Source organism: Centruroides vittatus, unplaced genomic scaffold, assembly GCF_030686945.1.
Source record: "Centruroides vittatus isolate TY-2023 unplaced genomic scaffold, ASM3068694v2 contig_329, whole genome shotgun sequence".
In the NCBI taxonomy this organism is placed as follows: domain Eukaryota; kingdom Metazoa; phylum Arthropoda; class Arachnida; order Scorpiones; family Buthidae; genus Centruroides; species Centruroides vittatus.
Window position 1 is genome coordinate 11,617 of NW_027122113.1, and position 576,716 is coordinate 588,332.

Here is a 576,716-nt window from a genome sequence, read left to right on the forward strand (position 1 = left end):
TCTTACTGCGATCGTGTCTCTTCGCGTATTAGGTTTTCCCCGTTTTTTTTCCGAAACGCCAAATCGACCGTTACTTCCGGCTACTTTCCCTTTTCGCACTAACGCTGGGAAACGAGTTGACCGTTTCCTTGGTTCCGTAGACCGTCCCGCGCCGGATTCACTCCCGTGACGTTCGAGGGGAGCGCCCGCCGGCGTGAAAAGCGATTAGCCGCTGACCCCAAATTTGGGCGGTCACGTGTTTCTTGCCCGCAATCGTTAACTTCTCTCGTTACGCTCAAGACTTAATAGCTGCCTCCTTTATCGGGCAATTAGTCGTCCCTCGTGGTGCAATCCTTTCTGTCCGTCCGACTGAAACACGATCCAGCCACTTTGGCACGCGCCACATCGGGGGAGACAAAACTCTAAAACGTTTTCCGAGAACAGCGACTCTCCGACAGTCACACTTCGGGCACCAAACCGACCGTCGTCTCGTCCCACGTTAAACAAAGAAAAACTCAAATCTCATAAAGAAATAATATATATATTTATTGAAACTCACAGAAAACAAAAAAAAATAATTTTTTTTTCTTTCGGGGGGGGTTTACCCAGGGTAAAATTGGCATCCTGGCTCGGCGGAGCGGCCGCTGCGAGAGGCTATCTCCTCGCGGATAGCCCCCAAACGGCTTCTTCCCGGGGCCTGTTCCGGTCCGGGTTCTGCGCCGGCACCCGTAGTCCCGATCCTGACCCGGCGGCGACGCTCCTCAAACTTGTTGATCTCTCTCGGCAGGGGTTCGCCCACCGGGAGGAGAACTACGGTCTCCTGGCCGCCTGCTCGCCAGGCTTCGGCCCTCCGGATCGCCTTCTTCAGTTGGACCTCGGGGACCGAGGTACCGCCCCCGGGAGTCGACCCAGGTCCCGACTCCACTTCCCAAGGGTCTCCTTCTCCATCTTCCCCTCTATGCGGGGGAGTCACCTCGGACCTGTCCGTCGAGGCCACCACGTCCCGGAGAAAGGGAGGGGGCATCACCTCCTCCGGTTTCCTCTCGCCCACGGAGCGAATGGCCACCGTCACCTCGACGGCTCCGTCTCCGGACAGGCCCTCGACGAAAGCGATGGGCAAAGCCAGGCAGTCCCCGTGCTTGAAAGTACTGAGCACACTGCCTGCTACCCATCGGGGCTCGTCCTCATAGGTCACCCGCTGGGCCCACTCTCCCAAGTGGATGTAGTAGCGAAAACGCCGAGTGTCTTCGCGGGTGCCTAAAGACCGGAGGAGAAAGAAAACCATAGGGAAGTAGGCCTGGTCCTCCCTTTTTTCCTCCTTTACGACCTGGGCCAAGAATTTGCTGTGGCCCCAGGCGATGCCGGCCACCCACGAACATCGCCGAGCCAGGTGCCATCCCATGCAGATCATTCGTAAAGAGGAAGATTCCTCTTCCACTACCGCGGGATGGGCCCCCGCGAGGTGTCGAGATATGGCTTCCCGAGGGCCCTCCCAACGGCACCCCGGGGCGAGGGCCAGACAGCGGCACGTCCGAAACGGACAGTATCTTTCATGTGCCTCTCGATCCCTCTCCCCTAAGAATTTCCTACACCCCTCCCGTCGATACCAGCAGGGGTGCGCAAGGGCGTTGACTAATTGGTCTAAAATGAAGCATTTTCCTTCACTTAAGAGCCCCCGACATACCGGGCAGCGTTCTACGCGTCCCCGGCATCGGGGACACACAATGTGACCATTCTCGCATAAAGTGACGGGAGGGGCCGCCCTCTCCCAACACACCGGGCAGTCCACCAACCCGGCAAGTGTGAGGACCATCTCTGTGAGGTCCACGGTGCGCCCAGCGGTCTCCTGGTCTTCTCTGTCTCCTCGTCCGTTGGTCGCCATATTATTTTTTTTTTCTCTATTTTCCTTTCCTAAAAACAAATAAACGAGACGTTGAAATCAGTCGACCTCTCTTATCCTATTCTCGCGTTCGCGTTTTCACCAAACCTTGTACTTCCGTCGAGGCGGTCCGCCCGATTTGCACGTTCTTCCTTTCCCTTCCGTTCAGCTAGCTTCACGACCATTGTTTAGCGACTTCATATTCGTTTGTATGCGACGCTCAATCTTTACAAATCATTACGTCTCCATACGACTCGAACCCCTTTCTGTGACCTTTTCGTTCGGTTCACAGGGTGATTACATTAGGGGCGTCAACGCGACAATTCCCTGAGTTTCTTGCACGCGAAATAGACATGTATAAAGAAAATTATAAAAGTTATATATATATATACACTAAAAAAACAAATATATATATATATATATATATATTTTTTTTTTAGTATATATATAAAAAAATATATATATATATATATATATATATATATATATAGATATTTTTCTTTTTTTTTTGTTTACAAAAATACTTTACGGTCTCTTTGATGATGACCTCTCCTTACGGGAAGAGACCATCATTCACATCGAGTGAACAGACCATGAGGAACTAAAGGCAATTGGGGATACGTTTGACCCTGATCTGCCATTCCCGAACCGTCAGTCTCCCCTTCCGCACTTGAATCGATACCCGTATTGATCACAGCTTCTCCGCCACCTGAAGCGTTACCCCGTCTAGTCCGACTAGTGGTTGGCAAGACCCAGGGCTGTTCGGGCACTGGGCCTTGACTTTTCAACGCATAACCATGTGACACACGTGCGCTAACCGCCTGAGGGTCAGACTCTTTGGGAGTTGTTTCCCCCATTTGGTCCTGGGTGATTGAGGTTAAGATAACCTTGTCCCACGGATCCACGGGCTCCGCTAAATGCGGTCTACAGATACAGATACAGATACAGATATATTTTATTAAACAAATACCAATGGGTACATTCCCGGTGCCGTTAAAACATAACCGGGTGAAACAAAGTAGTACATGGAATAGTTACGTACAATATACAAGCAATAAAGACAATGTAAGGTATACAAAAGGATAAACAATAATACACTAAACATGGATACAGAAAGTAGAACAATAAACACAATATACAGGGTTACAAATAATTAAACAAAATACAGTGTACAAAATACAGACAAATATACAATAAACACAATATGATACAAGATACAAACACAATACAAGTAGTAAACACAATGCACAGAAATGCTAATGAATAAACGAAAACAAAAGTAAAAAAAAAACTACAAATAATAAGTTGTAAAACTATGTACATAATGCAAAAGATTAAATAGTAAACAAAATAGTAATGAATACAATTAGTAAGACATAATCACCATATACAGGAATACAAAACGTTGAACAATAATCCCAATGTACGGGAACAACTAAATGCGGTCTGTTAACCGTCGGCACATCGCTTTGGTCATTGGCGCGGGAGTCCGGGTCTCTCGGTGCCGTTGCAGAGGTCTCCGAATGCACAACCGCCGGTTTTAAACGGTTCGCATGCACATGCAATTTCTTTCCGGTATGTACGTGCTGGACATTGAAATTGACCGGACTGGTTTCGGCAATGATTCTAAAAGGACCGGACCAGCGCGGAGCTAATTTGCGCTTCAATCCAGGGGCAACTGCTGCCTCTTTTACAAATACTCTATCCCCCACTGCAAACTGATACGGTTTATTTTTCCGCTGATGATACCGTTGTCTATCACCCGCGGCTTTCTCGCATGCTCTTGAGCTAAACGATACGCGGTGGCCAGCCGTAATCTTAACTCGCTTGCGTAATTCTCATCGCTATCATACAGGGGTCTATTTGGCGCGGTTACAACATCAAAGGGGTAGACTGGATCTCTTTGATACAACAGGAAAAAGGGAACGTCATCGGTACTGGCGTGTACCGTTGTGTTGTAAGCGAAAAGCGCGTACGGGATCATTTCGTCCCAGTTCCGCTTGATCTCGATCGACGTAATGAGTTAATATGTCAACGAGCGTTTTATTTAGACGTTCTACTCATACCGTTACATTCCGGATGATACGCGGTAGTAAGGAGGCGATTTATGCGCAATAATTTGCACACTTCCTGCATAAGCTTTGACGTAAAATTGGTTCCGCGATCAGTGAGTAATTTCTTGGGTACCGAGTGACGTAAAACAATCTGGGTCACGAAAGCCTTAGCGACCGTCTCCGCCGTAGTGTTTGGGATAGGGACCGCCTCCGCCCACCGGGAAAAGTGGTCTATAAACACTAGCAAGTATTTATTGCCTTTATGTGTCGTTGGAAACGGGCCCTGTATATCCATTGCGGTCATCTCGAAAGGTCTCGTAATCCGAGGGAAAGACTGCAAAGGTGCCTGACGTCCCGGAACTTGACGACGACGCAGGGCATATTCCTCGCAGTTCTGGCAATAACGGGTTATATCCCCAGCCATTTCGGGCCAGAAGAATTGCGTCCGGATCTTTCGTCTCATTTTTTTCACGCCCAAATGTCCCGCCGTGGGGATATCGTGAAACAACTTTAGCACATGATCTACCAGGGTCTTCGGCACGACGATCTGTTCCCAAACCTCGTTCCGTTCGGGGATTAATTTTTTATGATATAGGACTTGGTCGGCGTCTAAGTAATAAGAGGTTAAATCGACATTAAGATCGCCCTGCTGCGAGGGAGTGTCTCCCAGCAAGCGCTGTCTGACGCGGTTACAAAATTCATCACCCTGCTGCTTTTCCTTAATCTGAGCCTTACTAATGATCGGGGTTACCTCCTCTACTTGCGCAATCGGCAAATGGCTCAAACCATCCACATTTGAATGAGCCTTACCCGGTTTATGAACGATCTCGAATTGATATTCTTGCAGGGCGAGATTCCACCGACTCAGGCGCGAGCTCTCGTCCCTCACGTTAATGAGCCATTTGAGCGGACGGTGATCGGTGACAACCTTGAATTGTCTGCCGTAAAGGTACGGGCGAAACTGTTTGATCGCCCAAATCACTGCCAAACACTCTTTCTTCGTAGTGCTATTCCCCTCGATGTGGGTTCCTGTCCGTGGTGAGGGGACCTCCCAGAGATGGTTTGGTATTTCTTCTTTACCATCCCTGGGATCTGAACGCCCACCCACGTGTTTGCCGTGCGTGGTGGCCCGTATGCCGGAAAGGGGGATCCTGGTAGTTGAGGGGCAACATACCGTCCCCAACACACTGCTTTGGCCCCTGCTTCGGATAAACGGGAGGCTCAAATCAGGCTCCGTTTGAGTCAATCGGCTGGTCGGTGAGTCATTCTTGACCTCGGCTTGGAGTCAACCGATCGATGCAGACCGGGCGGACACGTCAGGCAAGATGTGCTCTTCTTGACTGCATTGTGAGGGTATAGCTCCTGGGAAACCCTGGTGTGACGGTCTATGGGAGTCTCCCATGTGACGGCATCCCCTTGTTGGACCCCATGGTGGGTGGGGTCACTAGGAGCTGAATAGTTATTTTTAAACATGGATTCAACAAATTCAAAAACCACAAGCACCATTGCATCACAACCAAAGGAGGTCAGTTCCTCCAACCAACCAATTTATCTCATAGTACATAGTACTACTGAAAAACCGATGTCTAAGTGTTCCCCTTTCCTAATTCAAAAGTTGTTTGAATCAACTATTGGACATTTAAAGAAAATACAAAAATTGAGGTCAGGGGACCTACTGATAGAAGCAGCCTCCTCTCAACAGTCAGCAAAGCTTTTGAAAATGACATCTCTAGGAGACATAACAGTCACCATCACACCACACGCAAGTTTGAACTCATCACGTGGTGTGATATCTGAGGTCGATCTGATGTCTGAAGATGAATCAGATATCCAGATCGGTCTTTCAGATCAAGGTGTCACTGCTGTCCGACGCATCTCCATTCGTCGTGATGGCAAGTTGATACCAACTAAACATCTCATTCTCACTTTTGGAAAGCCAACATTACCATCATTTGTTACTGCAGGATATCTGCGCTGTCCAGTTCGACCATATGTTCCAAACCCACTGCGCTGCTTCAAATGCCAGCGGTTTGGACATTCTCAAACATCCTGCAGAGGAAAGAGCGTATGTGCACAGTGTGGAAGTGAAGGTCACCAGAGTGCTGAGTGTACCAATACTCCATGCTGTGTGAATTGCAAAGACGCCCATCCTGCCTACTCCCGGAAATGCCCTGCATGGCAGAGAGAGAAAGAAATCCAACGAGTGAAAACAGTTAGCAACATACCTTACCTAGAGGCTCGGCGCATGGTCACTTCAAGTGCACCATTGAAACAGAAGACATTTGCAGCTGTTTTGAAATCCACAAAGACATGTGCAGTTCAAACGAATATTTCAGTTTCTCCGAAAGAATCTCTCACTTGCCATGCGAAATGTCTACTGATCCCATCAAAAGAAACACCAGAAAAAGAGAATCTAAAAGCAAAAGCACCCCTACCTAAAACAGGGGTCACAACAAGAAACCTGGGTTCTAAGAAGGCAAGTAAGAACCCACTAAACAAACAGAGAGTGAAAGCAGCTCTCTCTAAATCTAAAAAATCAGAGGCTCAATCTATGAGTGAGTTCTCTGATATCTCTGATGAAGAGAATAATATGGAGGTGCCACAACCAATTTCACCTCCAAAAGGAAAATCCTCTGTGAAATTGAAGAGGGACACTTTTGCGAAGAATGCTACCTCAAACACATAATGGATAACAAAATAATCCAATGGAACTGTCGTGGTTTCCGCAACAACTTTTCTGACATTAAACACTTGACATTATCTACCTCATCTCTCTGTGTGGCACTCCAGGAAACCCATCTGAAACCTGGAGAAAATATTTCTTTAAAAGGATTCAATCTTTATCGTAAGGATGACGATAGCCACAACCGTGCCAGCGGAGGTGTGGCTATACTGGTTTCAAACCGCATCCCGTCCTTACCGGTACAAATAACAACAGAGCTGCAAGCTGTGGCAGTCAGAATTTCAATTGGCGTTACTGTCACAGTTTGTTCCATATACTTGCCACCAGATGTCAGAATTGATGAAGATGAATTGGATGCCTTGGTTGAACAACTGCCGACTCCATTCCTTTTACTCGGTGATTTCAATGGCCACAACCCAATGTGGGGCAGTCCCGACATAAACCGTCGAGGCAGGGCCATTGAGAGATTTATAGGCAATCACCAACTCTATTTATTTAATACTGGAGAAGTGACATACTTCCACGCCCCAACAAGAACATTTACTGCCATTGATTTGACATTAGCTAGTCCAAATCTGTTTTCAGCGTTTACATGGAAGGTTGGATGTAATCCACTTTCCAGCGACCACTTCCCAATATTTTTAGAATATCGAGGCAGAGAAAGCTGTGAAACAGCCCGTCCACCACGCTGGAAATTTGAAACGGCAGATTGGCCTACATTTTCCTCTTTGGCTAACATCACTGAGGAAATGGTCAATACTGCCGATATCAATGATGCAGTAGAAGTTGTCACATCGAGTATTATTCAGGCAGCCGAAAAAACAATGGGGAAAACGTCAACCAGATATCCAAAACATCCGAAACCATGGTGGGATCAGAATTGTGAGGTAGCATTTAAAAAACAAAAGAAAGCATGGGGGATCTTCAGAAGATACCCCACTGCTGAGAATTTGATAGCTTTTAAAAAAGCAAAGGCAAATGCCAGAAAAATAAGGAGGCAAAGCCAAAGGGATTCTTGGAGGAAGTATGTATCTAGCATAACATCTTCCACCAGCTCAAAAGCGGTCTGGGATAAAATCCATAAAATTAACGGGAAATATGCTTCTCACTCTCTGTCCATGCTGGAAAATAATGGCACAATAATCAGTGACATAAAAGGTATTGCTGATTGTTTGGGTGAAACATTTTCGTCCTCATCCAGCAATATTATGTATACAAAGGATTTTCAGGCTTACAAAGTGCGATCTGAAAAACAATATCTAAACTTCCACTCCCCATCTAATGAGGAATATAATGTGCCATTCAGCAGAATAGAACTATGTACAGCAATCTCTCGCTCGGGGAATACTGCTGTAGGCCCGGATAAAATCCACTACAGCATGATTAAAAATCTATCAGACAATTCCCTCAGTAATCTTCTGAATCTGTTTAACAGAATATGGACAGAACATACTTTTCCAGACTCTTGGAGGCTATCTATCATCATTCCCATACCCAAGCCAGGTAAAGACCACAAAAATCCCTCTAATTATAGACCAATTTCTCTGACTAGTTGTCTCTGCAAACTTTTCGAGAGAATGGTAAACAGACGCCTGATGTTCCTCTTAGAGGAAAAGAACTACTTTTCACCACATCAGAGTGGATTTCGTAGGAACAGAAGTACCACAGACAATTTAGTAATTCTTGAAACATCTATACGCGAAGCGTTTGTTAGACGGCAGCACTTAGTGTCTGTGTTTTTTGATATAGAGAAGGCCTACGATCGCTGCTGGCGATACGGTATACTCCGTGATCTGCACAAATTCGGATTGCGGGGTAATTTGCCAATTTTTATAAAAAACTTCCTGCAGAATCGTAGATTCCAAGTCAGGATGGGCAACACTTTTTCTAGGCCTTTCACACAAGAAGAAGGTGTTCCTCAAGGTTGTATTTTGAGTGTGACTCTGTTCCTAGTAAAAATTAACAGCATAGCTAAGTGTCTTCCTCCCAGTGTGAAACACACTCTGTATGTGGATGACTTTCAGATCTCCTGCCAGTCTAGTAACATGGGTTTCATCGAGAGACAGCTGCAAACCTCGCTAAACCGCATAGACAATTGGTCCAAGATCAATGGTTTTACTTTTAATGCAGAGAAGACCTCCTGTATCCACTTTTGCCGAAGGCGTGGTTTGCACCTGGACCCGGAAATTCACCTAAATGGGGTTAAAATCCCAATAGTCAATGAGGCAAAGTTTTTGGGTGTTGTGTTTGACCAAAAACTGACGTTCTTATCACACTTGCGCAATTTGAAGAGTAGATGTTTAAAATCTCTGAACCTTTTAAAGGTACTGTGCTGCTCATCCTGGGGAGCAGACAAATGTTTGATGCTTAGGATATATAGAGCCCTCGTTCGCTCTAAGCTGGACTATGGAAGCGTTGTCTATGGCTCTACGCGAGAATCTACTCTTCGGATGCTGGATCCAATCCACCATCAAGCATTGCGTTTGTGCACTGGTGCATTTCGAACTTCTCCTGTCCAAAGTTTGTACGTGGATGCTTATGAGCCTCCACTATCTCTCAGGAGAGAGCAGTTGTCTCTGTTCTATTATATTAAGCAGAAATCTCAGATTAAATCTTCAGTTGATTGTATAGTATCAGATACTCAGCTGATAAGATTATTTGCAGCCCGCCCAAGTAGTGTCCCTACATTCAGCATAAGAATGGAGAATGTCAGCAGCACGATCGACCTGGATATGGGTAACATTTCACAGCCTGAGCTTTATAGTATATCACCTTGGTCAACTCCTGTGATAAATGTCGATCTTAGCTTAAAGCAATTTCCTAAGGAATCCACCCCAGATTACATGTATAGACAGTACTTTGCTGAAATTCGACATCGTGACAGGAATTTAATTCCTATATACACTGATGGGTCTAAATCGGATGATTACGTTGGGTCAGCCTTTGTCTGTCAGAATGAAATTGTGGCAGAACAAATCGCACCAAATTCCTCCATTTTTACTGCGGAGTTGCAGGCTATTTATTTAGCCTTAAAGTATATAAATAGGAAAGGTCATCGTTGCTGCATGATTTACACTGACTCAGTTAGTGCACTTCAGGCTTTGATCTCGTATGAACCTAGTTCTCACTCCATAGTGATTAAAATTCGTAAGCTGATTTGCCATCTTTTTGCGAGGAATTTCTCTATAAAATTTTGTTGGGTCCCAGGCCATGTAGGTATAAGAGGAAATGAAGAAGCTGACGCAGCTGCAAAGTCAGCAAGACCTTCTCAGCATACAATGTTTATTGAAGGAGGTGACTTGAAGCTAGTTGTTAAAAAACGACTAGAGGAGAGATGGCAAAATGTGTGGAACGTACAAGTCCACAATAAACTACACGAGATCAAACCTGTGATAGAAAATTGGACACAGAAGAAACCCTATGACAGAAGATCTGAGGTCATTCTTACTCGTTTGAGAATTGGACATACTCGACTGACTCATCAATACCTTTTGAAGGGTGATGACCAGCCTGTATGTCAGTATTGCAACTGTAATGTAAGTGTTAAGCACATACTGAGCAATTGCATCGCCTCTGAACGGATTCGTAGGCAGCATTTTGGAAATGCAAGTTTTAAAGAGATTTTGGGCCAGAGGCCAAATGTTGATAAATTATTGAACTTTTTAAAAGTTACAAATATTTATAAAGAAATTTAATTAATTATTTATTTATTTATATCTATATACATCTTGTTGTTACAAAACCCATGCAGTTTAATTGTTGTATATTTTTGTTATTGGTTCTTTGTTTTTTGTTTTGTTGATTTTTATTGTTTATTGTTATTTATGTACATATATATACCATAAGTTGTGGCGCAGCTTGGCCTATGTGGCCTTTGTGCCAATAAACTTTAACCAACCAACCGTAGTGCTATAATTTCTTTCCGCCTTTTTGAGGAGTCGACTGGCGTAGGCCACCGGAAGCTCGCCCCGTTCGTCCTCCTGCGACAACACCGCGCCGATTGCGGCATTCGATGCATCTGTCGCTAAAATAAAAGGAGTTTCAAAGTCGGGCGATCGCAAGAGAGGGGCAGAGATAAGCATCTCCTTGAGCCTCTCGAACGCCGCTTCCCGTTCCTCATTCCATTGGAATTCGACATCCTTTTTCAGTAAATCGGAAAGGGGTCTCGAAATTCTCGCGTATTGGGAAATGTGCCGTCGATAATACCCGGTTAATCCCAAAAACGCTCTGATATCCCGTTCATTTCGCGGTCGAGGAAAATTCCTAACGCTCTCAATTTTTGCCGGGTCGGGACGGATTCCTTCCCCCGACACTTCATGACCTAAGAATTTAATTTGGCGCTGTAAAAAGTGACACTTTTTCGGTTTTAGCTTTAAACCTGACTCGGATAATCGTTGGAGTACCAATTCTAAACGCTCGAGGTGCGATTTGAAGGTGGAACTAAACACGAGTATGTCGTCCATGTAAACAAGACAAATCTTATTTTTAAGCCCGCTCAAAATCAAATCAGCTCCCCTTTGCCAGGTGCTAGGGCTATTGACGAGGCCCATCGGCATGCGATTAAATTGATAATGTCTTGAGGGTGTACTAAAATCGCTCTTCTCCTTAGATTTTAACCCTATCTGCCAAAATCCACTCAAGGTGTCCATCGACGAAAAGTAGGTCGCCTTCCCCAACAGGCTCAGTGACTCCTGTATTATGGGCAAAGGGTAAGGGTCTATCTTAGTGACCTTATTTAATTGGTGGAAGTCTATCACGAGACGCTGCGAACCGTCAGATTTCTTTACTAATAATGCCGGGGAAGACCACGGAGATTGAGTGTGTTCCACGATTCCAATCTCGATTAGGTCGTTGACTAACTTGTCCATGTGTTCTCGTTGCGCATAGGGGATCCGATACGGGGGACGATAAATCGGGGGGCTATTTCCCGTATCTATATCGTGCTGAACTAAGCTACAGAAGCCAAGATCAAAGTCGTTTTTGGCGAACACGTGTTTATACTTATACAGGAGATCGAGTAAGGGGGCTACTTTACCCTTCCCTACTTCGCTCAAATTAAATAGGTTAGCAAATTGGGCCCGCGTTAGCTCACTTTCAGGCAGCTTTTCGGGAGCGGCCTGATCCCTAGATTCATTTTCCGCCTTGAAAAACGCGCCTATCTTTAATCCCTTCTTAACTTTCATTGGGTGTACATCCGTATTCATGAGGCGTACGGGAATTTCGCCGCGTTTGCGCGTCTGCACTAAAACACCGGCGATAAACAAATGTTGCTCGGGTGAAAACGGCTCTAACACGCCTACTTGGTTGACCTCCTTCGAGGTCACTCTCCCCTTTACAATCACTTCGGATCTTGGAGGAATGACGTAATCGTCTGTTAAGACCACTTCGTTAGGGGAGTCACTCCCGGGACGGGAACTCTCCCCTTTCTCGACGGGGTTTCCGTTTCCCCTACGGCGGATACGCCTTTTTCTACGCGCCGACCTTTCTTTTAAGTCTTGAAAACTAACCAACTTATCATACTTTATTTTCCCGCTACTTACGCCATTTATACACCCGTTACCAATTGTTGACTCTTTACAATTATTACCGTTACCGCTACCTTCATTATACAGATTACTATTCTGACCACTATTCCTGCTACTTCTCCCGGACTTTAAAAGTTTCCCCGCGCCCATTGGATCACCTCGCGCTGACTTTCCGGGCTTATCCCTTAAGAAATCGTCACCTACGGGCTCCAATTCGCCCTGGAACGACACCTTTTCTCCTGACGGGAGAATTATCTCCGCGTTTTTCATGGAGATCGTCAGATCATTTTGCGCGATTGCATCTCGACCGAGAAGACCATCATTTGATCCGGTAATGTCTGGGTTGACCAGATAGCATTCGTGAACAAACGTCAGATTCCCGATTTTGAAAACTAGCTTGACCTTCCCATAATTTTTGATTGTATGTCCCGAAGCGCTGTATAGCTCTACTGATTTGGGCTCTAATCGAGGTAGTGCGCTCCAATCCGGGAGAAAGGTCTTTGATATCAACGTAACCGCCGCACCTGTGTCGACCAACACTAGGGCTCGATTTTTATTAATCTCGCAGACCAAAGTGCCTACAGGCACTGTTTCTCGCCCGTTTCTTGCTACACCCGTTATCCGAGTAGTCTCTTTCGCCTCATTTCCCGAACACACGAAGGAACAAGCCGGTACTCTAAAGTTCACCGATTCGAGCTGTTTTCCGCTCGACTTCGATTTCCGATCCTGATTAGCATTTTTCCTCTGTCCCCGCGAGTCATTTTCTGTCCCGTCGGACGAGTTTTCTGGCGCGGGTAATGCGGGATACTCAGTCACCGTTACCGTAGGTGATGAGCGCTCGCTACTGAACCTTTCCCCTGGCCATCCCTGACCATAACGCGCCGCATAAAATGGTGCCGCGTCCGCCCACGAATACCGTGATGCGAAGGATGGGGAGAATGTGGGTCCCTGCCATTCGGGCATCCTTGCCTGCGCATAATAGGTAGGTGCGAACCAACTTGGGAAAAATGGCGGACTCTGCATGGGTGTTTTCCAGTTTCCCGAATCATAAGGGAAAGAATTCGGCCTGCTGGGTCGACCATAACTCGCTTGTTTGGATTGCCTCCTCGAAGGCTGGCTGATTATTATTAAAGACGGGGTCGCGGGTACTGGATAACGCGGACTAAAAAAATAATTTTGAGGGGGTGCGGATGTCTCGTTTGCCTTATTTCTAAATGGCGGCATCGGTCTACTTTGCGCATTTCTCTCTCTCGGGGGCGGCGAGTCTTTCGGTCCCGGTCCCGGAGCTGTCCGAAGCTCGATTTTTTTTTTTCTATATTAGCTAATTGCCCTGTTATTTTTAATCTGACTTATTATTAATCTGACTTATTTTTGCCTCTAGCTCGGACTCGGGCTGTCCTGTCTCCCCTTCCGAACCTGCCGAAACCGCGTCGGTTGCCGTATCTACACTCGCCACCCAAGTTTGCGTTTTTCCCACTAATTGTTCAATTGTTTCTTCTCGTTTCGCGATTGTCAATGCATCCGAAAATGTCCGAGGGTCGTGGGTCAAGACGTTTCGTTTTAGACGGTCGTTGAGACCATGCAAAAACTGAATCCGAAGTTTTTCGTCTAGCTCTTTTTGCTGGCACCGTTTGATAATCTCGGTTTCCCGCTCGTTTTCTCCAGCCTGCGTAATCACTGTGTCGCTGGCCAGAGTTTGTAACCGAACTGCAAACTCCTGGACCTTCTCGTCCCGTTTCTGCATGCACGCGTGGAATTTCTGGACACGGATCGAATAAGGCTGTTCATCGAATCGTTCAACCATTAATCGCTTAAAACTATCGTAATCGCTTACTTCCTTCGTTTTAACGTCGCGTCGCGCGAAATCCCGTGCAACTCCTGTGAGTTTGCATTTGGCAATGCTCAGGCACTGCCGGGAAGTCCATCCAGCCAGACTAGCTATTTCGTCTAACGTCTCGAAAAAGTTTGTTACGCGCCCGTCTTCTTTGGAATATGCCGGCAACATTCCCACAAAAGCCGAAGCTGATCCCCCGAAACCGCTCGTTCCTCTTGAGTGTGACTGTGCGTCCGCCTCTGCGTCCATTTGTCTAGCCCCACTTTTCATTTTCAACCAATTTTAACGGATTCCTCACTAACTTTTGGAATAAAAATTATATATATATTTTTTTTTTGATAACAATTTTTCTCTTGGGACTTCGAATCCCACTTAACTGACACCACTGTGAGGATTTGCGCCTCTTAGTGAAAGGGGCGAAGTTGACCCGACTCGCTTTAGGTCAGGATGTCGCGAAACCGGCCTTTACCGTATGGGGGTTAGTGGTCTGGACGCAAAGGGACTCACACAGAGACCGTATTTATAAATTTTTCCACGTTTATTCAGAGACAATCATGCTTACAGACAAAGCCGAATAGATGTGTCGCAGCCGTACTGTCTCTTCTGTCGATCCTGGGTGTTCTCCGCCGAATCGGGTATAGGAGGTCCGAGGTGAAGAAAGTCGTCGGGAAGTTGAGTCCTTATAGTCCCTGCGCCCGGAGTCTCTCGAATCTCGAATCTCCTTTTCTGTCTTCCGTCGGTATCCTTAAGGTTTCTTCTCTCGCTCGAGTATCTGCAGTCCGTACACAAGGGTTGACGCTCTCGATTCACCACACACACCCCTGTCCCGGGAATTTCGGGCTTTTATAACTTTTCTTTCCCCGAAATCCCGAGCTTTTTGGTTGGTCCGAACGAGGGTCTTCTTTTTCTCTATTGGTCCCTGGTCTGTTGCCAGGGACGCGATTCGGGCCGCGGGGTCGCCGAAGATCCCCGAACTCCCCCTCCCGGGCCGCTCCCCGTCCGAGTCGGGTCAAGCCCTTCCCCGGACGACGGTCCCGTAAATTACATCTAAATGTGTTTTCTGACTTGGAGAAGGCGCAGCCGGGACCACTCGGCTCCGAATACCGCCTCCCTCGATGGAAAGCCGGACAGATTCCGCTTTGAACTCGGTGCAACCCGATGACCCAAACTTACCCCGGTCGGTCGATCCCTCAGTTGCTCCCACGATCTACGATCGGGGATCTGTCAATTAGGTCGGGAATGTGACAATTAAATCGTCTCGCGCACCCATTTCTTTACCATCTCGATCTTGTTTACCGGATAAATCACGGGTTTAACGACTTTAACTCGACAACCACTTTGCCAACAGGGGGGGCGAACTTCCAACAGATGTCCGTTTAAGTTAGTTGTCCTGTTAAATTATTTACAAAACACACAAAAAAACGGATTCTAGAAACTAAAATTAGACTTCGAATAGGAAGAAAACAGTAATTTTTATTATTATTATTTATATTCTCAACTCCCGGCCCCACACAGGTCTTTATGGAGTAGGTTTTTAATTGTAGACAGACTGAGTTTACTGTAAATGGGTTGGAGTGAGTTGTCATTTGCAGCCTGCTTAGCAAGCTGGTCAGCTCGCTCGTTGCCGATGGTACCCTGATGTCCTTGGGTCCAGCTGATGTAGTATCGGTTACTAGAGTGGAGGACGGCTTTTTTGATGGCAATGGTTATGGGATGAGGTTTGTCGCTGTTGATGAGAGAGATAGCTGACTGGCAGTCAGTGTAGATGGTAATCTTCAGGTTGTTGCAATACTCTTCAATCCAGATTATAGCTAAGTGGATTGCTTTCAGCTCGGCCTGAAAGACCAAGCAAAGACTGTCAAGCTTAAACCCCTGATGAAAGATTTCGGAATTGTTACCATAAACAACAAAGGCACATCCAGTATTGCTGTTGATTCCAGAGCCATCGGTGTAGATGTTTAGGTCAGAGTCAATGGAAGGGTCAGTGATAATATAGTCAAACAAACTTCACTCGTGACTACCGGTACATATAAAGTCTAATCCAGCAACTTCAACCTTTAAATTTCTGGTACAAGCGACGAAAATTAACAGAAAAAACTAACGTTTTCGAATCTCCATCAAGATCTTCTTCAGGTTCGTTAATGGAATGTCATGAGAATAGAACTGTTTTGAAGTTCAAAAATCGAACATCTCCAGCGTGCGATGACGATGCAAAACATAAGATTGATATAATAGACCTGAGTCTACTAACGTAACGTCGCAAAATATCAATGCAGGAAATAAAACCATGTCTACCATCGTGGATTGACCTCCGAGATGTATCGCCACGCGTACGATAAAACGTTGCTGTCTTTGTAATTAATGCATTTCCCCGATTTGGTAGCTCTGTAAATCTCCAGGGTCTCCAATGCCCTAATGTGGTCCGTTTTGAATGACTTCTTCATGAGGGTGGCGTTATCGAAGTCTGCTTTTACATCGGGGTCCGTGGCATACGTCGACAGGGCGGTGGTGTGCCTTTTTTTGGCAACGTCATTCTTATGTTCAGAAACCCTTTTTTGGAGGGATCTCTTGGTAGAACCAATATATACTAGGTCCCTTTGGAATCTGTGGTCTCTTAACAGGATACTATAAACGCCCGGTGCCCTTAAAATGCTCGGTTTGTCCTTGGCGTTTCTGAGAAGCGAATAGATAGATGGTGTTCTCGTGTGCGCTAACTTGGTGCCCTTTCTTAGCGCTATTTCCCTGTACAAGGAATGGAGGTCTTTGTTGTATAGTACAACCATGTGCTGGTCGGGGCTCGAGTTAGGATCACTTCGCCCTGCGGAGGTGTGATGCGCTGTGTTTATATTACAACACTTACGAGCTAAATTGCGGATAAGGCTACTTTTGTATCCATGGCTAGTGGCAATGTCTTCAATGTGTTTTAGCTCTGCGATCGTGTCTTCCCTTTTAGTATTATGGGTGAATGCCCTATTTACTAACGCCCTGAACGCCGCAATTTTATAAGGGTATGGATCCTCCGACCTAGCGGGTATGTACATAGGTAGGTAGCCGGGTTTGTAGTACACCCGCGTTTCAATATTGTTTATATCGAGCTGAATGGAGACGTCTAAAAAATGCACTCTGGTGTCCGATATTTGATCAAGCTTGAGCGTTAGACCAAACGGGTTGTTATTTACGATGTGCAAAAAATCATCGACCTTCGGCTCGCCCTTCCATATGATAATCACGTCATCCACGTACCTACGGTACAAAATAATGTCAGGTGTAAACATGGGAACGACATCCCTCTCTAATTGCCGTATAACCAACTCACATAGGTCGCCCGAAATTGGGCTCCCCATGGGTACCCCCCTTTTTTGTAGATATGTGGTATTGCCGAACCTAAACAGCGAATTGTAGCACATTAGGTGTATGAGTTCCAGTACATGCTTGCGGTGTGCCGAAAGACTATATTTGGCCAGCAAGACGTCCCTGAGGGCGCTTTTGCAAGCCCTCAGGACGGTGTTGACGGTGGTTCGCGTCACCGATATGCCCAGGCTCTTTGCTTTTGCGAAAACGCACAAGCCTACGCCGGCCCTCAGACCAATACTGGATAAAGCTAGAGCCCCCACTAGAATTCTAGAGAACAAATTACACCGCATATTGGCTGGACATCTAGAACAGTATGCTTTAACGGTGAAGAACTCCAGAGAGCTGGTCGACGCGTTGAAACATACACAGCTAACAGAGAGCGCTCACCTCACGGTGCTTGATTTTCAGGCTCTGTATCCATCCGTCAAACTCCAGCCTTGCTTTTGCGCACTCAGGGACGTCTTGCTGGCCAAATATAGTCTTCCGGCACACCGCAAGCATGTACTGGAACTCACACACCTAATGTGCTACAATTCGCTGTTTAGGTTCGGCAATACCACATATCTACAAAAAAGGGGGGTACCCATGGGGAGCCCAATTTCGGGCGACCTATGTGAGTTGGTTATACGGCAATTAGAGAGGGATGTCGTTCCCATGTTTACACCTGACATTATTTTGTACCGTAGGTACGTGGATGACGTGATTATCATATGGAAGGGCGAGCCGAAGGTCGATGATTTTTTGCACATCGTAAATAACAACCCGTTTGGTCTAACGCTCAAGCTTGATCAAATATCGGACACCAGAGTGCATTTTTTAGACGTCTCCATTCAGCTCGATATAAACAATATTGAAACGCGGGTGTACTACAAACCCGGCTACCTACCTATGTACATACCCGCTAGGTCGGAGGATCCGTACCCTTATAAAATTGCGGCGTTCAGGGCGTTAGTAAATAGGGCATTCACCCATAATACTAAAAGGGAAGACACGATCGCAGAGCTAAAACACATTGAAGACATTGCCACTAGCCATGGATACAAAAGTAGCCTTATCCGCAATTTAGCTCGTAAGTGTTGTAATATAAACACAGCGCATCACACCTCCGCAGGGCGAAGTGATCCTAACTCGAGCCCCGACCAGCACATGGTTGTACTATACAACAAAGACCTCCATTCCTTGTACAGGGAAATAGCGCTAAAAAAGGGCACCAAGTTAGCGCACACGAGAACACCATCTATCTATTCGCTTCTCAGAAACGCCAAGGACAAACCGAGCATTTTAAGGGCACCGGGCGTTTATAGTATCCTGTTAAGAGACCACAGATTCCAAAGGGACCTAGTATATATTGGTTCTACCAAGAGATCCCTCCAAAAAAGGGTTTCTGAACATAAGAATGACGTTGCCAAAAAAAGGCACACCACCGCCCTGTCGACGTATGCCACGGACCCCGATGTAAAAGCAGACTTCGATAACGCCACCCTCATGAAGAAGTCATTCAAAACGGACCACATTAGGGCATTGGAGACCCTGGAGATTTACAGAGCTACCAAATCGGGGAAATGCATTAATTACAAAGACAGCAACGTTTTATCGTACGCGTGGCGATACATCTCGGAGGTCAATCCACGATGGTAGACATGGTTTTATTTCCTGCATTGATATTTTGCGACGTTACGTTAGTAGACTCAGGTCTATTATATCAATCTTATGTTTTGCATCGTTATCGCACGCTGGAGATGTTCGATTTTTGAACTTCAAAAGAGTTCTATTCTCATGACATTCCATTAACGAACCTGAAGAAGATCTCGATGGAGATTCGAAAACGTTAGTTTTTTCTGTTAATTTTCGTCGTTTGTATCTGAAATTTAAAGGTTGAAGTTGCTGGATTAGATAATATAGTCGTTGATGTAAGGAGCAGGGAGATCAGCAGTAGTGCACATGCCCTCATACCTGGCTGCAGGGATAGTGAGGCTGGTGGTGTGTATGTCTTGCCCTATCCGGAGGCTTCAAAGCTGGTACCTATTGTTGATGATATCAGTGATGGGTGGTTTCTTGGTAATCACCTGAAGACTAGTATTGAGAGTAGTTCTGTAGGCTTTTGAAATGATGATGAGGCCTTTGCGCTGCGAGGAGATCAATTTCCTGTGAGGATGGATTTTCTTGGCAGCCCATCCCCAGCTGCCGCAGGCCTAAGTAATGATGGGCATATAGATGTAATTGTAGATGACGCCCATAGCTTTGGAGTTTAGACCCCACTTCCTGTGGGCAATCTGAGAGAAGGCCTGAAAGATTAGGTTGGTCCTGTTTGTGATATATTTAATGTGATCGTCCCAACCAAGGCGATGATCCATCCAGACTCCAAGGTACTTAATAGATTTTTTGACTTTGATGGAGTGGCAATTCATACGAATGGTAGGTGTACGAAGGTACAAGTTCGGGTGGCCGGGCTTGTTGAAAACAACACACTTTGTTTTATTTGGATTGAAATCAATTTTATGTTGTATTCCCCATTCATGAATTTTTGTAAGGATCTCATTGCCTTTAGTTTCTAGGGCAGCACGAGAGTTGCCACCTACGATGACCAGAACATCATCCACATATGCGATAGTGCAATCCTGGGTAAAGTTCTTCTGTAGAAAAGTGTCAAAAAGGAGGTTCCACAACAATGGCCAGCAAATGGAACTCTGGGGGCAGCTGCGGACAATGTTTTTTTCAGTGTGTTGAGTCCCCTGCTGAAGCACAGCCTTCCGCTCGTTAAGATAGTCTTTAAGTAGATAGTAGAGATTTGCTGGGCCTTGCCCCACTGGCTTCGGTATGCAGACCGTGGTCCCCAGATCAGCGCCCTGGGTGTGTGCTGCACCGGGGCCTTCTCCCTGGGAAGCTGATTCTTCTTTTACCGGACAGATGGGATTTACGTGGTTTGTGTTACCACGGGCGAGACGTTATTGACTGCATTCGACCGCCTCTATTACGACACTGGCTTGCACCACTGGGTTCGATGCGGAAGTTCGCTTCGTGTGTCTCAGATTCCGGATTGTCTCCAGTTTTTCCTCGCCGACGTGGGAATTGAATCCAGAAGCCCGGCGACCTCTGTGGCTAGTCAGAGGCCATCTCGTTGGATAGAAATGACGATCATCTCGCTACAAGCAGACGAATTTACCGTCGCAAGTAAGGGGACTCGGGGCCGTTCCACCAAGGTGGAGGGTCCCTACCACATTACAGTAGCGCCCCTATCGAGTGATGCCGACCGACGAGTGCCGAAACTTCCATCGGCAGGACTACCAACTTTCGTCAGACAAGTCCAAATGACTACACTCCACATATCTCGCCTGAAGACAAGTCCTCCATGGGAATCCTGATAATAGCGGCTACAGCGTTTATCCCCCAGCTCTGGACTTACTGAGGGCTCATTTTGGCCCTCTTATTGCCAATACTATTAGGAATAAACTCGTGCCTAGACCGCACCAGTCTTCCTTCTGTCTCGATGTGAGTCTTTTGTGTTATGAGCCAATTCACAGCTTTATTTGCCATCCTCCCAATGGAGATAGGTTCCAGATAGGGAGACAGTATGAAAACTCCACGGGAGGTTGCGGGCAAGCCCACTGCACTCAGATGACTGGCTGCCGTGAGGCACACACGCAGACCCAAAGCCTCTGATACTCTGACACCTCTGAAACCTTCGGCCTGAGTTTTGCAACTCCATTGGCGTTCGAGACCAAGACGAGTCTTTCGGGATCCCTTACCCTGTCGTCTCTCGCCGCTAGGCACCCCTGCTGCTGCAAGACCGGCTTCCCACTCGGGGGGGGGGGCTCAGACCAAGGTGTCACTTCTGTCACACTTGCAAAAAGAGGCCCTCTTAGTGCCCACAGGGCGGAAAGAGTTAATAAAAAAAAAAGTAAAATATATGATAATAAATGTTTAAGTATACTATAATCTAATTTTTATTTTGTCCATTGTAATAAATACTGTTTATTAATTATTCTAAACTTTTTTTCCAAAATATAATTAACTAGCATCCTCCGTCGCGGCCTCGCCTGCTCTTATATACATATAGTACTTCAAAAATTTGAAGTAATTGTTCATTAATTATTTTTGGGTGATCAATGTGTAGTATTGCAATAGAGTATTGCAAAATATAAAATCATAATACTTCTGAATAAGTTATATTTCGAGTTTTGTCACTTGTTGGTATCAAAATTATTTGATTATGATTTCCAGTTCTGGAAAGCCTTACATACAATTAGCCATGGGAGAAACTCTCCATATGAAGACCCACTCCAACGTGTTGGAATGTTTGGCCTTGCGATTTGTTAATTATAATTATAATAGCAAAAGAAACTGTAATTGGAAATTGTAAACGCTTAAATTGAAATGGTAGATCGGTAGGAATCATTGGGATTCTAGGAAAAAATGCAATTTCCCCAGTCGCTGGTCCACTGAGAATTATAGCTTCAATATTGTCACACATAGCTGTAATATGTAACCTGGTACCATTACAGAGATTGGGAAGTTGAACATTACTTGGAGTACCAATATACTTGGAGTATCAATTTTTAATTTTAATTTGTGGTAGAAATCCAGATCGATCATATTATTTTTTGGCAAAACAATGATCACATATTTTTGATCATTTTACCTAGTCGAACTTCTTTCATATCCAAATAGTCATTTTCAGGATGATAATCAAAAGCTGATTTAAAACCTAAAAACTTCCTTGCAATACGCATTTGATTTTGAGCTGAACGAATTCGTTGCTCTTCCAATCTTTGAGACTGCTTTGCTATAGATTCATGTTGTCTACAATTATGATCAAAAATATTCACTTGAGATAAATCCAATAACTATTTCGAATATTTTGTACAATTACCTGCAGAAATTAATGCGTAATGATTCGAAAACCCGCCTTAAGTACACATACTGCCATCTAGCATGATGACGTCACTTTTTTAATTCATCGAAGATTTTGCTAATTAACTAATTATAATTTAATGTCAGTTCTTCAAATATAAAAGTAAACTTCAATATAATGGACTTTTCTTATAGACAGAAAGTACTAATTCGTGTGTCGCCATCCAGTGAAGAGAGAGACAAACAGACAGACAAAAATCCGTTGCAGTTTTATTTAATTAATAATAAATCTGAAAGTTTGATTAGTGGTGAACATTCCGGGGATCATAAAGATGCTACAGTTAAAATTTGGTAACTATTGGCTCAGTAGTTTTCACGGTTAGTGGTCACAAACAAAAAATACATTGTCTTTATATAGTAGTATAAATTAATTATACATTTATATATTTTAGGTTTCAAAAATATCTAACCCTTGGATATTTTTCAAATTAAAGAATGATTGATTTAATAACAATTAGTTGATAGATACATCAATGTTTAAAAAATGTTTAAAAAATATACCTTTTCTGGACAATAAACAAACAGTACGTTTCTATATTCAACGGTTGACTCAACGGCGAGAAAACGACGTTTCTAAATAGACCGTTGAGTTGTCCGTTGAGATTAGTGACGTCAGCGCTGTTTCATCGTTGAGCTCAATGGACTCAACGGCCTTAAACGCTGTTGAGTAGTTCAACGAACTAACATGGCGGCTTCCATGAAACAAATAAACTTTTTGTATAGAAATTATCGATTCACTCTTGCTTTGGACGATGTAATAGCGGACAGATTATTGAAAGGTATATATATGATAAAACGTGATTGTACGATTATATTGGATAATTTGGTCAGTATTGAAAGACTAAGCTTTTTTTTTTTTTTTCCAGAGGCCAATTATCTCAATGAATTCTTTAAAAATTTGATCAGAACACATATTTGGCCGTCTTTAGGTTTGCCTAATGACTTAAATATAGAAGAAATCAAACTTATTGAAGATACATCTAATATAGAAAATGATACAGGTAAAATTTTTTTTTCGAATAATACTTACATGTATGGGGTATTTGTCGCGGATGAAGGAAATCCAGTCGGGATATCAATATCCTTTCCTTTATTTATATTTTATACAATGACGTATAATACAATATGACTACAATTGGCGTCGGCCGAGGTTGGAGTTGTTCGTGTTTTAAGATGTCCGCTCTCCGTAGTCGCTGGTCAGGAAGTGCGTGACCAGTTCGAAGTTCACCGTTTTCTCTTTTTTCTGCGCCCTCTGTCGGTTCGAATCGGCCCTTGCCGACGGGCGCCACAGTGCTCCCCCCCAGTGACAACGATATGGTGATCAGAGGTACCGGGGGTTGAAGCGGACGTGACGTCCTGACCGGGTCGTGGTGATTGGTGGTTGCGTCGGTGTGACAGGATGGCTTGTTTTGTTGACCGGTGGATTGGATGTATCGTTTGTGGTTGTATCGATGAATGCTGGTTTGAGCCGATCCACGCTGATGACGGCATCTCTGCCTTTTATTAGTATGGTGAAATGTTTATTGGATCGTGCTATAACTTGGTAAGGGCCATCATAGGGAGCTTGTAGGGGTTTTTTGACGGAATCATTTCTAACAAATACGTGGGAACATTCCATTATTGAGGGATGTAGAAAGGTGATAATTTTATCATGTGCAGATGTTCGAACTGGCGAAAAATTGTTCATAATATTGCGGAGGCGCTGCAGGAAGATAGGTGGCTCAAGAGAGTTGTTATTTGTAGGCTGTATGAAGTCGGCTGGTAGACGTAGAGTCGTTCCGTATACCATTTCTGAGCAAGTGCCCCCGACGTCCGGTTTAAACGTGGAGCGGAGCCCAAGTAGGACTGTAGGGAGGCTTTCTGTCCAACGGTTGTGATTACTGCATCGTAGGGCTTGCTTAAGTGTACGATGAAATCGCTCTACTAGCCCGTTTGATGATGGGTGATAGGGGGTAGTGCGGATTCGTTTAATTCCAAGGAGGGCAGTGAGTGACATGAAGAGCTGGGACTGAAACTGTCGCCCCTGGTCGGTTGTTATGATGGAAGGGACTCCAAAACGAGCTACCCATGTTGATATGAACGCCTTTGCCACAGTTTCTGCTGTTATGTCCGGGATTGGTGTGGCCTCCGGCCAACGTGTGAATCGGTCGACACATGTAAGGAGGTATACGAATCCGTCTGATGGGGGAGTGGTCCCACGATGTCCATGTGTACATGGTCGAATCGTTGTTTGGGTAGGTCGAACTGTTGTAATGGGCTTCGAATGTGGCGGTTAATTTTATTCCGCTGACAAGTTATACATGTTCTGCACCACTGATTGGTATCCTTGAGCATGGCTGGCCATACAAAGCGTTCCTGAATTAGTTTCCGGGTTGCACGAGTGCCTGGGTGAGAGAGATTGTGGACGGAGTCGAAGACTTCACGGCGAAAGTTAATCGGGATGTATGGCCGTATTCTATTATTTGACGTGTCACACATGATTTGTAGTTCGGAATTCAGAGTGAGAGGTTGTAGCTGTAAGGAAGATTGTTGGGTAGATAGTAGTTTTTTAAGTTCTTCGTCGTTGTTTTGTTCCTGTGCTATTGCGGTGAAGTCTAAGGAGGAAGGTAACTGAATGTTGTTGATTCGAGAGAGAGTGTCAGCTACAGTGTTGTGAGCTCCATGGATATGTCTGATGTCGGTGCTGAATTGAGCGATGAAGTCAAGTTGTCGGAGTTGTCGAGGGGAACAGGATGTAGATTTCTTATTGAGGGCAAAGGTCAGTGGTCGATGGTCAGTCAGAATAGTGAATTGTCTTCCTTCGAGGTGATGCCGAAAGTGTTTGATGGATGAATATATGCTAAGGAGCTCTCTGTCATAAGTGCTGTATTTTCGTTCTGTGTCGGATAGCTTGCGAGAGAAGAAGGCAAGCGGTCGTGGGCCTTGGTCGGTATGGCATTGCAGGACGGATCCAATGGCAAGGTCCGATGCGTCGACCATTAAGGAAAGTTTGCTGTCACTCGGTTGGAATGCAAGCGTGGCCGCTTTTTCCAAGTCGGATTTGCACTTGTTGAATGCGGTTGTCATCCCTTCGGTCCACTGGATAGTGCGTTTGTCATTTTTTCTGCCGCTCTTCAAAACATCGTATAGGGGTGCTTGGATAGCTGCAGCATTTGGAAGAAAGCGACGGTAAAAATTTAACATTGCCACGAAACGTTGTAGTTCAGCAATTGTTCGTGGTCGTGGGAAATTTTTAATGGTCTGGACTTTCTCAGGTGAAGGTTGTATGCCAGCAGGGGTGATTAGGCATCCGAGAAAAGATACAGAAGTTTGGCCGAAGGTACATTTTGATGGGTTCAGGGTAAGCCCGTGTTCTTGCAGTCGTGTGAAAACTTGACGGAGATGTTGCAGATGTTCGTCCTTGTCTACAGATGCAACTAGGACGTCGTCAAAATATGGGACACAGAAGTTAAGTCCGCGTAGCACCTGGTGGATAAATCGTTGAAAGGTCTGTCCCGCGTTTCGCAGTCCAAACGGCATGAATAGGTACTCGTATAATCCGAACGGCGTAGTTATGGCCGTCTTAGGTACGTCCGTTGGATTGACTGGTATCTGGTGGTATGCTCTTGCCAGATCCAGGGTGGAAAATATCTTCTTACCATGCAATAATTGCATACAGTCTTGTATGTGTGGCACGGGTATCTATCAGGGTGTGTAACTGCGTTGAGGCGGCGATAGTCCCCGCATGGCCGCCAGTCTCCATTTGGTTTTCTTACCATATGTAAGGGACTGGCCCATGCACTCTTTGATGGTTGGATGATCCCCTGTGCCATCATAAATTCGAACTCTTTGCGAGCAGCGAGGAGAGTGTCTGGAGATAGACGACGTGGTTTGCTAAACACAGGTGGGCCCTGTGTTTCTATGTGATGGTAAACTTGAGCTCTTTGTTTTGGTTTGTCCAAACGTGACAGGTTGGTGATATGAGGGAACTGGGCCAATAGTTTGTGATACGGTGAGTCGCCGGACACAACTGTGATGTTGGTGAAGGTTGGTAGTTTTTTTGTTGCCATCCCTTTTGATGTAAGTTTGGTTGTGGCATCGATCAAACAATTATGTTTTACATCGACGAGGAGGTTATAGTGTTTCAAGAAATCGACGCCCAAGATGGGTTGCGCAACGTCAGCAATGATGAAGGGCCAGCAAAAGGCTCGGCGAAGGTTTAAGTTTATCGTGAGTAACTTGGTTCCGTAAGTTGCAATTTGGGTGCCGTTTGCTGCGTAGAGGGTGAGTTTTCCTGGTTGTACAGAATGGTTTGTGAATTTTTTTGGTATGACTGATACGTCCGCTCCTGTGTCGATCAGAAAGCGAAGTTGAGACAAAGGATCGGCCATAAAGATTCTATCAACCTGGCATTTGCTCTCTGTGGCCGCAGGGAGCTGCCCGTCTAGTTTCCCGATCCCTGGAATGAACAAGGTGGGGTGCATTTTTTTGCATTTGCTCCAAAGTTGGTGTGATAGAAGCATAAGCCACCTTCTGGTTCCCTGTAACGGCGTCGCTCACGAGATGGGCTTCGTCTGTGTGAGCCTTGGGGGTTTCGGGAATTGTACCGCGGTTGATGTTGGTAGCGTGGTGCTCGCACCAAGGCAAAGAGTTCATTCACTTGCGATGCCAAGTCTTGTAGCTGTTTCTCGATCGGGTTGTCGATACAGAATTGCTCCCCTCGACTGATTGGTGTGTGTCTGATGGTGTTAACTTCCTGTATTTTGTCAGCCATTGTGGCGAGTTGTGGTAGATTTTCAGTCGAGGCCGCCAGAATAGCCTGGATATTCTCCGGAAGTCTTCGGAGCCACAGCGATTTAAGTATATCTTCACTGAAGTGTCCGCTTGCAAGGTCACGCATCTTAGTTAGTAAGTGCGACGGGCGCTGGTCGCCCAATTCAAGTCCTTGTAATAGTGTTTGTAGTTTAGATGTTTGACTCTCTGCATATATGTTGATCAGTCTATTTTTTATGGTGTCGTACTTGTTACTTTCGGGAGGTTTGGTTACCAGGTCGTGCACCGATTCTAAAATATCCAACTCTAGTGTTGAGATTACGTAATAGTATTTGGTTGTATCGGCGGATATGTTAGCGATGGCGAACTGAGCTTCAAGTTGAGCGAACCAGAGAGAGGGTTTGTTCTTCCAAAATGGAGGTGGTTTGACTGCCACTCGAGAAATTTGCGGAACGCCGGCTGACTCCATTATATCGGTTAACGAAATTTTCCGAAAATAAAGGTATAGAATTGTCACTGACCTTATTGAATTACAAAAAATAGTTAAGTTTCGTTCTTCTACTCTTGTGGTTGTACAATGGAGATGGATTATCCTTGTGAGGCACGTGTCTTCTTTGTTCGGGTCACCAGTTATGGGGTATTTGTCGCCGATAAAATTCGTCCGATGCGGATGAAGGAAATCCAGTCGGGATATCAATATCCTTTCCTTTATTTATATTTTATACAATGACGTATAATACAATATGACTACAATTGGCGTCGGCCGAGGTTGGAGTTGTTCGTGTTTTAAGATGTCCGCTCTCCGTAGTCACTGGTCAGGAAGTGCGTGACCAGTTCGAAGTTTACCGTTTTCTCTTTTTTCTGCGCCCTCTGTCGGTTCGAATCGGCTCTTGCCGACGGGCGCCACACATGAATTACTTTATTTATTACTTTTTGTATTACATTAACAGGAAAGGATCAAAATTATTCAACGAAGAAAAGAGGTAAGCATATGATTTAGCATCTGTCTTCCAGCAAATGAGCATGTCATAAAATCAGAAATAATTTTAGTGTAACTAATCTTGACATTTTTTTATTTCCAATTTTACAGATATATGGACAGATGCCATGATCAGATTACTAATTTCAGAAAGACTGGCAATTGAGGAGCAGTTTGGAAAGCCAGGAAATAAAAAAAAATTATGGATAAAAATAAAGGGCATAATGGAGTCACAAGGATACACTTTAACTGCAGAAGATTGTGACATGAAATGGAGAAATTTGTTGGCAACGTACAGAAAAAATAAAGACAGGGCCAGAAAGAGTGGTGAAGGTTGCATCACCTGGCCATATTTTCAACTTTTTGATGAAAAATATGGTTATAAAACAAATATATCTCCGCCAGCAGAGACACTGTAGTCTTCTCTTCCCAGCCCTATCTACTCCCAACAACCTTCACCTTCAACAAACACATTGAATTCTTCTGAAAACTCTACTTCTTGTCACAATTCTCCCTCATCCTCTAATGACCAAAATGATATTCCAAAACCAAAAAAACCAAAACTCTCAAAAGAAGAACCTCCAGCATGGTTTAAGAAATATGTTGAAGATAAGAAAAAAGAAGATAAAGAAAAAGAAGAAAGAGAAGAGAGACATTGGAGGGAGTTCCAAAAGATGGAAGAAGAAAAACTTAAAGTTATGAAGGAATTATTACAAATATTGAAAAAATAACTGCTTTTATGTACATATTTTTATACAAAATAAATATATATATTGTTTATAACTATAATTTTGATTTATTCTTTAATTTGTGGATTATCTAGAAATAAACTTTAGATGGAAGTTTTAGGGAGGTTTCAGCATATTCAATTTCTTAGTTATTATTACTGGTTCTTGGTATTATACGTATATTTTTAAGTTTGTGCATTAAATATAAGATGATATGTGTTTTACCAACATTGCAAAGGCTCATGGATAGTATCTTTTAATAAAACACTTTTTTCTGTAGATTCAATAGATTTCAGCCAGTATAGAGATAAACATAGTTGATATAGAATAAATATTTAATATAATCTAAAAGATTTATATTGTAATGTTTGTAAATCACATAATTCATAAGAAGTTACCGATTATGTATACTAGTAAACACTACATTAATAAAATATTTATCTGTTTGACAAACTTAGGGCAAGTAGACAAAGATTACAATTTCATTTCTTTTACTCTCATTATACCAATATAAGAGTAAGTTTTATTATATTACAGAAACCTACATGTTAATTATATACAACAATTCTAATACATAATGTAATTTAGCAAACAAATTTCTCTTAACAATTTGCCAGTAAAAATAATCTATTAGCAATTTGTTCTCTTTTTTTTTACTGCATCATCTCTATTCACTTCTGGTCTTTGGGTAACATTTCCGGGGACAGTTGTATTCCAAGATGATGCAGAAACATTATCAAACATGTCTAAAAATTCATCATTTTCTAATATACATAAATTATGTAGAATACACGCTGTTACAATAACTTGGGGGATTCGATCAACTCGAAACATAAACAAGTGGTTTAGTCTTCTAAATCGCCCAAATAATTGTCCAAACGCTTGTTCAATGACGACCCTGCTCGAACTTAAAATTTGATTAAAAAGTTTCTCTTTCCTTGTCAAATGACCATTGTCTTTATATGGTATCATCATATTTAAAGAAAGTGGATAAGCTCCATCTCCAAGGAGATGGGCCCCTTCTGGAATCATATGATGATTTTTTTCCAGGGCTTCAGCAAGTGGTGAGTTGCTCCAAACTCTGCAATCATGAGAAGATCCTGGCCACCCTGCAAACACATCTGTAAACAATAATTTAGAGTCACATACTGCTTGGAGAATTACAGATGTATATTGCTTTCTATTAAAATATGCATTTTTTGATGCTTTTGGGGCTGATATTGATATATGGGCTCCATCTATGCATCCAATTACATCTGGAAAGCTTATATCTCGTAAGGTCTTAAAGCTCCTTATGGTGCTTTTAGCTTTTTCGCCGTTAGGCCAAACAATAATTTTAGACCTTAACGAGGAGACAGTTTTAATAAAATACACAAATTCTCTATAGGCATGTCCTCTGCTTATTCCAAATCTGTCTGCAACACCACGAAACGACTCCTGATTGCCTAATAACCATAGTGACATCAAAACAACTGTTTGTAGTGATGTTTCTCTTAGTCCAGCTCGACCAGGGCCAGTCCTTTCTTCAGGAAACTGTTCCATTAACCTCTAAAATAAAATATTATATTGTAGTATAACACAATTAAATATTAATAAAAAGCTCAAAATGCCGAATAAAGCAATTTTTCTGTAGATAGTTACTACAGCTAACAATTAGCATAGACTTACTTGGACAGTGCTTCTAGAAAGACGAAAATGAGACTTCGCTCATTGACGAAAATGAGAAGTCCATATCGCTGTATCTAGGAACGATATTTTCGACATAGCCTTCTATTTTGGCTTTCTTCGATTTTTCAACTGCAGCATACAGAAATGGAATATCTTTGTTATCTTTTTTTTAATTTAAAAAACATCTCATAACCCCCTCTACTTTCAGAAATATTATTTAACAAAGCAGTCACAATCGCCACCTTCTCGTTACTTAAGTCAGCCATCTTGAAAAGCGACCTCTCAACACTACTCTCAATGAAAGCGTTTCTTTTTTCTGCAAAACGTGACGTCAGATCGTTCAACGGAGGGACTCAACGGAAAATTTACTGTTGAGTCAACCGTTGAATATAGAAACGTACGGAAAGTGACAAACTCAGTTTTAATGTAATTTTGTAATTCTTCTCTTCGAACCTTTTCTTAATTTCGAATTCTTTTCCCAGAATTCTAGATTTAGAACAATTTTTAAAATTGCCTAATCTCTGACCCAGTAATTTTGGGCACTATGAAATTTGTGTTTTAAATATAATTATCAGCTTTTAATATCAATAAAAAATTAGAAAAAAAAGATAAAATTCTTAACATTTCAAAATGGTAAATAAAAATAAAATAGCTTGTTCTAGAATGGAAATAACAATAATAAAATTATTTAAAGATTTCAAAGGATGCCATTTTTTGCTAATAATCATTAATTATAATTATTAATTCGATAAAATAGTTTAATATTTCAAAAATTCAATATTAATTCTATTTGATAATTTTCTATATATATATACAGTATATATATATATATATATATATATATATATATATATATTTTCTTTTACTCTTTCTGCCCTTAGGAACTCTCCAAGGCCTTATTTCCATACAGTTTTGCTAAACCTTTCCAGAAGAAAAAAAGAATTGATATATATCAAATTTATTCTGATTATTTTCTTTAGTAATGACTTAAGTTTGCGATTTACCCATGGTTTTTTTTTTTCTTATGTGCGGCCCGTTTCACTTCAAAAGTTTCAAATATGGCCCTTAGAAAAAGGTAGCCCATCCCTGGTATAATACAATGCGTTTAGAATGTTTTTTTCTCCTGTAAATCTGGACTGTTGTGTTTGCCCCTAGTTTTGAGATTTAGGCAATTAGTTAAGTGATATAAATCTACATTATTTCATCTTGAATTTCTCTCTTTTCTATTTTTTTCTTTTAATTATTATAAAGTCAGATCAGAGTTTAAGCTTTTATGTGTAATACTTAAGAAGGTAAAAAAGGGGGGATAATAATAATTATTATTATTGTTGTTGTTGTTGCTACTACTATTATTATCATTATTACTGTTGTAATCTAAGTAATTTTAATGTTTTTTTTATGAACAGATTTATACAAAACGAACGTTCGTTTTGTTTAAATCTGTTCATACTGGGATATTAAAAAAAGTTTTTTTGTGTGTACAACTTATATATTTTAAAACTTTATTAAATAAAATGTTTTAATGCGCACAAGTTTAAAGACAAGATAATGTCAACACACCTTAATGCTGAGAAAGCTTATTTATTCTGCTAAACAAACATTTTCAACCCATTCCATGGGCCATCATCAAGTTAAATACGTTTGAATCAATGGCTTTTCGAATAATACGTTTAAATTTAGATTATATTGGAATGTATGATGATATATTGAAATCAAATTAAGTAAACAAGTATAACGAAATTAATACAATAAGTAAAAATAAATAAAATCTTTTTAAGAATTCTAATTTGGAATCCATCTTTGTAATTTTTACTGTTGGTTTTCTATAGCTCTTATATAAACAGGCCGGTGATGCCATTATTACTCTCCTATTCACACTCAGATTCTTTAACTTTATAAAGTCAACACACCTTAACGCTGAGAAAGCTTATCTATTCTGCTAAACAAACGTTTAGCAGAATAATTAATTATTCTAAACTTTATTTCCCAAAATATACCGGTAATTAATTATACATTTATATATTTTAGGTTTCAAAAAAAAGGTTTCAACTCTTGGATATTTTTCAAAATAAAGAATGATTGATTTAATAACAATTAGTTTATAGATACATCTAATAATGTTTAAAAAATATACCTTTTCTGGGCAATAAAGATGAAGTTTCAGTTTTAACTTTGTTCAGTTGTAATTTTTCTCCAACTGTTCTTTTCGAATTTTTTCCCAGAATTTCAGATTTAGAACAATTTTTAAAATTGCTTAATCTCTGACCCAGTAACTTTGGGCACTATGAAATTTGTGTTTTAAATATAATTATCGCCTTTTAATATCAATAAAAAATTAGAAAAAAGATAAAATTCTTAACATTTCAAAATGGTAAATAAAAATAAAATAGCTCGTTCTAGAATGGAAATAACAATAATAAAATTATTTAAAGATTTCAAAAGATGCCATTTTTTGCTAATAATCATTAATTATAATCTCCTTGATGTGGGTTCCTGTTTGTGGTGAGGGGACCTCCCAGAGATGGTTTAGTAACTCTTCTTTACCATCCCTGGGATCTGAACGCCCACCCACGTGTTTGCCGTGCGTGATGACCCGTATGCCGGAAAGGGGGATCCTGGTAGTTGAGGGGCAACATAACGTCCCCAACACACTGCTTTGGCCCCTGCTTCGGGTAAACGAGAGGCTGAAATCAGGCTCCATTTGAGTCAATTGGCTGGTCGTTGAGTCATTCTCGACCTCGGCTTGGAGTCAACCGATCGATGCAGACCGGGTGGACACGTCAGACAAGATGTGCTCTTCTCGACTGTATTGTGAGGGTATAGCTCCTGGGAAACCCTGGTGTGACGGTCTATGGGAATCTCCCATGTGACGACATCCCCCTATTGGGCCCTGTGGTGGGTGGGGTCACTAGGAGCTGAATGGTTATTCCTTAATAATGGATTCTCAAAAAACAAAAAATCCAGATAAGCCAACAATTAAAACAAATGAAAAGACCTCCAGTCAACCAGCGTACTTAGTAGTCCATGCAACTGGAGAAAAGCCTCTATCTATGCCTTTCTTGATCCAAAAATCAATCAATCAATCAATCAATACTTTATTAATATACACGTATATACATCATATAGTTTAACTATTTGTAAACATCAATTATGTTTACAAATGTAGTGAGTCATCTGCTTTCCCACGACAGCAGATAATTGCACAAACATTAATTTTGATTTGACAAATAGTATCCTTCTGAAACTTTTACAAAATAATTGTAAATTTTATATAAATCCATTTTATTAAGATTTTTCAGATTTGATTTAAATTCCAGTTCTGAATTAGTTTGACGTATTTGGTTTATATTATAGTAATTGCGTAGTTTTAGAAGATCTTTACAGCTTTGAATTAAGTGGAGTAGTGAAAATTCTTTAGATTTGCATAAAGGACAATAGTTTCTCGTTAGGTCAATATATTTATTATTAATAAACACAGAATATTTAAGCGGAGTTGAATTATTAGACGCTTCACATTAAGATTTATTGGTAGAAACATATAAAGTTGTAAGGATGGAATTTGCAATAATTTAATATACCATGAATGATAACTGCTTTGATATAATGAATCTTGATCTCTTTTTATTGCTTGTGAAATTGCAGAATCTATCAGAAGGGAGTAACCAATTTTCCAATCATTGATATTATCATTGAACAATAGTATTGATGTACCAAAACTATTTAAAATATGATTTAATTTGTATTGCCATAGTTGTTTGAATTTTTGATCTTTACTATGAATAATATTTTGATGGTGAAGATATGTTATTGTACTATCGTTTTTAAATTTAATTCTATAGTAAAATTTAATAATACGTTTTAAAACAAAGGGAAAAAACCAAATTCTATTTACTTCATGTCTCACAGCATAACCTGGAGTTGTTCTCTCCAATTGAAATAGTTTGCGTAAATAATAAACATGAAGAATTTATAATTTATAAATATAATCTAAACACCATATTGGGCTTGCATAATATATTATTGGAACAATTGTTGAGTTAAATAGTTTAATGTGAATTTTCAAGTTTGTAGTTTTTAACCTAGAGCATAGAAATAACAAATTATCAATAGCTTGTTTTGCTTTTATTTTTATTTTATTAAAATGTGCCCTAAAGGATAAGTTCCACTCAAACCTGACTCCCAAATAATCTATTTCATTTACCGTTTGTAGAAGGATATTTTCATGGTATATTTTAGTATTATTTTCAGATATCTTACAGTTGTTATGAAATATAATTATTTTCGTTTTGGAAGGATTTATTGTTAAATATAATGATTGTAGAAATTTATTAAGTTGATTTATTTTCCTTTGTAGTGAAATTTTTGTTGGAACCAGGAGCACGAGGTCGTCTGCAAAAAGAATATAATGATAAGTTCTATTTCCTATTGTAATTCCATCGGTTAGTTCAGTGAATAGACGATCGATACCAATAAGATAGAAATTAAATAAATATGGAGATAAGGGATCACCTTGGAGGACTCCACGAAGTAAATGTAAATTTTGAAAAATATTGTTGTCTTGTTTTATCTTAATAATATAATTTAGATATAATTTTGAAATTACTGAAGTAAATTGAGTACTTGCACCACTGGATTTGAGATTGTGTATCAATAAAGGCACATATATTGAATCAAATGCTTTTTGGATGTCGATAAAGGCAGCATATATTTTCCTATGTTTTTTTAAAAGATAGAGTTGAATTATCATTAATAAAGTAAAAATTGCAAGTTCGGTTCCTTTATTAGTAGTAAATGCATATTGAAATTCAGCTTCCAGTCCCATTGTTCTAGTCCATAACTTAAATTTATTTGCAAGAAGTGAAGTAAAACATTTTCTTATTACTGGTAGTAATGCTATTGGTCTATAGTTGCTGGGAGAGAACGGATTACCCTTTTTATATATCATTGTTATAATGGCTGAATTCCAGGATTCAGGAAAATACGCAGATTTGTACATACTATTACACAAATGTAGTATTATTATTCTAGAACTAGTTGATAATATTTTTAAGAAATCAATAGGAATATTATCACATCCTGGTGTTGTCTTGCTTTTTGATTTTCTAATAACATCCTCCAACTCAGTTATTGTAAATTCAGAATCCAGGATATCATCATAAACTTTTATGCTTGTGTTTAACGGTATTTCCATATTAATTTGTGGAAATCTATTATAAAATTGTTTCCAGGAATTAAAGTCTATTGTAGCAGTATTCCCATTTAGGTATGATTTGGGCCAAAATCTTCGTATTGTATTCAAGAATATGCTGCCATTATTGTTATTTTTAATTAAATTTTGTTCTATTTTCCGAAAATAATTTAATTTTTTAGTTTTAAGAAGATTATTTTATTATACATTCGTTTAGTTTTTTTATAACTGTTGAGGTTAAATACTGTTGAATTTTTCCTGAATTTTTTCAATGTTGCTTGTTTTGTTAATTTCATTTTATAGCAATCTGAATCAAACCATCCTTGCTTAGGTCTAGTATTTTTATTTATACATTTGTATTCGTTTAATATAGTTATTATTAAATTATATATTTTTTCACTATTAGTACTTGTAATTTCTGGAATTGCTTTAAGTCGATTGTCAATCTCTCTCCGATATTTTGAGAATTTATATTTTATTTTTGAAGTATTTATATTTTGCTTATTAGTTCCTTTTGTTGAGGATATTCGAAATTTGGTTATTGTGGGAAAATGATCTGATGCATCCATTAATGTTGTCGTAAATTCCGTACAATAATCCAGAAGTAGTTCAGAACATATTGCCCCTCGATGTGGGTTCCTGTCCGTGGTGAGGGGACCTCCCAGAGATGGTTTAGTAACCCTTCTTTACCATCCCTGGGATCTGAACGCCCACCCACGTGTTTGCCGTGCGTGGTGTCCCGTATGCCGGAAAGGGAGATCCTGTTAGTTGAGGGGCAACGTAACGTCCCCAACACACTGCTTTGGCCCCTGCTTCGGATAAACGGGAGGCTGAAATCAGGCTCTGTTTGAGTCAATCGGCTGGTCGTTGAGTCATTCTTGACCTCAGCCTGGAGTCAACCGATCGATGCAGACTGGGCAGACACGTCAGACAAGATGTGCTCTTCTCGACTGTATTGTGAGGGTATAGCTCCTGGGAAACCCTGGTGTGACGGTCTATGGGAATCTCCCATGTGACGACATTCCTCTGTTGGGCCCTGTGGTGGGTGGGGTCACTAGGAGCTGAATATATATTCTTAAATATGGATCATAAAACCACAAAACAAGTGACCAAAGACCAGACCTCCAGCCACCCTGCTTACTTAATAGTGCATGCGACTGGAGAAAAACCTCTATCTAAAGCATCTCCATTCTTGATTCAAAAATTGTTTGAATCAACTATTGGACAATTGAAAAAAATACAAAAATTAAGATCGGGAGATTTACTGGTGGAAACAGCTTCCCCACAACAATCGGCAAAACTTCTGCAAACAAAGACTCTGGGAGAAATGGAAGTCACTGTCACACCACACGGAAGTCTAAACTCATCACGTGGTGTGATATCTGAAATTGATCTGATGTCTGAAGATGAATCAGACATTCAGATCGGTCTTTCAGATCAAGGTGTCGTTGCTGTCCGGCGCATTTCCATTCGTCGAGATGGCAAGTTGATACCAACCAAACACCTGATACTTACTTTCAACAAGCCAACATTGCCATCCTTCATTACAGCAGGATACCTACGTTGCTCAGTTTGTCCATATATCCCAAACCCGCTGCGTTGTTTCAAATGTCAGCGGTTTGGACACTCACAAACATCCTGTCACGGGAAAAGCATATGTGCACAGTGTGGGACTGAAGGTCACGAGAGTACCGAATGTAAAAGTACCCCATGCTGTGTGAACTGCAAAGATGCCCATCCTGCATACTCCCGGAAATGCCCTTCATGGCAGAGAGAAAAAGAAATACAGCGTGTAAAAACAGTAAACAACTTACCCTACCCAGAGGCACGTCGCATGGTCACTTCAAGTGCACCACTGAGACAAAAAACATTTGCTGCTGCTCTGAAATCCACAAAGACATGTGAAGTTCAGACAGACATTTCTGTTTCCCCAAAGGAATCTCTCACTCGCCATGCAAAATGTTTACTGATCCCATCAAAAGAAACACCAGAAAAAGACAATACAAAACAAAAAACACCCCTACCTAAAACAGGGGTGATAACGAGAAACCTAGGTTCTAAAAAGGCTAGTAAGAACCCATTAAACAAACAGAGAGTGAAAGCAGCTCTCTCTAAATCTAAAAAATCAGAGACTCAGTCTGTGAGCGAGTTCTCTGATATCTCTGATGAAGAGAATAATGTGGAGGTTACAAAACCAATGTCACCTCCAAAAGAGAGACCCCCTGTTAAATTAAAGAGGGATACACTCGCAAAGAATGCTGTTTCAAACACATAATGGATTATAAAATAATCCAATGGAACTGTCGTGGTTTCCGCAACAACTTTCTGACATTAAACATTTAACATCATCTACCACATCTCTCTGCGTGGCACTCCAGGAAACACATCTAAAACCTGGAGAAAAAATTTCTTTAAAAGGATTCGATCTCTACCGTAAGGATGGTGATAGCCACACTCGCGCCAGTGGAGGTGTGGCTATACTGGTTTCAAACCACATCCCTTCCTTACCGGTACAAATAACAACAGAGCTGTAAGCTGTGGCAGTCAGAATTTCAATTGGCGTTACTGTCACAGTTTGTTCCATATACTTGCCACCAGATGTCAGAGTCAACGAGGACGAATTGGATGACTTGGTTGAACAACTGCCGACTCCGTTCCTTCTACTCGGTGATTTCAATGGCCACAATCCAATGTGGGGCAGTCCCGACATCAATCGTCGTGGCAGGGCCATTGAGAGATTTATAGGAAATCACCAATTGTATATATTTAATACTGGAGAAGTGACATACTTCCATGCTCCAACAAGAACATTCACTGCCATTGATTTATCATTAGCTAGTCCAAATCTGTTTTCAGCATTTACATGGGAGGTTGGATCTAATCCACTTTCACAGCTTTCTCTGCCTCTATATTTTAAAAATATTGGGAAGTGGTCACTGGAAACAGCCCGTCCATCCCGCTGGAAATTTGAAACGGCAGATTGGCCTGCATTTTCCTCTTTGGCTAACATCACTGAGGAAATGGTCAATACTGCTGATATCAATGATGCAGTCGAAGTTGTCACTTCCAGTATTATTCAGGCAGCCGAAAAAACAATGGGGAAAACGTCAACCAGATATCCAAAACATCCGAAACCATGGTGGGATCAGAATTGCGAGGCAGCATTTAAAAATCAAAAGAAAGCATGGGGGATTTTCAGAAGATACCCCACTGCTGAGAATTTGATTGCTTTTAAAAAAGCAAAGGCAAATGCCAGAAAAATAAGAAGGCAAAGCCAAAGGGATTCCTGGAGGAAGTATGTTTCTAGCATAACATCTTCCACCAGCTCAAAAGCAGTCTGGGATAAAATCCATAAAATTAATGGGAAATATGCTTCTCACTCTCTGTCCATGCTGGAAAATAATGGCACAATAATCAGTGACATAAAAGGTATTGCTGATTTGTTGGGTGAAACATTTTCGTCTTCATCCAGCAATATTATGTATACAACAAATTTCCAGGCTTATAAAGTCCAAACTGAAAAACAATATCAAAACTTCCACTCTCCATCTAATGAGGAATATAATGTGCCATTCAGCAGAATAGAACTATGTACAGCAATCTCTCGTTCGGGAAATACTGCTGTAGGGCCGGATAAAATCCATTACAGCATGATTAAAAATCTGTCAGACAATTCCCTTAGTAACCTTCTGAATCTGTTCAACAGAATATGGACAGAACATACTTTTCCTGACTCTTGGAGGCTATCTATCATAATTCCCATTCCCAAGCCAGGTAAAGACTGCAAGAATCCCTCTAATTATAGACCAATTTCTCTGACTAGTTGTCTCTGCAAACTTTTCGAGAGAATGGTAAACAGACGCCTGATGTTCCTCCTAGAGGAAAAGAACTACTTTTCACCACATCAGAGTGGATTTCGTAGGAACAGAAGTACCACAGACAATCTAGTAAACCTTGAAACATCTATACGCGAAGCGTTTGTTAGACGACAGCACTTAGTGTCTGTGTTTTTCGATATAGAGAAGGCCTATGATCGCTGCTGGCGATATGGAATACTCCGTGATCTGCATGAATTTGGACTGCTGGGTAATCTGCCAATTTTTATAAAAAACTTCTTGCAGAATCGAAGATTCCAAGTCAGGATGGGCAACACTTTGTCTAGGCCTTTCACACAAGAAGAGGGTGTTCCTCAAGGTTCTATTCTGAGTGTGACTCTGTTCCTAATCAAAATTAATAGCATAGCTAAGTGTCTTCCTCCTAGTGTGAAACACTCCTTGTATGTGGATGACTTTCAGATCTCCTGTCAGTCTACTAACATGAGTTTTATTGAAAGACAACTGCAAACCTCCCTAAATCGCATAGACAATTGGTCCAAGACCAATGGTTTCAGTTTTAACGTAGAGAAGACCTCGTGCATTCACTTTTGCCGAAGGCGTGGTTTGCACCTGGACCCTGAAATTCACCTAAATGGGGTTAAAATCCCAATGGTCAATGAAGCAAAATTTTTGGGTGTCGTGTTTGACCATAAATTGACGTTCTTACCACACTTGCGCAATTTGAAGAGTAGATGTTTAAAATCTCTGAACTTTTTAAAGGTATTATGCTGCTCATCCTGGGGAGCAGACAAATGTTCGATGCTTAGGATATATAGAGCCCTCGTTCGCTCTAAGCTGGATTATGGATGTGTTGTTTATGGCTCTGCGCGAGAATCTACTCTTCGGATGCTGGATCCAATCCACCATCAAGAATTGCGTTTGTGCACTGGTGCATTTCGAACTTCTCCTGTTCAAAGTCTGTACGTGGATGCTCATGAGCCTTCACTATCTCTTAGAACAAAGACAACTGCTCTCTCCTATTACATTAAACAGAAATCTCTGGCTAAACCTTCAGTTTATTGTAGAGTATCAGATACTCAGCTGAAAAGATTATTTTCAGCTCGCCCAAGTTGTGTCCCTACATTTGACATTAGAATGGAGAATGTAAGCAGCACGATTGACCTGGACACAAGCAACATTTCACAGGCCGAGGTTGATAATATATCACCTTGGTCAACTCCTGTGATAACTGTTGACATTAGCTTAAAGCAGTTTCCTAAGGAATCCACCCCGGACTACATCTATAGGCATCACTTTGCAGAAATTCAACACTACGACAGGAATTTAATTCCTATTTATACTGATGGATCAAAATCGGTTGATTACGTTGGCTCAGCTTTTGTCTGCCAGGATGAGATCGTGGCAGAACAAATTGCATCGAATTCTTTTATCTTTACTGCAGAGTTGCAGGCTATTTACCTAGCCTTAAAATATATAATCAGGAAAGGTCATCGTTGCTGTGTTATTTACACTGACTCAGTTAGTGCACTTCAGGCTTTGATCTCACATGAACCTAGTTCTCACTCTATAGTGATTAAAATTCGCAAACTGTTTTGCCATCTTATTGCGAGTAATATTTTTGTAAAATTTTGTTGGGTTCCAGGCCATGTAGGTATAAGAGGAAATGAAGAAGCTGATGCAGCTGCAAAGTCAGCAAGCCCTTCTCAGCATACAATGTTTATTGAAGGAGGTGACTTGAAGCTAGTTGTTAAAAAACGACTTGAGGAGAGATGGCAAAATGTGTGGAATGCACAAGTCCACAATAAACTATACGAGATCAAACCTATGATAGAAAATTGGACACAGAAGAAACCCTATGACAGGAGATCTGAGGTCATTCTTACTCGTTTGAGAATTGGACATACTCGACTGACTCATCAATATCTTTTGAAGGATGATGACCAGCCTGTATGTCAGTATTGCAATTGTACTGTAAGTGTTAAGGACATACTGAGCAATTGCACTACCTCTGAGAGGATTCGTAGGCAGCATTTTGGAAATGCAAGTTTTAAAGAGATTTTGGGCCAGAGGCCAAACCTTCATAAATTATTGAACTTTCTAAAAGTCACAAATATTTATAAAGAAATTTAATTGTTTATTTATTTATTTATTTTCATTTACACCTGGTTATTATACACATTTTAGCTGTTATATATTTTCGTTATCGGTTCTTTGTTTTTTTGTTCCTTTCATGTTTTTTATTTTATTCTATTTATTATTGTTATTTATTTATGTATTTATTTATACCATATGTTGTGGCGCAGCTTGGCCTGTGTGGCCCTTGTGCCAAAAAACCTTTACCAACCAACCAACCTTTTATGGGAAACTGGTGTCAATTTAGGTGTTACTAATGTGAAAAAACTCCACATGGCCACTCCACTGGTGAGGCGCGAACCCGCGACCAATGTTCAATGGTTTTATCCACTCGACCACTGGTAGACCCCGACGTACCCAGGACAGATCGTCCGTGATAAATTTCTGAGTTTGTTCAGATTAGATCCTGAAAGTGACAGGCTAGAGACTGTCATTGCGAAAAGTCAGTCACACCGATTTCATTGTCAGCGTACAACGGAAACGGCCTCCTAAATACAAAATGCATAGTTTATTATTATCTGCAATAGAGGCCAAATCTTTCTCTTTCTGGGCAAGCTGCGGTTAGAGTTAAAAAACTGCCTTTGTTTTAATTTCTATAACACTATATTACTGGAAAATGTTTAGGAAAACTCAAGTATACCATTTTCACATTAATCGGGCTGCAATTTGAAAAAAAAATTGTTGACTTATACATTCTCACTGTCGTCTGTCTGTCTTTCCTTAATTAACCTCGAGAACGGAGTTACATAGATGAAAGACGAGATCAGATATGGAAACGTTAGAGGCAGGAGACCCGATTAAGTATATAAGAACGTCCAATGCAAACCGGAAGTCACGTTATTTCAATTCAAAACTGGAAGAAGTTAATAGATGATCGGCATGACTCTAATGCTAACGGAAAAGTATAATGTACAGGGGCAAGACACTACAGTACTAATTTCAGATGGAGAGCATATATTTTAAATGAAATAAATTAAAAATATGATTAAAAATTACATGCCTGCATTGTGATGATGTCACAATAAATAATTTTGATAAAAATTAAGTTTTAAAATATATTTAACATTATACAGTACATAAAAATAATGAGCTATTATTTATTGTGACATCGTCACAATGTTCTCAATTTTAGTAGCCTTGCCCCTGTACATCATATTTTCCTGTTAACAATAGAGTTATGCCGTTTATCCAACTCCGTTCACAAGAAAAATTTTTGAATTGAAATAACGTAACTACCGGTTCAAACAGGAAGTTCATATACACAGTTAATCAGCGCCCTCTGCTGCTAAGCATTTCATATCCGGTTTTGACTTTTATCTGTCTCATTTTGTTCTCAAGATTAAGAAAGAAGAGGCGAAAAAATGGATGCAAATGGAAATTTATAGGTCTACAATTTTTGAAAATTGAGCTCGACGGTCCGACCGAGTGGCTCGGGCGAAAGCTCACTGCTCTTTGAGACTCGAGATCGAAAAATCTCAGGAATATTTCCGGAGTAGATCTTCTGGATAAGTCGGGCCCATCTCTCACAAACCATTGTGGACCCACCAAAATACGTAATAGACTTATTAAAAGAAAAGACCCTCTTATTACCACAGGGCGAAAAAAGATTAAATAACTATAAAAATAATATTAGAAATACAATTTTATAAACTGAAATCAGTAACATAAACTTATTTGCATACATCGATAATACCTATACGTAATGTTTGATGAAAATGGGGTGCAGAAAATCCTTGACAGAGCAGGAGAAATGACAAATAACGGAGCATCGAGATTGTGACATTCAGATCGCGTAATCGTTGGGCTAATTGGAAAAGCTAAAGGTTGTTGTGCAAAAGTACCTACAAGATCCGGTTACTTATGATTAAAATGAACGATGTGGAATACAGAAGACGCTGTCGGAAAGAGATGAGAAAGCTATTTTAGTGGTAAATTGAAGCCATTTCATGAAAAATTACAAGTGTAATCAGGCTTCCTGTTGTGTTCCGTTCCACTAAAATTGTTTTACATAGATCGAAGAATCACAAGTATGTAGAAATGATGTCCAAGCCCAACAGGGAAGGAGATAACAAACATTCATCATTTATCATGCAATACGTCGGACACTAACTTGTGGACTACACGAAGCTTTAACGAAAAAAAAATTAATTTTAATAGGTCGGCATTCAACGTTATGATTTACGACAAAAAGCTTACTTTTGAGAGTAAAGATGTATTTTATAAAAAAATTAATAAAATAAAAATAAATAAATACATTAGCATTTATAATTTTTCGAGTAAAATCAAATCATAACTTCGATTCCACTCGTGATATGACACGACCCCTTCTATCTCCCCAACCCTTGGACTTTTAAACACCAAAATTTAATAGCATCAGTGCCGTTATTATTGCCTGTTGCATGATTGTCGGTTGCTCCGCATATATATTACTCTGTGAAAACTCCTTGTCCAGCGGTTCAAAAAACTTTTATCAATTAGGTAGGAAATTCCGATAAGAAATCAATGCTCAAAGGAAGGAAATAATAATGATTTCCTTTCTGAAATAAAAATGTCTAAATTATTTAAGTAATTAGGATCAGAATTAAATGTAATAGAAAAAAATGGATATTTTTAATCGAAATTTTTCATTAGTTTCAACATGTAGGGTAAGTACAGTACATTTTCAAATAGAAGAGAAGTGAGAATGTTGAAGTATACTTTTTTTCTCGTTAATGTTGCTAAACAATTTTTAATGCTTATTAGAAACAATTTTCAATTCATTTTAATCATAAGTAAAAAAAAAATGCTGACATTTCTATAGCATGCTCCTCATTTGTGCTACATAACAAGGTTTTTTATACTGTATGGCTATTTAGAAAACTCCAGTAGAATTAGCTCAATGGCAGATCCAAGGGGGTTTGCAGGAGTTTACGCTTTCACCATTGATATACACCCCCCAAAAAATTAAAATTTATTTGTTCGAACTTCAAAACGCTGTTTTTAAAAACATTAATGATGGCAAAGATGGTTTATCGCATCTTCCATACAATCATCGTGCACGTGGTAATAAAAGATAATTATTATTCAACTATTTAAGTAATTAATATTCAATTACTGTTCAGATATATTTATTTTTTGAGTTAACCTTTCCCTTTAGGTACTTCACTTCCGAGTCCGCTACTGAGCTAGTTTATCGAAAATTTAAATATTCCCTTTATTCGTTCATTATTATTTTTATAAATCATAATTTAACATATAATAATTAATTAAAAATAAATTTATTAAACTAAATTTAAGGCTACAATTAATACAAGAATTCTCGTGAATAGACAACAAAATGGACAGACAGCAAAGCGAATATAAAAACTATTTCATAAAGGATAAATCTTAAACAAGTGAAAATTATTATTTCTTAATTATGTTTTCGTGTTTAACTTATTATTTTCGAGATAAAAACAAGTAAATTACTTCAAAAATAAATTATAATATTAACCAATATCCTAATACAGAGCTGTCCAACTGGCGGCCCGCGGGCCGTATACGGCCCGCCAAATTATTTTTACGGCCCTCGAGTACATTTTACTATGAATAAATTAATGTTACCAAATTATTGTTATTAATATTAAAATTAAAATTATTTTACTATATGAAAATTACAACCACAATGTTCTCATTAATATATTACGAATATTTTAAAGTTTTCTTTTAGTATAAATAAAATATTTTTTTAATTAACATAAACTGACTTTTCATTTATCAACCTTCTTGGCCCCCGAAATGTTTGATGAAGAAAATATGGCCCACGGGCTATGATAAGTTGGGCAGCGCTGACCTAATATAGTAAGTAAGAACCCCATCTTTTAATTAATATCGTAAGACGTTGTCGGTGGGGCTTTTAAATTAGAAGGAAAGGTTATCCATACGGTACGATTTAATAGCAATACCGATCGGTACTTTTAAAAATTATCAAACATATAAGTCACGTGATTTTTCCATCAAAAATGATTAACTTGAAGGAGAAAATAGCAAAGGAAATAGATTAGTTACAGCATTTGTAACGTAAATAACTCAAAATGAAATTGTTGCTGCTGTTATGTATATTCGCTTCGATCCACATCTCTACGCAGATTCCAATGGTCGAGAAGATCTGCAGTGAGTATAAATATTCACATTTATTTATATTAAGCAATTTTAGTAAATCCAAAATAAATAAAAAAAATACTTCTGCTTGCAGTTCAACCTTCGAAACTTTTATCGTTCTGGAATTGCTTGTTAAACAATTTACCTCGATATTACAAAAACGTGAGTAATTAAACAGATTTAATCGATTTTTGGGGTGTTTTTTAGTAACTTTTTGAATTTTTAGCATTATCTACGCATTGCAAACTGCATCAAACTGGTGAAGGAGATAACGAATATATACGACGCTCTGGCCTATTTTACGTGTTCAGAAGAAATAGATCTTGAAGATGTAAGATTAAAATTATTTTTAAGTTTATAAAATATTCAATTATTTATTTAATTTTTAATTTAAACTTACCCGAAACATGAACATTCGTATTGCAACACGATAACATTAATTTTATTTCACATCTAGATGAAAGAATGTCTGAATAATTATCCATCTGTAAGTAAAAATATAGATCTTTTTTTAATTTAATTTTTTAAATATATATTTATATAATTTATTTTTAATATAAATTTTAGAGTAACGTCGGAACTCCGAGCAGAAATGACGAAAGAGAAACAGATTACGTTTTCGGTGCGTGTTTTAAACAGTCCTACGAATAATGAAATTTGATAAAAATTTCTGAAACAGACATTAAAAAAATTTATAAAATGTACTAATTTGTTTATTAAATAAATAAATTCAAATTTGATGTGTTGAAGCCTATTTTTAATGATATTTACAAATGTTAGTAACTGATAACAAAGTAAATAAAAAATAACAGCATCAAGTTTTTTAAAAATCACAACTATAAACAGAAATAATAGTCAGTTAATATACTGTAAACGGAGATTATAATAAAGTAACAAGCATACGTGGGGAGACCCAAAAAAACCAGATTTTTTTAATAAAAACTTTATTAACTTTTTTAATATACTGTAAACGGAGATTATAATAAAGTAACAAGCATACGTGGGGAGACCCAAAAAAACCAGATTTTTTTAATAAAAACTTTATTAACTTTTTTAATATACTGTAAACGGAGATTATAATAAAGTAACAAGCATACGTGGGGAGACCCAAAAAAAACAGATTTTTTTAATAAAAACTTTATTAACTTTTTTAATATACTGTAAACGGAGATGATAATAAAGTAACAAGCATACGTGGGGAGACCCAAAAAAACCAGATTTTTTTAATAAAAACTTTATTAACTTTTTTAATATACTGTAAACGGAGATGATAATAAAGTAACAAGCATACGTGGGGAGACCCAAAAAAACCAGATTTTTTTAATAAAAACTTTATTAACTTTTTTAATATACTGTAAACGGAGATTATAATAAAGTAACAAGCATACGTGGGGAGACCCAAAAAAACCAGATTTTTTTAATAAAAACTTTATTAACTTTTTTAATATACTGTAAACGGAGATTATAATAAAGTAACAAGCATACGTGGGGAGACCCAAAAAAACCAGATTTTTTTAATAAAAACTTTATTAACTTTTTTAATATACTGTAAACGGAGATTATAATAAAGTAACAAGCATACGTGGGGAGACCCAAAAAAACCAGATTTTTTTAATAAAAACTTTATTAACTTTTTTAATATACTGTAAACGGAGATTATAATAAAGTAACAAGCATACGTGGGGAGACCCAAAAAAACCAGATTTTTTTAATAAAAACTTTATTAACTTTTTTAATATACTGTAAACGGAGATTATAATAAAGTAACAAGCATACGTGGGGAGACCCAAAAAAAACAGATTTTTTTAATAAAAACTTTATTAACTTTTTTAATATACTGTAAACAGAGATTATAATAAAGTAACAAGCATACGTGGGGAGACCCAAAAAAACTAGATTTTTTTAATAAAAACTTTATTAACTTTTTTAATATACTGTAAACAGAGATTATAATAAAGTAACAAGCATACGTGGGGAGACCCAAAAAAACTAGATTTTTTTAATAAAAACTTTATTAACTTTTTTAATATACTGTAAACAGAGATTATAATAAAGTAACAAGCATACGTGGGGAGACCCAAAAAAACCAGATTTTTTTAATAAAAACTTTATTAACTTTTTTAATATACTGTAAACGGAGATTATAATAAAGTAACAAGCATACGTGGGGAGACCCAAAAAAACCAGATTTTTTTAATAAAAACTTTATTAACTTTTTTAATATACTGTAAACAGAGATTATAATAAAGTAACAAGCATACGTGGGGAGACCCAAAAAAACTAGATTTTTTTAATAAAAACTTTATTAACTTTTTTAATATACTGTAAACAGAGATTATAATAAAGTAACAAGCATACGTGGGGAGACCCAAAAAAACCAGATTTTTTTAATAAAAACTTTATTAACTTTTTTAATATACTGTAAACGGAGATTATAATAAAGTAACAAGCATACGTGGGGAGACCCAAAAAAACCAGATTTTTTTAATAAAAACTTTATTAACTTTTTTAATATACTGTAAACAGAGATTATAATAAAGTAACAAGCATACGTGGGGAGACCCAAAAAAACTAGATTTTTTTAATAAAAACTTTATTAACTTTTTTAATATACTGTAAACAGAGATTATAATAAAGTAACAAGCATACGTGGGGAGACCCAAAAAAACCAGATTTTTTTAATAAAAACTTTATTAACTTTTTTAATATACTGTAAACGGAGATTATAATAAAGTAACAAGCATACGTGGGGAGACCCAAAAAAAACAGATTTTTTTAATAAAAACTTTATTAACTTTTTTAATATACTGTAAACAGAGATTATAATAAAGTAACAAGCATACGTGGGGAGACCCAAAAAAACCAGATTTTTTTAATAAAAACTTTATTAACTTTTTTAATATACTGTAAACGGAGATTATAATAAAGTAACAAGCATACGTGGGGAGACCCAAAAAAAACAGATTTTTTTAATAAAAACTTTATTAACTTTTTTAATATACTGTAAACAGAGATTATAATAAAGTAACAAGCATACGTGGGGAGACCCAAAAAAACTAGATTTTTTTAATAAAAACTTTATTAACTTTTTTAATATACTGTAAACAGAGATTATAATAAAGTAACAAGCATACGTGGGGAGACCCAAAAAAACCAGATTTTTTTAATAAAAACTTTATTAACTTTTTTAATATACTGTAAACGGAGATTATAATAAAGTAACAAGCATACGTGGGGAGACCCAAAAAAACTAGATTTTTTTAATAAAAACTTTATTAACTTTTTTAATATACTGTAAACAGAGATTATAATAAAGTAACAAGCATACGTGGGGAGACCCAAAAAAACTAGATTTTTTTAATAAAAACTTTATTAACTTTTTTAATATACTGTAAACGGAGATTATAATAAAGTAACAAGCATACGTGGGGAGACCCAAAAAAACCAGATTTTTTTAATAAAAACTTTATTAACTTTTTTAATATACTGTAAACGGAGATTATAATAAAGTAACAAGCATACGTGGGGAGACCCAAAAAAACCAGATTTTTTTAATAAAAACTTTATTAACTTTTTTAATATACTGTAAACAGAGATTATAATAAAGTAACAAGCATACGTGGGGAGACCCAAAAAAACCAGATTTTTTTAATAAAAACTTTATTAACTTTTTTAATATACTGTAAACGGAGATTATAATAAAGTAACAAGCATACGTGGGGAGACCCAAAAAAACCAGATTTTTTTAATAAAAACTTTATTAACTTTTTTAATATACTGTAAACAGAGATTATAATAAAGTAACAAGCATACGTGGGGAGACCCAAAAAAACCAGATTTTTTTAATAAAAACTTTATTAACTTTTTTAATATACTGTAAACAGAGATTATAATAAAGTAACAAGCATACGTGGGGAGACCCAAAAAAACCAGATTTTTTTAATAAAAACTTTATTAACTTTTTTAATATACTGTAAACGGAGATTATAATAAAGTAACAAGCATACGTGGGGAGACCCAAAAAAACCAGATTTTTTTAATAAAAACTTTATTAACTTTTTTAATATACTGTAAATGGAGATTATAATAAAGTAACAAGCATACGTGGGGAGACCCAAAAAAACCAGATTTTTTTAATAAAAACTTTATTAACTTTTTTAATATACTGTAAATGGAGATTATAATAAAGTAACAAGCATACGTGGGGAGACCCAAAAAAACCAGATTTTTTTAATAAAAACTTTATTAACTTTTTTAATATACTGTAAATGGAGATTATAATAAAGTAACAAGCATACGTGGGGAAACCCGAAAAAAACCAGATTTTTTTAATAAAAACTTTATTAACTTTTTTACACAATTCCTTCAGTCACCTTCAGAGTACTCTCCATTAAATGCGATGCACTTGTCAAGTCTTTTTCCCAATGAAGCATCTCTGAAACTCTTCAATCTTGATATCGTCCAGTGCCCCTAGCGAAGCTGTTTTTACCGCCTCCACATCATCAAAACGCTTCCCTTTTAGATTTTTCTTCATTCTCGGAAACAGATAAAGTCGCACGGGGCTAGGTCTGGTGAATACGGAGGGTGGGGAACGACAGGCCATCCCCGAGAGGCCAAATTTGGATCACTCGTAAGGCCACGTGTGCGGGGGCGTTGTCATGATGAAGGAAAATCCGCAGGTACGAGCCTGCGGATTTTCCTTCATTCATGTCTGTCTCTTCTGAAATTTGGTCGATCGTGAAACGACGATCTTCGTTGATTTTTTCGCGGATTTTTTCAACGTTTTCATCGTTTCGAGATGTTGAAGGACGCCCAGAACGAGCATGGCCTTCAACACTCATCTCACCACGTTTAAAGCGTTCAAACCACTTGTAAACTTGTGTACGGTTCATAGCATCCCCTTTAAAAGCCTGTTGCAACATTTGGTAAGCCTTCCGTTGCCGATTTTTCAAGCAGGAAACAAAATTTCAAACACACTCTTTGTTCTTTTAATTTTCCATAACGACTTCACAGGCGGAACAACATAACAGTAAGAGAAACACAACACTACGCTCAAACGTAAACCTACAAACTGACGCCGTCTGCACAGCTGTTTCTTGAAGGTCTCTACTAACCCCATCTAACAGGACAACTCTCTACTTTGTCTACAAATGGCAGCGCGCTCACAGTCCGGTTTCTTTTGGGTCCCCCCTTCCGTACTTAATATTTATTTTCGAATATATCTTTATCATATTGACCTACTTGCGCTGATCTTTATTTGCATATCTAACAGACTATCATCATCATTTCTGTCCCTTTTACTCGAACCCAACTACAGAAGGAAAATGGGAGTAAAACTAACACGACGATATACTAGCAAATGTATATTCAAATGAGATCTTCACAGCATTCTATTATCCCCCCCTTATCCTCTATTTGTAGGAAGAATGAAATTCGAAATTGAATTATTAAAATTCATGTTTGAATTATTACTTAATTTCTGAATATGTTATTTAATAAACTTGAAAATGGATGCGAAACTTTTTTCTGTAGAAATAAGTCATTTTAGTACCGAAATTTTTATTGTTAGAAAAATTAGGCTAATTTGAAGATTCCTTATAACAAATGTTAAAAATTTCTTTTATTCCTACATCCAAGTTCTATGCCTCTTGATAAATGTATATACATATAACATTTTGTATTTGATGGTATTTAATCAATACAGTGTTTATTAACTAACCATAAAAATAAAATACAATAATTCGTTTTTCTTCCTTATCTTATTAGGCTACAATTTGAAAAAAAATTGTAGGCCTGTAAATTCTCACTGTCGTCCGTCCGTCTTTCCTTAATTAATCTCGAGAACGTAGTTAGATAGATGAAAGACGAGATCAGATATGGAAGCCTTAGACAGAAGGCCAGATTAATTATATATGAACTTTCGATACAAATCGGAAGTCAAGTTATTTCCATTCAAAAATTTTTTCTTGAAAGGTGTTAGTTCAGTGGTCCCCAACCCTATGCCCGCGGGCACCATGGCGCCCGCCAATCGTTTTACGTGTGCCCGCCACTGTGCGACCACGATAAAAATAAAAATATTTCGGTTTTCAATAAAATGCTATGTAAAAGTTTTTTTTACTTTGAATGATTAACCATTCAAAAGTAGAAATGGCGTCCAACACGGATGAAAGCACAAAGCGAAATGCGACCGATTTCTTTTTCTCCTCCGCCAAATGTGCACTAATTCAATTTCCCATACCTGAAATGAAGTAAAACGATCCGTTCTGAATACCGTAAAATCACGTGTACGGCCCGTAACTTGGAGTGATCTAGAAATTTCAGCAGTCGTTAGCTAAAAAATAAATAAAAAAAAAAAGGTCAACAGCCATCCGTGTGTCAGAAGTAATCACCGCCACGATATCTCTCGCACCGTCTAGAAATATTCCTGGGTGACACCGCGATATCCGCACCGGGTGTCACCCATGCTAATGTCACATTATATAAGATTTGTTTAGAAGCAACTTATTTAAATGGGGCCCCAATTTAAATTTTGTCTAGGGCCCGCTAGAGGCTTAATCCGGCGCTGTTAACTATGTCCAAATATGAATTCACCTTAAAAAAATAAATGGTGCCCGTCGTCCAGCCGGTATTCTGGAATGTGCTCTTAGGTACAAAAAGGTTGGGGACCCCTGTGTTAGTTAGATGAACGGCACGACTCTATTGTTAAAGGAAAAGTATGATGTACAGGGGCAAGTCACTACTAATCAGGTGGAGAGCATATACAGTGGGTGATCGGTTAACGAACAAATCGGATAACGAACACTTTCGCAAAAGATTTTTATGTTCGGACAACGAACACCTCACAAGAAGCGACGTAAAATAATGAATACCGATTGGTCTTCCGTTGTCTTCAGGAAACAATTAGAAACTTTTCGGAGAGCGGAAGACGTCGACTCGACGCTCAACCCGGTATGTACTGATCGAATAATATTCCTCCGAACTTTAAAACTCTCCAGCCTTTTATTTTTCTGACAGAAACAATTCTTTTATAGTATTCACGAGACTGTCGGGCGGGCACGCGTTAAATTTTGCGTCAATTTTTGGTTTTTTTTTTTTTTTTTTAATTTTCGAAAGTTGAGAGTATGATAACAAAGGTAGAGAGTGGGAAGAAGATGTCTGATGTTGCTAAGCAGGTGGCTCGAACAGGTCTACGGTAGGCCGCAGTTCAATCATATCTAAGAAAGGTACAGTATAATCAAGAAGACTCAAGCGGCTAAAGGAATAATAAAAATCACATCTGAGAAATAAAGAACATTGAAAAGCTCATAATGGAACCTGAAAAGTGATCTGACGACAGAAGAACACCAAGAAACTCGGCGAGATATGTTTTCTTCTGAAAAAATGATTAATACGATATCTGCAATTAAAGTTCTTTTGAAGAAGTGGAAGAACAACGGTCTTAGAATGGCATCCAAACCAGGTTGATGTTAATAGGCTTAGGGATCTCTACAATTACAATGCTATTAATTACTTCCGAAAAATCCTGAAGAAGAGAGAAAAGCAATCAGCATTGGACAGATTCTTTAACCTCACAAATGGAAAAAACATGACTAATAAAAATGCAAGACTGTGTATATATGTATTTTTATTATAACATATAAATAAACGTAGTAAGAAAGTATATATTTTTTTATTTGGGGGGTCTCCAGAACGAATTAATCAAATTCCTATAAAAACCTATGGTAAATCGATAATCGGTTAACGAACAAAGTCTTGGAACGGATTATGTTCGTTAACCGATCACCCACTGTACAGTACTTTAAGTTAAATAAAGTAAAAATATGATTAAAAATTGCAACCCTTTAATAATGAAAACCGAGGAATTATTATTTTTTAAGCCAATTAAAATGCCAGAATGGAAGTTTGGATATGTTTGAAATTAAAATCAAATCTGTTTATAACAGCTTTCACTTCGTCAGTAGTGAAATGATGCCATATAGGCCTATATAGTATACTTCAAATATAGAAAAAACGTGAAAGCGAGAAGGGGTCAGAAAAACCTCCCATCAAATATCTATAGCAATTCCACATTCTGGTGTGCTGTATGTAGTCTGGCATTATCGTAGAAGAGAAGAATGTCCAGGATATTTTCTCGATAGCTTCTTTCAAGCATATTAGTGTCTCAATACAAAAAAAAAAAAAAAAACATCAAAAGTCTTAAACGATGATAGCCATAATCTTTCAGCAGATATTGTAACCATAACCTTAGATATTTTTGGTAAAAGAGATTGAAATACCTAAAACGCCGCCTCTGTGGAATGGAAACAACAAGGGTGACCTTTTGGGTAGGCTGAGCATACGTACTGAAGGCATGAGCATGCAATATAGTCCGCAAAATACCGCGTAAAAGTATTTTTATTGAGTTTTCATAGCAGAAATGAGAATTTTCCTTAACTTTTGCACTAATATAAACGTATTTTGTACTCCGCGCCTGGTGTGAGGCCAAACATTTTTGATTTTCATGGCTCCTGCAAACGAGGATAGGATTAGGCTACGCCTCCGTGTACCGTAAAGTTCATACACACATCCCATTAAATTCTATATTATCCATCGGGGAAATAGAGAGGTAAGCAGAGCTAATTCCTGTCTTAGCCGGTAAGTGAAGGAAGCATATATAGACAACGTTGCCGCAGGTAAGTTTGTGAACTAAAAGTGAAAAACATACTGAAGAACGGGTAATTAAAAAAACATAACTTGATATATCTCTAGCACTGTTTAAAACATAAAAAGTGATATAAATACATAAAATTATTTATTGCGACGTCACAATGCCGGGTCACATTGTACTTAAGTTTAGTAATGTCTTGCTCCTGTACATCATACTTTTCCTGTTAACAATGAAATCTGTCGGTTTTGTATCTACAGCGCGTGGTGAGTGGAGTCTGAATGTTTTCATTTGATTTTGGTGGCGGTCGTTTTCTCGTGGGGTTGACTTCGAATAAAATGTCCGGCGATACAAATTAGTGAATTTGAGGCTTTATGTATAAGTATTGATATTGTGCAAAAAAATAAAAAATAAAAAAAAAATATTAAAAAAATTGTGCACATGCTACCATCTCATTATTTTTTTTTCTGTTAGTTATTATCAAAATAAACCAAAAATTCTGTATGCCTACTCCCCAATCTCATCGCACGCCATGAATACGTACAGTTTTGAATGGGATATAATAAAATAATCTTTTCTGTCCCGACCGTTCCGTAATTTTAGTAAAATTTTCACTTTTGTCTCGTGTTTTGAAAATTTGAAAATTAACTCTTTAGTTTGTATATTAGGCTAAACGCATTCGTATATTGTATTCCAAATTCATGATTTGTTAGAAAACATTTATTCTGCATCGATATCATCATAAATTTGAATGGATACTAGTGAGGAAGTAATGGCATGAAATATAGCTTACGGAATAGTTTCAACGAATGTAAAGTGGATGAAATTCGACAGTTCAATGGGTGCTAACAAAGACAACAATATCCAAACACTTGAAGAATTTGAATGAAGAAAAATTCAATGTACCCGAGATGAGTCAAAATATTTAATGAAATGCACGAAAATGATCGTGAATTCCAAGAGTTTAATAATTAAAAATTAGTCGTTTGTTTTTCAGCAACTACAGCTTCTGTAAAAACAATATTTTCACTCCTGAATTCACTATCATCTAAAGAAAATATTGAAACTATGAAAGAAGTGATAATTATAAAGCGAAACTGCGAATTATAATACGATACGTTTTACGATAAAATTGCGAGTGACTAGAAATTGAACTTATGTGAAAAATATGCTTGGTTTTACCCTGGGAAACATTCTACATCAACCTAACTATCAAATTTGGTATCATATGGTAATAAAAATATCCCGTTTTATTATTTTTGAAAATAAAACTTGCAGAGAAATTTACGTATTGTTTTTACACCACCAAATCAATATTCATAATAAGTACTAACAAATTGTTAATAATGCCTATCTATATTTCTTGATGAAGTTTTATTAAGAAAGGTCCTGTATTTATCATCTGGGGCGCCTCGTCCCGTTTTTATATCAAGAAAATTATGGACAGCCTACTATTGAATAGATACAAAATGGTAAACCCACATCTCGTCACCTGTAACGATTTACTGGAGAAAGTTGTGCTCTTTCTTCTAACGTTCCAAGAAATTGAGACATGTCATCTTTCAATGGGTTTTCTTGTCAGACGTTAATGAATCTGGAAACATCTTGCACAGACATTATTGTATAATAAGTCATGAACAATGTACTGTATAGTGCAATATGACAGGCTAAACTGAAAAATAACATACTCAAGATGGTATACCTGTTGTTCTGGATCACTTCTTGCAGCATTGACTTCTGTTGTCAAACAGTTTGAATACCCACTGTGACTTCCCATTCGACGAGTTTTTTCATTCACCACTCATTTTCTTTTTCCCTTGCAAACCTCTGACAGAATTCTGTAACTTCTTGATGGGACACAACATTGTTCCCCATCTCAATGAGCTGATGATGAATTTCAGCAGGAGAAATCTTTTTGGCCATAATAAAATCAAACAACTGATTGGTGCTCTTTGTAAGATCATTTTTCTAACGTTGTGATATAGAATTTTCAAACAATGACACCTATCCTGCACTGGTGTCATTTTAACCATTTAATGTTACTAATTTGGACCATCACTACCTACTTAATGCTTTGGTTTTTAAACTGTAGACCTCAAAGTTACTTTTAGATCACCCCATATATTTTATAAATTACGTAAAACGTGTTTTCATTAGAAATTTGTGTACTTTAGAATATTTCTATTTATGGATGTTTTGACAAAAAATGTAAAAATGCAATAGAGTTTAAAATAAAATGCAACAACTTGGTAAAATGTCACAACAATTTTATTATCAACCATTAGCATCAGAATACAGCAATATTTGCACATTCTTAAAAACATGCTTAGTACTGTTTACTTTAAACATCTACAAGTAGATTGTACATTAGTTAAGTGTATAATGACTTATTGCATTTAGTGCTTTGTGATTGTAAAAATGGCCAATAATAAGGATAAATGACAATTTTAAAAAATGTTCTTAACACAAAATTACCGATAAAGGAATATTTAGAGATATAACTATTGCTAAAGATTTGAGAATGCTATGAAAATTGGAACCATTTTACATAAAATTATGAAAAAATTCACACTGGCATGCACACTCGAAATTATTAGTCTCTTAAAAACATTAATTTAAGAATTTCAATTTGCGAGTAAGTCTATCGGTTGTTGACTAGTGTGCAAAATATCGAGATATATTAAAAAGGCAGAGAAACTTGGCACTCGGTAACTGCATCATATAATTTGACTTCACAAATGAGCTGCAAAGTGGCAATATATATAAAATGCACAGTAAACATGATATGTGATAAACTGAAAGAATATGATATGCTAAGTGCAAATGTTTCTACTTTTTAAATTACTTTAAAATTCTAGTAATGTGCACAATTGATTGTTCAAATATCTCGCATTTGAGCATTGCCCAAGACCCGATATACAATGGGAATAAAACCATTGCCTTGTTTTATACATCCAAGAATAAGCTCGTGGATCAAAAAATCTAACAACTGTTGATTGTTCTTATCACAGTCCCACAAATGCTGTGGGCAGTGAACACACAGCATATACATCACAAACATTCATACCCAGCTCTATTTCTCAATATCCAATGTATTGTCTGGTCAAAATTATTATGAAGAAATTTTCTTATAGACATCAAAGCAATAAACAAGATTTTATAAAAATGTGGAAGAATCAAAATATTCTAAAATATATTTTATATATCATTTTGTGATTAAAAGTAAGAGTATAAAGTTTTTTTTTTTTCTTTTTTTAACACATCTCCATCTGTGAGCAGTAGTTGATGGCATAGGCCTATATGAATATATTTTTTTTTTGAGATCGTCACTCTCAAACGTTTTTCCCTTAACTAACAAACAACATAAAAAAGACAATTTAGAATTTTTCCGACCGAATTAGAAATGGTAGTATAACATTCACCATCGTTTCCGTTTGAAGACTGTTTTTTTTTTTTTTCGTAATAAAGTATAACAAGATAATCATCATAAATACATTACTAGTCTTCAATTTTGAGTTATATAAATATTAACATTTGAATTTTTGACAATGGGAGATGGAAGCCATATGACGTACTGTATATACTCGACAATAATACATACTATATTTTCTATCAAGACAGAAGCATAGATACAATGGTTGGTCCTTAAAAAAATCTATATCTTTTGGACAACTCCAAATATTTGCATATTAATTATCATATACTTTATAGTAATCTACCATAAATTGACATTGGCAAATTTGATATGTGGATTGCTTACAATTTGTAATTGGTCACACGAAGATAAAACTGTTTTATCATTGTCACCGTTAGTAAGTTAAAACAAAAGGTTGAGTCAATAAACAACCCTAATACACTGGGTATTGCTTGGCATAGCTTCAAACTTGGTGATAAGAACCACATCAAATAATGGATGAGCTTATAAAGGTAATAAGGTTAACTATATGAGAAACACACGATACAACATCACATGCATTTTCTAATAAGTATACAATGAAATATGGGTGAAAAATCAAACACAATACTTATACATTTATAATTTTTTATATATGTGTATATATAATATATATATATATCACAATTATATCTATGAAAACAAATGAAGAATTGACAGTGGAAGAAATTGATATTGCCACTGCATTATTTGAAGAATTTAAGAGAGTGATAAATATATATATATATATGGGAATATTAACTGCTAATAAGATGACATTACAATCTTCCCAAATTTATGCCTGCAGTTTCTATAATCAAAAGTACTGCGTAAAAGCACTTAGGGAAATTGTGACATAGATTGTCAATTACTATTTTTTCTTTTTTTTTTTTTAACTATGTATGAGCAAAGAAGTGTTTTTTTGTTTTTTTTTTACTTCTTGTTTAAAGATTAAGCATTGGGAATTTTAAGATATGGAAAGAAAACCATCTGAATTACATTTGTAATGCCATTCAATGACAAACCATTTCTACATCCCAAACACCTCTGGAAGACTTCAGTCTTGGTTCTTAAAAGTTTAGAAACCATTCAATTTGCTTATCATCATTCGATTCAACATTAATGCATACTTTCTTTAATTTGTTTATCTGACAAGAAAAAAATATTTCAAACATTATAGAATAATTTACCATAAAGACTAAATGTTGCAAAAAAAATGTGAGCAAATTTTTTTTGTGATTAATGATATATCATATTTACAAGAAACGAAAAATATTAAATATTCACTATTGTTATTTGCAAAACTAAACTAATGGCAACTTTCAATTCTGTATACTGACAGTGGATGGATTATTAACACAAACTGTCATTAACAGATTGTAGTGTAGAGAACATAACAACATATACAATAAGCAGGATTAAGTTTTTGAAACTTCCCTGAATTATTTTCTGAAACCTAATTAAATTCAATTAAAATAACAAATTGTTTACATAATTGTTGAAGCAACAACAACAATAACATGATAACATTATTTAATCTTAACTTTACAAAATATTTAACATGGCATCAAGTATGCACAGTTAATGAGAATGAGAATAATTCTTTTGTTTTGATATGACTTTGTTAGATTTGTGCACTATATTTTATCTTGGGTTTCACCTGCATATAGTTATTGCTTTCTAAAACCTTTTTGTAAAGTTAGATTGAATTTCCAATATTATTTTTTTTCAAGTTACGGTTTGGTTATCTTTATGTTTTGAGTAACAAAATATTTATCTCAAAGCTATGTAACTTAAATATCGTGAATTGTACTATATCACAAAATGTGAATGATAAAATATGATTTCTGTGAAAATGGATGTACAATACATCACATGATAAATATGTTTAAGAGATCATTGAATATATATATTTTTTTTGTCCATACTTTCAAATTGTTATTTTTTTTTTTTTTTCAAACTATGAATATACATACATATATATATATATATAATACATAAACCTTCATGAAATTTTGTTAATGATATCTATGCTTACAACTTAATTGAAATTTAAATAGATATGTTTAGATTATTATAAAATACATTAGTACTTTCTTCATTTCAAATAAAGTATGGAAAGCATAGATATCATAAACATTATTACAATCAAATGCTATAATATCACCAAAGATTTTTATGTATTGTATATGCTATATATATATAACTGCAATTCTTTCTGATTCATTTAAGGAAATAAAATTCTAAGAAACTTACAAACATTTCTAAAGTATTAAATTATTGAGTTATTCAAAGATATATATATATATATTTGTGTATATATATATATTTTATATATATATATTTGAGAATTAAGAAAACATTTTATAACAATAGACATCTCAGATGCCTTCTTTCTGATATGTACTTTTTATAAATTGTTTTATATAGAGTAGGATTTAACTTTCTTAGGAAGAATTCAGTAAAATGATTACACTCTGAGATGAAGGAAAGATTAAAGTGTCGTATCAGAAATACAACATATTGGAAAATGTAGAGGTTAGTATAATTGATCCGCACATTTGGAAGAGTTGGGTAATGCCAAGTTGAGGTCTTCTAACAGGTGTTGTGATGTCTCATCTACCAGGGAAGAAAACTGAAATATAAATTTATAAATTATTTTATAACATGTTTTATATAAACTTTTGTAAATATAATATGTATATCTATAGAGAAATAAAAAGTACACATGCATTTATATATTTGTATATTCATCCCTTCTTTTACACAATAAATAGGTTCATTAAAATCACTGAATGAAAAATCAAAACAATCAATGTGAAACAGATCCCTAAAAACCACTATTATTTTTTTAATGTACCATTTATTGTTTTATTTGCAAATATCTATTTATCATAAAATTCTGTTTAAATATAAAACTACTGTAATTATGTAATTTAAAAAAATTTTATTATTTGATTTATTTTGTTTTTTTATTTTAATAACTTTAATTATATTGTATACTAGCAGATAAGTCCTGTGTTTCCTGGGCAAAAAATAACAACAACAAACATTAAACAAAAATCATATAAAGAATCTGTGATTGTCATGTTTAGCACAATACTTGAATGGTATGAAATTGTGAGGTTGACAAGTTGTGCTAAAAGTCAGAATGGAAAAGAAGTACCAATTCATATGTGGGTATGATAGACACCAAGTCAGACTCAACAGCTACAAAAATATCATACAGATTTATTTAAACATAAAAATGTGGCTTAGAACAATACTATTAGAGTTGAATTCCTATGAATCCTTCATTCCTCTTGTTGAAGTTGAGAAATGCGGTAGAGATAATTCTGTGTTAAATACCCCAGGGTAATGCTTTCAGCAGTCCTCAGAAAAGTGAAATCCTTCGTTTAGTGAATTGCAGATTAAATAAAGAAAGTCATCAACCAAAGTGCAGTATCAGTGAATTTGAAGGATGATGTTCAGAGAAGCCTGGGGAGGCTTAGAGAAACATAGAGAAAACTTGGAAAGATGTGGAGACATCTGGAATGACAGGGAGAGAGACTTCTTTGCCCTTGAATTCTGAGTTTTTGATAAATTTTGACCCTTGATCAACCATCCTGATTGGTCATCTCTCCTCATTTCACTTTCTAAATGGTTGTCACTCATTAGGAAGTGTAATGAGATCTTGTTCTTAGTAAATAGAATAGTTGTTCTTAAGACTTACATTATCTATTTTACTTTTGTCTGTTTTCTAAGAAGTATCTTTCTTTTTTTTACATTTATCATTAATATTCCCTTTTATGGCATAAAACATATCATTTACATTATTAATAAATTTTAATTCCTTGGAATCACACAATTCATTAATTTCAAGAGACATTTCCAGAGCTTCACAAAATAACAAAATTTCATTGATCAAGTAGACAGGAATTAAAAATATGATATCTTAAATTTTTTTAAATACCATATTTTCAATTCTGCTGAAAGATGCCTCCTGAGAGAATGTTTATGGGAAACTGGCCTTATTTAGGTGTCACTAACAAAAAAAAACCTAAAAAACTCTACATGGTGATGCTCAAACTCATGAACAGCTGCCAGTGTTAGGTAATTCTATCCACTTGGCCACTAGTGCACACTTATTAGAATTAAGAAAGTACCTTTCAGAAATAAAAAATCCAGAATTGTTAGATGTAGAAAATTAAGTACTTATGTAATTTTTACAGTGTAACACTTTCAACTGAATGCACATGAGTGCTCTGAGTAACCTGTGGCAGTATCTACTGCATCTACTTCCCATTACAGTAATTAAATGTCTAATTTTTTTAATTATATCCTTTCTTGCATGAATTATATTTAGTTTATCATCATCCTTTCCTGCTGATAACCAGAGGGTGTACAGGTCAACATGGTGAAAACTTTTTTACTACCACCATCCACTACTTTTCTCCAAACTCTCCTATCAAAAGTTAAGTTATTAGCCTAGAGTAAAGTTAAATTTGATTATTCCAAATTTTTAAATAAAGGTCAAATGTTCTATAATTTAATATTAAAAAACTCCTGATAATGGTTTATAAAAAAGGCTTAAAGTGTTAATTCGAAATTATATTACTGATGGTTTATACTTTGATTAATAAATTTCTAAATGTCTGTTTTACTGAAATTTAAAAGAAAGCACTCACATTAATCTTTTTGACTCTATCTGGTTCATTTCAGAAACTATTTTTATTAAATGTATTTTAACTTTTATGAGCAAACATTATTTATTTATTTCAATGATGAAAACTTTTCATGAATGCATTGCTCTCTAATATTCTTGAAGATTTAAAGAAAATAATTTTTACATTACAAGCAAGGCCAGATTTGCACATAACTTAAACAAGCTGCAGCTTCATATTATGAGTCTACATAACTTAGGGCTTTACATTTTTATATATATAACTACAGTATTTGGTGGAGGTGAGGGGCCTTTTATATGTTATAGCTTAGGACTACAAAAATTACAAGTTAATTCCTGATTACAGGAATCAATATTTTGTAATCAGGGGTGAACTCAATAACAAATTAGTAGAAATAAAAAATTGAATATTTAAGTTTTCATTTATCTATATCCATAAATGAGAATGTTTGTTTGTTTGCTATACACTCCTAGGCTGTTTGACCAATTGCTACAAAACTCTGCAGTTAAATTTACATGCTCCTAACTTAGAAAATGTCATACATCCCACCCCAAATATTGATTGGATTTCTATATATCAATTAATTTTTGTCCACATCTATTTGCTGGATTTACATGTAGTGTTATCTATTGGTAAAAACGTCATAACTAGATACTGTATATAAACATCAAAGAATAATGCATCAAAATATCTGGAAATATAATAACACCAATACAGAATTTGTACAAAAAAGGTTTTAGATTTTTAACTATTGCATATTTCCTGCCATGGTTAGACATTCCACATCTTTATCTCTTTAGCATTAAGGCATTCTCCATAAATGTTTTGTTAATACATCTGGATTTGTTTGGTCATGGTTGCACGGAAAGGGAATGAACATTTTTCAACATCCTTATATTAGCAAAACTTGCTAACACTGTATTTTCCTATTTTTATTGATATTGTATTTGTGTTCTTTAATTCACTGTGCAAAATTTCTAATTGTGTATATGATGTTTACTCTCTTCCACCCATTACTATCCATTTGTGTTGGAATTATGTAAATCCTTGTTTTGCTGTCCTCTGATAAGATATCAGAGGACAGCATCTTGTTCTTATCATTTCTTAAGTACTGATAGAAAGTGGAATTACATTTGTATATGATCCTAATATTGAATAATTCTGATAATTATTTAAGTATCAAGTTCAATCAGGCAGATAATATAAACATTGAGTATGGTGTTATGTTTGTAACCTAATGATATTACTATCTCCTTTATCCTAAATTCTTGCACAATGGCAGTGGCTTGTTATAGTTTCATGGGAGCCCAGGCAAATTTAAATTAGGGGGTTCCATGTACAGTGTTAATTTCAAACATTTTCTTTGTAGAAATTTTTGGGGAATCCCTGGTATCCTCATTTGTTTTTAATGCAACCCTCTTGCAAGCTAAGTTATATGCTACATCAGTGCAACCTAAACCACACCAGCAATCTTGGGTTCCCAGAAATGGTCCGAATTTAAATTCTGATATTCTTACTATGGTAATGAGGTTATAAAAGATTTGTTTAGGGCCTCCTAGGCAATTGCCCTTTATTCCCATAGGATAATGTGCCACAGCACAATGAGTATATGCTCTCCTGATTAATATCCTACATGCTGCTAGTTTGTATCAAAGAGAGTCATACAAACAAGCTACTGTAATATGTGCAATGGATAGGAAGACAGTATAATATGTATCTCGGTATAGATTTGCCCAAGTTTGAGTTTGAGATTATATCACTGTTTAAGATGGTGGTTTATTCTTTGAAACTAAATTACAGTATAGATAGCATAAAATTTATTAATGTTAAATCACTAAAAATAATATTTTCTCTTTAAAATAAAAATTATTACATTAGAATTGAATTTTAGATTAAGATTTCATTAAACAACTGATCTCTAGTACTTCACTTTGATCTTAGCAAAAAAATCAAAATGAATTATTATTTTATTAAATTATTATTTTTGAACTGACATAATACATCTAAAAATGGCAGATAAATTAGATAGTAATTTGAAATGTAGATGATAAATATGTATGATTTGAATGTAAAATAAATTCGAAGTCATCTAAATTGTAAAGTATGGTATTGTGTAAATCAAGGGATAGAGATAAATATATAAAACTAATTTTTAAATTCAAAAATATAAATGTTCATTTCAACGTTGAAATAAATTTTTTAACTTTTAAATTATATTTAATTTTTTTACTTAGAATTTAATTAAAAATTATGTTAAAATTAAAGCATTCACACCTCATTAAAAATGAATTAAAAACACTATAAACAAATGACCCTGTGTAAATAAAACATTATTAAAATACAAAAAATAATAGATATAAATGCAAGCAATTAAAAGATTTTTATAACATTTTTGTTTTTCTCATTAAAAATTATAAATTTTTCTCGTAATATAAATTTATGATTTTACTTAATAAAAGCAAGATCAATTTGTGATTACAAATACTTTTTAAAGGAAGATTATAATAATGAATTTTATTAACATTATTTTGTGAATCTAAATAAGGAAATCTCGTATAAAATCTATTAAAAAAACTATTAAACAAAATAAATTAGTGAATTTTATTCTCTTTTATCTATCATGAATTTTACAGAATACATAATTTTCAATTTTCTCAAAAAAAACTGTGATTGTGCTGTTATGTTGTAGTGATAATGATACATTAAGCAAAACAACTTTATCAAATTAATTTTATAACTGTTGGAGTTTTTAAAATAATTTTTCACAATTTGTATTATTGTATGCACTGGAATAATAAAATATCTTTTAAAGTTTGCAGAGTATTTCTAAGAAGATATTAAAATGGAATAATAATTCTGTTTTTAAAAAAAAAGTGAATTCACAATAAATGTTCTAAAACATTACAATAAATTACCAGTATAGTAATTACTAAATTCTTTAAATACTCTTTTAACTTTCTCTGAGAAAAACTGTATCTCCAAATTATATTAAAGCTTGTCACTAACTGATATTCCACCCAGGCTTCTAAAAAAACAAAAACAGGACAGGAGGTCTTACCAAAGACTGAAGCCAAAGACAGGGCCAACAGAGAGCAAGGAAGCCATATACACTCACTTCAGTGGTACCACAGGGATGTTCTTCCAAAGCAAAGGTATCTGTGCTGTCTGGATGCTGCAAATAAAATACTTCAATTAATTAAATTTTATTTATAAATTTACAACTGTTCCAAAACTTATTATTCAAATTGATGAGGAATATGATAAATTTACATTTAAAAATGTTTAAATATATAAATTTTAAATAACAATTATCTAAAGATACTCTACATTTACACAAGTCTAATTTAAAACCATAATTGCAATTCCTAAGTAAGACTCAAATCTCATATTGGAATTTTAAAGAGTATCAAACTGGAGAGATACTTATAATAAAAATTAAACTTGTTTCTCTTTCCTTTTGAATATTGCTGTTCATCTTTAACAAAAAATTTTTACACTATAAATATTTTGCCACAAAAGAAAAACATAAATATAAAGAAAACTGTAGAATTTCTTTGCATGTATTTATATTTGAATTTTGATGAAGATTTTTTAAAAAGCAAAAATTTCCCCTAAAAGTCAGCTATGGTGCTCAAAAGCATTTGGGAATTTAATTTATTTTACATTTTTTAAGTTATATTATTACACATTTCTGTGTAATAATATAACTAAAAAAATATAAAATAAAAGATACAATCTCATAGTATTTATTTTGTCTTATTGATACACTGAAATATAAATGGTTATTTCATGTATTACCAACTCAAAAAACAATTTTAAATATAATTAAAAAATGCAGTTAATTTTTCAAATTTTAAGATCTTAGAAATATTAACAGTTAAATAAAAAATAATAGTAATTATATCAACATCCCAATAACCCAATATATTAATTAATAATCTGGTAGAAATTATCCTACAAATACAAAAATTTGTAGGATAATTTCTACCCGATTATTTTGGCTGTTGGTTGGTTAATTATTAAACAATAGTAATTATTGATTTCAGGAACTAGTTAACATATTTATTTAAATTTTAGGAGTTATTTTTTGATGCATTAAAATAAAGGATGTTTTTATATGCCATTTGGCTTATTGGACTGCAATTTAAAAAAATTGTAGACCTATAAATTTCCATAGAATAGATGAATGACTAGATCAGATATGAAAACCTTAGGGGTAGGAGGCCTTGATTAACTATATAAGAACTTCCGATGCAAACTGGAAGTAATGTTATTTCAATTGAAAAGTTTTCCCCCGAAAGGTATTAGATAGATGACTGGCATGACTCTATTGTTAAAGGAAAAGTATGATGTACAGGGGCAAGTCACTACTAATTTGAGAGGGAGAGTATGTTTTAAAATTAAATTTAAAATATGATTAAAATTTGCAATGCAGCATTGTGACAATGTCACAATAAATAATTGCTTGTTTTTTTTTATATTTTTATTTACTGTGTTATAATTTTATAAAAAAATTTCAAAGAAAATGCTGCTTAAAAATAGAATGTCTTTTAAGAAAATAAACACTGTAATAAATAACAGTAAATCTGTTTTCATTAAAAATTTAATTTATTAAAATAAGATATTTTTGAGACTTAATATAAATTTTTAAATTCATAAATAATAATAGAATCCATTCATTTGAATAAAATATCAATCATTCATAATTTGACACTAATGAAAAGTTTAGAAAAGTTCTATAAAGTAATAAGTGCTTTTAATTGGTGTACTTAGGATCCCTTAATCGTACATAGTAAAAAAAATATATTTGGATTATTTGAAACATTATATGACACATTTGTTGTAATTTCCTGCAGATAATCTGTGGGTTATCTGTGTTTAAAGTCAATTTGAAAGTAGGTGCAAGCTGTCATACTCAGGAAATTATGGTGTATTCAAAATGTCTGTTCTAAGAAAATATTTAAAATTTGTATTTCCATAATTTCTAAAATTTTTGCAATAATATTCCCTTGCTTTTGCCATAAAACAATCTAAATTAATATTTGCTTTAAAAAATGCTTCATTCAAATTTTATTCAATTAGATTTAAAAATTTTATTATAATTTTTGTAGCATACATACAAATGAATATAAAAATAATAAAACTGTTAATTTGACAGACAAATTGTTTCTCAGCATAAAGTTGTCAAAAACATAGTGTCATCAATGACACTGCCAGTCACAGTTCTAAACAATGCGAAAAATACACTGAGTTCAGCGTTATATACACATTTGCTTGTCGCAAGTACTTTCGACGAACCTTATTGCTGTCGTCATCAGGCGAGTACATAAATTTGCCAAAAAAACTTTAAATAGAACTAATTTGATATTGAATAGAACGCATAAAGTTTTGCTAAAGCCGTTAAGAACACAAAACAAAAGTTCAGAAACGTTCGAAAACTGATCGAGCATCCGGCTCCGTGGCCAGCGAAGTTGCGCATGCGTGGACTCAAGCTCACGCTGCATGTGTATTAGGCAATGCTAAAATGTGCTTTATACAGTATTTGGTGTGAAAATTATCATAGTGACAGTCACAGTTCTTTCCAACTATTAGTTGAGGTCAGTGTTTGTAACAGCTAAATCCAATTTACACAAAATATTGAAATTGACATCTTTTATGATATCATTGTCAATATCACTTTTGTTTAAAATGACAAAAGCCCATATGTATTCATACAAAACCTCATTCGACAAAACATGTTTTTTTTTATTATTAATATTAAAATGATTGTTTTATAAACTTTGCAACCAATTACTATTTACTTAAAAAATGAAAACTTAAATTTTCCAAAATAAGATGTACACATACCTGTAAAATTTGTCAAAATAAGATGTCTTATTTTTTTTTATAGGTATACAGATTATGGAAAAAGTTCAACTTCAATATATATGAAACTATAAAATTAATATAAATTTTTCAATTATAGATGTAATTGCTTATTGCATAAATTTGTGAATTGGGAGCCCTTAGTAATATTTACTAGTATATCTTTAATTTAATAAATTGTAATAAATACTATACCCAGAGTGGCAAACATGTCATGCAAGAGAATTTCATTTAAATGTAAATGATTTTTAAATAGAAATAATGTTTGTTTAAAATTTACAAAATAAGTAAAATTGGCTACAGAATTCTCATTAATTATTATTGTTTGTTGGTTTCTTTTTCATTTTCTTTTATTGATTTTTATGTAAATCTTTTTCAAAGTAATATTAATACAGGTTTTTATTATATACTTTGTATTAGTTGATAGTTAAATATAAATTGTATTAAATTGATGTGAATTCCCAGGATAGGATACTATGTTTAAATTTATACCTCATACTTTAATATTTTATGAAATTTAATCTTTATCCTATTTTTAAATTTATTCGTACACACAAAAACAAAATGACCATTTTATTATTTTATGCAAGCCTATTTGGGCTTGCCATCCTAAACTAAATACATTATATCTAATATTATTATTTACTAAAATTCAAGGTAGTGTCAGTGCCAAATTTGAAACATCTCTGGAGATATTTTTACTCAATTCCACAACCCTGCAATGTTAGCCAGTACTGGAAAAACCCAACAAAGAGAGAGAAGGAAAGAACCATCATCATTCTGTTCTATCCACACATCATTACAACCTACTTTATACAAACTCTATACACTATGCATACTTAAAGTTTAATTTGTTTTAAAATAAGTAATAATTGATTTCTTTATAACATAACATATTTTTTTGTAAGTGTTATAATAATAATGAAACGTGTTACTTTGTCCAATAAAGTTTTGTATAAACATGCTTTCATCATATTTACCAACCTTTAAAATGGAAACATTGGTAGAAAAATGCTGATTTTTGCATAAAAATGCTAGCAAAAGGGAAAAGCAGTCTGTCCAATGACAGAGCATACAAAATGCTGATGGTTGGCAACTATGTTTCATACACATAGATGTCTTCATGAGCTTTGTATAGTGTGGTTTTGTCTTTGGGTTTTTGCCATTGCTCTGGCCAAACTAAAAAAATAATGAAAATTTTGCTAATTCAAAAGACTCATGAAGTTTTCAAAAGAATCCATTAATTTTATCATTGTCTTTCACTCTGTTTCAGTCTTGTGCCATTTACTTTGGGAAACCCAAAATATTCCATTAAATTGTTGTTGCGTAGAATGAATATTAATAGGTTGATTCATTCACTTGAAATATATATTTTTGGTAATAATGTAAGATTAACTTAATCCCCTAATGTTTATTGAAAAATTATTTTTATATTAAATGCTTTTTGCAAAAATTAGCCAACTATTTAAATGAAATTATAAGGATTGAAACTTTAATAGTGAACATGGACTTACTGGATAAAAGACAGTATTTTGATGTTTCTGAAGAGAAATAGCAAGATTACACAGCACACTGAGTGTACTCTGACTTACCTGTAAGAGGAACTGTTTTGCCCTGCCTAGTATAAACTTGCACCGTAGAAATGCAGTGAGCAGACAATGTTAGAAAGCAGTCAATTCAAATCATGTACAAATCATGTGGTTTGAAGTTGCAGCAATGATTCATCCAAAACTATTTTCCAGAGTTAGAGGATGGTTGCAGGAAATAGATACATTGGTATTTTCTGATATATTCTTGAGGAATGATTAACAGATGTATGATTTATTTATTTATTTTGAAGCCAAATGATTGCTGAGTTATATCAGGCTATACCTCATATTACGAATTAAATGCTAAGTAATTTGGTACTAAAGGAAGGCATTATGCACCATCTCTTGCCGAATTTAATAATTATAATTAATTTTAATAATTAATTTAGAAGGTTCTGGAAGAAAAGAATCAGCCTGAAGTGGGACTTGAACCCCAACTCTTGCTTACTGTGCAGCTGCATTGCACTGGACCTTTGTCCAATTCTTGCTTCCAAGCACCTATTAATTTAGATATAACCATACTTCATTACTTACAGTATCAGCTGGAAATAAATCAGTGCCTGTGGCCTATAACTCTTACTACGGCACTCAACTTCTAGTGCCAAATTAGTTAGCTTTTAATTAATAATAATGGTAGTAATATAGCTCGATATAATTCAGCAATCATTTGGCTTTAATATATAACTATTGGGTTTAGATATTTATATTTTTTTTAATTCTTGATGTCTCTAAAAATGGATTGTAGGAATCTGAAAGCGTTAGGAGAATGAAGATGTTAACTCTGGAAAAGCAGTTATGGTAAATAATTTTATGTGGAAGTTATATGTTTATTTTGGGAAAGAAAATAATTATGAAGACAATGAGACGGTTTGTTGGTTATTTGGTTACAAAATTTATGTAGTATCATTGTAGTCTTTGGTACCACAATTTGAGGCTGTTATGATAGTGAATGCCATGCTTATTAGGAAAGGTCTTTTGGTGCCTCAAGTACTAGATTTATGTGAGGCACTGCTATTCATTACTGATAATAATTACTTTCATTTTGATGGCAATATTTACAACAAAAAGCATGACATATCAATGGGCTCACCTTCTGCTGCACTAACCAAAATTATTATGAGGAACATTGAAGCAAAAATCGTCAACTCGCCACTTGCAATACCCTCTCCTTTACCTATGATATGTAGACATCTTAATCACTTGGGATGGCTCTGAAGATAAACTATTAACACTTATAGAAATGCTGTCCTTGTTCTACTCTTCCACTTCATTCACCACGGAACATGAGATCAATGCTAAAATTTCATTCTTGGATCTGCTTATATACAGATCTCCAGATGGAATTACATTCTGTGTTCCATAAATTTAATGCCTTGCCTCTTATAATTTCATCAACAGCCTTCCAACCACCAGTATGTAAATTCTGCCATAACAGCTCTCATATGCAGGACATTTCTCTTCCCCTCTAGTCAGCAGTTGACAATGACTTGAACAGTGGTTAATATCAATTGCAGTAGGTAAGACAGGTTATACACCTGCAAAATTCAAATACCTGGTTAACCATGTAAAAAGAATACTCTTTCCCTCATCCACTCTGAACACAAAAAAGAACCCTACTTACATACAACTTACAATACCATAAGGTCACTGTCATTAGTATCACATGCGCATTCAGAAAGTTCAGGTTTATTGTCCCACTAACTCTCGACCTACCTTACATAGGCTTTTATGCAATGACAAAGTTGACTTGTCATTGCATAAAAGCCTAGGCATATGCATATATCCCTGATTTTTCTAAATCAGGGATATATGCCATACCTTTACAACACAGTCTCTTTGGGGGTAACAATTAATTATATTGGCGCTACTACCAGAATTTTCAGAACACTTGTCTAAGAACATCAGGAAGACATACAAAATTAGGAATACTACAGAACTGGCCAAAAGAATCTTATACCATGATTATGAACCCCTCTGGTTCCATGTCTTAATTTTAAACAATGCCAGGATAGAAGAACATTATTCCTATAGAAGGCATTTTATAACTCCCCTCTCCTACTGTAACAGTGCTATCCTTGACATTCCCAAACTATAGATCATGTTATATAATCGACTAAAATCATAGAACTACAGATTGATATTAAAAAGTGTTTTAATTAAGGAATATCTGCATAAAATTGTTTTATTTTTATTTTTATGTTTATTATTAACATAATATTTATTAACTTTTATTTCTAATAATTTATAATCTTTATTATCAAACTTTTAAATTTTATACATTTCATGGGCACGTAGTTGGAGCATTTTTTAAAAATGTTGCTTGCTATGTTCCAATTTTAAATATGAAAAATCTTGTTTGATTTGAGTCTAATCAAATCAGTTTGAAGAAGATAGTTGTAAACTATCAAAAGTACATGCATCTTTGTATAACACATTGGTTTTAACTCTGCAAGATGGAGTATGTTATGTTATAACATTACACTAGATTCTTAAATTATTGTCCATACAAAAATTTCTTAACAATACAAGGGGTGCAGATGGAGTTCATAACACAATTATAGTTGTATTGTTTTAAAATAAATGGCAATGCCTGCCACAATAAGAAAATCCAAAGACTTGCTCACACTTGATGGAGCTATTGTTGAAGTTATGGCAGGTATAAGAGTGGCATCATCATCTTGGACAGGTTTTGTTACATACTTCAGTCCTTTAGATATTACATGGTGGACTTGTGATGTAATTTAAATATAAAACTTCTTGGATGAGACATTATCTTCTGTGATGAAGCTTGTTTGATAGTGAAACAAATTTCTTTATTAACTGACATGCTCTAAGCATTTTCCCAGCTTCCATAACATTGATTTTGGCTAGCAGTACACACAGAGTATGATGTAGACAGAGAGATAGTATAAATAATTTTTTAGTTCTAAAATTCAGTTTCCAATGATGATATTTTGGAAAATGTCAGAAATGTTTGAAGTATTTTTATTAAATGTGATTATTGTAAATTTATCATCATTGAACTATCCTGTTGTCTTTATAATTACCTTCACATTGGCATAAGCTATCATTATTTTATAAATTGAGAAAGAATGTTTAATTTTCTAAATTTCAAATTTGTGCAGTACACACTACTCAATAGTATCTTTTAAATTATTTTGATGACTTAAGATAAAGTTTGCTATACATTAAAAATTGTTGGGCTGCAATTTTCAGATTGCAGACCTATACATTCCCATCCATCCATCCATCCTTCATTAATCTTGAAAACAGAGAGATAGATGAAAATTGAGACAAAATATGAAAATCTTAGGGCTTGAGGCCCCAATTAACTGTATTTGAACTTCCATTCTTCACTGGAAGTCATGTGATTTTTAAATTAAAAGACGACTAAAAATTTCAGCCTGGCATTGTGATTAAGTAACAAAAATTTTAAAATAAACCTACACATTCTTAAAAATACTGATTTAATGAATTTTGTAAATAAAAATGAGTAAAGAAAATTTTCACCCAATCATGAAATATGAATTTGACAATATACTACTGAAAATATGATCTTTCAAATTCATTATGTTTTAAAAGAGATAGTGGAAAAGAAATTTATGCAAATATATAAACAAATACATATAATTTTAAAACAGTCACAACAAGAAATGGCTTTTAAATCTACATACTATTTTTTTTTAATAATGTATAAAGAAAGGAAGTTAATGAAAATTTTTTCATCATAATAAAATCTCAGCATTTATATGTTATCACGAAATATGTGATGTATCAGTATAAGTACTAGTAATTGCATTTTACTGTAATTGGACAACTCACAACACTGGATAATTGCTATAATAATATAATTAACATACAACTTAATACCTACTAGTAGACTCAATGCAAGTGAAGCACATGAATTCACACAGACACCAACCTTTCTTCTGCATCTTTTTCTTATTGGTGTCTTTGTTGTTTTTTGTTTACATTTGCATTGAACAACTTTTAAATAAACATTTTCAAATTACTAGTTTATTTAAAACAACTGTCAACTGCCCGATTAACCAAAAATGATGATTTGAAATTTGAATTTTTGTCAATCTGTGTCCATTGGAGAATGAGTGAGTGCTAGTAGTGTTAGTGAAAAATTTTTTAATGTTGAAAATGTGCAATATTAACATCATATTACTTGTTCTTGAATTTTTCAAAAACTTTAAATTTTGAAAAGAAATTATTTTATTCCTTTAAACTAGCTACTATACTAAAACTAAAAAAAAAAAAATATATAAACAAAACTATCATAACTAATTAATTTTTTCTGTGATTTATGAAGCATTTACTGTATTTTGTTTCATCCATATTAATACATTTTTCTTGAATTTCAAGAATAAATTTTAATAAAATTATAGGATGTTTAAAAATTATTTTTTTTATATGAATAAAGATTGATTCTTTACAGACAAAACTTTTGATTTGTCTGTAAAGAATCAGAAATTGATTATAAAATGTAAAATTGTTCTGGAATACTACTTGTTAAATAGCAAAATTTAATATTTCACCATATGTTCCATTATTAAAGATATAACACCTAAAATCTATTTTCAATGAATTAAAATATTGTAATGTGAATTTTATTACAAAAATGATAATTAAAATTTATTGATGTATTATTATTGATATAGTTATTATTCAATTCAGAGTTCTCCTCTAATAATAATTTAATAGGCTTGTCTAAAAATATTACATTTTATACGCAAAAAATGTCTTCGGATATCTGTTTTTAAGTGAAAATACAAAATGCGATGCCAAAATAGAATTTTTAATATTTTATACATAATTAATGATGTAATTATTACTTATTTGCAGTACAAATCTTTTGATAACTTGATGGATAATACCTTTGGAGTTTTTAATATATTTTAATATTTGACCATTGATATTTTCAGAACCAAAAGTACTGTGTCCCTAAATGATCCCATAATAGTTTTAGCCAGATTTGCTTAAAAAAGGATGGGATGTCATATGTATTGTCTCTATAATACTTTAAAATTTACATACTAATATATCAGTTTAATAATAATAATAATTTCATTATCAATTGATATGAAATGTTCATGTTATCATTTCATAGTCTGAAATATCCATTCAAAACAGTTGATATTAAATGATATCAGTGACAATATTTCAAATTATGATTCCACCTGTGCTATTTCAAATGATATCAATTGATATTTTTATTAGAGGAATTATAAATATAAAAGTTTCAAATGCTTATGGACCTGTAGATCAATTTTCAGAATAATGCAATTGTTTGTATAATTTTGGTGTAAAAAACAATGACTTGGATTTATAAAATTTTTGAAAATAAACAAATCTTTTCAAAAATGTAAAACTTAATTACTTTTTTAAGAAATATCATCTATAAGTTTAACTGGCTTTACAATATGCTAGTGACACAAAGATTAAATGAAAACTCTTCAATTTTAAAATAGAATTTCCATTTCTGATTGCAACCTGAGAATACCATTACCATTTTTAATTATTGTACGATATATTTATATATACAGTCAAATCTAACAATTCAAACATTTTTGTGTTATATAAAAATTATATAATATATTACTGAATAAATAATACAATATAATATTTTTTTCCCTATACAGTGGAACCTTGCACAGCAAGTATTCACATAACAAGCAAAACAAATTGTGAAAGTTTGCCTCGCTTAACGAGCGATGTTTCGCATAATGAGTGATGAGGAGAGAAGAAGTCCCGAATTGTGCGCATGCAGCATGCTCCGTCAGTCTGTGTTTAGCACTCGTTCTGCTAGCATCTTACTGTCACTTGTAATCACATATTTTTCCAAACTTGTGTTCACACATATTACTTATAAACATCAACAACCAAAGCCCGTTATATAATAAACACGCCAAATGATATGCCAAATTCTTGGGTCATTAAATTTTAGAAATGTCTGAATTAAAAATTAACTATTTATAATTAATGAATTTAATACGAGATGGAAACATAACTGCCTACCTCTAGTCAAATTAATTAATTTCTAATATTTAATTATAGCCTTTACATAACCCAAGAATTTGATAAACACTCCAAACGATATCCCAAACATATTAGAACTCATCGTAGACTGCATAACTTATCAATACAACACCTTTTAAAAACGTTCCAAATGCTTGTTCGTTACTGCAAATGTTTTAAGTGTTTGATTTTTTGCTGTTTTTTCCTGAAGAAGGTCGTTAAATACGACCGAAAACGTTAGTTAGTATCTAATAAACATGGCTGCAAATTTAAAAGGTGTTCTGAGTATGTTGTATCAAACATATTAGCTATGATTTTTTTCTTTTGTTTCTGCAAATCGAATTCTCATTCCAGGATGGTTCATTCCACGCTAGAGGAAAAGATGATGACGATTCACACTCCTTAACAGTTTATATTGTACAATATTTTTTGAATAAATGTTATACATAAAACATTTGAGCATTTTTTCAGCATGGAACACATTATCATATTTTACATTAATTTCTATGGGAAAAATTATTTTGCTTAACAAGTGTTTTGCATTATGAGTGAAACTCTGGAATGAATTATGCTTGTTACGTGAGGTTTCACTGTATTTTTTATACAAATTTGAGGATAAAATGTTATATATACTGTATATTTACATATATAACAATATACATATAATACAAAAAAATGTATCCTCCGTAGCCAATATCCTGCGTGAAAATTTAAAAACATAGATTGGCAAATGCTTTCGATGCCCCTCCTGGACTCTTCTTCAGGCCAAATTTGCTGAAACTGGATTCTTACAATCGAATGTTTTTCAAATCAGAACGTGCTTTATTTCTAGAGGTTCAAATATGGAAGGCAATCTCGTGCCGTTTCAAAAATATATAATTTTTTACAAGTGGAGATACGACATGCGCATGATATAATAATCGCATGTATCATAAAATAAATTACGATTTGTCATTCAATAAATATTGCCAAGCTGTTGAGAGATTCATTTCTTCTTTAAAATTGATGCAGGTTAATTTGTGATCTGCTTTGAATATTTCCATTGCTTCTAAAGTTCTTAGGTGTTCCTGGTGACGGGTGGTGCGGATAATTTGTACCGCGTTAAAAATCGGGGTTATGTCCGGGTTTGTCGCATATGTAGATAATGCCGTTGTACATTTGTTATGGGTGATATCCGATTTATGTTCTTTTAGCCTAGTGGCTAATGGACGTTTGGTGGATCCTATGTACATTAATCGCCTCTGCCATCTATTAACAGAATTGTATATATTCCCGGGAGCCTGTTTGAGTTATGGGCATCTTTTCTGTTTCTCAATAAATTGTATATAGAAGCCCATAACCCAAATGTACATAGGATCCACCAAATGTCCATTAGCCACTAGGCTAAAAGAACATAAATCGGATATCACCCACAACAAATGTACAACGGCATTACTACGTATGCGACAAACCCGAACATAACCCGATTTTTAATGCGGTACAAATTATCCGCACCACCCGTCACCAGGAACACCTAAGAACTTTAGAAGCAATGGAAATATTCAAAGCAGATCGCAAATTAACCTGCATCAATTTTAAAGAAGAAATGAATCTCTCAACAGCTTGGCAATATTTATTGAATGACAAATCGTAATTTATTTTATGATACATGCGATTATTATATCATGTGCATGTCGTATCTCCACTTGTAAAAAAATTATATATTTTTGAAACGGCACGAGATTGCCTTCCATATTTGAACATCTAGAAGTAAAGCACGTTCTGATTTGAAAAACATTCGATTGTAAGAATCCAGTTACAGCAAATTTGGCCTGAAGAAGAGCCCAGGAGGGGCATCGAAAGCATTTGCCAACCTATGTTTTTGAATTTTCACGCCGGATATTGGTTACGGAGGGTACATTTTTTGTCTTCTATGACCCGGTGAGGGAGAAACATGTTTTTATTATACATATAATATTTTATCCTCAAATTTGACTTTTCCTTAGCTAAAATTTCTTAATTTCATTTCAAAATGAATGTGTATATATAAACACTTCTTTCATTGTTTAAAAGATTCCTCCTTTCATTAAACTCTATTATTTAGTTCTATTCCAACTAACAATTATTCTCAGTTTCTCTTCTGCTAGTTTTTGTGACAACTTGCTATTTCTGATATATTAAACTTCTTAATACACCAGTCGAAATATAAATCTTCTTACTGGAAACCAATTAACCGGAGCAAAATTTCTAAAGTGCAAACATTTTTGACACCCCTCCTGGGTTCTTCTTCAGGCATTCACTCAAAACTGTTGCAAGCTAGTTCTTAAACTTTTGAAGTTCTTCAAGACAGGTTCCTTTTGCAATGAGAACAAAGTAGAACAAGAGTTGAATCAACTTCATCATTTAGGAGTTATAGAATCAGTTAGAACTTCAAGTGGGACACTCCTGTGGTACCCATTACAAAACCAGATGGAAGTGTATGTTTATGTGGAGATTACCACTGCACTGTAAACAGAGAGGCAATAAAAGATGTATACCCATTGCCAGCCATTAACAATATACTTGCTTCATTATCTGGTGGAAAGGTACTTGCCAAGCTTGATTTCAAGGATGCTTGTTTCCAATTTCCAGTGGACCAGGAGTTGTCTGAGATTCTGACTATCAACACATACAAGGATTTATATAAAATGAAAAGATTACCATTTGGAGTGAGTAGTTGTTCACTAGTAGTTGTTCAGTGAGGATTTGCCAGAGAGAGATGGAAAAGATTGTAGGAGGTATTCCAGGGGCAATTGTAATGATAGATGATATACTTGTTATGGGACTCAATGAAGAAGCCCTACATCATAAGTTGAGGAAAATTCTTAACCGGATTTCAGAAGCTGGACTAAAACTGAACAAAAGCAAATGCCTATTCAAAATAAATCAACTTACATTTTTAGGATATTTGATAGATGCTCAGGGCATTCAACCCACACCGGATAAAATTGCAGCGATCCAACAGGTTCAGGACCCAAAAAACAAACAAGATTTACAGGCATTTTTGGGATTTGTAAACTTCTATATAGATTTATGAAAGATAAAGCAACAGAAGCTGAATCATTATATAGACTCCTAGACAAGAACAAACCATGGAAAAAAGAACACAGCAAAGCATTCATGAAAATAAAAAGGATGCTAACACCAGAAACATTATTAATCCATTATAATTTAAATAAACCAGTATTGTTGTCATGTGATGCTTCACCATATGGAGTTGGAACAGTACTTTCACACACATTACCAGAAGGATCAGAAGCTCCTATATACTTTACATTGAGGACACTCCATCTAGCAGAAAGAAATTATTCACAATTTGAGAGAGAAGTATTAGCTATAATCTTTGGCATCACAAAATTTCATAATTACCTAGCTGCCCAAAATTTTACTATATATATATGAATTGTAAACCAGTTGTGGGCCTTCCAAACTCTGCTAAACCAATTCCTGATTTAATCTCACCTAGAATGATTCATTGGTGTTTGAGATTAGCAGCATACTCATATAGGATTGAACATTGTCGGTCAGCAGAGGTGACTAATGTTGATGCATTATCTTGTATACCAACTACTGTGGAAGACAAGACTATCCCTGAATCAGGAGAGATATTCCTTATATTTGAATAGCCAGAATTGCCCATCACATCTCAGAAAGTAAGCAGAGAGACAAACACAGACTTAGTGTTAAAAAGAGTTGAACATGCAATCTTACACGGATGGCCACTTACGCCTTTCGCTAGGTGAAAGCTAGAACTTTCAATTCACCATGGTTGCATTTTATGGGGACAAAGAGTAGTTATCCCTAGAATCTTGCAACCACAGCTATTACACCTGTTATAATCCATACGAGGGCATGTCTAGAATGAAAAGAACAGCCAGGAGCTATTTTTGGTGTCCTGAAATGGACTCCCAAATTGAAGAGACAGTATCCATGTGTAGAAAATGCCAAGAACAGAGGTCAAACTTAACCGCAGTTAAAGACACTCATTGGCCATCACCCTCAGGACTCTGGGACTGAATACACACTGATCATGCAAGACCACAATATGGACGTACATATTTTATTCTGGTGGATGCTTATTCGAAATGGGTGGAGGTAGAAGAAGTACAAATGCAGTCAACCCAGGAAACAGTGAAATTATTCAGAAGAATATTTAGTACACATGGACTACCAAATACAATTATATCAGACAATCATCAAAGGTTTAAATCCCAAGAAATGGAAGAATTTATAAGAAAAATATACAGCACATATTTACCCCTCCATATCATCCCTCTTCCAATGGACAAGTGCAAACTATAAAGAGGAAAATCAAAAAATTACATCACAGCTAAGAAAAAAGTGTTGCTCCCCAGACTTTTGTTTAGCTTATGCACAACACCTAGTAGCATTAGAGGAAAAATGGCAGCAGAACTGTTGATGGGAAGAAGACTACACAGCATCTATGATCAACTAAATCCATGCCTATATTTCACAGTTAACTACTGGAATTTATAACTAGCTCTTTCAAAACCTTTTTAATTCCAGTAAAATATAATAATATTTACTTGCACGAACAAACGTTTTTGTATCTCTATCGAGATCTGCTTCAGGTTTGATAATATTCTACCAATGGAATGCCCAGAATTCAAAAATTAACTGCCAATTAATTCAAGCATTTGAATTATTTGATGCAAATTTAATTTGGCTATTTATGTTCTACTCCATTATATACATTCACTGTCTGCATACTAATATTTTATCCCAAAATTCTATGAATAAGATGTCAATTTTGTTGTGGATCTTTCTGATATGTATATTGCATATAATATGTATGATATAGTATTGTCATCTTTATAATTTATACAGTTCCCTGCTCTGCTGGCTTTGTATATTTCCAAGTTTTCCAATTCTCTTATATGGTCCGTTTGGAATGATTTCTTTATAAGGGTAGCATTCTCTAGGTCAGCATGTATATCCGGGTCCGATGCATATGTTGCCGGTGCTGTATATCCAATACAATAAAAACCTTCATCATATTTATAAAGAAATAGCAGAAGAGAAGGGAATCAAATTAACATAAACAAGGACCCAGACAATATATGAACTACTTAGAAATGATAAAGACAAGCTGAGTAACATGAGAGTGCCAGGGGTATACAAAATACTGATCAAAGATAATAGGTTTGATAAAAACATGGTGTACATAGAATCAACAAAAAGGTTGCTGATTAAAAGAACATAAATATGATATAGACAAAAGTAAGAATACCACAGCATTGGCAACATATGCATCAGACCAAGATATACATGCTGACCTAGAGAATGCTACCCTTGTAAAGAAATCATTCCAAACGGACCATATAAGAGAATTGGAAAACTTGGAAATATACAAAGCCAGCAGAGCAGGGAACTGTATAAATTATAAAGATGACAATACTATATCATACATATTATATGCAATATACATATCAGAAAGATCCACAACAAAATTGACATCTTATTCATAGAATTTTGGGATAAAATATTAGTATGCAGATAGTGAATGTATATAATGGAGTAGAACATAAATAGCCAAATTAATTTGCATCAAATAATTCAAACGCTTGAATTAATTGGCAGTTAATTTTTGAATTCTGGGCATTCCATTGGTAGAATATTATCAAACCTGAAGCAGATCTCTATAGAGATACAAAAATGTTTGTTCGTGCAAGTAAATATTATTATATTTTACTGGAATTAAAAAGGTTTTGAAAGGGCCACACCTATATAAGGATAGAAAAGAGGAAACAAGAATATGAGAATTCCAGATAGGAGACAACATCAATTACAGGTGCTATAAAGACGCAAAGAAGTGAAAACCAGGGAAGACTGGACCATATACATACACGGTAGCCTCACCAGAAGGAACTGTAGAAAGTATATCGATCAACTGATAGCTCAAAGAGAACAACCACTCCAGAACAGGTAACATCCAGTTTTTCAGAACAACCAACATCCAGCTCCCCAGAATAATCAACATCTGGACAAAGGACTACCAGTTAGAAAGAGCTCTAGAACACAACCTGGACATCTCTGAGATTTTGTTTTAGACGGGATGATCTGCTGTATCTGATCTGTTGTAACTTGATCTGGACATCAAGTCAAAGGTGGAAATTCCAACATACTTTTTGTTTGTTGGAGAAAGTCCTTGTGTAGTCGTCGCCCCAGTCAGTTGTATCCGAGAGTGAATAAAGTTAATTGTTAATTAACTACGTGTATTTATGTGAAATAGTGTCAAAAACAAAATCAATATAAAATGCTTCAAATTTAATGGAGTAAATTTTATAAGTTTATCAAATTAAGCACAGATATTTTCACAAATATAAGAATCCAATACTGAGATATAAATAATTTCAAATTGTCTTCAAAATTGATGGTTTAAATATACTCATAAAAATATCATTATATTAACTTAAAAATCTTGACTGTTTATCTGATAATATGTAACTAACAAAAAATTAAATGATTTTTGTTTAATGAAGAATTATTTTTATTGTTTATATAAATGTTCTAATATAATTAAATGAATTTAATAATTATTATATTTATATTTAATAATTAAGATTTATTGTTAAATATTAAAAAAAAATGTTTGAGACACTTAAAACAGCTAATAAAATGGATATTGATAAGTGAAGTTGAAAATAATAATTGATTTTAACAATGTTGAAAGAAAACATAGATTTCGAAAATACGTTTGAAAGAAAAATATATTTTACCTAAATAATATCAGTCCTAAGGTAAGAAAAAATTGCACAGATTATAACATTGGCAATTTAACTGAACTGAAATTCTGTCTTTAAACATCCTAAAATAATAGTTTATTGTCATTTTGTCAACTTTTATAATCTGAGCACTTTTTCTGAGTGATGTGTTAATAAAAGCAGATAAAAAGATTTTGATCTTTATTAAAATAAAACAATAAATTAAGTAAAAACACTTAACATTTTTAGAAGTCAAATTATAACTTATTCTGAATAAATACTCTCAGAATACTAAACTGAATTTCAATCCAAACATATTTAAACTAAGTTTTATATTTATTTTATATTTTTAACCTTTCTATACTTGAAATTTTAGAAATTCAAAAGAATTCCAACAAGCAATATGCAATATCTACTTTACATATATCACTTGTTCTGTTTTGTTGGTTTGAATAAATTTAGATCTGAAGCTGGAATTTAGTATTCTGTAAATGTTTATCCAGAATAAATTACAAGCTGGTTTCTAAAAATGTTAAGTATTTTTGTCTAATTTATTATATTGAAAGATGGAGCTAATAAAATCAATAATTAAAAAATAATAATTATAAACATATATTGTAACAATAATAATAGTGCTATTTGTAAATGTTAATTTTTATGTATTCAGATCAATTTGATATTCACTATATATATATATAATTAAAGATCACTTTCATTAACACATATCTTAATAGAAATATAGTATAAAGTTTATATGTTAAACATTAGGTTGTAATTATAAAAATAAAAACTATTACTAAGATGACAATGTGTTTAAAATAATGCTGGCTGAAACTTTGATAACTATTTTATGATCTTTGCTTATCATATCTACCATTTATGCTTTAATAATATTTCTTACATTTACAAAATAATTTTAAGTTAATAGTAGTTATTAAACTCGAGAAATCAATATGTTTTTCAAAGTGTATTGACTTTTTTTAGGTTAAGGTTGTTCAAAGTTAAGTTAAGTTTTGTGCTTCATTTTAAAACAGGAACCATCTGGATTTTATATTAAGTAGATAACATACAAGTCACAACAACTTTTTATTTAGAATAGAAATAATTTAAATATCTCACTCTATTCTCAGCTACATTAAACAAATCTTTCATTACATTAAAACATTAGAACTGTTTCAAACTCAAAATCCAAATTCAATTATAAAATAATGATAAACTGAACGCAATATTCTAAAATGTATATAATAAATTGAAAACATAATTTAAATGTAAAGATTCAAAACAATTTCTATTCTTAGTAAAAAGTTATTCAAATTTCTGTATGATTAAATCTGTGAAGTACAGTAATGCAAATGAAGTTATTTCTTAGTAGTTGTTTAATTTTTCAAATTAAAATAAAGAAATATATTTAAAATATATTTTGTATCATTAAATTTTTGAATGTTTTACATTAGTTTAAACTGACTGATGTTACAAAATTCATTAATTTATATACTGATAATTTTATACACACAAATATATATTATTCAATATACTTTATTCATATTATTCTTTAAAAAGATACAATTTTCACTAAAATAATTTCTCTTTTATTTTCATATAATTCTGTCAAGGAAAGACTCATATTTGAAAGAAAGAAATAACTTTATTGGACCACTTGTTTTAAAGATTACAAAATAAATATGAAGGTAATTGAAATTTTAAACATGTGCAAATAACACTAATAATGTGCATAATTTTATATACTATAAAATCTCATAAAATTAAATGTTTTAATTACAATTTCAACTGATAAATTTATTATAATAGACATGTAGATAAATAATAAATTAATTTGGATTTCTATTTATTATATATAACATTACAATATATATATATTTTTTTCTTTCTCACAAAACGAGTTAAACATTATATCTAAGATTCAAATTTTAAAATTTACATAAAATGTTTTTAATGCAGTTTGCCTAAAAGAGCAAAATTGCAACAGAATTGATAGAAAACAGTATAATGAAGTATTTATCACCAAATTTTCAGCCTACAGTAAATAATCACATTTTTTGATCATAAAGTGTGTTGAGCACAATAATATCAATAATATTATTTGTTGATAATTTAATACTACAAGAATCTATTAATTTCCCAATTAATATTCCCGAAAATATGAAGATAATATTTTAATGTGGTAACTTAATATAAGCAATAAATATCTGAATTTTCAAATTAAGGTAAATTTCGAAAGCAGATTAAATATCTTTTAAATTTAATAATTTTAAAGAAGAAAAACTGCTATTCATAGTACTTTGTAAAATAAAATTACATACATGAAGAAGTATAATATATTAATTTGAATAAGTAATATCTATTAAAAAATTATTATATTTTAAATACAATACTCATTTACATCTTCAATAATTTTTTAATTTTGTATATTTTCTTTTGAAAATACTTCTGACATTTGTGAAGATTCCAATTCTGAATTAGAATTTTTGTTGTTCTAATGCAACTTTTTAGAGTTCTGCATCAGAATCTAATAATTGAGATGGAATTTTTCATATTAGTGCTTTGAATGAAATTTTTTTTGACAAAAATATCAATGTTTTAATATTATTATGATTGATATATTATATTATATTTATATATATATATTTACTTATTTATATATATATATAAAATTTTTAATAAAAAATTATAAAATATTTGGAAAATAACAAGTAGATTAAATAAACTTGCAAGACTTTATTTTAATTATATTTTTTTATTATTGAAATTTATAAATTTGACTGCCCTAATAAATAAGTAGCAGCTTTTTATTGCACAAATCTCAAAATACAATTTTCTTTACGAAATTGAATATAAACAAATGCAGAAAAGATTTGCTTTATACAAAATTTGTAAAATTCAAATATTTTATTGCAATTATTTTTTCTGGTAACCTATTTATTTCAGATATGTATGATTTTTTAAATGTTTACATTATTTTTTACAAAAAAATCTAAAATAATAAATTAAATAAATGATTAAAATCAAACTCTGTCATGATTCTATGTATGTTTATCATAACTCATAACATTAAACAAACAATATTTTTTCAGTAAATGTTATACAGTATATGTATCTACATATATATAAAATATATATGTATGCATATGAATCAATAGTCAGTTTTTTGTTTTTTCTTTTTTATATATATATGTATATATATATAAAGAAAAGACAACAAATCATTTCAGATAGACATACACTTTAAACTAATGAGAAGGTAATGGTTATTTTTACATTTATGATATATGAAATTGGTGATATGTTTGTAAGAGGTATTGTTTTAAGTGGTAAGTAAAGTCAAATACAATTCCCTATTATATACACTACCGTTAAATTTGAAATTTGAAATAGAATAATTTTAATCTTTAATTAGAAAATTTTTTTAAAATTTAGCAATTAAATAAATGATCCTATTAGGATTTTTCAAAACTAACACTTTGCACAAATATAAATTAAACTGCAAAACCATTCTTAAATTACTTTCATTAAGAAATATTTATCTATAAGGTACATTTACAATATAAAGATGGAAAAATATTTCTACTAGAATTTAAATTACAGACATTCTGATATGATGTACTTCATTAAAGACACATTATTAGATTGTTATTAATACAGTAGTTATTGACACAATAGTTTTTTCTTTTATTTAATAGTTCTAAAAATAAAAATATTTTAAGAAGTTAATTTTTTCTAATATCTTTTAAAATTTATTGAAAATCTAAAACATAGTAAGCAAATTATTTATTAATAAACAAAATATTTTGTTTATGATTGTGATTAACATTTGTTCAAAATTTAAGTAGCTGTAATATATCTATTACAATAATGTATTCTGATACAGAATACATGTAAGTACCTGATGAATACTGTATTATCACAATAGACAATCTGATTATTTTAAATCAGAAACAATACATGCAATTACTATTTTTTCCTGAAATAAATACAATATTAATTCCTTTCAATAAATCATTTCTACATATATATTTATACATTTAAATAAATTTATAGTATATTATTAAAACAAATTGGATAACAACACAACATAATACAAATTTGAAATAATTCAAATACATTAACCAGATATTCATCGATATTAATAGTAATATTAATGAACAATAATGTATATTCCAGGATGAGCAGTATCTCTTCTTGGATTATGATGTGATCAGATACGAAAAGTCTGTACCATTCACATCTCCAACTATATCACAAACATTTTTCTTTACATTCCAAATGAATCACTTTCAAACAAGGCAATTGAACGTTGGTGACACTATTTTAATACGGCGAAAACTTGTTTCTCTCTGACTTCTTGCTGCCGTTATGAGAGGTGGTGGCACGGATTTTTGTGGTCAGATTTTTACGTGATTGGCTGGCGATGTTGTTGAGATCAGCAGCAAATAGGGCAGAGGTAGCAGGGGCTGCAGTCAAACCAAGAGCCAAAGGTGTTGGCTTTACCAGCTGGCTGAGGGGAATGGCCAAGGGACTTGGGGTAGTCAGGGTCGATGTCATGGTGGCAGAGGTCGAGGCAGGGGTCGAGGTCGGGTCTAGGGTCATGTTCTTATGCAGTTCCATGCTGCAGAAATGGTAAACAGGAAAGAAAAAACAGAAAACAATACAGATTAGAATGAACAGACGGGTATGATATGGTAAGCAGCACAAACACTGACTAAAAGAAATAGATTTAAAAAATAAATAAACAATATTTTAAAAGCCAACAGGAATTAAATAAACAAAAGGTTTTCTTTTACACAAATGGGATAACAACAATAGGAAATAGTACATCTATATTGATACTAGCTTAGTGACAAATTTCATGCATTTAATTTTATTGAGCTAAAAAAAATTACTTAAAACTAATTTATATTTTGATAATCTAAACAAATATTTATTAAAGCATTAGCATAACCTATGCAAAAATTACTATTTATAAATTAAAACATTTTTTAAGATAAATAAATTTGACAATACTAAGATTATAAAATTATAGCATTAAAAAATTCACAACACAAACTTCACATATTGAACTGGTTTGTCATGCAATGTCCAGAGTTAGTTTAAAGTTATTCTACTTCTATAATTACAAAAAATACTCCTATGTAAGATATTGCTCCTATGTAATATATAGCTTGCCATCATCAATTTTTAAATAATATTTGTAATTGTACATACTTTTTGAACTGTACATTAATTTAAACTATAATGTAATTTTTCATTATTAAATTGAAAATTAATTAATTTTATTATTATTCATTAAAATATGCCAAAAATTCAGTTTTTAATAGACCAAGATTTCAGAAAGATATTTAATATCTTTTGATTAAAATAAGTTTTGTGAATGATTATAAAGTACTCTCTACATTATTATTATTATTATTTTATATTAAAAAAAACTCTGAAATTACAGGTGAATTTAATACTAAAAAGAGTATATATATTATCTAAAGGTTTTGTTAGTGATAATAAATTATATGTCAATGAATATAATTATTGTAAATTTCAATTTTTTATATTACATTTGTCAGTACTAATATTTAGTTAATTTCCAAGGAGAATTTTCAATAATAAAGTTTGGAAAATTGGACAAATATAGTATTTATGTTTGAATGTGATCATGGCATAAATGCACTCCTTGCATATTATAGTGTGTTTGCTAAGATGTATTCTTAATAGATTAACTTGTTAATTCACATAAGAGAAGATAAGAATTAATTTAAAAAAAATGATCATAATATATTGAAATTTAATAACTTTTCTATACTAAAATAGTTAATCCCACACAGAAAAAAAAATCGATTACATGATACAACAGGAAAAAAACAAATACATAAAATAAAATTCAAAATAATTCACATGGCTTGTTTTGTTACTTTTGTAATTAAATTTCTGTTCTAATCTTGAATGAAAAATCATAATTCTTATAGTTTTACATGTAAATTTTCAATAACTTTTAATGATTATAAAACTAGGTTTGATACCAAGATTTTTAAAAATTTAGATTATTACTCTATTTATTGTAAATTTTATTTATTTATTTTTTTTGAGAGCTTTACAAATATACAGGCTAGAATTATTATTGTATTTTATATATTAGATATATGACACGCAAGAACATTTCTACTCTAGTTTTAATGTTGATATATAAAATCTTAAATGATAATCTTGGATAGAAGATATCTAAAATTAATTTAGTTATTTTCTGGAAATAATTTGATCTATATCGAATTTTGATTCCTCATTTTCTTAATACATCTCCTGATATAAAATTGATACTGTAACTAACAATTATAAAAACACTGCTTTGCAACATTTATTAAATATATTCCATTAAAGGTATGTTGCTTAAAATTTATATATCAGAATCAGATTCATTTATCAAATATAAAAATTGATTGTTATTCTCTCTTTGACAAGATCAGTTACATGTATATTGAATTGTAAAAATTGAAAAATTTCCATTTTTTATGTTGCAGAAAGATAATTTCCCAACTCAAAAATTTTTCTAAGGAAGAAAAGTTATTTAAAAACATTTTTATCTAATAACATATTAATTCCTTAAATGGTATATTTCAAGAAAACTTTGAAAGTATTTGCAAAAAAAATTTTTATAAGGAAAAACTTCTGAATAATCTTTTCAATTAAAATAACAAACAGATAAAATTTAACTTAAATATTTAAATTTCGTCATTATTTATTCTGATAATAATACCATCAATTGCAGAAATTTATTAGAATAATAATTGTGGTTTAAAAATTCTTAATTTACAAATTTACATATTCTTTTAGTTATTATAATCAAAATTTTTATTGCCAGAAATGCTATATATTTTAAAAATTGTTTATCTATCCTACATATGTAAAAAGTAATATATAAATATATATTAAATTTTTAACATGATAATTTATTATTTTTCTTGTCAGAACTGTAAAGTTTATTTCCACTTTTTACATATGTATCTTAAGGTTTTGTGATCAGCTATTATTATTCTAAAATTAATTTTAGCAGATAATAACCATTAAATTAGAATTTTTAAAAAAATATCTCAGACCAAATATTCAATTAAAAATTTATTTAGTCTTAAAAAAACGTAAGAATTCTTTTACTTGTTTATGTCAAAGTTTGGGTCTGTAAATATCACACATTATTACATGAATAATGATAAAATCTCTCATAAAATAATTGTAAACAATATAATATAAATAAATAAACAGCAAAATTGTTCTCGAAATTTTGAATTAATAAAAATTACCATTACATAAGGAATTAATAGAGTATTAAAAATTTTTTCCTCTTTCTGCATACTTTTAAATTCATAATGTTGCTACAATTTCTATCTAATTGCAAATCATTCAAACAAATTTACATTTCAAATTACAGGAAATGTGCAACTCTAGTTAATTAGAATATCTGATGATGGTTTCATCAGCTTGTAATCTAAATATAAATGTAAATTTATTCTTTAAAAAAAATTAAACTTTCATTCAAATATAATTCAGCTAATTATGTAATTAATATGATCACATTAAGCAGTATTTAAATGTAAAATAAAATTTTTTAAAATCATCTTTTCCATATATATATATAATAAATTGAACAATGGCAAGCAAAATCTTATTTAAAACAATTTCTAAACTAAATTATGTACTTATAATCAATAATGAGATTCATTGAAGATATAATTTGAACTAAACTCTGTACAAAAAAAATTTTTAATTAATTAGCATATCAATAAAATAAATATTAATTTAGTTTTCAAATACTCATGCAATAAGAAAAACTACACAATATTACATTTATGGGAGCTATAGATTTATGGAATAAACAGCACCAACAAGAAATACAATCACAAAGAGGGTTAGTAAAGAAATCAAGAAAGGGAATGGATATAGGTAATTCTAGTGGATTTAGGGATAATGTAAATATTTTTCATCACTGCTAAAATATTAATAATAAATCAACAAATTTTGTATTTATTTCAATAAATTTGCTTGTGATAATTCTACCTATTTAATAAAAATGATCTGCACTATAACCATTCCAGTGACAGAAAATGAGAATAGCATGCTGTCATATACATGGAAATTGTATACATTTAATATACATACATTCATACAAACATGATTTTTGTGATTAAATATCAAATTAAAATTAGAATGATATACAATAAAACTTCAAAGATAAAAATAATAATTACTATATACACTATAATTTAGGATAGAAAAACTGAAAAATATTTAATCTTTGTTTTTGAAAATTCCTAATAAGATCATTTATTTAATATAATTTTTATGACAATGAATATTGAGGTTACATTACATTTAAAAATTTTTAAACTTATTCCTGATTATATATAAATCACATATTAATTTGGCAGCAAGATTAATGATTGGCTAAATAATTATAGTTTCTCACTTCTTAATTTAAACAATAGAATTATAATTCGAAGATATATAAGTTCCTTAAGGAATATATTCATAAAAAATATATCTCTGTCAATAAAATGATATATATAAACATATATTAAGTTTGAATTCAAATTATTATTTACAGTTTATTCTTGCATAAATATATTTTATAAAAACAAACGTAACATTTGAAATATATTAAATATTTCACATAATTGAAGAATTATTCCTATTTAAAAAATTATTAGTTTACTTATAAATTTTTTAAAATTTTTCTAACAATTTTTCAAAAATAATATATAGATTCTAGGATCAACTTTATATAATTGTTAAAAATTAATATTTAAAAATAATAATTTATTTATATAACAACATAAAAACAACCAAATAAACTGGTTATTGTTGAGGTGAAGTCCACTTGAAGAGATAAAATAATTCAAATAAATGATTAAACATAGTTTTCATTATAGCTTTCTTTCTAACAATTACTATAATTTAAACTTTAAAATTTGACATCTGCACACAATATTTCTAATGTGTAAAGTATATAATACATCATTTAATTTTTACAACTACTTTATAGTATGCCATTTAAATTTTTAGGATTACAGATATTCATTTGTTGATCATAAGTAGTAATTTTTTCCTAAATAATGTCCACCAAATATCAGATTTTAAAAAATTATGGAATTATTAACACACAATTTTTGCTATAGTTTTATATTTTAAACATAATTTCTTAAGATAAGTTTATTATTATGGATAATATTAAAAAATTATTTAAAAAATTTAAGAAAATAAACAGCATATTAGATCTTGTAATTTATGGAAATATGAAAACAAACCATGTATATATTTTTTCCTTAGTGATTAATGATATCTATTTAATAACCTACATAATGTTCAAAAATTAAAGTTAATAAAATAAAAAAATTATATTTCATTTTTCATATAATTATATTAAAAATTTCATAAATTTAATATATCAAAATTATTAAATATAATATAACATATATTCCTAGAAAATGTTTATCAGATCAAAAATATATATATACATATATTAATAATATCAAGTTAATTTTATTTTCTTTTTAAATATTAAACATCAAAAAGTAAATCAAAATAAATATTTTAAAATTAAAAAAGAATTTTTATGTCACGAATATATGAAAAATTTATAAATTTTGTGATAAATAATAGCTTTGATTATTCCTTAAAAACACCGTCAAATATATTTTTAAAGTGTGATCTTAAAATCTTTTTGTTGTTTTTTTTTAATTAACTGATACAAGTTTCAATTAATTATATTTTATGACAGCAATTTATAATTGTATTAAGTATTTACTTTGTTAAAGCACTTGGTAAAGTCAACAAATTGGATTTTTATATAGAAGATCAATAATTTTGGAATAAGAAGCAATAATAAAGTAACTTTTAACATGTATTATCTTGGAAAAAGAAAGTTAAAGTAAATATTGACCTTTGGAAGCATTTACTACAGTTTGAAACTTTTTTTATGAAAGAACACAAGAAAGACTGCTTTTTCCAAAATGAAACCAGAGCAAAGTTATGGCATGCAGTCTATTCTCCATGTATACAGAGAAATTTATAAGCTTTAGGAAATTCAAATTAAGAGTGAATATGTGATTGTCTGATATAATTTTGGTATTCTGTTTTATGTTGAATAAATAATGTGCAGGGAATTGAATATTTGTAAGCAGTAGTTACAATTTATATTAATAAATTCATATATAAATATGTTTTTATTGTAATGAATGATGCACATTCATTTTGAGATATTTTGGAAGACATTACAGCAGAACACTATTTATCTGGCTCTAACGGGATCAAGTCCGATTCGGATGACTGAAAATCTGGATAATCCAGAAAATTCATTAACATGAATAACACAATTTATAGACTTTTTATTTTATATTTCTACAGTCTTCTCCAACATAATAATCAATTTCTTTCCTTTAGATATAATTTTCAGTGTTTTCTTTATTTCACAAATGTTTGACGAAGAGTGAAACTCAGCAAAACAATAGATGCTTTAGCGTTTTGAGTAAATAATAACTTTCAAGGTTACAAACAATAAATTTATTAACATGTTGACTATCATGAGAAGCACAGAATTTTTATTCAGTAGGAAAATAGGAATTTTTAAAAATTGAAAATCTTAAAAGATTAGAAAAGGTTCAGGAAGATATTAAATAAATTCAAAGAACATTCCCTCGAATGTATAACAATGATCATCATATGCTCATTCATAGGAAACAAGTCTATTTTTGTTATCCTCAGACAAGAATGTAATTAGGAGTCCTTTGACTTTTTTGCATTGATAGGTTTTCTATATGTCTATCTTTCTGAGACAGGAATTTTGTGTTTTATAATCCGGATAAATCAGAAATTTGAATTAATGGGATCCGGATAAATGGGGTTCCACTGTAATTCATTTCATGCAATCCTGAGAAGGGTAATATTCATTACTGCCCATCTTTCTTACTTGTTCCTGTATTATTTCCTGATCTTGATGAGTTAAAGACAATTTTATTTTTCTTATATATGACTGTTATTTTTAATTTTAACAATAATAAAGAATTGACATAGTCAATAAAATCAAGTTAATTTCTATATCAATTCACAATCGTCATTTAAAGTGAATTTTCATATTAAATCCAAATTACATTACACTATTAGCAATATTTAATAATTATAATTTTTTTTTTTTTTTTTTTGTATAATTTTAACAGTTTCATGTTAAAAAATAAATGAAATAAGAATTTTTCTTCTCATTTCTTTACTTTAAAATTTATTTAATTTAAGCTGTTTAAACAAATTAATAAGAAAGTTTTAAACAAATTTCAAATATGTATCTAATCAAGATGTTTTAATTCAGTTTGAAAATTATTGAGACTTCCTAACATACAATACATAGGCTAGTTTGAACAACAAATGAATATCTGCATGAAATAATTAAATAAACCTCTAAAATGTATAAAAATTTTAAATAAGTAATTCAAACTTATAATCTGAATTCAAACTGTAAGAAATTTTATCAGAGTTTTGTTAAATTAAAAATATAAAATAGATACATTTCAAAAAATCATTTATTTAAATATACATATATATATTAATGAGCAAACTGACAATTGATATTTATTATTTACATTGAAGAAATTCAATAAATAAAATTTTTTAATAATCTCTCTTCTTAAATAATAAAGTATTTTTATTGATAATGTTTGCTATTATAATATAATATGTAACTTATTGACAAACTAATGTATTTATTAAAAAAAAAAACTAAAATGTTTAATCCAATTATGGTATTTCAATGATTCAAACATTTAATAAAACTATATATTTGTGAAAAAAATTTATTATTAAAAGTTATGTAATATGGAAAACATTATCATTTGTAATATTCTATAGCAAAACTACTGATTTTTAATTTAAAATAAATTACTAATAAATAAGCAAAACACATTTAATGATGTATTTTACTTAATTTATTTAAAGCTGTACTTTCTAACAGCTAGAATCCACTTATCTGAAAGCTTAAAAATACGAATTATTCTTTGGGGTTATAGATCATCAAAACTATAAATGGTTTGTGACATTGCTTCTAACTATATAATCTATTTAATAATCAAATGATAGAGCTATATTAACTATTGAGCTAAAACTTGGCAAATTGATTACAAAGATATTACAATTTATTTCAATCCAATAGTTAATGTGGCTCTATCATTTGATTATTAATATAATTTGGACTTTGTTTACTACATATATATTTATAATCTATTTAAATTCAGTAATTATAATAAGTTAAATAGTCTTAAAAAATGAATTAGCCAAATAAAAAAATTACAGCAATTATATTATTTATGTATCATAACTGTTTTTTAATACAAAGTTTATAAAATTCTTTATTATACACTTAATAAATTTTTAAAATCCTTCATAACAGGTAAAACAGATAAAATAAAAGAACTTCTATTTGATACAGAGCTTTTGCATTTGCAGAGCATTTGCTTTTGTAGATAGTATGTTATAAGCAATACTGAAATCCAGATGTTTTACAAATAATTAAAAATGATCTAATTTTAGGCAATATATAAAAGTTTGGTTTAGTTTCATTAAATACCTAGCCTATGCTTTTTATAAAATGCCTAACACTTTCAGGAAATGTCCTATAATAATATGATTCAGCATTGAGATTTAGAGAGATGTTTTTGCTGAGTTTCTTATAAGAATTAATTAGTCCAAAAGAACATTTGCTTTGTAAAACAACTTTATTTCATAAATTGCCATTCAATAGCCATAGACTGCATCTCAGGTTAAAAAAATGTAAAAAAATATACATCATTGAAGAGCTATACAAAAAGAAAAATTTTTCTCAGTTTTCTTAAATATCCTTTCACAATCACTGGAACATAATCAACATTGGTGGAATTGATCTTGGTAGTATATCTACTCTTCATATTTTGCATATTATAATGAATGGCAATTTATGAAATATATTTTTAAAGGTAGGAACTGTTTTAGACTAATTAGTTTGTATAGGAAACTCTGGGGCCAAACTGGCCATCTGGAAATTTTGACAAATGCCAGAAAAGCTAGTGCCGTCTAGAGAGGCCAACACGGCACTGGAATTATATAAGATGTGCATATTTTAAAAACCCATTAGAAATGTCTTTTATATAAAAATTTTATGCATAATATTAACAGAAGACATTAGTAATAATATTATAATCAAATTAACCTATGTACTTAGAATTATTTTCCTTCTAATCGAACAAGGTATTTTTTTTTTCAAAAGATCAGTTTTTAATACAATGACAGTGCCAAATTTTGTTTTCACTCCAGCCCTAACAAACTTTGTGAATTAAGTATCATAACAATTCCAGAATTGACAATTTTAAAAATATTTTGTATATGAATTTTTATTATTCAACAAAATGTTTATTATTTTTCTTCTCAGTCACTAATTTGTAAATAACTAATAATTCAAAACTACGTAATGTCAAAATAAATAATTTTTTCAAATTTCTGTATTACAAATTTATATTGCAGTAAAGATAATATTTATTGATCATAAAAATTAATTATGACTTAGAAAAAATAGAAAATAATCAGGTTCTGATAACAAAATAAGAGAATATTTTGGATTCCTTAAAATTCCAAATTTTAATAGTTTGTACTTAAGCAATATTAAGTTACTTAGTTAAGAAAATATATATATACATACACATGCACACACACACACACACATATATATATATATATATATATATAATAAAATTAAAAGAATATTAACTCATTCATTAAGGAAAATACTGTATTTACTTGCATATAAGACGTCCTTGCACATAGGACAAGGTGTGACTTTAAAGATCAAAATAAGGAAAATTAGATTTATTAATACAATTCTAATTTTATTTCATTTAATCACAAGTAAAATATCAAATGAACATAAATGCACACATTGGCCCACAAAAATTACTGGCATTTTAAACTTTAAGGAAAAATCATGTAAAATCAACAACATAATTTGTTCACATAAAGCTGAACAATTGAGAATCTTTTTTGCCAATTCTTAACAGTTGAATCCACTCTCCGTCAATTACACCTATTAGTTTCTCTGAATTCTGATTTCCAAATAATCATCTGTTTTCACATGGGAATAGATTAAAACAGGAGCCCACACATTAAAACTATAAGTTTTAATGTGTGGGCTCTAGTGTAATTTTGAAATTTCAAATTGGAATTCAATTCAAAAGCTTTGCTTTTCCTATTGCTATTCATCTTTACTCCCAACAATACACAAGAATGATTGAAACAACCCAGATAAAATACTTTTATTTTTATACACCAGAGGGTGAGCATCCGGTAAAAAATGCAAACACATGGTTCACAAAAATTATTGCAAAAATGCAAAGAATCCTTCACTCATCCATATAGGACAATCTAGGTTTTTAAAGCAATGAAAAATGAATAAAAACCTCGTCTTATATGCGAGTAAATACAGTATATCACACAAATTATTAAATGGAACAGATACAGAATTTGCAGTCAATTGCATTTAAAAAATATTTTTTTAAATTTTGCATATTATATTATTTTTTCTAATTTTTTATTTTTATCAGTTTTTTTATATCTGTTAATAGTTTTCAATTAATAGTTTTTAATTAAAGAATATAAGATTCTTCAATTGCTGAAATGTTTTTTTTTTCAAAGTTTGATGTTTGATCATAATGTAACAACAAATATTTTAAAATTGGGTTAATGTTTATGTCAAACTGTCAGATTAGTTGGCTAATTTTAATAAATAATAACTTTGCAGTTTGATATGATAATAAAAATGTTAACTTCAATAAAAAAAAAATTCTTTTCAAATATCAAGTAAGGTAATTACTAAAGTGGCTATATCTTTTATTGCATATATCTGAATATATTAAACAATCTTCTTACCAAATTGTGTTACTGGACTTAGAAGGTTCTTGACTGTATCTGAATATAGTCAGCATAATTGTTAAAACATATAATGTTTATCAGTTATCTTATTTGATGTTTATAAATTATAATTTATATAATAATGATTTTTAAGATTCTAAATATCATCTATGTAATTTCTTTTTTTTTCATCAAAAAATAGCCAGAAATTGATGCAAAGTTCAGATACTGAATTAATAATTTTTAAATAGATAACAGTAGATGAATCTGATAATTTTGACAAAACAACAGAGGTGCATACATTATTGACTTTAGAATATGTGATTTTAAACATCTCATATATGAATGAAATTTGATCAAATACATTTCAACATTTTAGATTGAAAGTAAAATATTCAGAATAAAACTTTGTATAATTCCTATGGATTTTATAAAATATCTGGATTTTACATATTGCCTATAACATTAGTCTAAAGTTGTAAATGTAAACACATGGACTAAAAGATTTTGTGATTAAAAATCATAAAACATTTAGATTAATTTAAATGTAAAATTATATTATAAACCTCTTAGAATGAAGAAAATATTAAATCATATATTTCACTTCTTTCAACACTAAAATTTATTTTAAAATTATATTTTTATTTTATAAAATATATAAATAAATAATCAAGGCTTCTCACCATACCAAGTTGTATAAAACAAAACACACACACTATAACCAATAACCTCTCCTGGGCTCTCTGACAGCCCAGGAGGGGCATCAAAAATGTTTGCCAGTTTTGGATATTTCATGCCAGTTATTGGTTGTAAATAAATAATCTATTACAAATATACCCATGTGTATTGGATAAAAATTAAATACATATGAGATATATTTACAGTACTAGTTGAACTAGATCATTCCAATCTATTACATGATCTGTGAATATTAACAACTTCTAGATATGGACATGCAGATCACAACATATTAGATTAATCCAAAAACGATGTATGATTAGCAAATACTTTGAAAATTAAAATTTTCAGATAGATTCAATATTGAATTCACAAAAATTCAATATTGAGTTGGATCAGAATTACAGCAAGAAATCCAGAAAGTTTCATAACAAGTTCATAATAGAAAGTAAGATAATTTGACTACTTGTAGAAATGTTTTTTAAATTCAAACTGGTTTCATACTCATTTATTGAAAGAAAAGAAAAGAAAAAGTTTAAAAGAATGTTTTCAGGATAAGGAAAGTAAATGATATTCTTTTGGAGATGACGATAGTAACAATTAAGAAAATGGAAAATAAGACATAGAAATCAAAACCTCAGTAAAAAGATTTTAAAAGATAGTAGTTTAAAAATATTATGTTAAAAATATATAATATATTCATTGACAAAAAAGTTATGCATGTTATACACCAAGAAGGTGATGTTGAAATTGACTGAAACTTTATTACTAATTGTCATTACACTTGCACTAATAAGTAAATACAATATCATAGCAAAGAGGCAATTTCATGTGGAACAACAATACAATTTAAGGATTTTAGAACCTTTAGTCTCTGCTTTTGCCTGGATGCAGTCAGGCATAAAGGCACTGTATGAAATTCCAAAGGTTGGTCCACATTTTGTGACTGTTGCTTTAGATTGCTTACACTCCTAGGTGACCAAAACTGTCATCCCATCTGGTCCTACAAATGCCTAATGGATGACAAATTTGGAAAGACTAACAAAAGTGTGGCAACATGATAGCTATGGTTTCTCAGGAATGTCTATGTGCAGTCCTACCATGAAAAGCAACACAAGATAATAGTACATGATTTCCTGAATGTAACACTGTTTGTCAATGTCTTTTGCACTAACACTAAGCATAACTTACTGTAATATGAAATAGCTCCCAAGATCAGCACATTAGAAGTGGGAACAGTGTACCACTCAATAGTAAAGGCAAGATTCAAACACTCATCCACCAAACAAACATAGTGGCTATCCATTCCCACTTAGAACTGGGATTTGTTTATTAAAGATAATATATTGCTAGTCAGTAGCAGTCCATGCTTTTCTATCACAGCACCACTGCAAATGAAACTGACAATGGGATGCTGATGGCAGGGTGCATAGTGGTTGATAGACATGCAATTTGTTTCTTCATCTGCCAATAATATAAGAAACAGGATTCTATAGCAAGGCCTGCTCTAAATGATAAACAAAGATGCCGTTGCAGCTATTCTCGTTGTGACATGATTAGATGATCATTTCTCCTGGTGATCTGTCCAAGGCATCCAGAGCCTGCACACCATGTACACTATATGTGGCTTAACATATCCACTGTCTGCAACAATTCTTTACAGTCAGCCAAAATGGCCAAGAGAGCAATTCAGCAAAATGATCCTCCTGCTTCTCTCAAGCCCAATGATATATCTTTCTCAAACTCTAACAATTCTGTGTAATGTCTATGACGAGATGAAATGGGCGTGCTTGGCATTAAAAGACCCCTTCAAACAATAGATGCATGGAAAATTCTAAATACAGTAAATATCTGCAAGCCTTTTTATAAGATGTGGGGTGACATCCTAAGGCATTTTATTGACATTACTTAGTGTGCAATCAGACCACAACTGTAATTATTTAATACCTTATTGAGACATAGCTGTATGTCAAGTTTGTAGTAATCAGACAGTTTAACTAGAGACACAACCCTTTTGTCAATGAGTGTATTTATCTAAAGTTAAAATTATTTTATTTCTAATATTAAATCAGTTTTTTATATTAATAAAATTCATTTTCACATGAAATAATATTTACAATTTTTATTTCTTTCAAAAGAACTGAAAAACTTCAATGTTTAAATTAACATAAAAGATTGTACAAACTTCATAGCCAATCTTTTTATGTCTTTTTTTTTGCATGACCTTTTGAAATATTTATAAGAAAATATTTAATTTTATTTCAAAATTACTGTGATTTTGTTGTTATACAATTTTATTTTATACTTAAATCAACTATTTAACAAAATATAAAATGTGTATTTCACATGAATTACAGTCAACTCCGCATAAGTCGACACCCCAAGGGGAAGTGGAAATGTGTCGAGTTATCCGATGTGATGACTTAAGCGAAGTTGGAAAAAAAAACCACAAAACTTCAATTAATAAAATGCAGTAGTGCATTATACAGTAGTATAGGCTTACAATACATTGTGTCCTCCATTTACAATTATTCTGTAGATGAAAAACTGAAAAATTCATTTAGTGTTGTTTGTTTTGAGCACTTAACTGTCTCGACTTTCTTTTTCAACGATCATGAACGCCTTGAAAACATCATCTTCGCAATTGTCAATTGTTGGCAAGTAATGTCTAAAGATTCTTAATGCCTCTAGCGTGAGAAAATGCAAAATTGGATTCTGGTGTGACGATGATGTAGATTGCATATTTTCTTTTTGTTTATCTGTTATTATTTTATACATAAAAATACATAAAATGTTAAGGCATTCTTATTAATATGTATATATATTAATAATATTAATGTATTATTATATTATTAAATATATTAATTATATATTAATAAATAAATCGACTCCCCCTCCAGAAAAAAACGAGTTTGCACCACATGTGCAGAGTGAATTCATTTTTTCAAGAGGGGGTGACGACTTTTCGGAGTGTGGGACAGCAAAAGTATGTTGACTTATCCAGTGGTGACGAGTTAAACAGTGTCGAGTAAACCGGAGTTTTTTAACATTAATGCCTATGTAAGTCGGCCGGGACCACAGAAAACTGACTACTTAACCGAGGGTGTCGACTTATCGCGATTCGACTGTATATAAATTTCTATTCCTGTTTTCCTACACATAGTTTGAAAAAATATAGTTTTTTTTCTATTTTTAATTATCTCAGTAAGAAAAATTTGCCATTAAAAATAGAAGATTATAAATTCTAGATTAAAAAATTAACAAAAATAATTTCTAGTTAGTTAATTTTATATCAATCATTATATGAACAGATTCTTTTTATCAAAGTAATTAATAAAGCAATAGTAAAATTGAAATAATCACAATCATCAAAAGAAGAAATTAGACATGAGTTTCTCTTAGAAAACTCACTAATAAATAATAACAATCTTGCTAAGCATTATTGAAAATATAAATAATTTTAATGCATTTTGTAATTTAATTAATAAAAATTTAAAATATGGAATAAATATATCTATGATGTACTGTAATAACAATAGAAAATATTTCATAATTATACAATAATAATAATAATTATTAAAACAAAATTAAAAGTATGAGTTAATATTTTTTTAATATTAAATTTTGATTCTATATGAAATCAATGACTTAAGAAATCACTTTTTGCAATTATCTTTACATGTAGTTTATTAACTATAAAATATTGAAAAATGAAATCACCAAAGAAATATTGTATGGTAGATAAATTATAATCTAAACTTAGTAATTACAAAATACTGCAGCATTTACAAAATTTGAATACCTATATGTAATATATAATCTTCATACATAATTAAAATGAATTTCATGCAAAGTAACTTTTTATGTGTAATTTAACGTATTTGTTATACTTATTAACAATGATTTTTTTTTAATTTTAAAATCATAGCTCACTCATAGTATTCAAAAGATTTAATAATTAGAAAAATTTAATATATATGTAATGTATAAATCTATGGTTATCTAAATAGTATAATCTTTGGAAGCTGCAAAAATTTTTGCACTGCATATTATTTTGAAATGCTGGTTTAAATATTGACAACATGGATATCATATGAACATGTTAAGTTCTAAAATGAAAAACAAAATTCTCATGTTCTCATGAAACCTACAGCAAGCTGTTACTTGTACTTATAAAAATTTTATGCATATTTTGAAAATAAATATCTAACTTGTTTATACAGATCTTTGTTTTCTATTTTATATTTGTATTATAAAACACTTTTGTGAAATACAATAAACTGATATTTCTATGACTTGAATCTAACATCAAACATTTTGAAAAACAATCTATTCATCCTAAGGAATTCACTGTACAATTTAAAATTTATTTCAAAAATATTTTTAAATATTTAAATAAAAACAATAATTTTATTTCTTTTTTATAATTTAAATTTTCATATAGTACTTCTATTTTAAAGTTTGTTTTGTTGAAAATTATTGTAAATTCTGCTTAATGTGATCAATTCTATTAAAAATTTTGAAATCAGAAATGCTGTCAATTTACATATTTATTAAATAAAATTACATTCCATTCAATTTTAGTATAATTTACTCAATTCTGTTACAAAAAGAAAGTCCCTGAATATTGAAAAATTTAAATAAATACACTTGTTTTGTTAGTCTAACAAGACAATAAGTAAGTAAATAAGTGATTTTTAACATTTTTGATTTTGAAACACATTTAAGAATTTAAGAATATGAAATTTTTGCATACTTATTAAATGTGTATAAGTTTATAGCTCTATTTAGAAAAATATCAAATTTCAATTATACAAGGAAAACAAAAGTTTTTCTGTCAAAACATACATAATAAAACTGTTCCAACTCACTAATTTTTAAACAGCTTTAAAATTTAAATATAATCTAGTAAACTTTTATTATATTTCTTTAGAAAAATATTTTAGGAATATTTTTGCCTTTCCACTTTACTCTGATTCAAGAAAGCTATGAAATTTAATATTAAATTGAAATACTTTTTGTTTTGTAAATCATTCAAATATACTTTATTTAAAGACAACAAATCCATTTTTCAAAAAATATTTTAAATTTAAAAATATTAATTATCTGTTAATTATGCTTATATTTAATTTTAAACATCAAAACTGTTCTCTGAACAAATGATAAACTGAGAAATCTGAAATGTTTCTGTATTAAAGTTTTGATTTTTATATAAATTACCATCATTCAAATTTGAACAATGATACATTCAATTTTCCCTATGTCTATTGAAACAATGTTATTAAAATAATTTAATAACAAGTACTGTACAGTACATTATTTCTTATAAAGGAAAAAATTATTTCCCAATCCAATAAATGTATTAATGATATTTGGAAAACATAGATACTACAATCATTCATGCCACTTCAAACTTAAATTGCAACAATTAATTGCAATCTAAGTGGTACAGCTTGAACTGTTGCATTATTTGAATCTATTTCAATCTACATTGAAATTTATATATTTAAAACAACAAAAAATAAAACATAATCTAAAGAAAAATCTATTGTTTCCAATGGTGTTTATCATTTAAATTTTATAATATAGTAATCTAGACTCCAACCAAATGCCAAATTCTATCAGGCTAGATATGGCTAAATACTAAATAAATCGTGCAACCAATTTGGCACTAGAGGGAAGCGTTAGGCACCATCTCTTATTAAATTTAATAACCAAATTGGTTGCATGATTTATTAAGTATTTAGCTATATCTAGTCTGATAGAATTCGGCATTTGGTTGGAGTCTAGCTTATAGTATATCGGGTCTAGCGAGGTTATTTATATAATATAATAATCATTTTTATATAAAATATGCATTTCACAATTTAAAAAAAAAACACCAAGGAAAAACAAAATTATTGAAAAGATTGATGCGATTAATCTATCACTTTATGTCAGTCAATTAATTTCGATTATTTAAATCTAAAATGATTGGATATTAAAAATATGACTTAATCCTCATTTGATACATTTTTAAAGGATTATATTTGTGGTTGGTTAATTAGAGTTGGGGATTTTAATGTAAGGGCTTTGGTAAGTCAAAGTACCAAAATAGATTAATTACACAGTAATAAATTATGCTAATATATGATTGGATAGTTGAGGAATTCATTTTTCCAAATAATATACTATGACATGGAACATAAACTAATACTGCGATGAAAAGATTTGGCTGCTATTCTCAAATAGTATTTTCAAGGATTTCTGTTGTCTGGAATTTTTACTTATTTCTTTTATTATTGTGAAATGAGAAATTTAACAATAAAACAAATAAAATATAAAACTAATATTTATTAGCTCATCAAATTCTATGTCTTGAATGAACTAAAACTAGATAATTATAAATGTACACCATTTAAGAATCTATGTTACTAGAATTAAACAATGTTTGCCATTAAAAAAATATTATATCAATGTACTTCATTTTTTCTAAGCAAACTTAATCTAAAAATAAAAAGTATAGTCTCTGAAAAAATAATTTATATTATAATGAATAAGAAAATATCTAAATTGTAAAATCTGAAAGTGATAAACAGTGTTTTTCAACAGCTGACCATAATTGATTCTCTGTAATACTTCTCACATGCATTGTGATCTTTCAAGGCTGTCAAGTTTCAACAAGACATTCATAAACCACATTTTAAGTGCTTCCACAACCAAAATTCACACAGATTAAGATCTGGAGTTCAACTGACTATGCAACAGGAAATGTACCACTAATCACTGTCATTAGTAAAATATTGCTGCAAAATCTGCTACACAAAGCATCTGATAAGCTAAATTTAAGTTCTTGTGTATTATCTAACATGCAGCAAATGATATCAATTTGACATCATTTGCTGTAGGCTAGACATGTTAGACAAGAACTTAGATCCAACTAATTGTGGAGATTCTCCATCATGCATGGATGTGGTTGACTCAGAGTATTGTTACTATTTCAGTTAAAGTACGACAAAAGTGTCCAGTATCACTTAGTATCTCTCATTCATCATAGAGCATGTTGTAGGCCTGTGAAATTAGCTTCTTTGAAGAAGAAAATTCAAGGATAAATGTGGCTATAAATCCACACCAAACTGTAACTTTAAGCAAGTGCAATGGAATCTGTTCGAAAAAATGAGACCCAAATGCAACATTTATGGGTGTTCACTATTCCACTGAGTTGAAAATGTACAGGTACCTTGTTGCTTCACAGGGTCTTCCATACCCATGACCATGAACCCAAGACATGTCAACTTCCACTCTACTCTGATAAGGATAAAGGAAGGTCAAATGTAAGTTGGGTTTTCCTGTTGGCAATAAGCAATTACTGGTTGTGGTTGATCTTACATGGATAAAAATGCACCAACTTTCTCAGTATCTTCCACAATGTGCCATAGAATACACCCTACTGCTTGACACTGCAAATGCACTATTGTAGTCTGCAACAGTATTCATTAACTGTTCAACAACAGCTATATCATCTTCAATGATTTGTGAAGTTATAGGTTTTCACCTTCAATCTGGTTGAACTCCCAGGCATCCAGTTTCCTCAAATCAAGTGATTATTCTCCTGAGATCCCCTGAAACAGTCCTTGACATAAATTCTTAAAACAATAAAATTCCTGAAATGTATCTACAATATTGCCATTGTTTTCATAAAACAGTTTAAAGAAATGTGCATTCCAGCAGGCCATTGTAGTGATAAGAATGGCATTCAACAGTTGTGATCACTTTTATATCCAGAACTTGGCTGCAACATGTATGCTTATGCAAAGGAAACTGCTTTTTTATTGCTTGCAGTGCCAAAAGTACTATGGTGAGTTTTGGTACTGATTTTATTTTTTATGAATATGTCTTCTATAGAGCCTGAAATGTACCAGACCAAATTAGGTTGCATTTGTATTGCTAAATATTTCTCTAAGCAGCATTGAACAGAGGTACTATACTTAATTACAATCATCCAACATATTAATGAAGAAAAATTGTTGCATATAATATTTTTTTAAAAAACATTAAAAATAAATAAAGTTCTGTATAAAATACTTTTGGAACTGCTCGAAGACAATAGCAGTTTACTAATTACAGAATATAAGTAATTCTATTTATATTACAGTAATGGGTTAAATATCTGGCTTCCAGAAGACTGGAATGACTAGAAAACTAGCTATTTTTGAAACTGGCTAGTTTTGATTTTGACAAGCTGTGGTACAGCTATAGTTCACTAAATGACTGCTTTGTTTTGTTTATGACATACACATTGCATGACACCAGTTCCAGTGTGACTTTTGGCATACTGTGTTAAAAATTGTTTTGTCCTTTACTTTCCATTGTTTATTTTATATTTTATATATATATATATAGTCTTTGTTCAGAAAATTGGAAAATCCAGAAATTCAGACCTCTTCCACTCCAAAGCTTGCTGGAGTGGAAGAGGTCTTAAATTTTTCAATTTCAAAGTGAACAACACACAAGGGAGAAAAAAGTGCCTTAGTGTACTGAAAAGTGTAAGTGTGAAATCATATAAATGAAAAATACATAATTGAAGAGTTTTATAATGGAAAAAGTACTGTGCAGAAAATATTTAATGTATATCACAAAAAACATACAACTAAGAAATGTATAAGTGTGGTTCAACTGTATTTAAAATAAATTATTTAGAAAAGTTATGAAGAAGAATAAGTATTTCATAAATTCTTTATATATGAATTAGTACATAGTATAGTTTTGATCCAACTAAAATTTTTCACCAAAACGGAAACAAACTAAATTTTTTAAAAATATCTTAAAAAGATATTGTGCTAAGGTCCTAAAATATAGAAATCAGAAGTAAATATTAAATTTAATATAAAAATATATCAATCATTTGCTACTCTTTTTTATTTTCACCATTATTGAAATACTTTAAAAATAAAAATGCAACATTTTTATACATGTATAATTTTAAGTAAATTAGTAATTCATATGACTTTTTCTTTGATTAATGAACTGTCCAAACTGATTAATCTAGTTTTTGTTTCAAGAAAACCAAAATGAACTGAATTTAATTTGGAAAGCTTCTTTAAAAGAAATATAGTGATGACAGATAATGAAACAATAGTTGAATTTTTTCTTTCTATCAAAGTATGTATTGATTCTGTTACTGGAATAGTTTTCCTGATTTTTTTACCTGTAACAATATGTCTTCATTATGGTTATTTTTAATAACTTAATACTTAATAATCATGAAATAAAAAGTGATATAAAAAATTTCAATGGAATATATTTTCAAAAATTTTCATTTTAAAATTATTATTATCTTTATATTAATTAATAACCAGTGTAAAGATGATTGAAATAGTATAATAAAAATATTTTAATCACAATGTTTTTTTTAATATAATATGTTTACAATTTATTAGAGAAATCAAAATCTACAATACTAATTGTGACATTTTAGCAAATTTTTATAAAACATATTATACACATTATTACTAAATAGATATACCATACCAGAGTGACTATATTACACATTGACTCATTTGTTAAAAAAAAGCTTTTCTTCAATCTATTCTAAATTATTGAAACGAAACCTTTAAAGCCATCTTGAATTCTTTCAATAGATAAAAATTAATATTGCAAAAGAATTAAGTTTATAGCAAAAACTGCTAGTATTTTTAAAGTTTATATACTGTAAGGTAAATAATATTTGATATTTAATTTCTAATAATCCCTGAGTTTATTATTATCTGACATTTATTTACTACTAATTTATATTTTAAAAAAAATCAAAATTAAGCTAACATACTACATAGCAATAGACAGACAAATTATTTTATCTAATATGTTTTGAGACAAGGCAACTTTTTCCTATCATTAATTAAAAAATTAGAACAATATACAAAATATGTATTCCATTACAATTAAATTTTTTGAATTTTATGTTAAAAATACAGATAAAATAACTGCTATGCCAAACAAAAATATATATACATATAGTAGGTGCTTACATCTTACTGTAATCACTTTGGATGGGATTAGCCTATTCTGATAACAATAACCGAGTGATAACATTATGCAGTGAAAGTAATTAGAAAATAATTAATGGAAAATTTATTTTATTGAATCAGATAATTTAAAAACATGTTTAAAAAATTTAAAAAGTTTAAAAATAAACTTAATAATTAACTTAAAAGCTTATTAATTATAATAATAATTATTTGAATAGTTTATCCAGCATAAACTACAGTACTATCTGTATTCCATATTGAGTGCAAGATTAAACAAACATTTTCTGTATTAAGAATAATCATCATATATGATAGAATCAATTTAAATTAAATCACTCAAACTGTTTTTCTGGCATTTTTATAGGGACAACATGGTTTAAAAATGTAGTTATTGGTTTTGTCTGTTGGCTGTCATTAACCATCTAAGTAAATTCAAACTTATCATTATGTTAATAAATTTCTGATTGTAATAAGCAAAACTTTTGTATTATTATTTAATTTATATGTTTTGAAATGTGTTAATTCCGATAACTATATCTGTGATTACAATAAGCAGCACCTACCTTCACGATGGCTGAAGTTGATAATTGCAAATGAAATAATTATCAGATTCATCTAACATATCACTAATATAATTCAGTATGTTTGCAATAAAATTAAGTAAAAATATTTTTGTTCTTTGTAAAGGAAAGTAGAATCCAAACTCAAATTATTCAGCAAAACAATATAAAAAAAAAACAGTAATATCTCGACTTACACTACCCCGACTTACGCGAACCCGGAGTTACACAATTTTCAAACCTCGTTGATTCGTCTTTTGTTTGAGTGCCACATAACTATTGATTACTCACTCCCCCCACACTATTGTTCAGCTGACACATGTTCGGAATGTTCGGACATGTTGTGCGGAATTGACACATAGCTACAATTTATTCTGTGTTATTTATTTCTGTGTTTGTTATATCTATAAAGACTTGAGAGACTACTATGTCATCCAAACGAAGTAGAACTGATTCTTCTGCATCAAACAAAAAAAGAAAAACTTTATCTTTGGAATGTAAAGTTAACATTATTAAAGACTTCGATACAAAAATGAAAATTTGTGATTGGCAAAGAAGTTTCATCTACAAGAATCGAGGGTCAGAACAATTATAAAAGGTGAAGAAAAATTCTCGAAGCTGCGAAAACTTGACAGAAGGCCTCAGTTCAATTGAAAAGGGGTTACAAATTTAAAAAAATATAGATTCCAACAAAGAGCGCATTTCTTCTACAAAACGAGAAATAAAAAAAATTATTAGCATGCTACGAGGAAATTTTGCGGAAAAAAAACTATTTGAGCCGTCAGACGAATTTGTTAGATTTTATGAAGCCTTCTACATCAAAATAACTTCGGTTTACAATTTTAATAATATAATTTCTTATACATATGTATTATCTAAGATTTTATTAAACATTTTTTTCTAAATTATTGTTTTCTTTAGTCTCTGGCCCCAATTAAAAATAATTTGTATGTATTTATATGCGAAATTATACCCAAACTTACGCGAATTCAACTTATGCAGTTAACGCTCGGTCCCACCTATCGTGTAAGTTCGGGATATTACTGTATGTAAAAAATATTTTATAAATGCATATAATTTATATCAATTTAAAATATTTGTTAAGTTTCTAAAATAAATGCTAAATACTCTTGATTAATAAATTTATTTTTATTTGTAAAATTCAAAATTCTATCAATTAGTTTACATTAATGTTTGATATTACTGACAAAATACTATTGAATTAGAGAGTAATAAGAGAAAATTTTAAAGCTTAAGAAATTCTAAACAATTATTGCTTTAGAATTTTAAAAACTTTTATTTTAAAATTTATTTAAATAGAGTCAATTGTAATTATTATAATCATTTGAAATTTCAGTAACTATAAAATTTTAAGATGATTTCATAGCTAAATAAAATATCAATTCTTTTTTGAAGACAGTATTTCTTTAGCTTGTTTTAACTGATAAACAATTTAGAAAACAACATTAAAATAATAAAGTAAATTTTACTAATTTTAATAGAAAAAATATACTAAATGTCTATTTATAATCTCCTTTCCAGAGAGATATATAATAAATTAGTAAAATACATATTACAAAACATACAAAGTAAAAATTATGTCAACAAAAAATATCATTATTATTCATTAAACTAATTAGTATTTAAAATTTTTATTTGATCATAATTTTTCCATATATAGTCAAATTTATTTTTTAAATTAAACCTTACTTTATTTCATAAAATAACATTTAATGAAATTATAAGAACTAAAAAATTATTATATATATTATATAATATAATATATTATAATATATATTTTTTTAAATAAAAAATTAATCTTTTCAAAAATATTTATTACTTTAACTAGCCCCTGCATAAGATTTTAAATGGATGGAAATTTTTAAAAAATTTTGTAATATACTTTGTTAATTTTTACAACATAGGAATAGAGAGTAACACAATACAGTACTTTAAGGAGGAACTGAATGGGTATAAGTAAGTTATGTATACATTATACAATTTAATTTTAATTTTATTATATTTTAATTCTTCCCAAACGGAAGGGTTTAACCCCCCGGTGCATGGCCTTTACCTACATTCAAAAATGATTCAATAACCTTATAAAATTTATTTATTTAAAACTTAAAAGAAAGTAATTTTTTAAAAAGGGAGAGAATCAAATCTTTATTATAAATTTTAATTATCAATAAAACAAAATATAAAAACTACATATTAAAAAATATTTTATTCTATTTTTTATAGAAAGAGAAAACTAATAACTCATATAACCTGTTCATATCAAATAGATATAATTTAATTTGTTAAAAATATGAAAATGTATCTTATACATGAAATGTTGCTTCATATAGTAAATATTAAAAATTTACAAAACAAAAAAAAAAAAAACTATATACATCTAATAACAACCATCACTTGAATTTATTGATTTAACAATATATTCATTCAATCATAAGTATGACATTAAATTCAGATTTGTAATAATTTCAATGTAACATGCAAGAATTTTGTAGGGAACATTGTATGTTGCTCATAAACCTAAATTCTATGTTAACACATTCCCAATTTGTGAATGCACTTGAAATTAATATTTAATTAGTGTTCTACTTATATACTTATATTTATTACTTTTTAAAATATAATTCTTTCAATATAGTAAAAATAAACAGAAGGAAAATGCTAAATGTTAATGGAAGTGGTTAATGTAATAAACTTTACTTTTATATAACTCTTATTGAAAAAAGAAAAATTTAAATAATCTAAGGATTATATAATGATTAAAAAGAACTTTTAAAATTTAAGTTCTTTTCCTACCTTGTATTGATGAGGTATTGGGCAAGATTGATGGCTTCTGGGGTCCCAGAGATTGTTACTGTTCTTTCTTTAGATCCCTCTTCAGAATTGGATATTTTAATAGTGGCACCAGATAGTTGCCTATGAAGTAATTTTAATAGCACTTTAGTAAGAAGGTGATTTAAAAATTTATTAATTTGTTTATTCAACTCTTAGCTTTTAAATTACACACACACACTTCACTTTAAGATACTTTGCTTCAGTGACCTTCACTAATATGGTATTTTCCAATTACATACATAATTTATTCATGTTCATTAAGAGCAACATAAGGACTTTCAGCACTTACTTTGCTCTTAGAGGAGTCTTTGGAGGTTATTTTATTTATTCTTGTTATTTTTGCATCTTTTTTAGACCTAGTATTATTGCATACTTAATAAATAATAGTGGAAATATATTCTTAGACTTTTATATGCATTGACAAGAAAAAAAGGCTGTAATTCACTTTAAAGTAATATTTGTTTTACTGCAGTAGTATAGCTCCTAACCCACCACATTAGTAAGGTATGCCTACTTATAATATTTAAAATTTATTTTTATAAAATAATAAACCAGATACATTTATAGACATTTAAAACTTTTACAAAAACAAAATTAAATATGTATTTTGATATCATATAACAATCAAAACATAATTACAATTTCTATTATAATTAGATTTCCAGAAATCAAATTACGTAAAATTATTTTTAATATTTGATAATCATTTTATAATTACTTAACCCTCAATACTGGATGCATAAAACAAAAAGACTACTCACACAGACAACCAGAATCCAGCAAATAAACAGATACATGAATGTTTTCATCTACCTTCCAGTAGACATTGTATTACGATTCTACAAGAAAATTTCTCATTCAGAATCACACGTATCACATGGTAGATATCGCACTTGGCCATTGATGGATATATATGACGTTATAGAATTTGAGTCAGATGAAACGTCATCAGCTAGACATTGATGAACGTAAAACTTCCAAGCTATAGGAATGACTCTGCGTTCTTGTGGTTGATGGTGCATGTCCTTACAGCGGCCTTGTAGATCTCATATTTCTCAATGTGCCATAAAAGCATTTTATCATTTGTAGAGTGGAGGATCCTAGATAAATTAAAGAAGATCTCCACTCCTAAGTCCGAAGCATAAGATGCAAGGACAGTCGAATAATGGCCTTTCTTGATGTCTTCAGTGTTCCAATGTATAACAATGCCTTGGCCCCCATGTACCAAGTCTTCTAGCTTTTGTTTGACATTTAAGTGGTGCACTACCATCTTTTCTCTCCTTTGCAATGCCTAGACCCCAAAAACTGGCACTACCTCCCAAGAGTGTACTTTGTTCCACTACACAATCATAGATGTGCTACCTCCTCGCATATATTGGGGCTACGTGCAGGCACATACAAACATGCCTCAAGGAACACCACGAGGACATCAAGAATGACTGTTACTCGACTGCCCTTGCATCTTATGCTTCGGACTCAGGAGTGGAGGTCTTCTTTAATTTATCAAGGATCCTCCACTCTACATATGATAAAATGCTTTTATGACACATGGAGAAGTATGAGATCTACAAGGCCGCTGTAAGGACATGCACCATCAACCACAAGAACGCAGAGTCATTCCTATAGCTTGGAAGTTTTACGTTCATCAATGTCTAGCTGACGACGTTTCATTCGACTCAAATTCTGCAACATCATATATATCCATCAATGGCCAAGTGTGACATCTACTACACGGCACGATGCAATTCTAAATGAGAAATTTTCTCGTAAAATCGTAATACAATGTCTACTGGAAGGTAGATCAGTGATTCCCAAAGTGTGCGCCGCGGCTCCCCGGGGCGCCGAGATGCCGTCATAAGGGCGCCGCGAAATATTCAATTAAACAATTCGGCAATTTTCTTGGAATTTCCAATTCTCGAAATTTTGCGCCAACAATCGTGTATGCTGACAAAATTCCAAGAATTTAGCAACTTTCGAGTCTTTCATTGTTTTCTTTCTCCACCCATGCTTTAGTGGTTTAGTCACTAAAGCTTGGGTGTGGAGCTAGACGCTAAGCGTGGGTAACGCAGTACCAAGTTGGATTTCTGTTCATTCGTTGTCACCATCTTAGTGTTTGCATTAGTTTTTGTTTGTTGGACTAACGACTAACTTAACAGTATGGTGGTTAAGTTAATTTTCAAAAGTTATTTTTCTGATCACCCTAAAAATGGACAAATTCTTATTAAACTCGAATAATAAAGATAGTGCTGAATCTAGAGAGGATGTTCCAGAAACAAGTGGCAAGGGTTTCGAGAGGCGAAAACGTCGTGACAGTTATTTGGATTTTGGCTTTACATCAATAAACGAAAATGATAAGGAGAGACCACAGTGTGTGTTGTGTATGAAAGTTTTGGCACCAGAATGTATGCTTCCAAGTAAGTTAAAACGACATTTAGAAACCAACCATTCTAACTTTGTTGGTAGACCTCGCGACTTTTTTACCAAAAAGTTAATTGAATTAAAACAACAAAAAAGCAGCATTTTTAAACATATGTCAATACCAAATAATGCTTTGCTAGCATCATACAAAGTTGCATATAGAGTTGCTAAGTGTAAAAAGTCCCATACCATCGCAGAGCAACTCATTCTACCGGCTGCTGTAGATTTAGTAAACATTATGATTGGCGAGACGGCGGGAAAACTGCTTTCAAAAGTCCCTTTGTCTAACAATACCATTAGTCGCAGAATTCAGCACATGGGGAGGATCTTAATATACAATTAATTGAAAAATTAAAAAAAAGTGAATTTGGATTACAACTCGATGAGGCCACAGATAATAATAAGGACGCACACTTGATTTGTTACGTACGGTTCTTAGATGGTAATTCAATCGTTGAGGACCTTCTCTTTTGTAAAAGTATTACTGGAAGTATACAAAGGCTTACGATTTGTTCGAGATCCTGAATATATTTATGGTTGAAAATAATTTAGAATGGACAAAGTGCGTTGGTGTTTGTACTGACGGTGGTCGTTCAATGTCCGGCTCTTATGGAGGATTGCAGGCGCTTATTCGAAACAAAGCTCCAGATTCAGTTTGGACCCATTGCATCATTCACAGAGAAGCACTGGCATCAAAGTATATGAGTCCTCCACTAAATATAGTTTTAGAACGTGTAGTAAATATAGTAAACTATATAAAAATTCGGCCACTGAAAGCAAGATTTTTTAAAAAAATGTGTGAAGATATGGGAGCCGAATACACATCTTTGTTGTACTACTGCCACTCACGATGGCTCTCTCGCGGAGGTGTATTGTCTCGTACGTTCCAATTACGGCAAGAAATATACGCTTTCCTTGAAGAAGAAAAACATGAGTATGCCAAACACTTTGTGGAAACAGACTTTTTGATTAAACTCGCATATCTATGTGATATTTTTGAAAAGTTAAATTCGTTGAATATCTCCTTACAAGGACGCAATATGCACATTTTAAAGCAAACAGAAAAGATTTCAGCTTTCAGAAAAAAATTACAGCTATGGAAAATAAAAATTAATAAAGAGTGTATCAGTGATTGTTTTCCCTTGTTGCACCAGTTTGTAACCTCCAATGAAATTAATTTGTCTTGCAATATAAAATCCATTTTTGTTGATCTTATAAATCAGAAAGCTTATCAAAGTTGATCAGAGCTTATAAAAAAGTTCGAAAAATACTTTGAAGCAGATATTGATAAATTTACATGGATTCAAAACCCATTTAGAGCCAAGACTCCATCTGAATTTACTTCTTTAGAAGAAGAATCTTTTATTGACTTGTCTTGCGATAATACTTTAAAGTTAAAATTTGGTAGCATGGAACTTTCTGATTTTTGGATATCAGTAAAAGAGGAATATCCACTGCTTAGTGGTAAAGCTCTACGAATATTAATTCCGTTTGCAACATCCTATTTGTGCGAAGCTGGGTTTTCGGCAGTCGCAGTAATAAAAAGTAAATATCGCTCGAAAATTAACGTTGAACAAGAAATGAGGGTCGCCATATCCAATTTTATTCCGAGATTTGAGAAGTTGTGTAGTGAACATCGAGCCCATCCATCCCATTAATAATTTTAATAATGTTAATCAACAATAAACGTTCAATAAATTGTTTGTGAATTCAAAATTCGTGTTTAATTTATTTTTCAACTAACCTAACCACATGGTGGTTGTCCAGTCTCAATATAGATATTACCGAAACAGTTGAAATTAGATATTTTATATTATCCCAAGGAAAATAGTAAGTATCTGTTTTTAATTTTTCGCTGTTAATTGGATAATCGCTTTTGAAAAGGAAAGTTTTCCAATTTTTCAAGTAAGTCAAAAATTTAGGGCGTATAGATGAAGAAAGTCTGCAACATCATATATATCCATCAATGGCCAAGTGTGACATCTACTACACGGCACATGCAATTCTAAATGAGAAATTTTCTCGTAAAATCGTAATACAATGTCTACTGGAAGGTAGATGAAAACATTTGTGTATCTGTTTCTTTGCAGGATTCTGGTTGTCTGTGTGAGTAGTCTTTTTGTTTAAAATATAAATAAATGAATATATAGTTCCTGTTGTGTAAAACAATATTACAAATCTTACCAGTGAAAATAAATATATGTATATAATAAAATTACAGTATATATTTCATATTTTACCTTATATAAACATTTATGCTTATATATTATATATATGTTAATATATAATAGTAAGTCACAAAAGTGCACAAAAATAGCATCCATTTATGCTCACAAATATTTGGTTTAAAATATTTCAGTGAAATTTCTATATTCTATTTCATCTAAGAGCAAATAAGATGTAAACAAAAAATTTCAAGATTAGAAAGATAATTAACATTCATAAATGAGAATCATGCACTTCAAATGCTAAATGAATAGAAACAATGCATATATTTTTGTCATAAATTATTTTTAATTTTATTCAAAAGTCACTTTTATTAAAATAATTTTCATGATCACCCTCTTAATACCCAAAGGGCAGAAAGAATTTTAAAAAATTCATAATCTGGTTCTAATCCAGAATTTCTGATAAACCTGTAACAGGTTTTATGTTGCAATTGATGATGTAATTTTCTACTTAGAGTACTTTTAGAAGAAAATAAATTTAGTGATAATACAATATAAGCAACAATTAAGACAAATGGTGATAAACATTTGTTCAGCAAGTTTGTTGCAATTTACATTATATATATATATATATATATATATGTTGTTATAATTTTTTAGATAATGATTCACTTTTGAGTCATGTGCATACATGATAACTTAATGATGTTAGGAGCTGTTCATGCACATGCACATGCACATAATATCTTAACAAAAATATAACATAGTTATTTATATAATCAGCTAAAATATTATAATATAAAATTAATATTAAAAGAATATTTGCATTTATTTTGTATCACTTATAGTATAATTTAAATTATAAATCCAAACAATATCCAAATGATAAAACTGAATCTTCAAACAGAAATAAAATAATCATCAAAATAATGAAGAAGCATATTGAAATCTTCATTTATAAACTTTTGACAATATGTTAATTAATAAATTTTTTCACATTTAATACAATGAAGATCTTATTGATGTCATCCACTGTGTAAATTTATATATAAAAATGTGAAAGCAAACTAAACAGAAAATAATATAAATTATTCAGTACCAAAAATTTATAGTTGACATTTACAAACACTAACAGTTAACAGAGCATCTGAATTCAACACTGCAATAAACTCACTTGCACATCTGCTGCATTATTCTAACAGCATGTTGAATGTACTAAGCAAATCTATTACAACAAACATATTACAGAAATTTAAGATTAATATTAATATTCTGAATGAAACAAAATATGGAAAAGATACAAATGACAATAAAGAGAAGAAAATGGTAAAACTAAAAGTTTATTTTATATTTTTATCATTGGGTTATTGTTGTGTTGTCAGGATGACAAATTATTATTAATTCAGTGAACATTTCACTTTTGTAATAAAATTTATTCCTCCTGGAATAGGTAATGGTTTCAATAGATATCCATAAAATTTTGGCATCAATTACAGTCATGTAAGAGAAAATATAGTTGAAACTGGTTTTACAATTAGCCATTTAAGTGATCACCTCTACATAATGGCAGTTTTTGAAATTATAAATTTTTTGACCATTGACTTCAGTGGCAAGTGATCAATTTGCTGCACATTTTTTAAGTTATATAATAATTTAATAGTCAGTTAATATAAGGAAAGAAATTTTAAAACATTTAAAGATTGAATAATTCAGCATACATCATGGAAACAAACATGATTACAACTGGAAATACATTCATAAAAATAAAAATATAATTAAGTAATAAATACAATTTATTTTAAAAATATCTATGTGAATAAAATCTGTTTTCAATCATTGATGAATATCCCTCCCATATGCTACTTGTAGAAATTTATTCCTGTGTCATTTATGAATTTGAAAAATAAAAAACTACATTAAAATTAATTAAATTTATTAGGGTGTTAAAATGAAGAAATATTGCATTGTAGCAATTCTTATAATTCATGATTAAAATAGACTGAAATAGTTGGTACAAATTATTATAATTTTCACACATGATAATAGAGACTGTTTAAATTTGTTTTAGTTTGGTTTTACATGAAAACTAAATTTTTTGCAGAGAAAATTAAGATTAGAAAGAAAAACTTTAAAGGAGTAATAAAGAAGTCACAATTACTGTAAGTAATTGTGACTTCTTTATTACTCCTTCCACAATTACAGTAATTGTGACTTCTGCCTTTCAGGCAAAATCAAAAAGTGCTTAATCTATTACTGTAAGTAGTTTCCTTCAATCGTTTTGAGTTTTTCTAATGTGTATACATGAGTTGTTTGTTTCTGTGCCATGCAGAGATTTAAAATTAAGTTTAGTACAGAAACACTGTTTAAGTTATGAAACAGAAGTCCCTAAATTTAGAAAATAAAAGTTATTCTAATCCAGCAACTTCAACCTTTAAATTTCCGGTACAAACGACGAAAATTAACAGAAAAAACTAACGTTTTCGAATCTCCATCGAGATCTTCTTCAGGTTCATTCCATTAACGAACCTGAAGAAGATCTCGATGGAGATTCGAAAACGTTAGTTTTTTCTGTTAATTTTCGTCGTTTGTACCGGAAATTTAAAGGTTGAAGTTGCTGGATTAGACTTTATATGTACCGGTAGTCACGAGTGAAGTTTGTTTTAAAAGTTATTGATTTGATTTCAGAAGGCAGATCTTTCTTTGCATTAATAAGGAAATCTAGAATTTTTATATATTTTTATAAAAAAAATAACAAATCAAAAGTATATTTATCACAAATTTATATACAGTCTTGAGAACTTTTGTTAGCTTATAATAAAAAATTAATGAAATCTCATTTATTCTTAATCACCAATTCTCCCAGTTAAAAGGGAAACTAAAGTTAAAAACTTCAACTTTACAGTAGATTAATAATTCAAAATTATCAGCAAGAGTTAGTTCCAATTTTTCATTTTTTTTTAAATATTTTTGTAAACATGTAATAATACAAAGTTGATTGCAGAATGATGTAATAGACCTTATTTATCAAAGTGCAGAGATACAAATGCTTGACTATCACTATTTAGTAGCCTCAACAAAATGAAAATGTGGAGTCTCATTTTGTTGTGTTACATCCTTTTGTAACAATAAAACATGAATTTAAATATGAATTAATCTTTCTCATTTTGTACAAGGCAGAGATCAGCAACTAAATTCTTAGCATTGAAAGATTGCTTGAAGAAAAGAAAAAAAAATCAATTTAGTGAAGGGTCATGAAACCTTATGAGCACTTAAAAAAAGAGGTATTTGCAGAGTAAGGCCAGAAAATACTGCCTTTTTCTTCTGCCACTTCTGCCATAATGCAAGACTGTACTGAAATAAGGAAACATCTTAAAATCTAAAGTTACAGTTTATCAAGTATTTTGTAACATAATCACAGTTAAGACCATAGCTAGCACAGTGTTTCTTCTGGGTCCATGATTGTTTAACAATGTTTATAATTTTTACACAATGTACTATTCAGATCATGAAAGTATTCAATATAATGGTAAATTGTTGTGTCTTCTAAAGTTATTGTTTCATATACAGTAATTGTGATATTTTCTACTGTTTGTAAAGAACTTTTAGAATCCTGCCTTTGTTTCCAGTAGAGAATTATTATATTTACAAAGTTTCCTTGCTTTACAAGGATTAATAACAGTAATAAAAATAGTAAATAATATTATTACTACTACTATTATTATTAGGCTCAATTACAGAATCCTACTGGGCAGAATCTTACCTTCCTAATTTTCTACATAAGGAAAATATACACAGTGTGTTCTCTTTAACATTTATCCAGACATAAAAGATCTTTCCAGTATTGCACAAGTATACATGCATAGACTATGGTGCATTAGTTTCACCATGGAGTTTACAATAAGATAAATTAGTCTGTTCAAAAATGAACATGTTCTGTGGCAATACATAAAATTTTCCCATTTCTCATGTTTTTGGGATTATAAGGCATTGCCAAAGCACTCTACCAGTTAAGAAACTGCATAATGTTGGCTCATTTATAAGCATTGTGTGTTATACAGTGAAATCAATGTTATGTGGTCACAAGATTTATGAAGATCAAATTTTTAATTTGCAGTTTGTTCTTAAGTTTAAAAAATTTACATATTGTTAGAGAACTACCACATAATTTGCATGTGTTTTTTTTCAAATGAATTAGTTTATTTTAATATAAACATTGCAGAGAAATAAGACATCATAAACTATGAATATACTCATGCAATGCTGGAAAAATCTCTTCTGCATATGGAGAAATGTTAGAGTGAATACCCTGTATATTTTTCCTTTGGTAGGAACTTAGAATCCCATCTTGGTAGGATTCTGTCAGGATAGAAATTTATTTGGTAGGATTCTGTCCAGTAGGATTTTGTAATAACTCCTGATTAATACTAGTATTATTTACTACTGTTATTATTTATTATGTTTGCTTATGGTTAATAAAGTGTCTACTTGTTGATTCAAAACATTTTATGTATGTACAGTAGATGATTTCAACATTACTATCTGATATATTGCAGTAATCAAAACTATAAATATAATGTCATTATTATTTTGCTTTAGTTTTTAAATTCTATAATGTACAAATCCATTTTATATTGATTACATGGAATTTTTATTTAAAATTTTAATTGTTTAATAATCTTCGGGTTAAAAGACAGCAGTAAAATAAATTTAAGAGATGACTATAATTAAAAGTTTATGTAATAATTATTAAATTTAATTCAAAAATTATTGTAATAATTATTATTATTCAAGATAATATATGTCTACTTTATAACAAAGTATTTTATATTAATTGTTAATAGCTAAAATATAGCCAGAATAATCCAGCATTTAATGATTTAATTATTACAGAACATTCAAGCTTGATTGTTTATATTTAGCTACAAGAATTTCTAATAAACTGCAGATTTGAAACAGAAAAGGCTACATCTTAATGTTTGAGATAGCCACTCTGGAGGCAGAGGATATATAATTATGTAGATAATTTGAAGGTTTTATTTTCATTCTAAGAATTTTCTATGATGTATACACTAGTGTGAATTATATGTGCTTTATTGCTGTATTTAATCCTAGTAAAATAAATTCATTATTCTTATAAATTCTTATAAATTCATTATATTAATGCAATCATTCATTTCCCATTAAAAACTGCAGCTCAATTAAAAAGATGATTAATAATTTGTGCAATACAAACAAACATTGCAGAACTGTACTGTACATTTTCACCGCCATTGTCTGCCCATTCTTCATTAGTCTCAAGAATGGAGTAAGATGGATGAAAATCAAGACCGATGTGGAAAAGGGCTAGCTTAGGGCCAGAAGCCTCAATTAACTATATACAAACTTCTGTTCTAAACCAGAAGTCATGTGATCTCAATTCAAAATTTTTTCAGGTAAGGAGTTAGTTGACAAGTGTGACTTGTTTTGTTATCAGGAGAAGTATGATGTACAGGGACAAAACACCACTAAAATATAGGCCAGATTTGGAAAGCTTAGGGACTGAAGATCCCAATTAACTATATATGAACTTCCAGTCAGGACTGAAAGTCACATGACTTTTTTTAAATTAAATGATGATTAAAAATTGCAGCCAGCATTGTGACATCACAATAAATGACTGCTTGTTATAATTTTGAAAATTTTTCTTTGCCCAAAGTATCAATGACACATATTAGCATTATTGACTTTTCAAATACCTTTTGTAAAAAAAAAATAAAATTTATTATTTTTATTTATTATAATAAACAAAAAAGGTATTTAATTTATTGTTTAAAACAATATCTAAAATAATCAACTCATTCTTACAAGGATAACTTAATTGAATGTGTTAAAAACATATTATTTAACTTATTGTAACATGGTAATTTTGCTTATATCTAATATATAACTTATTTTTATGCAAAAAAAAACTTATAATTAAATAAAATTTGGAAGTGTAGTTATTTAGATAAAATTAATTAGATTTATGGTTATTTCTATGCTGTAATTTGCTGTAAGTTTAAAATACATATTGTACAGTACATGAATAACAAATTTCATATTTTAAAAGAAATTTAAGAATGATTTCCTTTTGAAATAAAATAAATTTGAATTTGATAATGTTTTTAAATACATTAAAAATACTTGTTTTGAATTATATTTCTAATTTGTATATATTAACCTAACTATTGTATAAAAATTATTCATTTGATAGATTAAACATTGAGTAACTTCTACTTCTGTAAATTCAAAAACTTTGATAAAATAATTTACAATTTTCAGTTTTACAGAGAAGAGATTCCTTTATTATACTTTTGTTACCTGATATGCCTTTCAAATATATCTAAGTATATACCTCTTCAATATATAAAAATATATGAAATGTTTATTATTTACATTGTGATCTTTTCATCAAACTAAAATACTTTAGTATGTTAAGATCTTTAGGTTCTTTAAAACACTTTCCAAATAAAACATTTTTCATATGAAACAAATATAACATACTGTACATTTTAATGATGGTTTTAAAAACATATTTTATATTTGTTTTGTATTAAGGATTTTTTAAGAGAAGAATATAGACATCCAGTGAAACCTGAATTTAGAAGAAGACTCTACTTAGTGGATAAAATGTCCTGTTCTGACAAAGAAGTAGAACTGGTAATATATTTTTTTATCTTTATTAAGATGACGCTGCCTTCTACAGACAATGAACAAAAATTTCCTACTCTTGTTATTCTCCAAAACTTCTGTTAAGTGAAGATAAAATGAATTACATGCTTCCAATAAATATTAGTTTAAATATATACTTATCTTTGATATCATTATTTCACAGAATTTCTTTGTCTTTAAACTTGTCAAATTTTTTAGTTATTTATTTTATTTTAATTACAATTGGAAAAGTCTGAGTAAGACAAAAGGTTTCCATCCCCTGCATAACAATAAAATCAATATCAATAAAATAAGTTAAAAAAAAAAAGAGCTAAAAGTTTCATTTTTAGATAGCAGTCTGACACTCTTTGCATCAGGCTTTAGTAGATTGACACCAGTATTTCCCTCTTGCATAATAAAATGAAAATATTAAGTAACTCAAGAGATTTTTTGCAAAAGCAAGAACAACAGAAGCAGAATGAGTCAACGAATCATGTGTTAGTAAGATTGAAAAACATTCTGCTTGAGAAGCTTAAATAGTATGATCAGTAATGTCACTTGCCTAGAATGCAGAATTTGCAGTTTTGAGTACCACTCCATTCCAAATCTTTTCTTCTACATTTCTCTAAATTAATCAACCATTAATTTCTACATATTAAATTTAGTACAGAATGGCACTTAACACTTTTAGTGTCAAATTATGTTAATTAATTATTGCAAAAACCAGCCTTGTACTTTTGATAATTCTTTGACTCTTATTACATATTATTTACAAAACAAAATCATATATTGTTTATTAAAAACACTAGGTATTGTAAAATGTAGAGAAAGTTTTTAATGAATACTTAAGTTAAGTAGACAAAGTTTTTTGTCTCAAGAGTATTAGTTGAACCCAGGTTTTACTATACTTGAAAAGTATATATTTCGCACATATAAAATAATAATAAAGAAACTTTCTGTGGAAAACTGAAAACTGTTTTATATAAGTTTTTGAATTTAACTATTATGTCTTGAAAAGTGGAATGCATTTCATATTTGTACAATTATATAAATAAAGAACACAACAGCATGATATATACTTGAAGATCTCATTCCTAAAATAAGTTCAGTTTATTTTGCAAAGTTTCCAAGAGAGCAAAAACTAACAAGAAGCATACTTGTGTTCTGTATTGTGATTTGTAGGTTGTTTTGTAGATCTCTATTAACTGTAAATACAAAATATAGAATCTGCAGGGAGTATATTATTAAGATAGAAAACTTGTTCTGATTAAAATTGAAACTTAAGTTTATGGACTGAACTTATTTTCATGCAAATTATCTGCTTTATTTGGTTTAATTATTACATTGTTTCATTTCCATGAAACCTATTTAGGATGTGAACTTATTTTATTGCTCATTTTTAATGTTTCTTTATATTTTAAACCAAATTTGATAAAATTTAAAAGGTAAATAAATGAATTTTTAATAAAAATTTATTTCTTTTGTTAAAAATTTGTATACTTTTTGATTTATTGGAATATTCATATATTTTCCTAATCTATACTAATATTATAAAGAAGAAATGTTTGTAAGTTTGGATGTAACAGGTAATCTCCGAAACTATTCATCCGATTTCAAAAATTCTTTCACCAATATTTAGAATGGACCTTCAGGGTGGACATAGGCTGTATATTATTCCATTAAACATTCATATAAATTAAAAGATATCATCTAGGATTAAGGCTTTTATGTCCAACAGATGGCGCTAACTCCGACAACCTAAGTTTGCTTTTCTGTGAGGCATTATGCTTTTCTGTGAGGATGAACTAAAGCAGATCATCTATCTGTCTATATAAATAAAAAATGTAATGTTCATTTGTTCCTACTGATTCCTTTGAAATTTTGACACAACGTTGCATTTGAATACGCATGTGTTTTTATATAATATACATGTCGAAATTCCCCCCCACTAGGGGAGATGGACAAGATTAAGGCTTACCTGAAGAACTCAGCTTCTATTTATACTATCTTAGATGCGGTTTTTTTGCGTTTTTGATTGCGTTTCAATACGGTACGTCACGAAATATACACTAAAAACGGATTTTTCGATATTCCCCCCGTGGAGGAGAGGGACAGGATTAAAACTTACCATTAGTGTTGCCACCTTTACAAAATCGCTGACCCAGACTGCAGATGAGGTTTGTTCGAACAGAAGTTCCTGACACATGCGCAATGTTATTTTACAATGCAAAGAATAATGTGCATAAGAATAAAACACCTTAATTTGTTGCTGAGAAAAATATATAATTGAAAAACAAACGTTTTCAGCCTGATTAACAGGCCATCATCATGCTGGTTCTAAATCAGTTACAGTTAGGGACTAGGGACTTGCATAGGAGCATAACAAGGAGACTAACATACAAGCAAAAAGAAAAAAAAAAGGTCGACAGGCAGGTCACGCGTCACACGTCAGCATAAACAGAGTAACATGGTGGAATGGCGGATGAGTTTCAGTGAGTGTGATGTCTTTCATTGTTCAAATGGTGTAAATTTATAATAATATTTGCAAGAACTTTGTTTCATCGTAATTTCACAATTTCTACGAAATTCCCGAACAAAATTAATAGTTCACCCAAACAGTGAGTCACTTCTCGGACTGTCTGGGTGAAAACCGGACGGGTGGTAACACTACTTACCATGAAAAACTCCGCTTCTTTTATACTATTTTAGATGAGATTTTTTGTGTTTTTGATTGTGTTTTAATAGGGTATGTCAACAGAATGTATACTAAGAAGGAATTTTTTTAAATTCCCCCACGGGGAAGTGTTATACATTTATAATAGATACATTTTGAGCCACAACGTGTGGCCAGGTCTGCTAGTTTGTGTATATTTCATACATATCCATTGTTTCCTAATTTAATAAATCCCATTAATTATTAATGAAAATTATAAAGACTAAATTTTTTTCACAAAGATCAGGGATAATGTGATATCTTTCTCTCCACCACACTGAACTCTTTTTGAAATGTTTCTATGCCTGTTTCTCCCATTTGACTGCTTAGTCTAGAAGCAAAGCATCTGTGGATGAAATTCATTATCAACACTTTTGGACTGAACTTGTTTTGGAAATGAGCTCTTCATACATATATACATATTTCATGCTTTTGTTTATAGCTCCTGTAATTTTATTGTAATGGTATATATGTGATAAAACTAAAGCCCAAATTATACCAAGTAAACCAAATTCAGCTGTTTTGTTTTGGACTATTAATATGCTAAATTTCTAATTAAATTATAATTATAATTTGATATAAAGATAAATAGTGCTGCCACCATCTTATTAACATTTATATAATTAAAAATTAATTTTAAATTGTTCAATTAACATGTTAACATTATTAAATTGTTCAAATATGCAAAGATATGAATAAAAAGATAATTTATAATATGCTTTTTTTTTCTTTTTAAATTACAATTTATATAGCTTTAAATAATCTGACTGAATCTAATTGCTTTTTGGAGCTGAAATGTATTTATAAAACTGTATTACATATATATTAGATAGCCTAATAGGATTTAACAATTTGGAGGGCTTATCACAACAAGGCCAACAGAAAACAAAGACCAGATCTTTTACAAAAAAATTAGTCTTTAATAATCACTTTCAAATTTAGGTAAGAATGCATTTTAGGTACAAGAATCCCTCATCAGCTAACTATATATATAGTTAAAGTTTTACAATTATATATTAATAATAACATTAATATGCATTACTTAGTTTAAATAATCTTGATATTGTTCCAGTTTGTAAAAAATTAGCAAACATGCATTATATTAGAACATTTGATTTATTTCCCAAAAAAATATTTGATTTGACTTGCAACAAATTATTTGAAATTGCTCAATGACACACCAATGTTACTGATATGAATTTACATTGTTATTAATAAAATTTTAAATCTCTGAAATAATGGCAAATATAAAGACAATTATTTTGAATGATTATATATGTATCAAAATTCTCATCACTAGATATAAATAACCTAAAATTACACTAGAGTATTTAGTACTTTTTTGTTTTAATTTGATTGTTTTAATATTTCAGTTATTTCTCAGAGTTTCCTATCTTCTTATTCCTTTGACGTTAATATTTCCTTATGATTTAAATATAATTCCAAATCATCTAGTTCTTGATCTTAAAGTACAACACTAATTAAAGATACTATTTGTTTGCCTCATACAACTATAGACAGAGTCATGAAACAACAATGAAAAAAATCTTTTGTTAGTTATTATTGTGTGACATAGCCAAATATTGTATAACCTAATCAAAGTACACCTATCCCTCGATTTACACGGAAGATAGGTTCCTGAGAAAAACGTGTAAATCAAATTTGTATCTTTTTGAATGTAAAACTGTGTAAATCGAAAAGTATGCAAAAAACGCATAATTTTGTTGTTTATTAATTATGAACTTTTTCAATTTTTTAAAGGTACTGTACATAAATCAAACAAAAATATTGAAAGGCAAAAAAAAAAAATATTCTTTTATTAATTAAATACAAAGTACAAAGGAACAAAAAATAAAATCTGAAAGATTCATAAAAATGTAATGTAATTGTGTAATGTAATAGAATGTAATGTAAAAAATGTAATTAAAAATAATGTAATCGTTTGTTACTTATGAATATGAAAAATTTAAATTTTCTGGTTTAAAACTATGTGCAATGAATGCAACTTCATACATATGGGGAGTACCCTATATCGGTTTATCGGTTACTATTTGACGGATTCAAATAAAACTGTCACCTAGTATCCTAAATGTCAACTATAACATATAATTAAGGTGGATTGGAATATAGATGTAGATTAGAGTTAAAAATTGTTCCTTTTGATCATAGCCAGTTTATTTTCTACATTTATTTTTTAAACCGTGTAAAAGCAAAAACGTGTAAAAGAAGTACCGTGTAAAACGAGGGATAGGTGTACATTGTCATATTTTATTAAGATGCTTCTGTAAACTTAATATATAATGACAAGATTCTAATTCTAATATATTATATGAAACAAAATAAATGACAAAATGAGTGAATTTTTAATGATATGAACTAGAAATATTATACCACATATCAAAAATGATTTAGAAAAATTTTATTAGCATGTAACTTTTTTCAATTAATTTAAAAAAACAAATTATAAATACAATTAACTAATTTTGCATTTTACTTTAAAAACATAAATTAAAAATTTTAATTAAATAAATAAAATATTAATAATGAATTTAATAATATAAGCCATTGATCATGTGTTAGTTTATCTATAATGGTATGCCTAGAACGGTCACTAGGGGCACCCCTAGCTATTATTTAAATTAACAATAAATTTGGTTTTTTGTATAACAATATTAAAATAACAATAAATGCAGTTTTTTGCATTTTTGACTGCATTTTAGTAGGATATACCATGAGAATGCACATTAAGAAAGAATTTTTTAAAATTCCCTCCATGGGGAAGAGGGTTAAGGATTACCCTGAAAAGAACTCAGCTTCTACTGTACTATTTTAGATGTTTTTTGCATTTTTGACCGCGTTTTAGTAGGATACGCCATGAGAAATTCAGTATATTATTATTTTTATTTGTAATAGGAATTTATTATTTATACCACAGAATGACACTGCTGCTGCTAGAACACCCACTAGGGGGCGTCCAGGGCTACTAGTTTATAAATACAGTAGAGCATCGATTATCCGACCCCCGATCAACTATCACATTGGTTAACTAACTGCGTTCTAGTCGGCAAATTCAAATATCCGCTAGTGATATGGCACTACAATATTTGGCTATGTGTTGGCTACTTTAATATTATTTTTTGTTAAATTTTTGCGTGTTTTAGCTCGAAACACTGGCTCAACCATGAAAGGGAGGCCAGTATTTAAACCAGGCTTAATTTTCTATTTTCTCTTTACTTCTGTATTTATTTTGTGCAAAATAAAGAAATAATTTAACAATGATTATTATTTTTAAAAAAAATTGTTAGGCTTAACATCGATGAAAATTCAACACGAAGTAGGTTAATAGCGATATACTAATATGCTTATTACATGGGATATACTAATATACTAATACACTATATTAATAATGTATTTTTTCATACTTTTCAGTTATCCGTTTTTTCAGTTATCTGACCAACCTCAGTCCCAAATTGAGTCGGATAATCAATGCTCTACTGTAAGTCAAATATTTGTAATTTATGGAATCAAATACAAATTATTTTTCTTGACTCAATATTTTTGGACAACTTTTTAATTTAGTTTATTTTTCTTCTTTAATTATATTTGTAATAATATGAAAAAGTTATCTGCAGATAATAAGATGTCAATTTGATTTCATTTTATGGAAAACTTCTCTTAACCTTAAAAATTTTTTAACTAAGACTGCAGTTTATGATGATGTGATGATAAACTAAACATAATTAAGAAAAGGAAAGTAGATAGTATAAAAATAACATTAACAACAAACATGTATCAATATAAAAATATACTGTTAAAGCAGGCAGGTTTTAATAGGATGAAAATATCAAAGGAATATTTGGTTACTTAATTTACATACCAGTAATTATTTAAATTATGAAATTCCAAAGTCAGCATAATATTAATTGAAAGATTAAAATTTTTCATATACTGATTATTAAATTAATATATATCTGAATTATACATAAAAATTAACATCAAAGAAGATAAAGTCTTCTGAAAACAGATCACTAAGATAACTGCTTAAATAAATGAATGAAAAAGTTTCCATTATAATTACATGTAAAAGTTCATTATCAAAAGTGCATATATTGTATAATATTAGTGTATATGATTTCAAAAGATATTAATCTGAATAAATAGAAAAATGTTTTCATAAGATTCAGATATTCAAGCAACAACTTCATTAAATTATTTAAAGAAAAAATTCAATATGAGAACTTACTGTAATTAATTATTATTGAATTAATACTTCAAATTTAAATAATTTAGGTATTAATAGCCAAATACAATTATACCTAATCTTCAATTTACACAGTAATTAGTTTCATGTAACATCAAATAGTGTAAAAATCAAAACTAATATTTATATGAGAAATGGAGGGATAGGTTTCATATTTTTTATTAACAATATAGAAAGAATAAAAATGAAATTTCATTGTGTGTCTTTTTCACTTTTTGATAAAGAAACAATTTTCCTCTTCCGTTTTAATTAAAAATTTTATGTCCATTTTATTACTAACTTCTTCAATACCAGTTTATTTTCTAATTAATTAGTGAAGATGTTAAAGGATTTTTTGAGATCATCATCTAGGTTTGTTTTTTATTTCTATTTAATATTCTATAAATTCGGTGATAGCAAGTTGAGTTTAATGCCTGTGGTGCAAAGTTGTGACAAAGTACAAAAAAAAAATACAGTTTCTCTGAATGTATATTTTGGAAGTATTGGCAATGCTATTGCATCATCATAATAAATATTCACGACCTTAACATTAATCTTATCAATGAAAATACTTAATTTTAAAATTTAAAATATTGAAAAATATTTTAAATACCATGTTAAACTGAAATCTATTATATAAAATAAAATTTTAACACAATTTTTTGACTGTATTAAACTGAAATCATGTAATTCAAGTACTATGTAAATTGAAACTTAAGTGTATTATCATTTCTATATAATTTATTCTTCGGTAACAATTTTGTTACCATACAATATTAATTAATGAAATAACATTCAAAAGTATCCAGAGAATAACAAACTTTCACTTATGCATTTTCCAATTAAATTAAAACAAATCTAAGGACCAGTGGCAAAAGTTTTAATCTCAAGGTTAAATGCACTTCACAAGTGTAAACTGTTGAGATAAACTCTGGCTACATTAATCAACCAATTTAGGAATGCTAAAATTTATTCTGTAGATTAGCTAAGAAACAATATGGTTTCATCACCTCTGATTCCAATGTGGATAACAACATTTACTTATTTAAATACTGTATATTTCCACAGATAAGACGATAGTTGAATCATAAAAAAAGGCTCCCAAAATCCGGACTCGTCTTATAGGACAGATACAAAAAGTTAGATTGAAATTTATATAAATTAAAACCATTATAAAAATACGGACAAACTGTAATTATTTACTAGTAGAGAGTAGGGCATGTCCACAAAATAGAATAACCCATACAACGTTTTTGTGAATAGTCAAGGTCATTACCCGAATGCCTGAATCAGTGCAAATGTTTGCAACAATAGCAAGGCAGAAAATAAAATTTGTTCATTTGAAAAATTACAAATAGGACATAATTCCGTATACGCTATACAGTATTATTATCCAGATAATGATCGCTGATCTAAACTAAATTCATAGGCCATTGATAGTTTGGGGGTCATCTTATAGGACAGATATATGCTAAAACTATAAAACTTTGCCGAAAATTTATACCTCGTCTTATCTGAAGGTCATCTTATCCACAGAAATATATGGTATGTTAATCCTAATCACAAAAAAATATTTTTTAAAATATAAGGACAGATCCTGTAATATTGTAAATAAACACTGCATATATAACCAATATCCAGCAATAAAAAAGTATATATATTTTATATATAGTGTTTTTTTATGTATACTCAGTTTGAGTAGTTTAACCTGTGATATTGTATAACAATTATAAATTTAAAGGCCAATTTGATTTAAAAATAAGCAACTGCTTATGTTTACTGTGGCCATATTTTATATTTCATAGTAGTATAACATTTCTCGTCATAAAGTAGATAGGATATATTCAAATATTTCAACCGTATATGCTAAATCAGTGTTTTCCTAGACACTCCAATCATCACACTTTTGCTTTCTCAGTTTTTGTTCCTCCATCTTGTTTACAGGGTTCTTGGTAATGTAAGCCGTACAGTAAGAATTTTTCAACTAATTGATCAATAGCTATCTGCCAATTCAAATAGTCCATGCAACAAGCATAATTTATTGTTTAGATTAATGACAAGGTTTAATATATTCTACATATAGTTTTTCTGTAGTTTAAATGGTAACTTGTGCAAACTGCCCCTAAGTTACTAAACTAGTTAGTAAACTAATACAATTTATAGAATAGAAATTTATAAATAGTTTTAATTTTTGTTATCAGTCAAATTTGTGAGAATCTGGGCTATGCAAGTTATTTGATTAAAATTCATCTGATTTAATTTTTTTTGAATTTATGAATTTTATTTCACTAAAACTACAACAGAAAAGATTCCATGTCATAGATACCATCCAAAAACTTCAGAACTTTTCCTATGGATTGTAACGTCCTCCATGAGTAACACAGCTTCCGAATAACTATTCATCAGAGAAATAGAGACAAAATCACAGATTGGAGCAACAGGCAACTTCACCAAAAATGGACATTGGAATACCAGGAAGAGGATCCCAAATAAAAGGGTAAAGGATAGATGACTACACACAGAGTTCACTGATAAACCTTCTTTCATGTGAGTGTATTCTAGTCATGATCCACACTGATCCCTTCAACCTCTAGCCGTTCACCAGACCTTAGTAGGACCTCACAGCAAACATTTGATTGCAGACTGTACCATCAAGGAGTCCAGACCTACCCAAACCAGCACTCCTTTGTCAAGACGATTCACTTCGGCCAAGCAGATTCCACTGATCCAGGTATTGACCAACATGCATCCAAATTTGTAAACTCTCTCTCTACCCTATGCAATTATAACTATACTCTTCTATTTAAGTTTCACTCTTGTAAAGTTGTTTTGTTAAATAAATTGTTGTTAATTATTGTTAAATGCATAGTGGAGTGCGTTATTTCCAGATACTCCCTGTATCTCTAACTTTCCCTCCTCCATCTGACCACATTCGTCCCCATATGTAGCCACTTGCACACGTTCCACAAACACACAGAAAAGTAAAATCAAGATTACTGTGTTTGCCAGAAAACACAGTAGTGTTAGAAGTACAATAGAGGGCACTTCACAGATTTCACAAATTAGTAATAATATTTGAAAGAAATATTGTTGATGATAACTATAATAAAGAATTTTATAGGAGATAATTTAACACTACATCTAAAAATTAATCAATTATGATTTTTCACAGTTTTGTGTCTTCTCAATGGAATGACTATAACCAGTTGTGAACAATCTGAATTTTTAGACAGTTATTTTCTAACTTATAAAATATTCACAATTAAATTAACACCAATATTACCAAGAACTTATTAAATTATCATAAAATTTAAAATTATTAATGTAATAAACACACCTAATTTCATTTATTTTAGCACCACCTTTTCCAATAACACAGCCAATCAGATCATTAGGTATCGTCATTTCTGTTGTTGTTGTTGTTGCACTTGCTAAAGCAGCAGCTGCTGCAGTGCCGGGACGCAGACTACTGGTAGCTGCCAATGTGGCCAAGGCTAAGAAAAAAGAAATTATTATTAATATTACTTATTACATTTTTCTTAATTTAATTTTTCATTAATAGTAAAAAGTTAATTCTTTTAAAACTTTAAGTCTTTAGCATTACTCTGAACATTATTAGAATTTATTTTTAATTTTATTAAAATTGAAAAATTTATTAATTTACTTTTATATTAAACTTTAAAATTTTATTTATGTATTAAACTTTACAATTTAAAATTTAATCTAATTTTAAATTTATAAAATCATAAAACCCTTCCCAATACATAAACAAGAAGCATTATTTAAAATATATCATTTATCTAGCAACATTACAAACTGACAAAATTATTAGACAGTAAGTAAACAGGTGAAGGATAAGCTATTAAAATTTAGCAAAGGAATAAAAATATTCTATATATAAAAAAGCTTACAATAAAGCAGCATACATACTTCTACTACACATTTACTTTACATTTAGCAAATTAAAAATAACACATTCACATAAGCTAAATTTTAATGGTGCTAAAATACACAAATGGGAAAAATATAAAAAGCTGGACATAAAGGATTAGCAAACAAATAGCATTACAATGGATACTGTTTAAATGGACTAAAAAATAATAATTAAGTTAAAACATAATCTAAATGTATAAAAGTTATTTTATAAAAATATTAAAATATTTTTAAACTTTAATGGGCATGTATTTTAAAACATTTGAAATTTATTTTTAAAATAATTTATTTAATTTAACATATATGCATTTACTATTGCTTTATACAAAACATTAAATTTTATTTCTTATTTATATATACAGTACATACATATGTGCATCTTGACATAATATTTACAAAAAAAAATTCTGTATTAACAAATTTTAAAATTATTGTGTTTCTTTAATTTTTTATTTGTCTGCATATAATAATTTTGAAAATAATTTAAACAGAACATTCAAGAAAGAGTAAATTTAAATAAAATATCCAAAAAGTAAACTGGGATAAATTTAAAAAGCATCCATTGCAATACCCACATACACTGTATACATACAATTAACATACTACAATCCCTAGATATACACATTAATGTGTAAATCACTACCATCAACCACTGGTCCACAAACTAAGCCATAAGAGATGCACCTCTGTTCTTCCCGTCCCACTCCCACCCCGCATGCAACACAGGCAGCAAGGCTAGCAGCGGGGGTGCTGTAGTGCCATCCCGAGCAGGGGTAGGTGGTGGGGTACCTTGTGGGTTAAGGGTCCCGACGCTGTGCCCAGGCAGGAGGGGGGCATGCTGAAGGGCCAGCTGGTGCAGCTTGGTCAGCTGCAGGGACAGGAACAGAGAGAGAGAGAAAGAGGAGAAGGGTATGGTTGTTGTTCTGACATATTTTACAACTTAAAACTAAACATTATATTAATTTAAAATTATAAAAGAGGCTCATTATAATTTAAATTTTAAACATTAATCATTACATATTAAAAATTTATAAAATTTTACATTTAAACAAATTATATAATTTAAAAATTGAGCCTCAAAGAAAAATATTTTAAATAATAAATTTTACATATTATTGATTTTAAAAAAATTTAATATATATATATAAATTGAAATTTATATTAAACATTAAAAAATTTTGTAAATATTAATAATTTATAATTGTATTAAATAATTTCTCAAACAAAAATAATAATATATTTAGAACCATGAAGTTAATTTTTTAACATAAATAGATTGCAGCATTTTATTTTCAATATTTAAACTAAAATTGTTTTTAGATTTAATATAATTCAAGTACAATAAAATATATAAAAAATTTAGTAATAAAAATTTTATTTAATTATATTTATATTTGTGCATAGCTATATATTAACTTCAGGGTGCTAATTACATATAAAAAAAATTTTCAAAACAAAATTTATAAAAAAAATTAAGTATATGGGTTTATTCTATTGCCATAAAGAATTTTTTCTTTAGTTTTAAAAACAGATTGCAAATTTTAACAATAATAAAACTTTCATGTTTAATGTAATTTGATATATACTTGATTTATCATGCTATGCTTTCTATGGCATGACAGAACTAGTAACTGAATTAATCTGATTAATCTAGTAAATTTAATTTCTAATATTCACATGTTCATTTAGCAATTTATTATAAAATAAAAAATGAAACATTTCTTAAAGATAGATATATCAAAAATAAAAAATTCTAGACTAAAATAGTTATATTACATATTAATGCAATCATAAGAAAATCATGATAATATAAATTAATATTTAGATAGCAAATAATAAGAATTGCTATTAATATATTCTTGCTAAATAAAACAATCTCAATAATATTTTGCAAGCATAAATCTGTATTACATTTAATATTATCTATCAATCATTTCTTTTGGAATCAATTCAAAAAAAATTATACATTTTTTTTGTTAACCATCAAAATATTTTAAGTCACAAACTGAATTCAAATTTATGTATAAATGATATAAAATTCTGAGACAATATTAAAATTGAACCATGCATTTTTAAAATTTAATCTTGGAAGTATATATATTAAAACATGCAAAAACAGTATAAAACTTAATTTTAAAATAACTTAAAAGCCATTATTAATATTCTAAGAAGCCTTAACATTTCATGCAAATCATTATTATTTCAACTCGTTTGTCTTTCTTATTACTTATTTCAGCACAATCTTTAATTAAAACTTTATTATAAGAAAAATAAAAAACAGATATTATCTGTATATTTTCAAATAGCAAAAATTAAAAGCATTTCTATTTTGATAGATAAATTAGCAGATTTGCATATACAAATCTATTAGTAATTGGATACATCTATCAATAAAATATAATCTTTGATCAAATTTTTGAGCAAAAGACAACTAAAATATAAAGTTACATTCTGTATAATTTATTATTTAATAAAGTATAAAAATTAAATTACTAAATTATTAGTAAGTGCTCTTAAAAAACTAAAAAAATTTATTAAAATATAAATAATGTTGGAAAAATTATATTAATAATAAGTATGAATGAAAATAATAATTATCAAGAAATAAGAGATTTAAACTGTTTTTTAAATTTATTTTTAAATATTTATCTATTATATTAATCATGTATTGAAAATATGTTTATGAAAATAAGAAACAAAATATAATTCTGATAATCTAGGATTAGATTAAAAATCATTTTATTAACACAGAATTTATATTTAATCTGAAAAACAAATGCTAATCACAGTTTCTTAATGATTATGAACGTCATGTATTTTGTTATGACCAGAGCTCCTTACAAAATCGTTCTCGACATTTTTGAGTCTCATGAGCATTCTTCAGGAGAAAATATTTGCAACTCAATGATTCTTTTTATAAATGATTAAGTTATAAAATTTTATTTCAGAGAAAAGAGTGTGACTGAAAATTTCCATAAAAGAAACATGAATTTAAATTTTACATTTTAAATTGCTATTTATGATTGAACATTATTGTTATCAAGTATATATTAAAAATGTATATACTCCTGTAGCATCTATAGCTACTGCATCTATAACATATTCTATAATAGAAAAATCAAGATATTCCCATATTTGTAAAACCAAAAAAACATTAGCTTTTTATATTTTTCAAAGCAAATAAATTTTTTTATAATGTATTTCCTGAGAATATAAATAAGATTAATGTACTCAAAAAATTTTTTTTTACTTTAAATCAACTTTTAAAATTAAATAAATTTATTTCTGAAATTATTTTTGTGACAACTGAATGTTATTAGTTTGAAGTGGACTGTTCTATTAGTAAAAGTAGACATCTGTTTTTCTAACTTTTGATTTTTGAAAATGGATTACTGAGTTATAAAAATACTTGAGGCAATTGCATAATTAAGAAGCTTCAATTAAGTATTTATAATAAGTTATGCAAACTTCAATAAAGTTTAGGGAACTTTTCTCAACAACAATTAATAATTTAAAATAATTTAACCACCATTTTGATGAAATTCCCTTTTTATTAAATTTTTGTACAGTTTATATAAACATGATATTTTATAAAAATGATGTTATAATTATGAGAATTAGATTAATGCATTTATATTGTATACCATAAAACACACACTATAAGAAAAAATTAATAAATCCATAATTGTGCTTATTACAGGCATGAATTAAGTAACTTAAATATAATTTTGAATGGAATTAGTTTCTCAATCAAATTACAATAATACCTTCAATAACAGAATATTAAATTTTAAAACTAAAATAAAACAAATTCTCTACTTTTTTTGATATTTTATTATCTATAACAAAAAGACCAAATTCAAAACTGAATTTAAACAACATATAAAATAAAAAATTTATCATTTAAATTATATAAAATGTAGTTTCTTTTCTATAAGAACTTTTTAGTTTATCTAGATTATTTTTCTACTACTATACAACTTCATTACAAAACAAATAATCAACAAAATGCTAAAATTTTTAGTCTTTTGTTAATTTTGTTGTTGAAACTATACTAATGATGAGTCCGAAGATGCAATAAAATATCTCAAAAAGGTTAAATAATGAATAGATTTAATTATCTAGATTTTTATCAACAAGTTGTATAATTATTTGGTTACTAATTCATTCTCTTATGTCTCTATGCAAATTCATTTATAAAATTTTTCTTATTGTGTGTGTATATATATAAAGAAAATGTTATGTATGTATTTATATACCTGTTTACAAGATAGCACTAAATTTCAATAGAAATTGCAAATATAATACAAAATAAAAACATTTGCATCTTAACATAAATATGCTGTTCAGATTTGTTCATATTATTATAAATTTAAGATTGAAAAACTATTAACTATTTATTAATATTATAATTAACATCAATGATTCTACATTCAAATGGTCTAAAATTTCCAATATTTAGAAATTGTCCAATCTTTCCAATATAATATCAATGATAAACTTGAAAATATAACAGAAATTCTTCAGTTTAATATACATATGTTTTATTACAACATTAATATTTTTGGAGCATTATGCATCATCATCAGATGATTCAAATCAAAAACAATGAATAATTTTAATCATTTAATTTTTAACTTGAAATGCCTAACAATAAAGCAGTGCATTTCAAAAACATTAATGTTTTAAAAATAAGCATGTTCACTCCTAAATTGCCAAAATCATATTTATCCTGACCCAAAAGAAAATTCACAAAAAGGCGTTAAAAAAGTAAAATTGTTGGCGTGACATCCAACCTTTATTCAAGTTACATATTTATCCTAAAAAAGCAGTGAAAACATGATTAATATTTAACTTCAAGAAGTTATGTATTGTGACAATTTATGACACCTGATAGAAGATTAAAGATAAATTTTTATAACTGTATATTAAGGCTGATTGTAACCTCTTGTTATGCACATGATCTCCAGTAGACAGTGTTAAAAATTTAATGTGTTTTCTATGGGAAAATCTATTTCTGAAAATTCTTTGAAACCAAAGTAGATAGAACCAAACAGCTTTGTGTATTAGAATAATACTTTAATACTTTTATTAATATACAGTTCAAGATTTTAAAAATCTAATTTTTTAATTTTCTATGAATTTTTAGTCATAGAAAATTTGTTACCAAGTGATCAGTCAGTCAGTCTTAATATCAAGTTCATTAAATTTTTTAAAATTTGAAACATTAATAATAAACTGTCTAAACATATATAGTTTTAGTTAATTTTATTTATTATTTAATATCTTATTGGGCTGCAATTTAAAAAAATTGTAGACCTATAAATTTCCACTGCCATCTGTTGCCCTTCCTTAATCTCAAGAACAGTGTCAGACAGATGAAAGCCCAGACCAGATAGAGAAAGCTTAGGGGCAGGAGGTCCTGATTAACTACAACCAATTCAAAAATTTTCCCCTGAATGGAGTCACATAAATGACCAGCATGACTCTGCTGGTAGCAGGAAAAGTATGATGTACAGGGGAAAGACACTACAAATGAGATGGAGAACATACATTTTAAATTGAATAAATTAAGAATATGATTAAAAATTGCAGCCAGGCATTGTGATGAAGTCAAAATAAATAATTGCTTGTTTATAATAAAAATGGAAACAAAATTTTGTTTGTTACCAGCAATCAATTGTCATTTTAGTTATCATCAGAGACAGGAAAAGATTAAAATAAATAGGAATTTACTTTTTGTAATTAAAATGTCTTCTCTAACACAAATCATCACTGCCCTATTACAATGATTACAACAAGATAAAACAAAACAAAAAAGATTCTAATCATTTTGTATTTTTCAAATTTAAAATGATACTCATTTCCCAATGTATTCCAAATAAGAAGTATCAATAAACAAATATACAAAATTTGCAAATAAGAAATACAGATAACCTTCCAAAATGATAATATTTTTATGTATTTTTACTATAAACCAAATTATATTTGTTAACAGCAGAAAACATTTTAACAATTTTTTTTTTAATTCATAAAAGTATTACTTTTAATACAGTGAAAAATAATTCCTAAAATTTGATAATTATAAAAATATCTGAAAGAAATACTATAAATATAAAATAACTATGAAATATTGCAGTTTTTATAAAAATTTTTAATGCTATATTAAGTTTAATCTCCATCAGGAGACATAAACATAATTATTTATTTTCTTTAAATTATTATCTTTGCTTTAATGGAAATATTATTTTTTTTATTTATAATTTTTTAATTTATCTATAATTTTCATTATTGTATATCAAAATTATTTTTTTTTGTTTTAAGTTTTGTGGATTCTTATAAAATTATATGTAGACAAAATTGTTTATCATATAAACAATATACTGTAAAGATTAATAATGAATAGCTCTTATGTAAATGCTTATGCAATTATCACAAATATTTATGATTATACACTTGTAATCTTTGTAAATTTATGATTATTTCTAAAGTTATTAGCATCTTAAGAGTGTGTTACTTTTATTACTATTATTGCATGATAGTGTGTATTGCTAATATTTTATATGCAATTATTTTTAGAATTTATGCATGAATAGATAAATACTCATGCAAATCTTGCATTTTTGATAAGATTAGCAGTATTCTGTAAAATTCAAACTACTTTATCAACATATAAATTGTTATAAATGAATTATTTCAAATAGCTGCCTTTTATATAATGCTGCAATAATAATATGATTATGTAGTTCCAATTGATATAGCAATATTTGCAACTACATAATCTGCTTTTAAATTCATAAATTTTATTTCTTGATATTATAAAACTTAATTATTCAAATTACATTTAGGAAAATTTCTTCTTTAATTTAATAAACTGTCAGAATTATCGTATTCATTGACGTATGGCTGTATGCATGTGTATGAATATTTTTCTGGAATTAATATTAAATTTGGAAGCTTTTTGAAATAAATATATTACTATTTATTTAGAAGATTTTAGGAATAAGAAAATTACTGACAAAAATAGAGTTTAGAAATTTTATTTTTTTAGTATAATAATGATTATAAAAAAAATACATACTGCTGATATAAGTAGTTAAGCATATATATATATGCTTAGCATATTTTATGATGTTATATATATATAACATAAAATATGCTAAGTTATATCTGTTTTCCATAATAGTATTATTTATTTTTACAGAAATATATATCCTCCCAGACCATAAAAAAATTTCATTTACAAAAAATATGTTCAAAATAATTTAAAAAATAAAAGTAAAAAAGAAGAAATCAACATTTATCATTTTATGTTTAAGACATGCCTTAAACATAAAAATAACAATTGCCACATAAATAAGATATTTAACTATTTCAAAATGAAAATTGTTTATACTTTCTTTAAAAATAAATTTTTTAAATTACTTTCCATAAATAAATTATTTTAGTATAAAAATAACAATAGGTAGTTTTCAAATACTTTTTTGATAGCTAAAATAAAAAATTTAGTATAGAAAATATTTTTCATGGTAATAAAAATGTTCATAAATTTTTCCAGAATATTAGTTCGTTTATTTAATCTATTTAACTAAAATAAAGTCTATTAAGTTTTATTATGCCTTTAGTATATTTCATTATATTAGGAGTTATATTTAAATTTATTATAAAATAATAAATTTACTATTAAAAAAAATTATTTTTGAAGTTATTTTATAAATACAATTTATTTTAATATAATAAATTTACTTACTTTTTTACATAATGAATTTGATACAATGAACAATAATAGTTAGAAAAATGAACACTTACGAATTAGAAATGCATTTATTTCAAAAGTTCGTGAGTATTCGTTTTCTAATATTATAATCAGAAGGGAAGATGAAGAATTTTGTCAGTAGTAACTGAATACCAAAATTCCATTATAATTTTTCAAAAATACCAGAATTAATCTCAATATATAAAGAAGAATCTTAAAACTAGGAAATTGAATTTTAGTAATTAATATTAACAAAATATTCAAACTATAAAAAATTAATGAATTAATATTATTGAATTAAAGTTAATTTGTTATTAATTTGTATATTTACTGAAAAAAAATTAATGTTATTGATGGATTTTACTTTTGAAAAATAGTTCAGGTCAAATCTAATATTTATTAATGTTCAAAGTTAAATGAATTGTGGTCTAAATGTTAGTCATTGTTTGTAATAAAAAAATTAATTTTTAATTTCAAAGTATATAATCTAGAAATAATTTTAAAAATTCAAACAGTGCTGGATTGGATTAAGAGGTATTAGATTTGGATTTTAATACTGCAAACCACATTTGAACTGTAAACAAAAAACAGAATATTAATTATGTAATTCCTTCTAAATTGCTGAATTACCTGGATTTTTAGAACATGACTAAGTATTTCAAATATCTTTTGAAGCTTACTTTGTTTATTCATTGTATATTAATCTCAATTAATTAGATTAAATAAATTTATCATCATCAGTTATAAATCCAGACTTCACTTGTAATGAAGAACAAGTTTTCACACCTGACGAGAGCTCATAAATAAGGCAAAAAACATTTTGTGATGATTATAAATAAATAAAATTTCCAACATAAAGGTAAAAGTTTAGATTCTACAAGTTTTCAATCAAAAAAGTCACATAAACTTCTTTAATTGTAAAGACAGTGCAAAGATTTTATCGGTTGTAAAATTACTGTTTGGTTTGAATTTTGATATAAAATTGTTACGTAATATTCATATGTATATTGATATATATTGTATAGGTCATTATTTTGACTTAATGTAATGTAATGTAAATTATCATTATCTAGAATTTTTGATGACTATTTAAAAAATAGACTAAATAAACTGGTTGATGTAATTTTAATAATATATATACTAAACTTTATGTCCATTTATTTTAAAAATATGAATAATTTGAACAAGTATTTAACATTAAATATTTTAAAAAAATTACCTTTATCTGTATATAAATCATATTGACTAAAGTCTGTATGGATCTAAACAAACAAAGCAACAAAAAATGATTTGTTGCAGATCATAATTTGGTAATAAATTAATATTCATATACATTTTTAAATATGCTAAATCTCTAAAAATTTAGCATATTTGATTACTTCAGAGAATAATAATTTATTTAATCTAATTCTTGATTTTAATTTCCATTTTACTTTATAAAAATACATTTTTAGAATCCTTAAAAACAACTTTCTAGATTATATATACAATTTAAACATAATTATTACAATTAGGATTACATTTGAAGTTCTGAAAAAACTTGAATTTTTTTTTATTCTCTTAATTTTCTATATTTTATTTATTGTTTAAACTTTTTGAGAATTTTTTATTGTTATAAGCATGGATAATAATTGAAAATATAATAAACCCATATACTTCAGACAATAAATTAAAAAATCCAAATTTATTAAATTTTATAAGCATAAATATAATTTAAAATTTCATGTTAAAATCAGCAAATTTAAATTTGAAATAAATATGTTAATTTGATTTGCTGGGCAATAATTAATGTAATATTGCAATATTGATATAAATAAATGTTTTAAAAAAGTACATTAACATTTTAAATTATTTAAATTTCAAAAGATTTTCACATTCAATTAAATAAAAAAACAAAATTTTAAAATATTTAATCTATTACATTATGAACAATGTTATAATTCAGGAAAACAACATTTATTAAAAAGTATTTAATCAGTTCATCAAAAAATTTATGAAGTAAAAAACAAATATTTTAAATTAAAAAGATTATAAAAAAACAAATTTTTAAATAATTTCATATCAATATTTTTAAATTAGTAATAAGATTTTATGTTATAAATTACCAAATTAATCCTTTTTTCATTTTTTCTTAATATTCATTTAATAATTTAAACAAACCATTAAATTTAAATAATCTAAAATTTAATATTTGTGAAATATTCATTACATTAGTATATAGTTTAATATCATATTAAATTCAATATTTTAATATGCACCTAACCATTAGAAATATATTCAAACTGTATGAAATTATTCTTTTCTCTAAATTTATAATTAAAACATTAAAAAACTTTATTATTGCCCAACAATATAAAAATATATAATTTGAAATATAATTTTTTGTTTTAGTAAAATAAAATTGTACAAATGAATAAATTACAATAATTGATGTTAAATAATTTTCATATTTAATGTTTAAAACATATATTAATAAGAAGCAAAAAATTTTGAGGTTATTATTATGCATTGAAAATCAGAATGCAAAAATAAAAAAAATGTAGCATTACAAAAGAACAAAATTAAATCTTATTAATTAATATATTTTGCTTTATTATGATATCCTACCTGCTGTAAGAAAGGAGAAAACTTCTGTCTAGCAACCATCAATCATCAGCAACTTGCACAGGCAAGGAGGAATGTATAAGTGATCAAAACAGTAATAATGATAATGGGTGATAGTCATAGCAAAACTCGCATTTAATTTTTAAATTCAACTAATTAAAATTTAAAATTAAATGAAGCAAATTACAAAAATAAAAGCATGATAAATATATTTCTATAATGTGCAGCAATACAAAATTGTAGTAAGAAGCACAAGTGAAATAAACAGAAAATAATTTTTTCTTTACAGATTTTAATTAAAATATTATATAGGTATACTTACGTCTGGATGTGGAATCGCATATTGTCCTTGCACAGTATATGCCTGCCCACCTGCAAATATAACTGGAGGCATTGCAGGCTTTGGACGGTATGGTATGGTTGCTCCTTTTGGAGGAGACTAAAATAGAGCATTTATTAAGTATTTTTCAATACTAAATATTATGTATTACAATATCTATGTCTATATAATGTCTATGTAATATAATATCTATATTGTAATATCATTATTATAATAATAAATTAAATGCTAATCACTAATAATCAAATCAACTAGAATATTTATAATAATTCTAGTTGTTCTAGTTACTGAGAGGTGATAAAATTGTGTAAAAAAAGTTTAAAGAAACTATGAAAGGTATGATAATGATAACTGGTTGTACATTATTATGACATCATCACAATGTCAAGGATGAAATTTTTAATCATATTTTAATTTTTAAAAATCATGTGACTTCCAGTTCCAATTTAAAGTTCCTAAGTAGTTAATTGGACCCTCTAGCTCTAAGATTTTCATATCTGGTCACAATTTTCATTTATCTAACTTTGTTCTTGAGATTAAGGAGATTAAAAACAGATGGATGATATTGAGAATCTACAGGTCTACAATTTGAAAACTACAGCCCAATTAAAAAGGGATAATATAAAACACACTAAGTTAATGAAATGATATTCTATGATAACAAAACTGAGGAATATATGAAATAAAGCAGTGTTTCTCAAACTTTTTGGACCGCGACCCCCCTTCTGCATTCAAAAATTTCAAAGGACCCCCGAAGAATAAGTATGTGTCAAAAAACATCCCGGAGGGAGGAGGTTAGGCACGTATTTAAATATTTATATTATTTTTATTATTTATATGTGCAATTTATTTAAGTAAAAATTATTTTATATATTTTTTATTTCTATTATTTCTAAACATGAATCTATAGTAAATTTATAAAATATTTGAAAAAATTGATCTGGCATCAATTTTTCAGCGACCCCCAAATATTTTTCACGACCTCCTTGGGGGTCGCGACCCCCACTTTGAGAATCACTGAAATAAAGAATTTATCAGAAAATTAGTTTCATTTGAAATGCCAAATATTTTTCAAATAGAAATATCAGATAACTTGAAATCCACATAAAAAGTATATAAGGTATATGTTATAAGTAGTACAGTATTAGGTCTTGATACAAAAATAATAATACTCTGTTCATAATAAGATAATGGAAAATAAATATACCATTATTCAAAATTATGATGATGATTATTTTTTTAAACTTCAAACATCTACCATTTTTTGTTAGTGAATATCTGAAATTCAGATCTTTACAGATTACCATAATTAGTTTCAGTTGCCCAACACCATAGGATTAATCCCAGTTGAAATTCATATTAATATCAAAGTGTAAACTGCCAGATTAACAACACACTATATTTACTCAAATGTAAGATGCACTTTTTTTCAGGTTTTAGTATCTCTGAAAATAGGGTGTATCTTAGATTCAATGTAATATGTCATAATTAGTGACTTCATGTGTCCTATTTATCTGTCACTAATTCTATACAACATTTTAATGATTTTATTAGACCAATATTCATAATGGAAAATATTTAGTTTACTAAAACTAAACCAAAACTATATATATTAGTGTTAGTTTTATTCATATATATATATATACATGAATAAAACTAACACTAATACTCAGGAACATGACTGAAACAATGTTATTGTTAATTCAGACAAGCCTAATGTGGCAAGTGAAGAGGTTTCTGCTTTTGATAACAATATGGTAGAAAACGATATATAACTTAGTTTACTTTCAATAAATATTGAACATTTCTGTTGACATAAATTTGTCTCTAGTTGTCTATTTTTAAAAAATCATGGGTGAGCATGTAGAAATTAAAGTGCAATGTAGATTTCAGTGAATGTGGTAATAGAAAATATATTCATTCTTATAATTTTCAATAACTTGTAAACAAAGACTATGTTTTATATAACATAATATAAATGAATACTATAATTTCAAAATTCATTAAATCCATTTTTCTGCACTTTTCAGTTAGTTTCTTTATTATTCAATGAATATTTAATCATCTTAAATATTTCATTGTAAACTATAATAGTTTGTAATCTATTTATATTATAATCAAAATTTTAGATATTATTCTTGGGAATAAATTGTTTCAAGAATTGTTTATATTTCTGGTATTTTAGATTTTGGAGTTAAAATACAACAAATACAAATTATCCACTATTCTACCATTGATATCTTAATAGTCTAACTATCTAGGATCTTTTAATGATTTAGTCTTTGAATATTTATTATTTTGAACAAAATCATGACTACTAAGATTTGTTGAAAGTATTTTCAAAATATCCCATCTTTATTAATAGCAAAAAGAAAGATATGTGTGCCCAAATACAATTAATATTTATTATATTGTATTTGTTAAATTATTATATTAATAATAATTAATATAATAAATATTCCCAAAAGAAGGAGTGACTAAAAATCTGAACCTAAATTTTGCTCCAATTAAATCTTTTGGGATACTTTGAATCATTGAATATACAGTATAAGAGAGATGATCTGTGGCCACCAGCCATATTGTTTTCTTGTTTTTTTTTTTTTTTTGTTACTTCATAAGTTGTAAATACATATATATATATATTCTATCTTCCTTCATTTCTGTTCTCTTATTTCCGTTCCTTTCTCCTTTGTCTCAACAATCTAACCGTTATCACTGGAGGGCAGGATTACCCCTCCTAAGTGAGAACAAAAGAAGGCGAAGAAGCCCTGAAGGCTAAGTGGTGGAACAAGGGACACTTTTCTACTGGACCTTGAGAAGGACGGAAGTGTAAGCCAGCGATCGACCAGAAACGGGAAAAATTGAAAGGAGGCTGCAGGACCGTCGAGACCAAAGGAATATAGACACAAAACCAAGGGAGCACTGACAGAATCGAAAAACGTCGAGGGCAGACAGCCAGACAAGGAAAAAGAGAGAAAAACAGCTGCTATTGTGGAAATACACTCCAGCAAAAATACTGATCAACGTAGACCCAGGTACTTTCCATCTGTTTCTATATACTTTCTGTCTTTCCTAAATCTATCTGTTTCCCCTTTTCTTTTTAGTTTTTAAGGTAGATATAACTTTAGTTTTAAGTCGGGTGTAAAAAGCTTGTGTTACGAGCGCGGGTGTAATTCTTTGTATGTGGCGACCCCCCTTCCTCAGTGAAGTTATTCCAGTTGGGATCATTTGTAATTAGAAAAGGAAAGAACCGTGTTCCAGAGAAGAAATAAAAAAACTTTTAATTGTGTATCAGTTTCTGTGTTCATACTTGTAACGTGCATTCACAGGTTTATAAGCCTCTCTCCAGGAACAACCACAGATCATTCAAAAAGATAAACTTTAACTAATCAGTGCTTTAAAGCAGTGGTTCTCAACAATTCTTGTGTAATGGACACTTAAAACTTCCAAACATGATTGACTACAGACCCCTAGGGATCTGTGGACCATTGATTGAGAAATACAGTGGGTGATCAGTAAACAAACGTAATCCGTTCCAAGACTTTGTTTACTATCCGAACTGTTCGTTAACCAATTATCAATTTACCATAGGTTTTTATGGGAATTTGATTAATTCATTCTGGAGACTCCAAAAAAATAAAAATATATACTTTCTTACTATGTTCATTCATATGTAATAATAAAAATACATATATACACAGTCTTGCATTTTTATTAGTCATGTTTTTTCCATTTGTGGGGGTTAAAGAATCTGTCCAATGTTGATTGCTTTTCTCTCTTCTTCAGGATTTTTCGGAAGCAATTAATAGCATTGTAATTGTAGAGATCTCTAAGCCTATTAACCTCATTCTGGCTTGGATGTCATTTGGATGACCATTGTTCTGACATCCTCCCACTTCTTCAAAAGATCTTTAATTGCTTGAGACTTCTTGATATCTTTCATAGCTAAGATTGTGCCTACTGTAGACCTGTTCAAGCAATACTGTCTAGCAACATCAGACATCTTCTGCCCACTCTCTACCTTGGCTATTATCTCTTGCTTGGTTTCTATGGTGAGCATGGTCCTTGACACTTCACCATTTTTAGGCTCCATAATATTATCAGTTTCTTTTTTAAATAAAAAGTTCAGAAAAGCACTTACAGAAATTCAGAGAACAGATTTCAACTAGCACACAAAAAATTATTTAAATGCAAGGGATAAAATTTGAAATTTGGTATTAAAATGTTAACAAATATCCGATGGGACAGTTAAACTCTCATTTTTCATAAATAAAACCAACACAAAACTTAACGAGTACCTGCCTGATAATCTCGCAACGACTATAAAAAAATTATTTGTCAGAAAGATAAACAAAAAGCTGGAATTACAGGGAGAATTTCAAAATTTGAAGGAATACTATCTGATCAGTATCAGGTTGAGCATCGATGCTGACATCTTCAGAAATCCAAAAAGTTTTGAATTGTCACCTGGAGACAAGGGAAGACCAATCGGTAATCACTATTTTATGTCGCTTCTTTTTCTGTTTGTTCTGTGAAGTATTTGTTGTCCAAACATAAAAGTCTTTTATGAAAGTGTTCATTATCCGATTTGTTCGCATTCTGAACTGATCATTAACTGATCACCCACTGTACAGCTTTAAAGAACAATGGCAAAATATTTCATAGTAGAATAGGCCTACAGAAAAATAAACTAAATGCATTAATACAGATTAAAACTTTTAATACTCTAATAGTTTTTAAATAAATAGATAATCAGTAACAGATAATCATTAGATATTCAGCTAGTAATAGGTAGTATAAATTCAAATAAATCCATTTATTATATTTTGCCAGATTTTGTTCTGTGTGATGATTTCCACAATGGAAGATTTATATAGGATATCATCCAAATATACAACCTAAATGATTTAATCAGTGACATTATGTACACCATCATTTATATCATCATATATTATAATCTGTCTGGCTAATTTAGTGAGGTAGATTAATGTTGAGTGATATTAATACATTACAAATGAGATATATCTTTATCATCTGCATCACTATGAACATATAAGGCTATTGCTACTAATATCATTTATGTTTTTGAATTTATTATCATTACTTCAAAAGCTTCACTTTTTCAGAAAAGTGAAAATAATTAAAATAAGAAAGTGAATCACTAACAAAAAAAATTTTCTGTAAGCATTTGCTTTGTATAGCAGATCTATTAAATGATAAAAATGATACAAATTGTTATCAAATGATCTTACATATTTAGAATTTAAAAAAAAAAATTGAAAATATTTAATGTCAACTGACATTAAGTGATAAGTTTATTTTATTTCATATCATTTGGCTATTTGAAATCATTTTATTTTGGGAGCTTTTGAAATGCAAAAATTACTTCAGAAATGTTATCAATTGATATATCATCATTTTCAATGAAATGATATCAAAAACATGATTTCATTGAAAAATAAAGTGAAATTTTCTAGGAATATATATGTTTAATAATACATATATATACATAAAAAACAAAATATAAAAGGAAATTGGAACCAAAGATTAACATTAGAAAGAAAACATTAATACTTTAATCATAAAACTGTATTTCAGACATATTTGCACAATATTTCCAATATTGCTAATAAATATTGCTAGTAATGAACAATTTCACCACAAAAAACCAGTTATCCTGTAGGTATAGATATTGTTAATTATCTGATATTTTTTGGAAAGAATAGACTTCAACAATGTCTGCACTCACGAGTTAGGCAGAAGCTCATGTTCGAAAAATATGTCACAATCTCCCTTGGCCACCATTGGTGAAAGCAGTACTGGTCCAAGTATGGCTACTGCAATTCCCACACCAGTTTTGGGAAACCAGCGTAATTTTGATGTTTCTGAGGCATCCAGCCACAGACCACCAAGACACGTAAATCATGCCAACAGATGAAATGGACATCAGAAATGAATGAGTTTAATCATCCATACTTACTTCACCATCAAAAAACTTGAAACACACATGATAGCATATAGGCAACAGTTACATTTTGTTTTCATAATATTATCCTCATCTCACTGTCACTGTACAAAGGGTTGTTGATCAAAAAAGAACAATTATACATAAAAACCTTATACCACAAACAACAAATTGCTGAACAATTATACCAAAAAACAAATACTCCCAACATTAACAACAATTGCATTATCCATCAGGATCATCAAGATATGTGCATTAACAATATTGTTCCTACCACCACTATTTTCACTGATGCTGACAATATCAACACTTTTCACTGCCTGAAATAAATTCAAATTTAATTCATTCTCTCTCTCTCTCTCTCCCTTTCCAGGAATCACTAACTAACTAAATTTACAGGCACTGACCCTGCATTCCCAAAATCAACTCTTCTAAACTAATAAGGAAAACTCTACATTATGTGAACACTTACATATTATCAGATTGCACTCATTCTATTTCTACACTCTCAAATATCCACATACTAGTCTATACAGGTGCAGTCACAGTAGTGACCTACCATGGACTAAAACCACATCCACAGACAGAAGCACACAAGTCAAAAACCCTTCAAAAGCCTGCCTGGCAAAGAAGAATAGAAACAAATAAACAATATTAGACAGCAGCTAAGCAGGCTGACACAATATTCTAATAACAAAACAACACCTAAATTAATGAAACAACTAAAAAAAATTTTCAAGAAAATTAAAACACACACCAAGCATGAACAACACAACATCAAAATTGCATTATACATTGACATACTGAAACAAAAACTTGTAGCCAAAGCACAGCAACTTAAATGATACAAAATTTGTTCTGTATGGAAACAACAAAATAAATTATTAACAAATGAGCAATTATTTATTATGACATCATCATAATGCCAAGCTGCAATTTTTAATCATATCTTTAATTTATTTAACTTAAAATATATGCTCTCCACCTCAAATTAGTAGCAGCTTGCCCCTGTACCTCATACTTTTCATTTAACAATACAGTCGTGCCAGTCATCTATCTAATGTCTTTCAGGGAAACATTTATGAATTGAATAACATGACTTCCAGTTTGCATCAGAAGTTTGTATATAGTTAATTGGTGCCTTTTACCCCTAAGCTTTCCATATCTTGTCTTGTCTTTCATCTATCTAACTCCATTCTCAAGATTAAGGAAAGACAAATGAACAGACAGATGGATGACAGTGGGAATTTAAAGGTCTATAATTTTTCAAATTACAGCCCAACAATGGGAAACTCTTCTACAGGCAAATCAATACCAAATCCACCACTGATTCCCAACACAATGGCAAGCCAACTGAAGAACTCACAAATTATTGTCTTCTTTTAGGTCTAATACTGTCGTGAACAATGCTGAAGCAAACTGGATCAGACAGGCGAGAAAAGACATGCAGAACACACCTAGTAGGCATTGTGTTGAAATAATTACAAAAGACATCCATTGCACAATGAGAAAGCACACAACTGGACAGTCAGTACCTGGTGTAGATAACATTCACAATTTCTATACAAAAAAATTTACTTTGCTGCACTAGGAGCTAGCTTAACATTTAACTCTCATCATTGACAATCCATTAGACATGCCAAATTTTCTCACACAGGGTATCACCTATATGAAACCAAAAAACAATAACACCAAAGACCCTCCACAGTACAGATCAATTTCATGTCTTCCAACACTACAAGATTCTTACAATCATCTTGATGAACACAACATTCTTACAGAACAACAAAAAGACTGCCATAGAAATCACAAAGGTTGCAAAGAACTACTCATTGACTCATCCTACGGCAAGTTCATAAGTAACACAGAAACACACATGTGGCATATATTGATTACAGAAAAGCATTTGACAGTGTCCCACACACTTGGCTGTTGCACACACTTTGCACCTACAAAATTCATCACCAGCGCATTAGTTTCGTTGATTTTACTATGATTCACTGGAGAACAACATTACATCTTAACTTCCATAACACTCACATAAAAACAAATCAAATATAGATCAAGCAAAGAATTTTTCAAGGAGATTCCTTAAGTCTTTTGGTTCTGCCTTGCACAACCCTTTTCGAACACATTGAACAAAACACAATATGATTACAATATCAGACACAACAAAACAAAACTGTGCACATTATAACACCTCATGTACATGGACAATATCGAATTTTATGCAGTCACACAGAATCAGCTCCATCAACTCTTACAAATGACATGCACACACAAACTCAAATGATATACAAATGGAGTTTGGTCTAGACAAATGCAAAACAATCCACATTGAAAAAGGAGTTCTGAAGAAAGGAGACTTTGTACTCAGAAGTGGAAAGATTAGCGAGGTTGAGGAGGAAGTACAAACGTTAAATTTGTATGGCAAGCAGAAGTACACGTTTGACATTTTAAGTCCAAGTAAAAGACCTTGCAGCGCTCATTCACAATGTCACATGACTCAGTAAATGTCACGCATTGACTCACGGGAAATTTGTTGAAAAAATGGCAGATACATTTAACATCAAGGATTACCAGCAAAGGTAAATAAACAAATTAAACTGTTCAAAAGTATTTATAGGATGTTTAATAACACTGAATAATTCTTTTTAATTAGCGTTGTGTCTCCTACTGTACAATCGGACGATAGGACTACTTCATACTTTTGTCAAGGGAAGTAGTGGCTTATGTAATTCGAAAGCAGCTCAGAAAATTAATTTTTAGAAAATTTACAAATGTATTACGCTGTTGATGGTAGAAGATACCATGGAAGAACCAACCTACCTTAAGATAAGTTATTATGAAGACAAATATATGTAAATTCTATAAGCACTTCACGTCACTTGCTAAAAAATTGAATAATTAAATAATTTCTGGATTAAAATAGTCTGTTTCTTTACATTATTATTCATAAATGCTTAAATAAATCATTATTTTAATAAAATACGTCATAATTTTAACCACAAACACAAAAAAATGAAGAAATTTAAGCTGATCGTCTCCTCGCCATTCTAGATTTAGCAAACGCCATTATTAACTATATAGAATTGTCAGATGGTGGCACTCGTCCGTCTGCCATTCACGTTTTGGGCTGAATACATGTACCTCAACCTCTCTATTATCAAATTCATGGGAGGGCGAGTTTTACAAATATTTAGGATTCCAACAGGCCAAACTTACAGAAAATGCACAGATAAAACAACAATTAACATCCAAATACCAGAAAAGTTTATATGTGATACTAATGCAAAACCTAAATGCAAAACATACTATTAAAGGTATTAATATATATGTTGTCCCTGTACTCACTTATTCTTTTGGAGTTATATACTGGACATGCACACATCTTGAGCAACTCCAAAGAAAACAAGAACAGTACTTACTAAGCAAACAATATCACCCAAAATTATCCATAGGAAGACTAACTCTTCTTCATAAAGGTGGCCATGGCCTGACTAATATAGTTAACCTGCACTACAAACAAATTCTGACACTGCGAGAGTTTTTCCATTATATAAAAAACAAAAACATCAAGATTACATAAAAGTATAACTCTGGCACCTATAACTATAACAGTAACCCCCACACTTCTAAATTTACACTTTGAGCACCTGAACATACTTCAACACACATACAACATAGACACCACTAAGCAGCCATGGGCCTAAAAGGCACCTCATGGCAGACATGCCTACAACTTAGCTCAGGACTATGTTGACAAAACTGCAAACTATTGGCTAACTAGAGGCTGTCTGTTTGGAGCGACTGAGGGATTTATGGTTGTCATTCAAGATCAGGCCATAAACACTAAAAACTACAGAAAACACATTCTGAAGAATAATACATCACTCACAAATGCCATATTCTGACAGAACCAATACAGCATATAACTTCTGGTCCCAAGCTATTAGCACAAACTGTCTATTTACACAGGCATAATCAAATAGCAAATATAATACACCAAGAGCTTGCACACAAATAGAGATTATTAAATACCCAGGTACCATACTATAAACATACTCCACAAGCAGTATTAAAAAATGACATACAAAATATACTATGACATAATCACATAAAACAATTCATCACAATAGACCTGACATTATTCTCATTGACAAATGCAGTAAGATCGCTTATATAATAGACATCTCCATTCCAAACATCCATAACATAAAACTGCACACACTAAAAAATCAACAAGTATACTCCACTTGCTCAAGAAATAAGACAGCTTGGAGGATGGATAAGGTATTTATTGTACTGTACCTGTTATCCTCTCTTCTACTGATGTTATACCATATACACTACACAATAGTCTAGAAACATTAAACCATAATAAAAGCATATACATGGCACTACAGAAAGTTGCAATATTGAATACATGTCACATTTTTAGAAAGTTTCTAGATATTGACACATATACCACTAATACAGCTTAATGTTACACTTGTTTGGGTAGCTATGCTTTGACTTTAGTCCAGCATAGCACTTGGCACCAGTATCAGCTGAGCATGACATTTGCAATATAATAATAATAATAATAATAATGATAATTGGAAATAAATTATTAAAATTTTTATTTATTATTAAATTTACTAGGTCATGAATATACTTTATTGCATAAAATACATTCTAACAATCAAGATATTCAAAACTAAAGTTAAAATAAATTAATTTTACTAATAAATTTATATTAAGAAACTTAATAATTTAAGAAATTAAAATAATATATTTTGTAATATCAAATTATCTCTATAAATTAGCCAGATTTTTTCTTATTTTAATACCATCATGTCAATATTATTTCTGAACTTTAGTTCAATATTGCTTTTACTAATGTTTTTCTTTTTATAACCACCTTCTTTGATATTTCTTTCTTACAATACATATATATTATTTGAAGGATTTATAAATATTAATTTATAACAAAAGATATACATTTTTCATAAAATATTAATTAAAATATCATTTTAATAATAATTAAAATTGTATTAAGAAAAATGCTAATTAAGATGTAATCAATATCCTTATTAATTTAATCTTATTTATTTATTTTAAAATAAAAAAATAAACAATAAATTGTTTTACTGCAACAATACTATATCTTGTATTTATTGCATTTTCTACAATATTTTTTTTTACAAATGAGCTACAGCATAAAATTAAAAACATTAATTATTTCCTTCTCTGTTATCTTAACACTATTTTTCTTATGAATGTAAATGTAAAATTGAATAATATAATTATTTATCTTAAATTTATATCAATTTGTTTCTTTACTAAAAATTTTGATTGTAAAGTTTTAAGATAAAATAATATCCATAAATTTACTGTATATTATTATTTTTCTTATTTCTTCTATTAATTAATAATTGTATAATTGATCTATTCAATTATAATATATTATAATAAAAACTGTTTTATCCATTTTTTATTTTATAAATATTTTTATAAACATTATTTAATGAAAATAATTTTTAAAAAATAAATAAATATTAAATAACCAGAATTATTGTTTTGTACAGTTATAAGAGACAGGAAAATATTTTATTTTGGATTGTTGTTTACAGAACCTTCAATTCCATCCAGGTCATACCAAACTGTTTTGGCACATGGAGCAAACTTCATACCTTTTTGTACACATTTGTTTTTGATTAAAGTATCTTTTTATATTTGAATTTTTCTAACTTATTTCATATTGTATATAGTCAATCATAGAATAATAAATAGAATTTTTTTCCTTTTTATGTATAATAAAGTAATTATTTCAGGCTTTTCATACATTAACAGATTCGTTTGTAATTTTTTTTGCCCATCTGAAAGTCCAGGTCTGGCATCAACTGACTCTTATTTTTGGTTTATGTAACAGGCATTACATAATTTCTGGGTTTTTGAAAAGTAAGATGTTACAATATTTATTTGATTTTCTAGAATATAATAGATCTGAAGATGAAATTAAAGATTCTGAAAATTCAAACTAAAGCTTTTTCTGACTCCTATAAATGTATAAAGTGACAGTTTTAATTAATTGTAAACCATAGTCATTCAAATCAGTTAAAATAAATATAAAATTATAATAAACTTGAAAATTTAATTAAAAAATGCTCCTATAACATTGCTTTTCTTACAATTTCCATTTAAATATATGTAATTTTATTATAAAATTTTAAGAAATAATAAAATTAACCAAATATCAATTATGGTAGCTGTTTTTTACGTCTGTAAATATATGTCTCTTTAATCCAAATTAAAAATTAATTTCAGCAGACTATCACAACAGCTTTCAGGTTAGGTACTTTTATTGTTTTTTCATATGCATTTCGGGCTTATTTAACTACTAAGCCCCACCTCAGTGCAATACAACATCAGTGCAGTAACACCTTTTTTATATTGCACTGAGGAGAGGCTTAGTAGTTAAATAAGCTCGAAATGCATATGAAAAAACAATAAAAGTACCTAACTTGAAAGCTGTTGTGATAGTCTACCAAAATTAATTTTTAATTCAGATTAAAGAGATATATATTTACAGCAATAAAATTAACTTGTTGATTATTTAACATATTTTAAAATCATATTCAATTATTTTACAAAAATAAGCTATAAAATATTTAATAAAAATGAACTAAATATACAATTAGAAGAAAACTATTGAACTCACCTCCATCATAACACAACATATCTGATAAATACATTTAGTAATTGCATCTGCAGTGCCTGATACAGTCACTGCTCTTTCAGTAGAATTGGGTAACATTTCACTAGCAACTTGAATGGATGCTCCAGTAACCTGTATTATCAAATATAAATAAGATTAATTTTACATACAGATTGTGTAGCTAATTTAACATTTAAAAATCAACATTTTATGTAATTATATAAATTTCATGTAATTAATGAAATTACATAACTACATTTCAATGAATATTAATCATACCTAAGTTAATAATAATCATTTTTCTCTTAAATATTATTACATAAGTGTATTGCAGAGAAAAAAATAGTATAAGACTGAACCAATCAACTCTGTCAAAAACAACAAAAATCAATAAGATTCAATTTGAAACTACGTCGTTGGTTTTTACAGGAAAGATAAATCCAATTGAAATCTATAACTGTTTTTATTAGCTTTCAGTATATAAAAGCCAATAGAAATCAATACACAGATTGAGAAACAAAAGATTTTTTTTTAACTTTGGTTTAAAGTTGCTAAACTTTATTAAAACAAGAAAAGTTGCCTTTATGATTATATTAGATCAACTGATATATACATTGAAACTTATTAATCTGGCACCTATGGTACCAAAATGGTACAAAATTATCAAAATGCTGAATATTTTTATACTTTTTCAAAATTTGATAAATTATATTCAATCTGAATGTTGCCGACTTTGCTGTTTATTTTGTCCAGCACAAACTGCTGTATGTTTTTGATTTATTTGCACTTGCTCTTTAATTAGTATTAAGAGAATATAGTGCATTATTATACAGTATTAAGACCACTTGAAAAATCAGAAAAAATATTAACGAACACAATTTATTGCACAAATCAACATTCACAATAATTTGTGTGTATGTAATATTTATTTTCTAGAATGTATTGTAAGTGTATAATTCAAAAAAGCTACACATTCTTTCAATATGACAAACTTGACTTATGGCAATGTGTATAGTGCATCACCTCCACTTCACCTTGATTTCCACCTGATATCTTTAATGCACATTGTGTCTAAACAAATTCTGATTCTCACAATACTAACATGCTGGACTATCACCTACTTTTCAGAAAGTGCTAGATTACCAAACATTCTGGATTATCAGGTTCCAGATTATTTGTTGACTTCTAAAGTTTGATTTATTGAAAAATGGTTTTTATATAAATTAGATTCAATAATCCATTACAACCATTATAATTGTAATTGATCTAGTAGATCAATTACAGAATTATTTAATCTAAATTTTACTAAGACATAACAAAACAACTTTAATGTACTTGAAATTATCAAAGCAATTTTAATCATTAAAAATTAAATTCACATATATTATAAAATGAAGCATGCAATCTCTTTTAAATATGGAACTTAATAGTGATGATAAACTTTAAAAATAATGATAAAAGAAAAATAATTGTTTAGGATATTAAATATCCACTGTATAATATATGAGCAAAGATAACATAACAACAAATGATGGCTTTAACATAAGAAATAGTCTATTGTTGACAAATATAATATTCTAAATATAAAGCTAAGCCATTTTAAACTATTTTTATACCTGAAGATTCTTCAAGTATCTGCAGCAAAATCTGTAAAATAACTAAAGGGCATACAGAAAGTAAAACAAAGAGCAAGGGAAAAATTTAAAAGATAAATATCATGAAAGTCAAAGATTTTTTTATAAAGCATTACCAAATTAAAGAGGAAGGAAAAATTACTAGAGAAATTTTTTAAAAAATCTAAGAAATAAATAATAAAGAAACAAAAAATGAAAAAAAACTGATAACATTTGACAAATCTGATAAATTAAAAATGATCTATTAAATAGTATCCAAAGTTTATTCATATATGATAAATTGAAAGTAACATATATTTCTAGTGTAAAGGTTCAGACAATGGCAAAAATCAAGTAAAGAAAATTTTTGGTTGATAAAATTTATCCGGAAATGATAAAATAACGAACCATTTTAAAATAAACTGAAATTATCTTTCAAAATAGTAATGAAGATTATTATGCTTAAAATTAAAATGAAAAATATAAATCAATACAAAACGAAAATTTACTTGTTTTCTGAAAAATACAAAACTAAAATTAGATAGTTTATATATTCAGATACTATCTTTAGCAGAATGATCCATTCCATTTTAAAGTATCAGTATTCAAAGCCTTGATAAGATGTGCATTTATCCATTGTTCAAGCCTTATGAATACTAAAAAGGAATTTCACTATGTTAGAGATATGGTCTATTGTCATGGTTACAGCAGAAGAATGGGTGAGCAGCTAATAAGAAATTTTGAGAAAGATTTAGGTTGGAATAACAAAGAAAAAAATCAAACAGAAAGGCCAGTAAAAGTAGCTAGATATAACAGGAAACAGAAAGATACATCATAGATAGTAGTAATAACAAGAAGCAGTATATGTTACAGAAGAGCCCCAACAATTTTCTAGGTATGATAAGGACCATGTAGGGTCTACTGGCAAACCAGAAGTTTGTGTGTACTGAGAGAGGATGAGATGTGAGGTTGAAAGGGCATACATTCAGAACTTTAAAAAGAGTTAAAGAACATGAATTCAGAGAAAAAAGGTTTATATACAACAGCATTGATGGCCTTTGCTATGACGCCAGAGTTAAAGTACAATGAAAAGAAGCAAATCCTTATGTAGGTCATACAATCTTTTATACAATCTATATGGGAGATTGTGGATTTTCAAATGTTAGAAAAACTTGAAACTTAATCTTCAAAAATATGATAGTGTATCAACTAGAGGGTTGCTGAAGATCTTTCAAATGCCTGAAGAATGTATCACAAAATATGATAGGTGCACTGAAAGAAATTTTGTGAAAATATTAAGGGCTGAAAGGATATGAAAAATTTGTAGTTTAGAATTTAAGAAACATGTTATGCTTTATATTCTATGTAGCTTAGTGTTCAAATTTTGTAGTGTTCTTTTTGGAATGCAAGATTCCTAGATTAGTACACAAATTTCAGTTATGTTATTCATAATTTGGAATTTAAATTGTAAAGACCTGAAGAAATGCATTGAACATGTCCAAAAATATTAGTCTATACAGTTCATAAATTTGCTGGAGTTTAAGGTATGTAATTATTGTATCTTTAACAGAAATCAAAATTTTATTTTTTAATTCTTTAAATGGGAATAAAATAAATAATATAATTAAGAAGTTAGAAGTAACAAAATATGTAGTGTTTTCAATTTTTAGAACAAATAAGTCATACAAGGCTTTCAAAAAAAATTTTTTAATTTAATACATTATAGTTAAAACTGTTTGAGTAAAAAATCACAAAACATAAAAAAGTGTGAATGATAGGAATTAAAGTTCTAAAATGAATAAATAGGAAAAAATTGAAAACAGAAAAAAGAATATCAATATCTTTTAAGGTATACTGTAAATGGAATTAATGAGAATACTGACAAAGCAAATTTAAGACTTGATCAATCATTTGTAAAATGTAATGATTGGAAAACAAATTTTGAATAAATTTACAGAGAAAAGATAATGATAATAACTAAAATAAAGATTGATGGGTAACATTAGAAGATATTTTGGATTATAAAAGGAATGGATATGAAAACAGCTGTAGATATATTTGAAAGTTAATAAATTTACTAATTTCATAACATTTGACTTTGGCTGAGATATAGCTTCAAGCACTATTATTTGTGTATTCTATACATATACTACTGTACACAAGTTTGATGATAATTTTTACAAGGTTTGTTTATTCAGTTTGAAATAACAGAGAATTTTTAAGTAATACTCAATGAGAAAATAATTTATCATTCTATAAATTCAATATAGTTAAATTTAATTTTCTTAATATTATTTTAAACTTTTTACACATGTAATTTCTTTAAATAATTTTAAAAATAAAAAATTAAACATTTAAATCAATACAATAGTGATATAAACCTATCTTAAATATTAATTCATAATATTGTTAATTTTTGAAGTAAACTATCATAGAAAAGTCATAAATTAAAAAAAATGTATATATACTTCTCTAATTTCTTTAATTTTGGAGCCTCCTTTTCCAATCAAAGAACCACACTGACTAGCAGGTACAATAAGCCTTAAAGTGACAGGGGGTTTGGGAACATTGGTTCCTGCAATACTATTTTGTAGGTCCTAGAATCCAACATAATAAAATTACTAATTTTTAATTTCCTAAAGGATTAGTAAAAATATTTTACATGTAGTACTTAATGAAATTTCACCAATTTTCAAAAAATTACAATAAAATAAAATAAGTTAAAAACTGAAATGACCTCTTCAAACTTCCTGGCGATAAGAGAAAATGCTTTAAGAATAGCTTCTGTAGATCCAGTGATAGTAACAATACGTTCTGGGCAGGAACCATCTGAAATATTGATTCTTGCACCACTCTACAGAGAAAATAGTTTATTAGAATAACACTTATGAACTTAAATGATTTTTAAAGTTATTTTAACTATGGCAACATAAAAATCTAAAAAAAGTAAAATCAAAACAATATAAAAGACTTCTCTTTACACAAAAAATATATTAAAATTAAATTAAATAAAATTGCAATGTTTCATTATATTCAATTATATATTTGTATACTTTTTAATATTTTAATACTGCAAGATCTATTACACTACATATATTTTCTAAAGCTTTGTTAATTTATTCTTTATACAAGGTACTGTATATTTACTAAGTTTGGGAACTGAATTTATTTTAAAAAAGTTTTTGTAAAAATGATTCAATTTGATATCAGTCTTCAAAATACACTTCTCTGAAATCACTACAAATTTTGGCATACTTTAGTAATTTATGTATGTTTTAATAAAAGGCATTTGGTATGCCATTATAGTTTTATCATTATAGACTCTTGGATTTCCAAACTTGATTGAAATTGTCTTTTTTTCAAAGCAATTTTAATTTGAGGAACAGGGAGTAGTTAGCTGGAACCAGTAAGCTATTATGAAAAACTTTCTATCCAATTTTTCATGATCCTGGTATTCATTGAACTAGAAATATAAAACGAGAAATAAATTGACATTGACAGAAATGTTTTGTGACAGATTTATTTTAGGAACTTTTTTGAGTCTATTGAAAATGATCAAAGATTTCAGAAGTCTTCCAGAGAGGAAAATCCAACAATAGTAATGAAATGTTTTCCTGTGTTCAGTGTCACAGTTATTGACAATTTTTTTCCTATGGAAATGAATAGTCCTATATTAAGCCAATCAAAATAGTGGGAAATTTCATCCATGCTGAATATCTTGTTCTCATCATAATTAATAAGCATTGTATGAAGACAATTAAAATAATCTACCACTTTCTTCTCTAACAATTCTTGTCTTCTTGGCCAATGTGTGTAATTTGTCTACTGGTTCATTTGTGATACTTAGAGACTAGTCATACCACTATTCTCTCTAAGTATCACATTACATTTCAGCCCTTTCCTTCTCCTTTGTGTAAATTGATTTACTTTTTGCAACTTTCCTCTCACTTAAACAGTATATGAAATTAATGGACAGCCTCTTTTATGGCACAGATATTACTCTTGATCCAAAAGAAAAATAATCAGTCATAATTACTCACTCAAAGACAATAATAATATCTTTCCCAATGCACCTTTATGCTCAAAATTTATTTATTTTGGAGGCTAATAAGTAACATTATTTCATACTTTGTGTCTGATTTTGGATGATAATAATAGACACAAGTCTCATCTCCATTACCATCCTAATGAAAAGAAAGATTTCACTGCAATCAATAGATGATTCAACCAGTGGAGTGACAGAAAACTGTTTATAGACACGTTCAAAATAAGGAAAAAAATTCTGATTCTGAATCAGCTGTATTATAGATAAAAACAGAATGACCAAAAATTAATTCTGAATATTCACCAAAAAATATTTACATTGCAGACAAAATAGTACTTTATTTTTGTTCAAGGCCTTATACTTATTTATTTAAATATGAAAATGTTAAAAGATTTTAATCATGAAGAAATGTATTACAGCTCTTTGTTGTGTTAATATGCAAGATTAGAAATAAAGACCTCTAGTGATTGGAAAAAAGTAAAAAATCCTAGATGTTTTAAGGGTGTAAAACATTTACTGGTGAATTATTGTTCAAATGCAAATGCTTGATGACAACAGGTTAGTTAAATGAAATATAAACTTGAAACAAAAGATTGTTTTGTCAGTAGAAATTTGTACAGCACATTCATGTGTTAACAATGTTTCATTAAAAATTGTTGAAATAATATTCCTTCCTGTGAATACATTATTGATTCTGCCATGCAACCAACAAATATCATCTGACTTAAAGACATACAGAAGTGAAATTTATGCAAAAATTTTAGAACTAACTGACAGTCAAAGACAAACTGAATGACTTATACCGTTAAAAGAATTTCCCTACTTGATATACTATACATTTTGGCAATGTCATGAGATCAAAGTGTCTAAGAAGACAATTGAATATTGTTCTTTAAAAGAGTAGTTTTTTAAAAAGTGCACACAGAAACATCTGAAAATAAAGTTGTGTCTGTTGAAAAGATCATAATACTCCAGAAGATATGTCAAAAAGAAAGTTTAAAAACTGGTTAACAATTGACAAAAAAAATTTCAGTGTCTACTATGATAGCATCAAAAATATGCCAAACTGTTAATGAAGAAGGCTCTGGAGAACTGACTTTTCTTCAATTTCATCAGATAAATAAAGGTAGCATATAGCATATATCTTTCAACAAATGCTCATAAGCAAGAACCTATGCAAATACTTCATTGTCATATATAGTTCAAATGTGTTGAGTTTCAAAAACATTACAAGTATAAGCCTTTTATTAATGAAATATTGCCAAAAAAAGTTAGAAAATAACATTAAATTTGTACAGCACATTCATGTGTTAACTATTCTGATAATTATTATATTATATATAATTAATAAACTTTTAAGTTACTTATTAAATTTATTTTTAGACATTTTTAAATATTTTGACATGTTTTTAAATTATCCATGTTTAAATTATGTTTTTAAATTCAATAAACTAGAATTTCCATTAATTATGGTCTAATTACTTTCACTGCATGTTATCACTTGTTTTCAGTACATGCTAGTCCCAAAGTTATTTTAATAAGCAGCACCTGTTGTAGTTACAAGCCAACTAACCTGCCTAATAGGAGACAGGGTAGTTGACTTTAAAATGTCAATGGTCTTAGGTTTAGTTTGTTTGATTATGTGAGTGAACAACTTCAAATAATTTTGTAGAGAAGTTCTGTTGTAATTTTTTTTCTCTGATGATGATGATCATTGCCTGAAAGTGGTAAAGAAATAGTAGTTATTTTTTAAAATGTGTACTCCAATAAAGCAAAATTTTGGATTCTAATAATTATTCTTCCAATCAGTTTCTTCAAATTTCAAAATTACAGAATAAATTCAGTTATATTCAACTTATAAAATTTAAAAATCTAAGACAGTACGAATGATAACACAATTTATATAAAACTCTTGCTGTTCTGTATGTCAGTCAATTAGCCATTATTTTAAATCATATTATTCACTTAAAACTGAAAAAGTTACATCTAATGAATCTATCAATATTAAAGAATATTGGCAGATTTTTAAAGTTAGATACATCAGAATGTGTTAGAATGTATAAATTAAGAAAATAAACTTATAAAAGCCAGTTAAAACTTAATTTTTGAATATTTTCAATATATACATTATATCTTTGTCAGAAAAATTTATAAATAATATTAGAGTACATTTTAGGTTTAAATTACATTATTATTTTAAATAAAGTTTTTTAAACATTCTTAAATACAAAAAATTTATTAATGTATAATAAAATATACAGATGAAAAAACTAGGCATAGATATTATTAAATCTGCTATAAACATAGTGTGAAAGGTTTTTGTCTTACTTATTTTATATTATTATTAACATCATTAAAAAAACAATAATCTACAGAAAAAACTTATGAGGTGCCATCTACATCAGCTTTTACTACAGGGTGAGACATAAGTATCACTTATTCTGGATATATAGTATATCTGATGTTAATTGAATTTTTTTTTGTTTCAGGGTTATAAGCAGTGAAAAAAACATAACTCCTTCTCATGACTTGTTTTTTTCACTCTTTATAGCCCTGAAACAAAAAAAAAACAAAACTAAAAACAATTAATATCAGATTAATATACATCTAGAAAAAGTGTATTATTAATGCCTCACGCTGTATATAAGCTGTTAGTTTAGCCCAATAGTCCAGCAGTGTTAAAGAAAGAGTTTATTGGTTTCATTTTAAGATTAATATAATAGATCAGAATTGTTGTGTCCGTAAAATAAATGATTACTTGTTAACATATATAATTAACTTTATTATAATACAACATAACTTGTGATAATACAAATGTAACGTGCTCCAGGTCTTTGTATCATCACAGTTAACGCATAACTGACCAAAGACAAAGGACATGACAAAGGTCATAGGTGTTAGGTCGCCTAACTAGATCAAGAGGCAATTCAGTGTGGGTTATCTCCTGGAGGTTTACATACATAACAATTCTCCCACGCTTAATAAAATGTTGTTTAAAATTTGTTTGTTTAAAGATATAGGTGTTTATATTCGCATTTATTGTCGAGGCTCCAATTCATTTGTCATCGTTTGGCTAGATTCTCCCTCCTCCTTCTCTGGAGCTGTTCGAAAGCTGTTTTTGTCATTGTCTCCTTTTTGTTGGGTAAAGTCATTACAGTTCCTTCGTCGTAGCTAATTGTGCTTGGGTATGGAATAGCGATAGCTGGGGATGAGTCTCTATTGTTTACTATGTCGTTGCACCTGTCAATTTTCTTTTTGTTGAAGTCAAATCTTATCTGAATAAAATTTGTCCATTTGCAAATTTCACACAGGCATAGCTGATTGTAATGCCTTTTTATTACGTATCCATCATCGAGTTCAATTAAGTAATGTACATGATCTAGCCGTTCAGCAACAATACCATATTTCCAAGGACTGGACATTGTGTAATTTTGGGATTGTACATGATCTCCCACATGCTAAAATTTGTAGAATTTCGGTTGTTCGGTTATGTACAGTACCTTTGGGAAGCTTGTGCCTGGGGTTTGAGCAGATCTAATTTTGTTCTTATTGTATGCCCTAATAAGTTTCCTGCTGGACTTTTTCCCTTAGATAAGGGAGTCACTCTATATCAGAATAGTAATTCATGGAGCTTCTGATGTAGAGTACCATTTTCATGCCTCATACATTTGAGGTGTGTTTTTAAGGTGTTACAGTATCTTTCAGCCTGGCCACTTGTGGCTGGGTATCTCAGTGCTATTAAGCTTTGATGGATCCCATTTCTCAAACAAAACTCTTGAATTCTTGTGACTTAAAAATACTTGCATTATCTCTTACTAAAATCTCAGGTAGACCAAATTGACCAAAGACTTCACATAGAAAATGAATTGTGATGGATGTATCTGGTGCTTTCTTTGTATAGAATATTTCTGGCCACCTTGATTTGGCATCAACAACAATAAAGAAATAATGATTCATAAATGGTCCTGCATAATCGATGTGTACACATTGCCAGTATTTTGTAGTCATTTCCCATTTGTGTATTGGGCCTTTGTATAAGATCCATTATGTAATTTATTAAGATTATCTTCAATGCGTGGAATTGGGTGGCATGAGTCGTGCAACTGCATGTTGGCTGTGACCTTATCAATTGATGATTCTCTTCGAATTTCCTCGTTGGTGATAGTTCCAGTTGAGATATGTTTAACAACAGTGTCATGATAAGTATCCTTGTGGTGTAATTCTTCCACACATTTCTCGGGCGAGATGCATCCTGGATGGCTTTTATTTTGTCTGGAGAATTTTGGAGTCCTTCTGTTGACGAAATGTTGTTGGCCTTAGTTGTATGGCTGAGTTCATTGATGTCAATCTTTAAACTTCGAATCCAATCTCTTCCTACTATTGCATTTATTTGGAAGGGAATAACATACAAGTCCTCTATACTGTAGTTACCACCATATTTAGTTTTCACTTTTACTACTCCTAGAGGTTAAGGTTTGAAAATGTCTCCTGTGTAACTCCGAAAGGTCACTTCTATTTTTGCTATGGGTGCGTTCAATTGTAAGCGATTGAATTCATCGATACTGATGATAGTGACGCGACTGCCAGTGTCACATTCAAAACAGACTCTTGTACCATTAATGTAAATTTCTATGAGGAGTCTGTCATCAGTTCCTGTTATATTAAAATATACAGCTAGAATGCTGTTTATATCAAAGTCAATTACATGTTCGTGATTAATATTGTGGATGTTATAATTCCTGTTAATTGCTGACCTTTGTTTCCTTAAGGAAGATATTTTACCTGTGTGGCCTTTTTTATGACATCATTCACATTTCAGCCAGTCTTTGACTCTACAGTTTACTGATTTATGGTTGTTTTTCCTGCAATGTAAGCATAGTCCTTCTAAATGAAGTTCTTTAAGGTTAGATGGATTTCCACTGTGACCTTCTATTCTGCTTCGGTTCCGATTTGATGGTTGTGTTTGAGGATGTGAGCATAGTTTAATTTGAGTATTTTTGGTAATTTTCTGAACAAGCTGGTTACTTTTATATACTTCATCATTTACAATTTTGGAAGCTTCTATGGCTAATGCAATTTCTAGCATCTGTTCAAAAGATAGGTCAGTTTGTTGTAGAATTTTCTCACGAATGTTGGAATCTCATAAACCACACATGAATTGTACTCTTAACATTAGATCTATGACAGATTTTATACAATCCGCATTGTTACAACTAGACTTGAAATCTGCACTTTTCGAGAGTTGTTTTAACGAAGTTACATAATTTGAAATGGACTCACCATTATGTTGTCCTATGGACAAAAATTTATGCTGTTCTGTTAGGATATTTCGTTTTGGTGTTAGGTGATTTTGTAGCAACTTCATTAGTTCAGCAAAGGTTTGCCTAGAGGATATTTCCAGTGCCATTAGGTTGGTCAATAGTTGATAATGCTTCAGTCCAAGACAATTAATTAATATCATTACTTTAGCTTCTTCAGTAATGGCGTCTGTTCCGGTTAGTCCTTTGATTTTAAAAAAGTTATCCAGTCATTGGGAATAGTTTTCATAGGTCTCAGAAGTTTCATCGTAAGTTTCGAAGGTTAGGGTTTGCGTTTGGAAAACTTGTTGAACTGATAGCTCTGGTTTTGTCTCCACCGATTGACTCTGTAGTTTCTTGATAAACACACTTAGAGTTGAAATTAATTCCATAAGTTCACTCATTTTTATATCCTTTTTATCCTCATTGCCAATTGTTGTGTCCATAAAATAAACTCTTATTAACGTATATAATTAACTTTATTATAAAACAAATGTAACTTTGTGATAATACAAACATAACATGTTCCTCCAGGTCTAAGTGTCATCACAGCTAACACATGATTTACCGAAGACAAAGGAACATGACAAAGGTCAGAGGTGTGGGGTCGCCTAACTAGGTCAAGGGGCAATTTGATGTGGGTTATCTCCTGGAGGTTTACATACATAACAAGAATCTCATTATAATTTAAGTGTTCTTCAAATTTTCCTAAAAAAGATATTTTGTATATACAGTAAAGCTCAATATAATGAACCATCACAGGATGAAAGAGATTGGTTCATTATAATGAAAGTCTGTTTTATCATGATTGTTCATTATTACGAACTCATCCATTATATCGAAAAGTTCATTACTATACAATAGAATCATGTTAGAACAGATCTCAATAATGGACCTGGAGTAAATATCTGCAGTTTGTGGATGTTTTCTCCCATTTCAGATGCCAAATCAATGTATTTTTATTTTGTTTCAGTGGATCTGTTACTGCAAAGTATATAAGGGGATTGTATATTGTATATAGCAGGTGTATCAAACTCATTTAAATAATGGGCCATTAATGCAACTGGTAATATTTACATGGGCCACATCACATTTACAAATTTTCTTAAAATTATAATTTGAAGTGAGAATGCAGGAATATAGATAGGGCAATAAAACACATTATGTAGTTCAGTGAATTCAACTCAACAATATATATAATTGCTATAGTATTGCTTTTATTTAAACATTTATTTTATTTAATGTACATATTTATAAAACTAAAATTAACAGTTTTCACCTTGCCAGTGCTATCTACCTCCTCCTAGTTTTCCAATATCTGGATTCAAAGACTGAGAACAATCTTCATTATGGCAAAAAAGACGTTTATCAGTTAATTTCAATCGTTAATTCATCAGTTAATTCATCAGTTAATTTCTGTAAGCCATTTTATTTCATTTCAGAGCATCGTGGCCATGGGCCACAAAAAATCAATCACGTGTGGCCCACAGACCTCCAGTTTGACACCTCTAGTATATAGTAATATTGACTTGACCATTATTGTATATCAATATAGTGGACAAAATTTCAGTTGTAAAGTACATATGCCAGATTTTTATCAAACTTGTAAAAATAATATATCTACCTATCAGTAAATCCAAAATATAAATCTAAAACTTTTCATTTTCTTTTATGATCCATAGCTTTACTTTACACAAAAAAATCCAAGACTTGTTGCTCAGAGAAAACGAAACCAAAACTGAACAAAACTAATCAATCAGAAAATACAACAAAAACTAGAGTAATGTAAAAATCTACATTGAAAAAATGATTAAAAAATTAATTTTATATTATTTTTGTATTTATTTTTTGCAAATAAAGTAAATAAAATGATGACTATGAAAAAATAAATAAAACAATGATTGCAACAAAATGAAATGGCAACTAAAAAGTCTCTAATAACAAAATAATAGTGGTCTGTGGGACCCAAAAATTAATCTGTAGTAGCAGGAGTTCATTATAAAGCAACAAAAAGTTTTCTTATAATTTTCCTGTATTTTTGGCTGGACTGACATCAGCTGTCTGTAATAACCTGATATCTGTTACATCGGAGTCTGTAATATTGAGCTTTCCCTGTATTAAAAACAAATTCCTACTTGTCATAACTTTTTTGGAAATAACAAATTTATGACTGTTTTGAATTAAAACTCACATAGTCCTTATTCTAATAAATTTATAAGTATAACTTCTAATAATGCAACACAGACAATTTCAGTCAGTACAATGCAGTAATGATTTATATAGTTATATTTTAGGTAATTTTAAAATAATGCAATCTCTCTCACTCTCACTCTCTCTCTCATAATATAAATTATAAATAAATCTTATTATACAGTATATGTAAAAATTAGTGCACTTTATATTCATTCAAAGTAAAAAAATGCTCACAAATTTGAATGCTATTTTTTTTATCACTACATTATGCAGATAATCTCACGCTTAAATTTTTATTGAATCTAACCCAGACTGCCATAATTTTCATAGAAGTATAGTTGAAATGTTCCCATCCCTTATCGATATTAGCCAAGCATATCGCAGTCCATTCTGCCATTTTTTCAAATAGCTTAAACATGCTGGTGCCTTATGTTAAATTAAATCATTAATCAATCAATATCTTTTATGGACTGATTGAACTTAATTTGTATGAATCTTCATTTATATTCAAAAAATAAACACCACATAAATCATAACAGCAGAGTATATTCAAATAATAGACAAACATTTTATAAAATCCAATTATCATCATCATTTTTACTTTTATACTTATGTTTCAGTTTATTTTTTAATAAATACATTAAGAAAACTGAATTTCAAATTAATTTACTGATTTTTGAGCTATAATTGCTTATGATAATTTAATACAATAAAACTTTGCTAATTCAGACTTCACTAGTTCAAAATAGTAGTCTGAATTCTTGATAATTCACACTACTATTTTGCATTGTATGTTTTTTAAAATAAATTTGTTGATTCTAATATAGGCTTATTGTATTTACTTTACTCTTAGACAAATGAGTCAAGATATGATCAAGGAATAGTTAGAAAAAAAGCTTCTTTTTTTAAGCTCAAATTAGTAAATGTTAGCAATGACAAAATAGTATTACTACTACTTTTGCATTATAAAAGTTTAAATAAACAAATACAGTGATTTGATAAAGTACAGAATAAAATATGACTTAATTTAAATAAAGCGTACTTTTCAGACCATACAATATGCATTTGAGTAAAATCTTCACTAATTTAATCTAGGCTTTCTTCAAGAAGTCTAAATTATTGAGGTTCTACTGTATTTTCAAAAGCTGTTTATGAAGTCATTTATAAAACATCAGATTGAAATTTAAAAAAGATTCTTTGGAATGTCTTCCATTATTCAATTTAATCAAATTTAATTTTCTAAAAATCAAATATGAATTTTCTAAAACTGAATTCTGAGTTGTAATGAAAAAATAATAGTAATAGTCAAAAAACCTTTAAATCCTTAAATAAATTATTAGGTCTAATTTTTTTAGTTGTATTACAACTCAGTGTATTAATTTTTAATTTTTATTTTAAATGAAAGAGAAAACACTCATAATATATAAGTATAAAAATATATTAAACATGTTAAATTAATATGATGTTAACACACACACACACACACACACACACACAACTAAAATTATAAATTTCAAAATCTTTAAATTTTTTATTATTGCTTATTTATAGACATACCTCTTCTCTAAACTTCTTGATATTATCTCCTTTCTAGAAAAAAAATTAAATCAATAATCTTCATTATAAACATTTAATTAATATTATAAAAATTAATATAATTTCTTATTTAAATATTTTGTAATTATGAAGCAAACTACATACATATCTTATAAAATATTAAAAGGTAACTAACCTTTCCAATAATGCTTCCTACTTCCTATAAATAAATAAAATTCTAATTATTAAAAAGTTTAAAATCTTAAAGTTTATATAATAAAAATTTTATAGTAAAATTTATTTTAAAATTTATATTAAAGTTTTCAATAACAATTTAATTAAATAAATTGAGAATGAGAATAAATAAATTAATAATGATAAAGAAAATTTAGCAAATATTTAATTAAAAATGAAAAAAATGCATACTTGTTTTTAAAATAATAATTTTGATAAAATTAAATTTTTAATGCATTTATAAGAAAATAGTTTTACCGACTGATAAAATTATTTATATTTAATATAACAAGAGATTAAACAAAGAATGACTAGGGAAAACAAACTTTTTAACACATTTGTTCATTTCTACATAACAAAACAAAATTATTACATTACTTAATAGCTTATGATTTGTTTCTGCTGTTGCAAGATTTTTGAATTACTTAACTATTTATATAAATAAGTAGCAGATAAACAAAACAGAATCCACAAATAATAAATAATAATATTTGCCTTTGTATATAGTATTAATGCATTTTATTCTAAATTAATTGTCAAGTCTAATATCTGAAATGCACTAATTTAGTTTCATAATTGAATTTTAAGTTATAATATAAAAGAAAACATATTTTCATTTGAATATATTTTATACTGAATGCATTAATTGAATTTAATAATAAGTTATATATAAATTAAATGAAACACGACATTATATACTTTGCAATTCAAAATTTAAATTGTATTTAAATATGTTGTATTCTCACATATAAATTAAATCAATCTGGAATTTTGTAATCAAATAACAATAATCACTAGCTTTTTCTCAATTATTTTAGTAATGTTTAGTTTTGCTATATTTTGTCATTGTTAAATTGAAATTAATTAATTAATTTAGTTAACTATTTCAATTTAAATATATATCAATACTTTTTAATTTATTTTTTGTATTATTTTTTTAAATAAACATGCTGTTATAAACTTTGATGATTTAGCAATATTCTATTTTTTAATTTTCTGAATTCATCTTTTTGCCCTAGGAGTAAATTGTTCAAAAAACTTTTGTATATAGCAATAATATATACTAACATTAATACAATTATGATGTGCTGATATTAATATATAATTAGATTTTATTACAACAGGAACAAAGGTTGTTTTTTTCTATGTGTATAGCCCCTTGTACTGTTCTCTCGTGTTGTTTGTCTGTACATTTACTTTAAACTATCTGGTTTTCTGTATCTCTACAATTAATGTTTTCTGTGATTCCCATACATTTTCTGTTGACAATTGTCGCATTTTGTGTCCCTGATTGTATTTACGCTCCTATGTACTTTCCTGTTATACCCTTCTGTATAGTAGGCTCCTGTTGTGTCTTAACCCAGCACCGCACTGGTGGTTTTCTACCACCTGTAAAGCACCCACTTGTAAAGCACATACTTGTACCTGCTGCTCGGCCTTTTTACTGTTTTACCCATTTACTGTTGGTTACTTATATGTTTTACTATCCTCGCGTATTGCCAACTGATCCCAATTGTTGTGTCACCTCTTTGTATATAGCTTGTTTCTGTTTTTTGTATACCTTGTATTTGCTCTGTTCTTATGTATATATTTTTGTAGTTTGCTTTATTTCTAACAAATGCATTGCAGGTGCCTGAGTTCTCATCTTTATCCTGCCCCTCTTCATCCCTTATTCTTCATACTCTCCATTCTTCCTTCCAAACTTTCAGTCTTCTGGTTATACCTTCGAGTGACACCAGAAGGTCCCCCCTCTTTCAAACGTTAATATGTTAATATGTTGTTATTCAGTGCTCTTTGCCTATGAATACAACAATGTGCTTGACAACCATAATGATGTCATTTGTTACATCTTAAAAACACACTCATGTAAGTAATGCAGAGTTTTTTAATTTTTTTGATTCTTTCTATCAGTAGAGAATTTCTCTGGACTTATGTAACTGTATAAACCTTTTATTAATACCATTGATTACCAAAGAGTTTAAGAAACTTTAAAATGGCATACTAGGACAAGAAGGGGATATGTTAAGTGAATAAAACAGTTAATTCATCATGTCTCCATTAAGTACCTCATCTTAATGAAAGAAAAGAACTTAAGAGAATATGAACTTAGAGAACATGGCAAAAACAAGAAAGATTAACTTTCAAAAGAGCAAAATACAAAGAAGAAAAGCAGGAATGCATCAGTTAAAGCAGCGATAAGCAAGCTTTTTCCAGATAAGGATCACAATTGAACTTGTAGACTTCCAGCAGACTGCATGCATTTTTTCCTACAGTAACTCAGCAACTTTTAAGACTGTTGAGTACCAACATATTTGACAAACTCCAATACACTAGCTACAAAAATAATATATGCTAATTAATAATATATATTTTATTCTCATCTTTTCACTAGCCAAATTTAGTTTGAATGTTCATCATCACAAATATCAGCTTAACTAGGGTTGCCTAATGGCACAAGGCAGAAAACAGGAAAATAGAATTATGTTATCAAAGTCCTGGGGGCTGTAAATTAGGACCTCAAGGGCTACTCATGACTGAGTTAAAGAATCTGAAGAGAGCTCTTCAAACAATGAAAACATTGAATGCCTTTACTGTGGATACTTGCATTGTGATTCAACAGAAGGTTGGATTTGCAGTACTAGGTATAATGTCATGGATGGGTATCATTTTCAGCCTCAGCTGGTGAAGATGATGAGAATGATAAGGTTCATCTTATTTCTTCAAGAAAAATAGATTGCTGTACTATAAAAAATCCTAAATATTGTTTCATTGCTAGTTTGATGTTTAATTGTTTAATCTTAATAATTATGAAAAATAAATTTAATTTTAACCACTCCATATAGCCTCAAAACATACATCATTTACCCCACCAATAGAGGAAGATAGGGTATATTTGACATGATTTCAAAAATATCGCTTTTACAATGTTTACGAAATCATGTCAAACATGAAGAAAAAGTTCATAGTTTGGGTTTTTTGTTGACTGTAGTTGAAATACACATCCTTAATCATTCAATGATAGACAAAGTTTTTCCCAGGTTTAGAGAGTTACATTATAATATAAAAAAATAAAAGTTCCTTAACTATCCTGTCTTGTCCCATCTTTCCCTAATACTATAGAACTACTCTGTAAATTTTGTAAATATATTGAATCTATTTATTACTTTACAATGTTTTTTCTTCTATAAAACACAGTGTGAAACTCTGAATGTACCAGTTATATTATTCATGTTTATGTATTAAATCAGGACCTACTTTCATCCAACATCATCTTACTTTCTTTCAAAAGAAAATAAGTTGAATTATTACCAAATATTAATCTTTATTTATCAGTTTATAAAAATTAATTAATTTATATTGCACGTTTAATTATAAAAATTTTTAAATTAGTTTGAAGACCATACTTTCAAATATAAAGAGAAACTAAAAATTTCCTATAAAGAATAGAGTTAGTGAAGCAAAATCTGTTAAAGAAAGAAAGTTTATGAAAATTCTAGAAAAAGCTAATTAGTATATGAAATTAATATTACAACATTTCTGAAATAACTGAACAACTTTAATGAAATCCATACTGACATATACAAATTATTCGGAGTAATTTGAAAAAACAAAAATATACTTTCAGCATTTAAATTAAGGCACTGAATCTGTATAAATTTTGGAAAAATAAACTAATTATGATGTAGCTACATGTATTTTATTAATAATTCATTTCATATCTAATGAAAAATAAAGATATTAGAAATACCTATCTTTGTTTAATTTTTCAATGTTTGCATACTTACAAATAATAATATAACTTAAAAAGATGGATTCAAAGATGAAAAAATCATTTATATTTATATACAAGTTTTAATAAATTGTGCATTTTTCTTATACAAGAGAGAGAATTTTACACAAATATTTTATCATGTTTATCAAAATGTAATGAATAAACAAATTTTAAAATTTCAATTTATGTTTAAAAAGCTATGCTTAAAACTGTTTAATAATAGCTTTCACTAGAAAATTTAAGATTTACATTAAAAATTAAGATAAACTTTTTGGAAAAGTAATCAAATAATTGAAGACTACATTAAACAATTTTCATGCTTATCAACTCAATGCATGCCTGAAGACAAAAAAAATTTATTATTAATTCTTTTATTTGATCAAACCAACTAAGATTAGAATAAGTAATAATGATTAAAACAAATACTAATAAAAATTATTCCACCATAGTTCTCTTCTAAGATATTTATTTAATGTGATTTTTTTAAACTTTTAAAATTTTAATTATAAATAAATATATACATATATACATACCCGAAAATATTAATGCAAGAAATTATTAACTTTATTTATTTAAATATTTTTAATATAATTTTATAAACTAATAAATTGCATATTAGAAGATTAAAACAAAAACACTATCAACAGTAATTTTTATCAAAGAACTATGATTATTTGAATTTTTATGTAAACCTTTTTATGTAACCCACTCTGTGCCCTCCTCAATATAATCAAATTCTAAATCAAAATTTTTAAAGATTTTAGAAATTAAAGAAATCAAAAAATTTAAACATTTGATTTAAAGGAAATAATTTATTTTGTTTAAATCTGAATTAAAAGATAAACAGAAAAGAAAAATCATATTTATAATATTGCATATATTTTCAATAAAAAAAATTATTTCTATGCCAAAATCTTTAGATATTGTCAATATTTTTCACATCAAATATTTTAAGTTATACTTTATTCCATTTTAAATTATATTCATGCTGGCTTTTACAGACTGTTATTTTATACAATAATCTTAGGTAATGATAGTTCTGAGGGGACCGTTATGGGTACCTCTCTATAGTCGAAGTTGGCCAGATCGGTCAATCTGATCGCATCCACGAACAGGGTCGTCGTGACGTTGAGCGGTGTATTCTCGGATTGAAGAAAGAGGCTAAATGCCGTTATTACGTGTTTATTTACAACTAAATATAACTATATATACAGAAAGTATAACAACGTCGGTCGTGGAGACACAGGTCGGAGCACACGAGGTGGACGTCCGAACCGAAGCACGTCGAGCCCAAAAAGTGGTTAGCCTCGACTCTGACGTCACGTTGGTCGGGGACGGTGGTCAGTCGCAGTGTTGCCGACCGCCGCAGTACCCCCTTCCTAGTGTAACGATCGTGTGGCTAACGAAAACGTGCCGGAAATCGGACGCGTCTTCCGGAGCGCGTCGTAGTTTTGGTTTCGGCTTCTTGCTTCGAATGTGTGGTGCTCGATGATTTAGGGTCTTGTACTTCTGTTGAACTGGGAACTTGTTCTGTGTCGGTCTCTTGCTTGTCGTCTGTTGGTGGTCTCTCGCTTGGTGAAAGATGTTCTGCCAGACAGTAAGCTGGCTTAAGTCTGTCTATAGAGATAACTGTCTCTTTTTGCCGTACGCGGACTTTGAAGAATTTGTCTGCACGCTGCAGTACGGGAAATGGTCCGTCGTACGGCGGCTGCAGAGGTGGCCGTACGGCGTCGTGCCGCACGAAAACGTGTGTGCAGCGCTGTAGGTCCTGAGGGACGAATATCTTCTTGGCTCCGTGACATCTCGTTGGGGTTGGTGTCAGTTGGTGCATTTGCTCCTTGAGCTGTTGAACGAAAACTGCTGCATTTGAGTCTGATGGTGTAGGGGCGAGAAACTCGCCGGGTAGTCGTAAGGTCGTCCCGTAGACGAGTTCGGCGGTTGTTGCCTTGATGTCTTCTTTAAAGGCGGCTCGCATCCCTAGCAGCACTGACGGTAAGACCTCTGTCCAGCGGTCGGTCAAGCAAGCCTTGAGAGCCGATTTAAGTCTGCGGTGGCTGTTCTCCACCAGGCCGTTTGCCATTGGGTGAAAGGCAGTCGTGTGTATATGGCTGCTACCCAATAATTTAGTCAGAGCTCGGAACAAGTGCGATTCGAATTGCCTACCCTGGTCGGTAGTGACCGTCTTCGGTACACCGTAACGCGCGACCCACTGACCGTAGAAAAACTTTGCCACTGTCTCTGCCGTACAATCGGCGATCGGGAAAGCCTCCACCCAACGGGTGAACCTGTCGATGAGCGTGAGACAATATATGTTACCTTGCGACGGCGGAAGGGGACCTACAATATCCATATGCACATGTTCGAAACGTGCGTTAGGGACCTGAAGATTTTGGACAGGGCTCCACGTGTGCCTATGAATTTTCGCTCGTTGACATGGAATACAGGTTTTGGCCCACATACGTGAGTCCTTTCTAATGGAAGGCCAAACAAAACGACTAGTTATTAATTTGGCGGTAGCTCTTATTCCGGGATGAGCCAGATTGTGTACGGCGTCGAAGACTTGCCTGCGGAAATTAACCGGGATATATGGGCGAATTTTGTTCGTAGATATATCACAGAATAATTCGGGACCTGCATTCGTGAAGGGCATTTTCTTCAGCTGCAAGGCTGTACTCGAAGACAGTAACTGTTGTAATTCGGGGTCGCTGATCTGGGCTTGCGCGATGTTCGCGTAGTCTATTGCGTTTGGCACTTCGATAGTTTCGATCCGCGACAATACGTCCGCTGGTGTGTTGTCGCTGCCTTTAATGTAGCGGATGTCCGTGCTGAATTGACCTATAAGGTCAAGATGCCTTAATTGCCTAGGGGTGCATTTCTCTGGCTTCTGACTAAAAGCGTACGTCAGTGGGCGATGGTCTGTGAAAACCGTAAACTCCCTGCCTTCGAGCATGTGCTTGAAGTGCCTTATTGATGCGTATATGGCATAAAGCTCTCTATCGAAAACCGACCATTTTCGTTGTGACTCTGTTAATTTGGCAGAGAAGAAAGCTAGTGGCTGCATCTTCGGTGTGCCGTTGGAGGAGTCAACTTGATTTAGTGAGCCGCCGATAGCTATGTCGCTTGCGTCGGTAAAAAGTGCCAGTTGCGCGTTTGGGTTCGGATGGGTCAAGAGCGTCGCGTTGGCTAATTCCTCCTTGCAGTGGTGGAAGGCTTTGGTTGTTTTCTCGGTCCACTGAATTTTGCTGTTGGACTTAAGGTTTGGTCCTTTTAGTAACTCGTTTAGTGGGGCTTGTGCATGGGCTGCGTTTGGGACATTCCTACGATAGTAGTTGAGTAGCCCCAGAAAACGCCTGAGCTCGCGAACCGTTGTTGGAATTTTATATTCCAGTATGGGGTTTACGCGTTCGGGTAGAGGTTTAATGCCCTCCTTGTTGACTAAGTACCCCAAAAACGGTAGTTCTGGTGCACCCAATATACATTTGCTCAGATTTACCTTGACGCCGTACTCTGAGAGGCGATGGAAAACCGCCTCTAGGTGAATCTCATGCTGCTCCCTCGATTCGCTAGCGATTAGAATGTCGTCGAGGTATGCGAAGGTAAAGTCGAGCCCTTGGAGTACCTCATTTATGAACCGTTGGAAGGTCTGCCCGGCATTGGACAACCCGAAAGGCATGAACATGAATTCGAATAGGCCAAAAGGGGTTGTGATTGCCGTCTTTGGAATGTCGTCCTGATGAACAGGAACCTGATTGTACGCGCGGACTAAATCGACCTTGGAGAATATAATTTTACCGAATAGGGAAGAGGAGAAATCTTGCAGATGTGGTAACGGGTAGCGGTCGGGAATCGTAAGTCGATTCAACGCTCGATAATCGCCCGTTGGTCTGAAGTCGCCGTTTGACTTGGGCACCATGTGCAAGGGGCTGGCCCAGTTGGAGGTGCTGGGTCTGCAAATTCCTTGCTCCATCATATGTTGGAACTCTTTCCGAGCTGCCGCGAGTTTGGCTGGGTGCAGTCGGCGGGGTTTTGCGAATACCGGCTGTCCCTTTGTTATAATGCGATGCACGGTGTGGTGTTTGGGTGCCCTGGCCGTCCCTGCGGGATAAGGATGGAAAATGTCGGGATACTTCTCCAGGATACTGCGGTATGTCGACGAGCTGGCTATCAGCGTTACTTGAGTAATCTCTGTTTCGATTTTTTTACCCGTGGTGGCTAGGTTAGTAATTGAGTCCCGGAGACGAGCGCCCTTTAGGTCGATTAACAATCCGTATTGCCGCAGAAAGTCGGCGCCTATGATTGGCTTACTGACGTCGGCTAGTACAAAAGGCCACTGAAAACGGCGGCGGAGGTTCAGCCCGAGCGTAACTAGCTTGGTGCCGTACGTTCGTATCGGTGTACCATTTGCCGCGTACAGCTTTACAGCATGGGGGTCGTCCCGCGAGCCATTTCCTGAGAAGGGTAAAACGCACACGTCGCTTCCGCTATCCACCAGGTACTCGCGGTTAGAAATGGGGTCGAAAATAAATAAACGGCTCTTGTTATTGGGGCTGAAATCGCAGCGGGCCGTTTCGTGCGATTTCCTTAAGGGTTTCCCGACTGGCGGAAAGAGCACGGGGAGCGGCAGCGTTTTGCCTCGCTCCCGTATTTCTGGTGATACCAGCAAGGGTGGCTAGCATCCCCCTTGGGCGTCTTTGAACGCCGCCGCCAATGTGATCTTCCTTGCCTAGACCTGTCTCGGGGTCGAGCTAATCGTTCGATTCTCTGACTCAGGGATTCTATTTGCATCTGAAGCTCGCTTAGCTGAATTTGAGTGTTATCGGGGACTTTTTGGACTTCGTTTACGTTCGCGTGCGTTACTTCGCCTATTTTGTCGGCCATGGTGGCCAAGTTTTCTAATCCGTCGTCGGAGGCTGCCAGGATCGCCTGGGTCTGTTGCGGCAGTCGTTGTAGCCATAAGGTTTTAAGAAAATCTTCCCCTAATTTATTGTTGGCTAACTGCCTCATTTTTCTTAGTAAATGTGAAGGTTTTTCATCTCCCAACGCGATATCGGAGAGTAGCGCTTTGATTCGCCTTTGTTCCGAGTCTGAAAAATCGGCGAGCAGTCTGGACTTAAGAGTATTATAACGGTTTTCGGCCGGTGGGTTGAGGACGATGTCGCTTACGTAGTTCAAAATGTCGGAGTTGAGAGCCGAAACGACAGAGTAGTACTTGGTACTGTCTTTGGTAATGCCCGAAATGGCGAACTGGGCCTCTATATTGGCGAACCACAACTCTGGGGTCTTGTCCCAAAATGGAGGTAGTTTGAGAGCCACTCTGTTCACTTCTGCGGTGGGTTCGGGCTCCGTCATCTTTGTTCGGCTGCTTGACCGGCGTGGAAGGGAAAAAGAGGCCTACCTGAATTTCCGTAAATGTCGTCTGGGCTTCGGGCTTCGGGCTTCGGGCTTGGGAAAGTTCGGTGTTGCTCCCACGTTGTCGATCACGTTCGGGTCACCAGTGAGGGGACCGTTATGGGTACCTCTCTATAGTCGAAGTTGGCCAGATCGGTCAATCTGATCGCATCCACGAACAGGGTCGTCGTGACGTTGAGCGGTGTATTCTCGGATTGAAGAAAGAGGCTAAATGCCGTTATTACGTGTTTATTTACAACTAAATATAACTATATATACAGAAAGTATAACAACGTCGGTCGTGGAGACACAGGTCGGAGCACACGAGGTGGACGTCCGAACCGAAGCACGTCGAGCCCAAAAAGTGGTTAGCCTCGACTCTGACGTCACGTTGGTCGGGGACGGTGGTCAGTCGCAGTGTTGCCGACCGCCGCAGTTCTATATTATGGTATAATTATGTGAATTTTTAACATATAATAATAGAAAAATGTATTTGTTTTAAAATTATTTAAAACATATATATTATTAGTGTCTAGTTTAAAATTATTCATGTTTCTTGATATATCATTTATAAAACTTTCATAGTTTAATTTAAATTTAGAAGACTAATATTTTTCATCAAATTTTTTTGAATTTCAATAATACAAATCAAATACAGAGTCACCACCAATCTTCTGGAAACTCTTAATGTACACAAAATTGTGAGAACTTAAAACTCCCACAACTAACCCTACAAAAATCCTACAGACTTATTTATAGACTTGCAAACTCCTAAAAAGAATTAATTCAAAGTGTTTTCCATTCTAGGATAAAAAATTTCAGAAGATGAATTTGAACTTTCAGAAACATCAAAACTGCATTGTCTGTTCTTTAGTTCTTTTGTACTATATAACCCATATGTTTTGTTGAGTAAAAACAGGTCAGAATGGGACTCAATTTGGGAATCAGAAAATTCAAAATTTTTGATAAATTTTGGAAGTTTCCTAGTAAATCCAGTAGAGCCAACTCTACTGTTTAATGAATGGTCATAGATAGCACTGTGCATAATGTGCATCACCTGGATCATCTATATTTCAGTTGTTGGTGACCACTCTACATAATTTTTAGCAAATTTTACTTACATTTAAATCCAGCTATGGAATCTAAAAATGTTTCATATGTTAATGGTATCAAATGTAAACATCAATCCATACTTAACACAAGCTTAAGTTTCTAGTGATAACCATTGAACTTTAGAGAATGGGAACGCATGACTGACTACCAGTGTTTGGTGGTTTTATCCACTCAGCTACTGGAGGGGCACTTATCAGAATTAAGAAAGTACCATTCAAAAATGAAGTTCTTAGATGTGGAAAATTAATTACTTATAGACTTTTCACAGGGTAACACTTTTGATTCCATGCAGGCAAGTTCTATGTGCTACCTGTCATAATAATGATACAGTGCATCTATTTTGTGCTATATGTAATTAAGTGAATATAATATATATTTTTTAAAATTATATCCATTTCAAGAATTATATTTAGTTTATTTTTTCTTAAATTTTTTTTCCAATAGATGGTACAATTTGTAAAACAAGCAAATGGAATGTACACAGAAATTGATATATAGAAATCCAATCAATGTTTTGGGGTGAAATGTACGACATTATCTGTCAGAAGCGTGTGTTAACATAACTGCTGAGTTTCATTGCAACTAGTTGAATGGCCTAGGTATGCATAGCAAACAAACAAACATCGTCCTAATTTATTTAAATATATATTTATATATATTAAGAAATTTAGTTTATAAAACAAATATGACTTTATTTTTTCAAATTTAATCAGTCAGTATTATTCTACTATTTGTATTTATGAATATTTTGTTAGTAGATTTCATGTTGTCAACTTTTTTTTTGCTATTATCAAAATTGTATCCAGCTAATTGATAAGGTTAAAAAAATTTTTATATCATATCTTAAAGTGTTGAAATGAATAAAAGAGTCAATGCCTAAGAAATGCATAAAAGAGCCTCATATGTTTAAGAATTAATTGGTCCCAAGTTACAAACAAAATTTTTACAATTATTATTTATTTCAAATAAACAGTATAAAAATTAATTATAGCAAAAAAGCTTTTTAAAATACATAAAATTATAAGCTTTTGAGAAAGTATCTTAAATGTTATAAAAAATGTTCCAAATCCATTCCATTCCAATGGTTTCTCTGCTCTGACACGTGGTTCCATTTATCACTTCATTAACATCTTTTGAAAAATTCTAACAATGTTTTGTATTGAATCAAAAGCATCTATCCTTTTCAAGAGCCTAATTATTGATTACATGCCAATAAACTAAATCCTTCATATGATCCTAAATATGTGCATTTTTTTTAAATTTAACTTTTAAAACTTCACATTATGTAATGTTAGAAAATGCATGTGTAGCAGAGGCTTTTCTGTCATGATTCTAAAACAGTACAGATTTTTCTTAATCTTTTTGAAATATGATGGGACAGATATTTAAAACTAATTATATATCTTCATCAAAATTCTATAAACTAATAAAAAAAATGGTTTTAAATACAAATACTAATAATATTAAATCTGAAAAAACTAATATTTATATATAATTTCAAAAATATCACTTTATTTGTCATTTTTAAACATGTAAAATTTTGTTTAATAATTTGTTTTTGTAATAAATATTTTTGTGAAATATTAGCACTTTTTTATGATGCGTGAATTATACAGCATAAAAAAAGTTAATAAAACATAGTGAATTTAGAATACTTTAAATTATTTGATGAGAATTTAGTAGCTTATTTATTACCAACTAAATCATCAAACTTTATTGGAAAAGTATAAATGATTGTTGTTTATGTGTATTTACAGATACACGTAAACAACAATAGTGAAATCCCTTATTAAGAAGAAAATAAAAAAATATATTTTGTTTCATCATCATCTCTTTCTTTTACAAAAAATCATGAAATCTATAACAAATATAATTTATCTTTCTTCTGTTTTTAGTTTAAATAAGTAATTTAATATCAAAATTTTAATATTAATATAGGCTTACTTAAATAGTAGTAAAATATTTGTTTCATTTGTATGAATTTATTATTAATAAAATATTTTAAAATTATTTAAAGTTATTATGTATATTTAATATTTATAACAGTTATTTTCAAATTTATATTAATTTAATCTTTTCTAATAATAATTTTTTTATTTAAGTAATAGTCAAATCCACTTAAGAGATCACCCTTGGGAATGCTGCATTATGCTCCCTTATCCAGAGTAACAAGATCTCCCAGGCAATTATTAATGTGTTCAATTCTTTTCACTTTTTCATGTCTTAGGAGTCTATGTAACTTACAACACATTTGGAAATGTTAAAATTCATTATCACATAATTTTTATTGTGCTTACATATTGTTTTCCATTCTTACATCATCAATTTTATTGTTCTATCACATAACAGTATATTTACCAGTTACATTACTTTCACTTCTTCCTAGAAATACAGGAGGAAGCCTAGATGAAAAGATAGATGTAAGATACCTTTGCTCCAAAATTTCTGAATGCTCTCTAATGAGACTAAATTTGCCAACTCCCAAAGAGCTGATTCTGGTAGTTTTCCATTCTGATAATAAAAAATTCTGGTAGATTTGACACTTTTTACTCTTAAGAATATCAAAATTTTGCCATCTATTCTTTGTTTTAATATCATTGTTGATAGTTTTGTCAAGTAAATACAGGAACATTAGGCCTACAATAGGCCTCAATTTGGAAGTGAGAGCATTTTAAAATTTTTGCCAAATTCTGAGTCAGCAGGAGAGTTGGCAACCCTAAATCAGACATACAATTTAAAACAAATAATTACAGTAAAATCAAGCCAGTAAGGTCATGTAACTTCAGAAATCTGGTTTATAATTGCTTCTTACCTAGTCCGCTTGAGATGAGGACATACATGTGATCTGTGCTGTTTGTTCATATGTGATACTTTGATACCTTTTTAATACGTAATTACTTCTCATGTGTGTCCAATAAAACTTGTTTATTATGATTCTGTAAATAATCTTTTGACTCTCCACATATTACAAAGCTGACCAATAGAAGGTTTCACTAAATCTCCACCTAACATATACCATAGTGTAGAGAGTCTTGTTGCTATGTCCCCTGGGTGGGTAAGATTAATAAAAAAGATTCTCCTTGTAAATTTTCCTTAGAATAGTGCTCTCTTATGCAGACTGCTGATCTAAAAATGCCACTGACACAGTGCATGTTTAAATGAACTGTTCTGTTAACATGCAATATAAAACATACAAGAAAATCAAGAATATGGGAGAGTGCTATCTTAAGCAAACTACTCTCCTATCCAATACTCTGTTAAGTGGACTTGACTGTAACTGCCCGTTATTCGCGTTTTTCATGAACTATAGAGGGCGCTGCATTTTCCACAAAATGGCTACTTCATCTGGGTCGCTTGTAACTAGTATTGTAAAATTAATCATATATTATTGTCCGATATAATGATATGCTGCTTGTAGCTGTTTATCGAGAAATTTTATAGTAGAACAATTATTGCTAGCGGGACACGTCTTTATGTGGTATCGAAACAAGTGAGAGATCGTTCTATACATATTTGTGCCCTTTGTGTTAAGAGCATCAGCTTCGACATTGTCCTATCAGGACTGGATTTACAAGTAAAAAGCTATTTAAATTGTTGCTTAGGGCTTCGACTTTCAAGGGGCCTCAAACATTTGTAAAAAAAAAAAAAATTAAAGTCGAATTTTGTAATAAACATTTTTTTACGAACCAACAGTATATGCTTTACTTTTTATTTTGTGTAGTATTTCATTAATTTTTTTCTAAGAATTAACATAAGGTCTTTTTTTAAAAAAAAATTGATAAAACTAATTTTAAAAAATATTTTTAATGGAAAGAGTATAAAAATTTAATTAAATTCAGTTATAAAACAAGACTAGTGAAACCTCATCTTTTTCTTCCAATATCCGTATAAATCGGAGACATAATCTGATTTAATTCTTTTCTTTTTATGATTGACTTGTAAAATTGTGAAGGGTTGGTAAGGGACTTAAGCATTTCGAAGCCCTAAGCTGAACTCTAAATCCGATCCTTTGTCCCACACAAAATTACTGGCATTTTAACTTTAAGAAAATATCTTTTAAAATTGACAGCATAACTTGTTCGTGTAAAATTGGACAATCGGGAAACCGCCAATTCTTAACAGTAATACTCTCTTTCAGAATTCGGAGAAGCTCATAAATATAACCGACCGATTTCCGAATAATCATCTGTTTTTTGTGTGGGAATAGACGAAAACTTATATTAGGCTCCCGTAAGTCTTTGAAATTGTAATTTGGAACGCAACAGAAAGCTTTGCTTTTTCTATTCATCTTTACTGCTGATAATACACAAGAATTAAGCAAACGACCCAGATAGAATAGTTTTGTATTTAAACACCAGAGGGCGAGCATCCGGTGAAAAATGCGAATTCTCTAAATAAACTACATTGATAAGATCATGATTTAATACTAATTCAGACAGATGATCGAATTTCAAATTCAAGAGTAATAATTAATAGTTTCATTAATTAAAAACCGTCTCTAAAGTCATCGTGAATAAATGTTCATTCAGTTTGAAATAAAAAACAGACTGATATTGTTTAATCACTGGTTTAAATCCTTGACTAAACGATGCTTTTAGTCCTTTAAAATTCTTTAATATATAATTCCTTATCTTATCTAATATATTTCCTTAATATACATAATCCTACACCCCTTTAAAATTCCTTAATATTATTACATGTAAATACGGATTTAAAATTTTGTAGCCTAACATTTTCGTTTCAATCATACATGCATATAATTTTATATATATACATACATACATATACAGTCCATTTTAATCAATCCACTGGAATAACTCAAAAAATACGCATTCTATAAAAAGGAATCATTGAACTAAAACTGTTACACTTCAAGGAGGCCACAAGACAGGCAATCGGTTTCATCGTAAATAGCGCTACAATCGGTGAAAACGAGATCAACTTCATTATCTTAAATGGAAACCTCATTTTTTTTATTGCATATTATGATTCTGCAACAAAAACTAACAAACTTTTATCTAAAACATTTTGTCAAAAGATGTACTTACCAAAAATTATGAGCGTTTAAACTTTTACGTCTGTGGATATCTGAAGTTTAGGGGCTGCCCATAAATGACATCCACACTGGGAGGGAGGCAAGGGGTTATGACAAGTCGGACAAAGGGGAGAGGTGGAGTTAAACTTCAATGGATGTCCATTTTATTTCATTAAATTTATATAGTTTATGCATTTTATTATTCATAAACTGATAAAAGGTTGAGGGGATTGAGTTTTGTTCCAATCTTTGAGCTGTCCAATTCGAAGAGGAGAGTGGTTACGGAAACTTGAACAAACTGGGACAATGGGGAAGGGGGAGTAAAAATTTCAAGAAAAATGGGAAAGAAATTTATGGACAGCCCTTATCGAAGAAAGGAAGAAAAATGGTTTAAAAAATCATTACCAAACTATTACAGAATTATTTTGTGGAACTTTTTTTTTCTTCAAATAATGAACCGACACAGAAACTCGTGCCACAGCTTAAATTTACTCAATACATTTTTATTTTATCAATAATTAAACGTTTAGTGGACTACATCATTAACATAAGTGCCTGTCTCAATTAATACAACGTGTCGTAGTATGTTTGCACAAACTGTTGGAATTCTCTCGATTATATCTTCTCTAGTTTTGATTCCTGATCAAAGACATTCTTTAAATATTCGCACAAATAAGTCATGCAAAGTTAAGTTCGGCGATCGTGCAAGCCATTGTACCAGTCCTCGCTGTCCAATCCACCTTCCCGTAAAGTACTGTACAGTACATGTTTAAATAATTTAGGCCTATTTCAATTCGTGCATAGTGGGTCCCACTCCATCTAACTGGATCCACATTATTTGCCTTGTATGAAGATCAATATCTTCAAGCAAAACTGGTAGTTCATCTCTTACAAACGCCAGAAAGTTTTCCCAGTTCACATTTCCATGGAAAAAATGTAGACCTATTACATAACCGTTGGTAATGTTTTGCATTAATTTTTGTATCAATTCGTTATTTGACCAAAAAAAGAATGATTCCACCAAATAATAAAAGTTTCCTAATGATTTTTAGCATGCTTCTTCTTTTATTTTTAATGAATTTTACACATATCCACAGACGCACACACTCATCCCATAGACCAGGGGTGGCCAACTTTTGTGTACGTAAGATCTACTTTTTATCTTAAAAATGTGTCGCGATCGACTTGTCATAGGCATACTCTAAGTGGGAAGGGGGAGGTGTGAAATACATACTATGTTTATACACTGTGTTTCAGTACGAGGTGCACTGCTTATGAGTCGAGTCATAACTGCATGCACACTGTTGCGTTCGGTTAAAAAATATAATACATTAAGTCACGACATCGCGAGCGATCGACCAAAATTGGCTTGGCGATCGACCGGTCGATCGCGATCGACTTGTTGGCCACCCCTGCCATATCCCATATAAAAGTGCAAACGCTCATAATTTCTGATAAGTGTACCTTTCGGGAAAAAAGTATTTCAACTAAAATTTTGTTAATTTTTGATGTAGAATCATAATATTAAATACAAAAATAAGGGTTCCTATTTTTAAAAATAAACTTGATCCCGTTTTCACCAATTGTAGCACCAACATAGAACGCTATATAGCGCTACAATCGATGAAAACGGGAGAACCTCTTCTTATGACCTTCCTGAAGTGAAACTTTTTGCTTCAATGATTTTTTATAGGATGCGTATTTTTCGAGTTTTCCAAATGCTATCAGAGAATAAGGGTTTGTTGTTATAAAAATAAACAAGTTTTGGCAAATTAACTATTGACGTCAGAGTAACAAATTCTCGAACTGCTAATAAACGAGGTAACAAATTCTGATACGAATATGATGTCAATTTAACAACATGCATATTCTTCGAACACACGTAATGCTTATTATAAACATATTTAAATATACTTCAGATACTAAAATATTAGTCTTTAGTCATATTCACGTTAAAATGCCATCAAGTTGTTATATATTACAATTTTGTTATAAATTTTGTGAGAATGAAATATGACTAGTGGTCTCAGAAAAATATTATAAATAATTATAACTCTATTAAAAATATGTATCAAGTTTACTTGTAAATACTCTTTCTCTGCGTCAAACATTCCGAACTTTTCATTTGGCTGCGTCCAATGAAACAAAACAAAACAAAAAAAAAAAGTGCAGATTCCTCAGCCCTGGTTCGAATCGTTCCTTTCCTTATCTATTATCCAAGTTAGTGGATTCATTTCCTGCCACAGGCAGTGGCGTAGCTAGCATGGGTGACACCCGGTGCGGATATCGTGGTGTCATTCTTTTTAACTCTTATAAAACACTGTTGAATTGCAATATCTCGCGCTCGAGCAACTTGCACGATATAATGAATATGCGATGTCGTAACGTATGAGTTTAGATTTATAGAATAAATCATAGTAAGATTTTCAGCTGGTGCGAGCTCTCGTGGCGTCTCCTCATAGCGAAGAAACTGTCATGTGAGGCGAGCCATTGGCCTTTTTTTTTTTTTTTTTTTATATACAGGCCTACCGGGTGACACCCGGGCGGGCCGCCCCCACCGCCCCCTAGTTACGCCTCTGGCCACAGGCCTAAATTATTGTAAACAATAAACCTGAAACCATTTATAGTTTAGTGTTGAAACTTGAATTAACAGATTCAATTTAGGTACTGCACAGTACGTATATTATTACAACCATATATAAAAAAAAAGAACTCTGTTACTTGACCGGTTTCAGAATAGTCACACAACTGTTTTCGAAACATTCATAAACCCAATAACAAATTAACATGAGTGAAAGCACAGAGCTTTAACCAGAACGACCGTTTCAAATTACTTTCGATATGATCGTTTCATTGTCCTTCAAATTTTTCCTTTTAGCATCTTTCCAACAAACAGAAATAAAAGTGAGAAAGAATAATGATACCCCACGTTTGCACAGTCGACAAAAAAATGATCTCTTGAAACCAACTTATGAATTCAACAATCAAGCGACAAACTTCACTACGTATTCTTCTAAGTGGCAGGCAGCTAAATAAGCAAACCAATATCATTAATTAAGAATAATTTCTTGAAACATAGAAACGCTACGTTTGAAGAAATAATTTATCGCCGTGCCGAAACAACAATTTAAAAAAATTTTAATACCTTGATTTGCATTACATTTATTGAAAAGTGTATTTTTAAATACAAATTTACATCACATTTCAAGTTCTTTACAAGGATTAAGTAACAAAATTCGATGTCATCGATAATAAATATCAGTGTTCTTGAATTTTTTAAAATAGGAAATGTTAAGATAATTGAACATTTTAAATATTGTTAAACTACAATATTAATCACCACCACAGTGTTTTTTACCTTCAAATTCACAAACAATAAAAATAACAACAAACAAAAAACAAAATGAATAGAATGCTCATAATTTTTTGCTGATGTTCTAATGTTTCATAGCGACTGTATTTTAAAAAGATACGGATTATGTTGTTGAAAATAATATTGAAATGTATAAAGATGCTACAAACAATTTTATATGTTCATATACAACAGTTTATGATGTGATTATGATGATTAGCTCTATCTTTACAATAATATAGATCAACTTTCACCAGGTTGAGAATAGTCTAGATATATAAATTACGATTTTATAGGCTAAGAAAACTTATAAACCAGCAACCAAACTCAGCAATGACAAATTTATTGATACAAACGTGCCACATTGTTGTTAGATATGATGTAGCCAGATACAAAAACAAAAAAAAGGGAGTATTTGATGCACATAATTTAACTTTAACAGTCAATATCCACAATTTGTATCAATCTAAAAAAGTCTAGATCGATGTAGCTAGAAGCATATCATGCTTTCGCCCAGAGTTGGGGATCCGTTATCTCAATTACTCGTTTCTGCCGAAAGGCTTCTTCGGTGTGAAAAAGGTTTAATTAAATTATATTATACGGGAAAATTGTTTTGTTATTTCTCTCCAATTTTTATCATAATCCATTATATTTTTGGAATGTTAAATTTCGGAATTTCGATCGATCAATTGGAGATTACCAATAGGAAAAATAAACATCTCGTTTGTAGTAAATTGCGGACTGGTGAAATTTAATAAGAATTTATTCGTTTTATTAGATTTGTATCTAGTATACTGACCAACGACAAATCAGATGACCTCACTTATATAGGCAGTACTATAACTAAGCAGGAGCAGAAAGTGCTCAGGTACAGGGCGCGGGACGAAAGGGATCTAGAAATGGAACCGACAAAAATCTTGCCAAATATACTGTAATAATATTTTAATTTATAAATACATGTGAATGATTTTGTATGTTTCTTATGTACGCAAAAACTGTTAATAAACTTTATGCCAAAACACAACAGACTCATCTAGTTGCTATGAAGCAGATAGCAATTTACAAAACATTTTGCTGACTCAGAGTCTAACTACTTTGAACGATATCCAAATTAATCTATTAAGCTAAATCACATTTATTAGAAGAATGAAATATCCTGTTTTGTTAGAAAAATGAAATAAATTACTATAACCCAACGTACAAAACAGTTGAAATGTCTAAATTAGGTAAGTTAATGAAATTATACCTTTACGTTTTCATTAAATATTAATTTTTTCAATTCAGTAAAAATTTAATTATCAAAAATATCGAATTCATATTATTAGATTTAATTTGCATAAATTCAGATATTAAAAACCGAGTTGCAAATTCCAAATATTCGGTTTATCCGACTATCCGTGGCATTATAAATTATCAAAATAAAGATTTAGGCCCTAATCTCTATGAAATTTAAGATGTCATAAACTTTCAAACAAAATTGCTTAAAAAGCAATAAATAAAATAACATTTACAGCTCCGTTATCATATTCAAATAATTTCGCGCAATATACGCGAAATAGTTGCGATGTTATCTTCAAAATGATTATTTCTTAAAATAATAAGTTCCATTTTTATAATCAAATTATATTAATATTAAAAGATACATAAGAATAGATCATCGTTAAGAACTGAATCAGCTAAATTAAAATTAATGAGTAGCATTAGTCAATTTCGAGAGTTAAAAGAAAACCATTGCCTAGCCTCAATGATGCAAGAGATAATTGTTCAGCAGTCATCCTTTATTTAAGGCTGCTATCAAAAATAGCCTTAAGTATTTCGGATAACAATGAATCTTTATCTGACACTAAATGTTTATTCCCGTTTCACGACATGCCGAGACCCTTTGCAAGTTTAGAAATAGTTTGTTTACCGAAAACTCAGCAATGTCATCGTAGTAATTTGTTATATTTGAATTGCTATTGAAACTTGCAATATAAGGACAAATGAAACGTTAAACAAAGTAAATAGAATTTACAGGAAGAATTATTAAGAAATTATTATTTATACGACGTATATCAAAAAGGTATATACGTATATAATATGAAAATGCGAATTTACGACAAAATGGAGTAAGCAAAAAACAAAACATTTTGTTTAGCTTCGAAAGAAAGAAATAATAATAAGACTTACATCGATATATTCTATGTAAAAAAAAAAAAATGCAACCTTCTTTTTATAGCCACTTAAATTATTTTTATTTTACTTGCCAAACATCAAAAATTACAAAGTAACATTTTTGTTTAATATATTGTTATTCGAAATTTAAATTTATATATTTAGGACATATTTTTATATGTGAGCGGCAGGTAGTTATTTAATTTGATAATAAATCTGGTTTTGTATATTCTCTTGAAGTCCTTTTTAATTTATTTGACTACGTTTGTCTACAACGAATTTTATAGCAATACATAAAGAAACAAAAATCTATTTGAATGAATAAAATCTATACTTCACGGAATAATCTTTCAACTTATTTCGTGAAACTACACATACTTATGAAAGAATGGAACTTGAATAATCCAGAAGGAACCTGAAAAACAAGAAAAAGATTGCTTACAATAAACTTGTTGCTAATCTGTTTCTTCTCAATGTCCATGATCAGTTGTCAGAATGACTTTCGTCAGATATTTGTGTCACGTCAGCAGATAAGACGCTTTTCCATCCTTTCAAAAAAAAAAAAAAAACAGAAAAGAAATCGATTGTTCAAAAATGATACACCCAAGCTTTGAAAAGTTTGACGTCAGTTTATCATCGTCATCGTTTTTTGAAGATAACAATACAAATTGAAATATTCAAATTATGTTTATTAAATTAGTTAAATCAATAGTGAATAACGTTATAACGACGATTATAAAAATTACATTTCATAATTTTGTTTTTGACTATTTATAAAGAAACTCACTAAAACAATGAACGACGGTGGACGCATTTATAAATACTAAAAAACAAAGTAAACACAAAACTTGAAAAGTGTTTACACAATTTAATTATCAATATCTTAATAATTTTAGAATTATTCAAATACCCATTTTTAGGTGTAAAGATATGCATCTAAAAACAGGTGTGAATTTTGTAATGATATGCGAATAATCATCGCTGATTACTGATAATTTATTAAAGATTATTATATTACAATTCTAAATTTAATTAATCAAAACTTCATATTTGAATATTTAGAATCAAATAATAGTTTAACGACATTCATCACTATTAGATTTATCAAATTACTAAACGTTTACATTTAAGTTTCGTTTTCAACAATTGAGGAAAAACGATATATCGAAGCAGTCTAAAATTATATTTTACTCGCAAACAAAAGACCTTAAAATTTTTAACTACCAAATATAAATAAAGCTTAATAGAGTAAATTAAAGCCGGAGTAAATATTTTGCAAATGCGGTGAAAATTAAGAAATATCATTTTAAAGTTAATGGATAATGCCAAGGCTATTAAATTCAGAATAAATTCATTAAAAATGTCATTAAAAGTTGAAAAGTAAATTCTTTCATCGTAAATATATTCTTTCCAGTAAACTATCAGAAAATCACATTTTTGAAGACGAATTACTTAAAACCCTATTCTCTTAATAATCGTAAAGTAAAAATAAAGACTGTAAACATATAAAATAAAACTTGCAATTACGAAATTGTAAAATTTCTAATCCTGCGTGTTAATTTTTCGAAAGTCGAGTTTGTTCATAAGATTGAAATTTCGCGAGAGGACCATAGAAATAATTCACTTTTACTAGTGAAATAACAAACTACATTAATGCTAATTAAACTTCTACGCAATTACTTCTAAATGTATAACATAGTATGCGTTACACTATTGGAGGGGGAAAAATGATTTGAACTGGCCAAGCGAACGAATTTGATCATAAAAAGAATAAATACGCAAACTAAATATGACGATAAATTAAAATACTGAATATACATTAAATCGTAAGACAGATCATTAATAAAATATCTCATTAAAATTTTTGTAATTTAGTGACGTTTGATATATGAATTTAGAAAATTTTAAGATCTTTGCAAGAGTTACTAAGATGCAGTTAGCTTTACATTTTAAAAAGTGTTTTGTTGGCAGGTTTAATTTTTGATTAGACTTTTCTATTAAAAACAACTTTTACCAGTCGATATTTTATTATCCAGATGTTCCTACGCAATTTAAACACAATGTTGAAACTCTTAAATAAGTAAATAAAAATTGTTTGATTTATTTAAAAAATGAGATGATAATTACACATCCATGTCATATTTTATGGAAAAAATAGTAACTGTTTTCATTTTTTTTTTAATGAAAATATAATCTTTTGAAGAGTTAATTAAATTAACTCTTCAAAACCGAAACATAACAGAAAATTACAAGCACTTCCTGTTTATTATTCGTTAGTATAATTAGAAAATAATTTTAAGCAAACAAAATCAATCCTACTTTCAAAATTGTGCTTTATTTATTGTATGATAAATGCGTAGTGAAGAAAAAAACATGTAATCCAAACTTACTAAAATTATTTTTTCCCACAGTTAAGCAAAGAAAAATGACGAATTTTGAAGCGAGCTGAGAAATTAGATATCTTTTTTTTTTGCAAACATCTGTTTATCGGTTATTAAGAGTGCTTTCTTGAATAAAAACCTCCACGGCGTAGAAATTTCTTAACGATAAAATGTAGTGAAAGAATACGGCTTTTTTTTTAAATCAAAAATCACAGAATATGGTAAAATTTATATCTTCCGATACACTTTAAAACACGTTCCCTTTATTTAAAAAATATAAACAACTAATTTATATTATCATTTAAACTTAAATATTTATCCAAAATGTCTCGATAATATTAATATCAATCAAATTTGATAGTAGAAAATATTAATATATTAATATTAGTACATTTTTAATTAAAAATAAACATTGATTTTGAAATAACTTTTCAAATTTATGCTAAAAGAAAAATGAATAAATGTAAAATTACTAAAATTCATTTATAACGTCGATTACATTTGCATCGATTAGTTTATCTTATTAACTTGAATCGTTTAAATGTAAATGTACTGTATGTACAGTACAATATATATAGCTGCTGTATGTATTGAACAGAAATGCGCTATAGTTTATTTAAACGAGCAAATTTCACTGTTATTTTCTTTGATCTTTCTTCGTGGAGGAAAAAATCATATCAAATGAACGTTTAACTTAATTTTTTTCTAATAAAAGCAATAATTTTTTAATATATTTTTCAGTAGACGTGCAATAATAATATAATATTAAAATAATATTTATATGATATTTTTAACGGAAGAGAATTTTTAGATTTTATTAGATAAAACAACTGGAAATAAAAATTTTAATTTACGAAACAAAAAGTTTTAGTATTTACATCAACATAACACTATACAAAATGTTAATTAAGAATAATGTACATAATATTAATATCTTAGAAAACAAAAATAATTATTCGGATATCGTGCAGAGCTCTATACCGACACAAAACCCTTTCGAAACGTTTTTAATAAGAAAACCCAGTTAAGAAATACTTTTTTTATCTCCGGTTTTTAAATGAAATCAATTAGGTATTATATTCAAATTGTATTGTGTTGTATTGTATTCAAATTTAATTAATGTTGTATTGTTCTGATATTATATCTAAAATTATTCTATTGTTAGAGTGCATACCCTACATTATTGAGTAAATACCTACATTTCAATCTAATGACCAACCGAACAGAATTTAGAATCTTGATGAGGATGCATAATCTAAAAGCAAACTCAAGAAACGATACTGTATTAATTTGCACATTTGGAAAGAACGGAAGAATTTAAATTGATACCAAAATAATTTTAGAAAATTTATTTAATTTTTTTTATTTGGAATTTGATTATTAAACGAAAATGTTTTTATAGCACTATTATTAATTGGAAAAACAAACTCGTTAGCACTGAATATTCAAATACACTTAAAGTATTGCTATATTCCAGTATAATTAATATGAACTAAAAGAATACATTATATACTAAGTTATTATTATTAGATAATAAAACAATTTATGTACTGATTGTGTTATTTTCAAACAGCAACTTTCACATTTAACAATTTCATTTAATGTACTGTTGTTTCCGACAGAATAGCAAAACATGACTTTTGTTTGATAGACATTGTTCATACAGTTTCGTGTTTTAAGCACGACAGCCTTCACGATTTATGATTTTACATTGCGTTGGCGTCAAGGCCTTGAAACCGTTATATAAATTTTAGTAATGAATAAAATTTAAATTTCGAAACATTTTAAAAATAGCATTCATAACTTTAGCATTAAAGTGTAAAATGTACAGATATGTTATATAACCACATATGTTTATTTCTTAGTAAACTAGCCTATAAACAATAATGAATCTTTTTTCGTTGGACGTTTGTTTATTAAATTAAAAGACAAATAATTTATATTGCCATTATAATTATCATCGACTATAACAACTATGAAAAGTTTACCAATAATCCTATAATGAAAAAAAAAATTAGTAGCCTACTTGACGATTTTATAATGGATATATATTTTTACTGGAAAAACAAAAATGAAGATATTTTTGGAAAGCAAAGAGCAGTTAATGCTTGTGTTATACATTAAACAATTTCTGAAACAATTTTAATTTTCTTTAAAATTAGTTCCATTACATTCTTAAAATATGTTTCATGATATAATAGCTTCATAACTACTAATTACAGAACAGAATTTCTACAATAAACTTTATTTTATATCATTATCATGCTAATTATGAACTTTCAGGTATTAGGAAAATAATTGGAATATAAAATCGGATCCGCTTAAGAACTCTTTCTAATGAAATTATGGCTTTTATTATAACCTATATTTTAGAAAATAAACGGTTGAAAAATCATAGTATAAATAACGAACTATAAGCATTCTTCGAATGTTTATTCTTTAAAGAACGAATTTCTTAAACATCAAACGCGTAATACTGTATATAGTAAATCTATTATCTTTACTTAAAGTCTCATGATTTGCAGATTAAATCATGAAAACTATTTATAACTAATTTATAACTCATTAACAATAAAAAGAAGAGACTGAATTACTGTTATGTTACTGTTGTATGTTGTATTTTTGTATGTTACTGTTATTATTATTGATGTACTGTACTGTATATTAAAGTGTATTATTGATAAAATGTGTTCTTGACAAGCACAATTTAACTAATTAATTTATTTGAATCAAATTTCGTTAAAATTTATAATAAAAATATTAAATTTATGATTTTGTAACAAAAATTTTGATTCTTTAAAATAATATTAAAATAAATTACATATCAGAAAACGTAATAATCTGTAAAAATAAACAGAACATCAAATTTTTATTGAAAATTTTGAATTTAGGTTTTAAATTTTTAACGCTCTTTTTAATATAAAAACTAGATAAATCTCGATTGGAATTATAAAAATTGGCATTTAAAAAAAAGCTAAAAGTTTAAGATTGAAAATGAAAGCCTTGATTATCGAAGAGCATTGATTAATCATTTCTTACTTTCACAATACAATTTAAACTCTATTAATTTGTTTTCTGGAATCTTGTCAAAACAAAAGCAATAAGAATAACTCTTTAAACGAATTTTACTTTAATTCATCCACCATAACAAAAAATAACGATCAATAATATGATTTGAAAACAACTGCTTCTTTAAATTTAGAAGGCAATTAGTTGACAAAAAGTAATTTTTTCAATTTTTTAAAAAATAAATTATAAATGAATAAATGGTATTTAAGTTATAGATTGCAAATGATTTTTAACGATGCTTTATTATCCTGCAAGTTATTTTTTTCTTTCAGTAAATTAAAACTTAAGTACATTATGCGTAGGTTGCTTCTATCCAAGACATATCGACGAAAACCATTAGAGTAAATTAATTGTAAAAGATCAGATTAAAAATTAAAGCTAAACGACAGACTCAGAATTAGGTTACGTGCCACTTATTATTTTAGTGACCATCCATTTACATTTGTCGACCATCGTTTAAGCTATTTTCAACTAGGAAAAATGGCTTTCGCAATGAACGCTAACGAGAAACGTCCATCTTCTCCATTTGTCTAATGAAAACCGAAAGAATTTAAATGTGAAAAATAAAAGCAGAATTTTTATTCAATTTTCTTTCTAGAATTGGGAAAATAAATGAGAAATTACGAAATGCATTTACTCCTTAAAGTTTGAAATTTATAACGACAAAAGAAAGTTTAATTATCGCCTACAATTATTTTTTACTGTTTGTAATAATAAGCAAATGTCGATTTTCACTTATATCGTGAAATCGCTATAATTAGCTAAATTCGTAACGTTATATCATGTAACTTGCGCTCACTAATACCTAATATTTACTCGAATTGCATTTACACATAATCTAAAATTTAATAAACAGCACCTAAGCGAGTTTGTATGAATTTTAAAATAAAATAATTCATGTTTATACAATTAACTTGCGATAAAAACTTTTAAAATGTCCTTAAAGTAAAGGGGGAAAAATCCCTCTCCGCACGTTCTTATAAAATCTGTTTAAGCGGAATCGTGTCGTTTCCCCAAAATTGACTTGTATTCGTGTGTAGTCATTCAAGACAAGGAATTTCTTGCTTGAGCGAACCCTGATACGATTGACAGCATGCATCCACCAAATACAAAAAAAGGCAAAAAAAAAAATTAAAAATTTTCACGATCACTTATTTTTTAATCTAAACTTTCGATAGATGAAATTTTGAAATGCAAGCATTTATATCATTTAAAATTTCCTATGCAAATTTTTAACGTTTATTTAGTTTGAAGAGATTTATCTAAAAAGAAATGACTAGAAATTGATACTATGGAAATAAGCCTTTTTTACTTTTTTCCCCATTTTTGCCTCTCCACCCTGTGGGCAATAAGAAGGCATTTTTAATCATATCCATCGCAGGTTCAGCCAGGCCCACAATGGTCCGATATATCCAGAACAGACAGAGTATGAAAAATTCCTGGGGTGTTGCTCACCCAGATTCGGCTTCAGATCCTTCAGAACGGTGGGAAAATGCCTTAACTGCTTCTGCCATCAATTAGAAATGTCTATGGAATGTTAGTTTCTGTGATTTCATCATATTACTTGGTAATAGAAGGAACAATAAATTCTACAGAAAAACTGCTTAACAAGAATTTTTCTCTCGTCAAATTTCTAGGAAAACAAAGAGAGAAAAATAAGTTGGCTTTGAAAATATATCTAACTTCAAACTGAAAATCTTTAAAATGTGTACAAATTCCAATGAACAACTTTATCACGTTTGGAGTTTATACTGTATGTTCAAAATCTCTAACGATTCTTGAAGTGCATTAATTTTTCAATTATTCGAAACATTGTCTCGGTTTGCAAGCCCTAATTCGTGTACTTCGAAATCAAATGATATCAATTTGTTTTAATGAGTTATCGTAATGACTTACTCGCTTCAAACGATGATATATTTAGTAAGGTAAGTGGTAGAGAGTAATCGCTCTATAAAACTAATGAATATTGATTGACAGAAGCGATATGCAGATAACTAAAAATTACTAATTTATTATACAACTGAATAGTTTTGAAATGTGTTTCTTTTTTTTTTATTTTAATTCCTTCATATTCATCTCTGTTTTTAAAAGTTCTAATTGGTAAAGCGATGAAGTTAGAGACCAGTTTATCTAGAACTGATATGAACGGAGTAAGATATATATATTTAATTTCCGACTTAATTTTTATTGTTGAAATTAATGTCGTTACAGATGTTTATAAAAAAAACACTATTAGATTGATTTCGACAACGTTTGTGAAGTAAACTAGACAGAGACACTAAAAGGAAAACTATGTTCGGCATTTCTATCCCGTTGGCAGAAGAACAAAAACAAAAAAATAAAATAAAATAAAAAATAAAGAAAATATTCCCTTGTGCAATCAAAGATAAAAACAATCACTGTCTTATATCAGAATTAAAAGTAAAAAGAACTTAACGATTTTGCCAAGTCATTTACAAAAGTTGATTTCCTATTGAGAAAAAATCGAGAGAGAGAAAGCGTGTTCTAGAATTTATCCACATATGTTATTGTTTAAGTGTGCTCATTAAGGTGTAGCTAAATCTATTGTTTCTTTGTTTACGTGCCAAAATAGTCACGTACCATTTCAATACGTTTTCTATAAAGATCTTTAGTCCAAATTTCAATTTTAGAACATTATATCTAACTAACGCGATCTTATCTTAAAACAATTAACCTTCTTGATAGAGTTGAGTACAATACACTATAATTAGGTTTAATCCAGCATCTCTTAATAATGCGGTTATGTATAAAACATCATCTATCGTATATTTATACATTACTTTCATTTATAGCAAAATTATAGAAATTTATTGCTAAACAAAATATTATAGCAAAAAAAGAGTAACAACAAGATCATTTCAGATGAAGTTTCAGAATAAAGATTAAAATAATAACGACGTTTGATTCATACTTGATTGATTAAGAATGCATTCTTAACAAATTTAAAGATATTAGTCTGTTAAAGAAAGTAAACTCTGTGAAATTAATTTAACGCTCGTTACTAACGTAACGTTCATAAAAAAATGACATGTATCTTAAATGTATATTGCTATCTGTATATCGTTCAAAATCAAATGTGTTACAATGTAGAATAAACTTAATATAAATTTACAATGTGCAATAAAAATTACTATTTTATAAATAAATAAAAAAAATTGCAAACAATTTATGTAAGTTTCACGTATAAGCCTGAATTAAATGAATATCTAAGTAATACAAAAGCTTACAATTTTAAATTTATTTCAGAACGATTTTCAAAGCTAACAAAAAACGAAATATAATAAATTTTTCACAAACCAGTTTATATAATTTTAAAATACTTTTGAACAATTTAAAATAATAAAAATTAGACTGTAATTTTTACGTAGAATTTTCAACGTAATATTTAGAAATTATATCTGAATGCTGAAGATGAAAATCTTGAAAAGAAATAATTTCCTTTTTACAATTTCCACGAAAATTAGTTAACATTTCGGGGAAAGCGTGAATATGAAGCGTAGCTCATAAAATCCGAGCCTAAAGTTTATTCCTTCAAAACTGTTTTCCTATTGAAGCTTTCGGAAAACATGAAACGAATGCATTTTTAATGATCTCAAATTCTCCTATTTAATCGAACAATAACTTTAGCTAAATAAGAATCAATTATGAATTCGCACAATATACACAATTTTCAAATTTCTACAAGCGGTTTTTCAATGATTGACAACAATTTATTAAAATAATCTTTAATCACATACCTTTCCTTGCATAATAAGTCGAATGGTAAGGGTAACGGAAGGTCCGTCGCTAGGAAGGTTATCTAGAGAAGCCATGCTGGTCTTGTGAGGAAGGGCACCACGTCAGAGGGAAGCAGTTCCGTGTCAGATTGGATCTACAGGAAGAAACAAGTGCACGTTAACGAATCTAGAGCGTAAGAATAATATCGCTATAGAGTTTTATAGTCTTTTCGCTATTGTGGTCGAGAAGGAAATAAGGCACTCTTCCAAATATAATTCTTCTTTACATGTGCGACAGTGAAAGAATGAACTCCTCCTTGTTGGTTTCTAGCCAAACGAATTACAGAGTTTGGCAACAGCGGTGACAAAACGTAACAAACCTCTCTACAAAGTATTAAAATCCCTCGGAGGCTCAACGATCGCATCGGTAATGACACGAGTCGTAAACTCTGAACTTATTAAAATTTAACATCTTATGAATAACAAAATTAGTTCCGTGTTGATTAGTTACTACTGCGTTTATAAAATTATAAAACTGTTTTTAAGAAAACCATTTTAACTTTCCTTGCGAGTAGTAAAAACCAAAATGGTTGGTCTTGGGAGAAATAAAAATTTATTTTAAGATAAATTAGATTAAAGAAAACTTTTTAAATTTAAAATTAATAAACAGATCGATAGAAACTAATAGATATCAAATAAAAATATCAATAATTATTTAGTTTTGAAATTGTATATTTTAATCTAATTTATCCAATTTCGATTACGAAAACCTTTATTACAGAATTTTATTTAAAGAAATTTACACTAAAATTTAATATTCTTATTTTTTCCCAATTCTGCATGAATTACTGAACAAAATTTAATTGAATTTAAACAGCTTCAAACTAATATTTGTTAAAAAAAAAAAAAAATGATAAAAATTATTTGATATTAGTACATTACAAAGCATGTAAAATTATTTACATGAATATATATTAACAGCGACAAATTTCGCGAAGTTTTCTATAGCTTAAGAATAATTTAAAATTGAACAATACTTATTGGTTCAAAGGATATGAGAGAAAGATGGACGAAGAGATAAAACGCCGCGTCGCTATCTAACTGATTTTCTGTAAATCCAACACGAGTTTAGCTAGAAAATCCAATTAGGAGTTCGTCCATGTCAGCAACTTCTTAAAGGAAGAGATGTTCTTTTAGATAAATCTGCTATTGAACTGAAGAGTAACTTTTATCTTATTATCGATAGAAAGCCATAAAAATTATTAGGAACAAATTCGTAATGTTACAACGAAATTCGCTATTCGGCAAATTTTAATACTAAACTTATGCTAAGTAGAATCCGTGTCTAATTAGTCTAAAATTAGATTAAAAATAGATTATTTTAAGCCAACATCCCGGAATTGGATCTAACATCATTATAAATAAATTCCCATAGCTCATAGCTCTAGTAAGAGCAATGAAAGGAATTTGAGTTAATTTAGTGGAATCCAAGCTGTATCCTTACGATTTTTCTTAGATGATTCAGCAAACAACATTGATTCCTATCCTTCGTCAACGTTCTTTATAAATTTTACTTGGAATTGGCGAAAACGAAACTAGAAAGATAATCCACAACGAAAACCTCGCAATAACAGTTTTATCTTCATATGAAGTTTGTCTTAAAAGCAGTGATCGATACAATCATTTTGAAAAATTTGCTAAATTAATGGATATAAATAATAATAATAATAATAATAATAATAAATACGAGACAAATAAATATCTCAATAGATTAACCCAAAATTAGACAATCTTATTTATAACTACCAAAAAACTTCCATTTCCTGGATAATTTATTAAAAATATACTCTATATTTAGAATTTAATGCCGCATTACTCACTATACAAAATAATCGATACAGCACGCATAAACGAGTGAATTGCACGAACCTAACTAAGTAAAAATAATTGAGAAAGCAAGACACGTTCGGGTTATAACGATGCTTGTCTATATAGATACTCTGGTTAATTGAGATTGGTTCATCTTAGCATAAATTACACGTCAATTCTATACAGAAAATTCAGCATTTGTCATGGAGACAAAAATTATTATTATGAATATTAAAAGTTTACAATTATTTGAACTGAAATAAAATATCAAAAAGGGTAAAAGTAATTCTGAGATAAAATATAGATTTATTATTGTTTTTTAAAAAATGCAATTTATACGAAAAGATTTTATTCTTCTTGATTATGTGCAAGTAATATGATTACAAGCGTAATTATCTCTGTTATTTAAATTAAAATGCATTAAAACTTATCTCGTACAAAAATTTGTTAAGAATTTTAATCTCATTATATTTAATATTTGAAAGGCACGGAAAGAAATGTTATTCGGATGGCAATAATTTTAAAATATTTTAACTTTCCAGATACTAATATTTGTTTTATGGTAACTGAATCAAGAAAGATAACACCTGTAACTAAATTTTACATTCATTTTTACTCATATAATTAAATTTTCGGATAACGACGACCGAACAAAAATAAAAAGTATTTCATAAAATTCAATCCAATTTTAATATATATATATATGTATACACAAATTTACTTTTTACTTATGTAGTAACATTGCACAGTTAGAAATTAATTATCGAGTATAGTTTGCGTGTTGTAACAAATTGCTCCCGAAGGAAAACGGCTTTGTCGCAATTACCGAACTGTTTATCAAACGAACGATTAAAACTGCCAAATAGGGCAAAATTGGAATTTATGCGAATATTTTTTAAGAAAGGAAATGACTCGCGGTTCACTGGAAACTTTAAAAGAAGAAGAAGAGAATAATACCGCATTGCTTTCTAAAAGTTGCAGTTGGATTGATAATTTCTTGAAACGAACTGGATAAAGAATTCTTTTAGATCCAGATTGAAACAAGAATGTGTGGGACTAAAAAAGAATCGGATGAACTACACTGTTCAATTCCTTCTGCATAGCTTAAATTTTTTTTTCGACAAATAGAAACGCTGTTTGTAACAATGTTCAAACAGATGCTTTTATCCTCTACCCGGTAGGGTCAACAATAGGAACAAACAATGATTGATAACCGCTCGGAATTTATCCTTTCTTCTGTCACAACAGTTTTTATATATCACGAGAAAATGTAAATAGCAACTGCTAAAAATCAAACTGGCCGGATTTCCTTAATGAACGTCAGTTACTATAATTGAGAATAGCAAACAAGAGACTGCAACTTAAAAAAAAAAAAAATGAAAATTTTAAGAAATAAGTACGTTTTATATGCTGATATAATCCTGGGAATCTAATAAATTCTAGTTAATCAAATACAGTTGGTTAATTCGTTATACGAGTTTCAAGTGCAATTATACAAAAATTTTTCATTTTTTAACAGCTGTATTTTCAACAATTTTTGTATAAAGAAAAAGTAAAAATACTTAATGCTAATAAAAAAAATAAAGCATACAATATTAAAAGTAAGGCATGGTGACTTAGACGACACCGTAGAAACATTATTATTCCTTGATAAATTTTTAAAAAAGATCGTTACGTGTAACACATGGAGTCGGATTAATGTATATGGCAAATTTCTTGTAAAAATGAGACGAGAGAACGTTCCAAATTCATTATTTTCATCAAAATCAATCAAAATTTTAATATACGAATTCATTTTATACATAGATAATAGAATAAAAATTGCTGTGCTAGAGCGTTGTTTCGCACAAAAATAATAATTCTGATAATAATAATAATAATAATAATAATCATTATTGTATGTAATTTATAGGGAGGAACTCTCACGAGACAATTACATCATAATCCGGGCCTCTGCAGATAGACTCGAAAGGAAACAATAGTATGAATGTCAAATATTGATAAATATCCGAAAGTATTTGTTACAAAAAAAGACGATTAACAAGAAATTCGAAAATAAAAAAATAAACGACCGGCCGCGTTAGATTAAAAATCATATGATAATTAATATAAATTTTAATTATAATAATGATAGACCGAAATCATTTTAAAATTCCGATTAAATTTCACTTTATTTTCCAAGCATTTCGAGTCAACAGACTTCAGCGCTCGATGTAGAAACACATTTATTTATCGATGAGAACTTCGTCAAATTGTTTTAGACATCTTCCTACGATAATCGGATTATTAGAATCTACCTAAGAAAATTGTTTGTTCGTTTCGATAACAAGTATTTGCGGTTGACCCGCATCTTTTCCGCTCTGTCACTCGAAATCAACCAGCGCGATTAGAGAACTCGATAGAAATCTCGTTTTACATCTATGTGTATTCGATTGGAAAAACAGTCAGATTATCACGATATTAAATAATTCTGTTATTACTTACTGAAATCTGATTTGGTTTCTGCTTTTGTCGGGACAATGAATGGCTCTCGGTTGTTTCTAGTAAATCGGAAATTGTTATTTACAAGGCGACGAATGCGAGTTCTCCGTTTTTCTTCCCGAATATCGTTTTGAATTTCATCGAGACCTGTTGATAACACGAATATTCTCTATAGACTTGTGCTGTGATAACGTTAAGTTTCGAACAATTCGGTATATTTTCTTAGCTAAAAAATATGGCACGTTACTTTTTCGACATATCCCCATAACATTATTATTTCGAACATTTTTTTTTCTGTTTAATTGAATAAATAGCAATTTTTTTCCTTTCTCTTTCTTCAAAACTATACATCCTAAATGTTATATTTTGAAATATTTTGCAGTTTTTAACTAGTAATATATACGAGTATATAACCACAAATATGATATAATAATGGATTTCTAATTTTTTTAAACAAATTTAAGTGAATTTTCTCTTTCCAGAATATGATACTTGAAGTATTGCCTCAACATTAAATACTTTTATGCTTGTTAAATTTCCAAACCTTTCTGAATATTCCTATAAAAATTAAGTTTATTAGTTTAAAAAAAACTTAGCGGTCTAAAAAAAGTGAACGCTAATTAATACGTGTTTTCAGAGTTTTGCTGAAAATTAAATCAATGAAACAAATTGTAATGTTTTGAACGATCTAATGTAAAGTGAGAATTGATTAAAAGGATGAAGAGTAAAGACTGAAAAGGAAAAAAAAAAATTATTATAATTTAGGAAAGATTGAGATGAATAATTCCGAATGGGTTAAAAACAGAATACGATTATTTTTAAAAACTGGCAAAAGTTTAATTAAATTTGACATCATTTCAACCGTTTCCTCGAATGATTAATGGTGAAATGAGAAAGTGAAGGCTGCGGATCCGAATCAAAATATTTAACGTCAAACATCAAACGAATATTCAAGATTTTCAAACTTTTTAAGATAACTTTTTTAAAAATACTCATGACTTATATGTATATGTGATGATATTATATATTGTTATTACAGATTATATAATCTGTAACAACAATATATAATATCGTATACAGCTAAATTAATCTAATAAGGTATCGGAAACCGAATTAATTTTGTTTAATTTTGTTTTATTATATAACATGAAATACAGCTATTTTCACAAGAACACAGAACATTAATCATAAAGTTCTGTGTTCTATAATGAAATATATTATATTTTATTTATATATATCTTTATAAATTAATAAATGTTCAGAGACGGAGGTTAATGCAGCGTGTATATTCCATTGCAAAATAATCATATTCAATCTGTACAGAACGTTGTCTAGAAAACTGTAAAGATAATTTTTACATAATAATACTCGAATCAAATACAGTTAAATGAGTTATTTATCATAAAAACTCTTATTCAGGTTTAGATTTACTTAATTTTATATATTTGTGACTATCACATTTCAAACTTCATTCTTCCTTCTATACATATCTTCCAAAAATTTGTACTTTTAACTACGTAGTAATAAAAAAAAATAAATGTAAACAAAGATTTTTATTAATATTTTTCTTATAAGGAACCGAGAGTCTAGATGTTTTAGTTTTCAGTACTTTCTCTTGTTTGGAGTGTAATGTCAAATCTTAAACATTTCACAGTAAAAAATAAAATTCTATTGCGAACATTTGTTCCATCTCTTACTGTTTTTCCGCAAGGGAATTATAAGATGTTCTTACGTGTTCATTACTCGAATAACGCTGTTGTATTCTGTAAACTAAAGAGGATAGGATATTATTAAACTGATTTTTATAAAACTTAACTAAAGAACAAAAATTATTTTCAAAGAAAAAAAATCATTTCATCAAATTAAAAATTATAAAAAATCGAGTTTTACACCTCTCTTTCTTAAAACCTCACAGAAAACAATAAATAGTAATTGTGATTATTATCCGATGATATTTTATTGTGGTATTTCGTAATGAGAATTTCATTACATTTCGTATATATCTAACTCAAAGAATGTTTGATATATCGTTTTATTATATCGTATTTATTTTTCATAATAGCAATCATATCAAGTCGTCGTGTGTTTCCTAATATTGACAAATCATTTTTGTATTTCATGTTCTCATAAAAGACTTTTATGAGAACATGAAGTATAAAAACTGCGATACCATTTGTGAAAATTTATAAAATTCATTGTTTATTTTATGTTTGATAACTTCTCAAAACGAAATTTAATCTAAGATTTAAATGTGAATAAAATCTAGTGACTAGTAAATGTAAATTGCCTTGCTTGGATATATATAGTCTATATATAAAATAAAGCTTCTCTATCTTTAACTGCTAAATTAGTTAGTTAATTTAATATATATATAATATATATATTAAATTAACTAACTAATTTAGCAGTTAAAGATAGAGATGCTTTATTTTAGCGTTATAAAAATAGACATTTTAAGTAAACTAAAAGCAATAACTTAATATATTCCAATAAATTTCCAATATTTTCGATTCATTCTATAATTGCAGGTTAAATTTTAAGACATTTTAAATAGTGATATACAAAACAAAGAGGTGTCTTACAGAAATTAATACATTCGTCATATTTGTTTCTAGAAATATGAACGATTTTAAGGTTTCATATTACTATTTATAAAAAATTTATTTCTATTTTTAATGTAAACAATTTACAATTCACTAAAATAATGAATAGAAATTAATATCGCGAAGAGAATTACTAAAAAAACCGAAAAAATAAGTTCTAACAGAATATAATTATATTATTATTTTAAACAAATTGTGAAATTTAAAATTACAATCTTATATATTTCACAATTTCATCGTTTATATTCATTAAATAGTACAATTATCGATTCATTCATTTTATTTATTAGCGATGTCATATTATTCATAAAGTATGAGTAATATAACAAACTCATTAATAAATTAAGCAAATATGCGATTGTTACATTTAATAGCAAATTAATATAATAATTAAATATTTAACCTAAGCGGATAAGTCAACAGCATTACTTTAAAACTTTAATTTGTTTCTACATTATATATAAGTATATTTTATATTTCTGTTGTACTGATAATTGGCTATTAATAGGAAAACTTTTTAGTTAAAATTAACTGCTATCAATTAAAGTTACCACGTAATTCTTCGATTACGTCAAACTTCTGCATTGATATTTGTTTCGAATGAAGATTAAGTTTCCGCACTTGTAAGAATAAACAAACTAGAAGGGAATGCATATGTTAATCAGATAAAACAGGACTGTTAATTCTTTCGGCCGACCTCGTTAAACGCGGTTTATAGACGTATTACGTAGAAATTAAACAATCAATTATTACAGTAAACTATACTACGTGTAGATGTAATGTTACCTCGATATTTTCATCATGGAGCTATCATATAAGCCAATTAATCTTATCCCAAACCAAACGTTTCTTTATTATATTAAAACTATGTCAGTTCGTAAATTTCAATTCAGTTATAAAATACTCATCTTTCATTTTACTTTAAAAATTTTCAGACGTAAACTAATTAAAAAAAACTTTTCGATTTATTTATTTTTTTATTAGATATAAATGAGAATAAATAAATAAATCAAGCCTTACATTTTTATTATGTTTAATAGAGAAATGGCGATTTAAAGTAAGCATTACCAATTATTAAACGATACAGGACATGTTTAATCTGCCTTACATAAGTTTTTTAAAACAAAATTAGAATTTTCAACTTTCTATAACGAATAAAAGTGATAAGATAATAATCGATTTAGTTGTTTAAAACTCGAATTTGGTATTCACTACTCACGGGTATTATATTGTTCGACAGTGAACACAAAACGAAAATAGTTTCGAATTTGGTGTCTCCACTGAATACGAAATTACTTCATTCCAGTACATGTTCGGTAAATGACGTAACTCCGTGACATTTCTTATATATGAAAATTAGAATCGATTTATGCGTTATGTCTCAGTTAAAAAAGAAGAAAACGAAACCGGGAGACAAAATCAAACGAGAGAAAACGGAAGAAATAAATAACATTTATTAATTTCAAAATATTTCAGATCCATTTAAATTTAAATATAGGCCTGTATATATATATACATACAAAGATTTAATGCATCCAACCAACACCTTCATAAAAATACTAATAATGTGTATATACAGTATAATTATAGAGATGTTAGTATAGTTAGTTTAGTGTAGTTTATTCTAAACGCCATATATACCTGTACTTAATGCTTTGCCGGACCAGGGTCAAGGCACAACTACATAAAGCTATTATGTTTACGTGCTGCTCGTGTGTATATCAGTATTTAAGGATTTCCCGACAATGTAACGTATGTTCAGTATGGCAGCTTTCTGTAGTGTGATATATGTACTATTGTGAAGCCCTAATGTTTAACAATAATAATAATAATTATTATTATTAAAACAAATGTATTAATTTCTAAACATTTGCGAGCTTCCAAATCTTATGTAATTTTAAAATAAATTAATATCTATAAAATTTATAGCTGTCGTCAGGGGCGGATCTAGGGCCTAGGGCTTATGGAGTCCAATAATCCCCATTTTTTGTTAGATTAAGAATAAAACAAATAATACTATAAATTATCATTATTACTATATTATTAATATTAACTATTTTTTACTATACGATAAGTGCTCATTGTTAGTGAAAAAATATTAAAACTTTATGATAATTCAATTTTTGTGGGCCCTTGACATTTGGGGGCCCAGGACTTAACCCTTATTAGTTCCTATGTAGATCCGCCCCTGGCAGTCGTTAACATACTTATCTGAAATATTAATATGTTATTTACAATTATACTGAAGAGATTTATGATTTAAAGTCGTAAATTAATTTTATCTTAAAAAACCAGTGGAAAAAATTAAATTGTAACGTATAAAACGTATTAACTTACATATTTATTTATTTGTTTTTTCTTTTTAGAAAATACAGCTTATAGAAAAACAACATAGTCTATCCGAACGAGTTTGAATTCGGGAACATAGGAAAGGCTCAGAACGAGATAAGAAAGAAAAAAACCAATTTATCTCAAAGTTATTGTTATCCCTCCTTACATGGTGCATTATTGGAAATTGTGCTCGAAACCGAAATTTGGCCGGATGTACAGTACAAGCTGGAATTTTTCGAGCGAAAACCGGAAGAAAATAAAATTTATGGGTGTAGATTAGTCTTACTTTCCAAATAATTTATGCGATTCAAAACTATATATTCTATGCAAGCCTATGCATAATATGAAAGGAAAAATAAAAAATCAGAGATAATGTAACATACATATATATATTTAATTATTGATCTATCTTTTTAGAAAGGTAATTGAATATTGGATAGCCTCCAAATATGCAGAAAGATGCTTCGATAGTTAAAATTCTAGAAAAATAATGATTATGGAAATGAATAGAATAAATATCGATAATCAAGATATATAAACCTGTTCATTGCTTTCTTCGATATTTATTTTATTTGCATTTTATTTAAACCGAAATAATCTAAAAAATAATGGCATCGATAAATCTGAGTTGAAATGCTGGAACATTAATTTGGGACCAAATTAATCTAAGAAAAGTAACTTGCATTCAATTGAAATATAGCAAAAATAAATGATTTTATTATATAACATTACTTATAGTTTTTATAATTAAAAATGGAGAACAGAAATAATATGTACTATATAGCTAAGTTTTTAAAATCATGTGTCTGAGTTTTTCCTACAGGTTCATACAAAATCGACTTCTTCAATAATTTAAATGAAAGAGTTATTTCTTGAATATTACAGGTTCCCGATTTATTAGTATTGATTTAAACAGAACTTTAACAAAGTAATACTCCTCACGCAAAGTATGACAGATAATGTTTCTTGAATACGTATATATAAATAAAGTATTTTCTGGAACTGACAGAAAAGTGGATAATAACAGCTTGCTTTTCACAACTGTATAAAACACGCACTAGAGAAACGCCTGAAACGAATGTTTAATAATAATATAAAAAAAAACTTTAATGTATAATTATTAAAAAAAAGAAAGATCGTATGCAAAGTTTTATTCAAAAATATATTCGACCATATATTTATATTTGGAGTCATTTGCTAAGAAGCCGGGACAGAGAGGAGCCTAAAGGAGAAAATACAGCTTGGATATCTGTTTCGAGAGAACAAAAGATGATATCGACCAATGGGCTACAACTAAATAAACTGGAATGTAGGCTTCGACAAGAATAGCCTGCAGCACATATGACGTCATAGAGATGGAAGACAAATCAAACAGTGATTCAGCCATGTCTGCGCTTCCCCAGAGATTCCAGTAATCTCTATCTTCAAATAGATGTTGCTTTGTAATCATAAGTTATCTTAGACAAACAAGTCATTTCAACCATTCGATAAGAATTTGCACTTTAACGCATTTCTTACTATCAAAAAACGTTATCCCGGTGAATATTTTGGTCACAAACAGTCTTCCTCCTGTTTTTTCTGACAAAATGGTATCTCAGAAAAAACTAGTCCTTGAAACTATGTTTCTTTTCGAAAAAGCAAAGAGCTAACGCAAAGGAAAAATTTACATAACTATTTTTTTATACATATCTTTTTTTCTGTCATTTGCTAATTTTATCTGTTCCTAAAGTATATCCTAAACCCTTAAAATATAAGAGCATACATACTTGATCGACACTAATTATATAAAATAGAATTTTTATCTATATAGGTTAAATGCTCATTGTTTCGAAATCATTACGCAAGTCGTTATTTTTGTAAAGCCGTAAATCGAAGAATACCCCGAGAAAAAAAAAAATTAGATACAAGTGATCTAAGCCAGAGGAAGAATTCATTTCGACCAACTGCCGTGGATACTCTCTTCAGCCTCCCTTTTCCCGCAAGCGGAGGTTGCAAATTGGTTACCATGACAACGTACAGAATCGATCTCACTTTTTAGGAGGAAGAAAAATTATCCCCTCCGAAATGTCTAGTCGCGTGAGTAGGGGGATGCCAAAAAACTCCTCCGTTACAAGGAATTTTTTTTCGGATTTTACTCGTTAGATCTAGTGAGTGAATGTTTATCTGATGCATAATTCATGTATTAAATGAATCTCCGAGACATCTGCGACGAAGGGGCGAAGTAGTTTATCGAAAGTGAAGTAGCAAAATTTCGCTTGATACCCGTTTAACAAAGCTCCCTAAAGGCATAACAGCTTAAGCGCGTTCTCTCTCTCTCTCTCTCTCTCTCTCTATTTAGTTCGATAATAAGCATTAACAATATCCAGTTATTCCTCTGTGTACGTACGGATTAAATTTCTCCCCTATCATAATACGGATCGACAGTTGTATAAAATTAGCTGTCATTTTATAATATACGCGATTCGAAACGTGCGATTCTAATTATGCGTCTTAGAAATTATCACGATAAATTGGGTGCAAACCTGCACTTTTTCATCTTTCGGCTCGTCATCTTCGATACCGGATATCAACGGGGAGTGGAAAAATCACAAAATCAATGCCCGGAGCAAAGAATTCTGCCGTATTTAGCAGGATAAATATTGTATGAAATAAATCGATCAAAACGATAATTTATCTAGGAATAATCTTTTAAAATGTCCATCGAAGAATGGCCACTTCATTAATCAATCTTTCGACCTTTCCTATAATAAATAACAGATATTAGAATTATGAAATAACCTTCTTAACAATGACGAGAATGTAACAAATGAATATTTTCGAATTAAATTTGCACTTTTTATGTATAAAACTATCGATCGCTACTATTTCTGCATTTCAATCAATAAATAGCAGATTTAAAACGATTGCCATTAAATATTTAAGAACTTTCACAAAAAATATAGAAATTTCTATATTTTTAGCAAGTTACTACTTAAATAATACGGCTGCATGATTAATTTTTGACTATTTAAGAAAACGCTTTCTGGAGAGATAATGTATTTGCTTTTACAGAAACCGAACGTTAACCAAATAAGAGATCGAAATTATTTAAAGAAAACGAAAAAAAAAACTTAAAAACTTCAACAAATTTCCAAATCTATCATTAGCCATACAACTCGGAAACAGAATAATAAATGAAATCCGGTCGAAACTTTTCGACGAAACGCACTTTAATTAGATTTCAACCATCGCTACAATTCAATCTAAAGAGAATAGAAGAGAATGCCAATTTCTTTTATAGATAAATTTACTCTGTATGGCCTGCGCAACTTACTCTCAGAGAAAAAGAGGAGCGGAAGCTGAGAAAGAGATGATTAAACTTTAATTCACAGTAGAAATTAATACGTAGGAATACTGGAGATTCGGTTTATGTCAGCAAAGAGTAAAGGGGCAACGAACCGAAGCATCTTATCGTCTCGTCCTGTCACAAAAGCACAAGACATCAACGGAAGTTTCCTACCACCATCTGTCGGTGAAGATGGCAAACCGAAGCCATCTGTCATCGTCCATCAAATCGTAACACGAAGTGACGTCATCTATCTACGGAGATGGAAGTCATCTTTATGGAATAATTATCTACTACACATCTTCGATTAGTCATATTTACGGCGAAACATCGTACTATTTTAGGCTGGAGGCATCGAAATAACTCGATACCAGAAATGCAGAATAAACAATTCGCGGCACGAATTATGCCTACGACGGAAAAACGTGGCGCGATGTTAAACAGAACTTGCCAATTCAGTTTGTTGGAGGAGAAAGAAGATGCAAGAGACGGGTACAAGAAAGAGCTGACATCTGTTGGCAACAGACAATACTTTCTTTTTGTCGAGATGACAAACCGAGTAAAAATGTGCTGCCTTCGTTTCTCTTATGCAATACAGAGTCGATTCCACGTTGACGTCAAATGACGACAGAAATTCCGTTCCTGTCTTTTAATAAAGGAGACAAGCATCAAAACAATTGAAAAATGTATTCGAATTGCCAGTTTTTAAAATCTCCAAATGCCAAAATGACGTCAAACAAAAGCTTTAAGGCATTAATTTACGTACGTTTTAACTGTTGTGAAACGTAGGCCTAAACATAGTAAACACATCCCATAGCGTATATCATATTTTTACTAAACTAAAAACATCATATACATTACAAAAACTCGATAAAGAAATCATCTTTCATATCGTTACCCTTCAACACATCGCACAAAAGAACGTTTCTTTCTAAGAAGAAAAAGACGAAAAAAAAAGCACTAAAGTAAAATAAAACTATGGTCGTCGTACGTACATTTTTAAATTATGAAACGATTCTCTCTTTATCATCGTAATTTATGACTTCAATAATTCTGAAAACGGTTAGTGAAAGATAAAAGCTAAATAAATAGCATGCAAATGGAGTAGAGAAGAGAATCTCTTGTTATTTTTACCGAGCCGTTCAAAGTAGAGAAAAATAGTCTTTTAAATATTTTTCATTATTGTGATAAATAACTTTAATGCCGTATTCCGTCTCGCGAAATTATACACTTATTGAAATGCCAGCTAGAGCAGTTCTAACAAAAAGTTACGAGCTTCGAAAACGATTTGCACATTATTATTGAATAAGAATATTTACAAGATAAAATGAAATGATAAAAATATCTTTTAGAAACGATAATTTTATATTGTAAAAACATAAAATTTAATAAACAGAAAACGGCACGTCGCGTACTTGTTTTGAAGTTTTCCTATTAAAACGAAACACACAAATTATATAAAATTCATTATTTTTCTTGAAGGAAAAGGTTTTATATATAGAATTTTATCTTTTACTTTACCTCATTTTTATAACTAGGAATTTTCGATAAATATTCGTAAAAATCTACTACGAATGTTTATCGAAAAATATTAAAAACTAATTAGCCGAGCGAGTTTAATAGCCACAATTTGTCCAAATGAAAATAACTTCGAAAGCAAATCGTTTAACTATTAACGACTTAAATACGTAGAGATAATATAAATATTTACTCCGAGAAGTAATCCGAAACGAAAAGAAAAATGTTAGGTTTTACTTTCTAAAACAAATTGAACGATAAGATTTTCAAAACCGATCGAAACAAAAACTTAAGGGGAAAAAAAAACAGCAGAAATCCGCAATCTCTTTCGAATGACAGTGAAAATCCACAAAGGGCAAAAAAAAACTGAAGAAAAAAATAAAAATAAAAATAGCACTGACTGTATCCCATCTGCATCCTGTTGTTTGATTCCGAGGATACCCCGCGGTGATTAAACGAGTAGGAAAAACTTTCGGACGATAAAAAAAATTTGGTTATGAAAATATGCAGATTGATTACGCTAATTAAAACTGCGCTAATTATTCGCGCAAAGCGGCATAATAATTTTAAAATATTCATTAAATTCCGAATGTTTATTTCTAACCGGTTTAATTTTTTTTCCTCTCCTTCTTCCTCCTCCTCCTCCTCATATCTTAAGAGAAAGCCAGACCCGGATTGCAAATGAAATGATAAATATTATAAGTTATTCCTTCTCGGGATGCACGCCAGCAAATCGATTTTCCATCGCAAGACTATATTCGCCGACATTACCTTCTACCCGGAGTAAAGTACACTTCTCAATTTTCTTATTTTTAAACAAATGACGTAAATATTTCATTTCTAGAATTGCATTCTTTATCTTTTTTTTACTACGCTTTACTAAGTAAATATTCGTTTTCGTCCCGAGAGTATTCATAATTTCTGATAAAAACCGAAACCGTCTCACTCTTTTCCTTTATCGTGATTCTTTTTGATAGAAAAACGATTATAAAAAGAGAGTTATAAAGTTCCGGCTAACCCAACAAAACGCAGATTAAATTATTTCCACTAGAGAAATAAATTAAACGGGCCGTCTGTTTCGAAAATCCTGCGACCTCCTCGGAGCGAGTGAGCGAGCGTATGTCTGTGTGTTTATCCACACGCCACTAGACTATTGTTTTAAACGTTACGCCAAGCGTGAAGGACGATTTTATGCCGATCTTAGGAATTTTATTTTGTACGCTTGTGTACGACTTATTTATTTATTTTACAACTCGGGACGTAATTTCGCAATCTCACGTTCGCTCCGTGTTAATGTCCCGTTCGAGTATTTCCGACGCTATTTCGAATCTATCGATGATCCTCGGGTATTTTTCGTCATCCGAATTCGCCTTCAAACGGAGTAAAAACAAAAGTGTTTTCCAATCGCGTAACGTATACTATTTAATGGGCACAATCGGTCGACGGACGTAATTTGTCACTTTAGGAAATCGAAATGTTACGTCACTGGAAACACTAAGTGTGGCACGGATTAACATGTCCCAGTGACAATCCGGCAACCGAGATAATAATTGTTGCCATAGTATATTTCCCAATACCCGCTAGCGATTAGTTCTAATTCCGTCTCGGATGTCGATCCGGTCGACCGTTCCTTCGCTAAAGAATTATTTCGGGGTCGAAACAAAAACAAGAGGACGTTCTTTCTACCGTTTCTATGACGACCGTGAACGTGACAAATTCCGTTCCCGGATTTAAAATTAATTTTTTTCTTCTTTTTGTGCAAAACACGAACGGCGGAGAGAATGAAGCGTGCTGGTGACGTCCTTCTACTAATTACGTCGAACGGATAACTAACTTCGATAGTTTATTCCTAAGCGAGTTTTACTCTCTTGTAGCGAGAAATTTTTTCGTACGTTAATAATTCTAACATGCTCGACACGGTTCAAATTACAGCGGTAGAGAAGCGTGTATAAGTCGGAAAGGGGGCACGCTGCCAAATAGGCGGGCGGTAAAAATTGTTATAATGAACCAAACCCGAAACCGGTTTCACAGATGGTTAATCGAGGCTGAAAAAAGATTTATGTAATCCCCGTTCGCAGTTTTAAAATAATAAATTTCATGGGGACAAACGTTCCCTTTGCTCTAAATTCAAAACTATCGAAAATCCTCGGATGGCTTTTCGTCATTCGAACGATTTTAAAAGCAAAAGAAAAAAACAGCGATGGAGAATGCACAGTTGAGGAAAACAAAAATAGATTTCAAAAATATTAGACGTTATTCGCTTGACTTGTTTCTAACAAAGAAGAGATGCTCTGATGTATGCTATAAAAATCCGATATTAGGCACATAAATTTATACATTTTAAAGAAAAAAATGTTTCAAAATAAAGATTGTACCACGATATTTAATGTAGAAGTCCGAGTCCTTTTAAACTTCTTACGTTATACCGTATAATTACTTTCGATTAAAAAACTAGAAAATTTTGAAACCGAAAAGAAAAAAATTGATATCCGATAGTTTTTCTGCATTTACTGTATATAATTTATTGATTTGTTAGACGACTGAAATGGCGCGAAGTAATAATGAAGACTTTTTACCAAGCGATATGTGTTACACCAGAAAGAGAAAGAGGAAAGACCACATTTAAATATCGAAAGATACGCGGTGCGATAAGAATGGAATAAATTGTAGAAAAGTAAACAAACTCTTTGCATTAACGTCCGGCCTATCTCGTAGCATTGTGTCAATAATGTTCCGAATGATGGAGAATGTTCAAATAGTTGCATAAAACTTTATAAATCAACAGAAAATCTTTCATTATTGACAGTCTCTCTATTTATTTTAGAAACGAATATTTTCCAATTTGTTCACTTAAGCAAACAATCGAGTTTAATTTTTTTTTCTCTCCTCCTTCCTGTGCTAATTCTCGCAAGATATGGCTTATTCTCCTTTTACTCAGAAATTTAAATATGTCTTCCGACAACATCTTTACAGACGCGCTTTTCTTATTTTTGAACTCTTCTATTCTTATCTAACTTTATAAAGCTAGGTCGTTTCGTTACTATTCTCTTCTAGGGGAGGAGAGAGAAGGAGAGAGACGTCTGTAGAGAAAAAAAAATCTACCAAAAATTATCGAGGCCACGGGTGAGAACATCGTCGATATTTTAGATGATGATCAATGATCAACTTCCGACAAACAAATGATATAATCGATATACGATCATTTTATGTAATTATTCGACTGTTTAACGGTTTCTGAATAGAAAGGTTTATTTTGGAACGTCGCCCATGACGTCGATGTCGCGCAACGAAACTATTAGAAGAGGTTAAACATCTGATTCTTTACATGTACCGCTCTTATACAATGCCAGGCCTTACCTTTACAAAGCTTTGCATCCGTCATACAGCTAGATCTAAGTAACCGGATTTCCAACCTTCTCTCCGCTCGGTAACTCTCTTCTAACATGACAGTAACCGGCAGACAGGCTTTAAAGCATTTCCGTTTCTCTCCCTCCGCCTAGTAGTGGGCAGCTTCCAAACGATCATGTAGTTGTATCGTCTGCACCAATCAAACGCCAGAACTTTAGAGTCCATTCAAGAAGCGTCATTTCCGGAGAAAAGACTTCGATTGGGGAGGGTAGAGTGAATAGATACACTCGCTTTAGATTTTAACTCCTGGCTTGACTAACGGATAACTTCACAGTTCGATTAATTAACCCTACGGTATGTTTGTCGGTAACGCATTAGAAAAGTTATTTGCCAGAAACTATCACTCTTGCATCAATTATTAATATATAATTCAGGAAACTTTGTAACGAATAATCTCGTAACGCTACCTTTGGAGTACGTAATGAAGGAACGACTGGCCACAATCGAATCAAAATATAAATTATTATCAGGTCTTGTGATGAGGAAATCGAACAAAATTAAAGCCGATATTACATCTCGAAAGGATATCTGGAATAGTTTAAAATGCCAAAATTTCTCGTCACATCTCAAATTAAGTAAAATTTTGGCATTTATCCAGTTAATGATTGAAAAGTGAGATAAAATTGTCTGGATTTCACACCCAATTTCTTTTCGCAAAAAAGTTCGAAGGCAAAGAGAGTCATATTCGTTAAATTCATAAAAATTCCTATGAAGGAATGCTAATGATTTTCTATGTCACCTACATTCGACCCACCACTATACCTGAAATAAAAAGTAATAATTATAGAAGAGAAAAAGATGAGATTATATATTTCAGTAGGCAATATTCTACCTAATATTCCTATTCAAATTTCTTACCTTGAAAATCGAATAATGTAAAAACTACTCTTTATCAGTTTCTAAATATGAAAATGTTCACAGTTATACGATAATTTATTGTCCCGAATTTCTAAACACATTTGATTAGAACAATTATTCACTTAATACAAACTATTATGCAAAAGTTATGGAAAACAAATGGAGTGATTTCAAACAACATATTTTACTGTTATAAGTTAATCTAAAATCCAATAAAATCGATGGCACTGATATCTTCGAGAACGAATTCGTGCTCCGACAAGTTCTTCGATAAAGTACTGAATCGATCTCTAAAAGATTTAAATTGGAAATTTTTTAAGGCTACCGAATTTATTGATCCACATAATTTACCTAAAAAAAATGATTTCTGTAAAATGTAAAGCCATTTAAACGCGATTCAACTTGTTTATTTATTTTAGCGCTTAAGAAATTTACACATTGTTGAAATAATTGATATTATTCTATAGTAAAGATGCAGTCTGAATAATGAAAACCTTCCGGAAATTAATCCGTTTACGTAATATGAAACTCAAAACAAGCGATAAACTCAGTTATTAAGCATTTAAACTCGGTGAGATACGTATCGGTTTGTTAGAAAATTCTCAAATTTGCTGTTTATGTAATATTTTTTTCGGCCTGCGATAAGATAACCGCAAGTTTCAAACTTTGCTAACTTAATTAAAGAAGTCTTACGTGTGTAAGGTAGTTAAAAATGAACTATAGACATCTAAATATTAGGAAAAAAAATCTCGATATTTTTCCCAGAGTTTAGATGTATTGTATATTATGTAAGGTATTTAAAATGTGACTTTCGACATTCAACCCACAAAAAAAACCTATATTTATGTAAAACGACTACTATCAGAGACGAAGTCTTGGCAAATAGTAATTTCAAAACTATCTATTGTTATTTCAAACTATCGCGGGATCAGAATTTTAAACAGAATCGTGTTTGGACAACCAACCGATGTGTTTGGAAAAAAACACTTTTTGGCGTTTTTTAGCTGGAGGGAAAGATCATCCGGAGAATTCAACCTTTTTATGTTTCTGACTGATCATGGCAGGGCAGGAGAGAGAAGGGAAGAGGAAAGATAAAATCAAGAGGACCCTTCTAAAATTATACGACGGGGAAAGATTGAAAGACGACTGCTGGAACTAAGTGAAATTCAATAAACCTTAACTTAGCCATTCCGTTGTTTTAACCTGAATCAACCTCACTCTTTAAGTAGAGATAGTTACGGTTTATTTGAGATGCTTCATCTCTTCTCGAATGGTTTACGACCGTTAATTATTTGTCCAGTCTCGAGTATCACAATTCGATCGAATTTGCATATTAAAACATTAGTAATCGAGAATTCGTAAACATTTCTGAATTTGATCGTCTATAAAGCGCATCTCGAAGCATTCAGACTTTCAATAGCAAGAATTATATAAGGGAAATGAAAACGGTTAGAATTCGTCCTTCCATTTGTAGGAACGAAACAGTGTTTTAGAATCATTTTTATAATTCGAATGATTTATAAAATTACTTCTACGTCGTATACGAAGGGTAAATAGTAGCTTATCTAGTAGTATTAATCAAAGGTGTAATTATGCCACCATGATCGATATTCGCTGGAGTTTAAGATGGCAACCAGTGCCATTCGCCAGATGTGGCTTGTACCTTTAACAATCTCGAAATTGCCGTTAAGAACGTCGTTATAAATATAACTAAACATTAAGAACGAAACGTCTACGGTGCAATTATTCACTCGAGACGATAGCAAAAATATTTTTCCTTACATATTCGCTTTATCACACTCGTAAATCCTCCAATTTTAAAAGTCGAGATGTTTACGTTTATCGTATAAATTTTAAGTAACTACCTTTTTTGTGCTATTTTTAGAAGAATTAAAAAGAAGTGGTTCAGTCTGGAAATTCAATTTTCTTCCGAATTTGTTTAAAATTAGAAAATGTTTTTAATTTTATATATATATACAAAAAAGAGCGAGTCTCGCCGATGTTTTTACAGAGTCGCGTTTTACAGAGTCGTGTGCAGTAAGAATGCGAATGGACACATTTGGGAAGATATTCCCTGCAGAGCGCGGTAATCTGGATGGAAAGCTTGCTTATCGGGAGCTTTTCAGACTTAAGCAATGTAAGTGCAGAAGAATCACTCGAGAGAATAGAGCAGAACCAGGAAAAAAATACGTCATACGCTAATTGGCTTTGTCGTGTCATTTTTTATTCGATAATCACATTAAGCAGAGTCGTTAGTTCAGATTGCAGATTATATATGTATTTTGTCTTTCGTAACTTATCGCACACTTTTCTTGTCGGTAATTCTGTAAATCTTTTGTATCGTAAAATCTACAAAGCTTTCAGTTCTTCTCAATCGATGAATCGGGAATGGAATTCGATGCGTCAGCCACGCAGTTGATGACATTTGTAGAATATTGCTTTAGAAATATTTTCTGCGGAGTTAACCTATAAAACTTCTGAACGAGAAAAGTATCGACTTTTTTTTTAATATTCAATAATTTGATCGAAAATAAAAATAAAAAAAGCCAAGCTTATCCCGGATTTCCATCTAAGTTGTTATTACATTTTACTATGCGAATAACCATTTATGAATAATAGCAGAGTAAAATTTCAAACATTCTTAAAGGATCTTCTCTTTCCTTACAGCTTGATGCAAAGAAAATCTCTTCATTCCTTACAAAGTAAGACATCGCTCTTTGGTCCAATCTTGATGTACATTAGACTTAACAAGAGAGCAAGAATCGATTGGACCAGGACGTCCTTTCAGAAAATAATGATCCGAGCGAATGGCCAAGAAACAAAGTGATCTGGGCAGAAAATACTAGAAACGGTAAATAAAGATACTTATAAAAGTGTAATTTTCTTTTAGTGACCGAGTTACAAAATAAATACGATATTTTAAAATTTTACACTTTCTTTTTTATCTATCAATTTAACAAGTGTGTTGTTTTCGTCGTATTTTAAAAAATGATCGATATCGGAAATGGCCATCTCACTATTTTCTGTACAAATTAATTGGTTTCTTTAGCGAACGAGACGTATCGACGTTGCTTCTAAATCTAATAAGCAGTTTAGAGGTACCCTCAGGTAGACATATTGATTTGTGTAGCAGGATGGTGGACGATGCCTGTTGTAAACTGGAAGCGTGTATCGAGTTAGTTCGCATCACAAATATACCAACAATTGCCTTTGAAAAACTATTGATGAAAAGATCCGACTGCTTCGGGCACCGAACGATAATATAAACAGCGCATCTGACGACATTGTTTCCACCATTTTGTTGCTGAAGCAGTTAAATTTTTATTTGTTTTCGATGTGTCCTAACATATTGAATTTTATTTTCTCTGAAGTTTCGAATTTATTTAGTTACATATAATATCATTATATTCGTAAAATGCAAAAAAAAAGAAAAAAGTAAAAATTAAACTTATCCAAATAACAGAAGCGTCTTACCTTTTTTTCTTTAAAACACGCAAACGAGGGATTCCCTTAAGTTTCACCAAGTCGGGGTAAGAAGCTGCAAAAGAGAAAGAAAAGTCAAACAAATCCGAAGGTGAGAAAGTTTATTCTATTGTCCCATTATCTAGATCTAGTTTTCGGTTCGTGTTATCTGGATCTAGTTTTAGATTCCATTCTGGCCACGGTCAACAGTCAGAGTGTCTGCCCTTATTGATCGAATTACGAAAGAACGCATCATTAGTTACATGTCTAATCGATAACCTGAAATTGGAAATCCTGCTGTAAAGTTTATCTGACAAATTGAGTGGGCTTTCCCAACTATCTTTCACTTTTAAACCGTCTGTTGGGGTTAATCCTCGGCAGAAAGGCTTTCAGAACACTAAATCTTGAATATAGTAGTAAAAAATATAATTTACTCAGCGGCCTATTTAAACTAGATAATACGGAAATATTTATTATACATATCGATTTTCATTTTAATTATTCTAAGCTATCTTAAATTTGATTTTTCTACTCATATATATAATATATATTCTCATATTTTCTACTTTAAATATGCCGCTGAGTAAATCATTTTTCTATTTTTTTACTATTATATTCGAGATCTCGAGATCTAGTGTTCGGAAAGCCATATACAGTGTGTGTGTGTGTGTGTGTGTGTGTGTGTGTGTGTGTTTATATATATATATTTAATTTAGCAAATTAATTCGGATACCTGAACACATTTATAAAGTTCCTCTTTTCAAAAATTAATTTCCTACATAGAACTGTTCTCTGTTCTTAAGCGTGGAATTAAATTAGTGAGAACTATTCAAACCAAGATTTTCAAAGAAAGTTTTAAAGCTGATAAACATTGCACAAGCCCGATAATGAAACAAACGAAGAAAAATAGTCTTTGATCAGATAGGCCTCAATTTTCTAAGATGAAAGAGCTAAATGACAAAAGTGGAAGTTGAAAGGGGTTAATGACAAAATTTATTGTAGAGATTAAGCTGTTAGGTCATCAAACTAGTTCGAGAGCCGCCTGTTTGACAATGAAGTCGACTCCATTTAAACATTTCTTTCACTAATAAGGCGAAACAATACCCCAATATTATAACACTGCTTAATTTCTGACCAATTTAATCAAGTAAATTTTAATCGTATTAATAAAATGTAGTAAAGTTCAAATTTTGTAAGGGAAAAAATTTATGTTCGATAATTAAGTTTGGTTTCTGTCGGCGTCAATTTTTAAATAAAATGAAAAAGATTCATCTTAGTATTATCATAGAAAATCTTTGATGAGTTTTCTCAGGAAGAGGAATCAATTACCAGCCTCGTTTCCGTTTCAATTTCCTTTTCATGTACGCAATGGGAAAGAATGCGGAAAAACTCAGCTAATGACGAAAGCTAAACAATGCCAGACAATCGACCAAGAAACTTGTCCCACTAGATTTTTCCAATATAAAAATCATTTAATGACATTTATTTCCAGTATTTTAATGATCTTTCCTTAATTAAAACAGTCAATTCCGTTCAAATGACCACTTATAAACAGAAGCATACCATTTGTTGTTTTTGTTTCATAACGGAAATATTTCAAATTTTTTGACAGAATGGCAAAGAAGAAAAGAAAATTTTGGAATTCAATAATTCACATAATTCAAACCTTCCGAATTCTTATTAAAGATTTATATGAAACTTTAAAATTTAACAAATTAAGTTTTATTTAATTAAGATTCTAAAATGATTAGAGAAAACAACAGATTTTTATTTAGCAGCATTTCCGAATTTTTTCGTATAGAAATCTGTGAATCGGAATTTGTTACAGAATCTATCAATTTTTCATAAACTCTACATTTTTATGCAGTTACACTGTTAATATACGTACAAAATTAGCCATATTATTATGCTATATAAAAATTACATTAAAAAAGGCATGAGATATCTACCGTTAGAAATTAAAATTACAAAATAATTATTTCGAATTTATTTCTATATCAGCGACTAAAATTAGAAAATAATGTATTTTACACACTTAAAATTAGTCCGTAAAGTTTAGTGATTATTTCAAAATGAAACGACATCCTAATGCGATTATATATTCCTCGGTTTAAGAAAATCCAGATAAAAATGATAAATTAAATATAAAACGTAGTTTATTTAAAATAAATTAATCAAACTGGGTTGTTTGAAGATAATTATCTTTAACGCCAGTTCTTATGTTACGGGTGTTAATTCCATACGAATTCATTCGAAATGCATTCATATAATACCAGTAACCTAAGAAATATGTTAAATTAACGAGTTATGACGTAATAAAATGCAAACCGAATTTAATGAGTTAAAATCCTCCAATATTTTCTCCGCATTTCACATACGTTATTAAAATTGTAAACACTTTTCTAACAGAAATATACATTAGAATTAAATTTCTTGATAAATTAATAATCGAATGAGAATTGTAGAATTTTAACAAATAGGAAAATTAGAAAGAGAACGAAATAATCTAAAATAATAATTAACTGGATGGCTCTGGAGAGATAAAGGAGGATAAACTAAGATTTTGGCATCCAAAACACTTTCTTCCAATTTGACTCAGGCAAAATTAATTAGTTGCTAAGAAGCTTTTAACGATTTTCTGATCAACATTAATGCACAATAACAGATCTACTTATTTCCACTTATTCCTAAATAGCTTGTATTTATATTAGGTTATAAATTTTATTAAATTTTTTTACGGCCCGCATTTTATTACAAAAATTTTATATTATTATAGACATCACTCTACCACAATAAAAATAACTAAAACTATAAAAAAATGATTCGATAAACTTTTATACTCAAATCTTTTCAATATAAATTCTTTTATGCCAGTTTTATAATGATGATAAGACTTAGTTACGTAGTAGCAATTACACTCAAGTAATTAACAATAGTTTAATGTTAGTCAAATTATCATATATAAATGATACTGATAATTGAATTTCAGATATGAGAAAGTTAAATTATTATTAAGTCAATACCAATTCTTTGGGAATAACTCATAACAATGAAAAATTAATATAATTTCAATATTTACTCGAGTAATATTGACATTAAATAAATAATTTGCATTGCCAATCGAACAAAACATAAGAATAAAATTTCAATAATTAAGATTATTTAAGATAATTACCTATTAATTTATTTAAATAGAATTGAAGTTTAAACAATAGTATTTATTTACTTCACTAGATTCGATTTAATTGATGATGCTAATGAAAACACGGATAAAAATTTTAATTTTTATCTGGTAGTAAGTAAGTGTTTTACAAAGTAAATATTTAAAAACAAGATAACGTATTTTAAGAAACTAAATACAGGTAGTATTATTATAAGATTATGTAATCTGTACACATTTTACAGACTGAAGTCCAAAGAATGTTTGTAAATGTATTTGTCAATGAAAACTGATATATACATTGTTACAGAAAGTTCCAAATAAAACATTGTTTACAAAACAGTATTAAGTGTACTGTATTAAGTGTGATGCTTATAACAACAATTAATCCGACACCACTTCCTTATCTTTTTTTACAAATACTTTTAATGATACACAATTGTTTCCTTATAGTATACATTAAAATTTATTTAAAAAAAATAAACTTTGGATTATATTATTTGGAAGCGTGGTAAATTCTTTAGCATCAAAAATGCGAGATATTTCTTTAGAAACTGATAAGAAACAGAATTTAAAATTTATTTTAAAAAACTATAATATTGTCGATTTATTGGTAACAAAGTTGAATTTTTCTCTCTCTCGGGAAGAGTCTATCACAAAGGAATAACATGGGAAATAGAAGTGGAAAAGTCTAAAATAGAGAAAAAACAAACTGAAGATTAATAATTGATTGTAGAGACGCATGCGTACCGACATTATTAAGTCAACAGCTGCAACAAACGAGTTGATTGAAAAGTAACGTATATTGGGTAATGCTATATCGTTTGAGCAATTGGCGACGGTGGTTGCCCTATTATGACATCAACAGTCCGTGTCCATCAGTCATATATTGGTTGCTGTAACAGAAAAACAAATTCACGGTTTACTAACTTATGGAAAAAGAATTCATATTTATACTTCACAATTCCTTTAATAAATAAAGCTTATGAGAGTGAAACAAATAGTGAAATTACTGTCAGAATAAACAATGCAAAAATACATTCTGCAGACCAAAAAGCAATAATTAATTGGTTAATTCTTCTAAAATAAAAATATTAAAACTTTCGATTGTCACGAATATGTATAAGATTATATTTAGAGTACGCAAAATTATTTCGAAGAAACTAGATTTTACTTTTAATTTATTTTGACAAAATATATATTAAACATGATAATGAAAGAAGGAAAAATAAATGCAGCAAATTCTAATTGAGAAAATAATAATGACAAACAGACGTCGGACGGTTCATTAAATAATGGATATTCACGATGAATTAAACAGAATGCAAATAGAAATCCTGTTTATGTGGAGAATCCAAGATAAGCTAGCGGAGTAATCCTATGAATCATGTATGTACCGAATATCGAAGGAAAGATTTCAAGATAAATAACTGAAAATGATTGGATTTCTTGGCAATTTCCATTGTTCAATTCGAGAAAATGAACTAGAATTATATAAATTAATGTTTTTAAAAAGAAGTCGAAACATAAAAATTTTTGTTTAATTTTGAACATATTTATTTAATTAACAATTTCATTTCATTTTCATGAAAATACAAACAAATAGAAACTAAATTATCTTTAAAAAGTTCCTTAACATTTCTTTAAATACTTAAAAAACTCACTGATTACAATTAATTATTTTAATTAAAATATTTAAAACAGTCGTTTCTGTAATTAGTCAGAATAATTTTCTTTTATAAAAGTATCTCTAGACATTTATATCAATTTATCTGCAAGTTTTGACAGATTTCAATCTAGTACACAAATATATATTTACCGTGTGCATAACAAGCTTTATATATATATCAACAAAAGTTTTATTACAAACATTGATATTTTCTCCTAAACAATTTTCTTCCTGATTAATCCACACGTTCTGTATTCCATTTGCACGAGTGAAATCATTTCAAAACTTTCCAAACTTCTGGATGAATAATCACGTACTTCGAACTACATTGTAGTTCAAAATTAAGCTTTTTTAAGAGTGAAATCATTTCCACATCCACATTCGTACTAATATTTATGGAACAGGAGCTCTAGATTTTCGTTCGATAATTATTATAGTCATAAAAAAGCAAATATAACACAAGCTTTGGATAATATTTAAAAAAATTAATTAAAAATGGAAAGTAATATCCCAGAAGCGGTATTTAATTCAAACAAGCTTCTCGAATGAAACACTTGTCTGATTTAATGTTTATCTACTATAATTTTGTGATATCGAATTAAAAATGGTATTAATCAATTATCCAATAATTCGTATCATTTTAGATTAATAACTTTCCAGTTAGCAACTATAAAAAGGCCGCTAATTTCAAGTATAATATTTTGCTTACTATATTATTCTTATATATTTTTACTTTTATTACATTTGAACATATTAAGTAAATTATTCTGTAAAAAGATTGTCGATTTAAATAAATAAATGAAACGGAATCTTCTAGGTAGAATCTAAAATTTGATATCTAATGTTTCCCGGTCTACTTAAGCTTAAATTTTAATGTGGTAATAAAGTAAACAATCACTTTCTTTCCAAAAATAACAATGCAATAGGAGCTGATAAAAGCTGTTTTCCACGTGAATACCATGTCAATTTTTTTTAAAAAAAAGAAATATCTCCTATCTCCCATTTTCTCTCTACCATTAACTTTTGTTATTTTGTCCCGAATCATTAAAGCAGATTAGTCTTTTATTTAAAAAAATTATATATATATACACAACACACACATAATATATTTATGTATATATTATATACATATACAATAAATAAAAATAAATAAATAAAATGGAAATTTAGAAATATAAAATGGTAATACGAAAAAATAAGTATATAAACATGTATTTTAAAAAAATTCAAATTATAGCAACCATTGATGTTTCTTAGTGGATTCTAAAAATATCTAAATTCCATCTAAGAGTGCAGTTAAACTGTAAATGCCACAAATAATTCAATAAAATGAAAATTTATATTCTAATCATATTGAAAGTTATTTTATTGATATTATTCATATATTCTTAAAATATTAATATCTATATAAGGTGAATGCGTAATCATAAAAAAGCTTAACATGGGATTTATATGAGAAAAGTTATGCATATATCTTAAAATTGCGAGACAAGACATGGTATGATCATCATTATTTATTAAGGCAATATATAGCATTGTAAATCGTATTATAGATATTATGTTCAAGCACATTGAAATCAAAATTAAAAAAAAAACAAATTTGTTCGTTATGAAAAAAACATAACATATCAAATATAACTATAAAAGCCTACAATATTTTACTGTATAGTACATAACATATAACTAGATTTTATTTCCAGTAAATTCTAGTAAATACAGGCCAAAAATGGTTTTGTACTCAACGGAAACACAACAGAAGTTTGTAGAGATTGTTGAAGGATTACAGTTTATGATAAGAATAAGAATGAGGAAAGTAGCTGGTCAATCCCGGACTTCTAATCCCTAGCAATATATTATCTGTTCTTCTAAGAGATGTCAGACAGCTTGTTAAGATAGAGACTTTAAAGGATTGTTACCATGCTTTAATATTAAGCAGTTTTTCAAAATATACAAATAAATTACTGAAGAAATAACTTAAATGTTATATAATTGCTAATTTTATTAAAATTTTTAAATAAAAATCTTTAAAATAAAATTGAGTATTTAAAAGTAGTTTTTATCAAAATTAAAAGCAATGGTTTACTGTTCTACTTTTTATCTGCATTTGATTAATTTTGAGAAACAACAGAAGATTGAAATTACTCGGACAATTCATAACAAAGAAAGACTTTTCTGCATTGTGTACATAAAAAAACGAATAAAACTACAAAAGTTTAAATGCAATAAAGGACGGAAGAATCCATTTATCTTGATGAGTAAAGGCGTCAAATAGAGTCGAGAATTTCTGGAAGAATGAATCTGTTGTACTCACTTAATTGCTCGCTTTGAAGATTCGGGTTTTGAGGGAATACTTAATTGTATTCCCTCAAAATCTAAATACAAAATCTCGGAAAATAGAAATAATATAATTACCGAAAAGCAAAACAAAGATTTGTTACAGGTTTTCCTTAACTAAATGGAATTTCCAAATTAAAACTTTCGAAAATCGCTTTAACAGTTTTTTTTTTTATCCAAGAATGAGAATGTACTGTACGTGAGGAATAAGAAATTATACTTTCGATAATTATAAAACCAAACCGATCATTGCATAATATGGATTACGCTTCAACTGATTTTCGCCTGGGGACGAATGGACAAGATAGATGAGCCTGAGAATTACAACCTTCCTTATCAGGTTCAACCGAGAAGTACTGTTGGTCATAACCCGAGGTGATAACTGTTCTCCATTCTTTTTTTATTCCTCTTTTCACTTTCTAAAACGTAAAACCTAAAATCATCTAAAACTAATCATGTTAACGTAATTTCTTGCACAAAATAATCTTAAAATTTTTATTTTTCTTACACATTATAACCTATAGATAACTTCATTAAATATATAGAGTGAGATCTTATATATAGATATCTATATGTCTAAAATATTAATTTAGAAGTTAATCTTGTAAGAAATATCAAATCTATCATTTTACAAATTATGTATTCATAAATTACGATGCCGGCCTAAAAATATTCTGCAACGTTTTTAAAAGCGTTAGGCCTGCACACTTAAATGACACGTATTAAGATATCAATTTCTATAGCTAAATTATACGTTCCGTAATAAAACTATCGATAACTCCAAAAATTATTATTCGTGATAAATTCTCGAAATGTTGCAACGTCTATTAAAATGTTATATCTATAAACGAAAATTTATTCGATTTCCTTAAATTATTTCTCATATTTTAAAATGAGTACACGTAATGAATTCAGTAAAATTCTCGTCCCTACAACGCTCAAACCAGTAATAACTTAGCCAAAGATGAGGGAAAAAATGGAAAACAGACTTTTCTAAATATAAGACAAAAAACAAAAAATGAATTTAAAAAATCGTTTCGTCCTTGTCAATTTATAAGCAGTTTTACATTAAATTAAATAAAATAGTATTTTACCGTAACGCTAATATTCAATATTTATTGCTTTAAAACACGTATTATTCAAACAATAAATATAAAATATCGTCCTAGTTTCTTATGAATTAAAAATAGAACTTTAACCCACGCAGGAACTTAACTTTGTTCTTAAATAATGCTAAACTTTGGCTTATGTTTGGAATGTCTTTTATTTTGTTTTCATGACAAACTGTAGACGTCAGTGTGTACACGATGTAAAAAGTTGTGGAATAGAGTTAAAAATATATTTCTGTACTATATGCGACAAAAAAAGAATGATTAATCTTACCTCAATAAATTAGTAGTAATAATTGTCTTGCACCGATAGAAACTGTCATAAAAATAAAATATAAATTTTAATGCAATTATAAATTTATATTAAATAATAACTGGATATGTTTTCCGTTTTTTAAATAGCATTAAATAAAAATTATTAAATTATCTAATATGTAAGTAACATTCATATATAAAGTACTCTAAAACATAAAACAAATTTACTTATTTTACGAAAAAATTGAACAATTCTGATTTCAACTTAATTTTGATCCAAATTACCTAAATTTAATTTATTATAAGCTAGTTATAACTTATTTTTTCCAGATTATCAAATTGTTCTGCGAGAAAATCGATAATTTTCCCCAGATTTCAATGAAAACACCTTAAAATAAAACAAATACGAGTTTTCGTACTTTTATATCCTCATTCACCAGAAGTTAATTATTATAAAATTTATACGTATGAAAATATGTTTTATACAAAAATTATTACAAAATATGAAGAGTATTTTATAAATCAAGCATAATACAGATTTTAAAGTTCAGTGTTAATCATTTTGGATTATTTTAAATTAACAACATGACAATGAGAAAATTTTCAATTGATTCTTCCATCCAATACAGCTGCCAGAAATCGTTATTTTCATTAGTTATTGCAAACTGGAAAACTTGAATGCCAGTTCCATTCGATGCAAAATTACGTAACGTTAAAATTCCCGACACAATTGTCTTCCTCCTGTATCAAATTCGTGCAAGTTATACAATTTTAATGTATAAAACGAGCACACCGAATCATAAAATAGCATAGTAACAGAAAATATTTGCATGATTTCGACTGCAAGGACTTATCACATTATCATGCGAATCTTAAACAATAATGTATGTTAAAAGGAAGGCAGGATAACATCGAAGCGATTCCATAAAATTATTGAATCGAAATGCACAGATAAAAGTCATTTTTATAATCAATATTTTATTAAAAGAAGCGAAACTTCATCGACGCCTTCGATTTTTTGATGCTTTTTTCCCTGTTGTCGATTGTAGTTCACAAAGCTAACGGTAGTGGCGCTATTGTCGTGGTTTATCAGTAACCTCCAGCTGCCGAATACAAAAACACAATTCTATCTACAAGGCTATACAAGTGTCTGTCCGATTTATGTCACTAAAAACTAATCAATTATCTTCCAGTTACTGCACAGATTGCATACAGTCGAAGCTTAGGCAGATGGAGCAGTGGCCATACTTCGATCGTCTTATCTTACCTCCAGAGAGAAAGAGAGACGAGAGACTCTACTTTTTTATCGGAAAATATTTTAAAAATCCTTTACTAAATTTAATGATTTTATCTAGAGACAAAGAAGAGATTATTATTAATCCTCGGATGGAATACGTGATGATAATAAAATTGTGAAATTTTATATTTATAAAGAATGGATAAACGATATTAAAATTGGATTACGTATCTCTTTTTCGAAAAATATCGCAAGTTATTATCCAAATCTAACAAGTGACATAACTTACTATTTATTTTCTTAATAAAACAATCATTCAATTAATTGTTTCATTCGTTAGAACTGCGCTGCGAAGAAAAGAAACAGTTTAATGGCTACGTACAACGAAAAATTGCACTGTAATTACGGAATGTGTTGTAAGATGTCAAAGTAATGGAGCCTGAGGTCACAAATCATCTATACAATGATGCTTGTTATTAATTAGGAGAGAGAGTGAGAGAATGAGAGAGTTACTGTGTGATCGGTTCATAAGTTAAAACTATCTTTTCAGTTATTTCACAATTACACAGTAAATTTCAATTTCGCTTCATTTAATTTTTTAATAATTTACTGTAATTGTTTTCAATTTTATAATACCTATAATTTTAAAGAAAAATTCGATTTTTCTTGTTTTAATATCATCGTTAGTAATTTAATTTGCAAATATAAAGCGCAATTAAATTTTAATTTCTATAATTTTAAGCAATATTTTATTTCATATTTTTAATTTTTTTTCTTATTTCGAGTAAATAAATAAAATAAATAAGTTAAAAAGCTTATACTTAATAATTTTCCGTTATTCGAAATCTAATTAAATTCCGTAAACAGTTGGAAACTATTAAAAGTAAAACCAGTGAGAAAATGAAGTCCTGTTCTTTAACTCGGAACACGTATTGATTGAATCAAATCAAATTCAAAATGATCTAAGGGAATCTCTTGTCTTGATCGTCTTTTAGTTCAGTCGATCGAACAAAAGAGAGACACGAACGTATTGATTCTCTTTCTCGCGACAACTTCTTTCGCAGAATAATAGTACAGTCAATCCTTGTGACTGAAACAACTTTAGAAATTCTATCCACAAACAGAAATCAAAATCCATTTCTGTAGTGAGAAATTTTCACAAATTGATTTCAGTGTTCTCTCGAAACTATAGTTCCACCAAGCATTTAAAACTTCAACAAGTAAGCATTTATTGATGAAGTCTTAATTGTGTCAGTTAACATGGACATAAAACTGAACATAAATAGAAATTTTAGACCTAGAAACAAATTTACACTTCTAATTTGAGTTTAAAAGCTTGAACTTCAGCTATTCAATTATAAAGAAATTGGAAATGTTGATCTCTTCCTGAAGACTTAGGTCGACTAATTTCGCTTTTAGCTTAAAATATATGCATAAACGAAATTATGATTATAACAATTTCTAAGCTTTCGATATTAAATACTAATGTCGGAAGTTCGACATATCAATCAGTAGTAGAGTATATTTTTCTTCCAAAGTACGGGTTTCTTTTATAGCACACTTTCATCCGCGACATGTGAATGAAAGCCATCAAACTTCATAGAACTGGTCTTACAAAGAAACGAATAGAAATAGCAACGGTAGAAATAAACTTTTGTTGAACAGTAAAAGCCAAATCATTTGTCAACTCGGACCTTACTGACCCACCCTTCAACTCAGAACCAATAGAATACTTGAAATAAGTATTCTTATCTCTATCACTTTCGACATTGCTGATTTTTGTATTTCTTTCTGCGTAAGCTTAAATCCTTTTCCTGTTATTATAGCACTAAGATTTGGTTCCACTTAAATGCAACTTCTATTTGAAATTTTACAATGAGTGATGTGATTTAAAATTACTTTCAATAAACCATTCACAAAATTTCAGAAGTTATAAATCTCTATAAAAAAAAAAATACTCATTTTACTTTTTTAGTGAAAAAAACTATAATAATAATAATAATAATAATTCACATTCCTTCATTCAATTCGTATAGAATCCAACATTTGATTCAAAACACAGATCTATAGATAAATAATAACTTAGAGATATAACAAAATTTAAGATCGATTGAAATGTGTACTAGCTACAAAATTTATAGTAGAATTCATTTAGTTTTCACCGTGTCAGTTCCGTTGCGTGCTAAAAGTATCAATATTTCTTTTTTAACGGAATTTGTCAGGACAATTTAACTTAATGAATGTTTAAAAATATAATCTTTTATTTTTTAAGCAACCATCTTTATTTCTTTAAGCATCCTATTGTGAGTTAAATGCGTCACAGTAAAATTTTAAAATAAATTTTAAAACTATAACTATCAATAATAGACTATATTGTTTCTTTATTCATAACCTTTTTTATTCTTATTTAATGATTGATATTTTGGCTCTTGTTAGAATTAAAATTATTATAATTACAAATTTAAGCATTTTGATAGTAAAAACTATCAAAATAAATGTTATTATTAAATGATAACTTACAATGAATGAATTATAAATGTAAGTAAACCGAGAAACTTATTACAAAAAATGTTTATTGAAATAACAGGACAATTTTAATATTTCTATAGTAAAATTTCGATTTTATGATAGCATGTTTTCCGTTAATAAGAACAAGTCTACGAATTATCGTAATGGCAGTTTCGAAGAATTCTTCCAAGTTTTCACATAACATTACGATCTTTCCATCCCATAAATGCAAATGTTCTTTGATGAGCATTCAGGTGATGCAGACATTTAGTAATGGATGTTTTCTGCAATCATAACTCCTGTATCTTCGCAGCCAACAAGCACGGAAACTTCCTAAGTTAGCAAACTAATTCCTATTCTCTGCTAATCTTAGCTCAATTAAGCATTATCGTGACGTCATTGGAATTTAAAATTTCCTGTCGGCAAACCGCGAAGGAACGGGTGCAGAAAATTTATGCAGCGATTTCTTCGACTAATAATCTATGAAATAACTCGCACAGTAATGAAGTCATCTATATACGAAACGAGAGATTACAAAATCGAAGTTTGCTGTATTTATCAGGAAGACAATATTCGAATTCTCGCTTTAATAACATGGTTTTTGAATCTATGAAACTATAGTTGCATAAACTTTGTAATTTTTTTCTTTCTTTCTTTTTTTTACATCCAAATTTAAAAAGACTAATGATGATTACTTAATAAAACAATCTTCTAATCTAGCTAAAAGTTAATACAGATATTCAAAATAATCAACTCAAAATTACCAAACCTACATAAAATCTCAAAAATAAATAAGTGCTATCTCGGTTATTTTTAAAAGTTAATTTATTCTGTTTGTTAACTAATTTATCCAAACGATCAATTGCTTTCATAGATGTATACACAAACAAACAATTGAAGAGGAAAGTTATTATAGATACTGTCCTTTAAAGCTCGTTTTAATGCCCAGAGACTATCACAAGCGAGTTATTTTAGGAATGGAAGCTTTTCTACCACTTTAATGTTATCGTTAGATAGCCTATTTAAACGGATTAAAATACAGCAAATATAACAAACATTAGTTTATGCCAAAACAGAAGATTACGATCCGCTCAATTAACCAGTGTCATACTTAAACCAATATCTTTAAGCTAAATAGGAACAGTTATTGCGTAATTTTAATATCTCATCAAATACTACCATATTTAAAAGATTAACTTTATAACAAAATCAATAGGCCAACATTAACTAGTTAGGCTTTAGCTAAGATGCAAAAAATAAAAAGTAAACTTGAATTTTAAAAAGTAGTTTAATGAAGCTATCATAATTTAATTTAACTAGGTAGATAACTAATTCAGCACACACATTAAACAAAGCACCAAAATTTAAAATAGATAGTTATTAAAGTAGTACTGTACATACTATATGTTATATTATTATAGTGACATGTAACAGAATAAATTCAACCGTTTGTTTAGAAAAATCTAAATTAAATTTTAGATGATTATATTTGTTGTTATACCTGCTACTTAAAATCTATTCCATACATTAAAATTTATCATAATTTAAGTTTAGAATTTATCGAATTAGTCATAAAATATACTCTAAAAACTATACAATTCTTAAAAAATGAAAAATATATTATCTGTATCTGTATTTAAGCCTGCATACGCAAAAGACACAATAAATTAATGGAAAATCAATTTATGAGCCAAATCACAACTATACTACACTTTCGAATCATTACTGCCATCGTACAAATAAATTTTCTACACGAGTAAATACTTCTAATCAAATTCTCTAACGTTATACTTACAGAATACGCTACAATTATTTATTTTTTGATATTAATAAGTAAAACATATATTTTGACATAAATAATAAACTTGGATCTTATATAAATGTGTAATTATTTCAAATCGCTTTAGGTTAAACGTTACCGAATTACCGAAACATGATTTCTTAGCATAGATACATATGTAAGTAGGTACGCAAATATACAAATTAAATAATACTTTTGAAATCAATTATACAGATTCGCATCAAAAATGTAATTAATTTTATTTTTTAAATAAAATGCATGTTTTTTCAGCTATACAAATAAACAGTAAAAATTCTTTAAATCAACTTTAATTTATTACTCAAAGTTCCTAGTTCAACTATCATTTACGTAACGAAAAACTACACGAAGTAAAATTATTGTTTTTAAAAGTAATGTCATTTTATAAAATATTAACATAGCTTAAAACAAGACTATTTAATTCAATACAAATTTCATTATAAAAACTGACATTAGAATTACAAAGGACAAAAATCATAAGAATGAAATCTTCCTACCATAATTTTAAATTCATATCAAAAGATATTATATTTTAAAAACAGCAAGCAAGCTTATCGCTCGAAAAGAAATCCCAATCGTCTGTCTCTATGATTTAAGAGAAAACGTCTACATGAATTTAAATAAAAGTTGATTTAAACGGTATTAAATTCATTTCGATTAACATATTAATTTTCGTATACATGATATTTACATGTAAAAAACCAGAAGTATTATCAAAATAGTTATAAATTATTTTTAAATATGAAGCATTAAATAATGAAAATTTTAAAAAATAATTTTGAACTTTTAAAAATAATCTACGAATTTAAATCTGTATTGAGACTATATTTTTAGTTTAAAAAGTTAAAGAAAGTAGGAAATAAATTATTATAAATGAAAAGAGAACATTTATGATAATGTGATGTCTTTATGATAAAAGTAAATAATATGGTTATAGGTATTTATGTTTAGCAAAAATAGCTACTAATTTAATAATTCAAATGTACAAGAAAACATCGAAACAGTATTACAGAATTGTCGACTGGAATATGTTGCACTATAGTCTGCAGTTGCTGAACGAGTGCAATGGAATTATCAACCGAAAGTAAAATTATTCAGATTAGCTTTTAGCATTTCTAAATATATACTATTTAATTAATTATACTATTGATAAAAATAAATTAGTTGAAAATAATATTATTGATATTTATATTAAAATATGTTAAAATTATACTTATTATTATTTAATTCTGTAAATGAAGCTAAAAATCTGTTTCCTTTACAGAAATATCAAAACGAACTGTGTCATTTTCTATTTTTAAAACTAATGTTTCATCATTTATCCGCATGAATGTGTCCATTAGAAATCAAATATGCTATACGACAGGAGTCACTAATATTATTATGTGTTTCTATTGATAATATTCTTGCAATTTTCTTTATTTGTCCCATAAAGCTATATATCAAACAATATTATGGTCTATAAAAAAATAATGCATCACGCGATAAAGGCATGAATATTTCGCCTTAGTTTAAGCACTGTTTTACCAAAATCAGACATTTTGTTAAATAGTTTTGATTAAGAAATCTAATGAATTTATTTAGAATCGAAAAGATTGCCCTTTTCTGTCATTTTAAGTCAATTTAAAACTTTCATTTATCGATCATTATTAAAACCTTTAGTTTGAACAAGCGTAAATAAATATTAATATTCACAGTTATTTCCGTTTTAACTTTACAATATATAGTATTGTATAGTTATATACAGTATATATAGCATAGAATATAAAAGTATATAGCTAAATTTTCAAAATTTGGATTTTTATAATTTGATCTTATATGTTTTCTACGTATATTAGACCGAAAGATGGATACTTCAAATAGTATTTAAAAAAATTAACTTGTATTAATTCATAAATAATTATTACAATTAAAATATTATTACTAGCTATGAATTATTTCGATTCAAAATATAACCTAGTTTATCAAATATAGTAGAATCCGCTTACTGTAGTCTACACTGCTAACAATAACGGAATAACATTGAACTGATTAAGTAAATAAGACTATAAATAGCGGAAATTTCGGTTTTATTAATTCTGACATAGAAAAGATATGTTAAAACAACAAAAAATGTATATCTTTATGATTTATTAATTATAGTTATAATTACCAATAATAGCAATTCATCCAGTCCTTGCCAGCAGTCAATGTGCCCGCTGGTTTTTGCAATAGTCTTTAACATCAGCTAGCACATAATCAAAGTAAAAAATGTCAACAATTTAAACTGCTTTGAGTGAGAACAAGTAACGATTAAAACGATTAACGTTTAAAGCACCCGTTAAAAACGATAACAATAACTAATAACGATTGCGTGTTATCATCCACATGTTGAAGCAAATAGCGCGAAAAGACAGCTTTTTGCCTATCTTACCTAAAGATAATGATAAGTATGAGTGTAAGCACTCTGATTACGACACGTTATGTTTTTATAGTATGTTTTAATTTATATAATTTGTTAATTCCAATAACATTAAACGACTGATAACAATATCTAATTATAATAAGTTGTTCTATGGTATTATGATTGTAATATTCCTATTTCCATAACTTATTTTTAATATAATCACTTTGTTTATTTCTAACCTAATTTTTTCCCACTTAAATTAATCTCTATCCTTAAAAAGTATGTTATAAAAATTTATACATGACCTAGAAACTACTATACTGAAATAACTTGAAAGGTCTTCGTTCTTTACCGGTCCATCAATTAAATAAATTATAAATTTCATATAAAACTTATTTTACTATTTTATAAACAAAATCTTTGAATTATTAAATTAAAATATTATATATTTTCGTATTATCGTTAGGGATTTTTAAGAATCACTTTTTAAAAATAGTAACTGTAATAATAATTACAAATTTCTTAAATTTCCTTTATAGTAAAAAAGTTCTTTATAGAAAATATTTTATCTTTCTAAAATAATTTTTTAGAAAGATAAATTTTTCGTTTTTATCTATAATTATCTGTTAGATAAGCACTTTAGAGTTAGAGATTAGTCATACAAAGTTTTATGTTGTGATGTTAGCAATTAAAAACGAGAATAGCTTTCATCTGAATACGAAAGATGCCATTTAAGATAATGTAAGTATAGATTTATAAAGCTAATGTTCTATTAACTAATAATTAAATTCGACTTAATTTCCAATTATAAGTTTTATTTCAAGGAAACTTTTCTAACTAATCCTATAAATTTTACATCAGAATGTTGCTGCTTAGAGCATATTATAATAATAAATAAATTCAATTAGGCAATATCCATCAAAGAAGAAAATAAACCAATTTTAGAACATTCTAATCATTAAAATTTCAGCCATAAAATTCTAAATCAAGCTAAAATTTACGCTAAATTTTTCAATAACGTTATGCATTTTTAGCATGCAAAAATTCTAAATTTTAAGCGATACTTTTCCAATTTTGATTCCGATGAAAAATACCGATTTTCCGGTCGAATTTTTGCGATCCTTTACCAAAATAATGCAATCAAGAGTTAGATGGAGAGAACTTGAAGCACTTTATAATGACAGATGCTGTCATCGCATTCTTCTTAACTTGTTTAAAGTGGCTAGTTGATTGCTGAACTGCACCACATCTAAGCCGATATGCTAGCATTCCCTAGTATTCCGGTCTTCTGGTATTACTTTTTCAATAAATTTAAATAAAAACTTGTTTATAATATAAAATGTTTAACATCGAATTTGTAGTTTTTAAATCCTGTTAAAATATTAAATCGATACAGCAACGTACAGGAAATGAGATATTAAAAATGTAAAGTATATATATTAGAAAAATCATCATTTATACCGCGGAATTAAAATGTACCTTTTAATAATTTTATGACAGCTTTGTTTTAAACAAATATTAGATATCAACCAAAAGAAATCTAATATATTTTTTTGGTTTGCAAGAAAAAAATCGCATTACACGTTATTTAAACTAAAATCTCTGCTTTTAATCTATTCAAAATTTGCTCTCTCGTGCTTTCCTGCAGTGACAACATAACTTCTTTATCGACTTAAGAACATTTACATAATATAAATCCCTTTCAAATATAAATAATACCCTTTCCATTAAGAGATTCTCGACATGCTTCGAGGATATTAAAATCTTCTATTTTAAAGTGCAATAAACAGGAAGAATACGTCAAACAATTTTATTTCTTTCCACAGTTACTTTAATAAATGAGTACCTTTTTTACTAGCTTTCCTTTCCAGGCGAAAACTGTGGAAAATTCTCAAAAGAAATTTCTCAAATTCATTAAACGGACGCAAAATTGTGCAGACGTTTCTAAAAATATATTGTTTCTTCCATCTATTGTAGTGGTATTTAGACAGAAGAGATAATCAAGGCAAAAATTGCTTCTTCGATTGTACTTCACATTATGATCCAAAAATAAATTCAACTATTAGCTTAATATTTTTTATTGCCGTTTGCAAGAAAATAAACTTTTCTTCTTTTTTTTTATTTAATTAAACGTTTTAAGCGAAATCGTTAACTTACTTCATCAACTACATTAGAAAATTTACCTCACTACTGGAAATAAATTGTACTTATTATAAAAATAACTCTCTTTTATTGTTTCCATTAAATTAAAATGGAAAAAAAATCATCAAAAGAAATAAAGTTTTTATCTGAAGAATTCAAAAAAATTTTCAAAATGTTACATCGCCATGATAAGTTATGACTTGATTTTAAATTCAACAAAAATCATCATCGAAAAATAAAATAGAAATAATTTAAATAGACAAAACAGAGCTAATTAGTTAATAAACAGCTATTTAATCAATGAATAATAGTTTATAAATTAATTGAATAATCGATATTTTAAACATTAACAATAAGGTAATAAAAGATATAAACTCAAGTAATTAGCGAGAAATCTGTTCTTACGAAATTGAAAATCATTACTAATTCTCCCCTTTTCTCTCTACAGCAATATTTTACTTATTTAAAAATACATTTAATATTTATTCAGAAGTTCTTTTTTTGATATTTAATATAAATAATAATACAAAGAAAGGATTATTTTATTATATACGAATTTCAAATCGAAGGTTTATAATATACTCAATTTTTTTTAGTGAAATGTTGTCGTTCATGAAAAAAGATAAAAATTAATTCACACATTTAAATAAATAAATATGAATATGAAATATTCAGAAAAAGTGGATTACGGATATTAAAAAGTCGTCCTGTTAAATTATATTTAAATTTCAGCTTTTTTTAACGTTTCTCGATTATTCTATCTGAAATAAAAGTTCGATCTAATCTAAACGAAACTTAAAATAGAAAACTGTTTTACATTAGAATAGAATTATTCTTAGTTTAGAAATTTAGGAAATTGCCAGATATTTTCGTTAAATGAATACGATTGTGAATAATTCGAGGTCTGAATTTTAATAATATTTGGAATAAGGTTCATATTTCCATTCATTTCTATTCTTAAAATGAGAAAATATTCGAAAAGCACGTACAATAGCTAAAGCGTAAGGAATCGAACAGCCCTTAAGCATAAGAATAACTGTTTTAAATGTACTTCGATAGAGAATATTTTCTATATATCAACTAGAAACAATTTGGATATCTTCAGAAATTCGTTTTTCTCGATTCTTTCCATTTTTAATCGGCCAGTCAACTGATTTCTGACAAGTGACATCTGATGTGCTTTCACATCTTGACTCTTATATAAGCTTTTTTTTTTTTTTTTTCAAACAGAACTGTAGGCTTAGTAGAATTTAAGTAAAATAATTCGAAAGAATCCCGCCACAAATTGTTAATTTGGTAAATAAATTTATTATCGACTTCCTTCGAAAATTTTATGAAAATTGTCTGGTTTAAAAAAGAAAATATAATTAATTTAGTTATAAGATAGATTCCGAAAAAGATTAAGTTCGACTTTCAAAACTAATCCTCTCTTGTCATTCCAGCTTAACTTCCTCGGAGCAATTTCCAAAGGAAAGAAGAAGCAGGTTAATGAGTTACGTTCTCTCTTCAAATTTTCATCTCAAACTAAATTTTCGGAGATGAATTTTTAAAACCCAGCAACTAACCATCTTATGGATAGCAGCAATTTCTTTGAATTGATAATTTTTTATTCGTTCTCTTCCTCTTCTTTTATTCTAAACATTTTCAGCAGTAATCTGTATAGTAAATATACGAAATGCGATCTAAAAGAATATTTAATAAGTTTCTTCAAAGTCTTTCCCCAACCTGAATTCTGGTAACCTAATAAAAAAATATAAGGACATTTAAAAGTAAGATTAATTTTATTTTATCAAGAAAAGTTGCTGATGAAGACGACAAATCGATGATTGGTTTCGAGAGAATGCGAGACCAACTTGTCTGGTAACATCTAAACGACAAAAATAAAACCTTCGTTTTTATTTCTTCTAATTATACCAAAGAACTAGAATGAAAAAAGAAAACATTTCTCAATTAATTTAATTGAAATCTGCCATATTTTACATCGATCTTTGTTTTTTATGATCTCAAATGTATCGTAAATGTAAAATTTCGAAGTCAGTTTAGTATCTTCATCGATAATTTCATAGAAAAGGGAGAAATTTTAATATAATCTGCCTTATTATTACATAATAAGAAGATTATATATCTTATTTATAAACAGTTTTTAACAAGAAATTTACCAGTTACTGTAATGCAGCTCTATACCAATACAACTATACTTATATACAATAAAAAAATTCACTTCGATCATGTACAAATTTTATATTTTTTAAAGATATTTGTTTAAGATGTAACGAAATTCTGACAACCTTTCTTACAAACTCCAAAATGAAGTTTCTTAAGTTAAACGATCGTATCGGATTTTGTTACAGTTTCATATGGATAACATAATATAGACCAAAGTCATATTTATGATTTATGATCGTATTTTAATAATATTCAAAGAATCAAGCACTCAATTTTTTCACAGCTAAAACAACACAATACCATAATCGATCATGAGACGGAATGATAATTTATCCTTTCCGTCATATAAAAATAACACGAATGACACCATTTCATATCGCTGATTAAATTCCTTATGCTTTAATTACATAAATTTCATGCTGAATGTGGGAGAGAACAGAATTCAATTATAAAAAAACACAGTACAACATTTATGTAATTAAATATTAAATTCGGTAATACGGACGATTTGGGATTTTTAGAAACGGTTAGAGGGGGGAGAAATTTTTAAAATTTTCACAGAAAATAATAAAAACGATAAAATTTTGAACGTTTGTAATTTTTATTCTACAATTTCTTCTATTTCCGTTATGCTTTAGGAAGCAGTAAGATGATCCCCTGCAGGAACAAATTGGAAAATAACTTTCAATACAATAATCGTGGCCGGAACGGAAGACTAGACGATAAAATATAACTGCGTTATCTGACAGCGAAAGTGTTAAATTACAAATGGGCAGCTTCTGAAAAAAATAATAAGAATCATAATCGAGGAAAATCGATAAAGGAGAATGAGATTAATACTTGTTTTCGATTGCTAAATCTTAAAACCACTATGCAAATTACCGGGATTTTAAAATTTAAATTATTTGCTTTAATATGCAAATTAATGCTTATTAAATTCCTCCTTAAAAGACCTTAATGTAAGATGCAAGCAGTTCCTACTCGGACTGATGGACCTTTCTACATAGGCTTACTAATTAAAAGATTTTAATATTTTATGAGTTAAGAATCAAAACAACTGAAATTCTCGAAAACGATTCAAAAAGTAATTTAAACGAATTCCCGGAAATTAACGTTTTCGTATAACTAGACGGCTGCTATTTGCAGTGGATGAAATTTTGATGGATAAGCTATTTGAAATGAGATTTGATGTGTGTAAAATAATTTATTCTATTAATGGAAACATTCGTCATCGTCATCTGAGATAGAAAATATAGATCATAAATGTCCAAAGATACTTGGAGTGATAATCAAAAAAATTTGTTCCGCTTAGGTTATATCTGTACCTAATTCAAACAAACAATAGCGAGATTATCTCCGAACAAGTCCTAGCAAGGTGAAGTATGCACGACAATTAAATGATAACGATTTTTATTTTGAATTATTTCATAACTAACTAACATAGCTTCACAACAAAGTTAGATCATATTTTAGATTCCGTCTAAGAAGAAATTCGAGGCAGTAGTAACTCTACAAAAATATGTTCTATAATTCCTATAATTTCTAAAATTTAAGCGAAAAAGTATGTATTCGATTTGTTAATTTTAAACTTGCCGCTAAAACTTTTTTATTATTTATTATTTATAATAGAATGCACAAAGTTATGGATTAATAAAACTTCCTTTCAATTTCCAATTTAAATTTTGAATAAAAGGTTATTCTTAATTAATTAATGATGAAATGCTCTTGGACAAATATAAGATTAAAAATTTTAAGCACAAAACATGGAAGTCTGGAAAATCTATACCAAATAACTTTGAGTAAGGCATTATTATTTATCAGCTGTTAAGATACTCGAAGACGATAAACGCTAAGCTGTTAAGAGATTGGAAGGTGACAAAATGCCATTTTCGATGAAAATATATACGTGCAAATTTCCAATTCGGCCACACCCTTTCTATCTAAACGGAAAGTTAGTGTCAGTGGCACGAGGAGAGTAAGGTCGATCTATTGTCAAGCTGCCGTTAATTAATAGCAACACAAGAGATTTTGCACGCAACATCATTTAATACTTTAATGTGTATTTATTAGCAAACATTAATTTAAAATTTTGTCAAGATAGGTTAAGCGTCAAAATGAAAAAAAAAAGGTAAGAAATCGTCTATATGGACACTTAATTAAACAAAAACTTTAATAAATGATGCAATTAGCTAACATTGCATCAATTTGTATATGTAATTTAAATATACTTTTTTGACCCAAAAGACTTAATTAAACTGTTATATTTTTATCTATTTACGTTTTAAAAAAAGTAAGACTTAAAATTAAGATAAATTATTTAATTTAGAACAGTAAAAACTTTAACACAAATGCTTAAAATACGAATAAATTTATTGCAGGAACAAAAGTTATTTCTGGAAAATAGTTATTTTTGGTGAAAAATATTGCATTTTTCTTTTAAAAAACATCTTCTCATGAGCCTGAATGTATTCGCTCGAGAAGAGAATGAAGCAAAATCCAATTGGAATTGATTGAATAAGATGGCCGCCATTCACAAACGTCAGCCATGTTTTCATTTCTCTACATTTATTCAACTTCGTTCGTTTTATTACTGATAAAGAGAAAAGATGACGGGAAAAAAATATTCTACACTGTAAACACATTTTATTAGTTTTGACACATTGAAAAACAACATAAATACAGATCGTGGAGATAATTCTTACTCTCTTCACATATATTTGATTTTTGAATGTATGTACGAATTTAATGATGTTATAAGTTCTTATGATAATCAAAATTTCCTCCATAGAATCACGCTTTCAATATATATAAATATATAATTTCTACTACTTCTACACTTTAGTATTTTCATTCTCTTAAATCGAGAACTATCGAGGAATATATTTAGCTTACAAATTGCTATTTCGTGGCTATTATAATATTCATAGATCTAAATCGTAACTACACACTTTTTTACAGTTTGTTTTCTTTAATATCGGAAAATCTTTCTTTTCTTATTCCGTTACATTATTCATTCTTGAATAGAAAGTTGGAGAAGAAAAAAAAATGCATTTCTTTAATTCGGAAGGTTTTTAGAAAGCACTAACTGTTTAGAGGAAAAATAACATATTATTCGGTACGTCAATAGAAAAACTGCTATATAAATTTCGCAATTTGGTTTATAATTTTCGACGGCCAGCATATTTTTAATGCAAATATGCTTTTATTTTAGTAATTGCAAACACGTTTGTAACGATTATCATTTATCTTATAACTCAAACAAAGATATATCTAGGAGGACGGAACAAATAACAAAAGAGCTATTTTTAGATTCCAATGTACAGAGCAGTAAAACATCATTTCCTGAAGTCTAATTGCGTGCGTTATGCCGGTGACAGCTAAAGGTTGTATTCTTCCGATCGTTTTGTATCATCAAACATTTATTATAATTTTTTCCTGCCGTTTTCGTTGCAAAAGCTGAGTCGGTTGACTTATAAAACTCCAGAAAAATGACTGCTAATTGAATTCTCGACTGTAAGGCAAGGAGAAGTGAGTCATCTCGGCCTGTCTGCAGCCCAAAAAGTAAACTATGCGACGTACGAGACGAATTTAGGTCTTGAATTTATAATCCTAAAATAATTTTTATATAAACGATAAAATGTTGGCAAGGAGAGAAAAATCTTAATGAAAACTCTATCGATAATGAAAAAGTTTAAACGACTTGAAAAGATATTTTGTGCGTTAAATAAAGAAAGAGAGGGAGGGAGTGTGTGTGAGATTAAATCATTATCTCCCCTTAAAATCCCTTAATCATCTGCGGATCAATGACTAAAGTGGGCTTTTATGTCCACGGTATAAAAATAAGTCTAAGGGAATTGTCTAAGAATTGCTTTGGTGAAATATTTGGAAACTTATCGATTTTATTACACGGAGATCAGCGAGTGGTCTTGCTATGGCAATTTTTACCCCAAAAGTTCTGCCATTCCGTTACATACGTCCAACCATCAACGGAAATGTGTTGAGAGCTGTAATCGTGAGGTGTGTTTGGTTGATTCTTCCACATCTTTAGATCGACCGCTTATATCTAGTACAGCAGCTGCCGGTGAACGACGTGTCAATATAAACAGTTTCGGAAACACATGAAATCCAAGCAACATCGATGCAGTGAAGAGCGGTCCTCTTTTGCCCCCTCATCCCCCTTTTATTCTTTCCAACCGGATCGAAATGTAAAAACATTTCCAATACACGCATTTGATTGTCTTTCGCATCAATCACTCCGATAATAGCCCGATGACATTTCTTTGTAAAAATAGATACAGTAACTTTTGTATTTTTGAAATTTATTACATTAATTTAATAAATATCGCAATTTTAAAGAAAAAAATAATAAAGAATTGCTAGATTTATGTGTTTGGCAATTTTCTTTTTCTTTTTTTTTGTAAGCAAAAATAATAAGTCCTTAGTGAGATACTCATCGATAGTTTTAAATAACAAATTAATAAATATTGTGCTGTACTCAATTATTCCAGTTTAAAGATATCAACTAAAAATGCTAAAACTGTAGGGTAATTTCGAATTCAAACTAACAATGTGATTTCATTTAAAAAACAAAAAAAGTTTAAACACTCGATAACTAAAAAACTGAGAGTCCGCTACAATAAATCTAAAGCACGTTTTTCTGTTCTTAAGCAATCAAAGTCAGTTTATTCTTTATTTTCATTCCGTGATTGTTCTGTTTGTAACAATCAAATTAAGTGAAGTGTGTTTCGACTTCAAAAAGTACTACAATCGTTTCTTTTTAAATGTTTCTTCTTTTCGACTTTACTTTTAGACGTTTTAATTATCGAAAGAACGAGAATTCGCACATTCAAAACAAAAATCAAAATTGCGAAATATTATAAACAGTCATTTTGAATCAATAAAAATCGAAATAATCTTTTAGAATCTCTCTTTTTTATTATTATTTGAGTTTCGGCCTAGAATCGATTATCATAACAAAGAAATTTATGAAGCCATTTTCTCTAATTGCAAACCCGGATTATGCGCCAGGAGCGAAGAGATGCATCTGGATTTCGATGCAGCCAACACCTGCCACCGATATCGGGGAATGGAAGAATTATTGATCAGATGTAGACTCCATTAAAATATACTTAAGAGCGCGTTTCAAAATCCGATATCTCATTTTTGACACATCGTAATTTATGCGTGTCAAGCCACGAGCATTAAAATGACACCTTAGAATTATAGACAATAAAGTCTAATTATATCAATTTAGTACAGAACTTCTGATCTGAAGAAGAAATTCATAGCGATCTTCATTCTTACAAATATTGCTTTCCAGATGCTCTCAACGTCAAAGATTATTTTATCAAGAATAAATCTTCAAATAATCCGTAACTTTATTATCCTCTCTACTTATTATTATTTTAGTATTTCCTTATCGTGTCGTTTAATCAAAATAACACCGGCGATTAAAACGATTTTTGAGATCTCGACGTTAGCGCGTACGATAAGTGAAGTCGCTTTCGCGATAAAAGCTTTTAAATTGGTTAATCATTTTGAAATATATTTATCTTCATCAAAATAGTCTCGTTACTGATAGATACAAGTGAACGTATCTCTTCAGTGTATCTCTTTTCTGTACTTGCAAACTGTTTTGCATATCAAAGAGGAAAAATATAAATGAACTAACGAAAATGGAACTTGCAATTTCTATTAAATGCTATTTTCGATGTTATTCTAATCTACTTCCGAATTTATCTTTTAAATGTAATGTAACTGAAGCCTAATGCAATTAAACAACATTACATCTCGGTTCCGAAATAAAAAGATATAAAATTAAGAAATGCAACAACTTTACAACATTTGAGTCTTATGTTTATTATTTCAAACTTCTCACTTTTTTCTAACGATGGCTAAAAAAAGTGATAGCTAAGCCATATTCAATAACGACAGAAACAGGTGCAGCTTAGTCTTTATGTTTACCGTACTTAACTGAAAAAAACACAAAACTCACGGCAGTTTGGCTAAAATCTCTAATTTGATTGTTCGCCGTCTGTTAAATAAACGTCTTAAACAGGGGTATTTATACCAACTACTCCAGGCTGCCAAATGCCAAGTCTTAGGGATGTTCCTGCGAAGTTGGCACCGAGATTAATGAGAATCCCATCGCTTTCTATTGTGTTAAAAATAATTCTAATTGGTCCTCCTGTCCTTTCGAATAAATGCTCGTTTGTTTAGAAATCTCGCGCTAATCTCGAAAGAAGAATAAATGGTCATTTCAAAATTAGAACAGACGGGGTGAAAGAACTTAAAATAATGAAGTCTAAAACTACAGTTCAACTATAACTGTACTTTTTGCAGGCTCCACATTTTTTTTTCAAATAAAAAAAAAGAATAAAAAAATTTACGAATTATTTTTGGGATAAATTAAGCAACATGAAACTAATTCTAAATTATATTTATATTACAATATTTGAAAAACACGTCAAATGGTCTGTATAAACATTCCATCAGTTCATAAATTAATATTTCAGGTAGTATATACTGAAATAACACTAATAGGTTTTATAGCAATTAAAAAATTAGTCTAGAAAATGTAAATTAAAACTATAGTTTTTATTTAAAAATATATAGTTTTATGAATTTTATGATAATAATAATTAAGTTTGATGATTAAGTAATCACTGCTATAGAATTTCTTAATATAAACTTATTTCTAATTATCTCGATTCCAAAATAAAATTTAACAAACCGAAAACAACTCAAAAGTGCCTAATAATTATGATGTAAATGGATTAAAACATGAAATTTGAATTTTTTACTACAATACTTTATATAAACTATGCAGCCTGTAGCAGGAAAACTCAAGTATTGTGTGTGAAATATTATTTAAATTATAGATTAAAAAATACGTATTAAAATTATTCTGCTTATAATAAACTATATCTTTATCTATTAACATTAACAGATTCATTTAACAAGTAACCAAAAAATATATTTAAACCTTGTCAGAATAATTAAATATGCAACAGTATGTAAAACTTAGAGTTTTACGTAAGCTTATTCTTTATCCAAACAGAAAATAAAATTAAAAATTAATAAATTTACCTCCTGTTGTAAATAAACTAATTTTAACGATAAGATTGTCAAGCATCAACTGTTAGTCTTAAATAAAATTTCAGAAGAAATGATATAATTTGATGTTATTCTTGTAGAAGTGATAAATTCAATACATTTGCAACTTTCGAATAAGATAAATCTACATTTAATAACGAAAAAATACAATAGCGTGTCTCCAAATTTATTTAAAATAACGGATTAAGTATAGTATTTTGATTAAATCAAATCGAATAATCACGCTGAAGTATGCCTATTAAATTTTGTTCTGAGTACTTAAATGAATGTTCGTGTTATTTAAAGAGTCTGTGATCGGAAGGAAATCTAATATTAAATGATAGGTTTGATTACACGACAGAAAGAATTTAAATTCGGCAGTTAAAATAATGGCGTAATCGCTATATTGAAGAATGATAATCACTGTTTACAAAATTTTTGAAGCTTAAACAGGGCTAAATCTATATATCGAACCATTCGCTATACGATTTTAGAGCTTAAATCAGATGGAAATGATTTCGCGAGGGAGGGATTTGGTTCAAGTCGAAGTTTCTCCATATGAAGTAGTTTCGATCGGCAATCATAAATTTTTATAATTGCTTAATAAAGCCGAAGGAAAACCGGCAACACGTACAGTACGTATTAGTTCGGCAGTGGTCCTCTAATAATGTCCTAACGACATCTTTAGCTATCGTAAAGATCCAACTTTCCGGTAATGTCGCAACGTCATTTTCTCCCACCATATCGCTTTTTATAACTCCTTTATTCGTTCTGGCATTTGTATGTTTTTCTGCGCAGAAGATAATGCACAATTCTTTTAATTAGTTACAAAATCGATAATTTGGATACGTTCAAGAGTTTAACGAATAAAATCCGAGACAACGAGACTCTGGATAAACAATTTTTAATTACATAATTTGCATCTAGAAAGTTGCGATAGCCGAAAACAATTTTCGGCTACTAACGAGTTCGTAAACAAGCCGGGTGCATTTCATTCCACCAGAGGCAAAGGATAATTTATAGCTGTAGTGCGCATGTGTTAATCGATCTCACCTTTCCCGGCTGCACCTGGGTTTTGCTTCACTACCTCTATTTACCCACATTTAATGATTCACCCTATTGTTCCTCGCTCGTGAATATTTCAGCCTTTCGACAAAGTACCGTAGCCGGGATATTTGCCGTCCCGTTCATTTTAGTTTATTCATAATTTCCATTTAAATTGAACTTAATCCTGATTATTCGTCCTCCTTGAAATATTCAAGAAACTTTTGATGCCCCACTAATCTTCTCCCCTAGACAGTTAATATTAGCTTTTATAACAGATAAGCGATAGAATATTTATATTTATCGATGCCGACTTAAAACCGGTTAGATCTAATGAAATTCTTGTAAAATTAAAATGCAATGTAATAGCTTATTCAACATGTAAATTAGTCGGAAAGTTCTCTGGGCACGTAACAGTTTGAGATTGATTATTAACGATTTCCAGTTCTATCGAGCTATGGTATTTTTAGTCTTGTTAAGAATATTTTTACTATATTTCCTAGTAATTTGTCAAATGTTAATGCGATTATTAGTTTTTTTTATATAAGTTTATATATATAAGAATGATTACGACTTGGTACTGAACCAACTTCGAATTCTGATTAAAATTTACATATATTACGAATTAAATAAAGACATTTTCTCTTCGTGATGAAAGACATAAATAGTATCTAATATAGTTTCTAGAAAGTTTTATTTTTTCTGACAAAGAAAACATTACTAAATAATTGTCTCCTTGAAGTGGATTACCTCTAGGCATTTTAATAATATAATAAAATCCCCCACTTCTGAATTTTTTCCTTTTGTTGGAATACATTTTCATTCAATTCGCTGAAACTAAATGTGTAATTAAAAATAATTATAGAATTCAGAAATGCAAGTAAGTGCATATAACGTCTTCAAAAAAATTTTTTTTTGTTCTTGGAATTTGTAAGATACGAGCCTAGTTTTTGCAGTTACAAGATATTCAAAACTGTTGCTAAACTATGAATACGCATATATATTGGAAATGAACTCATACATATGTACAGTACATTTACTTGTACTTAACTGTAAGCATGAATAAGTAAACATATTTGCGTTCATAAATACATATACAGGAACCTATATTATATATAGATCTATTCTATATTTATTAAGTACCACTTCATAAATTCACAAATTCAGAGGTCCGTATATAATATATATATTTCTGAATTAGAGAATTCATAATTTATAATTGTAAACGATTATATATTTCTTTAACTAATAGTCTCGGAAATATTATTTGTCATTAAAAGATCAGAAGATCCACAATTCTTAATAATCAGGGCCGGATCATCGCATAGACAAATGAGACAAATGTCTAAGGCCCGGTTTTTTGAAGGGCCCGGTCAAACTGTCTATTTTGAAAAGATTTGTAAATAAGATAGTTTACTTTTCTGAATTTTTAAATAAAGTTTATTCATATTTATATACTTACTTTTTAAAACTATCTTAGCTTTAATTTAAATTATCTTTTTCATTATTCAGTTTACCTTTCATGGGTAAAATATTATATTATTTAAATATTAACCAAAAAGGTTAAATTAAACAATTAATATTTTAAGGTAATATCGTTATTGTGTAACAACTTTTGTTAGACATTTAATAAAATAAATTTCAATTTTTTTTTTTAAATTTATAAACAAACTGTTCAAACCTTTTTAGAAAAACTAAAATTTATTGTTGTATATTAAATATTTTTTATTAATAAAAATTTAAGATTTGTTTTAGTTTTTCACATTATTTAGTTTTGTTTTTTATTGTTTTATATTTTTTGTGTGCTCTATTTCTTGTGGGAGAGGGAAGTGCCCCGGTAAGAAGAAAATGTCTAGGGCCCCAAAGTGGGCTAATCCGGCCCTGTTAATAATACTTCATATTAGGAAAAATGAAAACAATAAAGTGATAGCGTGCTTTATTTTAAAATGCACGCTATCTTTAAACACGATTCCTATACAAAATTAAATTAGCTTTAATTTATTATAATTAATCATCTTTCGTACCCAACTCTGATTCGAGGAGAAGTTCAGATTAAACTAATTACTAATTCACGAATGTAGTCGATCTATAACTAAATATATTTTTCATATTCAATTCTAGAAAACAAAAAGTGTATACTTATATACAGTATAAAATTATTCACTGTACTAAAAGCTTACGTCAAGTTAACCAAAAACAATATTTTCAAATAGGTTTTAATCTGACGCTTTGACATTTACCAATTTAAATTTAATTTGTCGTCCGACTGTGGGGAAATTTATGTCAAATTCAATTTTAGAACACATTTCGACAGAATTAAGTGAAATAACTACTAATTCTGTAATACAAGCAGAGCAAAATTAACAACTATATCCACTTTTCTAAAGATTACATTGAAAGATTATTAAAATAATAATGAAGAATTTAATACTTAAGTTCCTAACATAAATATATATATAATTTTGCATTTCAAAGCAACAACTTACGAACAATTTCAGATCAAAACTACATATAAAGCCTACTTCAATTTATTATAATTCTATGCAATATATAAATTAGAAGCAAGCTTTCAAAGTATAGCGTTGTGATTACAGTTAAAATGCATTAAACATTAATACAACTTAAAAATCATTATTAGAAGTTTGCTCAATTTTTTCTCTATTTGAATAAACAATTAAATAACCACTGAATTTCCCAATGAACTGCCAGATTTCAGTGTATCAATCTTCATAGTTTAGTTTTCAATAAAGAAAATGTTCGTATAAAATAAAATTTAAATTTATTTTAACCAAATTTAATCTAACATTATATAGTATTTATAATTTTTAAAACACGGTTGTTATTACTTTTTTTTCTTGTATTAACCATACAGAAACCATAATTTGTTTGTATCATTGAATAACGGATTTAAAGTTAAAAAAAAGAAACTTATAAAATTATAAGAATTATTAAAAATTTTCAAGAATTTCAAAAATTAGCTGAAAAATTATTCCTTATATTGCTAAATTAATTTGCCATTTTCCCAAAAATGAGTCCATACCTCGAAGTCGAAAAATGAATTATTATATTAATAGATGGAAATCATCCATCCCCCTTAGTCAGGCCGTTTTAAAAAATTTATACATTTTTAATTATATCTTGTTTTCCCTCACATGCACTCCAACAAATTGGTAATTGGGTAAATTGCTTTTATTCGTGGTCGCATTGCAATCCTCTCGCCTGTAATAGCTGTAAAAGCATCCTAGCGAAACACTGTTTCCTTCTCAAACTGTATTTCTTCCTCTTCTATTATCTCCGAACCATAGATGAATGATGTGACCCAGGATCATTCCTCTATTATTCTCATGGAGCTAGACAAATTGGAAAAGTTGTAGTATGTTGTACACGTGAAATATTGATGGCAAAATTATGATAATGAATTTAATATAATGCCATTGTGAAAATAGATCTAATGCTATTTATAACAATTAGAAACTGTCATGAACAGAAAGCATTAATGCTCCTAATACAGATTTAATAAAACAAGCAAAGTATTTCGTCATTACTATCAAGAATTATGCCACAATAACAATTCCATAATTATATCACGAATAAGCGTTAAAAAATTGTTTTATTACTTTATTACATTTAATAGTTTTCCTGTACTAAAACAATCAATATTTAATTATTTTTTTAAAAGACAACGCTAAAAGTATAATTTTTTAAATTTAAATTATCTAGTAGAATTTTTAAGTTTCAGTACTAAAATCTAAAAAAGTTTCTCACAGTACGGCAAATTTAGAATTATTATTATATAAATATTTCTTCAGAATTTTATTGTATATTTTATCAATATATATTTTTAAATAATTTAAATTTCAGTAGAATTTCTCTCTCTTTACTATAAAAACATTGAGTTATTTTATTTGTCATCAACTACTTGTGAAAAGAGTTAATGTACTGTACAGTACAGTACAGTACACAAAGGCTATTTACTATTTTTAGACTATTATTTAATTTAAACACTGCTACCTAAGAGAAGAGAATTATCAGTCCTAATTGTCATTTTAGGCATACGAAGACATCTTTCCACATAAATTCAAGTAAAATGATAACTGCATACTTACATAGTCATTACACAATTTTTTAATTACTGGCAAACTGCCGGGATAGATTTTTAAGGTCATCTCATAAATTATGTATCCGATAAGCGCGAGCGAAATACTCTGAATGAAATTTCGTATTCGCTGCTGGTAATTCAAAGCTTAAACGGAAACAAAATAATTAATATTTTAAAATTATGCAGAATTTTTAATTAAGCGCGCAACCTTTCGATATTCTCTGCAACATTAACATTATGCAAATTGAGAAAAATGTAAGCGAAGCAAAACTGGGAAAGGGATAAGGTCGTTGGAAAAACATTACTTAGTTTCTGCATCCAATGAAGCAAATTTCAGGAAAACTTGTCCTGTCATTATTTTCCGGAGAGGTCTATTAATATTCTCGTCTTATGTCTTTTTTTTTCCTTTAAAGGACACTTAGTTGCATAGGCGCAGCGATCAGCAAGAAAACCGATTCCATTACTGGAAGCACACCCACCAGGAGAACATGGATAAGATTTACCACGACTGACTAATCGATAAGTTCGCGGTACATTAATTAGGGATGGCTTGTGTCTTTGGCTCCTCTTTCTGTCACGTTCCATAGTGAGATGAATATCAGAAATGCGAAGTTTGTTTGTGATTTTAATTGTGTTGAAGCAGATGGTGCTTAGGCGAACACAAGACTAACTACTCATTACAACCCGAAAATCATTAAGAGGTTGTAACAAAACTAACTAATGACCAAGATGGAGATATTAAAGTAACAATCCTTCAAAAATTCTGATTTAGTAAGATTTATTAAAATTTTTCTGCGATAAGAATCGGAATTATACTTGTCGGCTAGAAATTTTGAAATCATCATTTATTAAAACTACAATGCTTACAAAATGCAACTCGTTTTCGTCAGTACTAAGCAATAAATAGTCGGAATTTGTTAATCTTAATAGAAACAATCGTATTTAACTCGTACTATTTCTATATATTCTAGAGAATAATGTGTGTGTATTAATTTTTTACAGTTTTCTACTCAGTTATTACATATGCAACTGCCTTACTACAACAATAATTATATTATCTAAACTAAAATAATATTTGACATGGTTCAGCTATTATACGAATTAAAATTTTATATTTTTTTTTGAAGTTTCTTCTTTTATTCAAATTACTGAATTTTTAATCATATAATTGATAAATTTTAAATTTTATTTACTTAATCGAATTATTTGTTTCAAAAGAGATGAAAGAAGCGATTAGAAAATAAAATATAAAAATCAAACATAAAATAAAATTTTAAACTAAATAAAATGAAATGTAATATGAAAAGAAAAATATTGTAACAGCGGATTAAAGTAGCGAAAGGATATTGTATGCACAAAAAAGGACTCCATGGTGAAAAAATCGACCATAAAAACAAGGTAAAATCACGTTTGTGCCTAGAAATTTTTAATTACAAATATAAATTGTGATTAAAATATTTCAAAGGCACAAATCAGAATCGAAAATTGATTATAAATCCGCTTACTCTTTCCGGAGAATTGTCAGTAATCAAGATGACATTTTGACAGGGGAAATGTTTATTTTACTTTCAAAATCCGGAAAAGGAGGAATTTACTTGAAGGTATTCATCGAAATTCTTTGAATTGTGCGAATAATTTTATCCGTACTCTTCGTACATATATCCGAGATTCACTATGCTATCGTGTCCTGACGTAATTAGTGCTTATCTTGATAATAAACAGGCCGGATAAAAAAGTAAATAAATAAATAAATATCCAGCAATGACGAGTTAGAATCTGCCATTAGAAATCGTTATGTGTTTGTCGAATAATGTCTGAGTAATATTATTCTTAAATTAGAGCCGTGTTTATCTACCAGAGTTGCCAATGTGCCGTATAAGTTTGTTTAAATGGGTAAGTATATCCTGGCAATTTGTCTTCCTCTATTACTGTGTACTTCCGAACATAAAAGGAATTTAGAAACTCCTCTAACTGTTCACTAGGAAGCAATTTCCCCGCTGAATACGAATCAACGTCGTTGCAACGTACATGCACCGTAATTACGACAAAATGTAGATAACAAACAGATTGACATGGAGTGACATTTAAAGACAGTATTGTTAATGTTAACTACTGAGGAACAAGTGGATGGTAGTTACTCCGCGTGTCGATAGCTGCAGAGTTAACTACAATGGCTATCTGACCTGCTTTATTATGTGATTCTTCTTAGTATGAATTTTTCGAAGCTGAAAAATAAATCAGTACAATTATACGAAGAATTAAAAATATTTCTCTTAAAAATTAATTCTTTCACTCAAGAACTTATTTCCAGATCTTTTAATTTTACTCATTATTTTGGATCTGCAAAGTTAACTTGATCCTATTTGCTATTCTAATATTATACAGTATTCGTTTATAGCCTACATACATACATACATATTTAATGTTTTATGATACTACTATTATTCTCTAGAATTTTGAATAATTTTATTTTAGAAAAAATACGGTGGAGAACGTTTAAAACTACAAATAATCGCAGATTTTTTGATAGAAAAATAAAAAATGTAAATTTAGATTGGCAGCATTTAATTCATTAATAAATTGTCAAAAATGTTTGAATTCATAAATATATAATAATTTATCATTTACATCATGAATCAATGATATTCAATAGACTCTCGTTCGTGTTTTTCGGTCATCAACCGGAGTATATTCATGCAGACCGAAAAAAGAAAAAAAAACGCTTATTGATTAGCATCGAACGTTAAATGTTAATGCTTTTCCTGGATCGTTGGTATTCTGATTTATTAAGTTAAACACAATTAAGTGATGAGACCCCTACAGTTAATATAAATTTGCTTATTCTCAAGAGAAACCGACACTAATAATAATTGACTACTCATGAGAGAGCAAGAGACTGCATTTATGATAAATTTTATTCCGAGTGATGATAACCGTTATCTTTGACATCATGGCGTAATGCTTCATAATAATTATAATAGCATACTCCGATATAAATAAAAATTACTAACATATAAGCCTGTATTCTGAATTTGACATAGTATTGATTTCATTATCGTATCAGATTTATGATTATAGAATTGATCTTCTCTGTCAGAAACATTAACTTTGTCATTACGCATGATAAGCATCCAAGAATAATTCTATAACTATGCAAGTTTCATTAGCCTATATAAATTTTTATTCGCAGGCCGATTGTTTATTTAATCAGAATTAATAAAATATTAATACATAGATTACATACATTTTTATTAATAAAAGATAAACTATATAATGTAAAAACTAAGTCAAGTCTATTCTTTTCACTAAATGTGTAAATATTTTATCATTCTCATATTCTTTACTGTCATTTTTCAATGTTTGACAGCTAATAAGATCAAATTTAAAACATTTAAAACGAAAAAATGTTGCTCTATAATATTCTGTTTATTTTTAGAATTCAGCTAGAATATTGATAAAATTCTTTTCCACTCTCACAAAATAAATTCGTTTTTCTGGATCTTATTGAAATCTTAAGAATAAAAATTTATATTTATCTTTTATGTATTTGATCAACTGATTAAAAAAAAAAAAAGTATATATCATCTGCGACAATTATTGTCGTTTTTATCTTCAACGAAAAACTAACCACTGCATAATATTGCTAGTTTGTTTAATATTTCTGTAATCCTGAATAATAATAATTAGACTCTTATCAGAGAGCGAAAATTATCATTGTAGTAACACTAATCGCGAGTCTAAATGACATCAAAGCAAATTAACATGAAATATTATAAATTGTAGTTAATGTTTTATAGTAAAAGCTGAATTAGAAAAAATTTATTTAATTATAAATTATACGCGTTTTTTCCTTTAAGTAATTGAAAATTTAAAAATAAAAAAATAAAAATAAAAATCTGTAGTAACCAATTATTTATTTTTAATTTTGGAGGGAGAAACTTTTTTCATATTTTCATTCTTCTGAAAAGAATTTCCTTGGTGAAAGCATCACGTGCGGAACATATTTAACAGATATTCAGAGCAAGAATGGACATAAAGTCAATTATTGGATTGTTTCTCTTGAAACAATTCCAAATAACACATATGCAACAATAAGAAGAGAAAATGCAACAAATTCGTGTCGTCCTACGGTCTTCTCGAGGAAAAAATGCGAAAAGCGGTAGGCGTAAAGAATCGAGTTTAATGCAGAGTTAGTCTAATAAACCGATATAATTGGCAGATATTTAGAACTAAATTGTAATTAGACGCTTGGCCAACAGCCGTCACTCGGATGTCAGAAGTTTCATCGTTATTAATAATTCAATATCCAATGCCTATCAGCGCTTTCAGGAGAGGACGACGACAACGAAGCGAATTACACTTCATCGAAAATCCGAATATTAATTGGTGCGTATATCGAATGACGAAACTTCAAAGAAGCGTTACTTATCTAAAGGAAGAGATCGCAGAATGTGATGACAAACGGGATCGATCATTGGAAGGAAGCCACCCATCTTTTCCTTAATGAACCGGTTGAAGGGAAAGTGTCCCACGAGTGTTATTGGGCGCAGGACAGTAGTTCAAATTTCTTTTTTTATAGGAACGATGCGAATGATAGATGATTAGACCATGCTTAATTAAGAAATTCATCTCGTAACGAAATAAAATTTTCAGTGACCATTTCCAATTGTATATTCTTTCACATTAGTCAATCGGGAATATGTATGAAAATGTCACAAGCATAATGTTAACATTTTTTACTAGTAAAAATATTTTTAATATAAAAAAGATAAATTTTATTGTGAATATATTTATTTTTCATGTTAACTCAAACATTAATGCTTCTATATTTTAATCAATGGTAATTGAAATTTAAAATTAAATATGGTCTAATTAGAGTAAAATAATCCTGTATCTATAACTGATGGTTTTGCTACTAACGCAACTAGTGAACATTTTCGAGCTAGCTGTTAAAGTTATACCTAAAGTCAGATATATCGAGATATTTTATAATGTTTTAGATTTGCTTTTAAGAGATAAATTGTAAAAATTTTACATATTTGCTAAATTAATATCGCTCAGCTGACAGATCATGATTACGATTTAATCACCATTAAAAAAGTCATAAAATATATATAGGCCATAATATAAGATAAATGTTTTTACAAAGCAATGTTTTTCCTTCGAAGAAACATTTTACTTTTACTGTTTACAGTATTTTAATATTTTAGAAATTCTTTCCTCTGAAACAATATGAAAATCTAAATATTTAATCATTATTTGATAAGTTCTAAGGGGAAAAAATGTACTAAAGATTAGTCTATACGTATAGGATACATATAAAACTCATTATTACTAAATATATCGATAATAAACGTACATGATGTTACTAATGACATTTAAAATATTGAAATATTTCGAGATATCTTCTTAATGAATAAAGTTCGGAACATTTACAATCGAATCAGCGTAACTCATTAGAATTATGACTATTTATATTTGTCAACGTTCGTTTTATGCAGGTAAAAAAAAAAACAATCTGAATGAATAGCCTTGGTAATTCTCTTCTCTATATACCACTTCTACATCGAATAAAAAAAAGAGTATGGCTCGATAGCAGTTCAATTGCAGAGAGTACGCGGAGAATTCCATCCGATCCTATCTGTTACAATCTTCAGAGAAAGGGATTAAGAAACGATTGAGAAAAAAACACTCTCTCTCATAAGAAAAGATCTTCACTAAATTTAGAAAAATAAAGATATCTTTATCTGGACCAATTAATGTATGTAATTACATAAAAATTGTATAGCTTAAACCCCAAGAAAAGAAAAAACCTAATCTGGGATCACGTGTCGATTTTGCCATTCATTACTTTAACTTAACACCAAGTAACCACTATCTGGTAAATGAGCATTTATACATTTTTTACGCCATTAAATAACTTAATTAAAATCAATTAAATCCAAATTTTTGTAAATATTAAACAAAAATAACGCGTTAATTTCATTCAAATCTCTTAGCATTATCCGTAATTACAATTAATGACGTCACAGGAATTAAATTACAGCCTTTAGCTAATAAATATGTTTATATAAGGATAGAGTATGTTTTTATACGATTTATAAAGGATTTTCGTACGTATTTTTAAACGAATTAACGTGGAAATGTATGGAAATGCTCGATTTACGATCGTTTTCATCTGTAGGAATGAAAAGCCGGCAGACGATCCGGTGGCGGCGGACGAATGCGACGTTTAGGCTTAGGAATTTTTACAAATAATCGCGCTAATATATCGATATCTTACGAATTATTCGATTATTATGTTAATTGCTGCGATGCTTACCTTCAAGTAAGAAATCTGAGCGAGAAAAAAAACGGGACAGGAAGTCTACCAGGAGAACAGCAGGGTTTCGTATCAGGTGACAGAATGCAGGAAAACTAGGAGAACCTCACGTATACAAAGCTCACCTGGTAATCGTGCGCTAAGATATAGTTCCTACAATAATCTTACTAAATATGAAATATTTTACGTTTATATTCGAATTTGATGATCGATACGTAAATTAAACTTAAATCCGTAACGTTTCTTAACGTTTTTACGCTATCACCTTCGTTGTAATACGACGGTGGATGTACCGGAATCATTCTAGATATCACTCCGCTCCGGTTCGCCATTCCTTCACGTGTTGTGATGCGATGAATATTAGCGTGATTTATTTTATTTACGTGATTATAAATGAGAAATAATATCGTTTATTAATTACGAATTAATTAAGATTAATAAAATGCCTTCGATCGCGTCGTCTGTGATTCTTTTTAGTCACGTGACCGATCCCATTATTTTCGGTTTTCCAAGGGGTCGCATCAGGTGATGCTTTAAATATATGATACACCTGACATCTGGATTTAGCAAGGTTGATGAGGTTATAAAATGTCGATACTGAGGCGACAGGGATGAAGAAAACATCGATATTGAGGCGCCAAACTTGCCAGGTTTATGAAAATGTCAATAGCTAAGGCGCTCATCTTACAAGATTATGAATTTTACGTTTATCTGATTATACGTAATTATAACCGCTCATATTTATGATTTAGATCAAATTTTCGATGTAGAATTACTAAAAATTATCGGGGTGAGGCGTTAAAATAATTTGCGTTATCAAATATCAATTCCGATATCTAAAATTGCTATAAAATTCCATTATACAAATTCGAAAAGTATCATATTTTCGTATATGAAAAGCAGCTTAACTACGAACTGTTGAAGCTTTAAAATTAATGGGATTATAAAATTTTAATATTATTATAACTCTAATAATTCTTGAAAATTGTTTTAATCAACTAAATTGTATTTATAATTTAGAATGATTAGATATTAGAGTCATTAAATCAGAATGGATTAAATTGTCTTCAAGCACTACATTTCAATGTTATAACTTAACGATAGTAGTAATAATAATAATAATAATAATAATAATACATCAATATTGTGGCGCCAAAAGATGGAAGATGAATCGATTTTTTTATTAATTTTTCTTCTATTAAAAAAAAATACAAGGAAAGAGATTTATTAATAATGTACATTTAACATATCTTTACGCGAATTTTAAGCATGTTTATCGCGTTTAAAAAAGTTGTATTTTAATGAAAAAGAAATGTAATTAAGTTTCGTGTTAAGGAAGTTGTGGAATTTTTGATACAATCACTTGTCAGAGCTGGAAATTGTCATGCGCAATGAAAAATATCGATTGGGTAGGAGAACGTTGTTGTTCCAGATGTACACCTTAAGCTTATTTTTCTATTGTTGGTTTTGATTGATGATAGTCCTTCAGTTTAGAAGAAAAGAAATAGCTGTTTCTTACCTTACTTACATGGACGTTAACTTGTTTCGGAATATCTTGCATCCTCAATCTATACTTTTGAATTTTATTAACTTGCATCTGATTAAAGCTTCCATTTTAATATATAAATTTTTATGGAAATGAATACTTTATCTATTTACTTATATAACATAATTTTCAGCTAGTTTTATCGGAGATCAGATAACTTTCTATTTATTTTTTTTATTTTTTTAATGCTAGAAAATGTGAAATTAAAATTCGATTATTTTTTTGGATTGGATTAAGTTTAAATGAAATTTTTATAAATTATATTTTTCATTGTGAATAAAAACTTGTAGCTAATATATTTTTTAAACAGGTTTCTACTTTAATGCATAAAAATTTTTATAATAAAAATAATTCTTAACTAATTAAGTTACTGAAGTGTTACAGAGATTAAATATCTCTCTCTTATATATTTTTCTTTTAATATATAAAATTTATAAATTAGTTATTTGGATAATTCTTTCATTTCAGATATAGTATTATGTTTAATAATACTATAATAAAAAGATGAATAATTCATATGATTTTTTTTATATAAAAGTAGAATTTATTAATGTAAAATAATAAAAAAATTTACATTAATAAAATTTTAAAGTTACTTTAAATACAAATATTTTTTTGTAAAATTTTATTTTATAAAATAAATAAATAAATAAATTCTAGAAATGCAATAATATTTCAACAACAAATTAAATATTAATATGTTTGCTAAAATATTAATATTTAAATTATTATTTATTATTTAAATTTTGATTATTTGTCGAATGTAAATTGAATAAATTAAAAGAAAAAAAAAAACTATTTTTACACTTCAATATAAATATTTTCATCAAAGAACTTACAGAAATTAATATTTTAAAACATTAATGTACAAAACTATGAATTTATTTTAATTAATTAGCAAATATATTTTTAAAAATGTTTGTTAATTATCTATTGAAGCGCTATTCGGTTACAGAGACTAAAATAATTCTCCCACTCAAAATTTCTTAAAATACTAAAATTTATAAATTCGATGTTTGGATTACATTGAGTGTCGAGTTTACACTTTCACTTACAGAAATGTCGTATAAAATAGTTTGTTTACACAAATTCAATGCGAATGTTTACCGAAACGTCATCAAGATTTTCTAGAAAAGGTGTTTTCTTTTCCCCTCCTCTTTGATGTTTTTGAAGTAAAATTCAAGAAATTTACAGGGGAAAAAAAAATTTAAAAAAAGATGATAATAAAATTAAACATGCCTCCAAAACCTAATTAATTTGTTTCAAAATTTTGAAAATCTCTTTTGGGGATTTAAATTAGAATTAATGATACTGCGAGTTTGGAGTAATAATCGCATTTCGTCGTGTCACTAATTAATTTAAAATGATTTCTTTTCTGTTAAGGTAATTTTCTTATTATAAATTCTACTTATTTATAATTGAATGATTTTTTTAATGTACTGTATTGTACATAATTAAAAAGCTCTCGTATTTCTTATAATTATATACTACAAGGCATCAGTCAGTAATGTCTCTTGTACCTGTCCTCGGCATGATGTCTGATGGATGAAGTGACAGACATTGCAATGTTTACAAAACTGGTTCTATATGAAGAGAGGTGCCAAAAAATCATCCACTTCTTGGGCAGTGTGAAAGTAATGGGCTTATGTCGAACACGTGACAAGTATGGATAGAAAAGAACTTGAAATATGATCCTAGTATATTCAGAATGTTACCATAGATTTTACAAAAGATTTGAAACTGTCCAAATTTTGACTCTGTTAGATTTAGATTTTTTTTAACTTTTTATCTTTCATTTGAATATTTTATTTTCGTTAATAAAATTACCGATTTTTTTAGAATAAATTTAGAATAAACTTGAAGCTATAAAGAGGTAAATCATAGGCATTGGATAAAAAATAACTGAGTTTAAAGTATAGAACATCCTGAACTTCTTTTCTATAAAAGCATTCTAAAAGAAATATTTCGAAAATTTTTAAAACTAAAAATTCTTTTTTAAAATAAATTTATTTTAATCTTCAAAATATACTTAAAAAGATTGTAAAAGCTATCAAAAATACTTTTAAAAGTATATATATTTATATACTTAAAAATATAAAACAAATTATCTAAAGTAATATAATTGAGAAAAACTCAAATAATTATTCATCTAATTATGTTTATAAAACGTAAACAATTTTAAAAAAGTACAACACGTACTCAGTTAATTTATTCTAATTATCATATATAAAAAGAGTAGAAAAATAAGCCACTATCAAAGCGGTTAGAGAAAATAAACCACGATTTTTCTCTTTTTTTTTTAACAAGAAAAATTCAAATAATAAATAATTGTGCAGACACAATTAAAATTAAAAATAAAATAGACTAAAGGTTAGAAAGTTCGTTTATTTTTTGGATCACTTCCCACTTTTCTTTAACATAGTAGAAGAAGACAAAAAAAGCAAGAAAAGAAGGGAACTCCTCCGTATTCGGACTACGAATGACTTCTTGTTGCTTTAAATAGAAAATGTCGGCAATGATTTAGGTTGCCAACTCGCTAAAGATTAATAGCGAAACATTGAGTCGAGCTTACTGTTAGACTTAACCATGAAATAAAACAGAGACTGAGATAACAGAAATCGAATCAGTTTATTTCTTTTACTACTTTTGCTGACTTTAACCATTTTCAAATAAACACCGGCCTAATTAACTCTTCCGGTTAGTAAATGATAACATAATTATCACAGGAAATAAATTTCTTTTAACGTACATTTTAAACTAAATTTTAATATTAATCAATGTAAATAACGCGTTAAGTAGAAGATTCTTTGTATGTTGTTCCAATTTGTTATTCATCTCGTACGAGACGTCACGACTTAAATGACGCAAACGTAATGGATACTTGACGTCATTTTTTCATCATTTATTATTGTTAATATACGGTTTTAAAAGATTCCAGATTCTAGAATATCCTCTTTGTTTAATTTATTTGGAAGCGTAACAAAAATATCATTTTAATCGAATGAACGTCTTCATTATTCCTGAACAACTTGTCTAGAGATTGTTTAATTGCTATTAGATCTTCCATTTACTTTAAAAGAAATGTTGATGAAACAGATTACGCTGAATTTTCTGCATGAAATAATATTAATTTGATGAATATCTCCGTCTTATTTGACTCATATATATTCATTTTTTATGTATACGACAGTAACGAATTTAATTGTAAATGTAAGAAAAGAAATAAATTAAAATTCCGAAAATTAAAGTTAAAAAAAAATCCACTCCTGATTAGTTTTGTGATTAGAAGTGACGCTGTAAGATGCGAGATGCATTTTCCGGATGTTGAGGAGGGGGTGTCTTATGTAGACGATTCACGACTGAATGCAAGAGAAAACAATAAAGCTCTGTAGTAGTGTAACAGGAAGGTAGTCAGACATAAGCAATCGATCATCCAACACACTATGATACCGACAACAGGTGAATAAAATAGTAATTCTTTCAAAGTAGGCGGAAAAACTACTGGAAATGTTCCAAAAGAAATAGCTAGAAAAGAAAGATAAGGATGTGCCATCTATAGATTATGTACGAAATTATATAAAGTTAAGACCTAACAACAATATATAATATCTTGTTTAAAATCTTAAATCGTATGCTTTTAAAATCTTCAAAATATAATTTATTCGAAAACAACATATAAATTAAATTATACGACTTAATTTCTAATTCGGAAAGAATAATTTGTTTTAGAATCGCTTTAGAGCAGAAATGGAATCTTACAAGCAATTTAAAGTATTTAATTCAAGTGAAAATGTGAACATAATTGTATTAAATAATTTTATTCAAATTAGATTTAATTTTATTCGTAACAATTATGCTTAAATTTCAGATAAGCATAAGCTATATATATATTTTACTTAGTCGCAAGTATAACTAAGCTTAAAAATATTCAAATTTTTTTAATTTTCCAAAAATTTATTTGAAAATTTACGATATTTTACTAAAAAATTTACATTTAGTACTAGTAAATTTACAGTAATTTTACTAAGTAAATCTTCAGAAATTTATTGTAATACTATACATTTTTTAAATTTAAGTAGCATCATGTCTATTAAAATGATAAGAAAAAAAAGAGAAATATATAATTTAAAAATTACACAAATGATATATATATATATATATTTCTAACTCATAAATTCTTTATCAAATTTCTTTTCCTTTCATGTTCAATTGTAATGAAGCATTCCGCTTTCAAAAATATTCATTCGTGATTCTCTACTTATTCTATTCTGGGATTAATAAAAAGAATGAAAAAATAAAAAAAAAGATTATAATTAATTTCGCATTCTTTTTTATTAAACCTTAAAGCATTTTCATTTTTTATTATTAAAGGATTTTAATCCGAAAAGTATTTATTAACGAATAAATTCTTTCATTAATCAAACTTAATAAATAATTAAAATTGGCATCGACTGAAAACAACATTGTTCTTTCCAAATTTATTGTCAATAATATGAACTAATTTGATAGATATGACGAATTTCGAAAAAAAACATTCTAGAAAACATTCTTTTCATTTTTCTACGAACCCAGTTTATATATTTTTACTTATTTATCCCAGTTGGTAAGCAATTAATCGTAATTTATGGCCAATGAAAAAAGAATTTACCTTTAAAAAATCCATTTTTTTCTCGCCATAAAAGTAAATTATGATATTGAAGAAAAGTATTTTATTTGACTTTTTTTTCCTAAAATTAAAATTAGAAAGCGATTTACTGTTTCCATTAATCTAATGTAAAATAAACGTAATTCTTATCATGAATCACGATTTTAAAATCGAGACGTTTGACAATTTCTTTAATTTAAAATTTTTGAATTCAATTTAATTAAATAAGCCCTATATATATATATATATATATATATATGTGTGTGTGTGTGTGTGTGTGTGTGTGTGTGTGTGTGTGTGTGTGTGTGTGTGTATTTTAATTTTTAAAATTCTTTTTGAAAAAATAAACTGTAAATGTTTGTTTGTATACTGAATTATAAAATAAAACCGATGCAATTTCTCTCATGAAACATGACTTTACCTTTAAGGCGTATCATAAAAAATATATAATTTTATAATGTTTATCTGTTTTAAAATTATATTTTTTTAATTTTAAAAATATATTAAAGTATTATCTCTAATTTAATTTTGAAAAATGTTATATAAAATTTATTCAAAAAAAATATTTTTACCATTCTCACTAAATGATACAGAAAAGGTTTCAAAGATACGCACATTTGAATCTGAATATTAACTTTATAAAATTCTTTCCACTTATAACTAGTTATTAGTGCATTGATGCATCAAATAACAATTTACTTAATCTCTTCCAACTCGCTTTCCAACGCTTAATTTACCAACAAATGGTATTTTTATTTTTGTAAGATGATCGATCAGTCTGGATGGGGTATATCTCTTTAGTCTATTTTCAAACATTATCCTTTAACTTAAACTTATCTTCACTTCACAAATACTCTAGAGACTAAAACTATATTTTCCAACGATTGGATCCGATTCGATACCAAAATATGTGTGTATCCATCGAAATTTCGATAACAACTTAAATCCCTCAATTCGATCAATATTATCATCCATACTGATTTAAGTTAGTAAATTCTACTGACTCGGTATTGAAACACCTTTCTTTTTTTGTCATCTTAGTACCAACTTCTCGTTAGTTCCGAACAGAATTCTACACAAAAAAATATCATATATAGGATCTAAGTATATAAATTTTATTGTATAGGGTCTCTAACAAAAAGTATTCTTCAATTTGATCCGAGAAGCAGGAGGAAAAAAACGTTATTTTTTTATTCTTTTGTGTTGCTAAGATGGTGTATGAAAGGCTGAGATGAATTATTATACAGATATTTTTCTTTGATCCTACGCATTTAAATTAAATTTTGTTATTGTTATAGTTGAAATTTAATCATTTTGTTCAGTACAGAAATTTGTGACTGGCATATCGTTTTTGATACAAAAAAAAAAAACTAGAATAAGATCGAGCGAATATGACAATAATAATAATAATAATTTTATAACTTTTTAAAACTCATATCTAAGAAAACATTTTCAAATCTTTAATTATTATATTATTTATAACAAAAGTATTTCGAGTGATGTTTTAATATTTTTTCACATTAAATTAATGGATTAAAAATGTATGAAACTTTGTAAATAAAAATAACTAATGTAAACAGTTGAAATTATAAAAAAAATTGAATTTTCTGAGATAATTTATTATTAATTTTTTTGCGAGGAAACATAAGTTTATTTGTGGCAAAGTTTAATAAAATTACAAGCAAAAATTGAATATTAATTTTTAACTGGAGAAAAATTTGTGGAATAAAATATGTGCTATTTAGATAGTGTAACCATAATTGGATTATCTTATCTTGTCTTTTATAGGAAAACAGTTAAGGAGAATGCCTGTTCTTAATGAGAACCAGTAAAGAAGAATGATGCTTAACGAGATGGTTTATCAAAAAATAAGGAAAAAAAATCTATTCAAATTTTATTTTTAATGAATATATTTAAAAATAATTAGAATTAAGCATAATGCAGCATCATTATTTAACGATTGCAATCGTTAACAACTATCCAACCATTCAAATTATTCGCAATTTTAATTAAATTTAAACATGCAAAATGTAATAAATTTCGTGTAAATTTTAATCATCATTTAGCTTATATATATTTAAACTTAATTTTGTGGTTAGTATGGACAATTCATCTGAAGTAGCGTTAAGAATTTAATATATTGAGTGGTGCAATGTTAACAGTTATTCAGTTTAAAGTTTACTCTACCAAAACTTTACCTTTTGTCATTGTTATAAAAGCTCTCTAAGTTGGGATTTCCAAACTCTTCATTGGGAACAGAATTGAAAGAGTTCCTTTACTATTGTATGTATATATATATACACCTGTATGTTTGCTTTTGGCATCTTTAAGTAGCAATATCAACACAAATGGTTGTAGTACGACTGTATATTGACATTTTCGCATCAAAAGATATCATCTTCTCATCGATGTGACCCAAATATCCAGGTGTTTTGTTGTCGTGCATGTAATATTTACTTAAATCCTCGTCATATACCGTGTAACGTGTTGCAAACTTTCTCATCTTCGAGAAGAATCGAGCATGAATCATAAACGCGCTGTGGTCATTTGTAACGATTTTGTAAACTTTTTCTTTAAAATTTCCTTCGACTAATGTGGCTAAATTTTCGGTTTTATCGGAAATATATTTGTTGTAGAGTTTTTTATTTACAAAAAAAAAAGATATCTTTGCAAGTAATAATCTCATACAGAGGGCAAAGAATTCGAAAATAGTGATTATATAAAAGAAATGTTGGAAAAATCACGTCGTGTAGATTTGTAAACTAATAAATTGATTCGAAATTCTATGAGAAAGTTTTAATGTGTTTATTGACATATAAATAATTTTCTCTTTTTTGTTTTAACAAAAAATATATATATACATCCGTTTGTTTGTAAAATTAATCTTTAAACTTCGTAAATATTTAAACATTTTCAAGTTTCATACAAAAAAAATATAGAGTAAATTGAAAAGAAAAATTAAATCGATACTGTACATTAAAATTTTGCTAAAAGTTGAATTTATAGTCACTATAAACTTAAATATTTTAATTGAGATTTATAAAAAATAGAATAAAATAATAATGCTATAAAAACTTAATGTAGCGTTTGATAAATTTTGAAAGTTGCTCCTTTCTGAATTATTGAAAATATAGATTTGATTAATGTGCAACGTTGAATAGTCACTGTACAGAAGTAATATATCTAAGAAATACTTTCCAAATCGATATTGTTTATAACAGTTAAAATACATTTTCAATTCATTTTATAAGATTATTTCAATGCTAATTTGTAATATTGCACATCAGTAAAATTCCTAGGATGAAAGAAGATTCTCTGTCATTTAAAAAATTAAAGTTGTTTTCAGATAGAAATGAAAGCATCAGATTTAATAATATTTGTTCAGATTTAGCCATTTCTTTCGTGTTTATCCGAACACACGGTTAGTGATTATGTTTAGTGGTTCATCAATGTGCTTACTATTCTGTCGAGAGGACTTGAAGACAGAATAAGAGATATTTAGGATTGATTTACGTCGTATATCAGCAATATTAGCTATATATGTTCGTTTGGTCATTAAGATCATTAATGTCATCTTTTAATTATATCTTCGGTTAGAATTGATATTTGATATTGTAGTTAACCTTTGCTATTTATCAATACTATAGACTCTTACTATAGATTGTTTTCTATGAATGAGATGCAAGTTACTCGTTATAGATTGCTTTCTAAAAGTGGAACAGCATGTTACAATCATTGTAGATTGCTTTCTAAGAATGAAGCTGCGAATAAGTTCCAATGTAGATTTCTTTTAAAAATTAATGAAGCTACAAAATCGAATAAGAACTGTAAAAATTACAAATATTCACTAATAAATTTACTATAAATATGCCTCTATAAAATGGCTCTGAAAAGACAGATTTTTACAGGATAGTTCAAGAAGAGTGATAGATTTTACAGAATAATTCAAGAAGAGTGATGTCATTAGCTTTATACAGCATGTATTGATGAGCAATGATGCGTGTCACTTAAAGTACATTTATCTACAAGCTTTATTGATGAATTAAAGTAAACATTTTCACCTTAACTCATAGAAAATAATTCAGAAATTCACTTTGAAATAATAAAATTTGATGTTATCTTCAATTATCAGGATTAGTCAAATAGCTAATTAGTTTAGAGAACTCGCAACAAATCAAGAAAATTAAATGAAGATTTAGTTATCTCCGTTTTCATTAAAAATAAATTTGAATTAAATCGAATTAAAACAATGATTAATTTAATACATAATTAAAGATTAATCTAATTAAATTATACAATTTTTATTAAAAAAAATGATAAAATTATATATTTAAATGTTAAAATTTTAAAATTAATTTATCGATATAAAAATTTTTATGATGTGTAGAATGAAATTTATACATAAATTTATGTATAAATACGTTAATAAAATTATAAAATTATGTATAAATATTGAGCTGAAAATAAACAATATTTGAATAGAGTAATCAATAAAGAGAATGTTTAAAAATTTTTATTAAAGAATGGAGAAGAAAAGTTGATATTTTTGGAAAAGAAAAAAAAATAGATAAAGTATTTTTTGGATAAAACACCAAAATTGCAAGTGAACTAGAAAAGTTCAAAAAATGATATAAAAATGAAGATAACTGGCAAAAATATTGATAAAAAAATAATTTTAGCGTTACACAAACATTTTTATATATATATAACTTATTAAATTATACGATAAATATAAAAAATACACGTTTTAAATCATAAAAATGAGGAAAATCTTGACGTGTTTTTATATCTTACTTACGAATCATTTACTGAGAATAAACAGATTATTTATAATAGAAATTTATTCTTTGATTTTCATATAAATAAGTATAAAGATATAAATAGGTTGAAGATACAATTGTTTTTATATAAAACAATAAATCGAGATAAACGATCGAAACGAATCATAATTTTAAAAACTTCATCACCATCCTCGAAAATGGTCCGATTTAGTGGAACGACTCCAGAATAAATGATATAAAAGAACAGTTTAGTGAATTCCAGGTGGAAATATTTCGAAAGGTATGAGTTTAAAAAGAGTGGAAAAATGTATGTTTAAAAGTAAATATATAAATCAATAAATGGAACTTCAAAGAAAGAAAATAAATAAATAAAAATTTCAAATGATTTCAGAGCTTTGTTGAAGAAGTTAAAAATTGCGATGAAGTACTGAAATTGTATGTTTTGAATATTAAAAAAAAGCAAATTTAGAAAGAAAATAATTTTAATATATTATAAAAACTGTATAATAATAAATGGGCATTTATGAATATATTTATAGTATTTTTATTAAGAATCTTTTTAGTTTATATATATTATCATGATTTGTATAGATATATAAGGTTTAAAAAGAACTATTTTTGAGTTATTTAAAAACATACATATATATTATTTTATTATCGAAATAAATAATAAATATTTATAAAAATTAAAATATATTAAAATTTACAATAAAAATAAACAGATAAATCTTTTAAAATATATTAAAAATTAAATTATTTATTAATATGAATTTGAATAGTAATATTTTTGTTTTTCATTTTTAATTTTCACTAGAGCTTATCTACTTAACTTTTTTTTATTTTCGAATATTTTTCTTTTATATTATTATTATTTTTTTAATTAGGAAAATGCAATTTACCTTATACGTGTCATTAATCGAATTTTTGTGTATATAGAAGAAAAAAACACTGTTGTATCATATTGAATCATCAAAATAATGAAATCTGAATTTTCAATCTGAAATGAAACATCTATTTGTCTATTTAATAATGAAAACTGTGCATCAGTGCAATAAGAAAAGGAGAGGAAAAAAAAAATCATTTTAAAAAGTGGAAAATCAATGACGATTCGGTCACGTAAGTAAACAAACAACTTTTCATTTATGCTTATAAGATTTAAAAATTATATAAAGTTAAAATAATTTATATTTTATAATCTAAATAATGTATATTTTCTAAAAAAAACATATGTAAATGTATCGAAATTCTAATTATAAAAAAAATATTTCTCATTTAATGTACGAGATTGTGTGGATTATTTTTACGTTAACTTATTTATTTGTTATTTTTAGTAAAGAAAATACATTTTTAATGCAAAGTAAAATGCCCGAAGAGATATTTGAAAAAGAAGAATTCTATAAAAAATCTGCGCTTTTTATTCAGGTACAGGTTGACACATAAAACATTCGTGAACTGTTAGAAGCACGATTTAAATTACTATTTTATTATTACGAACCTCTACTCTCATATGAATTTTCTAAGGACAACATTGATACAAGTTTGTTTATTTGCTTTTAGTCCTTTTCAAAATATAACTTAGCAACGTATATTTATGAACTCATAAAAGATGATGAGGTAATATCACTTTCTTCACAGAATAGGACGTTAATTTCCATTTATTCATCGGTACTGAATGCCATTATACATTGAAAAATATTCTATAGAGGAAATAAATATCTACAGAACAAAAAAAAAAAAAATTAATATTGAATGGGTTACTTTGTATCTAAAAATCATGAGATAATAGAAAATTAGTTCATTTTTATCGGAAAATTACTCGCTTTTTAATATAAATTTATCGGTTTTAAAAAATTCTAAGCTTTTAAAAGTGTTTTTTCAATATTAAAAACCATTATTAACCTAATTAAAAATGAATTTAAAATGTTTTTAAAATATTTATAATTGAATTGCATGTTGTCACGAATCACGAATCACGGAACGGAAGCTTTCGTGCGACTTAAAAAATGCTATTGCTAATTGTTTATTAATAAAATAAATAATACTTAACCTTTAACCTATAATCTTTGTGCTACAACTTTCGTATATACAAATAATTTAAGTGATGAAAATGTCACAACAGCTCATATATTACTATGGAGATGAATATTCTACTTGTGGTAAGATTTGAACAAACAGAAATATAATAAAATAAAATAAAAAAATAAGCAATAAATCTCGTTACTATTATTGAACATTTACTTTTTAAGTTTCTTTTAATCGAATTAAATTACCATAAAAATAAATTGTTTTATTTTTATTATAAACTTATTAATTTACTTTATCGAACTTACTATTTTGCATTTCAACGTTGCTTTACTTTAAAAATATATATATTATTTTTATAAATTAATTTTTTTTAAATTGTTTACAAGTTATTATCATTTATCACCCGACTTCTAAGTTCTGAATTTATACGAAAATTATTAATAAAATGAACTTAATTTAATTAATGTTTTTAGCATTTTAAAGTTGTAATAATGAAAAGTATATATAATAAATACGATTCTCTACTTCTATATTTATTTAACTAGAAAATTAAGATATTTCAAGCTTTCTATTAAAGAATAATTATTAAAGGTATCAATTATAATTAATCTTTGGAAAATTTTATAAATTAATAATCCCGCTACTTTATTATTAAATCATCACTCCATACCATAACCAACGTAAATAACAAATAAATCATTGAAAGAAGATGATTGTGCACCTCTAAGGAGAGTTTCCATGTTTATTCGCGAGACAGATTTTTTTTTTAAATCAAATATTAAGTGAATTCGGGTGCCTGAATGTCCGGAACAGAGCTCACCTGCTCGTTTTAAATTATTGAAGGACTTATTCCTGGAGTCTTTCTGCATTGCCTCGAGTAAAACGAGAAAGGAAGTCGACAACAAAACGTTGACAAATATAGGACCGGTTGAAAGAGTCGTTATGTTTAAAGGCTTTATTTTTAGATACTTTAGAATGCAAACTATTCTTGCATTATTAATATAGTCACCCCCTTTTTAAACTCGTCTCTTCCTCTATTCTTCTCTTTGCTGGCTTCTAAACGTGCTAATTTTTTTTAATTATAAAATTTTTAATATATATATTTAAATTAATGATAATAATATTTTGTATTTTGTAATGTATAAAAAAAATAAATTATCTTTTAAAAATATTTTAAACAATTAGTTATAATAATTTATGGGATAACAGAAAAATCTTATCAGATTATCGAACAACTTTGCCGTTCTTTCGATTGGAATTTTGAATTTTTAAAATGCCTAGAATGTCATTGAAAGAAAAAAACAGATAAATCTCAAATTCTAAAATTTCGAAAAGTAAAACTAGAATATTAAATTTAACAATACTCAAAATTTTCATAAGAAGTTTTGAATTTCGAAGCGCATTCAATGTGATTCCGAATCGGATTTTAAAATTGTTTTCAATTCTCTTTCCAGTTTTTTCGTTTAAAAATATATTGTCATTTATACAAGATAAATCGGAATTTTCGAATTGAACATCCTTTTCTATTTTGAATATTGTAAAGAGAATTTATGGATGCAGATAGAAACTTTTCCCCATAATCAATAAAATTTTAACATTGATCAAAAAAGAGTTACATATTCGTTGTAGTGAATTGTGGCTTTTGAAAAATAGTTAAAATTCAGGAAGGTAGAGGAAGATTGTTCTATTTCTGACTGAAAGGATTAAATGAGACATCCGAGAGTAACAATCAATCTTCTCTTGACCCACATTGACTTCTGAAAATCTTATTCTTTTCTTTTTGTCTAGATGTAAATCATAGGTTTTCTTATTTGTTGTATTCTCCAAGATCTTGTTCAGATGTTTTTTCTTTAAAATTGTTATCGGAATAAAAAAATATACGAAAAAAAACTATCTTAAATTCAGTTTTTGTCTTGTTGCATTCATTGCCAACCTCAGAATAAATATTAAGGTTATTGAAAAGAGATGCCAACATTTGTGTGAGAATAAAATTTACTTTTTTAAAATTATTTGCTTCTTAGTTTAAAGTTATCTTATAAGTAATTTTAGCCTAAAATTTTAATTTTAATGAAGTTAATTCGTAATAAAAGTAAATAAAATAAAATTTAAAAAATTTTAGATAAATTTATTACTTATTGTGTAATTGAACTCATAACAAAAAAAATTAATTTTTAATGATCCTAATTAGTAGAAATTCTTCAATAAGATATGTGTTTAGGAACATTTTTTTATGATGAATTAATAGAAAAAGATGCATGTTAAGGGATATTTTTCAGAAACTCGTATTTTTAGAAGCTATTTTTTAGATTATATCTTTTTAAAAGTATCTCTTCTTGATTTAAAGAGAAACCTTTAAACTAAGAAGATAGGAGAATCTTTTAGGGTCTTTCTGTTTTAGATTATCTTTATAAAATACAAAACAGAGCTTATGAAATTTCCTTCTATGGAGATCATCTTTATTAAACGTCTCCATAGAATTATTGTTTTGTTTTTTTAAGCGAAATTGTGAATATTCATTGATGAAGGAGAAGAAAATATTTAGTAATGTGCATTTCACATCAGGTATTAATAAATAAGTTGTTCTAATACAAGGATTTTTCCTGATTTAATCCATATAAACTCGTTATAAATGAATTTTACATCATCAACTAAAAAACAATTTTATAATAATTCAAATTTTGATTATACTTCATCCAAATTTTCCATCTCTTCAAGCTTAAAAATAAAAATAAAATCCAGATAATTACATTAATTAATTATAATACGACTTGTAACTAAACAGTAAAAGTAAGTATATATTTCACAAGTGTATTCAAAAAACTCTAAGTTAAAATTAAGAAAAAATGAAAAAGAAGTAACAAATTATTGAATCTTTTCTAATTAGATACTTGTAACTACAAGTTTTCTGACATTTATTTTCAGACCTCGTTATGTCTAGTCTTTGATGTTTATCAAAAGATCTTTAATAATCATGGACGAACGTTTGAAAGGTGATCTTCGACTACACGATAAAGGCGGAGAACGACAAATACTCTCTTTTCGACAATCTAATGCAGAAATACATAAAAAAAAAATCATTTAAATTTTTTGTTCTAAATTTTTCATGATTATAATGACAGTTCTAGTTTCACTTTACATCCCCGGATATAAATGATCTGTGAATTTTTACCAGTTGATTAATAGTATTTAGATCCGAGGCGATAGATGTACAAGGAATCTCCTGCCGATAGCGGTTGGCAAACATACTAAAGTCTGCACAGAAAGAGCTAGAGAGAAAGGAAATTGCATTAAAACGTTAAATTTTAGGAAGTGAATCATTAAAGCATCAAGAGACGAAGTTAATTAGAATGTGAACAAGGCAATCAGTCAGTCAGCAACCGATCCAACTACACCGTCCACTCCTAATTTGCACTGTTGATTGAGGTTGATCTACAACATGCCAATTATGCCGAGCATTATAATGAATAAAGTTGTTGTCCATTTATTTAAATCTTTGCCCGATGAATTAATGTTTCAAACATAATTTATCTTAGTAATAAATCTATAAAGTGATGTGGACTTAAATTTATCTCATTTAAGTCTATAATACAAAGTTATCGAGAGATTTCTATGATCGTTCGATAAATTTCAGTAACGGAGTGCGTTAACTCGATGGTTTAATAATGGATATAAAAATAGAAAAACGTTACCAACAAATTTACGAAAAGAATGTTCTGTAGTTCGCGTAATTTGCTTCTACAACGTTTTCAGTCTAGTACAATTTTTGAAAATCTTGTAGACCTCCGGGGCTCGTTTCTGCAATGTCAAAAGCATTCATAGAAGGCTCCGGGCCAAAGAGGATGTTCTTCAGAAAATTGAAGGTCTTCTATCGTTAAACATCAATAAAACTTTTTCTACACCAATTTTTTTCTTAAATGTAGACATTTTTGCGGTAATTTAATTCGAAGAGAGGACGTTTCTCGAAAAACTTAAGCATTTTCTTATTTCTTTTTTAGGAGAAACACAACTTTTTGCTAGCCATGTCGTGAGAAATATTTTAAAGTCTCTTCATGAAAGCTTCCACATAGCATATATACATGGCACGCATATTTCCTAAGAGAAAGAATGTTGTAAAAGATTTATCAAAGAATATTCTTATGTAACGCCATCCCGAAAGTATTTTTCCATATGTATTTGTCGGTAAGCAAAGATCTGGTTTGCATGTACTGTACATCGTAAGAAATAGCAAAATGCAGCTCCACAACTTGTCAAATACTAAATCACGGATCTGGTTCCCAAGTTAAATCGAGGATCGAGTTTCTGAGACGATTTTTCTTTTATCCGTGAATATAAAGAAATAGAAGAGAATAGACGTTTAGAAATGCGATAATCGTACCAAAAACACAAAAGAAAAACTTTATATATGTTAAAATGTCAGCAAATTCAATGAATTTTAAAATTATTTTTTATTTACAAAATTTAATAAAATGTTTAATGAAAGAAGCTTTATAATATTCTTTAGTAAAAATATAATATAATTCTATAATTCTTTTCTATAATATAAAGCTTTATAATGTAAAGTAAGCTCTGTAATATAAATTATAGGGTCTGATAAAACAGTGAAATTTACATTCGTAAAGAAATTAAAGGTAGTGTTTGAAGTTATATACGAGTTAAAGATTGTTAGAAGATACAGGAAAAATAAAGTAACAAGACTATTTTTACAGCTAAAATCTATAAAATTTAAAGAAATATTTAGCTGTTTGTTGTTTTAGAATGATTTAATCGTATAATACAGAAGTGTGTTTCAGCATGAGATATTTTTAATTAATTTAAATATTATTTTAGAATAAGAAGCTATTTTAATACATTTAAATTATTGTTTAAATTTATAACTACATTTTTTGACATTTTTAATTAACGTTGTGTCTGTTGATAATTAAATTCCTCTGCATCATATTTCATCGCTTTTTAAATATTCTTTTATCCTTTCGTGTTATAAGCTAACAACATTTTCGTCATATTCGATTGCTATTTCATTGATCGTTTGTATGTATTTTTTCTGGTTTTATTGTCCTTCTTATGACCTCTGGCCTAATATTGACTTTATTTTTATTATATGATTTCTAAATATCTATTCACGACTCATCTTGTGTATTTTTTAACTCATTATTTCTAGAGAATATTCAGTTAATTTTAAACATTAATAATAAAAAATTCATAAAAATTTTAATTCAAAGTCACGTATATCTATTTTAAAAATTAGAAATAAAATACAAATTTACAAAAGCTCCTTTCTCACTCGGTTTCATCTGATAAACTTCTCAAATAATGACAAGCAACACGCAGACTTAAACATTTAAAAATGTTGCAAAAATGTTAAAGTTTTGTCATTAAATTAACATATTATTTAATATTAATAGGCCTAAGCTAGTATTTATCAAGCTCAAAAAGCGAAAAGAAAAAAATAATAATCGAACAGAGCACGAAACATTTCTATAGAACGAGTAAATTGTGAGTTATTTTTATTCTTTCCAGATGACTCCATCATGAAAACAACCTTCCAACGATGTTCCATCTCTCTGAAATAAGGAAACATTTCTGTTTCATAATGATCCAGCGTGTTTGAACATCGTAATTCCACTTGAAAACGTCTTCTCTATATTGCTCTAACCAGAGATTTTTCCACCTTAAAACTTTTTTAAAAATTACTACACCTGCTCTGTTAGATGAAAGGAGAAAGTGGAAGCAAAAATGTGCCTGTGGCAAATTGTCATCGTTTTTTTCTTTATAAAGTTCTATACTTTTGAAACGTTTACATAATATCACATAAAATGTTATATTCTCCCACCTTTCTATATCGTCGTAACTAATTCTATTATGTTGATGTATATGTCTTACGCTTCTTATCAAGAAAAGAATATTTTTTGGAATACAAAGATGCGTTAAATATATTTTCCCTTAAGCGACATTAAACTAAGTCATAAATATTTAAACAAACAAGTTTTATTTGTGTAGGTGAGAAGAGATGGAAGATATTAATGAAACAAGTTTTGAATTAAAAAAAAAGTATCAACGTCACCGATCTAAATTTGACAAAACTAAATTATTTATGTATGTTTTCCTTACATATTTAAGTAAAATTATACGAAAAATCCTTCATAAATATACAAGAAACACAGTAGAATCCATTAAGAGAAGGGAACATATATAGAAGAGAACATATGAAAAAAAATGGATGTAGAAGAGAGAGAAACAAGCTTCGACGTCATTTTCTCGTTGCGAATTAAGTCCCGCGATGCTAGGGAGCATAAACGATGACGAATTTGGCCCCTCCCTGGAGGACGATAACAGACCAAAGGGCGGAGAAAGTTAACCGAGCGAAGAGAATAATCGAAAATCCCATACCGCAACTCGAACATAAACGTGGGATCAGTGGGGCGAACGTGACTTTTTGGTACGACTGACGTCATGTACGTCCTTAGCATATTTGTCATTCAATCGAATCCTTTCATCGTGACCGGGTTACATCACTCGCATGACGTCACTCGCTCGCCTCCCGGCTCCACTACAACTAACTAAGCCATCAGTGGAAATGATGTTCAATAATGTACGACCTCAACAGAGAGACAGGAGCATCAAAAACATTCATTTGTATAGCAGCAACACCGACCAAACTGTATCTAAATTGAAGTGATTTACTTCAAATGGTAATTAAAGGATATAAAAGAGTGTTTGTGTAGCTTCCAATTAATTTGGAGAAGAGAAAATATTTTTTTTTTTTATAAGCGAATGTTCTTTCTTTCCCCCGTTTTCGGATTGCGAAATGTAACCTAGGGCCAACTCCATGTAATTTGTCAACTGATGAGGACATCTTGCAAGGCGTTGTGGGAATTAAGAAGTAAAGAAGAGAAAGAAAAACGATCTTAAGGTGAAAGGGAGTAGAAGCAACAAAGAATGTCCAGGATTAGGATTGTTGAAGAGAATGTCGCTTAAATGAAATTAGATCGCTTGGCCTTGCTGCACTTCATTGATTTTCTGTTGGCTCCTTTAAAATACACCTTCTTCTTAGTCCGATATGTCATTTACATAAACTTAAACTAATTAGTTAGGGTTATAATATATCAGATTAGAATTTTACAACAGAAAACTTTCTAAGAAACGGGATTTAACTTCAGCACTCTACACTACAAGAATCACTCTCGAGTAGCGAAACACTCAAATCTCTCGAGATGAAGTATTTCTAAACAGCTTTTGTTTTTAAAAAATAAAGTAAAAAGTGCTCTTTTCCAAAAAATCCCATACTTTTAAGGATTTATAAATATAAAAAAATGGGCGGATATAAAAGAATCAGCTCATTCGAATGACAAAAGAATACAAATCTACGAATGTCATACACCATTTTTTTAAAGGTTAATGCTATTTTGTTTATTTTCGTGATGCGTTTTAGTAGAATTCGCGTTTTTCTTTTCTTTTTTTTTTTAGATGAGAATATTCTAAAATGTATCGATCACTGAGCTTCATAAGACTAGCGTGCTTTCGTTTAGTATACTGAATTCATCTTTCGTCACGTAAATTTTGTATACAGTATATAATGCATGACAGTAGACAAAAACTTAAAACAATGAAAATGTTTGTAGATATCGATCGATGTTAAAGACAATTTCCTTTTATTTATTGTTATTATTGCAATTTTCTTCAAGATATAAAGGAGGAAATTAGCACAAATCAACTCGACGAAGAGCATTGCAATAAATTCTTGACGAATGGATTCGGATACGTAACTGTACAAGAAACAATTTCTTTCTTATTTTCTAGCTCTTTATGAAATATAAAATATACAAAGAAAATTGTTTTTTAAAGTAAAGAAAATAATTTTAAAAAATTGTAATATTCTACCGTAAAAAAATCTTCAATTATACATGATACTGATGTAATATGCAGAAAAAAATATCCATCTAAAAATTCTAAAAAATACATAAATAATTTATTTATTACAAAATAAAGATATTGTAAATAAAATTTTAATCAGGACAACAGGATTTCGTTTAAATTAAAATATTTACATTATAAAAAATTCAAAAAAATTAAATTCTTTATAAGTAACAATTACGAATAAGCCGTTCTTAAAATAAATATTGTAAACGAAAACTTTCATTATAAAAAGTAAAAAATTAAATGAAAATTATAGATAAAAAATTCATTAAATTAATTCTATAATTTAAAAAACAGGTTTTATTTATTTATATTTCATTTTTCATTTTTCATGAATAACAATCGATACCTTTAGCATATATTAACATAAAGATAAGGTTAAAAAATTAGTTTTTTTTTTATTTTTTTAAATTAGATCAACTCCGAAAATTATCAAATTATTGAAGAGAAAAAGTCAAATGCATCAGTTCCAAGTATTTTTTCTTATATTCATTTCTTATTAACTGGGAAAGAGAAATTAGTTCCGGCTGTCAATCTTGTTCAACCTTTACTTGGATTGGTAGGAATCGAAACGACTTTAATATTAGTAGGAAGGATCCGTGACCAAAACTTTCTTAATCTATTTTTTTTTTCTACATTTTCCACCTTCAAACTTTCTAATGCATATCTTACTATAAGTAAGAAAGCATCTACAAAAAAGAAATAACGCCATATAATGACTTTGAATTAGTTGGAAGCGCATGTGATACCGTAGTTAAATCGGTAACTTTCTAGAGATTTTTGTTTGTAAAATTCGTATTTTTATCAAATTTTTCGTTTTTCCCAAAGAAATTTATCTTTGTTTAGCGTGTTAGAAAAGTTTACGTGGTTTATTATGAACGGTGATGTAGGAATTGCATGGATTAATTTAAAAGTTTGTTGAGTATCTACGCAATTTTAAATTCAATTATTAGGATAAATTCTTGAATTTTTAATTTTCTATTTACATCAGAATTAATATTATTTTTCGTAATTTTTTTTTTTTTTTTTTTTTTTGGAAGGAAAATAGAAGAATATCCAGATTTTAAGAATTAATTATGATTGAATTTTTGAAGAGTTTAGTTTAGAATGTTATGATGTTTGAGTTTGTTTAAATTAGTAATTTGTAGAGAATGTATATTTAAGTTTCGGCTGTTTTTCTTGAAATTTATGTTAGAATTTCAAGGAAGAAGATAAAAAGCTTCAGGAAGCGTTAGCAATGAAAATGTATAATTGGAAATAACAATTATTTGAATATATAATTCCAAGCCTCTAAATTGGCAAATTCTCAGTGATTTTTATTTAAAATTTTAATTTCTATTATATATCTGTATATTTTTACCTGATAACTAAAATAAGAAATTTCGTAAATTGTTTCGAATGGAGATAAAATTTGTAAAAGTGGGCAGTGACTGATCCCGAATTAGGCCTACTTGAAATTCGTATAGTGCATATTCAATATTTGAGTTCGTTTAAGTCGTAATTCTTCAAGAATATCTACTTGAAGATTTTCATTTTCTCGTTGAGATTATTGATTAGGAAAATTCTAGTTACTGTAGGAAATGCATTTGTATTAAAATTCTCAATGTGACCAACTGATTTCAAGTTATCCCCAGATTGATAAAGTGCACTACAATGTTTGAACTGGTTACAATTAGTGATTTCTCGAGGATTTCTACACAAATTTTTGTCACTGTCGAGTCCTTTCTTGGCATTTTTTATTTAGAATATTAGGAAGAAGATAGAAAAGTGTAGGGATCATTATGAGCGAATATGTAGTGAAATTCACAAAGAGGTCATCCAATCGCTTCATTAGCGTACAATCTCCTCGTGAGTATTAATCCTGCTGGTTATTATGCTCGCTAATGACACTCTTTCGGTAACAAATGAGAATTTGTTAAAGTAATCTCCTTTTCCTATCGAACAAAAGAACTGATAGGGTAACAAAATGATGCTTGACATTGTTTACTCGTAGATAACATTCTGCCGTAAAATCTAAATGGAAGGAAGAATTGACAAAAATCGCCATTATGACCGTAATTATAACAATTGTCCAACTATTATCAACCGTTTTACTTTACATCCGTTTATTTCGTACAAATTCGAACATTCTCGTTACAAATCTTACAACCTTATCAATATTTTTTCGTATAGTTTTAGTGCCGAGCGTAATTAAAAGGTAGGCCTTAGAAAAGTTAAAGTACTGTAATTGTTCTTACGATAATGATGTACTGACGTGTAAATAGCTTAGAACGTCTTTAAATGTAATTAAATTATAAATGATAGATAAGGTTAATAATTGGAGTTAGCAGAATTAATCGGTGACAAGATGATATCAGAGATAATCTTGGTATTAATTGTATAAGTAACAAGCTGTCCACTTTAGGATAAGAAGATTGAGGTATGTAGGAAGAATAAGTACTGGAGAATTCTTAGAAGATTTTATTAATGATGGAAACACTGGTAAAACTCGAAAGAAGAAAAAATATGGACCTTAAATTATGATATTTTGATGTAGATTTAATATAAACTAAAATATTTACAAAAATATGCAATAAAGAAATCTTGTAAAGTTTCATACAGCTGATTTTAAGGAGTAAACAAGCGATAAACTTCATAAGACATTGAAGCATATAATAAAGTATAATTTTAACATTGGAGGTATATCGATAGCGTTTTAGCAGTTCGTTAGTACTGAAAATGGAGATAATTATAATAATTATTATCAAAATATATATTTAAATTAAACGAAAATTGCAGTCATGAGATATTCAAAATTCTTAATCGACAAAATTGACTGGAGGAACCATCTTTCTTCATCGAGTCAGACTGCCTACTCGACAGATGTTTATTGAAGACGGATTTCTTATAATAAAACTAAATATAGCATCTGTCCTTTATTTGATACGAAAGAAGAAAATATGACGAAGATGAATTAAAGCATCCCATGTTACTTCTATAACACGAAATTTATTAATTTTCCTTTTCTATTCTTCAGCATCTTTCTCATCTTCCGCATCCGTGATAAAATTCTGGAGAATTAATATCGAATCGCTCATAAACGTTACGAATTACATATATTGAGATTAATTAGCATATCTTACATTATTTTGTCACATTAACACGTGATACTGCTAAACGACATCATCGACGACGATCCATCTGATTAATTAGAATTTTATAAGGCAGTAATATATGTTTCTATCAATTGATTAATAACAAATTTTAAGATTAAAACTACACGAAAAAATAAAATAAATTTCATTTAATATCGATTGCTTTCGAACGTTACATTTTTGTTGTTTAAACAGAAAAATGTCAAATTTTTCTTCGATATTATTAAATTTTTTCATTGTAATAATTCTTGCACGTATTTTCGATATTAATTAGTTAAAATCTGGAAGATAATTGACAAAAGACACGTTTCTTGTCAAACATTTTTTAAATTCTGTTACATTAATTAGATTTTTTAAGAAAAAAATTACTGAAAATAAATATAAAAATAATATTTTTAAAAATATGATTCTAAAAAATTAATTAATTTTTATTTTTATAAACAAATTTGTCTCTTTATTTTAAATATAATGATAAATAAATTAGAAAAAGTGCATTGTTTTTAATAGTTAATTTTTTTTAAACTTTTAAATAAGAAAAAATAACTTGTTATAAATTTTTTAATATATTAAAATCTGTAGAAGAATTATTCGAAAATATTTATTTTTAAAATAAATTTAAAATATTTTAATTAAGAAACTTTATTTACTCTCTCAGTAAATGAATAAGAAGAGAGAGATGAAGAAATTAATGCACTTCTGTAATTGAAGTTATGCTTGAAAATGTAAAGAAATTCCCTAAAATTCATAAATTTCTTACAATTTTAAATGCTAAAATATAAATAAAACCACGAAAATGATATTTCGATTATCTAAAAATGAAAATTTTTGATTATAAAATTATTCATTCGAATAACTTCTACTTGCTTAAGTTTAAATATTTGTTATCTAATTTTGAAGTTTTTGCACAGGGCAGGTTTCTACGTTATACCTTTCATATGCATTTATATTATATCTGAGCATAGTGCTTTTCAGTTAATAAAAATACATTAGGGCTTATTAATACTCATTAGTTCCACATCTCGTGTATCTAGATGCTAAAATTTTTAATAATATGCAAAGTTTTTGAAGATTTTATAAGAATTTTAGCATTTAGTTATATATTACTTGGGTTTAATTTAAAGTTTTAAACGTAATTAATGAGCATTTAACATACTTAAGAAGCATATGCTCAGATTTATCAAGAATTGTGAACAACATAAAAATTGGAAAAACTTTATCCAAATTTTTTAAACTAAAGAAAACTTTTTTGAATTTTTTTTTTTACATTTAAATTTTGAATTTAAATAGAAATTTTTACTCGCAAAATTCTTTAAAGCTCTATAATAATATTTAGACTTACATCTTCATAATAAAATTTTGAAGAGAATTCTTTCATTTACCACATACTAAACTAAAGAGATCTTCTAAAATATTAAAACTAATAAAAATATAATTTTACTTGTTTCAATTTTTAAAATTATTATTGAATTTTTATAGAGTAAGTAAATAAATAAATAAATAATAATAAAAGGAAAACTTCGGTCATACATAAGAAAACTCAATTTTAAAATTATTGATTTTATTCAAGATTAAACTTATTTTGCTCAATTCTTCAGCAATAATTTAATGTGTAATATAAATATTACATAGAATAATAAGCTCCTAAATAAACTTTATTATATATTTGTTTTTTTGTATCAGATGATAAGATCTTTTTTCTCATTTGAAAATTGCAAAATACGGAATTGCATCAATAAGTGATGCGTAACTCGAAGAGATATGAGATGTTTATCTATTAAATTTTAAAATATTTCTGAAAAAAAAATAATTTATTTACTATATCTAAATTAAGTTTGAAGAAAATAATTGCGTTAACATTCACTACATAACCAATTTCAGTTATTTCTCTATAGAATTTAGTTTGATCGATGCATCGATACTTCACTGTTAATCTGTTAAATATGCTAAATAATTATATAAAATGAATTACTACGATACAATGTTTAAAAACGCCTTAAATGTAAAAGAATCTAACAAATTTAACAATAGAAATAGCAAAGGATAGAATAGCAAGGGAGCAATAATCACAAAAATGGGTGTGTGTATACGGAAATAAGCTAGTTGATGGTAACCATCACGCAATATCACTCGACTATTTTTCTAATCTTTAAGCAGAATTCTAAAGTATTTTGCAACATTTCATGCATATAAATTACTCTTCTACGTAATTTAATATTTATAACGTCGCAATTAATATTTAAATGATTAAAATAGCACTACTACGCTTCGATTTGTGCTTAAAGTAATTCTGTAACGTTAGCTGATGGAACGGAACACGAATTCAAGGACTTCTAATATATATACTTGACTGATTATAAATAGGACAATTACTATATATATTAATACATAATATAAGGTTAAATACGGTTTAATATATCGCAACGTTCACCTATAATTGTGCAGGATTTAAACGTATTTCGAGTATGTCTCTGTAATTTATATCTGTACAGTTAAAACGTTTATCTCAATCTTCCTGTAGATTTCTTTTCCAAAATTGAACATTTTTTACACTCCAAATACCTCCTTCTATTTCGTTTATTCTTTGTATTGTACAGTACATGACACGTCCTTTTAATTATACTGTATTATATGCAATTAAACAATGTTTAACAAGCATCTTCAGTAATTATGTGGGATTTAAAATTATTTAGCATACATCTTCTATAATTAGTCTATACAAGATTTAATAGGTATGTGGTACGTCTCTAATTATGTAACTTATGCAAGACTGGAGTATTCCGAATTCTTAAAGTTAATTTATAAAAATGTCAAAAATGTTATATGTATAAATGACATTTTAAAAAGATTTTTAATTGGATTTTATATGTAAAATCATTAATTTTACATTGAATAGGAGAATTAATTGTTAGATTTTAATTAACGTCAGCGATTTATAGTGCCATTAATTTCATTAGAATAATACCAAATGTTTATCATCTTTTAGCTTCCAACAGCTAACAGAAAATGCTTTTTCACGGCTTGTTCATCTTAATATGACGATTTCGGCCTTACATGAAAGGTATATTTTACAATATTTTAGTTGTTTGACGGATTAAACTCGCTTAAAATAAGAATTAATTTAATGTGTGTTATTTAAATAAAGATATTATTAACATATCTATATAAATTAATGATAAGTAATACATGCAGCACAGTTTTTTTTAAATAATTAATTTAAATTAACAACCAGAATGATTTTATTATTATTATTTACAAAATAAAAATTTTTTAATATATTTTATATAATTAATTTTTTCTCCAGACTACATTTTATTTTTTCCATTTTATGTCAATACAACCATAAACTCATAAATATTTTTTCAGAATATTTTCGAATATAGAAACAAATAGAAAAAAACTGTTTGGTATATAATTCTTAAAATAGTTTTAAAATTATTCAACCTATATCTGTAATTAGCCTATGTATATATATATATAATATATATATATATATGTGTGTGTGTGTGTGTGTGTGTGTGTGTGTGATAGAGCGTGACGGACAGACATTGCTACACATCATCGCAACGTATTTATGAAGCCTTTAACCATAAAAGCGTTAAACAAATTTAAATTAAAATTTAAAAAGTAAGCTTAATTCTGTATAAGAGATATGATAAAAATTATTCGTAAACCAGATATAAATTAATGTATTTTTTTAAAAGTTCTTTGCCAGGATTCAACAGTTGAAAGGAAATTTTATAATCTCAAAAATAAATTTTGTCTTTCTGGCACTTCATAAATATTTACTAAAAGAATTAAAGTACTTAATTACATCTTCTTTATTCTGTTTGCATTCTAATTATCGATATAATCACAGGTTATTAAAGTATTTTTGTAGATTTATTCTTGAATCTTTCATCGAATGAATGCTTAAACAAGATATCCTACCTTTCTCATTCTATAGTCTGTATCCTGGGTGGATCCTAGATAAACTGAGTCACGACCTTTCAAAGATTAATCCCTGACAAGACTCGTGAATCATCTGGAGAAAAATCAGCAACTCCCAGATAACATCGAAAATACATGACCTATGGACGATTGTCTCATAATCTTTGCAAAATCCTCTGCAGAATTTACAGATTTAGCATCATTTTTTATTATAAATCATGTGCAACGTGAAATGAATCTCGTTAGTTTCGCTTTCATGCTTGCTTACAATTGCGTTAAAACATGATTTTTACCTTTATTTTTTTGATTTAATTTTTATCTAAAAGAAAAAGAAGAAAATCTTTCGCCTGAATGGAAAGATACGTACTTTTCTAAACCTGATCCAATTCTAGATTACATCATAGATGCCGCCAGAGAATAGAATTGATTCAATCTTCTTTCTTCTTTCGAAAACAATTTATAACTTAAAATTTATTTTAAGACACAAAAAAAATTTGAAGCGGTAAATTTATAATTTATTAATTAAGTTTAACACAAAAACGCATTCATTACGATCGAACAGTAACTATACGTTCAGCGCAAGAGTAACTGAAGAGAGAAAATGACGGACGGTCATCGACATCATTATCTTATATTTATTTTTTATTAACAATAAACGTAATACAATTAAACCTGCAATAACGGCCATTTTTTCCAGAAACATTGAATATAAATGCATACAAAATAACCTCTATACAACGGTCACTTCTAACAACGGCCATTTTTTTATATAAGTTACTCGTCAGTGACCGTTGTTCACAGGTTGGATATCTGTATTATTACTTATTATTTATTATAATTCATTTAAAATCGATAATTTTCTTCCTGTTTTTGGTTTTTGCCCGTATATAAACATTATTTTGAAACTAAATTTTAAATGGAATAAATTTCTAAAGGCTATTAAATTTTAAAATAAATACTTTAAGCCTATTATTTATATTTTTTTAAAAGAAGTATATATACATCTACATTATTCAAGCGAGGATAAAAAATATGAAATCGAATTTTCGAAGTGTATCGATCTTCGAATTTGTTCCTTACTTTTAGAAACCAATGCAAGAGATTTTGTTTTTTCTGTATATATAAAAATCGGTTATGCCTCTAACTATTTTATTCCATATTGATCCTGCATAACAACTTCTCCTATTTAGAAAATAATTTTCTTTTTTAGAAATTTTAATAATAATAAAAATAAAATAATTATTTTTAAAATTTCAAAATATATGTTTTTAAAATATTAAAAAGAATTTAAATATTTCTTTTGTTACAATTTATATAACTTAAATAATTATTTATTTGTGTGCGAATCGATAATCTTTTTATCTACCACTCTTTTAGCCTTTCTTAAAATTAAGTGACCTTCTTTCAGCCTTTTTACATGAAGACCTTTTAGCCTTTACTTACACGAAAACATTCCTTCTAAGCCTGTTTTACTTGGCCTCTTTCCTCGGTATTTTTTACTTAGAAACATTCGTTCTCATTTTTTTTATACGACAACACTTCTTGACCTTTTTTATTTTCTCAATTCTTCTTCTAAGCCTTTTTTTCTAGGAGATTCTTTCTCTTTTTTAATCTTTAATCCTCTTTCTTGGCTCTTTTTTTACTTGGAAACATACCTCCGTAACATTTCCTTATTTGAATATCCTTTTAAATTTTTCTTACTTGGCGATTTCCGTTCCTAATTTTTTATATATTTATTGACACTTCCATAATTTTCCTATGGCTATGCCCTTGTATATAGTCTACAACATTCAGGAATGGAGTCCACGATTCCCTTCCCTGTGGATCGTGAGCCATCGGTTGAGAAACCCTTCCATAGATTAAACATCAACGATTCACGTAAATCAAATCTATCGCTCCTCTCCTTCGTCCTTCTATCAGATATTATATATTTATCTTCCATAGCAGACTACATTTTCGAGAATAAAACGATTCTATAAATTCAATACAATATTTTAAAGTTATATTTTTAAGAACTTTTACAAAGATTTTATACCCTGCGATAAAACAATGCTTTGAAATGATTGTTTCAAGCAATATAAAATTCTCGAAACCTTCTATTTAATCTGATGTAAACAATGTTATGTGAGTAACTACAACCAAGAAGATATATGGAGTAGTTTCTAGACCATTTTGGCTCCATTTTATCCACAAAAAAACCCCGGATATATCCGAGCCATACCTGTAATAAAGAATAAATAATTGATTGCACGAAGAAAGTGGGTCAAACCTGGAGTAGATTGTACTACGACCATCTTCTTACTTTCTCTTCAAATTCTTTCGATTTTTTTTTTTCTTTTTTTTAGATTCCTCTTCCTCTAAACTACAGTTTTTATAATTATAAAATTTATAATCTCTTTAAACAATAACTAAGCTGAGTATTAAACAATTTAATTGATTTTTTACCCTTAAAATATCGAAAAATTGCGTACACTTCGAGATTCTGAAGGTCAAATAAAACTATTTTTTTTTTAAATTTCTTCGGTTCTAATAAGCGACAACGATTTAAAAAACGCTTTTTGTACTATTTTTAGATGAATTTAAGTTTAAACATTTTTTTTAGGTAAGCACGATCGATATAAATTCTTCCATAAACAATAAAAGAATCTCACTTTTCAAGATGCTCACCATAACAAGATACTTCAAACTACTCAAAAACCTTTTTCAATCATTAAAATATGCTGTTGTTTGCGATAGATCACGCACAGATCCTGTTATATTCAAAAAAATAAAATAAATTGAAAAGAAGAAGAAAAAAGCAGTTCAGCGAATTACATAGTGGTTTACAAACAATCTCCGAAAAAAAAAAAACGTTTGCCATTCAAGAAAAGTGACCATTAAAAAACTTCGCTTGTTGAATAGTAATAAAAAATGTTTTTAGATAATAGATTAAGGTTTTCAGATTCTAAAAAAAGTATTTACTTTTGTTATGATACTTTAACAGAAATAAATTAAAGAGAAACGAAACACGCTATACGGCAGCAAATTATAATAGATCAAATGATGTTCTATAGTAATTTGCGCGCTGATTACCGTTCGCTTCATTAATAATAAACATGGAAAACTTTGAAAATTTCGCTGGTAGTATATTTCAAATGCCGTCATGTGACAACATTAGCGTTAATATGGCTTAGATTCGCTCGATTTATCATATGACACATCGTCGGGGGAAAAAGAAGGCAAAGACTGTTGTGCATCCGAGCGTACACACGCACCAATGCGCTTGATACCAAACCTGAAGTGCTATCTGCGGGTTGCCTAGCAACTGCAACTGGTTCCAATCGGTCACAATTGAAATAGTAGATAGAAAAGTCTGATATTATGCTGTCCTTTGTGTCGGCATCTGCGGTTAAGATCACCATTTCCACGTTGTAACACCCCAGTAACGCAGCTGTGCGCTTTGCTTCTTCTTACTACCAACGAGAATCTTCCAGTTAAGCTTTCTTCTACTATATTTTAAGTACATTGTATTTTGTTAAATTCTAAAAATATGACAAAAATTCTCAACAACTTATGTTATATTTTAATTACATTTCAGAGTGTCTCCAATAAAATTTAACATTGTGGACGTACGAGTTTGGACTATTTAAAATACATTTATGCTTCTGAATTTGTTGAATTATTTTAAAAAATCAGAAAATTATATTAAAATAATCAAATTTCTAAAATGTTTTTAAATAATTTCAACAAATATTTAATTAGTTTTTATTGATTCAAAGACGAAAAAAAATGCATTTGAGCTCTCGTAACTTGTTAAATTCCAAAAAATCTTCTAAAGATTCTCAACAGTTTGTACTAAAATAATTAAATTTTAGGGATTTTCTAACAGAATTAAACTACAATTAACATTTAAAAACTCCCAGTTGTTAAATTCCTAAAAAATCTTTCAATTATTTCCAAAAGTTTACATTAAAATGACGAGATTTTTGGGCGTTTCTAACGTGTTTTAACGACTGTTGAGAACGAGTTTTGTCTATTCAAAAAAATATCAATAATTAATTTGTTTCGAGCTAAAATAATATTCTGTAGTTGGAAAATATACAGAATATGCTACAGAATACATGTTTTTTTATGAAGGACTTTGTAATTATTTAAAGCCATTTTCTTAAATTATTAAAGTACAGTTCGAGTTGTGCTCCACTTTTAAATATAAAATTTTGATTAAGCCATCAAAGATTTTTATTTTATTTTTTTACTTTCTTTAAATCGTAGTGAAAGCAATTCTGCTTTATAAATTATTTGGAATTTGAACTCGTTTTTTTAAAGGAAAAAGGAAAATAAAGATTTATATATTTATATATTATTATTTATAATTGATAAATAATTTTTCATTAAAAAAATCCTGATTTGTTTAATTTATTTTGGATGTTTCTTTATTCATTTTATCTTCATCTGTAGAATTAATTTTAGTGCTTATTGAAGTAAATTTAGTAAATTTTTTAATAATTTATAGCAAAATTCTTTTAATTCTTACAATTTTAATGAAAATTTGTTTCTTTTTTAAAATAATTTTATCGATCATTTCTAGCAAAAATCGATCTTTTTTTTTTACTATTTTACAATTAAGTTGTAACGAATTTTGTTGATACTTTGTAGGAAATTTAATCGTTCTCTGCAATTTTAATGATAATTTACACAGCAAATTTACGTCATTTACTAATTTGTAACGGAAATTTTTGCTTACTACATATTTTTTATTAGTAAGTCGCAGCCAAATTTTCTATTTTTCTTTCGTTTTTAAATAGGAAAGGAAAGAAAGAAGGATGTTCTAAGTACAGAATTACAATCAACAAACAGTTATTCTGTCTACAAACAAATCCGACAGATGACAATTTATAAATAGAGAAGATTTCGTCCATCCTCTCTCGTTATTCCCATTCTCAGCTATTATGCAACAATGACACGTTTTTGGTTTGTTCGTCCCACTTCCGCTCGTTAACCTTTATATATATTTCGAAGACATTAAATATCCAACATCCATTGCCAAGTTACAAATGAACCATTTTTCTCCGTTTAAGCTTAAAAAAAACACGCATTAAAAAATTCTTTTATCTCGCTTTATTTGTGAACAATGCTTAATCAACGGTTGATAATATTTTAAATGATTTATTGGCTACGAACAACACCCAAAAAAATATGTATTTTAATGCTTTTGAACCGATTTTTTTTTTAAATTTCATCAAGAAAAAAATAATTTTTTGATAATTACATTAATAAATCACTCAAAAAATATCATTCGGCATTAAAATTAATCGATAAGAGAATTTTAAACACTTAAAAATCTAAAAACGTAATGCCCGTCTGTGTGTCTATCAGTTACATTAATAAACTTAATTTCAAAATTAGAAGCTTCAAACTTTTCAAAATATATTTTAATTAACAAAACAAACTGTTTTATGTAGAATGTTTTTCGAAAAAATTATGTCTTTACATGTTTATATTGGAATAAGTCCAAAAATACAGATGATTTTTTAAAAAAGATATGCTTTAGTTTATATAATTAAGTAAATTGAAACCATGTGCCACGCTTCATAAAACTGTTCATCAAAATAAAAGCAATAAAAGCAAATTTAAAAAATTTACACTTGTAAATTTTTTAAATTTGTTTTCCAAAAATTTAAGTAGAATTAAATTATTATATATTTAATTTATTGTAGGAGTGAATTAAGGATCTAAAGACGTTCGTTTATTGAAAATAAACTGTAATTTTTCCCTATTTTCTTTCAATTTTCGCCAGTTTTTTGGAACGAATCTGGGTTTTCGTTAAAGAAAAATCACCGCATAAAATATTCACAAAGCTTATATTTTTATCTAAAAATATCCGCCTTAAAATTATGTAAAAGTTACATTCAAACTAACAAACCAAGCAATTGAAGAAAGAAAAACCATTTCCATTCTTTAAACATAGAAATTCTAAAGAAAAAAAAATTCTATATTATTATAATAAAAAAGAAAATTTAGAAGAAAAATAAGAAGAAAAGGAAAGAGAGAAATTGAGAAACCGTTATTGAAAAATAAATAGAAAGAGAAAGAATTTCTAAAATATTTTTAGGAATTCAGTTTTTGGAGTGATAAAACTTCAAAATTTCCAAAACGGGATTCTCGTTCACTTTCATAAATGCGTTTTCTAAAGTGTATAAAAGCAAATTTTAAATATAGGCGTATATAAAAAATTATTTTATGTACTGTACTTATTCATTCTTAAAAAAAATCAAACAATTCCGTTATGAAATACGTAATTTTTTTTTATTGATAGGGAAAGTGGTTGTAAATGTATCGAGTCGGCACCATTTGCAACAAAATCTACAACACACCAATAATGTGGAGCGTAATGATCGATGATAAATCACTGCAGGCAAATGATCACCTGCATCATATATCAGGTAAATGGTATACGACAGACATACAGTTTAAAATCGTAAATCGTCCAAATGCACAAATTAATGATGGTTAACCAAAGTTATCTGGATTAATTTTAATGAAGCGCAACTTTGTTTCCTGTTTATAATGCTCATCTTCTAAATATTCCTATAATGCTCCTATTTAATGATGATTTTTTTTATTTTATTTTTCTTTCTTTTTTTTCTTTTTTGAATGGATGGAAATGGGAAATTTACTTAAATACTCGAAAATTCTCTTCTATTTTACTTAATATTTATCTACCAAAATTACTTACGTGAAAGAAATGCGTACGAATTTGTTTGATTTTGAAGAAATTAATTCGAGAAAATATATTTAAATTTTATGTCGAAATGTGCATTTAACGAAATTTTTTATATATACATTTTCATTTCTCGTGATTTATAATGAATATTTATTCAAATTTCTTGAATTTATTTCGGTGTGAGGTGCTGAAACTGTCGCCATTTTGTTTCATTGCGTGAAACAAAAACTTTCGTATTGTATGAAATATATCTAGGAAAAAAGTAATGTATAAAATCAGAATTTCATTCGATTCTATTCAAAATTGTAAGATTTAAACCAATTGAAAAGTTAAAACGGTTACCATTTTGATAGAAAATGGTAGAGTTTGAAACAAAATGGCTCGAACAGACGTGTAGAGTTATACATTTTTATGCTATTTTGGAGCAAAACTAAGTAAGAAAATAAAATTCCACACATCTGTCGAGCTTGAAAATTCAGATATAGCTTAAAAATTTGAATTTCAAACTCATAACACCTCTAAAAATAGAATCCACATCCTGAAAGATAGAGGAGCATCGAGAGAGAGAGACATAAAATAATTTATTCTCTTCTATAAAAATAAAATCAAGTTATTAATTTACATTTTTCTTATCATTTCACGCAATTTTTCACTATTTTTAAAATTAGAATCGTCGAATTATTATCAATAAAACCGTTTAATTACAACCACATTCTAGGCTTATGTGCTCGTCTCCGCGTAAAAGAAAAGAAAGTAAAAAACCGGAAAAACTCTTAAAAACGAAGAAGAAAATCGTTAAGAACGAGTTATTAATCAGTTGAAGATCTTATGACGTAATTTCTTGAAAGGAAAAAAACATTCGAGAGTTGCCAACGTGTATAAGGGATACCAATTAGGCCTACTAAAATTTTTCGACTTTACAACGTGCTGCATTAGATAGCGCGTAATGATGGAAGCATAGAAAAACAAGAGGATGTTAAGTAATGTTGGCAATGTCACAGCTTCTAGTTTTATCATTTTCTGGACCTATCTCTCACTAAACAGACGACTTACGTCATAAATTTTCTTTATGTACTGTTCGCTGCTAGTTATTACATTTTCTGTGATTTACGCTGACTCGGCTATTACCTTTTCTCTACCACAACCGTAGGGTTGGACAATATGACATAAAGGAATGTTTTTATACTCCACTATCACGCTAACACTCGGAAAAATGAGTATTGAATTATTATCCGATGGTTAGATTAAATCTAAAGATATTTTCCGTTTCTGTCTTTTGTTTTTGCTATGTCCATGTTTGCTATTTTTTGCCTGTTTTTTTTCCCTCTAAAAATGCTGTTATTTTTTTGTTTGGTTGTTTGTATTAATTTTATTTCTCTTATACTTATAAATGTCTATATCGTGCTTTAATTATCGGAAATGAGCAATATACAGTGTTTTTGTACGCCATTTTGATTTCAAAATGGCGATCGATTCGATTTTTGAATAGAATAAATCTTAGATTTTATTGAAAGATTCTATGCGAAAATTTCATTCTTTGTGCAATTTTTAATATATTTTAATTCCTCATAAAAATATCAAAAATTTTATTCAATTTATTGAGATTCAATACAGAAGACTTCTCTGTTGTAACGTATAAAATGGCGACTTTATTTTTAAATTTGAATATTGAAATGACTGGTAAAAACTTGTAAATAAAATAATTTAGATCTTGCAAAACGTTTTATTAAAAGAGATAAAATTTAAAAATGTATATTATTTTAAATTACATCGGCATCGTTCTATCAAATGCAATCAAAATGGCGTCCTGATCTAATATTTAGAAATGCAAATTGAATTAGAATAAAACTACCTTTAATAAATTATAGCCGATCAATAAGAAAAATAAATAGCATTTTAAAAGCTCTTATTAAGAAGTTCTTTATTATTTGGCATACTTTGTAGGCCCACCATTCAACAAGAGCTTAAACTGAAATCTGCCATCGAGAACCATTGTCTTTACCTAGTTAACAAGCAAATATCTATGTTGATCCTCTATCCATATTACAGATTAAGTATAATAGATTGACAATGACCTTTATCTTCTGTTAAACCCAACCTGTATCCTTTAAATTACCGATTTCTGCATGTAACGCCAACTAGATCCTCATCTCTAGCAAGGATTACATGGACGTAGTTAATTTTGCACATCTCGTAATACCGTCAAGAGGCATTAAAATGCATTGGAAACCTTCAAACAAGAGATAACAAGGAATTTAAAGAGCGTGACGTCAATGGAGAGGAAGTACAGGTAAGAAAAATTTTACCTGAAGTTAATTTTTAGCAACCGGTTAAAGTAAACAATGGAATCGCCTATATAAAGGTATTTAATTCTTGATATTTATTTGTGGTAAACATAGAACAGGTGATATATATCCTGTTACTATAGCAACGATGAGGAACAGACCTGAACTGAACTAATCGATCGACATCACTACCGTTGCTGTACGTCTGGACGACCTCCCAATCTTGATATATTTTAATTCTAGTGGCTGTTCGGAAGGTGGAGGAAGGTTCAAAAAAAGAATAAGAAATAAAAAAATTGCCAATTTAACCTTCCACATTTATATTTTTGATCTTGTCTAATGATGCGAGATGCCAAATCGTTTGCCAGTTGGATATATTCCAGCGTTAATCTATATCTCATCTGGATTAAAGAATGTTTTTTTCTTTTTTTTCTTTAAATTTAGCTGTGAATTTTAATACTTTTCTGTCGTTTATTTCTTTAAAATTAACACATAATCTATATTAAAATGTACTTTTTTTTTGCTTTATTTTTTTGCGTGAAATAATGCGCTCATTTATCCATATTAAAGATAAATTTACTTTTTTAGAAGAATTAACAATATTACCTCGTTAAAATCTATTTTTTAACGTTGATAATTTGCGAGTAATGTTTATTTTTTAGGAAAGTTAACACATTATCCACATTAAGAACACTTTTAATGCTGATAAACTGTGGATAAATTCAATTTTCTGAAGAATTAGCACAATATCCACGTTAAGAGTATCTTTAAATGTGGATAATGGATGAATAAATCGTGTTTTTTTTAGGAAATTTATTACATTATCCACGTTAAAGGCACCTTTAAATGTAGATAGCACGGTTCTCTTAGAAGAATTAACACATTATCCGCATTAAAAACGACTTTTAATGTGGATAATAAAAAGCCAACATTGTTTTTTTTTTAGAAAAATTATCCGCAGAAATTATCAAAAAAATATATTTTTTAAATTTACTGCGTATATCTAAATAATAAGATATAAATTATTACTTCATTATTCAAAAAAATATTTAAAAATTCTTTATTTTATTAAATAGACAAATTTATTTTCTTTAAAATATGTTTACGAGTTTTTAAAAAAGTAAAATTAATTAATATCTTCTCTTTCTCTCTCTTCGTATGAATATAAGTTAATTAAAAAATTAAAAAAATTAAAATATTTAATGAATCTTCTAAATTAAAATGTTAAATTTAAAACAAGCGCATTTTAATGTAGCGAGCGTGTAAAAATTATTAAAACTGAATATGATTGATTATCATAATTTATAAAGCGAAAAAGTTAATTTTAAGTTAGTAAATTAATATAAAATTAAAAAAAAAAATTAATTTAAGTTAATTTATATAAAATTTAAACAATAATTTACGCAACAAAAACACACTTTTATAACGTTATTACGCGCTTTAAAAAGACGAATTTTCCTCTTTAAATTGAGTAAAATTTACATAAAAAATACGAAAATAATTTTTTTATAATATTTAAAATTTTTAATATTCGAAAATTTATTCATATTCTATTGAAATTTATTATTAAATATAGATTGTAAGATCCGAATTTTGTCAGAATTTCTTCTTTTTTTATGGTTAAAAACCGAGTCCAATTTTAAATATTTTTTGATGTATTTATTTTTTAAATTTGTTTGGATAAATAGAAAAATTCCTCTTTAAGCTTCCTAAACATGTTTTATATCCAAGCACTTAAAAGAATTTTGTTATTTTACCATTTTAAAGTCCCACCTGCACCATTTAAAACCAAGTTCAAGTGCTCCTATTCTTAGTTATTAGGTTCCTATTTTCCTTGTTTTTCTCCGCATAAACATGTTTTTCTTTGATGGAAACGTCCTTAAATAAATAAAGAGAATGGAAAATAAATAATATAACACATATAAAACATTTTCATGTCGAGAAATTCCAACATTTGTACACTATTCTATGAGCTTACAACTCCCATTATATAAAATGTTTAGCTCCATAAATTGGATTTTTTCGAAGTAAAAATAGATACAGACTTTTATTTTCTTTTAAATTTATTAATTTTATTATTTTTCTATTTAATTTTATTCTAGAAAATAAAATATTTACATTATTTTCTTCGTTTAAAGATTTATCATTTAAGTAAATTTGAAGCAAAGGCAATTTTCTTGTGCTAATTTGTATATGTCTTATGTAATGATTTTTCTTAATTTTGTAAAATTACTATTTTATAGAATTTGTCATATTATTTCTTAATGCTTCCTTAATTAAGAAGAAAGTTACTGTACTTAGATTCGCTTGTTAGAAAAGAATTTTCTCAATTAGAACAACTAAATCTCACTAATGATGCTACTCTGCATTCATCCAGGATTTGTACGTTTATAATTAAATATATTATAAATAATTATGTAAAAATTTATAAAAGTTTACCTTTAAAATATTGTAGAATTGTTACAGAAATCCAAATTTAACTTATGAATTATACGAATTTAGTAGAGTATTTTTCCTGTTTGTTGTTATACAAACATCATCTTACAACAGCATCCTTGGATGCTTTCACTTGGTTCGTAAATAGTTTTGTACCTGTATCTAGCAAACAATCAATATTTGCTGTTGGCCTGGGGTTAGTTTAGTGTCTAGAACTAGCGTATCTAATACACAATTCACTAACTTATAAACCTTTCTATCTACGGAAGGATGAACTCTTCATTCTTCTTATCATCGCTTAATTAAACTTTATCTAATTGAAGCTAGAATAACACTTATTTTTCTTATATTTTAGCGATTTAACACTAAAAATATATCAATTTTATTAGCTTAGTTTATATAATACAAGATATTTTTGTATAATTGACAAAATTTCTTATAATTTTGTGATTGTTGGTCTCTAAAGATCAACAACTGATGTTTTGACGTTTATTTGCCTGCATCTTGTATAGAACAAATACCATTTGAAGAAGAATTCCATTTATCTAAAGCATCGATTTATGGCCGTGATGCTGAAAATTTTGAAAAATTTGACAACTAAACTAATGCTTTGCTATTGGAAAGTAAAAAGTTTTATCCAGGCTTATGCATTACTTTTTTTTTCTTCATCTCAGTATTAAGAAAAATGGAATAAATCATGGAACAATGATAATAAATAGCTGCTAGAGTGTATCATTGATTGAGGTTAGTCCATTATTTCGTAAGAATACAAAAAGAAATGACATTATCCATCATTTAATGATTCAAGGTCAGAGTTTCTTAAGGTAAATTACTTTTATTCTTTCATTTTTGGAGATTTGCCATCTTTGATGCTAAAGTGATTGCATTTGATTATCTTTATAAACAATTATAATTATTGTTAGCTTCTCTAATAATAAATATTAGAACTAGAAAATCATCAATTTATGCAACCGAGAACTACAAATTAATTAATTAATGGATTATAGTTTGCTATGGTAATACTAAGAATGGATTTTGTATCATGAAAGTGTGTATCAAGTTGAACGATCAAGTGTATCCAATGAATAATTTGAATAATCAAGTGCAGAATTGTGATGAATTTCCAACAAACTTTACTGTTAATCAGTCATACACTTGGCTTAAAAATTTAATTATTTAAAATTTCTTGAAAATATGAAAAATCAAGTATAACTGCCAGTTTGTTTTCATTTTTTTGTTATTGTAAAATGAAGTAAATATTGTCAAGGAGAAAGAAGTATATCTTGAATTTTCGTTATGAGAATTTACTTTGATCTGCAACATACATGTAAAGCATAACTTTGATCTGCAACATATAAGTAAAACATAAACAAATGTAAACAAAAATGCATAGCATTTATTCTGTATCACTAAAAATGTATTCATATCATATGTAGATCTTGCTTATTGAAGACAATACTAAAAACTTAAAAAAATCTTTAAAATTCTAGAATTACATCAATATATATAGCAAATTGTTGTAAAAGACAAAAATTACACGTCGATAAAATTAAAAAAAAAAAAAAGTTAATTTACTCATAAAATTTGTAAGTTCATAAAATAAAATCCCATATAGATACACAGACAGACTAAATAAAACAGTAAATAATTATTAAGTAGATAAAGTTGGAAATAATCTTCTTAACGAGATCTGTTTTATATTTAAAGCCATAAATACAGAAAACCCTTTTATATTTTAATTACATTCATACAAAAAACACTTTTCTAATTACGTTCAAGAGAGTGAATATTTTTAATTACAATAAAAGCAATCTTATTTATGTATTACAACGTTTAAAAGTAACTTTAAAATCTATTAACCGATATAAAAAAAGAAAAAATCCTCTCGGACTATTTTAAGCAGTTTTTTAGAAAGATTTTTTTTTATGTTAGAAGAATCCATTTCAGAAAAGAAAAAATGCGTCCGGTGTACTTTAATCTGTTTTTCTTCGTTTGTTGACATACATTGGGTCTTGTCTTTCATTCGCACCGTTTCTTCACCCTCCGATGCGTTCCAAATTCCATTGAAAATTGTTGCTAAGCAACCGGTGGACCAAAATCGATGACGACAAAGGGGTTGACAATATAATCCCATCTTAATATAGGCATCAAAGCATCAAATAGAAATCATCTAAGTGTATCATCGGGTAATCTCGTTATAGAAGACAATGAGGTTTTCTTAGAATATCCCCCTTCTACCTAAGAATTTACTTTAATCTGTGCTATTTTACGAAGCTATATATTTTATCAAATAATACTTTTCAATACTCATAGATTTTCCATTGTTTTCTCTAATAAAACACATCATTTAACCTCTTCTTCTCTCGTAAAATTCTTAGATTTGATTTATCTCCAACCTTCTTCGGCTTTATCTTTTAAATATATATATATTTTTTGAAATTTTATTAAATATATAAAAAATACACTTTCTAATAAAATTTTAAATATAAAAATGTATATAAAAACTCGATTACTTTTTATGTATTTTTCAAAAGAGAAGATGGTAGATTTATTTGGTTAACATTTATTGTTTACGTGATTGGATTCTTTCATATAGGTTTGATTGTTCCGGCAAAACTAAAATTGTAGTTCCGTAAGGCGTGTTTTGTTACTACAGAAGTACCATTCAGTGCTTCTAAGTGGCTGTTGCAGACAACCAACTAATAGCAAGGTGAGAGAAAATGGCTAATACCACCAGATACTGTTATTAGGTTTGTCTACTGGACTGAAACCAACGAAAAAAAAGAACAAAAAACTTTATTTCTCTGCTTACTATATCTACAAATGTTTGATGCTTAAACTTTTATTTAATAAATTTAAATGTTTTTCTTTAATTTTTGGGAGATTTTCTAGTTTTTTTTTCTTTCCTTTCATCCTTTGTTTACAAACTGGTTAAGGTTTCGGAATGGAATAAAATCTATATCGTTTCGTGTATTTTTTCCGTCAAAAATTTATTTTAAAATATAAAATTGAAACGATTTTATTGAAGAAATTTTAAAAATTGAAACTCTTGTATCATTTATTGGCGCAAAAGTTTTAATTTCGGGTTTTTTTTTGGAAAGGATATCATGAAGAGATCCATTGCAGCAAAGTGTTTGTAATTGAGTTTACAGTGAAAATTTACTTTAGATATTGCTATAAATATGCAAAAATTGAAAACAATTTTCTTTTTCCACAATAAGAATATTTGTAAACTTAAATAAAAAGCAAAAATTTGATTGTCTCTTATTAATTCACCGCATGCATTCGACTAGTTTATCTAATTTTAATCCCAAAAATAACATAGAAATAATCATTTTTAATTAATTTCTAGATTTAATTAATTTATTCTTATTAAATATTCATAAATTATCTTAAATTTATACATCCAAAACCGATACAGAGAAAGAAAATCATTAATGAAAAATCACTCCTTTGTTGAGCATTTTCCTTTGAAATACGCGAAGGAAAATATTTTTAGATACAAAAAGAAAAGAAAAATATAAAAAATAAAAATAAACTAGTAAAAATTGAAGAAAATAATATAATAATGCAGAAGAATTTATTGAAATAAAATTTTTCTGTTTGTTTCGATACAATGACAAATCTCATTTGCAATTCTTGTAGCCAAAGCAATTCCCAACACGCTTTTATGCATTCACTTCTGATCAAATTTATAAAAGAGATAAGCTAAAAACAAAGAAGAAGGAATTTAAAAAACAAAAATTTATTTGAACTTCTTATATATATATATGTATACATATATAACTTATCTCAGGTGATGTATTCAGCAACTATTTTTAGAACGTCTATCAGAGAGAGAGAAGGGGGTAAGAGAAGCAGCATCGATGTCCACTGCACTAGATGAAGTGACGTCAGAGTTAGGGAATAACGTCAGAGGGCCTAGTTGTATGACGTCAATAGCGAAGAAGAGCGCAGACAAATCGATTCGGACAACCTGCGAGAGAAAGGAGAGTCGACGTGTTTGCCAGTTGGAAAGATAAGAAGTTGTGCGTAGCCCTGCAGGATTTTTACCACTACCTGAACATTTCTAACGAGTAGCCATCTTTAACAATCCTTTACCACTAAAAAAAAATTTCATAATTCGTTCTATAGACTATAAATTATCATACTAACCCATTTAAACGTATAAATTCACGTAGGTTTATTGTTATAATAACCGCAAAAATCAAGAATTTCTTCCTTAATAAATGGGCTTTTTAAAAGGATTCTTTGAAGGAAAGCGGGATTAGGATCATAAATAACCATTCCAAATCAGTTTTGAGTATTTAATCTCCTTTGATTTATTTTTCTATCAGAAAAGATGAAGCAGGAGCTACAATTATATGTTAAGCTATCTAATCAATGTTTCTGTCGATTTTTAACGCGAATATTAATGGATAACATCTCGTAATTAATTGGTTATTTAAGAGTAGAAATGTGGTCATTTGTAAATTAAATCGACAAATTCTGTTGAATAAAAAATGATATTTTTTTTGAGTAAAATATTACATGAAACGATTATCATTTGATTGCTTTGGGATGGGATGGATTTGGGTGGAGTGTAGGCGGAGATTGATTTAAAAGTAGCTTAAATTGACGAAAATTTTTTGATTTATCGGTAGTAAAAATACTAAATACTATTGTTTAACTAGAATTACCATTCGGTTGTTTTTACTAAGATAATTTAGTTAATTTATACCTAATGAATGCTGTTTTGAAGAATTAAAGAAAGGATTAGATAAGAAAATGTCACATTTGTCTATTTTTTCAAATGTCACAGCTATCAACTATAAAAAATTAAATTCAATCCTTCAATTTTCGAATGATCACGAATAAGATTTACTTCAACCATCCTCGACACTCAAATTAACGTAAAAAAATAAGAAAATAACCTCTCAAAATATATTTCGAATTCAAAATAAAGGTCACACCTTTCAAATTTACAAAAAAAATTATTCTTTATATTAATAAAAACATCCGATTAAGTGAAGGAGAAGACGATTGAACCTTTAAAATCCTTTTATATGAATAGAAAGAAATGTGAAAGGAACCATTCATTAGCACCGAATTAAACAGAAAATGAAAAGCAAGTGATAAAATGGAAATAATAAACTTCAGTACATTAAGATAATACCTTAAGGATGAAGGTATTCCCAGTTGGAATTCTTAAACATCAATCTCTTTCTATATTTGATAGGATTCATTAAATAAGAAAAATTTGCTTTCTTTTCTCGAAATCAATACCTTTGGTCAAGTTGCTTCGTCACTTCTTTTTTTTTTTTCCTATTCCTTCTTTGATTTTTCTTTTCTGCTTCTTAGAATCAAATGTGTAGCGTATAAACTGAAGATAAATTATATCTATTTTTGTTTTTACGTTTCTCCTCTTTTAAAGTTCTATAAATATTGACTAAGTAAAGAAAATTTTATAAATTTTTTATATAATATATATTAATTCTAAGTGTATATATAATATTAATATTTACTTACGATTTCTTTACTGCCGAGTAAATTTATTTTTATATAAATTTTGAATTTATACTTTCGTCCTTCAAACAATTTATCATTATAACTGTAATAGCTTTATCTTTTATCAAATTCTACATTTTTTTTAACATTTTTCTAATAAATCATCAAGGGATAAACGAATTTTTTTATTTATATTAAAACATTAAGTAAAAATTTTTATTATTTTTCTTTTATAATAATAATAATATTTTTTTTATCTTATATTAAATGACTAATCAATTTTCATAAGAGGAATCGGTGAATGGATAAGTTCTAGTCGGATAGATTTTTATCATCAACATTCGTTTTTTCCATAATTCAACATCGATTTCATATTAATTAAATTAATTAATGGATAATTCTAAGCTAAATAATCGTATTTTATGTTTAATATATTCAGTAAAAATATTCATTTTTATTACTAATTAAATATTTTGAAACGTATATTCTATATCTAATACAACAAACAAAATGTCTTTCAATTGTTCTAGTAATTTAAACCTTTATTTTAAAACATTTAATGAATAGTTAAGCAGCTAATTCTGTGTTATAAGTAACTATTTTTTTTTCTTTATTAAAACGAATATTCGATTAATTAACCGATTATATTCAATACGAATATGAAAAAATTTCGACCTTCACTTCTCAATTTTTCTCCTTTTTAAGAGGAAATTCAGTTAAGTGTATCCATTTTAACATCCTTTCAAGTGCCTTATTAACAAGATTTCTGTAACGTTTGCAGAATTAACATTCGCTAATAACAGTGTTTATTAATTAAAGCTAAGGAAAAAATACCCAGCAAGAAAATTAAACCGAAAAAAGTTCAACTTTCAATTGAAAAAATTAAAAAAAATAGTAAAAACACTAGAGGAAATCATTAGAAATTCTAACGGATGAATAGAAAGAAGTGAACAGAAAAATTTCTATGAAAAATTGACAGAAACGTTAAAAGATAAAGGTAAGTAATTTCCTTTACTTGCCATACTGACAGTGGCAGACAGTTGACAGATGAAAATCAACTCGGTATTGTCCATCTCTCGTATTTTTCACGTCAGAATCATAATCCACTCCTCTCCTCATCTCTCTTCTATTCTGCATATACTATAAAACGGCTCGAGGCGATGTTTAAATCATGATTCAAAACATAAAATATTGTCGATTCTACTATATTATATGAGAGACAAATGCTTCATTCTATTGTATTTATCATAAATTGTCACTAACTGCTGTTATTCGACAACTAACATAACCATCGAAGCAAGACAGATGTCATTAATGGATGCTAAATGCTTTTAACTCTTTAACGCGCCGAAAATCCAAATCGATTTCATTTTGGATTTTTTCGCTAACTAAATAGGATCTAAAAATCATTTTATTTCGAGTACTGCACATAACTGTTAATCAGTTTCGTGTAGTAGTAAATCATAGAGCTTTATGTTGTAGAACGTGTATACTAGTTTAGAATTTAATCATAAGAGTTGGGCGCTTTATGGAGGGATTTGCAATAACTGGAAAATTCGGTTGGGCAACGATGTATCCATGACTAACACTAGAAGTAGCCGAGAAGCGTCCTGTACCCAATGACTGCACTGGCGATGAACAATGACGTCATTTACTGTGTACTTTGTCGTTGGGAAGGGAGCACTTGATTTCCTTTTATTTCTACCTTGTTGTTTTTTATTGCTTAAAGTTACGAGTTTATGACTTAGAACTAAAAAAATCGCGTGTTATTATTGACAAGAGGGGTTCCGACCTATCTAATTTGCAAAATTCCCCGTGGAAAATCTAAAAATAATGCTAAAAATATCGATAAATTTACTGAGGAAATGAAGAATTAATTCCGAAAATTGTTTCTTCTTATTTTTTTCCTTAAGGAATTACCAATCTTCTATAAGTAATTTATAGATAAGTTATACGTATCTATAAATATTATTATGGATATTTATAACCGATAGATATAATATTATGATATATTAATATACCATAATATTAATTCGATTCGAATTTATTGAATTTATATCAATTTACGGAATTAAAATGGCAGCCATTTTTTCACGATAGACACGTGTTCTGATAAAATATATTTTTAAAAAAGCTGATATTTAATGTTATCATTTATGAAATAGTCAATTTATATCAATTTGAAGGCTGCTACTTTGAAAAAAAAATGGCGTCACAATTCAAAAGTGTATACAAACAACGAGCAGACTAATTTATAAACTGTTAAAAATTCCTCATTTAAAACGTAAAAATTAATTTTTTACGATATTCTATAACTGTAAAAAAATTGATATTTTATATTTTGAAATTATAAAAAAAAAATCATGCACAAAAATGAAATTTAACGGATTAAACGAACGATAAGAAAAATGGATTTTTTTTAAGTAAATTAATCATGGTAATATTCACATTGGATTAAGTCCAAAATTTTCTTAAAAAACGGCTTTACTAAATTATAACACGGATTTTATTAATGGAACATTCAATATTTTACTCTTTATATCGATTATTATCAATATTTTAAAGAAAAAAAAATGAAAAATTTTGATATTTTGAAGGGTGAAGAAGAAGAGTAAGAAGAAGGAGGAAGGGTCAAAAATTAATGTAAAAAAAGAAGAAAAGAAAGAAAGTCAAATTGCAAAACGTTGTTCTTAAAACAGAGGCGTTGTTTTCTAAGCTTAAATGACAAAAACAGAATAGGGTAGTTGGAGTCTTTCGTCCAAACCAATCCAAGTTAGTGAAGCATGGAACTGGGCCAAGACACGGGGAAGACACACCCTCTGCACATCATTTCTCTACACCTAAATGTCGTCTGTCAGCGATCTCTTCACTCGGGTCCTCGCGTTATTAACAGGAAATATTGTTGGCTGACGTCCACCTTCCGCCCTTTTCAGAGTAGTTTATTTATTCAGAGAAACGTCATAATTCTAATTGCTCATAAACCGCTTTCAATATTATCTAATAGAGAAAATGCTATTCGATTCGTTTCAATTTTGCAACTTCATAAATAATTAATGTAGTTTTCATGCCATATTAATTATGTTTTATGTATTTTTATACATAAAAGTATATTTTATGTATAAATCAATAAATAAAATGTATATTTAATGCTTTGATTCTTAAAATAATCGAGGATTTTCTCCTAGAAAACGCATTTTCTTCATTAAGAAATATTAAAAATGGTAGTAAAATTGTAAAAGAATATCTTATTTAAAAAATAGAATATACAGTTTTTTTTCAGATTCATGATTTTTATATAACAATTTAAGTTGGATATTTTAAAATTGATACTTTTGTTGAGATGATTCCCTTCTACTTTATTCTCAGTTGACTCTCGAAGGCTAGCTTACGCATTAAGAAATAAATTATGCAAGTTATTTAAAATTATATTGCAAAAAATATAAGTATTATATTTTAGAATTGTTAAACGGGAGTAATCAATTTTGGAAGCGATCTACTCTTAATTTTCGAAGCAACATCAGTTTGAAATGCCCCTTATCGGTGTTTGCTACAACTTATTCCCTGTGAGAGATATGCAAGCAGATTAAACATTGAAGCAAATGATAAAAGTTCCTTATCTAATCACTACATAATTAAATGACATAATGCAAGCTTTTAGAAGTATGAGCTACAATTCCAATGAGGGTAAAACTAATGATTCCTTTCTCCTACCGCTTGTTGCTTTATTATACTCACAAATTTCTGAAACATTTAAAAAAATTTTAATGAATTTTTAAGAGCGAAAGTAAATCTAGACTTTGATATTTTTGTTCTTAAACACTTCCATTTTCATACGAACACCCGTTACTCCAATTTATTATAATGTATAGTTTAATGCACTCAGTCAATGATTCAGGAGGATACCTTCAGCAATATCTTTCTCGTAAATAAAACGAATCGTCTTTCGTTGATGTCTAAACCCGGAGATTTGATACAATTTCTCTCTGACACTAATGTGAGCATCACTCACACCAATGCCATCAGCAGATAAGAGTAGTGCTAATAGATACAGTAATGTTTCTCCATCATTCAAATAAGTCAGAATTTTCAAGTAACTTCTGCTTCATCTCTTAATAATCTCATTATCTGAGGATCAGAAGATCAGAATTTACGGCATCAATCCTTTTCTATGATGTTTGTTATTCTAATTATACTGATTATTTCCCTAATGCTAGGTTTGCTAGCTTCCAGTTCATTTGCTGAATTATCTGCCATGCTATTTTGAATCTTTATGAAACTTTGGCCTCTTGTAAATGCGTTTTTAATGCAATTTGTAATTTTTAGTATCGTTTATTATGTTTATTAACTCGAGAGGAACCGTTCCTGTGTTTAGAAATGTTTCTAAAAATGTGTTTCTAAAAATAGCAAATTTTTTTTTTCAGTTAATGATTCTTTTTTCTGGATGAGGTTTATGTACTCCAAGCTCTGATCTCACTGTTTAACTATCTTTCTTTCTTTTTTCTTAAATTAAAAGGTATATTTTAAAACTTTAGTTGAGAAATACACGTGTGTTTTATTTGGAAGTAACGGAAAAAGGATAAATTGAACAAATTTTGAGGTGTAAAATCCGATGTGACACGTCAGAAGACAATGAGACACGTGTCTACATAATTGGCATTCAAAGGATTATCCTATTTTAGTGTATTGTATGAAACTAATTATAGATTTACAAAGTTAACTTCACACAAAACAAAGTACAGACATTAAATGTTTACAAATTTTTATGCGTTGACGTAACGTTCGGTTCTCATTTAGTAAGAGCATTTTTGAAATTCATATAAATTGTTTTTGAATAGAAACATGAAGAAAAGACGTAAAAGTCTCTACAAACCACACAAAGTGGAATTTATTTGTTGTCATTGCAAATCGCCATTCCCTTTATCACTTTGCAAGAGTCAAGAAGCACTCCCGCATCTCCAGAGGCAAATTGAGATGTACACATCACACTCTCCAAACGTCATTAATAGAAAAGAAGACGTTAGTAAGAAATTTCGTCCAACAAAATTGCACTTTTTCTTATTCACTTGCCAATCCTCATTGCTTTTTTTAAAGAAGGAAATAAAACCCGTTCTAAGAAGTCGGCCACAAAAGCATTTACATATGAGTCATAAAGTTCTTTTCTTCAAAGCAAACTTAAATTCTCCGCTTTGCAAATGAAAATAATTTGCATTTTTTGAGTTATAATTCTAAAAATTAGAATTTAGACGTTCTAATAATTAAAATTTCTGAAAGATTTTTAAATTTTAGAAACGTTTTCCTGTTAAATTTTTTATTAAAATCCTTGGTTCGCAATAGAAAAAACAGAAAAACAAACAAAAAACAGCTGAGGAGTAAAAAATCTATTTTAATGCTTGTTTCGGTAGAAAACTCCGGTTGTAAATTAATAATAAATACGATTTTAGAAAATATGACAAGGATATTTCTCCAAATGACAGAATTAATAATAAAGATGACATCTCGCTAACAGCTCAGTTCTATAAATATTAAGATTTTATAAACAGAGAACATATATCACCCCTCGTTACGAAAATAAGGAAGGAAAAAAAAAAGCTGAAGTAAAATCTGATTCTTTAAAAAACTTTTTCCAAAAAATAATTTTTCATTTTTAAAAATATCCTCTAAAAAACAAACATTGAAATCTATAGCATATAAAATGGATACATTTGGTGGAAATGGTTTTCAAACTTCAGGGACGTTCAGCATTAAGAGGAAAAAAAAAAATGATTATGGCCATAAGTAAGTTGTTATTTGAGAAAACTTTGCTCGCAATCTTTCATGCAATCGGCTTATATGACGCTGATATAGTCAATTATGATATTAGTGCCTGAAGCTACACTTATAGATCTACTCCGAAACCAATCGTGCCATCTCAAAACACTCCAACAGAATGATTCCTTTCAAACAGGAACGTGTTTACTTCTACATACTGAATCTCCAACTCTTTATTCATATTCTTTCTTCAAAAAAATTTCAAAAATTCCGAAAAAGAAGAAAAGAAAAAAAAAATATGCACCGATAAGAAAGAAAATAAGGAAGTCCACCATATGCAAACTTTAATGTAAGATAGCTACAATTCTATTGGCCATTTTTGCTTATTTTTGAAGCTGATTGGTCGAGGCGATATTCAAAATGACCAAACATGAAGGACCAATACGTGAAAATAAAAATAAAGTAGATAAGTTATCTGAGTCTAAAAATGTCTAAAATTTGTAATTTTTAGAAAGAAAATTTTGAAAATTTAAAAAGAAAGTTTGATAATTTTTAAAGAATTTTATTTCAAGAACATTTAAATATTTATATTATATAAAAAAATAAATATATTTTTTATATTTTAAGGAATTTTTACCCACTAAACCATCTTAAATGAAATTTTAACGATTTAATTATTAAACAATAAACAATTTTTTTTAAAAAAGAATAATTCGATATAAATCTATACAGATATCACTATATTTGTTTAAACGACTAGACATGCGGATCGACTTCAATAAACCAATATTGGAATGCATCTAAAAATGAAAATAAGTGGATTGGATGATATATTGTGCTTCAGTTGAAAAAAAAAAAAATGCAGGAGACGAAAGACCATTTCGAATGAATTACTGATTATCTGGACTCTAGTTCAGAGGATAAATTGATATGAAGATATAATCTGTTCCTCTTACATTTCCATCTCTATAGATTCGATCACATTCATCTTTCTTTTGCTCTTTTCTAAAGTATTTCACTTAATTTCACTTCTATTACTCAACTTTACACTCAAATTTTCTTAGTTTGACTATTGACATCGATTTTATTTTTCTGTAGATGTAATAAATAGACTAATCAGAGATTTATTATTATAACATTATGTAATTTCTCAGTGGTCTATAGAAAGGAAAATATATAGCCTATATATTTTTTCGTGATAATTATTTATTGATTATACCTTCAAATAATTTAGACTGTGAATCGAAATGATATATATTATGAAAGAAATTTAATATTTATGACTTATATAAAATGCCATTACTTTATTTGAAAAAAAATTCTTTCGTTTTAATTAAAGATGAGTATTTTAAAAAATGATGCAAAAATTACTGTTGTACAATTCCTGCTGTTGTCCGTCAGGCTGTCTGTCTGTCTTTCCTTAATCTCGAAAACAGTGTTAGATAGATGACAGATCGAGTCAGATATGGAAAGATTAGAGGCAGGAGACCTCGATCAAATATATACGATCTTCTAGTATAGACAGGAAGTCACGTAATTTCAATTCAAAATTTTTTCTCAAATAGATGATCGGCATGACTATTGTTATCAGGAATATACAGGGGCAAGACACTACTAATTTGAGGTGGAGAGCGTATATTTTAAATTAAATAAATTAAAACAATATGATTAAAAATTGCAGCCCGACGTTGTGACGATCCCAATGAATAATTGCTCGTTTTCTTTTGCTTTTTCATCCATAAATTATTTAGATTTATTCAAATAAAAATTTGGCAAAATCAAATGATTAAAAAACAGAAAATAGAAGTGATTTAAAGTTTCAAATTATCAGAAAATCTACTTCAATTTTTAGATTCTGTTCAAATTCTCATTTATGCTTTTGCTCAAATTCTTCGCTTTTAAAAGCTCAAAAAGTTAATTTAAAAAACATAATAATAATAATAATTAAAACTGTAGTTTAATTAGACAAATGGCTTATATTAAATTTGTAATTACGAAAAACCTGAATGAAAACAATAGTAAAAACAAATTTTATAAAAGCCGAATTATGAAATTGCTATACTTTTACAAAAATTGGTTCAGTTACTTATTTTCTTTTTCTTTTTATATTTTTTCCCTCTTGGTATTTTTTTTTTTCTAAGTTGCAACACGAAATGCCTCAAGTCGAAACAAATTGCGGCAATGTATAAGTGGAGTGTTGACGCTTCTTCCATCAACAGAAATAAAGCATTAACTTCGCAACAATACGGCACGTCAACAATTGTTTATGATAGACCATCCGAGAGGTTTATTGCAGTTATATAAAAGCGTGTAATTAGATAATGCCACAACATCCAGATACGACTCCATAACGCTTATAGCAATAGTGACAAGTTATTTATCAAGTTCAGTTATAGAAAATGGGATTGCAATTTGCACAAAATTAAAGTTCGCCGTACAAAATAAGTTGCGCAATGATTTTTAAATATCGTTAAGTGAATAACAATTCTAAAAATAGGATTTTTCTAGGGTCTAAAGTGTGTTAGAACAACAGGAGTGATGAGGAAAAAATAGTCTGATCCAATTACTCTAAAAATAGATTTACGTGTCCTCATCTGTAGGGGAAAAAAAAGTTGACGTGTGAATTGTGAAAAAGGATTAAGATCTTAATTATATTCTTCTGTTCTCTTAGTTTTTAAAAAAAATAATAATAATAAGAAAAGAATTAAAATAATTAATAAAGTTTCTAATGGATCAATCTGCAATTTAAAAACTCTACAGCTTTTTAATGTCCTTTTAAAAAATAACAACTCAATTAATAAAAATGATATATTCTTCGTATACTAAATTTAAAAAATATATATATATATACATTATATTTTATTAATTTATATATTTTACGTGATTAGAAGTTGTACTATAACATCAACATTTAGGCCTTTAGTATGCATAGCGTGCATTTATGTTATGAATATTTTATGTCAGATACATATAGGTATATAAAATTTTTAAATGGGTATATATAAATTCACGTTTATAGTTCAGCATGTAAAAATGCCATTAAGTGTTTTTTAAAAATAAAGCTTTTAAAATTTTAATATTTGAATTATTATTTTCGATAATGCGACATGATTTTGTATCGCATTGTACAACGCATTTTATACGTCTAAAATAATTTCTATTATATTTTTAATAAAAAATAATTGATATTAATTGCCAATTAGATGTTTAAAGTAAAAAAAAATTAAATAATTTTTTTAAACTTTTAAAATTTATTAATCTGATTATAAAGAGCAAAATTAAAAAGAAAATAATGTCAAATTTATGTTTTTATTTAAAATTTAAAAAAAAATTAATTTAATTAATTTACTATTATGTAACAATTAATTTCATTTTCTCTAACATTTTAAATATATATATATTTTTTTAATTTAAAATGTTTTTTGCTGTAAGAAAAGCTCGAACATTGATTGAATGTTTTGAATTTTTTAAGAAAAGATATTCATTTATTTTGTTTTAGACAAATCCCACGATAATCATTAATTTTCTTGCCACAATTTAATGGCAGAATTTTAATTAAAAAAGTATTTATCAAAAATTAAACGATGTTGTATCGAATAAACAGTTTCTTTAAAAAATATTTTAAAATTGAAAACATTTAAAAAATTTATGTTTTTGTGTTTTATAAACTGTAAAAATCACAAAAGTTTAGACATAAATAATCTTAAAAATGAAAAAATAAAATTGATATTTTATTTTATAAATAAATTCTCTTTGCAAAAGTTTCATTTTTAAACTGATTTTTGTTTTTGTTTTTTTTTTTCTAAATTATCAAACAAGTTTTTGGCGACAGAATAAGTAAATTTAAATAGAAGTAAGTGAAAAAATAATTTATTTTAATTAACTGTTATTGTTTACTAGTTTAATTGTTGTTTTAAAATCAGTTCTTTGGTTAAATCTAAATTAAGATAACCTTTATCCTGTTCTACTCATCCTATTGTTTCATCAGGCAATATATTTAATCCATGTCAAGGTAAATTGTTTAAGTAAATTATGTGAATAAGAATAGTTATTTTTAAAAGAAAGAGAAACATTTTACAAAAGTAAAAACTCAAATTTTTATTTTTCTCTTTCTCTACACTTTTCTAAAATTAAAATACAGAATAAAAGAATAAAATAAAATATTTATTATTTTCACTACACAGAATCAAATTTAAATAATAAATTTACATTATTTTTACATTTTTATAATATTGATAACATTTAAAAAAAATACTTTTTTTATTGTTTAATAATTTATTTATTTATTTTTCTTAATAATACATTTTTAAAATTGATACTGTTGAAGTAATAGAAAATTCTTAGTATTTTTTTGTTTTTAATGTAATAATAATAGTGTATCTACTAGATATAAATTTAACATATTTTATGTTGTTATAAGGATATTCTGATAAATAATTTCTTTAAAAAATCATTTGTATCTTGCTGTAAATATATAAAAATTAATTCTTTTTATAAATATTTTCATCATGTTTTGCTATTAAATGTACTGTGCTTCAATGAAAATTCATTTTTTTTTATTTTATAAATAAAAATATTATTAAAATATAAAATTTAATAGTAGATAAACTTCTTTAAATTAATTATTTACAGTATCATTTAGTTCAAAGGGCATTAAAATAAATTTAAACAATGTTTAAACTAGAAATAAAGCTCATTATCTTTACAACTTTTTGTATGTATATGTACAGAAATTGTACTAAAAATTATATTTTATGTATTAATTTTCTGGTAATATATTTATTTCTTTACTTATTTAGATAATAGAAACATAATTTATGTTTATAAATGGAAATCTTTACGAGTACTTCTATAATTTCATACATCGCGTTGTTTTACGCAATTTACAACGTTAAAAAGTATATTAATTTACAATTATTTTCACAAATAAGAAAGATATTTTATGTTATTAATGGCTTTTCTATCTACTTTCTTTAATCCCAATGTGAAAATAATAACTATCATCGGCAATTAGCTCGTTGATGAGCTTGCGAGCCGCGACGCGCCGCGTCGCATCGCGCATATTCTTTAATACTAATTTTCTATTACAGTTTATAACCTATCACTTTTAGTATATTTATTTTAAAATATGTATATATAAATAATGCACTTTTAAAACAAAATAGAAGATAAAATTATTAATATTTTAATATCATTTTGGCAAATTTCTCTACGCGCCTTTGACGCAAACAGCTAAATTTATTACATAGATGACGCAACGAAAAGCGTAATTATTATCGTGGGTCAGTCGACGCGACGCGAACTGTATGCATTATTATTAGATGCGCTACGCAAAGCGTAGCTTACTATTGATCGCGCGACACGACACGAACAAATTGGTACTATATTTACGCGCGCGTCGCGACACATAAAGATACGAGGTAATTGAAAAATATTTAAAAATTCTCATTAAAAATTTCAATTTTCTTTAACATTTTATTGTAGAAATAATAAAGAAATTAAAATAAAATGTTTTTAACGCTCAGAATCAGAGTGGGGAAGCCAACTTAAAAATCATTTTAAAAAATAATCATTTTTAAATTAAATTTTTTCCTTATTTACGTTTTAATTTAATTAAATTATCTTTTTTTCTTATAGAAATAAGTTATAAAAAATAAGAAAAAAATTACTAAATTTTATATTTTTTAAAAGCATTTTTCTATGTATATACTTATATGTATATAATTTATGTTAGATTATTAGTCGAGTAACTCGAAAATAAAGAATGGCATCTGCCAAGAGACATTTTATGTTCGCTTTTTATAGACATTTTACTCATTACAACATAATTAAATGATGTTTAATTGTCGTAGAGAAGACCGTTTCCTTTAATGTAAAATGGCAAACCAAGAGCCAGCAATTGTTTATTTTTATAAAAAGTAAATTCGGTAGTGATGTCCAACATGCATCCAAATAAAGAAACGTTTTTATGTTCCAGAGCGGCAGAGATGGCAATTAAATATCTTCACCTTTACAGCTTCATTCTAGATGAAGCTGTAAAGACGAAGCTCTAAAGCTTCATTATTACAGCATCAGCTTCACATCATTTATTTGCTAATCCATACATTAAATATCCTTTTCTAGAGAACATCTCTTCTACATTTACTTTTTACTTTATATTTTCATGTTTATTAACTATATCGATCTTTTTCGAACTTGTTTCTCATTACATCAATGCTTCTCGACTTTTTCTAATTAAGAGATTTCCCTTTCGGTATGTTAGAAGAACGTGACATCGAGAAGAAATGCGGTTTGGGAACGTTCTAGTAGTCCGCGAGACACTAGTTGCATTGCTTGTTTTTACATCATTTCGATTTTGGGCGTGTTTCTTAAATAATAATCTGTCAAAATTTTATTAGAAAACAAAGAAAAGGGTAAATTATATTATGTAACAGTATAAGTATTAAATTTTAGTTTTTTTGAGATGAAATAACTCAATTTAGAATTTTGAATACAGCATCAAAAGTTGGAGCTTTTCAACATATAAATACGGCTTGTATACTTTTTTAACCGATGAAGATATTTTTAGCAACTTCCAAGATTTTCGTTAAGATGCTTCAACGACAGAAAAGCTACAGAACAATAGAAGAAGTAAAGAAGTAAGTAATTACCCCAAGAGACGTCAGCCATTTTTTTTCCTCTTGTGTTTTTCGAACCACTATCTTACTTCACTTATACATGTAATAGTTAATGCATGTTAGACTCATTTATATATAAAATATCAGCGCCATTTATACAATTTTAATTTTATCCAAGAATAACATTAGAAAAACTTTTTTTTTTTTTTTACTGTTGTTGAAACGAATATTAACACGCAAAAATAATGCGAACTTTAATTATTTAAAGTACCATCGAATGAAAGGTGTATACATGTTATTTTAATGAGTATTATCAGTTAAATTTTTCATTGTAAGTACCATCTTTGCCTACTTCAGCATGTTCCAAAGAGAACGTGACTTGTGACGAAACTACCAACTCTCTTTTCTTTACTTAAAGATATATTGCGATCTAAGAATGCATTCAGCTTTACGACTTTGATATCAAAGATGCTAAGATTGCTATTTTATAGCAAAGGAAAAAAAAAAGTATTTTTGGTTAGCCAGAATTTTATTTATTTTTATTTACTTAATGTGGAATACTCTGCGATTCTACGATTGAAAAAACATATTGGAAATACGATTAAAATTCTTTATTTTTATTTATTTTAATAAATATAGGGTAAAAGTGAAATTTTATTATTCTAAATTTACGTATATGGGTCTTAAAATATTATTATTACAGTATATTTTTATAGTATATATATTCATTATGCACGCTTATGGTTTCCATAGGAGAAATGCCTTCGTATTAATAATAAAAGAAATAATAATTAAGTTTAAATAATGAAAACATTAAAAAGCTCAAAATATTATTATTAGATGCTATATTTAATTTTTTACTAATAAAGATATTTCGTAGAGATTATGCTATAGAGTTCGTCCGCCATTTTAAAAACATGGCGGCTGTTAATAAGTCACAATTATTGTATACAAAGTTTAAAGAATAGGAAGTTAAGTGAAAAATAAATCATATTAGAAAATATTTTTTTCTTTTATTAAAAAAAACATTTTTAAAATTATAAAATTTGCATGATGAGACATAATACAATATCGTATCGCGGTGAGGCGCTGTTCGAAACCAAATTATTCGTGAATATTTGTGTCAGAAATTATTTCTTGATAAAATTTAATATTTTAAAAAACAAACTTCGTATGTAAAAAAAAACTACAAAAAAATAGATATAAAAACGAATTTAAATAATACATGATTATTTTTAGTAAAATAATTATGAAAATTAAATCAATAAATATTTTCACGAAAATATTAAATAGATAATTATATGCATTTATCATATTTATTCGTTATGTTTAATAATTGAAACAAAAGGAAAATCAATAACACGGAAAATTTTAAATCATGAAAGATGTTCCTAACCCGCATTGCCATTGCCATCTGGTGACCGAATATTGAAGTATTTAATAGGAAAAAAATTGATTTTCTAATTTTTTAAAGTATAAATTATATTTAGTTATTTTAAAATTAAATTATAAGAATTAAAAGCGATAATTATAAATATGATAAAATGTATAAATATATATATGTGTGTGTGTGTGTGTGTTTTTTTTTTTAACCAGCAAAAAGAAACAAGTAAATGAGTAGAAATACAGTTACATCATATCAATTAAAATGAAAATTTTTTTATCTAACAACTATAAAGAATATAAAATAAAAATTTGTTTATTTTTTAAATTCCGTTTATAATTATAAAAAATAATAAATTATAAGCGGAATGCGATTGATATTAAAAATTATAAAATATCTGTTTTATTTTTAAAATATAATTTTATTTTAATTAAATAAATATAATAATTTTTACGTCAATTACGTCATAAATTGCTTTTAAAATATTATATTTAAGCTCAAAAATATATTTGGAAGTTATAGAAATTAAATGTGATTTTTTTCAGCCAGGTGGCGTAGAGTCACTTTGCATGGCGGCATGTGGCTGTCGTGGTTGTAATTGTGACCTGAAATACTAGAATATTTGAAGAAAAAATATAATAAAATATTATAAACTTATTAACAAATTTTTATTTAAAGGTAAGCTTACCAAAAGACTTATTAATATACTGAATATATTATAAAAATACCTTGTTTATAACTCGTGTCTTACAACATAAAGTATACACGACTCATAAATACAGATCAAATTAAATAGCTTATGTAAAATGTATTAACAATGTGAAAAAATAGATTGACCGTTAACATAACAGATAATTCAATATATAGTAATTATTCCACGTTCTTCAGTTTGATTTTATGTATACATATACATTTGAATTATAACAGCTGAAAAGCTTACTTTATTTAAGTCTCTCTCAAAATCCAAGATTCAAAAGTTGGCATAATTGTTTCTAACTGTACAAATGCACAAAGTGATCTTTGTCATAGTTTTCTGGGAGTTTTCATTTTAAATGCAACCATTGATTTGCACACTTTGTTATTGGAAAGTTAAAGATATAATTAAAGTACCTATCTGTTAAAGTCCTGCATGGTGAGCACATTGTGTGGCATGTCCTTCCCGACAGCCTGTATCCCACTGTGTGATAGATAAAATATGGTGCATTTCAGGGAATCAGAATTCACAGTTGTTTTAATTTTATCAAGATGAAAAATAAAAAAGAAACTTTTTTGAAATAGCAAAATACCATGCTATTTAATAATTAAAAGTTTACAAAATAATTTTTGTAAGTACAGTAGAATCTCATTTTAATGGATTGTGGAACTATGGACTTCTTGGAATAATGGACTTTTTTTTCCAGGTCCCATCACATCAATTTAATTTTACCTCCTTTTAATGGATCTGTAAGTCAGAATAATGGATTTTTTTCTAGCCCCCATCTTTTTAAACTTTGTGTTTTTTCAATGCTTAGTTATTGTTTGGGTATTTCTTGAAATTTGTGGAATTCAATGATGCACTTGTTACATCTGAGATATGTACAATTGAAGAATTGTACAGAGTGTCGGCAGCTGATACAATTGAGGAACCATCTAACGAACATTCTGACACTGGTCCTAAAAACTAAGTTACAAATGAAAATGGTAAAAATATTTTATATTAACATAACTTCTGATGAAAAAAGTTTTTCATATATATTTATTTTATTTTAAAAAAATTCTTTATACGCAAACTAGTATAATACAGTAAAACATTCTTTCATTGAAAATCTTTTCCTTTAACAATAGAGTTGTGCCTTTCAGGGGCGAAGTTTTGAATATAAATAAGGTGACTTCTGGTTTACATCGGAAGTTCATATACAGTTAATCAGGGCCTCCTGCCCCTAAGGTTTCCATATCTGGTCTTGACTTTCATTAACTTTGTTCTCAAGATTAAGGAAAGACAGATAGATGAATGACAGTGGGAATTTGTAAATCTACAATTTTTTTCAAATTGCTGCCCAATAAGTAATAGGATAAGATAGCCAATTTATATAATTAAAAATTGTAGATTGTTGGTTTGGAGGAAAGAGAAAAGCATTATTATTATATTGCTCTCTAATATTATAGCATTTGGGTTATTTTACTTTATGATTTTGTGTTTTATGTATTACAAACTTTTATTTTTCTTATTCAGGTGTTGATTCATAATATAAATGCAGAGATGTTAAGAATTCATCAGCAAGTAATTGGTCTCTTACAAACAAATTACTTCAATGCTTTTCATATTCAAACAAGAGTAAGTAATTATGTTTATTATTAAAAAATTAAATTAATAAGCAACTCTTAACATTGTATGCAAAAAAAAAAACAAACAAATCATGAAACTAAAATATCCAGCAGCAAAAATTATTTTAATAATTAAACTAATGTTTTAAATGACCTTAATTGGTCACTCAACAGGAGAACATAAAATTAAATATAAAATTTATTAAAAAATGGAACATTATTCTATTGGTTGGAGCCACATGTGTCATGGAGGAGATATGCAGTAAATATCTATGTAAAGTTGATGAATGTGTGGTGTCCATTAGTGTATTTAAAAAAAGAAAACACCAAACTGGAAAGATTTTCTGTCTTTATAATTGATGGCTGTTGCTCTTTTAGTTGCATTGTAAATCTCTAGTTTTCAAGATGTTTAATATGGGCCAACTCCCAAGAAGGCTATAAGATATGAGCTTCCTTAAGATTAACTTGAATGTCATTCTCTGCGGCAAAGGATGCTAGTGCAGTAGTTGGTAGATCCTTTTTAATAGAAGTCATGTCCCATATTATATTGAGCTACAGCCTAATATAATTCTACTGCTTTACTATCCAATATAATTACTACTACTACTATTAATTAAATGCTAAGTAATAGTAGTAGTAATATAGCCCAATATAATTTGGCTTTAATATATAACTACCAGGTTTGGATGTTTATGTTCAGTTTTTTAAAATGCTTAACTTGAAAACATTTCTACGTTAATGTGATTTACATGTATTAAAAAATATGATTTTTTCATTTCCTATAAATCATTAATATCAAAAATGAAACTATTTAAAATGTTTAATAATTAACATTTTAAAATTGTTATATTTATAATAATTGAAATATATTAAATGGATATATCACAGATTACCTGCAATCAAAATATTAATTATTTTATTGCTAGACAAGACAGTTCTATCAGCAGTTTTTCTCTTCTTCAGTTCTACAGGCATTCAGAAAGTAAAGATGTATCATGTCTCGCACATATTTACTTTCTGGATCCATATTGTAATTTAGCATTAAAGCAGATATAGTTGCCATCTGTTAATAATTAAAATATTGGGAAAATTATTTATTAATTGATTTAAAAATAAGCGTTTGAAAGCTTGCTTGATGTTGCTTTCTTGTCACAAATCTGATCCATTTTTGAATGGAATTGTCACTTGTGATGAGAAATGGATCTAATATGACAATCACAAACATTCATCACAGTGGTTGGACAAGGATGAATCACCAAAACACACTCCAAAGTGCAATATTCATCAAAAGAAGCTGATGGTGAGTGTTTGGTGGTCTAGCGTAGGTGTGATCCATTATGATTTCATGAAACCTGGCTCGTTGATCACAGTAGAAACATACTGCAACCAACTGGATGAAATGATGCAAAAATTTAAAGAAAAACAGTCTAGATTGGTCAACAGATTGACTCCTATCTTATTGCATCATAACGCTAGACCACACACTGCACAAATGACTGTGGCAAAACTACAGGAATTGGAGTTGGAACTTCTTCATCATCCTCCATACTCACTAGACCTAGCCCCCACTGACTACCACTTCTTCTGCAATTTGGACAACTTTTTAATAGGAAAACAATTTAATTCTGACAATGCTGTAAAACTGGCCTTCCGGGAATTTATTGACTCGTCTGCCAGGGTTTTATACCACTGGCCCGAACAACCTGCCGCTTAAATGGCGAAAGTGTATAGACAATATGGATGCATACTTTGATGAATAAAATAATTCCTTATATTTCTAAGTTATCAACCATCAACTAACTTTGCCTTTTTTTCTACAAATTTCATCCTTGATGACCTGATATATATTTGTAATGCATATCCATAAAAATGAATATACCTGTATTAAAATTTCTGATAATTTAATATAATTTTTATATTCATTTTATAAATTTACATTATAATTATGTTAAGTTATTTCATGTTTATATTTATTATTTTTTATTTGTTTATCCCTAGAATACAGTTATTTTGAAGAGAAAATTTCCAATGAGATTGTTAAAAATAGGAGGTCCACCCAAAACAGTAAAAGGTAGAGAACGTATTTATGAAGTGGTAGAAAGTACTAGTTGTGTAAAGAAACCAGATATGAAAGTAATTTTGACTACTTTTGTTGAAGGTAAAGTTATCTTTTTATTATACTGTAGACCTCCCTATAACACGGGTTCATATAATACAAATTTGTATAACACAGCGAAAAATTGCGATCGTGTTTGTATAACACACTAAAAGAGACTTGTATAACATGATAAAACGTCATCGCCGACTCGTGTCGTGACAGGATTGGCCGAATCTGGACCAATAGCAAACATTGCACAAACTGTTGAGTTTAAACGAGCAGTGGACCTACTAAAAACCATTTATTATTTAATGGCCATAAAACTTATATTTATATTAATGATGTCTCTAAAGTTCAGTGAATTTTTTGCAGAAAAATAACTTATCAGGAAACATGTGCTCACCGTTTGATGAGCCTCTCCACAACGAAAACAAGCTTAAGCAATGGCATCGTCAAATGGTGCACAGTCAGTAAGTAATCCTACAATTTTTTGTTTATAGCATAGCTTATATGGATTATTCTCAAAAAGTTATATCTGATTTGGAAATGTTGAGTCAAATTAGTCTAAAATCGATTAATTTTATGGAAGAAAACCTTTCAAACAGCTGTAGCCCCTAAACTGCACACATGCTGGGCCGGGATTGGCTCATGTATTTAAGTGACTCATACAACACGGATTCATATAACACAGAACATATCTACCGTCTTATAGGGGGTCTACTGTATTTCTGCTATTTTAAATTATAAGTCATATAAAATTTTAAATGTTGTTAGGTTATGGAAGTAGGGGAGACATCATTTCAGTACGACCATATATAGGCAGAATAAAGTTAATACTCCCAGGACTTGCTACATATGCATCTGAAGAAAACATTGCTATGTTTGAAGAGGAAAGAAAGGTAGTAACACTTATGGTTATTGCTGAAATTGCAAATAATTTTTACTCTTAAAATATTTTAGGCTATATATTAATTACATGGTGTTTTTAAATATACATTTTAATCTTAAAATATTTTGAATATAGCTACAGGAAATCCTTCTTAATTTGGACTCGGACAGTTCAAAATACCATTAGTTTGTAAAATGTACTATTTGTCCTGGCCAAGGATATAGAAGTTTATATGTTAAGGAATTTGGTTAGTTTGAAATTCAATGTGAAAATTCTTTCTGAACTGTGTTATGCACATATTAACTCATATATTTCAATTGAAATTCAAGTACCTCCATACTGAAAGAGAATAATAGACTATGAATAACTCTGATCTGATTAACATGGCTTTGCTTTTACAATATCATATGTTTGGGTGCCACCTACCCCTTTTCCTTTTATCTTAGCCCTCCTAGTGTCCACAGGGTGGAGAGAGTTAAAATATAATTTAAAAAAAAAATCTCATATTTGATTGAACTGAACAAATTATGTCGAATTTTTTGTTGTTTATAGAAATATTCTGGTGAACATTACAATTTTTAGGTGTTAGTATTCATTTCCTTTAAAAATTGTATACCTCAATTTGCCCCTTTTTTTCTGCCAAAAGTAACAAATCCTGGACAGAATTTATTACTTGTTAAAAGAGAGAGAATGATTTAAATATTACATTTTTTAACAACTTTTTTTAAACTTCAAGTTAATGTAAATTAATTTTTGGAAATATATTATAATATTGAGCGAGATCTATATTTAAAAACATTATAAACATAAATTCTATAAATTAACTCCTTACGGTAAAATGCTTTTTTTTATTTATAAATATTAACATAAAATTACAAGTCTCTGATAAAGTAAAGCAGTTTACTATAAGTAATTATGCTAATTTTATCAGTAGAGCCACAACTGTTTTAGTTGATGTCAGAAAGATTATTTCTAATTGTAAATATCTTAACTTGATTATTATTTTTTTAAATTTTAGCTATTTCTGTTTTTAGGCTGGTCTACTTCCTCCATCTATACCATGCTCACGCTACATGTCTGAGGTTTGTATTTTGCTTATTTTATTAACTGTTTAAAAATTTAGTCTGTATGTCAATAACTTTTTAGAAAATGAATTGTCTTAATTATTAAATTAATAATACTTAACAGATGAAACATGCAAAATCAAAATCATAAATGAAGTTTGAAGTTAGTTTTTCTAAATTACTAAGCATTTGGCTTTTAACATCATAATATACAAAAAAGAAAAACTTTTTAAAATATTTTTAGTGTAAGTCTTCAATGTTACATTTTTAAAACAAATTACAGTGATACCTTGGTTTTCGTCGATAATTCGCCCTAAAACAATCGATGAAATCCAAAATTGACGAAAACCAAGGCAATTATTTCCATATGAATCAATGTAAATCCAATTAATTCGTTCTAGACAGTCCAAAATACATACCAAAAATACATTTTATAGAGAATTAATATCGTGTTAAATACTAAAAGCAATAAGAAATTAATATAAAAAACTAATCTAAAGGAAAGCAATGGAATTGTTTAGCCTATATCACCCCGTGATAAAGTGTGACGTAATTGTCATGTAATAGTAGTATGCATTTATGATGGTTGCATTGCATACAACTACTACGTCAATAATGCCTTCCGGGAGGTCCATTTAAGGCTAACTGGCCCCTATTCAGGTGTTACAGATGTGGAGAAAACCGGAAAACTTCATGTGACCAGCCCGTCCTGGTGAAGCACGAACCCATGACCAAACTCCCAGTGTTTGGGGAACGGAAATGTTGGCCAGTGGTGGGTTGTCACAGGGTAATGCTCACAGAACCAGAAATAACACCACACTGAGCCAGAAAATGCGTGGATCACCCTTTGTTTTTGCAAAATTAACAGTGAGGTCACTTGGGCACGTTGATGAAAACTGAGACAAATTTTATGTGAAAAAAATCGACAAAAGCCAAAGCCGAAACCGACAATAACCGAAGTCAACGAAAACTGAGGTATTACTGTATAATACACTGATGAAGTTCTTAAAAAGTATTCCTGTGCTTACTCAAATTTATATACTTTTATAAAAATTAATACACTATATATAAAATTCTAACTTTATTAAAAGTTTTAAACTAATAATTAAATAGAAATTGTAACAACTGCAAATATTTGTTTGTTATAATTGTGTTTGATTTTTCATAAATTTGATATTTAATAGTCAAATCAAAAAGAATAATGAAAAAATACTATTTTACAGAATCAGAAGTATTTGTCTACACATATTTTTCCTGTGGAGATGAACATGGAAGAACCTTGGACCATTGAACCTTGGCATATAAAAATTGCTTTTCGAAAAATGGTAAGTTTAATGTTTAACAAATGCTAAATAACTAGCTTAACATAAAACAGAAAAAAAATTGTTTGTATGCATGTATACAGTCAAACCTGTTTTTATGCGGTGGATAGGGACCGCATAAAAAAATCGCACGAAACTTCACGAGTGGCTATAAAAAATAGTTTTCGCAACACAATTTAAAAAATATTTTTTTTATGCGGTCAATAGGGACTGCATAAAAAAAGTCTCACATAGAAAATAACTCAAAACCGTACGAAATAGAATTTATTGACAACAGATGTCAGCACTTGACTGCATCGTCTCGTCTATCGTCTGTTTTACATATTTTTGTCCAGGTGGTGTTTTGTTGACTTAAAAAATAAATTATTTCATTTTTTGCATATTCATGTAATAATATTACTATAATAAGTTCATTTATGCTATAATAAGTTTATTTAGCTATAATAAGTCAACGTGAGACATGACAAATCGCACAAGACTAGTCGCCAACTATACCGCACAAAAAAAGACCGCATAATAACAGGTTTGACTGTATATACTTTATTTGGAAAATAATGCACCATAGGTATACCTGACAAAGTAAGAATGCAGCCCAGCAAGCACAATATGCAGGGTTCTGTCAGTTTGTTATGTTATGCAAAAATAGGAATAGCAACCTTTGTACCACATATGTAAAATACTGACTGAGCAATTAACTACAAGGTTGTTTTAAATTAGAAATAAAATTACGTATTAATTTCATGTTACTTTGTTGAAATGAAGGAAAAAAGAAGTTCTCTTGCAAACTCCAAGAAAAATGAAAGTATTGACAAGGACGTTTTACTATTTCATGAGGTGTTCGAAATGGGCACCCTGCACTACCCGATAGTATGCAAGGCAAATCATAAAATCTTCCTCAACCCTTCTAAGCCAGTCAACCATTATCTGTGTAGAAGGGTCAGTTATGCATTGTCATAAATCTACAACACTTGCAACTGCTGTTCGATAAACACTGTCCTTTATGTAGCCCAATAAAAAAAATATAATGGCATCAAATCAAGAGTGGCAGGGCCTTGGATATGGACCTCTTCTACCAATCTATGTTCCTGGAAAAGTGGCATGTAACCATTTTCTAACTGGAAGACCCCAGTGGGTGGTTACTCCAAGATATTAGTAGAAAATTTTATCATCAAGAACAGATGTCTGTGAACAGTAGTCCAACTCTTCTACTAAGAGCTCCAAGTACTTTTGAGAATTAATGGTGTCATCAATAAAACAGCCTAAGAACTCATCAGTCAAGTAATCCAGCCCAAATGTTAACATTCTGCTGATGTTGAGTATACTTCATTTGCAAGTGATGTGGATTTTCCTGCATCCAGTGGTGCATGTTAGTGAAGTTTACCTCACCACAAACATAAAGGGACATTTCATCCATGAAACAAATTATCCTGAGAACAGTAGAGCCAGTGTTGACAAGATCCATAAATATTTCTTTGCAGTTTCTATGAGAGCAATAAAATTTTTTTTATCAACTTGTATGATTATTTCTGCAAAGTTTATCCTTGAACTGTAGACTTCAGGAAGAAGCTCTTAATGACATCGAGATTTATTCAGATGATAGCAGAAACTCTTGAGAACAGTATGCATAGATGTTGACCCAATTTATGACTCCACAGCCACAAGTCAAATGGAAGTAGTTGAGATTACTGTGAATGTGGCTATGATGTCCTTAGCTGTGTTGTCCATTGAGTTGTACAATGGACAACACAGCTAAGAACATCCTGGGGCATCCCAGATGGTAGTGCATCATCCAAGTCATTCATGTGTTGAAATTTAACTACCATTCTTAAGATTGTATTATGTTGGGGGTAGGACTGATTGGGATGTAATGCCTGGAATCACACATACAACTATACCTTCAGTGATGTTGCAATCTTGCTTCTCTGTTTTTGTATATCTTATTCTTTCATACACTGCTTGCACTCTGCTAAACAAACTTTAAATATCTGTGTGGTGTAACAGAATACTACCACCACAGACATAACAACTTGCGTAATTATCATAACAATGGATCTTTGCAAAGAATATCTTTTCTACTGATTATTGAAAACTGGCATCAGGAATTTACAGCAGTTTTTGAAAGCACTTTGTAAATGTACAATCTGCAAAACTTATCACAGACAGAAGATATGTATGATCATCCATCAGGTTAATGTTGTCAGGTACTGTTTACCACAGGAGCACCTGACCACATTAAGAATGCCATCCAATGACTGACTGTCAAATACTGGTGTCATCAATGCTTTACTGGATAGCATTCTTACTTCATCAGGTGTTCCCTATAGTGCATTATTTTCCAAACACCCAGTATATATACACATTCAGTGATCCTTCCATTTATGAAAATTTATATTAATGTGGTTGAAAAATTTTTTGATTAAAAAATTAATTTATAGAAATAAATGATGATTATATCAAAAAGGGTGTTGTTTTGTCACCAGTAACCTCTTGTATATTTAAAAAGACTAGTTAAAACTTTTCTCCCTCAGTAAGAGTAAAATATTGTATTTGAGAATATGGAACAGATTCCTATTTTAAATAATTCTCCATGCTCTATTTCCATTTACACAGTTTTCATTTATGTGCTATTTTCATGGAAGCAATTACTGTATACGCAAGTGTCATCTTTAAAATAAAAACTATTTTCTTATAAAAAAATTTAATATATATAAAATATTTTTATTTTTAATGGTAGAACATTGACAGAACATTGTTAGAATAGATATATTGATATAAAAAAAATAAATAGCATTTTTTAATTAATTATAAATAAGAATTTGCTTTAAAAAATTATTACTTTTGTTCGAAATTTATGCAGATTTTACTTATGCTTAATAATTTGACTGAGATAGTTAAGATGTCTGCCTATCTATCATTCTTGGAACTTCGGATAGAATCTGTATAGTCAAAAAATCCCAGAAATTTCTTGGGGAAGTTTTTCCTGGATATGTTGGGCCTTGTCAAAATCCATAATGGATATGATTAAAAAAGCCCTTTTAGTGCCCACAAGGTGGAAATAATCAAAAAATGAGAAAAAAAAATTACTATAACTTTCAATAATTTCCATTTTTTTGAATAATTTTATAAATATTATTTTCTTATAATTTTTAATAAAATTTTTATTTAGGGATTCGTTGTTCCCGAACATACGATCGAGATGCCAAAGACAGCCATTACAGGGCCTGATTCAGAAAAGGAAAATAAAGAATTTGCTGTATATGTCACGGTATATTTAGCTTTATTTCTTATTTGTATCCCCCTTTCTAACAAAACGTGTAGAAGTATGGCAGTTTCAAATTTAGGAAATATTTATAAACTGATATTTTAAAAGTTATAAAAAAAGACATTTTAATTTATATTTTGAATTTGATATCCACATTCACAATGATGTTAGTTGAAAATGCAGTTTTACTTATTTACATTCGTTTCATTTATCTAAATAGATGAGTAAAAAGTACAAAAATAATTACAGTAGAGAGTCGTTTATCCGAATCAATTGGGGACCGGGGTTGTTCGGATAACCGATTATGTACGAAAAAATATTTTAACCTATCCGATGTTGAAAATTTTCTCCGTTGCGTGTCGCTTCCTGTTGAATTTTCGTCGATTTTAAGCCTAACGAAAATTTTTATAATAATAAGCGAGGCTATTGTATTGTTAAAAATTACTTCTTTATTTTGTACAAACAAAATAAATATATTGAAAAATATAAAAACAAAAATTATACTTTAGAAGTAAGTATCAAAAAAGTTCAATTCAGCATGACACAGTCCGACTGGAAAGCGTTCGGATAAACAACTCTCTACTGTATAACTTTTTAGCATCAACATATTTTATACAAAGCACCAAACAAAATTATTTAATGAAAAATTTCTATATGCAAATAGGTCAACACTACCAATTGCAAAGTTGTAAACAATATCTAAATTTATTGCATTTCAAAAAAATGAAACTGAATCAAATCCTAAAACATAAAAATCTGATGATCACACATTTACTTTTGTATACTTAAAATGACTCCAAGCAGTGAATCAAATTCAAAGACATTAAGCATTTCCTGTTTCTTATTAATAGTCATGTTTTGAAAGTTCTAAAAGATATATTAAATTCTGAAATATCAAACAAAGCTAAAATTATTTTGTCATCCTTTACTAGTTTGAATTTGGCATTGTTATCCTATTTCCATTAGAGGTTGAAGTAGTTTCCATTTGTTTCAACATAGCAAAGAGAGCAAGATAATTACAATATTTATTACTGCAATAATCAACTGAGGAGAGATTTTTATTAAAACATTGAAGTTGATGCAGGCTCAAGGGGAGGACGATAAATATTTGAAAAAAGTTTGCTTGATTTTTATATTAAAACATGAAGCTTACTATTTTTCCTTTTATTTCAGAGTGTCAGTCTTTCATTTTGTATGATTAATTAATCATAATGAGCAATTATTTATTGTGACATTAAAAATTGCAGCCAAGCATTGTGACAATCATATTTTTTATTTAATTTAAATTATATGCTCACTACCTCAATTAGTAGTGTCTTGCCCCTGTACATCATACTTTTCCTGTTAGATGACTGGCATGACGCTGTTGCTATCTAACTCCTGTTGGGGGAAAAATTTGAATTGAAATAACATGACTTCCGATTTGCATTGGACATTACATACATACATATGTACTGTACTGTACATATGCATCATTACATACATATATAATTAATCAGGGCTTCCTGCCCCTAAGCTTTCCATATCTCATCTTGGTTTCAACTATTTAATTCCGTTCTCGAGATTACAGGACAGACGGACAACAGTGGCAATTTATAGCTATACAAATTGCATTCAAATTGTATGTATGTATGTATGTAATTTAGGCTATCTCAACTCGGTAACAATTGGTATAGAATTAAGAATTCTTATTTGGAATGTCTACAATGTTTTGTATTGTTGCCAAAAATGACTTCTAAAGAACAAAATTTAAGTATTGGATAAAATCTTGAATGAAATAAAATACACCATGTTCACATAAGAATTGGGACACACACAGGTTGATGACAAAAGTAGCTTTCAGCAATGTTTTTCAATATGATGTTGAGCCACTTTTGGCCCAAAATTCCAACAGATAAGGAATGGAGAACATCCCTTCACCTGAGGAGAGCTGCATATAGTGCTGTGGTGGACAATGAGCAATGTGACACTGTATGGATATGGTGTTACAATTCAATCCAGAGAGGATCAACAGGATTAAGACATGGATTTTGGGCTAGCCCATCAAGCTCAAGAAAGTTCTGCTCATGATTATATTGCAATACTGCACATTGTATGATGTGATGCTTGGTTATGCTAATAGAAGCATAGAACTGTGCCAAAATATCACCACTCAGCAAGTAATGCCCCTGTATCTACAGATCTGAAAGTGGACTTCACTGTAATCAAAGGCCCCAGTCTTTCCCTGCAGAAACACACCCACATCATAAGATTCTTATCCAAACTCCACTGTTGAGATGATAGTCATGTAGAAATCAGTCTCCAGATAACTGCCACACCCAAGCATGGCCATTCACCTGGAAGATGAAGTATTGTAATTCATCGATCCACAACACTTGCTTCCACTCATTAGCATTCCAAGAATGGCGATGATGTCCATTCACTGTTCTGACATTAGGCTTGTTTGCAGCTCACATGTAGTTTCCTGTGGTATGTTCCAGTTGCCTGTGAGACCACTTGAGCAACTGTTTTGGCAGATGATCATAATGCCAAGCATGGCCAATGATATTTGTGAATGGATCCATTTACAAATATCATTTTGCCCACAGCAACAGATTATAGTGTGTCCAATACTTTTATTGACAGTGTATTATTTGAATGAATAGGATAAATTTTAAGATATGAATCTCATTATAAATTGTAATGCCAAAAGAGTAACCACATCTTATTTTGCAAATAAGATATGACAACAGTTTGTTTAGCACACTTGAATCTAATCTCTACTAAAGTTAGAAAGTTGGATTTATCATCATCATTAATTTAATTTTAAAAAATATGATAAAAATTTATTTATCTTATTTAGTACTTGAAAAATATATATTAAGAATTTTAATTAGTTTTTATATGATTTAAAATTATTTAATTGCAGATTAATGGGATGAGAAGATTTCCAGTTCGGTGTCGCATCCGACACTGGAGTGCCAACCCAAAACTGATGACTGAAATTACACCCGAATGGTATACGGAACCTGGTATTCCGCTGCTGAAAGAACAAGAAGACCTTTTATCCAGTATGGGTCCTCCAGAACCCCACGAATTATAAATTAGGTTACATAGTAAAATTATTTGTATAAACTTTTATTAATAAAGAGTAAAAGAGAGAATGCCAGTGAAAAATTTGCAATATTCTTATATATGAAGTGATCAAAAAGTAACTTCACAAAGCCGAAACTACACTTTTATTGCAGAAATAAACCCTATGTTTTCATCTGCAAGTGATTGTGGTTTTGCCAAAAAATGGCAAATCTATTTTTGGCATTTTTCACATTAACAAGCTTTTAGTTTATCCTGGCCTCAAAATATTCCTCTCTCTGTTGCTACAGCCACCCAGCAATGAAGCTTTTACTTCATCAGTGTGAAATGGCAACTTTGTGTGTTCACTTTCTCTCACATTTGAAGGAAGCAGAAGCCATATCTGGGCTGTAAGGGAAGGATGAATCTCCCATTGAAATGTCAACAAAGTCATAATCTGATGTGCCATATCCTTGTTCTCTGATACCACACAATAGGGCATGATATTGTTTCCATATATCTCAATGCTAATGAATGAAACCTTCTTGAAGTGAACTATGAACTGCTCAAAACTTGACACACTTTCCTAACCTTATTCTCATTGGAAATACTATATTAGAACTGTCTTGCACTTGTGCATCATTCTAAGCAAAGAATGACTCAGATTGGCAACACTAATTACCTACACTGGAATCACACTCAACAGCATTTTAGGCTTTAAACTGCATGCATGCATTTCTGGAACAGGTTTAGGCCTTTTTCTAGACAGATATAGCTCAATGAAGCATAGTAACTAATTGTCCCTGGAATAGGTGATGGTGTTTGCAAAGTTGCAGATATTGGCTTTAGAGAAGGAAGAATGGCAAGTATCCAGTTATCTCTTGCTTCAAGTTGCTGTATGCAAATGTGATGGAAAGTATTACTTAATCACATTGGGATGGTTAACATCAATATACAGGTCAAGCATGTCATCCAGCATCTGTTTGAATTGTTCACTAAGATTGATTCCCATATCTGAGAGAGGAAAGGACAGCCTTGGTCAGCAATTAATTTTCTTGGTGGATAATGTCAATGACTGTACAGCTAGCTATAATTTGGGTGACTACATAGCTTGAGTAATTGGCAGTGGTGATAATCCATTTGTTGCTGCAGCACAACGCAGGAAAATATGTCTTGGAAGATCAATTCCAATGGTTTTGAAAGATTCTCTTGGCTAACAAGTGGAGACTCCCCCATTATTAGACAGTGACAGAGAGTCTATTTTAATATGCCATAAGCAGACTTTTGTAGAATAAGTGGGGCATTCAAAAAGTTCCCAGAAAGTGGTTGTTATTCGTAAACAATTCTATATTTATAATTAATTGATGCAAGCTTAAACTTGTTAAGATTTGTTTTATTAGGTGTGTGTGTTAAATTTGAGAATTAAAAAAAAGTAATATCACCATCAAAGACTTTTGCTACTTGTTAAAGTGAAACGTTTTATAGTGCAGTGACTAGAACTAAAAAGTACTGATTTCTGCCAGATGAACTTAGAAAGGTGCCAACACCATATGGAAAAATGTTGTAACTCAAATGGAATATAGCTTAGAAAACTGAATTTAGCATTTTATTTTTCCTCTCTTTATTTACACTTTCTGGGAGCTTTGAACACCCCTTGTATTACTATTTCAGATAATACAGGTTCTAAACTGAACTCGATGGTCAATACAAATACATTAGAACATACATGATACACATTCCATACAAACTGCAAATCTATAGAAGTGCATTTTATTACAATACATATTGTAGAGAATATTTTATACATTCAGTAAATAAGAAACACACTCCTATACAACTTTTCACTAATCATATGGTGCCAGCATCACCTTTTTCATTTTAACTTCATTGTGTTTTATCACGAATGTGAAGGAAAAAGCAAAATGGTGTTTTGGTAATTGAATTTTGTCAAATTGTTAAATTTTGTTGTGTATGATTAAAAAGCAACAAATTGATTTTTACATATTTTTATTATGCTTTAATTGTTGAATATTTTAGAAATTATCTTAAAGGATTCTCTTTTTAAATTTTAACATCAAAATGAATAAAATCTATTTAAATATCTCAAAACATGGTTTTTACCATATTATATTGCATGTATTAAACAGAATATATGTACAATTATTTACAAATGTTCATAAATTAAAAAGTGAATACTGTTTGAATTATGTACATTAAATAAATAAATATTATAGTATCTATAAACAAACTTCATCAGCTAACCCGATATACATTAAAGCAATACACCAACCAAAGCCGAATTATCGGGCTAGAAACGGCTATAATAATAATTATTATTATAGCCATTTCTAGCTCAATAATTCGGCTTTGGTTGGTGTATTGCTTTATTATAGTATCCTTATACTATATAATTAGTTTTTCAATTCCTGTTACAGGAAAATTACCATGTATAAATGCATCAACTTGTTATAAGCAATATCATCTATGATATAACTTATACGCCATTATTTCCATTGGAGGTAAATAGAGTGCCGAACTCTTGCTAAAAATGGCCTTCTGATTTATGAATGAAAGAGATGTTTCCTCAACCAATGGTCCAAAGTCATATGGAAAAAACTGATCGAGGGAAATCTAAAAGGATATAAAATATTTTGCTTGATCAAGACATATCAAATATTTTAGATATTTTGAATTTTAAAAATCTTACTTTTCCATTTTCTACAGTACAGTTTAGTCCATATGTTTTATATCCGCATTCAAATCCCAGACGGTGCAGAAACATGCCAGTAGAATTAGATGGAATGATAACAGAATTTGATGTGGGGCTAGCTAACACTCTTAAATTAAGGAGATGAACATCACACGGCAAAGAAGTTCCTAGAGGTCTAAATTTCAACTTCATATTGTCTTTATTTTGTCCTGTTAGACCCTGGCTAGGTCTCATTAGCATAATAAACATAGGATGTAATAATGATAATAAAGCATGGTGAGCAAACAGAGATGGATAACTTAAAACCTTCTCTGATTTCTAGAAAATAGATGATTAAAAGTTTAGATTAAAAGTGTAAAATTATTTTTAAAGAAAGAAATATTTTCATACTTTATTTTGAAAAGAATATGAACCAATTTTCTTTTCTATTAATATTCTGAAACTACTTGGAGTACGTTTGTTATCTGTAACACCCTGCTGCAATCCCCTGTTATCATCTTGATTTAATCGGCGATCTAAAAACACTTCAATCCAACCTAATTAATTTTTAAATCATTACTTAAATTATTTAATGATTATAAATTTAAGAAAAAAAAATTAATTATCAAACCTGGTTTTAAACAAGCAACACCCAACGGTTGAGCTGTCAAAAGAGAGAAACGAGTAGTGTTATCTTGGAAGTAAGCCACTGTAGACATTGGATATACATTTGCCTGGAGTGGCAGTTTTTCAAAAGTTTGTCGTTTCATCATCTAATAATAATTATGACTTGTTTGTTTATTATTATTAATTTTTTAATTTCATTATATAGAAATATATTACCTGAAATCCATTCAGATCAGTATAAAACTCACTATTATTATTAATAATATTTGTATGGATCCTCATGATTATTTCTTTATTAGTTTCTTGTGATATATCAACAATGTTGTATATATCAATTCCATTTCCATCTGCTCCTGTTAACAATATGTAAAAATATATAAATTACTATAATTACAATTATATCAATAGAAAACATTTTAACATTTTATTTAAAAGCAAACTCTAATTTACTATTGTGTTAATGACAAAAAATAATACTACTAAAAATGGCTTTAAAATTAACTATGAACATGTTGGATAATTGTATACCTGGTGAACTTTTTAATTTGACATGATGTTCAACGTTTGGAATAAAAACAGTTACTTCAGAATAAAGAGGTCCTTCTAAAACCCTTATGCAAGGTTGACTATATTTTAATATCTAACAGAACAAAACAATTTTAATTTTTATTAACAAATGTAAAATATTGCATTCATAAATTTTATAAAATTATAAAAATGTATTTATGTGTAAATACTGTAGATACAGTAAACTCTAGTTTTAATTCAAAGGCACCATAAAAAATTAGAAGAAATGAATCAGAAATGTTTAATGAAATAAAAATTTAAAATTCAATTGAATCTTTTATAAATATGGAAGGAGAAAAACATATTTTATATTTTATTTATTGAATCATAAAAAGTATACATTTCACGTTTTGATTCAGGAAACGGAATCACATCTGCTCTGAAGGAACAAACCTCAGAGTTCCTTCAGGGCAGACTTGACTTAGGGAAAAGGTAAAAGTCACATGGAGCTAAGTCATGCAAGTATGGTGGGTGTTCAAGTAATGTGACTCCCTTCTTGGCCAAAAACTGCTTCACTGACAGAGCAGAATGGGCTGGTGCATTGTCCCAATGGAGGATGTCCATTTTGCCACAAGTGTTGCCACTTTCTTCTGACCCTTTCCCGCAAAGATTCTAGAACTTCTTTGTAGTAGTATTGGTTCACGATTTGTTCCACTTTTTGCATTTTTTTCCCCTCAGTTTTTATGTGCTGGACTGTCCAGAACGTTCGTCGTCTTTCACATCCTCTCGGCCCACAAAATCTCCTGTGCCATTCGAACACATGTACGAGAAAGACATGTCTCTCTATATGCTTCATGTAGTGGTGCAAACATTCAGTGGCAGTTTTTTCAATTTCAGAGTCGATGCGTTGCTCCTCTTTCAAGCTGGCCATTTTTCCGATGCACACTAACAACATGTTCACTTGCAGTTGGCATTCACAACAATCTAATAGCGGTAGCAAGTTGAGACTCACTGCGCTTGTTCTAACTTGTTCAAGGTTGTTCATTCACTCACTCGGGCCAGAATGCAACTATTGCATGCAGGCAATCACAGTCTCGTTATTTTCTAGCCACACCACATACATTGGTCAATATGAAAATATTGTTAATGTTTTTATGTGTATTTCAGAGACAATGTACAAAGAATGTATAAAAACATCATTCCCTTTAGCCTCTCTTTATTTTAACTTATTTTTAATAAAAATAGAAAAAAAAAATAAAGTGTTCCTCTGGATTTATTTTATTGGTTAATACTGTATTATCAAGTTAAGAATCAAATTTGAGCAAAATGTGCCAAATTTGGCTCTTAATGAGTGATAGATTTTGATCCATTCTAACTAACTTCATTCTTCGAAAATTCTGTAAGCACCACACATACAAATAGACAAATCTTTTCATAAACTACTAGAGAAATTTGTTTTCAATAATTTTTTCAAAGCCATCTGCTTAATATTTATATAAAATTTGATAAATGAAGTCACCAAAAACTTGAATAAAAAAATGTTTTAAAAAAATCTTTCAGATATTTTTCTACATTTCATGGATATTAGTTTATAAAATAATATTTAAAAGACATTTTTATGACAATTTACTTTGTAACTAAAGTATTTGCCATATAATAGACACTATGAGATGACTGTTTCCATCTCTGTTTTCAACTATTGTTACAAATAGTTTTAATGTATTCTCCATGAAAGTCTGTCATATTCTAAACTATATAGACTATTACTTCTTTTTATTTATAGTAGTTTCTACCTAAATTTCTACTTAATTTTCAATCTAATAATAATTATTTATGTTTTAATTTAAAAAACAATATCATTAGGAAAGACTGGTAAGTAAAAATTGCCAATTATTATTTCCCACAAACAAAAACAAAATATTCTTATGGAGTACTTTATTATCATTATTGATTAGTGAAGTGATATATATAATATTAAAATGTTAAGATTCATTCACACTGAGTGGATTTGCCAGAAAAATGCAAAAAGTGAAGCAGATTTCGTGTCATTAGTGATGATGTTTCTGGGGAATGTTTCTGTTTAGTGAATTGTGCTGGCACTCTAATGTGTTAAACTTTTTCACTAGCCAAGTTGGCATAAAAAGAAAATCCAAGATGACAGCACATGCAGTCTATGATGTGGAAAAATTTTCGACTGAAATAAGCAATGCTTTATTTTTGTTTTTTCCTTTATTTTTAATAAAGGAAAAATGAAGCCATCTTGTTAGAATGACATTTGCCTTCACTTGCAATTGATTGACTACACTTTTCACAGTTCTCATCCCATGAAATACTATTGAGAACCAAATTCACTGTGGAAAAAACTTCTGTTTCCAACTAGCAAATATCTGTATAAACAAGCTTTACAGTAATTTTTGACTCTAAAAAATATGCATGTATACTCAAAAACCATATCATCTGCTTAAAATATTTTCATTTATTTTCTACTTGTCATAACTTAATTTATTGTATAAAATTAAGTATGTCAATTATTTTTGTGACAACTTTTTAATTCTATATTAAATGAAAAAATTCTAGCTTATATTGTAGAAAAAGTTAATTAGAAGCTATAAATTATTTGTAATATTGAAACAAATAAAAATATTAAATAGAAATAATAATAATTTATAAATACCTGAGCATGAGTATCAGGTAAAAATAAATAAGCTCCACTTCGATCCCTTCCTTTTTTCCTAGTTCCATACATAAGAAATTTAATTTTCATATCAATTTCTGTTTTATCTTGTTTTAGTATTAAATGCTACCATCAAAAAATATATTTATATTAACATTCGCATAGAAGAAATAAATTTAAAAAAATGTTTTAAATCTGTTGTTATACCTGTAGCATACCATCTTCACCTGAAAAGAAAGCTGTTGCAAAATGAGATTGAATAGAAAATTTTTCAGCAGTATCTTCCATTGAAATTGGAAAAACTCTGAAATATTAATTTCTATGATCAAGTTTCCTACAGAATTTTAAAAAACATTTTTAAAAATAATTTTATGAAAAAATACTCACAAAGACTCTGGAACTGAATCAAAATTAAATAATGTAATTGATGCTTTTGCATTCCTATGCCCTTTAACTAGGTGAATTGTATATTGTTGCAAACTCAAACCATGAATTTCAGCCAAAAAACATAACTGTAATAAAAATATTTTATTATTTGAAACCTATTACAGATAAAATTATATAATATTTTTAATATCTGAAAGAAAATTTTTAGAAATTAAATTTACTATTAATTAAATTTTTTGTACAATATAAAAATTATAGTTTAAACACAGATTCAAATATTTCTTTGTTAAATGATAAATAAATGTGAGACTGTTAGTAATAATGTCATGTGATTAAAAGTAGCTAATAAAAAGAATGAATGAGAATGTGTTCTCAATGAAGACTATTCTGACTGAGAATGAAAAATAAGGATTTACTAAATTTTTATTTCAGAAAAATATTAAGTACAATTTAATCATAAGCATAATTATAACATAGTTTGAATTTTGTAATAAAGTATGTTATACAGATAAATTAACAATTTTTTGTTAAATAATCAAACAGAAATTAAAGTGACTTACTGTATTTACTGTGAGTAAATACAGTAAGTCACTTAAGATATAAGATGAGGTATAAGTGAGGTTTTTATTCATTTATCACAGCTTCAAATTCCTAGGTTGTCCTACACATGCGAGCAAAAAATTCTTTGCGTTTTTGCAAATAATTTTTGTGAACCGTGTATTCACATTTTTTACTGGATGCTTACCCCCTTGTATTTAAAAACATAAGTATTTTATCTGGATCGTTTATATTCTTGTATATAGTCAGGCATAAAGATGGATAGCAATAGAAAAAGCAAAGTTTTTGAATTGAATTCCAGATTGAAATTCCAAAATCACACGGGAGCACAATATAAGTTTTAATCCATTTCCATGTGAAAACAGATGATTATTTGGAAATCAGAATTCGGAGAAACTCATAAGTGTAATCGACAGAATGGATTTGACTGTAAAAAAGTTTCTGATTGTCCAGCTTTACATGAACAAATTTTCTTGTTGATTTTACAAGATTTTTCCTTAAAGTTTAAAATGCGAGTAATTTTTGCAGGACAGTGTGTGCATTTGATAATATTTTATTTGTAATTAAACAAAATAAAATTGGAATTGTATTAATAAATCTAATTATCTTTATTTTGATCTTTAAAATCACACCTCGTCCTATATGCAAGGTCGTCTTATATGAGAGTAAATACGGTAGTTACAATAATTATTGGACAATTCATAAAGTTAAATGATCATTAAGAGTTTATTAATTAAATTAAATACCTCAAATTGCTCTTCTACAAACATTTTTCCTTTAAACACAGGACTAACTTGACTTGGCACATTTCTTCCTTTAAAATCTAGAACTTCTACAAATGGTGTAGATACATGAACAATAACTATTTCTTTTCTCAGATATCCAAGAGAATTATAAATGATTAATTTGCTGTATAAAAGAAATTATTAAGAAATTGCATAACAAAATATATTGTAATTTAATTTTATTTTATACATACATATATAATATTACACACACATACACACTTCATCTTTGTACAAGTTAATTTTTTTTCTATTTTTTCTATTAAATTTTTTTTAATTTCTGAATTGCTAATTATGTAAAAAATTTTGAAGTGGTAGATCTGCTGCTTTAAAAATCTGAGAAATAATTTAAAATATTAACTTCATATGGTTAATAAACATTTATGAAACTTTTATAGAACTTGGATTTTTGATAAAGACCAAAATTTTTCTATCAATTAGCACTTAATGAAAAACTTTGCTAATATGACTATATTTTTAAATTTCAAAATAATTCTATTCCATTTATAATATAGTCTTTTGGCTGAAGATCATCTAAATCAAAGTCAAAAGTGATTCTAATTAAATACTTTGGTAACTTTAACAACAATGAATCAAACAGATAAAGTTGTTATTATTATTATTATAATGATGCCAACATGCAAAGTTTTGTAAACTTTCATGATGGTTTTATATGTAATAATAATATATATATAAAACTATCATGAAAGTCACAAACACATACACACAATATCTACATATAAAGAACTAAATGAAACATTAGAATGGCTTAAAAATCATTAAAATGTAACAAATATTTTTCTTGACATTATTGTGAAATTGAAATTATCAAATCTTAATATATTCCTATCTGCATCTTTAACATTGTAAAAATGTTTCAAAGGCTTTATTACTAAGTATAAGAATAAAACTCAGTTATAAGATTATAGAATAGCGTATCAGACACAAGGTGTTTACTCATACAAAAATCAGATAACTTTTAATTACATTTTTGAAATGTAATTTTTCACTTTCACTTTATATTATTTTACTGCATTTTTAATTAAAGAGAATTTTTTGAATTTATTGTTTAATATTTTTATTCTTATTACTTTAATAATGTTTAAAAATTATTTAAGTTGTTATTATTATTATTTATTGGCTTAAGGAATAATTCATGAGCATTACTTCAAATTTAAAAATACATTTTCTAATATTTCTGCATGCATCAGCAAAATGTCTTATATTATTTAAGAGAGAACTTTTTGCTCTACAATGGTGAAATGATGTTCTGCAAAATGACAAATGCCCATCCTCACATTGCCACTATGACCAAAGCTGAGATTCAAGAACTCTAATAAGAAGTGCTGCTTCATCCTCCATACTCTCCAGACTTGGCACCATCAAATTTTCATCTTTTTCAATCGTTTTCAAATGCTTTGTGCAGTGTATCATTCAATAATGACGTAAAATTGAGGACTTGTTTGGATGAATTCTTTGAGTCAAGATTAGGAGATTTCTATCACCAAAGCATCAAAAAACTTATTGAATGATGGGAGGAAGTCATAAACAACAATGGTGAGTATATAATTGATTAATTTGTTGTTGTTTTTTGTTTAAAATAAATTTGAAAAAAAAAAAAAAAATGCTCATGAATTATTCCTCAACCTAATAAATTAAAATTTCATATTTTAAGGAATAAATTTTTCAGTAAAGATTTATAATTAATTTTAAGTAATAGAGATTATGAAGAAATTTTAATCTTTGTTCGTGTAATAGATTCTAATTGTGTTTCTTTTGTAATAAAACAGAGAGGTTGTGGCCGTCGTATTCAGCCCAAAACGTAAACGGCGGACATTTGAGCACCACCATCTGGCAATTCTAGAACATTGATAATGGCATTCGCTATAGCATGGTGAGTATAAGATTGGTTTAAACTTCATTTTTTTGTGTTTGGGGTTAAAATTATGACGTATTTTATTAAAATAATGATTATTTAAGCACATGAATAATATTGTAAAGAAACAGACAATTTTAATCCAGAAATTATTTAATTATTCAATTTTTTTGCAAGTGATGTGAAGTGCCTACAGAATTTACATATATTTGTCTTCATAATAGCTTATCCTAATTCTGTAGGAGTAGGTTTGTTCTTCCATGGCATCTTCTACCATCAACAGCGTAATACGTTCATAAAATTTCTAAAAATAATTTCCTGAGCTGCTTTCGGATTTATATAAGCCACTACTTCCTCAACAAAAGTATGAGATAGTCCTATCGTATGGTAGGAGACACGATGCTAATTAAAAATAATTATTTAGTGTTATTAAACATCCTATAAATACTTTAAAATAGTTTAATTTGTTTATTTACCTTCACTGGTAACATTCATCATTGTTAAACGTCAATACATCAACTGCCAACACCAATACATCACCAATTGGATAATACGATTAAAGATTATAAATATATAAATTTATTTATAATCTTTAATCATATATATCCAAAAGTTAACCCGATTATTTACGGCAGTTGGTGATGTATTGAGTTAATGTTATCGGGTTTAGTGAGTGTTTAGTTGTTAAACATTTTCGCTAGTTTTCAACAATATCCCATGAGTCAGTGTGTGACGTGAACATCACGCACTGACTCATGGGATACGTTGTGGCACATGTTGTGAATGTGCACCGCATCGTATTTTACTTGGAGTTAAAACGTCAAACGAGTACTTCTGCTTGCCATACAAGTTTAACATTTGTACTTGTGCCGCAACCTCTCTAATATTTTTACACTTGATGATAATGCATAGCCATATTATTTTATTTTCATCACTAATATATAATACTTATCATCATATTCACTTCTAGAGTATTAATTTAAATTACATTTCTGTTCTTAAATAAAAAGAAAATTTTAAAAAGTTTCTCACTTACTGAGATTTTTTTGTTGCTGTAAACTGTATGACTAATTTTTCTGGTATTGCACTATGATGAAGTTTTATCTCATCCTAATAATATATTAAACAATATTTTAATAATAATATTCTGTATTAAAATAAATAAACAGTAAATTTATATGGTTTATTTTATAAAATAAAGCATATAAAATATTATTATAATATATAACTTATAATACAACTTACCATTTGAAAATAAGAAGAATCAATTTCATTATCTGATAGAAGATATAAACTACTTTCTGTTATTATATGTTGAAGTTTTTTTAATGCTATAAACATTCTATAAATATTCAAACAAGAACATTTATTGCTAGTTATTTAAGAATAAATTTATAGAAGTGAATTTAAAATGAATTAGTTTAAAATTTAGGGTTTTTTAAACACGAATACAAATATTATAACTTTTTATTTTAGATTTACCTGCTTGCATAATCATTAACAACCGTATCTTTTGATGTTCCAGTTATGGCATCGTGATGCTGAAACAAACCTAATGTACGCCTAGATTCAACCAAATCTTCCATCAAATTAATTATTTTTTTAGGATACTGCATCATTTGATTAAACATAAATGCAAATAAAATCTCTGCCCCTCTGAAAGATAGATCAAACTATCACATCAAATGAAGCTCATTATAAATTATATTATTATATTTTAAAAATTGCAAAGATCTTTCCACAATTCAATTACCTAATAACAATACATATTTAAAGTTAAAAAAGTTATAAATTTTTATAATTTTATATAAAAGTATTTAATGTTAATGTATAAAAAATTTATTGTAATGACTGAAAACCTTAAGTAAGCTTCTAAAACTCGATCCATGTTTTTATAGAAAGGTCTTGATGTAAAAAATCCGCTCCAGTAATGATCATCCCGATCGGCATATGTAAAGAAATCACCTGCAAGGGAAGGAAAACCAACTGGCAAATTTCCATCATCAACACCACTTTCTTCTCTAACAGCTGTAAAGTAATCATCTAGAGTGCCAAACTGTGCCTATTAAAAATATATAAATTTTGATTAAAACATAAGTTAATCAAATAGTACCAATTAAGTGATTTTTTTAAATTATATCAATACCTCAACATTCCAATCCTCTTTGTTATTCATAAAATCAAACAGATGCTGATAGTTCTGAAATTGTTGGTCCCACTCCAAAGACTTTTCAAACCTAAAATCATCCCCAAGAGGTACTAATAATACATTGGTACGAAATAATTGAGCCTTTTTCTTATATTGATCTATTAATAATTTAGCCCTAAAATAAAAATTATAATTACAAATACAAATAATATGTTCCAATTTTATGTAAATATAAATAGTATACACTATTATTAGTTATATTCACCATTGACATTTGTAAATTTTTCAAATCAATTTTAAAAGTTCCAATTAAATACTTCATTGATATAATACAGATCTATCATAAATAAAATATTCAACTCATTAAATAGCAATTCTACTTATTTTCTGAATCATAGTAAAAAGGCCATTTGATGAGTTTTGTAATGTATTGTACAAGTAAATGTTTACAATGTAAATTATAAGAAAAAGTGTATGTAGAATCTATTTTAATTATATTAATTACACTACAATATTAACTTCAATAACTATTAATTTAAATGGACAATGATAAAAATTATCAATAAAATTTGTTATTTCCTTTCTTATTGCAGGGATGTACAACCTGCGGCCCGGAGGCCACATACAGCCCCCTTTCAATGTTTATGTGGCCTGCCGATGGTACAGGCCAAATCTCTTCTTTTGAAGTTTCTAAGTATAGAACTTCTTCCCTTTCACAAAGTCATTAGCACCCAACTGTTTTATGACTTTCCCTGAGGTGAGAAATGGGGGGTTGAAGTTAACACACTTTCTGGTTTAGATATCGAATATTTTAAGTCTAATACATAGTATTATAACGATTTTTAGAAGAATCAAATAGAATAAAATGATGTTAGAATGTCATTTCCTATGTTATCAGGAAGTTTCTATTTTAATGGAAAATTTTCAATTTTATGCTTCGGAAAACTTGCTTATTTGTATAAAAAACATCAAATAACATAAAAATAAGTGAAAATAGCACTGAAAACCATGAAAACAATGATTTTTTTAGCATTTGTTTACATTCTAGATTCTGTTTGGTATAGTCGAATTTGAATCAATCTTTTCTGAAAAGATGCTTATTTGTCAACCTAATGTCATTCAAACTAGAAAATACCAATCAGAGTTCAAAAAGGAATGTACAAAAGCTATAACAACCAATTATTTACAACAAAGTCTCTCCATAGACAAACAATGGAAAAAATGTTTAATTATTACATTGGACCAAGAAAATTAATAGCTGGAATAGTCCAGCCCCCCTGGTTGGTAAACTTAATCCTAATCTGACCCTTCTTCAGAAAAGGTTGTGCATCCCTGCTTATTGGGATCACCAGCTATATTCCAATTAGAAAATTCTTGAGGATTCCGTGCATAGGAACACTACTGGTGATTCAATGATCCAAAACTTATGATTTAATTATGTTTATTTTAGTTTAATATTGTGATCATTGTGTTGGCATTGAGACAGCCATGTCAATGTTAGCCCAAGTCAGGATTGACACCATCTGTGACTACAGGTGCACAGGCACCTTCTAAATAATTATAATAGCATGAGCAGTGAGAGAATGAACATGCTTGGATTGAAGGAAAGAGTTGAGAGACAGCATACCAAAAACAGCGTACTCCAGTATGCATTTAACCATAAAACAACTATTTATTCTTCAAGTAAATATAAATTCAAAAAAAAAAAAAAAAATATATAAAGGAGAGCTTAAACTTTTATGCATGCCTATCAGAGAAAGAATGTTTACAATTGCATACATGGGTCAATAAATACCTGGATTTGTGATGTTCGGTTGGACATCCATAAGAGGAAAAGGCTTGGATATGATATGTCCTGAATAGTCCGCAGTAATTAGTTCAGAGTGGCCAAGGTTCGGTAAATGGCAAGAAAGTGAGAAGACTGGTGGTGGAGCACGGTGAAATGAGCACACACTTCAAAACAGGCAATGAAACTCTCTATTGACCTTCCTTCCCCTCTATTTTTATCTGTGGTTATTTTCCCCTGCTATTCTGATAACCCTATTTGATAAGATCATGTAGGGAGCTGGTGGTTAGTCCAATCCTCGATTTTTTACGACACTTCCTTTGACGAGTAGTTTTTATTGAAACATGTCACAAAGGAGGTATTATTAGTGGGAAAATCTTGCAAATTTCCTCTCTTGAATTGATTAATTTGGGCTTAAATATTCTTTTTTCTTGAACAAAAATTAAATAATTAGGATTATCAAATTACAAAAATATTAGCCCAGGTTCTCACATCATGTTTATTTTGGTGTGTTGTGTTTATTTAACCAAAACATAAACTGCAAGTTTTGGATCATTGAATTACCAGTAGTGTTCCTACACACCTGCAGATGCAGGATTACAGAATTCTCAAAAATTTTCTAATTAAAATTTGTTATGTTTTAAATAACAAATTTTGATTAAGTTTCAAGTTCTGATTCATTGGATGCTATAATAAGAGTATCATCAGCATACCTCAGGTTGTTAACTTTTCGGCTCCCAATGGAAATGCTTCCATCCCAGTCATCTTTTATTCATCCTGCCCTTTCTCATTATTATTTCAGAATAAGCATTAAAGAGTAAAGGGGAGAGAATACATCCTTGTTTTACACCAGCTTCAGTTGTAAATGGATTAGACATAATTTTGTTAACTTTTACTCTTGCAGAGTTGTTCTCATATAAATTTCTGATCATCGAGATAAGATGATGTGGGACTCCCATTTTTTGAAGAGCGGGCCATAATTTGTGCCATTTTACACAGTCAAAGGCTTTAGCATAGTCTATGAACACAAAGGTAAGCTTTGACATTAAATTCATAGACCTTTTCGATAATTTGTCGGACATTCAAGATTTGTTCACAGGTTCCTTTAGTAGGAATAAACCCCATCTGTTCTTCAGCTATTTCAGGTAATAGGAAGGGTTTCAAACAGTTATTAATTATTTGGAGCATTACTTTACTGGCATGATTGATTAGACTGATAGTTCTGTAATTGCTACAATCTGCTGGTGCACCTTTTTTATAAATTGGAATATTGATTGAACCATTCTTCTGGCCATCTCCCTAATTTCCAAATTAAGGAATAGATTTTATGAAATATATCAACACCCAATTCTCCCATTGATTTTAAAATTTTGCGAACCCGCCGAATATCACCATTGCCTGTATCTTTATAAATGTTTGGATGTTATAATATCCAAATAATTTCCGCTTATTGTTAACCTTTTTGTATTATTCTGAAGCATTACTTTTAAATATTAAAGAAAAGTAACAAAATTTCTGAACTTCTACCTTTAATAAAACTCTGAACAAACCATAAAAATAGTTGCAACTATTTTTTATAGTTTTATAGTAAAGCAATTTTTATCTTCTTTTTTTCATTGTACAGTAAAATACTTATCTAATTAGATATATAATGTTCATCATAACATGGCAATCACAATTAATACTACAAACATAAATCTAGATGTGTAACATCACATACTTTTGGAATCAGCTTAAAAGTCTTAGTATAGAGAATTTTACATTGCCACAACCTTAACTTGGTAAAATACACAAGCATCAATTTATTTTACAATTGCTTTTAAATGAAGCAACTTCAAGATAAATTTATGCTTGAATATTTTATAATTTAATGTTTGAGTGTATAATATTAATTTAGAAATTTACTTGATTTATTTAAATATACATTGCCAAATCAAATGCAAGTCTAATATTTAGTATTAGATTATCATTAATCTAATGCTAAAAAATAAATTTTAGTGATTAATGTTATTTTATCATTCTATGGATATTTATATTTATGCATATTTACCTATCTGCAACATTTTTATCATTGATAGGAACTGGCGGTATTCTCCATGGACATTTCATTTTACCACCAGGAAGCCGTTTGAAATCGAATTGACAGCACACTTTAGGATCTGGACCACAGGTATGAGGGACATCATAACTATAGAATGGCATCATATGACAGAGGATATCCGTTGTATGGTTAATGTCTATATTAGAGCAAAATTAATCATTCATAACTGTTAATTATTTTAAGAAATATAAAAATTATATTTAAAAATTAAAAAAAAAGTCAAACAAGTTATATATTTGTGTATATTGTTGTAGATTTAAAACATAAAACATTCAAATTCTTATTTTTTCAAGCAACAGAAATGAAAATTACACAAAATAATCTATATAAATAAACATGTAAATGTTCGTTTGTTCAAAATCTTAAATTTCCGAAAATTCTTCACCGATTGCTTTGAAATTTTGACACAATGTTGCATTCGAACACACACGCGTTTTTATACATCTACTATTATATAGATGTCACAGGAAATTCCCCCCACGAGGGAGAAGGATAGGATTAAGTGAATAACTTGGCTTCTATTATATTATTTCAGATGCAGCTTTTTGCGTTTTAATAGGGTATGTCACGAGAATGTACACTAAAAAGGGATTTTTTGAAATTTTCCCCTCCTGGGAGAGGGAAAGGATTAAAGCTTATCCTAAAGAACTCAGCTTCTACTGTACTATTTTAGATGCAATTTTTTATTTTTAACTGTGTTTTAGTAGGAGTAAAACATGGGGATGAAAGAAGTGTATTTCTTAACAATGGAAGTGTTAAGAGAAAGCGACATGCAAGATTTACAGGTGCAGATGCAGGTGCAGATGCATTTTTGCAGCAAATCGAACATTTTTTTAGACCTATCTAAAAATTCTCTAATTAGTCTGGAAACAGGGGGACCTAATTCTTGCATTCTGTAAAAATGAGTAAGATTGGTCATAATCTAATAATCTTAATCTTTGCTATTGTTACTTTTTGCCCAAGCAATGCAGGGCTTATCTGCTAGTATGCTAAATATAATGAAATTCATTATTCAAGCAAGAAAATTCTCTTGAAATCAAGGTTTAAGAGATTAGCTTAATGTTTTACAGAATGAATAATTCTAATTTGTAGATAATTATTGTTCTAAAGCAGTGTTTTTCACCTTCTCATTGCAAACTGGTAAAATTATGGATAATTTTACATAGACCAGTAATTATATGCAACTATGAATTATGTTTATTTATTATGCTTATCTAGAGTTACTGTAAATAACAAAGTATGCACAGTAACTCCAGATTATTATTTAAATGCCACATGTAATCAACAGCACTAGCATAATGAAATTTTTTCATGGATCAGCACAAGTCCATAGACCAGCAGTTGAAAAACGCTATTCTAGAATATATTCGAATTATACCATTTCTAAAGTTTCTGAAAATAAGATTTATAAAATGGAAAATCAATCTAAAAGTGCAATAAACTCATACTAACTTAGACTTTCCATAATTTGGATAGATTTTCTTCAAAAAATTGTACAGTAATTTTAAATTTCTTGACAATAGAAAAATTATAATTTTTTTAATAGATGAATGCAAAATCAAAATAACTTTAATCAGATCTACCTACAAAATACACTACCTAAATTTGTAGCATGGAAAGTATAACTCGGCTACTATGCCATACATAAATGCGAGGAAATCTAATCTGCTGAGCTCTTCAGACAGGTAAGCTATTTTTCACCAAACAAGTGTTGCTGAGATTGTATTGGTTACTTACATGTTACATTAAGCTGAACTGTTCATGTTTTTTTAAAGTCATGGTTTCAAAGCATATGGCCAAGGTATTTCATGTTAGAAAGGAAAGTGCAAGATAAAGACACTTTAGTATACTTATTAAGCTCAGTAAAATTTCTGTATAGCTAATTATAATAAATTATGGCACTGTAACTTCCCATTTTTGCACATTATTGGAGAAAACACTCCGCTAATTCAGATTTTTGTAATGTCAAACAACCTTTATTACCTAATAGTCTGAGTTAGCACAGATTTACTATACAGTAGAGCGTCGGTAAGTGGAACGTCGGTAAGTGGAATGGCCGGAAAGTGGAACGATTTTCAGTCAGACTGTGTCGTGCTGAATCAAATGTTTTTGATACTAAATTTACTTCTAAAGTATAATTTTCATGTTTTTTATATTCTTTAATATATTTATTTTGTTTGTACAAAATGCAGAAATAATTTTTAACGATACGATAGCCTCGATGATTATTATAAAAATTTTCGTTAGGCTTAAAATCGACGAAAATTCAACACGAAGCGACACGCAACGGAGAAAAATTTGAACAACGGACAGGTTAATGTATTTTTTCGTACAAAGTCGGAAACTGGAACAAATCATTAACTGGAAGGACCCCAGTCCCCAATTGGTTCCACTTATCGACGCTCTACTGTATTAAGAAACACTATTAACCTGAAAAAATACAACAACAAAAAATTTTTAGCAATTTAAATCTTGTATTTATAATTCTGTAACTCTAAAGTGATTTATTAATTTCTACTCAGTAATTATATGAATTCTTTGTTAGTATTATTATATAATGTAATATGATTAAAAAAATTATGGTAAATTACTTATGTAATTCACAAACCAATTAATAAGATAATCAATAATAATTATTTCTCTTTTGAAGTTTACTAAAATATTAATTTCAAGAAGTTTTGGAATGAATCAAACTAAACATAGGAAAATAAACAGCATGTAATAGGAAACAATAATATAAAAATGAGTGAGAGTTTTGACTACAAATGATTTTATAACTATTCATAGAAAAGATTATTATATTTAATTAATTAATTAATTAAATTACCATAAGTATATAATTATAATGTCCTAGATCAGGGATGGGTGGCCACATCCCTAAAAATATTAATGCGGGCTGCATGCGGCCCAAGGGCCATGGGTTGCCCATCCCTGTCCCAGATGATGACAGAGAGAAGATAGTGTTCACTAAATGAAACTAATGAATTGTTTTGATATATTAATTTAAAGGAATCATTAATTCATATTGAGTGTATGTGTGTGTGTGTGTGTAAAAGTAAATCAATGGATGTAATGTAAATTATTAATTAATATAAGTGAATTGTGAATGATTTGTAGATTAATAAAAACAAAATTTATGATTCTTTAATCAATTCAATACAACTACAAACATTATGAATATAAAAATATATTTTATACATATAACAAATAAACTCTGATTATTCTAATAAAACTTGAAATCTGCTTTATTGAAGCAGAAAGAAACAATTGTTAATTTAAATTGTGTGCACCAATAAAGCAAATTTTAGGATGTATATTTTGTAATTTAAAATTTGTAAAATTTTTATAATTTGAAAAAGAATAAATAATCTTATAAATTTTTTTCAACTTAAAAAGAGATAAATTTAAACTCTATTCTAATTTTACACTCAGTATGTTTTAAAATATTTTTCATTACAATCAATTTAATAAAATTTTTATTACCCCACTCCTGTCTCCATAAAAATTCTAGACTTTTATGCAAAGCCAAATTTTTCTTAACAGAATAATGCACTCTTTGAATCACCATGTTTTCTAAATCCATACGTTTTAATAAATAAGCCATTGTAGGAGATAAACCAAAAGGATCAATGGCCCATCCATTTTTTGGTCTATATTCTGAAAAAATAATTCATATTAAAACAAAAAGATCAAATCATTTGTTTAGCAATACATTATATTACTTTTAATAATCAGCATAATGCATTACATATCTTACGATAATTGATATATAAGTATTAAGCATTTAAATTAAAATTTAGTTTAATACGAATTTTGAAGGATTTTATTTATGAGATATAAATATTTGAATTATTTAAAAGGTATGTTGCTGCAGATTTTCGATGTTTATATTGAAAACTGTGTGCAAAAAGACAGCAATTATTGTGTAAAGTTTTGTGAATACATGAGTGAAGATAAATGTTGGGAAACTCAAATTGCATTTACTGAATGATATCTCTCTAGATTTAAAAAGACTAATTGCACAATTGAGAATGAATAAATACTTTTTCACAGTAAATAAAAAGTAGAAGTGTTGAACACAAAATTGTGTTAATAACAATCACATGGCTTTTCCACCTTTATTTAGTTGATACGGTACACGTTTCGGGCCTTGTGCCCCTCATCAGTCAACTAAAATAATATAAGAAATAGTGTATACAGCATTTTAACATTATTTACAGGCAAGTTGTATAAACATTTTAAAAACATATGTAACTTACCAGTCTTCTCCCAGTATGGCACTTGCACACGGTAAGTTTGCACATTACAAACCCGAGAATTAGAAGGTTATAAAATTCTTGTACAAATATTTAAATTAAAAAGGTGCATCTATTTAATAGAATAAAGTAATAAAATTACATCAACTATTGGGTAATAGTGGGACAGGTTCTTACTATTAGTTATCTTCTTTCTCCTATTAGAGACGATTAATGTACTGTACGTTTTCCAAGTTTGTTTGAGCACTTCCTTTGGTATGTTTATGTTGAGACGAATTTCAGAATTTTTCTTATAGACGAATTTGTAGACAAGTCCTTCAAGTGTAAGCTTTTGTTTAAACTTTCTTTTATTGTGCGATAGTTGAAATTTACACATCCACAAGAGCTGAATTATTGGGCTAGAGTTGGCTATAATAAATAAATAATTAATAAGACAATTTGGCACTAGAGCTCGGCGTTAGGCGCCATCTCTTACTAAACTTAATAATTATAATAAATTAAATAAATAATTTTAATAATTTGGAACTGGAGAAAAGAAATCGGCCCGAAGGCGGGACTCGAACCCGCAACTTCTGCTATCTGTGCAGACATGTTACCAGTTAGCGCTAGTTGCGGGTTCGAGTCCCGCTTCGGGCCGATTTCTTTTCCTCCAGTTCCAAATTATTAAAAATTATTTATTTAATTTAATTATAAATATTAAGTTTAGTAAGAGATGGCGCCTAACGCCGAGCTCTAGTGCCAAATTGTCTTATTAATTATTTATTTTATTAATAACCAACTCTAGCCCGATAATTCGGCTCTTGTGGATGTGTAGCTTTGTAACGGGTTAGTCGTTATTTATTATAGTTGAAATTTACATAATAACGTGGAGAGGGGTTGAAACGAATTAAAGCCCTCTGTTGGTGTTTTTTGGACAAAAGTATTAAGATTTATAGTATATTTAGCCAGTTTTTATTTATACTTATACTTATGTTTTTATTTATACAATTTTTTGAGTTAAGTATAGCTAGACTTTCTTTGAACTTTCTATTATATGTGTCTTTTTCTTTGTACAGAATTTTGGTGTTGTCCTTATCAATATTGCAATTATTTATTAGGCAGTGATCATGGAAGACAGATTGCATTCTTTGATGCTTCATATCAGCTATATGTTCTTTTATTCGTATTTTTAATTTCTGTTTTGTTTCCCCAATGTAGGTATATGGATTTTTGCAAGTACATGGTATTTCATAAACTACGTTTTTGGTTTCTTCTGTATTTTCATCAGGTTGTCTTTTTCTTTTGTTATTCGAGATTGTAATTTTTCATATTTTGGTGCTAACTTTATATTTATTTTCTTCATTTCTTTGTTAATTTCTTCGTACAATCCTTTTATATATGGAAAGCTTTTGTATTTTATATCTTGGTTTTTTTATCTTCTGGATTTGTTTTTCATAGGTTAACATTTCTATTTGTTTTTCCCATGTATTTATCAATCGGATTGGGTATCCATCTAATACGAACTTTTTCTTTAAATTATTTAAATGCTTTTCTATATTTTCAAGTTTACTAGTTCTATTTTTAATTTTCTTGTATTCCATGAAGAAGACATTTTGTTTTATATACAACGGTATTTGGAAACTGTAGTTGATAGTTTTTGTGATAGTACAAGGTTTTTTGAAGGGTTCAAATTTGAGGCTATCTGTATTCCTTTTGATTGTAATGTCCAAATAATTTATGTTATTATGTATACTGTCTTCCACTTCGATTTTAAACTTAATATTATTTTGTATGTTATTTATGAGCACGTTTATTTTATCTATTGTAATAATTGAGGTATCGTATATAATTATTATATCATCTACGTAACGTTTATAAAAGTTTATTCCATGTATTTCGTTTATCTTCTTGTCAATGTCTATTGTTACTATTTCTGCAAGCTTTGGACCAATAACTGAACCCATACTTATGCCTTCTTCTTGTGTGTAGTAGCTGCCTTCATATTCAAAATAGTTGCTTTTATAAGCAAATTCTATTAAGTTTATTATTTCTGGTTCTATGTTGAGTTTTGTTAGTTTTGGTTCTATTATGTCCCATGTTATGGACGGATACATATCAGTAATACCTAGGCTAGCAATCTTCAAATTTCTTTCTATTTTGAGTTTTTTGATATCATGAAGAAGTTCGTCGGTGTTCATTACGATAAATGTAGAGTTTTGAATAGGTCTCAGTTGTTGTTTTAGGAATTTTTCCAAGTTATACAAGGTTGAATTCTTAAAGTCTATTATTGGCCGTACGTTATCACCTGGTTTGTGGGTTTTTAAATGTATGTTTATTTTCAGTGTACGATCGTTGTTATCATTTAGAATGAATTCTTTTTCTTGCTTGGTTAGTTTCTTTTAATTTCTGTAATCTAATGATTCTATTTATAATTCTTTTTGTATAACTTCTTTGGATCAATTGGGAATAGTCTAAAATTTTTGCTTTCCACCAGATCATATTTTTTCTTTTTTATCCAGTCTGAATGTACTATGATAAGTTGTTTGGACTTATCTGCTTTAATTATATCTAATTTGTTGTCTAACAAAATTACAATCTCGAATAACAAAAGAAAAAGACAACCTGATGAAAATACAGAAGAAACCAAAAACGTAGTTTATGAAATACCATGTACTTGCAAAAATCCATATACCTACATTGGGGAAACAAAACAGAAATTAAAAATACGAATAAAAGAACATATAGCTGATATGAAGCATCAAAGAATGCAATCTGTCTTCCATGATCACTGCCTAATAAATAATTGCAATATTGATAAGGACAACACCAAAATTCCGTACAAAGAAAAAGACACATATAATAGAAAGTTCAAAGAAAGTCTAGCTATACTTAACTCAAAAAATTGTATAAATAAAAACATAAGTATAAGTATAAATAAAAACTGGCTAAATATACTATAAATCTTAATACTTTTGTCCAAAAAACACCAACAGAGGGCTTTAATTCGTTTCAACCCCTCTCCACGTTATTATGTAAATTTCAACTATCGCACAATAAAAGAAAGTTTAAACAAAAGCTTACACTTGAAGGACTTGTCTACAAATTCGTCTATAAGAAAAATTCTGAAATTCGTCTCAACATAAACATACCAAAGGAAGTGCTCAAACAAACTTGGAAAACGTACAGTACATTAATCGTCTCTAATAGGAGAAAGAAGATAACTAATAGTAAGAACCTGTCCCACTATTACCCAATAGTTGATGTAATTTTATTACTTTATTCTATTAAATAGATGCACCTTTTTAATTTAAATATTTGTACAAGAATTTTATAACCTTCTAATTCTCGGGTTTGTAATGTGCAAACTTACCGTGTGCAAGTGCCATACTGGGAGAAGACTGGTAAGTTACATATGTTTTTAAAATGTTTATACAACTTGCCTGTAAATAATGTTAAAATGCTGTATACACTATTTCTTATATTATTTTAGTTGACTGATGAGGGGCACAAGGCCCGAAACGTGTACCGTATCAACTAAATAAAGGTGGAAAAGCCATGTGATTGTTATTAACACAATTTTGTGTTCAACACTTCTAAGACAATACAACATGGTTTCACAACAAATCAGATAAAAAGTATTTAAATTTGCAATTAGTGGAAAAATGTTGGTTTTCTGGATGGCAAACTTTGATTAAAGATGGGCTGTATTATTATTCAATTCTATAGGACATTATTATTAAATATTAAATTATTAAATATATTAAATGGCTTAGATCTTCAAAAATATTTGGCAAGTATGTCAAACAGTTCAATATATTTTTTTATAAACATTCATTTTGAGGATAATAAATCAAGTGATTTCATATTTGATTTTATTTTGTATGAATCCTAATACTAGTTTGCAATGGTTAATAGGAATTGTTTATATATTTAATTTTGTGATATATTGTCTATAATTAATTTATACCCTAAAAGTTAGGGGAAACTAAAATTTATCTACATATTTATTTAATTTATGAAATGTTAATAATTGATGTGTATCATCCGCATGTTAGAAAAAACTAAAAAGCAATAAATTTGAATTACTATTAATAGAATTCATCCTGAATTCTAAAAATTAGAATTTCGAATGAATGGAAGATAATATATATTAAAAATGTTTTAAAAACTTATATTCACCTACTTATAAGCATTTATTATTAATTGCAAGTAATGATATAAAATCCATAAAAATATTCAATAAAATAGAATAAATATCTTCATAATTCATCTTTTCTACACACCTTAGAAAAAACAGTCTCTACAGCAGAGTTGACCTTTTATTAGAGGTTACTTCACCTCATTTTGCAAAAAATGGAAATAATTTAAAATGTAATCATTTGAAAACGTTTATTATAGGTTATATTTGACCCCAAAAATGTTAAGTTTGCTGATTTTATTTCTTTAAAAGTAAAGTGTTGATGAAATATATATCAAACCCAGCATTTGAGTTACATAAATGCAGAATAAAACTAAAAAATTTAATATCAAAATCATTATGTTAGGCTTTGAACTTTTTATTCAGTTTATTGCCTAAGCTACCTTTTTAAAATTAATTTTCTTCTTCTAATAAAGGAAAAATGATTTTAGATATCAATATGGAAGTTATTTTCAATAGATAGGTTAGATATTTTTTAAATTTGATTATCGTTACATGTTGAATTTGTTAAACATATTAAAAAGTATTTAAATATTTAAACACTGACTATTATATTTGCAGACAATTAAAAAAAAATTAGTTTTTATTCAAATTTAATATGTAAAAAAAACATGATTATTTTAATTTTTTAGTATATTTACTTAGTTTTTGTAGATTTTACTTTTTCAGATATGCATTCTAATTAACTAATACTATTGTTCAGAATTACAAGTATTTTCTTAAAAATAATTATAGAAAATTGCAATTATAGAATTAAATTTAAAAAGTTTTATTTCGTTTAATTAAATTGTAGCAAAAAAATTATAAATGTTTATTTTTGATAAAGGATTGATGTAATTCAAAAAATTGAACTATAATGAACAATGAATTAAGAGTTAAGGATTATTATTGCTCAAAACAGTAATTCACATTGTATATTGAGTGATTATTATACAAAATGTATGATTTTTACATGAATTATATTATTATTAATGTATAAATGCTAAAATTACTATACCAATTTGATCATTACATTTTGAAACATTTCAGATTTGATTAAAACCATTTTTGTTTTATTTTGGTATTATACATACAAATAGTTGAAGATAAAAAATAATTAAAATATCACTAATTAAAAATTATTCCATTTATAAATGATTTACCTAAATTATTTAAAAGCCATTGATGTCCCTCCACCATCTGTTCAATCATTGCATAATAATGGCTAACAGCTTCATCAGTCATTACCCATCCACCAGTTGTTATTTCTAATTGTCCATGATCTAAATAGCTGAAAATTATATTAAATGTATGTAATAAAGTTAAAAAGACAAATTTTTAATTACTGAATACTTTGCTTGACAAACCTTCTCACAAGTTGTTTCTGTTCTTGACTGATTTTATCCCACCAGAGTGAAAAATATGATATTTCTGACCAAATGAATTTTCTTCTTGTATCAAATTTCAATTTTGTGACCATATTATTTAGTATATTTTGTGTTTGTTCAGTAAAATATTTATCAAATGTTTTTAACCAACCTGAAAAATTACAAAATTATAATTATTCTGTAAAATATTTAAACATGACGACTAAAGTACAATAACAGTATTTATTTCGTAACATAAATCAATTGATAATTAATGTACTTACCAGGATCATTATGAGAATGTGGCACTACAAATATTTTAAGCTTCTGATCAGCATTCCATTGAGTATCATCATATTGGATATTCCAACCTTGTTTCCATACTCCACCATTTGGATTATCAAATTTTAGTTCATTATACATCTCTAACATCTATATAAATATTTTGAAAACTTTTCAATCATTTTAAAATGATTAAACTCAAACATTGTTTTATGAAAAAATTATAATTTCCAACTTGTTTTTTTGTTTTTTTTCTACATGCCATATTTCTAATTTCTTTCTTTAAACTATTTTACAACACTTCTATCAATGTTTTCAGATTTATTCTCATTGTTAGGTCAATTTTCAAATCTTCAACATTCATTTTGAATTGTTATGAGTAAGCATAAAATTGTATGAGAGAAGGAATCATATAGGAACAGACAACAAAAATAGATAGATATACTATCTGTACAGTTTGTATATCTTTATTGTATGTTCCTGTAAGATTCATCCTGTCAAGCAATTTTATGCATACTCATAACGTTAAATGAGAACAAGAAGCAATCAAGTACAAATTTATTTTGGATGTTGCTCATAAAATCAAAGGTTTGAAAGACAATCTAGAGTTAAGAATAATTCCCAAAATATGAATCAAAGTGTTGTAAACCAACTCCTTATGCTAATAAGTTTATTTTTTCAAAAGACATCTTAACATAAGGAATAGATTTATTTTATTATGTCTGTCCTTTTCTATGTCAAAAACTTTACATGATAAAATAAATATGACTAACAACCTTCTAATTTTGTAAAGTATTATTAAGCATATTATTAATTTCCTGACATTTATTATGATATATAATAATTTTCATAAAATTTCTTATATATGCTCTACTTTCATTAATGACAGCTTATACAATATAAAAAATTTTATATTACTATGTATATAATGTAATATTTGTACATAATAATATGCAATATAACATATATTGTATAACATATGTATATAAAAGAATAAGCATTGGAAAATGTTACAGCCAATCTGAATCAGGGGGATCATCTATGATCTATATTCTGGCAATCATACGAAATTATTAAAAAAGTTGCTTCCAGCTCTTGGTATAATTAAATTCTCAACAACCGTGAAGCAGATAATAGTAAGGGCTTATCACACCAATGATGATGGGCACAAATGCTCAGGAATCAAAGTGAAAACATTTAATAAACATAAAAAAATGACTACATAAGTATAGAAATGAAAAAACCCAAAATGCTACTAATGAGAGACTATTTTCTATTGGAAAATATATCTTAAAAAACAAAATATATTTGTGATGTTCAACTATATATTGTTAAAATACTGTAGTAAACTTGTAATTGTATCATATGTTGTCACCACTTGTGCACCAGATGTGGAGGGTCACACACCTCCCTCACAACTGCTCCCGGCACCTGATTGTAATGCCTGCACCTGCAACTCTGTTGTCTTACTGTTTTTGGTATGTACATAATCTGTCTGTATAACATTAGTTCATAACTGTAAACCAATAATTGACTAACTTATAACTGTTTTGTACCAGCACCCTGTAAGTCACGCCACCCTGTAACGTTATGAAGATTTATTACACCTGTCAACATAGATAATGCTTACTGCTCAACGGCATTTTCATCTTTATATTGTATAGTTTTTAGGCATAGTTTTTAGGCATAGTTTTAAGTTTATCTTTACCTTGTATAATTTTAAATATATTCAAACCTTTAGTTAATACCAACTGATGAGGGACTATTTTCCAATAGAAAATAGTCCCTCATTAGTAGCATTTTGGGTTTTTTCATTTCTATACTTATGTAGTCATTTATGTTTATTAAATGTTTTCACTTTGATTCCTGAGCATTTGTGCCCATCATCATTGGTGTGATAAGCCCTTACTATTATCTGCCTCACGGTAGTTGAGAATTTAATCAATCTAACATCATATTTCAACAAACCAGAAGTGCTGCCATTATTTCTCTTTCACTTCCAAGATTTAATAAAAGATTTAAAGTACTTATAGCAGATTTTGAGTTAAAAGTTTATTGTAATCTCCATATATTTTGCTGTTAAATATTTAAATATTTTCCTACTTTGTCACTACAGGGAGGCATTAGGTGCATCTAATTATAATTAACTTATTTGGGTTTCATGATGTTTGTTTATGTGTATATATATACAGGGTGGGCCAGCGAAAACGAAACGGCAGAGTGTTCGTGTTCGTCCATTATATTAGAAAATAGAAAATACTTCTATTCTAGATGATCATAATAGCAGCATATCCAGTACTATTATACTATGGTTCTATGTAGGCTGTTTTTTTTTCAAGTTTCGATGGTGCATAAAAAAAGTGTAAATAACAAAATGATTTTATTACCAAAAGTTAGGTATAACATGGTTACTTTTCGACATAATCACTGTGAAGATTGAGGCATTTATCATATCTGTGGATGAGCTTTTCATCCCCTTATCATAGAATGTTGCCACCAATGACTTAAGATGGGCCCTAACATTGTTTTTGAAGATTGTCATTAGTCTCAAACCTCTGCCCTCCTAGCCACTTTTCCTGTTCAGGAAAGAAGTGGAAGTCGCTCGGCACTAAATTAGGGCTATACGCTGGGTGTTTAAAGGTGGTGAAGACTTCCACCTAGCTTAAAACTTTTTAATGTGTGAAGACTTCCACCTCTTTCCTGAACTGAAAATGTGGCTAACAGGGCAGAGGTTTGAGGCTAATAAACTAATCATGATCCTCAAAACAACATTGTTAAGGCCATCTCAATTCACCGGTGGCAACATTCTATGACAAGGGGATGGAAAAGCTCGTCCACAGATATGATAAATTCCTCAATCTTCACGATGATTATGTCGAAAAGTAACCATGTTTGTACCTAACTTTTTGTAATAAATTCATTTTGTTATTTACATTTGTCTTTGTTTTATGAACCATCAGTGCTTGAAAAAACCACCCTTGTATCTTGCCTTATAGTATTTACCTTCTTAATTTTTTTAAGTAATTATGTACTTAAAATTTTTGCATTCCATAATTTTTATCTTCTCCATCTTACACATAGCCAATCAATGCAATTAATTTTAAATTATTTTTTGTTTTATAAACATAAGGATTGTCTATAAATTACATAACACAGATATGGGTGTGAGGGTATGCAAATAACTGTTATTGTGTGTTACAAGGAAGTGAGGGTGTTTACAAAACTGTTACATAATGATAGGATTTTAACCTTGGATAACAATGATTCATTTTTGTTTATAAAGAGTTGCATAGCAAAACTTACTGTTTTGTATATAATTAATAAAATAACAATGTTCAGTACCCCTTGTTATGTATCATTTCTATAGGGTTGAACTAGGATATACATTATATAATTTTGGGGTGAGTATGTGCAGTGTGTTTTGTCTATTCAAAAAAAATATAACTTTTATTCCGTAAAAATTATAACATAGTGTAATTAAAATATATTTTAAAAATTTTATTCACATATTAATTAAAGTTATATTTTTAATTATTTAAACATGGAATATCTTACATGTAAATCTGTCTGTGTTTTTGGAGATGCATATAACATGCAAACTTCATCAGGAACTTTAACTGAATTAAGACTAATATTTAAGTAAAGAATAACTTCACTTCCTTCTGATTGCATAATAGCATTAGAAGTGTCGACAGCTAAATCTTTTAAAGCAACTTTGACTTGATCCAAAACATTTTGATTTTTCTGTAATTCTTCTTCTAATTTTTGTAATTGCTCTTCTAAAACATGAAGTTCACTCTGAAAAAATAATACATATAAGTATCATCAAAAAAATGTATGTATTTCTTAAAGTACATCAAGAAGAAATACTTGCTAAGTAAACAATATGATACACAGTTATACTCATACATTTTCTATAAATAAATTGATTGTGGAATCAAGGTAAAGCAGAATCAATTGCTATGGCTATCCAAGTATGAAAATATTACTAAAATAGATCAAATAAATATTAAACTAGTTCATATAAATAAAATGTTCAAAATTAAGTAGAATTCTGACCTTATAACAGTTTTAAAATTTAATATATTTTCTTACTGAATAAAATAGAAAATAATTTTTCATATTGGCTTTAATATGTTTAAAAAAGTATCACAAAAAAATTTTATCATTTGTTTTTGATTCTACAAATAGCTTTTACATTAATTTAATTTTATTTATATTTAGATTAAAACTGAAAATTAAAAATATACACTTTTGCTTCAATATACATTAATTCATAATCTATGTTATAAAAGTTGACTTATCTTTATTTGAAAAATATTTTTAGTAATACCTATTTCTGTCGTTAACAGAATAGAAGTTTCAGTATTTACGAAATTTCAAATTATTAAAATTCAGTTTAATATCATGAATGCATAAAGTATAAATGTTTATTATAAGTTCTTTGAAAATTTGATAAATAAAGATTATAATCGGTGCTCTTTTTCAAAAAAAAATTGCTGCTGGTATGCACACATGGTGACTGAACATATAAAATTGTTTAGTGAAAACAATTTTATATGTAACTACGGTAACGAAACATGATAAGTAAACACACACAATTGCTAAACACTGAACAACTGCTGGTACTATGTACTAGCTATTGATACTTTTTATGCTGTCTGTGTACCTGCTAAAATTAGCTCTAATTATAAATCATTTGTCATTGTAAACACTAACATATGTGACATATTTTGTATATAGTATGAAATAAAAATTTATAGACAGTTATATACTATATCATTTATAATTTTGACTCAAAATTATGTCATTACAAGATTATTTAAGATACATTTATTAATTAATACAATTGAACTTCATTGATATGAAGATATTTAGCATTAATTACTTTTATCACAACATGTTTCATAATTTCCCTTCAAATTCCATACACATTACAACACATTTTATTTCTTTAATATGAATAAGTTTAACATGACATTCCATTTTAAATGATTGATGATACCACAAGAAAATTCCTCTTAACATAAACTAAAACTTTGTTTTTAATTTTCTTGATTATTTAAAATTCAAAAAAGTAGGAGATTTTGGGAAAGATAGTCTTTCAGATCTTATAATTTTTACTGTTTAAAATTGCACTAGTATGGGATAAGGGATAAAGATTACTTTCATTAAGGTAACTGTTCTGATTTTCAATAGAAAGACAAATCTCATTCTTTATTCTCTCAAAGTACAAATCAATTCACTCACTGAAAAGATATTGGAAATGGATTCATTTTGTCATTGTGACAAATAGGGCCATCAAAGAGCTTGTATGAAATCCAGGATAGAATACCATTTTGCCATTTTTCAAATAAAATGAAACAGATAAAATGTTTAATTTATTAATAAAAAAAAAAAACAGTTTTGAAGACATTTTCTGTTAGTAAAAATAACATTAATTTTATAGGGTAGGAACCACTACAGGGTTTTAAGTTATCTCCAGGCCCAGGAAAAATTGCCCAGCTCCCCCCCTCTTGACGGTTATGGTGATGACTAGCCAGATTGCTTTTAATCATTTGTGATTTTTTTCCAAAGTCTTGAGATCACATAACAAGTAATCTCAATAATTACCAGAGAGAAACATATTAAAGAAAATCCTACCATCCTAGTTTCCTACCAAAGAAAAAATACACAGGATATTCACCTTAATTTTTATCCAGGCACAAAGGAAATCTTTCTAGCATTACACAAGTATATATACATAGTCTACAGTGCATTAGTTCCACAGTAGTTTTTACAATAAAATAAATTCATTCATTCAAAAGGGACATGTTTATATCACATGGCAATATGTAAATTTTTCTCATCTTCTCCATGCTCAAAGATATCAGAAGAAAATGATTTTAAGATTTAGCATAACAAACAATCTTCGATTATAAAGGATAAAAACCAGCATTGTATAAATTAATACAAAACCAATTAGTTTTATTTTACTATATGTTGAAAATGTCTTGGTCTTGATGCAGCTGGAATGCACTTATGGAATCTACATGCTGCTTCTTGTACATTTTATCTCATTTCCTCAGAGTATAATCATATCACAGCAGCATTCATAAGTGTATAAAGAACCACAACAGCCTACCAATTAGTACATTGCACATGGTTCTTTTATAAGCATTGTGTGTTGCATGGTAAAATCAGTATCACGTGTTCATAATTTGTGAAGATTACATAATTCTTTCAAACATAAGAACAAAATGCATTGTCTTCCATATAATTTACACATTTGTTTTTGAATGAATTACCTTAATTTTATTGTAAAATGTCTATTTCTTTTGTTTTTTAAGTTCGTTTTAACTGATGATGACTGTTTAAAACAGTCGAAAACGTTTTTATTAAATGTTTTTATTGCTGGAAATTTAAGGTTTTTGTTTTTTAATATTTTTCTATTACAATCTTTTCTATAAATGATGGTGTAACTTATAACATGAATTACTTTTAATATAAACAATTTTTTAGTCACTATGACTATTCAGATTAGTGAGGTTCAACTATATTTTATACGTTATATTTTATTAATTAAATATATATATATGATTTGACATTATTCTTAAATTAATACAAAAAATCAATTTGTTCTATAGTATATAATATCACATAAAAGTAAAAACAACACTGAAAGTGATGTTAACAGATTTATTTTTGCTAGTGCTTTAACAAACTTATATTCATCATCTTCAGGTAAACAAGATTTAAAATACAGAACACAATATTCTAACGTAAATGTAATAAGTATCACTTAAATCAAATTTAAATGATATTTATTCCATTTACGTTAGAATATTGTGTTTTGTATTTTAAATCTTGTTTACCTGAAGATGATGAATATAAGTTCATTAAAGTAATAGCAAAAATAAAAAAATTGTTAAGTATATAATATTTTACATAGTTTTTATATGCCATAAACTTTTAAAAAATACATTTCCTATACTGTTGAAATTTTCTGTACAAATGCATTTCCTGTTAATGCCAAAAATTTCAGTAGAATATTATATTATATGTAACATTTTAATTAAGTTTCTAAATTATATACATGTACAATTTCTATATTATTTTATAAATTATAACTCATTCAACCATTGTCTTTGTTTTGTTAATTTTTTGAATTTCTTGTGTAGAGATTACTTGAAAATTTAAAAACTGTATGGATGCCAATCTCAAAATTATCATCAGATAAAGTTATGAAGATCACATATACAGGGTGGGCCAACGAAAACGAAACGGCAGAGTGTTCGTGTTCATCCAAGCAAATCACTCGGACAGGTCGATTTTATTCTCGAGGGGACATCTTTTGCAATAAAGTTTTTGCGAATCTGAATATTAACTAAACAAACAATTTTTTCGAAATAAATGTTTGTTTAGTTAATACAAAATAAATGAGTTTTTAAAATTTTTGTTGTCTGTTGTATTCAGAATCACAAAAACTTTATTGCATAAGATGTCCCCTCGAGAATAAAATCGACCTGTCCGAGCGATTTGCTTGGACGAACACAAACACTCTGCTGTTTCGTTTTCATTGGCCCACCCTGTATATCAAACAGATATGCTTAATAAATTCCAAAATTCAACAAATCATATATATATATACACACAGTATGTTGTAGATTATTTTCAGACCTTCATAGGGATGTAACCAGAAATTTCTGAGTGTGGATCATTTGCATTGCCAATGGCTTGCACAGACTTAGCATAGGTAGGCTACCATAAAAACCCAAGATAACCAGCATCACAATAGTGTTAAAGAAGTATACAGTTCATATTGGTATGGCAGCTCCATGAATGTTACATGCAAACCAGTGACATATGACAGTGCTCAATAAAAACATGAAAAGACCAAACATAAACAAGAATTAAATTTTATTCTTTATCTCATGGCTATTGACGTAGCCTAGTACTCGAGTCAAATGTGCCCATTTTCTGTTTCATCCAGGGTCAACTGCTTAAAACACAGCTAAAAATTGGAAAATAATACAATACCTCCATACTTATTCCAGCAGGTATATTTATTGAAAAAACAAATATTTTCAATCACTTTCAGAGACCATCATCAGGTTATAGGTTACCATATTTTAAAATGTTTTGATTAATCACATTTGATTTACAGTAATGCATAATAACCCAAAGAAAGTCTCTAAAAGTGAGCAAAAATGTTCATTTTTACAATAAACATACTTGCCGAAATAAGTACAAAATGCATACGCAAGTTACAGACAATTGCTCGTGACTTTTTTATGCCGTTTACTTTTAAACTCGAGGGGCAGCAGCGGGGGCCAGCAGAGCAACAGACAGAAGAGCTTCATCACAGGAAACATCACCAATGGCAATGTTCCCTCATCAATTAACGGTAAGTATTCGGGATCGCACTATCGCACGAGGTCACCCGACCACCGTCGGAGAACTCGTCTCGCTGCTCGTCGCTAACGTTTTTGTTCTAAATTTGCACGCTGCCTCTAAAGAAACCAAGCCGAGAGCTCCAAAGGTCTAAACACACCACTTACCAATCGTCGTCTCCGATTAAATTGACAAGTCGCTACTCGTCCGCATCACAAAATAACAGCTCGAATACACTGCTGAACCAATAATCCGATTCATAAACGTTATTAAAGCATATTTTATTATTATGCTTATATTATATAAGACAAATTACATATTGCTATTAACGCATTGGATAAATTTAACCATTTGCTTGTTAAAAAATGCAAATAACTAAGCACTTACGTGTTGAAGATCGACATTCCTTCCAAAAATCAACTGTTTCGAGTTATCGTTGCCTCTGTCATTAAATATAAAGGCGACGAATGCAACGAGGACCACCAAAATTAAAGTGACAATTATCAAGGCCGATAACCTGAACTGAAACATGACGGGTCCTACTCGAAAACGTAGCATTTTTAACGTATTGGTCGTATTATATCGGCATCTGTCTAAAGTACGTTAACATGTCTGTCTGTTAAGATGTGGAACGAACTACTGAACCATATTAAATACAAAAAAGGAAAAATATTAAGTCGTCTTCGAGTTCATTGAAGCGTAGCGTATAAAGTTCGACATTTCTATTACATTTTAATCGTTAAATAATTATGTTTTTACTATAAATTTCTTTTTTTTTTTAAATATATATATATTCATGAGATAAAATCCCTTTCGTCACATCTTAGATAATATTTCGCCTATGAAAATCGATCCGTAGACCGCTGCTGACATCTATTGAGTTAATATAGTACTGTAATAATGAATTTTAAATGTTAAATTTTCTTTTTATTTTTATTTCTTCGAATTAATTATGTCTATCGCTTAAGGTTTAATTCGTAATTATTATCGAGCTTCGGTAATTAAAAAGAAAAAATAGAATATATCGAAGCGCATTTCTGTCGATGGCGTTTAGTCGAGGAGCGTCGCCATTTTGGAGTCGATTCAATATATTTAATATGTTTATAATTATTATTAGTTACTGTATTTATTATAATTTATAAAAAATTTATATATTTATTTTTGTGTGTTAATGATGTAGAAAGAAGGAACAGTATTTGATTTCCTGCAAAAAAAAAAAAAAAAAAAAAAAAAAAAAAAATTACAAGAAAAATAAAAGAGTTTTTTATATTGATATGTGTCATTTTGGAATTTGTCTGTGATAATCCGTCCCGTCTCTATAGGGAAAATTAATTTAGCATCAGGAATAAGAAATAAATTATCTATGACGTTTCCTATTCATTTTTTAACGTGTAATGCTGGTATATGATTAAAATTGATACATTATACCTAAAAGAAAATTTTACATGTAAAAAATGCTCCAAGTAAAAAATGATGACAATTTAGATGATATCAAATTGTTTTCTTAGGAATTCTTGTTTAGTACAGATAAGCATGAAATTTCGAAGCCATACCCACAAGACTTTTATTAGTTTCCTGCATTTCACTTTAAAGCGCCAAACTTATCTTTACTGAAGAAAAATTCCTAAGAAAACAATTTGATGTCATCTAACTTTCATAATTTTTTTTTCTTAGCGCGATTTTTTTACATGCCAGATGTTTTTGTTTGGATATGAATTGTATTTTGATTAAGAAAATTTGGTAAAATTTAAACATATCAATTCATTTCGAAACGTATTTAACATTAATGTTTATTCAGACGGAGGGGTTTTTAAATATTGGATTCTTCTTACTTTCTATTAATAAAATTTCTTTATTAGTTCAGGTTCTAGTTATTCCCTCCAATGTTTAAAAAAATATAAAACGAAAAGAATTCCTTCAAAAATATTAAAAATTTTTCAGTTTGTATCGATAAAATATTTCGTGATTACTGGTAACAGACTGACTTCCGACGCCTTGTTATCGAGATTAATTATTATATGTTCAAATGGCGTAATTCCGAAACACATTCGCTTGTTTCCCGGTGGGCGGAGCTTAACTCTGCCTCTGGGTGTCCATAGATGACAATGAGTGTAATTGCAGCGTTACGCGAGCCTCTGTTGCCGTTTTCTAGTCATTTTTATGTAATAAAGTAATGAAACATCCTTTAAAAAATGTTAATTAAGTCAAACAGGGTCTCAAAGAATCAGCAGCGATGCTCACGCGTGACTTATGTTCACTTTACACTTTACCGGTCCATTATTTTAGTTAGGGGCAATCAACCAGCTACAATATACTACATACAGTGGCTGTGACCAGTGTTGTTCCACCTAGTACTTTTGTACTAATCTAGTACCTTCTTACTTGTCCCAGTTCCAAGATACCCAACACCATTTTTCTAGTACCATTCATGAAATCCTTTTTTTTTTTTTTTTTGTAACTCTTTCTGCCCAGTGGGCACTAAGAGGGCCTCTTATAGCAAGCCCATTATGGGTTCGGCCAGGCCCACAATGGGGCGGCCGGGTGGTGAGGGACGGGGACCGACATATCCGGACGGACCACCCCCCGAAAAATTCCTGGGGATTTTTCGACCCGTCCGGATTCGATCCCGGGTCCCCCAGGGCGGCAGGCTGCTAACCTTCACCGCTCGGCCATCCGGCCATTCACGAAATCCTAATACCTTCCCTTTCAATTTAGTACCTTTCAAAAAATTCATTTTTATTGTATATTTTAATACTTTACTTTGGCAGTATATACATTTTTGGGGCTCCAATCTCTAACAGTTCCAATGCTAAACAATTGGTAGTGTACAAAGTGATCACTAAAGGTGCACGATCACCGATACGGTCAGTGAACACTGAACATCGATATTAATGTTTTGGATCGCACTCCACTATGGAGTGGAGTCTCCATCTGCAGCCTCCACATGGTAATATATGAATTTCGCCTGTATGAATTTTGTATGTTACATGTAACACTCTATATATTTTAATAAATAGAAATTTCAAAAATTATAAATTTATTATTTATATATTTAAATAAGGTGTGTTTCAAATTTATACGGACACGAAAAAATTAAAGTGAAACACAAATTTGCTGCATTAAGTGACAAATGTTTTATTAAAAATAATATGGATTTACATGTTTCTACACTGCAAAAGAAGAATTTTAATCAAACATTAACATTTTGTCACTGAAAATAATGTTTATGAAACTCTTATACAAAAAAACTGTTACATATTTATCCGGACAGGTTTCAAATTGCAAAGTTTTCTTACAATTTAATGGCCAATGTAACCACCATTTAACTTAATTACATTAAATACTCGATTAGGCATTGTTTCAATTAGATTCTGAAGGAATTCAATCTTAAGTTTATCCCAAGCATCTGAAATTGCTGCCTTCAAATCATGAATTGTGGAAAACTGCTTTCCATTGGCATAAACTGTACGAACCATCATCCCCCAAAGATTTTCCATCGGATTCAGGTCAGGGCTTCTAGCAGGCCATGTCATCAGATTAATATTTTTACGTTTAAACCACATTTTTGTTGATTTAGAGGCATGCACAGGGGCATTGTCTTGTTGAAAGATCCAATTTGGTCCACAAATATTTGGTCCAGCTTCCAATAAATGATCTTCAAGCATGCCTTGATACTTCTTTGAATTCATTCTTTGAGTTATAAATGCTAAATCTGTGGTTCCGTTGAATCCAAACGCACCCCACACCATTATTGATCCCCCACCCATTTGGCGTTTTGAAAAAATTTGTTTTTCGGTTCTTAAATCGTGCCAATAATACTTCCAACCGTCTGGACCATCTAAGTTGAATTTTTTTTCATCACTGAACAAAACTTCAATCCATTCTTCGGACCATGTCATGTGTTTTTGTGCCCAATCAAGTCTGTCACTTTTGTGCTTTAATGAAAGTGGTGGCATTACGGCTTTTTTTCTGAATTTTAACATTGGAGATGTATTTAAAACTCTCCACACTGTTGTGCTGCTACAAGGCAAGTCTAATTCTTTTTTTATTTTTCTTACTGATGTTTGTTTTGTGGAGCAAACCTTGATGATTTGTCTACAATCTCGAGGAGTAAGCTTGGGTTTTGGACCTGTCTTGAATTTTGGTACATCCTTGCCACGTCTTTTTGATAAATAATCACCAACAGTTGATTTTGGACGATTTATATATGCTGCAATTTCTCTTATTGACTTGCCTTGTGATTTATAGGCATCAATCTTCCCTTTTTCATAATCAGATAAATTCTTTGTTCTACCCATTTTAGAACGTTGAACAACATAAAGAATTTGTATTACAATTAGATATGTAAGCTAATTTGCATATTTCAATGCTTGAAACTAAACAATATTCTGTTTAAGTCATAAAATGAGTGCCTGTCCGGATAAATATGTAACAGTTTTTTTGTATAAGAGTTTCATAAACATTATTTTCAGTGACAAAATGTTAATGTTTGATTAAAATTCTTCTTTTGCAGTGTAGAAACATGTAAATCCATATTATTTTTAATAAAACATTTGTCACTTAATGCAGCAAATTTGTGTTTCACTTTAATTTTTTCGTGTCCGTATAAATTTGAAACACACCTTAATATATAATATATACATACATTCAGCAGTTTACAGTCAAAATAATGCCCGGATGAGTCAATAGATCATTTTCACTTAATGTATTGATTCTACACTTGCTTATGTCGTATTATCGATATTAATATCGATTTTTTAAAAATACTATCGCACATTACTGATTGATTTCTTTTTAGAGAAAACTTAGTATCATTTTTTGTTATGTAGTACTCTTTCTAGTACAAGCTTTTTTAGAAAGGCTTGGAACAACACTGGCTGTGACCTAAATATGGCGCTCTTGGTGGCAACGACGGGCACTATCCACCGCCATTTTATTGATACTTTAAGTCAAAACACTAAAGTCTATACAACGCGTTTAGAATCTGTTTTTCTCCTGTAAATCTAGACTGTCGTGTTTGCCCCTAGTTTTGAGATTTAGGCAATTAGTTAAGTGATATAAATCTATATTATTTCATCTCGAATTTCTCTCTTTTCTATTTTTCTTTTAATTATTATAAAGTCAGATCAGAGTTTAACTCATCACATGTACAGTACATGAATAATACACCATTCTACAAATCCGCAGAAACACAGCTAAATCATCCACTAGAAGTTATACAAAATTATTCCACTAACATCTAAACGGAATTTGGCTAGACAAATACAGAACACATAGAAAAAGCATTCCTGAAGAAAGTGACTCTGTAGTCGGAAATAGAGGTCATTGAATCCATTAATGAGCGCAAAGTCTATAAATACTTAGGATTCCAACAGACTAAACTCACAGAAGACGCACAAATAAATCAAATCAAAATCACTAACAAAATACAATTGCAGGGAATTTCAATACCAACAGCAGAACTGAGTGCAAAACCTAAGTTACATCTAAAGCACGTCTGCGATAATTTATTTGAATGTTAGCTAAGAAAAACAAGCTATTCATAAGAAACATGTTTTCTTTATGAAAAAGATTTATTGAAAATTATACATTTGCAACATTTTTATATACACAATCTGCTATTGAATGTTTTCCTTTTGTAGGTACATTTCTGAATTGAGTGTAGTCATGATCCTATGTGCCAGAGCCGCACGAGTAGAATTTATAAATTCCATGATTTTTTAGACAGTACGACACAGTTAACTTTAGTTGGTTTTCAATTCCTCTGTGGCTTTCCACTCGTAGAAATCTGTCAAATACAGTACAAAATATTTTTATTTACTACTGAATGAACTGTTAATATTCATGAAAACAATTATTTTAAGATTTATTAATTAAATACAGCATTTTTAAAATTTCAGAACAGAATTTACTTACCCTTCATATTTTTGAATTCCAGCTTCTCAATTTCACAGGCAAATCCGTACTTTCTCCAAATGTTCTCGTAATCGAAGGGAAGTAGAAAATCCTTCAAAACATAAAGTCTCACGACAGAATATAAACTTTTCCTCCACCGGGATTTGCTTATGTTCTAATTTTACATGCTTGTTAGTAAGATTTCCTTTTGAAAAGAAGTGCTTATAGCAATAACAACGAGTATTTTCTGTAATTTCGTTCGTCCGATGGCTATTTTTATGTTTAATAATTTGAAGACAGTTCGCTCAAACAGAGATCACCATTTTTAATTCCGTGTTTAAGACAATACACTTTCGGCGACCGACCTTTCCTTAGAGGCTACTAGCCGCCGTAATCGCTAAAAAAGTCTTTTTTAAAACACAAATTTTCCGATTAAAAATATAAATTTTTTAAAAAATAGGAATTGGTGACATACGAACATCTTGTTTAATCCATCTAACCTTCTTGGGAAGTTTTCGGCTTTATATCCACTAAGTAGTAAGCGCTGGAAAATGTAGATGCTGGAAAGCCTCCCTCTGGTGACGATATTTTACATTTTCCTTCGTAATTTCGTTCGTCCGATGGCTATTTTATGTTTAATAATTTGAAGACAGTTCGCTCAAACAGAGATCACCATTTTTAATTCCGTGTTTAAGACAATACACTTTCGGCGACCGACCTTTCCTTAGAGGCTACTAGCCGCCGTAATCGCTAAAAAAGTCTTTTTTAAAACACAAATTTTCCGATTAAAAATATAAATTTTTTAAAAATAGGAATTGGTGACATACGAACATCTTGTTTAATCCATCTAACCTTCTTGGGAAGTTTTCGGCTTTATATCCACTAAGTAGTAAGCGCTGGAAAATGTAGATGCTGGAAAGCCTCCCTCTGGTGACGATATTTTACATTTTCTTTCGTAATTTCGTTCGTCCGATGGCTATTTTTATGTTTAATAATTTGAAGACAGTTCGCTCAAACAGAGATCACCATTTTTAATTCCGTGTTTAAGACAATACACTTTCGGCGACCGACCTTTCCTTAGAGGCTACTAGCCGCCGTAATCGCTAAAAAAGTCTTTTTTAAAACACAAATTTTCCGATTAAAAATATAAATTTTTTAAAAATAGGAATTGGTGACATACGAACATCTTGTTTAATCCATCTAACCTTCTTGGGAAGTTTTCGGCTTTATATCCACTAAGTAGTAAGCGCTGGAAAATGTAGATGCTGGAAAGCCTCCCTCTGGTGACGATATTTTACATTTTCCTTCGTAATTTCGTTCGTCCGATGGCTATTTTTATGTTTAATAATTTGAAGACAGTTCGCTCAAACAGAGATCACCATTTTTAATTCCGTGTTTAAGACAATACACTTTCGGCGACCGACCTTTCCTTAGAGGCTACTAGCCGCCGTAATCGCTAAAAAAGTCTTTTTTAAAACACAAATTTTCCAATTAAAAATATAAATTTTTAAAAATAGGAATTGGTGACATACGAACATCTTGTTTAATCCATCTAACCTTCTTGGGAAGTTTTCGGCTTTATATCCACTAAGTAGTAAGCGCTGGAAAATGTAGATGCTGGAAAGCCTCCCTCTGGTGACGATATTTTACATTTTCCTTCGTAATTTCGTTCGTCCGATGGCTATTTTATGTTTAATAATTTGAAGACAGTTCGCTCAAACAGAGATCACCATTTTTAATTCCGTGTTTAAGACAATACACTTTCGGCGACCGACCTTTCCTTAGAGGCTACTAGCCGCCGTAATCGCTAAAAAAGTCTTTTTTAAAACACAAATTTTCCGATTAAAAATATAAATTTTTTAAAAATAGGAATTGGTGACATACGAACATCTTGTTTAATCCATCTAACCTTCTTGGGAAGTTTTCGGCTTTATATCCACTAAGTAGTAAGCGCTGGAAAATGTAGATGCTGGAATATCGTCACCAGAGGGAGGCTTTCCAGCATCTACATTTTCCAGCGCTTACTACTTAGTGGATATAAAGCCGAAAACTTCCCAAGAAGGTTAGATGGATTAAACAAGATGTTCGTATGTCACCAATTCCTATTTTTAAAAAATTTATATTTTTAATCGGAAAATTTGTGTTTTAAAAAAGACTTTTTTAGCGATTACGGCGGCTAGTAGCCTCTAAGGAAAGGTCGGTCGCCGAAAGTGTATTGTCTTAAACACGGAATTAAAAATGGTGATCTCTGTTTGAGCGAACTGTCTTCAAATTATTAACATAAAATAGTATTTTCTGATATATCCAATGCAATATTCTCCATAACAATTTCTTAGCAACGTAGCAGGAATATTTCAAAACCAAGGCCGAGGCCCGTAAAGATTTATCGATGATTATTGAAAATTATCGATGATAAAGGATGGTTTTAAAGCTAAAATATCGACAAAAAATTCCAAGCACACCGTACAGTACGAGGTATACGCTACCTAAAACGCAAGGTTTATATAAGAAGGTCAGGACACGCGTACTGGAGCCGCCATTTTGGGACTTTTTGAGTCGCATGTTTAACCACATCTTGCAAGCGACAATCCTCTCTCGTGAAGAAAGGAGTAGAAGAAATCACAGAAATAGAATAGAATTAGGACTATATACAAATATACATGTTTTAATATATACATATATATATATATATGGCCGACGGCCACAGCTTCGCTACTGGCTTCGTGCTAAGGTTTAACAAGAAAACTGGGTCGACGTTTCGGAATCGCCTTCGACCTCTGCTCAGGACAATTTGCGCCCAAGTACACCTCGCCTTCGACCATCAACATTTCAAGTTGTGCTGTGCGTCCCGGGGCCAACGCTCTCCGCATCACTTCACCGGAAGTTCGAACGTTCGTCTGGACAATTAAACTTTTTTCATGGACTGCTACGCCTTTGGATAGGCCTTACGCCGATTGTTAAGAATAGTTGTAAGCATCATTTTTATGTTTAATAAACGGTTTTCGATGGAAACATGCTTCAGTGAGTCTTAACACTTCCACACGACTGTTTTGACCGCTCGACCGCCGTGACCTCTTTCCACCCAAATCGGCTAACCTCACAATCGGAGTAAACTGGAAATTTCGATTACTAGGGTTACAATTTCGCTTTGCAGGTTCAAAAATCATAAATATAAAAGATCTTATAAAGGAACTTTTATATTTATGTGGACAAACTTCGCAAAGCCATGATGAGAACAAGAGATAGGTTCGGCCAGAGAGAAATGGCAGAATTTCTGTAAGATGACATGAATGTGGACAGTTCAACTACATAGATTATGTCAATGAAATGAATTGAAAAGAACATATAAATGTAAATCTAGGGTCCAATATCACTACATACTGTTTAAATTGCTACCATATTTGATTTCAAAACTATTATTGTCCTCTCTTGTTAATAATAAGAAGAGCAACTTAAATTATTATACCTTTTTAGTCATTTTTAAGCCTGTGTATTATAATTTTGTTACGGTCCGAAATTAAAAAAATGAAATAACTTTTAAACTAGTAATCATTTTAATATAAAAATGTATTAAATTATATTTAAAATCTGTAGATATAAGTTATTTTTATAGCTTTTTAACCTAAAATTTAAAAAAATATTTAAAAAAAAAACAGGTGTGTTTATACATTTGTTACAGAGTTCTAGAAGATGCTTGATGCTTGTTTACACACAGACAGTTAGAATATTCTGGAAGGACTCCGAGGACCAAAGACTGAACATCTATAAAAGGGTGGTTGTCACCAGCCACGTGAATTTTTTGATAAGGCGTGCTCAAAGATAAGGCAGAAAGCTACCTCTGCACCATGCCTTCCTGCTCGGCATTGGCGTGTGTCTCTCTTAGTTGGATCCGGCCGCAACACTCTAACCAGAAATTCCATCAAGGCACTGCAGCACAGATCGCCAAGCCTCCCCACCACGGCAAGGTGGAGACACGACGGGGAGGAAAAATCTAACCCCTGCCTTGTTCGCGTATTCCCAACTGCCCACTGCCCGTCGGTGACCGGGAGAAAAATTCTCCCAGTCAAACCCGACGGCACAGTGCTCCAGAAAGGAGATACCTCAGGGGCACCACGAGGAGGTAAGGCTCGGAGGATTTTCGTTTCCGCTCCCATTTAGTCCGGAGAGACGCGTATTTCGTCCCTCCGCATTAAAAGAAGTCAAACAAATAAGACGCCCGATTGTTATATTTCATTCTTATTTGTATTGTCGTTTATTGTTTCGTCAATCGGTATATTGATATTTTCGCAATTTATAAATCAAATTCTTCACAATTATATTAATGTATAATTAATGAATTAAATTATTGCAGACAATTTGTAAATTCCTTCTAGCAACAACATTCTCCATTGCAACTTTTTACTTATTCTGTTTTAAATTTACATAAATTCATAAGTTAAAGATAAACATTCACTTTTTCTAAACATATTTCTTCTCATTGTCTTAATTAATGGTAACCACAAAGAGTTAATTATTTTACAGAGAAATCTTCGTTTTTGTTGTTTTGCACGTGGAACGAACAAGGGAGGATTTCCTCGTGCGAGCCTTACATTTTAATAAAGTATATATCATTCGAGAGAGGGGGGAAGTATTTTTTCTTTCTGGGCTGTTACATATAGTAGCAAGAAAGTATGGCAATCGGTCAAAGAATGACCCTTCAAGATTTTTACATTTTTGGACTCGGGGACTTTGAAATTACGAGAAATGCGAAGAAGTTCGGGGGGTCTGCATGTATGGACGTTTTTTTTTTAACTCTTTCCGCCCTGTGAAGCACTAAGAGGGCCTCTTTTAGTAGGCCCATTATGGGTTCGGCCAGGCCCACAATGGGGCGACCGGGTGGTGAGGGACGGGGCCCGACATATCCGAACGGACCACCCCCCGAAAAATTCCTGGGGATTATTCGACCCGTTCGGATTCGATCCGGGTCCCCCAGAGCGGTAGGCTGCCACCTTGACCGCTCGGCCATCCGGCCGTCTGTATGGACGTTAGTGTGTGTCGCAAGATTTTATTCATCCTGTTTGAAGCCTAATAACTCTTGCGCTTATTGTCGAAAATTTTAGAATTTTGCAGGAAGAGTTCGTGTATTACGGGAATTGATTCGATTAAATTTTGGTGGTTAAAGTTCGAGAAGGTTGGGAGATAATGGGGGTCGTGTGTATCTCCAGTAGGGTCGGACCTAATGACGATTTTACTCGTTATTAGCATTTACAGTTTTATTATTATTATTATTATTACTATTATTATTTTTGTAAAACTCATCTCTACTCTCAAAATAAAACTTTTTGCCATTCGAGGAGGTAAGGCTCGCAGGATTTTTGTTTCCGCCCCCATTTAGTCCGATGGTAAACAACGGTAAACACTCGTAAAAATCGTCGTCAGGACAGCTTGAAAAAACTAGGAACAATGGCGCCAAGGCGGTCTACAGGCTTATAAAAGTTCGGGGGGCGGTGCCGCGGGCATGTGACCTGCGGCCGGCTCTCCATTGGCCATGCGAGGGGCTAATGGCGCTTCAACTTCGCTTCCGAGGTGGAACCGCGTGGTCGGCCAGGCATGCTGCCGACCACGCGGTCCGGAACTGACGTAGGCGCATCTTTCGAGGGCTATGTCTCGCGAAGGGTCACATATAGAGGTATGATTCTTTTGACTTTTTTGCTCGCACAGGGGGATTGATAATTTGGGGGAGCCCGCCCCCTCACAAACATCTAGAATCTTGCCCATTTTCTCTTGTGTGAGAAAGGATTGGAAACATTCTTAGGAAAACTTTTCTATGAATCTCACACTTTGTGCCCTTACCGTACATTGTTCTCAACATCTGGAAACCATTAAACGCAATGTTTTCTCTTATCCGTTTAACAGAGAAAAGGAAACGGCTGTCAGTGACCCTAACTTTTGCCTTTGGTCACCGTTCAGTACCCTGCCTCCAGCACTCCCTAGATTTACTCACCGTCCACAAGGGGGCGTTATCGCCCACTTTGAGAAACGCTGTTCTAACCTAACCTAACCTATACCAGCGGCCGGATGGCCGAGCGGTCAAGGTTAGCAGCCTGCCGCCCTGGGGGACCCGGGATCGAATCCGGACGGTCGAAAAATCTCCAGGAATTTTTCGGGGGTGGTCCGTCCGGATATGTCGGTCCCCGTCCCTCACCACCCGGGCCGCCCCATTGTGGGCCTGGCCGAACCCATAATGGGCTTGCTATAAGAGGCCCTCTTAGTGCCCACAGGGCGGAAAGAGTTTAAAAAAAAAACTTAACCTAACCTATTCTAATAAATTACCATAATTATTAACAACAAAATCATTAGAATAGGTTAGGTTAGGTTAGAACGTGCGTCCCACTGTTTCCTCGCTGGAATCAGACGAGCCGCCATCTTGAGACCATAGGTAACATTAACCGAAAAATGCTTTATATAAAATTCTTAAGATTACGTTGTTTTGATAAGTAATATTATTAGAATAAACATAAACATATATTTAAAATTATTAATCTTCCACGTCTATAAAGACTTTACAACTTTTTAAAACGTAATTATTTTTATTACGTTAAAATTAATATTTGAAATTCCAGACGACGAAACGCTTAAAACGTATTTCGAAATTTCGAATGCAAATCGAATTCGATTAGAATAATTTCGGATTCAACGGCTAAGCTATAGTTTTTATACGAATAATTAGGAAAAAATAAAGAAATGGACACATCTAAACAAGAATTTAGCGAAGTAAACGACGGTGAAAGCGCGGAAGACGTGACGATTCCTCTCGGGGAGGCGAGAGGAGCCATACTCGAAGACATCGATCCCTCGACTACGGGGACATTCTGCACCATCTCCCATAAATTTGGGAAAGATTACGTCTACAGATTCAACAGAGAGAAATCGCTGTATCTGTTTGGACCCACCAACTGGATTAGAAGAATCGCCTGCTATATCGTCACTCACAAGTTTTTCGATAGATTCATCATCGTAACCGTTATTTTTAATTGCATTTTATTGGCGCACAAGTCCGATTACAATTTGGATTATTTATTTGTCTCCATTTATATTCTCGAAGTAATGCTGTATTGCATCGCTCGCGGATTTGTGGTAGGAAATTTTACTTATTTGAGATCTCCGTGGAGATGGTTCGATTTTATTATGGTCGTAATGACTACCGTAACGGTAGTCATTACCACCATAGTAGTTCGGCTTGAACGTCTTGAACGTCTTGAACGGTAGTTCGGCTTGAACGTCTTCGACTATCGGAACGAATATCTGAACGAAATAAGATCGCTGAAAGCCATTATAATTCTGAAGATAATTTCCATCATATCGGGTCTTCGCACCATCGCCATCGGAATGCTTCGATCCATTAGAGCTATGGCCGGTATCACGTTGCTTACCGTCCTTTTCGTAATAACTACCAGTCTGGTAGCCAAAGAGCTATTTATGGGAGTCCTTTTACAAAAATGCGTTTCCGACAACATCCCGTTCACTTTGTCTAACATTCAAAACAAATCGTATTGGTTGTCGGACGACGAGGAAGATCCTATCAGTTGTGGAAATATAACGGGATCTAGACACTGTCCCGATGGTTATATCTGCCTGAAAGACTCCGGCATAAATCAACCGGATTACGTACTGCATTTCGATACCTTCCTTTCCTCTGTGTTTTGCGTATTTAGCATCATTACGCTAGACGACTGGGAAAAAATTTACAAAAACATCTTTTACACGGCGGGCTCGTTCAGTATTTTCTTTTTCGCTCCGCTCATATTTTTTGGAACTTATTTCCTTCTGAATATTATGCTGGCTATTGTAGCCAGTTCGTATCAAGACATTTTGGAAGAAGAAAGAGAAGATTCCGAAATTAAAGGAAACGTAGAATATTTTCGGGAAGCGGAACAATTTGCCTTTAATCTCAATAACGTTCGACTAGTAAAATATACCCAAGCTCCTAAACGATATTCGCCGAAAAGATGCGAAACGGTTACGGTAGACGTTAGTCGACATTCGTCCGAAGACGATTTGGAAGAGATGACGAATTAGGAGCAGTCGTCGGTGGAATACGAGGTGCTGGAGAAGTTGAGTTTTTGGAGACGAGTACGAATGAAGTGTTATTCTTTCATTCATAATCCCGTGACGGAGACGTTCAGATTCTTCACTATAGTGATGGGAACACTTCTTCTGGCTTGCGAACACTACGGAATGTCCGAAACATTTCATCGTTTTCTGATCCACTGCAACCAGACGCTGACTTGCATCGCCACTTTAGATCTGTTTTTAACTATTATTGTGTACGAAGGCGGATTTGCCAACGACGGCTGGAGAGTTTTCGACGGAATAGTCGTAGTATTTAGTAATATAGAAATGTTCATATCTACGTTTCTTAAGTTAAGCGTTTTTAAATCTCTACACTTGATCCGTTTAATGAAGTTATCGCAGTCGTTAACGGTGATGAAAAAAATAGTAACCGTCATCAGCCATTCGTTGTTGTCATTGGCGGGATTGTCGTTTATCCTCTTTTTCGTCATGTACATTTTCGCCGTCATCGGTACCGGTTGGTTGAAAAAGGAATTCGAACAACACAAACAATTTTATATCGATCGATGGACGTTTCTCGATTTGTTCCATTCCCTATTGGCTATTTTTAAAATATTACTGGGCGAATGGACCGATAGTATGTACGACTGCATTACCGTAATGACGGAAAGAAAATTAATTTGTGCCACGTTAATAATTTCGTGTTTTCTCATCGGATATTTTGTCATTCTTAATCTTTTTATGGCCGTGCTATTGGGTGGATTCAAGATAGAGACATTCAAAGACACGCGAGACGAAGACACAGAAAATACGAGACAAGTGGTGAAATACCTGAAACAAAAACTAAAAAGGTTTTCGTTTTGGAGAAAGAATAAACGTCGATCGCGACGAAGAACAATCTTTGGAATCTCTGATAAAAGTATACTGGAAAAACAAATAAGTGAAATGCATTCTCTCTGTCCTCGGATAGTTCGAAATATTTCGAGAGGACTCCGTCTCAAGACAAAGTCAATAACCGAAAGTAAGTGCTTTGAAATTCTGAGTTTGATTACCATCGTGGTCAGCACAATTCCCATCTGCTTTCCTCTTTCGTCTCTACAAGCGGATTCGAAACTCTCGCGTGTTGTAGGAACGACAAATAACTGTTTTACCGCACTTTTTGTGGTAGAGACGACGATGAGAATATTTGCTCTGGACACGTGCATTTCGGGTTTTCTACTTTTTGATTTTTGTATAATGTTACTTTGCGTCATAAGCGTGTTTTTCGGAAGAATATTTGGAATTCGACTGGTTACGGTTCGTGTATTTCGACTACTGAGAATTTTGAAATCGATTCAGCGTATCACTCGATGGACAAAACTGCGGGTCGTTACAAAAGCGGTTCTTTTATCTGTCGGATCCGTATTTAAAGTACTCTTAATCTGTCTTTACATATGGTTAACATTCGCCATTCTAGGAGTACAAATATTTTCGGGAAAACTTCAGTATTGCGCGGACGACGATAAAAATAAACTCATGTCCGATGTTATAGACAAACGAACGGATTGCGACGAGAAGAACTTCACGTGGTTAACACCAAAAATTAATTTCGATCATATTGGGATGAGCTACCTAACGCTTTTACACGTGGCTTACTCGGAAAGATGGAAGGAAATCATCGAATCCGGGGTCGACTCGAACGGAATCGATAAACAGCCACACATCGAGTCGAACATTTCCGGATACATATTTTTCTTCGTATTTATTATATTTGGATCTCTCTTCACCATCAATTTACTTATCGGAATAGTCATCGACAGTTTTAACGCAATGAAGAAACAGGTGGAAACTAAGGTGATGATCGATTTGGAATTGCCGGCTCATTACATTCTTTACAAAAAATTGCTGAATATTTTAGAAAGTCGGCCGGTAAGGATCTCGGAATTTCGAACCGAGATTAGTTTTAATCAATTAATCACTGGCCAATTACACGAATCCATAGTACCTTCGTTAGTAATATTCCAGATTTTAATTTTGAGTATGCATTTTTATAATCAACCGGATTCGAGATCGGAAATCCATCGAATTTTTGAATATATGTATATTATTATTTACACCGTAGAAGCCGTAGCCAAGATAGCGGCTTTTAGATGCGAATATTTATCCAGTATTATGAATTGCGTGGACATTTTCCTACTTTCCCTGTCTTACGCCAGTCTCGTCATTAGACAAGTATTTGGATACGTGGATTTTCCTAAACTCACTACGCTATCGGTCTTTCGTATCGCCTACTTTGTGATGATGCTGGAGCACGCCAGAAACAGCGACAAAATGTATCGCCTGATGACAGCCATCGCCAAGGCCATGCCTTATTTATTGAGCATAAGTATCATCTGGATAATAGTTCTTTTTATTTACGCTATTCTCGGAGTTTCGTTTTTCGGCGACGTCCGAGGAAATACGTTTGACGGAATGTTTAATTTCAATAACGTTCTTTCAACAATTTTCATTCTTTTTTACTTGTTGACGGCTTCCGGTTGGGCCGATATTTTGGAAAATCTTACCCTCAGACCTCCGGAATGTGATAGATATTTTAATAATTTGCCATACGGTAATTGCGGAATATATATTTTGGCCATTATATATGTCTTGAGTTACATCCTGTTATGTAATATTTTTTATTCTTTTTTTTTTTTTTTTTAACTCTTTCCGCCCAGTGGGCACTAAGAGGGCCTCTTATAGCAAGCCCATTATGGGTTCGGCCAGGCCCACAATGGGGCGGCCGGGTGGTGAGGGACGGGGACCGACATATCCTGACGGACCACCCCCCGAAAAATTCCTGGGGATTTTTCGACCCGTCCGGATTCGATCCCGGGTCCCCCAGGGCGGCAGGCTGCTAACCTTGACCGCTCGGCCATCCGGCCAACATGTCTTGAGTTACATCCTAATATGTAATATAATTCTGATGAACATGTTTGTCGCCGTCATATTGGACTATTACGAAGATATGAAGCATCCGAAAGAAGTGATATCCGACATGGATTTGGACGATTTTTATAGAAAATGGGCGCATTTCGATCCCAAAGCCACTCATTGGATTCCGTTGGAGTCGTTACCCGAATTTCTAGATTCCATAATCCAGCCGTCTCCTCTGGAAACGGACAAAGCTTTTGACCCTCCCGTCCACCGAGGAAATAAAATACATTGCGTTCATTTATTGACGGAATTGATGAAACACAAAGCCAGGGAAAATGGCAAAAACGAAGAAGCGGAATGGATAATCGACCATATTTTCGAGAAATTAAACAGTAAATTTACAAAAAAGTTTAAAACTCTGAACAAATTTCCCATTATCGACAAAATGAGTATTGTCAACAGTAAACGGAAAGACGTAGCGGCTAGAACTATTCAAAGAAAATTCAGAGAATATCTAGAGAAAAATAAGTACAGAGGAATGAAATCATTTTCGAAAAGAGAAGCGGACATTTTTCTCAAATACCTGTTTGGTTCAAAACCGGATTTTACCGTTTAGTAACACGGAATTTATTTAATTGTTGAAAAATAAAAACACATTATTCTTTAAATTCGTTGTCTCGTTGATATTCTAGGATAGCAAACCGACATCATTTTAATCGAATTATAGATATCACATATAAAATTATTTATAGGATTATTGGTTTTCTGGTGTTTGCATTGCTTATCTACAAGCAGTTAATTATCGTGATACGGATAATGATGATAATTTCAAATGTTTCCGAGATTAAAAAACAAAAAAATTCATTTTAAATCGGACTCCATCGTTTTAATTAGTTTATTTTTGAGTAAATTTTGGTAGTTATAGATCATCGGGGTCGGGATAAAGGGGGTCGTGTATCGTATTTCGAGTGATGTCGGACATAATGACGATTTTCCTTGATATTAGCATTTACAATTTTTTATAAAACCAATTCCTACCCTCAAAATTAAATTTCTTGCCACTTTATTGCCCGAGGAAGCCCAGGTTACGGGTGTAAGGTTTACACTTTTTGTCCGAAATTTTTTAAAAAAATCTCCCACGTTAGATTTTGATGATTTTGGTGCATAAATGCTCGAGAAAACTCCGCCATGTGCACAAATTACATTTTGTAAAATATAATTAATTCTGAGAAAAGATATATTAAAAAAACAAAAGTGTCACCTCTTTGACGCTTAATAACAAAAATGTATTTTGACATTTTTGGGTGCTGTGTTTTGCAACATAAAGACAGACAGTTGCTTGAATTTTCGTCGAACTACGGAAAAGTTATCCGAGTTCTAAAAAAAGGAACTAGATTACGTTCTTAAGACAAACCCGAATGCCAGCTCCAATTTATCCAAGACTTTTCCCGCTTAAATGCCAACTGATTTTATTTTATTATTTTTTTATTTCTTATTTTATAGTTTAGATTACTTTGTTTATTTACTTTACTTTAGTTTAATTTAATTTCTTTATCACACTATTCTTTTTTATGTGTACTTTTCGTCATATTTTTTCTTTTCTCAACAATAAATCACTTTTAATCTTTCATACGTGACACGTTACTTCTTAAACTGCTCGCCGGGTTAATTACATCGATAAGCATCGTCTCAAGTTTCTCGATTAACCTATCCAGTAACAGTTAAAAGTATAAATAGTTTTTAATAAAATATGATTACAGATGGCTTCACTAAATGTGTCCGGGAAAGTTAATCAACTCCATTATGAATTTTACTCTAATTCTTTTTACGTTTATCAATTCGAAGTTTCTATCATTCGATAGGGATATTAAATACTTTTTAAAACTTGAGATGAAATTTTTATACACATAACCAATTACCGTAAAAATAAACAATAACAATAAAAATGACAGAAAATTCGAAATAAATCGTTGCTAATAAATGGCGGCATTTAAATATCTCAATATCTATATATTTGACCGGTTATTAAAATAATTTATTGTATGACAGCAATTTTATCATTCGAGTTCTTACCAATCGATAGTATACGGTATCTACGAGATGTCAACGTATCTTTAGACTTTGTAACAGTTTATACGAGAGTTAAAAGAAGATGCATTAGTAACGGGTGGTGCGCAGGGAATAGGAAGAGCTGTTTGCAAAGCACTGTTAAGCGGGGGATGTAAGGTAACATTTTTAAAATACAGTTTTTTAAAACGTATAGACTCATTAAGTTTCCTGCAATGTGGCAAAGATCGTGACTTTGATACTAAATATGTAACTATAATGAGTGAAATTTCGAAAAGTATGCACAAAAAATCGTTATGTTATATTAAGAGATAAATACTTCACTGTACTGATAATTTTTATTGTGTTCGATATGTATAAAATATAAATATTTATAGAAATTATAAGGAACGAATTGTAAATATTTTTCTAAGAATATAAATTGCTCTCCTAACTTCATTCAGACTCTATTAAACCGTAAGACAAAAACACCTTGATGCTGAGAACGTTTAAATTTAATCATAAACAAACGTTTTCGGCCCATTCCACGGGCCATCGTCAGGCTAACTACATTCGAATACTATTTCGAACAACCAATTTCAAATTGAAATAAACTACAAAAGAACTCACGCGCTATGCTAAACTACGTAAACTAAAACTAATATAAACAACATAGAAAATAATAAAGTAAAATATGCCAATGTTACATGTACACATTGTAAAAATCTATAGTTCCCTAGGTAATCCTTTTGCCCTATTTAATGTATTCCTGTGACTTTTTTAATTAGAAACTTCCAAGCTGACGGTAAAATCGCCGCATCCTTGTAATTTAAGCATTTTTTGGTTAAGCTGGACTTATAAATTTCACATTTTTCGGTTGTAGCTGCAAGTGTCGGCGAATGTATCGGTGTCAAGATCCTGGCCTCTTCCCATTTAACAACGGACCCCTCAGTCTGCGCCATTTTTGTACTTACTTGCTAAGACAGGAATTAGCTCTGCTTACCTCTCTATTCCCCGATAGATAAGATAGCATTTAATGGGATGTTGTATGAACTTTATGGTACATTGAAGCAGAATCTAATCCTATCCTCGTTTGCAGAAGCCATGAACATAAAAACAATGGCCTCATACCAGGCGCGGAGTACAAACTACGTTTATTAGTGCAAAAATTGACGTAAATTTCTCGTTTTTTGCTATGAAAACGCAACAAAGATACTTTTACCGGTATTTTGCGGCCTATATTGTATAAGTTCATGTCTTCAGTACGTATTCTCAACCTACCCAAAAGACCATCTTTGTGGTTTTTATTCCACAGAGGTGGCGTTTTGGGTATTTCAATCATCTTTACTAAACATATCTAAGGTTATGGTTACAATATCTGCCGAAACTTCATGGCTATCATCTTTTAGGACTTTTTGGGTGTACTTTTGATGTATTTTTCCTTCCCTGTATTGTGACACTAATATGTTTGAAAGAAGCTATTAAAAGAAAATTTCCTGGACATTATTCTCCTCTATGATAATGCCAGACTACACACAACACACCAGAATGTGGAATTGCTATGAGAGGTTTTTCGTTATCCCCATATAATTCAGATCTGACCCCTTCTCGCTTTCACTTTTTTTCTACATTTGAAGTATACTGTATATGTGGCATTATTTCGCTACTAACGAAGTGAAAGCTATTGTAAACAGAATTGATATTAATTTCAAACATATCCAAACTTCCATTCTGGCATTTTAATTGGCTTAAAAAATAATAATAATAAAACGAGGAATTATTTATTGTGACATATTCACAATGCTGGGCTGCAATTTTTAATCATATTTTAAATTTATTTAACTTAAAATATATGCTTTCCACCTCAGATTAGTAGTGGCTTGCCGCTGTTCATCATACTTTTCCTTTAACAATAGAGTCGTGCCGATCATCTATCTAACACCTTTCAAGGGAAAATTTTTGAATTGAAATTAACGTGACTTTCGGTTTGCATCTGAAGTTCATATATAATTAATCGCGCCTCCTGTCCCTAAGGTTTCCATATCTGATCTCGTCTTTCGTCTATCTAATTCCATTCTCGAGATTAAGGAAAGACAGTGGGAATTTATAGGTCTACATTTTTTTTTTTTTTTTTTTGAAATTACAGCTCAATAAGAAAAATAATTATTGTAGTTTATTTTTATGGTTATTTAATAAACATTGTATTGATTAAATATCATCAAATACAAAATATTATATGTATATATGTTTTTTTTTTGTAACTCTTGCCGCCCAGTGGGCACTAAGAGGGCCTCTTATAGCAAGCCCATTATGGGTTCGGCCAGGCCCACAATGGGGCGACCGGGTGGTGAGAAACAGGGCCCGACATATCCGAACGGACCACCCCCCGAAAAATTCCTGGGGATTTTTCGACCCATCCGGATCGATCCCGGGTCCCCCAGGGCGGCAGGCTGCTAACCTTGACCGCTCGGCCATCCGGCCGCTTATGTATATATGTTTACAGTAAAAACCCGTTTTTAGTGAAAACGCGTTTTAACTAGTTGAAACTAGTTTTTACTGGATGTCATTGTTAAAACTAGAATTTACTGCTAGTCAAAACTGAATTTGAGTTAAAACTAGTTTTAACTAGACAAAACGGGTTTTAACAAAATGGCTTAGTAAAAATCTGTTTCGACCAAGGTCATTCAGCTAACACGTTCCTATAGTGTATGATGAATTTCGTATCGCTTCAACCCTTTTCCCCCGACAGCTTGTTTACGTTTATTTTGCGATCCCTCTTAGGGCAATATAAGTCAGTCAGACGATATTATTTTAAAAGTTCACCAAAAATCAAATTATCATTATATCTATATGAAAAAAATCACTTACATTTATTAATATCTTTAGTTTTAAATACGATATTTTTCAATGCATTTTATTAGAAAAATTTATAAGAAAAAAAATAATATATATCAGAACTGACACACAAACTTGATAATTTGTAACATTTTGTGAAAATTAACATTGTCTAGTTACATAGTTGTTTGCTGGCACTGAGCCAGAAAGACGTAGAATATTGTTTTGTACAATTCGATATAACACTTATGCATGTATGTTTATTCGTTGTGAAATTATCGCACATTATATCAAACATTTGTTTGAAATCAAAATTTTATACTGCTATCAACTAATATAATGAATTATTATACTTTATTCACTTCGTATCGAACGAGATTATATCTGTTGTTAATAAATTTTACAAAAATCGATATTTACCAAAGTGACGATGAATCGGTACCCTCGAAGTTTTGCTTAAAAAGCCAGGGTACCGATCGATCGGTGCCTTCGGGGACAAAGGGTTAATTAATGTTAATAACACAGATGTGTGACCAATATTTTCAATAAATATCTTATTAAATAATACAAATGTTTTAATCCCAATCATCACTTTATTTATTTCCCCCAAACATATTTATGTAACTAAAATTAGTTTTAACTAATGTTAAAAGTTAAAAAGTTAATGTTTGATTTTAGTTTTATCTAAAATCAAGACATGTACAGCAGTAAATTCTAGTTTTAACTAGACAAAACGGGTTATAACAATGACATTCAGTAAAAACTAGTTTCAACTAGTTAAAACGCGTTTTCACTAAAAACGGGTTTTTGCTGTAACATATGCATTTATTAAGAGGTACTGTACATTGACGTAGGAATAAAAGAAATTTTTAACATTTTTTATAAAGAATTTTCTAATACTTATAAATTAGCCTAATTTTTCTAACAATGCAAAATACCGGTACTAAAATGACATTTCTACAGAAAAAAGTTTCGCATCCATTTTCAAATTTATTAAATAACATATTCAGAAACATGAATTTTAATCATTCAATTTCGAATTTCATTCTTTTTACAAGTAGGAGAGGAAAAAGGAAAAAAATAATAGAATGCTTTGAAAATCTCCACATTTGAATATACATTTGCAAGTATATCGTCGTGTTAATTTACTCCCTTTTTCCTTCTATACAGTAGTTTGGTTTGAGTAAAAGGGAAAAAAATGATGATGATAATCTGTTAGATATGCAAATAAAGATCAGCACATATAGGTCAATATGATAAAGATATATTTGAAAATAAATATTAAGTACGGAAGTGTATGCTTGTTACTTTATTATAATCTCCACATACAGTATATTAACTGACTATTGGTGTCTTGCCAGAGCTATTTCTGTTTATAGTTCTCATTTTTAAAAAACTTAATGTTGTTATTTTTTTATTTACTTTGTTATCAGTTACTAACATTTGTAAATATCATTAAAAATAGGCTTCAACACATCAAATTTGAATTTATTTATTTAATAAACAAATTAGTACATTTTATAAATTTTTTTAATGTCTGTTTCAGAAATTTTTATCAAATTTCATTATTCGTAGGACTGTTTAAAACACGCACCGAAAACGTAATCTGTTTCTCTTTCGTCATTTCTGCTCGGAGTTCCGACGTTACTCTAAAATTTATATTAAAAATAAATTATATAAATATATATTTAAAAAATTAAATTAAAAAAAGATCTATATTTTTACTTACAGATGGATAATTATTCAGACATTCTTTCATCTAGATGTGAAATAAAATTAATGTTATAGTGTTGCAATACGAATGTTCATGTTTCGGGTAAGTTTAAATTAAAAATTAAATAAATAATTGAATATTTTATAAACTTAAAAATAATTTTAATCTTACATCTTCAAGATCTATTTCTTCTGAACACGTAAAATAGGCCAGAGCGTCGTATATATTCGTTATCTCCTTCACCAGTTTGATGCAGTTTGCAATGCGTAGATAATGCTAAAAATTCAAAAAGTTACTAAAAAACACCCCAAAAATCGATTAAATCTGTTTAATTACTCACGTTTTTGTAATATCGAGGTAAATTGTTTAGCAAGCAATTCCAGAACGATAAAAGTTTCGAAGGTTGAACTGCAAGCAGAAGTATTTTTTTATTTATTTTGGATTTACTGAAATTGCTTAATATAAATAAATGTGAATATTTATACTCACTGCAGATCTTCTCGACCATTGGAATCTGCGTAGAGATGTGGATCGAAGCGAATATACATAACAGCAGCAACAATTTCATTTTGAGTTATTTACGTTACAAATGCTGTAACTAATCTATTTCCTTTGCTATTTTCTCCTCCAAGTTAATCATTTTTGATGGAAAAATCACGTGACTTATATGTTTGATAATTTTTAAAAGTACCGATCGGTATTGCTATTAAATCGTACCGTATGGATAACCTTTCCTTCTAATTTAAAAGCCCTTTATGAAATAGTTTTTATATTCGCTTTGCTGTCTGTCCATTTTGTTGTCTATTCACGAGAATTCTTGTATTAATTGTAGCCTTAAATTTTAGTTTAATAAATTTATTTTTAATTAATTATTATATGTTAAATTATGATTTATAAAAATAATAATGAACGAATAAAGAGAATATTTAAATTTTCGATAAACTAGCTCAGTAGCGGACTCGGAAGTACAGTACCTAAAGGGAAAGGTTAACTCAAAAAATAAATATATCTGAACAGTAATTGAATATTAATTACTTAAATAGTTGAATAATAATTATCTTTTATTACCACGTGCACGATGATTATATGGGAGATGCGATAAATCACCTTTGCCATCATTAATGTTTTTAAAAACAGCGTTTTGAAGTTCGAACAAATAAATTTTAATTTTTTTTGGGTGTATATCAATGGTGAAAGCGTAAACTCCTGCAACTTCCCTTGGATCTGTCATTGAGCTAATTCTACTGGAGTTTTCTAAATAGGCATACAGTATAAAAATCTTGTTACGTAGCACAAATAAGGAGTGTGCTATAGAAATGTCAGCAATTTTTTTTTTTTTTTTTACTTATGATTAAAATGAATTGAAAATTGTTTCTAATAAGCATTAAAAATTGTTTAGCAACATTAACGAGAAAAAAGTGTACTTCAACATTCTTGTTTCTCTTCTATTTGAAAATGTACTGTACTTACCCTACATGTTGAAACTAATGAAAAATTTCGATTAAAAATATCCATTTTTTTCTATTACATTTAATTCTGATCCTAATTACTTAAATAATTTAGACATTTTCATTTCAGAAAGGAAATCATTATTATTTCCTTCCTTTGAGCATTGATTTCTTATCGGAATTTCCTACCTAATTGATAAAAGCTTTTTGAACCGCTGGACAAGGAGTTTTCACAGAGTAATATATATGCGGAACAACCGACAATCATGCAACAGGCAATAATAACTGCATTGATGCTATTAAATTTTGGTGTTTAAAAGTCCAAGGGTTGGGGAGATAGAAGGGGTCGTGTCATATCTCGAGTGGAATCGAAGTTATGATTTGATTTTACTCGAAAAATTATAAATGCTAATGTATTTATTTATTTTATTTTATTAATTTTTTTTATAAAACTCTACTCTCAAAAATAAGCTTTTTGTCGTAAATCATAACGACACACATGTACGAGGAATAAGTTTATTTCAAATATTATTAACAACATTAATTTGAAATATTTTAAGACTATTAATTATTTTTATTTTATACGAATCAAAATTATCATAAAATAAAATTTATTATTTATAAATAAATAATCACGACAAATATATTTTAAAATAATATACATAAGAAAATCATTCTGCTAGGAGGCGTAAGGTGCTAGAAATTGGTAACGAGGTCTATATCAGAAGGTCAGGATACGCGTACTAGAGCCGCCATTTTGGGATTTTTTGAGTCGCATGTTTAAAACAAATTTGTACGAGCAATCAGTTTTATACGACATTAATTAAACTAATTTATGCAATTTTAGTTTAATTAATGTCGTATAAAACTGACTGCTCGTACAAGTTTGTTTTAAACATGCGACTCAAAAAATCCCAAAATGGCGGCTCTAGTACGCGTATCCTGACCTTATATAGACCTTGATTGGTAAAGGCTAAAGCATAATGGTAATTATATTTAATTTTTTAAGTAGACTTCACTTATTATACTTATTAATTACTTTGTTTAGAAGTTTAATTTTATATACACATTAAATCTAATAATAATGTTTACTATTCAATTGATGATTTAGTTCGGATTTAAAGAATAATGGGAACAATGAAATTCAGGAAAAGAAAACATTTAATTAATTATTCCATTCTGGAATATTATATTGATTTTAATCTTTCTGTCTTTAAAATAATATATAAAAATATTCGGTTAATGTTACCTTAAGTAGCCAAGATGGCGGCTCGTCTCTAATTCCAGCAAGGAAACAGTGGGACGCACGTTCTAACCTAACCTAATCTATTCTAATAATTTGGTTGCTAATAATTATGGTAATTTATTAGAATAGGTTAGGTTAGAACGTGCGTCCGTACTGTTCCCTGTCTTCTGATTAGGTAGCCAAGACGGCGGATCGGAGACAAGCCGCCATCTTGGCTACCTAAGGTAACATTAACCAAATATTCATTGGATTGTCAAAATTAATTTCATATGAAGTCTGTTGATAAATTGATCAGAGTTCTAAATAAAATCTAATGGTAAATGGTTAAAATTTTGAATAAATTTCTCACTTGAATTTCCAAAATGTTAAATGGAAGTATTGAATATTTGGAAAAATTTTTAGTTTTACAGATATTCAATGTTTTCATGTGAAATTTAAATTGTTACAAAACAGAATTTATATAAAATATGATATGAATATCAAAATAAAAGACTTGAATTATTTATTTCTTTTAATTTTTATGGATTTTATCAAGGATAAAAATAGGTTGTTTGATAAAACATTTGTGTGATGGAATACAGTACAGTAATACCTCGACTTACGCGAACCCGAAGTTACGCGATTTTCAAATCTCGTCGATTCATCTTTTGTTTGAGCGTCACGCAACTCTTGATTACTCACTCCCCCCACATTATTGTTCAGCTTACATGTTCGGACGTGTCGCGCGGAATCGACGCATAGCTACAATTTATTTTGTATTTGTCGGGATAGAATCGTGCAGGAACACGATTCCCGCCTTTTTTTTTTTTTTTTTTTTTTTGTTTCTTGTTTGTTCTTTTTTTAACTGGTAACGATCGCCGTTACAAAAAGACGGTTGAGGAAGCGACCGTTGGAGTTTGAATGAGTATCCGCTGATTGGTCGTCAGACCGTCACATCACCTGCAGAGCTCCGATAAAGCTACGACCATCGGGAATCGCTGATTGGTCGGATGGAGATTCAAGATGGCTACTCGCTAACGATTATACGTGAGCGACTGGCGCGATTTTCAATTCGTATCGTAAGGTTCTTCACCGTTTGAGTGTGATTCTCTGACTAATCGTGATCTTGAGTATTAGACGTAACAGCGATCTGTCTAACGTACAGTACTTATCTATTGAGTTTTGTTGGTTTTTGGAGTTTTGGCGCGAAACGTGCTCTCAGGCCGGTGGTCCCGCAGCGTTGGCGTTTTTCTGGATTCCTAACCAACCCATTACTCTCAGGTAGGAGCATTTTTCGGCTATCCGGTGTAGTGGTCCCTCCACGTTCGGAGATGACGTCCCCTCTGCGCGGACGTCCTCAGCCGCGTCTACCGGAAACGGCGGCGGGCTCGTTCTCGGAGGAGTTTCGATTCATCTCCCCTATCACGGAACTGGAGAAACTGGACTCCATCCGTCAATCTCTCCCTCTGACCAAATATACACGGTCTTTTTGGAGGGTCAGGATCCCCTCCACCGTCTACGTCCGGCAGAACTTCATAAAGCCCTCCAACCGCACTTCTCCAATCCAAACATGATTCTAGACATTCGTTACTCCCGGGTTGGATTTCTTATAGTGAAATCCCGGGAATCTCTGACGGCAGAAGAGACTCTCCGCATTACAACCATAGCCGGGATTCCGGTACGGCCCGTTTGGCGCCAGATTGCGCCCTTTCCGCTTATCTCCTGCACGGCGTGGACATGTCCATCTCAGCTAAGGAGATACACGATATTCTCTCCGACAACAACATACCGGTGATCGAAATACGTCGATTCACTCGGAAGGAAGGAGACATAGTTGTCCCTAGTTCCACTGTACTTCTCGGTGGCCAGTGCGGCCCCTTTGGAGACTGTTATCCTCTACTACCAGAGATATCGCTGCGAACGCTACATTCCCCGCCGCGTCAGTGTGGCCGGTGCCTTTCTTTCGGCCATACGGCAGTATGGCCGAAAGAAAGGCACCGGCCACACGGCACAGTCGTGTCGAGGCCGACGCAAATGCATCAAATGTGGCGCGGACCACGATTCAGCTAACTGTGATGCCGAGTATCGTGGCTGCGTTCTTTGTGTATATGCGTATATATGCTTATATATATATACATACATACAGGGTGGGCCAGCGAAAACGAAACGGCAGAGTGTTCGTGTTCGTCCAAGCAAAGCGCTCGGACAAGTCGATTTTACTCTCAAAGGGACATCTTTTGCAATAAAGTTTTTGCGATTCTGAATATTAACTAAACAAACATTTTCTTTTCGAAATAAATGTTTGTTTAGTTAATACAAAATAAATGAGTTTTTAAAATTTTTGTTGTCTGTTATATTCAGAATCGCAAAAACTTTATTGCATAAGATGTCCCCTCGAGAATAAAATCGACCTGTCCAAGCGATTTGCTTGGACGAACACGAACACTCTGCTGTTTCGTTTTCGTTGGCCCAACCTGTATATATGCAATAAACTAAATTGTAATAATCAAGAAAAATAATGTTTTAGCTCTAAAAATATTTAAATATCCAGCAAAATTTGTTTATGCGTAATATTCTCAATTGTTTAAAAATTAGAATAAAGACTAAGTCTGCCCAAAATGAAATCACCTTTTTTATTTTGTGTTCCAAGACAAACACTTTTCGGCGACTGACCTTCCTTTTTAGGTTACTTGTCGCCGGAAGGTTATTAAAAAGTCCTTTTAAAACACATAAACGTCCAATTAAAATTACAAAAAATTTCTTAAAAAGGAACTGGTGACATAAAACAGACGTCTTGCTTACATCCATCTTGCCTTTTTCTGGGTGTCTTGGCTGCTTTTATCCACTGGGAACAGGCGCTGGAAAATGTAGATGAGACAGCTGACCCCTGGCGACGATATTTGTAGAGTTTTCATCATTGAATTTTCGTCCGAATTTTTTAAGAAATTTTTTGTAATTTTAATTGGACGTTTATGTGTTTTAAAAGGACTTTTTAATAACCTTCCGGCGACAAGTAACCTAAAAAGGAAGGTCAGTCGCCGAAAAGTGTTTGTCTTGGAACACAAAATAAAAAAGGTGATCCCATTTTGGGCAGACTTAGTCTTTATTCTAATTTTTAAAAAATTTTTTCTCCATCGGACGAAAATTCAATGATTCTCAATTGTCTTTAACAGCTTTTCTAAGGTTCAGTATCGCGGCCGGATGGCCGAGCGGTAAAGGTTAGCAGCCTGCCGTCCGGGGGGACCCGGGATCGAATCCGGACGGGTTGAATAATCCCAAGGAATTTTTCGGAGGGTGGTCCGTCCGGATATGTCGGTCCCCGTCCCTCACCACCCGATCGCTCCATTGTGGGCCTGGCCGAACCCATAATGGGCTTGCTATAACAGGCCCTCTTAGTGCCCACAGGGAGGAAAGAGTTAAAAAAAAAAAAAAAAAAGGTTAAGTATTTAGAACAAAATACAGAATATTTTAAAAACTTTAAATTACAAATTATAGCAAATACAGAATTATTTATAAGTTCATGAAGCATTAAAAAAATTTATTATTTGTAAACTATCCAACAGATACTATATTTTCTAACATTCGAATATAGGTACTCTCCAAATTTTTTTACGAGTCACAAATGTTGAATGTGTCCACCTTTTCTGAAGTGGCAGACATCTAGTTGATAATTCATTTCCTACCATGAGTGTGTCAGTTCAACCTCTTGTGAAGAATTTGCCATACTATTGATCATGAGACACTAACTTCTAAACTGTGTTAATATATTAACACAGTTTGAAAATGAAATTAATTTAATTTATCTATTTAATATCTAAAACATATCTAATTTATTTTTTGTTCATTTTCTATACAATTATTGTTTAATAATATAATATTTTGTTATTTTATTGGCAGAATATATTATTTAATTTTTTGAAAACGAATGCAGACATTCAAATACCACTATTTCGAGAGAGATATTGAAAATTTAGAATAAAAAAAATCCGATCGAGTGCTAAAAACTAAATTGGCCTATGCCACAAACCTTCGAGCCAGTCCCATTAGTACGTTTAGGATTAACTGGTACACCTCTACAGAATATAGTAAATAAACCTGCAGGAGGTTTATTTACATAGTACAATAATATAAATTACTATAATTGTTGTTATTTACTGAATTTTAGTGGATATAGAAATAGTACACTAGTTGCAGTTATGCAGTTAATTCCTTCCTTTTCTTTTTCTGATAGCATTCTCCAGAAACTAAGTGATTCTACACTAGATTCGCTCGTGTTTACGACTACCAAAGGCTTAATTAAAGCAGAAAATAGAAAAGGTAAGCACGATACAAAAGCATTTTCTCATACTTGTTTTACAATAAACTAACATTTGTTAATTTTCCGACAGAAGCGATAAAAGCTATAATTAGTTACTTGGAGTCGGCTTACGAGTTATTGAAAAGAAAAAAAATCAAGAAAGAATATCTATTTAAGTTTCTAAAGGAAAATAACGTTATAATATATAACTAGAACTCACTTGTACGACCTGTGACTGGCCGTGCGGTCAATTAGGTGGGCAGCCTACCGCTCTGGGGGACCCGGGATCGAATCCGAACGGGTCGAATAATCCCCAGGAATTTTTCGGGGGGTGGTCCGTTCGGATATGTCGGGCCCCGTCCCTCACCACCCGGTCGCCCCATTGTGGGCCTGGCCGAAACCCATAATGGGCCTACTAAAAAGAGGCCCTCTTAGTGCCCACAGGGCGGAAAGAGTTTAAAAAAAAAAAAAAAAAAAAAAAACTAGAACTCACTTGTGCCTGTGACTGGTGTGAAATAAATTAATTCAAGTTAACGAACGTTTTCTGGACGCCTTCCGAGACATTCCTTGATCACCAGCCTTTTTTCGGATGTTACAGAAACTATAACGTTATTTTATATCTTCCTCATACACACCGGGGTGTATAATATATAACTAGAACTCACTTGTGCCTGTGACCGGTGTGAAATAAATTAATTCAAGTTAACGAACGTTTTCTGGACGCATTCCGTGTCCTTCTTCAGGTAAAATGCTTTGATAAACTGCTGGAATTGCAGTTTTAAACCTGAAAAGGACACGAAATTCATTCTTCTCTTCAATTATTTAATTTTTTGAAAACGAATGCAAACATTCAAATACCACTAATTTGAGAGAGATATGCTCTGGAAAATCCCCCCCCCCCCTTTTTGGGGGGTTTAACCCAAAATTTTTGGGTTTAAAAAAAAAAGGAAAAAAAAAATTTTTTTCCCCCCCAGGGGGAAAAAAAATTATATTTGGAGGGAAAAAAAAAACGAGCAATTGTTCTTCGTTACCACAACAGTCGAATAACGTTCTACCCGATGCCGACAATTTAGACGAAATGGGAAGGAAATTTTCAGAATGGTTCTACAACTTAATAATATCATGTTTTATGTTATTTTATTGGCAGAATACATTATTTAATTTTTTGAAAACGAATGCAAACATTCAAATACCACTATTTCGAGAGAGATATTGCTCTGGAGAAATCCCTGTAACAATTGTAAAAGAAAATTCCGGATGGAATTTGTATTGGAAGGTGAAAACTTTTAAGTTTAAATTAATTTTATTAAATTATAATTTAAACTAAATTTTAATATTTTAAGGCTCCTATAAAAGATATAGATATCGGCTATTATTTACCGATATTTTTTGAAGTTTTGAGAGAAACTGTAGAACCTTTCAACCTGATTGCAAATATGGGATTGCATGAGATGCTGGATGCATTAGAAGCTCAAGATGCTTCTAGTATTTATGAAACCGTGCCGGTACTTATTCTGCAACTTGAACACCAACTACATAGTGTATTTACTCGGACACATGGCAAATTTCATCACTAATTTTTATTCAGTTGATTCAACTAAATAATAATTAGTGATGAAATTTGCCATGTGTCCGAGTAAATACACTATGTAGTTGGTGTTCAAGTTGCACAAGATGCTTCTCACTTCTTGGATGGAGTAATTCCTCATCTTATAAGTAAGCATGATATAAAATTCATGAAATTAATCAAAATATTTCTATTAATATTAATCGTTTTTTTAGATGGATTAACTAGCAATAATCCAACTGTAGTTTTTAGATCATTGATGGCTTTGCAGCATCTTTACAACGTCGCTGAACTGTCGCTGAACTATTTTTGCATCCGTATCTTAATAGAATTTTGCTTGCATTGAATGAGATTAAAGAAAAATTTTGTATGCTATTGTTTTAAACTTAAATTGTAAATTCTGTGGCTTCGCTTCAAAAACTATTATTACATCTTTGTTATCTTTTTTTTTTACTTATAAACAGTGTAAAATATTTTTATATTGACACAAATGTTTTGTGTCGAATTTAATGTAATTTGATACGTAAAACGCAAAAAATAAACATCAAATTTTAATTCGCTGTAATTTATCTCATGTTTCACCGATTGCCATTGGGTTTGTTTGAAAATACCGAAGAAATATGACTCTTTCAAGTGAAGTCAGTAGAAATTTTGTACTACTGCGAGAAAATTTGTCAATAGACTTTGCTTTATTCCCTACCGCGAAAGTCAATAAACGTTAATTGTTTTATGACCCTATTTTCAAATGCTTCTTTCTGACTTGTAAATCGATTTGAATGTTGTATTTAAGATTTAACAGATATTTATACGTTTTATTTTCGTTATATTTTTACACATAAATTTTATTTTTAATTTTTAATGTGATATAGTCGTGTGTTAGGTTTAACTCGATCACCTAATACAGTCAAACCTGTTTTTATGCGGTTTTTTATTTGTGCGGTATAGTTGGCGACTAGTCTCATGCGTTTTGCCATGTCTCATGTTGACTTATTATAGCTAAATAAACTTATTATAGCATAAATGAACTTATTATAGTAATATTGCATGAATATGCGAAAAATGAAATTATTTTTTAAGTCAACAAAACCACCTGGACAAAAATATGTAAAACAGACGATAGACGAGACGATGCAGTCAAGTGCTGACATCTGTTGTCAATAAATTTTACATGTGTTTTAATTACGTTAATTAAACCTTCAAAGGGCTTTCACATTCCTGGACCATTAAGATAAGATTCATTTCAAAGCGTAAATTGAAGGTAAATGTACTGTATTATTTTTTCTACTTAGATATAAAATTTTAGGATTTTTATTTTATGTTTAGAAGTAATCCTTGAAAATGAATAAGGGCAAAAACAAAGCGAAGAGGAAGGTAATTTCCTTAGAAACTAAGACTACGATTTTAACAGTGGCGTGCCGTCATTGGAAGCGCCGATTCCACCTTCCAATGACCTTCCCTTGTATTTTATAAAATATAAATTTTCATATTTTAACGTACTTTGAATTAATTAAAATGAATATTTTATTATAACTGCATTATGTATCTTTTACGAATTTCTATACTACATGTGAAAAAAAACGATAAGATTGCTATTGTATATTCGAATAATTCGGTGGCGGAAGGAATGTCTAAACTGGGTCAGTTTCTAATCAGCCAGATTATATAGGCATTAACACATGCGGTTTACAGAGCACCAACCTCACCCGGTTTAGCTGGTAGAAGCGACACACGCGTATGGAGTCCAACTTTATAACCCGGACCGGTTCTGAGCTGTTAGCCGCCTGCCTGTCAACTTCAAGCAGCCAGATTATAGGCATTGGCGCATGCGCTTTACAGAGCACCACCGTCACTGTTTAGCTGGTAGAAGCGACACACGCGTAAAGAGTACGCGACTTTATATCCCGGAGCGGTTGTGGGCTGTTAGCCGCCTGCTAGATATTAGGCCACCCTCGCCCGATTATGTGAATCATGAGCAGACTAGATCAACGGCGGGCAACCCGCGGGCCAGCTACGGCTGGCGAAAAGTTTCTATCCGGCCCGCGAGATTTTTAATAGATTATTAAATTGGAAAAATTAATAGTTATTTTTCCAATTCTTTGTAATTTTCGAAAACGATAAAAAAAATAAATGTAGTAATTAACTTTTTATTTATTTATTTCATATTTGCAGACTAAAAAAATTTCGAGTCACAAGAAAGCGTCAATTAACTACTACGGCGCGGAAAAAAACGTAAAATTTATTCTGGCCCATGTTATAAAAAGGGTTGCCCACCCTAGACTAGATTTATAACAACCCAACCGATAGGAGTTTACTGGCACGTTTTTATGATAGTTCTGTATAGTTGACAGGAGTTTAAAAAAACTCCATTAAAATATTTGATATATTTATTCTGCGTTTATTCCGCTCTCCCATCTTATATTACTTACGGATTTCGATGTTAAACCGGTGATATTACGATTTAGTATGTCCCATCTGTAAGGGGATGCAGAAAAAACGTGTACAATTCTAGTACAGTGTTAAAAATTAACTGTTACTTTGGCAGCATCATTTACAACCAAATTTAATGAATGAGACGTACAGTACATACAATGGTACAAAAAAAAGCTCTAGAATTTATTTTCCTTAAATTTACGATTTATATATCCGTTGTCATAAAAATTTGTCTTTCCACTGTTTTCCCAAGACTACAGATATTCAGGTACAAAGTAACTGGTTTCGACTTATTTCTACTTAAGAAGTGACTAAATAATTAAGAGATTAGGGAATGGGGACATAAATAAAATCCTGTTGAAAGAGCCAGAATTTTACTTCAACAAAAGCTTAACAGAACCAATCACTCGCTCAGTACAGTGGGAAACTGATTTCCGTGTACACCTGGTATTAAAACGAATTAGTTAGAAAACGAACGACTATTAAGTTTAACATAGTTAGATTTTTACAGCTACGGTGAGAAACGTTTAAAATTTACAACAGCCCTGTGGCGTCCTTTTGAGATATACTAGTGATGCGACAAAAGAGGCATTTGACATTGACCGGTATCGGCACCCTCGGGATTTGGCACGCACACACTCACTACACACCTACCTGGACCGTCACTAGTTCCATCCATTAGCTACTCGTATCAAGATATTTGACTAAGTGGATTGTTTTAAGATTTAAAAAGTAAAGAATATTTTATGTTATTTTTATGTACGTTTCTTTACAAAGCTATATTTTAATTATAATTTTCTTTAAAAGTATATTAATACAATCGAACAATACATTGTACCAGGTATGTATATCCATCGCACATTTTATTTCACCGAGTAAGTTTTTATAATTTATTTTTAATTTTAGCCCTTATATCGTGGCTAGCGATTCAGAATGTAATTGTGATATTAAAAATACATTTAGAGAAGTCTACAGTTTTTACTGGCTTATCGAACAAATGAATACGAATGGACCCATAATAAATAGGTTTACTAAAATGAGAGCGGAAAGAATTTTTTCGTTTTTAAATAGCGATTTTTCTAAAACACGGAGACGTTCTTTTTTTCAGATTTTATTTGACGGATTTTCATTTTGCGACAAGTGTGGCAACACTAAACAAAGAGTTAATAATCTCGTTTCCAGTTATAACTTTTTAAAAAGATAACTAAAGATAAAATAAGATAAGAAATCAATAAGAACGTAAAATAATTATTTTTACTCTATATTTATTAATTATATAACCAAATTTACTTATTTTATTTTGACGATTAAGGGAAGAATAAAACTAGTAATGATATGAGAAAGAGAGTACGACACTAAAATGGCGGCCCCCACTAAATATATATTCTATAGTTATTTAATATAGATATAATTATGAATGATTTGAATAAGTTTCGAGAAGAATGGTTACGCGAATTAGAAAACCGTTGCGACGTTTTCAAAGTTCCGAAAGAAGAAAACGTTCGTCAAAATAATTTGCAGTGTTTTGAGAAGTCCAAATATGAATCTCGAGCATTTCAATTAGCTCATAGTCTATTACGAGGAGAACACCTCTCTGATGACGACATTTATCAAACCGGTAAACGCGAAAATTGCCATGAAATAATATCAGATTGTCCCGTGAAGAAAACGAAGACACTTGTTGATACTTTGATCAAAGATCTTGTAAGTGGTTGGTGATGTGTTTTTTGTCCTTATATTACAATAATTGAATATGTGAGAGCTAAGTTTTGGCTCTACGTTGGACTTATCACACACAATTGATGCAGCAGGAGAAATCATACAAAGATAGATGAATACCGGTTATTTATTGTGAAAACGATATCCGTTTCGGACAGTCCATCTGTCCATCTTTGGTTTAAAACTTGGACTTCTTGGAAGTTTTGTGGCCAAAATCTTGTATACCTTCCTTCTGAATATCCCCTTCAACAAGATACTGGAATTGGAAATATTAGGCCTCACTAATGTTTTCAGTGCCACCTTTGTTTTGGTCGTGTTGGACAGGTTAGCACGGTGCTCACCCACAAATTAGCCTGTTTTCTTTTTTTGCATTCAAAGTGGTACAATTCTAATTGCGAAGTGGTATTGTATATACATACTGTCATAAAATGTGATAAAATTTTTCTGAAATGGCTCGATGAGGAGTCTGAAGAAAAAAATATAGGTTCCTTCCTCACAGACAATGAGAGTGAAGTTCTTTATATGAAAATCCTGGAAGTGCTGAGAAAGAAACCAGATCCTGTGCAGGCAACATCAGTATCAAGAGAAAAGTGTGCATATTGCCCAAAAAAGAATAGGAATACAGCATTGCAAGAGTGTAACATGTAAACCAGGGGTCACCAAACTACAGCACACGGGCCAGATCCGGCCCACAAGGTCCTGTCCCACTGCTGCACTGTGCCACAAATGAGCTAAAATATAATTATTTATATGGAAATATCATAGATTGTAGATAAACTTATTATTAAAAAATTAAAGTAAAAAAAATTAAAGTAAGTGTAAGTGAAAATGCCAAAATTGGTCCAATCTGATTTTTGCATCTGACGGTAATATAATTTTTAGATAAATCAGTGAAATAAAGAATTTGGCAGCTTTTTGTAACTTTGGATATGAGTGCTTTTTGTATAAGTACTGATACCTGCAATGAAGTTTCTAAGAAAAGTGATTATGAGCTTGCTGCAGCAATCATGTTTGTGTATTGGTAAATAAATATGTTGGTTGTCTTTATTTTTTGTGTATTTGGTGTGCTGTATTGAACAAAATGGTTATGCGGCCCATGCTTGTCATTCTCTCAGTTATCTGGTGAAAAATGTTTGGTGACCCCTGATTTAGACTACTGCACTGATCTGCCGATACCACATAATAACAATTTGCAAACAATGCCATTTTAAAAATCCAGAACTTGAACAGAAATTATAATTAAGTTTAACAATAATTTCAGATATCGTATTTCTGTTTTTATCAATCTGATTCTGTTTTTGTATTGAGATTACTTTTAATGTATTCTAATTAAAGGTAAACATTAAAATGTGTATTCATAACAAAACTAAGTAAGTAAAATCTAAGTAAAATTTCTCAAGACAAATCATTAAGAATACAAAAATACTTAGGGTGAGCATGGCATTACAAATTCAACCATGAGGAGCACCAGATTAACAAACATAGTTACCTTCCTTTTGAATTCTTACAGATATTTATTTGTATACTGTATAAATATCATCAGCAAATTGTAATTGTTGCTTAATGAATTAAAGATAATGTAATTAATTAATATATCTTACAAACTGTCAATTCACACATTTAATGATCTTACAAACTGTCAATTCACATTTTCTACTACCTAAGTAAGTTAGGAATCAAGTAGTAAACATCAAATGTGTGAATTGACAGTTTGTAAGATATATTAATTAATTACATTATCTTTAATTCATTAAGCAACAATTACAATTTCTGATGATATTTATACAGTATACAAATAAATATCTGTAAGAATTCAAAAGGAAGGTGTAACCATGTTTGTTAACAAACTGTATATGTTCATTAAATGCCTGCAACTCACAATTTGTAACAATCATGGCTGAAGAGGGAGGGATAAACTGTCTGAAACACATTCATTTTTACAATAAATAACCAGTGTTTGTCTATCTTTGTGTGATTTCTCCTGCTGCATCAATACTATGTGATAAGTCCCCCATACAACCTTAGCACTCACATATTCAATCTTGTAAGTGACTAATTACTTTATAACATTTCTATGATTATGAAAAATATCTCAAATAAATAGAATTATGTTGCTTTTATGAACAAGTTGATGTATTCTATGAAATTGTTTTAATGTCTTTGTGCTTATTGTCAGAATTAGCCATATATGCCTAGCATCCTACATGTAGGACACTCATACAGTTGCAAAATTAGTCATTAAAAATAGATGTTTTGTTTTTAAGAGATGACAGCATGTTCAGGCATTATTATAGAGTTAAAGAAAGTGAAAGAATCATTAATATGATTGGTTCATCATATAATCTATAAATTAGAGCTGTTTAAAAAAAACTGCATTGTGAAAAATGTCTTCAAGTTTACATCTTTGTGATAAGAAGTTAGTATATTTTGTAATTGTTTTATATTATAATTAGTTTGTTGTTGGTATTATTCTGAAAACACTATATGAATGCTTGTTATGTTGAGATCTGATGAAGTTTTTACTTTGTTTGCTTTTGGTTTGAAAGGAGGTGTCTTACAAGTAGGACATTAGGCAAATGTAGCAGTATGTAGACGTAATGAAGTTATGTGCAGTTTTTTTGGTAAATCATTATAATAATGATAATATGATATGGAGTTATGTATATGTATACATGTATGCATTTATACAGATACATAAATAAATAAATAAATTTCTAGATTTGGACTAGGAAGTGTTATCACTCTTGATATATTCACCAGCTATTGCTACCTTCTGATTATTGCCTGTTCTAGTCATGGTTTATCTGAGTGAGCACTGTATCAGTTTTGCTAATGTCCAAAATATGTGTTAAATTGATTTATTGATGATGATGATGATAATTTTTTGAGTTCATTTTATTGATAATAACTAATAGGAACCATTCTTATTCTCTCAGTATTCTGGGAAATGGGAACTTTTAAGGAAGTTTAATTCATAATTAATATTAAAATTTTGAGATCAAACTTAAATCTTATCCATACACAATAAAATTTATACGAAAACATTGATAAACTCATATAAAGAATGTATATATTTGTATAAGTATATGCTGTATTAGTATTTTAACTATGCAGGGAAAATATAATAATTAATAAGTGTATTATGACTGTTTTGAAAATATATTAAAAATAATTTGTTTACTTTTTTTTAAAATACAAGTGATGATATTTTTCTGTACAGAAGTTGAAAAGTGAATATAATTATATTGTTTTGATTATATAATTAGAGTAATATGCCATAAATAGATGATATTAATTCATTTTATATTTTTGTATTTTAAGGATGAAATCAATGAAATTCCATTTTTTGATATTTCATTGCCTCGAGAAATTGCCCTGAAAATATTCTTCCATCTTGATGTTGTAGATCTATGTCGATGTGCACAGGTAAAATAACCATTAGTAATTATATTTTAATTTAATTTTGCAAATAATTTAATTAATAATTCTACTAATTTAATTTTAAATTGAAAGTTAAAGTAATTTACCTTATCTTTTCTTTTGATTTCTAAAAGCTAGATGTTTTAATATTTTAAGAATATTTCAAAAAGAATTTTAGTTTTATCATTTCCATTTGAATAAACATTATTCACTCATTTTTGTTATATATTAAGATCAACTTTATATTAAAAGTATAATAAGTCTGTTATAGAAATGCAAGAAAAATATTTTATATTTATCAAAATATTAAAAGTATAGAAATAAAAAATATTATAAACATATTTAGGTTAAAAACTTTAAGTCAAATATTCTAAAAAATAAAATGAGTTAAGAAAAGTCTTTGAGTCTGGTCCCATATACCTTTCTCTTGCTTTTTCTTGTCACAAGTCCTTTACTTCTGTTTCTTCAATTATCATCTGATGAAACCCCTTAGCCTCTCTTTCTCTCAGTCAAGACATAGTCTTCAAACTTAAAATCTTTATTTCCTAGTTCTTATACATCTTTCTCTTCAGTCATTTTTTGTTCAACACCAAGTGGAAGATCCCTTTCTTTCTCGATTTCACATACTTCTAGGCACTTTCAATCAGTTCTGGGTGTGGAAACTACTTTTGGTCCACTTTGAAGTCATTATCTTATGTAGACACTGTCACTTTGAACATATCTGTCTCCTGGGTGTTTGCTGGCTCAGATGTCCTGCAATAATCATCCACTTTTTCTGGTCTGAGACAAAGGACAGCATTATGCTGACCACTAATGCACAAAGAGAAGGGCTGTAGCTTTGACAAAATGCTTATTTTACTTTCCTGGTTGTTATATATAACAGAGGAAAAGTATGGCCATTAGTCAAAAAATGATTCCCAAGATTTTTTCACTTTTGGACTTGAGACTTTGAACATTGAGAATTGAGAAATGCAATAAAATTTGGAAATTTTTTCTATATGTTTGGATGTTAGTGTGTGTGTCGGAGAACACATTTTTGTTCAACATCTCTGAAGTTTAATAACTTCTGTGTCTTTTATCAAAAATTTCTAAAATTTTGCAGGGAGGTTTATGTATTAGGGGAATTGATGCTATTAAATTTTGGTAGTTGAAAGTCAAGAAGGTGGGGTGATAGAGGAGGGTCACATCATATCTAAAGTATAGTCAGACTAGATTTTATTCCTTATTAGCATTTACAACTTTTTCATATAAAACTAATTTTTGCCCTCAAAATTAAGGTTTTGCTATTTTATAATAATTAATAATATAAAAAGTCTTTTAATAAAATATTGGTAAACTTTATTTTAATTTCAGTTTTATTTATCAGCTTATGAACACTTAATTGACTCATCCAGTGGTCACTAATGTAATTTTAAGAAATAGTCAAAGATCTGTAATAAAAGACTGAGAAGGGGCTGAAGACCCAAAGTGCTTTTCCTGGTGCAATAAAGTTGGAGTGGTCAATTATTGATATGATTTGTTGTATTCAGCAAAATTTATGCTGATAACTAAAGGATCTATTAATAATCTGAATTCTCAGTTATTTTAGTATAATCTTTCTTTTCTGTTGACTAACTTCTTATCTGTATTACTAAATAAGTGTGGTAGTATTTTAAATTGCAAATTAATAATTAAAAGTCGATGATTGTGAAGCAGTGATTGAAAACTGTTTGACAACATACTTTCATTTTAATTTATTGATGTATGGGTACATGAAATTTTCCATTTCTGTGACTGGGATATGTGGATTGGAAAAGGTTGGGAATTTTCTGATCTAGAGTGCTTGTTTTCTCTGATTTGTGCAGGAATAACACAACTCTGATTTAACAACACTTTAATAGAAATAAATCAACAATATTTACATTACAGTAGTATATTATATATATAAAAAATATATTATTGAAAATAGGTCAGTCAAAGTTGGAAAAGTCTTGCAGAAGATGAACTTTTATGGTACAACATATCATGTGAACTTGGTTTACAGAAAGGATTGACATCTGAAGTAAGCAAATGGAAAAAAGAAGTAACACATGCCATTCAAGCAGAGAAAAAGATTCGAAGCAATTGGAAGGTATAATTTTAGAAATTTATAATTTAATTGTTTTTCAAAATTAGATTTATAAATTTATCTTAATTATTTTTGATAATTTCAGATTTTAGAGAAATTCTGCATTTAAAAAATTTTATTAGTAATTATCGAAATCATATCAAAAGTATAATTTGCAAATTTTAAAAATAAATTTTATTATATCAATAAATATCAATCAATAATAGTTTTTCACAAAATAATAGAAAAGTACTCTTCTCAACATAAATGTCAGAAAGACAGAGATTTTATTGCAGGAATACTTAATCTTTTAATTATTTTGGATTGATGTAAAATTATATGCGTCAGTGTTATTTGATCTCATAGTATAACATTAAAGTGTAGAATATATATGTGCATTATTCAGTAAGTACACAAAAAATTTACAGGCAAAATTTTCAGGTTGAGTTAAAAAATACCCCAATTTCATATTAACTAAATTAACTTGTAAATTCCTATATTAAAGTAACAGGAAAAACACATGCATTTAATAAAAGTGAGTTTGTGTTAACTATGTTCAAGTTAACCAGGTTCCACTGTAATAGCATTTATTTTTCGAGTAAAATCTTTAAATTCTTAATGATTATATAAACGAAGATTGATTTTTCTACATTTTCTCAGAATAGAATTGGAAGACTTTATGAAATGGAAGATGTTAGATCTGGAATATTGTCTGCTGCTCATTCCTTCCAGGAATATATTGTTGCTGGGTAAATAATTTAGTAAATCTTTATTATTTTTTTATTTCCTGTATATAACCTCCACTATCATATACTCGCAGAAAATTGCTAGAATTATTGCTAAATGTTGGATAACAATTTTTGTACCTGGGTATTTGGTATACAGTTATCATCCAGGTAACTGTTTAAAGATTGTGTGAACAACATGAAAAATCATAAATGTTTAAATTAATTTTAAAAAATGTTTTCCTTGTAGAAAAGGTTTACTAATCTATTTATCTGTTTTTAATTCAACTTTATTTCAAATAAATTATTTTATTTTTAAAAGGTCAACTTTGACTAAAATTTTTAATTAGCTAGAATTGTTAACTTTAGAATTACTAGCATTATTGAAACTTAAAATACATGGTGACATGATTACACTGTAACTGTTCATACTTTGCAATGGAGCCTAAGTAAGACAAGAAGCTTACAACTATCCTAATATTTATTGATCTTATTGCACAAGTAAAAATTAAATAATGTGTTAATTTTAATGTTAATAAGACTAATAAAATGTATATATTAGTCTTGTTACATATGTAATAAGGCTAATACATTTGTGCAAGTTTTAAGAAACATGTAGGAAGTTAATCTCTGACTTTAGCAATGAAAAATTAGTGAATAACATTTGTGTATTATTTGCATTTCTATTGTACAAGTAACTTTCAGCTGATTCCTTAAAGAAATTTTTCCATACAGTATACATAATTCTCTATTACAAATTTTATCTTATTTATGTCAAGTATAAAGAACTAATTTATCAACATTTAAAAGATTTAGTTAAAATAGAATTTGTAATAGAGAATTATGTATATTGTATGGAAAAATTTCTTTAAGAGAATCAGCTGAAAGTTACTTGTATGTACAATAGAAATGCAAATAATATGCAAATTTTGTTCATTAATTTTTTGATTTATGTCAAGAATTAACATTACATGTTTAAGGAATGGATCTTCTGGAATATTAATTTATTTCTATATTGCCAGAATTCTTATATGTACAGTACTTTCCTGAATGTAACTCTAGGTAAATCACTCATTATATTAACATTTCAACAGTTTTTATATTTTAGTATGGTTAATTTATTATAATAATGTTGTTGTAATTTATAAGAGAAAAATGTAAATTAATAAAAATTTTTGAAATGTCAAAAACTGCACACCTTTGGGTACAAATTGTCCTGACAAATGCAATACTCCAGTATTTCTCAAACTTTACCTTCTTGTGGATTCTCTTAATAAAGGAAAATTTTTGTCAAATCCTCTAGAGTAGAATTAATAATTAAATTAATATTAAAAATAATCATTGTTTTAAAATATAAAAATAATGTCTTTGTTTTAAAAAGTTTAGTTTATTTTTAATGATTTTAATTTTTTTAATTTAAAAAGAAAAAAAACATAATGGCAGATGAGATGCTTTTTTTATGTTTTTAAAGATGTTTTTGATAAATTTAGAAAAATGAAAATTTGTTGAATTGAGCTCATAATGCAATTTTAAAATAACTTGCAGCAGTATATAACCCACATCCACTTTCAAACTGACTTTCAAACACAGATAACCAGTAGATTATTTGCAGGAAATTACAATACTTACATGACATATAAAATACTTATATATCTGAATATAATTATTGATGTTTAAATTTTATTTTAAAAATACTTTATTAAAATATTTTCAGCTATTCTACTGGAAAAGTTTGTTTGTGGGATTTTAGAAATGATGCAAAGCAAGAAAAGAAAACTATTTTTGATCCAGTTAATCATCAGTCAAATGCAATGAGTAATCATAACAAAAATTCAGTTTGCAGTTTATCTATATCATCAGATATTGCAGTCATTGGCTATGAACAAGGTAAGATGGTTTTAAATTTTAATTAGCTATTAGTAACTATAATATTATGTTAATCTACATATATCTTATCCAATCTAATGAAATGTAATATTATAAGTTTTGTGTTACCATGTATGACAGATGTTGATTGTATAATATAAATTTAAGAATAATTATATTATTGTTCTTTTTAGGTTTAAGACAATGATAAATAATTTAGATTCTTATCAGGAAGATTTTTATTCTAATAAAGTATTTGTGGTATTTTATACACTTCAATTGATCATTTACCACATATAACATTACAAAATTTTCAATAAGGAAAGCTCATACATTTCTCTGTATTGAAAAGAATCAGATAATGTCTCTCTACATTTTATATTTAATTTTTAATTCTGAATTATTTTACCTTGATTTAAATGACTATCTTTACACCATCTTTTATATGTTTAATTTCATTTTACTGATAGTGATTTTATCACTAAACTGAATTAAACATTTTGTGACTCAAAGACAAAACATTAAGATAAAATTCATTGACAAACTTATCAATAAAAACAAAAGCACATAAAAAATATTAAAGAATGCACAAAATAAAAGATATAAATTATATACAGTAAAACCTGTCTAAAACAGAAAAAATTCTTTGAAATAGAGCAGTTTTTATGTTAAAGTTTATTATAAGCCAGAAACTTGTCCAAAATGTAAATAGAAAAGTTTTTGGGTATGACAAATGTAACAGGGATGCTGCTTCCATACTAGAGAAGTCAAGATATACTCTAACCCATTAGAAAACACAGCATCTGGCATTCACACCCAGTACATAGGAGTGACAACCAGAATGTTATTTTGCCTCATCTCCAAACACCAACATTCCATCAGGGCAGGCAGGTGTGACACTGAGGTAGCATGGATAGTGTTACAACACCAATACACCCTGTTGTGGGACCATGTGGCAATGCTCAGGTGTTGCAATCAGAGGAGCATGGTGTATGTTTGGGAGGCCCTCCTTACCATATTACTAAATCTGTGCAACTCTCCCATGCTTGAGTTGCCTGCTATGTGGGTCAGCTTGTATAAAAGATTAAAACATCATCTCTAGCTCCTTCTCAGCAGCTATTCAACACATTATAGCACATGCACATTGTCACCACACGTGTATCAATTTAAATTCTTTACGTTTATTTGTTCTAAGTTTAGTTTTCTTCTAAAGGACTAATGCCATTAATTTTAATTCGAAATCTTTGTTCAAAAATTTTATTTGAGATTGTGTCTGCCTGAGGACAACGTCTTATAACACGTCAAAAGCACTTGCAAATATAGTAGTATTTATACGTAATTAACACCTGTGTGATAATTTGTTCTTTTCTTGTGTAACTTAACCTGGATAAACAGGAAATTCAAATTTTCACTTGTAGACAAATAAGTAAAATTGCCTTCAGACAGGGTCATTCAAGTGCTTGTATGGGACCTGGTAAATGGGCTTCTTTTATCCATTATTGGACTCTCTTTTGCTTCTTTTTTTTTTTAAGAAATGAAATTTTTTTTTTTTAAGAAATGAAATATGTTGCATTTTATTGATAAAGAAGCATTTTGTCTTAAATATTTTATTTTTTTAGTAAAAACATTAATTTATATGGGTAGTAACCACTACAGACTACAAGTTTTCTCTGGACTTGGAAAAATAATTAGCTCCGCCTTCTTGATGGCCATGCCTCCAGGTATAACAGTCATTTCAGAGCATGACAAATTGTCTTCAAAGAACAATTTTGAATGTTGTCAGAGAAACAAATATCTCCTGATATGGGGACATACAGACCTAAGTTTTTGTGAATATTAGACATTAGTGTGAGAACGGGGGGAGGTAGGAGATGGTCGTACCTCCCTTTCCGGTAACGCACTTGTCAAGGATGGCTGTTTCGTTTCTTAGCGTTACGCGAGTGGATAGGAGGTGAGACGGATGGGGTCGACGATAAGGTGAAAGCGATATTCGAGACAAGGAGGACACCAGTTAACAATTAACAAGGTTTATTAAATTTAACTAAGGACACCAATACAAAAGCTGACTAAATTCCCTATGTTGCGTAGGGTTCGAGAGAGAGAGAGAGAGCTTACAGGTTCGGTTCATACCTCGTTAGTTCGTTTCCCGACAGTTAGCACTTGATATCCTCGATGTGGAGATTAGTATTCGAAATAGGCACAGTTTTATATAGTCGCGACTTAGCGTGGAGACGTTCAGACAGGGGTCCAAGTCGGTGACGACGAGCGACGGTGTTTGTCCGGCAGATGATATGAGACTCCCCCGAGGGGGTGGAAGGAGTGGCTTTTATAAGTTTTTGCCTGGGAAATCGGTCACGTGATCGTAGGTGGATGACGATTTGTGTCAGAGGTGTTCCCGGGATTCAAAATACATGACGAATTCGGACGTTAACCATAAACTAAGGTTGCAAGATGATCTGATCTAGTTTAAGAACAAAGGATTGTTGACAGTTATACGGCCGGGGACGCGTATTTTCTCGTCCAGGACCGTTTCTAGACAGGATGTTTATATGAAGGGAAAATTCCTAAAACGAATTATTACAAAAAGTGACTCTGATAAAATCCAGATCTCACATTAGTGTTTGTTGGAATTAACTAGGGTAGAATTGAATAGATCCAAGAATCAAGATTCTGAGGATTGAGTTCATAAGAACAAGCAATGAATGTAATTTGTTGATAACAATGAAAATAAGGTAAATCAGTGTTTACAATTTGCTTTACACAGAATAGTTAGTAGCTAATTAGTACTGGGTATTTGAAAACAACTTGATTAACATGTTGATAATTGTACAGATTGAAGTAAATAATTAATTAAAGATTTAAAATATTAAAATTCCTTGAGAAGCCAGATCACAGAATAACTTGGTCTCTGTACAGGAAATACTCATTAATTCGAACTTGGATAATTTGAAATTCTATTAGTTCAAAACTGTACTTTGTCCTGGTGGGGATATAGAGATTTACATCTTAAGAAATTCAGTTAGTTTGAAATATGGCTACTTTGTAATTCTAAGTGAAAATTCTCTCCGAAGTGTGAAATGCATATGTTAACTTGTTTGTTTAGATTGAAGTGTCTCCATGCTATAAGAGAACAATAGACCAAGAACAATTCTAATCTTTTCAATATGACTTTGCATTTACAGTAATGCATTTTCAGGTGTCATCTTACATATGGGACTATCTTTTTTTCTCTTATTTCATAAAACATGGGCTGGGTTTTGAGATTATAAGATTGGGCTACAAGTAGCAAATTGAGATATTTGTAGGGCTCTAGGCTATTATATTTGGGCGACTTACTACTTTTTGGGTTACTTTAAAAATAATTTGGGCTACATTTCAAGAAATTCTGTCATACTTTTTATAAAACCTATCTGGCAGGTTGTCAGATAGGTTCTCACCACACACGTGCTGTTTACCTGCAGTTTAATTATAATATTATTATTAATTATTAATTAACAAAAATAGCATTCTGTGTAAGTAATCATATTCTGTTTGCTTAACAAATTACATCAGTTATATAGCATTTGGTATATACAGAAATATGTAAATCTCTGATATCAGGTCAGTCTATAAGTTCATATGTATTTTTATCTACAAAAAAAGCAGCAAAAAATTTTAATTAAATTTTATTTCAATCTATAATGTATTCATCATTATTTTGTACAATTTCTTGCCATCTTGATGGTAGCTTTTTAATCCCGTCTTCATAAAATGATTTCGGTTTTGAATCAAAATATTCAGAAATAGCCTTTTTTACATTGTTCTCATTCTCAAAAGTTTTCCCTTTTAAAAAATTCTGCAAACTGCAAAAAAGATGATAATCACTGGGAGCATGGCGAATATGGTGGATGAGGTAAAATTTCCCAGTTGTAGCTTTCAAGTTTCTGTACAGTTATTTTTGCAGCATGTGGTCTGGCATTGTTATGCTGCAAGAGAATCTGCTTTCTGTTCACTAATGACGGTCGATTTTTTTTCTATTTTTATTTAAATGCTCTAATTGCTCACAATACATTTGAGCTGTAATTGTTTGATTAGGTTCTAATAGCTCAAAGTGAATTACACCTGACATATCCCACCAAACAGACAAAAGAATTTTTTTTGGATGCAACCCACCTTTTGCAGTCAGTTTTGGCTGCTTGTCGCAATCCATCCATTGTCTTTTTCTCGTCACATTATTATAGAGGATCCATTTTTCATCTCCAGTAACCAGCCTACCAAGAAAAGGTTCTAAAGCAATATGGGATAAAAGAGACGTGCAAATGTTTACACGTTGTTGTCGGTTAGCTATTGACAGTACATGTGGTATCCATTTTCCTACCTTTGAAACTTTTCCGATTTGTTGTAGGTGTCTATGAACAGTTCTATGGGATGAATTTAAACGTTCCACAATTTCATCAACTGTTAAAGATGGTTCTGCTTCAACTAGTGCAGAGAGAGCATCATCGTCAAAGTCAACGGGTCTTCCAGTACGAGCCTTATCCTCCACACTAAAATCATTGTTTCTAAATCTTTCAAACCACTTCTGCGCAGTCCTTGCACTAATTACAATTTGATTATGTACAGTATTTATTTTTTTGGCTGCATTTGTAGCATTCTCACCACTTAAAAATAAAAAGTATAAAACGTGTCTTTTGTATTTGTCGGTTACTTCCATTTTAACGAAAATAAACAACTGAAATGTTCACAATTCTGAACAGTATTATATGAATGAGATCCAATTTAACACTTCAGTGTAAAAATTATCACATTAGACTGACATTTTTAACAGCAAAACAAGATTTTTCTCAAGGTCATAAAAATGAGCATGGACTTATGGACTGACCTGATAATTTGAAATTGCGAATATTTTGTCTCCCAAATTTCAAACTAATGAGGATTTCCTGTATTACTGTAATGCAATTAGAATTTCTGACAACAGAATAACACACTAGTTTTTATGTTTGAATTGGCTATATGAGAGCTTCATCAAAGAAGTATTCAAATATCTAGAATAAGTCTATGGGGACAATGAGAGCTTTTCGAATTGAATAGTTCTCAATTCCTTGCATTTGAATATTCTCATCTTTAGTTTTGATTAAGCCTAGTAATAAAATTTTTTTTATAATATGTATAAGTGATTTTATTATAGAAAATGAACTTAATTATGTGACATGTATCTGGTGTAGTTTAAAGATAATAATTGAAAAAAAAAAACTAGAACCTCTTCAAAGCAGGAATTTTCCAAACTTAAAAATAATTTAGTATTGTGCAGTTCTGCTTTATACAGGTTTTACATTATGAAATAAAAATCTCTTTGTAACATAACAATAAAAGTTTTTCTAGTATCATTAATGTACTAAAAATTTAAAATTACTGTAGAGCAGCAATTCTCAACCTTCTTAGCTCCGCACCCCCCAAATAATAAATATAAATAAAATTAATATTTTGTGACTCCCATCCAAAGGAATAATAACAGTAAGCCTTACTATTACTAATTGAATTTTGATTGTAATTATAAATGTAAATTTTTTTTAAATACAGTGCTAAAAACTAAATACAGGAATCGTCTTTTACCACTCGAAAACAATTTGCTTTTGTGTTTTTCTAATGTAGATCCACGTATGGAGAAAATTTTAAATGAAAAACATATGCAACCATCGCATTAATTTCTTTTCTTTACATGTGTACTTATTGTAAGTAAAATGTTTATAAGTTTATAATAAATGATTTTTTTTCTCATAAAATGATTTCATTATTGTTTCGTGGCCCCCAGGTTGAGAAATACTGTTATAGAGTAATGACAGTGAAAATTGTTTGGTTTTTTTTTTTGCAGTAATTTATAAGGATATTTCTTAAAATAAATTTTCAGTTATTTGAAAGTTAGATAGAAGTATAAAAAATCAATAAAGACATTGGAGATAGGTACTTATTGTTATGAATCAGCTCATAAATTGATTGCATATTTTTATGGATTTACATTTATATAATAGAAAAATGTCAGTTATTATTATTATTATTATTATTTATTATTGTGAAAAAATGTATAGAAATTTATTTGAAAATTTTATTTTTAGATGATTTTGCTGTTTCTCTAACTATAATTTAATTTTTGTTTAGGACAAGCATATGTTTTGTCAAACAAGAACAATTCATCTCTTCTTGAATCGTATAACTTAACATTACCAATAACATCTGTTGTTACGGATTGCTCTGTTAATGCTGTCGGAATTTGTAGCAGTAACAAGTGCATCATGATTAATACCATTGGTGGAATATGTAATTTTCAAAAATTATACAGCTATTCAACAAAAGTAAATATGATTTTCTTTTACCTACAGTTTCATAACAAAGCTATATATATGTATATAGCTTTGATATAATAATTATATTAATATAAATTTTTACAATGTTTAATGATTACAATGTGTAGTTTTATCAAAGATTAAATGAATAAATAAAATATAGTAAACAATTTAAAATATAATGGAATATATATGTATTTATATAATTAATACAGTTCAGGTTATAAAAATATTTATTTTATATCTAAAAGTTAGACACAATTGTACAGTTAAAATATAATTTGTCCTTAAATGTTTAATTTTAATGGCGACTATTATTTGCTTAGCACAGATATTTTTTAATTATGAGTAAAGTTTGCTATTTTTCTTTTGTCTTTGCAAAAATTAAGTATTCTACTTAATTGTATATTAATGATATATATATTGTACAGGGTAATTACACTTGGGATTGAATACTGATTTTTTTCAATACTTTACAATTACATTCTATTCAAATGTGATAGCGATGAAGCACTTGATCAACATGCTTCATCATGAAATAAAGAATCATTCCATTCATGTTTCCTGTTCATCTTATACAGATACATTCTATATACTAAGTGTTCAGTCTTGAGTGAATCACACTGTATTTACAGAATTGTATTTTAGGCTAGCTTCAGAAATTCTTGTATTGGTACAGAAATTTTTTACATATAATAAAACATTTGGTTCCTTCAAAAAGCAGTGTGAATTTTTATTTTTACAATATGGTGCCAAGAATTTTGTAAATTAAAGATGATATATATGGATGAATACTAACATTAAATAACAATTATTATGTTGTAAATTTATATAAAACCTATTTTTAATATTTAATATGACATTAAATTATATTTGAATTTTTACATTTAAATTAAACACAAAATATTTTATTATTTATGTATTACATATTTTTACTTACAGTAAATAGTCTAATTGAAAAAATTATCTTTTAGGTAAATTATTTGAGCTTTATACCAACAGCATATGACATAACTGCTGTTATATCACGTGATGATGCTATTCACTTTCAAAAACTTAATCAATCAGAAGATGAGGAAGCGTTGATAATTCATCATTTAATAGGTTCATTTGTGTCATGTTTAGATGTTTCTAATGATTTAATTGCAGCTGGTCTAACAAGTAGTACTGGATATAATATTTATCAGGTATTTATGTTTAAATATTTAAATGATAGTTTTGGTTAGAGTAGTGTTTTAATATAATTTATTTTTAACATAGGAAAATTTAGATATAATGATATAAAACTATTTTTCAAAAAATATAGTAGTACATTATATTTTTTTGTAGCTAAAACAAATATTTCTTGTATCGTTTCATGAGTTTGATAATTTTAATAAATGTACTGGACATAAAAATTTTATTCAGAAACAATAAATGTTATTTTGTCCACTGTTACCAAATTTTTATAGATTTTATAATTTTAATAAATTTGTAAACATCTTAAAAAATATATTATGGCTGAATGTCATATCCAATGTTCCCTCTAATTCTTTTTGTAGCTGTATGGTGCAGAAACAAATCTTTTCTCATTAGAGGGAACATTGGTCATATCATAAAATGAATATGACTATTGATTTTATTGGGCTGCAATTTGAAAAAATTACAGACCTATGAATTCCCACTGTCTTTCCTTAATCTTGAGAACAGAGTTAGGTAGACGAAATCTGCGACCAGATATGGAAACCTTAGGGACAGGAGGTTCCAATTAACTATACATAAACTTCTGATGCAAACTGGAAGTCACATTATTTCAATTCAAAACTTTTCCCCTGAAAGGCATAATGCTATTGTTAAAGGAAAAGAATGATGTACAGTGGCAAGCCACTACTAATTTGAGGTGGAGAGTATATATTTTAAGTTACATAAATTAAAAATATGGTTAAAAATTGCAGCCTGGCATTGTGATGATGTCACAATAAATAATTGCTTGTTTCAAATTTAAAAATCTTAAAATATAAATTAATTTTAATTAACTTTGGCTCATATTTGTTCATATAAAAGCATAATATTAACTATATAAACTTAAATATTAATTAGCTTATTTAAAATTCATTCAATGAGACAGCTCAGCAGTGGTCAAGTGGTCTTCATACCCTGAACACTGGGAGTTCAGTTGTGGGTTTGCACCTTGCTCAGATGGGCTGGCCATGTGGAGTTTTCCAGGTTTTCTCCACGTCTGTAATGCCTAAATAAGGGCCAGTTTTCCTTAAAAGACCTCCCAGAAGGCATCTCCCCTAAGCAGATTGCCCAAGTGTTGCATTGCCATAACTTAACAAACAACAACAACATTCAATGAGACAATGTAATAATTATGTTTAATGATTATCTGAAGGTCCAGAAATATCATTTTTTACATTTTTGTATATCTATTCAATTGATAAAGTTAGTCTCTCAAAACTTAATAAAACTAATTATTGAGTGACTCAGTATTTCTCATTATCAAAAATATTTTATAAAAATATGCATCTAACTGATAAATAACTATTTTTGATTATCAGCAATTTAAATTTGCTGTTCATATCAAATGTTAATACAGATAAAAGTTTGTAATTGAGTTGATTTTCATTATGTACAACAAGTCCTCACTTAATGTTGTTTTGTTACAATTTCCTTGCAGATATATAGAAGTAAATTTACAATTATCACTGTTGAATTTCTTTATAAACAGTAAAATTGATTCTATGAGGTGAGAAATAAATGCTGGAGGTTGCAATCACAATCTAATTAGAATAATATTAACTGAATTGTAACTTGTTTATATCATGTTTACACTATGATAAAATTGGTTTTGTTATATGTTGTTTCACTTAACATCACAGTTTCTAAGGACTTATATAAACTCTCATTTATCATCATCAATAATTGATAAAAATTCAAATAAAATGTTTGAGTAAATTAGCAACAAATGGCGTTAAGAATTTAATGTAAGGTCTGAAACAGCCCATATATTTTTCAAAATACTGCAATAATTAGTGGATTATTATTATTTCAATAAATCTTTTACTTGTAATTTAATTTTGATCTTTACTATTATTTTATTTCATTCTATAGAAATAAATTTTTGATTGTATTATAAATTTATTCTGTTATTTATGTCATTATTAGTACAAATTAAATTATGTTGCTATATTTATATAATATGTAAATCATTTCTATTCAGGTATCACTTTTCACTACAGACAATGGAAGATTATTTGGAATACTTTCTGATCATCTAAGTCAAATTTTAAGTTTAAACCTTAGGAAAAGTCCAGATAATCTTATTGCAACTGGATGTAGAGATAAGAGGTTGAATTTCTATATAAATTTGACAGTAGTGATTGACCTGATATATAGATTTTTGTTTTTAATTTTCTGAAATATTTTATAAATATGTAAACATATTTTAAACTTTAATTTTGTTTTTCAAGTTGAATATTTAAATATGAAACTATAATACCATGCATACATAAACATCTCAAAGCTTGATGTTTTTAATAATCAGCCAAACGATTGCTGTAATGAATTGGGCTACTTTACTGTTACTATTAGTAATTAAATTGTAAAAAATTTGGTACAAGAGATGGAACCTAATTCCTATCTCTTATTAAAGTTAATAATTATAATTAAATTAATATTTTACTAAATGATTTAGAATATTCTGAAAGACTGGTAATGCATCTGCACAGTAAGTTTGAGTTGTGGGTTTGGGTCTCACTTCAGGTCAATTCTTTTCTTCCAGAATATTCTAAATTATTTAGTAAAATATTAATTTAATTATAATTATTAAATTAAATAAAGAGATGGCACCTAATGTCTACCTCAGTATCAAATTAGTTAGAATTTAATTATTAATAGTAGCGGTAAGGTAGCCCATTTCGTTACGGCAATTGTTTGATTTCTCAGATTATGGTATCATAATAAGCCAATTTTATACTGATTATAAGTTAGTAATTATTCAAGATTTTAATCATTTGTAACGGGGAAATATAATAGCCTTTATATTTTATTTAAATATAGAATTTCTATATTTCTAAATTTAGTAAAAATTATTATTGTATTTTTTCTGTTATAAACAGTATTAGATGTCTACATTTATTGGTCAAAGTAATAATTAAATTATTTTAATTAATGATCTAATAAGTTTAATTGACAAAAATTTTAAATATTTTTGTAAACAAAAGCTAAACTTCTTAGAGTTATTTTATTAATCTAAATTCTGTAGTTATAGTTTTTATTTAGTTATTTTTTATTAACATTTCTTTACAAGTATTTAATAAATTAATTGATCTTATATATCTCTGTAATATCAGTTATTCAAAATTTTAAAATATCTCTGTATCAGATGAATCACTGAATCTGCATATAAAACTAGTAGAATATTAAACATTTTTTTTTCTTACAATTTCTCTTATATGTTAAATTTTTTAACTTATAAACTTCTTGAAGGTTTGTTGTTTTGAAGAAAAATTTACAAAATAGTAAATATCTTATAATTTTTACTATTGTTTATGTTTGTGTGTTTATGTTTGTATTTGTGTCTGTGTGTGTAGTCTTCTTGTATATATAAACAAACAACTCTGCTAAACCTGATACCTTGTATTACCAAAGCTGACCACTGCCATATGTTATTGGGCTAATAATGGCTATAATATTAATCAATTACCAAATAATTTGAAACTGGAGGGAGTCATTAGGTGCCATCTCTTAGTAAATTTAATAATTATAATTTTTAATTAAATAATTTAGAACTACGGGAAGAAAAGAATCCGCCCAGAATGGGACTCGAAACCTCAACTCCCATTTACCGTGTGGATGCATTGCCAATTACACTGTCCGGACCTCTAGTCCAATCTTGTCTTCCAGTATATATAACATTACACTATAACCATCTATCTTACTATATATTCTTCTTATATACACTAGTCTTCAAAATTACCAATTTCTTGAAAAAATTTGTTGTTTGAAGTTGAAATGCTTAAAAATTAAAAAGTTGTGTTAACAATTATTATGTGTATTGGATAAAAATCATCAAACCTCTTAAATTTTTGTTTGTCTTATATGGCTTTAGTTTGACAGAGATTATTATTATTATTATTTAGCTTTAATTTCATATTTAGCAGATTTATTCAATGTGTCTTCTTATGTATATGATGCCATTAGTTAACATTTGTCAAGTGATTCCAGAGAAAAATTGGATATTTTCAAAACTATAAAAGCAAATTGGAAAGAAAGTTATGCAAAATGTAAAAAATAGTTTCAAAAATAATCATAATTAAAACCAAGTCTAGTAATTATCAGAAAAGATACAAAAAAGATGTAATTGAAACCAAATTATTAATTTTGAAAGATTGAGAAATTGTAATCATCAATATTTATTATAATTTGTAATTAATTTAATGTTTCTTTTCTGCAAGTGCATAAGCAAGCATTAGATGGTTTTGTAAATCATTTGCTGCTAATGTTAACTTCCCTAATATGTCCACGTGTCACAAACTTTATATCACAGATTTGCATTGATAACTTCGTACAGATAAAAATTGCAGATTTGCAATCAATTGTTTGCTGTTATTTTGAATTTATTAGTTTTAAAGATGTCAAATGTATTTACGTTTCGTGTATTGGCATTTGACATTACATCTTTGATCACCATGTTACGAATCTTTATTTAACATCATTTAACATTTCTTTTGCTCTTTGAGTTGTTTTTCAATAGCTATGCTGTTAATATGTGTTTCTGTTGGTCAAATACTATAGTTGTTACTCATTTTTGAGAACTTGTAACTGGATATCATCAATTAATTAAATGCATTATAATGATAGCTGAATATCAAAAGAATTAGCTTTAGTGATAATTATATTCTTTTCCTTGAAGAGAGCCTGATATTAAAATTGGATAACTAATATCATATAACAATGTAGTAGCTTTAGTCTTAATTCTTTGCATATATCATATCTACAGGCTTGAGTAAATCTATACCCCAACAGATTTTAAAAAGTAGACCACAATCAGTCTATTCAAGTGTGTACAGTAAACATATTTTTATGAATCAGGGTGTAAAAATAATACTCTATATTTTTTATACATTTATTATCATGCACCATGTTCAATTATTTTATACATTAAAACAAAAACAGATCTTTTTTAATGAGATATATCTGTAATGAATCTGTGTCTGTGTAATGAAACTAGAATTATATAAAACAGATTTTTAACTATATAAATTGTGAATTTTCTAGCTATTCAAAGCACATTTTTCATGTTAACTTTTTGCAAATGTTTATTGCAAATGTGCAATAAACATTTGCAAATAAAATAATTGATAATAAGCTGACAGTAAATGTCTAATCTGTTTTTCTGTAATTATTTCTATTTTAACAGAAGACACTAAAGTTAAAATTAACTTCAAAAGTTTAATATTAAAGTTTTTGTGTTTTTTTAAAGCTATTTTTTTCATTTGATTGTTATTGATTACATATTATAAATGCAAATATTAATTATTTCTTAATCCTATTTTGAGTATAAATTTAATAATTTCAGAGTAAGAGTATTTGATTTGAGAACACTTCATCCTGAGATCAGTATAAGTGCCCATTCATATGGAGTATCTTGTGTTGAAATGGATAATTATCATATTGTTACTGGTGGCGACGAAGGTCTTGTTTGTATTTGGGACATACGAACAAAATCTAAATTGTGGGAAATGTATAACAGGTAATTTTAATTGTCTTACATTTTAAAAAAATTATAATTATTGTTTTTTTAATATAATTAATAGATTTATATAAATTCTTGAGATTTTTATTTATTTTAGAAAAAGAGTTTAAATTCATATACAATAAATCAAATTATATTGCATTTCTTCAGGCTTTTTTTTTTATTAAATTATTAAATCAATTTGTTTTAAAGTCTAGTATTTATATATGACGACAACTCCATTATTTTACATATTTTTTGTAATTATGACAATTGTAAATAATATTTGCTTGTATAACTTATATGGTATTTACAATTATTTAATCAAAAACTTTTAATAATAATTGATAGTAAGGCAGAAGAAAATGTTATTAAAGAACATTATTAAGTTATTAATAATTATCAAATATTTATTATCAACTATAATGTTGAAAATGTATGAAATATTTTACAATCCAATTAAACATTTTTTATTTTCATTATTAGACATCCAGTTAAATATCTTTGTTGTGATCCCACAAAATTGGTAACGGCAAATATTCCCACAAATAAGAATCCCGAACCTGATGATGGGGAAATTGTTGTTCATAAGCAGTAAGTAATTTATTTGTTAATTAACTTTTAAATTTCAGTATTATTTTTTTACACTATGAACATTGTAACAAGAAAATTGAAAGTGAATAGTTAAAGCATAACTGTAAAAACTCAAGCTGTTATATATTTGGTGTTTTGGTTATAAATATAAATTTCTTAAGAATGTAATTTTAAACAATAAAATTATATTTTTATTAGTATGCAAAAATATTACTTAAAGAAGTGATCCATAAAACAATTAATATATGAATTACTTTGAAAATTTTTTGTTCTTTACAAATATTTCTTCACTAGTACTCTTTATCTAAAAAATCAAATTATTATTTAGAAATATTTAAAGTATTTACTGTAAGTATATTTAAATTAAATTATAAAATTAAGGATTACTCACTAAAAATTATAAATTACATCCATCCTTTCAATCAGCTTTATATAATATAAATACAGCTTTTAAGAATATGACACTAAATAAAATTAAATTACAGTTTACATGACATTAAAAGAAAGAGAACTTTTAAAACGAATTGAAATTTCTTCAATATTTGTAAAAATACAGTAGACAATCTTTTAAAAAATAAATAGAAAAACACTAAAATATTGAATTTTTTAATAATTCAAAGTTTCATGCATAGTTTGGATTGTTGTTCTCAAAAGGATCAAAAGGATACTTTTACCATTGTCAAATAGCAGGGGGTAACCTACAGAATAAGGTTAAAGCCATTAGTCTTCCTGTTTTTAATAAAAATGATATTTTTTTAACAATGCTACTATATTTTTACAAACTTAAAATAATTATTTATGTTTAGATTAGCGATTCTTTAATTGTAAAATTTCTTATTTTTCATTGTTTCCAATTATATAATTTTCTTTAACTCTGTAGTAAATAAATTTATTTTCCTGTTAAATATCTAATTATAAATATAAAAAATATACATGTTATATAATAATTTTGTATTAGTTAATATTTTACTAATTAAAATCAACTTTAACTTCTATTTGGATAGTAAGGATAATACAGAGTACAGGTATACCTCACCTCATGTTGGTAATTGGTTTCAGGAGAGGTGACATAAGTTGAATTTACTTGTGTAGTTGTGACGTAAGTTGAAACTACAGTGGAAAATGCCAATATTGAGCACTTAAAGACCGCTAAATAAGACGACAACACAGAAACACAGATGTTTTCATGTTTTGTTCTCTAGGATTTATGATGATTATATTAACATTTCTGTATGTACATTTTAATATGATTTTATGTGCTTTCAACGCTTTTCTAGTGATATTACGACTTCAATGTTTGTGGCAGACGGATTTAAAGTCGAATAAACTGACTTAAACTTGATTTTTATTTTTCCATATACTTTTTTGACAAACGACATAACTCGAGGTATACCTGTATAATTACATTGTACTAAATCACATAGTACCTATTTTAAAAACTGAGGCTAATTTTGTTAACATTCAGTAAGAAGTAAGTTTTTAGCTTTATAATAATGTTGGCATTTACAAAATGCTATTATATAAAAATTTCATAAAACAGTGGAACTTGGTTAACTCAAACTGGAATTACTCAAAATCACATTTACTCAAAGTCATTTTCTTTTCCCAATCACTCAGCACAAAATCAAACTGTTGAACTTGAATGGAGTTTTCATGCAGCATTTTCATAAATTCTCCAGAATTTTAATTTATATAAAATAATTAATGTTCATCTATCAAATAAATTAATTAGAAACTTCCTATAAAGCATGGGAACCACATACGAATAAAAATAAACATCACATAATGTGATAATGAGTGAGAGTGGTGGCTTCAAGATTGCATGTTTGATCTAGATACTGTAACTGCCATTCAAATTTGCTTTTTCCCCAAACATTTTTTTTATTATTTGATTGCTGGTGGATTTTTCTGACTAGCTGACATAATAAATAAATGGATTTTTGATAAATTAACTTTAAAAAATAATTATCTGATTCTATGTAAAAATTTTAATTAAAATGGCTGGCAGTATTTTTAAAAAATTAAAAATCTGAAGAAACTAAGTTGTCTTTCTTTCTGTCATGTCCAATCACCAAGAACAAAAACAGTCTTCACAGAGACAAGTCCCATGGAAATATTGTGTAGATAGTTTATTATGGGCCACCAATAAACCAATGCGCAAAATCTCCATAACTTGAAGTCTGAATTTTTTTCTCTGGCCAATTTGGGTTAACCAGGTTCCACTTGTATTTATATAATTTAATTGTAGTAAACTTTATTCCATATTTTATTTATTATAATATCAAAATTAAAACTCAATATTAAAATTTTTCTGAATGTAAATATTCTCATAAACTGGAGATGGTAATTGAACTAAAATATGTATGAAGTGAGCTTTAAATCTAATAATGTTCAATCTGTTATAGTATTTTGGATTTGAACAAGTATAAACTTATTAACAATATAAATTATAGTAATACCTCAGTTTTCGTTGATAATCTGTTCGAAAACAATCAGCGAAATCCAAAACCGACGAAAACCGAGGCAATTATTTCCATATGAATCAATGTAAATTCAATTAATTCATTCTAGACACTCAAAAATACATACCAAAAACACGTTACAGATAATTATTATAGTGTTAAATACTAAAAGCAATAAGAAAATAATATAAAAGACTAATCTAAAGGAAAGCAATGGAATTGTTTGGCTAGACGCGTGGGGTAATGTCTTGTCTTGTAGAAGCTAGTTGGACATGAGCTTCTAGCCTATATTGCATTGTAATTGTCATGTAATACTAGTTGTATGCATTTATGATAGTCATATCGTGGGGAATAATGCTTTCTGGGAGATCGCCCGTCCTGGCGAACCTACGACGGAACTCCCAGTGTTCAGGGAATGGAACCATTGGCCAATGTTGGGCCATTGTGGGATAATGCTCACACAACAAGAAATAACACCACACTGAGCATGGGTCACCCTTTGTTTTCGCAAAATTAGCAGCAAGGTCACTTGGGTACGCCAACGAAAACCGAGACAAATTTTTCACAAAAAAAATTGACGAAAACCAAAACCAATGATAACCAAAGTCAACAAAAACTGAGGTATTACTGTATTCTATAAAGTATTGTTCACAAATTAAATTTTATTTTTTCTTTAATACTTTTCATATTTATCATTAATGCTAGAAATTACATTTTTCTAGAAACCTTCAATGAATTCATTTTTATGTAGTAACATAATAAATTCTAAATTATTTCTAAAAAATTTTCTCTTGTTGCATTTATTTCTATTTGTAATTTGATTCCAAATTTTGTATTATTCTATACAAAAAATATTCTATTTAATATGTTATAGAGTATTTGAAAAATATCACTTTATGTATATTATATTTTATTAAAATTTACTGAGTAAAATTAATATTGTTTTGGCTATGTCAATAAAAATATAATTTTAGAAAATAAAAATAATTCAATATCAAAGTTCAAATTATTATTAAAAATTAAAAAACACTAGACACAACAGGAATAACAAGAGAGTGGTATTTAGGCTTTCTGTATATAGACATGGCCACATTTTTATGTAATTGAGGTTAGAGTCATAGCTGCATTTATTATTAAAATTATTAACTATTTATCACATCGGCTTAGTGTTAAAAAACTTATACTTCAATATTAATAAAAAACAAAAAAGGTATTTACATTTTTGATCTGATTCTAAAGTTAAAGGAAGTTATCATTGAAACAGTGAAAAATAAAAAATTTTAATTTGTTTAAAAGTTTTTCTTTTTTAATATCATGAATATTATGATTTGCACTTGATTGTCAGAATGGAAATGATTTTTAATTTTTGTGAGTGTTGTTTAATTTTATGATTTATTTTTTAGATTATACAAAAGTGTTATATAACACTCCTTAATTTAATTCTACAGCTGAACAATACTAACAAGATGTTAGTCAAAATGTGTGCCTAGAGAATTAAGATTTTCAGATTTTTGAGATATTTCATATGTGGTTTATGAAGCACTATTACAATAACCAGTAACAGTGCTTTATAAACTAATAACATATTCATAAATTAAATTATTATTGTTTTGAAAATATGAAAAAATGATGAAATTTGTGTGTAAATTTCAATTTAAAAAATTATTCTAGAAATAAGAATGGATTCTTGTTAAAATTATAATGCTGAGATAATACACAATAGAAACTCTCTCAACCACAAATTAAATCAAAACCAAAAATGATTGAGGCGCAACCTATTGGTTGGTTGATTATAGTAATGCTTAAAATAAAATAAAGAATTATATTTTTTGTAATTCTCTAAGTATAATAACTTAAAAATTTATGTAACAAAACACATATACAGTACATAAATGCTACATGTCCATTTATAAACTACATATATAATAAATATCTTAATTTTCAGTTCTTTAGATGATAAAATGCAATGATTTGTAGCATTTATCCTTAAATTTATCCTCAATATCTTTTTCAAATCTCAAATCTTAGAAATAATATGTTGTAATTTGTTGAGGCTAACTGTTAATGTAGCTCTTTTTTCTCTTTATGAATCCCAAGTAGTTACATCAATTTAGCAGAAGTCATTTAAGAAACATTTATTATGTTGTTAAAAATAAACATTGATAATTTATTTTTTCACTTTGATCATGTAATTTTATATTTTCTTTTTGATATTTTTTGTGGAAGGTTAGAGAATTTATTGTAAGATCTATGGCAACTTGATATAATTAATGTTGTTACAACAGAAATCTGAGATTATTTTTTTTTACTTAGTAGATAGGTAGCTTGAATAAAAGTAGAAAGTTAAACTATTTTTCAGAAATCCAAAAAAACTATATGAAGCTATATTAATTAATTAAGTTAGTTTTATATAGTTTTTTGGATTTAATTAATACGTTACAGTAGAGCGTCGTTTATCCGAATCAATTGGGGATAACTGGTTCGGATAACCGATTATGTACGAAAAAATATATTAACCTATCCCATGTTGAAATTTTTCTCCGTTGCGTCGCTTCGTGTTGAATTTTCGTCGATTTTAAACCTAACGAAAATTTTTATTATAATAATTGAGGCTATTGTATCGTTAAAAATTATTTCTTTATTTTGTAGAAACAAAATAAATATATTGAAAAATATAAAAACAAAAAAATTATACTTTAGAAGTTAATCTAGTATCAAAAACGTTCGATTCAGCACGACACAGTCCGACTGGAAAGCTTTCGGTTGACCGGTTTTCGGATAAACGACGCTCTACTGCATTTGCATTTATTAAAGAAAACACTTTTAGTTTCAGTATTAATAACAGAATGACAATTATTTGAATTAATGGAAATTTTTATATTAATTTCATACAAGTTTTTGAATGGTTTGGAAATATTTGAGCTAAAAAATTTAATGAAATTTTTATTTTTTGCACATTATTTTAAATAATTTTTACATAATTTTTATTTTGCATCATTAATTAATTTAGTAATTAAAATAATTTCCTTTTAATTCTATGTTTGTTTTAAATGAAATTGTTGAATTTCAGTAATTTTCTTTTTCAAATCTCAAGCATATTATTTTACAAATTTCAGCATTGTAATATATACTAATTTTATAATTTCTAGATTTTAGGAAAAAGACTTATTTATTATACAGGGTGTCTCATGAGTCTGGAACCATAAAAATTGTTTATCTTTAGTTTATTCTTTTAAATGATAAAGTTTGATGCTAAGTAAGAAGGAATGAATGATTTCAAGTTATTTTGATGGTGAAGACTTGCAGTCAGCAAGAAGTTGCCAAAAAGTTTAACTGGCCGCACGCAGAGTCACACTTTTTGGCAACTTCTTGCTGATTGCAGGTCTCCACCATCAAAATAACTTGAATTTATTCCTTCTTACTCAGCATTACACTCTATCTGCAAAAGAATAAACTAAAGATCAACATAATTCCTATGTTGTATATTGTAATGTTATTTTTAAGTAGTTGAATATTTAACTTCATTACGTATAAAATAATATGCATTTATATGAAATATTCACAAAATAATTTTATGTATTTCAGACAACGAGGTTCATTGAGAATGTATGATTTTTCAGCTGATCAAATCACAAAAGATATTCCTTCAATATGTCTTTCCTCTTATGATGAACCTGCTGGTTATAATTATAATATCAGATTAGCAATGCCATATGATGATATTAGATGATTATTTATTTTAAAGATGTAAATATTGATTTATCAGATTTTATATAATAAAATTCGTAATTATTAAATATTTTAAAGAATTTACAGAACATTTGTAATGTCTTCTTTCAATACGTAAATAATATAATATACACAAAATTTAAAGAATTAATTAAAAATATTAAACAATTTTTATATACAAAAATATTTATATTTAAGTTTGATTGACTATTTGCAATATTAATTGTAGAAAATGAAAAGACAAATGATTTGTTGAACAAGATAAAATGATATTTTAAGCTATTTATCAAAATATCTGTGAAATGTTGTATTAGATAAACTCCTATTATTATTATGTTGGGTTGTGTGAGATATACTCGGTTAACGCCGGTGGCTGTGTACTATGCCGGATTTGGTCCGTCATAGTAACTAAAACAAAAATTAAAAAAGTGTATCAGTGTGTGTCTGTATTCAGAAATTTTCTCACGATATGACATGTATTAAATACAGTGGCCTTCTGTAGTGTGATGTAGGTGTTTCTGTTCAACTGTAATGTTCTCAGGCTTTTGTGTAATATGTGTGGTATGACACCTGTAGAGGAGAGAACAACAGGTACAGTACACTAAGCACCTTATCCATCCTCCACAGATGCCTTATTTCCTGGGCAAGTTCCGTGTACTTGCTGATTTTTTCAGTGCATGTGTTTTTATACATTGTGTTTGAAATGGATATGCCTGTAATGTATGTGATTTTATTGTGTTTGCGTGTGTGCGCCATTGTCAAGGAAAGCGAGAAGACATTTCTAATTAATTTCCTTGTTTGAATTATGAAATGATATATCACCAAACAAAATATTACGTTAAAAAAGTAATATTAACAGTGGCATGCGTGACATTTAATGATAGGGAAGCTGTGTTTCTGTAAGAAATCGACTTCCAGGAGCAATCAGTTAATTGCATGTCAGTGATGGTCTAGGGTCCATTCGTACAGTACATGCGTGGTGGCGGAAAAGACAAAGACGACAAGTATATGACAAAAACCGTTTATTTTAACATAAAATAAACATACACCATGTACAAAATAGTTTGCTTTAGGACAATCAGCCGTTCGGACGTCCCGGGCGTGGATGTGGTTCTGTGATCGTCCATCGAAGGTGGTCCCAGGACAGTGGCGTTGACAAGTCTGTAGGGCACGGGAAGACTTCCTCTGTCGGCGTCGGGGACACGCTGTAAGTCCGAAGTGGCACGGGTTACAGGTTGGCATAATAGACGAGAAACTGCTTTTTTTGCATATTGACACACGGCGTTTTCGTTATTCGGAACGTTAACGGAGTGCGAGGTGTCCTTGATTGTCGGGGATTATATCAATCTCCGTTCTTTCGTCCATTTTGATTGGTCATTCTCCCTCAATTACGCTTCCTGAGTGGTTGGTCCCTGGTTACTAAACGTAACGAGACTCTTACCTGGAGCGCGAGAAAAGTCAAAATCGAAGATGAATTCGATCTTCCACCGATCATAGGACGACTTCCTTCCGCGATTTATGGTTTCTGCCTGGCAGTTTGATATAAACAATGGGTGTCCGACTACAAACGACTTTGTCCTATGTTTTTTAAACGAATACAATTTTCTCTAAATTAACTGTTTTTCGCGTCTTTCGTGACAGTTCAGACCTGTCTCACATTTCCATAAAAATTTTAAACAAATACTAGAAATGACAAAAATAAACAATTTTTGTATTTCAGTTCTAAATTACAAATAATACATAATACAAATTGATATGATACAATGATAGAAAAACTTCGTTTATAAAAAAATTTAAAAAAACAACTCTATTCTGCCATTTTTCCCGCAAAGTCGTTAATTAGTTTATCATAAAAGTCGCTGGTCATCGACTCCATCAACGTATTTGGAAGCTCTTTTTCTATCGGAAGCAACGCTAGCGACGACAATTTTTCCTCCGACCGAGTGTTTCTGGCCAATGTATGAATTTGCTTCGTGGTCGAAAAACTGCGCTCAACAGACCTACTGGTAGATGGTACCGTAAAAATTAATGATATTAAATCATATAATTCTTTTAGTACATCTTTGTTCGGATCGTCATTAATTATTATACTTTTTATATCTAAGAGTTACTTGTCAATATAGTTCGGACACCAATATAAATATTGCGATTCACTACGTAACAGTGGCGTGCCGTCATTGGAAGCGGTGGAAGCGCCGCTTTCCTCGTATTTTCTAAAATATAAATTCATACTGGGCAATTATTTTTATATTTTAACGTACTTTGAATTAATTAAAATTAATATTTTATTATAACCGCATTATGTATCTTATTACAGATTTGTTTACTATATGTTGAAAAAAAACGATAAGATTGCTATTGTATAATCGAATATCAATGGCGGAATGGAAGCGCTGTACTGTCGAAACCTGGTCAGCTTCCACCGCAAAATTAACTAACTGGTGTAGAGCAGCCAGATTATAGGCATTGGCGCATGCGCTTTACAGAGCACCAACTTCACCCGGTTTAGCTGGTGGAAGCTACACACCAAAATATCTGATAACGCTTCCAATGATTCTATTCCTTAGATCAGTGGTTTCCAACCTGTGGGGCGCCCCCCTCTAGGGGGGGAGGCGAGACTGTTGCAAGGGGGGCATGCAGCTGTTTCCAAAATATCATTTTCGAATACAAACCAAAAAAGTCGAATAGGTGTCAAAAAATGAATCAGCAAAATAGGTATACGTAATCCACAATCCTCACCGCGAATTTTTCGGGTACAAATGCTAAAACATCCATCCATACTCTTGCTGGAACGAGAACATCTCGCTTTCGCGTTTGGAGCCGAGCGCGCTTTGAGTATTTATGAAATTAGATTGTTAGAAAAATTAAGGGGCGCAACAATTTTTTTAAAGAGGGGCGCAGGTACAAAAAGGTTGGAAACCACTGCCTTAGATAGCTCCCTGCCAGTGGCTAAGTGAATTGTTTTAAGATTTAAAAAGTAGATAGTATTTAATGTTACTTTTATATACGTTTCTTTGCAAAGTTATATTTAAATAATTTTTTTATATTTTTAATTGTTATAGAATGGCAAAAAGCTTAATTTTGAAGGTAGAAATGAGTTTTACAAAAAAAAAAAAAACTGTAAATGCTAATAACGAGTAAAATCGTCATTAGGTCCGACCCTACTGGAGATACACGCGACCCTCATTATCTCCCAACCTTCTCGAACTTTAACCACCAAAATTTAATCGAATCAATTCCCGTAATACACGAACTCTTCCTGCAAAATTCCTAAAATTTTCGACAAAAAGCACAAGAGTTATTAGGCTTCAAACGGGGTGAATAAAATCGTGCAACACACACACTAACATCCATACATGCAGAACCCCCACCCCCGAATTTCTTCGCATTTCTCGTAATTTCAAGGTCCCCGAGTTCAAAAATGTATAAATCTCGAAGGGTCATTTTTTGACCGATCGCCATACTTTCTCGCTGCTATATGTAACAGCCGAGAAAGTAAAAATACTTTCCCCCTCTCTCGAATGATATATATTTTATTAAAATGTAAGACTCGCACGAGAAAACCCTCCCTTGTTCGTTCCGCGTGCAAAACAACGTGTTTCAAGATGACAAAACGAAGATTTCTCTGTAAAATAATCAACTCTTTGTGGTTACCGTTAAGACAATGACAAGAAATATGTTTAGAAAAAGTGAATGTTTATCCTTCACTTATGAATTTACATAAATTTAAAACAGGATAAGTAAAAAGTTGCAATGGAGAATGTTGTTGCTAGAAGAAATTTACAAATTGTCTGCAATAATTTAATTCATTAATTATACATTAATATAATTGTGAAAAATTTGATTTATAAATTGCAAAAATTTCTGCGAAAATATCAATACACCGATTGACGAAACAATCGACAATACAAATAATAAGAATGTAATATAACAATCGGGCGTCTTATTTGTTTGACTTCATTTAATGCGGAGAGACGAAATACGCGTCTCTCCGGACCAAATGCGGGCGGAAACCCAAATCTTCCGAGCCTTACGTCCTCGTGGTGCCCCCGGAGTACTTCCTTTCTGCAGCAGATCAGGCGATCTGAGCGGGACTTTTGGGTTTTTTTCACATAAAAATAGCATTGAATTCTCTTTACTTTTTAAATCTTAAAACAATTCACTTAGATAGCTCCCTGCCAGTGGCTAAGGGATAGAATCGTTGGAAGCGTTATACGATATTTTGGTTTGTAGCTTCCTTCAGCTAAACCGGGTGAGGTTGGTTCTCTGTAAAGCGCATGCGCCAATGCCTATAATCTGGCTGCTCTACACCATTCAGTTATTTTCGCCGTGGAAGCTGACCCGGTTTCGACAGTACAGCGCTTCCATTTCGCCACTGATATTCGAATATACAATAGCCCAATCTTATCGTTTTTTCACATATAGTAAACAAATCTGTAATAAGATACATAATGAGGTTATAATAAAATATTAATTTTAATTAATTCAAAGTACGTTAAAATATGAAAATAATCGCCCAATATGAATTTATATTTTAGAAAATACAAGGGATGCGGCGCTTCCAACGCTTCCAATGACGGCACGCCACTGAATATTAGGAATCTAATCTTTTTGTATTTTTAAACGGAAATAATGTTCATAAAATTAAATTTACACGACACCATAAGAATGATGGGTGAATGGCTAAGCGGTGAAGGTGTCAACTTCAGTTTGGGGACCACATAAAGAATCCGGAAGGATCGATAAACCCCAGAAATTTTTAAGGATCGGTTCCGGATACGTCGAGCCTTTGTGGGACTGGCCAAACTCATAATGAGCTTGCTATAAAAGAAGCCCTCTTAGGGAAAGAGTAAAATTACTCCCGAAAGAAGAATCGACGATACCTTTTCTTTCCCTTTCGAATTCTGGACATTAAGAGATTACTTTTTGATTATAATCACGATTAAGAACGTTATTCTAATAAAAAATAAATCGAAAGTTTTCAATAAATTTCGAAATTTATTCCTTTTAACATTACAGTTATTCCATTTGAATTATTGTAAGATACATAATTGATCAAAACAATATATGGCTAGGCGGATAGTCAACTTTAAATTTACAAAAACAAACAAAGGAATGACCCACACAATAACCATCTTTCGCTCCATCATCAACGCATTTTCCTAGGCAGAAATATTCATCAAATTTATTTTTACAAGATACGAAAATTCCATCTTCATCCGATAGATAATACCCATCTAAGATCTTCTGCACTGTATTTACTTCATGTACGACTTAAATAGAAAACAAGTTATATTAATAAAAACTTAAAAGTAAAACTAAATTAATTCTCGTAACACTTACAGATAGAGAATAAAATCAAAATAATGTAAAACTTGGGAGATTTCATCTTCGAAATTACCTGAAAATAAATTCTAACCGGTAACAAACCTACTAATATTGCCTTTGGGATTCTACAAAGAAAATGATTAGAAAAAATTATATATTAATTTTTCAAAAACACTCTGATATAGTTTATAGGAAAATAAGCAATTTTATACGTGGAAAATGTGCAATAAAACCAATAACACCTACTCTTTTCATATTAACAACTCACGCCAAATGTCTCTAACTATAAATCTATACACATTAATCTTTATACATATGTTTTATAAGATCGAAATTAAAATTAATAAATTTGATTTTAATTTTAATTGTCCTGTAGATAAGTTTAGCAAATACTGTATAAATTTTTAAAACTACGAAGAGTAGAGATTTATAAATCTCTATTGTCGAATGGTTAAAACTTCAGCCTTCTGCTTTGGGGGATTTGGAATCGAATACAAGTGAGCAACACCAGGAATTTTTCATAGGAGATTTGTCCCCGATATGTCTATTCCAGTTCCTCACTATTCGGCAGTCTTCGTCCTGGAGCCCAGCTCAACCCTGAATGGGCGTAGAAAAATGACCCACTCAACGTCATTTTTCAAACATTAACTTATCTGTATATATATTGATTTTATTCGAGCTCATATTGACTTAGATTTCAAATTTTCAATATTTACTTTAATTATAAATTTTACTTTTCATTTTCCATTTTTAAAAATATTATTTCCATACTGTATTCAAGTTACAGTAAAATATGGGGGAGGTCATAGTGATGGTGTAAGGTTGTATGTTCACTGCTTATGTGAGAAAACTTTTATTCACAGACAATACAATAAACAAAATGGCATATTTAAAAATATACAGCCTACGACAATTTATTTTTTTATACTACCTTCAATTTTATAGAAACGTCATACTTATCAGACGTCGGGTAACAAATAAACATGTATTTATTTGTATACGTATAATATTTTTTTAACTCCTTTCGCCCTGTGGGCACTAAGAGGACCTCTTTTAGCAAGCCCATTATGGGTTCGGCCAGGCTCACATCTGGTCGGACCCCCAAAAATTTCCTGGGGGTTTTCGACCCGTCCGGATTCGATTCCGGGTACCTAAGAGCGGTAGACTGCTGCCTTGACCGCTCGGCCATCCGGTTGTCCATCGAGGGTATATATCAATAGAACCATGTTGCTTTGTGTGTGTAACATTATTATATTGAAATAAAACATTTGTTTAAAACGTGTAAAAGTATTTTAAAAACATTTAATTTTGATAGGGAGTAGCAAAGTGTCACTCGCTTAAAGCCGAAGTGTACCCGTAAGCAGCTCTTGTTTTTTAACTCTTTCCGCCCTGTGGGCACTAAGAGGGCCTCTCTTAATAAATGTTCAAGAAATTTACTAGGCAGAAAAAAAGGCAAAAGAATCCAGAGGTAGAAGTTGCTCACTCTCTAATCTGCAAATTGGCCTAAGCTTTAAGCAAGTCCATTATGTGAGGACCCGAACGGGGGTCGACTAAAAGGGACGATATTGGAGCATTCCATTGTTTAATGGAAGGTTTTCTCTGTATTTAAAACAATGGAAAAGAACGAATTCGAGAAACACGCGACGCGAGAGGAATCAAGTTCTGTCGCGACGATGACCTCTCCCGCTCCCTCCATCGGGTTTCGAATTGGCACCAGCTGACAATGAGAAACCAATGGAGAGGCTACTTGGGGAGAAAACGATATAAAACCCAGGTTTTCTCGAGGACATCGGTTGGTCTTGTGTGGATACGTGGGATTCCTCTCTTGCCGTGTGTGTTCACGAAATATTTGGGGATACGGACCTTTCGGACCTTGCTGGAGGCATTGTCAACTGTGGTGTTTCCTAGCCAGCTCCAGATTCGTCGACTCATCCAGGGATCGCCGTCGAACCGTGTTCTACGCCCCGGGGCATACGGATTGTTCACCAACACATCGAACTGCCAGCAACGAAGACACGGAATTCTCGAACTTTATTGAACTTTATTCTCCGCGATTCGGATTGTGAATCTCTTCATACAAGAAAGATTTGTAAGGATCATTATATTTTTATTAAACGGTTTCAGATGGTAACCCGTCTCAGAAATGTCAGTCCATTCCCACACGACAGTCTGACCGCTCGACCGCTGTAACCTTCTTTCTCTCTCCCGTCGGCTACCCTTATGGGTTCGGCCAGGCCCACAATGGAGCGGCCGGGTGGTGAGGGACGGGGCCGGACATATCCGGACGGACCACCCCCAGAGCGATAGGCTGTCACCTTGACCGCTCGGCCATCCGGCCGCTTCGTAAGCAGCACTGTTGATGGATGTGTTTGAGATTAGAAAATGCTAAGAAAACTATTGAAAAATGAGGAAAATATTAACATTTTCATGATCTGTTGTTTGGTGGCAACACTGAACGATTTTGCCTGTAAGTTCCCCCTACTTTATTTTTTTGTTCTTTCTTTCCCGCCTTTTTCTTCAGACGTGGATGAATTGTGTGAAGTTGCAGTGTTCCTTTTGTGTTTAAATAAAAGTTTTTGTTAACTATAACAGTGTCTGTTATAGTTAACTAAAATAGAAATCAAGAGAAACACATTCCTGATGGAATTAAAGCAAATAATGAATAGAACAACATTACAAGACGGTATTGAAACAGAAACAAACAGCTTTTAAAAAAATACTTATCAAATAACTATCCGAAGAACATCATATGTAAGTGGTATGAGTATCATATAAATAATAGATATAATGTTAAAAATGAAAAGATTGACACTTTGTATATCCAGTTTCCATATATAAATCATCAGGGCCAGCGCGCCAAAATTGCCTCGGGCGGTAATTTTGGCCCGCTTTTTTCGCAGTTGCTGGTAAGATAAGGTCAAAGAAAAGGCAATAACACTTTTTAATTAATAGATATGTGACAATTCCGTCAATCCCGTATGAAGTCCTGACAGTCTTTTAAAAAATAACTTCCGAATCTTTAACGGCTAACAGTGGAATATCAAATAAAATCTTAATTAATTTATTGTGATTTTCCAAATAAGAAAATTCTTCCCTCTTGGAATTTATAAAAATAATTAGAAAGCTTACTTCAAAGTTTTTGTAGGGGTCAAGAATTGTTGTATCTTCTCCATCGTAATCATATTGTTTATTTTTATGCCCAATTCTGATCCGAGGTTCAAGCTCGAAAAATGGAGATATTAGCGAGGTTGCGGCCGAAAGTTTCATCTCTAAAACGCGAACATCGAGCGCCGCTTACGATAGCGGCGCTCGACGTTCGACGTTCATGTTTTAGAGATGAAACTTCGGCCGCAACCTCGTTATTATCATTTCAATAGCTATTTCTTTGGCACAACAGAACATCTGCTACAATCCATTGAGACAACATTCCTCTAAAAAAGAACTAACGCTTTTTAAACTCTGATGCATTCCCATAAGATTGTACTTGAGCCTTTTAACATGAACTAACCTTTTGTTCGTCATGGCATCAACACAAATGTCTGGAACAAATTTCATTAAATACCTTCCGGTAAGAATTATTAACATCGCTTTCTTTAAAAAAAAGGAACTTATAACGTTACCATATTTTAAATCTAGCAGCTTGTGAAAAATTCCAGCAAGTTGTGTAACTATTCCGGTCGTTCGGTCGTTGCTATTTTTTAAAATAATTTTTTATACTTTTATATATTTTCGAATGGCAAAAAGCTTAATTTTGAGGGTAGAGATGAGTTTTACAAAAAAAAAAAAAAAAAAAAAAAAACTGTAAATGCAAATAACGAGTAAAATCGTCATTAGGTCAGACCCTACTGGAGATAAACACGACCCCCATTATCTCCCAACCTTCACGAACTTTAACCACCAAAATTTAATTGAATTAATTCCCGTAATACACGAACTCTCCCTTCCTTTTGCACAAAATAAATACAGTACTGTACTGTATATTGAAAAATATAAAACAAAAAAAAAATATATTCGGGTTACATATTTTACATAAAGTAGGCCTATACATTAGAAAAAGTCCAAAATTTTCTTTTGCTTTCACTCGTTCTTTTGCAGCTAAATCTCGCACACGTTTTAAAAACAGCAATTGGATAGAGTCGTTAAATTCAGGCCGGATGGCCGAGCGGTCAAGGTGGTAGCCTACCGCTCTGGGGGACCCGACGGGTCGAATAATCCCCAGGAATTTTTCGGGGGGTGGTCCGTCTGGATATGTCGGGCCCCGTCCCTCACCACCCGGTCGGCCCATTGTGGGCCTGGCCTAACCCATAATGGCTAGCAAAAAAGGCCCTCTTAGTGCCCACAGGGCGGAAAGAGTTAAAAAAAAGAGTCGTTAAATAAAATTAAGCCTCGTTTAAGCTATTTTTCACGTCGGTCGCGAGGAAGATTTTACAGGAAAATACTCATCTGTGGTCAAAGCATAGAAATGCACGCACCGGGATAATTTCTTTTATTTTAATTTTAAACGTGTAATCGTGTAAATCGCAACAGCTTAAAAAGTTTTTGTTTGATATCGTGGTTAGAGAGACAGTAAAAATTAAAGGTGAGTACATACATTAATTTGATTATATTTTGCTTTTGCGCGGTTAAATAAAATTTAAATAATATTTTGTTAAATTAAATTTATATTGTGTAACAAATTTATAACTTAAATAATAATACCAACATAATAACAATAGTAAAACATTTTTCTTTTTTTTATTAGTAAAATATAGTTTAATTAAAGATTAGCATAATCTTAATATTTTTTTGTTTTGATTAAAAATGTTGAAATTTTCAGACAAAATAAAAAATTTTGTAAAGTTTCCTTTCAAAAGTTGGTATTTTTCGAAAAACAAAGCTTAATTAATTTATGCTTCTTTAAATCTTCGAAAACAAAATTTTTTCGACGAATCATAACTTGGATTCATTTTTTTTTTTTTTTTTTTGGTAGATGTCTGATAATCGAAAAAGGCTTTCTGGCGCACAGTACAGAAAAAGAAAGCGTGAAAAGGAAGAATTAGTTAAAAAGGCTAGTGGTTCACTCGAAACGTTTTTAATCTCAACAACATCACAGGAGGCACCATCAAGTTCCCAAGCTCGAGATGTAAATGTGACGGAGACCGAATTCATAGTGGTCAGTAGCGGGGGAAAAAAGGAGGACTCGTCGAATACCAAAACTACAATGGAAGCAGGTGTTTTATTAAAAGAACAAAGTCCTGAAGAAGTAAGTTTTGAAAATGAAAATCTTCATGTTCATGAGGATCCTAACTATTGGCCTGGTGTTTTATTGGATAAAATTAAATTAACTCTGATAGATTTAGGGCCTACCCAACTGACAGAAGCTGATATGATTTACCTATCTGGGCATGATGGCCTGGGGGTATTCAAAAGGCGGTTTAACCTTAGTGAACAAACTGACTGTATGTGTGGTCAAGCAAATGAGGACATACATCATCTTATCTTCGAATGTGTACACTGGCAGTATAACAGGAAAAGACTGGAACTCATTGCTCTCGAGGAGGGGTTGACCTGGCCTTGTGGCTTCTATCAGCTCATAAGAAATGAGCACTGCTTTAAGGCGTTAACGGAGTTCTTCAGAAAAATTTACAAGAGCAAGAACGCTCGAATGTAATTATCTCTTTCCTGGGTGAGCTGCCCAGTAGTTTGTTTATTTATTTTACTTTATTGTTTACTGTTACTTTGTGTTCTTGATGTAAAGGATTAAAGTTTCATATATCCCCGTTGTGCAATGCGGTGCGGGGTGTATTGATCCCTGAGTGCCAGAGGGTTAAGGGAAGTTAAAAAAAAAATAAATAAATAAAAATAAATAAATAAATACAATAGAGGTTTCTCGTCTATTTATTATAAAAAAACTGTAATGGGGAAATAATTCCAAGAGTTTGGCTGGTGTATTCTAAATCAAAAGACTGTGTATATTGTTTTCTTTGCAAAATATTTAAAACTTTTTCTAGTGGTTTAGTTGAGGGTTATAATGATTGGAGACATTTAAGTCAGGTTATAGAACGACATGAAAAATCAAAAGGTCACATTTGTAATACAAGATCTTGGATTGATCTAAAACAATCAATTTCTTCTAAAACGACAACTGATTCACTAAATGAGAAATTAATAAACATGGAAAAAGATAGATGGGTTTCTGTTTTAAAAATTATAATTTATGTTGTTAAATTTTTAGCCGGTCAAAATTTGAGTTTTAGGGGTGAAAATAACAAGATATATGAGCAACAAAATGGAAACTTTTTAAAATTAATTGAAACAATTGCAAACTTTAATGATACGATATCCGATCATATTAACAGGATTAGAAAAACTCCATCAAATATGCCTCATTATTTAGGTGTTCATATTCAAAACGAACTAATTTCCCTTCTGGGAGAGAAAATAAGACATGAAATTATATCTATGTTAAAAGCTAGTAAATATTTTTCTATTATTTTAGATTCGACTCCTGATGTAAGTCACAAAGACCAACTTACTGTTGTAGTAAGGTTTGTTTTTATTAAATAATAAATCAAAGCAAATAGAAATTAGGGAGCATTTTTTGGGATTCATTTCAATATCAGATTCGACAGGACAAGGCTTAACCAATGTTTTATTGGATTTTTTGGAGACTCACAACATTTGTTTAGGAGATTTAAGGGGGCAGGGTTACGATAATGGTGCGAATATGAAGGGTCGCAATAATGGTTTACAAAAAAAAATTCTTGAATTAAACCCTAGAGCTTTTTACGTGCCTTGTGCGGCCCATAGCTTAAATTTAGTTGTTAATGACGCTGCAAAAGCGTCTTTAGAAATTACAAATTTCTTTGCTATTGTGCAGGAACTTTACGTTTTCTTTTCTGCATCGACTAAACGTTGGCAAGTTTTAAAAGATGAAATCCCAACTTTATCATTAAAACCTTTTTCTAGTACTAGATGGGAAAGTAGAATAGATGCTTTGAAAGTTCTTAGATACAATTTGGCAAAAATATATGACGCTTTATTTGCACTTTATTCTGATAATAGCAGAGACCCTGAAACCAGAAATATGGCAAATTCATTACTCTTAAAAATCAAGTCGTTTAAATTTATTTGTTCTATTATTACATGGAATATTGTGTTAACAAAAATTAATATTGCAAGTAAAGTGATGCAGGAGTCAGATTCTACACTACCTAATATCGTTTTTATCTTGAAGCAGACGAAAACTTATTTATCTCATATTAGATCAAATAAAGGTTTTAATGATATTTTAGAAGAGGCCAAAAAAATTGCCGATGATATCGACTGTGACCCTTCGTTTCCTCCGATAAATATTGTGAGACCCCGAACAAAAAAGCGATTATTTAATTACGAGTGTGAAGACCCGGCTGACCAATTCAAAATTAATTTTTACTTTGTAATATTGGACACCGCATTATCAAAATTGGAAGAAAGGTTCGAGCAAATAAAGCAGCATGATACATTGTTTAATTTTCTTAATAACCTATATAATTTCCTTCAAATAAATAAATCAATTAGATTTGCAAAATGTAAAGCTCTAGAGAATAGTTTATGTGATCCATGTAAAAATCAAAAAGATATTTTAACTCAAGATTTATATGATGAAATTGACAATGTTGCACCCTATATTTCCTAAATTTTAGATTTGGATTCAAGTTCAGTTTTGGCGCCTCTAATACAACATCTTCTTCTAAATAAACCAAATGCAGATTTTCTTAAAATTGAAAACACCTTTGAATACGATCCGCAAACACAAATCATGTGTTTGCGTATCGGTGACGCAATTTCATCTTTCGATTATTGAATGTATTAAACCAATGTCTTAAAATCCTGTTATTTTCTTTTTAAATTTTAAATATTCTGATCTAAGTGAGTATTCTAATTATCGTTTTCGAAATCTTCTGTTTCGCTTGGTACAAGACAATTGAGTCAACTGAAATTTGTGGAACCTTGGATAAAAGTAAATTAATTTGATGCTTTTAGATATCGATATTGTGTATTTCCTATTTTACTATTGATGCGGTTTTGACATGACTGCGATACAAACAGAAATCAATCGTTTGCGTAATATCCTATTCAATAATACTTTGTGTTTTAATAAAATCTGCATTTGTTTATTTTAGGGCTGCGTATATTAACGATGAATTAGTGAATTAACCGTTTAAGGTTTCAATTAAAATAAAATTTGTATTTTGTTCGATTAAATTACGATTTGTTTCGATCTTATAATATTGCTAACGATGAATACAACAAATAATAATAATAAATTCAAAATAAGGCTAAAGAAAAGTTTAAATTAAAGGTTAATTTATTAACTTTGCAGTTTTTACACATTAAATTAGCCTGCCCATACTACAGTCCCACGGTCATACCGATCTCACGCAAACATATTTGACAATCACTAATAACTTTTTTAAAACTCTTTCCTGCCCTGTGGGCAAATAGAGGCCCTCTTTTAGAGAGCCCATTATTGGTTCGGCCAAGTCCACAGTAAAGTGGCCAAGATGATGCCGGAAGGGGTGCGACATACCCAGACAGACCACCAACCGAAAAATTGTTGGGGTTTTCCGGCCAGTTGAGATTCGATTCTGGATCCTCATAACAGTATGTTGTTTGTACTATCTCTCGAAAAGAGTTTGTTCTATCTTCATCTTTTGTTACGTTACATTCATTTGTATAAACATGGGTTAATTGCGTTTTGCAATTTTCTTTTAATGAATGCAAATTAGTTAAGAGTTTTGGGACGGACTGGATCTGTAAATACTTTCATGAAAGACATTATCACGGAGGATGAGACGTGGGTCTTTGGGTACGACGTGAAAACAAAACCTTAGTCATCACAATGGATGGGAAAATCTTTACCGCCACTCAAAAAAGGCGCCACAATTCCGGTCGAATTTTGCTCATGATTTGTTTCATCCTGATGGTGCCATTCTACAAGATTTTTTTTCAGATGATTATACAGTAAACAAGGAATACCATCTGGAGATGACGAAATGTCTGTGAAATAGTGAGAAAGAAAAACCGCCTGCTCGGAGAGAACAGCATCGTTAAGGAGGTTGCACACATGCGGCGCGGCAGCGAAAAGCGGTGTCGCAAACGCGTCTTTGCCGCGCTGCAGCACAATCACACAAGCTGCAATCCGCTTACATTTCGGCGCATGCGTTCAGTATTCAAGATGGCGAACGATACTGACACTGCCGCTATCGACGTGTTTACAAATTTTGTGTTGTACGGCGCTTGCTTTATTTAGCTACAGGGCCGTTCCGACCCGGGGGTGCAGAGGGTGCGGGGCACCCGGGCGGCAAGCCTAGGGGGCGGCGCGAGCCGCCTTAAAAAAAAGGGAAAAATTAATTTATCATTAAATTAATATAATACATAAATATTATTCTAAATATTATCATTAAAATACTACTATTCTAATATTATTTGAATGTATGTACTATTCTAAATATTATTAATTATATTTCAAATTCAAATTTTATATACACAACTTATTCAGGCCACAACAAGTGGCAAGTATAACAGTTTCTTGTTTTAACTCGTCTTAAATACTGGCCTCCCGTTCACGGTCGAGTCAATGTTGCCAGCTAAAACACGCAAAAATTTAACGAAAATAATATTAAAGTAGCCAAGACATAGCCAAATATTGTATCGCCACATCACTAGTGGACATTTGAATTTGCCGCGGTCGGTTAACCGATGTGATGGTTGATCGGGGATCGGATAATCGATGCTCTACTGTTTGGAAGTTTGTGCGCGAAATAAAACTGCTTTAGCCAAAATCTTATTTGATTAAGTGAAATCATTTTAATATGATATTTTAATAATTAATGTATTTTTAGAATATTCTTTTTTGGTGATGGGTCCTTTCGTGTGTCAATATTGTATAAATTTCAGATTCAATAATATTGAACAATTGAACCAGCAATTGATCAAACTGTCTGTTGAAAGTCCGATGTATTTTATCTTTCTATCCAAACAGTAATTAAGAATGTATACACTAATTTCATCAATCTTATGAAAACTTCATTGGTAGATTTCCATAATGCAATTTAGTTTACAGCCGAACGTAAAATCTTGAATAAATTATCTAATTTTAAGCTTGTCATTTTCTCCCACGAGTCGCGACGAACCTATTGGCAATTCGAGATTAGATTCCGATCTTCTACCTCGAGGTGCCACGAAAATTAGTCCAATCGAAGAAGTTGAAGTCTGTTGCGAATTGGTCTCTTCATATTCTCCTCTTTTGCCTCGACTTGCTACGAATATATCGATTCGTCTTTCATTATCAGATTGCTGTCTTCTATTGCGTGGCAAGATGAAATCTAGATCTTATTCAGATTCCGTTTTGATGGAATCCACGAATAATTCTGGTCGTACTTCATCGAAATCGACTGCTTCGACTATTTTTCTTATTATCTTTCGATTTATTCTTACTTCATGGTAAGAAACAGATTCTAGAAATACCGAAATGGCAAACATGGCGAAATATCTGGAAGAAACGATACACTGTTCTTTCTTCACGGTTGAGTGTCGAATGAGACCAGCTTTATATAGGATTTCTGGACAGAAGGATTAATGATGCTGTATTCAGAATAGTTTCAAGACATAAATCTGTGCGGGTTATAATAAGGTTTTCTTTGTTAGATTATTTGATGGTTATAAGATATGTACATTTTCATTTAAAATGTAACATTTAAACGTAACATTTAAACGTTTTAAATGTTACGTTTAAAAGTTACATTTAAAATGTACATTTTCAATGTCAAGCATTATTCACTTTGATAAACATTTGCTTTTTCAATAAAAGTAATCACCGTATTATCTGTTTATTAGTTGATAATTCCTTTATGCTCTATTTAGAAAAAAAGGCAAACACTCAATTTTTGAAAATTTCATACTTTTCTATTTTAGGTTTATTTGCAAGTGTAAAGTTAATTATATTAAGCATTATTCAAAGTTCTGGTCAATCATCTAATTTTAAAAAATTCTTGTATATACAGCCTAAGTCTAATCTTAATAAAAATGTCTACTTTCTCATGTTTATATAATTTAAATAAATAATAAACCGCTAAACGATTCTTTTGATTCTGCTCACTCAATTGAATTTCATTTTAAACTCAATAATATTTGATGAAAATTAGATATTGATGTGTTTAATATGAGATTTAAAGGAATCAAAAATAAAACATATAAATTTATAATTGAATGTCAGTTGAAAGTACTGTAATTTATATTTTTCAAGAAATTTTCAGTTTCGTGAGAAGTGTAAGTTCGCCGACTTCTAGGGGGGATCGTTAATCCCTCGACAGGATGGTCTAGGGTCGTTCGCGTGTGGGTGTGAGGTAGGTGACACAGACAACAAGTGTCTCACAAAAAGTCGTTTATTTAGACGTAAAGGAACTTACACCTAGTACAGACTTCTTCTCGAACGATGAAATTTTTCGAAAAGTCTCAGTCACGCCGGCGTTTTCCTGATGTCTTCTACTGTAGGCCCCGGGGCAGCAGCAGGTGGAGATGTTCGCCTCTGGTCACTGGTGGTCTGTCCTTAGTGGCACTAATTAGTAGATCGGCATGATGCAGGAAAAAATAAATTGTCTTTGTGCGCGTATTAGCCGTAAGCGGACTCACAGTTTTTGTCCGGCCTCTCCGTGCGTAGAAGGAAAAAGACCTCTCGTCCCCCTCGCTCGGCGATTATCTCGATCTCCCTTTTTCGTATTGTTCATGTTGATTGGCTCTACGTCCCTCCTTTCTCGCTTCTCGATTGGTCCCTCGCTTGTCTCCAAGCGAAAAACGACCGCTGTTCGAGTCACGAGAAAGAGCCACCTCGACGAATCTATTTGACACCCTCCGTTTACTCAGGATGGAAAGAATTGATGAAACTTTGAACTTGCGCTCATATTTTCCCCATTGTTGTCTAGTCTGGGATATTTCTGAAATTTAATGCTTTGATGTGAAGTTCCTTTTTATTGAAAACTTTTCCCTTTTTCAAATATTGATTGATCTAAATTTCGTACACGAGCGACTTATCAAAGGTCTATCTCTACTGGAGGACGTTCGTCTACAATTATTAATCATTACAATTATTGCGTTTTATTTTACATTAGGCCCTTTTTGCCTTTCGACATCTTTCTCCTTTTTTCCCATGGGTCGCGGTTTCAAATGACTAACGCGTCTAATCCGATCTTTGATCGGTTTTTGTCCCCTGTAACAATGGACGATTTTCTACATTCGTTTTAACAATCTTCTAATATAAATAATTAATGTTAACCCGTTTTTTGAGACTTCACAGAAGTAATATAAATCTGAAGTGGATATACATAAACATCAGAAATCGAATTACTACAGTTTTAGCATGCCATATAAAAACAAGTTCAGAATCACTGTTAAATACAGTACATTTTATTCTGTTGCTATATATATAAACTATTATATATATATACTTATATTATATATATATATATATACTTAAACTTCTTACTTTATTTTGTTAACTTTTCTCTACCTAATTTATTTTTATCGAAAATGCTCAGAACATTTTATTTCGTCTTTCATCGAAGTGGCGTACTAACAATACTTTTTGTTAATACTGTACACCACTAATATATATCTTAAAATAATTAAATAGTATATTTGATCTATCTTGAGGAAACCGTGTTTTGTATTTTCGTTTCTTTTCTTTTCTTTCGAAGACACAATGTAGTGACGTAAACTTAAACACTGGGCGAATTTTTCATCCTTTTTATTCGGTTGGTAATAAAAAGGATGAAAAATTCGCCCAGTGTTTAAGTTTACGTCACTACATTGTGTCTTCGAAAGAAAAGAAAAGAAAATAGTATATTTGATGTTTATTAATTTTTATCCTCTAAATTCTTTATTTTATTTTATTTATTTATTTACTTATTGGGCTGCAATTTGAAAAAAAATTGTAGATATATAAATTCTCACTGTCTTTCCTTAATCTCGAGAATGGAGTTAGATAGATAAAAGTGAAGATCAGATACGGAAACCATAGGGGCAGGAGACCCCTGAAAAGTGTTAGATGACAGGCACGACTCTATTGTTAAAGGAAAAGTATGATGTACAGGGGCAAGCCACTACTAATTTGAGGTGGAGAGCATGTTTTAAATGAAATAAACTAAAAATATAATTAAAAATTGCAGCACGGCAATGTGACAGTCCCTCTTTTTATCCATGACGTACGCAAACGGACGAAATCACCACCCAAAGATGATCGTCCAGTATTTCAACTTATTACCAATAGGATGGCTTTTCTACACCTTTAAACTTCGTTAATCTCCGTTCAATAATAAATTATTATTGTCGTTGTCGTTAAGTAATAATTAATTATTACACAATGCTTGCTTACATATACTTTATTGCACAATGCTTACTTATATAATAAATTATCAGTGTCAATGGGATGACATCACAGGAATTGATGGGATGTACAGGTTTTAAGCTATATTTTCCTTAGTGTCTAGGGAGTAACTATGAATAATTTGGTCCAGATGGGTCTAAGCGTGTAGGAGTTAAGTTTAAGTCCGACTCTACTCGAGATACAACACGTGACCTCCCTTTATCTCCCAATCTCTCGACCTTTAACCACCAAAATTTAATAGCATCAATGCCCCCTAATAAACAAACCTCCCTGCAAAATTTCAGAAATTTTCTGAGTTATTAAGCTTCTGGATGGACAAAATCGTGCCCACCCCACATACACCAACACCCATACATACAGGAAAAAAACAACAATGTTTAAGATTTTAAACCAGGAAATCTACTGATTTTTGTAGAATTTAAAAATTACTTTTAATATCAGCTTGAACTACACAATTTTGTTTCGTACAGAAGATAAATATTTAGAAATATTCTTGTGCTAAAATAGCGATTATTTCCGATACCAAAACCACAATTTCTATTCTTTCCGGATCAGTACAATCTCCTACATAATTTTCAAACAAAATAATTTATAAAAATATCAAAATCTTAATTTAAGTATAAAACAATAGTGTGAGAGCAGACGAGGGTATAGAGATAGGAAATTATCTTCTATACCGCTTACATGACACTGTTTGTAAAAACAGTTCTCCGATTTGTCATACCCAATTTAGGAGATGGTTATCTTGCGGTTCCAAGTGGCAGGAGGGACTTAAATTAAAGTAAATTTATAATGCGGAGATCGAAAATCGCAAAATCCTCTTTCTCTTTATTATTGCCAGGACTTGACACCAGGTGATCGGTTTTATTGTACGCAGTATCACGACGCGTATTAATCTATCTTAAATAGGGCTACAGTATTACGTATGAGAGTGTGAGATAAATGAATTATTCTAAGTCCAATTTAAATTAAACAAAAATTATATTTATTAGAACTTAACCAAAATAATTACAAAATATATACGAAGTAAATTAAAACAAATAAATCTCAAATAATATACCAGAGAAATATATATGGAGATTAACTAATTATTAACAATCTAAAAATAACCTATTTTGCGCTATATCTAACACTAATGCGTGAGTTACAAACATATGGTAATTTCTACTACCTTAAACACTTTGACTAGAGAATAGCGGTGAGATTCTATCTTCACAAACTGCCCTGATAATGTTGATATGGCTGCACTTAACAAGTAGGTCAAATTACTGTATGGCGATTCTGCCAGAAGGTTCATCCCAGGAGGAAGCTGGTAGCTGCCCAGCGGAGGGCTCTCATCCTCATCACCAAGACCTTCCGCACTGCTCCCAACAAAAGTCTACAGGTAATTGCCAAGAAACCACCCATCGACTATATCATCGACTTCAAGATCAAGAACATCAAATACGGTCAGTCCATCAGTACCAACCAGGGTACATTCGGCCCTCTGGACTATGAGTTAGACATCCAGCTACATGAAACCCCTCACCTTGGGAGTCACTAAGTTCTCAATTCCCCCATCAACAACCCGTACTTAGAAATCTATACCAATGGGTCGAAACTCAACAACTCTGTCGGCTGCTGCTTTGTTGCCTACCTGGGTGGCAACGAACTCTATCACCAAAAGCACAAACTTGGTCAGTTTTGTACCCCTTTTCAGGCTGAACTTTTCGCTATCCTTATGGCACTGATTTGGGTGAACAAAAATTACAATAACTGCAGCATCTCCATTGTTACTGACAGTCCCTCTGCCATAGCACTGATCAGGAGCAGGAAGCTGCATCCTCTTGCTACTGAGATTTGCCACACCATTACAAACTCCAACAACACATATAGCATCAGCTGGACGCATGCCCACCAGGGCACCTCCGGCAATGAAAGGGCTGTTGCACTGGCCAAGGATGCTGCTCACAGTACAACTATTCCAATCTCATACAACAAGATCTGCAAAGCCATTGTCAAGAGGATCCCATGGAATGAACTTCTAGACAAGTGGCAAGATGCCTGGGGGTCACCAACCACAAAATGTTACCCACAGCTTTACTCCCAACCTTCAACAATAAGTGGACTATACCAAACTTCTATACAACCCAATTCCTCACCAATCACGGTAAGTTCTTCTCTTACCTTCACAGGTTCGCCAACAATTCTGACTCGATCTGTCCTGCATGTCGCACTCCCAACAGCAGTCTACACTACATCTTTGACTGCATCATGCTGGAAGGGGAACGCCTTCCACTTCAACTTCTTGCACAAGGCTCACGGAAACAACTGGCCCTCTGATCCACACCTCCTCCTGAATTATGAAGACACCTACCAAGCTCTTAACAATCTTGCCAAAAGCTACTATAATATTTCAGTCACCTCCAACAACTGGACTTTACTACCTCAACACCAACGGTGATTATTCCTCACCCTGTGGGACCTCCTTGGTCGGCCTTCGTCTCCTCAGACCTGTACCACTGTCTCTACACAGATTTTGGCCACTCATCTATATGCAAGCTCTGGCCTCATGTAATATTTGCAGTCTCCTCGGTCCAACATGCGAACTTTTGTATTGTTAATCATCATGTATTTTTTTCACGGTCTCCATCATCCCATTCGGCCTGTATTCAACATTTGTCTGTCTTGTAAATATTTGTATTAACTCTTCTGTTCTTTCACCCGGTTATTCCTAGCGGTACTGGGTATGTACTCGTTTTTTGTGGTACCTTAATAAAACATTAATCTAATCTCGTCTTCGTCCATAAGAGGTGTAGCTTTTCTCGGGTCCCAATTCTCTTGAATGATTTGTTGAAAGGACGGCCAGTGGGTTTGATAGTAAGAGATATTGGCATTATTGTCTTCCAGTTTAATATTAATAGTAGTCTTTATATAGCAATAATTGCTAGCAGTCAATTCGGGTTTGTCAATTGTTGAACAGAATGTAATCTTTGGGGCCATATGGACGTTTGCCAGTACTGTGTCAACCAAACTGTCGACCCTTGCAGAGTGGTAGGTGGATAGTGGGCTTGTGTTGCAAGATGTCAAGTAGAGGGCTGCAATTAGTTCCAACATACGGTAACTCCTGTTATCTTCCACTGGACTGTGCCAAAGAAATGTCTTGGCGTTAGTGTCTCCACTGATAAGTCACGGTCTGTCTGCGACCGTTTTACTAATTTTGTCTGAATCCTCGATCATTGGTTCTATTTCTTCCAAAGGTGAGGAGTAAACGCTGGATATAAAAATGGTTTCATGTTTAAGGTTAATAGTACAAGTAGTGACGTATCTAGTAGAAAGATGCGAAGTATATTGGACCGTGAGTTGAGAATTCGTAATAAGTATGGCTGTTTTAGGTGTAGTAGTGACAGCTTCCTTAGGGGGGATAACTTTCCAATTGTTGTAATTCTCCTTTGTAAAGGTAAGGCTCTTGAACGACTATCAGATCAGCGTTCCAGTCTTCTGCCGTTTTTATAAGCAGTGAAAAAGGGGCCTTCCCCCTTTGCAAATTAATTTGTATGAGAGTGAGCTTCATTTTATTGTCCTGATTGTGTGGCTCAGAATTGGTCGGAGCATTCTGACTTGATTGATTACGGTCCATAATTTGTTCTTCGTATCTGTTGTTCCTTAATCTTTATCAGTGTTGGGCACTGTGCGTTTAATGCATTATGGTTGATCGCAATCTTTCTATCTGGTGGGAGGTTCTTATTATATCTCTTACATTATTATGCAAGACGGTATTGTGTTTGTTTTTTGGCAGTCTCTGAAGTGGTGTCCTTTGGAACAGTGAGTGCAAGTCTGTTCCTCCTTGAATTCTCTTGCCCAATGTCCAAATCCGCAACATTGAAAGCAATGGATGACTGGGACAAAGTCATTTACACAGATAGTAGCCCATGACAGCCCAACAGATTTCATATGAAATTAATTTTGACAATCCATTGAATATTTTTATATATTATTTTAAAGACAGAAAGATTAAAATCAATATAATATTCCAGAATGCAATAATTAATTAATTTTTTTCTTTTCCTGAATTTCGTTATTCCTATTTTTCTTTAAATCTGAACTAAATCATCAATTGAATAATAAACATTATTATTAGATTTAATGTGTATATAAAATTAAACTTCTAAACAACATAATTAATAAGTATAATAAGTGAAGTCCACTTACAAAATTAAATATATCTTCCTTATTAACTTTACATCACTGCTTTAGCCATTTCGGTTAATGTTACCCTAGGTATACAAAATGGCAGCTCGTCTCTTACTCCAGCATACAGAAGCGAGGAGTGGGGACGCGCGTTTTTCTAAACCTAGCCTATTCTAATAAATTACCATAATTATCAGCAACTAAATTATTAGAATAGGTTATGTTTAGAAAAACGTACGTCTCCGCTGTTTCCTCGCTTCTGTATGCTTGAGTCAGTGACGAACCGCCATTTTGTATACCTAGAGTAACATTAACCGCAATTTCTAGCACCTTACGCCTCCTAGCGGAATGATTTTCTTATACAGTCAAACCTGTTTTTATGCGGTGGATAGGGACCGCATAAAAAAATTGCACGAAACTTCACGAGTGGCTATAAAAAAGTTTTCGCAACACAATTAAAAAAATATTTTTTTATGCGGTGAATAGGGACCGCATAAAAAAAAGTCTCACATAAAAATAACTCGTTTTAAAATCGTAGTCTTAGTTTCTAAGGAAATTACCTTCCTCTTCGCTTTGTTTTTGCCCTTAATCATTTTCAGGAATTATGTCTAAACATAAAATAAAAATCCTGAAATTTTATATCTAAATAGAAAAAATAATACAGTACATTTACCTTCAATTTACGCTTTGAAATGAATCTTATCTTAATGGTCCAGGAATGTGAAAGCGCTTTGAAGGTTTAATTAACGTAATTAAAACACACGTAGAATTTATTGACAACAGATGTCAGTACTTGACTGCATCGTCTTGTCTATCGTCTGTTTTACATAGTTTTGTCCAGGTGGTGTTTTGTTGACTTAAAAAATAATTATTTCATTTTTCGCATATTCATGCAATAATATTACTATAATAGGTTCATTTATACTATAATAAGTTTATTTAGCTATAATAAGTCAACGTGAGACATGACAAAACGCATGAGACTAGTCGCCAACTATACCGCACAAATAAAAAATCTCACAAAAAAAAAAACCGCAGAAAAACAGGTTTGACTGTATATTTGTCATGATTATTTATTTATAAATAATAAATTTTATTTTATGGTAATTTTGATTCGTATAAAATAAAAATAATTAATAATCTTAAAATATTTCAGATTATTGTTGTTAATAATATTTGAAATATACTTTTTTTTTTTTTTTTTTAACTCTTTCCGCCCTGTGGGCACTAAGAGGGCCTCTTTTAGAAGGCCCATTATGGGTTCGGCCAAGCCCACAATGGGGCGACCGGGTGGTGAGGGACGGGGCCCGACATATCCGAACGGACCACTCCCCGAAAAATTCCTGGGGATTATTCGACCCGTTCGGATTCGATCCCGGGTCCCCCAGAGCGGTAGGCTGCCACCTTAACCGCTCGGCCATCCGGCCGTCCTAAAATATACTTATTCCTCGTAGATGCTCGTACCGAAGAAATTGACAATGAAATAAAAGTTAAATTTTATACTTAATTAGATATGATTTAAACTAATAATGAGCAAATTTTTCTGGATGCGGATAGCATGCATTGTTCCTTACGAAGTTGCAGGCTTTAAGCCTATTCAGTACCAACATAATTTACAACCGCCAGTACACAGGACAATCGGATGACCGAGCGGTAGCCTACCGCTGTGGGTCCCGGAATCGAATCCGGACGGATCGAAAAATCCCCAGGAATTTTTCGGGGATAATCCGACCGGAGATGTCCGTCCCTCACTGTCCGATGTAAACCTGGCCCAATTCACAATGGGCTTGATTAAAAGACCCTCTTACTTCCCAGAGAATGGAAAGTGTAGAAATTAAAAAAAAAAAACACACACACACACACACACACACACACACACACACAAATACCAGTATCTCAATTTTATCAATACCATAACTTATCCCCTTTTGCACTGATGTTTTCAATTACCTATCGAATTCTCAGGAATGACCACAACATAATACTGTAAATAAATAAACAACTTCATAGATTAACGAAAAACTTTATTTTTATTCTATTTATTTTACAAAAATTCGAGCACTTATTCCTAATAAAATAACTCCTAAACTTTCAAGTTTTTTTATTTTGAAATACAAATTAATTTATTTGTTATAATAATTTGAAAAATTAATTTTAATCATCTCTTGAATTATCTCACAAGCATAAGGTAACTAAAACGGCCTAAATCGTATCTCGAAATGATTGCTGATCACTGCGCAACATTTACATTCACTTTGCTTTTAAAAAATCCCTTGCATAGTTGATTACAGTATATGCATAATGCTACTCTACACATCTAGACTAAGATAGTTGACATTAGAGTACCTAGATATCAGAGTAGCGACAATGGGTTGTCAAATTTTCTATTGGTTAGTTGTATCACGTGGTTAAAATCCGCCATGTTCTGTCGAAAATTGCGTCTCTGTATCGCGTGGCTTTGTATATTTTGAATAAGAAGTGTTCATTAAAGTCATTTTTTAAAGAAATCAAGATTTTGAACACATTTGACGATGGGTAGGCATGGATTTGATACAATTTTATGTTTACGTTCATATTTAAACTTTAATATAAGGCAACAAATGAAAAAAATCGATAGTTAGCGTAGCTGTTTACATCAGATCCGATATCCGCTTAAGCGATGTTATTAAACGGAAAAAAAAAAATAATATAAACTGTTTGTATTGTACAAAAAGAAGTACAAAAATTAGTGTAAGGTAGCAAAATATAACCAAAATTTAATTTTCTATTAACTTTTCCGAAATTATTGCTCCTTAGAAAATCGTCCATCCACGAAGGACGTGTATGTTTAGAGAATTTTTTGAGTTTAACCCTCTTGACCGTACTTGCAGAAAATTCCGCAGGCAAAATCACCCCAAGGAACGCTCAAGTTGCAGAATTTTCTGCAGTTTATAGTTAACGGTTTAGAAAAAAAATATTTATTGAGAACTATACATCTTAGACGTATGCAGTTTTCGCGATTGTTTTCTTCTGTGTTTATTTTACATATAAAAAATTGTTTTGTGACTCGTACTCTTATAAAATAGCAGCATTCAGAGCTTTAGTAGAAAGAGCCTGTACTCACTCTTCCACAACCAATGCACTACGCCAGGAATTATCGTATATTGGAAACATCGCAAAAGAACACGGTTACGGCAGCATTGTAAATAAGTTATTAATATGTAATCAGCACCTTCGTATACAAAATACTAAGGATGGGGAAAGGGTGTTAAGGAGCGTTACTAATGAAGAAAGCATAGAAAGAATCCCGGTAACGTACAACCCACAACTAAAAACAATATATAACGCGATTGCACACAGAAGAAGCCCTTCCATATACAGTTTATTGAGAAACGGAAAGGACACTCATAATCCGAACAGGCTTCCGGAAATATATAGCATCCCTTTGAAGGACGACAGATGGGATAGGCGGGTCCACCAAACGTCCATTAGCCACTAGGGTAAAGGAGCATAAGTCAGATATCACCCACAATAAATGTACGACTGCATTGTCTACTTATGTGACAAACCCGGGCATAACACCAATTTTTAATGAGGCATGGGTTATCACACCACCCAGCATCAAGAACATTTAAGAACTTTGGAAGCGATGGAAATTTTTAAAGCCGATCGCAAACCTGCATTAATTTTAAAGATGAAATGAATCTCTCAACGGCTTGGCAATGTTTATTAGACATTAAATCATAAATTGATAAATGATAGATGTAATTACTGTAAGGTGAACATATCGTATCCCCATTGGTCAAAAATAAAATTTAATTTTGAAGTGGCACGTGGATTCCTTCCATGTTCGAGCTTAGGAAGCAGAGCACATTCCTATTTAAAAACATTCGAATGAGAGAATCCAGTTCCAACGAAAAAACAAATTTAGCCTGAGGAAGAGCCCAGGAGAGGCATCAAAAACGTTTGCCAGTTTTGGATATTTCATGCTGGTTATTGGTTATAGAGTGGGTGTTTTGTCATATGATATTCTTTTACTTGTTACTCTTACATGCATAATTTTCTGCTGTAACCAATTCTTAATTTTTGTTAAAGTATAATCAGATAACAAGGCTTACTGTGATATAAATTAAAATTAATGTATTTCGTATACTAGATGTTATGAACCTTCAAATAAAATGTGGCTCAGTTATCCCAGATTCCCCTTACAACGTTCGTTTCCTAAGGTAAACAATTTAATTTCGAAGGCTAAGAAAGTATTTTTAAAACACGTTTGAGGGATCAACAATATCAAGACGTGATAACAGTAGTGTCTCTAACGTCAGAGATTGTGTTAACATGTCAGGGTACATGGATTGAAGCATGCGTCAGAGGTGATTCAAAGACTCGATGGAAATTCGTCAGGATGCTTTTGAGAATAGGGAAATAGTTTAGAAGTTGGCATACATCTCGGCTCATTCTGCTTTCTAGCCATAAGTATCAAGAAATTGAAAACAGCTGGATTACCTCTGATACAGACACTGCAATACTGTACATATTACTGCATGTTTTAGGGTTTTAAGTGCATATAAACTCGCACACACTACTTACCTAAGTAAAACTGAAATAATAGAAAATATATTCTTCTTTAATTTGAAAGATTTTAATAGTTTTCCAACCGCAACGTGTTATCTCCGACACATTATGGGCGCCGCCATCTTGAAATCTTAACCTCGTTCTCAAATTGCATATTCATAAACGCAATTGGGATTGAGATTACTAAACAAACCTTTCGTACATGTGGCTTCTGTAGTTGGAATGGTTTATAATTATATATATATTCTATTAAGGAAAAGACATTTTCGAATGGATATCTTTTGAAAATAGCTATTAAAGACTCTTCAAAATATAAATTACACAGTCCTTTTCTTTTTTAGATACTACTTGATATTGACCATGACTTTCACATTATTGCTTAGAAGGTGAGAAAATATTTTTTAAAGTTTTTTTAATATAAAATATGAAAAAAATGAAATAAATAATTATTAATTTATCAATAAACTGTTTATAAAGTGAAAAGAAATCAATGATATACCTCTTTTTAATATTAAAAGTATACTAATTTAATGTAAACAGATTGAATTTTTAATATTTGTATATTAAATACATACAAAATATTGTTTTGAATTTGTTGATTAGTTCACTGATCTTATAAAATTGTGTTATTTGATTTAATTGCTAATAAAAATATATAAATACAAACTGATGTAGGTCATATATAATAAGGATATGGCTATTCGTAAGTATAATATACAAATTTAGTGTTTGGTTTGTTTCCTTTGGCAGTATTGTTATTAAATTTTGTGTTGGATACTTCGGCATGCAAGTCATGACAAAAATGCGTATTGAAATGTGATATATCGTTAATTTGATTTGGCGTAGTGCTAAAATGTATTAAAACACATACAACATGCATTAAAGTGTAGCTGTTTTACTAGCTTTCTTCCTTGCTAGCCTTAAATTGGTTTAATTTTAAGAAATTTTAGGCTATATAATATTTTATGAAATTTCAGAAAGTCGGTTCAAAATTTATATGAATTTAAAGCATCTGACATTTTATTTAAAATGTTAAATTAAGGTGTTTTAACAAATGACATTGTTGCTATGATCTGTATGGAATAAAAATAAAATTATTTTTGAATGTTCTAAAAATTTTATGTAATTTTTTTTTTAATTATAATTCTTCTATGTTTAAAGTTTACTTACGATAAAGACAGATATTCCGACAAATTTTTATTGAATATTTGGAAGACATTGTCGGTATATCTTCACAATCAGAAATATGTGCAGTCTTTTTGTCGAGTTGTTGAATCATCAAATACAGTGTGGCCGAACACTTGTAAATTAATTATATAGTGAATTAAACGTTATTATTATTATAAAGAAAAAATTATTATAAATGGATTATTGCTTATTTTAACAATTTAGAAGATATGTTTTACTGGTGGAAAACACTTTTCCCTCAGGAATGAACGTGTTTATAGGCACCAGGCAACCATTTGGAAATCCATTCAGAACACCAAAACATGGATGAAAGTGCATATCATCGCCTTGAAGGCCAACGAATCTAATAAGAACATCGTACTGATGCCCCAATCCACATACTGCAAGGGGATACAGGACGTATATGTAATGTTTGCCATCTTTCATTCTTTACATAAAAGATACATGGTGATGCCCAATGAACAAAATAAGCCACCTGCCATATTAACAATAAAAAACACCCAATTAAAATTATAAAAATAACAGTAAAAATAAAAGTTATGAAAAAAAATATTAAGTCATCAAACTTAAGTAATGTGTAATGATAATATTATTTAACAATATTTGCAATTAATCTGATGAATAATGATATTATTATCCAAAACATGTGAATAATAAATCTTTAGGCTAATAGAATTGTTACAGTAATAGTTTATGTCAATATTTTCCACTATAATTTTTTCTTCCAATAAAATTTTTACATAGTACTGATGCCCAAGAGAATATGTTGAGAAAAATGGTGAAAGAATTAAAATATATCAAGGCCAATTCTTATGAGCAACACGTGTCTTCTGAATGTCAGTGATAAATGATATCACTATTTATGGAGAATTTAACACCTTTTAATAGAAAGCATTTTTTTCATATTTTCATTTGACATAAAATTTATCTCAATAGTATTATTTTTATATATGAATTTTTAATGAGAAAATTAGGGTATTTAATTACCTAAAATGGTTCTGTGAAGTAAGCTAAGAGGCTAAAAATATAAAAAATGGAATTTTGAGCATCTTTAATAGTTTTATAAATAACAACAGTTTATTATATATTCTGCTTATTTACTAAATTAAAGAAATTGAATATAATAAAAGATTTTATAAATTATATAATATGCAGCTTAAAAGAATTTAAATTTTATTACAGACTAAGTATCTTTGTTATGTTATAATTTCAAAGTACAAATAACCAGAATTTTAATGTCAAAATATTAAATAAAAAGAAAAATTAAATGTTTTATTCAAAATTTAAAATTTTTAGGATTCTAAAATATCTCAAATGAACTTTTCATTTTAAGATTAACAAAGATGAAAACTATGAATTTTTTTGTTATCTAAATGGTCTGACCTTGTAAATTTTTTAACTTTGTATTCCGAAGAAGGCATAACTGTGCCAAGAATATTTAGCCTTTGTTATATTTGTAAGCACCTTTAAAATAACCTTTTCAGTTTTATATTTCTGATCAGCAAACTTAATTAAATAAAAGAATTTGTCTTGAAGAATAAATTATCAATAAACATTGATATATGATTTTAATAAGTTATAAATTATTGAAACAACAATATTCGTAATTATTATATAATTTATTTTAATTTGATACTATCAAGCTTTACTTAATATTAGGTCATTTTTGAATTAATATTATTTAACTCTTAGAATTTAATTTAATAAAACTAAAACAAACAAAAACTACATACAAACCTCAAAGTCAATCCAGTAGTAAAAAAATTAAAGGTTCAAATGTTTTTGGCCAACTCTGCAGACTGCATTTTCACTGCTTGACTGACTTTGAGGTTATTATGTGTTTTTTGTTTCTATCATTCAGTTCTGAGACTGAAGTGTTGTTATTAAATAAACTGGTAATTAGAGTGGATTCTCTGTAATAATTTATATAAAATTTCATTTTATACAAAATCTTTCAGAAATTATTTGATTATTTTGTCATTATTATCGTGTCTTTTTTCGTGTTGAAAAATTTGCAACGAAATGCAATAAAAATCTATAATTTTATGAAGTTAGCAAATTTATTCAATGATAAACATTTGGTCATTGTTCAAAAATGTTTATGAAAATATGACATATCATTTATTTAATTGAAAGAGTTATCCCTAATGGAGTTGTTATTATATAGCATGATTATTTTGGTTTAAAGGGCAATAAAAATAGGAGTAAGCAAGATTTTAGCAGCATATTGTGTATATAGATGACAAGGACTTTTCTGATCTGTTTAATAACACTGTGATACTTCAGGAAGTTTGGAATTAAATAAATATCATATGAACTGAGCCAATTTGCTTGAACACAATTCAAAATGTTAAATTTATTCTTTGTAAATACAAAATATTTAAAAAAGTAATTTTTTATAAGCATTTGCATTTATTTATACAAACATATCATCTCTATACACACAAATAAATAGTTTTTAAAGATGTTGAAATAATAAATGTAAAAAACTTGATTTTCTAAGTATTATATAAATAAAAAATGAGAAAAGGAAGCGTGTAATTTTATTTTGAGTAAAGTTGTAATTTTCCTTGTCTCATTTTCCTTGTTTCATTTTTCTTTATGAAATGTAAGATACCTTATGTTTGTTAAGAGTTTTAAGTGTGTGAATAATGTGAATAATTATTATGAATTTAAGAATGTTTTTATGTTAATGTAAAGCTTTTTCTAAGTTTTTGAAAAAATCTCTCTTTAGGTAAGTATAGTTAAGTTGATCAGACATAAAATATCATACATATTTTACTAAATATTATCATCAGTATTTGAAAATTACATTATATTGAAGTTATATATAATAACATATTTATTAAAATGTATGGTAAATTTTTTGCATGCTGCACACTAGTATATTAGTCATGATAATAATAAAATTTCAACACTAAATAGAATAAATATAATAAAAAAGAGAATATTTTTGCCTAGATAGGTATTCTTCTTCATTTAAATCAAAATTAATCCTATCTGGACAAAATATATATATTTCTGGGCTGCAATTTGAAAAAATTGTAGACTTATAAATTCTCGCTGTCGTTCATCCGTCTTTCTTAATCTCGAGAATGGAGTTAGATAGATGAAAGATGAGACCAGATGTGGAAACCTTAGCCCCAATTAACTATATACAAACTTCCAATGCAAACCAGAAGTCACATTATTTCAATTCAAAAATTTTCCCCTGAAAGGTGTTAGATAGATGACTAGCACTACTATTGTTAAAGGAAAAATATGATATATAGGGGCAAGACACTACAGTACTAATTTGAGGTGGAGAGCATATATTTTAAATTAAATAAATTAAAAATATGATTAAAAATTGCAGCAATTATTTATTGTGACAATGCCACAATAAATAATTGCTTGTTAAAATTTATGTTGTTTAATATTGTCATTTAGCTGTTGCTGGTATGATTGTTATAGCATACTTAATAACTACAAATTTATATATATACCGTATTTTTTTAATTCTAAGATACTATTGGCTGTAAGATGCATTATAAATTTAAAAATTGAAAGTAAAAAATCCTTTTTTATTAATCTCTGGTAGTGTAAATTTATAAATTTATCCATTGAATTATCTACAACTTTTAATTCAATCCACATACTAAAATAAATGGACACAATATATTTATTTATTCCATAGCACTATTCTTATTCACTGTAGTCATTAAGGTGTTGAAATCAAGACAATCACAGACATGGCAATGATCTTTGGTTTCCATCTGAAGCTAATACAGAGCCTGTCAACAGCTAGTCAGATGCCAGATCATCACACATGCAGCAAAATATTAACACTCAGGATATAGTAAGAACCACATCACTGACACTGGACAGGGAGTCTCCCAAATTCTTAGCAAATTACAGAGAAAAGGAACACTGATGATGTGACTATATGATTTATCATTTGATTAAAATTGACAAATAATCAGTACTGAAAGAACAATGAAGTGGGGGCTACCCTGTTCTAATCAAAATAAACAAGATGAAGTACTAAGTTGGTAGTACCTTATACTCTTAGAACCAGGATAACAGAGCATTTAAGGAAGATTTAAAGCAAGGAAGGTTTTCTAATATGCTTCTTTTCTAGTGTTGTATTCAATTTTACGAGCTCTATGACGGCTTTTCTTTTCTGCTAGACTTATTACACCATCAATTAGAAACAGGACAAGCTTTAGAAAATCACACTTTTATTTCTTAGAGAAATAGGAAATAAAAATGTGATTTTCTAAAGCTTGTCTAGCAGAAAAGAAAAGCCGTCATAGATGTCGTAAAATTGCAAGGAAGGTTATCAACAGCCTGGCAGAACAACTCTTCATAGACAAAAAGGCTAGTCCCAATGGAAAGTAACCGACATAATGATACTAAACACAAAATTTCTGCTTTTAGAACAACTGAGAAGCTTGCAATTTTCACCACTAATGTTCTCATAAGAAATGAAAGAAAAGATGATGATCACCTAAATCCTTGTATTTGGCTTATTTTATCTTTCTATTCAATAGCCTGCCCCTGTAAAACTGTCAATCAGGCTTCTTCCCATTGCTCAACTACATGTTTTGGAAGGTCAAAGTAAACATTTAAGCATACTATTTATCAAGGACTATTACAAGACTTTTTGTATTATATTTTATTCCATTTTATTTTACAGTATTATTATTTTATTTTATTATTTTTTACTATTTTTGTTCTTTATTTGAACTAAAAAATTTGTGTAGCCATTTGTAATGGAAAATATAAGAAGCATATTTGAATGTTAAACTGTTAACATTGAATTTTTGGATATGATAATGGGGTTTGTAGATCCAAAGCTGACACTTTTAGTGTTTTGTGGTTTTTTTTTTTTTTTCTGAATAAGGCGTACTAATAAGTGAAGATTATTTTTCTGATTCAGAATTTCCAAAAATACACATAATATATAAATGTAATTTTGAACATATAAATTCTATATAAAGAATTCGATATATTAAGAAACAGTTTCTTAGTTGAATTCATTTATTTATACAATTTATTCAAGAGCTTTAGTATATATTTAAATCTTTATGACAGCAATAGAAATAAGTTGAATAACGATTTTAGCCTTTTAGAGAAGAAAAATCAACAATTTTGTTCATCTTTAGTTAAATTTTTAACTTTTTTGTTGTTTCTACTTGTAAAAACTGGAATTTTGTTTTTCAAATTAACTGATGAATTAATTATAATTTCCTTTATAATGAACATGTATAAAATACAGTTGAGTCTGCATAAGTCGACACCTGGATAACTCGACACCATCGGTTAAGTAGTCACTTTTCTGTGGTCCCGGCCGACTTACATAGGCATTAATGTTAAAAAACTCCGGTTTACTCAACACCGTTTAACTCGTCACCACTGGATAAGTCGACATACTTTTGCTGTCCCACACTCTGATAAGTCGTCACCCCCTCCTGAAAAAGTGAATTCACTCCGCACGTGTGGTGCGAACTCATTTTTTTCAGGAGGTGAGTCGATTTATTTATTAATATATAATTATATATGTATATATATATATTAATAAAAATGCCTTAACATTTTATGTATTTTTATGTATAAAATAATAATAGATAAACAAAAAGAAAATATACAATCTACATCAACATCTCACTGGAATTCAATTTTGCATTTTCTCACACTAGAGGCATTAAGAATCCTTAGACCAGTGATTCTCAACTACTGTGCCGCAGCACTTTAGTGTGACGCGAGATTTTTGAAGTGAACTGCCACTACGAATACCCACAGATAAGCAATGTCAGACAAGTAGTTCAATCGGTTCTACCTTCTTGGAAATTGTAACCGGTGTTACCGGTAACTGCCGGTACTTACAAAGGCGTTTAGAAAATGTTACCTAAATAACCAACTGCGTTTAAAAGTCACTGTTATGACTAAACTGGTAATCCTACAGAAGTAACCGTGTGCACCACCAAATTTTTAAATTATTAAAAGTGTATCGTGACAAAAAAAAGGTTGAGAGTCACTGCCTTAGACGTTACTTGCCAACAATTGACAATTGCGAATATGATGTTTTCAAGGCATGTGTGATTGTTGAAAAAGAAAGTCAAGACAGTTAAGTGCTCAAAACAAACAACACTAAACAAATTTTTCAGTTTTTCATCTACAGAGTAATTGTAAATGGAGAACACAATGTATTGTAAGCCTATACTACTGTATAACGCACTACTGTATTTTTCTAACTGTAGTTTTGTGGTTTTTCCCAACTTTGCTTTAGTCGTCACATCGGATAACTCGACACATTTCCACTTTCCCTTGGGGTGTTGACTTATGTGGAGTCAACTGTATTTTACATCAGCCAATGCCGATAAATATATTTTCAATAAAAACTAAATTTTAATACTTTAAAATTAATTTAAGATTCTAAGAAATCTAATCTTACATCTAATTGTATAAACAAAAAAATTAAATACCTTCTAAAACCGATAACCGGTGCGAACTATTTTTCGAAATGGCGAACGTTTTCACTGCCCCTCCTGGGCTCTTCCTCAGGCCAATTCCTGGATTTGATAATCTTATCGGAATCTTATAAATCGCTTATCGGAGAAACCCTTCCATATACAGCCTATTGAGAAATGGAAAAGACGCACTTAACCCGTAAGGCTTCTGGGAGTGTATAGTATCCCTCTAACAGGACGACAGATGGCAGAAACAATTACTGTACATAGGGTCACTAAACGCCCACTATGCACTAGAATAAAGGAGCATAAATCCGACATTACCCGCCATAAATACACAACGGCATTGTCAACGTATGCAGCAAACCTGGATATAACACCGAATTTTAATGAAGCAAAGGTGATCCGCACCACCCAACATCAAGAACATCTGAGAACTCTGGAGGAGATTGAAATTTATAAAGCCAATCGCACAACAACATGTATTAATTTCAAAGAAGAAAGGAATCTCTCCACTGCTTGGCAGTTTTTATTGGAAGAAAGGTCGTAAATCAGTTGACGTCACGCGTATTTATCATAGGAGGCGCACATCGTTTTCCCAAACGGAATAAAAGGAAATTTAAATATTTGGAACGGCACGCGGTTGCCCAACGTACTCGATCGTTTAAAATTACGGAAGCACGTTCCATTTATTTATGCTGTTCGATTATCAAATCCAGAATTGGCCTGAGGAAGAGCCCAGGAGGGGCAGTGAAAACGTTCGCCATTTCGAAAAATAGTTCGCACCGTTATTGGTTTTAGAAGGTATTTAATTTTTTAATTTAAGATTCTAAGAAATCTAATCTTAAATTAATTTTAAATTAAGTTTAAATTTATAACAGAATAGTATTACAAATTTTCAATAATGTAAAATCTTTGTAATCCGGCTTAAAACTCTTTTATAGCCTGCTGTACAAATTGAAAAGGCAGCTTTTGAACTTATATTGAAATTGTATTCAAAAACTATAAAAAATGTTTGCTGTTACAATATTTATGTCAAGTTCTAGCACCTTCACCCCCTTATAAAAACAAAATGTTTCCTGGAATGGAAGGAAGCAAGTCAGCGCAGGAGGTGTTGAAAGACGATGTTTTCAGGAATAGAGAGGAATTTTTGGCAAGGAGAGGAGAAGAAGCTATCTGATAGAGAAGGCAGACTCGTGGGTGATGGTTGAGTCAGTGTCATTCTTCTATGTTAAATGTGTTTCTCGTGTGAAAAAATAAATGTGTTTATGAGGTTCTAGTGCATCGCCTGACTTAATTAACGAGCCAAGACTATGGTGTCTCACAATTTTCATCCTTGCAATGCCTATATTTACATCTTAACCAGTCTGTTTAATAGTGACTTATACATAATCCTTTAAACATTTGTGATTGCTAAATGTAGCATTTCTGATTATACATGAAACCTAACTCATAATTTGTTACATAACCTGTCTCAGTTTTATCTATAACAAACAGGTCTGATTCACAGTAAGGTTAATTAATTTAAATGATATATGAGAATTGAAATTCAGATCTAAAGTATCCAAAAAACTATGAAGAGACTCAGATTGTCATGTATCTGCTTTCTCTCATGGAAAATTTTTTGCTGAAAAGATTATTTAGCTAGTAGGTATTTAAAATTTTAATTATTTTATGTTGTTTAAAATTGTATATAATTGTAATTATTTTAATCTGAATCACTAATTCAGCAAGTATAGTAATCAGAATTTTTATTTTAGTGTTCAGTCTAATACAAAAAGAACTTGTGCCTGTATTGTAAAGGTAAATATTTTTTATTTATTGTTTAAATTTATTATTAAAATATTTTATAACTTAATTTTTTAAAACATTTCTTATTATGAAATATTATAATTACAAATGTATAAATAGAGTATATTATTTTATAATGTTAATAACACTATTCATAAAGCTTTCTTATGAACTGTAGATCAGTCAGAATCACATGCAGTATGAAAAATGCATTGAATGTCAGCAGATGTAATATTTGTACTTTGGCATTTAGACTGTACTTGCTGTAATACAAAGCAACAGTTTGTTGCTTACATGTAGAAGTTTCTCTCTGTTTTTAGCAAATTAGTTAAACGTTTGGTTTATAACACATTATAATTCTTCTCATTTAAAATAATGGGAAATAGACTTTAGTTAGTGTTTTCATGCAGAATGTCTGATTTTCAGGATGGATTTCTGACATTAAGTCAGAATTCTTTTATAAGTAATAGACTCTGTTTATTAAATTCAAATGATTGCTGGATTAAATTGGGCTATATTATTGCTACTATTAATAATTAAATACTATGTAATTTGGCCTGCAGGTAAGTGTTAGGTACCATATATAGGCCAATTACATAATATTTAATTATTAATAGTAGTAATAATACAGTCCAATTTAATTTGACAATCATTTGGCTTTAATATAAGTAATGGGCTTTGTGATGTTTATTTTTGGACTTATTTGTGATTACAGATATTGTTATTGATTGAATAATGCTGTTAGAATTAGAACATATCAAAACACATAAGTTAAAATACACTTATAAAACTGCTTATTGTAAGCAGAGTTTAGTCATAGTACTATCTTTAGATAAACAAGTTTTTTAAACTGTCTTTACATGATATCAATTAAACGTGAGACTGATAACATGCAATAATTATATATATAATTATTAGTTATCATTATCATCATTACCAATGCCTTAAAAGTTGTATTATTCCATACCAGTATTTCCATACCATTTGATGACATGTAAATGTGGTTTTGTTTTATATATTGTGGAAATTACAAAAATTTTTATCACATTTTAGCCCATTGTAAACTTTATTGTAAAAATTGCTTGATAATTGAAAGCTTTATTAATATATTGGTATTTATACAAGAAATTAAAAATGCCATCTGAACATAGAGTTGATTCAACTTTTTTTTTACCTAAAAAAGAAGAAAATCATATGCTATTGAGAAAACATGTAAGTGATTAGACATATTGAATTGGGTGAGTGTCATTCTGATGTCTGTAAAGCATCAAAGTTGGTACTTTATACAATTTTAAATTAACAACAGTAACCAATTCAGATAAAGGATTCATGTGCTGAAATTGTTCCTGAAAATGTGAAGAACATCATATAAAAGGAGTAATGGAATAGAATAAATTAATGCTGTGGATTGGTGATATGAATGAAAAGGACACTCTTGTAACTCAAGTAGTAATTATGGACCAGGCTTGGTTCTTGAAATAATTTTTAAATGCTATTTTGATAATTTAGTCTTTTAACTTTAAACATAAAAACAGTTTTCAACATTAAAATTTCAGTAAGATGCTAAAAATTAGCAATAGTTAGCCGGATATACTGTTACTTTTCTAACCACCTAAAACGGGTTTTTTGGACAAATAAACTAAATTGTTATGCCCTTCAAATCTGATTTCACTCGAGTTCAAGAATGACTCAGAAAAAAATCTGAGAATTAATTGTTTCTGAGTAATTCTTGAACTCAAGTGAAGTCAGATTTGAAGGGCATAACAATTTAGTTTATTTGTCCTAAAACCCCTTTTAGGTGGTTAGAAAAATTAAAATTTCAACTGATAATACAGATCTGTTGCACATTATTTTAATGGACTTTTAATGATGAATATAATGGTAGAACCAGATTTGATAAAGAAAAGATTATCTAAAGAAGAGTTTGCAATTTGCAAATACCTGTCATTCAAATAACAGGTGGATGGTCAACGTAATTACGGCATCAGCTTACCACCCTGGGAATCTGAAATTGTATCTGGGTGTAAAAAAAGTCCCAGAAACTTTTTGTGAGATGGTCTGTCCTGGATATGTTGTCATCAACCCTCATCACCTGGATTGTGGGCCTGGATGAACCCACAATGGGCTTAAAAATAGCTTTCTTAGTGCTCACAGGGCAGAAACAGTCATTAAAATAGGGGGGGGGAGATTTAAATAATTACAAAACAATTTTGCAATCATTTTTAATACAGTTTGGCAGCAGAATAAAGATTATTAATATTAAAAAATTGGTTTTTAATTTTTTTTAAACTACTGTCCACAACTTTAAAAAAATCTGAAAAAATGTATGCTTTTTATCTCTTGGAAACATATTAACAGAAATAAAATGAAGACAGTACTGCCACATTTTGAATCAGAAAAATGATTTAAAATTTTATTTATTTTTTTAAAATTCAGATTTTGTGGCAAAAAACTTTAAACTAAAGATTTAATATGTAAAATAATAATGTAGATAACACCATATTTTTAAAACTCTTTTTAAAATGTTCATAAAGTGAAGAAAAATTAAAAACAAAAAAATCACATTTTTCTCAATTTCTGTAGGATTAATAACTCGAAAATTGCTACACTAATTTTTATGCCATGATATACCATCTAAAAAAATTTATTTAGCTTGTGGGGCACTTTTCACATGCTTATTTGGCTAGACCTTTATTTAAAAGGGAGAATGTACTGTAGATACATAAAAGTTACCATGGAATTGGTGCCAATTATATCATTGTATGTTTTATATTTGCATTATAAAATGCACATGTACACTTTAAATATTAAATCAGGGCACTACTTAAGTGAATTTTTAAAAAAATGATACTGCTGGATTTTAATTGGACTATAGTATGGTTAATTAATTACAAATATTTTACATAATTTGGACTAAAGGTAGGGAGTTAAGCCACCATCTTGTGTTTAATTTAATAATTAGAAATAAATAATTGATTTAGAATAATCTGGAAGAGAAGATCAATTCAGAGCAGGACTCAAACTTGCAACTCCTGCTTACCATGCAGATTCATTGCCAATTAAACCAACTAAACCAATCAATTAAAGATCAAATGAGGGGGGACCCCCTCATTTGATCTTTGCTTCCAGACCAATTAATTTAGAATGTGTAACCATACCTTTTAAATTAATTGGTCTGGAAGCAAAGATCAGATAAGGGGGTCTAGTTGGTGTAATTAGCAATCTGCTTGGTAAGCAGGAGTTGTAGGTTCAAGTCCCATTCTGGATTGATCTTTTATTCAAGAATATTATTAATTAATTAATTAATTTGTTATTAATTATTAAATTTAACATAAGATTACAACTTAATCACCTTTCTTTAGTTTAAATTACAAAATTAATTTATATTATAGTCCAACAAAAATCTAGCAGTATAGTTTATTTATTACTATATATTGGATTTAGTTTATGTGTAGAAAATAGATTTTTTTAATTGAAAATATTTATTTATAGGTTCCATTTGTTTAAGCAGAGAATTGATATTAAAAAAAATTTATTTACAAAATGTAATAAAGTAGTTTTTATCTTTACACTCAAACCTGTTTTTATGCGGTCTTTTTTGTGCGATTTTTTATACGTGCAATGTGTTTTGTGCAATTATTTTTGTGCAGTATACCAATTTGATTGAAATTCATATACCGCACACAAAAAATCACACAAAACAAATCGCACAAATAAAAAATCACACAAAAATAGACCACACAAAAACAGGTTTGAGTGTATTTTATATTACTGATTTAATTTTTCTCTGCCATATTGTAATTGTCATTCATTTTCATTTTTTTTAATAGCCAAGTTTTATTTCACAAAATATTACTTACTGAAGTGTTTCTTCTTTGAAACTCGTCATATTTAAATTACATTTGACATCTATATTTTGTTTTATTATCCATTAATTGATTTGTTACCTCAACTTAAGCCAACTTAATATTTCTATCTTATTATCTATCTTAAAATACTGTAAACTAACTTGTAAGATAAAAATTCATTTTAATAATGTAATTACATTTTTCGTTATGTAATCAGTATGCATACAATGATATTCCTATGGGCATTATTTTCTACTAATAAATTGTATACTATTTGTTTTTGCATGCTTTCAGTCCTTATTGACTGTTGTTTGCTTATGGTAGTTATTTTATATATATATATTGTTGTATTTTTTTTCCCTCCTTTTTTTGTGAATCCACAAATTGTCCAATTACTTCTATAATTCTGTTTTTAATACAAGTTCATCATACACTTTAATAAATTTCTGTTTTAATAGTAATAATATGGTTCATTTTTCTTTTTAATTCTCATTTTGTAAATGTTATCTTTCATCTCACTGAGTCCATTTTGTCTACACAAAGGTTTTTTTTTGAAAAATAACACTAATAGTTCTGTAGAAAATTCTTTGTATTTGGTTTTTTCTGATCTCAAAATCTATGAAAAAATCTTTTCTAATTCCTTAAGTATTAATTTTACTATTATTTTTTAAAAGTAATTATTGTTTAATGTGTAAGATTTTTAAGGTAACCAATTGCATAATTTACACTCTTCTATGACTGCGTTAATTTACAACACAAACTCTTAGACAGCTTTTTACACACAATTGTTTTGAACAAACGTTGCCAATCGTAATGGAACTTTTTAAAAATGCTTCCTTTAAAAATGTTCCATTATGATTGGTGACATTTGTTCAAATTACGACCGCATTCGACTGTAATGGTTCTTGAAAAAGGTTATTAAAAATAACCGAAAATGTTTGAATTGTAGCAAAAAACGGCTGTGTGTAAAAAGGTGTCTAAGAGTTTGTGTTGCCAATTCCATAAATTTTATAAATAAATAAATTTTTGTTAGCTGTTAGAAGTTCAAATGAATAAAATAAAATGGTTTTTTTTTACAGTTAATTTTATAATTATTTGTATAGACATAAATTGTATAATCTACAATTATTAATTGAATTATAAATAATTTTAAAATTTTAGAGAACCATGTCTTCAAATGAAGGAGAAGTCATTTTAGAAAAAATGGATAACAAAGGTATAATTACATTGAATCGTCCAAAGGTTTTAAATTCTCTCAACATTTCAATGATTCGCACAATATATCCAAAATTAAAAGTGAGTATTTTATTTCTTGAATTTACAATTTTCAAATTAAATGTATTTTAATCTTATTCCTTTACTTTTACATCTTTATTGCTTTAATTATGTAAAAGTTTTTAGATTAGTAGACCTACGACTTATAACTCCCACTATGGCACTCAGCCAGCTATCATTTCTACCTTGGTATAGTATATACAGGTAACCCCCGTATAACACAGCACTTCTATAGCACAGATTCAGTCTAACATGGTTTGAGAATTGGGTAAAACCCTCATACAACATGAAATGTAATAAAAACTATTAAAAGCGAACTTTATCTAATTTGAAAATAGGGAAAATCCCCATTCAATAAACGTATTAAAACTTTTAAGTGCGAAAGATACCTCGTTTGACATTTTTCGTACTATCAGATTTTCATGCATAATTTTCGTGAACTATTAGTACTTAAATACAGTAAGTAAATTTTCTTTTTCACCTTCTGTTGATACACGTGGTCCTTATCAAAACTTCTCTCAGTGTTGCCAGATCTTGATGCTCCTGTTTTCAGTGTTGCCAGATGTTTTTCTCTTATTCCATACTTGTTTTATTCTGTCACCATTATGACCATTACGTAGATTAAAAATTTTCAGTTAATAGTGCTTAATGATGACGATGAAAACATTGTTTAATTTATATTAATATGTATCACTTCTTAAGAAATTTTTAATAAAGATATTTATCTTAATTATGAAAATATAATAGCATGTTTTTTAATTTTTGGAACCTAACTCCCATTTTTGTACTAGTTCTTTGTTTCGTATAACATGGATTCGCATAACACGGCAATTTTTTTTAACATAACACCCGTGTTATACGGGGGTTACCTGTATATACAAATTTAAATATCCAAACCTGATAGTTATATATTAAAGCCAAATGATTATCAAATTATATCAGGCTATATTAATACTACTATTACTAGTATTAATATAGCCATACATAATTTGGAAATCATTTGGCTTTAATATAAAACTGTTCTATCACCCCTCAAAGTTGTGACCATTTTTCCTGTTATATCCTGTATATTGTATCTCAAATAAAACTTTTAAAATTAGCATAAATATTTTTAAAAAATCCATTCAAAGATCAAACTTAGTTTTTTGATACGAGAAGAACATAAATTTATATATATATAAAAAGAGAGAGAGAGAATGGCCCAGGGGTCATGAAAACTTTTTTAATGGTGCAGTTAATGTGTTAAATTTTTTATTTTATTTTTATGTAAAACTTTGTATATTTGAACTACATTTAAAAAAATTTATCCTGAAATTGTGAAGATTTTAAAATATTTAAAGATTAATATACTCTATGTATTTAGCTTTTGTAACAGAGTAAGTGAAGAAGTAGTAGTAATTCTTGCATGTTAATTAATTTTTAAATCATTTTAAATTCTGCGGTACGCTTCTTGTCTAGTCTTGTGTTCAATTATACGAGCGCTAAGGTGGCTTTTCTTTTTCGCTAGACTTATTATATCATCAATAAACAGGAGGACAAGCTTTAGAAAAACTTTTTGGTAACACAAGAGTTGAAAAGGGACAAAATTGTCCGAAATGCATACTCAAAGAAATAGAAAGTTTTTCTAAAGCTTGTCCTCCTGTTTATTGATGGTATAATAAGTCTAGCGAAAAATAAAAGCCACCTTAGCGCTCATATAATTGAACATTTTAAATTCATTGATATAATTTTTTTCAAAAATATTTATTAGAATATTGTTGTCTGATTATGGTTTTTTCTTATTATTTAAAACTTTTCTGATTTCTTTATTGAGATATTATGAATAGAATAGAAATATGAGCTCAGATGAAGGACTTATCTACACTATTTAAATCATAAAAAAGATATTTAATTTAAGTAAAAGTTTATTTTTACATAGATGCTACGTGAAAGCTTTTTCTTTCAATTGAAAGTTTTGGAGAAACAGAGTTTTTGCAAGGTTAAGAATTGTTTCCTCTTACTTCCAGTATTAAGTTCTGGCCTGGTAGTTCACACACATGTATACAGACACAAATTAAAAAGGATATACTAGACCAGGGATGGCGAACCTTTTTGAGTCCGCGTGCCATATTGTAAGCATACTTAGCTTTAAGGATGTTAATGCGTGCCAAAGTCTTAGACTTCGAATAATGATATTTAAAGAAATTAAATGAATACGCTTTAATTTGAATAAATGTAAAAAATCTGATTGAAAAAAGAATGATTGAAGAAGACAGAAATCATATGATACGTTACGTGCCAGATGATTTCTCTTACGTGCCACTTTGGGCACGCGTGCCATAGGCTTGCCACCCCTGTACTAGACTTTACCAAGTGCGGTATTGGGGATAGTGACTGAACCTCAGTTTATTTTTTATATTTTTCATTGAGTCGTTTTTTCTAATTTATTAATTTTGCCTTGGGTATTGGTGTCTTGGAAACCTTATTGATGTATCATCTGAAGTTAGATGATTTACCAATACATAGGGTCACCCAGAATCTGGCGAAACTATATTTCTGGTGAGTTGTTTGAATTTAATGCTGTCTCACTGTTGCTTCCCTTCTGATGTAATTATCTTGGACTTTTGTTATTTCATGATTACTTTATAAATGACAGAAATTTAATTATTTGCTTAATCAATGGGGGATCCAAATCTTCATTATCTTTTAGAATTTTTCTATTTCTTTGTGTATTCTTATTGTCAAAGTGTACAAACTTTGACAATAAGTGTTGCCATTATGTAAGTGTGGTGCTTAGTGGATAAAATATTGCCAATACCGTCAAAGGTAATTTTATTATAGAGCAGTATCTTCTATTCCATAAAAGTTGCTTAAAGCTAATGGAAATGGCAAGAAAACTCATAATGTTTCTTTGGTAATAAAATTATCTTCAGTGCTCTTAAATAAGCAGTATTTTGTTTCATTTGTATACTTATCATTTACTGTTGATATTTTTAATAATAATGTTTAAATAATTCAAATTTTTAAATCATAAAATCCTTTAATCATTATCATCTTTATTATATTTAAGGAATGGAATTCTGATCCAGAAATTAAAATGGTTATTATAAAAGGAGCTGGTGATAAAGCTTTTTGTGCTGGAGGTGATGTGAAAGGTATCTATTTTAATTATTGAAGTTAATAAATTTAAATTTAAGATTCTGAATTTTTATTCAAATGTTATGTAATTAAACAAAATTAAATTGTTTAGTTTTAGTAGAAATTATTAGAATTTTTTTAAGTGAATTGAAAAAATTGATTTATTTTGTTTTAGGCTGTAATAAAAATACAGTAGAGCATCGAAAATTGGTGTCAATTGGGGACTGGGGTTGTTCCAATTAGTCATTTGTTCCAATTTCCGACTTTGTACGAAAAAATATATTAACCTGTCCGATGTTCAAATTTTTCTCCGTTGCGTATCTCTTCCTGTTGAATTTTTCTCCGTTGCGTGTCGCTTTGCGTTGAATTTTCGTCGATTTTAAGCCTAACGAAAATTTTTATAATAATAATCGAGGCTATCGTATCGTTAAAAATTATTTCTTTATTTTGTACAAACAAAATAAATATATTGAAGAATATAAAAAACATGAAAATTATACTTTAGAAGTAAATCTAGTATCAAAAACGTTCGATTCAGCACGACACAGTCCGACTGAAAATCGTTCCATTCGGCATTTCAATTACCGACGTTCCAATTTCCGGCCATTTCAATTACCGACGTTCCAATTAACGACGCTCTACTGTAATTATATTCTATGATTATTTATGAAATAATCATGCAATATAATTTATGTAATTGAAAAATTTGGAAATATTATTAATCTATTATACACTAAGCATGAGACAGATTTCTAAAATTATCTACCAACTGACATTAATTTTTCATTTGAATTAAATAATTTTTTCTTACAAAATAATTTTCTGAAAAATATTTTTTATTTAGCTGTTGCTGAAGCTGGGAAGAAGGGAGAATCTCTTTCAAGTGAATTTTTTAAAGAAGAATATCAGTTAAATAATCTTATTGGTTTGTATCTTATTATTTATTAACTAGTTCATTATGGATAATTAAGAAATAGAATATGAAAAAATACAAATTGCTTAATCGATGTTGAAAATTATTTATTTCCGAATATTGTTAAAAACAGTAAAATTCATTGCTGTAATAATGTGATCATTGAAAAACGGAACAACGTTAAGAAAAGTTTTTAAATTTACTATTTTTAATTTTCTTCTTTTATTTTTATAATTTTCTAATTTAATATAAATAATTTATTAATTTTAATATTATAACAATTATATAGTATTTTTAAACTAAGGATAATGATGTGTGGCTATAAAATCAATTTGTGCTTACTGATGCAAATTTCAGTGTCAAAAGGATTAAATATGAAATTAAATTTTTGTTTGTTAAATTTGTTAATTTTGTCTGTAATTCTTCTTAATATTTCCATTTAATAGTGTTTTAACTTAAAATTATGTTGATTTAAAAATTATAAATGATTACAAATAAGAATTGCAGCTAAATCTCAAGAAATTTGTTATGAATTATGAATGTAGTTTGCTACAAATATACTATTACGTACTTAATTTGAATAGTATAAATAAATAAACTTTATCATAAATTTGTTAGTTAATAAAATTATAAATTAAATATTTAATCTATATTTCATTAATAGCTACTCTTCAGATACCTTATGTGGCACTAATACATGGAATAACAATGGGTGGGGTAAGTGCTATTTTATATTAACTGAAAAATAGAAAGAAATATTGATTTTAAGTAAAAATTAAATATAAAGTTGAAAAATGTGATACATCATTTACAATTTAAGATTGGTTTATGTAATGAGAATACTGAGGGTGTATATGCAAAAATTACTCAATTTCAAAATTATTAATGTCTTTAAAAATCTTTCTATGAATTGTTCTGGTCTGTTCAATGTGTACTTCTTGCTGTTTGGCAACAAGCTTACATTGCCATTTTATGAGTCAAACACTTGTTTACATTTTTCAGAGATTACATTTGACCATTCATCTTTAAGGACTTTCCAATGCCCATTCAAAGTTAAGGCATGTTGGTGGAAAAGTCATTGTTTAAGTAATCCAAAACCAAAGAAGTCTAAAGGACTGATGTCCAGTGATTTAGTAGGAATATTCTGTATCCTGTTATATATATATATATAATTTGATTCTGTAGAAGCTTTCAGATGTTTGATACACTCCTCAGTTTTCTTTGCAGTGTGAGAAGAGGTTTTGTTATGGAAAACAGTTTCGACCATCTCTCCTGGGTACATGTGAAGAACTTATCTTTCTAAATATGGCTTCAATGCATTGCTGATATAATAGTTGGCATTTACATTAACTTTATTTGGGACTTCTATAAGAGGAAGTGTTCCTCTTTCAATCATTCCATCGATGATCATAAAACCTGGCCAGCATTTGTAGCACTTTGTCAAACAAATTTCGGGAATATTTTGACCAGGAAAAGAGTAACAGATCTTCCAAACTCTATTACAGTAGCATAAGTAGAAATATGCTTTATCCAATGTCACCATAAATTTCAATCTACCTGCTGCCAGGTGTCTCTTGTACAGTTTGTGAGCATTTGTCTTGTGATTTTGTTTGTGTTCTGTGGAAAGATGATGTACTTTAGTCTTCTGTACTTTTGTTGCTTTCAATTCCTTATGAATTATATTTTGTGCAGTTCCAATTTCTAGCAAGTTCCAATTGTTTCACAATGTTTCTGATACTTGGAGCGTTTGGTATAGACAGTAGTTTACAGACCTTTTCAAAATTAACTTTGCAGCATGCAGGCCTAGGTTTCGAATGAAATTTTAAATAACTCCCATTTTCTGCATTCCATTGTTTTTTGTATGAGAACTAATAATATTGTTTACTGTATTCTGACTTATAGCAATGGAGCTAGATTTTAGTTATTTCATGATCTCCCTGGAAGTCAATCCCTGTTTGGAAAGCACTTTCACATCCTGATTTTTGTGCAGTGCCATTTTATCAAATTTTTTATGCAAACAATTTTACAATATTGAAAAGAATTAGGGATAACCATAAAAAATCTCATGAGTTTTGGCATTGCCAATTAAAGATATAACACAGTAAAGTTGAGTAATATTTGAGTATACACCCTTCGTATAGACAAAGTATATCTCTAACTTATAGGACTACAGGAAACTAAAACATTTTATTACATATACTATTTAAAAAAAACTGTCTTATATAAATGCTAAATCACAAAAAAGAAAACAACTTGAAATTTGATACTTTCAATAATACATCATGATCAGGTGTTTGGAATCTGTTAACACAGTACTATTTAACAACTTTTGTTAAATAGTACTGTAGTGATATCGGACCTTCTCGTCCTCCCTCAGTTGTGGTTTTGTCAGAACGGGTGCAATTCATTTGTACGCGGTAATAAAGAGTCATAAGAAATAGGAGACAAAGGGCCATAAAACCGAGGGAGAAAAAGGCAGAAAGAGGAACAGAGAGAGGAGTTCGGGACACGGTAGAGAGAGGAAGGGTGAAGTGGTGGTCCCTGAGAGTGAAATAAAGTTATTTTTGTATAGAAGTATTTGACTGTTTTAGCTTTGTGTGATGAACCAACGGGGTGGAATCCACTGATTCAGATCGGGTTCCCTACAAGTACTATATCTTTGATGTGTCATTATTATCCATTTTATTAAGAATTTTCTAAGAATGAGATACCATATTAAGCTTTTTAATTTTAAATTTTTATTTAATATCTCATAACAGAAAAATGTTGCTACTTGAATATAACATAATATTAACACAGTTATGTTGTTCTATATTTTCATTAGATGTTGTATTAATTATTAATTATTGTTATTGTAATTTTGTTTTTATATATGCTTTCATTATATACAGTATATCTGGTTTCTCATATATAAAACAGTAGCTACTGAATCTATTGTATTAATTGATAAATTCATGAGATGATATCTGAATTATTTTATGTTCATGTAAAGGTCCTCTCTGTTGAAAAAATATTCTATTTTATAATTGTGATCAGTTTGTTTAATAGTTACATTTGTCCAAAATTGTTTTCTAAATACCTTTTCTGCTGTACAGTGTCATTTTTTTTCCATGTTCACTTTTGGAAGCTAAAATTTCTCTTTACAAAATTTTTCTGCATTTTTTGTGAAATGTATTTTGCAAATTACAGAATTTTTGAATCTAACTTTTCAATAAACAAGTCTACATAAGGATATTGTAATTTTAATATATGAATAATAAAAAATACTATATTTTATGTTGACTTAAAAGGATCTGATTTTGTTTATCTTCTTCTTTGTACGCCATATCAGATTCCTGATGTCGGCGACACCTGACATAAGTTAGTAAGTAGTTAGTAGTGCACCGAGGTGTATCTATGGAAAGTTACATCCAGAGTGTTTTCTCATTGCCTTCTCTTGGACGCGATATTACACGAGGGGAAATGCCTTCTGGGAGGTCTTGTAAGGGAAACTGGCCCCTATTCAGGTGTTATAAACATGGAGAAAACCCAGAAAACTCCATGTGGCCAGCCCATCTGAGCGCGACGCGAACCTGCAACCGAACTCCCAGTGTTTAGTGACAGAACCGCTTGGCCACTGGTGGGCTGTTTATCTTAAGGAATATACAAATATTGTTGATTCTGTAATAATGAAATGCCTATACATTGCAGTAATCACAAATATCATTTCTTAACAAGTACAAATTTTTAGAAATATTTTTTATTTCATTTATTTATTTCATTATTCATTTTCATTATATGCAAATTCTACACATTTGTATTGTATAAATGTGTAGAAGTTGCAATTTTTAACATGTTAATTAAATAAATTAGTTTATTTTCTATATTCAATTATATTTATTTGTTATTACTATTTTACTTCTATATCTATATCTACATTTATTTTGATAATTATAATTTATTAAATAACATTTTTTATAGGGTGTTGGTCTTTCTGTCCATGGTGCATTCAGAGTTGCCACTGAAAAAACTGTTTTTGCAATGCCAGAAACAGCAATTGGTAAGTATCTAATTTTAGAATATTTTTTGTTAAATTTGTATCATTTCTCTATGCATGTGTAATTTTAATATTCATATTTGTTTAAAATAAACAAATGTATACATTAAATACAGTGTTTTGCAAACTGAATGGATCTAAGTTGCCATTTGCCGTCTCCTACTTTTTTGTGGCTACTGGAATCTTTAGTGTTTAGCTATCCATACAATACAAAAAAAAAAATAAAAATCAGACAATACTTTGCAATTTCTGTACAACAGATCATAACTAATTTTAAAAATGTGAAAATTACTGCATAATCAGTAACTAGAAAAATACTTTATTATTTAAATCTCATTTTTTGAATTTAATTATTTAATAAATTGAAAACTTTACACTTGGAATATCAGTATAATTCATTCAACCAAAAATTGATTTAGGAGAATTATTTATTCTGCAGAGGAATGTTTTATAAATTATTAGCATTGTTCTTGTTTGTTTTCTACTTAAATTTTTAAAATTTCTAAAAAAAATTTCTGTTCTAGAAATTTTAAAAATTTTAGTAGAACTTTTACAATGCATTCTGTAGAAATTATATGTTATTGTTAATAGTTTTTGTTTCAAGCATATAGTATTGTTTTGTATGGACTTATCATATAGGAACACTGGAGACAATATGGATGAATTCAGACTTTATTGATATTAATTACAAGAAAATGCATTTTAGATGTCATACCCTTCATCAGTTTTTATTACTTTAGTATTAAAAACTGATTAGGATATTAGCTGCTTTTAGTACCTAATACTAGTAGTATTAGGTACTAAAAGTAATAAAAACTGTTGAATGAAAATACCATTATACCAATATATAATATTAGTTTAAATTTGTATGCTACTAAAAAAAGTGAATAATATTAATAATAACAAATAAAGGAGAATTTTTCATGATTCACATAACATGTTGAGGTATACTTTTTACACAATTGAATGTTTTGCTTTTACACTGAAAAGCATTTTCAACATGTATCACATAGGTTCTGTTAAAAGATGAGTAAGAGATTCAATAGTAAAACCTTACTTTGTATGAAAATTTACCAACAAAGGCTTTTTGATAAGCAGTGATTACACAATACGTTTAATAGGGGTTCCTGACTTATACAAAGGAATTAAAGTGACAATGTCTGTGCTGTCTGATACGACTGAGCACTTCTAATGGAATTTAGGCCTAGGAAATAAATTCAAAAATAAAATCAGCATTGCATGCGACTAACAGAAAATAGGTGCGAGAAACCATCAAAACACAAGAACAAAGCAATCAATAGCAATTGCTCTGTTCTTGGATCATCTCTCTGTGTTGGGAAATGTAAGGATTGTCTCTCTGTACCTGGCCAGTGCAAGATATCATGTCTTCCATGGCCGACAGGTAGGATGATTGCCTCTTTTGTGGCAGCAAGTGCAAAGTTCAACTGTCCATTAGGTGTAAGGATTATCTCTTCTGTGACTTACAAATGCAGGGATCACTTTTTTCTTTCCAGCTCCACCTCAATTCTATCACAATGTTGCAAGATGTCCTAGTCTAAATTAAATAAATTTAAAAAATGTGATTAAAAATTGCAGCCCAGCATAGTGATGATGTCAAAATAAATATTTGCTCATTAGCAATTAAGAAATTCTTATAATACATTAAATTTTCTCACTAATATATAGGTAATTTTAAAAATTTGTTTTAAAACTGTTAAATGAATATGAATTGTTTGCAATCATAATTATTGTAATAAAAATATATAAGAGAATTTAATTAAAAAACTCAGAAAGTAAATATTAATAAATTTTTACAAAATTACAATATTAAATTATACAAAATATTTATTTAACTATGAAATTTTATAGGCTTTTTCCCTGATGTTGGTGGAAGTTATTTCTTACCACGTTTGCCAGGTAAACTTGGATTATACCTGGCTCTGACTGGATTTAGACTGTCTGGTCGAGATGTTCTTAAATCTGCAATTGCAACTCATTTTGTTTCTAGTGAAAGGGTTTGTATATTATAAAAAAACTATTCAAAATTAAATATTTGGTAAACTAAATATAATCTTTTGTTTTAATCTTTTATATTTTATAGTTAAAAGATTTAGAAAGTGACCTGCTCAGAATCCCAAATCCAACTCTCCAAACTGTTGATAAGGTTTTGCTGAAATTTGATTTTCAAGTAAGTTTAAATGGATACTAAAATATAATTAGTATGATTTTTCTAACAAATTTTAAGTGATATTAAAATAACTTATTGTCTTTTTACAATGTGAATAGAAAAAATTAAATATAAATATTTTAAAACACAAACATTTAATACATTTTATCTGTAATAAATGAATTTACTTCTTGTTATTAAAGCTTGTAGGTTTTGAAAAATATTTAAGAATTAAGGTTGGAAGAATAGGAATAAAAATACTTTTAACATTTAATACTAGTTTAAAGATTGTTGACACAGTCTCTTTTAAATGTGATGTACAAATTTTTCATAGTATATGAATTAGCATACACACAGGATGTTTTATAATTAAATTGACCCTATTCAAACTGGGTTCTAATGGACATATGTTGATGAAAGTTGGTATACATATTATTTGCACCATGAGGAATAGATTCATGGTAAACAAAAATTAATGTTATATTCTCTATAAGTCAAATTTGACATGCTTGTGAAGTTTCTTCAGTTATTCAAAAATTCCAGTTACAACTGATCAAATTAGCTTTATTTTTTCTTTACAGAAAAGGAACTTCTCTAAAGAAAAAGTAAAGTTAATTTGATCAGTTTAACTGGATTTTTTGAATAATCAGAGCAACTTTACAAGCATGTCAAATTTGGCTTATAGAGGATATAACACATTAATATTATGGTTTCCCACAGAAAAGTTTAAACAAAAATTAGTTCAAATTTTTTGCTATTAGATGAAAATATGGCAGTTTAAGAACAAAAACCATAAATCAGTAAAGCAATATGTTATTCTACACTACATATTCATTTGGTGAGCCATGTTGGAAGTGTAATATGGTATGGTCAATTGTTGCATGAAGCATTTTGTGGGTATATTGACGGTTTGTTATGTTATTCTGGTCTTCATTTGAGGCAGAGAATTATAGTTTAGGTATGTTGTTTTTACAGTAGTTTGCATAACATCACATCACTACAAAGTTCTTGAAGCACCTTATTTTTGTTTTCAGAAATGTATTTCCTGTAGTGTGAATAGTAGATATTGATGAAGCCTGGTGGCTTCATCAACATGTGTCTATCGAGCTGGCTCCAGCAGACTCTGAGTATGGTCAGTTAATTATAATATCCTGTAGTTTAACTATCGAATGTTTTCTTGCATCATTGTAGAAGGTTTCATATACTGTTCATTAGTTGTAATTAAAATTTTTTCAAAGAAACTATTTCTTTCTTTTTCCTTTATTTTAATTCAATACATACAAATAGTCATTTTGTGTTGGAACAGATTTTAATGTAAAATAATTTATTGTTATTTTGTCTCACAATCTCTGTATTTTTCTTTAGTTTTTTTTATTCCAGTTTATGAAAACATTTTGCATTTTTTATATCAGTTATATTGATGATGATATTTATTTTTGATTTTCTAATAAATACAGTTTTTTCTTCTAATTTTATTGGAAAAAATGTTTCTCTGTTATTAATCACAATTTTTTTCACTACAAAAGTTTAATCATTATAGAATTATAGGAATTATTATAAATTTCTGTAAATTTTTAGCATAGAATGAAGCGCAACTTGATTTATCCAATCACTTACAATGATTAATAAGATAAAAGTGATTATTTCTTATTATATTTTCTATGGTAGCTGTATTATATGTTGATCTAGTAATAGTCTCTTTAATCCAGAAAATTGTAATTGGAATCATAAATTGTAATCTGAAATGCATTTGTACAAAGGCAATAAAGGAGTTTGAACCTGTTGAGCTGTGAGACAGTCTACCATCAATTTTTTGGATTAAAGAGACTATTACTAGATCAATAGGTGATTATTTCTATTCTATAATATTCTAAATAATCTCAACTTTGTTTTTTGATTGTAGAAGTATCATTCAAAACTTATTGTGAAAAGAATATTAATATCAAAACACTATACAATTAAACGGCACTGATTTTATCAAACATTTTGTAAATTTGATTCTAGTTAAATATCTAAATATTACACGTTTAAATAGAATAAAAACATTTAAGAAAATGCTAAGTAATGACTGAATTTTAATATATTAATACAAAATTTATTTAAATGTAAATAAAATAGTATTGTATTTTGTAATTGAAATTAGCATATATGAATTACATATAATAGTAAAAATTTGAATTTGTAGCATTTAAATTATTTTTATTAAGTGTAAATTTGTGAATTATTTCTTTGTTTTTAAAATTTCATTGTTTATTTCAGTGTGAAAATGAGCATAAAAAAGAATTTGCATTAAAACATGATAAAGGAAAAATTAATAATGTATTTGCTGGTGATAGTATAGAAGCTATTTTCCAGAATCTAGAAAAAGATGGTACAGAATGGTCAAAGAAACAATTGGAAACATTGAGTAAAATGGTTTGTACATGATTTATTTTTAAATCTAATTTATACAACTACTTTGAAATTAAAATTTTCAAATCAGTGGAATTATAAATAATTTATTACAAATGTAATTATTTATTAAAAAGATATTCATTTCATAAGTAACTCATAAATGTTTATTATTTATTAAATATGCAAAGGCAAATTAAAAAAGAGGGAGAATGAATTTATTACTCATGTAATATGTTAAGCAGGGTCCAGGTTGATATGGCTTTTTTTGAAGTAGTTCCCATTGAGCTATATGCACTTGGCCCAACATATCTGTCAGTCTGGAAAACATGCTGAAACTTGTCTTTTGACATCATCTTCAGAACTTCTGACTTTTTCAGAACAGTTGTTGATAAGCTGAAATACTGGCCCCACAGCTCCAATTTCAGATGATTGAACAATAAAGTCACATGGAGCAAGATGTAGGCTGTATAGAGGGTATGGCACACATTCAATGTTTTGTGAAGCCAAATATTGGGAGCAATATTGACAACATGAAGGCTTGCATTATTGTTGTAAAGGCACCAACCAGATATGAATTTTAGAGTTTTTTTGTCAGATTTATTTGTCCACGGTTTTCAAAACTGTCTTGTGATACCAGTAAATATTCAGTAATTGTTGTATGCAGGGGAATTTCATGTTGGTAAACCATTCCACTGTAGTTGAAGAAGGAAATTACCATTAACTTTCCTATAAACCAAACAATCTTGGCCTTAGGCTATGGAAAATGTATATCAAACCATCAAATGTCAAATGCGGTCATTCTGTAAACAGCCCAGACTATGCTGTGTGACATTTTTTTTTGTTTCCTCATTTGAAATTGGAGCCATGAGTCAGTGTTTCAGCTCACCAATGGTCACTCTGAATAAGTCATAAGTAGTTCTCTTTTGGCATCATCTTATGACTTCTTCAGAAGTCATAAGATGATGCCAAAAGAGGTTTCAGCACATCTTTCAGGACTAGCAGACATGTTGAACCAATACCTACAACTCAATGGGGAGTACTTGGGAAAAGGCCATATTAACTTGGACACTGACTAATGTACTTTGTGAGTAATAAATTTATTCTCACTCTTTTACTGACTTGCTCTAATATATGATATAATTTAAATTTTATTTACTTTTAAGATGTTTTGTTAATGCCCTTCTCCTTAGAAAAGAATACATTGAAAATGATTGAGATGAATTTTTTTTTTATGAGTTTCAGTAAATACAGTAGTTAGATTTTCAATTCTGCATCTGTGAAACTTCTTACTTTTTGTATGCTAACAATTTCCTTGATTATAAAACATTTTTTCAAAGCATAAAAATTTAATTGTTATCTTAATTAAATAGTTTTTATTTAAACTTTTAAATAATTAAATTCTTTTTTTACATTTAGAAATTTCTTTTTCTTATTTGGTGGTTTGGTTTTTATTTTAATTTGATGTTAAATTATTAGTGTTTTTTGATTGCACCATACAAGTTTATGTAAATAGTTATGAAATTAATATTAAACCTTTTATTTTATTACATAAATTATTTTTAGTCCCCAACATCATTAAAAGTTACATTCCATCAACTTAAGAGAGGAGGAAAAATGACACTTCAGGAAGCATTAAATATGGAATATAGATTATCACAACGTTTTATTAAAGATCATGACTTTTTTGAAGGTGTTAGAGCAGGTTAATATATATTTTGTAGCTGTTTGAAAAATCAAATAATTTTTTGATGTTATTTATTAGCATGTATATAAACTAAGTTCAAGATTTTATTCATTTAATTATTTTTGTAATTTAAAATTTTTACTTAAAGAAAATCCATTACATTTTTAATATTATTTTCTTTATATCTCACTCTTAGAACTTCGAAATATTAATTGAAAGATAAATGTAATGAAATTTAAAATAATAAATTCTCATATAATGAAAGTAGTACAAATGATAAAAATTTAAAATTTTTATATTATTCATATACTACTCAATTATTGAAAATTGATGTCAAATGATTTCATTTTGAATTAAACATAATAAAAATCTGCTTTAATGGTGTAGAAGTTACATAAAATGACTTGAATACTTTTCAGTATTACTGTATATACTGGAATTGGTCAGATTTTAGTATGTTCTCTTAAAATAGGGTGTATTAGATTTTATGGATTTCAATAAATACAGTAGTTAGATTTTCAATTCTGCATCTGTGAAACTTCTTATTTCTGTGTGCTACTTCCATATTTCTTATTTCAACACAGTAATAACAATACCTTAACTTACTATTCCAGCACTGTTTACTCTTCCAACAAACATTTTCTGTTTACTTCATAAGTCTGCCTCATGTCTGCTTTTAGTGCAGACTTGAGGCAGACTTATGAAGTAAACAGAAAATGTTTGTTGGAAGAGTAAACAGTGCTGGAATAGTAAGTTAAGGTATTGTTATTACTGTGTTGAAATTTGTTTCAGCTTGGATATTTTAATTATATTTCTTATTTATAAGTATGTGGTCACATAGTATTTGATTCACAGTATTTTCATTTGGAGAGGTTTAGGTTTGTTTATAGATATTCTTCATTAGCTTGGTACTACTAAGAATTAAACTATTGGCTGCTGCTAAGTTGGTTAATACAGTTAATAAAATTTTTTAAAAATTTAAAAACTATCCAATGGGGCTGGAAATTTCAATTTAAAAAAATTTGTAAAAAGTAATCCTTTCCTTATGATAAGTATTGTTTGAATCTGTGAATCATCTCTAATATTGGAACAGGCTGAGGGTTTTTCCTCGTATTTTTTATAAATTTTTTTAAGTTGATTAAGTTGACTCCATTGTCATTTGAAGTATCATGCAAGTTTTCTTTTCCAATTATGTTTTTTTAAGTATCCTCTTTCCCAATTTTCATATAAAAATTTCCTAGCAATACAAATACATCATTTTTCGGAACTTCTGGATGAGGGTTCATTAAAGCATCATAAAAATTTTCCTTTACATAAAAATCTTTAGTCTCCATAGACAAAGGACATGTTTGCTCATTTGACTTTGATGCAGATGTAACTAACATGCCTGCCTACTACATTAAAGTTCAAAGTGGGGTTCAATTTTCCAGTGTAAAACCTATACCAAATTCATGTTCAGTAGTATTATTTCCTCTGTATAATCAACATATAATTCACATTTAATGTCATATCCTGTTCATCTTATTTCCTGTACAACAGTAATATTCATTCCAATTCACCTGATAGTTCTTGTCATGTATAATACCTGGTCTGAAAAGACTTCTCTGTTCTGAATTTCATGAGCTTTTTACTATTCCAATATTTTTTCCTGAAAATTTCTGTTCATTCTGAAGTTCTTTCATTTGTTTTGTAACTTTTAGACTTTTTACATGATATAGGGTTGTTCGGAAAGTGATATACATGATATAGGGTCGTTTTTTCCGTGAAAAAATAAATGCAATATTCTTATAATAAATAAATATTTTATTGAATTATACATTGACCATTTTGGTCAAATACCTGTTATCATTTCTGGTAGTAGCATGATTTCACATTCATAAAAGTTTTGATCGTTGTTTACAAAAAACTGATCCAAGTGATTTTTGACCTTGTCATTTCAAATAAATGTCTTACAGTTAAAAAAAATTTGTATAGACAGGAACAAGTAATAATCTGAGTGTGCCCGATCTGGCAAATATGGTTGGTGTATCAGCTTATAGCTGTTATAGCTTAGCTTACAGCTTATAGCTGTTATAGCTTAGTGCATCCCATCTAAGTTATAACAGTTTCTGACGAGTTACCAAACTTGTGTGAAATTTGGCATTATCATGGTAAAACACTACACTTTGTTTGTTGATCAATTCTGGCCTTTTCTGTTTGATGATATTACTCAATTTGTTTACTTGATGGCAGTACACTTTCGAATCAATTGTTAAATTATCTGGTAAAAGCTCAAAAAAAAAATTTTTTTTAAATCCCAACATAGAGAGCATCTCTCTTTAAGAACATGTGGAACCCATGTATCGAGCTTTGAAATGAAACTAATTTGTTTTAAGTAATAATAAACGGTTCAATTTAACAGATTTAATCTCTTAGTGATTTCACATGTTGTTATATGGCAGATTGCTTCAATCAGTACCTTTTATTTTGTTTTCATTGGCTTCAACTGGTCATCCAGAACGTGGTGCATCTTCAATATTAAAATTGCCAGAATGCAATTTTGTAAACCAGTTTTGGCACTGTCTTTCTCTCAACACATCTTCTCCAAACATGTACCACAATTTTTTTTTTGCTTGAACAGCATTTTGATTTTTTGGTTATAAAAAAGCAAAATATGCTGAAAATGATGATTTTGATTTTCCATATTTGATGGGACACCGAAAAAAAAAACAATTGTACAGAATCAAACTAAATTTTTTACAAATAAGCCTTAAAATGTCAGCTGTCGAAGTATATAATGAAAATCTGGTTTAAAATAAAATTGGCTGGTAAAAATACATCTAATTCCTCTAGTAATAAAAAAACGAAATTACTTTCCGAACAACCCAATATAATTGTTATGCACAACTGCCAACTGGAAGATTAGGATTCATCCAGGTTGGCTTGTTCACCTACCCTACCTGCAGTTGGATAACTCTATCAGGAACTTATGTTCCTACCAGCAAAGCTCTTGAAATCACTGAAGCATGCAAGCCTCTTTGTTGCATCAAGATGAGGATATCCTAAAGGAAGTATAGTAAATATGCAGGGTTTAAACAAATATTTTATCAGGCTATAACTTACATCTGCTATGTAATAACAAAATACAATTGCACTGGAATAAAGGTAATTGGTAGTGGCTATTTATTGGTTTGGATGCCATGCAAACTCCCATCCTTGTGGGGAGTGCAAATATAGCACTCCTTATTCAATATCACAGTTACAGAGAAACACGCTTTGAATGAGATTTTTAGTTTCAGTTGTTCAAATTTTCAATTATATGTATATGAATTCTGTGAATATTATCTTTATAAATAGGACTCTGAAGATTTTAATCATTGTTAAGTTATTTACATTACTGTATTTTTATGACATATAAGACACCCCCATTTCAGTATGGAATATTTAAGAAAACTATTTAGTGTGTTTAAGTCATCCTGCATAATATGGTAACTATGGCAAGGTATAACATAAATAGATAGAAACATATAATGTTCTTGAGATAAGATTAATGCTCCACATTGAAGAGTTATATGTCTATGACAGGCCTCGGAGTCGCTCACTTTTCTCACTTGTACTCACTTTTCTGAAGTATCCTCACTTTTCTCACTTTTCAGGTCATTTTCTCACTTTTCTCACTTTTTTGGTCATTTTCACGTGCTTAATTAAGATGTGGGGCAAACCAAAAATAATTTTAAAGCCAAACGAATTGCCGAATTATCGGACTATCAGAATAGAATTTTTTAGAAGAAAATACGCGGCCCTGAGCAGACTCAAAATTGCAACTGCCCGCTCAGTGTCGTTAGGTTATAGAAAACAAAAATTTATTTAACGTATTTAAAAAAATCTTTTATGCACTTAAAAAATCCCTCTCATTACAAATTCAGAAGCCAGTGTTGAGTAAAGTTATGTACTCATGCCATATTTTCATTATTCGCCAAAATCTACCTTATCCGAATTGCATTTCCTTCTACAGAGTTTAAAAATAAGTATTCTAAGCATCCCTGCAGTTTTGGCTGTTTTCTAAGAAAATCACTAAAGTCCTTTTGCAGGGGAAAGCACATTACGCAGAGGGATTAATCTCTCAAGCTGACAACACTGCTGCCGCTTTTAAATTCAAAATATATAATTATTAAAATTAACACGAGATAGTAGCGTAACCTCCTACCACTAAAAAAGATTTCGTTTCTGACCATTTAGTTATCCTGGTTATAGCCCAATAATTTGGCAGATTATTTGGTTTTAATTAACAATCGGGTTATGGAGTTGTCGTTTACAAAAATATTTTTTTACTTGATTTATCTTTAAATAATTTCATAAACTTGAGTTTAATAAAATTACTTTAATGATTTCATAGCATATTGTTAACGTTAAATCACATCTACATCTTCCCATAAATGTATGTTTAAATTGACTACAAGTATAATTATTCCATATAGTAAGTGTTATTTTCATAAAATGTGTGATTACTTTGCTTGTGAAATATCCATTTTTTAATCTTCTCTTATGCCGATTATAATTGTGCATTAATTGAGAGACTAAAAAAGTAAACGAAAATGTAAATTCATATTTACATATAAAATTTACCAAATAAATTAAAATATTCGAAGTGTTGTAAAAAGTACAACACGTAATTGCTTGTGAGAAAGATTTTCACAGGCTTCCCAAAGGTTAACAACTTTGCAACGATGTTGGTTTTTATTCATCTGCAGGAAAAAGTTTTTTGTTATTTATGAAATCATTAATAAAATATTATTTTACTTATATTATTTGGAGTATATTTATTTCAGATTTATTATTTTATTTGGAAATCAATATTTACACATCTCGAAGCATTAAAAAATAAACAGTTTCTGATAATGATAAATATCCGAGAATAGCCAAATTAGTGAAATCAGCATCGAAAATCCCGTTCCCATGAATGAGAGGATCAATTTTATGCCGGGCACTTTCTCCTGATAGAGCATCAGTGTTGGAAAGAATGCTTAATTCACTTTTGATTGTTAAGGAGGGACTAAACATGTATGACCAAAGCCCACACCTTGTACCTATTGCAAAGGACGACTGAAATTAGCTTCCTCGGTGCATAGAAATTATCAAGAACGATTGGAAAATGAAAAGAAGTTAAAAGAATAAGAGAAACGGAAAAAAGAGCACAGAAATGTTTTGAAGAACAACAAAAGAAAGCTGTTCGTAACATGAAGATTATGGAACGGCAACTGAGTTTAAACCAGAAAAATGTAGAAGAAAATGAAATACATGCGACAGTCTAAGTTTTGTTAGAAGCAGCAAACAAAAAAACTGGAGAAGGCTATTAACAGCAAGAACATGAATGAAGTACAAGCAGCACGTGTGATGCTTATTAGTGTTAAGTGTTCAAAAGCAAGAGGAAGCGAAATAGAAGGAAGTTGATAACATGCAGAATAATCTTAATAAAAGAACATCATCTTTCATGACTGATTATTTACAGAAGCCAAAGACTTTTCAAGTATTCATGGTTTACTGGAAATACAGAAGCCACTGGTTATCGGGAAACAGAAAAAAAAACGCGATATAACCGAGTAATAAAAATTCTGGGCTTTTACTAAACAGATTATACATGCTATGGAATCTCTGTTCTTTCATCAGCAAGTGTTTCTGATATAAAATAAGCTTAGTTTTTCAATCCTGAATTTTATTCGTAGGTTATATCGAATTAATTGACGTTTACGTAAACATCGAAACCATGAACGCCCATTTAGCATTGTTTCTTTAACAATGACATTGAAAGACAAATACTGTCGATATAAAAACAAAACATCAATTGCGATTTTATTATACAGTACTATATAAATCGCTTATTAGAAATTCGTGTAGTTTATATTTTTCAATAAAAATTATAAATGCTGTAATTGAAAATTTAAAAAAAATGAATATTGAATATATAATAGAACATCAAAACTTATAAAATTACAGAGTAAAAATTCTCTAAAAAGCAAAATGAAGTTACTACTGTATAAAAATTTTAGAAGTTTTCGTTCAGAATTAGAGAGATCTTTTCCTTACACGTTATGCGGTGAATTCGAAATTTCACACCTTTATGTGAATTGACGCAATACCGTTAATTCACATAAATGTATGAAATTTCGAATTCACAGAAACTTGTAAATGAGGAGACTGTACTTAAAACTAATAAATAAACAACTTTTATATCAAAAGGAAACAAATGACAATCGATCTATCCACCTGTTCTGCATATTTAGCTCTTTCTCGTATTTCGTTGCAAATAGAAATTCAGTGGTAATTGGTAATTTAAAATTAATTGACTCAAATGCTTTTAAAATTTAGGGGACCAAAAAAACGCGATATAACGAGTGGCTACTATATTACAGTATATACAGAAATTTTTAAAATGTGTTTAACCATAACAGAATAAAAAGAAATAACAATTTTTACTGCTGTTTTGCTGAGTTTTCCTTCTGTGTTTTCACTTTGTTTTGTCACTATTGCACTCACTTTTTATTCACTTTTTCTGTATTTCAACTCACTTTTCTCACTTTTTCAAAGGGGAAATAGCACTCCTAGGCCTGCTATGATGAACGATTGATTGATAATTGTCTCACATTATCTAACTAATATTTACAATAATTACATTTTAAATCATTTAAATTGTAATAATATATATTATATCAATATTATAAATATGTTAAATATCATAATATGTTTAATTAAACAATAAGATTTTTATTCAAGAGTTGGCTAGATGAAGGTTACACTAGCTTACTGAAGTCTGTTAGGAAAATTCGTTAGCATGTCAGAATCCGAACTTTATTTATAACACAAGGTGATTTTTTTTTTAGTCTTTTACAGAAAAAAGTTGTATCTTATATTCCATAAAATATGGTAATTAAAACATTTATTGAAAGTATTTTTGTTTACATAAACACAGAAATACTTTAAAATTTTTGATGTATTATTATAAATACAAATAAAATATCTTAACTGATTAAATTAATTTTATGATAATTTTAATATTTTGTAAAACAGTTTGAAATTTGCATAACATTTAATTATTTCCAATCTTTTAGTGTTAATCGATAAAGACAACAGTCCAAAATGGAAACCATCCACCATCAATGAAGTTTCAGATGAAATCATCAAAAAATATTTCGAGAAATTGCCTTCCAGCCAAGAACTTCAATTATAACTTTTTTCAAAAATTTCTATTCTGAAGTCAAATTTGAATCAGAAGATCTTTAAAAAAGATGTTAAGTAGAGCAGCACTATTCTTTGTTGAGCAAGTTTATAATTAGTTTTATTAGCTGCATAGTATTTTTTAAAGTCATCTTTGAAGATATTGTTAATAAATACAAAAATTATCATCAGGAATGACTAAATGGTAGCAAGTATACATGTTGTAATTGATAACTAGAAAGTGTATACAGTTGATTAAAAGAGATATTGCTTAAAATAGTTTTGTTTTGTTCCTAAATAACTTAAATAACAAATTTTTTGACTAATTTAAAAATAAAACATTCCCCCCCTTTTACTCTTTCCGCCCTGTGGGCACTAGGAGGGCCTCTTTTTGCAAGCCCACAATGGAGCAGCCGGATGGTGTGACAGACAAGAGCTGACATATCCGGTCGGATCACCCCCCCCAAAAAAAAAATTCCTGTGGATTTTTTCAACCCGTCTGAATAGGCTGCCTGCCACCTTGACCACTCGGCCATCAGGCTGTCATACTTAAAAAATTAAAATTACAATATACTGTATTTCAAAATCTTGCTGCAGAAATGTGATCCTGTCAGCTGCAGCACCGTAACACAATATTTGAAATACTTATTTGACGTTAATACATTATACGAACTTTGATAGTTTGTATAATGAAGACTTGTCATTGAAAAATAGATATGAAATGCTAACAGATATTTTTGACAGTAACAAGCAGATGTTAAATATTTTCTATCATATATGACAGGTGGGTAAACAATATTTATATATAAAGAATCAAAATTATTTATTCATTACTACTATTCAAAATTTAACATAAATTTTAAATGAAACAATTAAAAAGATATGAAATTTCAAAAAAAATTTCTAAACTTTTGTTTATCTTTTTCAAACTTTGAAAGTTAGGAGAAAGTTTTTTTAAATTTCATTTTACATTTTTACGTTCTTAAGAGTTTAGTAGAAGTATGAATAGTTGAAAAAATTGGTAAGTGTAATTGATAAAGAGATGTACAGAGGGAATGGAATTACAGTAAGAGAAAAATATTGTATATGTTACACCACTCGTATTGATATATATATACACCTGAAATGACTATTTTTGCATAACTTATGTTTGGATTCATGATCATGATAATATTTGGTATGTCATTAGATGATGATGATGATAAAAAGATATGTAAAATTTTGACCATCTAGCCTAAATAATTCAAAAGATTTTAAAAAATTACTCTGGCATATAATTCTGCTCCACACTGTAAATCAATATGAGCAGAGCCGGATTTTAGGCGATTGGAGCGATTGGTGCCAATCGGGCCCCGCATCACATCAAAATTTATATATTTAAAAATAGTACATGTTACAAAAATAAATATCTAGGTATATTGTTATGAAAAATAAAACAACATATTTCAATATGTAAATTAACTGTTAATTTTGTTATTTAAAGTTTGAGGGGCCCCGCAAAAAAGAATTCAATCGGGCCTCGCAATATAATTCTGCTCCACACTGTATATCAATATGAGTGATGATATTTGCTGTTATATATATAACAGTGATATAGCAAAATTATGAGTTAAGAACCAGTGTGTTCTATTTGATTCAGAGAGAATTTATCACAGAAGAATTTGAAGTTCTGCCATCTTTTGCAGATAAAACCATGTTTTGTTGCCAAAACATTAATTCTAGGCATTTACTGCTTATAAAATGACAAAACTCAATTAACAGAGGACGATTATCTAAACAACAAAAACATGAAAAAAAACTCTGGTTTTTACCTCAGAGTATAACAATGATAAATTTTATAAATATATTTTATCATTAGATTTAGATTGTTTTTTTTAATAATATAATAAAATTATATGCCAAAAATGTTAATATTTATTATATTCAAGCTTAAACCTTTTTGATAGAAATTAAAGAATAAAAGTGAATTGGTTAAATCAGTTTTCTTTCTTTTTATAAATAAATGTTAAAATTTTCTTTATCTTTCAGTGCAATTAAGATCTTGTAAACTATTTTTTATATTTACTATATAAATATGAAGTTATATGGGTTAAAATAGAGCTTAATTCAAAGACCCAAAGAAAACTACAGTAAAACCTAAATTGCAGCTATTAATAAAATGTTTTTATGCATACATAAGAACATTTATTAATAGGCATAATTCAAAGTGATTCAAATTAAAGGTGGGAGTATTCAAATTCAAAAGTTTTCATTATTCCCAAGAACTTGTGCTAAGTATTTGAATACTTGGAGTAAAGGGAGCTTAGTGGTGTGGAGCAGGGATTGGCTCTATCTGGTAAAAAAGACAGAGGTAACCGAAAATCTGCCATCAGGCTCCTCAGCACAGTATAAAATCATAGAGGATCCTTGGTCTTGCCCCCATTCATGGCAATCTAAAAAATTTTGTGAAGAACTCTGCCCAGGCCAATTTGGTCCTTGGGATGTCCCATGTGAAGGACTGGTGAAGTGAACCCCCCAGGATCCAGTGGCTGGTGGCCTGGGGAAAGTGCATGATTGTAAGAACAGCAAGAGGGGTGGCTCTTCAGGCAGAAAAATTGATATATGTGTCTGAAAGATTGTTTCTATCAGATTCGAAAAAAGACAACGCTCGGAACATAGACGACTTAAAAAAGGCAGTCACGAAAAAAGTTCCCACGCCGGGAATCGAACCCGGGCCTCCTGGGTGAAAGCCAGGTATCCTAACCACTAGACCACGTGGGAAATCGATGTTAGATCGTCCATGAATCCTGTTATAATTACACATTACTCCGCAAGCATGAATGGGTAGCTTAACGTCTAAATTCGTTCCAATCTAATAACACCTGGCTCTCTCTATCATTTATCACTACACCCTACGCTAGTCGATCTGCGCCTATTCATGGAAAGTCCGTTTCGTATTCGTAACAAAACTCAATGTGCATTGGTGTCCGCTTTCGTTATGAATGAAGTATTTTGTGTACTGCCTCTCGTGGACTATTGTACACTCGCGTGACTATCACAGAAGAGTTACTAAACCATCTCTGGAAGGTCCCCTCACTACGGGCGGAAACCCACATCGAGGGGTCTTATTTAAAGAAATAATCTTCAAATTTGATTTTTTATTTCTTATTATTTCTGTCAACAATCGATGTATTTGGTGAGTCTTCTGGATAAATATAAGTTTTTATTTTTTAACTTTTTGCGAATAACACGCTTTTCTGATAAATTCATCACAGAATTTTTCGGGCTATAAAAAGTAACCCAAATCTGTATTAAGAGCTTTTTCAATCGTTTATTACAGACATATCAAATCTATATAGAGCCTTCTTATAAAGTGTCAACGTCATAAAGTATCAAAGAATACCGACGAACAGAACTTGCTCGCAAATTTTAAATTGAGAAATTTTAATAAAATCTCTATAACGAATATGATTAAAATTTCCTTCTTAATACATCAAGGCAGAAATGACATTTCTACACTTTCAGTCATTCCGAAAACAGCCGGATGGCCGAGCTGTCAAGGTGGCAGCCTACCGCTCTGGGGAGGCTGGGATCGAATCCAAACGGGTCGAAAAATCCTCAGGAATTTTTGGACGATGATTCGTCCGCATATGTCGGGCCCCATACATCCATTGTGGATCTGGCCTAGGGTTTTTCATTTCCCGGTCTTTTGCTTGTCCCGGGATTCCGGGATAAAAACGAAACTGTTTCCCGGGATCCCGGGACAAAATTAATTATTTTTAAGATATACAAAATATCATGAAATCAAATGATATAATTATTTTTCGGTTTTTAAAGTAATTTAATACGTTCTGCAACCTCCAAAATCAGCGGCCGGATGGCCGAGCGGTCAAGGTTAGCAGCCTGCCGCCCTGGGGGACCCGGGATCGAATCCGGACGGGTGGTGTATCCGGATATGTCGGTCCCCGTCCCTCACTACCCGGCCGCCCCATTGTGGTCCTGGCCGAATCCATAATGGGCTTGCTATAAGAGGCCCTCTTAGTGCCCACAGGGCGGAAAGAGTTACAAAAAAAAAAAAAAAAAAAAAAACCTCCAAAATCATATTAATAATGCTGTGTAAGATATATATTAAAAATTACCTTTGAATTACGTAGAAATTTTCACAAATAGAAAAAATTTATTAAAGTTTGCTGGAAACTGCATACAACAACAAAAAATGACTTTGAATTGAGTTGAAAATTTAAAGAAAAAATGAATTTAGATCAAACTTCTAACTTAAAAGGTAATTTTTGATTTTTTAAATAGAATATAATACAAAATATTGTAAATTTTTATAAGATTTTAAAAAGCAAAGACGGTCAATACTCCGATCACTCAATCTAATTCTTATTTTAGTAATGAAAAGTCTTGCTACCGAGAATGCCTTTACCGATTCAATTGATGTGATTGGAATCGTGTTTAATGCATTTAAGAGAAGACAAATATTGTGTGTTTTTCACCTGTATCCTGAAAGATTTCCAGTTCGTTTTCGAGATTGTAGTACTTCTTTTGTTCTCTAGTATTCTTGATTTGTCTACCTCGACTACTTTAATAAAAACATCATAGCCCAATAATTCGGCAGTTCGTTTGTCTTTAATAATGAGATTATGAAGAAAAACTTCATACTTGCTGACTTCGTATTCGTTTGTATCCTTGCTCAATTTGCACAACATGGCGTTACGCAGTCATTGAAGCTACTGGGCATGGTTAAAAATTAAGACAGCATAAGCACAATTATTCCAGATATTACTGGTAAAGAATTTTGAGAGTCCTGCCACAAATAAGCTACGTATTGATTATTGACCATTTGTGAAGTGCCATAACGAGCAAAAATTAAAAAAAAACTAATAAGTAGGATTAAAATTAATAAATATAAATATATAAATAAATAATAAATATATAAATATATAAATAAATATATAAAACTTTCTATTTGCAAAATTTCCTCAACCTTAACACAAAATAAGAAAAAAGTGAATTTTTAAGAAATCTGCGGGATTTTCCGGGATAAGAAAAATTTCCCGGGTTAATAAAACAACCGGGATCCTGGGATCCCTGAATCCCGTTTGAGAAACCCCAATCTGGACGAACCCATAATGCACTTGCTTTTTTTTTTTTTTAACTCTTTCCGCCCTGTGGGCACTAAGAGGGCCTCTTATAGCAAGCCCATTATGGGTTCGGCCAGGCCCACAATGGGGCGGCCGGGTGGTGAGGGACGGGGACCGACATATCCGGACGGACCACCCCCCGAAAAATTCGTGGGAATTTTTCGACCCGTCCGGATTCGATCCCGGGTCCCCCAGGGCGGCAGGCTGCTAACCTTGACCGCTCGGCCATCCGGCCGCTAATAATGCGCTTGCTAAAAGAGGCTCTCTTAGTGCCCCAGGGCGGAAAGAGTTAAAAAAAAAGTTCAATTTGAAAAATAAGAATTATAGAAATTAATTATAAATATTTAAATTTTATATAAAAATATTTCTTTAATTGAAAAATTTTAAATTTATTTTAAAAATGTCTACATTTATTTATTATTTTTTAATTTGATGTTATCAAAAACGTAAACATACGTAGAGGGCGCAGATACTGAAATAGAAAACTTTTGGCAACTTTGGTATTTGTAATTACAGAGTGAGAATATTTAAAATATTTAATTTATATAAAAGAATTGCATTTAATGCACCTTATTATGTCAGTGATGTATGCAATATACAAAACAAATAATTAATAGAGAATAAATAAAGGTATTTAAGACTAATGAAAATCAGCTGAGTTACTTAAATATTTTTTATATTTTTTATTTAAATATAAACAATTACATTATTTTGTAAATAAAAATGCTTTTAACATGAGTTTTTCAAGTATTTTCTCTTCAATATATGTAAAAATTTTCTAATTAATATGTTATAATTATAATACATATAATAATTTAAAAGTATTACATAAATTGACTAGATTATACATCAATTTATCTCCTTAAAAATACAACTATGACAATAATCAAATTTTTAAAGTTTTTTTTTTCAGGTTTTTCCTCTACTATTTACCAGTTCGTACAACCTTGAGTCTAAAGGAATTAAATAATAATTTTTATTCTGTTTCAAGGTTTCTCGTGGTCGTAAAAAGTTCGGTAATGATATAAATGAGATTTGGGCTTGTTGACGTACTTAAATCTATATCCATACGGAATTGTTTTTTCTGTCTTGTGTATATTTTTCGTTGTTGATTATAGTAATAAATTAAAGACAAAAGGACAATTATAAAGTTTCAATAAAAGCGGTAGGAAGTTTGTTTTAGTATTATATAAATGCTTTGATATGCTGTACATTTGATAAATATATGTTATGTGTAGTGTGAGTTTGATTCTTTTATTTTGGGTTGTAATGGGATTTTTCTGAATAATTTTGGCACTTAAAGCAAGCCTAAAAACTTATATTTCTGTTGGCATTGTGGCACTTTTTAATATCCTTTTCAATTTGATGTTTGAGGCACTTGTTTTTCTACCTTGTCTATTGGCACAGTTCTAATATTTCAAATTACAAGAGATGCTATTTTTAAAGTTTTCGTCATCGTAATATTGAATCAATTATTTTTCTTCGTTATATCGATATTTTATTTATTTCTGTTTGCACATTTGCATTCTTCTTCTTTCAGAATTTTTCTCTTAACTCCTTGCCTACTTTTCCCTGTTAATACAGTACTATATATATAGTAATTTTTTAAATTTATGTATAATGTATAATCTTGGTGATTAAATAGCCTAAAAGAAAGGTCAGGTCATCGTGGAATGTATTCTGGAACGTAAAAGTGAATAAAAGGTGTTCGGCAGACTTTGTCTTCAATTTTAATCATTTAATATGTGTAATGTTTTCAATTATATACTGTTATATAATGTATAATGTTTTCAATTATATACACGATACTATACTGAAGCAAATACTATAATCCCAATATAAAGCTAAATTGCATATTGTAATTGTATTGAAGTCTTTTGCTGAATTAAAATTAATTTGATCATTGAAGCTGTAAAACAGTTATCCAACATTGTCTCAAGTTTATCAAATTATAAATTTTGAAATTATAAATATTAATAATTTGAAAAGATGAAGAAAATTCTGAAATACTGTAAATACAGACTTGAATCAAATTACTATTATATGTAATAAATTGAGTAAAAACTTTTTAATAATAATAATAATGTTAATATATCCTTTTCAGAAAAACATTTATTTAAAAATATATATTTGTATTTGTTTACAATCAAAATGAATATTTCAAAAATTCTTTTATACTGAATAAATATTCTTTTTTACATTCCTATGTAAACAGATAGAAAGATATAGATAATTTGAATTTAGATATTCTATATGTAGTAATTTTTTTTTTAATTAATAAACAAAGATGTAAATTTTCAATTATGTATCATACTAATTTTAAATAATTACATACAGTTAAATCTCAATATGTCACCCTGCTATACAGCACCAAATCGTTAACACTTTACTTTGTAAAGTGCCACTGAATACTTGTGAACAGATCTTAATCAAAAATATTAAATAGAGAACTCTTCAGTATCTGTAAATCACTAAAATGTACAACTTTATGTTGCAAACAACTTTGTTATTAGCAAGTCATAACTTTCAAACTCACACTCATAACCCTCATTAAATGTATATTTCTTATTGTACGAGGTACAGTACTTCAGTTTAACACCATACTCAATTTAGTGCCAATTTCAAGAGAGAAATAAATGGTGACACTAAATTGAGGCTTGATTATAATTTCTAAATAATAAACAAAATTATTTTGATTGCAATTTTCTATTTTATAATTAAAGCAGTTTAATTTTGTTTATAATTATCAGGTATATTATCAATATTCTAAACTGTACTGTGAGATATGATAGATAGTTTTTAAAATTATTTTATTGCGTAGAATGATTTAGAAATGTTATGTTTTACAAATTGAACAAGTCATTTAAATAAGTGTAGACATCAATTTATTTGAAAATATAGCTATTTATAGTTTATTTATTTTGACAAAAATTACATAAATGAAATTTATTGATTTTATCTTTGAGGATTAATATATTTATTTTTAATATATTATTTATAGGTGTATTTATGACTGTGATCATTTGAATGCGAAAACAGTTAATACGGAATGGACGAAGCAACATTTAAGTGTAGAAAATGTCGCCATATATTATTTACAAGTGAAAATGTAATACCTTCACATAATGCAGCATATGATAAAAGTACAAATATGACTGTTTGTGAAGATCTAGAAAATGAAAAACATGTTTGGTTCTTAAAGGATGATGTCTTACAAGAATGGATGGAAAAACAAATTGATCAAGTATGAATAAAAATATTATTTTACTATTTAACTAAAACTATTTTTATTTATAAGAAGGAATTATTTTTAAAAAATATGAACAATTTAACAATACTACTGTGATCTATGAATAAATATATTTTTAAAAGTTTTTGTATGAAAATATAACTTTGAGTTATATGAAAATGTATAAATTGTTCCTACTCTATTAATGAAAAATATTACAAAGTAAAAATAATGAAAAATTAATGTATAATTTTAGTTTTTAAGATTATTTTAATTATATTCTTTTGTTAAGCTAGAGAAATAATGTTTAAACTTCATACAAAGTTACCAACTGATGAAACAGTTTGCATACTTGATTACCACTTACTATAAATGAAGTACGAATCTCTTTCACCCTTTTTTTTTAGACTAAAAGGTAATGATGATGTCTTGTTGCATGTGGATGTAATAATATTTTTGTATAAATTACAGTAACATCTACAGAATGATGATAAAAATCCATGTGATGTAGTGAAAGATTTAGAGATAAACAGCTTTTGAACTCTAAAACTATTATAATTTGAAACTTGGAAAAACATTTCAAATTCGAAAAATATTTTTATAGATGTTTCAATAATAGTTCCAATTTCTCCTCATGATTTTTGTGCACTTTAAATTAGGAATTTTTATGCTCTTAAATTAGGAATTCACTTACAAATACTGGATTTTCAGTGAAAAGATGGAGTAAGAGAAGAAATGACAAAATAAAAAGATGCTTGGATAAGAATTACAATAGACAAACTGACATCACTTGTTTAATTGTAAAATGGTTCTTTTAAACAATGAAAACAAAATGGATCAATTTTTAAATTTCAGCATATTTTTTGTTAACTCATAAATATTTTAACATTTATATTCATTAGGCAAATATAATTCTATACATTTTGTAATAAAAAAAAAATAATAGTAGTAGTACATATGAACACATAAGAAATAAATAAAATAAATTAACACATAATAAGTAACATATAAAATAAATAAAGTAACAGATAAGAAATAAATAAAAAAATAGAAAGTTTTTCTTCCTTCTCTGTTTGGAAAGGTGACTCAAAAATACTAATTAGAAAGGGACAAATCAATAGGATCAAATATACTTTCAGGAAGGACTAATATGTAATAAAATGAGAGAGAATGAGAGCAATATTATTGATTTTCTATTGAATAATTCTTATTTTTATAAATTTCTGAATCATATATAGATGTATTAAAGACACGAAATGTATCCAGTTTGAATCCAATAAGAAAAAATTTTGATTAACAGAGATAAGAAGCAGCTGCAATTAAAGTAATTCAAAATTGACTGATAATAAATTTTACAAACTAGAACATATCGATCAATATAAATCAATAAAATTCTTCATAATTGTCTTGATTGGTTATTGATGATAAATTAAATAGACTATCACTACTACTTTTGGTTACTAAACATTATTTTAAAATGTTCTGGCTCTACTTGAGCCATCCTCAGTTTAAACTCACTAATTTGTTATTTTTTTTTTTTTTTTGGAACAGCTTATAGAACAGATTTTCAAGTATGATGATGATTATCAAAAGAAGCAGTGATAGTCTATTTAATTGTCAATATGATGCCAAATTTTGTTAACTTTAAATAATAATATAATACAGATAAACCTGTCTGTAATGGAGCCAGTACATAGCAAAAATCTGCCATTAACAAAAAATTTTTTTGGTTCCTTGAATTTTTTTGCAAAAATTAATATAAATTAGCCTGTATATAGCAAAACCTGTCTAATGTAGAAACGGAATGAAAAATTGAGCCATTTAATGGAAAAATAGGTATATTTATCCGATTTAACACAAATTTAACAAGTTTACAAGTCTTGCACGTATAAATCATAAAAAAAAAAAGTCAAAAAATACACTATGCAATACAGAACAGCAAAATAGTTTATTTATACAACTAATATCACAGTAATTTCATTAGGATTTAAAGGGAACGTTTTTGCATATTTTTATTAACAGCTGTTTTTACTTAACATAAATATGTGATGTAATTACAAGTTGTGAAATTTAACATTATTCCTGATGTGAGATTGTATTCTTTGTTTTGAAACTTATTTTAAACTTTTTTACATCACATTTCATTTGAATAAAATCAAGTAGAAATGTCTGCAGATGAAATGCACATTGGGCACATTATGCATGCTTTTTTAAATTTCATAAAGGATATCACACTATACAAACAGTAAAAAATACTCGTACCGTGTATGGGGAAGATGCTTCTAAACTCTGAATGTGTCAAATGTGGTTTTAAAAGTTTTGTTTGGAAAATTTTGAACTAAAGGATACAAAACATGTGGTCTCCTCCCAAAAGCTGTTGAAGGAAAATTGTGGGAAGAAATTGTTAAGGATTGACAAATAACAGCTTATGAATTTGCAACAGATCTTAGTGTGTCACAGACATGTATCATTGAAACACTTCATGCACTTGAAATGGTTGTAAAACATGCTGATGATTGTGTTTGCATGCAGTTTGGTTTTTTTTCCACTTAAGAATAAAACAAACTGAGTTGAGTATAATTTTGTCTGACGAAGGTAGACAGCTGTAAGGTTTTATTTTATTTTTAAATTGATTACTCATTTTTATCTTAGAGAACTTTTTTACAGATGAATGAAAAAAATTAAATTTGAAATAAAAATATTTGTTATTAACTGAAAATTTGTTCTAGTGGGTGGTGATTATTTGGTCAAGTACCGAGGTACCACTGTTTTTGATGTACTGTACCCGGTAACATTGAGAAATTTATCAATCTCATTAATCAAGGGATACCTATAATAGGTAACTTGTCTACTACAGAAGAGTTGCTTGGTCTCATGGAGTTCCATTATAGACAGGTTTGACTGTATATAGAAAATTTAAAATTATTAAGTTTTTTAAATACAGGAATTTTTAATAGATTTAAACTTTATATATTAAAATTCTACAAGATATCAAATTCAAAATTATTTTATTTTGCATTGTAAAATTAAGTATCAGTTCATTGAATACAGTAGCAATGTTGTTAGTGTAAGGCTTATTATATTTATAAGATGTATACAAGTTGTTGATACACTCGATACACTTGGATGTTGATGTCAGATTGTGTATTTCAAACAGCATTCACATTTTGTATCTAGTGGTGTTACTGAACCTATAATGGGATAAAAAGTATTTGAAAGTTTGTGTTATATTCATAGTATTTTAAAAGATATATAATACAATATCGTTCAGATATTCACATAATTGTATTATGTAAATTATTCAAACGACATCTCTTCATTAAAATCAAAATAGTCTGAAAAATAAAATATTCATTAAAAAACTATATATAATTTAATCGAAACTGATTTAAAATTTTAGTTTTTTAAAGTTTTTTTTAAATTTAATTTTTCAAAATTTTCAATTTTCATAAATATGTTTTCTTTTACAGGGAAATTGGATTAAAGGAAAATTGTGCTGTCCAACATGCAGTAACCGTATTGGATCCTATGATTTTGTCAGTGGCAGTCAGTGTACATGTGGCATTGTACTTCCTGCAATTCATGTAGTTAAATCAAAAATAGATTTTGAACTGAAATCAGAAATTGACAGTATCAAGGGAAAGATTCATTCTCCACCTGTTGTCAATATTCATAATTTGAACCCTTTGGCATTGGAAGGAACCAGTTTAGCTACACCCAAAGAGACAGTGTCTCAGATTTCACATTCTGATTCATGCATGATGGAAAATCTTGAAGGTTCAGATCTTGTTCCTGAAAATGATAATTTGAATAATATGAGGAAAGAAAAAGAAACTTTTCAAGAAGGTGATAAATCTAAAGCTTATTTATAAAATTAAATAAAATAAGTTTTAAAGTAGTTTCTTTTTGAATAAAAATTATATTTTGAAAATTCATAATGATTTTATCAATAATCAGAAGAAACATTCATTGTTATTTATCATATTTAGTAATTTTTTCCTTTTTTTTAATGTAAAAAGGGAAAGAATTAATGTAATTGTATGTAGTGACATTAAATAGATTTGATATCACAAAGTTTTGTCTTATTAGAAATAAACATAAGAAAATATATCAAGTCAATTAATCAAGTGACTTTTTAAATTTCCAAATATTTGATTCTACTAGCTCTTCAAAAGCTTATTCAATGGCAATATATTACTTTGATAAACTTTTTTGCTCCTTAATTTTTATTCTCAGTTGTTTCAAAATATTTTGTTTTTTTTTTTATTTTGAAACTAAAATAAGTTCATAAAAAAGTATATTCATGGTGTTTATTTCATTTAATGCATTTACATATAATAATAATAATTTTTTTATAAAACATTCTAAAGTGTTTAAATGGATTATGCTAAATAGTAATTTTTCATCTGCTAATAACTAATTGAGAAATAGTATTTTATTTATTAAATCCAATTGTTTTGGCTACTTTGTTTAATTATTATTACACTCTTCTCTAACTGCTCTTAAATAATAACCAAACCTCAACAAAAATCTTTAAAAATGCAGCCTTTTTTTATTCACTTTCCAAACATTTCAGCCATTTGAATGACCTCCTTCAGGAACCTAAAGGAGATCATTCGAATGGCCAAAAACATTTGAAAAGTGAATAAAAAATGCTGCATTTTTAAAGATTTTTGTCAAGGTTTGGTTTAATTATTATCTAGTAAAATCTGTAAAAGCCAAAATTGCACAGGACACTAATTTTTTCAGGTTTTTGATACATGCTTCTTGTCCTTAATTACAAGTATTATGTTTTTGTCCACTTTGGATGTTATTGTGAACTAGGACTTGTTATACCAAGGGAAGAGAATCACACAATTTCAAATTAAAATATTTTTAACTTAATCCTGTATGCCACTACATTTTAGCATTTTGGGCCAAAACCTCTCCTTCACAGTCATTACATTTTCTAATTACAATTTTTAAAAATTCAGCTTTAACAGAATTTCATTTTAGGCAAATTGGAATAACAAAATAGTTACTGCTTCAAAATGAACAAATGTTTTAACCAATTTTCATTCTAGACATAGTATTTACTATATTTATTGAAATTATCTCAGAATTAAAAGAAATAGACGTAGAAAATAAAATGTAAATATTGTATATACTCTCAACCAAAGAGAGAGAGAGAGAGTTCATGCAAAGCACTAATGAAACTTCTTTGTGCTTTCTCACTGAAAATGTTAACTTTCAGATGTCGTCCATCTACAGTGGTTTACTTTGTCAAATTTGAGCTTGATACTCTTAAACTCTGTTTGTTTTAGTCATGATTAATGGTGAATTAGTCATTATTTTTGGTAATATGTTCTTTTTAAAACACTTACCAGTGGCCAAGTGGATAGAGGTGTTACCTTATTCTATCAATCCAATCTTGTCAATACATTAGAATAGCAGAGCAATCTTTCCATTATTTTAAAACTGAAATGGATTTGTACACATTTGAGATTTAAAGTTTACTAGTCTTTAACATATTTTGTTTTGTTGTTTGATATTATGCTGTTATTGATCATATTAAATGTATTTTATGTATCAGTAGTTGTTGGACTTAAATCATGTTTGTCTTTGAAGCAATTCATGAATGCATTAATCACAATTATGATGTTATTTAATTAAATTATTACATGAAATCAATTATCATATATGCAAAACTATAAATCAATGGATTTGTTTCATGTCTAATGTTTTTATTGACGTTTTGATTCAATACTTAATTTTTCACCTTCGATGGGTTCTAACTAATAATTTATGAATTAGTTGATAACAGCAGTAATAGCTGGTTGGTCTAGGCAGTTAAGCATCAGCCAGAGCTTTGGGACCAGGGATTGAATCCAAATGGTTGATAAACCCAAGAATATGTTTAGCCTTGTCCTCACCATCCAGCTATCTCCAATGTGGGCTTGGCCAAACTCATGGTGGTTATGATTAAAAAATCCTTTTAGTGCCCGGAAGGTAGAAAGAGTAAAAATAAAATACATAGCAGATATATAGCACATACAGGTTTCTGTTTACATCTTTCAGATTTTACCTTAGGATATTTTATGGGAAAAATTTGATTCTAATGTTGATAGATTTCCAAATGTTCAAATAACCATGAGAAAATAATGCTTTAAATAAACTTAGCTAAACAGACCTGAAATTTTATTTTTCTATGCTAGGATTTATTTACTTCCAGAAAATATTTAGAAATATAAAATTGGCATGTATTTAACATTCAGAATATTGTAAATATAATTCTTGCTCAGGAATTGTTTCACATGTTTATAGTGTTTCCTATAATTTTAAATCTCACCTTTAACAGCCGAATAAAACACTTTTAATTCACAACATATCTAATTTATTTGATCATATTCTATGTAACATTGATTTAATGTTGATTCATGCTTCAGTCGAATAGTTAATTCAGTTTAAAAAAATAATTAAATAATAATAATTTGTGATAATACTTTCTGAAAAAATCGAAATTTTGAAATTTATCTGTACATGCTCTCACTGACTGATTGACTCATTCAATCACTCTTTGACTTGAAATGATGAATAGAAACATATACACAGAAGAATGAAATCATAGAGTCAAAAAGAGATGTCAAGTATATTATCAGAAAAATTTGAAGTATTGAAAAAGTAAAGTATTTTATGCACTATAAGGTGTTAAAGTTTGCCCTCAACATCTTTTAGAATGCCATAGTGCCTGAATGAATAATTAAGTACCAAATGCTTACTTTTTAAAAATCATAAAGCTTAGTAGAGGCAAGCAGTCAAGTAAGCAAACAAACAAATGAATGAACAGCTTAACAAAGCAAACCTTAATATACTAGAATTAGAACACTTTCTGTTATCTGAATTCACAATTTATTAAAAACTAAGATAAATGTATCATCTGGACAAAATACAAGTATCATTGTCGTCTGTTAATTTTTTCGACCTACATTTCAAATTTCATCGAGTTCTGTCCATTCATCCATCTCAGGAATGAATGAATGGACATAATTTTCATTGATATTTTTCATTTCATTGATATTTGTTGACAAAAACTTAAATTTTTAAATAACACAATATTGAACTTATTTAAATCACATTAGTCTATAGTAATGTTCAAACTCTGGATTAGAGGTGGGGAAAATCCAGTTCCACTTCCGGAACTGACACAAGTACAGCACTATCTGACTAAATGGTTTCTCAGAACTGCTTAATATATTGGACTAGATGGTTCCATGGAATCATTATGTTCTATTGGAATTGCTGTTGGACTTGACAGTTTCTCATCAATTTTATATATGTAATACAAGTTCTTGCTTTTTATCAATCGTTAGTAAGAAAATAAATCTGTAATGCACTGCACACTTGGCAGTGCATTACAGATTTATTTCATTACTAATTATTTTTAAAGTTTATTTCTTTATAAACAGTTTGAAAGAATTATTATCACATTATATATGCTTTAAAGCAATAGTGAAAGGAATTGTGATCTGTAATGAATGCACCACCAAGTGTGTTTTAAAACTGAAATACTGTTTTATTAAAAATGTCATTGACATCGTTACTAAAACTGTATATAATGAAAATTTTTGACACCACTATTATAGCTTTTGATGTTGGAATGATTAGTTGACATCCCTAATATCACAACTTTCCCACTTTCCATAGGGAAATAATAATGAATGTAAAATGTATTCATTGAATGAAGGTTTCATACTTTATTGTTTTGTGTACATCTAAAATGAAATGGCAATAATTTCAAAACAATTGATCTACGCACGCTTGATGGCAGTTTCTGTACCTGTAAGGTTTAAAAGTATGTATTTTGGAGTTATTATTTATTGCTAATTTGTTCTACAGTATTTTAATTTACATCGCTTTCTTTTGCCATTCAGTATTATTTATTAAAAATTTTAGAATTTACAGTTATTTAATATAAACTAATATTGATTATATAATAAACTACTATAAAATGCATCACAGACAAAAGTGTGTTGTAAAGTAATTTTAAAAAAAAGAATTGGAAGATCTGTAGTTTTAGTTATATCATCCATTAGGAAATTGAATTAATATCTATCTCACATGAAAAATTCTGAAATTTGATATCTGCATAAAGCTTTCATGTTACTTTATGAATGATTGGATTAAATTTATAATGGAAAGCCTAGGGGACATTAAATATTTCAGTTTAAAGTATTGAATCACAAATAAGAACAAACTGTATTTTAAATATTTAAATTTGAAAATAGGTATTATTTTAAAAAATATTAAATGTTATTTGCTACATACTAGTAAACATTGGATATTTTATTAAGTAAATAATAATATAAACAGTTGAAAAATACTTTAAATGAGATACCAATATTCCACTAATTGAAATACTTAAAATCTTTGTATATATTAAAACATATTTGTAGAAAATGGTCTCATTTAATATACAAGCTCTAAACTTATTAAAATAATCTATTTATAACAAATGCAAATCTGATATCAATTATATAATAGCAAGCTTTCTTTCATTGTCACTAAGATGTCAACTGAATAGAATAACTTGACATCTTAGTGACAATGTAAGAAAGCTTGCTATAATATAATTGTATCATTCTAATATTATACACTTTATAATTTTGAAAAAATATACTAAAGTTCTTAATTTTTATTTTTTTAAGATTTAACTAAATAATTAGATTATTATATAATCAATAAAAGATAATTCATTGAATATTTTTATATTATGAATTAACTTTTTAAATAAGAAGCATTGGTTGGTGTAAAACTTTTTGGAATTGTCAAGACTTCTTGAATATTTGAAATCATTGTCCAACAGATGACAACTAGAAGCTTCTTGTGGAGTATGTAAATGAATGATGTTGAGGTGCATAATCATGAGTGAAAATATATTCTGTGTGGTGATTCCAACTTTTTAAATATGTCAAGTTTGCTTTTTTGTACCAAATATGCACGTGTAAACTTTATGATTATTAAAGCAGCTTATTATTGCCTTATGATGTAATTGTTTAGCAGGAATGTCATCTCCAAGTCTACAATCTACAATTGGTTCTGTAAATTTAAAGCTGACGATATAAAGTTGATGATAAGCCATGCTTAGAAAGATGCTATTCTATTGGATGATGAACTATGAGAGCTGGTGGAATTCAACCTATGCCTGACCATGCAAGAAATGAGCAAGACATTTGGTATGACCAATCCACCATAGTTTGTTCACAGATGAACATTATGCACTTTCTTCATGGCAACACATGACCAACATGTCAAGATTGACCTGGCAGAAGCTGCTTGATCATGGCCAGGACATTCCCCCTCACTTCTTTATAGCCTAGACATTGCATCATCCAACTACCATCTCTTACACTCTATGCAACACTTCTTGAAAAGCAATTTACTGATGATGAACAAGTAAAATTCAAACTTGTGGAGTATTTCATCAAAATAGCTTAAGTTTTATTTAGCAGGAATCCATGAACTGCCAAATTGATGGAAGAAGGTACTTGAATATAATGGCAATTATTTTCTTGAATAAACTATTTGTTTCTTTGATTTTGAAATAAATGTTGTGCTGTAAAACTTGATGCAAAAGTTTCTGGAATTTTCTAAACTCAGTAATATAAAAGGTATAGATTTTATTTGTTTATTCAGAAATGTTTTTGAGAGTGCCATATTTCCACTGTTATAAGCAACAATTAGAATGTAATTGCAGATTTTAAGGATGGAGACAAGAAATTAACTATATCAAATTTATAGTAAGTGCTGACATATATCTGTTGAACTATGAAATCTAATTTGACCATTATGAAGTATTTAAATATTATTTAAAGAATGTAATTTTTCGGAATGAATTAACTTACTCAGTTTTAATACACCTGTATTTTAGAGTTCTTGTTTAACTCCAATAAGTTCTTTTTGTAGAAAATAGACTAACGTTATAAAAGTAAGGATCCAAAACAAACTTAAATATGAGTTCCACCTGCATATTCTTTTTGTGGAATGGCTTCATCATATTGAAAGTGGATAAGTCTAATGCATTAGTGCTGTTAAAGGAGGAAACCTATATGGCACATATGAAGCAATATATCACAGATGTGTGTTGTGAACCTGTTAATGAAAATTTTGTGGATAAACTACAATCACATGGGACCACTTTCACACACACTACACAAGCTAAATGCTTGAACTTATACAGGGTGGTGTCCCCTCACCGGTCACCCCCAAGCTGTTTGCATTCGCTAAGACACAGACCAGACACTACTTTCAGACCTATTGTAGATAAGGCAAAATCTGTATACGTATAAGAGAAATGTTAGTGCCCAATTTACTTAATGACAATCTGACGGATTATTCATACACTGTACATAACTCAGGACAGCTAGTTGAGGAACTTAAAAAGCTCGCGGTCTGAGAAGATAGCTACATAACGATTTTAGACTTTGTAACACTATACCCATCTATCAAATAACAATTGTGTTTCTGCACATTAAGGGATTGGCTATTGAACATGGTCAGCAAACCCCAACATTACCAACGCATTTTATATCTGGCCCACATGCTATGTTATTCTTTCTTCTTTCGTTTCGATAATGTTACTTACAACAACATGGGGTTTCTATGGGCAGTCCCCTTTCAGAGGATCTTCGTGAAATGGTTGTCCATATGTTGGAACATAAAATATTACCTTAGTTTCTCCCTCAGTGTTACTTGTATAAAAGGTATGTGGATGACATTTTGATTATATAGAAAAATAGGCCTGACATGACTGAGTTTGTTAGGCACACAAAAGACAACCCTTATGGTTTATATTTAAAATTGGACCAGTGCAGCAACACATGTCCACTTTTTAGATATATTTTTGTTGCTTAAAGATAGTAGAGTTCATACTAATGTTTATCACAAGCCAAGCCACCTACCAATATTTATACTGGCAAATTCACACAACCCATATGCATACAAAATCGCAGTCTTTAGATTGCTTATAAAACAGGCATTCATGCACTGCACCAATTATGCAGACACCTTGAAGAAACTAAAATACTTGAAATCCATAGCATTCAAACATGGTTACAGGGGAAACATTATTTGTAATTTAGTGATTCCCCATATCAACACTGGAAACTGCAGCAACAACACCAATTTTATAGTATTATAATATAACTACTTAATGAATAAATTATATAAGGAAATAGCCCAGCAAAAAAATGCAAAACTTACATACTTACTCAACCCCCTATTTACAGCCTACTAATAAACAGTAAGGACACCACCAATCATCTACATCTACCGGTAGTATATAGTATCTTGGTAATAGACCTAAGATTCCAACATAATCTACAGTACATTGATTCCATCATTTGTTCCATAAAAATGCCTACAATGTTAATAACAAAGAATTCACCATTGCTTTTTTGTTACGCATCTGAAGAAGACATGCATGCTGATCTCCCAAACACCTCTCTCATTGGACGTGTATGATAATGTGATAACATCAGAGCCTGTGAGACCCTGGAAATTTTTAAGGCAGAAACAAAGGAGAATTGTATAAACTTTAGGGAGGAAAAACATATTTCATATGCTTGGCAGACATTTTTGTATAGTGTCCATCTAATAAAATTTCGTACAAATGTAAGACTTGATTTGTGTGCATGTTCCGTTTATGTTGTATAATCAAACTTTTTAAAAAAAATTTCAATATTCTACAAAAAGAATGCGCATTGGATAATTTTTGAATTTAAAATTTTGGTAGACATTCCACAAAAAGAACATGCAGTTGAAATGCATATTTAAATTTATTTTGGATTCTTACTTTTATAAGAAAATCTGGATCTGAAGAAGATTCAAAGAGGGAGAAGGATTGAAAATGTTAGTCCATTTTTTACAAAAAGGACTTATTGGAGTTAAACAAAGGTTCTAAAGTACAGGTGTGTTATGTAATGTGTAAAGAGTTTGTGTTGTTCTGTTTTATTTTGAAAATTCTTAATATTACTCTGATTTAGATTTCACTTTGATTTACCTTTTATTGAATATATCACAACAAGATTCAAGAAATGATTTTGCTTCTTATATCTTTATTAATTTTGTTTAAAAAAATGAAGTTAATGATTTGAAAGTCTGTAAGATAATTTTTAAAATAATTCTTTTGTTTCTGTTTCTATCAAAAATTTTCCAATAAATAACACAGTTAGAAAATTTTATTTTTCATGTTTCCACTTAGATTTGTGAAGATAATGATAAGAATAAGTTAATAGTAACATCACTTAGATAGGTAAAATTGATGATAATTAAATGTATTGAGTTAAATTTATATTATAATATGTATAAATATGTGACATGTCAGTTATTTTTATCTCTTAGTTAGAAAATTAAAGTTCATATTATTATAAATCTCATTTTTAACTTTCTGCCCTGTGAATGCTAAGAAGGCATTTTTTACAAGCCTGTTATAGGTTCAGCCAGGCCCACAGTAGGGCAGCTAGATGGCAAAGAACAGGGCTTAACATATTCAGATGGTCCACCCTCTGAAAAATTTCAACATATCTGGATTCGATTCTGGGTCCTCTGGAATAGTGGGATGCCACCTTAACTGCTTGGCCATCTGGTCATCTATATACATCTCATCTATAATCAACATTAAGAAAAATTTAAAATCTCAAATTTTAAAGATATTCACAAAACATTTTGTTTTTTGAAAATTTGATTAGATATTTAAAATCCAAGAATATTCTTTATAAAAACTTAATAAAAAGATTCAGTAGAAAGAATATTTCGAATAGTATCTTTGATTTTGAATTTCAGTTTTGCATAGGTTTTAATTTACATTCACATTAGTTTCAAAAAGCATAGCTCTTACCCTAATTTATATATTAAATGAATGACAATATTTCATATTTAATAATTAACATAGTCAAAATTCTTTCCAAAATAATTTTAAAATATCATTTATATTGTAAAATATTTATACGTGCAAATTTAATTCCATTAATATTTTTAATTATGAAAAGATTAAAGATTTCACATATTGTACAATACGTTAGTCATTAGACGAAAAAAAAATGAACGAATTTGGGAAGAATTAACACTTAAATCAAATTATTAGTTGATTTATATTGATTATTAATCATTCTACACAATAAATGACATTTATTTAAATTGTCCATCATGTGAAGACATTAAAATTTTTAATATCTTTACATTAAACACGCTTATTAAAACAGTTTAAAATAAATTTACCCATATAAAATCCTACGAAGGATAGTACATTCTATAAGTTATTTAATTGCAATAAAATTATTGAAGGCTATACATTAAGAATTATTGTAAAATCTGAAATATTCAGTAGTTAAAAGAAACTTTTATTTTTAAATCAATTTTAAATTATAATTAAGATATAAATTTCTGAAATGCATGTAAAAATGTAAGAATTAAAATGTAATACTTTCAAAACATTCCTATTCCTTAAGAAGCAAATTTAGAGAATATTAATATAACTGACACTATCAAAATATAATCTGAGAAGCACAAGAGTAAATCTACACATTCTAACCATAATATTTAAAATCTACGAGAGATGTAAAGTTTCGGTAAAGTTTTAACATTTTATTAAACAAACAAAATAAAGTTAATAATGGATTCAACTCCAAGAGTTGATTCTGGAAGTTTTCCATTCCTGGAGTAAAACGTTTGGGGATTTGAAACTTTTACTCTCGGCAATAACAAAATGCCGTCGACTATCTTTAGTCCGTTTTAATATATACCCCAAAAGTTGATCGTCTTGTCGAGTAAATACGGGAGGAATAGGCCTCGACTTGGAAGCCAGTGAATTTTAAAATTTTTGTCAAATTGCATGTGTCTCCTAGTGAGTCTGGGAAAGTTGGAAACCCTAATGCATAATTTATATTTTTGGAGAAGTAAAAGAAGAAAAAATTTGCATGGAATCTTTTTCGAATGGATTTTCTAAGAATATCAAATTGAATGATGATTCATCATTTAATTGAATTATTAACAGTTTATTTGTGCATTTATTTTCTGGAAAATTTAATATCAGAGTATACAAACTTCAAATATTGCATCGTAGGAGAAAGGTGAAATGCAAAAATAAATGATTAATATAAATAAAAACCTTTAAGATTTTCATTTGTTTGAGAAGAAAACATGAAAATAAGAAGTAAAGATTTTTATTTATTTGTTAGTATTGTCTGTTTTAAAGCAATTGAAATAAAAATGAAAAATGCAACACATACCACATTTCCCACAGAGAAAATAATCTTGTCTTTGAATGTTGTAGGTATTCTAGAATAACAGTCTTTCTTTCTAACTTTAACTTTTTCTTGTGATGTATGATTTAATGGACATTTTTTCTGAATAATCTTGAAAACTAACAGCATAGAAAATATCTCTGTAATGCCATAGGTCAGAAATATAAAAATAACCCTTTAAATATAAAGAATATTTTCAAATTTTTAATGGGAATTTTATGCAGACAAAAAACAATGTTTTGATATGATTTTTTATTTTCACATCTGTTAGGTAGAAAAAAACATTAACTGGAGCTTTTAATGTTTTTTCCCTTTGCTGCAAAATAGTTTTTCTACCTTTTCCAAAACAGCTATATGTCAGCTCTAAGAGGAGTCCCAATTATTCAATTGTAGGAATCATTCAACTTTATTGCTATTGAAAACTTTAATTCAACTGATACCTTACATCACAAAGTTATAAATGCCAAATGAGTTTGGTATAAAACACAACCACTTGTAACTGGGTAAACTTGATAAAAACCACAAAAAACCAAATACCTGAAGAAAAAAGGAGAATAGAGCTAACGTTTTCATCTGTTTTGAACGGCATCGTCGGACTAAATTCCAATTTAGCCTGATGATGATGTTTTTTATTGAGTTTGATATGATTCACATTCCAAAACATAACTTTTAAGAACATTCAGATAAAACAGACAAATTAAATATACAAAATCTAAAGAAGTCAAAGAACTTTTTTAGACATTTCGTTTATATAAGTTATTTATTATGGTAATTTATTTCCCTAAAAAGTTGATTGTATTGAATGAGATGTTCATGAAGTTTTAATACTTTGTTTTGAATATTTTAAATTAATTTTTACAGTTTATTTTTTATTCTAAATTTTTTAATTTATAAAACTAATTATTTAATTATTTTTATGAATATATATTATTATTATTATTATTATTATTATTTTTATATGAACTTGCATTACATAATGTAAGTGTTACTTAACAAAATCCTGTAATTTTAAATATTTTAATTACTTTTAACAATTAATGAAGTATAGTTATTAATGATTACTACTTTATTTATTTTATCAAAGGATTAATAATTTGACCATTTTGTGTTAGAAAGTGAAAATATAAATTTAAATAAGACATGCGACAGAAAAAAGACTTTAAAAATAAAAGAAAGACACGGTATAACTTCTACAAGAGTAAAATTGAATTTAAATAAGAAGGAATCTATTTCACAAAAAGAAGTAAGTCTGTAAATATATATTAAAATTTTAATTAGAAATGATTAAATTGTTGATTTAATTTTCATAATTTAATTAAGTTAAAATAAGTACAGATTAAAACAATTAAAACTTTATTAAATATATTTGAATGACATTTTTGTTTCTAAAAATTGAGTTTTTAGAATAGCATCTAGAAACTTGTAACTTGTTAAGCAATAATTGTGGGGTACGATTACTTCTGGGAACGAAATGCTTGTGTTCATTTTCTATCAATATAGAGTGAGAATTTAAACCTGCAACTCCCTCAAGCCAAACATTATTTATTAATTAATTCTAAGTATTAAATTTATTACAAGATTGTAACAGCACACATCTTTAGTATAAAATTCATTAGTAATTTAATTAAATTAAAACATCAAGATAGCTTGTAAATTTTTACTGTTCGGTTTATGTATTATTTGAGCTATCATCTATATTTGTTGAGTTATCAGATTCTTTTAGTCACGTATGCTCATTATATATTTCTAGAATTTATAAAGGAAAAAAAAAATATATATATATATATATATATAATCTTTCTTACAAATTAAATAATAATAAAGCTGATAAATGTGAAAAATAAAATATTTTAAATAAAAAAAACACAAATTATATATTAAAAAATTTAAATGACAAATTTAGTTTTTTGCTTTTTTTATTATTTATTTTTAAGAGAAAGATCCTTTCTGCCATACTTTTAAAATTTATTAAAATGTTTTCTATAATATTTTGAAAGAAAAAGCTAAATCTTTCTAGCAACAATTAGAAGTGTATGGAAGAGTTAATATAAAAATCTGTTATTAACTATTCTGTATTTTTTTTTAATTATATAGTTTATTTTTATATATTGCAAGACTACATTTGCATTTTTTGGACTGTCATCTTTTCAGTTTTTCAGTTTCAAATGCATTATTATTAAAATTTTTAGGTAAATCATTTCTATATTTCTTTTTCTATAAAAAAAAAAAAAACAATAAATGTAAATATCTTCAAGAAAGTTCTTTCTTTCTTTTCAGAATTTAAGCATTGTTTATTCCGCACATCTCATAAAAATTTCATTTAGAAAGTTCTTGGGTGGGAAATTATGATCTTTTCTATCTACAACCAAAACTTCTCTTTTTTGAAACAAAATTGATGTTCATAACTCATATAAAATACTAAAACAACAAAAAAAATCACTAAAAAACTAACAAAAAGTAAAAAATTCTTGCATTTTTTAATGATTTCTATTAAAAGAAATGTTAACTATATATTTTTAAAAGATAATTAGTAATTTTAAAATTTATAATTTAAAATTGATTTAATTTTTTCTTTAAATTAAAGTAATAATTATAACTTATAAGAGAATTTAAGTAAGTTGTTCTATATTTTACCATTAAATTATTGTTTTTATTATTTCTTAAAATTTGACTTTTTTAGCATATAATAATTACTTTAATGTTGTTTCATTTAGATTGATACATCTGCAAGCAATGTGTCATTGCATAGTACTCTGATATGTGCTGTTTGCCTTGATATATATTTTAGTCCTTTCATTTGTCAGCCGTGTGGACATACTTTCTGTGAAAGTTGTCTCAGGATTATAGCAAAACCAAATCCTACTAAAACATATTGTCCATTGTGTAGACAATTAATAGGATTTTGTGAATTAAATCGAGGTATGATTTTATTTTTTAACTAATAATAGTTTTAACTAATTGAATGTAAATTATATTACATGTATTATAAAATTACAAAAACAAAATCTTTGAAATTTTCTGGAATAAGAGTGTTTTTTTTTTTATGATTTATATAATATTGCTTTAGATAATTAATGTTTTCCGAAATATGGTATTAATTTTAATTTAGAATTTCTGGAAGAAATGAATTGGCTCAGAAAAGGACTCAAACCTTCAACTTCTGCTCACTGTGCAGATGCATTGCCAGTTATGCTACCTGGATTTCCATTTGATTTTTGCTTCTGGAACTATTAATTTAGATATAACCATGCAGATCACTCCTCTAGACAAATTACTTTGTATCTAATTATTAACTTAGACTTATTACATCTCAATAATTTGTCAGATCATCTGGCTTTAATCAAAAATCAGGTTTGTGGAGTTGTTATTTATAAAGACTGTTTTATTGGAGGAACTAACAAAATAAGCCAACCTGTTATTTTAACCCAACTATTTTGAGTATTTTATGCTCATTATCAACACACCTAAATTTTGTCAATTCTAACACCTTCTAAACATCTACTTCAATTCCGAATAGAGCACCTCCTTCCAGACTGTTCTCCTTTACTTAAAAGTCAAAGTTCTGCTATAAATCTGTACAATTTTTTATCACTGGATCTTACGCCTTTCTTGCCCCCTGTAATCCACTTAGTTCTCAAAATGCTCATAACTTTTTATATTTTAACTTGTAATTGTTCCTATTCCTTCTTTTATCTTCTTGATAGTTTTACAATTGTTTAAGATGTTATTAAGTTGAGTATAGAAAAACAATAGATGTTTTTTAATATACACTTTGAAAATATTGTTAAAAATAAAATGAATATATTCAAAAATTAGTTCAACTCAAAATAATGATAGATAAATCCTGATTCATTAGCATTAAAACATTTATCATCATATAACTATTTATAAGAAAATTTGTAATATATAACAAGTTTGATATTTAAGAATGGTTATTGAATATCATTACATTACATTACATTAATTAAATATTTTTTGAAAAATATTTTTAAAGATGTAAGGAAATATTATTACATTAAATGAAATTATATTAACCTTATGAAGATATTTCAAAGATAAAATTTTTAAACAATATTTCTGAAAATCATGCAAATTTATTTTATATACAAAAATACTCACAGTTCCAATTTCTATATAACAATAACAGATTATATTAAAACAATTATTTCTATATAAATTCTTTAATAGTAAAATTTTCAATAATAACGACAACAATTTTCTTGCATTTGAACAAAATTGATAAATTGTATAGAACAAACCTCAGTGAAGTCAATTATCCAGTATAATGAATATTGTTTTATAACTATAAGGTCCTCAATTTCAACCTTACATCTATTATTAGATAAGTAAAGTCCAAAAGTTAACAAAATGAACTTATTTAGAACAAGATTTAACATTCACAAAAAACTATAACAGTTTGTTTACATTTAGCAGGTTTCTGTTATTAAAGTTTAATTAACACTAACAGTTAAGTGATACAACCATAAATGTAAAAAACAATTATGTAGTTCTGAACAAAATTACTAATTTTCTTGAATAAGGAAGACAAAAGAATTTAACAACTGTTTTCTGGCAAGAAATGTTTTGAAAAATTCTAACTTAAATTTAGCTTACAAAAATAACTTTTTTCAAACCAACCACTATTCATCATGATCAGTGTCTACTAGAAATTGTGGGAAAGAAGAGCCAAGGAGCAGTTTTTAAACACCAAATATGACATTTCTGATGTCATTGTGTGTTAATCTATGTACTTATTTGCTAACATTTGTTTTACAACTTTCTCTTATTGACAATTTTCTCAGATTATAATTGACAAAATATTATTAATATTATGTTGAATAAATTATCTCGCAACATAGTAATGTAATGACCGTTTGTAATTTTCCAAATTGTAGATTCCATTTTTGGCTTGAAAATGACAATGAAAGCAACAACAGGTGTGGGGCAAATCTATCAGTTTTTTAAATGGGGATTAATTTTGAATGGAGGGTGCAGGTTTTTTGCCCTTTTAACAAAACAAACTTTCCAAAATAAGAAAAAAATTCATAATATAACCCCAGAAAATAAAATAATGTTTGGATTCAATTCCTCACAACCATGCTTAAGAATTCTGTATATGGGTAGAAGTTATCTACTTTGGTAAAATTCATCTAAGTTTGGCTTATTTCAGACTGTGCATTAGGTCATATAGTGCAGGGGTGGCCAACTTTTGTGTACATAAGATCTACTTTTTATCGTAAAAATGTGTCGCGATCGACTTGTTGTCGTAGGCATAGTCTAAGTGGCGAGGGGGGTGTGAAATACATACTATGTTTATACACTGTGCTTCAGTACGAGGTGCACTCCCGCGAGCTATGGGTAGATAAGGAAAATATATGTTCAAAACTATTTTTTATTTTTTAAATCACTTATTAAGTTTTCAAGATATAGGCTCATAAAGAAATTAAATTTTCAGACCCAACTTTTGATATTTGCAGTTACGAGTTTATTCCGTACAGGCGGCACCTAAAAAAATCGATTTTTCGACACTTTCAAGATAGATTTTTATTAACTTAAAATATAATTTAATTTTTTTTATCAATTACAATGTATAAATTGTGGTACTATTTGTTCCTAAACTTGAAAAAGTTGTTATAAAACTGCACAGTACGGCTGATAATTTGATTATAAGATTTTACTTTTGCGATTTTTTTTTTTGGCGAGGAAAATTTATCATGGAAGAATGATATAAGACTTTTAGACTTATTTTTTGCTAATCTATCATTAGCTCGGGGGAGTGCTCTTTGTACTGAAACACCCTGTATATCTACCTACGTAAAACACAACGTAATTATTTAACGGGCCAAAATACTCACGTCCGGGGGAAGTAAAACAACATGAGTAATTATTAACAATATTTATTAATTCAAATTAGCTACTGATAAAGGCAGATTTAGAATTTATTTTATTAGGTTACATTAATGAGAGGACTGAGTTTGCACGTCTTTTACCAAGGAAACATAATTAGGTGTATATCCTGACAAAGATAATAATAATGATTCTTCAGTATGGAAATCAGTCCGGACAGAATGTTTAGTCTTCGTTAACTTTAAGTATGAAAATGCCAATTCACACAGGTATGTAGTTCCGAAACAGGAATAAATATATTTGCTACATTTGGTGATACTGGGATATTTTTCTCAATTGACGTGTTTCCAAAAATCCAAAAATATAAAGGTCTGTTGCCGAAAACGCTCACTTATCAAGTAAATAGATAGGTAAGAAAAGTCATAATTTAATTTAAAACATAAAGAACAGGTACTTACATTTTAAACAAATGAAAAATTGAAACTCAACGTTGTCACCGTGGATAAACAATATTGATTAGTAATAATAATATTGTTAATACTAAAGAAAAGAAGCTACCACATGACAGTATCAAATATTCAAGCTAAATGGCTGTGTTTTCTACGAGTCCAGTCATAACTGCATGCATATTGTTGCTTTTGCGCGTTACGTTCACACGTTGCATTCAGTTACAAGTGTAACACATTAAGTCAAAGACATCGCGAGTGATCGACCAAAATTGGCATCGCGATCGACCGGTCGATCGCGATCGACTTGTTGGCCACCCCTGATATAGTGAGTTCAATTTGTATTCCAATAATAGCACACTTAGAAAGATGTAGTTTTTTCTGCTGCCTGTATTTTTATTGTTATTGCAATTTTTTACAATTACTAATAAAGTTAATTAATTATGTTTGTTTAATTTTATGTTTACACTACCATTAAAATAAACAAATTTGAGAAATGACATAATTTACATTAAAAGAAATAATAATTTTGGAAAAATTTGATGCTGAAATGAGAGTTTGATATTGCCCCTATCATTTCTACATTATCTACAATTTTTAATTGAATCAACTGATGAGAAAGTTTGTTTCTAGAAACTTTAAACATCCTGAGAAAAATTTGTACATGTTTTGTCATTTATTATCCCAGAATGTATTTTTCAACTGTTAAATTGTATTGAATATTTCATTTTCAATGATACTATTAAAAAAAATGATACAATTGAAAATAATAGACTTCATAATCAAAATATTAAAATTTTTTGATGATTAACAGCACCTAAATAACTAATTAAATAGAATGGTGCTTAAACTTATTAGAACTATGTAAATTTCAAAAATTATCTAGACAGTGCACATAGTCCTGATAAATTTAATAGTCTATTAATAAAAATAAAGCTTCAGTGTATTTAATTATAGGCTTGTCAGTCAGTCAATCAAGGCCAGTTTTACCATTAGGCAAACCTAGACAATTTCCAGTCTTACTCTTAAACAAAGAAAAGATAGATCATTAATTAGTATTACTTAATAAAAATATTTTAAAACATTCCTAATGATATTGTTTTTATAAATGTATGTATGTATGTATGTATATTACTATATTCACATAAGCACATACGTACACCCAAACAGGTGGATATTTATAAATATAATATAAACATTAAAAAATTTTTTTATTAATTACTACTAATTAACAATCTCTTTTCTTTGTTTATGAATAAAGCTGACAATTGCCTAGGTTCACCTAATGGTAAACGGACTGACATTTTATATATATTACATTACAGAAAATTCCAATGCATAGAAATACCACATAAGTGTCTTCTTTATTTCATGACGTCTTTTACACACTTTGGGAACAAAGTGTCTTTACGGCAAAGTCAACCTTTCTTTATAGGCTGCTTTCGCCACTTCAATATGAAAAATAGTTGTAAAATATTTCCAAGCTTCGGCATAATCATATAAAATGAATTTACAATTAAACATCAATTAAAATAACTAATTAAAAATGCCAGGATGATAATTATAACATTGCAAAAAATTCCAATGCTTAGAAGTACCACATAAGTGTCTTCTTTATTTCATGACATCTTTTACACATTTTGGGACACCTTTACACCTTTATACATTTTATATATATAAACACACACACAGACTATATATAGGGAGCACCTAAATTTTCTTTGCTTAGGACCATCAGATACTCTTGCACTGACCTATCAGTGAAAAACTGCACAGTATTATTTGAAGTTAAAACTATTGGATTTCAAAAGCAAGTTTATATTCATACAGCAACACATTCTTTCTTCAAAGATGCAGGAATTGGAATATACTTTCTCAATGCTGTCAAATCTCTCTGAAGTGTTTAAAATTAAAAAGAACTATTCTACAAAGATGATTGAAAATTACCAAAATAGAATTAAGAACATATTTATGTCATTTAAAGTTTACAGCTTTGTTGAATCAAGACTTATTATATATTGAATCCATAATATTGATGTGGAAGAAACAGAAAAAAAGGAAGAAATTAATCAAGAAGTTTAATTGAATCAATATAAGCAGAGAAAATAATCAGCTATAGTTCCAAAATCTTACAGCTATTAATAAAATCAAAGTAAATGTTTTATCAAAATTTGAAAATACTTTAAAAAAGGTCAATTATTCATCCAAAATATAAAATTTAGTTTAGATAATGTTGTACTTTCACTTGAAATTTTCATGATGTAAAGAACAAGCATTTGAAAAAATTTTTTTATAGAAACTGTACATTAATTAAAGAAATGAAATGCCCATTTAAATCAACAGTAGATTCAAAAACAGTTACAAATTTTTGTTCTTTTCTTTTTTTCAAATATCTCAAGACTATTGATTAGTGATTACTGATAAAATTAAGAAATTCTTGATCTAACATGAAGATAATTTTTCTTTAAAGGGCTAGTTATTTTCTTAATTCCACTGATTGTACTGTACATTACTCTCAGCTGATCCTACAAACTGAATAATGGCCAGACTAAAAGGAATTTATGCTGCTCACAAAAATTTTATAGTTACAGCTAAAATTTTTTGCTAACATTTCTTTCATTTTTTGAAGGCAAAGCTCATAAAGACAACTAGATTTGATATCCATTAGTAAATAAAATGTACATCCAACATTTCAAATAAAAAAGGTTTTATCTACATTTCTTAGTGAATTCTTTGAAATAGCCTATTACCATGTAAAATCCACATATTAAGCATTAGAACAACTGAGCAGTTACTGTGATAACAGCAGATTGTCTAAGATATTTTAAGATTGATGTAATTAGTTTTTATTCTTCAGTAGATACAACCGAAACAGTAATATTTACAAAAGAACTGTTGTTACATCTGAAAATATCACCATGTCTATTACTGAAGCTTTGGTAATGATTTCTTAATCCAACTATTTTATTTTTAAAGATAATATTTACCTCCAAAAACTTGATTTATCTATGGAATTTTCTCAGATTCAGAAGTTTTAGTGAGTGAATTATGATCTAGGGTAATGGATTTAAAGTTAAATCCAAATTAAAAGCTCTGCTATATCCTCTGTTTTGGTATAGATATGTGAACAATATTGTAATTTGTTGGGAGCATAAAAAGGAAGATTTTACACCACTCTTTAATTATATTTATAGTATCTGTACTTATATTAAGTTCACTTTAGAGAAATCATGTGTGTCTTTCCTTTCTTTCTTACTAACATTTACTAACAACTCATTTGTCTTTCACATTTTTAGAAAATTTAACTCGCCATCAGACTTACCATTAAGATGTTTATTTCAGTATGATCTATTTATTAAATCAGCTATTACTTCACATATTTGAAGAATTTACTTATATTGTTCCACAGTGGTTTATAACAAGAGATTTAAATATCAAGGGTGCATTTATTAATAATTGCTTTTCTAGATCCAGGTTTCTTTCTGTAGATAAAAGTTAGAAACTTATTCCCACAAATAAAACTCTTCCCTTTACATTCAGGAGCAAGATTTACATTTGTATCTCTACCATTTGTAGGACCTTTTACACACAGATTGGCTAGATAATTGCTTTCTAATCAGTTAAAATTATTTCTATCTACATCCCCATCATTACAAAAACCAACTTTTTAATAATAATAATAATAGGGATATATGGATGAGAATATATATAATAAATAGGGATAGATGTAACAAAGAATGGAAAATCTGGTGCCTGTAGCATACTTCTCAATAAAGTAGGTTACAATACTGTGTTCTATATTGGGGTCACTACTAGAGCTCTGCAAACATGTTAATGAACATAAAAGAGATATTAAAGCTAATTGGTCAAATACTGCATTAATGAAATTAACAGTTAAGGAAATGTAATTACATATCCAGATCATAAAGTTTTAATTAATTTAAGATATTTGTCTTTCTGTACTATCAAAAACTGGATATGTATATACCATAAAATAACACACCTTTAATACCTTAAATATCCAGAACAAAACAACAATAAAACTGACTAATGTTTTCGATCTAATATTAAGATCTTTTTACATTGCAATATTCTGAATGCAAAATGTACAATGACAGTAAAGTTCAAAAAGTCCGATGTGTTCACTATTGGCGACCGACCCGGTGCGCCAATAACATCAGATAAAGTTCTGTGAATCCTGTTGGAAAACACCGTTGCTCAGGTCCGTCAGGAAGACACCTTGCGAATATTACGGCACTTGAAGGGTCCACACTCGGGTCCAAAATGATCGGAGAATCTTCTCTCACCAACCATCCGAATAGCGTAACCTCGGCGAACTCCACCTGCATCTTTCTCTCCTTTTTTCCCACATTCCGAGCATCAACTCCCCTCTTCCCGCCTTGACCTTTTCCCTCCACACATGTCGGCAACATGTCGGATGACCACCCGGTGTTTTCCCGTCCACGTTTCATCAGTCTCTCCCTCCACCGTCTTCTTGGAACGATGATCGTTACCAGACCAAAAAGGGAAGGGCAGGAATCATGTTTACTCAATTCCACCCTGACAATGACATATTACAAAATGAAGAGGAAAATTTTTAAAATATATAATTGCTGTGAAATTTCATGCCTGAAGTTTTCAGTAAACATACAAGTAAATTATTTTACATTGATAATTCAGTTAAGCCAATAAGTCTGTTTAGCGATAATGTGACCTAAATGTTAAGTGTGGGCAATACAACCACGTATTACATAAATGGAACAAATTTCAACCAATAAATAGACACAAAAATTATTTGTATTACTGCACATTCAAAAATTATTTTTATCAAAAAGGATTATATTGCTCCTAAAGATGTTCATTAAAATGTGGTTGTTGACTATGAACTTCAGGTATTAAAGGTGTGTTATTTAATGGTTAAGCTATTTGTATTATAATTAATTATAAAATAGTAAAACAAATATTTACATTTAATAATTCCTTAGAAAGAATTTAAAACATAAAAACTGAAATTGAAAATATTTCTGAATTTAGAAAATGTTTTTTCAGTTTAGTTAAGAACTGTTTTTTAAAAATATATATATATTTCAGAATTATCTAAAAAGGTGCGAACATTTTTTCCAATGGAGCATAATGCCAGATTGAAGGAAAATCGAGTAGACATTTTGAATTTACCTTTGCCATGGACACCTCGCTACCACTTCCAGAGTTTAAAAAATATTAGAAGACGTTTATTCACAAATGAAAGGGAAGAGGATAGAAACTTTTGGTCAAATTTTTGTGTCTCTCTTCCAACAATAGGAATAATAATTTTACTTAATATATTCAGTGGTTTTATGTTTTTATTAAGTTATTTTGGTTGTTCATATATACCAACCATTCTATCTCAGTTATCGGTTTTTATTCTGCAAATTTATGAAGATTACTTTCAAACGTATGAAATAGAACAACTTCAAGAAATTATTATTATATTTATGTTAATAGGTATTGTGTTCATTTTTTCAGCTATATATATTAGTGTAAGATCATCAATGGTATCTGTTATTCAGTGAGAATATTTTATACTCATTGTATTCTAATGAAATGATTATGATTATTATATGATTGTTATTAGGTTATTAAAAGTTTTATTCTTTATATAATTTTAATAGAAATATTTGAGAAGTGTAACAAATTGTCCATATTTGGATAATAAGATTTTAAGCTTTCCATTATGCAATTTATAAATATATGTTTAGATATTATTTTGAATCTAATTATTGAAAATTCTTGAATTTTAAAATATATCATAATTTGATTGATATATTCATGACCCATATCCCATATTATTTGATTTTGATAAAAAAAGTTTTTATTAATTTCACACAGAGAAGTTTCTATCAGAATATTTATGGATTATATTATAAGATTTCTACTGTGATTGCTAAAATTTAAAATAGCTAAAATATTGTACTGAGTTAGGTATATAATTATAAAATTCTACACAAATTTTATACCTCTTGACAATGGTTATAATGCAAGTACCTAATTCAACTCAAAAAATGTAATGTTTTAAGTGCGTGAATTTATTTTCAATTAAATATATAAAGAATGCATTTTCATGTTTAATGAGGATACTGCTGTTTTGATTACAATTACAGTAAAGTTCCAGAAACTCAACTCTTGATAACTCAACATTCTGTAAAACTCGTCATATTTGTTCAAAAGCAAAATGCATATAATCTAATTTTTACATCTATGACTTAATCCTAGGATCAAATAAGTAATTGTTTTTCACCAGCCATAATATAATCAATTTCATGTGTTAACAAAGAATATAATTCTTTTTGAGATGCCAGGTGACACTGAAAAACACCATGCCACAAATGACACCAGCTTGAGAGTGGCCACTGAATAGCCAATATTTTTTTAAATTAAAATTTAACTACAAATAGAAATAGTCACTAATGGTACAGTACATAGTTAATATACATATGACTTTGCACATATAATAAATACATTTACAAAAATTCTGCTATTTAGACTAGCATTGTAGGTTTCTCTCATTTTACTGTTAACACAGGAGTCCGTAAACGTACTTTTGGTAACTCGCTACTTTCTCAGTCTACATTAAATCAAGTTTGCAGGACTCTGCTGTACTTTATTACAACAAGGACTATTAGGACCCAAGGCAAGTCTAAGAATAGTGCCAATGTACTGGTAGGTTACTTATATTTCTATAAATGTTATGGCACCTTTTTGCTATCTCTTCCAATTTGGCATCTGAGGCAGTCATTTCTATGCCTCATTTCTCAGCATGGCCCCAATTTCAGTTAATTATTTTACTTATGTTATATTATTTTAGTTGTGATGAAAACAACTTTAATATGAAATAAAGTATATTATTTTATATTAAAATATCAAACAAAAATTAGCAGTGATCCTAGAAAATTTCTTTGTATGTTCTTCCATGATGAGATTCTTACAATTGATTAAATTCTGAATTAAGTTATAACATCCAAATCAAATAATCTTCTATTATTTCTCCAATCATATGTTTTTTAATTAATTTGCAAAATTACTGTTATTCTTCTTCAGTTCTTAGTTTTTCATAAGGTAATACTTCAAAATTAAATTGTTTGTTGGCTTAAAAAGTAACCAAATTAATATTCCATTTATATAAAGAACAACATCCCAAGTAAGGAATCCTACAAGCTATGTCAACTATGCCAAATTCTTAATTCCTCTCTTAACTTGAGTTGGGTGACATGAAGTTAGTTGATAGAAAAGAAAGATTAATTTAAAGTAACTGAATTCTGATCTTCATAAATATATAAAATATTGTAGTCTGTAAAAAAATAGTTAAAATTAGCAACTTTTACAGGTTTGGATCTTCTTTGAAAAAATTGCTGAGTTAAACTTACATTTGGCAGTCATTACAGATTTTTTTTCCCTCTTACCTAGAAGCACTCTATGTACTGTACCTGCAGGAGTGGGTTGGAAACACTTCATTAGTAATTACATTGGTTTTAGCTGTTCCAATGTAGTGCACAATTCTTTGATATTGATGAATTAATTTAGAAATATCAATTGCATTTAATTAGCTAATCTCATAATTACCATTGTAGTGAAGTTCCAATAATCATTGATTCCAGAGAATCCAGCATTTTTTTCATAATAATAATCAAATAAAGTCCCTGAATGATATTTCCAAACTATTGCAGAAGTCACTAGTTGTATATGATTTTGTTTGAATGCCAGAACACTATTTTACCTGATATTTCATGTCATTGACTAATAAAGAATTAAATCTTGCCATTCCCTCTGAAGTGTAGTATCTCCTTTTTTCAAACTATTCATGTTTAAAAAAAGGAGACACTAACTTCAGTTATCTCTTGATAAAGTTCTGTTTTTCTCATGGGTACAGAGTCTATTGTAAATTGTCTGTTTTCTTCAATTAACAGTCTTTTACTACCACTACAAATATTTATTAACATAGATGATATTAGTGAGGTTGAGGTCGAAGTTTTAAACACGAAAACATGTACATCGGACGTTCAGTGATATTTTCCTGTAAGCCTAGAAGTTTGACAATGGTATTTGGAAAGTCAGTGGAATCATGCTCGACATTCCAAATGCCATTGTCAAACTTCTAGGCTTACAGGAAAGTGGTGCTGAATGTCTAACGTACACGTTTTCGCGTGTAAAACTTAGGCCTCAACCTCGCTATTATAATGTGAGCGTACTTAGGATTAACCTCCAATAACTGGACTTCCTCTACTAGAGGGGCATATTTATTCATGCGGTTATGTGAATGTAGTAGGACAGGTCCTGGTGATAGCCACCAACTGGGAAGGCCAGTACCTGTTCCTGTCTGCTGGGGGTGTCTGAAAAATCTTTCATGAGGCATAGAATTTGTAGTAGTGCATAGGAGAGATCAAACAGCATGTAATGCATCGCCTAGTACATCTTCCCACTGATCAATACTTTGATTAGACAAGCGAAGAGCCAAGGAAATTGTCTTCCAAATAATACCATTATAACACTCAATGAGACCATTACCCTGGGGATTATAAGGTGTGGAGAAACTAGAAGCAACATCAATAGAGGTGAGGAAGGAACAAAGTTCACAAGATAATAATGCAGCTCCTCTATCTGAATGTATATGTGATGGGGCTCCAAAGATTGAAAACAGCTGATGAAGGCACTTATTAACAGTACTACTGATGTCTGGGCAGGAGAACGCAAATGAAAATCTTGAATATTCATCTGTTATTATCAGAAGGTAACAGTTCCTCAACTTGGAAGGAAGAGAACCTTTAAAGTCAATGTCTAAACATTCAAAGGGAGATGTGGCTTTAATAAGTTGGTTTGAAGAACAAGAAATTTTGGTTTTAATTCTGCACAGGTAGAACAAGAAGCAGTTAATTTCTATATTTCCTCCAAAGAAAATGGCAACTTCCTACTAAGCACCAATGATAAAAATGAGTTGTTACTCAGTGGCAGAGAGTTGTGGAGAACAGAGAGTCTCTTCAAATCAGGAAGGGCACAGCAAATTCTTGATAGAGCATCAGCAACTGTATTTCGACTACTAGGACGGTAAATAATAACAAACTTGTTACACGACAGTTCCAATCTCCACCTTAGAATCTTATCATTCTTAATTTTACTATTAGATTTAGAATAAAACATGAAAACTACCGAATGTTGGTCCGTAATTAATGTAAAATGACGTCCAATTAAGAAATGTCTCCGTTTCTTTAACGCCTCAACTATAGCGTATGCTTCCTTCTCTATGCTAGTGTTTTCTCTCACTACCATTCAAGGATCATGAGAAGAAAGTCACAGGTTTACTTTCCTGAGACAACATAGCACTGATAGCAAAATTAGAAACATCTGTTTCAACAACAAAGGACACATTGTCAATAACAGGAGTCAAGGTAGAACGAGATATTTCAGCTTTCAATGAAAAGATCATGGCATCCTCAGTTGATAGTGGAAATGACTTACTCTGGGCTAGAGGTTGAATTTTCTCACTAAATCCCATTTATCCACGGGGCATAGTGGCCAGCATTCCTACTGTTCAGCGAAGAGATGTAATATCCGTAGGGAGAGGTAATTCTAGCAAGGGCTTTAGACGCTCAAGATCTGGACATATAGCTCCTTCTTCAATTAGGTAACCTAGTATACAAATAGATCTAGAAGAGAATGAACATTTCGCTTTGTTGAGTGTTAAGTTATACTTAAGAGCCATGTCCATAAAACGAGTAAGATTACGATTATGTTCTTCCTGAGTTCTTCCGCAGACAGTAACATTGTCCAAATAAGCAAATGTGTTGACTAAACCTTCTTTAGCAATCAACTGAGAAATAGAATGTTGAAATCCAGCAACACCATTTATGAGACCAAAACTAATCACCTTAAACTGCCACAATTTGTTACAAGCTTCAAATGCCGTATAATGTCTGTCTTCTTTCAGAATGGGAATTTGATGGTAGGCTTGATGCAAATAAATCATACTGAAAACTTTATAAGAGGCTATTTTCTGAATCAAGTCATCAATTCTAGGAAGAAAGAATGCATCCAACTCAGTAAACTTATTAATAGTGCAAGAGTAGTCTATAACTAACCTTTTCTTTGGATCAGGTACAATCACCACCTGAGCCCTCCATGGTGAATTGCTTTCTTCAATTCGATCTTCGATCTTAAAGACAAGGAGGGCTGTCTGTTTACAGATACAGACTTTGCCCTTTAAGAAATAGGAAACAAGGTGAATGTAGAAAAGCATGAGAAAGAAGTATGAAAAAATGAGGACAGGAAAGTGTGAAGAATTAGCATGGGACCCTGAGAGCGCCTGCGTCGGTTTTTATCGAAAACAAAATAACATATACATAATTACATAAATACATAGATGGCTACTTAGTCTTGAAATACAAAGTAAATGACTGGCCTCGACACTTATATTATCTCTGGAAAAGTCACTGTCCAAAATAAATACTTCGAGGTTGAGAAGATGTTGGCACTTGAGCAACCTCAAATAGGTGGGACCACTAGTCCGGATGTGCAGATATGCCGCCCTTGGCATATTGTTGTTTACTGAAGTAACTGAAGTAACAGTAGTTGTATCCTCTCCTCTTCTGTATTTTCCGTTTTTCTTGTTGAAAAACCAGGCAGTTTTTGTCCATTGAATTGTGTTCGTTGTTTTGAAGCTTTCTTCTGACACAGTTGATACATTTTGCAGTTTTCTCTTGATCCGTACAGTCGACTGCAGTTACTGCAGTCAACTGTACGGATCAAGAGAAAACTGATAATAAAAAGAGAAATAATAGTCTACACGAAAGGGACCGAGATATACCATCAGAAATACCGTCTCCATCCAGATTGCTTTAGACAAATGTTTGAAGAGATGGACCAGTGGCACATTTCAGAACACTGCAGAACAGATTGACAATGATTTATGAGAGCCATCAAATTTGAAGGACACATCAGTATGCAAAGCTAGGAAATCATGCTCTAAAATTACATCAGCCCATAGACCAGATAAAGCTGGCAGTGAAACCTTTGGATAAGTATGGCCCTGTAAGTTAATAGAAACTATGCATCGACCCCTCACAGTTGAACTTAAAGCAGTTGTAGCTATAGAAACTTGAGCAAAATGTGGAATAATTCAGAGGCGATGACAGAATGCAAAATTATAATCTATTAAACTTTTGGAACTGCCAGTATCCACCAGGGCCTGAGCTAAGATGTTGTTTAGCTGTATATTAACCATAGCTCTAGACAAAGGGCTATGAGCAACAGTTGCCAAGGTTACAGCAGTCGTAGTTGGCTTACTTCCTTTGCTTTTACAAACTCTAGAAAAGTGTCCCCTTTTTCCGCATTTGTTGCAATCTTCGTTTCTAGCAAGTCATCTGTTGTGAAGGTGCTTCATGTAGTCACAATAAGGACACCTACGTTCAGTAACAGCCAGCACATGTGAAGGTAAGGCATTAACTTCAGTATTATTTAAATTCTCTTCTGCCAATTCTTTTTCATTGGAGATATGGATAGCACTTACTGTACTAGTATTAGAGACAAAACTTTCAGACTGAACACAGGTGGATTCTAAAGCATGGGCTTGCAATAAGGCATCTACGAGTTTTAAAGTATGGCTTTCCAAAAGGCGCTGTCGTTTCTGAGGCAATAACAATCCTGCAATAAAAGCATCATGTACATATTCGCTTTTATACTCTTCTGCCGAGACAGAGGTAAAGTTGCTGTCCTTACTTAATGTCCTAGGATTCTGATAATACTAGTCAATAGACTCACTACTACATTAACAATAATAACTGTAAATGATTACAAATGTTCTTGTGTCTTTCCTCACAGTTGTTATAATGAAATAACATAAGTGAGGACTTGCTGTATATAGGAACTTTTGATTTCAACACTTTTGGATAAGATAATTAAAGGAGTTAGGTTTTTATTTATCATTGGAACACAATTATTTTATGCAGTAATTCTACACACAAAATTAAATGTATCTTTATATTGATTTGTAATGCTTTGTTAAATTTTTATTAATCTATATATATAATCGAGACAAGTTGATAATAATAATAATAATAATAATCAGCGCAGAACCCAAACGGTTAGGAGTTGAAAGTTGAAATTTGGTACATAGTTAGGGTGTGTCACGAGAACACACACTAAGAAGGGATTTTTCAAAATTCCTCCCCACAGGGGAGAGGGACAGGATTAAGGCTTAACACTTCCATAAACAATGGAAGTGTTAAGTATCAATGAACGTGTTAAGTAACAATGGAAGTGTTAAGAGAAAGCGACGTGCAAGACGTAGATGCAGTTTTTTCGTTTTTGCGGAAAATTGAACATATTTTTAGACCCATCTAAAAATTCTCTAATTAGTCTGGAAACAGGGTGACCCAATTCTTGCATTCTGTGAAAACGGGTAAGGTTGACTATAATGTAATAATCTTAATCTTTGCTATCGTTACTTTTGCCCAAGCAACGCCAGGCCTACCTGCTAGTCATAATATACAATGTATCTGATATGTTTGGATTGTTAAATAAAAAGTTTTAGTCTTATATAAACAAATAGAAAATTTATTGTAAAGATACATAACAGTAGAGAGATGATGAACTTCCATCGATACATGATAATTTATTTTAAAGTACAATAATTTTCTCTGCTAATTAAACTCTTTATTTATTGAGATCTGTTCGGTTGCTTCAGTTCTCTTCAAAGAAAACTGCTATGTTCTAGAACAAATTTATATAACTATTTGCAGACTTTATTTAAAAATACATAACAAATTTATGTCATCCTTAAAATCTGTATATAAATTTGAACAAGCACATTTTAAGATATTAGTTTTATAGAAAGACAAATAATTTAATAAAAAAAACATTCAAAAATATAAATTTATTGTTATTTCAATTCAGTTAAAAATTGTTTATAATATAAGTGTATACTTAAAAGTCTTCTAATTTCATTTAAGAGCATATAATTATACAAAGGGATATGGGTCAAGAATGTATAGTTAGTATCTAATGCATGTCTGAAATTAATTTTTATTTTCCTTTGTCTAGTAAAATGTTTATACATCTTTTAATTCATCCATCTTATGGATACTGAAATAAAAAAAAAACTTTTTCTTAACATTCGTGATTCTTTTGTTAAACAGATTTTAAATTAAAAATATTCCAAAAAAAAGTATAAATATACAGGACTCAAATCTTGTTATCCTTCACTAGTTTCCAGAAAAATGCAAATTCAGAAATGAGAATAAGTTTAAATCTTATATTAATACAAATTCAATAATGATTATTCGATGACTCATCTATTTTCCATAAAGTCTAGCAATTTGATTTAATTTTCAGAGAATCACTACTTTTTTTTTTTAACTGCTGAAGGTAAAGAAAAAAATTTATATTATAAAATCGTAAAATAAGGTAAGGTAAATCATCAAATGAAAATTTTCAACAAAATGATTAATTAATTTTAGTTTCTGCAACTAATGCTTGCGAGTTTGTTCGTCACAATATATATTGTTTCTAAGTGCCGAATACGTTTTCTTCTTTTATATATATTTGGACAGATGATACGCAAAGAAAAACATTAGATATTGAAATGTTTTAAAAGACGACAATTATATATAATATTCTTTTATAATATAATGTCAAAATTTTCGTTTATAAAAGGTAAATTGAGCAGGAATGAGGTTTATTAGTGATGTGCTGCCTTCCTCAGTTAGAATAATGCCAAGTTTGCATCGTTGCCTTGGAAAATAAACAGATTATTATTTTACTGTAGACTTGCTTTGTAGATTAAAAATAAAATTATAATTAGCTAGTTTTTTTGTACAATTTCATAAATTTTTTCTTATTTTTGATGATTAAAAAATTAATAAATTTTTAAAGATCAAGTAATTAAGTTATCAAAATAACAATTATTGAATTTAAAAAAAAAAAACATTGATTTAATGTAGAGATATATTCTCATTTCCAAGTTTTCATTTTTATGTAATTAATCATACTTCAGAAAGGATTTGTAGCATTCTCTGTATGTGGAAAGCATTCATACATATCAAATTAGAGTTATCAATATTTATTTTTTGTTTTATTCTTTTTCTAACTTTTATTGATACCATATCTATAAAAAATGAAACGATAAATGTATAGAATATTTCAATGACTTGCAAATTAATATCGTAACAACAAACAATGCTAAGAATCTTTGTTAATGATACAAAGTATGTTGCAGTTGAACTTGGATTTGTCAGTTCAATAACAAACCGAACATACAGTCGGCTTTCTCTTTATGACTGGATGATTTATAAATGTAGAAATGTATATAAAAGAAACATTAATATATACTAAAAAATTTGATATATAATTAATAATATATTTTTACTTTTTAGTTTTAAATGAAATATTTTATATAGAATAATTAAATATTTCTCTTGTATTTCTATATTTAATGGTATGTTTATTTTTATTACTGAATGTAATAAAGCATTTCATTTCAGTTAAAACAAAATTGTTTCAAGTATATCAAGGAAATCTTTGCTTTTTAAACAGCAAAACTGTTATATTTAATAAAGAATATATGCAAAAAAAATTAAATTGTATTAAATAATATATTTTCAATGAATGTGTGTGTTGTGAATATATTTGTAACAGATTTTTTTTCTGGTTTAATGACATTTCCAATTATTTAAACATATATAATTTAATTTTATTAATATTAGTCTATTGTGACTATAATCTATTAATAGGACTTATTATACTGATTTAATTTGTAGATGAAATTAGAAAAATTTGAATCAGTCTCTTGATAAACTTTTATTTGCATGTGAAAAATACGGGAGGATAACACGCAAAGTCACAAAGCTTTCTATATTTTTCAGGTAAAAATAAAAGTTTATCCTTTTGAACCAAGAGACTGATTCAACTTTTTAAATTTCGTCCACAAATTAAATCAGTATAATGTCCTATTAATAGATTATAGTCACAAGAGACTAATAATAAAATAATATTAAAGGACTAGAAGCATTAATTAATATATGATTTAAATTAGCGTGCATTTATCATTACGAATAGTTCAAATTCCTGCAATTTTCCCGTTCTGTTAGAAATTATAAGATATTTTTGTCGTTAACAGAAGTTAATTTGCTAATTTAAATTATTATTCTTAAAACCAAAGTCATTAATTTGTGTAATTAAAAAACTATATTGTGAACTCTGATCGTGGAAAACAAATATTTGTCTCGGTTATCAGAAATTTTTGTTATCCAAACATACAGATTTTAAACATTAAATAGTATGAATACACAAATATACTGCATATACAATAAATGATAAATTACATACATAAAGTAGATTTTAACAATAAGAATATGATTTATAAATCTTTATTTATTCCAACAAATTTTATCAAATTATTTCAAAATGTTTGTTATCCCATGGAAGTTATTTAATGAGTGAAAGCATTTGCATAAATGTTTTCTTGGTTTCCTTATCTTTATGCTTGTTCAATTTGACAAATTCAACCACACAGTCAGAGCCTACAGACAGAAGCTGGGGATTTATCCCCAGGCCCAGAGAAAACTTTGGGGCCGTAGTGGTTCCTACTTCTATAAGTTAACGTTATTTTTACTAACAAAAAATAAAATCTTTACTACTGCTGTTTAAATATTCTCCATATTTCATTTATTGAAAAATAAAGGCTTAAAAAGGTCTCGCTCTACCCTCAGGACCCCTGATTATAGTTGCTCGAATTTGCTTTATTGGTATTTTAAATCTCGAATGTTTTAAAAAAGAGAAAATAAAATTATAGTTTTATTTTTTAATCAGCTTTAATTTCAAAATTAATTCAAAAAATTATTTTACATCTTAAAATTGGATGTATTTAACGTTTCTTCTGCAGGAAGATAAACATTACATTAATAGCAATTAAATAATAATAATAATAATAATAATAATAATTTTATGATTATTAAGGAAAATTATAATTAAAATGTAAATTAATTGTAATAAGCAATTTTAAATTATTTGAATTATACTTACAATATCTAATGGAAGAAAGAAATTGTTTTTAATTAGATATGTTTCCATTCCTTTAAAATATAAATAAATTTTGATTAAAAAAATCAGTAAAATCTATTTACATATTTATTAAAAATAAAATAATTTTATTTATAATTTTACATACCAGGTATATAAGTTTTAAAGACTAAATTATGTTTACAAATATAAAAATTAAATTTTCAAAACCTTATAAACCTTTAATCTAATCTTTTAAAATTTAATTAGTTTAAAAAAGAAGTTTTTTTATTTTATTTTTAAAAATTAATTTATAAATCTTATTTTATATATATATATATATTTTTTTTTTAATTAATTTTTTTATTTTACTCATCCAAAAAATTTATTTACATTTAAGAAGGGAGGGGGAAAAACACATAAATGAATTTTATTTTACAACTTAAGAAGGGGGGAAAAAAAAAATAATAATGTATTGCCTATGTTAAGACGATAAAAATTAACTTTAAATATAATTTAATCTTAGATTTTATTTTTAGAAAATTAATCCTAGAAAGTGGAAGTAAAAATCTTTTTAGTGGGCATTTCACTACTTGATGATTGTGCTCATTTATCTTGTTAAAATTTATTACATCTAAACAAGAGGAAAATTATATAAATGAATCGATGCTCTTATATCATTAACTACTAACTTTTATGACAAATCGATGAAGAGATTTTTTAGAATTATTATTATTATTATTTTTTTTTTTTTTTCCTTATTTTTTGATGATGCTAAACATTCTAAGAATATAATCTTTATTAATGAAAGTGCAATGCGCTATTTTATAGCTAATAAAGACTCTTAATAATTGCTTAATTAAGGAGATGAAGGGGGAAAAAAAGGAAGATTTTTTCTTTTTTTTTTAAGGAAATTATCTTTGTTATTTTTATAAATAATTTAAGAATTGTAACTAATTTATATTTGTTTAATTTTGAGATTTTCTGTTTTATAATGTTTGATTTATTTGCTGATAAATTCTGCGTTATTTTTATTGATTTTATTTTTTTCTTCCGTTTTTTTATGGTAAAAAAATAAAATAAATTCTTAATTTGAATTAAATATTTTGTGTTTTTTTTTTACGCGTAAACGTCGACGCCAATCGTTGCCCTTTACGCGTTGACGCGTCGCATTTTATAATTCACAATTACAGAAACAAATTTATTATTTTTGATTTTATTAAGACGTAAACATTTAAAATTCTTAACTTTATTATTATTAATTTTTTTTTCGATTAAATATAAATATTAAATTACACATTTTGTAAGCGAGCGCTACGCGACTACGCGTTGATCGTATCGAATCGCCACGATCTCTATTTGATTCTAATGAGAATTTAAGCTGTTCACGTGATCGCGATCGATCATGTTTTCGTAATCGATCGTAAAAGAGCGTTCCGCAATAGAAATTAACCGTAGTTTCTGCTTTAGATCGACGTAACCGGTTAAACGAATCGGTATAATAATAATAATAGTAATAATGTTACGTTATTAAACTTTAAAAATATACGTATATCATTTATTAAATTATGAATTTATTTAATTAAATAATATAAATTTTGCGAAGATTTCAACGTACAGTGCAGTAAATACAACGGTGCGCATTATACGATAACTCACTCGATTTAAACGGATTTTTACGTCTAAAATTAATTTTTTTTTTTGAATTATTTTTATAAAAGAAAAAATAAAAAGTTAACTTTCTAAAAATATAAATAAAAATCTCGATTTTCTTCAAAAAATTTCATCGATTTGTATCATACGATTCAGTTAAGATTCGGTCAAAGAAAGGATCTGCAGTAGACAAGATTTTTCCTATCTTTTTCTTTAAAAAAAAAACTTCCTCTTTTTAAAATAATACATATATATATAAGAAAAAAAGTTTACTAAATTTTCTTTAAAAAATATAAAGAAAAAAAATCTTTATTGGTTTATTGATTTATGCTTGGAAGATTCGGATGATTTACTCCAGATACAAGAGCACTATTCACGATTTAGGATTTGAACAAGGATGTAAGAATGGTCAGTAAGAAAATAATGCCTAGAATAAGGGAAAAGCGTGCACGTATATATATATATAGAAAAGTACGACTTACAACTCTTATACAATGCTTCTCTCCCTCCATTTTGTCAAGCTTGAGTTAAGAACTAGTTTATCTTGTTCTAGTCTGGGGAATGGTGAACCACGTTAAGAACTGGAGGATTTTGATCAAATTTTCTTAGGAAAAAAATGTTTTTGGATTGAAGAGAAGCGTTAAGGAGTCATTCATTGTCATTTATAGCTACTGCTTTATAGTAATATCCATCAGAATGATACTATCTTTAAAAAGTTTCAGTTGTTTGTTACGTTTCAACGTCTTAAAATGATTCTTTTTTCCCCCTTTTCTTTAAATTTAAATGTTCTTCAGGCTTTTATAATCTATTATAAATTGGGAGTTTAAGTTTTGTTTTTAATAAGGAAAATTATAACTTAATTAGTCGTGTTTTATATAAAGATTATAGAAAATAAATTTGTTTTTAGTAGAATTGATATGGAAAATTAATCTGAATTTAAAGTTTTAATTACTTTATATGAAAATTTATTTTGTTGTATTTCTTACTTATTTTTTAGAATTATTTTAAGTGGAATTTGATGCGTTGTTCTGTAGCAATTAATCAATTTACACTAGAAATAAATAAATTAAATTAAATCGAATTTATTTAAATATTTAAAAAAAAAAACATTAAAATTTCCCTGAAAAATCACTTAAAAAGTAGAGCTTTAACATAAATTCTTCATTGAAAATCCTGTTAAAATTCATCATAACTTAATTTTATGCAATTCCCCCGTTAAGTCGAATGAATTTATCAAAAAATAAATAAATTTTATATATAATTATTATTTATATACAACCCAATAAAAAAAATTAAAAGTTTTTTTAAATAACTTTATACATTGGGAAGGTAATAAAAGCAAAATAATAAGAGAAAAAGTTATTAGATTAAATGCAAATTCGTACACAAGAGATTTGGAAAATTGTTAGAGCAGTCTTTGAATTATTGAATCAATAAAAAAAAATAAAAAAGAGGAGGAGGAGGAAGAAGAAGAAGAAGAGAAAAGTCTAAGAACAGAATTGAGTTCTTCATCCTTTCTTGAAATCGTGACTAGAAAATCATTGAATGAACATTTGTGAACTACAAACCACTAGCGGGATTCTTTATTTCACAAGATAAAATATGAAACATAATGAAAAAAATATAAAAAAATTCAAAATATTAGATGGATAAAAAAGATGCACAGCTGTTACACGTACCCCCAACCCGAAAATGAAAGAATCTCTGCTTAATAATAACAGGGTTTTTTTTTTCTTTTCCTTTTCCTTCTACCTTCTTGTTTTTTTTTTAATTCTAAAAAAATCACTTATTTTATATTAAAAAAATTTTTTACATTAAGGTAGATGATGGATCTAGTGATTAATTTATTCAATTTTGTACAAATTTTACTCGGATAATAATTTGAATTTATATAGATGTTGTACATTATTCACTTTTAGAAAGAGACGATTGGTGCTTCCTTTGTTGAACGTCAAGAAGATCTTTTCTTTTTTCTTTTTTAGGGAAAAAAATTATGCAGTTTTATATTTTAAAATTAACTTTTATAATAATTTTATTTATAAACGTATTTTTTAAAAAGTAATAATAATAACGGAGAGTATTGTTACATCTTCGTGTTTAGAAGATTTGAACATGGAGGAAAAAATTAATTTAATTTTTATAAAATTTTCTGTTTCTTTTAATGGAAATTTTGAGATTTTTTAAAAGTTTTTGCAGTCGAACCTCCAACGACGACCACCTCTAAACGGCGGCCAGTTTCGTGACTTCTTTTAAGAAAAATGCATAGAGAGTAACCTTCAAACAAAGGCCATTTGTTATGTCCTCGTCAGTGGCCGTTCTTTACAGGTTTGGCACGTACTGTATATATATATATATATATAGTATTACACTTTAAACTGTAACTCGTAACATTTAGAAGAAAGTTGGGTTTCAACTTGAAGAAGACAAAAGAGCAATTAAAAATGTATTATTTTTTTAAAATAAAATTAAAAAATTCTGAATGAATTTTTTAATATTTTCTATCGATAAATAGAAGAATTTAGTTTTTCTTTCCTGAAATCTTATAAAAATCTTATTGATAATATATTTAAAAAGAAGTCTGAACTTTAAAAAGACTTGATTGACATTAAAAATAAAGATTTTTTTCTTAATTTTCGAAGAAATTATAAGTGTATTTTTAGAATTTAAACAAATTCCTACGCTATTTTCTATCGATAAACCTAAGTTTTTATAGGGATCTGAGAAAAGTCTTTAAAGCATTTTACACCCCTTTACCATTCCACGAATATATTGAGATATACATAAACCACAATTTACTATGCTTTACTTGAACTGTTTTTGTGGCTCCGGTTTATTTTTACTTTCCTTTAGCCGTATCAGAAGGGTTGATCGATTTTTCGTTATCCCCGCTTCTAGACAAAAGCTATAAATTTTAATGCCCGAAGCAGACTTGAAACACAGTTTACTCTTTATAAACATCTTGAAAGAATCTTTTTCTATTTAAAAAAAAAAGAAAAGAATATAAAGAAAGAAAAAAAAATTGATAAAAGATCCTCCAGAGTGCAATTCCTTGGTTAACTCCTTGGAGACGTGAACATCCCCCATATTGATAACGGATAAACCAATTTCGTCAATGCTCTATTCTTTATTAAACCAACAAAGTAAAGACTGATAATAGCTGAAGGACGTGATCTGACTGACCCATTTCCCATAAGATTAACTCCATTTTGTTTTGTTGTCTTTTTTCTCTTGTGGTTTTATGTGAAATTCGGCAACCCGATCGTGTCAATTTCAAAAACAGAAATAATTGGATCTTGTCGGATCTTCGGGGAAAAAGATATCAAATTAATGTCCGTGATTGCGGACTTTGACGATTGAAAACGGTTTTCAGTTTCTCTCTTTGAGGCTAATGAAGATTTCTTGAAATTTTAGGGTGCCTGATTTTACCAATTTCAAAAATAATTGAGGAGAAATTACTGAAAAGATACGTTTACCGATAAAATTCACGCTGGAAAGATTAGAAAGAAGCTAGAACAGGGTAACGGCCACATCCTTGAATGATGATGATGATGATGTGAAGATATTTCGTTTATTTTACTGTATGAAGCTTTCTTCTAAACTGATGGATTCTAAAAAATACTTTTTATTTATTTGTTTGTCTAAGTAGTTTGTAAGTTTTTTTTTAGTTTATTGAGTAATGAAATGTATATTTAATGAGATATTGAAGTTATTAACTATAGTTTAACTTGATATTAAAAACATATTAGTTCATTAATCAATGTATTTTTCATAAAAATCCGTGGTAAGAAGAAAATTTTATACTTAATGTCTTTTTCCACAATTTATTTAGTATTTTTTTATTATTATTTTGGTATCCAAACAATGGCCGAGTGGATGAAATCTCTGAACTCTGACATAAGCGTTAGTCGGTTTGTCATGTGTTTGACCAGTCCGTTGGTCAGGTTCCACGAACAATTTTGTCGTGGGTTCACACCTGACCAACGGACTGGTTACGTGGAATTTTCCGATTTTTCTTCATGTTTCTAACTCCCGAATAGGGACCAGCTTTCCATAAAAAGTCTCATCCCTGTTGGCAGATCGCCCACGCATTGCGTTGCCACATCCCATCAAACCAAACCATTTTTTTCGATAATCGAATTACATTTCACTGTAAAAATCGACAAATACCATTTGCAATATTACCGAATTTCGCGTAAGTAACACGAAATTTCACTTACAGAAGCATTTAATTTCACCCCCCAAAAAAACATCACATTTCAAGATTTCTCTTACTTAAAACAGAAGCGAATTTTATTTAACGAAGCGTCACAATTGACTTTTAAAAGAGCACCGGCGAATATTAAACTATGGATAAAATCTAAAGTAAAAGTTGTATTAAATAGAATCTCTTCTACAATATTTTCTTCCATTCTTCTTCCATAACAACTGTTTGACGGTTGTTACGAGTAGAAAAGAGCAGTTACCCAGAGACTAACAATAAGAATATATAATAGCCGTTATCAAGCGATAACCGAACACATCTGTGAAAAATTATTCCGTTCGGCAACTATCTCATACAATCGGCACTTCATATCATTTTAACGATTGTGTTCTGTTTCTTTATCGTGGCCCGAACGTCTACTAATCTGCATAAATCGTATTTTCTTCAATTTAACTGGACATCCATTTTGTGCCAAGTAACTTCGCTACTTATGCAGGCTCCTAGCTAAAGATATTTTTCTTATCGTTTCCATCCCAACAACTATCAACTGTCATTTGATTCTTGGAAATGTGCTTTGCATCTTGGATACTTTATGATGGGCGAAAAATAAAAACTCGAATATATCTGTGGAATATTTGGAAAGATGATAAACAACCAGAAGTGATGGAATCCTTATGGAATCGTGAATGAAGCAAAATAATATCTATTCTATATTTCTATTTTCTTTCAAAATAAATTGAACTCCGGATTTTTCGAAATTAAAATTTATATTTTCGTTTTTTCTTTAGATTAACAAGAGTTTTTCCACCATTTTTAATGGTCGTTTGCTGCATTGCTGTGAAGAAACTGCCATTGAAAATGAACAATTTCCCGATTTAATTATGGAAAGGATTAATTTAATTCATTTTTTATAGAAAAATTAAGTTTGATACAACGTTTTATTTAGGAAAAAAAATAATAAAACGATTAAATAATTAAAAATACATATTCGAATTCTATAAAATGGATCGAAATAATAATTAATTGACAATTTAGCGATTTTTAACGAAATTTTTACCATCTTATTACCCTGAATATTCATTTAAATCGACATTTACGAAGCTCAAAAATACACTTAAAAATATATAATTCTTAATAATATAATTAGAAACGATCGTAAAATAGTTAAAAATTGAAAAAGACATTAGAAAATACAATTTATTCTTCGATTAGAGGAGGCGAAAAGTAAAAAAAGAATTTTTTTTTTAGATTATATTCGTTTGGAAATAATGATTTATGTAAGAGGACAAGTTGTATTTGCTAAGGACGACTGAAGATAGAGTGGTAAATCACTCGACAGTATATATATATAAATATATATATATAAAGAGAGAGAGTAAAGTATGTAAATCTCATGAGGGGTGAAGTATAAGGAGCGAGACGTGATCTACACCACAAGCGATATACTAATTTTCAAACAAAATTCAAGATAAGATGCTGTTGTTCAAAAAGCACTTTATCATACGAAAGGTAATAAATCAAATATATTTAACTGGAATTTATTTATTTATTTTTTAAGCCATACATTTTTAAATTCAATTTTTTTTTCTCTTTTTTTGTTTTTAATATTATTTTAATTAGCGAGATTCTTCTGGAGGAAAAGGTGTAATTTTAATGTTTTGTTATACTTTAAATAGGATTATTATACGTTTAGCGTGGTTAAAGGTTAAATATGTTTATGTTAAATCGATTTATTATTATTATTATTATTCTTGGATCCTTTCAAAGTTATCTTACGAAAGAAATCGCGCCTTGAATAATAATTTTGATGATGATAAAGGGAGAGAAGAAGCTAATTTCTTTTTAAAATAAATATTAAATTAATATTAATCCGTTAAAAAGAAAGGAAATTTTATAATTTTGTTTATATAACTTGATTATTTTGAAAGAAAAATTCATCTTTTTTAATTAAAGTTACTCTTAATCACTACTTTTTGACGCTTCATCATCATCATCGCATTATTATTTCATATGAGAAATTACTTAATATTTCTGTCTAAAGTATATATTCGGATACATAATACTAAATATTCTTGAAATATACGGTATAAAACCTGTCTAAAACAGAACCTGAATAAAAAGGAAACATGCCTAAACGGAAAAAATTCTTTGGAGCGGATAGACTTTCTATGTTAAAAAAAAGAACCTGTTTAAAGCGGAAACCTGCCAAAACCAGGAAAAAAATCGTGCGATTCCGGCTTACACAAGTTCTACTGTATCAAGGAGGTTAAAGAATGTCTATCTTAAGCCAGCGCTACGAACTCTCTTAAATAAGAAAATACCCTATAAACACTCTTAATAGATAAGTAAATAATGATAATAACTGTCAATGGAAATATTAAAAATAATTATTTTATTTATCGTCAGCGTGTGCTGTTTAAGCGTGCACAATTATACTTTTTAAATCCCTTCGGCGCCGCAAATTCGCCATATCTTTCCGAATATTTTATGTTTAATTGAAGATTATAAATATTTATTCTAAAATCTCTTCGGTTTACATCAAAAAATTTCCCTAAATTTCCTTTGTTTTCGGCCAGAAATTTGAAATATTTTTCATACTTTTCTTTCGGCAAAAAAAGAAATAATTTAAATAAATTTTAAAGTATCTTTTAAAACAAATTAGACGAGATAAAGGGGATTTAAATCAGTAATCTTTTAGAACAAAAGATTTTTTTTTATTTTATTTTTAAATTGTGATGTAAACCAATTTAAAGAAGGAATCAGAAGTAATGATGATGTGGTGATGAAGATGGAGCGTGACGAAAACATCATTTCCCAGTTGTATAGCCTACACTTACTCCTAGATGGCACCATGTTTCATTTACTTCCTCCTCTTACCCATTATTAATGATAAATATTGGTAACATTCCTTATTATCGACTTCTTCCTACTGATAAGTACTAACCAGAATATAAATTCAGCCTGAAAAAAGTAGGGAATAAAGTAATTTTTTATGATTAAAATTTTAAATTATAATAAATTATCTTTTTAAAATAAAAATAAAAAAAACCTTCTATTGGATGAGGAATTTTTTCTTATTCTGGTTGTATTTTTTTAAGATAAAATGCAGTAATTAGCGTTATTTTATGGTCGGGGAATTTTCTCTGATTTTTTTTTTCTTTTATGACGCGATTTTATCGATTATTTTTGTAATAAATATCTCATTTATTGCTTTGGTTTACGATTTAAAACGCAAAAATATTGTTTTAAGTTGGGAGTAGTAGTAAAAAAAAAAAAAAAATTCTTTCGGCACGTGTACTGAAATCATACGTTTCAGTTCACTAGGGAAAGTGTTAAAACTGTTATTCATGGCGAATATCTCGTGTGATGTAAACTTTTTTACTCCGCAACTTCTTCATTCTTTTTCACGAACGTGTTACGAAATGGAATGATAATTTTTCTTTCGATTTACTTGAAACGAATCTAAATGATTGAAAATTGAACGCGTAATCACACTAAAATCAAACGTAATCTATACATCTAGTGTCCGCCATTTTGAATCCGTCTTTTTTTATTTTTAGCGAAAAATTAGCCGATAAATTAATTATTAACGCTCGAATTTCGAGTTTTTACGCATTAAAAAAATTTTTAAAAATTAATATATATATATATATATAAATTTAGCTCTTCGAGTCTTCAACATTGATTTATAATTTGCAATATGGCTTTATTGCATTGGAAATATACTTTTCTGTGAAAGGTAATGGAATAAAACTTTAGAATATTCCTCATTTTTCCAATTTTTAGTGCGACCGAGTTTATATTTATGATAGGAATAACTATAGTAACGTTTCTGACAGAGTTATTGCAGGGAATTAAAATCAGGCGACCCAACATTCGACTATCTACAGGAAAATAATGAGGTAGTTCGTCGCTAGAATGTTTATTCTGGACAAAATGGCTCGCTTCGATCGGCTTATCGTCCATTCAGACGGAACCGTCCTTTGTCGGTTGCACACACACACACACACACACACCACACACGCATACACACGCTAACACACAGCCACACACACTAATGTGAACTGCAACAATGTCTACATTAACCCCGCCAATTCTATTCTTCTAATGATGTTGGAGATTTCGCCGGTTCGGATGTACATTCTGACGTTTCCTGAAAGTGTTAAAGTTCGGTAAAGCTTTTAATTATCGCTATCAGTACGAAACAGTTGACCCTTAATCGAGTTACTCCTTCACGCCAATTGTTGTTTAAAAAAAAGGGTCACCCCCGAAATGATTGGCCTTATCATCGGAATGCCATTTGCTCCTTTCTTACGTACAGTCCGATTCTAAATGAAGTCAATGTTACTTTTTTTTTAAATCTTCGCCGTGCCAGAATATATAATTTATTTCCGTTGTGAAAAGGGGAATGACCCATAAGATCACAATGGAACCAAAATGGCGGACAGCCCGTATGGAGGTCCATAAAGGTCTTATGACTTTCCTTCGATATACGAAAGTGTACAGAAACAAATAAATGAAAATTTCGATGGGGTGGAGATGTATATCGGTATATATAAAATTTCAGGAGAGGGTAAAAAGTTAATAGGATCTCTGGCGTCAGAATTCTGAAAGTAGAAAGTAGTTCACCTCTATTAACTTTTATTGTAAAAACACTCGATTTTTATGAATATTTTTTATATGATATTATGCGAAAGAGTAATATTTTTATTACTTTTAATATGAAAAATAGTATAAAATCATTGTAAATCTGCGCCATTTTGAAAATAATTGCCCCTTAAGTAGGCTTTATTTGTTTTCTTGTGTGTACTGTACTATGTGTTTGAAACTAGGATTCGACTTCGATTTACTCTTATCATATCCGACATTGTATATTCTGCGGAGGACACGAGACCGAGAGGACCCCCTTAGAATAATGAAAGAGGAAGAAGATTCGAGTTTAATTGGTTGATTTCTCTCCTTTGGGAAATTTCATCTGTCGCATTTAATGGAGCAGAATAAAAGATTCAACCGACAACCCCGTGCTCTATCGAGATATTTAATTGGCATTTACAACTGAAAAGACTCATCCGACGCCTGTTCGACTTAGAAAATAGCATAAGCAAACCGCAAAGCGACTGAAGAGCATCCTCCTAAATAAGATACAAAGATTTTAAAAAAGTAATACAAGTCCAAAATGGCGATTAGCTTCATCAGTAACACCAGGAATATATATATACAGGGAACAAGAATTTAAATTAGTAGCACAAGAGATTACAACACCAAATCGAAAATTCTGTAGCAGTGAGAAGGGGGATGGCACTGTAAACAAAATAGCTTGGAGTTATTAATAAACCGAATATTAAAAAGAGTAGAGAGATGAGGAGGGGTGAATATAGTACTCGAAGAGAAAATTACATTTTCCTTACTAGACTGTAAAAAGTCATTGTTCAGCACAATGTTTCGGGACATTGAATCGAGAGAATGTCACCCCTCTGTAAAATAGCTAGTTGCTGGATATATTCTTAGCTATAAGTCTAGAAGTAAATACAAAAGTCTCCGTAATTACACGACATTTTAGACCCGGCGTGGTCGACCATCCGTAACACAAGTCGATATTACCTTTCTGCCCTAAAGCATCACCCTATCAGCTCGGATTCTATCCCCCAAACTCGGCGATTAGGTAAATTGACTGCGCGTGCCCATTCGCCATCCTCGTTGCAAACTGTTCCAGAAAGTGAACTTAAAACGATTCAGTTCATTGGGGATCAAGAAAACCATCAAAGAAGGTAACTGAAATCTAAAAAACTCATCGAAGGTATTCCAATTAAGCTTGTAGACCATCTCGACTTCGTCTTATATTGAATTGTGTGTGTGTGCGTGTGTCTATCTGTGTGTGTGTGTGGAAATATTTAACTCTCCTACAAATATTTAAAAAAAAAATCAAATCATTTATAAGAACTTTCCTCTTAAAGAAAAACCACACCGTTAATTACTGGAAAGAAAAATATTTTTGGATAATTTATTTTATTTTTTTACGTTTGTTTCTCTTTCACTTTTAAGTATTGCAAATCATTTCCTACTTATTAACCAATTCGTCATTCAGGCGCTTCTTTTAACGTTGAACTTTCGAACGAACCAACGTTTCCAACGTTAATTAGAGGAATTTTTTTTTACGTTTTTCTTCCCCTTCTTCGAGAGGTTTATGGACACGCCGAATCGTTTTATATTAATTCCGACTTTAGATATTTTTCCTTTTTTTTTTTGTAATAATTTGACAAAACCGAGAATTCTTCCTTCTTTGATTGATGGTGTTGTTGAAAATACAATTTAATGACCGTTGCTTTCTGGGGTGTTGCGTCGCGTAGGGGTGACACTTTGCCACGTTTCTGGTAGAGTTGGTAGCCACTAGACGTTGCTGACTTCACGCTCAAGCGATCCAGAGTACCTGTATTGACTCCTTATGCATGACTGAAGAAATGATAAGATGGAGGAACGTCTCCCTGGGGTGGAAAATGTGGACGTAAAAAAAAATGCCTATGCTATCATTACTATTTGGCGTAAGAGAGGGGGTTGAAAAGTATTATCGTCTCTTTTTCCCTATTTTCTCTATTATATTTTTAGAAAATTTTGTGGAAATTTAATATGAGTTATTTCTATATAAATCACAAGGGATAAAAATCAAACGCCTTCGAGTTCGTGATTAAAAATCGGAATTTTCAATGTCCTGCGGGTAATTTAAATATTTTCTTATCGACTCGAAGCTCGTGCAATTTGCTTAAATTACCTACACCTCGCCGAATGTGTTTAATGCATTTAACATAGTTAATTATTTGCCATTAATGTATAAACAGAATAGGAAAAAATGATTTCAAGCGGGGAACGAACCCACTTTTGAAGGTTATCAATCAAGTGATTCGGCTCGGCTGGCTTTAGAATAGAACTGAATCCGAGAATGATTATTCAGTTTTTAATAGGAATCGAACCCGGGATGTTTTTTAACAAAACATAACTTTAAATAATTTCATTGCCAAAAACTTCAAACTATAAACAATAATAACGTTTTTAAATATACCGCCGAACCTCCAAATAACGGCCACCTCTAAAATATACACGTGCAAAATAACCTCCAAACAACGGCCATTTTTTTAATTTCCTGTCTGTACTTCTGCCTGTATTTTAACCTATAAAAATTGGTTAAAATACATAAAACCTGCGAACGACGGACACCGACGGCGCTTACAAATTATTCTCCTCTAGGATATTTATAAAATAAAATAAAAAAAATAAGTAGTTATAACAAGAAGTAGGTGTAAATATAAGTAAATTTTATTGTTTTAGCAATTATAGGAAAGTCTTTTGTGTAATTTACACGACATAATTACAGTCAGTAGCCATTGTTTTTCTAAAAATAAATTCTCTTTCTTACAATTGTGTTTGCTCTGTTAGCAATCGTGACTTTATCGATTGCTGACACCTGAACCTATTACTTTTACTCAGATAAGAGCAATTTATATATATATATATATACACTTTCCCTGTTTATGCGAAAATTTACAACTGTAAGGGGGTGGAAAAATTAATATATTCTATGGGAGATTGTATTGTCTTATGGTGTATTTTTGTTGTTGTTTTTGTTGATGATTTTTTATGTATATTTTTATTAGTATGAAGTTAACAGTTTCGATAATAAAAATGCAAATAAGTCCTAAAGGAAGTTGGTTGCGAGCCAAATGATTTTAAAGTAAAATAAATCGTTAGAGCTGATTCGTTTAGCACAAAAGTCGAATAGGAATGATGTGTATGGAATATTCAATTCGGTTTTACTTTTCTTGTTTTTTTCTTTATGAGAAAAATACAAATTTGGTGCATCAAATCGAATCATTTTTATGATAAAAATTTATTAAAAAAATATATTTTTCCAGAAATTTCTTCAAAAAGACATTTGTGAGTTTTTGTGACGTATTTTCCAACGCTTATTGTGACGTATTTTAAAAAAAGGAAATACTTTTGTGACGTATTTTCTAATGCTTATTGTGACGTATTTTTTTAAAAAAAGAAAATATTTTTGTGACGTAGATTGTGATGTTTTTTTTGCGATATATTTTTGTGATATATTTCACGATTTATTTCAGACGCATTTTTATATATTGTGAGGTAGTTTTGTAATACCGTTTGTGACGTATTTAATAATATTTTATGACGTATTCCGCAATATATCTGTGACGTATTTCGGGATATATTTTTTAACGTATTTTATAATATATCTACGATGTATTCGCAATATATTTGTGACCTATTTTGCTATATATTTGTGATATATATTGCAATATATTATGACACATTTTATGTATCTGTGACGTATTTTGGATTATATTATGGCGTATCTTGCAGTGTATCTGTGACGTATTTTCCGATGTATTTGTGACGTGTTTTATAATATATAATGTGTGTTTTCTTATATATATTGTGACGTATTTTATGAGCTAATGTGTATACAAATTTTCATGCTATTTTCACACACTTTACAAAGCATTTTCACAACTTTGCAAGGGGGAAAAAACACTATTATGACGCATCATTAAATCTTTCCCGAAACACAAATCTATATTTTTATTCTTTATTTAAATATAACTTTCAAGCGACATTTACTCTATTTTTTTTTTAAATTATTATTAAGCATGTTACCATCGATAAAACATACATTTTAGTAAATGAACCTTCTTCACTATAAAAAAATAATAATAAATAAAAAAAATGACAGCTTTAATGAATCATTTTCAGAAGATTGAAGAAGAAAGAAAAAGAATGCTTCAATCATTCTAATTTTTTATATATATAAATTTTTTTTACAAGGAGAAAAATAAAAAAAGGAGAAGTGAAAAGCGTCAAAGATAAATACTTGGCATTTTTAAAGAGAAATGTTAGTTTTATTATCCAAGGAACAATCTTCGCATCGATGATGTGTTGCTGCAAGAAAAGACATTAGAGCTGCCAACAAAGACATTCAAAAAAATATTTGCCCGATATTTATTATGTTTGTTGTATAGAAATGAGGGATTTTTTTTTCTTTCTAGTCGGTCGGGATCGTGACTTGGTAAATAGGATACATTACAAGACAGGAAATGCCTCCTTCGCTTACGGATAATTTGTCTGCAGGAGAGGGAGAAAAAGATAGGAAAAAGTTTGGAAGTAGCGTGAATTTTAAGAGGAATATCAATAGAAAAAGTTTGCCGTAATGTGAAAAATTAAAATAATAATAATAATAATAAATAAGTAAAGCTGACGGTTTGTAAATTAAACAATTTCATTTCACTCATCCATTTCTCAATGGCCTTGTCGTTCAAGGCCGTTGGGAAATGGATGAATGAATCGGAAAAGCTCAATGGAAATGACCTTGATGGTTTAGAAATGTATTGTTCAAGGTCACTCAAATAATCTTGAACAGTTCATGTTTTTTCAAGTGAGTAAATTCGCTATGTTTTAGCGAAGAAAAAAGAATAAAACTTCAATCGAACTTTATTTAATTCGGCAAAAATTTATGAGGCTGCCACTATGTTTGTAGAAAAACGACGTATTGTACTTGTACTTTCGTTATTTTATTGCATTTATATAAATGTGCGTATACTTTGTTTCGTGTAGGAGAATATGGAAAGTCAGACACGCAGACAGATGAAGGAAACAAACGTTAGAAACAAAAGAAAACAGTTTTTTTTTTTTTAAACAATTGTTTATTTGTTGGTTTGTCTGGCCGATAAATATTGTTATAGACTGTTTTATAAACACAGTTTATAAAATAAGAAACAAAATGGCGACCGTTTTCATTTTCATTTTTCCTTGGAGAAACAGAATATTAAGCATTTCAAAGTGCAAATTACAATAAAAACAATTATAAAAAATATATAAATAAAAAGAAATTTGGATTTTTAGAATCTTAAAAGTTAATTTCAATCAGAAAAGTAAAAAAAAAGAAATTCTATTTTTCTTCTTCAATTTTATTTGGCTTATAAAGGTACACGAAAATTGGCTTCATATATCTATTAAGTGGCAGAACAGGAAAGGATTTCTATTATTTCTTGGAACAACGATAATCCCTTTACCTTTTTTTCTTTACTTTTCCTCAAGAAAATCAATAAAAACAAATCTAAAAAAACCTTTCTTGGGATTTTTTTTGGTTCTTCTACTTCTATACAATTAAACCGCATCCAGTTTATAAATAACAAACTATCCTGTCACCACTTAAACTTTCATGACAGCAAGTTATGAGGTGATTTGCATTTTATGTTCGTGTGTTTGTCTGTGCGTTTCCTAAAATATGACTCGGAATTTTTCCCTTTTTTTTTTTCTTTTCAAGTAGAAAAAGATTTTTACCAAATGAAACGAATGAAAATAATAATCCTGGAATTCTTTATCGTGAAAATAAATCGGAATTTTCGTGAAATTTTCCCGAAATTTAAATAATTATTGTTCTTTTCTTCTTTCGGCCTGAATCGAAAATTTAATTTAAAATATTGAAATACAATTAAAAAGTTTATTTATAAACGTACTGCACAGTACATCAAACCTTAAATGAAGGAGCCACTTGCTTCCAAATTGACGAAAACGTCTCGGAGAAGATTAAACTTCTCATCATCGGCCACCGCAAGAAACATTCTAATTAGAGAGACTTATTTTCTAATTAGAATATTCTAATCTAACATCTTCAAATCGAGATTTGAAAATATTCGAAAATAACTTGCTGTAATTACAAACGTTTCTTGCGGTCGCCGATGATGAGAAGTTTAATCTTGAATTCGGAAACAAAGTGGCTCCTTGATATAAGGTTCGATATACACTCATTAACAAAAGCTGAGCATCCAGATATTACTGCGAAACTCGGCTTACAGGTGTGTAAATGATTACAGTAGTGTTACCATTGCATTCCGGGTAATTCCCCTTAAAATTGTTACCCCCAGTGTCGTGTAAAAAGGCTCTCTGTGTACCTGTTGTTTGGAAGTATTTGAATGCCAGGCATTTCTGTATGATACCATCAAAAACATTACTCATAAATGACGTAGTTTGACGAAAGCTGCAGATGAAGGGATGAAGAACCAGAATTGTAATCATCTATTACAGTTACGTCACGTTACGTCCTCACTAATTAAGTTCCAATGCCTCCATTTGGTGCGTAACTTATTTCGCTGAAGGCAAAAATATTTTTAATTCGTACGAATAAATATAAATAAAATGGCCGTTATTTTGTTTCAGTAGACGAAATGAAAGAAAATTTCATAAAAATTCGACACTTTTATAAATTCCTTAGTAAAAATCCGTACAGACATACGAACGAATCAATTAGAAAACTGTTTTAAAATCATTTACAATCTTCGAACTTGAGTTTTTTTAAATTATAAATTATAATTTTTGTATATTTTTTTTAATTTTTAAGAAAATTCAAGTTACGTTTCTTTATTTAAATACATAAAAGAACAAATTTATTGGTTTGTTATAAGCAAGAATATTTTTTGAATTAATTTTTTACAGCAATTTTCTTGAATATTATTATTGTATTTTTTCAGGGGGAAAATAAATAAGTAGAAAATTTAGTCGAAAATCGAATTTGGCAAACGATTGCTCACCAGGATGAATGGAAATTCAGTGATAATCATTTACAACAAATCAAAATTGATGTATTCAGAGTCAAAGAAGCGTTATTTTTGGCACCAGAAGTGAGAAACATCAATTTTATTTTTATTTTATTATTATTTTTTTAATGTAGACTTCAGAATTCTATATAGAGAATTTTAATACAAAATTCTTTTTCCTTTGATATTTTTGTTATATTAAGTTTTCTACTTTTGCATTTTAAGTAAGAGAAATTTTTTAACGAATTTTTAAATAAATTTACAACGAAATTTACATAAAATTCTCCATTTTTAGATACATAAAACTCAATTTTAATGTTGTAAAGTTGCCTCTTACAGGTGCAAGAACTGATTTCAGGTGCGTGTTGATCGTTCCGGATATAAAAATCACAGTAATTACAGTTAGAATTCATGCGCTTGTTTTATTTTTATATGTTTTTCAATCGTTCTACGAATCTACTTTGGTTTTCGGATGACTTTTCATAAGATACATTGAAGGTCCAATAATGGCCGAGTAGTTAAGATGGCAGTCTACCACGAAATCGAATCCGGAATGGATCGAAAAATTCCCATGAATTTTCGGGTTGGTCCGTCCTAGCCTAGGTATGTCAAGTTCCTCACCTCACCACCCTCATTTACCTCATTGTGGATCAAGCCGAAACCGTAACGGGCTTGCCAGTGGCGCGTTATACCATCATGGAACCCGGGTGAATTTGAATTAGTGGATCCCAAGTACTGTACATTATTGACTTCAGACAATTTCCTTAGGGAATTTTTTGAAGGGAAATATTTTCTTATAAATGATCGTTTGGAGCCCCTTGTTGGTACAGCCCCGAGCAATTGCCCATAGGAGATAACGCGCTTCTGGAGCTTGCTAAGAAGGCTTTCTTTAGTGCCCTCAGAGCGGAAAGAGTAAATAAAACCTTGAATATTTAGTTCTTACACCTGGAATAGTAAATACGTTTTCAAGTGTGTAATACCTATATTTTTTTATGGACACCAAGAATAATTTTCCATACAAAACAGGCAAATTTTCATAAATTGCAAGAGATGAATTTACATACGATGAAGTTTGTCAAGTACATTTTTTCCCACTGTTTCACTTTAATGTTTAACTTTCCTGTTAAGTGTACAATTTACATAAACTAAATTTAATAACACAATAAACGATAATACGTCAATAGCAACAAAACTATTTAAATAATAAGTTTAGAAGCCAAACACGGTTTATCCAATTAGCAAAAGGGGTGCAAATTCATCCCAAACAAAGGACACGAGATTTCAACTGTCGTGCATTATTTAATTACGACTCGGAAGTGGAATATCCGTATTTGTGTTGTTGCCAAAAACCTGTACAAATTGGCTACAACTCGCGATAACGTCGAATGGGTTCGGATATTTCGATTAAGTAACGTTATTAAGGGGGATAATAGATCAAAAGTGGACTCCTGTCATTGACTGAATGAATCACGTGTCAAGAGGTAGACAAATGATGCAGTCACTTAACCAGGAAATTCAATTTTGGCTTTGCTCCGAATTTATAACGTCTCGTTTAACAAGTTCTATTATTTAAATGATGACTTCTCTGAGGGATGCTCGCGTTACGTCGATTTCCAATGTCAACAGTTTTGTCTAACCGATCGTGAATCATTCGTGAGGTCTGTCTGGTTGTCTGTCTGAAAAATATATATATATATATATATATCAAAATAAAATTTCGGCCTCGTTAACTTCGTGATGTATCTTTTGTCACTCGTCTACAGATTTTTTCCTCCCCATCCTTCCCTCTATAGATCGGTGTTAAGTTACGTTTTTTGGTGAAATTTTACTTTTCTGCTAATAAATTTCGTGAGAAACGTGGACATTTAAATATAGTTCTGTATTTCGTAACGTGAAATTCATTTTTTATGAGCGAAATTTTCGTACAACGCTGTACTTAGAATGAAATGTATTAGATCTAATCACTTTTTTGGAATGAAATTCACTTACCAATTATGGAAATTTTCTTATATTTCACACTCTTCGGCTATTAAATTCGAGTAATTTATAAATTTTGTATGGCTCTAATTAAATAATCGATTAAAGAATAAAGAATTTCACACCCAACTTTGAAACATGAAATGAAATGTTTTTGTAACGAAAATTTTAATTAATCGCTTGAATTTCGCTGATAAAATAAGTGAAAATCCCGGCATTTTCAATGATTTATAACCAGATTTAGGGTGTGAGATCTCAATACAAGTTTAGTTGTACAAGTTCATAGCAGAACCGGAAATGAATCGAGGGGTGTGATGTTAAGTCTCGCGCCTTTTCCCAGGAGATTTCTCGGTTTCGATGCCGATAAATGAAAGAAGACAGAACAATTTCTCTTCTGTAGAGCTAAATTGTTCTCGGAACTCGACTGTTGTCTTCGAAATCTATTCTTTACAATCAACAAGGAGAAGACACACAAACGACAATCCTGCTACAGATCCCAAAGTGAAGATAGATTTCAGATTAATGCTCTTCTTGTAACATCCCATTTGACTTCTGTACAAATCTCTCGTCTTTTTCTATCCTAGACGCAAAGTTTCTTGTGTCACTAAAAATTTATACCTAGTTTTTACTACAATAAATTGTCTCTTATGTCTTTGGTACGAGCAATTTGTTACACACCTTTGTACGAGGATTTTCCTTCATAAATTTTCATCATTAGAAAATTATATTGTCTGCTTTCGTTTTCTGTGCTCTTTCAATTATGTTGTACACTGTTTTATATCGAGTCCTTAGTAAAGTTAGTTGTGCTGTGTGTTTTAATGCAAGGTATCAAGCACACAACACGATTTCTTGTGCGCGCTTTTTGTATAGAAATTGTGCGTGTATGTATGTTTTTAGTACAGGAGTTGTGTTTGTATGCCAAAGGAACATAATACAATTTCTTGTGTACGCCTTTTCTATAAGAATTGTGCGTGTATTTCTTTAGTACAGGAATTGTTTTGTATGCCACAATACAAGAAATTGTATTGTTGCATACAAAAACAACACAATTTAGTATAGGAATTATGTTTGTATGCCAAAGGCACAATACAATTTCTTGTGTTGTGCCTTTGGCATACAAACAGCGAAATTTGGGCATACATGCCCACACTTCCTGTACAAAAAGGCTCACACAAGAAATTGTGTTGTGTGAGCCTTCTTTAAAAGGAAGTGTATATGCCTTTAGTACAGACGTGTGTTTTAACACAAACGCATTGCGAGCCTTCGTTATAAAAATTGCGTAACCAATCACATTGTTTGTTTTAGAAGAAGAAATAACGTTTGGCGCCTTCAATAGTAGAAGAAAGGCTGCGGCTGACTTTTAAAAGTTTAATCCCTCGGAGTTTGTCGTTCGATAGCTAAGCTTAACTGCAAAGAAATGAAAGGGATTAAAGATGTTATGTTAATAAGGCTTGATCAAACGAATTACCTTTCCTTATCATTTAGTAAAATGGAGCAACAAGCGTCGAGGGAAATTTATTTACAATACATAGCGTGAGTTTGAGTATTAAAGGGATAAATTTAAGTAGGTTCTTATGAAGCTTCTCGATGCTTTAATCGCTCAGAAGAACAACGCAATGGGGGGATTTAAAAACCACCAAAATGTGCTTTGATTGCTATAATAGTATCATTAAAACTCATACTATTATGCTAATAATGTAGGAGAAAATTACCCGTTTATTCTTAAGCGTTATTAATAAAAATTCCATTTTATTACTCTTATAATTAAGTTTAAAAAATTAATTTATTACGCTAACGGCATCAATAAAACCCGCGTATTTTACTAGTAACGTTTAGTACGCTCGTGTTGTACGTCTACTACCGTTAAAGTATTTATTATTCGAATATTTTTAGATAAAAATAGTAAAACCTGTCTAAGAACTCTTCGCATTTTCTATGTTAAAATGAGAACCTGTTCAAAACGGAAACCTGCCAAAGCAGACAGGCTTTACTGTATACATTTACACTAAATTACTTAAATAGTATGGGATAGATTTATTGTTGAAGGAGCATCTAACGGAAATACTGAACGTGGATTGTTATTCTGATAACATTTACAGAAGTTCACGTTTATTACTTCGGTAGTATAAGGCTAATTGTATGAGTGATGCCAATAAAATTACTTTTTATTATTTTAGTAGTGGTGCTAATGTACTGTATCGCAATAATGATAGATATTATTTATTTATTATCATAGTAACGTTAATAATAACAATTTATTATAAGTTGCTAATAGTGTTATATATTTACTTCGTGGTAATAAAAATATCAATTTATTACTATAGAAGCATTAACGAAAATCGTTTTCGTTACTTTTATTTGCATACTTTCGTTACTTTTTACGTTACGACATTGCATTACGTTACTTTTTCGTTACTTTTCACATTACTCCACTGGATTACGTTACTTCTCACGTTACTCTATTGTAATACGTTACTTATTTCGCTACGACTCACGTTACTCCATTACATTACTTTACTACTTTTGTTACGTAAGAAAATCGCGAATTGTTAATAAAATATAATTACCATCAAGATATTTACTTACTATTTATAACCTTTTACTATTAAAATAAATTTATGTTTAAAAAATATCATAAAAATACTACAAGAGTAACAAAAGAACGTCACTCTTTAAATATCACATTAACATTCAATATTATAATATTTATAATTAAGAAATTAATTATTTTATTACCGTAACAGTACAAAAGAAGTGTATTTGTAACCGTAACAATCGATAATACATAAAGAAATTGTTTCTATTGTTATAACAGCATTAACATGGAGCGAATATTTCCAACAGATCTAACAGTTTATTACTGTAATAGCATATAATGATAATATATATTTGTTTATTGCGTTGTTTGGACGATTTAAACGCTATACAAACCCCAACTTCGACGCATAATTAGTTAAACGAGGCTAACAATTGAGTAAATGACTGTATAGTAGTATAGTTTGAAGTGGAATTTCCTAGTTATTGGCATGGGATGAAAAGTTATTTAACCTATTTATTGCCAAGTAAATCGAAGTAGTATTTATTGCATCCACACACTCATGACATAAGGTAACTGCAGGCGATGTTATTAACGTCAAGTGTTCATCCGACCTGAAGAATGGTGCAAGTTTTTCTCACTTGCATCATCAAACTTGGCAAAAAATAGGAAAAAACATATTTTTTTTCCCTTGTGTGGTCAATTATCTATTGCCTCAAGTATTCGTCTTCTTATCTACTACTCGCTTAAGGTCAAAGGTCAGTAGATACGAAGGTATCAATTATCCATTATCGGGTGGATTCGAAAGGCATCTTCTGTTGGAAAATCTCGTTTGATAACTTCAAAATATCATTAGAAATACCCCAAAAAAATTCTTTTGAAGTTTTTCGAAGAAAGAATTTATAAATGGGCAAGATTTTCTTAAATTTTATATTAGATTCTTTGTTTTCGAAGGATCTTGCTACGTTGCAGCTAAACTAAAGCATTGTTTAAGCTGAAGATGCTGGATGTACGATATATTAAACTGGAAAATCTCAAAATCCGGATCGAACCGGCTGACAAAGAACATCATCCCGGTCCATATGCTGTCTCAGGTTGTCCTATTTTCTCTCTCACATACAGTTTCTAACTTCCTGTCTGCTCCTCTGGCCCTTCTGTCTATTTCCTGTCTTCTTTAGCTTGTCCCCTTTATTATCCCTTTCGTTCTGAGCCTGTAAACAAAAAACTAAACTTATAAAATACGAAAAAATACCCGAAATATTTTATTTTCCTATTATTTTCTACGAAATTTCACCTCCGACTACGATTTTTCAGTATATAAAATCGACAATTTCGTTAGAAAATGACCGTTTCATACTGTTACCGTAACAATTTTATACCTCATCGAGCTTAATGTTATCGAATTATGAGGTTAATTAATGTTAAATATTGCTATATTATCAAGTAATATCGACTACAGTTATTATATACTATTATAATAAAGCATATTTTTTACTCGCTTTTATATACACTTTAATGTGCTAAAATAATGTAAAATATCGCACACTTCTGCAAGATACTATCAACTAAAGTCATTGTGTGCTACTATAATAATAATTTTTCTTAATAGTGTGCTCCTTACTCGGATTACATGCTAGCAAATGCAGCACAATAGTTTTACAGATGCTACCTACCATAATAATAATTCTCCACAATACTGTAACTCCTACTGGAATTACGAGGTTGTTACGTATAATCTAAGCATTAAAATTAGATTAAATTAATGCTAAAGGTCACACCGTTATCATAAAATATTTACAAAGGCTCTATACTATTATAGTAATAATTTTTATATAAATTATACGTGGAAATAATGCACAAAAGCGAGTTAAAGTTATGCAAAACAATACATTTTTATATAGAAGACAAGCAATTATTTTATTGTGACACTGTAATTTTTAATTTAGCCTTCCCCCTGTACATCATACTTTTCCTGATAACAGAAGAGTCATGCCGGTCATCTAACACCGATCTCGAGATTAACGACGGACAGACTGATAGACAGCCCAATTAAAGGTGACTTCTTCCCTCACGTGCTGCTACAGTAACAAGTTATTTTTAAGATGGATGTACACGCTTGTAAGTCACCTGACCGGGTCAGTGTGTGTTGTAGATGCTACACAACTCGATTTTGTACTACTTTCTGTACAACTAGAGAAGCAGAGAACAATTTCTAAACGTATAGTAGCGCATTGTTTTCTTCTTCTTACGGTTGTTGGCTCTTCATTCCGTCTCTTTTCATCAAACGATGACCTCGTGCAGTGAAACAAATCTACAGCAATTACAAGAATTACACAACATTGTTACTATAACAGCAGCAAAGTAAAAATAAAAGGAAACTTTTGATTAGTTAACTTTCAAACTTTGTACTCTAATTTACTAAATAACAAGTTTTCTGCACCAATATTCCTCGCAGAAAACTAAGTATTTAGCAAATATTATTGGGGAGAGAAATAATAATAACTTTCGTATTAATTTTTGTAAAAATAAATGTTTAAATTTTCTTAAATTTTAATTAACTCGAAAAGTATCAACTGTTATTAAGTTAATTGTATTGAACCAAGCAGATTTACATCATTACTACTGTAAACAACCCAAGGGAATGTTGGTAGTAGTCATGGATTGCATCTGGCACCCCTACTGCCAGGAAATTTAATTTTCATCCCTTCTCTGTCAAATTAAATGCTAATCTTCTACCTTTTGTTACTGTAACAGTAGGAGATAGTTGTAATCGCTAATTTCTTAGGAAAGTATTGTGATAATTAACGTCGTTTCGTTGTTAGTTAGCATCTATATTCCTAACTCGTAACTTGTTTGCAAACAGTATGGCACACAGCAGAATTATCATTAAATATCTCGATTTTTAAGGATAAATTAGTGTAATTTTCACTTATTTTTGTGCTATTTCTTAAATACGATATATAGGCTTGTTGTTACTATAGTAGTAAGTGATTATAATCTCCAATTTCTTGGAAGGAATCCGAGAATTAATGTCATTTTCTTCACAGGCGAATTAACTTGTTAGTACGTGATGTCATCTACAGAAAAATTGTTATTGTAGTAGCATTATACGAGATAATTAGCTTATTTTTCAAGGTATATTAAGTAATTCTTGATGATTTTTTTAAAAATTTATCCGATATAATTCATTTTTAAAATGGTAGATGATAAAATTATTATTGTAGTAGTAGTAAGTAAGCTCTTTAGTCGTTAATTTCTTCTAAGATATTCCTGGAAATTAGCATAATCATAGCTATTTTTCTATTTAAAAAATTTTGAAATTAGTTACGAAATTTATTTACTCTAAATTCATATTTTTATTATTTTTTTTAACTGAAAAATTAAGTAATTTACAAGATAATTTATTACCATAGAGGTAAAAGACAATTGCATTTGCTAATTTCTTACGTTAATCACTTCGATAATTACCGTAATTCTTATTTGTTTCGTTCTCCTTAACTCGTTTATAACAAATCCCAGGTAAAAAAGAAAAAAAAATGAATAAATTGTTATTATAGCAGCATCGGGAGGCTATCAAAATTAATCAAACATAAATTCTTTTATAAAATTTACCAGCAATTATTTATTCTGACATCGTCACAATTCCTCAATTTTTAATCACATTTTTAATTTATTTAATTTAAAATATACGCTCTCCACCTCAAATTACTAGTGGCTTGCCCCTGTACATCATACTTCTCCCGATAACAACCAAGTCATGCCGGTCATCGCCGCTCCGAGGGGGGGAATTTTTGAATTGAAATCACGTGATTTCCTCTCTAGACCGGAAGTTCGTATATAGTTAATCGGGCCTCCCACCCTTATTTAACACCGTTTTTCTAGATTAACGACGGACAGACTGACAGACGTACAACAGTGGGGATATTTTTCAAATTACATCCCAATAACGTTCACGGGCTTTTTTTTTTCTTCTTCTTCTTTTTTAAAAAAGATAATTAAGAAGAAAATTTCGTTGTTAAAATATTTGTTTAAAACTTTTTCTTTGCCCTTATATTTTTACGAGGTTAGCCGCATTTTATTTTATTACGAACATCGAGTAATTCGAGAACCCCGGGAATCAGACCACGTGACTGGAGTAAGAAAAACTCGTGACTTGAAGAACAAGAAACATCGACGAACTTTCCAATTTCCGTCACGAAAGAAACAGAAAAAGAATACAAAAAAATAAAATATAAAAAAAAACATTGGAAATTTCCTTCACTTTTTCTAGTAATTACGTTTTTTTTTTTTTTTTTTCATTGTATTTTACTTTTTAATTTGCTTCGAGGTTTTCTTTAATTATCAGAAATTTCACAAAATTCCCATTCAAAATGGCGCCTTTTTCTTGTCGATTCCGTTGTACCATTGATCGCTATTGGTTATCGTTTGAAATTGTTGATTTTTCTTTTGAAAATACCTTCAGAAATTCGAATTTCGTTCAATAGTTTTATACGTTCTTGGAAAATAGATCTACACACAAACATATATACTTCTATCGGAACATCAAGAAACACTAGACCTTATATGGAGGTTCCTTTCTTCGATATTGCGTTATTCCCGCTTAATACGTTACAATGCGGCCCATTTTACACACTATAATCTGCAGTCTTTGAATTATAAACACGACAGGCCTTAAATAGAATCAATTACCTCAAAGTACAGTACGTCAAAGACCCCGCGCCAACTGAAAAAATTTATGGTAACAACTACATATTTTAGAATTAATAACATTTTTCAGCGTAAATTCTTTAGAATTTTTAATGCCTTTCGAGTATTTTTAGTGTTCCGAAAAGGCCCTTTCCCCCTATTTACTGAAGCCGGGCCTTATTATACGAGTCTTTATATGTTGATTCGGATAGAGTTTCATAGTATATACGTTACAACAGAACTTATATTTATACTCTAAAAAGTTAGTTCTTTAACCATTTTTTTAAATATTTACACTAAAGTTTGTGATTATTTTACAGTAAAATAAAACTTATATACTTTATAAACTGATTTTTTTATTATTAAAATTACAATTTACTTCCTCGTTTCACTACATCTTGAGAGTCTTCTAGAGGAATTTCTCTAAGAATCTATGCATACCTTCGCTGTATATATGTACAAAAAAGCATTTTTTCACTAGAAATATTTCATAAATACATTAAAAAAATAACAAAAATACGTTTTTCTTCACGTTTTTTCGAAAGAAAACTACGAAAAACATCTAATACAAAGCATAAATTGACGCAAGAACGTGCGATTTATACCGAACTTTCATAAATTTATCAGGAATTTTGAATATATTATAAAAAAATATAAAATAAATAAACAATTTTTAAGCTTCTTTGAATGTTTATTACAATTTTCAATATTAAAAACAAGTCGAAACATCGTTCTCTCCCTCGTAAGGACTCGTCGAATCATTAAAATAATTTATATTTATATAATTAAAGAGTATAAATAAATAATTTAAAATGAAAGTTTATATTATGTTTAATAATAATACGAATAATACAAGTTTATATTCATTAGGATAATTACAAATTAACTCGTTAGAAATTAACGACGTGACACTCTTCACATAGAGAGCACTCGAATGAATCGTACTTCAAGAAGTTACAAGTAAACAAGAAGCCAAGTAAGAGTAACACAAGTTGGAAATTACGTACAAGTGGACATTTCTCTTTCGTTTAACACGAATAATTTCGTGTCGATTACTGAATTTCGCGGATATTTTTTAAGGTTTTGACTTACGTTATACGGTATCTTTGCTACTTTATTCGTTCGTGATTAATGTAAATTTTACAGAAATTTATTAATATATTTTGATATTTTTAAAATGTAAATTAACTTTTTATTCATATTTAAGCAAAATTCGTTCATTTAAAATGGTTTTAAGTAGCTGAAAAGTGAGCATCTTTCCAGCGAAATTAACTTAAAAACTACTCGAGAATAAATTAAATTAATTAAAATAATGTAAATTCTTTTTATTTGTATAATTAAATAATTATAAAATTTTGATTTAATTAATTTAAAACAAGAAAAATATAAGAAGTTTTAGCATTTGCAACATCGAGAAATAAGGGAAAAAATTCGTGTTTTCGAGTTATTTCCCTAGAGAAAAACGAAAAAGAAACTTAACTTTTATTAACTTTTTAATGCTTTATCTATTTGTTTTTATTTATTTTTTATTTCCAAACGAAATAATTCAAGAAAATAAAACGAAATTCTGCTCAAGGAACAATTTTTTATATAGATTTTATTAGAATAAAATCAGTAGTAACAAACCCTTCTTCAGTACTAAGACTAATATATTTATTTTGTAGTAATTTATATTTGTACGCAGACAAATTGTAAATTTGTACAGATTAAAATATAAATAAAATCATAAGTTTAACTCAATTTATTCATTTATTAGCATACTGGGTAATACAAATTTAACTGTTAATGCTTTAAGAGGGAAGAATGGAGGAAGATGCAAGATCACAAAACTATTGTGATAACTATTGATTGCTTAGAGATAACTAGAAGTGTTCACTGGGGATTAACACGCTTATCGACTGAAAATGGTAATAAGAATTAAATATACTCAATTCTAAATAAAATAATTAATATTTTAAGGGTTTATTTTTCAACTTTAACGCATCTAAACCGGAAAAAATTGGATTTTTCTAGCTCCAAATGCTGTGTTTCGACGCTACAAAATACCGTTATTTTCGTAATAAAATTAAAGAATTAATTAATAAACAGCCGAAATTAATTATTGTAATTAGTTTATATTGTAATTTATTAGTAATAAATTAATCATGTTTACGTGCAAATGAAGAGAAATGGCATTTAATGAATGAATGGGAAATTCTGAATTTGGATGGAAAAATCGAAGAATTGACGAAATAAAATGTGGCAAATTTAAATATAAATAAGTAAAATAGAAAGTTTTAAGATTATCTTTACTATATTTAACGTTTAAAGATTAGAATTTTGTATGAGAGATGACATTTTTGGCGATGTTTGCAAGCAAAAGGATCTCTCTCTCTCTCTCTTACTCTCTCCTTTTGCCACTGGTTGATGTATTGGCGCCATTACAAACCAGGCTTAGTTATGGAGTGGTATTTGCTGTGATTAACGGCACGATCCACTCCAACGACTTCCGACTGACTTCAATATGTCATGATTAGAAAAGAAGATATCTAGACTAATGGGAATTATAGAAGATGCTTTACGAAACGCTTGGTCCGCATCCCTTGGCTTGTCACTTAGCTTTGTTTGCGCTTTCTGCATGGAAGATCGCTCGTTTTCATTCCATTTTGGATCGTTAATGATCCTTTCGCTTTATATAATAATTTAACCACTTTCTATACGAGAAAATTTCTGGTTAAAGGTAAGATCTTGCCATTTTATTCTTTAGTTCGCTGCGTATTTACGAGGTTGGTGTACAGTAGGAAACTCTCCGAGATGCCATACATTAAGTGACGTTTACACCCAAATTTTTACCGAAAATGGCCTGCAAACGTTTACAGAAACGTTCAATCAATTAGAATCTTCATCTATAAAGTACGTTTACGTGTATTTTTATATTATAAATGATGTTTTTACCTTATTTTTTCTAAATATTTAAGACTTTTCCTCTTAAAAATATATCGAAGAAATGTGTAAAATATAAGGTTTTTCTCTAATTAGCAAAGAAAAATTAAGATTTCCTCTCGAAAATTCGTATAAAATCTCCAAAATTTAATACTAAAAATAAGATACTTAACAAATAATTACGTATTTTTCATTAAAAATTAATTAATCTACCACAATTTCTCACTGCATGACCTCGAAATTCCTCTCTCTAAATCACCTCAATTACTTCAAGTAAACAATTGCAAGATAATAATTTATATAAAATCCAAACGTTTAACTAAAGTTCGGACATAAAAAATAACAAAAGGTGGGCAGAAATCCGAAACGTAAACGACCACTTCCCATTTATTACATATTTAAAGATAGGAAAGAGAGAAAAATATAAAGAATAAATCTAGAAAATTTTCGTAAAATAAACAATTTTATTACATTTAAAAGATATCGCCTTTAATAACTACTAGAAAATTTACCATTTAGTTTCATTGTTAAGATAGTTTCAATGATATTGTTGTGTGTGTATGTGTGTGTGTGTGTGGGGGGTTGGATATGTACAGTAGCAAAACGTGGGATCAGGTTCGATCCCTGACCAGCAATAATGCCTTAGTCGTTAAAATAATGGACCATTCACTGGTGCGTAATGTTATCGAAATAGGACATTTTCAACATAAACTTTCAAGCTTTGACACTATAATTATGCGCGTGGAAGCATTTTCTTTACGTCATTTGTGTACTAACACAAATATAACATTCACTCCCTTTTCTGCTCTTCACCTCCGTGTTTATGAATTGTAAAACTTTGGTATATGAAACATGTAAACTTTCTCAATATACCAATAAATCGTTAGAGTTGAATGACGTGTTTTCACTAAAGAAATTTATGGTGGGGATTTCCAAGATCTCATTTTTTATAAGATAATAGTTTTTTATGATACTTTCCTTCCACTAAGAAAGGGCAAGGGAAAAAAGGAATCTCAGCAGCTAAAGTTGGACAAGAATATAGATTCGTATATAAAAAATGTATTTCTGATCGAATTTTATTGATATAAAATGCTATATCTAGAGAAATAAATGGTAATTTTAACATTTGCGCTTTCTATTGTTTCCTTATGGGGATGCTGTCGTCTCTCGTATTTTTATGGTTAATTACGCGTAAATTTATACCATTTTTTTACGGTTATTTAATGTGTTTTACGTGCTAAAATGTGTTAAAATGTAATTTTTTTTTAAAATCGAAACAGCTTTTTTTCATGAATATTAATTTGCGACGCGACGGCGCCGTCAGCGCTTCGCTTCGCTTATACTTAACTCTATTCTTTTAATAAACCTGATAAACTTAATCATAATTATGTTTCTCGCTAATATTTAAAACGTAGATTATATTTTTACAATGTTTTCTAGTTTAAATCAAAAATAATTAGACAAGAATTGTATAGTACGAGTGCCTAGCGACGCATCGCGTGGCGTCGCGTGCGATAGTGATTAACCCGTAAAAAAAAGCTTTTTTTAAAAATTAACTAATTAATTTTAATTAAAAATTATAAAAATTCCTAATTAATTTTTCACGTCTTCACATTTTTTTAACATTTAAATTTAAATAAAATTACGAGGAATACGAGAAGATGTGAATGATGTTAAGTAACAGAATAAACATCATTTAATGATAGATATTTACTAATATTTAGATAATTTATTTGCATTAATTAATTAATATCATCTCAAACATTATTTAATAGGAGCAATATCCACTATCGTATAACAAAGAGTTATGTGCTTTGCTTAATAAATGAACTTGAGCACTATCAACCTTAACACGGCGTAAACGAGCTGAATGTTTATCACTAGATCACGTGATTACGTTCACCCGGCATTAACACGAATTTATCATTCTAGAAACACTCTTGAACAAATCCGACACGCAAACTGATTATTATATTTCACTGATAACAGATATTTTTATCGTTTTTTCCTACTAGAAACTGGGAGTTTTTCAGTGGAAACAGTAATTTTTAGTAGGGGGAAAAAAAGCGTTTTATTATACGTAAATAGCAGTTTTTACAACGGGGTGATGTATTTTTTTTTTTTTTTTTTTTTTTGTATAGAAACGGTTGTTTCTATCGGAGAAACATTAAATCAGATATTCTATTGTGGATAAAAACAATAGGAAATGCCCTTTTTCTGCTAGAAAACGGTTGATTTTAGTCAAAATAAACACTGGAAACAATATATTTTTGCGAGTAAATTGTTATGGATACTGTAAATAATCGTCTAAAACAGTTTTTACTTGCAAAGAGGTATTGTTCCTAATTTTTCCAGTGGTTAATAAAACTGTTTCCAGTTTACTTGTACTTTAAAATAACTGTTTCCAATGTTTCTTATGGTTAAAAACAACAGTTTATTTAAGAAAAAAAACAATCGTTTCCTACCAGAATAAACATTTTCTATTGACGTAAAACTATTTTTTATTTGTAAAATATGTTTCTTTTTATTGTTTCTTCTGAAAATAAACAATAAAAAGAAAATTTTTCCTAATTTTAAATGATAAAATAATTTTATTTATAACTAATTTACAATTTTTTACATCTAGAAAAATGTAAAATAATTAAATTGCAATTATTAAAGTAATTAAAATTTTTAAAATAAATTTATGTAAATTTTTTTATAATAATAATAATAATAATATAATAATAAATTAAAGAAGAATAATAAATGTATTTTTAATTTGCTAATTTATTATTCATGTCGTGTGAAGTTGTTCGTCACTTGAAAGCAAACTTGGAAATTGAATTCATTCTTGCTGATGTGATTTGGATAATAATTTCGAAATTAATTGTTGCGTGTGGACCTCTTTTAATCAATATTTAATCACAATTTACTTTAAAATCTTTTCTGTAATAAAATATTTACAGATTATTTTTCTCTCCCCATTTTATTTTCACTTTTACGCATGTTTTTACTCCTTAAACTGTGTTAAAAACATTTAAAAAATTCTTTAAAAAAATACATAAATATATAATATAAATAAATTTTTAATATTTTACAAGGTTTAAGTATATTAAAAATTGATTTTTTAATGTTTATTTCATGCATATTTAAATAAATAATTAATTAATATATATAAAAAGTTATTATTTGTATTTTTAACGGGGATTTTTGCCATTTTATAAAGTGAATTATTTGTTATTTATTTACTTTATACGTTTAATTATTTTTTTTAAATTTTGTTAAAAATAAAATAAAATTATGTAATAGAAGTATTTAATTAATTAATTAATTAATTCCTTTAAAATAAATTTTTTGGGCTAAAAAAATTGTGATTTTTATTGCTTTTTTCTAAATGTCAGAATTAATCGAGATTTTTTAAAATTATAATTAAAGTTTTTTAATTAAAATTAAGACAATAAAACACTTAAATTTATAGAATAAATTCATTAAGAGTCGAAGTTAATGTTCGTTCTTTCGATTTATTTTATTCGAATTAATTTAAAAAATCAACTAATTATTGCTTTAATTTATTTATAATTGTGTATTTTTTAACAATTAAAATTAAAAGTTGCTTTATATATTTTTTATTTTATTTTTTAACCAAAAAAAAAGAAAAATGTTATTGATTACTTAACTTTTTTTTTTTGTTTTATTTTGATGGAGAAAGTATTGTTTTCACGAAGAAATCAATGTAGAGATTTTGATTGATATACACGTCATGAAGTGTCTCAACCACTATGACTGGTTTAGAGAGGACGTCTGCGTGTCTGCCTGTGTGTTTCTAACATGCCATCTCGTTCTCCGTAACCAAACAACGGATCGATGAAAAAAGGCTGTTTCGACATAAAAATATTTATCGTAATCCTACGATCGTACCACATAATTTTCATAACGATACATTAATCCAAACGTAAGCAATTAGCAGTTTTCTTTTTGTTTGCGTCGCGTCGCGCGCGTCGTCGCGTCGCCTCATCCGCATATATATACTGTATATTTATTATTTTAAACATTAAAATCACTTTAAAACGGAATTTATTCCTATTTTATTGTATATTTAATTGGTGTTAACTCGCTGTCATTTGCATTGCATCAGTGTCTAATTCCATATACACACAAGTTGCATTCAAACAAGTTTATGGAAATCGTATCATAATCTCATTATATTTAATTTAATTTAATTTAATTTTAAAATA

At 29.8% G+C, this 576,716-nt stretch overlaps 15 protein-coding genes, 1 long non-coding RNA gene and 1 other non-coding gene across 27 annotated transcripts; 10 read left to right on the plus strand and 7 right to left on the minus strand.

Annotated features, from left to right (window-relative positions):
• Positions 1-5,383: 5,383 nt before the first annotated feature.
• LOC136973859 (uncharacterized) lies at positions 5,384-6,598 on the plus strand. Its single transcript, XM_067268640.1, has 2 exons — positions 5,384-5,678; positions 5,760-6,598. Exons 1-2 carry the CDS (start codon positions 5,384-5,386, stop codon positions 6,596-6,598), a joined length of 1,134 nt encoding a protein of 377 aa, XP_067124741.1.
• Positions 6,599-16,245: 9,647 nt separating this feature from the next.
• On the minus strand, positions 16,246-17,298 carry LOC136973860 (uncharacterized). The gene has a single exon (XM_067268641.1). The coding sequence runs from the start codon at positions 17,296-17,298 to the stop codon at positions 16,246-16,248; it is 1,053 nt and encodes a 350-aa protein (XP_067124742.1).
• Positions 17,299-17,368: 70 nt separating this feature from the next.
• LOC136973861 (uncharacterized) lies at positions 17,369-18,946 on the plus strand. The gene has a single exon (XM_067268642.1). It carries the CDS (start codon positions 17,369-17,371, stop codon positions 18,944-18,946), a length of 1,578 nt encoding a protein of 525 aa, XP_067124743.1.
• A 3,958-nt stretch (positions 18,947-22,904) lies between these two features.
• On the plus strand, positions 22,905-28,917 carry LOC136973863 (uncharacterized). Its single transcript, XM_067268643.1, has 4 exons — positions 22,905-22,998; positions 23,086-23,220; positions 27,922-27,954; positions 28,062-28,917. Exons 1-4 carry the CDS (start codon positions 22,905-22,907, stop codon positions 28,367-28,369), a joined length of 570 nt encoding a protein of 189 aa, XP_067124744.1. The 3' UTR covers positions 28,370-28,917.
• A 391-nt stretch (positions 28,918-29,308) lies between these two features.
• LOC136973864 (putative nuclease HARBI1) lies at positions 29,309-30,220 on the minus strand. The gene has a single exon (XM_067268644.1). It carries the CDS (start codon positions 30,218-30,220, stop codon positions 29,309-29,311), a length of 912 nt encoding a protein of 303 aa, XP_067124745.1.
• A 6,395-nt stretch (positions 30,221-36,615) lies between these two features.
• On the plus strand, positions 36,616-43,440 carry LOC136973865 (uncharacterized). Its single transcript, XM_067268645.1, has 2 exons — positions 36,616-37,674; positions 43,393-43,440. Exons 1-2 carry the CDS (start codon positions 36,616-36,618, stop codon positions 43,438-43,440), a joined length of 1,107 nt encoding a protein of 368 aa, XP_067124746.1.
• A 2,065-nt stretch (positions 43,441-45,505) lies between these two features.
• LOC136973830 (uncharacterized) lies at positions 45,506-46,362 on the plus strand. The gene is made up of 5 exons (XM_067268611.1): positions 45,506-45,634; positions 45,717-45,784; positions 45,849-45,953; positions 46,080-46,109; positions 46,190-46,362. The coding sequence occupies exons 1-5, from the start codon at positions 45,556-45,558 to the stop codon at positions 46,271-46,273; spliced, it is 366 nt and encodes a 121-aa protein (XP_067124712.1). The 5' UTR covers positions 45,506-45,555; the 3' UTR covers positions 46,274-46,362.
• A 10,154-nt stretch (positions 46,363-56,516) lies between these two features.
• Positions 56,517-263,363, minus strand: LOC136973724 (poly(rC)-binding protein 3-like). Of its 9 annotated transcripts, none has more exons than XR_010880543.1 (15): positions 263,221-263,362; positions 232,422-232,463; positions 223,888-223,951; positions 202,042-202,175; positions 171,982-172,005; positions 171,807-171,839; positions 161,452-161,568; positions 161,183-161,311; positions 157,105-157,233; positions 144,419-144,535; positions 134,421-134,607; positions 133,141-133,297; positions 111,557-111,676; positions 65,422-65,535; positions 56,517-60,334 (listed from the first exon to the last, which is right to left on the minus strand). XR_010880543.1 is itself a non-coding variant. In XM_067268470.1 (15 exons), the coding sequence occupies exons 4-15, from the start codon at positions 202,114-202,116 to the stop codon at positions 60,319-60,321; spliced, it is 1,161 nt and encodes a 386-aa protein (XP_067124571.1). In that variant the 5' UTR covers positions 202,117-202,175; positions 223,888-223,951; positions 232,422-232,463; positions 263,221-263,363; the 3' UTR covers positions 56,517-60,318. The 9 variants fall into 9 exon arrangements, 8 of the variants coding, with proteins under 8 accessions (XP_067124571.1, XP_067124569.1, XP_067124567.1 ...); XM_067268470.1 differs by having other exon boundaries at positions 65,479-65,535; positions 263,221-263,363; XM_067268468.1 differs by lacking the exons at positions 56,517-60,334; positions 65,422-65,535 and adding an exon at positions 84,105-87,208 and having other exon boundaries at positions 134,526-134,604; positions 263,221-263,363.
• Positions 263,364-322,422: 59,059 nt separating this feature from the next.
• mRpL9 (mitochondrial ribosomal protein L9) lies at positions 322,423-335,934 on the plus strand. The gene is made up of 8 exons (XM_067268612.1): positions 322,423-322,530; positions 324,065-324,166; positions 326,155-326,314; positions 327,029-327,153; positions 328,178-328,225; positions 329,431-329,532; positions 332,696-332,794; positions 335,700-335,934. Exons 2-8 carry the CDS (start codon positions 324,092-324,094, stop codon positions 335,871-335,873), a joined length of 783 nt encoding a protein of 260 aa, XP_067124713.1. The 5' UTR covers positions 322,423-322,530; positions 324,065-324,091; the 3' UTR covers positions 335,874-335,934.
• A 2,198-nt stretch (positions 335,935-338,132) lies between these two features.
• On the minus strand, positions 338,133-371,217 carry alpha-Man-IIa (alpha-mannosidase 2). 2 transcript variants are annotated; one of them, XM_067268461.1, is made up of 22 exons: positions 370,803-371,217; positions 365,598-365,840; positions 362,045-362,192; positions 361,761-361,932; positions 361,557-361,684; positions 355,465-355,638; positions 351,931-352,117; positions 348,092-348,269; positions 347,805-348,007; positions 347,428-347,601; positions 347,191-347,287; positions 346,982-347,055; positions 344,031-344,193; positions 342,727-342,851; positions 342,547-342,643; positions 342,340-342,465; positions 339,687-339,798; positions 339,375-339,511; positions 339,163-339,304; positions 338,943-339,088; positions 338,550-338,870; positions 338,133-338,473 (listed from the first exon to the last, which is right to left on the minus strand). In XM_067268461.1, exons 1-22 carry the CDS (start codon positions 370,971-370,973, stop codon positions 338,321-338,323), a joined length of 3,471 nt encoding a protein of 1,156 aa, XP_067124562.1. In that variant the 5' UTR covers positions 370,974-371,217; the 3' UTR covers positions 338,133-338,320. The 2 variants fall into 2 exon arrangements, with proteins under 2 accessions (XP_067124562.1, XP_067124563.1); XM_067268462.1 differs by lacking the exon at positions 370,803-371,217 and adding an exon at positions 365,952-366,025.
• A 4,752-nt stretch (positions 371,218-375,969) lies between these two features.
• LOC136973727 (uncharacterized) lies at positions 375,970-435,058 on the minus strand. Its single transcript, XR_010880544.1, has 3 exons — positions 435,045-435,058; positions 376,332-376,380; positions 375,970-376,203 (listed from the first exon to the last, which is right to left on the minus strand). It is a non-coding gene; the product is annotated as an uncharacterized lncRNA (long non-coding RNA).
• Positions 393,615-394,499, minus strand: LOC136973832 (uncharacterized). Its single transcript, XM_067268613.1, has 5 exons — positions 394,342-394,499; positions 394,193-394,260; positions 394,024-394,128; positions 393,868-393,897; positions 393,615-393,787 (listed from the first exon to the last, which is right to left on the minus strand). Exons 1-5 carry the CDS (start codon positions 394,418-394,420, stop codon positions 393,704-393,706), a joined length of 366 nt encoding a protein of 121 aa, XP_067124714.1. The 5' UTR covers positions 394,421-394,499; the 3' UTR covers positions 393,615-393,703.
• Positions 406,167-434,547, plus strand: LOC136973728 (F-box/WD repeat-containing protein 8-like). Its single transcript, XM_067268471.1, has 11 exons — positions 406,167-406,523; positions 409,860-409,964; positions 411,907-412,068; positions 412,705-412,793; positions 414,484-414,656; positions 420,771-420,964; positions 421,930-422,142; positions 424,158-424,285; positions 427,518-427,691; positions 428,160-428,267; positions 434,315-434,547. The coding sequence occupies exons 1-11, from the start codon at positions 406,233-406,235 to the stop codon at positions 434,457-434,459; spliced, it is 1,782 nt and encodes a 593-aa protein (XP_067124572.1). The 5' UTR covers positions 406,167-406,232; the 3' UTR covers positions 434,460-434,547.
• Positions 435,059-445,939: 10,881 nt separating the features above from the next.
• On the plus strand, positions 445,940-447,443 carry LOC136973866 (zinc finger MYM-type protein 1-like). Its single transcript, XM_067268646.1, has 2 exons — positions 445,940-446,278; positions 446,343-447,443. Exons 1-2 carry the CDS (start codon positions 445,940-445,942, stop codon positions 447,441-447,443), a joined length of 1,440 nt encoding a protein of 479 aa, XP_067124747.1.
• Positions 447,444-462,069: 14,626 nt separating this feature from the next.
• On the plus strand, positions 462,070-498,250 carry Hibch (3-hydroxyisobutyryl-CoA hydrolase). 2 transcript variants are annotated; one of them, XM_067268473.1, is made up of 12 exons: positions 462,070-462,301; positions 471,316-471,358; positions 476,356-476,490; positions 479,519-479,603; positions 480,431-480,511; positions 481,164-481,216; positions 484,460-484,538; positions 486,405-486,550; positions 486,637-486,723; positions 488,962-489,117; positions 490,660-490,798; positions 497,866-498,250. In XM_067268473.1, exons 1-12 carry the CDS (start codon positions 462,276-462,278, stop codon positions 497,982-497,984), a joined length of 1,149 nt encoding a protein of 382 aa, XP_067124574.1. In that variant the 5' UTR covers positions 462,070-462,275; the 3' UTR covers positions 497,985-498,250. The 2 variants fall into 2 exon arrangements, with proteins under 2 accessions (XP_067124574.1, XP_067124573.1); XM_067268472.1 differs by lacking the exon at positions 462,070-462,301 and adding an exon at positions 465,733-465,783 and having other exon boundaries at positions 471,295-471,358.
• A 2,409-nt stretch (positions 498,251-500,659) lies between these two features.
• TRNAE-UUC (transfer RNA glutamic acid (anticodon UUC)) lies at positions 500,660-500,731 on the minus strand. Its single transcript has one exon. It is a non-coding gene; the product is annotated as a tRNA-Glu (tRNA).
• Positions 500,732-503,567: 2,836 nt separating this feature from the next.
• On the plus strand, positions 503,568-533,219 carry LOC136973730 (E3 ubiquitin-protein ligase RNF180-like). The gene is made up of 6 exons (XM_067268474.1): positions 503,568-503,727; positions 506,099-506,341; positions 509,797-510,172; positions 521,718-521,848; positions 523,320-523,524; positions 531,990-533,219. The coding sequence occupies exons 2-6, from the start codon at positions 506,147-506,149 to the stop codon at positions 532,448-532,450; spliced, it is 1,368 nt and encodes a 455-aa protein (XP_067124575.1). The 5' UTR covers positions 503,568-503,727; positions 506,099-506,146; the 3' UTR covers positions 532,451-533,219.
• Positions 533,220-576,716: the final 43,497 nt, after the last annotated feature.

Excerpts from the sequence above, each read along its gene's own strand:
- LOC136973859 (XM_067268640.1), top strand. The coding sequence starts at position 5,384 with ATGGATTCAACAAATTCAAAAACCACAAGCACCATTGCATCACAACCA. Across the intron at positions 5,679-5,759 it reads CACCATCACACCACACGCAA|ATCAAGGTGTCACTGCTGTC; the intron begins GTTTGAACTCAT and ends TCGGTCTTTCAG.
- LOC136973730 (XM_067268474.1), top strand. The coding sequence starts at position 506,147 with ATGGACGAAGCAACATTTAAGTGTAGAAAATGTCGCCATATATTATTT. Across the intron at positions 521,849-523,319 it reads AATCTATTTCACAAAAAGAA|ATTGATACATCTGCAAGCAA; the intron begins GTAAGTCTGTAA and ends TGTTTCATTTAG. Across the intron at positions 523,525-531,989 it reads ATTTTGTGAATTAAATCGAG|AATTATCTAAAAAGGTGCGA; the intron begins GTATGATTTTAT and ends TATATATTTCAG.
- LOC136973860 (XM_067268641.1), bottom strand. The coding sequence starts at position 17,298 with ATGGGGAGCCCAATTTCGGGCGACCTATGTGAGTTGGTTATACGGCAA.
- LOC136973830 (XM_067268611.1), top strand. The coding sequence starts at position 45,556 with ATGAAATTGTTGCTGCTGTTATGTATATTCGCTTCGATCCACATCTCT. Across the intron at positions 45,954-46,079 it reads AAGAAATAGATCTTGAAGAT|ATGAAAGAATGTCTGAATAA; the intron begins GTAAGATTAAAA and ends TTTCACATCTAG. Across the intron at positions 46,110-46,189 it reads GTCTGAATAATTATCCATCT|AGTAACGTCGGAACTCCGAG; the intron begins GTAAGTAAAAAT and ends TATAAATTTTAG.
- LOC136973863 (XM_067268643.1), top strand. The coding sequence starts at position 22,905 with ATGGCGGCTTCCATGAAACAAATAAACTTTTTGTATAGAAATTATCGA. Across the intron at positions 22,999-23,085 it reads AGCGGACAGATTATTGAAAG|AGGCCAATTATCTCAATGAA; the intron begins GTATATATATGA and ends TTTTTTTTCCAG. Across the intron at positions 27,955-28,061 it reads TTATTCAACGAAGAAAAGAG|ATATATGGACAGATGCCATG; the intron begins GTAAGCATATGA and ends CCAATTTTACAG.
- LOC136973864 (XM_067268644.1), bottom strand. The coding sequence starts at position 30,220 with ATGGAACAGTTTCCTGAAGAAAGGACTGGCCCTGGTCGAGCTGGACTA.
- LOC136973861 (XM_067268642.1), top strand. The coding sequence starts at position 17,369 with ATGAGTTCCAGTACATGCTTGCGGTGTGCCGAAAGACTATATTTGGCC.
- alpha-Man-IIa (XM_067268461.1), bottom strand. The coding sequence starts at position 370,973 with ATGCTACGTTTTCGAGTAGGACCCGTCATGTTTCAGTTCAGGTTATCG. Across the intron at positions 347,602-347,804 it reads GTTTTAGAAGCTTACTTAAG|AGGGGCAGAGATTTTATTTG; the intron begins GTTTTCAGTCAT and ends TCTATCTTTCAG. Across the intron at positions 342,644-342,726 it reads GATTCAGTTCCAGAGTCTTT|AGTTTTTCCAATTTCAATGG; the intron begins GTGAGTATTTTT and ends TTAATATTTCAG.
- LOC136973724 (XM_067268463.1), bottom strand. The coding sequence starts at position 202,116 with ATGGCTTCTCTAGATAACCTTCCTAGCGACGGACCTTCCGTTACCCTT. Across the intron at positions 172,006-202,041 it reads GACTTATTATGCAAGGAAAG|GAAGTAGGAAGCATTATTGG; the intron begins GTATGTGATTAA and ends ATTTATTTATAG. Across the intron at positions 161,569-171,806 it reads TCAAGAAGTTTAGAGAAGAG|AGTGGTGCAAGAATCAATAT; the intron begins GTATGTCTATAA and ends TTTTCTCTGTAG.
- LOC136973865 (XM_067268645.1), top strand. The coding sequence starts at position 36,616 with ATGGATCATAAAACCACAAAACAAGTGACCAAAGACCAGACCTCCAGC. Across the intron at positions 37,675-43,392 it reads AAAAATCAGAGACTCAGTCT|AAGACGCTGTCGGAAAGAGA; the intron begins GTGAGCGAGTTC and ends TGTGGAATACAG.
- LOC136973728 (XM_067268471.1), top strand. The coding sequence starts at position 406,233 with ATGAATGATTTGAATAAGTTTCGAGAAGAATGGTTACGCGAATTAGAA. Across the intron at positions 420,965-421,929 it reads TATACAGCTATTCAACAAAA|GTAAATTATTTGAGCTTTAT; the intron begins GTAAATATGATT and ends ATTATCTTTTAG. Across the intron at positions 427,692-428,159 it reads TTGTGGGAAATGTATAACAG|ACATCCAGTTAAATATCTTT; the intron begins GTAATTTTAATT and ends TTTCATTATTAG.
- LOC136973832 (XM_067268613.1), bottom strand. The coding sequence starts at position 394,420 with ATGAAATTGTTGCTGCTGTTATGTATATTCGCTTCGATCCACATCTCT. Across the intron at positions 393,898-394,023 it reads AAGAAATAGATCTTGAAGAT|ATGAAAGAATGTCTGAATAA; the intron begins GTAAGATTAAAA and ends TTTCACATCTAG. Across the intron at positions 393,788-393,867 it reads GTCTGAATAATTATCCATCT|AGTAACGTCGGAACTCCGAG; the intron begins GTAAGTAAAAAT and ends TATAAATTTTAG.
- LOC136973866 (XM_067268646.1), top strand. The coding sequence starts at position 445,940 with ATGGAAAAAGATAGATGGGTTTCTGTTTTAAAAATTATAATTTATGTT. Across the intron at positions 446,279-446,342 it reads TTTTAGATTCGACTCCTGAT|CAAATAGAAATTAGGGAGCA; the intron begins GTAAGTCACAAA and ends AATAAATCAAAG.
- mRpL9 (XM_067268612.1), top strand. The coding sequence starts at position 324,092 with ATGTTAAGAATTCATCAGCAAGTAATTGGTCTCTTACAAACAAATTAC. Across the intron at positions 326,315-327,028 it reads TTTGACTACTTTTGTTGAAG|GTTATGGAAGTAGGGGAGAC; the intron begins GTAAAGTTATCT and ends AAATGTTGTTAG. Across the intron at positions 327,154-328,177 it reads TGTTTGAAGAGGAAAGAAAG|GCTGGTCTACTTCCTCCATC; the intron begins GTAGTAACACTT and ends TTCTGTTTTTAG.
- Hibch (XM_067268472.1), top strand. Across the intron at positions 486,551-486,636 it reads ATTTTGTTTCTAGTGAAAGG|TTAAAAGATTTAGAAAGTGA; the intron begins GTTTGTATATTA and ends TATATTTTATAG. Across the intron at positions 486,724-488,961 it reads TGCTGAAATTTGATTTTCAA|TGTGAAAATGAGCATAAAAA; the intron begins GTAAGTTTAAAT and ends TGTTTATTTCAG.